At 46.4% G+C, this 559,831-nt stretch overlaps 24 protein-coding genes, 5 long non-coding RNA genes and 1 other non-coding gene across 99 annotated transcripts in view; 16 read left to right on the top strand and 14 right to left on the bottom strand.

The window, feature by feature from the left end:
• Positions 1–23,673: 23,673 nt before the first annotated feature.
• Positions 23,674–41,648, top strand: KHDC4 (KH domain containing 4, pre-mRNA splicing factor). 2 transcript variants are annotated; one of them, XR_003129395.3, is made up of 14 exons: positions 23,674–23,795; positions 24,270–24,486; positions 28,270–28,398; positions 28,747–28,826; positions 29,993–30,045; positions 30,318–30,481; positions 31,521–31,732; positions 32,681–32,741; positions 34,968–35,025; positions 35,249–35,502; positions 37,296–37,475; positions 38,370–38,454; positions 39,226–39,317; positions 40,376–40,420. XR_003129395.3 is itself a non-coding variant. In XM_025430898.2 (14 exons), exons 1-14 carry the CDS (start codon positions 23,758–23,760, stop codon positions 40,573–40,575), a joined length of 1,851 nt encoding a protein of 616 aa, XP_025286683.1. In that variant the 5' UTR covers positions 23,674–23,757; the 3' UTR covers positions 40,576–41,648. The 2 variants fall into 2 exon arrangements, 1 of the variants encoding a protein (XP_025286683.1); XM_025430898.2 differs by having other exon boundaries at positions 38,342–38,454; positions 40,376–41,648.
• Positions 31,083–31,211, top strand: LOC112648987 (small Cajal body-specific RNA 4). The gene has a single exon (XR_003129422.1). It is a non-coding gene; the product is annotated as a small Cajal body-specific RNA 4 (non-coding RNA).
• Positions 38,305–39,156, bottom strand: LOC112648918 (uncharacterized). The gene is made up of 2 exons (XR_003129396.2): positions 38,823–39,156; positions 38,305–38,684 (listed from the first exon to the last, which is right to left on the bottom strand). It is a non-coding gene; the product is annotated as an uncharacterized LOC112648918 (long non-coding RNA).
• An 896-nt stretch (positions 41,649–42,544) lies between the features above and the next one.
• RIT1 (Ras like without CAAX 1) lies at positions 42,545–51,275 on the top strand. Its single transcript, XM_025430901.3, has 7 exons — positions 42,545–42,675; positions 42,860–42,910; positions 43,140–43,264; positions 43,427–43,483; positions 46,463–46,536; positions 46,768–46,959; positions 48,512–51,275. Exons 3-7 carry the CDS (start codon positions 43,159–43,161, stop codon positions 48,740–48,742), a joined length of 660 nt encoding a protein of 219 aa, XP_025286686.1. The 5' UTR covers positions 42,545–42,675; positions 42,860–42,910; positions 43,140–43,158; the 3' UTR covers positions 48,743–51,275.
• A 6,650-nt stretch (positions 51,276–57,925) lies between these two features.
• SYT11 (synaptotagmin 11) lies at positions 57,926–76,454 on the bottom strand. 2 transcript variants are annotated; one of them, XM_025430918.3, is made up of 4 exons: positions 76,319–76,454; positions 69,442–70,268; positions 61,547–61,667; positions 57,926–61,057 (listed from the first exon to the last, which is right to left on the bottom strand). In XM_025430918.3, exons 1-4 carry the CDS (start codon positions 76,350–76,352, stop codon positions 60,747–60,749), a joined length of 1,293 nt encoding a protein of 430 aa, XP_025286703.1. In that variant the 5' UTR covers positions 76,353–76,454; the 3' UTR covers positions 57,926–60,746. The 2 variants fall into 2 exon arrangements, with proteins under 2 accessions (XP_025286703.1, XP_025286702.1); XM_025430917.3 differs by having other exon boundaries at positions 61,544–61,667.
• Positions 61,667–69,448, top strand: LOC125755441 (uncharacterized). The gene is made up of 3 exons (XR_007412026.1): positions 61,667–62,247; positions 62,531–62,699; positions 63,242–69,448. It is a non-coding gene; the product is annotated as an uncharacterized LOC125755441 (long non-coding RNA).
• Positions 76,455–86,944: 10,490 nt separating the features above from the next.
• On the top strand, positions 86,945–151,161 carry LOC112648919 (GON-4-like protein). Its single transcript, XM_049112565.1, is given in 32 exon segments — positions 86,945–87,084; positions 88,266–88,342; positions 101,596–101,789; positions 102,393–102,467; positions 102,652–102,702; positions 106,367–106,417; positions 106,741–106,836; positions 107,794–107,913; positions 108,707–108,877; positions 112,496–112,688; positions 119,325–119,426; positions 125,854–125,894; positions 126,483–126,586; positions 128,886–129,084; positions 129,587–129,673; positions 130,799–130,906; positions 130,908–130,974; positions 132,285–132,429; positions 134,069–134,219; positions 139,729–139,845; positions 140,252–141,901; positions 142,326–142,581; positions 143,151–143,335; positions 144,257–144,454; positions 145,777–145,920; positions 146,461–146,604; positions 146,696–146,815; positions 147,830–147,943; positions 148,358–148,568; positions 149,000–149,627; positions 149,716–149,818; positions 150,189–151,161. Coding segments are annotated over 31 exon segments (6,024 nt in total). The 5' UTR covers positions 86,945–87,084; positions 88,266–88,293; the 3' UTR covers positions 150,339–151,161.
• MSTO1 (misato mitochondrial distribution and morphology regulator 1) lies at positions 150,655–154,471 on the bottom strand. Its single transcript, XM_025430916.3, has 14 exons — positions 154,322–154,471; positions 154,106–154,241; positions 153,858–153,927; positions 153,690–153,768; positions 153,383–153,437; positions 153,163–153,301; positions 152,887–153,004; positions 152,678–152,812; positions 152,416–152,568; positions 152,010–152,141; positions 151,753–151,937; positions 151,419–151,523; positions 151,225–151,337; positions 150,655–150,954 (listed from the first exon to the last, which is right to left on the bottom strand). Exons 1-14 carry the CDS (start codon positions 154,403–154,405, stop codon positions 150,740–150,742), a joined length of 1,719 nt encoding a protein of 572 aa, XP_025286701.1. The 5' UTR covers positions 154,406–154,471; the 3' UTR covers positions 150,655–150,739.
• A 7,516-nt stretch (positions 154,472–161,987) lies between these two features.
• On the bottom strand, positions 161,988–196,178 carry DAP3 (death associated protein 3). Of its 10 annotated transcripts, none has more exons than XM_035719085.2 (14): positions 196,015–196,178; positions 189,069–189,149; positions 177,286–177,422; positions 174,186–174,296; positions 172,429–172,530; positions 169,904–170,012; positions 169,684–169,776; positions 168,077–168,207; positions 167,143–167,223; positions 166,683–166,841; positions 166,073–166,132; positions 165,211–165,300; positions 162,902–163,019; positions 161,988–162,348 (listed from the first exon to the last, which is right to left on the bottom strand). In XM_035719085.2, the coding sequence occupies exons 3-14, from the start codon at positions 177,325–177,327 to the stop codon at positions 162,182–162,184; spliced, it is 1,263 nt and encodes a 420-aa protein (XP_035574978.1). In that variant the 5' UTR covers positions 177,328–177,422; positions 189,069–189,149; positions 196,015–196,178; the 3' UTR covers positions 161,988–162,181. The 10 variants fall into 10 exon arrangements, 9 of the variants coding, with proteins under 9 accessions (XP_035574978.1, XP_035574977.1, XP_025286705.1 ...); XM_035719084.2 differs by having other exon boundaries at positions 189,069–189,152; XM_025430920.3 differs by lacking the exon at positions 189,069–189,149 and adding an exon at positions 195,479–195,762.
• On the top strand, positions 172,528–177,028 carry LOC112648923 (uncharacterized). The gene is made up of 2 exons (XR_003129397.3): positions 172,528–173,294; positions 175,902–177,028. It is a non-coding gene; the product is annotated as an uncharacterized LOC112648923 (long non-coding RNA).
• A 278-nt stretch (positions 196,179–196,456) lies between the features above and the next one.
• On the top strand, positions 196,457–378,417 carry ASH1L (ASH1 like histone lysine methyltransferase). 5 transcript variants are annotated; one of them, XM_035719088.2, is made up of 30 exons: positions 196,457–196,586; positions 209,383–209,536; positions 222,788–223,308; positions 255,325–259,894; positions 273,276–273,377; positions 280,342–281,080; positions 290,517–290,696; positions 314,637–314,731; positions 331,601–331,705; positions 340,914–340,987; positions 342,475–342,520; positions 342,634–342,742; positions 348,533–348,739; positions 348,868–349,014; positions 357,691–357,799; positions 358,195–358,359; positions 358,528–358,622; positions 360,598–360,755; positions 362,138–362,290; positions 366,711–366,765; positions 366,848–366,980; positions 368,507–368,755; positions 369,502–369,588; positions 370,494–370,584; positions 371,521–371,659; positions 371,766–371,938; positions 372,894–373,060; positions 373,732–373,772; positions 375,046–375,347; positions 376,047–378,417. In XM_035719088.2, the coding sequence occupies exons 3-30, from the start codon at positions 222,889–222,891 to the stop codon at positions 376,136–376,138; spliced, it is 9,003 nt and encodes a 3,000-aa protein (XP_035574981.2). In that variant the 5' UTR covers positions 196,457–196,586; positions 209,383–209,536; positions 222,788–222,888; the 3' UTR covers positions 376,139–378,417. The 5 variants fall into 5 exon arrangements, with proteins under 5 accessions (XP_035574981.2, XP_035574983.2, XP_035574984.2 ...); XM_035719089.2 differs by lacking the exon at positions 196,457–196,586 and adding an exon at positions 197,026–197,159; XM_035719090.2 differs by lacking the exon at positions 209,383–209,536 and having other exon boundaries at positions 196,460–196,586.
• Positions 378,418–383,483: 5,066 nt separating this feature from the next.
• RUSC1 (RUN and SH3 domain containing 1) lies at positions 383,484–391,477 on the bottom strand. Of its 6 annotated transcripts, XM_025430935.3 has the most exons (11): positions 391,321–391,477; positions 389,270–390,673; positions 388,575–388,987; positions 387,867–387,965; positions 387,645–387,721; positions 387,375–387,549; positions 387,103–387,208; positions 386,916–386,962; positions 385,910–386,459; positions 385,338–385,466; positions 383,484–384,172 (listed from the first exon to the last, which is right to left on the bottom strand). In XM_025430935.3, exons 2-11 carry the CDS (start codon positions 390,586–390,588, stop codon positions 384,004–384,006), a joined length of 3,084 nt encoding a protein of 1,027 aa, XP_025286720.3. In that variant the 5' UTR covers positions 390,589–390,673; positions 391,321–391,477; the 3' UTR covers positions 383,484–384,003. The 6 variants fall into 6 exon arrangements, with proteins under 6 accessions (XP_025286720.3, XP_035574986.1, XP_025286718.1 ...); XM_035719093.2 differs by lacking the exon at positions 388,575–388,987 and having other exon boundaries at positions 383,484–383,768; positions 389,256–390,673; XM_025430933.3 differs by lacking the exon at positions 388,575–388,987 and having other exon boundaries at positions 389,256–390,673.
• A 228-nt stretch (positions 391,478–391,705) lies between these two features.
• FDPS (farnesyl diphosphate synthase) lies at positions 391,706–400,991 on the bottom strand. Of its 12 annotated transcripts, none has more exons than XM_025430940.3 (12): positions 400,837–400,979; positions 400,417–400,550; positions 399,838–400,053; positions 399,598–399,760; positions 397,811–397,951; positions 394,074–394,154; positions 393,824–393,946; positions 393,431–393,519; positions 393,271–393,343; positions 392,581–392,658; positions 392,357–392,491; positions 391,706–391,959 (listed from the first exon to the last, which is right to left on the bottom strand). In XM_025430940.3, exons 3-12 carry the CDS (start codon positions 400,014–400,016, stop codon positions 391,759–391,761), a joined length of 1,263 nt encoding a protein of 420 aa, XP_025286725.1. In that variant the 5' UTR covers positions 400,017–400,053; positions 400,417–400,550; positions 400,837–400,979; the 3' UTR covers positions 391,706–391,758. The 12 variants fall into 12 exon arrangements, with proteins under 12 accessions (XP_025286725.1, XP_025286724.1, XP_048968527.1 ...); XM_025430939.3 differs by having other exon boundaries at positions 400,417–400,589; positions 400,837–400,967; XM_049112570.1 differs by lacking the exon at positions 399,838–400,053 and having other exon boundaries at positions 399,598–399,739; positions 400,837–400,977.
• A 13,511-nt stretch (positions 400,992–414,502) lies between these two features.
• PKLR (pyruvate kinase L/R) lies at positions 414,503–423,368 on the top strand. Of its 8 annotated transcripts, XM_025430954.3 has the most exons (11): positions 414,504–414,638; positions 415,502–415,684; positions 418,170–418,261; positions 418,366–418,497; positions 418,631–418,817; positions 419,126–419,396; positions 419,497–419,647; positions 419,947–420,099; positions 420,194–420,360; positions 421,282–421,463; positions 422,079–423,368. In XM_025430954.3, the coding sequence occupies exons 1-11, from the start codon at positions 414,539–414,541 to the stop codon at positions 422,183–422,185; spliced, it is 1,725 nt and encodes a 574-aa protein (XP_025286739.1). In that variant the 5' UTR covers positions 414,504–414,538; the 3' UTR covers positions 422,186–423,368. The 8 variants fall into 8 exon arrangements, with proteins under 8 accessions (XP_048968529.1, XP_048968531.1, XP_025286739.1 ...); XM_049112572.1 differs by lacking the exon at positions 422,079–423,368 and having other exon boundaries at positions 414,503–414,638; positions 421,282–421,621; XM_025430956.3 differs by lacking the exons at positions 414,504–414,638; positions 422,079–423,368 and adding an exon at positions 414,949–415,046 and having other exon boundaries at positions 421,282–421,610.
• On the bottom strand, positions 423,364–435,076 carry HCN3 (hyperpolarization activated cyclic nucleotide gated potassium channel 3). Of its 4 annotated transcripts, none has more exons than XM_035719103.2 (8): positions 432,912–435,076; positions 429,112–429,541; positions 428,072–428,233; positions 427,513–427,650; positions 427,002–427,148; positions 426,330–426,570; positions 425,309–425,473; positions 423,364–424,869 (listed from the first exon to the last, which is right to left on the bottom strand). In XM_035719103.2, exons 1-8 carry the CDS (start codon positions 433,193–433,195, stop codon positions 424,169–424,171), a joined length of 2,268 nt encoding a protein of 755 aa, XP_035574996.1. In that variant the 5' UTR covers positions 433,196–435,076; the 3' UTR covers positions 423,364–424,168. The 4 variants fall into 4 exon arrangements, with proteins under 4 accessions (XP_035574996.1, XP_025286732.1, XP_035574994.1 ...); XM_025430947.3 differs by having other exon boundaries at positions 427,513–427,653; XM_035719101.2 differs by having other exon boundaries at positions 427,513–427,731; positions 432,912–435,075.
• A 316-nt stretch (positions 435,077–435,392) lies between these two features.
• On the top strand, positions 435,393–445,032 carry CLK2 (CDC like kinase 2). Its single transcript, XM_025430960.3, is given in 14 exon segments — positions 435,393–435,552; positions 437,104–437,273; positions 438,422–438,650; positions 439,339–439,426; positions 439,778–439,844; positions 440,018–440,134; positions 440,942–441,108; positions 442,342–442,406; positions 442,408–442,437; positions 443,132–443,261; positions 443,369–443,451; positions 443,611–443,690; positions 443,874–443,964; positions 444,502–445,032. Coding segments are annotated over 13 exon segments (1,503 nt in total). The 5' UTR covers positions 435,393–435,552; the 3' UTR covers positions 444,688–445,032.
• A 319-nt stretch (positions 445,033–445,351) lies between these two features.
• Positions 445,352–449,695, top strand: SCAMP3 (secretory carrier membrane protein 3). 2 transcript variants are annotated; one of them, XM_025430966.3, is made up of 9 exons: positions 445,352–445,597; positions 445,927–446,004; positions 446,664–446,720; positions 446,807–446,927; positions 447,357–447,485; positions 447,926–448,085; positions 448,185–448,286; positions 448,855–448,972; positions 449,234–449,695. In XM_025430966.3, the coding sequence occupies exons 1-9, from the start codon at positions 445,532–445,534 to the stop codon at positions 449,378–449,380; spliced, it is 978 nt and encodes a 325-aa protein (XP_025286751.1). In that variant the 5' UTR covers positions 445,352–445,531; the 3' UTR covers positions 449,381–449,695. The 2 variants fall into 2 exon arrangements, with proteins under 2 accessions (XP_025286751.1, XP_025286750.1); XM_025430965.3 differs by having other exon boundaries at positions 445,354–445,597; positions 446,598–446,720.
• A 1,060-nt stretch (positions 449,696–450,755) lies between these two features.
• Positions 450,756–455,839, top strand: ENTREP3 (endosomal transmembrane epsin interactor 3). 4 transcript variants are annotated; one of them, XM_025430949.3, is made up of 12 exons: positions 450,756–450,980; positions 451,099–451,236; positions 451,368–451,478; positions 451,584–451,703; positions 451,862–451,969; positions 452,489–452,664; positions 452,793–452,892; positions 453,207–453,276; positions 453,458–454,012; positions 454,595–454,663; positions 454,749–455,002; positions 455,094–455,839. In XM_025430949.3, the coding sequence occupies exons 1-12, from the start codon at positions 450,756–450,758 to the stop codon at positions 455,265–455,267; spliced, it is 2,100 nt and encodes a 699-aa protein (XP_025286734.3). In that variant the 3' UTR covers positions 455,268–455,839. The 4 variants fall into 4 exon arrangements, with proteins under 4 accessions (XP_025286734.3, XP_025286735.3, XP_025286736.3 ...); XM_025430950.3 differs by having other exon boundaries at positions 452,492–452,664; XM_025430951.3 differs by having other exon boundaries at positions 451,180–451,236.
• LOC125755442 (uncharacterized) lies at positions 453,177–457,639 on the bottom strand. Its single transcript, XR_007412031.1, has 3 exons — positions 457,510–457,639; positions 453,456–454,107; positions 453,177–453,316 (listed from the first exon to the last, which is right to left on the bottom strand). It is a non-coding gene; the product is annotated as an uncharacterized LOC125755442 (long non-coding RNA).
• Positions 457,640–468,363: 10,724 nt separating this feature from the next.
• GBA1 (glucosylceramidase beta 1) lies at positions 468,364–472,944 on the top strand. Its single transcript, XM_025430973.3, has 11 exons — positions 468,364–468,547; positions 468,845–468,932; positions 469,156–469,347; positions 469,470–469,616; positions 469,926–470,059; positions 470,282–470,454; positions 470,687–470,924; positions 471,248–471,472; positions 472,088–472,251; positions 472,569–472,685; positions 472,775–472,944. The coding sequence occupies exons 1-11, from the start codon at positions 468,521–468,523 to the stop codon at positions 472,878–472,880; spliced, it is 1,611 nt and encodes a 536-aa protein (XP_025286758.3). The 5' UTR covers positions 468,364–468,520; the 3' UTR covers positions 472,881–472,944.
• Positions 472,945–473,419: 475 nt separating this feature from the next.
• MTX1 (metaxin 1) lies at positions 473,420–478,577 on the bottom strand. Of its 4 annotated transcripts, none has more exons than XM_049112583.1 (8): positions 477,866–478,396; positions 476,801–476,870; positions 476,602–476,681; positions 474,928–475,020; positions 474,609–474,791; positions 474,406–474,482; positions 473,860–474,014; positions 473,420–473,758 (listed from the first exon to the last, which is right to left on the bottom strand). In XM_049112583.1, exons 1-8 carry the CDS (start codon positions 478,379–478,381, stop codon positions 473,544–473,546), a joined length of 1,389 nt encoding a protein of 462 aa, XP_048968540.1. In that variant the 5' UTR covers positions 478,382–478,396; the 3' UTR covers positions 473,420–473,543. The 4 variants fall into 4 exon arrangements, with proteins under 4 accessions (XP_048968540.1, XP_025286761.3, XP_048968539.1 ...); XM_025430976.3 differs by having other exon boundaries at positions 474,928–475,035; XM_049112582.1 differs by lacking the exon at positions 476,801–476,870 and having other exon boundaries at positions 477,866–478,577.
• On the top strand, positions 478,562–488,837 carry THBS3 (thrombospondin 3). Of its 5 annotated transcripts, XM_035719109.2 has the most exons (24): positions 479,232–479,368; positions 480,149–480,259; positions 480,380–480,586; positions 481,133–481,389; positions 481,494–481,596; positions 482,321–482,347; positions 482,527–482,609; positions 482,697–482,748; positions 482,879–483,027; positions 483,325–483,465; positions 483,630–483,707; positions 484,066–484,218; positions 484,401–484,511; positions 484,601–484,708; positions 484,943–485,102; positions 485,388–485,506; positions 485,621–485,673; positions 485,950–486,143; positions 486,308–486,486; positions 486,597–486,645; positions 486,814–487,010; positions 487,235–487,407; positions 488,295–488,434; positions 488,524–488,837. In XM_035719109.2, the coding sequence occupies exons 2-24, from the start codon at positions 480,232–480,234 to the stop codon at positions 488,580–488,582; spliced, it is 2,820 nt and encodes a 939-aa protein (XP_035575002.1). In that variant the 5' UTR covers positions 479,232–479,368; positions 480,149–480,231; the 3' UTR covers positions 488,583–488,837. The 5 variants fall into 5 exon arrangements, with proteins under 5 accessions (XP_025286752.1, XP_025286753.1, XP_048968533.1 ...); XM_025430967.3 differs by lacking the exon at positions 480,149–480,259 and having other exon boundaries at positions 478,562–479,368; XM_025430968.3 differs by lacking the exons at positions 480,149–480,259; positions 485,388–485,506 and having other exon boundaries at positions 478,562–479,368; positions 485,625–485,673.
• Positions 479,329–489,438, bottom strand: LOC118355257 (uncharacterized). Its single transcript, XR_004817348.2, has 3 exons — positions 489,031–489,438; positions 480,372–480,562; positions 479,329–479,461 (listed from the first exon to the last, which is right to left on the bottom strand). It is a non-coding gene; the product is annotated as an uncharacterized LOC118355257 (long non-coding RNA).
• A 191-nt stretch (positions 489,439–489,629) lies between these two features.
• On the top strand, positions 489,630–495,350 carry MUC1 (mucin 1, cell surface associated). Of its 4 annotated transcripts, none has more exons than XM_049112577.1 (9): positions 490,443–490,902; positions 491,059–491,131; positions 491,485–492,193; positions 492,254–493,136; positions 493,243–493,298; positions 493,415–493,545; positions 493,704–493,825; positions 493,911–494,060; positions 494,984–495,350. In XM_049112577.1, the coding sequence occupies exons 1-9, from the start codon at positions 490,837–490,839 to the stop codon at positions 495,056–495,058; spliced, it is 2,265 nt and encodes a 754-aa protein (XP_048968534.1). In that variant the 5' UTR covers positions 490,443–490,836; the 3' UTR covers positions 495,059–495,350. The 4 variants fall into 4 exon arrangements, with proteins under 4 accessions (XP_025286756.3, XP_048968534.1, XP_048968535.1 ...); XM_049112578.1 differs by having other exon boundaries at positions 491,485–491,893; positions 491,954–493,136; XM_049112579.1 differs by having other exon boundaries at positions 490,444–490,902; positions 491,485–491,893.
• Positions 495,351–496,165: 815 nt separating this feature from the next.
• Positions 496,166–505,315, bottom strand: TRIM46 (tripartite motif containing 46). 6 transcript variants are annotated; one of them, XM_025430979.2, is made up of 10 exons: positions 505,154–505,313; positions 503,497–503,758; positions 502,928–503,271; positions 502,133–502,276; positions 501,917–502,012; positions 501,007–501,260; positions 500,618–500,739; positions 499,309–499,611; positions 498,285–498,582; positions 496,166–497,306 (listed from the first exon to the last, which is right to left on the bottom strand). In XM_025430979.2, the coding sequence occupies exons 1-10, from the start codon at positions 505,214–505,216 to the stop codon at positions 496,913–496,915; spliced, it is 2,280 nt and encodes a 759-aa protein (XP_025286764.1). In that variant the 5' UTR covers positions 505,217–505,313; the 3' UTR covers positions 496,166–496,912. The 6 variants fall into 6 exon arrangements, with proteins under 6 accessions (XP_025286764.1, XP_048968541.1, XP_025286763.1 ...); XM_049112584.1 differs by having other exon boundaries at positions 505,144–505,276; XM_025430978.3 differs by lacking the exon at positions 505,154–505,313 and adding an exon at positions 504,538–505,113.
• Positions 505,316–505,432: 117 nt separating this feature from the next.
• Positions 505,433–508,257, top strand: KRTCAP2 (keratinocyte associated protein 2). Of its 2 annotated transcripts, none has more exons than XM_025430984.3 (5): positions 505,433–505,577; positions 506,179–506,333; positions 506,425–506,488; positions 507,822–507,888; positions 508,105–508,257. In XM_025430984.3, exons 1-5 carry the CDS (start codon positions 505,469–505,471, stop codon positions 508,223–508,225), a joined length of 516 nt encoding a protein of 171 aa, XP_025286769.1. In that variant the 5' UTR covers positions 505,433–505,468; the 3' UTR covers positions 508,226–508,257. The 2 variants fall into 2 exon arrangements, with proteins under 2 accessions (XP_025286769.1, XP_025286770.1); XM_025430985.3 differs by having other exon boundaries at positions 505,452–505,949.
• An 11,516-nt stretch (positions 508,258–519,773) lies between these two features.
• DPM3 (dolichyl-phosphate mannosyltransferase subunit 3, regulatory) lies at positions 519,774–520,120 on the top strand. Its single transcript, XM_025430995.3, has one exon. The coding sequence runs from the start codon at positions 519,774–519,776 to the stop codon at positions 520,050–520,052; it is 279 nt and encodes a 92-aa protein (XP_025286780.3). The 3' UTR covers positions 520,053–520,120.
• Positions 520,121–520,464: 344 nt separating this feature from the next.
• Positions 520,465–522,900, bottom strand: SLC50A1 (solute carrier family 50 member 1). Of its 6 annotated transcripts, none has more exons than XM_049112588.1 (6): positions 522,654–522,896; positions 522,299–522,376; positions 522,061–522,184; positions 521,317–521,449; positions 520,937–521,056; positions 520,465–520,843 (listed from the first exon to the last, which is right to left on the bottom strand). In XM_049112588.1, exons 1-6 carry the CDS (start codon positions 522,731–522,733, stop codon positions 520,758–520,760), a joined length of 621 nt encoding a protein of 206 aa, XP_048968545.1. In that variant the 5' UTR covers positions 522,734–522,896; the 3' UTR covers positions 520,465–520,757. The 6 variants fall into 6 exon arrangements, with proteins under 6 accessions (XP_048968545.1, XP_025286771.3, XP_048968544.1 ...); XM_025430986.3 differs by having other exon boundaries at positions 521,288–521,449; positions 522,654–522,882; XM_049112587.1 differs by having other exon boundaries at positions 520,465–520,859; positions 522,654–522,874.
• Positions 522,901–523,630: 730 nt separating this feature from the next.
• Positions 523,631–529,807, bottom strand: EFNA1 (ephrin A1). Of its 2 annotated transcripts, none has more exons than XM_025430994.3 (5): positions 529,293–529,807; positions 525,968–526,263; positions 524,815–524,880; positions 524,627–524,677; positions 523,631–524,466 (listed from the first exon to the last, which is right to left on the bottom strand). In XM_025430994.3, exons 1-5 carry the CDS (start codon positions 529,382–529,384, stop codon positions 524,354–524,356), a joined length of 618 nt encoding a protein of 205 aa, XP_025286779.1. In that variant the 5' UTR covers positions 529,385–529,807; the 3' UTR covers positions 523,631–524,353. The 2 variants fall into 2 exon arrangements, with proteins under 2 accessions (XP_025286779.1, XP_025286778.1); XM_025430993.3 differs by lacking the exon at positions 529,293–529,807 and adding an exon at positions 527,207–527,469.
• Positions 529,808–559,110: 29,303 nt separating this feature from the next.
• Positions 559,111–559,831, bottom strand: part of EFNA3 (ephrin A3) — an 8,771-nt gene continuing 8,050 nt past the window's right edge. For all 3 annotated transcript variants that reach the window (XM_025430997.3, XM_025430996.3, XM_049112598.1), the window contains one exon: positions 559,111–559,831. This exon is cut by the window's right edge and continues 318 nt beyond it. The gene's annotated coding sequence lies outside the window, so the exon portion shown is untranslated.

Genomic DNA, 559,831 nt, shown 5'->3' on the forward strand with positions numbered 1-559,831 from the left:
GCCCTCTTGTACTTGTCCACGGTATCTGGCTTTCGGCAGGTGCTTTCTCATCTATTACGGGGTCTATGAGGTGGATGGGGAAATGGGAAGGCTGGGCCTTGGAGCCAGGCAGGCCCCACCCTCCACACTGCAGCTTTCTACTTCCCTCCGGATGCTGGGCTTTGAGCTCACTGACATGTGGCTCAGCAGCTGGAAGCTGGACCCCAAACCTGGCAGGGTGGAATGGAGAGGGGACCGCCAGGGTGGCTGATACCAGCACTCAGACAAGGAAAGGGGAAGGCAGGCTTCTCTGACACTGTCACATAGATCCAGGGAAGGATATTGGCCTGAAGAGAAGGGGTCGTGTGGAGACATGGCCCAGGGTAGGTGCGGAGAAGCTCAGGGGTCAGCACTGGTGGCTCCCAGCAGCACTGTCCCTCTACCACTCCTTGACCCGAGACATGACATCCTTTCTTGATGTGGCTATTTCTGGGGAGGAGTCTCTTGTGGCATTCCCCTTTCAGGCCAAGGTGCCTCCTTAAGCCTTCAGAAGCCCCAGTCTTGGCCTGCAACCTTCCCACTGGGATTTAAAGCTCTTTGGCTACTCACTGCAGGGAGCCAGGGCCTAGCTTTGTGCCCCAACACTTGCCTTCCACTCCCAGGAGCACCTGGCCTGGTGCCCGGTCCTCTGCTGGGCCTCCCTTGCCCCTACACCTCTCCTCTCCATGGGGAGGTGTGCAGCCTGTCACTCATCTAGGACTCGGACCTGATTAAATTCGTCAGTATTTACCTCCTGGCCCCATTTGCAGAGATCCCCCCAGGGGAGCCCGCAGAGGAGCTGCAGGGGGTGGCCAGAAATAGGGAGGTTACTTAGGGAGGATTTTCCATCCTGAATTGGCTGGAAACAGAACTGTTTGGGAACTAGTTTAAACATGAAAGGGAGGAAATTAAACATCAAGAAACTAATTAGATCTTGTTAACATTGCTGAATGTGTTGTGAATTGGGCGGCTGTTGGGAGTCTCTCCTGCTGGGTGCCTCAAAGGAGCTGGTGCAGAGGCGGCCCTTGGGGGGGGGGTGGCCTGGTGGATGGTGTTGGGGGCCACAGAAGCAGGAGCTCTGCCCCGTCTAGCTTTTTCCAGGGGCTGACCCCCAGAAAATCCCTTCTGATTACTCTCCTTTATCACTGCTGGGTCTCCATGGATCTGGAAACCAAAGGCGAACCTGCTGCCCTGGAAAACACACCTCAAGAGGGACACGAGGGGCCAATGCCTCAGTTCTTGATTTAAAACTTTGATTTCACTCCAGAGTATACACATCGTTCCAGATGAGACATCTCTGGTTCCCAGAGGTCCCCTATTTCTCCTCTTGGATTCCATTTTATGTGCAGTTTTAAGAACAGTAGCCAACACACCACTTCAGGCACTGTTGAGTCCTCAACACATTTTACCAATGAGAAAACCGGGACAGAGAAGTGGATTGACTCACCGAGGTCCCTCCCTGGTTAGTGCTGGAGCTGGGACGTGAAGCCGGTGCTCCGGATCCGAGCTGCGCACTAGGAAAGGAGGGACGCGCACACCAGTCTCCTACCCTGGGTTCCCATTCTCTGGACACACCTGTGGCCCCACTTCCCCCAATCCCTGCCCACCTCTCCCCTCCTTATGCCCCCAATCCTTGACTTCTCTCCACTTCTCTAAGCCCCACCTAAGGATAGGTAAGCAGAGCTCTTAACTTGGGGCTGGGCTACACACGGGCATGTCCCTGCAGGGGCTCCAGCTGCCTCCGCTGAGGTCTGCAGGCACCACTGAGGTGCGTGAGGTGGAGATGCCAGGGCGGGGGAATTTTTGGCTCTGGCACCAAGAGCAAGGGAATACCATGATGAAGGTGATGGTGGGGGTGAGGGGACAGACAGAGGGAAACAGGCACTAACCTCTGGACTGTCATTCTGGAACCCCTGGGAAATTTTCCTGAGAATTCTCACAGGAGGCAGAAACCGGACAGAGAATCCTTTCATCCGCCCTGCAGTGACAGTAGAAGCGTGACAGGTCACACGTCGTCGTGGGTGATCAGAGGCTTCCTCTCCAAGCCCCTCCCCGTTGCCATGCACTCCACCACATGGAGGAAGACCTAGGCTCAGCTGGGCCCCCACCCGGACCTGCCCACCACACTCCCCCACGCCTTGATGCCAACCCTCCCCAGGTGAATGGTTCTGGTGCTGGCAGAGCCCAGAGCAGCAGGGTGACCAGGTGACCACGGGAGGAGGGCCCCTCTGCTGAGGGTGGGGGGTGCGCTCTCCACCCACCACCTGCTTGTGTCCCTGGGGGGCCCCAGTTCCACCTTGCGCTGGCCCCACGGCCACAGCCTGGCTCGCAGATTCTTGAAGGCGTCTGCTGGGGCCCATCAGCCTCCTGCCTCAGGAGGTGTGCCAGCAGGTGGTGACAGGGCAGATGTAGCCATGGCTAGTGGAGAAAGATGCCATCCCAGGGCATCAGGTCAAATGTCACCAGGACATCCAGCAATGGGCCACATGGTCAGGGAAGCAGCAGAGGAAGGAGGCCTCCGGGGTTCAGACAGAATGGGCTACAAACCTGCTGTCCTATCCCAGCTTCGCCCAGGAAGGCCGGCAGCAGCAGGGGTGATGATGGCGTTCAGGGGGGCACCCGTGAGGGCCCCCACTGTCCTCTGCAGCTGGTGGGCCCCCAGATGGGACCCACTGGGGAAGCTTAGTAGACACCCCGCTCAGGGCCCCAAAGACAGCTGGGGGCACTGTCACCAGGAGAGCCGCCACCCACACTGCCTGGGGGGTCACACAGGCCTGGAAGGGTGAGGGGTGGGCATCTGGTTTTGCAGCTGTGGCCATCGCCAGTATCAGGCAACACCGAGCGGGAGTGAGGAAGATGCTGGCATGGATGTTGAGGACGTTGACCCTTGGGACCATGTCACAGAGGGCACCTCTGAAGGGCCAGCATTAGTCCTGGGTGGACTCAGCTGCCCCAAAGGGGAGAGCGATGGCCTGCCCTGTCTACCAGATCAAGTGGAAGACAAAAGTGTCAGAAGGGGGCTGGGAGCTCCCCGAGCGCAACTGCCCAGCACCCAGAGTGTGGTCAGGTTCCCAGCAAGCTGGCCCCACCACCAGGCCCACAGACCAGGGCGACCACAACCCTCAGGGATAGGAACTGGACAGGCTCAGCAATGGCCGGTACTCAGCACACTGATTCTGAGGCGTCACCCCAGGCTGCAGGCAACAGGGTAGAGCTGCTGGAGGTGGGCACCACCAGGGGTGAGAGCTGGTGCCCTGGTGTCCCTGTCGGGGGCTGGGGTGCAGGTGCCTCCCTGGGGGCCAGGGTGATGGTGAGCCCTGCCCCTGCCCCACCCTGCCAGGGAGCAGGACCGCTGCGGGGTGCATGTGCACCTGCGCAGGGGCTGGGCCCTGCCTGATAGAGTGGGAGGGGCCAAGGGGGAATTACCCACTGTGGGGGGCACCCATGGCCTCCACGCAGGGAGGGGCCAGACATACCCCGTCTGAGGAATGCCAGGAACCAAACTGGAGCCCCCTCTTCCTGACCATGGACAGAGGCCCCTTTCTTTGCAGAAAGTGCTCCCTTGGGGCCTGGGGGCAGGGGTGGGGGTACCCGGAAGCATGGAATCAGGATGGGATCCGAAAGAGAGCAGAGATTCCAGGGTCCCAGGTCTGCTCCTCACTACATGTGTGGCTTTGGTAAGTCACTTTACCCCCCTGAGCCTCAGTTTTCTTAAAATTTTCAGACAAAAATCTCTGCTCTACAGGATTGGTGTGAATTGTGAGATAAAAGATGTGAAAAAAGCACATTGTCCACTGCTATTTGCATGAATGGTGATTATTCCCAAGGGAAAGTTTGGGGTGTCCATCGTGGAAAGGAGCTGGGCATGCATAGATATCTATTGTCACCATGCCCCTGGAAGAGTGCCAACTAAAACACAGGTCAGGATTCACTGCAGCGAGTGACCTCGAGGGTGAGGGCTGGGAGGGAAAGGGCAGAGGAAGTCACAGCTTCCTGCCCCTCCACCCCCAGCACAGCCTTTGGGGAGCTGAGTGGCATGCCCTCAGTTCTGTGCCTGCTCCTGGGTATGAAGCAGTCCTGCCAGCCTTTCATCCCACTGCCATGTCATCCTTTCCTGCTCCAGTCTGGAGTCAGAGGCCTAGGCACGCCCACCCTCTCCTCCGATCCCCAAGCTCATGTCAGAGGTATGGGTCCTGAGATATACCCTCACCATGCCTCATCCTGTCTCCCCATGATCTCAGTATTAACTGGAAAAAAACGCCATACTGGGTCTTCCCCTTTTGTGCACATATGCCAACCCTTTGCAGAATGTGCTGGGATGGGGAAAAAAGAGAAGGCGGGAGGCGCGGAGATGAGAGAGAGAGACCTTTTCAAGGATTCCAAAATATTCAAAACCTTCCGGCTCTCTGCCGGCTAATTAAGATTTCCCTGGGGTTGGGCAGCCTGGGTGGCTCAGCGGTTTAGCGCCGCCTTCAGCCCAGGGCGTGATCCTGGAGTCCTGGGATTGAGTCCCACGTCAGGCTCCCTGCATGGAGCCTGCTTCTCCCTCCATCTCTGTCTCTGTCTCTGTCTCTCATGAATAAATAAATAAAATCTTTAGGGGATCCCTGGGTGGCGCAGCGGTTTGGCACCTGCCTTTGGCCCAGGGCGCGATCCTGGAGACCCGGGATCGAATCCCACGTCGGGTTCCCGGGGCATGGAGCCTGCTTCTCCCTCTGCCTGTGTCTCTGCCTCTCTCTCTCTCTCTCTCTCTCTGACTATCATAAATAAATAAAAATTTAAAAAAAAAAAGATTTCCTTGGGGTGCTGGGGGAGGAGAGGGGCCCTACAGGACAATCAAGCAGCAGTGGGTTTGATGAGCCCTGTAGGAGAGACCTGGACTGGGTGCCAGGATGTTTGGGTCTTCCACCAAGGGATGGGTGTGCAGAGGGTGGCAGAAGGGGAATGCCCCGTCCAAGCCCCACGGGCTCCCTCCTGGCCTTAGGGACTGCTCCTGTGTGACTCTCCGTGAGTCCCTCTGTTAGGGCTGTGTTTACTCTTCCAGCTGCCCAGCATCACCTCACCAGTCTGGCAGCAAAGACATCTATTTCATGCCCTGGACTTATTTTTCTCTTGGTTGAGAATGGAAGGATTCCAGGGGTCTGCTATCTATCTGAAATATCAGGTCCTCTGACCATTTGTTCTTGTTCTCTTTACTCATTTCTAATCTGAATCCTTTCCTTGGTCTGAAACTAGCTGCACCCCTGCGGTTATGTAGAGAGGTGATGCCACCAGCTGGCTCGTCCAAGAACTCCACTTTGGATCCTTTTCTTTTTTCTACTAATTTTGTTAGTTCATAGGTTTGTTCATTCAATCATTCACTAACCCCAGCGTTTCTTGAACCTGTATTATGTGCCAGGCACTGTGCTAGATGCTGGGGAGACAATCACAAATATATGGTCTTCTCATAAAGTATAATACGCTTTTTGAGATGCTTGGGATCTCTAAGGTCATCTAGTTCAACTTCTCTGTTTTTTTTTTTAATATTTTATTTATTTATTCATGAGAGACACACGGAGAGAGAGGCAGAGACACAGGCTGACGGAGAAGCAGGCTCCGTGCAGGGAGCCCGATGTGGGACTCAATCCCAGGACCCCAGGATCACGCCCTGGGCTGAACAAAAGCAGGCGCTAAACTGCTGAGCCACTCAGGGATTCCCAACTTCTCTGTTTATAAGGAGGGAAAGTAAGTTGGCCAAGGCCCCCAGAGAAGTGGCGGCAGAGTCAAGATCTGACATAAAGGTCTATTGACTCCTGGAATCTGGCTCTCTCCACAACATCGCAAAATTCCATAGGCATTTCTTCCCCCTTCCCTTCAGCCTCAAGTGCCAGTACCTGCCCTTGGGAAGCTCCCAGGCTGCCAAGGGGAACAGCACCAGGATGTGGCCAGAGGGACAGTGACAACTCCTCTCTAGTTGGTTTTCATTCACAACTACTAGGCAAGAGGAGCAGCTAGAACCTTACCAGCCCGGTTTTCTCTCTCAGAGTCCTAGGACCTGTAGAGGTAGATTATGGTGTCTGCCCAACAGGAAAAGGACTTATAATGGCTGGGCCTCCCCCTCGGTCACCTGACTATCCCCCCTTCCCCTAGTCTCTGTGGGGCTCCAGCTCTGCATCCCTGCACCTGTACTCCCAAACCTCGGCAAAGAGGAACTGGGGAGGCAGGAAGGACCCTGGAGAGAAGGAGAAAGAAGCTTTGTGTTTGCACTTGTGGTGGAGACAGATCCTCCAGGTGTTCAGGGACTACAAATGGTAGGAGCAGGAGACCTGACTCTAATCCAAATGCCCCCTTCACATCAACCCAGCCAGCTGCCTCCCCGCTCCTCCACATGTCTGCTGAGACCCACTGCAGAAAATCCTGTGGTCTCGATAAGGGGTGTGGGTAGCTTCAGTGCTCATGCGCAAGTTCCAAATCAATCTCTCTCTTTCTCTCAATTTTATATTTTGGAATAGTTTAGACTTACAAAACATTACAAAGGCAGTGATTGTCACCCATCTCTTTCATTGTCCACATTAAAATAAAACTGGCAGTTGGGGCACCTGGGTGGCTCAGTTGGTGAAGCTTCTGTCTGACTTTGGCTCAGGTCATGCTTTTGGGGTCCTGGGATAGAGCCCTGCATTGGGCTCCCTGCTCCTCCCTCTCCTGCCCCTCTCTCCCGCTCCTGTTTTCTCTTTCTCTGTCATATAAATAAAATCTTTTAAAAAGAATAAAGCTGGTCGAGCATTAAAAATAAAAATCTTGGGGATCTGTGGGTGGCTCAGCAGTTTAGCACCTGCCTTCGGCCCAGGGCCTGATCCCGGAGTCCCGGAATCGAGTCCCATGTCGGGCTTCTTGCATGGAGCCTGCTTCTCCCTCTGCCTATGTCTCTGCCTCTCTCTCTGTGTCTCTCATGAATAAATAAATAAAATCTTTAAAAATTAAAAAAAAAATAAAAACAGAGATAAATGTGACAATGTACAATCCTGGTACATTGAAAATGACAAACTGCTACTGTAAGAAATTAAAGGCCTGAATCGGGGTGCCTGCCTGGCTCAGTCAGTAGAGCATTTGATTCTCGATCTCCAGGTTGTGAGTTCAAGCCCCACTCTGGGTGTAGAGACTGCTTACGTACGGAAATTAAGTAAATAAAGAATCAAAAAAGACCGAAATAAATGAAGAGGTATACTGAGTTCATGCACCGAGGGACTCAACAAGATGTCAGTTCTCATTATTATTGGTCTGTAGATTCCAATCCTTTTTTTTAAAGGTTTTATTTTATTTATTTTTAAAAATATTTTATTTATTTACTCATAGACAGAGAGAAAGAGAGGCAGAGACACAGGCAGAAGGAGAAACAGGCTCCATGCAGGGAGCCTGATGTGGGACTCGATCCTGGGTTTCCAGGATCACACCCCAGGCTGCAGACGGCGCCAAACTGCTGCGCCACCAGGGCTGCCCTGTAGATTTCAATCCTAATCAAAACTGTAGCAGGCGTTTTAGAAATAGAAATTGACAAGCAGATTCTGGAATTCATATGGAAACAAACAGCCAAACAATTTCATAGACTCGCCAAAACAATTCTGCAAGAAGGTAAAGTTAGTGTGCTCAAACTACCTGATTTCAAGACTTACTATAAAAAGCAAGTAGTCAAGACAGTATGGTATTGGCAAAAAGGCAGACATATATTAATGCAGCAGAATTGAGAGTCCTGAAATAGACCCACACATCTAGTCAGTTGTTTTGTTTTTAAAGATTTTATGTATTTGAAAGACAGAAAGGGCATGAGGGGAGTGCACAGAAGGAGACAGAAGAGGGACAAGCATACTCCCCGCTGAGCAGGGAGCCCGATGTAGGATTCAATCCCAGGATCCTGAGATCATGACCTGAGCCAAAGTCAGACACCCAATTGACTGAGCCATCCAGGCACTCTTACAAGTCAGATTTTTATTTTTATTTTTTTTACAAAAGTGCAAAGAAAATTCATTGAAGAATGCATAGCCTTTTTTTAAAAAAAGATGTTATTTATTCATGAGGGTGCTCGCTTCAGCAGCACATATATTTATTCATGAGAGACACAGAGAAACAGACATAGGCAGAGGGAGAATCAGGCTCCCCATGGAGAGCCCAATGATGGACTTGATCCCAGGACCCTGGGATCACAACCTGAGCCAAAGGCAGACGCTCAACCACTGAGCCACTAAAGTGCCCCTGCATAGTCTTTTCAACAAATGGTTCAATAACAGTAGAATAGGGGATCCCTGGATGGCTCAGCGGTTTGGTGCCTGCCTTTGGCCCAGGGCATGATCCTGGAGACCCAGGATCGAATCCCTGCGTGGAGCCTGCTTCTCCCTCTGCCTGTGTCTCTGCCTGTGTGTGTGTGTGTGTGTGTGTGTGTGAGATGAATAAATAAAATCTTTAAAAAAAAACAGTAGAATATCCACATTTAAAAAAGAGTGTGTACAAGAGACTTTCAATCCTTACCTCACACTATGCACAAAAATGAACTCAGAATAGATAATAGATCTAAATATAAAAGCTAAAAATCCAAAACTTCTAGAAAAAAACAAAGGAGAAAATGTGTGGCCTTGAGCTAAGTAAGCAGAGATTTTCTTACACACATCAAAAACATAATGTATAAGAGTAAAAATTGATAAATTGGACTTCACCAAAATTAAGAACTTCTGCTCTTTGAGAAACAGTGTGAAGAGAATGGAAAGCCAAGCCACAGACCGAGAGAAAATATTTGCAAACCAGGGATCTGATAAAGGATGTTACTAGAACATCTAAAGAGCTCTCAAAATTCAGTAATAACACAACTTTATTTTTTAAACGGACAAAAGATTTAAGCAGATCCGTCACCAAAGAAGATATGGAGATACCAAATAAGCACATGAGAAGATGCTCTACGTCATTAGCCATTAGAGAAGAGCAAATTCAAACCACAACAAGCTAATACAACATTTCTATTAGAACACCTAAGACAGGGATTCCTGGGTGGCTCAGCAGTTGAGCATCTGCCTTTGGCTCAGGGTGTGACCCAGGAGTCTGGGGATGGAGTCCCACATGGGGCTCCCTGCATGGAGCCTGCTTCTCCTTCTGCCTGTGTCTCTGCCTCTCTCTCTCTATTTCTCATGAATAAATAAATAAAATCTTAAAAAAAAAGAACACCTAAGATGAAGAACTGATGACACCAGGTGCTAGACAGGAAATGCGGTAGCATAACTTACATGCACTGCTGGTGATAAAATAAGATGATATAATCACTTTGTGAAATGATTCGGTGGTTTCTTAAAAAAAAGCAACCATACACTTCATAAGTCCTAGCCATTCTAGTCCTAGGTATTTATCAAGAGAAATTAAATATACCTTCACATAAAGACTTGTAGACCAATGTGCACAGCCTCTCTATTTGACGTAGCTTAACGTGCTCAATAAGTCAAATGGATAACCTACTTATCCATCACGTGAATGGATAAATAACGGTGAATCCATACAATGGAATGCCACTCAACACTGAAACAGGGTATGTTACTGCTGCGCACACCAACAAGCATGGAGGAAAGAGTCCTGATGGCTGCCAAGCCAAGGCTGCCATCCCTCCCTGTTCACCTCATGGAAGCATCCATTCCTCTTCCCTACCTGTTGAGCACTGCTGGTCTGTCCACACTGCAGCCAAGTCCTTCCGGACGCAGCCTCCGGCCCTTGCTGGGTGCTAACTGCATTTGCTCTGGCCCAGGTTTACTCTATAATGTTTCCACGGGCTGCCCAGGCTGCAGCTCTAAGTGCCTGGAGGCCACAAACACGAGTAAGTTTCCATTTCAGATGTCGGGTGTTCAGCTTCCTGAGAAGAGGGGAGGGGCAGATGGCTTCCTGTCCATGGGGTTAAGCAGAGGCTCTTCCTGGGTCACTCTCCTAAAACGAGTGTTTAAGTCTTCAGCAATTGACACTGCTAGTTAAGTCCTCAGTGGGACACCCTGCTATATTCTACACTAACGTTGGGGTCTGTACCACAACTTACAGTCTGCAGTCCGGCTCAGGTGAGGCTTCAGTGATGCTCAGCAATCCTTTTGCATGTCCTCAGCTAGCTTCATATTTCACATCTTCATCTAAAAGGCACTTCTCAGGCATCTGGTAAGTGGCAGGCACCGTGCAGGCATGGGGTACACAAAGATGACTCAGACACAGTTCCTGCCCTCAAAGAGCTCACTCTCAGTAAGGGCAGTGGAAACATAATCCTTGTAAACTGAGCATGAAAGGTGTTAGACTAAAGATATTTATTTATTTATTTATTTATTTATTTATTTATTTATTATTTAATTTTTATTTATTTATTTATGATAGTCACACAGAGAGAGAGGCAGAGACATAGGCAGAGGGAGAAGCAGGCTCCATGCACCGGAAGCCCGATGTGGGATTCGATCCCGGGTCTCCAGGATCGTGCCCTGAGCCAAAGGCAGGCACCAAACCGCTGCGCCACCCAGGGATCCCTATTTATTTATATTTTTTAATTGGAGTTCAATTTGCCAACATAGACTAAAGATTTAAGAGAGTTCAGCAGGGGTATGAAGGATGGAGTTTCATTTTACCTGCTATGGTCAAAGAGATCATTTCTGAACTGAGCCTTCAAAAATCAGTGGATGGCTTCCTTTCCAACTAGGGCCCAGCAGAATGGCTCCCGCAAAGAAGGCTGGCGAGAAGAAGGGCCGTTCTGCCATCAGCGAGGTAGTGACCAGAGAATACACATCAACATTCACAAACGTATCCATGGAGTGGGTTTCAAGGAGCATGCCCCTTGGGCACTCAAAGAGATCCGGAAACTTGCCATGAAGGAGATGGGAACTCCAGATGTGCACATTACCACCAGGCTGAACAAAGCTGTCTGGGCCAAAGGAATAAGGAATGTTTCATACTGTATCCGTGTGCAGTTGTCCATAAAATATAACGAGGATGAAGATTCACCAAACAAGCTCTACACGCTGTTACCTACGTACCTGTCACTACTTTCAAAAGTCTACAGACTGTTAATGTGGATGAGAACTAATCGCTGATTGTCAAATAAAGGTATAAAACTGAAAAAAAAAAATCAGTGGATGTTTGTCCAAAGAGAGAGCATTTCAGGCTTTGGGAACAATATGATCAAAGACATGGAGCCATGAGACCACACATAACATCTGGGGAAGTAAATGCAAGCGTTTCTGTGTGGCTGGCACAGTAGTGTGTGTGCCAAGGGAAGGACCAGGAGAGATGGGGGAGAGGCAAAACTGAGGTCACAGAGGACCCCAGCACAGGCAAAGAAGCTTGGATTTTATCCTTCAGAATGAGAAGTCACTAGGGGTGCCTGGGTGACTCAGACCGTTAAGTGTCAGACTTAATCTCGGCTCAGGTCTTGATCTCAGGGTTCTGAGTTCAAGCCCCATGTCAGGCCCCTTCCTGGACGTGGAGCCTACTTAATTAAAAAAAAAAATGGAGAAACTACTAAAAGCTTTTCATCTAAGCAGTGACAGAATCAGATTTGTTTTTTAGAATTATCTATTTGTTGACAATACAAAGAACCATTCAAGGGGGCTGAGAGGGGCAGAAGAAATATAAATTAAAGGGTTTTGTAAACAGGGGGTGGGATAGGCAGAAAGCAGAGGAGAGAAGGAATTTATTGATTTATTATTTGATTATTGATTTATTATTGATTTATTGATTTCTGATTTTATTTGGAAAACAGAGTCCATGACTGGGATGTAAAATGATTGAGGAGAGGGAGGAATTAATGGCCACCAGTTTACAGGCTGGAGGAATTAAATGCATGGAAGTTGCATGAACCAATGGCTGGGATGGTACCATGTCCAAAATTACAAATACCAGAGAAGAGCAGGTTGAAAATCTGTGAGCCATATAGGTGTAGTGATCCAACATGAAGTTGACCACAGGGTCTGGAAAGAGGCCTGGTCTTGAAGGTCTGGATTTAGGGTTCTTCAATGGGAGCTGGCAAAGGGTGAGCCCTGGGAAGAGAAGCCCAGTAGCTCTGCAAGACCCGTGGGTTGTTTTCACAGAATCCACACTGCTCCGGCTTTCTAAAGAACCTCATTTTGTTGTAGTATCCCACCCCCCACATTGTCCAGATGACTTGGAGGAAGCTAACTTCACCCCAGATCAAGGCCAATCACAATACAACCATCCTTCTGGACAGCAATTGGCTCAAAAGCTAAGGCTTAAGCTACGCTAATCAATACCTGACATCACTTGGTAATTGTCATTAGCCCACAGGTTGGTCCAATCAGACTGAAGTGAGAGAAGAATTTTGATTCTAGGAAGGGCAGAGATTTCTTCTTCCTATTGGACCTAAATGCAGAAACATGTGCCCCAGTGGGTGTTGGCAGTCTTCTGAAGGCAGCAAAGGAGGCCAGCCCAAGGAAAACCATCCTGAGCAGGCAGGCAGGGTAGAAAAGCAGAGCATGCACTATCCGTGGACTTCTAGTTATAGGAGAGAAGACATTTATTATTGTTGGAGCCATTGTCAGTAGGTTTACTGTTACTTATGAGAAGCATCCTCACTCAAGGGGATACAAGATTGGTGAATAGTATTTTTTAGGGCAGAAGGAAGCAGAAATATTTACTGAGTGTATTGCTTGCTGTTGTAAGAGAGAGAGGCTGCTCGGGCATAATCCTCTGAGCAGAACAGACTGTAAAGCCACCTAGAGTTTGGGGGGAAGCTGGAGTTCAGGATGGGCAGGTTTTCAGAGGCATGAGCAGGTGGACATCCTCCACAGACAGTGACCACTCTGGTGAGCCTGTGGTTGGCACTCTGAGGCTAGCGTACTTAAGGAAGACCATCTGACTCTGAGAAGCAAGAGGCTAACGCTGCATGGCATTCACTCAGACAGGCTGTTGGATTGATTCAGCAGGTTTAAAATATGTTCCGATGGCTACTTGTTACCATGGCTGCAGAATCATCAAATCGGCCTTGTTATCACTCATCTTCAGATCATCCCCCAAGATGGTCATTGATTTAAAAAATCTGCCCCGCCCCGGCCCCTACCAAGGACTTGAGTTCCTAAAACAGTTCTTTTCTGCCATTATCTTTGTATTCGGGAATAAGAATTGTTGGGAGGCTGCCTTGCTGTGTTGATTTGAATCAACCGTAGGACCCAATGGTTCAGGCCGTGTGTTTTTCTGGCAATCAATTCCCACAGAACTTTATTTTTTTAAATATATTTTTTAAAGATTTATTTATTTATTCATGAGAGACACAGAGAGAGAGAGAGGCAGAGACACAGGCAGAGGGAGAAGCAGGCTCCATGCAGGAAGCCTGACATGGGATCCGATCCCGAGTCTTCAGGATCATGCCCTGGACGGAAGGCAGGCATTAAACCGCTAAGCCACCCAGGGATTCCCCCCCTCCCCCACAGAACTTTAGTGGTTGCCGCTCCTTTGTACTTTTTTTTTTTTTAATTTTTTAATTTATTTATGATAGTCACAGAGAGAGAGAGAGAGGCAGAGACACAGGCAGAGGGAGAAGCAGGCTCCATGCACCGGGAGCCCGATGTGGGATTCGATCCCGGGTCTCCAGGATCGCGCCCTGGGCCAAAGGCAGGCGCCAAACCGCTGCGCCACCCAGGGATCCCTCCTTTGTACTTTTTAAGGGCACAATTGTTGTATGTTTTTCTTTTTTTCTTTTTATTTTTTTAGAGATTTATTTATTTATTTACTCATGGTAGACATAGAGAGAGGGAGAGAGGCAGACACAGGCAGAGGGAGAAGCAGGCTCCATGCTGGGAGCCCAACGTGGGACTCGATCCCAGGACTCCAGGATTGCGCCCTGGGCCAAAGGCAGGTGCTAAACCACTGAGCCACCCAGGGATCCCGTTTTTCTTTTTTTTAATACAGATTTTGTTTTTAAGTAATCACTACACCCAGTGTGGGGCTTGAGCTCACGACCCCGAGATCAAGAGTTGTGCGTTCTTCTGATAAAGCTGATTGGATTCCTCATATGTTCCTATTTTTTTTACTGTTGTATAGTCTTTTTTTAAGATTTTATTTATTTATTCATGAGACACACACACACAGATTGAGAGAGAGAGGCAGAGACATAGGCAGAGGGAGAAGCAATCTCCACAAGAAGCCCAATGTGGGACTTGATCCCAGACCCCGGGTCATGCCCTGAGCCAAAGGCAGATGCTCAACTGCTGAGCTACCTAGGCATCCCACTGTTACAGTCTTTCTTTTTTTTCACTTTTAGTATTTTTTCTTTTGACATTATTTCAGACTTAGAAATACCACAGAGAATCTCTGTATCCCCTTTACCCAGATTTCCCAAATGTTAACATTGTTTTCACATTTGCTTTGTCCTTTTCTCTCTGTATATAAGCACATATTTTTTTCCCTGAAGGCTGAAAGTTGCAGACATGATGTTCTTCTTTAAAAGATTTATTTATGGGCCACCCTGGTAGCTCAGTGGTTTAGTGCTGCCTTCAGCCCAGAGCCTAATCCTGGAGACCCAGATTGAGTCCCATGTCAGGCTCCCTGCATGGAATCTGCTTCTCCCTCTGCCTGTGTCTCTGCCTCTCTCTCTCTCTGTGTGTCTCTCATGAATAAATGAAATCTTTAAAAACAAAATAAAAAAATAAAAGATTTACTTATTTGAGAGAGTGAGCACACAGAAGGAGAGGGAGAAACAGACTCCCCGCTGAGCAGAGACCCCCCCCACCCCCCACCTCCCCAGACTTGGTACTCTATCCCAGGACCCTGAGATCATGACCTGAGCTGAAGGCAGATATTACACTGACTGAACCACCCAGGTACCCTGCATGATGTTCTTTTACTTCTAAATTATTCAGTGTGTTTCTTAAAACCAAGACTATTCTTTGGAAAAAAATTTTTTTTAAAGATTTTATTTATTTATTCATGAGAGACACACACACACAGACAGAGAGAGAGAGAGAGAGAGAGAGGCAGAGACAAAGGCAAAGGGAGAAGCAGGCTCCATGCAGGGAGCCCGATGTGGGACTCGATTCCGGGACTCCAGGATCACGCCCTGGGCGTAAGGCAGGCACTAAACCATTGAGCCACCCAGGGATCTCCAAAAAGAATATTCTTACATAACCACAGTACAATGATCAAAATCAGTAAATTAACACGCTACAATAATATTATCTAATCTAGAAACCTCATTCAGATGTTGCCAAATGTCCCTTGTAGTGTCTTTTGTAGCAAAAGAAATCTCAGATGTGTGACATTCAGTTGGCATCTCTTCAGTCTCCTTGGGGATGAACAGTTTCTCTAGTTTTGTCTTTCATGATATTTTTATTTTTTTAATTTTTTCTTTTTTATGACATTTTAAAATGTTACATATCTTTAAAGAGTAGACATTAGTTGCTTAAAAAAAAAGATTGATTTATTTTGGAGGGGGTAGGGGCAGAAAGAGAGGGAAAAAGAGAATCCAAAGCAGACTCACCACTGAACTTGGAGTCCAGAGTGGGGCTCAATCTCACGACCCTGAGAGATCATGACCTGAGCTGAAACCAAGAGTCAGCAGTTTAAACGACTGTGCCACCCAGTGGCACCCTAAAGATCAGCTATTTTGTTTTTGTTTTTGTTTTTTTTTAGATCAGCTATTTTGTATAACATTCCTCAACTTGGGTTTGTCTACTATTTCCTTATGATTAGACTTGGTTTGTATCGCGAAGCTCAGGTGTCTCGGGTCTGGGCCGCGCCAGGCAAGGAGAAAAATTAAAGATGTGGGGTTTTTCCAGAAAAAAAAAAAAAAAAAAGACTTGGGTTATAATATTTTTGGCACCATGTTCACTTAAGAGTAATATATCACTTGGCGCATGACATCTATTACTGGTAACGTTAACTTCCATCATTAAGGTGGCATCTGTGAGGTTTCTTTACTGTACCATTCTCCCTTTTGCAACTAAATATCTTGTGAGGAGCTGCTCTGAGACTATGTAAGCATCCTGTTACTCCTCTAACCTTGACCCAATATCCTTTTTTTTTTTTTTTTTTTTAGGATCTATTTATTCATGAGAGACACATAGAAAGAGAGGCAGAGACATGGACAGAGGGAGAAGCAGGCTCCCTCTGGGGAGCCCAATGCGGGACTCGATCCCAGGACCCCAGGATCATGACCTGAGCTGAAGGCAGACACTCAACCACTGAGCCACCCAGGTGTCCACTGACCCACTATCTTTAGCATCCATTGATGATTCTTGTCTGAATCAATCATTACTGTAATAGTTGCCAAATGGTGATTTTGATGCTGTGGTGTTAAAGCCATAGCTTTTTTTCCTGACAGGTGTTATTTCTCTAGGACATTTAGTCCTGCGAGAATTTGTTGCCTGGCAGGAACACATACCTGAATTTTGTCCACCCCCTTGCTCTTCTCCTCACAGCTCTGATGAGAAACTGCATTTAAGAACTGTTATATTTTACATATCGCCTCTGAGCCTACTCATTATAACCCTATGAGAAGTCATGATTTGGCGGGGGAGTGTTGCACTGAGAAGTGTTTTTGAGCAGCCAAGATGGTAGGGGCTCCCTACCTCTTCCGCTCTCCCAGAAATCCATGCTCAACGGTCAAGAGCCGTGGCCAATCAGTGCATTAGCTGTATCACAAAAATCTAGCATGGCAAAGAATGCAGTATGGCCTAAATTTTGACAAGAAAAGGATTACTCTTCCTCGACCTGGCCTCAAGTCGTTTTAGACTACAGAAATAAAGAGCTTTCTCTAGCAGGATTACATAACTGCACTTTCCCCCTAAGTCTTTTCAGCAGAGAAACCCAGAACAGCATATTGACCTCTTTTGGGATTATGCTTGTCCTAAGGCTCTAAACAACAATCAGCACACTTTAGTAACCTCCCATCTTGCTAATGGGACCTCCAGAGCTGGATTCTGTCTCCTGGTTTTGCGTGATGAGTGTGGACTTCTCAGTTGCAAGTGGCTCACCCACTCTGCCTGCCCCACAGTCCCACCAAGGTCTGTGATCACTTCTTGTCCAGTGGTGCACAGAGGCAAAGCTCACTGAGGCTACCTAAAGCAACAGGGGCAGACTGGGACTGGGCAGTAGGCTAGGCTACACCAGGAAAGTTCCAGGCTACGAGGACACAGCACAGAGCAGAGGCAGGCCTCCCACAGGACAGAACAGGGGCTGTACATGCCACCTTTCTAAAAAAATTATTTGAGAGCTCGGCTCACACATATGCATATGAGTGTGGGGAGGGGCAGAAGCCTCCCCACTGAGCAGGGGGTCGATGTGGGGCTTGATCCCAGGACCCCAGGATCATGACCAGAGTTGAAGGCAGATGTTTCACCAACTGCACCACCCAGGTACCCCCATGCCACTACTTTTAGAACAGCTGTTCTATTCTTCTCTTTCTTGATGGATTTCCCTCATAAGGTGACAAAAATTACAAAGCTCCTTTTAGAAGTAATATAAGAATTCTTCATAGGAAATCCCTTTGGAAAAATTATTCAATAAGTGCTTGAGGCAGAAGGTGACACCCCAAAGGGAGACCTTGGGAGGCTTGCTGTGTCTTTTCTCTGTCCTGTCACAAGTCCCACTACTGTAGGGGTGTATAGGGCCCAAGCAGCAAGACTCAGTTCTGGCACTTTCCAAGTTTGGGCTAATCTACACAGATTTGGAGAAGGTATCTTGGAGGCAGGTGTGGGACACACAGCAGTACACCTAGACAGGAACATGAATTTTATATACCAATGCCACCAAAACACTGCTCTGAGACTATGTAAGCATCCTGTTACTCCTCTAACCTTGACCCAATATCCTTTTTTTTTTAGGATCTATTTATTCATGAGAGACACATAGGAGAGTGTGCTGACATAGGACACATAGGACACATCCTCTCCATAGGAGAGGATGCTGACAGGTTCTGAGTTTTATATCTTCCCCCAGCTGTTGCCACTTGAGAGTTGGTAGTAGATGGCCTAGGAGGTGCAGTCACTGAGATCCATATCCCAATTTTTTTTAAAGATTTTATTTATTTATTCATAGAGACAGAGAGAGAGGCAGAGACACAGGCAGAGGGAGAAGCAGGCATCATACAGAGAGCCCGATGTGGGACTCGATCCCGGGTCTCCAGGATCATGCCCTGGGCTGCAGGCGGTGCTAAACCGCTGCACCACCGGGGCTGCCCCATATCCCAATTTTTTACTATGTGATAAACAGGAATGAAAAATGACCTTGGACTAACCTCTCCCACTTTAGAGATTTTTTTCAGTCTGCAATATAACAAAGTGACACTTTTTTTTTTTCTTTAAAGATTTTATTTATCCATTTAGAGAGGGCTAGCATGAGTGGAAGGGAAGGACAGAGGGAGAAGGAGAATCCCAAGCAGATGCCCCCATGAATGAAGAACCCAATGCGGGGCTTGATCCCATGACTGGAGACCATGACTTGAGCCGAAATCAAGACACAGAGGTTTAATTGACTGAACCATCCAGGCACCCTATAAATTCTATTTTGTATCTACAAAATATTAGAAATACTTGTCATACCTTTAGTATTCGAAGAACCTTTTTTTTTTAATTTATTTTTTGGGATCCCTGGGTGGCGCAGCGGTTTGGCGCCTGCCTTTGGCGCAGGGCGTGATCCTGGAGACCTGGGATCGAATCCCACATCGGGCTTCCAGTGCATGGAGCCTGCTTCTTCCTCTGCCTGTGTCTCTGCCTCTCTCTCTCTCTGTGACTATCATTAAAAAAAAAAAAAAAAATTTAAAATTTATTTTTTAAAGATTTATTTATTTATTCATTATAGACATAGAGAGAGAGAGAAAGAGGCAGAGACACAGGAAGAGGGAGAAGCAGGCTCCATGCCGGGAGCCCGACGTGGGACCCGATCCCGGGACTCCAGGATCGCGCCCTGGGCCAAAGGCAGGTGCTAAACCGCTGAGCTATCCAGGGATCCCCACCTTTTTTTTTTTAAAAGATGTTTTTAATTTATTCATGAAAGACACACAGAGAGAGAGAGAGACAGAGACACAGGCAGAGGGAGAACCAGGCTCCCCACAGGGAGCCCAAGGGACTGATCCCGGGTCCCCAGGATCATGCCCCAGGCCCAAGGCAGTGCTAAACTGCTGAGCCACCCAGGCTGACTATTGAAGAACCTTTTATGTTGATTGTATCACCCACACAACTCTCTCTTAAAGATAAGGAAAGTGAGGGGGCACCTGGCCAGCTCAGTGGTGGGGGGAGGGGAACATGTGACTCCTGATCTCAGGGATGTTTGAGCCCCACATTAAGTGTAGGGGTTTACTTAATAGTAAAATCTAAAACAAACAAAAAAAGATAAGGAAACTGAGGCCAGAATTTGACCCGAGTTCACCCAAGTAAGTCAACAGTGATTTTGTGGTTTGAACACAGATAGCATGTGCTCTTCTCCACACCATTTTATAAATCCAAGAGATTTGGCTACAAAATTATTAGGACTATTTAGAGTTAGAAAGGTGGCTGGTTATATAAAACTCAGTAACTTTTAAAAATTTTTAAGGGGATCCCTGGGTGGCTCAGCGGTTTGGCGCCGGCCTTTGGCCCAGGGCGCGATCCTGGAGTCCCGAGATTGAGTCCCACATCGGGCTCCCGGCATGGAGCCTGTTTCTCCCTCCTCCTGTGTCTCTGCCTCTCTCTGTCTCTATCAAATAAATAAATCTTTAAAAAAAAATTTTTTTAAGAAGATTTTATTATTATTTTTTTTAAATTTTTTTTTAATTTTTATTTATTTATGATAGTTACAGAGAGAGAGAGAGGCAGAGACACAGGCAGAGGGAGAAGCAGGCTCCATGTACCGGGAGCCCGATGTGGGACTCGATCCCAGGTCTCCAGGATCGTGCCCTGGGCCAAAGGCAGGCGCCAAACCGCTGCGCCACCCAGGGATCCCAAGATTTTATTATTTATTCATGAAAGACACACAGAGACATAGAGAGAGAAGCAGGCTCTATGCAGGGAGCCTGATGCGGGACTCAATCCCTGGACTCCAGGATCACAGCATGAGCCAAAGGCAGACATTCAACCACTGAGCCACCCAGGCATCCCAGTAACTTTCTTTCATAACAACAATTCGTTTATTTATTTATTTATTGAAGATTTATTTATTTCTTCATGATGAGAGACACAGACCCAGAGGGAGAGAGGAGGAGACATAGGCAGAGGGAGAAACCGACTCCCCACAAGGAGCCTGATGCGGGAGTAGATCCCAAATCCCAGGATCATGCCCCAAGCCCAAGGCAGGCACCCAACAGCTGAGCCACCCAGGCGTCCCAACAATTTGTTTAAATACAATTTAAATGTCTTTTCAAAATGGCACTTAGAAACTTAAAAGTACCTATGAATATACTTACAAAGTAAGAAACAAAAGCCCAGATGCAAAACAATAAAAGATTTACTGGAGGCCTAGTACAAGAGTCCAATGAGATGTCACACAGCATTCCTGAGCGGGACAGTCATCACAGTGAACTTATCAGTTCCCACAAGTTTAAAAATAAAAAATTAAAAAAATTAAAAAAATAAAAAAATACTTGGGCAGGCTAGGTGGCTCAGGGTTTAGCGCCACCTTCAGCCCAGGGTGTGATCCTGGAGACCCAGGATTGAGTCCCCTGTTGTGCTCCCTAAACGGAGCCTGCTTCTCCCTCTGCCTGTGTCTCTGCCTCTCTCTCTCTCTTTCTCTGTGTCTCTCATGAATTAATAAAATCTAAAAAAAAAAAAAAAAAAAAAAAAAAAAAAAAACCAGTTTAAAAAAATAAAATACTTCATCAAAATTTTATTTTTTATCAAAATTTAAAAAATGTTTCTTTCAAAGGATACTAGGAAGAAAGTGAAAAGACAACCCATAGAACACAAGAAAAGGCTTACAAATCACGTATCTTAAGTACTTGTGTTCAGAATAAATAACAAACCCTTACAACTCAACAATAAAAAGAAAATAACCCAAATTTTAAAAGGGCAAAGGATTTGGGAAGCCTGGGTGGCTCAGCAGTTAGGCATCTGCCTTCAGGTCAGGTCATGATCCCAGATCTGGGGATTGAGTCCCACATCGGTCTCTCTGAAGGGAGCCTGCTTCTCCCTCTGCCTGCCTATGTCTCTGCCTCTCTCTGTGTCTCTCATGAATAAACAATAAAATCCTTTTTTTTTTTTTTTTTAATAAAAAGGGCAAAGAATTTGAGTAGGAATTTTTCCAAAGGAAAGACAGAAATGGTGAATATCAGAGCACCTGGGTGACTTAGTTAGGAGTCTGATTCTTGATTTTGGCTCAGGTCATGATCTCAGGGTCCTGGGATTGAGCCCTGTGTTGCCCCAAGTTGGGCTCTGCATTCAGCATGGAGTCTGCTTGAGATTCTTTCTCCCTCTCCCTCTCCCTCTGCCCCTCCTCCCCACTCTCTCTCTCTCTCATAAGTAAAACTTTTTTTTTTTTTTAAGAAATAGTGACTACCTATAAACAAATGAATGGATAAGTGAATTGTGGTCTATCCATAGAATGGAATATTATTTGGCTGTAACAAGGAATGAAGCACTGACACACAGTACAACATGCATGAACCTTGAAAACACCATGCTAAATGAAAGAAGTCAGACACAAAAGATCACATATTCTATGGTTCCATTTATGTGAAATGTCCATAATGGGCAAATCCATAAAGTTAGAAAGTAATTTAGTGGTTGCTGGTAGCAGGGGAAAATGGGAAATGTTTGATAATGGGTGTAGGGTTTCTTTTGGGGTGACAAAAATGATCTAGAATTAGATAATGCTGATGCCTGCACAACTGTGAATGGAACACTTCAAGTACCCTTTTATTTTTACTTATTTTTTTAAGTAGGCTCCACGTCCAACTTGGGCTGTGACTAATACTGAGATCAAGAGTTGCCTACTTCGGGGATCCCTGGGTGGCTCAGGGGTTTAGCGCCTGCCTTTGGCCCAGGGTGTGATCCTGGAGTCCCGGGATCAAGTCCTGGGGTCGAGTTCCACTTCAGGCTTCCTGCATGGAGATTGCTTCTCCTTCTGCCTGTGTCTTTGCCTCTCTCTCTGTGTCTCTCATGAATAAATAAATTAAAATTAAAAAGAAAGAGTTGCCAGCTTTAACAATAGCCAGCCAGGTGCCCCAGTACTCTTTTATAAAAAGTAATATAGTTTATAAATATCATTTAAAAAAAAGGAAAAAATAATGTAATTTTAAAAAAAGACCTTATTCATTTATCTGGCAGAGAGAGAGAGCACAAGTGAGGGGAGGAGCAGAGGGAGAGGAGGAGTTGAAGGCAGCTGAAGGCAGACACCTAATGATTGATTGAGACACCCAGGCGCCCCTCCTTTTCTTTTTTTGAAGTAAGCTTCATGCCCAGTATGGAGGCCAGCCTGGGGATTTAAGCCATGACCCCGGAGATCAAGACCTGAGCTGAGATCAAGAGTCACATCTGCTACCAACTGAGCCATCCAGGCACCCTCCCCCCAACAATGTATTTTCAGACTCCCAACAACATTGTATTTGGGGGCAAGGGGCAAAAAGAAAACAATGCTGTTTAATCTGAAATTCTTCTTTTTTTTAATTTTTATTTTTTTAAGATTTTATTTATCCATTCATGAGAGACACACAGAGAGGAGGGCGGGGGGGGGGGGGGGCAGAGACACAGGCAGAGGGAGAAGCAGGCTCCATGCAAGGAGCCCGACGTGGGACTCGATCCTGGGACTCCAGGATCATGCTCCGGGGCGAAGGCAGGCGCTGAATCTCTGAGCCACCCAGGGATCTCTTAATCTGACATTCTTTAGAAAAATACACCTGTCAGAAAAGGCAAGGAAATATAGAAGGCAATGAGAATTGGCTTGCCCTAACAGATATTAAATATAGAAGTATTCAATAGATGCCGTAGCAAAAGAACAAATCCACGCAAAAGACTGAAAAAACATATTATCGTATATATAAAATTTCATAAATGATAAAGATGGTGTTTGTACCAAAGGGTAATTTATTAAACGCTGAAGGGAAAACACGAGTTTGGATTTCAAGTTAATCTGCAGTCTATTAATCCTACCAGCATGTGAACTCACTAGAAAAACAGCGCTGCGGGCTATCCACTGAAGAGAGTCTCCTCACAGCTCCAAGACCCGCCAACGGGGTCAGTCAGCGGTCACGGCCCACTCCGAGCCCCTCACCCGCCCCTCACCTCCGCTCTCCCGCCCGGGCGCCGGCGCCCCCTCGCGGCGCGCCCCCGAAGCCCCGCTTTGAAATCAATGGTTGGCACACAGACGTAAAACCACCGGAGAATTCTCCACATGACCTTTGGGATGAACCATTTGCCTTTTCCTAAACAGGTAACTGAAACATGAAGCGGGCCAAAGTTGCGGGCTTCGGCGTCCTCTCTCCTTGGCCAGAGGACGCGGCTGGACTGAGGGAAACACTTGTTTAATTCCCTGACTCATGCGTATTGTCCTGTAGACTACCAACCTGCCCACAACAAACATGAACCTCCTCTTCCCAATTCCGCCCCGATGCGCGCTTCAGCCGCCATCTTTCTCCAGGGCAGGGCGCAAGCAGGAAGGTCACACCCTACCTGTCTCCGATAACGCCAGACGCCTCGAAATCCACAAGAGTCCAATTGGAACCGACGCTTCCACCGGAACAGCTTTTCTACACGACCGGAAGGGGCTGTGCGTGAGGGCGTTGGGGGCGGAAGTGACGGGAGGGTGGTAGTGGGGTAGTTGGCGGGTGGTTGAGCAGAGCCGGTCGCCATGTCCGCGGGGAGCGCGACGCATCCCGGGGCTGGCGGGTAAAGCTTTCGTGGGCGAGGGCATCGCAGCCCGCACGGGGCGGAGGAGAGGCGGAGGGGCCAAAGGGAGCTGCCTGCGGGAAGTGGGGGGGCGCTGAGGTGGTACGCGTACGTGTCAGAGGGCTGGGCTTAGGGGGAGGAAGATGGTAAGCAGGCCTTGGGGCGCCCGAAAAAGGCCGGCAGGGAAGGGGGGGAGGAGGAGGAAGGCCGAGGCTTTCGGGAGCACCGGCCAAGAGAAGATGAGAACGAGGGTATGTGGGACTGACTGGAGCGTTTTGAGAGGGAGGAAGGAAGTAAGGAGATACTGCAGCAATTGTGTCTGTTCGGGGGGGGGGGTGGGAATGGTAATTTTAATATTGATAGAGACTCGAGGGTGTAAAGAGAACGTGGTAGCGGGGAAGCGGGGTGCCAGAGCGTGGTAAGGGAAGAATGATAGAAAAGCTTCGAAGCCTCACGTTTTCCTCTTCCTTGTAGACGCCGCAGCAAATGGGACCAGCCAGCTCCAGCCCCCCTTCTGTTCCTCCCGCCGGCAGCCCCAGGTGCGGAGGTGCCCAGCAGTGGGGGAAGCCCTGGGGGCTCCGCGGCTGCTCCTTCTGGAGCCTTGGACGCTGCTGCTGCTGTGGCTGCCAAAATCAATGCCATGCTCATGGCCAAAGGGAAGCTGAAACCAACTCAGAATGTTGCTGAAAAGGTATTTGAAGTTGAAGGGACTCTGTTAATTGTAACTTTAATTTTGTAATTAAAGGCTACTTAGTAATTCTGTAATTAAACAATTATTTGTGTTAAGGAGAAAACAAGGTTACAGTAATTTAAAGATCACTTAGTTTTGGAATGCATCATGTGATATTATGTCATTTGTTTTCATGAGGCAAGTTTGGTTGGTTTGATTACATTTATGGACCAAATAGTTCACTTTGTCTTCGCTCACGTAGTTCAGCTTAACTTCTATCTATGTAATCATTTAAAGCAATGATGCGAAATTTTTCAATACTTAGGCTTTTTCCCTGAAATCCAAAGAGATGTTCAGGTAAATCAAGTGACTTTAAAATGTCTCTAGTCAGCTGTACTAAAACGTAAATACATACGTACAACGTCCTTTCTAGTTAGAATCTATAGATTTTTAATAACTGCCTACAGTGTAGTTCAATGTGAAATGAAATGGATAATTTATATGTTGGTGGTTTTGCTGTTTTCACACAAACTGAAATTATTTGGTCATTTTAAAGAATTTCTGGTATAATTAAAATTTCACAACTAGAATAGATCTGAACTTTGAAGTCTTTATCTTGCAATGGAAGACCAACTTTTACAGGATGATGAGTATAGTGGCTGTTTGTACTGCTAGACTGCATGCTTTGCGCTTAAAAAAATCCCTTGCAGCAATTTGATGGAATGGATTACTGTCGCCAGTTTACAGAGGAGGAAAATAAGATTCGTGAATGTACATTGTATAAGATCTGTCAAGGCAGACATCTGACTTCAGAGTCAGACAATTGGGTGTCTAGCTTTTGTTTGAAAGTGTCTCTTGGGCAACCCTAGTGGCTCAGCGGTTTAGCCCTGCCTTCAGCCCAAGGCATTATCCTAGAGACCCGGGATCAAGTCCCAGGTCAGGCTCCCTGTATGGAGCCTGCTTCTGTCTCTGCCTGTGTCTCTGCCTCTCTCTTTCTGTGTCTCTCATGAATGAGTAAATAAAATCTTTAAAAAAAAAAAAAAAAAGAATGTCTCTAGATTTGGAGAGTTCAGTTCTAAGGCAGCTTAGCTCATTATAATACACATTTGAAAAAAAAAGTTCTTTGACTTCAATTAAAAGTTGAAGCAAATAGATGGGTTCTGTGTTTAAAAATGCATTTTGGGGGTTCCCTGGGTGGCTTAGCGGTTTGATGCCGGCCTTTGGCCTAGGGCGCGATGCTGGAGTCCCGGGATCGAGTCCCACATCGGGCTCCTGGCATGGAGCCTGCTTCTCCCTCTGCCTGTGTCTCTGCCTCTCTCTCTCTCTCTCTCTATGTATATCATAAATAAGTAAATAAATAAATAAATCTTAAAAAATTAAAAAATAAAAATGCATTTTGGGTGAGTGGTGGATGTGTTAATAGCATGTTTGTGGTGATTATTTCCAGTGTATACATGTATCAGATCATCCGGTTGTTCATCTTAAATATATACAGTTTTTATTTGTCTATAATACCTCAGAGTTGAGAGGGAAAGATGATAGAGTTTTTTGTTAGCTGTCCAGTTTATAACATCAACAGAATGGCTATTATCTGTTTGGATGTTTACTCAAGTTCTGCAGAATTGATGGGAATTTTTAGTGAGTTGGAAGTTCATTATTCATCGTATTTTTTTTTTTTTAAGATTTTATTTATTTATTCATGAGAGAGAGAGAGGCAGAGACACAGACAGAAGAAGCAGCAGGCTCTATGCAGGGAGCCTGACTTGGGACTCCATCCTGGGTCTCCAGGATCACGTCCTGGGCTGAAGGTGGCACTAAACCACTAAGCCACCAGGGCTGCCCTATTCGTTGTATTTTTAATTGTAAAGATTGAGTCAATTGTCCATTTTTAAGTTCTGAAAGGAAATTTTTATTTCTTTTAAGGTTTTATTTATTTAGTCATGAGAGACACACAGAGAGAGGCAGAGACACAGGCAGAGGAAGAAGCAGGCTCCACGCAGGGAGCCCGATGCAGGGCTCGATCCGGGGTCTCCAGGATCAGCCCCTGGTCGCTAAGACGCTGAGCCACCCGGGCTGCCCGCTGCAAGGAAATATTAAAAGCACACTGACAAAGATGGAATGCTCCTTCAGTATTAAAATTATTTTTCTTTATTTTTTATTTTATTTTCTTGAGTGTTAAAATTTTTAACGCTGATGTTAATCCTTTATTCCTTTTTTCCCCACTTCTAAAAAGCAATTGAGGGGCATCTCTGGGTGGCTCAGTGGTTTAGTGCCTGCCTTTCGCCCAGGGCGTGATCTTGGAGTCCCGGGATCGAGTTCCGCATTGGGCTCTCTGCATGGAGCCTGCTTCTCCCTCTGCCTGTGTCTCTGCCTCCTCTGCCTCTCTCTCTCTCTCTCTCTCTCTCTCTCTGTGTCTATCATAAATAAATAAATCTTTAAAAAATAAAAAAATAAAATTTGAATTAAATTTTAATTCTTATCACAGCATTTGGACATGAGGCTGACAGTGGCCATGCTGGATGGCCAGGTAGAGAACACCTGTGTCATCACAGGATGTCCTGTGGGATAGCACTGATCTGTACCTTTGGTGGTGGCCAGTACTGAGCAGGGCCTAAACAAACGTGAGATATTGAGTCTAGTTTGTGTCCACATTTTAAAAATATCGAGGCACCTGGGTGGCTCAATTGGTTAAGCATCCGACTCTTAATTTTGGCTCAGGGTCATGAGATCGAGCCCTGTGTTGGGCTCCTCGCTGGATGTGGAGTCTGCTTAAGATTCTCTCTCTTTCTCTCTTGAATAAATAAATCTTTTTTTAAAAATGTATCTAACGCATAAACTGTTTATCTTCTTTGAGCAGATTTGCTGAGCGTTGGTCCCAGGTAACAAAGGGTTGGGGAAGGCCATCTTGAGATGAAGATTTTTTTCAGATAACTCATCTGCTGTCTGGAGTAGCCTATAGTTTAAATTGAGAGAAATAAATAATAATAAGTTGAGAGAAACCAGGGGCATCTGGGTGGCTCAGTGGTTGTGTCTGCCTTTGGCTTAGGTCATGATCCCAGGGTCCTGGGATTGAGTCCTATATCAGGCTCCCTGCAGGGAGCCTGCTTCTTCCTTTGCCTATGTCTCTGCATCTCTCTGTGTCTCTCATGAATGAATAAAATCTTTAAAAATAATAAATTGACAGAAACCAGGTCAGATTTTAGGATTTTGCTTGGCTTTTCATCTATTTTCTTAGTTCTTCTTTAATAGAGAGTAATGGGTTGTCAGATAAACTTTACGGGTTTTCCAGATCATTGCAAGGATAGAACTAGTTAAATGTGATATGTTGGTGGCTGCAGCGTTGTCACAAAGGCAGCGTCCAGTTATACAAATGAAGTGCATGGGTTGCTGGACTCTGCGTTGTACACTGGACTCTGCCCTGTATTTTACTGCACGTATGGCTAGCTAGTTGAGCTGTAATGCACCATAACCTGTTCATTTATTTTTCTTTGTGGAGATTGCAGCTTCTCGTCCATAAGGTTTCTGGGATTATTCGGTCGTAGAAACGCACCATGGCCAAGGTTACAGAGAAATCTGATGATTGCTTTCAAGTGAATTGACAATACTTGGTGTCCGTTGAGTGAAGTTTTGTTTGCTTGTTCTTTCATTTTTGAAGAATGACCTAGGAATATTTCCAAGTGTGTTTGTAGGCAGGTAAAGGGAACAGTAACGTGGTGCTGGAACGTAGGGAGGGGCACTTGTAAATTGAGCAGCAGAAACATACTATTTGATCTTACAAACTCTTCATTCTAATTTCTCTTGTAGCTTCAGGCTGCTGGCAAAGGCCTAACTAGCAGTAAAAGCAAGGATGACCTGGTGGTAGCTGAAGTCGAGATCAATGATGTGCCTCTCACGTGCAGGAATCTGCTGACTCGAGGACAGACTCAGGATGAGGTGCGCAGATGTTGGGCCTCTGGGGAAGGTGGTAGGTGGGCACAGTCAAGAAAACAAGACCTCTAACTACAGACAGGAGCCAGATGTTTATGACTGAATGTGGGTCATAATCTCCAAAGTCAGGATTGGGTTGAATTAACTATGAGGAACTTCTTGGTAAAGGTAAACAGATATGGGTGGATTCCTGGTCAGCTTGAGCAGGAAACAATGGAATTGATATTAATATAGGTGAGAACTCATTCTTTTGTATTGATATAGTGAATGAATGGGGAGAAATCCATCTTTCTGCCAGTCATTGAAGTCGATCAATTGCCACATCATCTTTTTAATAGATTGTTTCCTTTTTAGATCAGTCGGCTTAGTGGGGCTGCAGTGTCAACTCGAGGGAGATTCATGACCTCGGAGGAGAAGGCCAAAGTGGGACCAGGGTGTGTATACACATCCTCTGCTTTGGGGAAAGGTTGGACATATGGCTCACGTTAGTTTCATATTTTTCATTTGCAGGAAATATGTGCAAATATTTGCTTAGTAGCTTGGTATATATATATATATACACATGTCACGTACTAGAGTTTGGGACATACATTTCCAATATGTGTAAGGAGTGTTGGCAGCTGTTTTCCTTCTTGTTGGTCTTTGGATTTTTTTTATTTCACAGGTAACATTTTATTGGAGGAAACAAATTATGGGAAAGTGTAAAATAAGATAATTGCTACATTTAATGTATATATGCTTCCAAACTTTTGTTTGGGAACATTTCCCCCAAAAAAGGGTCTGTATTTGTTGTAATTTCCCTTTTAAAAACCTCCTTTCATCAAGCAACTCTCTGCCTCTATGGTGGCTGTAGGCTAAAAGGTTTTCCACTGAAAGATTTTGTCTCCCTATAGTTGTGGCCCTTCCGCTACTTAGTTTTGAGGGCAGGTACTTAAGCAGTGCAAAACTTGGCTTAAATTAAATATAATCAGTAGGCAAAACTTACTCCTCATCTGAAACCAAAAGTATATTTCAACTAGTGTGTGCATGCTGATTGCTGTTTTGGACTTTTCCATCTTTAAATACAGTTATTTTTACTTACAGCCTTTTATTAATTTTATGGTTATTGATGAACTCTGTTATAATCAAAATCAGAATCTAAGGCCACTTTACTTTTAGAAAGTGGAGTCCCCTTGGTTGTGGGTCTCAGATATGGATCTACAGGCTACCATCACTTTTGCCCCATTAATTTGGATAGCCAACAGCACATTTGCCCATAACCTGTTAGACAACCAACAAAAAGAGATTTTGTTCTCAAATACCAGGTTATGTCAGTTGACAAGATGCCAGTATTCATGAGCCCATAAGAACAGATTTGATCCCTTGTGGGCCAGTTAACTTGAAGCAACCAGGAAAGTTTATTTTATTTTATTTTTCAGGAAAGTTTATTTATTCCCCAGCTCTAAAATCATGTTCTTAGAAATTTGCAACAGCCGTTTTTTTCTATGTAGTCTCTTTTACTTATTTGGAAACATAAACATTACAGATTTGATTTGGTGACTCATTTGGTTCCTTTGGTTGTGACCAGTTTGGGATTATTATTCTATATTTCTCTTTATAGGGATCGTCCATTATACCTTCATGTTCAGGGCCAGACACGGGAGTTAGTGGACAGTAAGTAATGGTTTGGCTCACATCCCACTTTTTGTGAAGGACAAAGAACAGGGTTGTATGTAATAAGTTGGCAGAATGTTCCTGGTGGCTGTGGTAACTCTTGTGTATGAACTGCTCATGAGTGTGCTGGGGGTAAAGAGAGGCTGAGGACCACATATTTTGGCTTCCTTTAAAATGGATTAATACGGGGATAATTGGGCATTGGCTGCACTTTGTCATTGGGTACTTGTCAGTCCATTCCTTTGGTACAGTATCTCACGGTTTTTCCATAGGAGCGGTAAACCGAATCAAAGAAATTATCACCAATGGTGTGGTCAAAGCTGCCACAGGGACGAGTCCAACTTTCAATGGTGCGACAGTCACTGTGTATCACCAGCCAGCACCCATTGCACAGTTGTCTCCAGCTGTTAACCAGAAGCCTCCCTTCCAGTCAGGGGTATGTTTCGTGGAGAGATCATGAACAGCTTTGTCATTTCTGTGAAAGTGATATGTACCAAATGATATGGAAAGCGCAAAGAAAAATCCTGAAATCCCAACTTGAGACTTACCTGCGGATACTGTCCTACTAATGGACCATCTAAGCTTCCGAGATGCGGGACGCCTGGGTGGCTCCGCAGTTGGGCACCTGCCTTAGGCTCAGGTCGTGATCCCGGGATCTGGGATCAAGTCCTGCATTGGCCTCCCTACGGGGAGCCTGCTTCTCCCTCTGCCTCTCTCTCTCAGTTTGTATCTCATGAATAAATAATCTTTTTTTTTTTTTAAGATTTTATTTATTCATGAGAGACAGAGAGAGAGAGAGAGAGAGAGAGAGGCAGAGACACAGGCAGAGGAGCCTGCTTCTCCCTCTGCCTGCGTCTCTATGAATAAATAAATAAAAAAATCTTAAAAAAAAAAAAAACTTCCAAGATGCAGTGAACATCTGATTACACATCTCTTTACTTTGATGTATTCCAGGAAGGGTGTTGATAGACCAGACTGTTTACACACCTTATGTTTGGAGTTTGTAGTTTGGTTGTGTATTTGTAAGTGTGATGGCAGCTGGAGGACTAAGAAGGCGGAGTCTGGTGAAGTAAGACTCTGCTGATACAATCCTCCTAGAAAACAGGGTGGGAGAGAGCAGCCCTCGGTGGAGAACAGCACAGGGCTGACTGTACGACCCAACATGCTACTCTAGTTTCACAGAAGACAGTGCTATAGGTTCTGATATATGCAGTCATGGGCCATGGGTGTGCTTAGTAGTATGTCTTTGCTTTTCACCTGATGAAGGAATGTTCTAGGTGGGTACATGGCATATGTAGTGCTTTAAATTAAATTATTTTATAGAGTTTATTTTTATGAGCTCATGGTGGAAATTATAGGGGGGTCCTTATTCTGGCAGTGGTTGAAAGTATCTGGAGGATTAAAGTCTTGCAAAATGATTTTCAAGACTAGGATTTAATTATGTGTTTAATCTGAGTTATTCTATTCTTCTACAGATGCATTATGTTCAGGATAAATTATTTGTGGGTCTAGAGCATGCTGTGCCCACCTTTAATGTCAAGGAGAAAGTAGAAGGTCCGGGCTGCTCCTATTTGCAGCACATTCAGATTGAAACGGGTGCCAAAGTCTTCCTAAGAGGCAAAGGCTCAGGTTGCATTGAGCCAGCATCTGGCCGAGAAGCTTTTGAACCCATGTATATTTACATTAGGTACGTACACATGGATGGGGTTGGGGTTGGAGATGACAAGCATTTGAATGCTTGTTAACTGATCAGGCTGGGATCCCTGGGTGGCGCAGCGGTTTAGCGCCTGCCTTTGGCCCAGGGCGCGATCCTGGAGACCCGGGATCAAATCCCACGTCGGGCTCCTGGTGCATGGAGCCTGCTTTTCCCTCTGCCTATGTCTCTGCCTCTCTCTTTCTCTCTGTGACTATCATAAATAAATAAAAATTTTAAAAAAATAATAATGCCTTTAAAAAAAAACTGATCAGGCTGGAGGGCTTCAAAAGGAGTAAGAAAATAGGTATAATAACTAGTAACATGAGCAATGTAGGTCATTACTAATGATAATCACTTTATAATTAATAAAAACTATTGAATTAGGTAGAATTGTCTTTGTCTTTTTTAGTATTCAGGTTCTTGGGTTTTAAATCTCTCACTGTAAAATGAGCTGTGATGAGCCTAAAGGTATCTTCATTTTGACCTATGACACTATTAATGCATTTTACAGTTATTTTAGTGACTTTTAAATGTCTTTATATTTATGTTTTAAAGAGAGCAATAGGGGCACCTGGATGGCTCAGTGGTTGAGTGTCTGCCTTCAGCTCAGGGCATGATCCTGGGGTCTGGGGATCGAGTCTTGCATCAGGCTCCCCACAGTGAGCCTGCTTTTCCCTCTTCCTATGTCTCTGTCTCTCTCTCTCTGTGTTTCTCATAAATAGATAGGTACATAGATCGACCAAGCAATAAAGTATTTGTCTTAATGATACAAGTTATATCCTAAAGGGTTACTGTGACATTTTTTTGTGATTTTTTTTTGAAGTTTTTTTGTTGGTATTTTGAATATATTAAATTTGTAAACAGCATACAAAGTGAAAGCAAAAATCTGTATCCTTTACTTTTCTCCTCTTTGAGTTTTTGGTTCCTATTTCTTTGCAGTCATCCCAAACCAGAAGGCCTGGCTGCTGCCAAGAAACTCTGTGAGAATCTCTTGCAAACAGTGAGTTATATTTGTGTATCTAATATTCAGAAGAGCTCCTGCTGTCTTGGGCTGTGTCTTAGCTATTTTCCTACCTGTATTAGTTTCCTAGGGCTGTCATAGCAAATTTCCACAAACTAGATAACTTAACAAATTTATTCTTTCATTGTTCAGGAAGCCAGACACTCAAAATAATGATGTGGGCAGAGTTGGATCCTTCTAAACGAATACTGTGAAGGAGAATGTTCCATGCCTCTCCCAGCCTGCTGTCCTTTGCATTCTTTCCCCATGTCAGCAGAGTTCCAATCCCTGGCCTACTCCTGTGTCTCTGTCTCTCTGTTTCTTTTTTTTTTTTTTTTTTTTTTTTATGATACTCACAGAGAGAGAGAAAGAGAGGCAGAGACACAGGCAGAGGGAGAAGCAGGCTCCATGCACCAGGAGCCTGATGTGGGATTCGATCCCGGGTCTCCAGGATCGCGCCCTGGGCCAAAGGCAGGCGCCAAACTGCTGCGCCACCCAGGGATCCCTCTCTGTTTCTTCTAAAGTAGCAGTCCTTCGAATTTGGGCCCACCATAACCCAGTATAAACTCATGTTAACCTGTATCTGCAAAGACCTGGTTTCCAAACAAGATCATATTCCAAGGTTCTGGGCAGACATGAATTTTGGAACCACTACACCATTCTAGCAACTCAACATTCTCCATAAGGAAGACAAGCTTCCCTAAGCAGGGTCATAGCTGGCATGCCTTTCTTCTTTAGCAACTATTTTGGTATAGAATTTTGAAATGTGTAGTACATCAGTATGAAATCTCAATATTGTCATTTATTTTTTAAAAGATTTGACTTATTCATTTGAGAGAGAAAATAAGCAGGGAGGAGAGGGAGAAGGAAAAGCAGACTCCTCACTGAGCAGGGAGCCTAATGGGGAGCTTGGTCCCAGGACCCTGGGATCATGATGTGAGCTGAATAGCAGATGCTTAGTTGACTGAGCCACCCAGGTGCCCCAGTGTTGTCAGTTATTTAAATAATACTTTCAGGCCTGGCCAAGTTGTTGACCAGTGCGCATTCCAGATTCTTTTTATTTTGTTTATTTTTGTATTCCGAATTCTTTTTAATAGTAAGTATAGCAAAATTAAGAATAGAGCTATAATAATGTTTTGGCTAACAGCAGTAAGCTAATTGCTTATTTGATTGTCTATTATTTTTATTCTGTAATCTAGTAACCAAAAGTTAAACCAGTAGGGTTGTTGGTGTAGCCCCTGAAGATAGTCAGGTTTAGGGGTTGTGTTTATTCAGCCTTGTGTCATTTGGCATTTAAGGGTCCCCTTTTGGAAAGCCATAGTCTTTGCTTTTGTGAGGTAACCTAATTTACCACCCCTTGTGCCAGATAACTTCCCTGACTGTCTCCTGTGTTTGTTGCCACTTGAAGTTACTGACTCAGTGAGATGTTCATAATGAAGAACTGGGCAGTGGGGGGGCGGTGCATGACGACGTATTAACCTTGTGTTGAGCCATAAGCTCCTTGAGGACAAGTCCAGTAAAAGAATGAATGAAGTCTCGGTAGTTATACTGACAACTTAGAAATTTCCTAACTTCTTTCTGGCTCTGAATGATTTTATACCTCAGAATTGGGTCTAATCTGGAGATTTTGGAAGCTTCTGATGTCCATGCTCCTGGTGCCCACATCCTGGCTTACTAATTCATAGGGTATGCCTTATTAAAAATGATTTTTTTAAGACTTATTTGTTTTTGAGAGAGAGAGCAAGGGGGGGTGGGTAGAGACAGAAGGAGAGAATGTCTCAAGCTGACTGCACTGAGTGCAGAGCCTTAGGTGGGGCTTGATCCCATGACCCTGAGACCTCAACCCGAGTTGAAACCAAGAGTTCGACACTCAACTGACCATGTCACTCAGGCGCCCTTTGATTGATTTTTTAACATTTTTATTCTTAAATGATCCTATACCCAGTGTGGAATTCGAACTCACAACCCCGAGCTCAAGAGTCATATATATATGTTCTACTGACTAAGCCAATCAGGTGCCCCATACCTTATTAAAATTTAAATTAAACAAGCTTAAATTTGATGGAAATATCAATGACAATTTTTTTTGACAATTTTTTTTTTAATTGGTGGAAATACTTTTACTTCCTCACTACTTTGGTCCTAGAATTGTATAATCTGACCCTTGTAAATACTCCGTGAATTGGGGGATTGTCCCACATGAATTTGTTTTCCCTTCTTTTGCAGGTTCATGCTGAGTACTCTAGATTTGTGAATCAGATTAATACTGCTGTACCTTTACCAGGTGTGTATGTCTTAAAGTGTTTAAGAAAGAGAAATAGTTTGTTAGTGATATTTGTGTATAAAATAGGATATTTAAGGGTAGACTGTGCCAGGGCACTGATAATGTCCCCTTCAGCTTACGATAATTTGGAAAGTAGTTTTCTTCCCTAGAGATGAAGTTAATATTCAGCTAAAATGTCTCGTTCTGCTGCAGCTGATTAAACACTTTTTTTCTTCCCCCTCAGGCTATACACAACCCTCTGCTATAAGTAGTGTCCCTCCTCAGCCACCATATTATCCATCCAATGGCTATCAGTCTGGTTACCCTGTTGTTCCCCCTCCTCAGCAGCCACTTCAGCCTCCCTATGGAGTGCCAAGCATAGTGCCACCAGCTGTTTCATTGGCACCTGGAGTCTTGCCAGCATTACCTACTGGAGTTCCACCTGTGCCAACACAATACCCGATCACACAAGTGCAGCCTCCTGCTGGCACTGGACAGGTAGGATGGTAGGCTGTGACTATGGAGAAAGTGGCCAGGGGAGAGAGGTGGAGGTGGTGGTGGTATTCAGAAAGAAATCATGCAGAATTACTGGGTGATGGGAGGTGTTTCTCTCCTGTTGCTCCTGTGTCATGGCCACTAAGCTACCTAAATGCTTTAGGACAGCGTGTACACATGTGTTTTCACCCTGAAATGTATAGTTTCATTTCATGAGTCTTACTGCCAAATAGTTGTTTGGAAGAGGAGTCAGCAAGCTTCCTCTGGAGTGCTAGGTGGCCAACAGGTGAAGCTTACGGGTCATGCAGGCTCTGGCACACCTGCTGCGCTCCATTCCTGGGGCACGGATGTAGTCAAAGACCATACCAAATGAACTCACATGGCTGTGCTCCAGAAACACTGGATATACAGAAGTGGGTAATGAGCCACAATCATGGTTTGTTGTGCTGTGGGTATCGCCTACCTGCACCCACCTCAAGAAGAAAGGGGCCAGCCTACTAGCCTCTCCATGATTGGACCTGAGTTAGTGATCTTCAGAAGAAACACAACATATTCAGGGGTTCTTGAGCTGAGAGATCCTGGAACTTTGCCAACTTAAGGCTTATTAAATGTACTTGTATATTTTTCAAACTATGTGAGAAACTAGAATTTTAGGAAAGGGTAGGTAGCTAGCTCATCTAGATGAATCATGTACTCCTCTTCTCTGAGACAGGGAAAGAAGGTAGCAAGCACAGGTGATGGATTGATGGTAGGCCTTTCTCTGTGGGCCTCATAGTGTTGCTGTGGCAGAGGAGCATGCAGCCCTGAACCACTACCCAGCCTCCTGGCTGGCGGGCTGTGAACGCTGGAGGGGCTATATGGTTTGAAACAACAGACTTCACTAAATCCTGCTCATGACTCTTAGTCCTAATTACTCACCTTCTGTGTTTGGCTGAGCTATAGTTCACCAGCTTTGAGCCACATTGCTTTGTGACCAGAAAGGAGTATGGCGGAGCAGGCCCCTTAGGGTTGAGCTTTAGACATATGCTGCCAGGGTTCCTCATGCTTTCCTGTGATTGAGCTGTGCAATCCTGGGATACCACGTGACCTATCCAGCCTTTGGTTTCCTTATAGAAAACGAGCATAATGATTCTATCTCAGAGATTGCAAGGGTTAGGTGGGAAGACCCAAGTAGTCCACACATACTAGCCATTTGTCTAATAATAAGAGCTGTCCTTTGGGAAGTGCTTGTTTTTTCTGATACATAGTGGATCAGTCCTTTTTCCTTTCTGGTACAGTCTCTAAACACCAGACAGACTCCCTCTTGCTGTAACAGTTTATCCTTAGAAGAGGCAGGTGAACTTGCCTTTGCCATAAGCATTAGTAGCCTTTATAATCTAGAAGGAGCGAATCACTTTGATTAGAGGGGTCTAAATTAGAGAATGTTCTTGCTTGTTAACTTTTAAATTAAGTAAGTGGCTAGAATTTTTATATGTTTATTTATTTATTTATTTATTTTTGAATTTTTATATGTTTATATTTTATATGGTGTGCACCTAATGGCCCCGGGTGCACACCAGGTTTCTCCTGAGAATCGAAAACACTGTAAACCTTCTCAGTTTAGCATTCCCCACCATGAAGGTGGGAAGGTGAGGCTCTCATGGCACCAGATGATCCAAGAGGAAAGCTAAGGACCAGAGAGATACAGAATTTCTGGGACATGTGGATTATAAAAGTCTTTTGTGATCATTGTTTTCCTTAGTAAGTGACTGGGTATTCTCACACCTTTTTTCCCCTTTGGTTTGTTTTGGTCCCAGAGTCCGATGAGTGGGCCTTTTATTCCTGCTGCTCCTGTCAAAACTGCCTTGCCTGCCGGCCCCCAGCCCCAGCCCCCGCCCCCACCCCAGCCCCCACTCCCAGCTCAACCCCAGGCACAGAAGAGGCGATTCACAGAGGAGCTGCCAGATGAACGAGAATCTGGACTTCTTGGATACCAGGTTAAATAAAATACCCTTTCTTTCCTCATCTTATTCTACTATACTTTCCCTTTAAAGAAAGAAAAATTCACATCTATGTCAACCATCCTCCCAGTACTAGATTTCTGTTTTCTGGAATCCATTTAGGGTTTTTTCCCTTGGAGGATTTAAAACAAGAGTAACTCCCTTTGGGCGGGTTGGTCTTTGGGATCAGTATGATAAGAAAATACAAAGCTCCATGTAGAGGGAGGCACATAGAGGTCTATGACTGGCCCCTGGAAGGAGTTCTGTAGAATTCCACGCTACCACATTCATATGGTATTCTTGGAAACCTCACATAGTTCTCATTTCCCTACACATCTCACCAAAAGGTATCATTACTGTCAGCATAGGGTTTGTTTTTAAACCTTGGCCCTCAGTTTACTTTTTTTCCCTGTAAAAGACAGTGATTACTTTTTTGAGTCCCCACCATCCACAAAAAATAGTGGGCAGAAATGTGATTCGGTGCATACATGTTCTAAGTAGTCATTCAAGTAAAGAATTTTTAAAAATACTATTTAAGTGTGTGGTTTTGGTGCCATTTTATTTATCAGGAAAAGCACCTTTACTTTTTGCCAGAGCCCTTTAGCGTCCTTTGAATCAAACTCTGAAGCATTTTTATAGTTTATAAAAGGGTAGTTGAAAACAGATACATGTAGCATGACCAGGTCCTACAGAAAGAGATTACATCTCCTTCAGCTGTGGTTATGTCCCAAATCCCAGAGTGCTATGTAGTGAGCATACTGCAACTGACCAGAAAGACGAGGCACTTGAGAGATACATTAAGGAGCTAAAGTCAATGCAGCAGGTGTAGATTTGCTAATGCCGCTGTATTTTTCTGCTCATAGCATGGACCCATTCATATGACTAATTTAGGTACAGGCTTCTCCAGTCAGAATGAGATTGAAGGTGCAGGATCGAAGCCGGCAGGTTCCTCAGGCAAAGAGCGAGAGAGGGACAGGTAAGTTAGTTGGAGCATAATTACGTGAATGTCATCACATGTCATTGGCTTTCACCATTAGTGTGAATAACGATCATTGCTGTGAGCTTCCATGTTCTAAAACTAATGAAGGGGTGCCTGGGTAGCTCAGTCAATTGAGCATCCTTCCAACTTGATCTCAGCTCAGGTCTTGATCTCAGTGTCATGACTTCACTCCTGGAGTTGGGCTCCATGCTGGATGTGGAACCTCCCTAAAAAATAATAACTGATCGATAAGTCAATCAAAATGTAATGAAATCCTTTGGCTCAAAAACTCCTGTGTGTTTTTTTAATAACTGCTGCACTAAGGAGATTATGCCTCCCCTTTCACAGTGTTCAGGGGTGGTTACCTTGGGCTTTGAGTCATTTCATTCTTGGTCATCAGGCATCTTCCTCTACTATCTGCATCTTAGCCATTTTCCTAAGCATAGGCAATATGTTTGCTACTTAGAATCCTAGGATATTATGGACTGAGGTACTTGAATGTGGGAGTCCAGTTGCCATCTGGGGCTTGAGACAGCCACCCTCTTATATGGTTCGTTGAGCCTTCCAAGGACGGGACTGGCTTCCCACAGCAGTGCTGCTGCTTTTGACCTGGCCTGGCTAAAAACTTGATATCTTAAAACTTGATAATAGCTCTCAGGGTGGGGTCAGGTGGAAAGGGTGGAGGTGAACGGTTGTTTGGTGACCTTTGGAAGAAAGTACAATTGATAGAATCTATCTGAAAGGTTGTCATGGTTTTTCTTCTCACAGGCAGTTGATGCCTCCACCAGCCTTCCCAGTGACTGGAATGAAAGCAGAGTCTGATGACAGGAATGGGTCTGGGGCCGGAGCAGGGAGCCACGGTGAGTGAGGTGTAGCTGGGGACACGCAGGAAGCTAAGACTGGTCCTAAGTTACTAGTTTTCTGACCTGATGTTCATTCAGGTGGCATTCAATCAGGTGTTTAATCCAACTTCTAAAATCTCCAGGCTGATGAGGTGTTTGTTTTGTTTTGTTTTGTTTTTCTTTTCTTTTTTTTTTTGTTTTTTTGTTTTTTTGTTTTACTTAGAAGGATGGCATATGGTTAACCTTTTTTCAACTGACGTGTGTCTAGAAAAAGTCAACTTATATTTTATACTAGCATCATTAAAGCTCTAATGATTGGTAGGTCATTTCAAATTTTGTTGCCTTTGTTGTCTGAATATCCGGAAATAATCTGATAAAGACTTAAGGATTGCTATTTCAGGGCACCTGGCTGGTTCAGTCAGTGGAGTGTGTGACTCTTGATCTCGGGGTTATGAGTTCGAGCCCCAATTTGGGTATAAAGCCTACTTTTTAAAAAAGATTGATTTTTCTTTGTATTGGGAGCTGAGCTATATATCTCTCCTCATAGCTCTTTTGGTTGTGAATAGTCAGCCAGTGGCTATTAAAAAAAATGTTGCCTCTTAGTATCCCAGAACTCTAGATCTGTAGAGGAATATGGGGTCACTTGTGTTCTTTGCCTGTAGTCATAAAAATGAACAGAAGAAAATACATTTTTTATTCTTTTCTTAACTTCTTTTCTTTTAACTCTTTAAAGGTGAAATATCAGCCTCCAAAGACTCACTTGCTAACTTTCCTTTTTTCTTTTTTTTCTTTTTTTTTTTTTTTTTTTTTTTTTTTTTTGTGTGTGTGTGTGTGTTTCTTTTTTTCTTTCTCTGTTTTCTTACATGGTTCTGGTGGATTCACATTTGCTGATGCTGGTGCTGTTTTTCGTGTGATCCTCAACGTTTTTGGGTGACCATTGACCCTGTGACCTCAAAATGGTGTCCAACTAACCACTTATAATTAACATCTTTTTTTTATTAACGAATTTATGGTATTATCTTTTTTTTTTTTTTTGTCTTGGGGGATGGGGTTGGGGTTGTTTTTCTCTATTCTAGATTATCCAGTCAAGAAGATGAAAACTGCAGAGAAGGGATTCGGGTTGGTGGCTTATGCTGCAGATTCATCTGATGAAGAGGAGGAGCATGGGGGTCATAAAAATGCAAGTAGTTTTCCACAGGGCTGGAGTTTGGGGTATCAGTACCCTTCATCACAGCCACGAGCTAAACAACAGATGCCATTCTGGATGGCCCCTTAAGAAACAGTGGAACAGAGCTTTGACCCTTGGTGACTCTCTTTAGCAATAATGCATGCATTTGATTTAATAAGACTCTGGGGCCTGTACTGGGAACCATCATGGACCTTTGCAGAAGTTAGAGATGCAGTGTTCCCTTTCTTAAAGGGGTTTCATTCTTTTTAAAACACCTTTGTTTCTGCAGTGGCATAGTATCTGTTAAAATTTACTTAGAATCACAAATTTGTCTCAGAAGCTTTTTAACAGTTGGTGAAATGTGCTTGTCCAACAGAGCATCCCAACAGGGTTATTCCAGTATACATTTAACTGGTCCAGCCTTTTCCACATGAATGAATGGCCCCTGTTCTGACAAAAAAGTTTTATTTGTATTTTACTACTGGTTACAAACGAAGCCTTACTATCAGTGGGGAGACGATTTTAAGACCATCTTTCCCTTGCAGCACCTTTAAATCTAAGAATAGTTCATCCTTATTTTCATGTTTGCATTCTTTTCTGTTTTGGAAAATGCAGTTTCACTAATTTAAAACTATTGGATATAGCTGGATCCTGAGTAGAAAAGTGAAGGGTTGGCTTTTTTTTTTTTCCCTTATCTTTTTACTGGGATGATCCAAAGCTGGCATCTTCAGGCACTCTTGTCCCAGAAAGCCATTGCAGTTTTTATTGCCCTTTTAATAAGCTCCATGTCTTCAGCTGGGTCCGAGAAAACTGCTTGAGCAAAAGCTGGTCAGAACTCATCACAGAAATGAAACACAGTGGTCCGTCTCTCTGAGAACTGATTGCAGCTAAACTAGAGAGATTTGACTGCTCACAATAGGATGGATGGTGGACTTAGTGGCTGCAACTTGTCCTTTTTCTTGGCATTACAGGTTTTGCCAAAAGAACTTTTTTGTATCAAATATTGATGTGTGAAAGAAGGAGCTAGTCTGCTGAACCAAGAGTAGTTTGAGATACTGAACTGTCATTTTTGCACATTTGAATACTTTGCAGGCTGGCTTTGTATAAACATACTCTCTGGTTTCCTATATGTTGTAAATATTTAGACCATAATTTCATTATAAATAAATGTATAAATATTATGTTTGTGGTTTCTTTTTTCTCTCCCATGACCCATCTGTGCACTAAAATTTATAAATTTCTGATAGCCTAACAAACTGAAACCCACCAGAAAAATATTTCATGGGCCCAGAAGTCTGCATATAGTTCCAAGAGTTTATGACTTAACCACAGTAAACCCTTCAAAATCCAGATGAAAATATGGAGGATAATTAATGGTAGACTACCTCCATTTTGGTACTGTAACTCTGATTTACTGAACACAGGAAATGAAATACATTTTTAAAGGAAATACACAATTCACATTATTTTTGGGAAAGCTTTCTTAAGAGGAAGGCTGAGTAGAAATTTTTAAAGATTTTTATTTATTCATGAGAGACACAGGCAGACATAGGCAGAGAGAGAAGCAGGCTCCTCAGAGGGAGCCTTGGGAGGGACTCCATCCCTGCACCAGGATCATGCCCTGAGCCAAAGGCAGACGCTCGACTGCTGAACCACTCAGGTTCCCGGAGTAGGAATTTGTTCCTAGAGCCAGCTTCCTCCCTGTACCTTTGTGCGCTCCTTGAATAAAGGTGAAGGTACGGATGATGCCTTCAATTATTGCTGCATTTAATCAAAGCCCCTGTGAAAGCTTTTTAAAAAGCAAAACACTTTTCGAGTCTAATCCGTAAATGTGGAGTCCAGACTTGTGGTCAATCTCAGCTGAATGTTTGCCGCTCCCCCGCACCTGTACCTGCTAGAGACTCCGCTCCCCCGCACCTGACCCTGGCGTGTAGATGCACCTTCGGGGAGGTTGGCTTTGTGCTGAAGCGGAATTTTGACCTCTGCGCTATTTGAGGGAGAATTTGGTGGGTGCCCATTTCGTGTTACAAACAGCACACATCTTCGGAAGGAGGCGCCCTGTGTCGGTCCCCTCACCACGGCCGAACCCTCCGTCGCGCGCGCGTGCGCACACTTGCAAGCCGAACTCGGGGCGGGGCCAGGAGCGCGTCACGAGCCCCCGCCCCCCCTTGGTGGCGCCATCTTCCCCTGCCACGGGAGGGGTCACAGGTCAGCGCTGGAACCTCACGCGGGGTGGGAGGGCGAGCTTGGGGTCTGGGCGCCGCAGGGGCGGGGGCGAGGGCGCGCGGAGGGGCTGGGGACCTGAGGGCCCGGCCCCTGGTTTCCGCGCTGACGCCTTGGTCTGAGGAACCCTAAAGCTGTTTGGCCGCTTTTGTTTTTCTTCTTGTAACAGCACTACTTGGGAACGCTGTGCGGTGTCGCCGGCCGGGCTGTCCCGGGGAAGGTGAGGTGCCGGGCCGGGGGTCGGGGGCCGAGGGCAGGGGTCGCGGGCGTCGGGCCGGGACAGGGAGCTGCTGGGGGACGTCGGGCCGGGGACTGGAGGGTGGAGGGGCCGGGGGCCAGGCGCCGGGGCGGGGGCCGCGGACTGCGGAAGGGGCCCGGAAGTGCCGCGCGGGGAGGGGCGGGGGGTACGGGAGGCGGCCGGGGTACAGCGCGTCCTTCTCGCTCTCCAGGTGCACGTCCCGAGGCATCATGGACCCGGGGCCGCGCCCGGCGGGCAGCGGCTGTGGCAGCCCCGCCAGCCTCTCCCGAGAGTACAAGCTGGTGATGCTGGGTGCCGGCGGCGTGGGGAAAAGTGGTAGGTGCCCTAGTGCTTCCACTTGACCAGAAGTGCTCGCTCCCACCTCCCCACCGGAACCAGATGGGAGGCAGGCCCTGTGGTCTCCGGTGTTGACGCCGCAGTTCTTTCAAACGTGGGTCACGTTTCTGCGGACTCTAACTTTCGTTTCTTGTTTTGAAGCCATGACCATGCAGTTCATCAGCCACCGATTTCCAGAAGACCACGACCCCACCATCGGTAAGTCATATAACCACCGAAGTTTCCAAAGAACTGTATAGGCCTGCCTGTCTTAGTGTCAATTTTTGAAACAGTTTTTAACTACTTAGCTTTGGAGCCTTTTTTGGTTTCCTTACGAGATTAAAAAAAAAAAATTATTTATTTATTCATGAGAAACACAGAGAGAGAGGCAGAGATACAGGCAGAGGGAGAAGCAGGCTCCGTGCAGGGAGCCCCGTGTGGGACTCAATCCCGGGTCTTCAGGATCACACACCTTGGGCTGAAGGCGGCGCTAAACCGCAGAGCCACCAGGGTTGCCCTCCTTATGAGATTTTTAAACGAGAATTTCATAATACTTGGTGAGCAGATATTTTTCTCACTTAAGTCAGTGTGTCCTTAAAGCATCTGCTGTCTTTTGTTGAACATTCCTGCCACACTTTTGTCCGTTACCATTTCGTGGTTGCCAGGCTGCATTGCCAGGTGAAAGGGAAAGCTTAAAGGGCACATAACAAGGCTTTTGCTGTCACTTTTCTAAGGGTCTCTGGCCCTATTAACTATGAGTCAGCTGGTTTGAACTTCCACAAAAGGAAGCAGAAAAACAAGTCCAGCCAGCCTGCTGAATGGGGACAACTTAGACCTGCAGCCTGGACTCATCCACTTCCTTATTCTTCAAGTTTATTACATAGTAAGGTCTTATTTCATGTCTTGTAGCACTTAGTGCTGTGTTTTTGGCAAAACACTGTTAGAGTAAAAAGAAATTTGTTTTGCCCTATTAAAAAGAGTCGCTGTTCTCTACGAAGACTAAAAACATTGCCGTCATTCCTGAGCCATAAGGAAGGAAGCATGCTCCATTCTAAGGGTTTATGTCCCAGGATAAAATAAAAATGGTGGGAAGGGGAGGAGAAGGCACAGAAGGCCTGCCATGTTACTAGTAGTTTCAGAATGTGACCATGTGTCACGATCTTGGGTCTTTAGGAAGGATTTCCATTGGGCCAGGCCTCTGCTGCACTGTTTCCACAAAGCCAGTGAGAGTTCTGTGCCAAGCCAGCTTTGGATGTAGTCATTTTATATAGTAGATGCTTCTGTGGCTTGAGGAAAATAGAAGCACTGCTGGTCTTAAAGTACAGCATTGTTCAGAGATTCAAACTACATAGGGAATTCTTTTTTTTTTTTTTTTAAGATTTTATTTATTTATTCGTGAGAAACACCGAGAGAGGCAGACACACAGGCAGAGGGAGAAGCAGGCTCTATGCAGGGAGCCCGATGTGAGACTCAACCCCGGGACTCCAGGACCTCTTCCTGAGCCAAAGGCAGCCGCTCAACTGCTGAGCCACCCAGGCATCCCTACACAAGGGAATTCTAAAACTCAGTTTAGGACTCTGGATAATTTACTTAGAACTCCACAAATATTTTTTCCTTTCTTTAAAGTAAAACTCATGTTTGTTCTATAAAAGAGCTAATTTTTTAAATTTGTTGATTCCCACCCCCCAATCAGCTGTTCTCCTGACAGTATTATCTGATTCAACAGTAAACATGTGTCTTCAGTTCCCATTTGAGACAAGGACCTGTACTAGGCCCTGGGAGTTGGAAAGATGTAAAGATTGCTCTCATCAAGTTTATAATTTAGGGTCTTTTCTTAAGGGGGTTTTGTTTCAAACTTTGCTAACTCTTAAGAGGAAAAACTCTACATTGTAGCCAATATATATGCAAGTATGTGTGTCTATGGGTATATGTACATATGGATACATATATATATATATATGTGTAACTGATATCAGGAAACTATATGTCATTACATGTTCTATGCTCTTGTATTTTTTTTCTTGTAAATTTTTATTTGTTTTAATGCTGGTCCCAATCCATTAAGTTTATTCACAGCGCACTAATCCTAATGGATCATGACCTGTAGTTTGAAAAACATTGGTTTAGTGGGCTCTTTGAAGAAGAGTCAGGAGCAGGAGGTTAAGAATATTGAAATACACTTCAATGTAAGCAGCAATTGTTTGAATGATGGAAATACTGAGTGGGTTTTCTTTTTTTAAACTTCCTTGTGTTTTCCAAGATTATTATGATAATACACATAAATTTACTTTCATAAAGAAGAATTTATAACAATATGTATTGTTTAGAAAAAAGTAAATGATTTTTCTTTGCTGTGCAGTATTAAAATGAGGAACCATAGAATTTGGTTAAGTACATAAGGCTTTTGAGTTGAGCAGCCCTTGGTTTTCATTCTGGCAGTGTAATCAACTATGTAATATGGGAATGATATTTAATGATCTAGAGTTTAATTTTCTTTATCTGTATGGTGGAGCTAATACTGTGGATTGATATATTTGTCACTATTGGAATATTGCCACTGTTGAATGAGTTAAGGTAGATAGATTACTTAGTATAATGCTTGGTATCTAATAACTATTTAACAAATGGTAAAGTTACTTTTTGAGCCCAAATTTTTGGGAGTGGGGAGAGGAAGAGAGAATCTTAAGCAGGTTCCATGCCAGTGCAGAGCCCAGTGTGGGGCTCAGTCTCAAAACGCTGAGATCATGATCTGAGCCAAAATCAAGAGTCAGATGCTTAACCAAATGAGCCATCCAGGTGTCCCAGAGCCTAATATTTTTTAAAAAGACAGAATCCTTTTTTAGTTTAGAATTGTAGGTAGAGTCTTATAAACAATGAATAAGCTTCTGTCGTCACTTAGGTGAAAAAACACAAAACACCTGAATTGAAGACCCAGTTTAGGTACCTCAATGGATTGAGCATGCTTCCTGAGAAAATCTGGGCACTTAAACTGTGTGTAATCTACCTCTCCATAAGATGATTTTAAAAATAAAGTTACAGGGTACCCAGCAGGCTCAGTTGGTAGAGCACTCAACTCTTGATCTCGGGGTCATGAATTCAAGCCCATGTTGAGCTTAGAGATTACCCAATAAAGAAAAAAATAAGACTGCATATTCCTGTGTTTATGGGTTTATGGTACACTTTTCTTCCCTCCTGTAGAAGATGCTTATAAAATCCGGATCCGTATTGATGATGAGCCTGCCAACCTGGACATTTTGGATACGGCTGGACAGGTATTAAATCTTAGAATGCTGTTAGAATGCTGTGTATAAAGGTGTTTTCACTCTAGTAGAGGGGAGGGAAAGACTTATGCAGAGAAGATCACCAGTTCATTTCTCTTAATTTTTCATGCCCTCTGACTCAGGATAGCAGGTAATTGATACATATCTCTTCTTCAATCTGAAATAATAGCAAATGTGTATGTAGCTCTAGGTTGCATCAGTAATGATCCTGTTTCCTTGTAGGCAGAGTTTACAGCCATGCGGGATCAGTATATGAGGGCAGGAGAAGGGTTTATCATCTGTTATTCTATCACTGACCGTCGAAGTTTCCATGAAGTTCGGGAATTTAAGCAGCTTATTTACCGAGTTCGACGCACTGATGATACACCTGTGGTTCTGGTGGGAAACAAGTCTGACCTAAAGCAGCTAAGGCAGGTAAGGAGAGAGCAGAAATGCAGTCCATGGTCTCAGGAGATCGGTTGTGGTTGTTTTGCTGTATATAGATTCTTTTGCTTTAGAATAAGAATTTTAAATTCTCTCTGACTTTAGAAATTTCTCTATACTAATTTGCAATTAATTTGGATAAAATCTGGATTTTAGAAATCAGTTTACACCACAGGATGAGAATTAGAAAACAAATAGAGTGCTTACTTATTTATTAAAAATTTTATTTATTAGAGAGAGAGAGACAGAGCAAGGGGAACAGCAGAGGGAAAGGGAGAAGTAGGCTTCCTGCCGAGTAGAGAGCCTGATGTGGGGCTCCATCTCAAGACCCTGAGATCATGACCTGAGCTGAAGGTAGGCGCTTAACCGGCTAAGCCCCTAGAGTACATACTTACTAAGTGGAAGATCATAGAATGTTCAATTTCTTAAACCTTGGAAAATAATCAGTCTGTGTTGTAGTAGGACAAATCTAGGTTAGACTTCAAGATAATCTTTCTAGGACGCCTGGGTGGCTCAGCAGTTGAGTGTCTGCCTTTGGCTCAGGGCGTGATCCAGGGGTCTGGGATCGAGTTCCCCATCAGGCTCCCTGTGAGGGAGCCTGCTTCTCCCTCTGCCTATGTTTCTGCCTCTTTCTTTGTATCTCTCATGAATAAATAAATAAAATATTAAAGAAAATAAAAGATAATCTTCCTGATGGTGAGGATCATGAAGGAGACCTGCAAGGGGAGAATAAGAGAAATTATGGAGGATTCTAGAGTAAGCTGTACTCTTAAAACTGGAAACAGTGTTTAAAATCTCACTGTTTGGTGTAGAGTTGAAGGAATAGTGGACAGGCACATGGTGACCACTGGTGGAAGCAGCAGAGTGGTATAGACTTTTTGGAAGTAGTTTGACAGTAGATAAGTTCACAGTGCTTCTCACTTAATGCTGTTTGAAAAATCTATCTAGGAATTTATATGTAAAACATTCGTTGCCAGGCTGCCATGGTAGCAAAAAGTTAGAGAAAGTCTAAATATTCGGTCCTAGGAGAAATTATGATCATCCCTAATTGGATATATCAGTTTTGGATTTTTTTTATACTTTAGGAAAATTAAAATTACATATTTGCTGTCTGACTTTTCCTATTTCAAAGAGTTATCTTTAAAATGGATAGAAAAAAATGGATTAGAAATAGAATCATGAGGTGCCTTGGCTTGGTGGTTGAGTGTCGTGTCTGCCTTTGGCTCAGGTTGTAATCCCGAAGCCCTGCGATCGGGCTCCACATCGGGCTCCCCACAGGGAGCCTGCTACTCCCTCTGCCTATGTGTCTGCCCCTCTCTGTGTGTCTCTCATGAATAAATAAAATCTTAAAAAAAGAAATAGAATCACTTTATAGAAAGGCAGAGGATCTTAGGATTCAGTCTCCCAACTGAACTCTGGACGTCTCCAGAGTTGAGGAACTCTTATTTCTGTTAAGATAGCCTCTTCACTTTTCACTGTGTGGGGCAGCTGTGACTATTTTCTGTGGTTACCACTCTGTTTTCTCATGTTTACATTTTTAAAGGTCACCAAGGAAGAAGGACTGGCTTTGGCCCGAGAATTCAGCTGTCCCTTTTTTGAGACGTCTGCTGCATACCGCTACTATATTGATGATGTATTCCATGCCCTTGTACGAGAGATACGTAGAAAAGAAAAAGAGGCGGTGCTGGCCATGGAGAAAAAGTCTAAACCCAAAACCAGTGTATGGAAGCGGCTAAAATCACCATTCCGGAAGAAGAAGGATTCCGTAACTTGAAGGGAAGGTGTGTGGGTTCACCTGTGAACTGCAGGACTTACGCAGAGCCACCCGGTGACTTGTTCTAGTGAGCACTGTGCTTGCTCTTTCTCCTGTGATGACTGTTCCTTTAAATGTAACTGATGAAGGGGATATACCCAGGGGGCGTTTTCAATGACGTGCTGTTTAGAGTACTGTCCTTTAGCTAATTCTGACCTATTAACCCAGTTGAGCACTGTTTACTTGTAAATTGTCACATTAGAATTTGATCTACCAATGTTTTGGGTTCTGTTCCTGATAATAGTTAATTATTGTCAATTGTTTATATACCCTGGGGGAATATATATTTACCATGTGTGTTTGATAAGCTCACACGAGGAAATTTCCTGCTGTGCATGACTCCCATGTCCTTTTCAGCTTGGATTCCCTGAGATCTTCCCAGGGAAGGGCCTCGCTCTCTTCTATTCACAGGTGCTTCTTGGACAGTGAAAACCATGTAGTAAGATCAGTGGTGCAGGTCAGTTAGTAGCCTGTTGCAGATTAGGGACTGATGAGACTGGGGAAGCCAGGCCATGGAGGAGGGTGGGTGGGACTTCCATTGGGGAGAAGCGGTATTGGAACCGTGTTCTCAGGCCAGCCTGGCTTTCCAAAGACCTGCACATTTGACCCAAATGCACTGGGCTAGGTGAGGACAGGCAGAAGCGAGTGACATGTATGAAAGTTTCTTCTAGGAAGTTACTTTGTTCTCACTTTCAGGATTTAGCCTTTCCTTAGCTTCCAAGGTATATGCTTTGGAAACCATTACTGAATTACTAAACTCTTGTTTAGACCCTTGGTTGGGCCAGCCATTGCCAGTGCACGTGTATTTTCTTCCCCAGAGATGTGCACACTAGTACCTTTACATGAGGTGCTTTCCTGTGTTCTAGAAGAGCAAGGCCTGGCAAAATGTTTTTAGGTCCTTCATCAGGCTAACTACCATATAGGAGAGACATCAGGAGTTAGAGTAAAATCATGTATGTGCCTCCTCAGCACAGACAATCACTAGACTCTGTGCTCAGAGAAAACCTGGGGCCTCTCTGTGCCAATGAGCCAGGCGTGAAGCTTTAGAATTCCTGTGTGTTGAGTTTCTCATTGAAGATTTCTTCAGAGGGACCTTGGTGAGTTCACCACACAGGGCTGTCTGAGCCTTGGCAAAACTTAGCCTAAGAGAACACCACCCTGATATTGTGCATAACTGGGAAGCTAATGTCCTGGGAAGGAACAGCTTTAAGTGTTAGTGGTGAGTTCTCTTTTTAGAATCAGAGTATTTGGATACATGAACTTACTGTGTGTGGAGAAGTGTAAAAGTGCTAAGAATAATGTAGCGCAGATTGAACATTAAATGTCACGGCTGCAGAGTTTGTGACTATCTTAAACCCTGAAGGACGTGACTGCAGGACCTTGTAAAAAATGCGCACCTTAACTTGCTGTTTGCCACTTTCATTACTGGCAGAGGGACAGGGTGGCTGTGTTTTGTCCTCATACTCAATGTGGCATCTGCTCTAGGTTTAAAGAAAGGTGATGGTTGCAGCTTTCTTAGCTAAGCCATGGTCCCCTTTGAAACCAAATAAATCATGTTTTATGGTACTCAAGCCATTCCAAAAGTGAAAGACCCAGAATTTGAATCAATTGCAGGACAGAAATCTGATAGGAACCATAGCACTTTAGAGAAGCATGATGATAGAAGAGAAATGGAGTGCAATTCTATTTTAACAGTATTTCACCACATTTAAATTAGCTTAGAGCCTTTTACGTGTAATGCCTTAGCTTCTCAATACTAATGACCTAGGGAATTACTAGCTGTCAAGCAAGAACTTGACAGCTGTATAATTATTCAGGACATTCAGGGCAGCAGAGAACTTTGCCAGAAAGAAAGAGTCATAAGAAGGGAATTTATACTGCATATAAGAAAAATAGCAAATTTGTGTTTTTAAGACTGTCCCTGTCATATTTTTGGTCATTGGATTAATTAGCCCATTAGTATTGAGAATTGTATTCATGGTGCTACATAGTTCGAGGGAGTGTAATATGTGTAGGTAACAGTTCTTCTATTCTTAGTGATGATGAGTATGTAATTTATAAGCTCCGAATAGTCAGGTTTATCCAATTTGAGGGCATTCAAATCAATTACTGCCTGGAACTTTGAAGAGAGAAACATTCAGGGACAAGTTTAAGCACTGGAACTATTCATGCCTGTGCCAGATTGTTAAGTTAAAAAAATTAGAAACTAGTGTCTAGAATGAGCTGTTTAGAACTCAGGAGGGGATATGTTTAATTCTTCTCCTATATTAGCAAGAATTGGTCTACTGTGATGTTTGGGGGCGGGAGAAGGAAGAGAGCAGTCTTTCACTTAATGCACTTGTATATGAAGACAGTTTATATGACACAATACAGAACTTTTAAACAAATTGTTGGGTTTCTCCTTAACCTGTGTGTGGGTGGAAATGCTTGGAATTGTTGCACAAAGGTCATTTTAAGAACACTTAAATACAATAAGATTTTATGTTCTGGAAAATGCTGATTCAAAAATGTGAAACGGGTCGTGGCGGAGCAGCATTCCCTTTGTTCACCTAGTCCCTGTCAGGTGACCCACTGGGACTCCCATCAGAGTATTCATGGGCCACATCTGTGCACTAAAGCACCATGTAAGACCAAAGGATTTGAAGGAATAGAAAGTATCCCTGTTCTTGAGCTTTGATAAAATCAGCATATGCAACTAGAGGTTGATCATAGGGTAGTAGATTTCTCTGCTTCAAACTGGGAGTGTTAAGGAATTCAGAGAAGGAAAGACCCTATAAGGCTGGGTCCAGTGGGGGGCACAGAAATGGAAGAGGAGGCAAGTTGAGGAGGTCAAAGAGAAGTGATTTCTGAAGTTCCTCATTTTTAAAATTTTTTTTTAAAGATTTTATTTATTCATGAGAGACAGAGAGAGGCAGACACAGGCAGAGGGAGAAGCAGGCTCCATGCAGGAAGCCCGATGTGGGACTCGATCCCAGGTCTCCAGAATCACACCTTGGGCTGATGGTGGCACTAAACTGCTAAGCCACTGGGACTGCCCATTCCTCCTCATTTCTAGTGCTTATTACTTATTTTCATTAAAAAACAGTTATATGGGGCAGCCCCGGTGGCACAGCGGTTTAGCGCCGCCTGCAGCCCGGGGTGTGATCCTAGAGACCCGGGATCGAGTCCCACATTGGACTTCCTGCATGGAGCCTGCTTCTCCCTCTGCCTGTGTCTCTGCCTCTCTCTTGCTCTCTCTGAATGAATAAATAAATAGATCTTAAAAAAAAAATTAAAAAAAAAACAAACAGTTCTATGCATTTAGGAATCTCCTGAAACAAATAATTGGTAGTGTTGCTGCTTTTCCAGACTTCCAAACTACCTGAGAAGGGTGACAAATTCAGTCTTCCTTTTTAGGAGTCCGTGTTAACTTTGACAAGCACTTAGCTTTAAGAGATGGTTCAGTACTGAAAACGGATTTGCAGTCATCCTGGATTTGTTTATGTTTTTGGTTTTTTTTAAAGATTTTATTTATTCAGGAGAGGCACATAGAGGCAGAGACATAGGCAGAGGGAGAAGCAGGCTCCCTGTGGCGAGCCCAATGTGGGACTCGATCCCAGGACCCCAGGATCACAACCCAAGCCAAAGGCAGGCAGACGCTCAACCACTGAGCCACCCAGGCATACCAGTCATCCTGGATTTGTATTCAGGGGCTCCTGGGTGACTCAGTTAAGCATTTGACTCTTGATTTTGGTTCTGGTCATGATCTCAGCAGGGAGTTTGCTTGGGATCCTCCCTCTCCCTCTCCCTCTGCCCCTGCACCCTGCTCAAGCACTCATATGCTATCATGTGCACGTACTCTCTCTCTAAGATAAAATAAATCTTTAAAGTTTGTGTTCAAACTATCTTCATGGGATCCCTGGGTGGCTCAGCAGTTTAGCGCCTGCCTCTGGCCCAGGGCGTGATCTTGGAGTCCCGGGATCAAGTCCCACATTAGGCTCCCTGCATGGAGCCTGCTTCTCCCTCTGCCTGTGTTTCTGCCTCTCTCTCTGTGTGTCTCTCATAAATAAATAAAATTTCTTAAAAAAAAAAAAAAACTATCTTCATGCATTCATTAGCTCAGCTGGAACTGAGACTTGTGGCCTTAGCGACACAGGGAAGTAGTTGGAGACCTGAGTTCTTTGATGAAGGAGATCACTCATCTTGTCCTCAAACATCTCTCTCTCTCTCTCTTTTTTTAAAGATTTTATTAATGAGAGACACAGAGGCAGAGATATAGGTAGAGGGAGAAGCAGACTCCCAGCAAGGAGCCCGACACAGGACCCAATCCCAGGACCCCAGGATCACGCCCCAAGCCAAAGGCAGACACTCAACTGCTGAGCCACCCAGGCATCCTTGCCCTCAAACATCTCTAAATTCTCTTGCTGCACAAATTAAATTTGTCTTTCTCTTCTTCCTACTAAGAATTGTGTTAAATAATTAGGTATAGTCTAAATTAGAATATTGAGGAAAATAGCGAGTGTATTTGTATTTTACTCAATTTCTGACAAGTGCTTTTCAGGGAAAGTTGGAACCGGGTCTTGCTGTTCTTCCTGGGTTTGCTGGTTACCTATGGCTCAGTGCCCTTCCCGTGTGGCCAGACTGCACCCACATCCATGAAGAAAGTGAGAGCCACCTTAGCTCCTGTCTGCAGAAAGCAATGTTGTCCTTTGATGACTAGAGTTGGCTTGCTGCTTGTCTGGTGCATAGGACCAAGCATGGCCTGGAGGGTAGGATGGATTTTAGACTTTAGGAAAATGCAGCCAAACAGTATAAGTGAGTCATCCCTTACTGAGAGCCTTGCAAACCTATTTCCCTTCACTGTCCAGATGGTTGGAGCTTGGGGAGGGCTAGCTTCCTGAGGCTAACGAGTGAGTGACCATAGCCAAAGACTCCTAGCATGTGGTTTCTGCTTCCAGGGGCATACAGTGGATTGGGAAGGCAGGGCAATTCATAAGCAAACTAAAACCATGTTAAGAAAACATAGAAAGATTTGGATTAAATGGGTAAGTAGAATTAGGCCATGAAGATTTTCAAAAAGAATCTCATGACTTGGAACAACAAAAAAGTCAAGAGTCCTGTATGTAGGACAACTCCAGTGCAGGATTGGAGAGTAGGAGAGTCAAGACTATTAGTGATATAGGTGGGATGAGCGTTGAGAAGCATGCTGGGGTTAGAGTACACGTCAGGACATACACAGGGCAGGCCCGAGTATGTGCGAAACCGTGAGGGCCAGTCTGAAGTGTGCATGGCTCCCCAGTACATGTCTGCTCTGGGTCAGAAACAGCCAAGAGCTGTTCTGTTCATCATTTTCTCAGCTTAACCTCTGGAGATTCTGATTTGATAGATTCTGATAGGATCCAGGAATCTATATCAAATCACAGATGATTCTAATGAGTAGAAGTCACTGAGCCAGATGTTGTTGGAGGGCTATGGGTGGGCATTGGAGGACTGTGTGGAGCAGTGATGGGTGGCTGTCACTGGGTGCGGAAGATGTCAGCGGCTGTGGGAGCGGGATGGGGTGGGGTAGGAAGTGCTGGGACTAAGCAGTAAGAAGCTGTGGGAGGAAACAAGGGTCTGTGGCTCCCAGCAAAGAAATAAAACTCTTGCTTTGTTAGAAGGAAACCCCTGGACAGAACAAAGGATCGTTGAGTCTGAATGTTTGGGGTATGCTGAAACTTACAATCTACTTTTAAATATCTGTTGGCCTTGAGACAAAATTACTGAAATGTTTTTAGCTTTGTCTAATAGTCCTTGCTTAAAAAAACTTAGCATACACGATCACAGCATACACGATCACATCATTAAGTCACCCAGTTTTTTGAACAAAAGCTGCTGGGGTGGGGATGTGTCATTTCCTGCCCTTCCCAGAGCTGGTTATTGCTAGTTTTATTGCAGTTTGCTCTGAGCCAGGAGAAAATCTCTAGCTTCAGAACTACCCCCCCACCTCCCATCAGATGTTTTCATGAGTTTCCTTGCACACCAGTGGTTGATGATGCCAAGTATGTGCTCAGAAACAGTGCAGTCCAGTGTAAAATCTGTGCCGGCCAGGAAGGCATACCTGCATATCTGGTGTAGTCAGTGCCACCCAAATGCTGTGGCCACTCCCACCATCAGATCTGCTGACACTCTCTAGAGCACATGTGGGTCTGGTTGCAGCAGATACACACCCACGACTGCTACCACCCAAAAAACTAACAAAAACAAGGTTCCAGGGCAGCCCTGGTGGCGCAGTGGTTTAGCGCCGCTTGCAGCCAGGTGTGATCCTGGAGACCCGGGATCGAGTCCCACGTCGGGCTTCCTGTATGGAGCCTGCTTCTCCCTCTGCCTGTGTCTCTGCTCCTCTCTCCCTCTGTCTCTATGAATAAATAAAATCTTTTAAAACAAACAAACAAACAAAAAAAAACAAGGTTCCACACTAGACCAAACTTCTTTGGAAACTCTAACTCAGCAATAAGTAGGAAGAGGCACGGATTTTTTGTGTTTGCTTTGGGTCTGCTCCTAGACAATATTTTGTCCCTGCCTGTCCTCCTTCATTCCCAAACCTGTATTGAGCGCCTGCTAGATGCCAGACATGGTGTTGGATGTTGGGAATTCAGCTGCATGAATGACAAGAACACACCTCTTGGTGGCTCAGGTCTGTTTTTTAGGGACCTCCGATTTTTTTTTTTAAGTAGTCTCCATACCCAACATGGGGTCTGAAACTCACAACCCTGAGATCAAGAGTGGTGTGCCTCCTGAGCCAGCCGGGCATCCCAGGCACTGATTCTGATGCATGCCATCTCCTGTGACAGATATGGACTGAGTGCTGGACAGTGGGAAGGGTAAGGGGCTGTGAACAATTCCATGTCCACTTGGAAAAATGCCTGACTGGAGACTGATCTGGTGTGTCAATGTTAGTCATGGAAATGTCCAGTTTCAGAGTTGTGAGTTCCAACCCCACACTGGACAAGGAGAGGACTTAAATGTTAAAAAAAAAAAAAAAAAAGAAAAAAAGATGTTCTCAGCTTTCTGAAAAATTATACTCTGTGGCTAACCTAATGTTGCTCTTGAATCACATAAAGAGGACCCCAACACTAGGCTGTTTGTCTTGGCAAACAAACCACGAGGTATGGGACATGGATGAGGTCAACGGCTCGATCTCTTAGAGTTTGTTATAAGATCACAGGAGGGATGCCTGGGTGGCTCAGTGGTTGAGCATCTGCCTTCGGCTCAGGTCGTGATCCTGGGGTCCTGGGATCGAGTCCTGCATCAGGTTCCCCATGGGAGCCTGCTTTTTCCTCTATGTCGCTGCCTCTCTCTGTGTCTCTCATGAATAAAGAAAGTCTTAAAAAAAGATCACAGGAGAAAATGCTTTGGACAGAGGAGCTGAAATACAGGAACAATGTGGTGGTCCTCATTTGCCACCCACCAGCACCCATTCCTTCTTCCAAAGGAAATGACATTTTATCCAAGAATCCACCATTTCCCCCGCACTAGGTTCCAGGGCAGTCCTAAAGACACTCCCATCTTCCTTGCCTGATTGGCTCTGCAGTGACCATGTGGCCAATGTGGGACCAGTGAGATGAGAGGAGAGAAAAGCTAAAGGTTTCTGGGGATGCTTTACCTTCTTTTTCTGGGAGTGGCCATGAAGCAATCTCCTCTTTTCCCCTGAAAGTGGTCCTACAAACAAAATCTTTAGGGTTAAGGGGACATTGAGTGTCACTGTGGCCCTCGAGGTATTAGTGACCTTTTGCCAGAGTCGCGCCCAGAGCTGGCTCCACCTGTGGACTTGCAGGTGGGGGAACCGGTGTGTGTTGTTCATGTTTAAGCTAATTGGAATTGGGTTACCTATTAATCGTGGACAAAAGCATCCTGAGTGCCAAGATATTCTTACCATCATTATTGTTATATTATTGTGTTTTTTTTTTTCAGACTTACCACCTAGAGAAAAAGCAACATGCAAAATTATGTATGTGCTGTGATTGCATTGTCAACTGGTTCATGGATGGGAAGATATGCTGAAATTAGTGATGCTTGCCCTAGATAGACGTGTTTTCCAGTTTCTATGAACTTGTACTTTATTTTACATGTTTTCTACAGTGACCCTGATTGACACATCATGGAAAAAATGTACAGGAAATAAGACCAAAAGTCAGAAAGTTGGGAAAGTTCTAGAATCTTGACTAATTTTTTCCCCTTTTCTCTATCAATTTTTGTATAATACGATTATTGTCATTTAAAGTTTTTAGTTCCTTTTTTTTTTTTTTTTTAAGATTTTACTAATTCATGAGAGACAGAGAAGCAGAGACAAGCAGAGGGAAAAGCAGGCTCCATGCAGGGAGCCCAATGTGGGACTTGATCCCAGGACTCTGGGATCACAACCTGAGCCGAAGGCAGATGCCCAACCACTGAGCCACCCAGGTGTCCCAGTTTTTTAGTTCCTTCATTGAAACTTTAAAAGAGTAGAGGCTTCCTTTCCTGCTTCCGGCTTGTGCATGCAGGGAAGGCAGTTTCCCCAGGAGAGAAGGTAGGAAAAGTGCTTCATTCCAGACTTCAGGGTGTGCAGGGGGTCCTCAGAACCTCAAGGGTGCATTAGCCTGCACTTCTCTTTCAGAGCATTTCTCTGTCATTCCATATTTACTAGCAGGATTATCTGATTGTAGCTGGTCCTCTGCTGAGTGCCACAGGATCCGTGTATCATACCCTCAGCATCTGGCACATGGTATGCACTCGGGGACAAATTTCTGTTGAGGAATGAATGGAAGACAGAATCAGCCCTAGTGGCATTGCTTTGAGGTATAAATATTTCCAATTACAGGGACAGGCACTGAAGCCATCCTCTCTCTCCTGGTGGTTAGAGTCTTAGGACATTTTGAGAGGGAAACAGGACTAGAGAAAGGACTCTAGGTCTGGAAGCTGGAATCTGCATTTTTTTCTTTTTTTCCAGTAATCTCTACACCCCATGTGGGGCTTGAACTCACCCTGAGACCAAGAGTCGCAGGCTCCCCCAATTGAGCAGTCCAGGCACCCCTGGGATCTGAATTTTCAGGTGGTGTGGAGAGTCACACTGGAGTACGTGCTCTAGGACATCCTGTTGGAATCATTCAGCGTCACCGAGCTCCCAAGAAGACCACACTCATGCCCTTGTGTGTTTAATGTGAGTCAGTCTTTATTTTGCACTTGTGTGGTACATTAACAAACTCCACATACAAGATAGCATTACATATTGTAGGTTAGCATTACAGCATTATGCAGTTTCACACAATTCGTTTGCTTTTCCAGTTTTTTTTTAAATTTGACACATTTATTTTGAGTTTCATTTTTTACAAGAGAAGACACAAGGTAAAGAAAGACGACCACATTGGAGAAGGATCATGGTGAGGGCAATGTCACTATCACGGCCATAATAAAAGCCTTCCAATAAAAGACTTGCACCATTCCCTCTTCCTGAGCAAGCCGCTCCTGTCCCACAAACCAGTTCTATCTGCTTACTTCTCTAGAGCATGTTCATAAACACCTACATCTTGGCTGTACTCCACTGAGAACTGAAAGAATAACTCATAAAGGGACTTGTGTTATTAAGAAAAACTCTTGTCTTCCCAAAGGAATCAAGGTATCAGCAGAGAAGGCCTGACTCTTGGAAAATACGAAGTGACCGTCCCCTAAACCCTTCCTGACCATGAGTGCCTTGTGCAAAAGTGAGAGTGTGACTCTCTTGTCTTTCAACTGACTCTTTGGAGGAGGCGCTGCTCCTCTGGGAGGGACACGTTTGAAAGCCAGAGGCAGCTAAGAAACTTTGGGACAGCCAAGCCGAGGGCGTGATGGATCAGGCGTGAGGTAGGAGGGAGGAGCCCTGTGCTGTCTGCCTCTTGGCTCCGGAACTTCCCACCCTGTCACCTTGCCACCCACTGCTCCACAGACCCAAAGAAACGGGGGAAGAAAGCTACAGGAGATGGGGAGAGAGGGGTGGGGTGAGGCTGCCTTCCCAGAAGTAGGCAGGAGGAGCTGCAGAGGCTCACTGAGCGAGGCCAAGGCCAGACTCTCTCCACCTGTGGCTTTGCATGGTTTCTGGGAAGGAAACAAAAGTGAGTTGCTCAGCGATTTCTGATCTTCAGACATTAAGGCGATGAAGAGGAAGCATTTAAGTTTTTTTCCTAATGGGTCTTCAGAATGCTCCTGTCAGATTTACATTAAACTATCTCAAAATGCATTTTTAGAAAACAAAAATTATTTTCTTCTACGTATGATACAGTATTTACATTCCATGGAGTATAAGATTGAGCCAGTGGTGTGAGCACACTGATGGGATGTGAGTCAGATCGGGGGATGGGGAGCTGGAGGGTACAAGAACAGTGGGCTTCGTGCCTGCTCAGCACTTTCAGGAATCCAGGTTTTAAAAAGAACAACAAAAGGATTCAGGGGAGCAGACTGGTTTCAAATCCACAAGAGCTAAGGGAATGACCCAGGCAGCAGTGCCACCCTGTCTGTGAACTCCCAGCCTCCTCAGAAGTGAGTCAGAAGGGATGCTCTCTCGTTGGGTGTGGACCTGCTCTTTCAGGCTGATTCCAGCTGCTGCCCATCTGAGCTGTTCTGCAGGCCAGGGGAAAGATCTTCCTGTGCAAGCTCACTGACGGCCCACCAGCCTCTGCCCTGTGACAGGTCTTGACGCTAGAGCCATGGCTGACCAGGAGGCTGGAGACCTAAGTTCTAATCCTGGCAAGACACTGGCTCCCTGGCAACCTCAGCTGCCGGCTGGCAGGAGAGGGATGCAGCTCTGTGCTTCCCCATCCCTTCCCTTGACTCAACTCAAAATCCAAGAACTAAGCACTCTGTGAGGAGGGGCAGGATGGTATAAAAGAATCCAGGTTACCTCAGTTGCTCATTAACTCACATTTACTCATTTCACTCACTTCCTCAGTTTTAAGAGCCGTAATGGAAAAATTTAAGGATAAAGAATAATTTCTGATGGCCATTTTCCTTGTGAAGCAAAACCAATTTCATCTAAGCTACCTGAGAAAACTCTAAAGCTTCTCATTGGTCAGCATTTCTGGGAAAATGCCAATTTCATCCTTCAAACCAACAAATGGCTGTCACTTCCTGGTGGCGCTGAGAGGGGGTGGCGGACACTGTCCTGCCTGCACCCACAAATGGCATCTGGGACCTGCCGCTTGAGCCCACTGGAGCCACCCCAGCTAGTTTTGAAGGCTCCGAAGCTCGCTCCAGAGAGGATCTCTAGTTTCGTAAACCCAAATTCTACCTTGAAGTCCGCTGTGGTCATATGCTTCATCTCGAGTTAACCCTAGGCCACCCCCGAGGCCTCCCAGCAGCAGTGTGGCAGCAAAAACTCCACATCCCACATCCTATTTCCCCTGCACACCCTGTCTTATCCACCCCACCCTCGTTTCTTGGCTCACGACTGACCTCTGGACCCTGAGCTCCAGGAGCTGTCTGAGGCGTGAGGGAGACAAGACAGGGATGAGGACACCATGAGCTTTCATGTGAGTAAAATATCCTTCTGGGGGGAGAGGGGGTGCGAGAGTCACTCTCTAGAGAAGCCTAGTAAAAAGAGGCCAATTTCAGGTGATCAGCAAATACAATTCGGCACAAAACACAATTTTCATGGTTCAAAATCTGTAACTTGATATTGGCAGTTAGGCTAATTTCTTCAGTTTGTATTAGACATGCAAGTATAAGGTTACATTGTTATATATAGACTCGTGAGGCCTTTCCCTCTCTTTTTCCCCATTGAAAAAAAAAAAAGGATTTCTAGTGCCTTGCAAAGGAGAAAAATCATCCTCCCTAAGAACTGATCTGCAGCTGTGGTCACGTGGGGTGTTCTTTGTGGGGTTTGTTTTGTAAGAAATCTTCTACAACTAAAATGAGGTTTTGAGTCCACTCCTCTCCGGCATCTCTCCCTCCGCCTGCCTTGTCTGCCTCGGGCTCGGCTCCGGGAGGACGGGCAGGATCAGTACTCGCTCAGACTGTGCCACTTGGCCACGGGCTTGCGGGGGCTCTCGCAGACCTCCCGCCAGTGCTCGGCGCCGCTGCTGGTGACGCTGTGTGCGCCCAGGATCAGCCTCCCCACTGCTTCATTCTTGGTGGTGCGATCGAAGTCGATGACCAGAAACTCGATGCTCACGTCGGGCAGGAGGTCTGGCGGGATGTCATAGACGAAAGACTCATTGAAGACTGGGTTCAAAGTGCACTTCTTCACATGGGTTTTCTTCTTGGCAATGCGCTTTCTGCCGTAGTAGACGTTCACCTTGACATAAGGATCTGGGGCGGCCAGAGAGACAAGGAGAAAGGGGGACAGGCCCATGACACAGTCCTCCTCTAAAGGGTGGCTCTGTGTCGGAAGGGGGCTCTGCGGCTCCTTGAGTGGTGGCCACTCACTCACTCACTCTCCACTGATGTGCCTCCAACACACTCTGACTTCAGTTCATCTGCCTGCCCAGGCAAGGGGCTGAGGGGGACCATCAGGACCACTGGAGGACAACTTCCTCATCATGAGTGGGGACAGCCCATGAGCCCAGGAAGCCGCGTCTAGGGCGCAGGGATAAGGAATGCCTGCGGGGCTTTTCAGAGGTCTCCCCTGGAGCTAGCTCAGTGCCTGGTGTGCATCTGATGGGACCCCTCACCCAGGGCCTGGAGGGCACCTCCTGCGCCAAGGACATCTAGAGCCCAGGTAATCACGGGGAAGGGAGTGGGGCCTGAAGGGTGCAGGGGTGTTGGGGCCACAGGCGGGTTGAGGTAAATAGCTGCTACCTGAGAGGCCAGTGATGTCCATTTTCGGCAGGTGTCGGGCTTTGAGGACCACCACGGTCAGTCTCTGTGCCACAGGCTGGTAAGACAGAGACACCTGGAGCTCCCCTCTGCTAATGCACTTCTGGAAGAGGAAAGATCTGATAAATGTCCAGGACTGGGGAGTAGGGAGGGAACCGGAAGTGTGCAGAGCCAGGGAGGGGGCCTGCAGAAGCATCCAGCAACTTGAGAGTGTGCTCCCCCCTCATTTAACAGGGAAGGGAACCTGACATGTTCTCATTATAATCCTAATATTAAATGAGACCATCTGCATGGAGAGGCCACCTCGCCTGGTATTCCACAGACCCAGGCTGGAGGGCTCTGGATTCCAGTCCTGTTGCCACTCTCTGCCTGTGTCACCTGGGACAAGAACTTGACGGCTCTATGCTCCAGTTTCCTCATCTGAAGGATGGATGTAAAAACGATACCAACCTCATAGTATCATCCAGAGGACTAAATTAAAACCAGTAAACTTTGACCTGTGCTTGGGCCTAGAGAAGGGCATGCTCACCTGTTGCCTCATTTGGTTCTTGCGATAAAAGCTTTAGAGACTGGATGGTGGAAGGCAGGAAACTTGGGACTGAGCCTTCACTTTGCCACCTACTCAGCCCCTGGCTTTGGGCAGGTTCCTGAATGTCCTAGCGACTGTTCCTCCATGTTACAAGGTGAGTGCCCACACCTGCCCCACCTGCCTCCGTGGATGCACCTGGGAGTATCCTCTCCAGCCACACTGGCTTCCTCCCCTCTGCCCACAGATTTCCATTTGCCTCTTTGAATTGTATTCTAGGCTGTGCTTGGGAATTGAAAAAACCCTCCCAACCTCCAAGGACATTTTAAGCAATGTTTGATATTTACTGCATGCTAGGTGCTGGGGGTCCCAAGCTGATAGGACCTGGTTCCTTTCTTTTTCATTTTTTCCCATTTGTTCTCTCCCCGCTCCCCTTTAAGTAATCTCTACACCCCATGTGGAGCTTGAACTCATAACCCTGAGATCAAGAGTCATGTGTTCCACTGACTGAGCCGGCCTAGACCCAGTTGTCACTTCCAAGGAGCTTACCATGCCCAGAAGAGACTGAGATAAACAAACATGCCCTCATTGGAGCAGGAAGGAGCCTGTGTAAGTGCTGCTGGGAACCAGGGGCAGAATGTGTCCACTGATCTTGGGGCTGAGTTTATGAAGATAAGTAGGAATCTTCCAGGCAATGTAGAGGGAAGGCCCACTGTGTTCAGAGAATGGTGAAGGGGAGGTGCTGCCCTTGGGGTGTTGGTGGGGGATGAGAAGGGGGGGGGCTCTAGGAAACAGCTCAGCCAGCCGCTCACAGGCCCAGGATGGCTGCCAGCACCCAGCACGGGAGGGACACAGTCATTGCTCTGTTACTGTTTTACGAAGACTAGTATTGTTCTAGTGGAAGCCGGAGAATAAACTGGAGGGGAGAGGAGCCCAGAGGCTGCTGCATTGGGCTGTGGAGGGGACACCAAAGCCTGGACCCCCTCAGCAGTGGTGGGTGTGGGGCAGGCCGCGTTCCAGGAAGAACTCACCGGAATGGGGGGCAAGTTCGTGTGTTTCTAGCTTATTTTTTGTTTCATTTATTTGTTTCTTTTGTTTTCTCATTTAAAAAATTTTTTCTTTTTAAATTTAATGTGTTTCTGGTTTATAAGGTAGGGATGAAGCTGTGAGACGGAAACTAAAAGGAAGTGGGGTTCAAGGAATATTGGACAAAGGAAGGAAGGTTGGGACAAAACTCCCCTCACTACCAACTCTCACTCCTTGTATTCTTCAAAGCACCAGAAAAATGTCACCTACTTCAGGAATTCTAAGCAAAGCCAGACTCTACCCACCACCAGCCTTCCGTCTGCCTCGTACTCCCCCAAATGGCCTACTGTGCGCCCACCGGGCCCGGTGTTCCATCAGCAGTGGCGGCTAGAGATGGGGACAAGGAGAGAGCCTGCTCTCTGGAAGCACACAGGCTCCCTGTACCACTTGCTCAGGGAAGCCCGTGCAAGAGAAGGAAATCATCCGGTTAGCTCATCAGTGAAAAACAAGGAAAGAAACCTCCAGGTCTGTGCTTTGATTATAAGCCTAACTCATCTCAAGGAATGAAACTGTAATAATGTTTCACATGGTTTAAAAACATTCCTGAGGCTCTGTTTCATACCAGGAACATAGGGAAATATCTCTCATTGGGCATAAAATGACTAAAATTATAAACTCAGCCTTTAGCTTTTGAAACTGAAGTCCCAAAGAGAACAGGCTTCAAAAAAGATTTTCATGACTTTTCTCTGCTAGATGGAAGCCCCACATTTTTTCCTTACCCATAACATACATCTTGTCAGGTCTTGATTATATCCATGGTAAGTACCCTCAGCCAGTTTAGAATCACAGGCTGCTTGCCCTTCTGGGCTGCTTCTCTTTGACATGAGTTGGAACCCAATCGAGAACGTAACCTCATTTTCACTATTAGCTACAGCCAAATGGCATCAGGAGAGTAATCCCATGTGAAAACAAAAACTAAATGCCATCCAGAAGAACATTCAGAACTGAGCTACCCAACACTCTAGCTATTAGCTCTATGTGTCCGTTTAAATTCATTAAAATTAAATAAAACTAAAATTTTTGTTCCTCAGTCACACTAGTCATATTTCAAATGTCCTAGTGCAGACAGAGAATGTTTCCACCATCACAGAGAGCTCCGGGGTACAGCAATGATCCTGAAAGTACTTCTGGATGATTGGGGCCACCACTCCCCTCCATGTCCATGAATAAGGAAATATTAACTAGATTTGATGTCCAAATACTACATTCCAAATATTAAATATGAATATATACAATCTTTAAGTATAATTTGAACTTTATATACAGAAGAAGGGTAATTTGATTTGAAAAACAAAGAGTTGGGCAGCCCCAGTGGCGCAGCGGTTTAGTGCCGCCTGCGGCCCAGGGTGTGATCCCGGAGACCAGGGATCGAGTCCCACATCGGGCTCCTTGCCTGGAGCCTGCTTCTCCCTCTACCTGTGTTTCTGCCTCTCTCTCTCTCTCTCTCTCTCTCTCACTCTCTCTCTCTGTGTTTCTCATGAATAGATAAATAAATAAATCTTAAAAAAAAAAAAAAAAAGAAAGAAAAACCAAAGAGTTTTTTGAGGCACCTGGCTGGCTTAATAGGTGGAACATGCAACTCTTGATCCTGGGTTGTGAGTTCAAGCCCCATGTTGGATGTGGAGCCTACTTGAAAGAAAGAAAGAATACAAAGAAATAAAAAATAAACCTTGATCATTAAACACAAAACAAAAAAAGATTTTTATTTGTAAAAAAAAAAAAAACCATTGACTACAAAATTATAGCTTGGATTTCCTAATTATTTTGTTAAAACTGTGTTTTGTAAGTCACTTAATATAACAAAATCTTCCCAATCTGAATCCCCAAGCCCCTTCCCGAGTTTTGGATAACTTCTGGTTACCTTTTTAAATAATTTTCTCCCCTAAAATCACCCCTCAGGCAATTGTTCTCCTTTGGCCATTTTACATGGGCAGGATGCCCTTCCCACCAACCACATGCCACTCTTATTCTGCACCGAAGACCAGATTTCACCTCCCCTCCCCCTCCCCTTCTCTTTCCACCCAATTCCCACTGCAAGTAGCATTGTCAAGGGCTCTTTCTCAAGGGCTCTTTGTAAAGGGCTGGGAGCAAGCTCCATTTCCCAGCCCCCTGGCCTAGTGAGGCAAAAACCCTATTGGGGGCAGGCAAGTGGAAGCCCAAGCAGAGGAAAGGCCTTCTCCGTGCCTGAAACAGCTGGAAGGCTTTGCTCTCAGAGTGGGCTCCTGTCTCTCTCAGTGGAAAAGATGAGCAGGCACAGTGGCCTTAGGAAGACATGCAGGTGACAGAAAGGCTCAGGTGACAGTCTATTCCCTGGAATGAGCAGAGCCCCTTCCAGAGTGACTGGCCACACAGTGTTCACACTAGGTGTACCCGCTTAACCTCAATGCACTTTTACAGGGACCAGAAGTCCCATGGGCCATCTGCACTCAAATCACAGCCATGGGAAAACCAGAGGAATAAAACCTTACTCTTCAAATACATCCCTCATCTCCCCGAAATGGAAGCACAGCTACTCTCTTCGTGGTGCTTCTCTTTCTCTTTCCAGTCCCTTTTGGCTCAATTGCATGACCTCTAGGTTCCTCATAAATCTGAGATTTTAAGACTTATGTGCTTCCCGTGACCATTGTCCCCAGCCGTCCATAGCAGATGGGGCCCAGGAAGGACAGGAAGTGACCTGAAGAAATTCAGGGGAATCCACTCATAAAGTACTTCTCTTCCCACTGTCTGTTCTTTCTCCTGGAGCCCTCTCTGGACTGTCTCCCTTCCCTGTGCAGGGGATTTATTATGGAAATGTAAATTCAGTTCAATTTTTATCCCAGGCTCATAGATATTTTTATCTACGCCTGGCTCACTCAATCAGAAGAGCAGATTCCTGACCTTAGGGTTGTGAGTTCAAGCTCCACGTTGGGTGGATAGCTTACTTAAAAAAAATGTCTATCTGAACAAAATATTAGAAAAAAACCTGCCACTTAAAAAAAAAAAAAAAAAAAGCGGGCAGCCCCAGTGGCACAGTGGTTTGGCGCTGCCTGCAGCCCAGGGCGTGATCCTGGAGACCCGGGATCAAGTTCCACGTCGGGCTCCCTGCATGGAGCCTGCTTCTCCCTCTGCCTGTGTCTCTGCCTCTCTCTCTCTCTCTGTGTCTCTATGAATGAATAAATAAAATCTTTAAAAAAAAAAAAAAAAAGCTAGTTCTAGAGTCTAACTCAGAGATTTGGGGAATTATAGAATTTATATTGTGATCTTCCACTAATAATCAAGGGTTAATTTTTAATGCTTCTTACATTGTTCTGTGTATTCATAAGAGCTGAGAGTGCTCTCTATGATTCCATCAGCCTTCACGGCCCAGCCTAGATGAAACCTTAAAGAGGTGGCGGTTGCTGGCCCAGAGAAAGGAGTGAAATGGAAGAGTCAGAGAGGCTGACCAGTCCTGGGCTTCTTCAACCAGATTGCACTGGGCAATGGAAAGGACAAGAGGTGACTTTCTCTGCTAGAGGAGGGGAGATGCAGTTGATGGGGGAGGGATGTTATCTAGAGAAGTGCAATTCTCATGGGTCCTCACCCAGGCCTCTGGTCCCATATTAGAAGGGGATGCCTCCACAGACCAGAAAAAGCTCTCTACAGAGTGTGGAACAGTTTAGAGCAGCTCTGACTGGTCAGCCAAGGGGAGATCATAGCCGAGAGGCTCAGGGTAGATATGTGGAGGCTGCACTGCAGGGAGTCACAGGGACTGGCGCTGGCCAAGTGACAGCCATGGCTAAGGATGGAGTGCAGCCCTGCCCACACACGCACGCTGGGGAAACATGCTCAGGAGGCCCAGGGGGCTGGGAGGCTCTGGCACAGGGGTGCACGGGCTCTGTGTGTCCTGTCTGGGCCTCTCCAAGGCGATGTGTTGTTCAGGATCCTAGCCCTGGCTTGTCCCTCCTAAAGGGAGTTAATAAAGTGGAAAGAAACTTGGCTTTTGCCAACAGCCCCTGGCAGTTTAGCAAATGCCATTGTCTGTGCTCCCTGGCCAGTGTCCTGGATTTGAGGCTGTTTTGTTCCCAGCCCGAATCAATCCCTTTCCTGGCCCGTCTCTTCCCAGCTGCAGCTTGGCACAGAGCCATCGCCTGCTTTCGGCCTTGGGCTTCAGGAACATGAGCTGTCTGGGGCAGTCCAGCCAGTGGATGGCTCGACCAAGGCTGGGGCCACAGGGCAGGGAGCTGGGGCAGCTGGATGAAGGCAGGCAGTGGAGCACTAGGGATACTGTAAAGAGGGGTCAGGGAGCAGGAAGGGCTTGGAAGAAACCTGAGGAAAAGAGAGGGCAGTTCAGGGGAAGGGGATGGAGGGGATGAAAACTAGTTTTTATCCATGTTTCTGACTCCAACCTCAGAGGACACAAGAGCCCCTGCTGTCCTGGGCTCTAGAATGTTTCTTTGTGTCTTGGCATTGGATGCTGACAAAACCCCTCTAATACTCTTAAAACATTTGGGCTTCCCTGGCCTCTCCACAGTAGAGCTGGGTGTGCCACACAACAGCTGCAGTTCTCTGGGCGGTGGCATGGCTGGGCTGGCTCCAGTGGGACAGGTGCCTGTGACACAATCCAAGACGCAGTGCCTTCTGCTTCCCCCACAACGCTCCCTTTTAGAGAGTAAAACTTGTGCCTGGAGCTCACTGCACACATGGCCCTACTGGCCTGGAAGCCTTTCTGGTCCAACCCTGAGTGCCCTGCCTCCCCATTGAGTGCAGAGTGGAAAAGGCATCCGGAGATAAGTCTGGCCTCTAGGCCTCGGCTTTTTCTGCAAGATGTACGGTTGTTTTCAGCGGCTCTGACACCCCTTCAGAACCTCCTTCCTCCTGCAGTGACTCAGGCTCCCTTGCCGTCCTTTACTTTCTCAAAACAAAACATAAAGGTCTGAGAACCACATGCATCTCCCCGGGATCAGACCTTACTAATAGTAGAAATAGTGGCACTAGGGGCTGTGCAAATGAATCCTCTTGCATCACTCCTGTGGGAACCTGAGATCAGAGTTGCTAAGCGAAGCTCAGTAAGCTGGCGAGATTTGGATTCAAACTCAGCTTCGACTTCACAGCCCTTGTTATTAACTACTTACACTGTACCTTGAAACAGGAACGAAAGTCTACATTTAAAACGCCAAAAACCTCTATCAAGACACCTGCCACCCTCACAATCTGATGGTTGCCAAGATGGTCTCCCTCCCCCAGGGAAGTGAGGTTCTCAGGGGCAACTACCTGCCAGACATATTACCTCTTCTGATCCCCAAGCCCTGCGAGGAGGCTAGTGTTAGCAGCTCCACGTTACAGACAGGGAAACAAGCTTACTTGCAGGGACCCTGGGCTGGGAAGCAGTGAGCTGCAGTGGGTGTTACCAGGGCAGCCAGGGTGCTCTGCAGATGACCGCGGTGCCCCCAGGTATGTATAAAATGCATGAATGAGGGGGGTGGGACACATTTCTTGCACCCCTGAAATTATGACTCATGAGCCACTGCCAGCCCAGTGGGGAGAAGACAGGAATGCGGGTTCTCAGTTCCCTTCTAGCCTGTGCGCCCTGGGGTGCAGAGGAGGAACATGTGAGGCAGGGCTCGGGCTGGGGGGAGGGGCTCAGAGGTCAACTCACTGGCCCGAGTTGGTGGAGAGGCCACGAGAAGCCCCACCTGAGGTTGGGCTGGACAGGGAGGCTGAGGGCAGAATTACTTTAGTCCCATCATGGTCCCCTGGAGGAAGATCACATCTGGCTTTGGAGAGGAAGCTGGCCCCCATGTCCTTGACATCACGAGGGCCTAGGACTGGTCGGGGGGAACCCACTCCTAGTAAGCTGGACTCAGCATCAGGATACCAACCACAAGGGGAGACTTCAGAAGCTCCCTGTCCTTCTCTCCTCATGCAGTTCCTTTTGGAGGAGACCTAGCCGGATGGCCCCTCTGTCTCACTTTGGCCACTGCTGAATTTTTTTTTTTTAAAGATTTATTCATTTATTCATGAGAGACTCACACAGAGAGAATCAGAGACACAGACAGAGAAGCAGGCTCCCTGCAGGGAGCCCAATGCAGGACTTAATCTCAGATCTTGGATCAGGCCCTGAGCCAAAGACAGATGCCCAATCACTGAGCCACCTAGGCATCCTGGCCACTGCTGATTCTCAAAGCCACAAGTGTCCTACCTATTGCTCCCCCTGGCCATCTATACACCCCCTTGCCCTTCCCCTTGTTCCCTGAGATCTTGCCTCCCCCTACCTACCAGCTCTCCCCGACATACTCTCCCTCCTCACCTGGATGTTCCTTTTGGTGATGTCCCTGGTCAGCTGTGCCTTGCCTGTGCTGGGATCCACGCCGGCCAACGGCACCATCACCTCCCCGATGACATCGTCCCGGGAGAAGCGGTCGAAGCTGAGAACAAGGAAGTGCAGCACCAGGTCCTGCAGCTGGCTGTAGGGGATGCCATAGAAGGTGAAGGTCTCGTCGAACACAGGGTCCAGGGTCTTCCGTAGCACTCTAGTCTTCACCCGGTGCCGCTTGTCGGGAAGGATGGTCATTTTGATGTAGGGGTCAGAGCCCTGGGTCTGCTCATCCATCACTGGCAGCCCATGGGCCTCCTGGATTGTCACCACCAGGGCTTTTTTCGGGAAGTTGTAGTCCACTGAGAAGGTGAGAGAGCCGAGCATGACATCCTCCTCTGGAGATGATGGAGAAGTGGTCTTGCTCTCCCCAGGGGTAAGGCTCGCAATGGGGCTCCTCAGTTCTTCCCCATAGTCCACCTTGATGGGTAACTGGTCTATACAAGATCCAGAGCTAGGTCCTCCAGGACCTTTGTCTGGGCCCAGCAGGCCAGCCTCTGCTGCATCCACCAGCACATTCCCGCGCCCACCTTCCCTCCCACCGCCATCTTTGTCTCTCCGCACTTTGATGATTTTCTTCTTGTTGCTGAGGGTCTCTGGATATATGCTGATGCCTTTGAGCATATGGATAAACTTATATGGTGGGGTCTTGTGCTTCTTCTCTGCCCGCTGGTGGCAGCATGTCCACACAAAGACGGTCACCGACACGCACACCACCAGCACAGATGCCCCAACAAGGCCAGCCACCACTGGTGACACATCTGAAGGTGGAGACCAGAGATGCATCAAGGCAGGTAGACCTCAACCCCCCGTCCAGAGCTCCTCTACTTACGGCCTCTGCAGAGCCAACGTCATCCGCAAGCTAGCCTGCACCGCAGAACATGCTCATCCAGGCTTACCCTCCTCTCTAGGAGATGCCCTGAGCCATCCTCTCTGACCAATCTGGAGCTGTTCCTTTCCCTCAGACCTGGATGAAATCTTTCCCTTCTCCAAGAAGCCTTCTTTACAGTGCCCCACTCAACTCCCTGGTCTTTTCTTGGCTGTCTCTCAGCACTCAAGGACTTGGTTCACTCTTATTGATTTGTGTTTCACATAAAGCTGTCCTGTGTGATAAAGTCACCTTTTACCTCAACCGTTACACAATGCACAAGGGCACAGGCCGTGTCTGGTTTCAGGAGAATATTCTACAGCATCCAGTACAGGGTTTGCAGTGGGCTTGTGGTGACAGAATGGCAGCTGGAGTAGAGGATGTAGGGCTGACTCTGGGTGGTCTGGGTACAGTGTTTAAGGGCGGTAAAAAGAAATCTGGATCTGAGTATTTTTAAACTATGTTGCAAATTTTAGCTCCCAGTTCCAAATACTTGTACTTTGTCTTATTTTACTTGAAAAAAACACATTTTTTTCAAGTACTTGTATTTTTAAATAGGAAGAAATAGGGACTATGGAAAATGTCAGCTCTTTGCTCAAATATCACCTTCCTAGTAAGGCTCAACCTCCTTGCCACCAAGGCCTACATGTCCCAGCCCTGGGTAACTTTCTCCTTATGTCTTATCTTTTTCTCTCACATACAGTGACACAGATGCATGTGTGCACACACAACATATATATAGGTGCACACACAAATATATAATTTTACTATAAATTTTACTATATATCTTCACTAGTGAGTAAGTTTCACAAGGACTGGGATTTTTCCTGTTTTGTTCACTTCTGTATCCCCAGCATTAAAAATGCAGAGCTGGTACTTGGTACGTATTTGCTGAATGAATAAATAACTATAGAGAAAGACTGTTTCCTTCCCATCCTTTACCCTATCCTTTCCTACACAAATTGGGCCCCTAACGAGTTTGGGGTACACTGAGGCCAAATTGGGTTTAGGCCTTGAACGTGTTAGTAAGGCCTCTAGTTTTCCACATTACTTTGTAGAGGAAGACTTAGGTAGGGCAGGGAGAACTAAGGAAATGAACATGACTTCAGCACATTCCAGAATCTTTCTGAAACATCCTTCCACCGGGTATCTGCCTGGCTCACTTCCTCACTCATTGAAGGCCTCTGGTCAAACCTTCCCTTGTCAGAAAAGCATCTCCTAGCTGCCCCTAGTGAGACAATACCCCCTCACTCTGCTTTATTCTTCTTCATAGCATTTATTACTCCTGACATATATTTACCTGTCCTTCCTTACTAGAGAAGATTAACAAGAATAGTGATGGTTTTGTTCACTGCTATATCCCCACATCCTAGAACCATGTGGCACATAGTAAGTATTCAGTGAACAAATGAATCAGTGAATTCAAAATAGCCTCCAAACATTGGAAAAAGAACATCAGTCAATATGATTATATATATCAAGGGTAAATATAAAATTCTATATTGGCCTTCAAAATCTATTGATGCACAATACTTGACAAGTCTAAGCAAAAATAATCTAGTTGTGGGACACCTGGGTGGCTTAGTTGGTTGAGAGCATGACTCCTGATTTTGGCTCAGGACATGATCTCAGGGTTGTGGGATCGAGACCTGTGTTGGGCTCTGCACTGGGCGTGAGCCTGCTTAAGATTCACCTCCCTCGCCCTCTCCCTGCTATGTGGATGTGTGCATGCTTTCCTCTCTCTCTCTAAAAAGAAAAAAGAAAAATGTAGTTGTTTAGGTAACCGCAAATCTGAAGTATAATTAGTCTAATGCCACCCCATACTATGAATATGATGTCCAGATGACGGTGGTGGGGGTAGTAAGATTTAATCTGCACTGGTCATAACATATGTAGAGTGTTCCATCTAGCACTGACAAGAATAAAAACTGCTATTGTTTTGTGTATATTTATTGTGTCCCTGGCAGACATTGTGCCAGAGCTCTCTCTGAATCAAAGAACTCACTGAATAGGTACCACAAATATGCCCACTTTATAACTGAGGGACCTGGGGACTCAGATTTGCCTAAGGCTACATAGTAGCCTGCCTGCCTGACACCAGAGTGTCTCTATATTATGGATAATCGGAATAATAAAATACCTGGAAACCATATCAAATGAGGAAAAGTTGAAGGAATTGGAGCTGAGGGGTTTGGAATAATAACTTTCTTCAATTATTTAAGGCATTTTGATGGAAGAGGTCTGGTTTGAGATTTACATTGGAGGGCAGGTTCTAGCACCAGTGCATACAGGCTACAGGAAGACAGATTCTGACTCAATGAAGAGAGTCAAATTATTATTAGAACTGCCTCACAATGGCTCAGATTGCTTCATGAGGCAATGAATCTCCAACTGAAAACTTTCAGAGGTTGGCTCACCCTTGGTCAGGCATATTCTAAAATGCCTCTCTTGGGTAGGGATTGGACTAAATGTCTCTGAAGTTCTTTGTCCAATATTTCATGATTCTATGAAAGTTGGGATGAGGCAAGAAAAGAAGGGGTTACATTCTTAAGTAATACAGTACAGGGAAAGAGTAAAGCCATTAACAAAATAAATGAAGGCAACTATGTCCATGGCCATACTAAATAACTATAGTGTTTCTCAGATATTAAGTGAAATAAGAGTTGCTAGGGACAGGCTTCACAAAATGGGAGCGGCCTTGGTAGGAAGCTCCTAGGTAGGAAGCTCCTTGAAAACTGGTGGAAAAAAATTAAAAAAATAAAAAAATAAAAAAAAACCTGGTGGAAATAACATCCTGTCCATCTCTGAGTCCCTGAGTCTTTGCATCTAATAAGAGCTCAGTAAATATTTGAAAAACTGATTGGACTCAATGGTCAATGAAAATGGGCACAGTCTGAAAAAGTGGCTCTCTGCTCATCAATCAGGGACTTTCCTGAAAATTGCTTGCTACTGATTAATGACAGTGAACACAGATTGCCTCCATGAGAAGAGGAAAGCAAGGAACCAACAAGACAGGTGCATTTTTGAGAATAGTTTGTAAGAGAGATCTAATGGCCCAGGCTGGGAGACATCTGAGTGATCCTTTTGGCTCTATCATAGATTTATTCTGTGGTCTTCAGAGAGCCCACTCTAGGGTTTAGGATGCCTCCACACATGCTGTTAGAAAATGGAGTCTGGGGCAGCCCAGGTGCCTCAGCGGTTTAGTGCCGCTTTCAACCCAGGGCCTGATCCTGGAGACCCAGAATCAAGTCCCACATCAGGCTCCCTGCATGGAGCCTGATCTCCCCCTGCCTGTGTCTCTGCCTCTCTCTCTCTCTCTCTCTCTCTCTCTCTCTCTCTCTGTCTCTCATGAATAAATAACATCTTTAAAAAAGAAAAAAGAAAAAAAGAAAATGGAGGCGGGATGGGAAAAGAAGAGGAGGGATTCTCACGTTTCAGGAGGACAGATAAGGAAGACAAACCTATGAAGCCATCTGTGGACGATCCAGGCTCTCTCTCCTCCACCTGTTTTCCCACTTTTGCCCCTCTTTCCTTTTTTTTTTTTTAATTTTTATTTATTTATGATAGTCATACAGAGAGAGAGGGGGGGGGTGGCAGAGACACAGGCAGAGGGAGAAGCAGGCTCCATGCACCGGGAGCCCGACGTGGGACTCGATCCCGGGTCTCCAGGATCGCGCCCTGGGCCAAAGGCAGGCGCCAAACCGCTACGCCACCCAGGGTTCCCCCCTCTTTCTTCATTTCGGTATCTGTTAACCCCTGCCTCTCTCCCTCACACCCAAGACAATGAACTAGAAAAATCAGAGATGCTGAAACTCAGAACCCTCTATTTTGCTTTCATCAAAAGCTTGGTGGGAAAAGGAAGTGGAACTGATGGCTAAAGTGAGTGCTTTAAAGTAGTCATAAATTGCAGTGACTGTGCTGCTTGCTCCTTTTGTCCTCCAAGGTCATGGATAATTGAGTGTTGGCTTGGTGTACCTCCAAAGAGCTAAAGCCTTTGAAATGAAGTACTCTATGAAATGTGAGAAAATCAGAAATGGCAGCTCTCTATGTAGTACCCCTGTATACATCTAAAGATCTGTAAGACATATCTAGGCTGTGCCTAGGTCTCTCAGCCTTTGACTAGACCTGCTATTGACACTCCCTCTACTATAGCCTTTCCTGTCAAGTGGGCCAGAGTGACACAGTGAAATGACAATGGAGTTTGGCATAAGCTGGACTTTGGTTTAAGTCTTTGTGCTACCCTTGCTGTTTGTTTGACTTGATTCATTATTTTGTCTCACTGAACCTGTTTCCTCATCTGGCAAATATATATAATAATGCCTACACTGGAGGATATTGTAAGGATTAAATAAAATGGAGTAGGTAAAATGCTGAAATAATTTTTCTCTTTTCCATTAATATTCCCTCTAAAGGAAACTACTATATCATGCTCCACACCTTCTAACTTTCCAAGGAATCTGGGACTGCAATTAGAGAAAAGAATATGTTGGATAGAAGGCATAAGACAAAAGAGAAAGAACAGGAAGAAAATCATGGAGTGCTCATGTGACCACAAAAGGGACATTAGTTTTGGAAATGTAGGACTCAAAGGTAGAGATGCAGAAGGTGAAGTGGAAAAAAGAGATACCACTAAGATTTAGCCTTGGGGAATCAGTAAGAACCAGTAGCTAATGGGTGTGATCTGTTTTTTGGATACTTCCCCTGATCTGATATCTTCTTCCTGATTTTGAGGTGGGAGAGCTCATGGGGTTCTGCTCATTTCCACCAACCTCTTACTGGGGAAGGAGAAAAGCCATTTCCTAGTTGGATTGTGGCCCCGCCCTAAAAATTGTTGTCTGGATGCTCAAACCTTCTGGATTGCCTGAAGGATGTGCTCTTTTAGGGGATTTGAAGGAACCTGGGGCTCTCATCCAAGCTGAGGTGAAAAGGAGGGAGAAACAGGGTAACTCCTTTATTTTTGAACCAGGAAAACATAGCCCAGGAAGTTTGCAACCCTAGCACATTTTGGAGGAAGCCCCAAAGAGGAAAAAACTTGCTTTTTCAGCTTTTCTCTCGCGTCTTCCTCCATATTTTCCACCGGGCTCTCTGCTCCTGGGAGCACAGCCGGGATCACAGCCCAGAGGCCCGGGTCGGGGACCAGCCGCTCCGCGGTGACGTAATGCCTTGCAGGGTACACAAAGCGGCCTCCCTCCGGCCCGGCCTCTCCGCCCCTCCCCCCGGCCTGGTCCGCGCCCTCGCCAGCACCGGCGCGGTGAGTCCCCCTTTCAGAAAGGCCAGGCCAGGGAAACAGGGAACAAAGGCCCGGGAAGAGGGGCCTGGGCGCTGCCAGGAGGCCCAGAATAGACATCACGTCATCCCTAGCTCGGCAGCGCCAAGCGCCATTTGGTAGCATCGGACGGACCCACCATTACGGTGCAGAACCGCACTTGGGGGCCCTGGGCGGCCGCCAGCCCCGCGCCCCGCGCCCCGCGCCCCGCCCGCCCGCTGGGCAGCAGCTCCTGGCGCCCCCGCAGCCTCGGCTCCCCGCAGCGGGCCGCTGGCCCCCGGCCCCCCAGCCCCCCAGATGCCATCTTGGCGCCCATCCCCCGCCGCTGCCCTCCCCCGCAGCCCGAGGAATGGGAGGGGGAGCAGGGGGCACCGCCCTGAGCGCCCCGAGGGGGAGAGGTCCTCATCCTCCTCCCTTCCTCCCCTGCAGAGCGCCGACTCGGGCCACACAGGTTTCCGCGCGACCCGCGACCCCCGGCGACCCCCGGGGACCCCCGGATTGGCTGGCCCCTGCACCCGCAGCTCAAGTTCTGGCGCCGCTCGCCGTCGCAGGCCCAATCCTAGCGGGTCCGACCCTGAAGGCCCTGGGGTGGGCTTCGCTCCCTCCCGGCACTGGGCGCCCCTGGCTGTGCGGCGGTGCCCACGGCCCCAGGCTTTAGTTGTCCGCACTCTACTTACCAAAGCTAGGTCGGATATTGGTGATCTCAGCCATGTCGTAATCAGAGGCTATTGCTATGTATGCTTTTTCAGGGATCAGACGAGTCTGGGGGCGCCCGGTCAGCACCGAGGCCGCCGCTGTAGAGGGCCAGCTCAGGGGAGGGGGAAGGTGTCTGGCGGACACCTCCTGCGACGGTCGGGCCCCTGACTGCCAGCTGCGGCCGCCTCCTAAGATGCTCCGGGGATGCTCTGAGCGGAAGGATGCAGGTGCAGCCAGACTGGTCCTGATGCGGGTAGGCCCCGCCCTCTTCCGAGCGGCCCTCGGCAGGAGACTCCGCCTCCGCCCGAAGAGTTCCGGGAGCCAGGCCCCGCCCCGGAAGCTCCCGGCGAGGGGACCGCCGAGATTTCTGGAGAGGGAGACCCAGCCCACCGGCGGACCGCGGATGGGTGGGGTGGTCTGAGAGCTGTAGGTGTCTTTCCCTATGCAGTTCTATAGATCCTGTGGTTCCGGTTCCCGGGGCTTAATACAGCAGCAGAATGTTCAGGGTGACGGAACCTAGTATTTTGGAAAAAGAAAATTGTATACTGTCTGCATTTCAGTATCATTTGCCATTATTGTGCATTTCTGAAACTACTAAATGTTATTATGGAAACTTTCTTAAACTTCAGAAGCTCTGATTAAAGACTAAACCAGGTGATGGTTGCACAACTCTGGAAACTTACTGGGGATACTTGTAGAACAATTCTGCAATCCATCTACGGATGGATTTTGTGGTGTAAATGAAAGCTGTTTTTTAAAAAAGACTAATGAGGTGTGTCAGAGTTAACCCGTGTTGGGTATTCCTCTTACAAAAACTTCCAAGGGCTTATAGGGGGTCAGAGAAGGAGACACAAGGGCAGAGCCAGCAAGGAAACCGACAGAACTGTATATCCTGCAGGTTGAAGAGCAGGATACAGAGGAAACTCCAAGCTTCTAGAGACTTCCTTGGCATTGGGAGAGGCAGGGTGATTCAGGTTGTAGACTCCTGGCAGTCGTCTGCACGATTACCGCAATTTCCCTCTTCTCTTTGGCTGTGGACGCTTTCATCCTGTTTACAGACAGGATCAGGTCAAATTATTTAAACGCATGAGTAGCTGTTGGTGGTGTACCTGCAAACGGAGATGGTTGGGTGTATTGTTTCAGCTTCGACATTCTGTCCTTCCAGAAAAGTGGAGAGAACGTGGGTCTAGGAATCATGCATTCATTCAAACCCCGTGTGTTGGATTAATAAACAGCACTCCATCCCGGGCGCCTTTCCAAGCGCTGGACCTGGCATGTCAGGAGCTGGAGTTAGGGCACCTGCGGTCCCTCAACAGGTGTGTGTATGCAATCACCTGCCCAGCCAAGCCGGAGTTAGGACACCTGAGGTCCCTCGACAACTGTGTGCGTGGAACCACCTACCCAGCCGAGCCAGAGTTAGGACACCTGAGGTCCTTGGACAGCTGTGTGTGTTTAAGAACCTGACCAGCTGAGCCGTGTTAGGGCACCTGAGGTCCCTCCACAGCTGCATGTGTGCAATCACCTACCCCGCCGAGCCAGGAGTGTGTTCCGTACGCGGGGGAGGGTGTAATAGCCACTATCCCCCGGGGCTACTGCGAGGATCAGGTCACCTAAGATAACTTACTTGAAAGCATTTTATGGAATTAAGAGCATTATGCAGACCGCAGCGATCACTGCGGGCTGAGTCCAAGCCTGCCCCCATTTTATTGGGGAACCCGCACTATTGGTACAAGCCCGGGGGTCTTTTTCCTGCAATTTTATGAATTCGCCACTTCCTCGGTTCCGCGTTCCAGGTATTTCGCGGCGGGAACGAAGAGTTGTCAAAGCACACCACCGAGTCGCAAAGTCCAGCCTTATTTTGAGTAGGATCGCTGCGCGTACAGAGAAAGCGAGAAGGAATCTCGCTTTTAAAGTCTTTCGCAAACGTCGGACGCGCCGGCTTCAGTCCGCCCTCACCTAACATGGGGCCTGGGGGCTTGGCGCATGCTCCCTGGCGGCTTGGCGCCGCGCACCGCCGCTCGGGGGCGCGCACGTCCGGCGCTGCCGTTGGCCGACTTCCGGCGCTGGCGGAGCTGGATTTCCGCGGGAGCTGGCCGGCTGGTGAGGGTGGCAGGGCGCGTGCGGTGGGGCGGGAAGAGGCAGGTGGGAACTGGGCTTCCGGGCAGAGGGGTCGGGTCAGCATGGGGTGTGTGACGGTGCCGGGCTGGGCGTGGGGACCTGGGCCGCCGCTCGGAGCCGCGGTGGGAAGCGCAGTAAGGACCCGCTCTTGGAACCTGTGCCCGGGAGGGGCCCGCGCTGGAGCTGCCCGGGGTCGCATTCATCCCCCAGCTGGTGGGACTCCAGCTCCCAGGGCGGGGGCCTTAGGAGGGCTGCTGCGTATGAAGTGCCGGGAACCCTTCTCTGCACGCTGCTGCCTCCTGTCCTTCTTTTTTCTTTTCTGAATCTGTCATTCATCTATGAAACGTAGGACCCGTTCAAGCTGCTCGCTCCCCACCTCTCCCCTCTCCCACCCTCCCTCACCGGGATCGGCAGAACCTTCACGTGTGTATTGAGCTTTAACAACTGAGATCTGGACGCAGGCTGATATGGGGGGCTGGGCGGAGTTCTCCCCTGCTGCTTGGAGAAACTGAATTAGGGAGCTTTATTTTAAGAATCTTTAAAAATTATCTATCTATATATCTGTCTAATCTAATCTGTCTATCGCTGCCCCCACCGTGGGCCTGGAGCTCACAGCTCCGAGATCAGGAGTTGTACCTGCGCTCTTGTGACTAGAACCAGCTCGGTGCCCTGAATTAGGTTTAAAGGTCTCCCAGAAGGAACTATCTTAGTCGTCTGGACCCAGCTTTAGATGGGCATCGTCAGTGAGGAAGAACTCAGTGTTAAACAAAGCAGTTTATTTTATTCTTGGACCTATTTTATTGAGAGTGAAGTTTTTTGGGCAGAAAGATGCAATCAGTTTCCATACGATGCCTAACTCATGGCCCAAATGCTCCATAGATTAAGCGTGGAGTGGGAAGTTCATGCCCTCTCTCACGTATGCGTTTCTTCAGGAGCATTCATTGAGTATAGCATAGGCAGATCTTGCCAAGTACTAGGGGTGCTGGTTGGAAAAGTCCTTTCCCACAGAAAGCACATAGTTTTGGGGGAAGGAGATAGACAAGGGTGTGAGAAAAGCAATAAATACTGTAAAAGAGGTTTGCTAACAGGATCTATAAGAACATAAAAGATATCCTTCAGCTTAAGTTAGTGTTGCCCTTAAATTGTGATAGCTGAGGGGCACCTGGGTGGCTCAGTGGTTGAGCGTCTGCCTTCGGCTCAGATTGTGATTCTGGGGTCCTGGGATTGAATCCTGCATTGTGCTCTCCACAGGAAGCTTCTCCCTCTGCCTATGTCTGCCTCTCTGTGTCTCTCATTAATAAATAAATAAAATCTTAAAAAAACAAATTATGATAGCTGGAATTGAAGCCAAGAGTCAAGAAGTAACAACATAGAGTATAGTAAGAATCTCTTATTTTCAACACAAATTTTTTGTTAATGTAGCTTAACCTTTTTAAACAACCACACTTTCCTTTTGGATTGCTTTTGTTAACTGAGCTACCTGTTTATGGAAACAGTAGCAAATATTATTGATCTAATAAATTGCTATCTAATGACATTGATGCTATTTTTATCTTATTTTTAAAAACAATTTAAAATAGATAGTATTTATTTGATAGAGTGCTCGTGCTCTAGAGAATATAAGCCAGGGGAGGGGCAGAAGCAGAGGGAGAAACAGACTTCCCCCTGAGCAGGACCCTGGGATTATGACCTGAGCTGAAGGCAGACACTTGACTGAGCCACCCGGACGCCCCCCCTATTTCATTTTGTAGCTGAGAAAAGTGAAGTTCAGGGTACGTAACTTACGCAGGGTCACAAAGCTGGAGAGAAGCTAACTTGGGAAACGAATCAGAAAGTTTGACTCCACAGTTTACTGTTGGCATCATGCTTTTCTACTTCCCTGTTGGTAGTAATGATAACTAACATTTACCAATCATATTTAATTCTTATAACAACTCTTTATGAGGTAAGCACAGTTAGTATCCTTTCAAGTGGAGGAAACTCAAGATCAGAGAGGTTAAGCCACTCAGCCAAGATACTGTACCAACCAGATAGTGGACTTAGGGTTTGGGTGTGACACTAACCACTTTCTCTCACCTCCCACCTAATGGGAGATGGGAGGTTGTGTATTTGGTGTAAAGTACTGTGCCCATGACTGAACATGAGTAAGTGGAAAGATACTTGAAGAAATGCTGTTAATCTGAATGAACATGAGGGTGATGAGAACTTGCTTTTCTCCCTTCAGGATGGAACAGGAGTGGGACTTGTATGCAAGCGAAAGGCAGATGCTCAACCATTGAGCCACCAGGCGTCCCAAGAGTGGGACTTGTACAATGTTGCCCTGTAAGAAGAGGAGGACCACAGTGACAGAGTCCTCACAGGACCAGGGCAACCAGGAGGAAGAAGACCTTGACCTGGAGTCAGCTATTAAGCCATCGTCTGACCAGGTGAAGGACTTGGAGTCAGCATCACTCTCTGGGGGTCCAAGCCATGGCAGAGTGGCTGGCCTCCAGGTTGAGTCATTACAGGATGCCAGCAATCAGCTTTGTGTGGAGGATCCTTCTTTGAGCTCTTTAAGCTCTAGGATACTCACCCAGGACACGAGTGCACCAGTTCTAGAAGCTGTTGATGCGGCCATCTCTCAGGGAATCACCCTCCCTTCCTTGGAATCTTCCCAGCTCCTTCATGCACACGTCGGTAAAGGGAAAGTCCAGGCCCCTGGTGCAAGGAGAGGGAAGAAGATTATGCTGAGGCCTGGACCTGTTTCTCAAGAAAACAGAGGTGATCATCCTATTACAAAGGAGCCTTTTTCAGGAGAGCCTGGTGAAGAAGTCAAGGAAGAAGGAGGTATGATACAAAGGGTTGTTAGGCCATGTTTTCCTTGGTGTATCAGTTTGCCACTGCACTCTTTGCAGTTCCTTTATTTATTTATTCATTCATTCATTCATTCATTCATTCATTCATTCAAAGATCTTATTTATTCATGAAAGAGAGAGAGAAGCAGAGACATAGGCAGGGGGAGAAGCAGGCTCCTACAGGGAGCCCCATGTGGGACTCGATTCCAGGACCCTGGAATCACGCACTGAACTGCTGAGCCACCCAGGTGTCCCCTCTGCAGTTCTTTTACAAAGCAGTATCTCTGAAAGGGGGATACTGATTCAGTATGGAATCAGAAATGCAGGGACATCCATGTGACTCAGTGGTTGAGCTCCTGCCTTTAGCCCAGGGCGTGATCCTGGGGTCCCAGGATTGAGTCCCACATGGAGCTCCCTGCATGGAGCCTGCTTCTCTCTCTGCCTATGTCTCTGCCTTTCTCTCTGTCTTTGTCTTTCATGAACAAATAAAATCTTAAAAAAATGCAGTTCTGACCCTTAGGACTTTACAATTGAGTGGAGACTTCTCCCTCCCATTCTTGAGATTCTCTTCTGTATCCTTTTCTCTCCTCCCTTCATGTCAGGAGGGGAACTCTATGGCGTTTTGTGATTTGGTGGGGATCCATGAAATGGGGCTTGTGGAGGAGGGGCAGCAGTGTAGAGGGACAGACTGCTGCCTGGGACATTGGGTGGGACTCTACAGAGACACCATAACCCTTAGGACTGGAGGGCTGGGTGGTAGTTTGACACTTGGGTATGGGAGGCCAAGAGGAGCAGGCACAGAGGCAGAAGAGGATAGTGACAGGTTGGAGGAAGTGAGAGATGACTTCAGAGTGGTAAGTTATGTTTAGATTGCAAAGGGCTTTGTTTTTCATGGTCAAGTGTTTGAGCTTTTCCCATAGGTGATAACCAACTAATAAATAAAAGAAGCAAAAGGCATAGATCTCACCTCAGCAAGCTTGTAGTCTAGTTGGGAAGACAAGACATAAACACATAGTTCATTTGGAGCAGTTGGAGGTGATATGTAAGTGCGGGAGTTTGTGGTACAGGGAATTAGGAATTTTGAAATTGGGGTTTGATGGATTGGTAGGATTCCATAGACTGGGGAAGGAGTAGAAGTGGGGTGGCACATTCTGGAAACACATGGGCAAGCAGCAGGGCTTCCCGGGGTGAGTGCAGGTGCATACCACATGGGTCCTGGCCGTGCTGCCCCTGAGACCTGACAGTCAACAACCTTGACTGGGATGTTGGCAGCAAGGAGAGAAAAGAGGGTGTATCTTAGAGACATTCCGAGGGAAGGACTAATCTTGCTTGGAGACTGATGCCGTGTCAGATACCTGGCCTAGGAATGGTAAAGCACGCATTCGTAGCGCAGGCCTTGGAGGGGTTGAAAAGGGTGTGAGGTGTGAAGTGGGGGCCTTCACAGTAAAATCGAAGTCTGAGATCGAAGTTTGGTAGAGGTAGGAGTAGAGACGGTCAGAGTGTGCATTGTGCTGCTTCTTTGTAGAAAGGAACATGGAAAAAGTGGATGGCCTGAGGCTGAGGAAGAGATAGGGAGGGGAAAACAGAAGAGGTGACAGGAGAGGTCAAAGGAGGAGAGCTATGAAAACAAGGCACATCCCTTAAAAGTTCATGCCATGTTGGCAAATTGAATTGAAATAAAAAATTAAAAAAAAAATGTTTGTGCCAAAGGAGTGAGAAGGATGGTGGGGCCTGATGGGCTTGCAGGTTGGAGGTGCATGAGGGGGACAAGGAGATCAGATTGTGGCCCTTAGGAGCAAGGATGATGGCAGCGGGAGAATGGAAGTGGCCAGGGAGGGGATCCCTGGGTGGCTCAGTGGTTTAGCGCCTGCCTTTGGCCCAGGGCGCAATCCTGGAGTCCTGGGATCAAGTCCCATGTCAGGCTCCCTAGAGCAACAGCTCTAGGCTGCACTCCCCAACAGATGAGTGACCCTGAACCCCTAGTGAATCACCCATTCCTGCCCTGCTAGCACTGGAATCCGTGTCCCCTGCAGGTCCCCCACCTCCACGTCAAACACAAGGAGCTTGGAGAGGACATTTCGGTGAGCCAGCTGTCTCCCTGGCCACTTCCTTTTTTTTTTTTTAAGATTTATTTATTTATTTATTTATGATAGACAGAGAGAGAGAGAGAGGGGCAGAGACACAGGAGGAGGGAGAAGCAGGCTCCCTACCGGGAGCCCAATGTGGGATGCCATCCCAGGACTCCGGGATCATGACTTGAGCCAAAGGTAGACAGACACTCAACCACTGAGCCACTCAGGTGCCCCTAAAAGGGAAATCTTAAAAAAAAAAAAAAAAGAAAAAAAGTGTATTTTTTTGGTTGTTTTGCTTTCTTTTAAGTAACATGTAGTATTATGATTATGTAGAAAAGACCCCCCAAAAATCTGAGTTATTTTGAAATGTAGTAGTTTCCCCATATCCGTGGTTTTAATTATCTGAGGTCAGCCGTGGTCTGGAAGTGGGTGATCCTCCAGACTTCTCATTATAAGGATAGTAGTAGCCTAACACTGTGTCACTATGCCTTTATCACTCCCCTCACTTCACTTCCCCACATAGGCATTCCATCATCTCACATCCTCACAGGAAGGAGGGTGAGTACAGGATAGTAAGCTATTTAGAGAAAAAGAGACCACGTTTGTATAACTCTTGTTAGAGTATTATTATGATTGTTCTGTTTTATTATTTGTTAATCTTACTGCTTAACTTATAAATTAAACTATCATAAATATGTATAGGAAAAAAATACAGTATTATAGGGTTCAGTTCTATAGGAGGTTTCAGGCAACACTGGGACTTTTGGAACATATGTCCCGAGGGTAAGCAGAGGGCTACTATATCAGCATTTTGTTATAGTTGGTATATTGTGAGATCATGTTTCTAGACCGCAGGTGCTAGTGATTATTATATTTTTTAAAGATTTTATTTATGAGAGAGAGAGAGAGAGAAAGAATAGATAGGGAGGGGAAGGGCAGAGGGAGAAGCAGACTCCTTGCTAAGCAGGGAGCCCAACACGGAACTTGATCCCAGAACTCTGGGATCATGATGCAAGCGGAAGGCAGATGCTTCACCGACTGAACCACCCAGGTGCCCCAGGTGCTGGTGATTAAACCTTCCTTGTGTTGGTGTGTATTTCCCCCTTCCCTCTTTTTTTTTTTTCCAGAATTTTAATTGTTCTTTGAGATTGATTCACATATCCTAATTCCTACTTATACTTTTTTTTTCTTTACCTTCTAAAATGATTAACTTAGGCAGATTTTGGCTTATAATTAGTTGACTTGTACAGTTCTCAGCTGATTATTTTCATATTATTAATTCACAGTTTTTAAGCTGGCAGTAAACAAGTTATAGATGTGCGCTGTGTAAGGCTTTCCCTTTTCTGTCCCTCTTACCCTTCTCAGCTTCCCTTTCTAGGGGGTTTGAGCATCTAGCACAGAGATAGAGGAAAAGAAGAGTGGGGTTCCTGCAGGGTTCTCTGAGATGGGAAATTGAGAAGCAATATGATGTGGTCATAGAAAAGGGAACATTTTTGGGGCACCTGGCTGGTTCAGTCAGAAGAGGATGTGACTCTTGATCTCAGAGTTGTGAGTTTGAGCCCCACATTGGGTGTAGAGATTACTTAAATATATAAAACTTAAAAAAAAAAAAAGGACATTTTCTCTATGGCTGGTAAGCTGTAGGGACAGTGTTAGAGGAATTCCAAATGCGTTTTAGGTGGTAGAAGTATCATTGATGGAAACTACATTATAAAGTGAACTTCTGATATGTTTGATTAAAAAGTCTTTTATGTTGGTTCAATTGTGAAAATGTCAGCATTGTTAATTCTAAAACTTGCTCAAGATTGTTGATTAAAAGAGAACACCGTGCTGTTTATTGAAGTTCTCTTTTCTAAGACATTTGGCTGAGAGCAACCTTGGATTTGATGGATTTGGTATTGGACTCTTTGTCTAGTCCCTATGAAAGCCAAAGCCCTGGGATGTTTTGACATTATGGAGTGATCATGGGTTCTGGAAGTGAAGGATAGAAGATTGAGAGTAAATGCAATTAAGGATTAATTCATGCTTTATTTAAAATTAAAGCTTTTCTTTTTCTTTGTTGGAGGAGAGGATGGTCTGTTTGTTTGTTTGTTATTTATTTATTTATTTATTTATTTATTTAGATTTTATTTATTTATTTATGAGAGACAGAGAGAGACACACACACACAGGCAGAGGGAGAAGCAGGCTCCATGCAGGGAGCCTGACATGGGACTTGATCCCGGGTCTCTGATCCGGGGTCTCCAGGATGATGCCCTGGGCTGAAGGTGGCGCTAAACCACTGAGCCACCTGGGCTGCCCTGGATGGTCCAATTTAAAACCATGTTTACCGAGACCTGGCGGAGTCGCCAAAAACAAAACAAAAAATAAAACCATGTTTACACCACTTGGAAGTGCCAACGTCGATGAGATATCAGGTCACAGGATGAAGGCTGCTTTGTGTGGAGCTCAGTGATAACTTGATCTCTTTTTGAAAATGTTCTGAATGTGTAATACACAAACATGGAAACAATTCATAAATGCTGACAGTCCACAGTGAAAAGTTAGGTGCCCTTTCCCTCTGTCCCCTTCCCCCAGGTTCTTATCTCAGGAGTAAGTAGTCACTGGTTAGCACTCCCTGTGTGTCTTCTGTGGCTGTTCTGTCTGCATGACAACCTGTCATGTTTATTGTTTACTTTTGCTACAGCACGAGTGCTTATTTGCTTTGTAAATATTCCGTCTTCCCCAGAAGAAAGGTAGCACTCATGAGGAGTTGAGGTAAAGGAGAAGGTTGTCTTTTTTTTTTTTTTTAAGATTTATTAATTTATTCATGAGAGACCGAGAGAGAGAGAGAGAGACATAGGCAGAGGGAGAAGCAGGCTCTCCATAGGAGCCCCATGGGGGACTTGATCCCAGACCCCAGGATCACAACCTGAGTCTAAGGCAGCCGCTCAACCGCTGAGCCACCCAGGCATCCCAAGGGGAAGGTTGTCATTGATAATTTTATGGTGACTTTTACTCCAATTTCTGCATAATTTAGAGTCAGAAAGTTCAGGACATTGATAATGGATTAAATGTGGTGTTAATGATTATCCTTATAAAATGTACCTTTGTCATCAGGAATATAACAGCCCCCACCCTACAATTATGGTTTTGATTTCTCCAAAGGAAAAAGAAATGTATAACTCAAAGCATATTTTAAGTAGAAAGACCTTGGGGTGCCTGGCTGGCTGTAACTCCTAATCTCAGGGTCATGAGTTCAAGCCCCACGATGAGCTTGGAGCCTACTTAAAATTAAAAGGAAAAAAAAATAAAAGAAATATGTTGTAGTCATTATGTGGTTCACCTCCCTGACATAACAGGTGAGCTTGGATCTGAGCTTTTATTTCTTAGGACCCTATCTTTAAAAGGGAGAGGAGAATGCCTATATAGTGTATGTATCATTAGTGAAGTTACCCAGCTATAAATGACTTTACAACAAAATGCTGATTTCTACAACTTAGTATGATGGATAATGGGCAAAGTATAGAGCAATACTTGTGATTTTTCCAGGAAAACCTCAGTTGCATTCTGGAGGGGCGATGCCTTTGCTGCCATTAGGCAGCCACTCTGCAAAACCAGGAGCCCAGCCTGGGAAGTCCCCTCAGCCAGATGTATGTGCCTGTCCTCAAGAAAAGCCACTTGGGACTCTGGCTTCGCAAGCTGAGGATGAGACAGAGGATGGTGGACTCTTCATTCCGATGGGTAGGCTTTCTTTTTCTTCTTTTGTAATTAAACTCCAAAAAAGTCTTTATTGAAGCATAATATAAAGTATAATATGCAGAAAGCTCCATGTATCGTAAGATATCCTGAATTTTTGGAGACAAATAACTCATGCAGCCAGGAACCATATCAACAGAGCACTACCTGTACCCTTTCAGTTATTACCAGCATCTCACCTGTTGGGGACTGTTAATTCTGACTTCTGGCAGAACAATTTGGTTCACCTGTTTTGTACTATGAGTAGAATCCTATGTTTTTATGAGTGCATTTTGGCCCATGTTGTTGCATGTACTTGTAGATTGTTCATTTTCATTGCTGTGTAGTATTGTTTGAGTATTCTAGATTTTCTGTATCCATTCAACTCTTAATGGGCGTTAGGATAGTTTCTGGTTGCAGGCTACTCTGAATGGTGCTGTTGTAAACATTCTACTACAGATCTTTGTGTGAACATCTCCATTTGATTTTTGTTGGGTGGAATTGCTGGGTCACAGGATTAGGCCTCTGAAATTTTTTTGAAATACTGTATTTTTTGTGAATTATAACACATATAGACAAGTGAATAAGGACTTTATTCAGCTTAACAGTTTTATAGTGAGCACCTGTGATTTCTTTTCTTGTTTTTTAAATATTATTTATTTTATAGTGGGAAGAGAGATAGTGTGCATGAGTGAGGTGTGGGGCCACGGGAGAAGCAGACTCCCTCCCGAGCAGGGAGTCCAACATGGGGCTTAATGGTAGGATCCCAGGGCCATGAGCTGAGCTCAAGGCAAATGCTTAACCAACTGAGCCACCCAGGTGCCCCTTGTGAATTCTTTTTCTTATTGCAAATACTAATGATGATCGTGAACATCGCACCCTACCTTATTTGGGGGAAGGTAGTCCATATTCCTGTTTGGGGGCTTTGTTTTGTTTTTGGAAGTGGGGAGGGGCAGAGGGAGTGGGAGGACCTCAAGCACACTCCCTGTTGAGCACAGATCCTACGCAGAACTCAGTCTTATGACCGTGAGATCACAACCTGAGCTAAAATCAAGAGTTGGACGCTTAACTGAGCCAGCCGGGTGTCCCCGTATTCCTCATTTATGCATGAGAGAGTTGTAGACTTCTTGTGGATACAGTATTTTTTTTTTTTAATTTTTTAAAATTTTCATTTATTTGTTTGACAGAAAGAGAGCAGGGGACAGAGAGAGGGAGATGCAGGCTCCCTGCTCAGCATGGGACTCGATCATGACCTCAGCTGAAGGTAGATGCTTAACTGACTGAGCCACCCAGGCACACTGACTTTTTATAGATATATTGTATCTGATTAGGGAGATTCTTTTCCTAATTTTATGAGAGTTTTATCATATTGAATTGTGTCAGTGCTTTTCTGTATTAAGATGATCATACGGTTTTTCTTCTTTATTCTTTTTTTTTTTTCTTTAAGATTTATTTATTTATGGGATCCCCGGGTGGCACAGCGGTTTGGCGCCTGCCTTTGGCCCAGGGCGCGATCCTGGAGACCCGGGATCGAATCCCACGTCAGGGTCCTGGTGCATGGAGCCTGCTTCTCCCTCTGCCTGTGTCTCTGCCTCTCTCTCTCTCTCTGTGTGACTATCATAAAAAAAAAAAAAAAAAAAAAAAAGATTTATTTATTTATTTATGATAGACATAGAGAGAGAGAGAGGCAGAGACACAGGAGGAGGGAGAAGCAGGCTCCATGCCAGGAGCCCGACGCGGGACTCGATCCCGGGACTCCAGGATCGGGCCCTGGGCCAAAGGCAGGCGCTAAACCCCTGAGCCACCCAGGGATCCCCTTCTTCTTTATTCTATTAATGTGGAGATTAATGTTGATTCTTACTGTTGGATTTATTGAGATATAATTTGCATACAATAAAATTTATCCAATGAGTTTGAAACATGTGCATAATTATGTAACTGCCAACACCATCAGCATGTGGGGCATTTCCCTAACTCTGAAAGCTCTCTCATCCCTGTTGCAGGCCTTCATTCACAGCCCAGTCTTAGCTGCCCGCTTGTATCCTTGCAGTTCTGTGTTTCCTGCAGTATTATGCTTCTGTGGTATGGATCCTGTCACATCTGGTATCTTCTGCCTAGTACAATGCTTCTGAGATTCGTTCATGTTTGTTCTTTTCATTGCTGAGTAGTATTCTATCCCATAGATGTACCACAATTAATTTGTTCACTAGTTGATGGACATTTGGGTGGTTCCCAGCTTTTGCCTGAAGCTGCTATAAACATTCAGATATAGGTCTTTGATAGACATAAGTTTTTATTTTTCTTGGGTAAATCACTAGAAGTAATGTTTCTGGGGCCTATGGTATTATATATGTTTAACTTTATAAGAAATTGCTGACCTATTTTCCAAAGTGGCTGTATCATTTTACACTCCCACCACGTGTGAGATTTACAAATGAGCTACATTCTTGCCAGGATCTATCAGACTTTTAAATTGTATCCATTCTAGGAGGTGTATTTCCTTGTGGTTTTAACTTGCTTTCCCTAAGGAATAATTATGTAGAGCATATTTTCATGTGTTTATTGGCCGTTTATAGATCTTTTTTGATGAAATGTTTGTTCATTGTTCTGTTGTATGCATTTATTCCTTTTGTAATTGGTACATGTCTTGCAAGAGATACTTTTTTTTTTTTTTTAAGATTTTATTTATTTATTTTAGAGAGGTAGAGAGAAAGAATCCCAGGCATACGCCCAGCTGAGCACAGAGCCAGATGCAGAGCACTATCCCAAGACCCTCTTTCCCAAGACCCCTAAAATCAAGAATCAGATGCTTAACCAATTGGGACATCCAGGCACTCCTTGCAGAAGATACTTTAAAACTAGGCATATATCCTGTTTCTCCTCAAACTTTTGCTCACTTATTTTATTTTACTTTTTTTTGCCCACTAATTTTAGCATCCATTGGTAGATTGCCTGTAACAATTATTACTGTGTTGTTCATATGGTAATTCTTTTCTTTTTTCTTTTCTTATCTTTTCTTTTCTTCTTTTTTCTTTCTTTTCTTGCTTCTTTCAGATTTTATTGATTCATGAGAGACACACAGAGAGAGGCACAGACATAGGTAGAGGGAGAAGCAGGCTCCCGGTGGGGAGCACGATGTGGGACTCGATCAAGTCCTGAGCCAAAGGCAGACGCTCAACTGCTGAGCCACCCAGGCGCCCTAATTGGGATTTTCTATAAAGAAGAGCTGTCCCTTTTCCCTCCTTTTATTTATTTATTCATTTTTATGTGAGTATGGACTCATGGATATTTACTATTTGAGTTACAATGTGATATTGTTATATTTTGCTCAGAATGTTTTAGTGTTGGCTGTGGGAAGATACTTCAAGTTTCACTTTTATGGAGTATGGTTTTGGTATCATTTCAAGGAACACTGCCTAATCCTGAGTTGCTTGGCTGGCTCATTTGGTGGAGCCTGTGACTCTTGATCTTGGGGTTATGACTTGGGGTTATGAGCCCCACGTTGGGTGTCGAGTTTACTTTTGAAAAAAAAAAAAGAAACTCTGCCCAATCCAAGGTCACAAAGTTTCTTTCTTTTTTTTTTAAGATTTTTATTTTTTTATTCATGAGAGACACAGAGAGGGGCAGAGACATAGGCAGAGGGAGGAGAAGCAGGCTCTACGCAGAGCCCCATGTGGGACTCAATCCCGGAACTCCGGGATCACATCCTGAGCTGAAGGCAGACGCTCAACCTCTGAGCCACACAGGAGTCCCTGGTCACAAAGTTTCTTTTGTGCAAGTTACATATTCCATTTAGATATATGATCAATTTTGATTGATTTATTTATTTTTAAAATATTTTATTTATTCATGACGGGGTGCAGAGACACAGGCAGAGGGAGAAGCAGGCTCCATGCGGGGAGCCTGACATGGGACTGGATCCCAGGTCTCCAGGATCACACCCTGGGCTGAAGGTGGTGCTAAACCGCTGAGCCACCTGGGCTGCCCTCCATTTTGATTTAATTTTTTGTATCCTGTGTGAGACATATTTGAGATTCTTTTTTGCATGTGGATGTTTTTTTCAGCCCTTTTTTTGGAAAAGATTCCTTTCTCCATTAAATTACCTTTGTACCAGTGTGAAAAACTCGCTGGCCATATTAGTGTGGGTCTTTTCTGGAGTCGGTTCTGTCCATTGATCTGGGTCTGAACTTTTGCAGATACCAGGCAGGTTTAATCCTTTAATCCAGCTTCACAGTAAGTGTCAAGATCAGATAGTCTAGGGACCCCTGGGTGGCTCAGCCTTACTTTCTGTGTCTTTCATGAATAAATAAATAAAATCTTAAAAAAAAATCAACTAGTCTGAGTCTTTGCCTTTGTCCTTTTTTAAAATTAAATTTTTCTTAAAATAATTTATTTATTCATGAGAGACAGAGAGAGAGAGAGAGAGAGAGGCAGAGACATAGGCAGAGGGAGAAGCAGGCTCCCTGCGGGTACCTGATGCTGGACTCAATCCCAGGTTCCTGAAATCATGACCTGAGCCAAAGGCAGAAGCTCAAGCAATGAGCCACCCAGGCATCCCTATTGTTTTTTTTTTTTTTTTTTTAAGAGGGAGAGCAGGGGAGGAGCAGAGGGAGAAGGAGAGAAGAATGACCCTGAGATCATGACCTGAGCCAGGCCCCTATTTCTTTCTTTTCTTTTTTTTTTTTTTAATTTTAATTTAAATTTTTTTTTTAAGATTTTATTTATTCATGAGAGACAGAGAGAGAGAGGCAGGCAGAGACATAGGCCGAGGGAGAAGCAGGCTCCATGCAGGGAGTCTGACTTGGGACTTCATCCCGGGTCCCCAGGATCAGGCCCTGGGCTGAAGGTGGCACCAAACCGCTAAGCCACCCTGGCTGCCCCCCTATTTATTTCTAGTTTAATTCCACTGTGGTCGGGCAGCCCCAGTGGCGCAGCGGTTTAGCGCCGCCTGCAGCCCAGGGCGTGATCCTGGAGACCCTGGATCGAGTCCCACGTCAGGCTCCCTGCATGAAGCCTGCTTCTCCTGTGTCTCTGCCTCTCTCTCTCTCTCTCCCCGCATCTCTATGAATAAGTAAATAAAATCTTAAAAAATTCCACTATGGTCAGAGAGTATATTCTGTTTGATTCCTGACCTTTACAAATTGTGACTTGGTTAGCATATGGTCTGTTTCATGTGCCCTTAAAAAATAATGTATTTTGTAGGTGTTCTAAATATGTCATTCATTCATTCATTCATTCATTTATTTACTTTTTTTTTAAATTTATTTATTTATGATAGTCACAGAGAGAGAGAGAGAGAGAGAGGCAGAGACACAGGCAGAGGAAGAAGCAGGCTCCATGCACCGGGAGCCCGATGTGGGATTCGATCCCGGGTCTCCAGGATCGCGCCCTGGGCCAAAGGCAGGCGCCAAACCGCTGCACCACCCAGGGATCCCCATTTATTTACTTTTAAATATTTTATTTATTCATGAGAGAGAGAGAGAGGCAGAGACACAGGCAGAGGGAGAAGCAGGCTCTATGCTGGGAGCCCAACGTGGAACTTGATCCCGGGTCTTCAGGATCACGCCCTGGGCCGAAGGCGGCATTAAACCGCTGAGCCACCCGGGCTGCCCTAAATATGCCATTTAGATCAAGTATAATGTTCTTTATATGTTTGTAAGGTCAAGTTTGTTAATTATGTTGTTAAGATCTTTTATGTCTGTATTGATTTCTTGATCTACTGTTACATTTGTTACTGACATTTGTTGAAATATCCAGATTTGACTTTGGCTGTATCCTTTTTTTTTTTTTTTTTTTTATTTTCCTGTCAGCTTTTGTATATTTAAGTCTATTATCAGATGTATACAGATTTAGAATTGTTTTCTTATTTATTTATATATTTAACTTTTTTTTTTTTTTCCTTTTTTTGGTAGACTCCATGCCCAGCATGGAGCCCAGTGCAAGGCTTGAACTTATGACCCTGAGATCAAGACCTGGGCTGAAATGAAGAGTTGGATGCTTAACTAAGCCACCCAGAAGCCCCTATTTTCCTTTTGAATTGATTCACTTAGTATGAAATGTTTCTTTTTATCTTTATATTCTGGCCTAAGGTTTACTTTGTAACAGATATTTGTGTATACATGTTATAAATATTTATATTCTTTTGCTTTCAACTTTTTTTGTTTGTTTTTAAAATGTTTCTTTTATGGGACGTTTGGGTGGCTTAGTGATTAGCATCTGCCTTTGGCTCAGGGTGTGATCCCAGGGTCCTGGGATCGAATCCTGTATCAGACTTCCTAGGGGAAGCCTGCTTCTCCCTCTGCCTATGTGTTTGCTTCTCTCTGTGTCTCTCATGAATAAATAAATCTTTGAAAAAATAATAAAGTGAATAAAGAGTTTCTTATATAATAGCATACTTTAAAAAAAAAAAACTACTCTGAACGTATTTGCCTTTTTTTTTTTTTTTAAGATTTTATTTATTTGAGATAGAGTGGCAGAGAGCATGAGCAGGGGGCAGAGGGAGAGGGAGAAACAGACTTCCCACTGAGCACAGAGCCCGATGTGGGGCTCAATCTCAGGACACCGAGATCATTACCTGAGCCAAAGGCAAACACTTAATCTGACTGAGCCACCCAGGTGCCCCACATCTTTGTCTTTTAATTAGAACATCTATTTCATTAATATTTATTTACTTATTTTAAAATATCTTATTTATTTATTTGAGTGAGACAGAGTGAGAAAGGGAGGGGGGAGCAATCTCCCCACTGATCAGGGAGCCTGATGAAGGGCTCTGTCTCAGGACCCCAAGATTATGACCTGAGCCAAAGTCAGGTGCTTAACTGACTGAGCCACCCAGGCACCTCAGTTTTTTATTTTTATTTAATGCAATTTCTGATATAATTGAGTTTTTTTATTTTCTTGTTTTTTTGTTTTGTTTTGTTTTTCCTTTCTTTCTTTTGATTAGGTACTTTTATTTTTCTTTTCTTTTCTTTTTTTTTTAATTTTTATTTATTTATGATAGTCACAGAGAGAGAGAGAGGCAGAGACATAGGCAGAGGGAGAAGCAGGCTCCATGCACCGGGAGCCCGACGTGGGATTCGATCCCCGGTCTCCAGGATCGCGCCCTGGGCCAAAGGCAGGCGCCAAACTGCTGCGCCACCCAGGGATCCCTATTTTTCTTTTCTATTACTCTTTAGTTATTTTTTTTTTTTACATGTTGCCATATAGATTAGCAATATGAAACTTTGTTTTGTTTTGCTTTTAAGCAGTCTAGGACTTGATATATTCTTGTTTATTTTTTAAAACTTTTTTTTTTTTTAAGTGAGCTCTGTACCTAGTGTGGGGTTTGAAATCACAACCCCAAAATCAAGAGTTACATGCTATACTGACTGAGCCACCCAGGTGCCCCTGTTAATTTTTTTTTTCCTTGTTAAATTTTTAATGACAGTTTAGCAGCAGTGGATTCCATGTCTTTGATGAAATTCTGTATCTTTTCCTTTTCCTTTTTTTTTTTTTTTAAGATTTTATTTATTCATGAGAGACACACAGAGTGAGGCAGAAACATAGGTAGAGGGAAAAGCAGGTTCCCTGCAGGGGGCCTGATGTGGGACTCGATTCTAGGATCTCAGGATCATGACCTGAGCCAAAGGCAGACACACTCAACCATTGAGCCATCCAGGCATCCCTCCTTTATTGTCTTGAATATATTGATCATAATTATTTTATTTTTATTTTTATTTTTTAATTTTTATTTATTTATGATAGTCACAGACAGAGAGAGGGAGGCAGAGACACAGGCAGAGGGAGAAGCAGGCTCCATGCACCAGGAGCCCGATGTGGGATTTGATCCCGGGTCTCCAGGATCGCGCCCTGGGCCAAAGGCAGGCGCCAAACCGCTGCGCCACCCAGGGACCCTGGTCATAATTATTTTAGAACCGTTTTTAAGTATCTGATTTAGGGATCCCTGGGTGGCGCAGCGGTTTGGCGCCTGCCTTTGGCCCAGGGCGCGATCCTGGAGACCCGGGATCAAATCCCACATCGGGCTCCTGGTGCATGGAGCCTGCTTCTCCCTCTGCCTGTGTCTCTGCCTCTCTCTCTCTGTGACTATCATAAAAAAAAAAAAAAAAAAAAAGTATCTGATTTAACTGTAGATTTCTTTTTATTGTCCTCTCCTGCCACTTCCCTGTCGTATTTTGGTTCTGTTTTTAGCATTGTTTAATTAATTAACTTATTTATTCATGACAGACACGCACACAGAGAGGCAGAGACACATGCAGAGGGAGGAACAGGCTCTATGCAGGGAGTCTGATGTGGGACTCGATCCTGGGTCTCCAGGATTACGCCATGGGCGGAAGGCAGGCACTTAAACAGCTGAGCCACTCAGGTTGCCCAAGCATTGTTTAATTTTTGATTGTCTGTTGGACATTGTGGATAGAAAATTCTGGGGGCTTTGGTATTGTTATCTTCCTCCAAGGAGGGTTATTTTATATTCTGGCAGGTAGATAATTTTGGAGGGTCACCTAAATTCTTCCAGGAGTTAGTTTTATGCTGCATTAAGTCTAGTATGTTTCCACTTACTACTTCCTCTTAGATTGTGGTCTGTATCCCTGGTGGGTGGCTCTTCTGAGATTTCAACAGTACTAAGAAAGCTGAAGCATTTCTGAAGACTCCTTTTCACAGTTTGAACTACAACCTTTCTCTCCAGGGCTAAGGAGTGAGAAACTTCTACCTTTGTTCTTTTGCCTCCTAGCCTGTCTCCTGCTGTGTTTCTTGGGGTCCATCCTGTGCATGCATAGCCTATGGGTCCACTAGGGTCTTCAGAGGAAATTGAAGAGAAACTTTTTTGGGGGGCTCAGTTTTCCTTTGTTTTCCTCTGTTGAGTTTTTCTTTTTTAAAGATTTATTTATTTATTTAGAAGTGAGAGTGTGTGCTCTTGAATATGAGTGGGGGCAGGGGAAGTGGCAGAGGGAGAGAATCTCAAGAAGACTCCTCGCCAAGCATGGAGCCAGCTGGGGGGCTTGATCCCACAACCCAGAGATCATGACCTGAGCTGAAATCAAGAGTTGGTTGCCTAACCTACTGAGCTACCCAGGCACTCCTCCTCTGTAGAGTGTTTTCCTTCGATCTCAGCTGCTTTGGCAGCCCCACATTTCTGGCTTCTTAACCTAGCATGACCACTGTTTTCAGCTTGGGTCCTCCTTCTGTGCTTCCCTTCTCTAAATGATTGCAACTATTTCAATCCTTTTCATGAGGGTTCTTCAGCATCTTCAGACTGCTGTATATATTTTATTCCACTTTTATGTACAGTTGACCCTTGAGCAGTGTGGGGATTGGGTTCTTGTACCCACATACAATTGAAGAACATCCACATATGACTTTTGACTCACCTAAAACATAGCCTACTGTTGACCAGAAGCTTTACCAATGACATAAATAGTTGGTGAACACATATTTTGTATATTATATATAGTATATGCTGTATCCTTACTGTAAAGTAAGCTGGAAAAAAAGAAAATGTTATGAAAATCATGGAAGAGAAAACACATTTACAGAACTGTACTTTATTTATTTATTTATTTATTTATTTATTTATTTATTTATTTATGAGAGACAGAGAGAGAGGGGCACAGACACAGGCAGAGGGAGAAGCAGGCTCCATGCAGGGAGCCCAATGTGGGACTTGTTCCCAGGTCTCCAGGATCACACCATGGGCTGAAGGTGGCGCTAAACCTCTGAGCTACCCGGGCTACCCTGTAGTGTATTTATTGAAAAAAAAAAAAAAAATCCACAAATAAGTGGATCTGCACAGTTCAAACCTATGTTGTCCAAGTGTATATAGTTTTACAGTTGTTTTTGGTAGGAAGGTTTCATCTGTTAAATACATTGTCGTGACCAGAACCAGAGATCCTAGGTGTGTTTTTTTGTTTTTGTTTTTGTTTTTTTTTTTTCCTAGGTGTGTTTTTGAAGGGCTATTAAGCAACTGTTTTCATATATCAGAGCAACATTGGTGATTCAGATATTGTAGAACCCACTGTTTTTACTTACTTTATCCACTTTACAGTAAATTTACGGTGCATTATATTTTTAGTTAATTGGTTACATCATTAAATCTGCTTTTCAGGGAATATGTCGTTTTTAGCCACCTTCTATCTTTTGCATGAAAGGAAAATTAGATTTTCTTCTGTATCTTTTCTGGCCTGATCTTTATAGAGTGGCTTCCTTTTATTAACGTCTAAATTTCAGCTGTTTACAATTCATAGAGTTGGTGGTATCCCAGTATTTTAAAAGATAAAGGATTAGTTCTAAAACAGTATAACAAGTAGTTGAATTATCAGTTCTTTTTTGGATTGTTTGTGTAATGTGTTGGAATTTGAATTTATTAGATTTTCTTTCAGACATATATTCCCTAATAAAAATTTAGCATTAAAACCAGAAATGGGGGAGCCCCAGTGGCGCAGTGGTTTAGTGCTGCGTGCGGCCTAGGGCATGATCCTGGAGACCCTGGATTGGGTCCCGCGTCGGGCTCTCTGCATGGTGCCTGCTTCTGCCTCTCTCTCTCTGTGTGTCTCTATGAATAAATAAATAAAAAAAAATAAAATAAAATAAATAAAATCAGAAATCGGGGCAGCCCTGGTGGTGCAGCAGTTTAGCGCCGCCTGCAGCCCGGGGTGTGATCCTGGCAACCTGGGATTGAGTCCCACGTCAGGCTCCCTGCATGGAGCCTGCTTCTCCCTCTGCCTGTGTCTCTAACTCTTCTCTCTCTCTCTGTGTGTGTCTCTATGAATAAATAAATAAGTAAAAAATCTTAAAAAAAAATCAGAGGAGAAATAGGTGTGATGTAATTTAGACACTGGGATGGTTTAACCCCACTTTGCATGTTTATAAGTATTCTAAATGGAATTATGCTAACTGTAATGGTTTTTTCACGGAAAATATTTATGTTTAAATTTTATGATAAGCTGGGGGCACCTGGGTGGCGCAGTGGTTGAGCATCTGCCTTTGGCTCAGGTCATGATCCTGGGGTCTTGGGATCAAGTTCTGCATCAGGCTCCCTACTGCAGAGAGCCTGCTTCTCCCTCTGCTTGTGTCTCTGCCTCTCTCTCTTTGTCCCATGAATAAATGAAATCTTTAAAAAAAAGTTATGATAAGCTTTTTTCATAAGTCACTTAAATAATTTTTATATTTCATCTTTTTTTTTTTAAAGATTTTATTTGTTCATGAAAGACACAGACAGGCAGAGACGCAGGCAGAGGGAGAAGCAGGCTCCATGCAGGAGCCAGATGCGGGACTTGATCTGGGGACTCCAGGACCATGACCTGAGTCAAAGTCAGACGCTAAACTGCTGAGCCACCCAAGCATCCCTATATTTCATCTTTTATAGTACTTTTAGTGGGGCTAAGTGTTTTTCAGTCTTGCTACTGAAAGTGTGGTCTGAGAACCAGTGCCAGTTTGAGAACTGGTTTGAAACAAAATAAGTTAAGGAAACCGAGAGTAAAAGCTTAGAAATTTTATAACTTTTGATATGATGGCTACATTCTTTTTTTTTTTTTTTTTTTTTTTTTAAGATTTATTTATTCATGAGAGACACAGAGAGGCAGAAACCTGGGCTCACTGCAGGGAGTCCGATGTGGGACTCGATCCCAGAACTCCGGGATCACACCCTGAGCCGGAGGCAGACACTCAACCGCTGGCATCCCTGATGGCTACATTCTTTTTTTTTTTTTTTTAAGATTTTATTTATTTATTCATGAGAGCCAGAAGAGAAAGAGGCAGAGACACAGGCAGAGGGAGAAGCAGGCTCCATGCAGGGAGCCTGACGTGGGACTTGTTCCCAGGTCTCCAGGATCACACCCTGGGCTGAAGGCAGTGATAAACTGCTGAGCCACCCGGGCTGCCCTGATGGCTACATTCTTTATTTTATTTTATAAAAATATTTGTCTGCAGTGGATTGGTCAAAAGCAAACTGGCTCTTTGTCAAAGTCAGTTTTAGAAGCTCTGTTTTATTTATTTATTTATTTTAAGGAATTTATTTATTCATGAGATACACAGAGAGAGGCAGAGACACCGGCAGAGGGAGAAGCAGGAGTCCCATTGTGGGACTCCATCCCGAAATTCCTTTCCGGGATCGTGCCCTGAGCTGAGGGTAGACACTCAACTGCTGAACCACCCAGGTATTCCCAAGATACTCTGTTTGAAAGAATAGTTTGATTCCTCATCAAATAACTGTGTAAAATTTTAGGAAGTTTAGCTGCTTTTTTTGTACACATCCTTCTTTGGCCTTCTTTTCTGTGAATTTTGGTTACACTTTATAAATCTAAATTTTATAAAGAATATTTAATTTTTTGGTCACGTCTTAGTTAACAAACTTTATTGTTTCTGATACAGTATTAACAGTTTGAACTTCCATCATCTCTTTAAAACTTTCCCCCCTAGATTAGTTTTACAGTTGACAGTGTTACTAATAACATGCTACGATATAGGTATAAAGCTGAATTAAAACCTCTCGGGCAGCCCAGGTGGCTCAGCGGTTTAGCACCGCCTTCGGCCCAGGGCGTCATCCTGGAGACCCGGGATCAAGTCCCCTGCTTTTCCCTCTGCCTGTGTCTGTGCACCCCGCCCCTGTGTGTCTCTCATGAATAAATAAATAAAATCTTAAAAAAAAAAAAAAATCTTCTCTGGTTTCAGAAATCCTTCTTCTGCCACCACCAGAGCATTTTTTCTGTGCAGCTCAGGGAAGATGAGGAGGGAAGGGTGTATGACAGAAGCCAAGCCCTGGCTGGATTGGTGTGCTTGAAAGAGGATGCAAGAGGGAAGGGAGGAGCAAAGAGAGAGGGGCTTGTTCTTCACTCCAGGAAGAGTGTGGGGAGAGAGCTATTTGAGAATTTATAGAGAACCATTGAGATGAGAAGAGAGACTTAGGGAAAAGATATATATACAAGCGTCTTTAGGTGGGTTTTGTTGTATATTCTGTGTAATTCCCCTTCTGCTGCTTTCTCAAAAAATAACCAAAAAAGTAGTAAAGAGCTTTATCATTCTTTAGGTACTTTGGGGAGTTTTTTTTTTTTTTTTTTTTGCAGGTATCTTGTGGGGTGCACTTTGAAGCAGTGCATCTGATTTAGGGGACAGGGTTCTAAGATGCGCATATTTGAATTCTGTCTTTTCCTTTTCTTCTTCAAGGTCATTATCAGAAAGTTTTCCGTATCATTAAGAGCTCTTGGTAGACACTTACTCTTTCCACCACTGTGTAAAAAGACTATTTATAAAGTTAAAAAAAAAAGTTTATAAAGTAAAAGTTTATTTAAGTAATTTCTTCACCTGATATGGAGCTTGAACTCACAGCCCTGAGATGAAGAGTCACATGCTTTATGATTGAACTGGCCAGATCCCCCTGAAAAGACCATTTCTAATTTAATGGCTCAGTGTATGAATAATCCGGTGTTCATTTTTACCATTCCTGTAATACTGGACACTTAGGAGTTTTCCATCTTTTTGCAAAAATAATTAATGTTGACATGAGTAATGTGATTATTTGTCTCTGCACGTCTAATTTTTTAAGAATAATTATTGGCTTGAAAGTCGTACATTTATCAAATTCTTCATGTGTGTTCACAAGTGCAGAAGCAATTGTTTATAAAGTCACTAATAACTTTTCACTGTGTAGATATTGCCACAATATGGCTTGAAGGTCACAAAATCTTTTTAGACAGAGAGAAGGTCATCATGATAATCCTCTCTAATCCTTGTTTTCAGAGGGTAGCAGGCAGAAAGCATCAGAGGGATGAGAACCTCATTTTGGTATCACATGATAATCTATTTCAAGACTTAACAGATTCGAAGAATCAAGAAGTTTTTCCCTTTGTCTGATTATATATATACTCTCTTCTGGTAGAGTAGAGATAACTTTGTTCCCCCTCCCCTTTTTTGATATGGTTCAGAGTGAATTTTTTATCCATTGCTCCTTGTTTTTCTCTTTTCTAGACTGAATAGAATAATAATGCCGAATTACATTGTATAATGTTTTATTGGCATAAAGCACATTTGGTGTATATTATTTCACTTCATCTACATGGCATACCTGATAGGCAGATACTTGTATTTGCAAAAGAAAGAAATGAGCCTCTTGCTGAGGTCACCCAGAACCGAAGCACAGACCCAGGATTTCTGGTGTATTATCTGGGCAATATGGAGTAGTGATTAGGACTGTGGATGCCAGGGCTAGAGAACAAGGGTCTTGGGAAAGTTTCTTAATCTCTCTTCCTAAGTTTCTCCATCTGCAATGAGAAAAGTAATAGTCCCTGCCTCTTTGGGTTGTTAGGAGTAAGTATGCATCAGTGTAGAGGACTGGCTGACCTGTACCAGTGTGCAGCGGGTGTGGGGTTTTTGGCACCAAGCACCCACACTGTGGCCACCGTGTGGCTGCTCTGATTTCCAAGACCAGCCTGCTGGCAGCCTCTTCTCCTCTTTACTGTTGGCCCATTGGGGTAAGTTCTGGGAGTAGTAGTTTTGGAGATTCTGGTGATGTTCTCCGTTTATTTGCAGAAGAACAAAGCGGCGAAGAAAGTGAGAGAAGGCGAAGGAAGAGAAAGGGCAGCAAGAGGAAGCGAGACGCACGGGGACCTGAGGGAGGCACGTGCACCTGTGACCTGAAGCTGGATGACGCGCTGGACCGCACGCTTGAGGATGGCGCCAAGCAGCACAACCTGACCGCTGTCAATGTGCGCAACATCCTCCACGTGAGTAGGGCAGTGGCCTGGTCGTGTGGCTAGAAAGCTCACACGCTGGGGAAATCTGGGTTGGTAGAATGGGGATTCTTGACTTTGTGAGTTGCACCTGCTGCAGCATTTTACATTTCAAGGCGGCTTTCCCCCTGCACTCAGCACACGTTTGAAATCTGAACACACATTGAGAAATAACTGGGGAGGTGAACTATTCCTTTCTTCCTCCACTGACTTGATATCTTTACGTCTTGTTTAGCAGATTTGAAGATAATGCTTGCAGTGGACTTACCTGTGGGCTGATAGGTGTGAAAAGATGCCCGGTGGCAGTGTACGCTGCATGTGTGCTGGTGCTGTGTCAACACAGCCGTTTATAAAACCTTCCTTGCTTGTTACTGTTTCTCAGAAGCTAGAGTCACTTACTCAGACTCTTTCCTGTTCCTGGTAGCTGTGGGATGATGCGTTCCTGCTCTGTGACCCTTTGTGTGCTTCTGTCCAGAGCAGGCTTATCTCAACCAGAAGCACCTGTCTCTCCACTGCACATCTGGCAGACTTACAGAGAAGTGGGTGTTATCTAGGTAACATGTCTTCATTGCATAAAGTGAAATTTCATCTTTCCAGGAAGTAATCACAAATGAGCATGTGGTAGCTATGATGAAAGCAGCCATCAGTGAGACGGAAGATATGCCAATGTTTGTGAGTAGTTGATTGTTACTTTTTAATGCTGTTAGAGCAGAGCTATCCGTAAATGGGCTAAGTGCAGGAGGTCACTTGGGAGTTTGTAAATAGCTGGATATTGGGGATAGAGTTAGCATCTCAAAACCCAGGATTCACATGATGATTTTTATTGACTGTTTTCTTCTCATTTTCCCTGCCTCAGGAGCCCAAAATGACACGCTCTAAACTGAAAGAAGTGGTGGAAAAAGGAGTGGTGGGTGTTCTGTTTTTTTTTTTTGTTTTTTTTTTTTTTAGTTAGGTAAATATGGTCTAATTCTAGGTTATTTGCAGGGAAACTAATATAGGAAAGATTTATCATGGTCTGGATTTGCCTCCTTCAGAGACATATCTGTAAAAGATAAATAGAGACAACATACAGAATCATGATCATAGTTTATTTTAGTTGATGTGGAAGTATTGCTCTTTTGGAAGTACTAGGTAGATAACCATTTAGAATGGTCGAAAGTACTAAGCAAAGTCAGCTTTTCTATTCAGGTTATATGCAGCAAAGGGTTTAGAGTAGTATTTTTCAACCTGTGTTCTAGGGAGCACTTGTATCAGATCACCCTGAGTGGAGTCCCTCAAGAGTGCTTATTGAGAATGTGTGTTCCATAGTTTACCTCAGACCTGGAATAGGGCCTGGGAATATGCATTATTAGAAACAGCATTTGGTTGTTTTGCACTCACTGAAGGAAGCTGCTAGAAGGCTTCTGGAGTTTTCTGGCACAGATGCAAAGACCCATTTGTCTAGTTTGTGCTCATCCTCTGTAACAGGCAGGCAGCAGTCCTGAGGTAGTCCATTTTATCTGACGGTGAGGAAGATTTGCCTAATGGATCCAAAGTGCATATTGTGTTTTTGTCCTTTTGTCCAGTTCTATTCTTTTTTTTTTTTTTTAATTTTTATTTATTTATGATAGTCGCACAGAGAGAGAGAGAGAGAGAGGCAGAGACACAGGCAGAGGGAGAAGCAGGCTCCATGCACTGGGAGCCTGATGTGGGATTCGATCCCGGGTCTCCAGGATCGTGCCCTGGGCCAAAGGCAGGTGCCAAACCACTGCGCCACCCAGGGATCCCCAGTTCTATTCTTTGTAGCTCTGTAGAAGAAATAAGTCTGTTCCTCTTCCACATGACCTTTCCTCTAATAGAAGAAAACTAGTATGTCTTTTTGTAATATTCTTTTGTTGCTAAATGTCCCCCAGTTTTTTATCAGTTTCATGTGACAAGACTTCACTAGTCTGATCCTTTTCTGAATGTGCCTGGTTAGTCCATATCGTTTTAGAAATATACCTTGTGTGGAACTCCTACTCTAGATGTGGTCTAACTATATGGATTAAAGTTACCTTATCCCTTCAGTGTTCCAGATACCATATTTCTTTCATTGCAGCCTCGAATTGCACTGGCTTTTTTTTTTTTTTTTTTTTTTTGACAGCCCTTCATATTATTTTGTCTAATGGGCTAACCCTGGTTGCACAAAGTGGAATTTCATTTCTCCAGGAAATAATGATCACAAGTGAACATATATGCTAGCTATGATGAAAGCAGCCATCAATGAGTTGGAAGTTCTATGAAGTCTACCTGACATACAGAGTATAATTAACATTAGTTCCATATTTGATTTGGAAACAAAGAGATCCAAATCAGGCTCTGGATTGTGTTTACCAACCATGAATAAATGCAGAGAATTTGGACAACCCAAGACTATAGTTTATGGGGTAGAGCAGGGATTAAATTCCGAGGTCAGGGATGCCTGGGTGGCTCAGCAGTTGGGCATCTGCCTTTGGCCCAAGGCATGATCTTGGAGTCCCAGGATCGAGTCCCACGTCAGGCTCCCTGCATGGAGCCTGCTTTTCCTTCTGCCTGTGTCTCTGCCTCTCTGTGTCTCTCATGAATAAAATCTTTAAAAAACAAATTCCAAGATTAATACTCAATATGGTGACTTTAGCACACTTCCCCATGCTCTTCACTTTCCTCGTGGATTTGACAGTAGGAGGCGTAATTGGTTCAGACACAAATATGGGAAGGGTGTGAACCTGTATCACATCATTCCCTTTACCCTGTATTGGGCCTGGCTCAACAGAGTGATATGAGTGGCTAGAACATGGCAGGGCCAAGGACATGTGAAGAGTCTAAGACTCCTTGTAGAGCTGGAACCCTAGCTGGCCTGTCGGATTTTATTCATAACGTGATTCATTGGGTCACATTAAATGGTTAAGAAATTACATATTCCAGGGACATTTTTTTGTCCGCAGCATGCAAGAGCCTTAAAAAAATTCTCTAAAAAACTTTTCCCTGTGACTATTTTATTTTTTTTATTTTATTTTATTTTATTTTATTTTATTTTATTTTATTTTATTTTATTTTATTTTATATCTTTTATTTTTAAAATATTTATTTCAGAGAGAGAGAAGAGAGAGAACACACATGAGTAGAGTGGAGGCGCAGGGGCAGAGGGAGAAGCAGACTTCTCCCTGAGCAGGGGGCCTGATGTAGGGCTCAATCAGGACCCTGAGATCATGACCTGAGCCAAAAGCAGACCCTTTGCCAACTGAGCCCTCTAGCACCCCCAACTCTGTTATTTTAAAACATATAAGAAGTTGACATAATTTTTTTTTTAAAGATTTTATTTATTTATTCATGATAGAGAGAGAGGCAGAGACACAGGCAGAGGGAGAAACAGGCCCCATGCCAGGAGGCCGACACAGTACTCGATCCCGGGACTCCAGGATCATGCCCTGGGCCAAAGGCAGGCGCTAAACCGCTGAGCCACCCAGGCATCCGAAGTTGACATAATTTTATAGTGAATCAATATTCCATCTAGATTTAACAACTATAAAATTTTGCCATATTTGCTTTTTATCTGTATATCTGTCTCTTGTTTTTTTTCCGATACTGTTTGAAAATAAGTTGTCCTTCCATAAAAACTGGTCATGGTTGGCTGTCAGGATGCATACTCACAGTGGATTTGTGTAATTAAAAAATATTGACGCCCAAAAGTTACTATTACCTATGATATCTTACGTATGTGTACTATTATAGTTTACAAATAATTTTTTTTAAAGATTTTATTTATTCATAAGATACACAGAGAGAGGCAGAGACATAGGCAGAGGGAGGCGAAGCAGGCTCCACACAGGGAGCCCCATACGGGACTCGATCTGGGAACTCCAGGATCAACGTCCTGAGCCAAAGGCAGACGCTCAACCTCTGAGCCTCCCAGGTGTCCCTACGAATAGTTTTCAAATTCATTGTTCCATGTGAACGCAAGTTGTAATATAAAGTAGGCAAGATAGCCTGGCTGGCTCAATCGGTAGAGCATGTGACTCTTGATCTTGGGATTGTGAGTTTGAGCTCCATGTTGGGAGTAGAGTTTATTTAAAAAAGATAGGAAAGACAGAGAACTTTCTCTAGTATCTAGAGTCTTAACTAGCTTTAAGACAGAAATGCTGGGATCCCTGGGTGGCGCAGCGGTTTGGCGCCTGCCTTTGGCCCAGGGCGCGATCCTGGAGACCCGGGTTCGAATCCCACATCGGGCTTCCGGTGCATGGAGCCTGCTTCTTCTGCCTATGTCTCTGCCTCTCTCTCTTTCTCTCTCTGTGACTATCATAAATAAATAAATAAAAATTAAAAAAAAAAAAAAGAGACAAGATTTCTTATAAAAAAAAAAAAAGACAGAAATGCTAATGACGGAAATAGATTCTTCTTTCCTCTTCTTCTGGCAAGTCTGTCAAATATTTGAGAGTGTACCCTCAGAGATAATACCCCTCCATCACTGCAGATGCATTTTAGGTATGTGGCTGTTTATGATGATGAAGAGGAAGTAAAAATGAAAACTCATCTATTTCAGTTAAGAGAACATAATTTATATTCTTTATTGGTAGGTAATTCCAACATGGAATATTTCACCAATTAAGAAGGCCAATGAAATTAAGGTAAACTTGGAAGAGGTAATTCTTATTCTTTTCTAGAAAGCCTTCATCAGTTTTGAAGCCTAAGTACTTCTTTCTTATTTGTTAATTTTAGTGGGCTCTATCTTCTTGTTTTAAATTGATCTTTGTTTTATTCCTTCCTATTCCTCTTAGGTTTGGTTCTCATGCTAGAGATCTCTTTAACCCCTGCCTCTTGTTATTTGCTTTAGCTGCTCATTGTGCTCTTTAGGATTTATTTTTTCCTGCTCTGCTTTTTTCCTCTTACTTTCCAAATACATATGATTTGTGTTTCCTATTCATTTCTTTCTGTGATTGTACTTACATAGCCTCCTCAATTTGTGGATATCCACCTTGAAGAAGATGACTCCTCAGATGAAGAGTACCAGCCAGATGATGAAGAGGAAGATGAGACGGCTGAAGAGGTCAGTGCTCCCTTGTGAGTGGTAGTTGCTAATGTAGAAACAGTTGGGCTCAGTAAAGCTTCCTGAATATTGTTACCTGTTCTGTAGAGACTATGGAGACACAGTTCTTCTTTCTGCTAATTTCTTTGCATAAATCCAGGACTGTGAGCTGTTTTCTTTACTCCCTTCATGTTTTCATGTTTTATATTATGAAATAGAACACATACGTAACATATAAAATGTACACAGAATAAAAACTTAAAAATACAGCTTAAATAATTATAAGGCCAGAGGTCATGAAGCATTCTCCAAAGTCCTTAAATCTAGCATTGCCAATGCACTCCTTGTGCTCTTTTCTTTATAGTTTTCTCTCCTATGTATGCACATGACACACTCTAGTCCTGTTTTGTACTGTTTCTGAACCTTATATTGTGGACTGTGTATGTGTTCTAGTGTCTGGCTTTTTTTTTTTAAGATTTTATTTATTTATTCATGAGAGACACAGAGAGAGAAAGGCAGGGACATAGGCAGAGGGAGAAGCAGGTTCCATGTAGGGAGCCCGACATGGTACTCGATCCTGGGACTCCAGGATCACGCCCTGAGCTGAAGGCAGATGCTTAACTGCTGAGCCACCCAGACATCCCATAGTGTCTGGCTTTTGTTTTCTTTATTCCATTATTAATCCTTTCTGGTTCGTCAATACTGTTGCTTACGGCTGCACTGTGTTCATTTCATTCTGGGTGATATTCTGTTTCTTAATGTATTTGACTTGTTTGTAAAGGAATTTTAAGCCATTGTCTTATACTTCGGATGAGGATCGCAGTCCGATATGTGTGCCTACCTTCAGAATATTAAACTTCTGTTTAAGCCTTATTTTCTCTTACTTTGACTAAACTGGTTCATTTTCTTGAGATACTTCAGACTCAGTGGGATGAGGCAGGGGCAGAAATAGAGATGTGAACCGGATTTGTTTTTTAGAGTTTGTTGGAAAGTGATGTTGAGAGTACCGCTTCGTCTCCACGGGGGGCAAAGAAGTCCAGGTTGAGGCAATCTTCTGAGATGACTGAGACCGATGAGGAGGGGAGCATGCTGTCAGAGGTGAGTCTGCGTCATGAAGAGATGAGGGAAAGGGGACTGCAGAAAACTGGCCGTAGGCGATGATGCCAAGCTGTCACCTTTACCAAAGTGCTTCAAGATCACTATTTGTGTCATTTCCTTCCTCATCCTTTTGGCTGATTAGAAGTTTTCAGGTTTCAGAGTCTTTTAAGTTGGGGTGCCTGGGTGGCACAGACGGTAAAGCATCTGACTCTTGGTTTCAGCTCAGGTTGTGACTCAGGGTTGTGAGATTGAGGTGGTGTCAGGTTCTGTGCTCAGCACTGATCTGCTTGAGATTCTCTCTCTCTCTCCATCCCCCTGCTTGTCTGTGTGCTCGCTCATGTTCTCTCTCAATAAATCAACCAACCAACCAAACGTGAAAACAAAACAAAGTCCTTTAAGTCAGTGAACAGTTGAGAGGGAAACTGGAACTCGGAGAGCGCTTTTCTGAGTTTTCATTGAGGGCCAAATGTAAGTGATGAGCAGTTTCTTTTCCACCTTTGTCTTCTTTCTAATACTGTCCTGAAGCCATTTTTATTAGATTTCCCACTTTTGGTAAACTAAGTAGCATCCTGTTGGCTACATTGGAAATACAATGGAACCTAATTATATTAATATATGACAGTGCTTTTGTTTTTATGGAGTTCTTTCTGGATGGGAAGAGGAGTAGCACCAGTATGGGCAAGATGTACCCCCTCCCCCTGCTCCTTTTTTATTCTTTCTTCTTCTTCCTTCTTTTTCTCCTCTCCTCCCTCCCTCCTTTTCATTTTTTAACACAGTTGTCTCTTTTAATCAGGCAGAGAAGGTCCCCGCCCCTGCCGTCAGGCACATCAGTGCTGAGGTCGTACCCATGGGGCCCCCGCCCCCCCCGAAGCCCAAGCAGACCAGGGACAGTACTTTCATGGAGAAGTTGCATGCAGTAGATGAGGAGCTGGCCTCCAGTCCCATATGCATGGACTCTTTCCAGGTAAACAGCCTAACTCTGAATCATTGACGAAGTCAAATGGAGTAATGTTGCCGCTCAGGTTAGGGAGGGAGACAGGAAGACAGAAATTCTGGTGACTGAGTAAGAGTCATGAAAATGCAGGTCTTTGATAGTCTGTTTGGTTCATGTTTTGTTTTGAGAATTGCAGCTCCTGGGGAAGGACTAAGGTATGTCATGGAGAGCATTTTAAAAGGTAGAACACGGGAACAGCTTTCCAGCGCATTACCCAGATTGTAATCTTTAGCAGAATTGCTTCATGTTCCCGCCTGCTTTTTCGCTCTGTACACATACTTGTTTACCTGAACCACTTTATAGTATGTTGCAGTCGTGATGCTGCTCATTTACCCTTAAACACAGTCATGTTTATTTCTAAAACTGAAGAGATTCAGTTATGAAGAGAAGTAATATTGGAAAAATTCTTTTTTAGATTTTACCAGTTGTCTTAATAGGGCCCTTTCTAGAAAAAGAAACATTTCCCCCTGATGCCAGACCCAGTCCAGGACCACATGTAGTGTCTTATCTCCTAGCATGTTTATTTTTTGTTAAAGTACTCTCTGCACCCAACGTGGGGCTCAAACTCACAACCCCAAGATCAAGAATCCCATGCTCTACTGAGTGAGCTAGCTGGGTGTCCCTTGTAGCATCCTTTAATCTGGAACAGTTTCTCAGTATTTGTTATTCATAACCTTGACATTTTTGACCTGTATAGACTATTAGTTTTATAGAATGTTCCTCGATTCAGATTTTTCTGATATTTTCTCATAATTAGATTCAGGTCATGCACTTTTGGCCCAAATACCACAGAATCGATTTGCTCTCCCCAGTGTGTCACATCAGAAGGCTTGTGACATCTCTTGGGTGACTAGGGATCCCATGGTTATGGTGATGTCTGCTTTATTTCCTTATTATAAAGTTATTTTTTCATTGTTAAATTAATTTATACATATCTTAGGGGATATGCTTTGAGGCCAGCCATCTTTTTGCCCACTAATTCTAGCATCCATTGCTTATTCTTGCTGGAAACAGTCGTGACACTGGTCACTGTCCATTGATGACTTTCTAAATTTCACCATTTAGTCAGTTCTTTTGAATGTTTCTATTTTTTTCCACTAGTCTTGTAGGTTAATGAAAAATATGTCCAAAACTTTAAAAAGAGAACATCGAATAGAACACCCTTCCAATGACCCCATCCAAGGGTCATTTAGTCTAATCACTCTGCTTTGGGGTGAGTAAATAGTGTTGGGGGGGTGATAGTATTTTGTGTAACCATTTATTCATACAAGTCCCAAATGATGGAAGTTGGGGAATAACAGTGTACAAGACAGAAAGTTCTTTCCTCTTGGAGGTTATAGATTATTTGACAGAGAGATACCGTAAACAGTTGATTTCAAGTTGTGGTAGGTGCTATAAACTTAATAAAAGCAGAGAAATCAGGTAATGCCTATCAGAGTGCTTCCACAGGATGACCAGAAGGGACCTCTTTGGGCATCTGGTTGGCTCAGTCAGTGGAGCACCTGACTCTTGATCTTGGGGTTGTGAGTTCAGGCCCCATGTTGGATGTAGAGATTATTTAAAAATAAAATCTTTTTTTTTTTTTTTTTTTAATAAAATCTTAAAAAAAAAAAAAAAGGTCTCCTTGAGGAGGTGACATTTGAATTGAGATCTGAATTATAAGGAGCCATGCATCTAAAAGATCTGGGGAAAAGTGTCCTGGGCAGAGGAAACTGCACATTCAGCGCTTTGATGTGTATAAGGGACAGAAACAAGCTGAAGCCTGTGGATGATGAAAGAGAAAAATAGGGGTGAGGTGAGACAGCTGGGCAAGAGCTAAGTATTGGGGGGGTCTTGGGAACATGATAAGGAGTTTAGATTTTATTTTCACATTTGAAGAGCTTTGTGTGATATTTTCTGATTCATGTTAAACATTTCCCTTTGGTTAAGGTGTGGGCAACAGTCTGTAGGAGAGCAAGGGAGGAAACCGAGAAGTCTGTCAGTACATGGGTGCAGTCATCCAGGGAGGACTTCCTGAAGTGACCTACAGCGTCAGTACCATCCCTATCCAAAACCCAGCTGCTTTTTAATTTTTTTGGCAGAAGTTGATAGACTTATCCTGAAATTCACATGGAAATGCAGGGGATCCAAAATAAATAAACCGATCTTCAAAAAACAAGTTGGAGGTCTGCACTTCCTGATTTCACAGTTTATTACAAAGTTAAAGTAATCATACGAAATTAATCAATGCAGGTTGGTACTGGCATAAAAATAGTTCTGTGGATCAGTGGAACTGAATCGAGAGCCCAGAAATCCTTACATTTATGGTCAACTGATTTTTGACAAGTATGCCAAAACCAGTAATGGTGCCAGAGTAGTCTTTTGAGCAGATGGTGCTGGGACCACTGGAGCTCCAGATCCAAAAGTATATAAAGTACTTTTGGTAAAGGTAAAGTACCCTTACCTCATACCAAATACAAAACTTAATGCAAAGTAAGTCACTGACCTAAATATGAGAGCTAAAATTATAAAAGTAATAGAGGAAAACATAGGCATAATGGGCCTTGTATCCATAATATATAATGAACTCCTATAACTCAACAATGAAATGACAACCGAGGTCAAAAATGGGTAAAGGATATGAATAGTTTTCTGAAGAAGACACACATGGCTAGTAAGCATGTGAAAAGATGCTCAACATCATTAGTTGTTAGGAAATTGCAAATGAAAAGTACAAGATACCATTTCAGACCCACTAGGCTGGCTATAATAAAAAGGATGGAAAATAACAAGTGTTGGCAGGGAAATGTGGTAATATAGAACCCTCACACAGTGCTGGTGGGAATGTGAAATGGTGTAGCCACTTTGGAAAATGGTTTAGTGGTTCCTCAAAAATTAAACATAGTTACCCTGTGGCTCAGAAAGTCTACTCCAGAAGAATTTAACACATATATCCTAGTAGAAAAGAGTACACAAATGGTCATTGTGGCATTACTTAAAATAAAGTTTCCTGAAGTGAAAACAACGTAGATTTCCATCACCTGATAAATGGACACACCAAAGTGTAGATGGGATTTTATTCAGTGAGAAGGAGTGAGTTACTGACACACACTACGACATGGATGAACTTTGAAAACATCATGGTGAGTACAAAGCCAGAGACAAAAGGCCACGTACTGTAGGGTTCCATTCATATAACATGTCCAGCATAAGCAAATCCGTAGAGATAGTAGATTAGTGGTTGTCAGGGACTGGGAAGCGACTGCTAGTAGGATTGAGACTTCTGCTAGAGGTGAAGAAAATGTTCTGAAATTAGTTACTGATGAAGGCCCACAGCTCTGTGAATATGATAAAAGGCACTGTTACACATTTCAAAAGGATGAATTTTATATTAGTAAAGCTATTATAAATGTTTTTGAAATGTTGGTTTTTAAAACTGATACCACTTAAAGTTTCTCAGAGTATAAGAGACCCAAATTGTTTAGAGAAGAGACCTTGTGATTTAAGCCAAGAAGAGAAGTGTGCAGGTACAAGAAGTCTGAGGAGGTTTGGAGAATTAGGAAGCACCAAGCCTTGAGTGACATGTGTTATCCCTTCTTTGTTTGCAAGCCCATGGATGATAGCCTCATCGCATTCCGAACCCGCTCTAAGATGCCTCTGAAAGATGTTCCCCTAGGGCAGCTAGAGGCAGAGCTCCGGGCTCCAGACATCACTCCAGACATGTATGACCCCAATACAGCAGATGATGAGGACTGGAAGGTTTGGCTGGGAGGACTCATGAACGATGATGTGGGAAATGAGGGTAAGTGAGTTTGTTTGCCTTTTTTACCTACTCTGTCCACTATCTCTGTGGTAGAATTTTCATTAGAAGCTTAAAGGAAGGGGATGTTTTGGTTTAACTGAGTTTAATTGTATTTAACTCAGAATTTGCTTTAAATTGGTAGTTAAGTCCCCTTCTTTTTTGAGCTAAGAATCTTTGAGTATGGGTTACACACGTTCCATTAGTTTCTGGTGCACAACGTAGTGACTTATCAAGACTACATGTGATGCTGTGCTCACCACAAGTGTAGCTACCATCTTCAGCATACAGCGCTATCACGGTACCATTCACTGTGTTACAGTGTGCTGGTTATAAATCCTTTGGGGAATCTTTTGAATGCGAAGAGTCATCCCTGAAACATAAGTGCAGACATAATTTCATACACGATTTCATGAGAGTGCACTGACTCACTCAAAGACCCATGTTAGTTAGGGATCCTCATAATGCATGTGAAGGAGCATTAGCTGCCACCATACTGAACTAAAGTCGAATGACCTGGCCTTTGAGGAGGGCGGGAAAACCTACCGTCACAGGGCCTCCTTCCATCCCTGGAGCTGGTGTTTCTGCCCCTTTTTGTCCCTCAGGTCCATTCTCAGACCTTTTTTTCCTGTGGTCATGAGCACACCGTTTACGTCTTGCTTTGTCTTCACATTGGAAGGACTCTTCCCTATGGGCTCCAGTTTGAAAACTCCAGAGGAACAACTCAGATTGGCTTGGTGTGGTCACAGGCCCACTCTTGGTGCAGCATGGTATTGATAGGGGACTCAGCATGGAGTCCTGTGATTGGCAGCACCCATGGGAATAGAGTGCTTGGAGCAGGCAGTTGTCCAGAAGATGTGATAGTATTTCCGGAAGTGGGGAAGGAGCATTTCTTGGACAAAAACAGTATTGACTACAGTCATCCGTGGTGTAAGAATCCCTACTGCAATCCTTTGTTTTAGAATGTAACTGATGGGATGCCTGGGTCGCTCACCAGTTGAGTGTCAGCCTTCGGCTCAGGGCATGATCCCAGTCCGGGATCGAGTCCTGCATGGGATTCCCTGTGAGGAGCCTGCTTCTCTCTCTGCCTATATGCTTGCCTCTCTCTCTGTGTCTCTCATGAATAAATAAAATCTTAAAAAAAAAAAAACTGAAACTACTTTAATCTAGTGAAAGAAATGTTATAGAAATTGTCTTTGGGGATTTTTTTGTACTGTAGTGGAAATCGGGCATCATTGTTCACGTTTTGTGCAATAAAACTTTGGTAGATTTAGAAGATGTTAGAGATTGTCTTAGTTTATAGTGATTCCAGATGTTGGCACATTCTTTTGGTAAAACCAGGGAAATTTTGTTCTTCTTGTTTCTTTTTTGACTTTTCAGTAGAGAGTGACCAGAATATTCTCTAGTTGTGCTGTGGAAGATTCACATTTTTTAAAAAAGTCTAATTACAGACAACCTACAGAGAACATCTTTATTCTTTTCTCTGTTTTCTACAAACAGTTACATAGGATTTGCATGTTGAAAAGAGTAATTTTTTTAAAAAATATATATTTTAAAGATTTTATTTATTCATGAGAGACACACAGAAAGAGAGAGAGGCAGAGACATAGGCAGAGGAGTAGCAGGCTCCATGCAGGGAGCCCTACGTGGGACTCGATCCTGGGATTCCAGGATCACACCCTGGGCCAAAGGCAGGCGCCAAACTGCTGAGCCACCCAGGCATCCCAAGAGTAATGCATTAAGATAAATAAGAGAACATATAGTTTTGATGGAGATAGATTGAATAAATATTTGTGTAGGTAAGGCTAGGAGTAAGTCAGCATAAGTGAATGAAAGAGAGTAAGTCCTTGAATAGACCTTATGGAGCTATTAATTATGTGATACATCACTTGGTAAATATTTGTCAAGTGTTCTCCTTTTATGAGACATTGTGCTAGAATCATGAGAGAGAAAGGAGTGTAATCCTGGGGCCCTTGGATGGTTCAGTTGGTGAAGCATCTGCCTTTGGCTTAGATTGTGATCCCAGGGTCCTGGGACTAGTCCTGTGGCGGGCTCCCTGCTCAGCGGGGAGTCTGCTTCTCTCTCTCCCTCTGCCTGCTGCTCCTCCTGCTTCTGCATGTGTGTGCTCTCTATCTGTTGAATAAATAAATAAAGCCTTAAAAAAAGGAGGGGGGGCATAATCATTACATTAAAGATTAAAATGTGCAGGAAGTCCATTGTTAGATGCACAGTACATTTCGGATGAATGAACTTGAATAAACTTAGCTATGTCATAAAAGTGGCATAAATGCTCTTCCAAGGTTTTCTTTTTTTTTTTTTTTTTTTTTTTTTTTTTAATTTTTATTTATTTGTGATAGTCACAGAGAGACAGAGAGAGAGAGGCAGAGACACAGGCAGAGGGAGAAGCAGGGTCCATGCACCGGGAGCCTGATGTGGGATTCGATCCCGGGTCTCCAGGATCGCGCCCTGGGCCAAAGGCAGGCGCCAAACCGCTGCGCCACCCAGGGATCCCTCTTCCAAGGTTTTCTAAGAGGGAGAAAGCATTCTTATTTAGGATAGCTCAGAGACAGCTCCATGAAAGAGAGGTTAATTGAGCTGGGCCTTTGAAGGGTGTTTGACAATAATTTTTTTTAAATATTTTATTTATTTATTCATGAGATACACAGAGAGAGGCAGAGACACAGGTAGAGGGAGAAGCAGGCTCCATGTAGGGAGCCCGATGTGGGGCTCGATCCCAGGACTCCAGGACCACACCCTGGGCCAAAGGCAGGCACTAAACCGCTGAGCCACCCAGGGATCCCGGTGTTTGACAATAATGCCAGCACCAGCGAGGAGAGGAGGTAGATGAGGGAGGTGATAGGTGATTATGTATATTACGGATGTTTTGGGACATGTCCTCCTACAAGCCATCTAGTCTCTGCATTGTAACTATAGAAACAATACAGGCTTGGGGGGAAGAAATCAAATATTGTATAAAGATAATTATGAAAGCTCCTACCCACAATGACAGTTTCATGATCCAGAGGGATCACAGATTTTTTGTATGGGAATTTTTTTGGGAAAAAAAAAAAAGGAAAGTTTTTTGGGATCTATAAATCTCTTGATGTTTATTCATTGACACTACCTTTTTCAAATATTTTCTTTTTTTTTTTAAGATTTTATTTATTCATGAGAGACACACACACACAGAGAGGCAGGCAGGCAGAGAGGCAGAGACACAGGCAGAGGGAGAAGCAGGCTCTATGCAGGGAGCCCGACGAGGGACTCGATCCCGGGTCTCCAGGATCAGGCCCTGGGCTGAAGGCAGTGCTAAACCGCTGAGCCACCCGGGCTGCCCGACACTACCTTTTTCTACCAACCCATCTCAAGTTCCGTGATACCAAGGCTCAGAATCTCTGCAGAAGGGCATGAACAGGGACAAATGTAGTTCTATCCATTTCACAGATCTCTCTGAGAATTTTGTTGTGGCAACAAAATAGGGATGCCTGGGTGGCTCAGCAGTTGAGCATCTGCCTTTGGCTCAGGGCATGATCCTGTAGTCCTAGGATCGAGTCTTGCACTGGGCTCCCTGTGGGGAGCCTGTTTCTCCCTCTGCCTGTGTTTCTACCTCTCTCCTCTATGTTTCTCATAAATAAATAAGTAAAATCTTTTAAAAAACTTAGCTTTATTATAAGAATCAGTTTGTTATGCTGCTAGAATTTGAGCCTGCTTTAATGTTCTAGGAATGTATCCCAGTGAAGGAAGTCTCAGGGATAAAAAGCATTTGTTAAATAATAAATAAACAAGCTCTGCCTCTTTTTGTCTTTAGGCCTAGGCTAAGACAAAATATTGACAGGAACTAAGGCAGGTCCTTGTGGCTTTATCTTTGTTGGCAACTTGTGCCCTGATTTTCCCTGATTTCCATCAGCATGGCTGCAAGAGCTGAGACGGTGGCTGTCCAGGAAGAAAGGCCAGGCAGGGTCTCAGGTATCAAGTGTTTGGGAGCCCAGGGCAGTGCTGCTCCTGGTTTCATCCCAGAACCCGAAAGGACTGGTGTGTGTGCTGGCTTGTGTTAGTTAACGATAGAGATTCCAGGGCCTCACCTCTTACTGACTGAGTCCAAATCTCCAGAGGATGTGGCCTTGGGATCTAATTCTTATACATCATAAAGGATTGGAAACTGCTAGTCTGGGAGATACTGATCCACTGGCTTAACTTAGAGTGCTGACAAATAGGACTGGTGCTGGACAGATCCCAGAACCACACTCCAGCTGTATGCTGCTCTGTTTTTAACATTGCGTGGCTATTCTTGCCTATTCCTACTGCCATCTGATTTGCGTAGTATTAAAAATGAGAATCTCATTTGTCAGAAGTAATTGAGAGGCTACACTGGAGGGGCACAGCAAATCGGCATCAGCTAGGTGGATGTTGACTTCATCAGTCAGTCAAGAATAAGAGGGCAGGTTCCACAACTAAGGAGCTAAAAGCTAAGAACTCAGAGGAAACTTTGCTAATGACTTTCCAATGTGTGTGGCAAACGGGTGTTCTGAGAATATGGGCTGGCCCACTGGCGTGCTGTGGGCAGAAGCCATCTGTCTCAGTCCTTGCATGCACACAGATAGGGCTTTCCACACCTGTGTGCACAACCCACATGTCAGAGTTCTTCCCAGGGCTTTCATTGTTTGGCATGTTTGTATAGAGCCTGCCTTGAAGATGCTTACGTAGAAAGGACTATAGAGATTGGGAAGACAGGATTCCATAGAAAGGACTATAGAGATTGGGAAGACAGGATTCCATTCGTAAGGATTTAAAGAATTTTTATTGGGAACATTAACACACAAATGGATCACAAAGACTTGACATTTAAATAGATACATTATAGGGATGCCTGGGTGGCTCAGCAGTTGAGCATCTGCCTTTGGCTCAGGGTGTGATCCTGTGGTCCTAGGATTGAGTCCTGCATTGGGCTCCCCGCAGGGAGCCTGCTTCTCCCTCTGCCTGTGTCTCTGCCTCTTTCCTTTATGTCTCTCATGAATAAGTAAGTAAAATCTTTTTAAAAAATTAGGTATATTATAAATAATGCAAATTAATATATTATGACATGAGTATAAATGTGGAGTGAAAAACTTCAGGTTAGGTTGAGGCTAATCGGTGTGGATTTCCCAGTGATTATGAATCAAAATTGTATATATTTTTATTTTTAATGAAAGATACTCATTTATTACAAAAAAATGAAAATACTGTGGTGGAAGGGTACATAGAGGGGAATATTCATCTTAATGCTTTCTGGTTATTTGCTGTGTATTCAGTCAAGCACATATTCACCTCAACAATTTTTTTCCATGAAAGGAATCATAGTATACATATTACTTTGCATCTGCAACTTGCTTCTTTCACTTAACAATATAATTCAACCTGGGTGGCTCAGAGGTTTAGCGCCTGCCTTCAGCCCAGGGCGTGGTCCTGGGGACCTGGGATCGAGTCCTGTATTGGGCTCCTGCATGGGGCCTGCTTCTCCCTCTGCCTGTGTCTCTGCCTCTCTCTCTTTCTCTCTGTCTCTCATGAATAAATAAATAAAATCTTTAAAACAACAACAACAGCAACAATATAAATCAGACAGTTTTCCATTGTAATACACAGAGACTACTTTTCCCGTTTAATGGCTACATAGTAGTAAAGAATTGAGTTACTCCTGTTTGGCAGACTTTTTTTCTTTTTTTTAAAAGATTTTATTTGAGAGAGAGCATGAGCAGGGGAGCCCATTGTGGGGCCTAGTCCCAGGACACTGAGATCATGACCTGAGCTGAAGGCAGACGCTTCACTGACTGAACCACCCAGGCATCCCTCTTGTACTAGGGACATTTCAAGTTCTCAGGTGTCGCCTATTGCCAGGAGCCACTGTTACTGTGCCAGGCATGCGCAGGACATTTCCATCAGCACTGAATGTTCTTCCAGACATCACTTACCTAAAGTTTTCCTGGAACTTTATAATATAAATCACCTTATTATGTAACGATTCTGTAATTCAGGGACTTCTTCAGTTTTTAATCTAGGAATCATAGCATCAACCTTAGAGGAACATCCCTATTTCTTCTGTGCCCTAACATAATGAATGTTTATTTTGTATATTTTTAGTTATTTCTGAGTCTTATTGTAGGGATGTAACTTTTCATACTGAGGATTATTGTGTGTTATATTGTGTTGTACTTTGTCATGCATGTATTGGACGTTCATGAATGTTTACACATATGTACTGTTTTATACTAAGGCATCAAGATAATAGTTTTTCCCTAATTGTTGGGAATTAGGGTCCTTTTTTTTCCACTGTCAGTGCTTTTATGTATATAGTTTGACAAAAGTGTTATTTTTATGCACTAGTCATAGTGGGGTTACTGAAATAAGTTATATGTTCAGTTTTCTGGCTTTTTGCTGCATTTTGGCAGATTTAAGTCTTTTTTGAAGGAAGGAAAGAACTTGGCTTATTGGAGAGACTAGGTGGGATGTGTCGGCTATCAGAAAGGAGCTGTGCAAATACATGGGGGGAGAAGTTATTTAAAACTTAAGAATAAATGTGCATTATTGGAACAGATTTGTATAATCACTAGTGAAAATGTAAGATTTTAGAGTGTAGAATAAGTGTCCGAAATATTTTTTTCCCAGATGAGGCTGATGATGATGACGATCCAGAATATAACTTCCTGGAAGACCTTGATGAACCAGACACAGAGGACTTCCGCACTGACCGGGCAGTGAGAATCACCAGTGAGTCTGTTTACTAGGAGTATTCCTTGGGACTGTGCCACAGCCACCTCTGTTTACTTTGCAGATATTTGAGGGTGAAGTTTGCAGCCTTTTCAAGTGGAGACATTTGAGTTGTTCTACCCATTTATCTCTGTAATTCTTTAAATTTACATATGTATTTAGGAAGTCTGTCAGTCATTCAGTGGTACATTCCACATTCCTGCCCAGAGTCCAGTATCCGGCTTGGGTTGGGTTTTTTTTTTTTTTTTTTTCCCCAGATTTTATTTTTTCATGAGAGACCCAGAGAGGCAGAGACACAGGCAGAGGGAGAAGCAGGCTCTATGCAGGGAGCCCGATGTGAGACTCAATCCCAGGTCTCCAGGATCACATCCCGGGCTGACAGCGACACTAAACCGCTAAGCCACCAGGGCTGCCCCCGGCTGGGGTTGTACCTACTATACCAAAATGAGTAAGGCATGGCTTCCATCCTATAAGACCTCAACTCAAGTAGGGGATACGAACAGAAAAAGTTAGAATACAAAGTGATAGGTGCTCTGAGGGGTTGTAGATAAGGTTCCTAGCGGCCTAAAGAGAATGTAATCTCCTAGTGGATGGTGCCTAGGAGGGTAGGTGGGCTGGGGGAGGACTCACATGATGAGATGTTTTATTTCAGTTTTGAAGGAGGAATAAGATTTTGAGATGAGGGGTGTCTGGCTGGCTTAGTTGGTAGACTGTGTGACTCCTGACCTTGGGGCTGTGGGTTTGAGCCCCACGTTGAGTGTAGAGCTTACTTAAAAATAAAATCTTTAAAAAAGAAAGAAATTGTGGGTGAATCGGGATGGATGGATATTGGAAATAGGTAGAAGACTACCCACAAACCATGGACTTGTGAAAGAACACTAATGCATTTGGAAAATGGTAAGTAGTTTGGTATGGAGGTGTAAGTGAGTGGTATAGAAAACATAAGCAGTGTTCCAATCCTGGAGAACCTTGAATTTGAGTTTTGATGTGTCAAAAAAGAGAGCTCAGAGTTTCAGGACGAAAATCCATTGGCACTGATGTGGATTTTAGAAATACAAAATTGATTTAACACCAATTTAATATATTAATATGATGGGTAAAGAGAACAAGATTGGAAGCATGGAAAACAGTTCAATGACTTGGCTTGAGTCATTTGTTTAAAAAGTTACTTCACTGGTTATGTTGCCAATGATAGAAAACATGTATGTCAGAAAGTATTGATTTTTATGCAGTGTGTACGTGACCCTGACTTGGAATAGCATGCACAACATGGTGTAAGTGAGATGTTAGCTCTTGATCAGGTTATGGAGAAAGCTTTACAAGCATTCAAACACAATTATTATAATTTAAATAGTGTTGTTTTCTGTGCAGAGAGAATTATGTAAACATGATCCTTTAAGACTTATATTCTAGTTTGTTGCTTCATTTCCTTTTTCATCTTGTTTTTGGCATTAGGATGCCATTTCCTTTATGAAGATATTCCCTTACTTGCTATATTAGGACAATTAAGTTTAGAGTAACTGTTAAAAGGAATCAGAGTGTAGGACGAAAAGGCTTTGAGAAAACTGTGAAGGAAGGTCTAGAAAAGTAGGAGGAAAACCAAGAAAGTCTAGTATCAGAAACCAGGAGAAGGTTCTTTGAAGAAGCATCTAATCCATGTATGTTGGTAATGAGACATCTCTGCCGGATCAGCGAAGTAGATCTCATTTCTGCTTGGCTCTTAGCCTGGTGTACACTTGCCTTTCTTTTTTGTCAGTCATTTTCTTCACTTTACAGATCACTTCTCAGGAAGATCCTCCCCAGTTAGCAAATTTCTTGCTTCACATTCTACCACAGTTCATGTGTTTTTTAGTGACTGCCTCTCTTGTGGTTGCTCAGGTCCTATCCGTCTTCTCCCCTAGCCCGTGAACTTCTCCGGGAGTTTGTGCTGTTCTCAGTCCTCAAGCCAGGATTTTGCCAATCAAATAGTGGACTTCTCTGGGATGCCCTAATGACGAGCCATCCTTTCTTGTCATAGGGTTCTGTGATCGTACATTAAAACTGGGATGGAGGGAATCCCTGGGTGGCTCAGCGGTTTAGCACCTGCCTTCACCCCGGGGCGTGATCCTGGGGTCCAGGGATTGAGTCCCACGTCGAGCTCCCTGCATGGAGCCTGCTTCTCCCTCTGCCTGTGTCTCTGCCTCTCTCTCTCTCTCTGTGTCTCTCATGAATGAATAAATAAAATCTTAAAAAAAAAAAAACAAAACTGGGATGGAGGGAAGCCTGAGTGGCTCAGTGGTTGAGTGTCTGCCTTCAGCTCATGGCATGATCCTAGTCTCGGGATCGAGTCCCACATCAGGCTCCCTGCAGGGAACCTGCTTCTCCCTCTGATTGTGTCTCTATCTCTCTCTGTGTGTCTCTCATGAATAAATAAATTTAAAAAAAAAACTGGGGTGGAATTCCAGTTTTGTTCCTTCCCCTTGTCCTCTTGCGTCTGATATTATCATGTTACAAACGCTATGAGAGAGCTTATCCTTACATGGATGACAAAAACTTAAAAAATCAAAACGTGGAGTCGCGTGGCACCTGGGTGGCTCAGTGCTTGAGTGTCTGCCTTCAGCTCAAGGTGTGATCCTGAGATCCCAGGATCAAGTCCCACATTGGGCTCCCCTCAGGGAGCCTGCTTCTCCCTCTGCCCATGTCTCTGCCTCTCTCTCTGTGCCTCTCATAAATAAATAAAATCTTTAAAAACAAAAAAAAAACATAGAGTTGTAGAGTTTGGTTGGTTCCTGTGGTGGTTTTCCTCCCACTTGAGAATTTGTTTATAACTTCTCTCACGTGGCCTTTTAGTCTGTGCCTGGGCAACCTCCAGAGTTGGGGGCTCATCAGTTCTGAAGGCAGCTTGTCTCTATCTTCAGTATCCCCTCAACTAACATTTTCCTTACTGAATCTAAGTGTACCTGATCTATTCCTGTTTGCCCTTTGTTGCTAGATAATGTATTTTACTTCTGAGTGTGCATAGTAAAAGATGTTCCTTTTCCTAATTTTTTTCTCTGTTGTGCCAAACATACCAAGTTTCTGCAGTTCTCAAAATGCGGTGCTTCCCAGATGTTTCACTACCGAAGCCACTCTCCTGGATTCTGGCATTTATTTTTTTTATTAAAAAATATATTTTAAAAAAATATATTTTTAGGTAGGCTTCACGCTCAGCATGGAACCCAATGTGAGGCTTGAACTCACAAGCCTGAGATTAAGACCTGAGCTGAGATCAAGAGCTGTTCACCTAACCGACTGAGACATCCAGGTGCACCTGGCCTTTATTTTCTTATTTTGTAAGAAGTCCCATTACAATTTCTTTTTTTCTTTTTTTAAGATTTTATTTATTTATTCATAAGAGACAGAGAGAGAGAGAGAGAGAGAGAGAGGCAGAGACACAGGCAGAGGGAGAAGCAGGCTCCATGCAGGGAGCCCGATGTGGGACTCGATCCCGGGTCTCCAGGATCATGCCCTGGGCTGAAGGCAGGTGCTAAACCGCTGAGCCACCCGGGCTTCCCCCATTACAATTTCTTATGAAACCTCTAAAATACATAGAAAAGTTGAAAAAATTGTACATTGAACACCCATATATCTACCACCTAGTTTCTGTAATTGACTTTTAATGTATTTGCTTTATTCTGCAGCTGTGAATCTCTGTCCATCTGTGTCCCATCTGTGAATCCACGTGGGTTTTCCTCATGCATTTCAGAGTGGGTTGTAGATAACCAGCATACTTCACTCCTAAACATTTCAGCATGCATATCATTCATTTGGGCTCAGTATTTATCTAGTTTCTTTTTTAGGTAAATGTGTTCACAGTGTATTACACAAGTCTTCAGTGTACCATTCAGTGACTTTTGACTTCCTGACACCTGTGTGACCAAACCCCTATGGGAAAAGGGAACTGTCACCCAACAAAGCTCTCTTAGGTTTCTTCCAGATCGTTTTCCCCACCATCCTCCCTGAGGCAACCGTTGTTTTGTTTTTTTCTTTCTTTTTTTCTTTTTTTGTTTTAAAGATTTTTATTTATTTATTCATGAGACACACACACACACACACACACACACACACACACACACACACAGAGAGAGAGAGAGAGGCAGGCAGAGACAGGCAGAGGGAGAAGAAGCAGGCTCCATGCAGGGTGCCCGACGTGGGATCCGATCCTGGGTCTCCAGGATCAGGCCCCGGACTGAAGGCGGCGCTAAACCACTGAGCCACTGGGGCTGCCCCGTTTTTTTTCTATAACATTAGATTTGCCTGTTTTAGCATTTCATGTAAAAGAAATTATATAAGGTGTGCTCTCTTGTGTAAAGCTTCTTTCAGCATCAAGTTTTTGAGATGCATCTGTATTGCATGTGTCACTACTTTTTCCCCTTTCATTGCTGAATAGGATTCCATTGTATGACTTTACCAGTTTTTTCATCTTTTTAAAATATATTCCCAGATAATGATGGACACCTGAGTTTGTCTAAAATTTTGGCTATCTTAAATGAAGCTGCTCTCAACTTGTGCAAACCTCTCCCAGACAAATGTTTCATTTTTCTTGGGTCAGCTATCCAGACTGGGACGCCTGCGTAGCTCAGTGGTTGAGCATCTGCCTTCGGCTCAGGTAGTGATCCTGGGTCTGAGGATCGAGGCCCACATTGGGCTCCCTGCATGGAGTCTGCTTCTCTGCCTGTGTCTCTGCCTCTCCCTCTGTGTGTCTCATGAATAAAAAAATCTTAAAAAAAAAAAAAAATTGCCAACCCTTTTTCCTAAGTGGATTTCCATTTTACCTTCTTGTTATGCTTTCATTTGCTCCACATATTGACCAGCATTTTGATTTTAGCTTTTTTTCCCATAGATTTTATTTATTCATGAGAGACAGAGAGAGAGAGGCAGAGACATAGGCAGATGGAGAAGTAGGCTCCCCATAGGAGCCCGATGTGGGACTCGATCCCTAGACCCGGAATCATACCCTGAACCAAAGGCAGATGCTCAACCACTGAGCCACCCAGGCATCCCTTGATTTTAGCTTTATAATGCCCTCATAAGGGATCCCTGGGTGGCGCAGCGGTTTGGCGCCTGCCTTTGGCCCAGGGCGCGATCCTGGAAACCCCGGATCGAATCCCACGTCAGGCTCCCGGTGCATGGAGCCTGCTTCTCCCTCTGCCTATGTCTCTGCCTCTCTCTCTCTCTCTCTCTATGTGACTATCATAAATAAATAAAATTAAAAAAAAATAATGCCCTCATAAGAAGGGTTTTGGCAGGAAAGATCACAGATACGTCTAGGTCCTCTAGATGTGGTCTGTAACTGCACTAATTCCATGAGAGGCTAGCTTTCCTGGATACCTGGCTGTTTTGGAGTAGCTGTGTCATACTGAACTTGAGGTCAGCTGGAATATTCAGATCTTTTTTCTTTTTCTTTTTTTTTTTTAAGATTTTATTTATTCATGAGAGACACACAGAGAAGCAGCGACAGTGGCAGAGGGAGAAGTAGGCTCCATGCAGAGAGTCTGATGTGAGACTCGATCCTGGTTCTCCAGGATCACGCCCTGGGCTGAAGGCAGTGCTAAACTGCTGAGCCACGTGGGCTGCCCGGAATATTCAGATCTTGTTCAGATTTTTTGGAGCCATTTTACATTTTTGTGCACTTAAGAAACTGATTTTTAAGAATCCTAAGGGTAAGACTTTAAATTTGTCCCATTAAGTTTCATCCAATTAATTTTAAGAAAACATGGAATTTTGAATGTCATCAGTTGGTCTAGCAATCCCTTTCAACTTTATATGATTTACAGACTTGGTAAGTGTGTCTTTTTAGTCTTCTGGGTCATTGATGGAATTGCTTTACGGTTCGAGTCCAAAGACAGGGTCCTGGAGACTTTTCTCGTGGTTCCGTTCAGTAGACTAGGTCAGCAAACTGTGAATTTCCCTTATTGTGAAATTGCTCACATTTCCACATGTCTTCCCATTGGAACTTTAGCTTCTTGAGAGTGAGACTGTTCTTTTTTTTTTTTTTTTCCCCGTAGAGATGGGGATGGTGGGGATTCTGCTGAAGGGAAGAAGGCAGAGGACCAAAGGGAGAGGGAAAGAGAGAATCTCAAGTAGATTCCATGCCATTGTGGAGTACAATGCAGGGCTCGGTCTCACAACCCTGAGATCATGACCTGAGCTGAAATTAAGAGTCTGATGCTTGACTGAGCCACCCATGGGCTCTGTGAGACTTATTTCTGTCATGTGCCCCCTAGCATCTAGAACAGGGCTTGAAGCACAGCTGGGAGTCAGTAAATGTGTTTGAACAAACAAATGACAGATATGGGAGTTTTGTCAAATGTCTTGCTGAAAGCAAGACACAGTGTCTCTTTGGAATTCCCTCCTATTGGAACATGAGACTAACCTGTGCCAACAACACTGTTTCACTTCTTTTCAGAGAAGGAGGTGAATGAACTGATGGAAGAGCTGTTTGAAACTGTGAGTAAGGTTGCTGGAGTGGGAGCTCGGGATGGTGGTGGTGGATTCTCCAGCATGCTCTGTCCTTGGGTCCTAAGCCCTTCCCTCCACAAGGCTGGTTTGGCCATGCCACTTTACCTTTCAGTCCCCTCGGGAGTGAATGTGGTGGGAGGAGAATTTTGCTCACTAATATACTTTGATTGTCCATTTGTAGGTTATTCTTAGTAAAATTTCCTTTCAAACTTTGGATGGCCTCCCCAACCATCATTCCATGCATCCGTAAAGATTGCAAATTAGTTTTTGGATTATTCTGGGCACATATAGTTATCTTTCTCATAAACTTGTCTCTTGAAAAATATTTCTGATCCTTATCTGTGCTCTGTCTTTACCATTGCAAGTGGCTGATTGAGAGACTTTGTTCCTGGGATAATCGTCAGCCATATGCAGGACTGCAGGCACCCCGAAGTGAGAAAGGTCGTCAGGGAGCTCTTTCTGTGCGCCAGCAGTACTAGCGGCCTGTAGACTGAAGTCTTTGCTTTCCCTTCTCCCTGCGGGGTCACTTCCACACGCTCCTTCCCCAGGAACACCTTCCTTCCCTTGTGCCCTCAGTTCCAAGATGAGATGGGACTCTCCAACGTGGAAGATGATGGCCCAGAGGAGGAGGAGCGTGTGGCTGAGCCCCGGCCTAGCTTCAACACCCCTCAAGCCCTACGGTAGGCTAGACAAAGACGTTGAGATGCAGAATGGGATAAAAGTGTGTGTCCAGACACTTCTGTTCACAGTGGCCCATCACTGACTACTTGCTGTTACTGATGGAGGGATACGTAGCCCTGTGGGGCTGATAGGTCTCCTGTGAATAAGTCTCCTCGTTGTGGGGCAGTGCAGCGACAGACCAGGCTGCGTCTGTTTGGGAAGGGAGAGAAAACAGTAGCTGGCATCCATAGCAGCTTCTCCAGGTGAGTGGTGCTGGAGAGGCATGAGGACTCTGTGACCAGCCACAGAAACAGCCCCTATCATAATAACCTGTATGTCCCTTTTGTTTTCTTTGTTGGCCATTAACCATCTAGTCAATGTTAACAAAAGTTTATTAGTCCCCTTAGCAGTAATTGAGCAGACCATGAAACATCTGCAGTAATGCCCTGTAGTCTGAAATAGAAATACCGCCCTCTTCTCACAAAGTTGGCACTTGTTGCTCCACCCAGAAAGAGGGGTCTTTAATTCTTTCCTTATTTGTGTGGTAAGTGTGTATAATTTAATGAACTGTTATCTATTCTGCATAGCAGCATACATGGTCAGGTGATGGGCTAGCTAGTAGTCAGGGTGTGCTTGGTGCTGTGGGTGGAGCAGAGCAAAGCTGAGAGACCCACAGCCTCCATTAGTCCTGTATTTTCATAGCCTGACTGAACTGGAGAGCTTGGGAGCCACCTGAAAGTCTGGCCTTCCAGGAACATGCAATTAAGTAGAAAAGATGAGGTATTCCAAACATTGCGTAAAAGCTGGGAATATCGTTCATATTCCATTATAATAAATACCATAATGTAACAACGATAGAATTTCAGGATTCAACCTCACCTTTTTTCTATTTTGTTTAAGCTTTTTTGAGATATAATTGACAAAGTTGTGAGATATCAAAAGTGTGTTATATGGTGACTTGATGCAAGTATACATCGTGAAAGGGTCCCGCCATTGAGTTAGTTAATACTCTGTCACCTCATGTATTTACTTTTTTTGGGGGAAACACTTTCAAGATTTCTGAATCTTTATTTGACCCACTTACTTTGATCTATAAACATACTTTGGTTCCACTAATCAACTCTGTCAATGAAGTCTGAAGTCTTTGAATTTGGGATTTATAGTACTACTTTAAAGTCCTGGTTTAGCATCAGCTGCCTCTGGCGCTTGCCCACTTGATCTGCTTGGGCTGCTGCTGCTTCCCATGCAGCTGGAAATGCAAACTTGGTTTAGTTTCTTACTAAATAAGATATCATGGGGGAAAGTGAGCCATCTGTGTCCCTCTTATCAACCAAGTAAATAAAACTTCATAAAACCAGGGGCAAGCTACTTCTGCTTTGTCTGTTTTTCTGTTCCTGTGTTGCTCTGCTAGGAACACAGATAATGAAGAGTTTTCCGTTCTCAGTAAATCTTATACAGAGGACTGTCCGTGTCTTTAGGTTTTTACCATGTGGTTGCCCACACTCGCAGTAAATACTGTTAAAAGGACATAGAATCTTTATCTCTGGAGGCTGTAGAAAGGTTATCATTTAACTATTGTTACAGTATAGAGGATTTCATGAAATAGGTTATCCTGCTGGTTGTACCTACTTGAGGTGGCCCCATCCTGATTGCATAAGCCATCAGCTCATGCTGAGCTCCTTGAGTGTCCCACTCTATCCCAGAACTAGCCTGCGAGCTGGGTATGTAGATGCTTACTTCAGCCCTGGCTGGGCTCTCTCTGGACACAAGGGTGGGCAGGTGGGTTAGAGAAGTGAGAGGAGGCATGCGAGGGTTACAAGATTATGTATTCATAGTGGGAATGGGGTAACACTTGAAACAGTTTCTCACTGCCCTTCCCAGCTATCCTGTGGTCTAGTGTATCCTATTCCTGCTTCACACCAAGTCTTTGAGTTTTTAGGACAGGAAGGCAGGGCAGCCTAAGTGGATTGGAGTGGCAGGAGGGCAGAAGCTGGACCTGAGGCTGGGGTCATGGGTCCATTAGGGGACAAATGCTGGACATAGAGAAGATTCTGTGTGACTGTTGGGAACATGTTCCAGGTTAATGTGGGGGTCAGTAGGACTCCAGGATGGTGAGTTCTTCTTGTTGGCTCTTTGACTGCTTTGTTGTTATCCAGACATTTCTCTGCCCCTAGAGTTTTGTTTAATTTGACAAAAATGGGGTGTGGGGGGTTCATAGAAGGTGGAAATATTCAGACTCTCAGCCCACTGTTAGGAGGAGCTGAGTGTGTTGTAAGCCTAGGGAAATGCTCACATACACTCCTTTCCCTCCTGGGATAGGTTTGAGGAACCACTGGCCAACTTGCTGAATGAGCAACACCGCACAGTGAAGGAACAGCTCGAGCAACTGAAGATGAAGAAGTCTTCGGGCAGACAACAGCAGGAGGTCGAGAAGGTGAAGCCCCAGAGTGAGAAAGTCCATCAGACGCTGACTCTAGACCCAGCACAGAGGGGACGCCTCCAGCAGCAGATGCAGCAGGTGAGTCTCCTCCTGGCAACATCGGTGCTGGTTGGGCCTGAGCCTGACACGGACACCAGAAGCTAGCAGTTCTCTAAACATCAGAAACAGGCATCTTGATGCCCACTGAAGTCATAGGACCATGAGATCTTCACATCACTTAGGACCTTGAAAGGGCATCACGTTGGTATCCTTATGGTTCAGGCAGGAATGCAAATGCATGTATGACCCTCATATTCCAAAGTTACAGATTGCAGAGTCCTCTGTGATGTGTTCTGAATGTAACGGCCTCACTTGCTGGAGTTCTAAATTCAGTCCCTCTGGTTTGATGTTGAACTTCCTCTAATTCTGTCTTTTTGCTTAAGGGGAACAGATCTGAGAAATTCACACCAAGATATAGTGCCAATCTCATAGTCTCTCTGGAAAGCAAAATGTGTGGTAACGTTGCAGACATCTTGGTAAGGTCTTCTGGGAAATGACAACGTCGTAACCTGTCACCGTGTTATTTTCTTTCCCTCCCCAGCACGTTCAGCTCTTGACGCAAATTCACCTTCTTGCCTCCTCCAACCCTAACCTCAGTTCAGAGGCCAGTACCACCAGGATATTTCTTGTAAGCTTCCAAGTATCATTCACTCTATAAACTTTGGTATCTATTAGCTTGGGGGGGGGTCACTTTACCTAGATGGTCACCCAGCACCATCCACATTTCTCTACTGTGTGTTCTGGCAGCTATTCCTATGGCTTCCTACATTTGCTGAGAGAACAGCCTCTGACCCTGTACAAGACCAAAAAGTGTATCCAGTTTCCTTAAGTCTATTCCTCTGACTTTTTTATTGGTCCTCTTCCTCATCCTTTTTTTTTTTTTTTTAAAGATTTTATTTATTAGAGCACACAAGCAGGGAGGAGAGGCAGAGCAAGAGAGAGAGAAGCAGACTCCCCACTGAGCAGGGAGCCGATACAGGGCTCCATCCTAGGACCCTGAGTTTATGACGTGAGCCAAAGGCAGATGCTTCACCAACTGATCCCCCTAGGCACCCCTCCTCTTCCTCCTCTACGTCTACCCTGATTTCTTAGGTTTTTGATACTTCTATTCTTTTTATTGAATTCATTATCCATTCAGTAGGCTGTTAGTATTTTACGTATAAAATTAATTTTGGTTATGAAGTTTTTAAGTATTTTGGAGGAAGGGCTTTCAATTTTGAAATTTTCTAGTGTTATTCAAAGAAACCAAAAGACAAGAAATTTTAATTCTCACTTTCCAAAACCTTAATTCTAGCTGGGGAGCTAGACCATCCATCTGAAAAGCTGAAGAATAAAGCAAGAGCAGATGAGTGTTTCATAAACACAATCCTTGAATATCTGAGGAGTTAACAAGACAGTAGTCTTAATGGAATAATGTTAATTACGAGGGACTTTTTTTTTTTCCTCAAAGACCTTTCATTTGTTTATTCATGAGAGACACAGAGAGAGAGGCAGAGACACAGGCAGAGGGAGAAGCAGGCTCCATGCAGGGAGCCTGACATGGGACTTGATCCCGGGTCTCCAGGACCATACCCTGGACCGAAGGCAGGCGCTAAACCGCTAAGCCACCCGGGCTGCCCATGAAGGACTTTCTGATGATTGTTACCTGTTTCTGTCCTCTAGCAGGAAGGACAGATTCTCCCTCAGAGGCAAGTGGGGGCTGCTGGTATTTAGTGTCTGGGGCTGAGGTCCCCTTTGTGCTCTGTCTCCCCAGAAGGAGCTGGGCACCTTCGCTCAGAGCTCTGTGGCGCTCCATCATCAGTCCAGCCCCGGCTTTCAGACCTTGTTCCAGCCTTGCAACCTACTGGGGGCGATGCAGCTCAGTCGAAGACTTCAACACGCACATCAGCGTCATTGACTGGAGTCCTCGTAAAACCGTCAAGAAGACAGGTAGGGGACACACGCCTGCTTCTGCTTTTTCCTTGCATGGAGAGGTGGGGGTCTTACCCCATGCCTTCCTTCTGAGGACGTGGTAGTGTTTCGGCGTCCATGAGGGCTTGGCCGCCAGACAGGGCGCTGCGGGGGCAGAGAGCTAGATGTGAGGGTGGGAAGTGCCAGGAGAGAGGTCCAAGGGATCTGCTGAAGGTAAAAGTCAAGTGGTTTTAAGTTGGCCCGTGCTTAGGGTTTTACTCTGCCTCATTAAGATACTTTTATTTCCCTTAATGGTTGCAGTTGGGTCTCCACTTTGAATGAAATGTTGATTTGGGAACTAGGCACAAATTAGAGATATTGTACATTTGCCATGTTCAGTGTTTTAAAGACTTGTGCAGGTTTGGTGCAGGTTTGGTTTCTACCTTACATTTTTTTAGTACTTTTTGAGAAAACATTTGCTGTTCCCTTAAACTGAATAATTGCTTCTGATTAGTTTCCTGGTTTAGCAGAGGAGTTGTGGTTTGCACTGGATGTGCGTTTGTCTTTGGATTTCTTTTTTAAATCCCTGATTCTAACCATTAAATTGAATATAGTTGAGTTTAAGTGCCTTATGTCTTAGACACTGATCTCAAACAACTTTCTTAGCTTGTGATGGTAATGAAAACTTAACATCTTGCCATGGTAATAAATGACACAGTGTCCTGTGTTTTTCTTCGGGAGATATAAAAATACCATTTATGGAAGAACTATGGATATAGTCGAGCTTTCCATGTCTAGAAAGGCAGACGTGCCTGGAATTGAGAGGCGTAGGCAGCAAGGCAGAAATGAGTGAGACTGAGTTGTCTTGTTCCTTTTACGGTTTTTGTTCCCAACTCCAGGAGGAATCTGGGGAGGACTTAATGAAAGTTAAGTTAGAATCAAATAAATAAAATAAGGGATCCCAGATTTGTGAGGGAGATGAAGGAAGTTGGCATCTTATCCTAGAAGAAAACAAGCATTGTTGAAGGTTCCCTTTGAAGGACTGAAGGGGGGTGGGAGTTAACAGTCTGAGGGACAGAATTGCTGGCAGGAGGCAGGAGTGTGCACCGCTGAGGTGCTGGGCACTCCACCGAGGCCAGAGGGAGTGCCAGGGCCGGTGTGTTCAGTGGCGCCGAATGGACCTCCTTGTACATACCCATGTGCTGGCCTGAGGAAGATGCTAGGATCTTCTCGGGGAAGGGGCTGGGGGACACCTCCAGGTAGGGGCAGCTCTACCTAAATGCAGATGTGCATTCAGAAGCTCTCTTTTGTTCTAGAATTTCATTTACCACAGAAAGTTTTCCTCACAGCAGATGAATTTCCCTGTTTGCCAAAGCAAGTGGCTTGGATCCTGGCCACCAGCAAGGTTTTCATGTATCCAGAGCTACTTCCAGTGTGTTCTCTGAAGGCGAAGAACCCCCAGGATAAGATTTTCTTCACCAAGGCTGAGGACAAGTAAGGGTTTACTGTGGGGGAGCAAAGGCACCAAGTGCCCTGAGGAAAAGACTTAGTTCTTTTTCTTGAGGCACTTAGGGGAAACAAGGCACCTGTCACCGGACATGGACACATGATCAGAAGCAAAGCCATATTGCTGGGCACAGCTCTGTGGTGTGTGTCTGCTCCAGTAGTGCCAGATGGTGCTGTTTTGGCAGAACAATGTTTTTTTTTTTTTAAACAATTTAACTTGTTTTTTTGTTTTTATTTGTTGTAGAAACCAATCTCATGGTACTGTTAGACAAAATTTTTGAAAGGAAAATAATTAAAAAAAATTTTTTTTTTAGATTTTATTTATTTATTCATGAGAGACACAGACAGAGAGGCAGAGACACAGGCAGAGGGAGAAGCAGGCTCCATGCAGGGAGCCCAATGTGGGACTCGACCCAGGGACTCCAGGATCAGGACCTGAGCCAATGGCAGGTGCTAAATCGCTGAGCCACCCAGGGATCCCCAGGAAAATAATTTTTATCCATAATCTTAACTACCCATGATAATGACTTCTTTCCTTTTATTTTAAAAAGATTTTATTTGTTCATGAGAGACAGAGAGAGAGAGAGGCAGAGACACAGGCAGAGGGAGAGAGAGATAGAGAGAGAGAGGCAGAGACAGAGACACAGGCAGAGGGAGAAGCAGGCTCCACGAAGGGAGCCTGATGTAGGACTTAATCCCAGGACTCCAGGACCATGCCCTGGGTCAAAGGCAGGTGCTAAACAGCTGAGCCACCCAGGGATCCCCTTTCCCTTCCTTTTCTTTCTTTCTTTCTTTCTTTTTTTTTTGGGGGGGGTAAGCTCTGTGTCTAACATGTGGCTCAAACTCATGACCCTGCGATCAAGAGTCATACACTCTACCCACTGAGCCAGTCCAGTGCCTCCAATGATTATTCATATAAATATATATTTTTTATTTTTTTGACTTAACACCTTGAAATTGTTTTTCTGTGCTTCTGCTGGAACTTGATCCTTCCCGTTGTTTCTGTTTTGTCTTCTCAGGTGATGTTCCGCAGCCATAGGGCAGCCCTTTTATCTGCCTGTTTCATTTTTTCTCCTCTCTTTTTTTGCTGCTGTTAGTAGGGCTTCAACAAGCATCTTTGTGCATAGAGCAGGAAAGTCTTTTGAGTTTATCCCTTTGGGTAAATTCCCAAGCGTGAGATTATTTGGTAAAGGTCGTGAACATTTTCATGGTTCTTGATGTGTGTTGGCCCCCAGCCATCAGCAGTTGTGTAGGTAACCACACTTGCACGGTTATGTTGGGAGGTGGTGTTGGTTCTGATTTAATACGTCTCACACAGTGCACATTACTCATTCCATATTTGAATTTTGTTTGTATCGTTAGTGTGAAGCACATCATGATCTGACATTTATTAGTGATTCAAACCCAGTTTTCCTCTTCCCACTTGAGTGGGAACTCCTGGTGGTGTCTTTGTTGTTGTGCTTTCTAGCTCTCAATTCACACCTGCAGTTCTCTGCTGGGCAGCCATTGGCTTGCACAGGAATGAGGTGTGCAAGAGTGGGTCGGTCGTACACAGTGTGCTCCTCTGGAGAGAGAATGTTCTGTAGAACAGAATGAGGTGAGATTTAGGTCATGACCCCTTTCTCAGTTTGTTGGCTTTAGGGCTAAAGCACTTTGAAGGGACCAAGTTTCCTAAGCTGCTGATCAGCAAGTATCTCCTAACCTGCAAGACTGCCCACCAACTGACAGTGAGGATCAAGAACCTCAACATGAACAGAGCACCTGACAACATCATCAAAGTAAGTGCTTCCTGCATGTTTGGCCTCATTGGTCTCAACCTCAGCAGAGGGGCCGCAGCTCCTCCCACCCTAGTTAGATTGGGCCCTCTATGGCCTTTCCAGGGACATTGACCCTTATTTTCTTCTATAGTATCATCTTCTTGGTTTGCTACAGGTATTTCTCCTAAAAATAAAATTATTCCAACTCTTTTTTAAAAATTATTTATTTATGTATTTGAGAGAGAGCTAGAGAACATGTATGGGGGGCAGGGGCAGGGAGAAGCAGACTCCCCAACATGGGGCTCAGGACCTGAGCTGAAGGCAGACACTTAGCCCACCAAGCCTCTGAGGTGCCCCAGAATTATCCCAGCTCTGAAAGTGGGATTTTCTCTCGAGCCACCCATTCTCTTTTCTGCTGGCCTTCTGGAAGAGTAGACAATAATCCGCTGTGTCCTCTTTTTTTTTTTTTTTTTTTAAGAGTTTATTCATGAGAGACACAGAGAGAGAGGCAGAGACATGGGGAGAGGGAGGAGAAGCAGGTTCCATGCAGGGAGCCTGATGTGGGACTTGATCTTGGAACTCTGGAATCATGCCCTGAGTCAAAGGCAGATACTCAACCACTGAGCCACCCAGGCATCCCTGTATCTTTTTCTTTACTTGTTTCCTGTAGGTATGTCTGTCAAAGGTAAACGTATATACTTTATAAAAGGTAAAGAGTTTAAGTGATTTAAAGAGTCAGATAGTTCCATGAGGTTTATTATGAAAATACTTTTCTCCCTGTTTCCCACTAGGTTTTTGAGGAGTGGCGTGTCTGTGGCTGTATCTGGGAGGCTTGCTTGTTATTGCCCCCCTTGGTGCTTTGGATCGAAGCCTCATTTATTATTATTATTATTATTATTATTATTATTATTTTAAAGATTTATTTATTTATTCATGAAAGACACACACAAAGAGAGAGAGAGAGAGAGAGAGAGAGGTAGAGACACAGGCAGAGGGAGAAGCAGGCTCCTTCCAGGAGCCCGATGCAAGACTCAATACCAGATCCCGGGATCACGACTTGAGCCAAAGGCAGCTTCCCAAACTGCTGAGCCACCCAGGCATCCCTGAAGCCTCATTTTTTAAAGCGTAACATGGTGACAGAGGCTTTCCCATCATCACAGGTGTCTTCTGTCCCCTGATTCTCCCACGGGGTCATGGTTTTGGAGAGATCGGGTTCAGGGCTCACAGTGTAAGCATGGGACATGCTTGTCTTTGCCCTCACAGCTGAGCTCTGTGGCCTAGCATGATTTCTTTGCCTTTTCTGCCCATATGCTGTTTTGTGGAGTTGATAATTGCATTTGGGGGTGGGTGGGGTGGGGCTTGGTCTTGTGAGGTGTGTCCCTGTTCAACACTGGAGTTTACCACGGTATATGGAATCTCTGGTCAGCAATGTCGATATTCTGTCATTTTCAACATCCTGAGGATGCCTTGCCCCAACTCCTCTGATGGTACTCCCTCTAAACATGTTACTCTCGTGGCTTTCTGCATGAACAGCTTCTTGGGGATTTTCTCCCCTGTCATCTTGGGGGGCTAGTTTTGCCTCTTACATGTGTGCATCCTCCTAGTCCCCGAACCCGCACCTTTCTTGCTTTTACCTTCTTATTTTAGTGGAGCACATCCTCATGGCATTCTGGGGGAGGGCTTGAGAAACAGGCATTTAGATTGAAACTGGCCATAGTCACAGTATTCACAGTGCGTGGATTCCACCAGATGCCGCAAGCTAGTTTGCGTGTGTGTGACCATTGTTACTATGTGACACAAGGTCATACCACAGGAGGGGAAGACCTTTCTGTCTTTTTGCAACTTAGGAATCTCTTTATTTAAAACAAAAAGTTTTTTAAAAAGTTTAAAAATATATCCTTTTTCTACTTTCCACTTTCAGTGGGCCTGGATTGGGAGGTTGGAAATCATTTGTGTTAGAAAGCTTTAAGGGGGGGATCCCTGGGTGGCGCAGCGGTTTGGCGCCTGCCTTTGGCCCAGGGCGCGATCCTGAAGACCCGGGATCGAATCCCACGTCGGGCTCCCGGTGCATGGAGCCTGCTTCTCCCTCTGCCTGTGTCTCTGCACCTCTCTCTCTCTGTGACTATCATAAATAAATAAAAAAATTAAAAAAAAAAAAAAAAAAAAGAAAGCTTTAAGGGCCTTGTTCCAGTTTCTTCTAGTTGCTGTGCTATCGCTTTAGAGATTTGATGCCATTTTGCCTCTTGAACCTGTGTGACGCCTGTGCTTCCTGTGGTGCCAGCAGCATATAGGATTTTTCCTTTTCTCCAGTGTTTTGGGATTTTATGGTACTGTGGATGCCTCAGCATGGGTCCAGTGTCATTGATTTTGCAGAGACTGGGCATCTCTCCTGGGTAGTACCCCCCCATGCTCTGCCCTGGGCGGCACCCCCCATCCCCACGTGCTCTCCCCGTTGGTACCTCTAGGCCTCCCAGTGATTTTCTCTTTTCCCAACACTTGATCTTTTGTTCTGTCTTCTCGTCTGTTACTTTAGCTTCTTCTGCCTTTCTGCTGAGTTAGCTCTTCATTTCTCCAGAGATAGATACATAGATTTTTTAAAAAGATTTTATTTATTTATTTATTTATTATTTATTTATTATTACTTACTTACTTACTTACTTACTTACTTACTTATTTATTTATTTGACACAGAGCACAGCAGAGGGAGAGGGAGAGGCAGACTCCCCGCTGAACAGGGAGCCTGATTTGGCACTCGCTCCCAGGACCCTGAGATCATGACCTGAGCTGAAGGCAGATGCTTCACTGACTGAGCCCCCCAGGGACCCCTCCAGTTATATTTTTAATTTCCAATAGCTCTTTTATATCTGTTGATTATTCTTTGATTGCAAACGGCAGGGGGAGTGTGGGAAGCAGGAGAGGACAAAGGCTGGGCTTGTCTCCTGTGACCCATCACACAGGTCGCCTAGCAGCCTTAGGCCAGCTCCTCCCCCGCTACAGCCGACAGGGTAGGATAGGGGCCTCAGTGTCTCTTCAACGGCTTCTGCCTGTCCTCATCTTTTCCTATTTCCACTTCTAGCTGTACCGCCACCTCCAGAGGTTTCTGCTCTCTCACCCTGTGGCCAGTCTCCGACATTGTCATATTGGTCCTTAACTTCTCCCCATGTGATATTTGGCTTTCTTCATTCCCCTGTGTGTCTCCACTCATCCATCTGATTTTTAGTTTTGAAATTTTTACTGCTTTTACCTTTTCTTTCATTCTCTTTCCTTATAGGCTTTTACCTTAAAACAATTCCCTTCTGTTTTCATGGGGTTTTAAGAGGGAACAAAGCCAAATGGATGTGTTTAATCTGTTTTTAACGATAAGTTAACTCTTTAATCTCTGAAAGCATGGATATATCCCTGCCGAGATCTCAAATTATTTCCCCCTTGGCAATCCAGTGGCTGCTTTCCTGCTGTTATCCTGTGTAATTGTCCGGCTGGTGCTGTCCTTGACTCCCATCTCCTGCTCCCAGCTCAGTGGCTCCTGCACGAGTTCCCCTTGCCCTGCTCTACCCGCATGTCTGTGTTCCACAGGAGACTTGCAGCATGTGGGTTCTTCCACATTCATGCGTGTTGGCATGTTCTTTCTGTCTCCTTGTGGTCTTCACATCTGTGTCTTTGGTCTGGCTTTTTCTCCCGAGTGCCAGCTTTGTGTAGCCAATTGTTGGCAGACATTCTTACCCGGGTTGACTCATTGACTCCTCAGTCTGAACTGTTTTCCTCTGCACCTTCCAGTTGTTGCCACCAGCCGCCCTTACCAGCACACCCCCCTCCCCCAGCTTACCCTGCTGTCATCTGTGTCTGGGGGACATCGTTGTCCGGCTGGTACCATTAGTCTCACAACTTGAGCACTGCCATAGGTGGGTCTGTCCCACACCCTCCATTTTACCCAGCTAATGCGGTGGCCTTACTGCTGTCCTTTGTTATGCCTGGATTTGTGGCCTGCTTTTCTAACTGGTATCTCTAATTCTGGCTCCTTCACGTTGCTGCTGTGGCCACCTCTAGATAATACTTCGGGGTAGAGTTCACACTGCCGATGTGGCAACAAAGGCCCAGCCTGCCTTGCCTCCGACTTGTCTCCAGAAGTCTCTTCACATTCCTTTGTTGTAGCCAGACCAGTCTCTTTGTGGTTCCTTAAACATGCTCATGTTTCAGAACAAGAAGTGTGCTCTGCCCCTGCCTGCCTCCTCAAACTCTGTGCCGTCAAGAGTCATCTGTAGTTGCAGCTGCTCCAGAGATGTTTTTATTGTTCAAGTTTTATCATTTTTATGTGCATCTTTGTACTTTTGTACAGAGAATATCATTTTTGACTCTTTCTCCTTGTCTGTAAGCTCCTTGGGAACAGGAATGTCTTCTTTTATTTGTCTACTCGGCCTCTAACGGGTGCTTAGCAAATGTGGATTGGATGAATGCTTGTCACTGTTTAGATTCCTGTTAATTTACTCTTAAAACAGAATTGTGTCAATCTCCCTTCTCTTTTTCCCTTCCCCTGTGATGTCCTTTGCACCATTACTTCCTTACTAGGAAACTTCTGTGAGTCCTGGATGAGGGTTAAGGTGTGATGGTGGCTGCTTTTGAGTGGGAGCAGATTTGTTGACGTAGAATCACTCTGACCATCTGCTTCCTTTTCTTTGTGAAACCATGTCTGATGATATGGAGTGTTGCAAAATCTTCATTAGAATTTAGAGGTTGGGGGATCCCTGAATGGCTCAGTGGTTTAGTGCCTGCCTTCGGCTGAAGGCGTGATCCTGGAGTCCCGGGATCGAGTCCCACATCAGGCTCCCTGTATGGAGCCTGCTTCTCCCTCTGCCTGTGTCTCTGCCTCTCTCTGTGTCTCTCATGAATAAATAAATAAAATCTTAAAAAAAAAAAAAAGAATTTAGAGGTTGGGGGCACCTGGGTGGCTCAGTGGTTGAGCATGTCTGCCTTTTGCTTAGGTTGTGATCCCAGAATCCTGGGATCAAATTCCACATTGGGCTCCCCACAGGGAGCCTGCTTCTCCCTCTGCCTATGTCTCTGTTTCTCTCTCTGTGTCTCTCATAAATAAATAAATAAAATCTTAAAAAAATAAGCCCTTGGAGGTTTGTTTAAAAAAAAAAAAAAGAATTTAGAGATTGGGGCTCCTGGGTGGCTCCCTCAGTAAAGCATCTGCCTTCGGCTCATGTCATGGTCCCAGGGTTCTGGGATCAAGTCCTGCATTGGGCTCCCTGCTTAGTGAGGAGTCTGCTCCTCCCTCTGCCCTACCCCCTGCTCGTGCTCATTCTCTCTCTTTCTCTCTCAAATAAATAAATAAGTAATCTTGAAAAAAATAATTGAGATTAATGTAATTTGTTTTTGTTTTTTTTTAAGTATAATTTGAAATGTAGAGCATTAAGCATGTATTTGTATGTATGGGAGGTGTCTCAAATCTCTACACACTTCACTCCCCAGCCTGACAGAGGGCAGTGTTTCTGGAGGGAATGTGAATTGTGTGTCATTTCTTCCTGCTCAGTTTTATAAGAAGACCAAGCAGCTGCCTGTCCTGATGAAATGCTGTGAAGAGATCCAACCACATCAGTGGAAACCACCTGTGGAGAGGGAAGAACACCGGCTTCCGTTCTGGTTACAGGTACAGGCTTCCTCCTTGACATGTGTAGGCCACAGAATGTCCCTGAAACCCTGCCAGAGATGTCAAGGACTGTTTTCTGCCTACACTATGTAGTTGTAGGACAGGGTCTCAGGAGAGCTGCCTCATTCACCCCTCCTCTCCTGCTTTGCCCTCCCCCCAGGTGACTCTGTAGCCTTTGAAAAGAAAAAATAGTAAAATGATAGTTTCCTAAAGGAAACTCAGACAAGAGTTTCTAGAGTGTATAATTGGAATGTAGTCTTGGTGAAATTTGATATCCTGCAGAAAAATCCTTCTTGAAAAGATTTTTTTGAGACTGTCCTAGAAAGGTCCCTAAAAACCCAGGAAGCCTTGTTCTTTCTGCCAGATGCTGACATGTGCTGGATCAGTGTGTTCTTATTCTCAATAGGCCAGTCTGCCATCCATCCAGGAGGAACTTTGGCGCATAGCTGGCGGCGCCAGAGGGGTAGGAAATGTGACTGGAGCCGCTGAGGTCAGCTCAGAGCCCTGCCTGGGGAAAGGCCGCTCGGAATTGGGGAGTGACACTCCGTATCCACTGCTGTTGCCCAAGGGTGTGGTCCTGAAACTGAAGCCAGTTGCCAACTGTTTTTCCAGGAAGGCCTGGAGACAGAAGCGGCCGGCAGTCCTGAAGCCCCTGCTAATTAGACCCAGCCCCTCTCTCCAGCCCAGCTCCTCCACCTCTGGGAAAGCTCCCACAAGGTCAGCCCAGTCAGAAGCGCCCCCTAGCAAGATGGTGGTCCGGATTCCTCCCATGATCCAGCCAGCCACTGTCCTACAGACGGTGCCAGGTGTCCCTCCCCTGGGGGCCCCTGCGGGGGATGGTTTTGAGTCTCCAGCAACACTACCTCCCACGCCCCACGAGGCCAGGACCAGCTTCCCTCTGTCTGAGCCCCAGCCTCTGCTCACCCCTGCCCCTGTGCCCAAGGTAATGCTGCCCTCACTTGCACCCTCTAAGTTTCGAAGGCCATGTGTAAAGCCGAGAGCCTCAAAGAGGAAGGGGGCCAAGGCCTCCCTCTGTCTGGAGCCAACCTCCCTCATCCACCCAGTTCCCGTCATCTTCACCGTACCCGCCACCACAGTCAAGGTCGTGAGCTTTGGCAGTGGCTGCAATGTGATCCAGCCTGTCAACGCAGCTGTGGCCCCAAGTTCTCAGACCATTCCCATCACCACCCTCTTGGTTAACCCTACGTCCTTCCCCTGCCCGTTGAACCAGCCCCTTGTGGCCTCCTCTCTCCCACCATTCATTGTTTCCAGCAACTCCGTGAGTCTTCCTGTCCCATCCACCCCTGAAGATAAGGCCCAAGTGAATGCAGACATTGGTGGCCCTCTGGCTGAAGGGAAAAATGCCTTTCAAGGCCTAGAACCCAAATTAGAGCCCCAGGAATTCTCTCCTCTCTGTGCTCCTGTCTTCCCCAAAGAGGAGCACAGCCCAGGGCCACTGGCAGCAGATTGTGTGTGCCAGGAAGAGCTACCAGAGAACAGTGCCTGTGGCTGGACTCTTGTGAAGGCAGAGGACGAGAGGCAGGCTCTGCAACCGCTGCCCCCGGGGGACGTGGAGGAAATGGTCAAGATGGAACCTAAGGACCCTGGGGAGGATGATGCCAGTGGGTCCCCGGGGCAGGACGGCTGTGAGGACATCAGAGAGGAATGTGCTGTGGGCTTGGATGCTGGCTTCCCAGGTGAGGAGCTGAGCAGTCCTAGGGAGCGGAGGGGACAGCCGGCTGTCCAGCAGGAGGAAGAGAGGAGTGAGCCAGCTGGAGCTTCTTCAGCTGCCCGGGAGCCTCGGGATGAGGGAGACTCAGGGGACATGAGCAAAGGGTCTCTGGAGATGGCTTCCTCCTGTGCTGACCATGAGGTAACATGCGGCAGCCCCCTAGGGCAGTCTGAGGCTTGTGGCAGCACTGACGGCCAGGTGGTGGAGACCCCAGCTGGCCCGGAGGAGGAGGAGGAGGAGGACTTTGATGACCTTACCGCAGATGAGGAGGAGGAGCTGTCATCCGCCTCTGAGGAGTCCGTGCTGTCTGTCCCGGAGCTCCAGGTGAGCGCTGCCAACCTTCTCAAACGCTATGGCAAGCTGCTCACGCTTTGCCTCATATAGTCCTCCTGTCATGTGTGTTTAGCTTCTGAGTATGTTTGTGGGACATAGTTTGATGGGAGGTTGAGGTGAGAAGAGGTAGCAGGTAAGCTTTTACTGAGGTGTTATGTCTGACTCAGTCATTTAAAGGTTAGATTGCATCACCGTGCACAGTTTAAATTCCTGAACACATAGATCCTATGTGGGCCAAGGAACCCATCTTCAGGGTAGAAGGTGACCTTTCAAAAGGCATCTCCCAACCCCTACCTGCTACTGGGCCGCCAGTCCGGCTCTCCCTGTGTCTCGACTCCATGTTGGGCCCTGGTGGCCGCACCTGTGGCCTCGGCGAGCCAGTGCTACCCTGGGGACACTCTCCTGGGCTTTGCAGGAAACCATGGAGAAGCTGACCTGGTTGGCCTCTGAGAGGCGTGCAGGCCAGGAGGGCGAGTCTGAGGAGGAGAATTCTCAGGAAGAGAACTCTGAGCCTGAGGAAGAAGAGGAAGAAGAGGCAGAGGGAATGGAAAGCCTGCAGAAGGAGGACGAAATGGCAGATGAAGCCATTGGGGATCCCACTGAGAAGCCGCCAGCCCCCTTCGCCTCGCCCAGGACCGCTCCAGAAGCCGAGGCCAGCAGTACCCCGCCAGGTGAGTGGCAAGCCTGATGTGAGGGCCGGGGCCCAGCTGGCCCCCTTTCCATATGTTGTGCCAAGTGGCTCGTTGAAAACCACGTGTGAGTTATTAGAGGCCATCCTCTGGACCTCCCCCGAGCATGTTTGTCTGGAGCCTTTTCAGAGAAGCATGCTCAGAGGTTGCAGATACAACTCTTAGCAGCTGCTAGGTTTGTATAGGTTTGTTCAAGTGTGTATGCTGCTCCTCCATCCGTCACTCGGGAGGCTAAGAGCTACGTTTTTTCACTGTTCTCACCACAGCCTAGTCCCTTGAGAGCCCAGCATAAGACCAGACTCACTCTCAAGACCCCCTTTTTCCGTACGCGGTAGCAGAGAGCCCCTTACTGTCCCGGGGAATGTGGCTATGCCAGCTCTGCACAGGCTGGCCTGACACGCAGTCGTGCCTTTGTATCATGTTCCCACTAGCCTTTCTTGTAAGGCAGTCTGAGACAACGAGTGGTATTTTGGTGGGGTGGGTGTGTGTTGCAGGCGGGAGGAGTGGGGTTATGGGGCAAGAGCCACAATCTTTTTCCCATGTTTTCCCAGGAGAGAGTGGCAGAGCTGCTGGGAAGGGCCGGGGCAGTCAGCGAGCGCGTGGCAAGCGGGGAAGTCGGGCCCGTGCCAGCAAGGACACATCCAAGCTGCTGCTGTTATATGACGAGGACATTCTCGAGCGGGACCCACTCAGGGAGCAGAAGGATTTGGCCTTTGCTCAGGCTTATCTGACCAGGGTAGGCAGGTGCTGCTTCCTCCTGCTGCCCGTCAGTCCAAATGCTGCTGCTTCTCCTTCCAGGGACCAGTTTTTAAAACAAAGTATGATTTTCGGGCTGTGCAGCTTCGGCCTCTGCCTTTGCTTCCTGGAATTACCATCAGATCTGCGTGAGAGTGCTTCCAGGACACAGGCTTAGCCGTACGCGGCTTGTTAATCCCTGAGCATTACCCCTCCATTGTTCAGAAAGTGGGAAACTGGGACTCCACCATCGTCAGTGAGAGGGGTGACATCAGTGGGTTAGCTAATGAGGGCCTTTCCCAAGCCCTCAGCTTAAGAAGAGAGAATGTTGGTGCACTGGCCAGAGTGGACCTCAGGGAACCACCTTGGTCTTCAGAGACGTGACCCCATCCTTGCTAGGCAGTTGTCTTGGGCCACTGCCTTATTCTTTTGAATGGAACCATCTGGTTCCTCTGTTCCTCTCCATCCAGGTGGGCTATCTGCCGTGATAGTCATACCTTTTTCTTATCTGCTGACATTTTGCTAATATTCCTAATGTACGCATTGTTTACCCTCGTGATACCATGTGGAGCTATATGTACAGAGCACTCCTTGTCTGCTTCAAGTGTGGTGAAGTCAGGATGGAGAGGTTAGTTTAGGGCTGTGAGCTATAGAAAAGCTTGGTTGGTTTTGCTTGGTTTTGTGGGGAGGGCCCTGGTCCCTGGAGAATCAAGGCTTTTCAGATGCCCACCACTGGAAACGGAGCTGTGCCTTGCTCATTGCTCTGTGTCTTCCGTGAATGGACTGTAGGAGCTGCCAGAGGAGTAGCCCCTGAAGGATGATTCTTGGAGCTCTGCATGGTGACTCCTTCTCGGTTAGTACTGCTGTTTTCTTGTTGGGGCCCACAGATGGAGTACTGATGCTAGGCCATCTTCCTGCGTAGGTACGGGAAGCCCTGCAACACATCCCTGGGAAGTACGAGGACTTCCTTCAGGTCATCTATGAATTTGAGTCCAGTACTCAGAGGCAGACAGCTGTGGATCTCTACAAAAGCCTGCAGGTCCTGCTCCAGGACTGGCCTCAGCTGCTGAAGGACTTCGCGGCTTTCCTGTTGCCTGAGCAGGCTCTGGCCTGTGGATTAGTAAGTGGATGCGTGAACATGGCACCCTGGGGGCATTGCTGGGGCAGGAGATGGGACAGAGTAGTATTGACCATCGCTGTCCCTGTCTGTCCCTGTGCCAGCCCAGGGTCATAAGAGCCCCCTTGTTTTCAAGGAGTGATCTTCCCACCCCCTCCTCTTCCCTTTTCGTTATATGTACAAGGCTGTGGTACCTTTGGTTGCCAGTGAAGACGGTAGGTAAATGTTGTGCCCTGTGCTCCTCCCTGTTGTAGAGCAGGTGTTCATTCCCACAGATACTTACTGTGTGCTTAGTGTGAGTCAGGTAGCATTCTCTGTCCTAGGAATACAGTAATTACAGAAGTACAACATCCTTGCCTTCATGGAGCTTCCATCCTCTTGGGGAAAGTCAGGTGATAAACAGTAAAATATATAAATGTATGTAAGGATTATATAGTAGATATGACAAGTAAAACATGTATCATGCTTTTGAGTGGTGATGCTTTCTAGAAAAATACATGATGAAAGAGTAGAGAGCTGCAGGTGGAATGGGTCAGGGGTGGGGCTTGGTAGTTTTATTTTCTATGTGGTTCTCTGGGATGGCCGCTATATATGGTAACACTTGAAGCGTTGAGAGAGTGTCTACATGTGAGGGAGACCTCACAATAGTTCTGAGTTTCTTGTCATGATTGACAGACACAGGAATGCAGGGGGGGATTATTTTGCTAGTCTTTTTTTTTTTTTTTTTTTTTTTTTTTTTAAATATTTTATTTATTTATTTAGGATAGTCACAGAGAGAGAGAGAGAGAGAGAGAGAGAGAGAGAGGGAGGCAGAGACACAGGCAGAGGGAGAAGCAGGCTCCATGCACCGGGAGCCTGACGTGGGATTCGATCCCGGGTCTCCAGGATCGCGCCCTGGGCCAAAGGCAGGCGCCAAACCGCTGCGCCACCCAGGGATCCCTATTTTGCTAGTCTTGAGGCAGTGATGTGGTCAGTCCTGGGGTGGTGACATACACCCTGGCGGTGCTCTCTCCTCATGAGGAGCAGCATACATGTGAACATTCTTTATTGACTATGAAGTGTCCCACAAGCTTGGAGTGTCTGACTTCATAGTCTATGAGATACTCCCATCTCTGGAATCTGTCGTTCCCATCCTAGGTGTTATGGGTTGGTAGTCCCTACAGCCTGAGGGCATAGATGCCCGAGTCCTAAACATGGTCTGATGGTTATAAACTTGAGCCCCGTCAGCTTCCTTCCCAGCCCAACACCCTTGTCTCCTGTGCATGAGCCCTCCAGGTTCCTCTAGCTGTGCACATGACCCTCTTGCCTTCTTTCCACTGCGGTAGTTTGAGGAGCAGCAGGCTTTTGAGAAGAGTCGCAAGTTTCTTCGGCAGCTGGAGATTTGCTTTGCAGAGAACCCCTCACACCACCAGAAGATCATCAAGGTCCTCCAGAGCTGTGCGGACTGCCTGCCCCAGGAGATCACAGAGGTGCTGCTTCCCATCCTGCTGCCTTTCAGTTGGCACCAATGCCTTAGGCACACCCCTGACTGACCCCATGTTCTCTTGCTTATGGGGTGGAAGGGATGGAGAAGGCGAGGATTTTTGAGGCTTTCCTGAAGCATCAACCCCTGGAACGGGTTGTGCTTGTGCCCTGAAAGCAGAGACTGACTGATCTTCCCAGCTCAGAAAGGCCATTAGTGCCCAGGTTGGGTAGTTCAGGGGAGGACTTGATGGGGCCTGGGAGGGACTTGGCTCCTCACTCTGCTCGGGTTCCTGCCTGAGCTGGAGCTTAGGAGGGCAGGGTACAGAGGGTGTCCTCATCAGGGATCAAACCTATTCTCAGTGCCCCTCCGGTGTAGGCACATGAGCGGAGAGGGAAAGTCGACAAATTTCTTATCTGTCAGAGAGGCTTCTTTGCATCCCTCAGTTGACTAGGAGAGCAGACCATGGAAGGGTCTGGGATTGGTTTGGGATGGCAGCCTGGAGAGGCCCTGGAGACCTCATCTTTCCTCTGATCACTCTCCCCAGCTCAAGACACAGATGTGGCAGCTTCTCAAGGGCCACGATCACTTGCAGGATGAATTCTCTGTCTTCTTTGATCATCTGCGCCCAGCAGCCAGCCGGATGGGTGACTTTGAAGAGATCAATTGGACTGAGGAGAAGGAGTATGAGGTACAGGCCTCGAGGCTGCAGTGGGGCTGGGGAGCAGGAAGGCCACGTGTAGGCCTGTCCAGGGTCTGTGCTGAGTGATACTCCTCCCCAGTTTGATGGCTTTGAAGAAGTGGCACTGCCCGATGTGGAAGAGGAAGAGGAGCCCCCCAAGATACCCACGGCCTCAAAGAGCAAAAGACGTAAAGAGATTGGGGTCCAAAATCATGACAAGGTACCAGGTTGTTTAGCATTTTCTGTTTGTCTTGAACCAGGCCTTGAGTTCCTGAGTGGAAGTGGTATGCGGCCTCTGGGCTCCGAGGCAGAGGTGAAGCAGGGACCAGGGGTCAGGCTGCAAAGCCCACGGGGGTTGGGGGAGCGAGGAGGGGGCCACCCTGTGAGGAGGAGGTGTCCCCCTCTGCTCTCTAGCACAGAACTGTTTCTCTTGTCCTTGAGTCTTGGCTCCTTCCCTTCCGTTCATGTGAAGAAATAACAGAACCAAGCGTCCACACTTGAACAGTACTGGTAACAGGTACCAGGTGCCTGTACCTCTTGGAGGTATTGAACTTGGATCATTCCCTCAGTTCTCATGGCAGGCCCACGAAGAGATTGCTTGTGTTTGGCTTTTATAGGAGAGGAGAGGGAAGTGCAAGGCGAAGTTGTTGCCAGTGTCTCATATTTAAGTGGCAATGCTAGGGTTCGAACTAGAACCTCTGCTGCTAAGAATGTGTGTCCTTTCCTCTTCCTTGGGGAAAACTGCTTCTTAGCAGCTGGATGACCTTGGTGACTTACTGAGTCTCTGTCTCAGCCTCGTCATCGTCAGCGGGGTAATAACCGTACCAGCGTCTAGGGTCACTGACAGAGAGGTCCTGGGGAAGCCTCCACATGTACAAGGGGGTCGGCAGAGGGGTAGAGCTCCAGGTGCAGGGACGCGGGAGCAAAGGCAGCGAGTCAGGAGAGCACGCCTGTGCTGGAGCTCTCCAAGACTCTGCCTTAGATTGTATTTGATGTCAGTATTTCTTGAAACATCTTGGCAACTGGGATAGGTCAGTCCTTTGAGTCGTTGAAGCATTGTTTCAGGGATTTCTAACAGGCTGTGATTGAGTTTCCCCCAGCCATATGAAGCGCTGAGTGTCATGAAGGAGAAAGGGTGACGGTCAGTGCAGGCTGCCTGGGCCAGCCTGCAGCTCAGCTCCCTCTATTGGTACCAAACACGCTCGGCAGCTAACCAAGCCCAGATATCTCCTAGGAGGCTGAGTGGCCAGACAGTGCCAAGGACTGTGCCTGTTCCTGTCATGAAGGAGGCCCTGATTCCAGGCTGAAGAAGAGCAAGAGAAGAAGCTGTAGCCACTGTGGCAGCAGGGTGAGCAGGGGTGGTAATCGGCAGTACACACGTGCGCATTCGCATATGCAGGACAAATAGAATCTTTAAAAAGTATGTAATGGGTTTTGTTTTTTGAAGATAATCCTGTGGGTTAGGTTTTTGAAATGGGAAAAAAACGACTTCAAATATTTATTTCTCAGATTTTTTTTTCTCATTTCTTTCTCATGAAATAAACTTGTTTCAAGAAAACACCCTTAAAGTAATGCCGGTTCTCTAGGGTAGGTTTGTTTGGCAGCAAAAATACAGTCCTTGGTAGAGGAGTGTAGAAGGAAACCCCTTTAACATTGTTGGTTGACTTGCAAAACATCATGGCAGGGCTTCTGCCTTTGCTCAGCCAGCCTCCTAAGAAAAAGGCAGTCAGGACACCCTTTACCAAGAAGGCCATCTCTGCAGGTCTGTGACAGCAAATCCTACAAGAGCAAGGAGCCCCATGAGCTGGTGGGCAGCAGTCCCCACCGGGAGGCCAGCCCTGGGCCTGGTGCTAAGGAAGTTGGGCAAGGCAAGGATCTGCTGGAGGGGGAAACCCCCGAGGATCGAGAAGGCAAGGAGACGTCCCAGGACAGGCCTGGCAGAGGTGCTGGACAGGGAGAGACACCTGTTCCAGGTGAGTGCGCTGCCTGCCAGCCTTGCCTCCGTCCATCTATTTATGCCTTGTTCTTACATGCTTCCAGCAGGAATGTCGCTGAGCCAGGATAAATAAGTCTTTGGTTGATGGACTACCCTTTCCTTTACTAACAAGCAATAGGGAATCCTCTTGAATGTCCTCTGGCAGAACTAGCAGTGCTACAGTGCCAGCATGATAAATGTGCTCTCTCCCCTGCCCTCCAGACCCCCTGGACCTGCACCCTGCCCACTGCCCACCTGGCCTTGTGTCTCTTATATCAGTGACTTTAGCCCCTGCCCTCACCTCAGTCTTTGATTTGAGGCCAGGGCTTCGTCACTGCAGCACCCTTGCACAACCTTGTGGTAACTCGCAGTCCTAGGTACGTTTTGACCCTGTCCATACCCTTAGATCTTTATTTTCTTCCCAAGCAGGATTGGCAATGGGGAGCACTTCACTGTCCCCTCAAGAAGTGACTTCTATAGCCCAGCCCGCCCTGGCTGGCCCACTGCCCTGCTCACCAGAGAGTGTTAAGCTCTCCTCCAGTACTGAAAGCGTGCTCTGCACCGTTAGGCGAAACCAGGCCGGTCCTGAGGTCCTCTCCTGCCCTCAGGCATCCCCCAGACTTCAGAATGAAGGGAAGGAACAGGAGGCACTGGGCGAGCCACAGGCTTCCATGCCAACATGGGATGCCTCGGAAACCGAGAGATGGCCCAGCACTGCAGAGCCCTGTGCTCCCTTCCTGAGCCCCGTTTCTTCAAGGACCAGAGACTCAGGGAGAAGCCTGGTGCCTGAGATCTCAGATGCTCCAGAGAGTTGCTTGCTGTTGGGCAGAGCTGGGGTGAGGACAGCGAACAGGAGGTCCCCTGTTTGTGAATCTTCATCAGGAATTGACACTTCAGCGACTTCTTGCAAAGCCTCTAGGGGAAGCTCGGCTAAAGATGGTGAGATCCAGGGCAAGGGCCCTGTGGGAGAACAGCCCCTGAAGGCCACAGAAGCTACAGTGTGTGCCAACAACAGCAAGGTCAGCTCCACTGGGGAAAAGGTGGTCCTGTGGACAAGGTAGGTGGGGAGGGATGACGTGTGTATAAACTGTGTGGAACACATCCCTGTTCCTTATCTGGGACTAATCATGGTACATGGGTTCCAGGGAAGCTGACCGCGTGATTCTCACTATGTGCCAGGAGAAAGGAGCACAGCCACAGACTTTCAGCAGCATCTCCCAGCAGCTGGGAAATAAGACCCCTACTGAGGTAAGTGGTAGAGCCCTGCTAGAGCTCCAAGCCCCAGGGGGATCTAGGACAGGGCCTGGCATGGAGGACAGGGTGGCCAACTAGGAGACATGCCCCGGAGGCCCTGAAGAGGGGCTTGACTCCTCAGGGTTAGTAGCGCTTCTAGAAGAGAAAGGGCATTGGATTTTGAGGTAGATGTCCAACAGATTCCATTCTGGTTTTGTTTTTAGGAGTGGTATAATTTGGGGCCAAACATTAAGCCTCTTGCCTTGAATTCCCTTATCTGGGAGGAGGATGCAGCCCTCACCGCCTCACTGTGTGGAACATGTGACTGTATTCGTGTCAGCCTGCAGCGCTTAATACATGTGAAAATGTCCTGTTGTTGTGCTAGGTTTCTCACCGTTTCCGAGAACTTATGCAGCTCTTCCACACGGCCTGCGAGGCCAGCTCCGAGGAGGAGGATGATGCCACCAGTACGAGCAACACAGACCAGCTGTCTGACCGTGGAGACCTTCTGTCTGAGGAGGAGTTGGATGGGTGACTGGGAGCACAGGGGTGTCATTTGCACTCACTACCCTCACCGGCCCCCCAAAAGAGGGCACTTGTATTTTGCTGGGACACCCTTGAGCTCAGGACGCAGAGCTGGAGGAGCAGGGGCTGAGGACAAGGACGCGGGCAGACCGGGGCTGGATGGCAGCATGGGCTTACACGTGGCTCCAGGTCTCCAGAAGCTGCGTGTGCACAGCAGTGGGGAGAGTAGGGCTTGTCTCCTTTTCTACCATTTTCCCCTTGGTCCCATGGCGCATATTTATTGTTCTGTGACCTGGTCACAGTGTTTGTAAAGGAGCACACACCCATGCTGGTGTAACTGGGCCCAGAACACTGAGCTCCTGCAGCCACAGTGTTTATTATAAACCAGGTCTTTCCTCTGCTGGGAATATCTTAGTTTGCGAGGCTGTCTGCACCCTGGTAGCACTGGGCCAGACTGCCCAGCTCCTGCAGCGCCTCCTCCAGGTCCCCCTGCTCGAGTCCGGCATCCATGAAGCTGGCCCAGCGCCGCACGTCCAGTTTGCCAAGGTCTCGAGCCAAATCTCCCAGGGTCCGACTCAAGGTGGATGACGAACAGAGGGCCCCAAGTACTGGGATGCTCTCCACAGCTGTGAAGGGAGAAAAAGGGGAGCCTGCCAGTGGTTTTCCTCACTCAGGCTCTGCTGTGCAGAAGGGGAGGTCTGGGCAAACCGCAGGCCTGGCTGGGGCGTGAGCTCAGTGCACACTCTGTGCTGGCCCCTTGGCAGGCTGGTGCTCTGGAGGAGGGCCACTACCTTCAGGAGCCAACCGGGTGAATAAAGGGATGTTTACCTGTGCATTTCAGTGCTTTCTTCTAGCAGGCACTGAGTGAAACCTGTCTGTTCCCTTCGCCCACCTACCTGCCCCAGATGGTGGGCCATCCAGAACCAAACCGTGCCGGCTGAGGCTTGGGGAGAAAAGGCAGGGGTATGGAGGAGTCACCTGGCAGGGCGCCAGCAGCAGGTGGGCAGAGCTGTGGGGATGAGGGTAGCAGCTGAGTGAGAAGTTGAGGAAAGTCTAAGGTGTGGGCAGGGAGAGCCAGCATCACACTGACCTCCTGACCCGAGGCTGCTGCTGCTGTAAATACTGAGCCAGGACATCCTCCCCGGCGGTGCAGGCATGGAGTGGCGAAGGCAGAGGTGTCCCCGGGACGAGCTGACTGCAGAACAAAGCCAAAACTGCCTTTAAGTCCATGGCAGTGTGGACATGGAATTGGGTTCTTCCCTTCTCAGGCTGTCAGCCCAAGTGGGATGCTGAGGGTCTCTTTTTTCTTTTAATGTTGGGCAAAGCGAGGAAGAGGCAGTGCTACTAGGATGTCCCGGGGTGTGAGGAGGGAAAGGATCTGAGTCACAAGTCTGACAAGGGCTCCTAAGAACGCCCATCCTCACCTGGTGTGGTATGCTCTGTCTACACCCCTGAGCACCACTGACTGGGCAAAGCAGCAGGTTCCAGAAGGATCCCCACATGCAGACAGTGGGGTCCATGCTGCAGCTCCTCCAAGCTGCACCAGGGCATCAGGAAGGGACTGGCCTGGGACCAAGGGGAAGGGGATGGTTGCTGCTGCTGTCACCACCTAAAGGTAAAGGAGAGATCAAGTAACTGAGCTCTTTCTCAACTCCAGCCCGGCCTTCCCAAAGCTCCACACCTTTTTCCCAGAGAAGTTTAGCGTATCAGCCAGATGAACCATGGAAACTGGCGAGGACCGTAGGCGGTAAGGAACCGTGAGTGTGTCCAGGGCTGTAGCCAGGATGGCACCACAGTGGAAGGGCAGAGCAGCCTATAAAGAAGATACCAGCAAGGGTACTTAGCTTTCGGGTCTGGTAAGCAGAGTGTGGAAGCAGAATGAACACGGCAGAGAGGTCCAGATGCCCTGGGACAAAGCGAGGCTATGTTTGGCCTGAGGCCGGACATGCAGAGGACAGTGTGCTGCATTGTGGAGGAGTCCAAACTGAGGCCTTGAGACTAGGGCTGCTAACTGGTGCAGTGGCCGGTCGGGGGTCAGGGAGGGTGCTGTCTCTACCTGCGGTGTGAACAAGAGCCTCGAGCCTTACATCATAACGTAGGTGAGGAAAAGTGACAGGTGGTTCAGGCCGGAGCCCCAGGCTCCCACCCAAGGACAGGGGGCAGACCAGAGAGCTGTGAGCAGACATGTGCACCAGGCCGAAGGCTGTGTTCAACAGACGATAGATGTTTTTCTGGGGCTCCTGAGAAAGAGAAGGGTTAATTTGTTTTCAGGAACTTTGTCCCTGGGCTGTCATTCTCTTTTGTTCCTCCCTGCCCCTGGAGACGGCCCTTCCCCCAGGTTCTACTCACTCCAAGACTGTACGGACCAGGGAGCAGGCCCCAGGTGATTATTCCCCGCCCCGAATACTCGTCTTGTAGCAGCTCTGTGGCCTTGGCACCAACCCCAGAGAAGCCATTGTGTAGGTCACACAGGATCTGGAAGCCCTGAAAAGGAGACGAGTGATGGAGGACAGGACAGCAAGAGGTTTCTGCCCGTGTCCACTGTGCCTACTGCTTACCTGCAGGTAGTCACATTCCTCCAGATAAAAATGCAGTCTGTCTTCCAGCTCTTCCAAGTACCTGGGTTCCTTCAGGATACTCTCGCCTTGGCCAAAAGCCTCTAGGCGACCTGCTTCCCTGCCAAGCATGAACACAACCTAGACTTGAGGGAACCCTGCCCTCACCCCCCTTCCCCATCCCATTTTCAGGGAGTGCAGGGAAGATGGCCTCAAGAGCCTCATCCTACACCCCTAGGGACCCAGTTTCCTGCTTCACAGCCTCTGGGGCTCCCATACCCATCATGGTTGTATTTCTGAATCATACAGATGCTCCGGGGATGAAGGTGGACGCTGAGGAAATCTGACCAGACTTTGATGCTTCCCTCTGTGGGGACATGTGGTTTGGGGGCTGTAGCTGTGGTGAATGGTGGGGCACCTGAGGGAAAAGCAAAGGAAAGTATCTTCCTGGGCTAGTTCTGTCCAGCTCCCCATCCCATGGCACCTAGTGAAGTCTCACCTTTGACATTGGGAATGGATTTGACCCTCCAGATACCATCACTACTCAGCACTCCCTGGGAGGGATGAGAAAAATCTGCATTTAGTTGCAGCCAGTCCAGAAGCAAATGTTAATTTCCCTCATTTTGCTGGCCACACTGTACAACTTCCTTTTGTTCATGTACTCACACTATTTTAGGAAAAAAGTGCATTTTCACAAAATGCCATTCTAAGCTCTTTAAGATTATCAAAATCCCCTTTTTCCTCTGCCCCCGTGGGGCACTCTAGTTACAGCACTGGGTTCAGAAGTTTAGGGCAGAGGCCCTCACCTCTGCACTCTGAAGGTCCTGGAGGTAGTAGGGGTTTTTGGGACAGAGCTCCTCTTTGTGTGTGGTGAGCTTTCCCTGCCTGAAAGAGAATGAGGGTTGGTTGACAGCGACTGTGTCCCCGATTCTGCGGCGTTCTGTGAACCTCGCCCTCCCCTGAACAGCACATACCATGCTATCGCCGCGTCCAGCTGTCTGTCGCTGTATAGGCCGCCTTCTTGTTTGAGGGAGCTCAGACTACCTGCACAACACGGGGCAGGCAGGGTTAGGTCGGGCCTGGCCGCACCCTCCTCGGGCACTGGGCTCTTCCAAGCGTTCTCGACTGAGCAGGAGGCGGAGGAAACCCTGGGCGCCGGCCTTCGGTGCCCCGCTCAGCCTGGAGGGCCTGGCCGCGCCGCCTCCAGTGTGGCTCTGCCTACCCTTTAGATCCATGAGGATGAGTCTGGGCGTGTAGGTCTCCTGGCCGTGCGGCGTCCGGCCGGCCCGGTACAGGACGTCGGGACTCAGCTCCCCCGGCGGCTCTTTGGCGTCGGTCGGAGCGCACAGCGCCGCATCCTGGAGTGGCACAGGGCAAGGCTGGCCTTAGCCGAGTTCGCGGGCTCGGGCCCGCGGGAGCGGCCGCCCGGAGGCCTCACCTGCTGGTTCCACCAGTGCGCTCCCACGAAGCCTGCGAAGTGGCCCAACTGCAGCGTGAGCACCTCCCGCGCCCCGCCCGCCATGCCGCTCGCTCCGCTGGGTCGCACGGACGCGGCCGGCGCGCTCGCCGCTCGGCGCCGATTGGCTCGTAGCCGCGTGGGCGGGGACTGAGGGTCGGAAGTCGCGGGGCGGGGCGTCGGGGGCGGGGCGTCGGGGCGGGGCGTCGGGGGTGGGTGCGGTCTGCGGCTCTGCAGAGGCAGTTCTCCGCTCCCGGTTGCTGCCCCGCTTGTGGCCGCGGTTTCCTTCCTCCCTACCTGCTGCCGCTGGCCGACCGCGCCTCCGGAGACGCACCCCTGGCCCGAAGAGTAGGCGCCCCTGTTCCACGCGGGTCACAGCCCTCCTGGCCCCGACCTGCGGGCCCGCCTGGCTGGCCGGCACCGTACGGGAACGAGGCGTCGTAGGCGGGCCTGGCTGGGTTGTCGGAGAAACTCTTCCTCAGGCCAGCGCGTACCCCCAGCCTCTTCAGTGGCCTCGCTGTGCTGGGGCCCCGCCGACAAAGCCTCCGCTGATGGGGGGCCGGGGTCGCTTCGGCGTGCTTCCCCGAGCCTTCCCGTGCTCCTGCTCCTGCACCTGCGCCTACGTCCCTGGGGCGTGCACCTGGAGTGGACGGGGCGGGGTGGGGGAGGGGTCCGGGAGCACCTGCGCTCGCCTCCCCGGGGTGAGCGCCTGGCGTGGACGGAGGTAGAGGGAAGGCTGTGCTGTGACTGGGTAAATACCACCAAACTGTCCCTTTAAACTCACTACCAGTGTAAACCACCATCAGCGTAGGGGAGTTTCAGTTGATGCACCGTAACCTTTAGAAATTGCCTTAGTCACTGGTGTTAATTACTAACGAGGTTGAGAGCACCTTTTCGTAAGTTAATGAGCAACTTGGATATCCTTTTATGGGTTTTTTTTGTGTGTGTGTGTTTTAAAGATTTTATTCATGAGACACACACACACACACACACACACACACACAGAAGCAGAAACATAGGCAGGGGGAGAAGCAGGCTCCATGCAGGGAGCCCAATGTGGGATTAGATCCCAGAACCCCGGGATCACACCCTGAGCCAAAGGCAGACGGTCAACCGCTGAGCCACCCAGGTGTCCCAAGGATATCCTTTTTTGAAGTGCATGTTTGAGTCCCCTGGCCATGTGTCTTTCGGGTTGTCTCCTTGATTTGTAGGAGTAAGTTATTCAGGATATACAACCTTTGTTGGCTATGTGTTGAAAATACCTACTTTCACTCTGGTTGCTTTTTCCTTTCCTTAAAGGGAGTTTTTAGAACAGAATTTTGTCTATTTTGTCTTTTTATTTTTTTTAAAGATCTTATTTATTTATTCATGAGAGACAGAGAGGCAGAGACACGGGCAGAGGGAGAACCAGACTCCCTGCAGGGAACCCAATGTGGAATTCGGTCCAGAACCCCAGGATCATGACCTGAGCAGAAGGCAGAAGCTCAGCCACTGAGCCACCCAGGCGGGCCTATTTTGTCTTTTTAAATACAGTCACATTTATGGACCTTTTCAAATATTACTAATGCTGTTTACCTTATGTTCTGGGCTCTTGATCCTTTTCTGTTAGTCTGTTACAGTTTCACAGGATGTTTAAACACCATGTTTTAAAAAGTGTCTTAGAGTCCCAAGGAGACTTAAAAAAGGGGGAAGGTGTTAGAGGTGACAGAAGAATAGCAGCTAATAAATGTAGAAGGAATGATAGAATTTATTTTTTCAAAAGATTTTAATTATTCATGACACAGAGAGAGGCAGAGACACAGGCAGAGGGAGAAGCAGGTTCCCTTCCAGGAGCCCAATGTGGGACTGGATTCCAGGATTCCAGGATCACGCCCTGGGCTGAAGGTAGATACCCAACCGCCGCGCCACCCAGGTGTCTCGGGAAGGCCAGAATTTAGATTGCAGCCATCAATTAAAGAATTAATTTAGACGGCCATCATCAGTGGATGTTAAAACCTTTGGGTGATAATTTATCAAAAAATGGGATGGTTTCAGGATTTCAAAGTAACGCTTTGTTAAGTACATTGACAAAAGGTACGTTTACAGTGATGGATGCCAGAATTAACCAAGTGATCCAATTTAGCATCACCATGAATGAAACAAACCACAATGATGTCAAGTGTAGTAGATAGAAAGCATCAACTGTCTGCTGTGCTTGTCAAAAGTATTTAACCTGTATCTGAAGGGAACAATTCAACAAATCCATAATGCGGGATAACTGAAATAACTGGCCTGGCATTTTAAAAAATGTCAAATAACAGAAAAACCAGAGGGTCTACTGAAGCTAACAGGAGATGTCAGTGTAAATGTGTTGTATAGACTTTGGTTGAATGTGGATTAGTGTGGAGGTGCGGTGGGGCAGCCACGAAGAAGTTGGGATAACTGGAAAAATTGAAAAATAGAGCACATTAAAAAAAAAATAGAGCATGGGACACCTGGGTGGCTCAGCGGTTGACCGTCTGCCTTTAGCTTGGGGCATGATCCTGGAGTCCCAGGATGCAGTCCTGAGTCAGGCTCCCTGCATGGAGCCTGCTTCTCCCTCTGCCTGTGTCTCTTGTGAATAAATAAAATCGTAAAAACAGGGGATCCCTGGGTGGCGCAGCGGTTTGGCGCCTGCCTTTGGCCCAGGGCGCGATCCTGGAGACCCGGGATCGAATCCCACGTCGGGCTCCCGGTGCATGGAGCCTGCTTCTCCCTCTGCCTGTTGTGTCTCTGCCTCTCTCTCTCTCTGTGTGACTATCATGAATAAAATAAAATAAAATCTTTAAAAAAAAAAAATCGTAAAAACAAACACACACAACAAAAAAAAACAAAAAACCCCACCATATTAGAGAACATTATACTGACGGGTTACTTTGGTGTGTTAGTGATATGCTGGGTATGTAGAATATTGTATTCCTAGGAGAAATGTGATAAAAGAATTGTCTGCAATTTACTTTCAAATGGTGACATAAATCTGTAGAAAGCTAAAGCTAGTGTGACAAAATTTAACAATTGAGTGAAGGTTATATGGGATTCCTTTGTACTGCTTTCTGCATTCCTGTAGGTTTGACAGTTTCCAAAATAGTGTAAAAGGTGAGAGACACGTCTATTCTGGGCTCTTTTATGTCCACATATAATTTAGAATTAGTTTGTCAAGTTGCAAAGAAAAATTTAAAAATCTCTAGGTATCGTGATTGGGAAAGCATTGCATCTCTGTAGATCGGTTTGGGGAGAACTGACACCTTTATGGTAGTAACTTTTCTAGTTTTTTTTTTTTTTTCTAGTTTCTGTCCTACCGTTTACTGAGATCTTTAAGTTTTCTCCAATAGTTTATAGTTTTATCTATAAACATCATACACATATCTTGTTACATTGTTTTTTATAGTTTTGTTACTATTGTAAGTGAAATCTTTAAAATTTTTATTTTCTATTGTTATGGAGAAATGCAGCTGATGTGTAGACTGACATATCCAGTGACACTGCTATGCTCACATAGTAGTTTTAATAATTTATCTGTAGACTCTTGGATTTCTACACCAGCATTTCCACAAATAATAATGTATTTGTCCCTCTCCAAAGCTTTTTTTTTTTATAAAGATGTTTATTTATTCATGAGAGACACAGAGAGGCAGAGACATAGGCAGAGGGAGAAGCAGGCTCCCTTTGGGACTTGATCCCAGGACCCCAGGATCATGCCCTGAGCTGAAGACAGATGCTCAACCACTGAGCCACCCAGGTCTCCCACCTTTATCATTTTTTAAAAAAAGATTTATTTACTTATTCATGAGAGACACAGAGAGACAGGAAGAGACACAGGCAGAGAGAAGCAGGCTCCATGCAGGGAGCCCGACGTGGGACTCGATCCCAAGTCTCCAGGATCACACCCGGGGCTGAAGGCAGCGCTAAACTGCTAAGCCACCTGAGCTGCCCCCCACCTTTATCATTTCTGATGTTGCTCCTTTCAAAAGTAAAAAGTTATTTTTACTTTTTTTTTTTTTAATATTCTCACCAGAGTTTTTTAAAAATCAACTTTAATAGTATTTTTAAATATATTTATTTGAGGTAGAGAGCATGAGTGGTAAGAAAGGCAGAGGGAGAAGCAGATTCCCTGCTGAGGAGCCTACCTGCTGGTCCCAGGACCCCAGAATCATGACCTGAGCTGAAGGCAGATGCTTCACCAATGGGGCCACTCAGGTACCACAATTTTATTTTTTTTTTAAAAGCTTTTATTTATTCATGAGAGACACACAGAGAGAGGCAAAGACACAGGCAGAGGGAGAAGCAAGCTCCCCACAGGGAGCCCAATGTGGGACTGGATCTAGGACCCTAGGATCACACCCTGGCCAAAGGCAGACATTCAACCACTGAGCCACCCAGGTGCCCCTACCCCCAATTTTAATAGTATTTTTAGAGAACCAAATTTTTAGGTTTTGAGTTTAGTATTTTCATAATCATTTAGTTTGAATTACTTTCTCATTTCCATTCTGATTTTCTTCTCAGAAGAGTATTTCTTGATTTCCAAACATAAGGGATTTTCTGTGCATGTATTTGGAATTGAGTTTGGCTTAAATTACAGTGGGGTCAGAGAATACCATTCATGATTTAAGCTCTTTGAAATTTGGTGACATGATCCACCCAGTGAGAGTCAAGTTTTGAATACCTATTCAGGTAGGGATAGGTGTGCTTTAAAAGAATGTATATTCAGAAGTGTTTTGGTTTAATTAAAAAAAATCCTTTCATTGACAAGTTTGTTAATTATGCTACTAGAATATCTGTTCTGATTGGCCGTCATCTATGAGTTACTGAAGTATATTCCTACCACCATGGAATTATTTTTCCTTATATTTTGTCAGTTTTCATTTTCTTGGGTTATGTTATTAGGGCATACTACTTTGTAATAGTTTTATCTTTCTGATGAACCTTCTACCATTTTAAAATATCCTTCTTCTCTCTAAAAATGCTGGGTTTTTAAAAAGGATTTTATTTATTCATGAGCGAGAGAGAGAGAGAGAGGCAGAGAAGCAGGCTCCCCTGGGACTCAGTCACGACCTGCACCAAAGGCAGCAGCTCAACCGCTGAGCCACCCAGGCGTCCCAAAATGCTGTTTTATCTTATTGTCTACTTTTCTTGGTAATAATACAGATGAACCAGCTTTCCTTTGGTGTTTGAATAGTATATATTTATTGACTTTTTTCTTGCAAGTTTGGATTTGTGTCTTGAAGACTGCATACACCAGCAGCAAACACCAGAGTGACATCACCCATGCAAGTGCCTTATCAGGGAAATAAATGCCTGTGAGGGACCTGGAGAGGAGCCCAATGGGCCCTAGGGAGCTGTGAGAGCCCAGTGAGGATGTGACTTGCGAATGAAGGGAAGGAACAAGTCGGACACAGTTTTACATAGAGTTGTGCATTCATTTACCAAAGTTCAGTCTGAAAACATTTTCATCATCCTCCAGAATCCTCCAATGATTACAGCTGAACCCTGTTCCCCCCAACACCAGGCAGCCATTCACCATTTCTTCCTGTATGGATTTGCACTTTCTGGACATAATCCTCCCACATGTGGTCTTTTGTGTGGGAGTCTCTGAGTTCCATGTCAGAGGCTCCCCGTGTGGTAGCAGTTACTAATACGTGCTCTGTTCTGGTTACCTGCTTACAAATAATGGGTATTTGGGTTATTCCCACCGCTGAGCAGTCATGAATCATGTTGCTGTGCCTCATGCTGCTTGAATACACATCTTTGCATGGACACATTTTCATTTCTGCAGGGTAAACACCTGGGGGTTGAGTTGCTTATGTGCTAACTCCATGTTTAACATTTTTAGGAACTGCCAGATTGTTTTCTAAAGTGGAAACATGTTAGAAAATTTGTATTTCCATTGTATATTTATACTGGCGAAGTGTGATGGTTCCTGTATCTCAGAGCCTCCCTGTGTAATTTCAGCCGTCGTGGTGGGTGTGCCCTGGCCACTCAATGATCTGGATTCGCATTTTCCTGTCGCTAGTGATGCAGAGCAACTTCTCATAAGCTTGTCCAGAATGTCTGTTCAAATTGTTTACCAAGTTTTAAACTGTGTTTTCTTATTAATGAGTAATAGTCCTTTATATATTCTGATACATACATGAATTTGCAGATCTTTTCCCCCAGCCTGTAGCTTTTTTTTTTTTTTTTTTTAAGATTTTATTTATTTGAGAGAAAGAGCATGCACAAGCAGGAGGGAAGGGCAAAGGGAGAAGCAGACTCCCTGCTGAGCAGGGAGACTGACATGGGGCCCCTGGGTGGCTCAGTCGGTGAAGTGTTTGCCTTTGGTTCAGGTCATAATCTCAGGGTCCTAGGAGGGAACCCCAAGTTGGGCTCCCTGCTCAGGAGGGTCTCCTTCTCCCTCTCCCTCAGCCCCTCCCCCTGCTCATGCTCTCTCTCTCTTGAAGAAAAGCTTTTAAAAAAATTTAAAATGCCTATTTTTTATGTGGACTGTACTAGGACTTTTATCCCTAGAACTAGTAACAGAAGTTGCTTCTAGGAGAGGAGGAAAAGAAAGGAGGCTGGTTTCCATGACATGTTTTTCTGTGGTTTGGATGCAGCAGAAACAGGAATAAAGGCAAATGGAATTCACTGAATGACTTGGGCTGGAGGTCGACTCAAGTGGGTGGTCCTGTGATAGAATACAAGAGGGCAGGAGGGATGTGGGTAGAGAGCAGTGAGGATGGAGAGGACGAGGGGCTTTGACTCCCACGGAGATGAACCTGAGGCCCTGACTATCCATTGAGGGAGGCATGTGAGTCGGGTGGCAGGTGGCATGGGATGGGGTAAGGGCATCAGGCCTCCCAGGGCTGGGGGCTGGGGGAACAGGCTTTGTAGAGCAGGGTTCAGGACCCAGGCCAGTAGACCTGACAAAGGACTGGGTCTGGGAGAAGGTCGGGTTCAGAGATGGAGCCCTCAAGGATGGTGAGGTGTGGGGGAAGCTAGCTCTCTGGTCAAAATTCTGACCCCATCCAGATGGTCTCCCTTGTGGCCAGTGTTCAGAGAAAGTGTTAGAAAGTCAAGTCCTAATGGTCATGACTACTTAGTACCGCCCATGTGTGAGGCACTTTCCACACGGTGATTCAGTGCTCACAATATGCCCCTGAAGTTTGGCATCATTACTGTTAGATCAGGTGGCACAGGACAGGTGGAACCAGCAGGACACGGGCCCTGCGACGGTTTGGATGAGGCAGCAGGGCTTGAACTTGGCTGTCCTATGACGTGGGTGGGGCAGAGGATTCAACTCCCTGAAACTGCTGGGAGTCATTATTTTCCCAAATCTCCCAAAGCTGGCACACATATCTGTGTGAGGGAGAGGCTCCTGCCTCCTGTGGGTGTGTAGCAGGCGTGTGGGGCCAAGTCCCTGGGCCTGGCGGGAAGGGGCACAGGCCTAGGCAGCATGGAGAGGCCATCGGCGGGTGTGTCCGGGTGCCAGAGGGGGAACTGAAGGGGTGAATGTCAGTCTCCTCACCTGAATAAAGTCTAGAACTAGTGGAAGTTTCTGCAGAATCTGGTCTCTTCACACCCCTTACACACAGAACGTCAGAGAAATTCAATTTGGCCAACTGAAGCCTCTTTCCATTTTATAAGCCTGATACAACACTTTTAAGAAAGATAATTTATTTTAGGGAAAAATCCATAATTACCTAACATGAAAAACCCCAGCTAATGAACTAGTTTTAGGAACAGGAGGGCATCTCCTGGCTGCTCTGGTCACTCTTCAGCGAAGGCTGGGAGCAGATGTGCGCAGTGACCTAAAGGTAGGCGCAGAGCCGCTCCAGCTGCCCAGGGTTGGCGTCACTCAGGAACAGCAGCTCTTTCTTCCCTTCCTCCGTATGAGCTGGTGGGCAGGGGGAGGGAGGAGGGAAGGACAGCTGGCAGTGCTCTCTGCAGCATGGTGTCACCCAGAAACGTCTGTGTGGAGGCTCCGTGATCCAGATCATGTTGGAATGCAATGACCACTCCTAAGAGACCTCACTTCTAGTTGTCTCCGAAAACTATTATTTTTCCTGTCTTTATTCCTCTAGTCTGGCATCTCTGTCTCCCACTGTTCCAAGAACATCTTCTGGACTTTTGGACTTTGTCAAATGCCAACTCCCTGAGAAATCTCTGCATTGTGCCTCCCAAACCTCCAAATGCTACAGCTGCTTTATACTCTCCCCTCTATTCCTGGAATAACCTCCTCGTTGGCAGCCAGTCCTCTCTTACCCTGCAACAGAACCACCTTCTTGCCTCCTCCACACGCCAGAGCTGAGGCTGCTCTGCTGCTGGCAAGCTGCCCACACACAGCTGGGTAGTAGCACGAGCATCTTACTCTAGACCAACTAGTGAGATCTTGGGAAGAGAAGTATGTGCTGTTGTGTAAATTAAACCTTAACCACCCCACCCCCTGCCTTTCCTACTGTCTAATTGGCCAGAGAGGCGGCCAGATAAAGGGAGAAGACAAACACGAATTGTAGGCTGTTGCTGTGGGAAGGAGAGCACAAAGCCCCGACAGGGAAAAATTTTATAACCCACCTTTCTCATGTTGAAGCCACTTGTTCTCCAAATAATACTGGATACAACTTTCAAACTCCTTTGGGTTATAGTTGGAGACCAGGATGGGAATAAAGGGATCCAGGGCATCAAATCCTTCCTGGAGAAGGAAGAGTAGCCACTTAGTACGGAGTCAGCAGAGAGAGAGACTGGACATAAATGCTTGCACGGAAGGTCCTGCTTTCCTTCTCTGCTTCTCACTGGGGCTCTGCATAGGGCAGCTGGCTGCTGTAGTTCATGGCCATGCACCTGCATTTGTAAAAGACACCATCCTGCTGGGGGCCACCACCTGTCTGAGTGTGTCTCTACGTATATAATTTATTTTATTTAAAAAAATTTTTTTTACAGGTCTGACTTTATTAGCCAACAACCACTTAAGATACTTTGATAAACTCAAAAACCAGAAAATTAACAAGGGTGGGGATAAAGATCCACTAAATGGAATGAAAACTGAAATAAATGAATCAAAGTGTATTTCAAATTTCAAATAACACTTAAGGAGGGAAGCCAGCCTGAATTCACTTCTGAACAGGGCCCCTGGACAAAGAAAGACCCTGTCCAGGAGGACAAAAAGCACACCAAGCAAATACTGAGCCCCAGTCTGCAGTGTCCTATTCACAGAGTAAAGTGTTGGCGGCCATGGAAGTGCTGTCATTGCGAGCTTGGGCCGTGCCAGCAGGGAGACACCACACAGGTGGTGACTGGCGGAGACCCAGGAGGGGGCAGAAGGTGAGGCTGCAATGCTGGCTGGTATCGATGTGAGCTCACCGGTTTTCCACAAAGACAGAGAAATGGACAGAGGTGTGTGGGTGTGTACATGGAGACACATACGTGTGAACATGGCACATACCCATGTATGTGTGCAGCATGACTAGGATGGGTACCTATGTCAGACTCAAAGGCCTAGAAGTGATACTCCAGCAGCATAAATATACTGAACACTCACGTCTTGGGATCTAAAAGCCAGCCCATGCTTAAGAGTTGGGAGATTTGGTTCTACCTCTTGAAGAGCATATTTTAAACTTTTTTTTTTTTAAGTAGGCTCCACACCCAATGTGGACCTTGAACTCATGACCCTGAGATCAAGAGTCACACACTCTACTGACTGAGCTGGCCAGGCGTTCCCCAGGCCTTGGATCTGAATACTCTTCTCTACAATGAACTGGGGCTGCTTGGAGGAGTGGTTGATTCTAGGACAGCACATGAAAAGGATAAGACGACTGTGGAACATATATATTCCTTCCCCAAAAGTAAAGTAGGGCCTCAAGAATGATGGGGGCATATGAAAAGGATACAGAAGCCAGTTTGAAGGGGCATCTGCTGGCCAAATCTGGGATAATTTAAGCACCAAAATAATGATAGCAAAAGTTTAGAACTAATTAAAGAGGAGTCTACATGTCCATACTGAAACAAATGTGTCAGGGGAAAGTAAGTTCTTGCCAGAAATCCAGCTGACACATGTAGAAGACATGAAGGAGCTAGAAGATACCATTTTGCAAGTATCACACCTGAGTTTAGGGAAGAATCACAAGTGAATGCTCAAACCAGAAGGTAAAGTGTGAGGAGTAATGGGACAGTGACACAACCTCAAAGCCTATCTCCATGAGGAGCTTATTCATTACAGAAGGCAGACTGTCAGTCTCCTGAGGAGAAACCAGATGGATGGCACCTGGATCAGGTGTCCGAAGTTCATTCTAGCAGCTGCCAGGAGAGATGGGTTTCAGAGGTGCCTCAAGGACACATGGCATCACATCTAACATCACGTGCTCAGGAGAAAACACTCACAAAGCCACCCATGACTGGCACGTACTCTTCCAATACAGAAATATTAAGGTTGTAAAGACAAAGACTGAGGTGCTGTCCCAGACTGAAGGAGACTGAAGAATCAGGACAGTTGACTGTGACACTCAATCCAGGACTTTCTGTCTTTGGGAAGGGTATTGGGACAGCTGGCAAGATCGCAGTAAGTCCTAAAGATGAGCTAACAGAATTATACCAATGCTAGTTTCCTGATAATTATGCTGTGGTTGTATATTTAGGACATCTCTGATTAAGGAAATACACATTATTTAGAAATAGGCATCATGTCTCCGATTACTGTTACATAATTCAGGGGAAAAAGTAGATGCAGAAGAATAAAGCCAATATGGAAAAGTGTTAACACTTTAGGAATCTGGGTGAAGTCATACAGGAATACGATTTTTCTTCAAGCCTGTAATTTCGTTAAAAACAAAACAAAACCCTCTTCAGACAGAGTGACTAAGGGGAACCAGATTTTCTGATGATTGTACCTTTCCCAGCAGCTCCTGGGGCAGATAGGCCTTCCTTGGCTTAAAGAGAGACCCAGTCTGGCTCAGCGTCAACACAATGGCGCCTCCGTGCTGAAAGAGAGGACAAAGGCCAAATGAGGAAAGAGTGGAGAAGATAAAAAAAATGCTTTTAATCATCTGTAGATTTTTAGTACAGGTAAATGGCAACTGAGCAGGTTCTTAGTTCTGCATTTGGCTCTGGACCACAAACTGCTACCTGATCTCACGTTTATCAAAATCTTTTCCATGGGATCCCTGGGTGGCGCAGCGGTTTAGCGCCTGCCTTTGGCCCAGGGCGTGATCCTGGAGACCCGGGATCGAATCCCACGTCGGGCTCCGGTGCAGGGAGCCTGCTTTTCCCTCTGCCTATGTCTCTGCCTCTCTCTCTCTCTCTCTGTGTGTGACTATCATAAATAAATAAAAATAAATTAAAAATCTTTTCCAAAGTTAAGACATAAAAACACTCTGAACAACTGCCAAGTAAAATTGTGCCAATATTTAAATACAATGAGTTTTTTCCCAATCAGGTGGAAAGATTAGAGACCAAATGCATAGACTTTAAAGATTTTACTTATTTATTGGCAGGGGGAGTGAAAGCAGGGGGAGGGGCAGACGGAGAGAGAAGCAGACTCCTCGCTGAGCAGGGAGCCCAATGTGGGGTTCGATCCCAGGACCCTGAGATCATGACCTGAGCTGAAGGCAGACACTTCACCAATTGAATCCCCCCAGGCGCCCCTAAATACATAGACTTTAACTTCTAGCAGTTACGGGAATTAGAAGAGACAGAAGAGCTTTCTTCCCTAAACTCAGAGACTGACGAGTAGTGAGCATCCCGTGTACTCACCCAGTCGTTTCTCACCATCTTCCTCAGGCTGCACACGAGCGCCAGCTCCTCGGGGGCTATCTGCACGCCACCAGTGTGAGGACAGGGGATAGATGTCAGGACGAGCTCCCCTTGGACGCTCTCCTGGCACCAACTAGAACGTTCTCAGCGGTTCCATAAACCCAGCAACCGATGGCACAGCCTCTGAGAGGAAGGGGCTGCCAGCCCTGGACCCCTCTGCCCTCTGCCCAGTTTCTGATGAAAACCAGTCACCGAGGGAGAACACCCCCAACCCGATGCTGCTGTCTTCTGCTCAGAGGTAGGTGGCTTGGGTGCCATAATACAGAAAACAGTCACCTAGCCCCGTTCTGAAAATAGAGGGACAAGAGAAATGGACAAACACAGGTTTCGCTGTGGGGGTTGGTTTCCAAATCCCTGCCTTGGTTTTCATGGTATTGGGGGGGGGGGGCTTCCGCACCCCCCTTGGCCCTGGGTGCCATCTTCACCCTCCATCTCAATCCACATACTCCCAAGGCAAGAAAATCTACCGCATGGGCTATGAGGCTATGTCCAGCCGCCACACACGCCGGTGCCAGAGGTCAGAGTGACAAGACAGACTGGGTTTTCCTACCAGGCTCTTATCTTCCCTCTTCAGCGAGGTCCTTCCCCAGAGAGCATTGACTCCGTCCACCGCCACCAACAGATGGAACGCACCCAAACAACTCTGATTCTTGAGCTCCTTGAGGACAATCCCAACTGCATCTGTGGCATTCCTCACCCGCGTCAGGCCCTGCAGGGAAGAGAGGCAGAGGCCTGCAGCCCAGAAGAGGCCTCTGGAATGAGGGTCCACATCCAGGGACTTTTTTTTTTAAAGACTGTTTGTTTGTTTATTTATTTATGAGAGAAAGAGAGAGAGAGAGAGAAAGAGAGAGAGTGAAAGAGAGGCAGAGACACAGGCAGAGGGAGAAGCAGGCTCCATGCAGGGAGCCCGACGTGGGACTCGATGTGGGGACCCGAGGATCACGCCCTGGGCCGAAGGTGGTGCTAAACCGCTGAGCCACCCAGGGATCCCCTAGGGACTTTTTTTATACCTGTTCAACCACTGCTCCCAGAGGACTGCCTTTCTCAGTGCTTTCTCGCTTATTCCAGACGTACTTCTCTTGAACTTTTATCTAAAAACAAAATAAAAACAACAAAAAAAGCTATTTAGCCTAAAGATGATCCCAACTAAGAAGGTAGGAAGGTAAGGTTGTTAGGAGTCCATTTGAGTTGATTTTTCCAGCTGTGTAAGAGCCTCCAGAATAAAAGTGAATGCCTCCCAGCCTTTCTCTGCCTGGGGCTCAAGAACAAAGCCGGTGAGGCTTTCTGATAACAAAGGTCTGGGATGAGGCTGTGGCAACCACATTCATAACCAGCTCTCTGAGATGACTTGGATTTATATCCAGAGTTGAAAACTTCTGGCCTAGAGATTGTATCCAAGAATCACCAGAGCAAAGAATAATTCTGCCAATACATGTCTAGTTCCATGGAAGACCTTATCTGGCGAAGATTACACAGCTGAAAATATGCCTCAGAGGACGGGAGACTGTTGCTGCGGAAAAGTCAGTGAATCCATCTGCACTGCACCTTGCTCCTCAGAAAATTCCCAGGGATGGCTTATACCACTGCTGTATTTCACACAGATGAGCATAAAATGTACGAGAGGAACATGGCACAGTCACCCCAACTATGATATTAGTTCTCTACAGTCAACTGTGCTCAAGACACAACAAAGAGGGATCCCTGGGTGGCGCAGCGGTTTAGTGCCTGCCTTTGGCCCAGGGCAGTGATCCTGGAGACCCGGGATCGAATCCCACGTCGGGCTCCCGGTGCATGGAGCCTGCTTCTCCCTCTGCCTATGTCTCTGCCTCTCTCTCTCACTGTGTGCCTATCATAAATAAAAAAAAAAAAAAAAAAAAAAGACACAACAAAGATAAAGTCTATTTAAGAGACTGTCCAGCATCGAACTTCTGGGAGTCTAGTCACCTGACTCAAGAAACGCTCATTTGCAGTTTTGAAATTCTTCAGCCATATCGAAGCCTCTACAGGTTGATCAAAGCGCTGCTTGTTGTAGGAAGACTGCAGGAGACCCCGACAATTTTTCACCCAAAGATGAGCTAAAAAAACAAACAAGGATACAAACCAGGCAGGAACTGACTGTATTCAACTCAAAATACTCTCTGCTTCTTTACGTTACATGAGATGACTCTTGAACAACAAGGGGCAAGGGACACTGGCCCCCCTGCCATGCACTTGAAAATCTGCATCAGGTGCCTGGGTGGCTCAGCCGTTGAGCATCTGCCTTCGGCTCAGGTCATAATCCTGGGGTTCTGGGATTGAGTCCCACATCAGGGTCCCCCTGGGGAGCCTGCTTCTCTCTTTGCCTGTGTCTCTGCCCCTCTCTCTCTCTCTCACGAATAAATAAAATCTTAAAAAAAAAAAATTGCATCTAACTTCAGACTCCCCAAAGCTGAACTACTACTAGCCTATAACTGACCAGAAGAAGCCTTACTGATAACAGAGTCGATGAAGAAAGATTTTGAATGCTGTACGTATTTTATATACTGTATTCTTAGTCAAGCAAATTAGTGTAAAGACAATGTGACTTAGAAGATCCTAAGGATGAGAAGATATATTTACAGCCCATGATGTATTGAAAGACTTCTGTGTGTTAACAGGACCAGCAAGTTGGAAATCATGGTGTTCAAGAGCCAACTATGTATTCCTTAAAGACCTCTTAACTTCGGAGGTTTACGTTTCTGTCTGGTCCATCTGAGATAACACATGATTGCAATCACTACTCAAGCGGGTTAAAGGTCACTTTAGCTTCCTGGCAGTTGTTGTTTTTTTCCTGGCAGTTTTTAAAGAGAGAAAAAGAAAACCCTCACCGGATGTGCGCAATGCCCAACACAACGGAGAGGGCTGCACGTGAAGTATGAGAGTTTAAGTTTTCAAGATCCATGCTGATGGCTCTAGGATGCTAACAAATAGCCCCACGTACCCGCCCTAACCCCAGGGACTCAAAACTGCTGACCGTTGGCAGGAAAGCCTGTGGTGACCTCTAAGGCAGGAGTTCATGCTCTTGGGTGTCACATCCAAGTGAGGACTACTAGGCCAAAATACTTTTTTTCTTTTTTTGTTAAAGATTTATTTATTTGAGAGAGAGCGAGAGCAAGAGAGCAAGCATGTTCATGTGGGAGGGGTGGGGCAGGGGGAGAGGGAGGGAGAATCTCACACAGATGCCCTACTTACTGAGTGTGGAGCCTGACTTAGGGCTCAATCCCACAACCCTGAGATCATGACCTGAGCTGAAATCAAGAGTAGGACGCTCAGCTGACTGAGACACCCAGGCACCCCCAAAATACTTCATTCTTATTACCAAAAGGCTCTAGTAAGGTTTTTGCTGCACTTCCTCTTGTTGCACATACACCTGCCTGTGATTACTGTGACATCATGATGAGCCAGCTTAGATTGGCCTGCACCTGGAACAGAAGGCTTCTGAAAAACCATTGCAACCTAGATGCTGTCACAGCCTGGATGCCAGCATTGTAACAGGGACCTGACCCGACCCAGTGAGGAGAGGGCGTTCTTACCATCTGGAATGTGCAATATTAGCCAGTCCTGTTTTGCACAGAAATGAACAACGTGGCAAAGACTGAGGGTTTTTCCTGTTCCCTTCTCCCCATCTAGAGCACCCATTGTTAAAGAAAACATCACCAGAAGGGACACCTACACTGTCAACAAATGGCCCCCCTTTCCACTTCCTCTTAACCCTCATTGGCTCCAGACGACTCCGGAGGCAGGAAAGGATACAGAGAACATACCGCACAGCTGGGTGAGCAAAATTGGTGTTTTTCAGGTAATGTAGAAGCTCGAGGGCTGGTTTCCTCACCATCAGACAAGCTTCATTGAATGTCTTCACCTGACAAAACAAGAAGGAGGGCAAGGTGGTGCGTGCAGCATACTGAGCCTAATACCATAACCAGAGCAGCCAAGTGCACTCTTCACCTGTTCACTCAGGAGAGGCTGGGCTGGCAGCTGGTATCCACATAATTCAGCTAAAATTTGAAACACGTTACCCACAGCAAGTAACACAATAGTCACCTTCTGATTATTTCTCTTAAAGAAGCAGTAATATTATGTCAGTCATATAGTCCATAAGCTGAAATCTACATATGATCTATAGCCATCTTGTAACATAGTTATGTATACCACTTAGGATTAACATAAATATTGAAAGAATGTAAAACATTTAACAAAGTATCTGACACATGGTAAGTACTGAATAAATGTTAATTCTTTTAAGTTTATTTTTAGCTAATTCTTGTAAGTATCTGGACTTTTCTCTACAAATACATATATGACAGCTCAGAGCAGGTGTGACCAGGTGCCCCAAAGCCCATGGGCCACTCTGGACACCAGCAACATGCAGATGCCAGAGCACTGACACACAAAGTTCAATCCCTTTTTGTCACCAGGAATAGTCTGGTGGAAAAATCTGGAAATCACTGATATGTGTGACATGAGAATTAAAATAGTGTTGGCATTTTCCTTTTTAAAGATTTATTTACTTGACACTATGTGCAAGCATGAGCAGGGAGAGGGGCAGAACAAGGGAGACCCAGCAGACACCCCACTGAGCACAGAACCCAAACTAGGGCCCGATCCCATGACCCTGAGATCATGACCTTAGCCGAAACTGAGGCGGAGGCTCAGCCACTGAGCCGCCCGGGTGCCCTTTTTTTTTTTTTTTTTTTAAGATTTTATTTATTTATTCATGAGAGAGAGAGAGAGAGAGAGAGAGAGGCAGAGACACAGGCAGAGGGAGAAGCAGGCTCCATGCAGGGAGCCCGATGTGGGGACTCAATCCCGGGACTCCAGGATCATGCCCTGGGCCAAAGGCAGGCATTAAACCGCTGAGCCATCCAGGGATCCCCAGTGTTGGTATTTTTTAAAGAAATCCTATCTGTGCAACTCGATTGGGGAAGGACTTGACAGGCAAGTTCAAATTTAATGAAAAGTGAAACTTTCAAAAACCTGACACAGAAATTAAAACAGAAATGCCGTATTAGGAAATATGACCGTGCTAAAACACACAAACAATGGGGAGCTGGCCTTCACGTAAATGGAAATTATGGAAAGAATGTATGAGTAATACCCTCCAAAGCCCTGGGGGTCAGGCCAGTCTGAAAGCAACTGGAGCCGGTTACAACACTAAAGCTAGAGGCTGTACTACAAATGTCTTTGGACAGTTTAAGTGCCATCACAGATGACTCCTTCTGGTTGTGTCCTATTTCCAAATATAAGCCCCCTCCCACCCCCCCGTCCCAAATTTAACAGTTTTGATGACAAGGCTATTCATGGGCTAGAATTAACTCCTTCACTGGGGTTTCATCTGATCTTCTGAAATAGAGCACACTGAAGGAATGCTACCCTCTGGCTCCGAGGCTGAAAATCACCTGCATGGTCAAATCTGCTATTTCAGTAAGAAGGGACCGTCTCTGAGGCTGACAGCAATTCAGCAGGACTGAGTCCAAAGAACCAATGATGCCAACAGACTGTGCTTTCAGTTAATCATGAATTCTTTCAATGGCTATAAAGATTTTATTTTATTTTTTCATTTATTCAGAGAGAGAGAGAGAGAGAGAGAGAGAGAGAGAGAGAGAGGGGCAGAGGGAGAAGCAGGCTCCATGCAGGGAGCTGACGTGGGACTTGATCCCGGGTCTCCAGGATCACATCCCGGGCTGCAGGCAGCGCTAAACCGCTGTGCTACCAAGGTTGCCCTCTTTCAATGGCTATAAAGCAACCCAAGATGACATGTCTGGGTTGAAGTTGGAGCCACAAAACTACATTTTCTGGAAATCCAGGAGAATGAAAACCAATAATACATCTAATCCAAAAATCACTTCTGTTTGGCTCAGGAACAGATTGTGATTCTCTACACATGCTAATCATTTTCATGATCTTTTGCTAAGGCAAATATTAAATTCATTGCTAAGGCAAATATTAAATTCATTATAAACAATTATTATTTGAATTATTTGAATGCCAAAGGTTCTAGAAATCTGTCAGGTGGGTAACACAAGGAAAACAGTGGGCTATCATTTATCTAAGAATATTATGCCTGCCCTTGATGGTGCGCCACAAATAAAAGCCCACTTAAAGTAACTATAGTAACAGCACTATTCACAAAACAGCTGAACTCATCTGTCTTAGATTCAAATTTCATCTTTTACAGTTTTCTACTCACTGAATCCCACCCTCTGCCAGCAGCCAGTAGCAGCATGTTCTGAGCCCCCTCAACCCCCCCACCTTCAGCTCCCTCTTGCATGGAGCACCTGCATGATGAAGCGAGGGGGCAGGCCCTGGGGGAACACAGTCTTCAGATCCTGGAGGGGGATGTGGTAGTGTAGAGCGGCGTGCTGCTCCCCATGCCTGGCCTGTGAAATGAAAATGCAAACAACTGTAACAGGGCCACAGACAAAGTGGAAAGGGCCTGCTAGACCATGTTAAGTAGAAAGGTCATCTCTCAGGGCTGGAGAAGAGGTCTTTCATTTCTTATCTTAGACAAAAGATGCTGGATGTCCTTGAATCTATGGTGTGTATATAAAGCGCCTGTTGGCTCAGTGATGAAGCCAGTTGCTCAGCAACATAAACCCTGCCTGTGGAGGTGACAGAGACAATCCTTGCCATCTGGATTCTGTGCTGTGCATGGAGATGCTCCAGTCATGTGACAAGAGTGACTGCACACCACTGTTTCCATAGAAACCCCAGAGGAGCTGGTGATAAAGGGACTACAATTCCAAGCAAAGCTGAAAGACACCGCAGTGACTTCACTCATTCGGTTTACTTTGTGCTTTTGAAAGTAGATGAGCGCCAGAGACATAAAGAAAACACCCTCCTGAGCTGGCAGCCTGGGTGATGAGTTATTGATCCCTTTCCACATGCACAGCACAGGTTAAGGTGGGGAGGCCTGTGGGCAGGGAAGGTGCAAGAAAGTAGAAAAAGCTATTGGCTCCTTCCACATTTACGCACAGATCACATGACAAATGTCATTTAGGAGGGGCCACTTTCGTGCTGGGGTAGGAGAAAAGAAATCATCTGGCCTCAAAGGACGAGAAGCACAAAATGCAACACTGGAAACTGCTGGAATGCTGGCTTCTGCCGACAGACTTCACTTTCAATGCTGTTCTCAATGAATCAGGTTAGTTCCCCCTCCAGACACTAGGAAGTCCACTTAGAAAGGTGGAATGTAGCACCAGACTGGCAAACAGAAAAACTGGGTTCTTTAGCTGCCCTGCCATGTGATCCTGGGTAAGTCAATGTCTTTAGGATTCTCCATACCAGGACTGGTTGACTATGGCTCCCATTCTTGTAAATAAGCTTTTATCTATTTATTTATTCTTTTTTTTTTTTTAAGATTTTATTTATTTATTTATGAGAGACACATATAGAGAGAGGCAGAGGCACAGGCAGAGGGAGAAGCAGGATCCATGCAGGGAGCCCGACATGGGACTCGATCCCAGGTCTCCAGGATCACGCCCTGGGCTCAAGGCGGTGCTAAACCGCTGAGCCACCCGGGCTGCTCCCTATTTATTTTTTTATTTCTTTCTTTTCTTTCTTTCTCTCTCTACTATTATTTTTTAAAGCCACATCTACTTGTTTACATAAGGCAGAGCTAAGTAGTTGGGACAGAGACCACTTCAGCTTATAAGCCTGAAATATTTACTGTCTGGCCTCTAAGGAGAAAAGTCTGCTGACCCAGTAAGATCAGTAACTACTAAATGGAACGTCTCAGGAACTGACTTAAGTATTTACTATGCACCTGCTTCATGCCGGACAAAATCCAGGGCATGAGTGGCCTTCAGTGGCAGGAGTTAAATCCAGTGTGGACTGGCCTGCCTGAGGTTTATGTGAATACGGCCTCAGACAGGGAAGAGGCTGATCTGGGCTCCGGAGTGTTGTCTTGGGTGCACTGTCTGACCACAGGCAGATCTGCTTCACTTTTCTGGGTTTCAATTGTCCCAATATGTAAAATGACAGCACCACAAAGTATAAGAACTGAAAGGAATCCATACACATGCTAGCAACTCACCGGGTCATCCTCACTAGTACAGGATACGGCTCTGGGTCTCTGGTCATCCAGGTGAGCATCAAGGCTCTGAGGGGCGGGGGACCCCCTGTGCAAAAAACGTCCAGGGTCCAACTATAAAAGAAACCATTTTCATGTTTTGGAATCAGCAGACTTTTTAGTATTAGGATCACTACAAAACTGAGGTTTTAAAGCCCCTCTACAACAGGGAAACTGTCACTAATACACATTTTAGTTTTATGTAAAAGTAATCCTTATTTTTACAATTCTCTACATCCAATCATGTTATCCAGACTCTGAATCTGCTGCAGCTTGTGTTGCTCTGGCAGGGCTCTGTCCCACATAGAAGCAAATGCATCTGTTGGAGATGGTCCCGGAGCAGGGCACATCCTCCTATGCTCTTGCCCCCGGTGGTAGACGGCCACTAGGCCAGTGTGTGGCCCCCCACCCCCCACCGTGACAATCACAGCCACTTCTATTAGGGGACTGGTGCGGTGCTCCCATTTGACAGCTATCATGACACTCCCCACAATAATTTTCTTGCTAGCTGTGTCCTGGAATAAAGACTCTCTGATTAAGGATGTGTGATGAGGGAGTGCAGAAAACCTCCAGCTAAGTGAGATATAGTGCTGGATGGGCAGCTCAGTAAACTGCACAGGGGACCCCTGTGCTGGGTACGGGATTTCAGGAGACAAAGCTGAGAAAATACTACCCGGAGAACCTTGTAAAACTGAGCTGAGGAATGAAAGGCCTTACATAGAAATGAAAAGATGCCAGCATAATACGGCTGGGGAACAAGAATTTACATAATAAAAATAGAAAAGCAGGTGAAGTCAGCACACTGGCCTGGTTATCGATTATCGTGCGGAGTCTCTGGGACTTATCTTGACAGTGGCAGGGAATCAGCCATGCTTTCTTTTTCTTTAAAAATTTTTAAATTTATGGGGTGCCTGGATGGCTCAGTGGCTGAGCGTCTGCCTTTGGCTCAGGTCATGATCCTGGGGTCCTGGGATTGAGTCCTGCATCAGGTTCCCTGCCTGGAGGCTGCTTCTCCCTCTGCCTGTGTCTCAGCCTCTCATGAATAAATAAATAAATAAAATCTTTAAAGATTTATTTATTTTAAGTAATCTCTACAACCCAACATGGAGCTCAAACTCACAACCCCAAGACCAAGAGTCAAACACTCTCCCAACTGAGCCAGCCAGGGGTCCCTCGGCCACTCTTTCTGATTAGCTGGAGGTTAAGCATTTTATGAGGGGAGATAAATCTTTTGGACTATGAAAGACGAAGAGTCAAGATTTAGAGGTGAAAATACCAGTTAGAAAGTTATTGTAGAACTTAAATGGGTATAATTTTTATGAGCAAAATAATAATTGTTTAAACATTAAAATCAACATGCTGAGATGGCACACAATATGATGGACCACAAACCATCTTGGAAATGTGGTGACAGCAAGAGTGAAACAGAACATCTACGATACAAACAGCAGCACTTGTCGCACTGGGCCGATGAAAACCCAGGGTATGGTTTGTCAGCTCAGAAGTCTGAACGGAATGCCCCAGTGCTGGTGCTACTCAATTTTCTCCATTCTACCGGAGACAAAGCACCAGTTCTTCATTAAAAAAAGCAGTAAATAAAAAATCAAAGATATTCAAGGACCACAAGGTGGTGGTATTTCTACACTAAACTTGGTTTTTTTTTTTTTTTTTTTTTTTTAGTTAAATGCTTTTTGCAGCAAATTAAGACCTAGCAAAATGGATTCCTTACTTCTTACAGTGTTATATACGGCCTCACCCTGACAGTCTTGTGTTTCCGGGGAAGGCAACCATGTGTACACTTGCCTCTGCACAGCTCTGGAAGGAAAACCAGGCAGTTCCCGAAAGAACAGCATTTGTGATCCCATCAAGGTTACTAAATCAATCTACTGAAAGCATAAAATTCTTCTGACCCCTTGCTGCAGTTTGGACTCAGGTGTTTCTTGTCTGCTATCAAGGAAGAACATATTCTAGCCCTTTAATGAAAATAGTTGAGGCCTGAATCCATCCCTCTGTTGATCCTTGGTCTTTTTTTCATTTTATTTCCTAAGAATGGGTTATTTTGCCTTTACGAGTTTTATCATGAACCACTGGAAAAAAAGAGGAGCCCTATGGAAGGAAGGGCTCCTCCTCTAGGAGATCTAATCTGTAATGAAATGATCAGATGGAAGTGCCAGAGCCCTGCTGATCTGGCTCTCACCCTTTGGGACTTGGGATGAATCTGGAGTCTGAGGGTGCCCTCTGGGCCCTGCTAACCCACAGCAGATGCTCCTCTGGGTGCTGTGACAGCACTGGGCTACAGGTGCCATTCGTTTGTGACTCCGCTACTGGAAGTGTGAGGTCCTGGACAACAGGGACCATAAAATGCCACATAGTACAGCGCTCAAGGCCACAGGCTTTGCAGTCAGACAGCCTGGATTCTACAACTTCACAGAATGTTACCTCAGGCACTTTACTTAGCCTTGCTAATCATCACTTTCTTTATCTGTGAAACAGAGATACTTATTTCCTGGGCTGGTCATCGTGCCTGGCACATAACAAATGTCCAACAAACCATAATTACTAATGGTGAAATGAGTCACTGTAGAATCCTGAGCACCTGCCTGGTAGAAGGTACTGAGAAAATATCTGCTCAATAAATGAAGTAAAGCAACACAATGGTCGTATTTATATATGATTTTATTATTTTGTTAAACTATCAGATGCTAAAAGTCTAAAGAAGCAACTTATTTTTCTTTTAAATACTTCACTAAGGGATGATAATCATGAGTCTCATTAGATATAATAAAAGTTAATAAAGATAACTGCAATCAAGCTTATGTGTTTCTTTTTTAATGTTAATTCTCTAATACATCTCCAAGCATAGCTTTTGTGCTGAGGGCTGTCAGATTTTTAGGGTAGAGGAATGGAGTTGTGACTGTCTTCTAAAGTGCAAACTTGTAAATTACAGCACTTGGCAACAGAGGTTTTCCAGAGCATGTTATTCTGGATACAGTGAATCCATCTAGAAATAAAAACTCCACCGAAAGACAATATGCACAAAGCTTTTAGGTCAGCTAGGACTCACCTGCCGGGCCCCAGAGAGAAGCCTTGTCATCCTTCTCAGCATCGTGGCTGTAATCTTAAGTAAAGTGAAGATGCAAGCCACAACTGGGCAATGTTACCAGCACGGATGGACGCCTATCTAGAGTACATACAGAACACCTACACATTGACCAAAAAAAAAGGGGGGGGGGGCAGAAAATACAAATAAGATATAGAACAGGAAATGGCTAGTAAACCTAATAAACCCATGAAAAGATTTTCATCCTCACTACAAGTCAGGGAACTATAAATTAAAACCACCATGATGAAAACCATTCACCTACCATTTTGGGAAAAATGAGAAAGACAAAAGGAAATGTGCCAGAGGCTTTGCAGCATGGGAGATACTGTCAGAGGGGGTGGGAGTATAATCATCCTAAAAAAGTGATTTTGGCGGGGCAGCCCTGGTGGCGCAGTGGTTTGGCACCGCCTGCAGCCCGGGGTGTGATCCTGGAGACCCGGGATCGAGTCCCACATCGGGCTTCCTGCATGGAGCCTGCTTCTCCCTCTGCCTGTGTCTCTGCCTCTCTCTCGCTATGAATAAATAAATAAATCTTTAAAAAAAAAAGTGAATTTGGCATTATCCTATAAAGTTGAAAATGTACAGGTCTCTGACCTATGATTTCTATTCCTTGGTATTTTTTTTAAAGATTTATTCATGAGATACAGAGAGAGAGACAGAGAGAGAGAGGGACATCTAGGTGGCTCAGCGGTTAAGCATCTGCCTTCAGCTCAGGGTGTAATCTTGGGTCCAGTGATCCAGTCCCACATTGAGCTCTCTGTGGGGAGCCTGCTTTTCCCTCTGCCTGTGTCTCCGTATCTCTCTGTCTCTCATGAATGAATGGATAAAATCTTAAGAAAAAAAGGAGAGAGAGAGAAAGAGAGAGGAAGAGGAGCAGGGTCCCTGCAGAGCAGGAGCCCAATGTGGGACTCGATCCCAGGACCCCCAGGTTCATGACTTGAGCCAAAGGCAGATGCTTACCTACTTAGCCACCCAGGCACCCCTCTATTCCTTGGTATTTATGGTAGAAAACATTTGTGCACTGAGAAATATGTATAACTGTAGAAATACTTATATGTGTATAGTTGTTCACTGTAGAGTATGAATAATCAAAAACTGTAAAAAGCTCAAATACCCATTAACAGAGGAGTGTATAAACAGAAATATGGTCAAACAATAGAACGCTGCACAGCAAGAAAAGACTCAACTGTAGTTATATGCAGGACATTGACGAATTTTGAAAACTAATACTGTGTGAGAACTATTATATACAGCATGATACAATTTATGTAAAATTCAAAAATGTAAAACCTAATTCACTCACTGGGGGATATACATATACATTGTCAAACTGAAGGAGAAGCAGAAGGATAAGCCCATGCAGAATGCTGCTTCCTGTAGGGGAGGGGGTAAAGGGGAAGGCTGGGCAGGGCACAGCGACATTGGAGATGATCTATTTCTAATGTTGCATCATGGGTACAAGAGTTTTATTTTACTGTTTTTATATCACGTGTGTTATACGTATCCATCTGTATGTTGAAAATAGTTCAGGGATGCCTGGGTGGTTCAGTGGTTGAGTGTCTGCCTTCGGCTCAGGGCGTGATCTCTGAGTCGGGGATCAGGTCCTGCGCCATCTCCTTGTGGGGAGCCTGCTTCTCCCCCTGCCTGTGTCTCTGCCTCTTTCTCTCTTTGTCTCTCATGAATAAATAAAATCTTAAAAAAGATAGTTCATTAAAAAACCCCTAATCAGAGAGCTAAAAGATGTTTAAAATACTTAAGTGCAACTCTCAATATTCAGTAGTGATAACATACCTCAATCTAATCTCCAGGTCACTTTGATTATTCATTTTAACCTCTCTTACACCTGAAATTTTTGATGCAGCAGCAGCAGTGTGCCATTTAGTCAACAGTTACCGAGTACCTGCTGTGTCAGGCCCTGTGAATAAGCCAGTGAACAAACCTTCTACAGTCCCTGATCCATTGGGGCTTACCAGGAATCAAGAGACGACACAAAGTCCTTTGAATTCCATCTGTTTAGTTTCCAAAGCTACTTTTTGATGAAGATGCCAATGCATACCTTTATCCCGTCATTCAAGTCATATGTTTTCACATGCCCACACCCCAAGGAGTATACAGTGCTCAACCAGACTGGCATGGTTCCTGCTGACCTGGCTCCCTTGTTAACTATGGGATTCCAGGGCTCCTTTGCTGGGTTTGAAAACCACAGGTCCTTGGCAGCAGTTCCCAAACTGAGTTTAGGTGAATGCTAACTAGTCATCAAATGCACCACAGCTCTATGGCTGAGAAATTTGAGACTAAGTAGTTACTTCATTTTAACCCAAATTCACTAGGTCTTTGAACCCTTGGGACACCACTGTTGCAAAATACTATTAGTATCATTCTCCTGGATGCTAGTGGAGGAAGGAGGTGGCTGTGTGCATGTACCCAGGCCTGAAGATGAAGTTCTATTACCCCACAGCGGGGGGGGAGGGAGGAGGGGGTCCCCTCTGTTCCTTGCACTCTGTTCGGTATCCTTACCTCTGCCCTCCACTGCTGTCTGACACAGCCCTTTGCCCAGCACCATGCGCAGCCAGCCAGCAATGGTGGAAGAGCTAAAGGGCAGGCAGGGAGGCAGCTGCCCTCTGGGCAGCTGTCTGGAAACCCTACAACAGGTAAGAGTGGGTCACTGTGCCCAAACTATATATACAAACAGCATGGCTTAGGTTGAGTACCCGCTTTCCTTCTGAGAGTCTGGAATTTCTAGGCAAATAATGACTACATGACCAGCCCAAAACTCCACGGCACTGACACTGATGAGTTTCCCCAGCTGACACCATTTCATGTGTGTGGTCACAACTTGCTGATGTCATGTTTCCTGTGTCACTCTACTGGGAAAAGACTCTTGGAAGCTAGTGCTTGCTTTCCTTCACTTTGCCTGGTATGTCTTTCCCTTTGCTGATTTGGCATCATACCCTCCCCTGTAATAAATCACAGTCTTAAGTATGACTATGTGCTGACTTCCAAGTCCTCATAGGGAATCAGATGCTGGGAATGCCCTTGGCAACTAAGACACAACGACCTGGTGTCCACCACCGCCGCCCAGAATCCATCACCACCCAGTATCGCCCGACACTAACCAGCTCAATTTTCTTAACCTCAGCTCTTCTCAATCCTCCCCTACTTAAACTACCTCAGCTCCCTGCCTCCAGCACTGTCTTCCCCCATCCATGACAGTAAGCTGCCACACTAATTCTAACCTTCCACATTATGCATTTCCAACCCTCAGCCCTCAATTCAACCTCAACTTTCTCTACTTCAAAACTACTTATGACCCCAATGTGACTCTGACAATGCCTGGCCCACCCAACCCTGCTTCCCGCATCTTCCCAATGCATCCCATTACAAACAGCTGTGGGCTGCAGCGTTGAAGGGGGGCTGGTTTCTGGAGAGAAAAGAGCAGATGACATGGTCCTGAGGTCAATTCTTCCTATAGGTGTGCCTGTGGTCATTGGGGCCATTACTCTGGCCATGTTTTTGACATTATGGGAAATATTGGTAATGAAAATGTGACCAGCTCTCTATCCCAGGACACTACCATCTTGCATTATACAATTGGTCTACAGCTTCCATGTGAACTTCTCCAATCCATTTTTTACACTCAAGTCTTGCTTAAAATCCTTCAATATTTCCCCCACTGCTTTTTAAGGGTAAAGGCAACACATACACACATCTCTCTATATAAGAATAGTCGAAATTACTTTAGGGGCTCCTGGGTGTCCAGTTGGCTGAGTCCAAATCTTTTTTTTTTTTTTTAAGAGTTTATTTATTCATGAGAGACACACACAGAGAAGCAGAGACACAGGCAGAGGGAGAACCAGGCTCCCTGTGGGGAGCCTGATGCGGGACTCAATCCCAGGACCCCGGGATCATGACCTGCACCGAAGGCAGATGCTCAACTACTGAGCCACCCAGGTGCCCTGAGTGACCAATTCTTGATTTTGGCTCAGGTCATGATCTCATGGTGGTGAGACAGAGCCCCGTGGCTGGGCTCCAAGCTCAGCGTGCAATCTGCTAGAGATTCTCTCTCCTTGTCCCTCTTGCTTATATGCATGCTTTTTCTTAAAATAAATAAATAAATCTTAAAGAATAATGGAAGTTACTTTAAAAACAAAGGGAAGGGGATCCCTGGGTGGCGCAGCGGTTTGGCGCCTGCCTTTGGCCCAGGGCGCGATCCTGGAGACCCGGGATCGAATCCCATGTCGGGCTCCCGGTGCTTGGAGCCTGCTTCTCCCTCTGCCTGTGTCTCTGCCTCTCTCTCTCTCTCTCTCTGTGACTATCATAAATAAAAAAAAATTAAAAAAAAAAACAAAAAAAAAAAACAAAGGGAAGGTGGGGAATCTTGAAAGTTTGATCTCAAAGCCAATAACCTGGACTAAACATTTTCCATGTCTTTTAAAATACCCGTTTGCAGAAAAAAAATCTTATCGATAGGCCAAATGTAAGCTGAAGACAGGAATATTTGATCATTCCACTTTTAAGGGCATATAAATACCAGGGCAGTGCAAGATAAAGGCTCAAGCCACTAGTAGTATGAAAAAATCCAAGTACTGGTTTCTCCTTTCAGCTTTTTCATGTCCTTTGCAGGAGCAAAAGTTAGACATACTGCTTATTACTGGAAGGTAGGTAAGGGGACGGATTTCCTATGAGAATTGATTGATGGTACAAGACGAAAAGAATTATGGGGATGAATGGTGGTGACAGCCGCATGTGTGTGACATCATGGAATTGCACACTTAAAAATTATGGTAAATTTTACGCTTGCATATTTTACCACAAACAAAACAAATGACTAATGGTAAAAATCAAAGATAAACTGTCCACTTGTCTTCTGAGACAGAAGAGTCTTCTCTCTGATCACATGCTTTGTTTTAAATGTGGATAAAACAAATCCCAGAGACAATTTCCTTAGTCTTTAAGCCATCTGAAGCTTTTCCAGGTGCACCTGCAAAGTACTTGCTCAGCACTTTAAATGCTGTGATGAAACTTTTTAGCTAGTGTTAGTCCTTTTTCTCTCTAAAATAAAAAAGTCTCACATAGGAAGCTCAAATGTATACTGAGAAGTGAGTCAGAATAGGCTCGGACCAAATCTAGAAAGGTATCCCAAAGACTATACGCTAAGACTAAGACTTCAGGGATTACAAAAATCAGTTTGTTTTTTAAATTTAACTTGTTCTGTTGAGGTCATTATAGAGACCCCTGCAGCTGAAAGAACTCCGTGTGCCCTTTCCCCAGTTCCTCCCTGTGATGACAGGTTGCACAGTGACAGCACTCCATCAAGCCTGGACACTGACGTCCATATAGTACCTGTGCAGGACGTCTCCATCACCTTAAGGATCCCCTCATGTTGTCCTTTCCGAGTTCTCTGGCCTCTCTCCCACTCCTTAACCCCTGACAACCACTCATCTGTTCTCCATTTCTGTGATTTTGAAATTTCAAGGATGTTAGGTGAATGAAATCACACTGTATGTGGCCTTTTGATACTGGCTTCTTTCTTTCTTTTTTAAAGAGTCTATGTATTTATTTGAGAGAGAGAGAACACAAGCAGAGGGAGCAGCAGAGGGAAAAGCAGGCTCCCTGCTGAGCAGGGGGCAGGGATCAAGCAGGGAGGGGCTTGATCCCAGGACCCTGGGATTATGACCTGAGCCAAAGGATCAGGCTTAACCAACTGAGCCAGCGAGGTGCCCTGATACTGGCTTTTTTTCACTTATCATAATTTACTGGACAATCACCCAGGATATGTGTATTATATGCATTAATAGATTGTTTCTTTAATCTTGAACACTGTCCATGGTAAGGATGCATCTGTTTAACTAGTTAACCAGTGAAAGACCTATGGATTATCTCCAGCTTTTTCTATTATGGACAAAACTGCTATGAAGAGGCTTTTATACAGATTGAATCAAAAATTCTGAAAGTTAAGATGATCTAGCTCAAGAATTGAATTCTTTAGAATTAGTGCCACAATGATTTCAATAAAATCACTAAATATTTTTAGAAATAGGTTCTGTATTAAGCAATTTATAGGTATTATCTCACAACAATCCTATTAAGTAGGCATTATTATACCCCAGTGAAAATAGGGATGGATAACCTAAATCACTTGCTAAAAGTGGCAGCCTTTCCTGTTAGCCACTGCGTGTCGTGTATCAAGTGCTTAAACATTTCCAGCCACAGGGGAACATGAAGACACGCCATGTGATTATCAGACAACTTTTCTGGAAAATCCTTTCACAATCTGAGCTGAGATGTCTCTTGCAGCTTCCATTCATTGTCCCAGTCTTTCTCTTGGGTTTTACAAGCCATTTTCCACATGATGAACTGAAGGTAGTTATGCACTCTATTTTTTCTTTTCCTGGCTAAATGCCTACAGTTTTCTAAAGCAATCATTACACAATACAATACTCCTTAAGTACAATCCATCATTATCAGATTTTATATATATATTTTTAAAGTTATTTATTTATTTTTTATTTATGATAGGCACACAGTGAGAGAGAGAGAGAGAGAGGCAGAGACACAGGCAGAGGGAGAAGCAGGCTCCATGCACCGGGAGCCCGACGTGGGATTCGATCCCGGGTCTCCAGGATCGCGCCCTGGGCCAAAGGCAGGCGCCAAACCGCTGCGCCACCCAGGGATCCCTAGATTTTATATTTTAAGAGTGACTATTTTAAAAAATTCTATCACATCATTGTTTCATTGAGAATGAAGTTCATTAAAATCGGCAATTCTTTCTCTTTTTTTAAAAAAAGATTTTATTTATTTATGAGAGACAGAGGGGGGGGGGGGGGAACAGACACAGGCCGAGGGAGAAGCAGGCTCCACGCAGGGAGCCCGACGTGGGACTCGATCCCGGGTCTCCAGGATCACACCCTGGGCTGAAGGCGGTGCTAAACTGCTGAGCCACCCAGGCTGCCCAGTTCTTTCTCTTTTAAAAAAATATTGTTACTTATCAAAATTCCGGCAACATCTTTTATGGTGATTGTCAAGCTGATTTCAGAATTCACATGGAAATGCAATGGACCCAAATAGCATAACTAACCTTGGAAAAAAGGAACAAAGTTGGAGGGCTCCCGTTTCCTGATTTCAAAACTTACTACAAAGCTACAGTAATCAAGACTGTATTATTAGCATATGCCTATAGATTAAATGCATCTGACCCACATCTATGAGTCAGTGGGGGAGAGCTGAAAGTTTAGAAAGAATTCCTTACATCACCATCAGCTGATTTTCAACACAGGTGCCAAGACATTTCAATAGGGCAAAAGAAGACTGTTTCAACAAAGGGTGGTGGGACAACTGGATATCCACATATAAAATACTTAAATCGAAGTGCTTATTTACCCAAAGCATACAAACACACTAATTTGAAAAGATACATGCTCTCCTATTTTTTTAAAGGATTTTACTTATTAATTCATGAGAGGACACAGAGAGAGGCAAAGACAAAGGCAGACGGAGAAGCCGGCTCCCTACAGACAGCTTGATGTGGGACTTAATCCCGGGACCCCAGGATCACAACCTGAGCCAAAGGCAGCCACTCAACCAGTGAGCCATACCAGTGCCATCCCCTATGTACAGTGCAGCATTATCTACAATAGCCAAGATACAGAAGGAGCCCACATGTCCAATGATAGATGTGGGGATGGTGTGTGTATAATGGAGTATTACTTGGTCATAAAAAGGATGAGATCTTGTCATCTGCAAAACCAGATGGATGGACCTAGGGTGTACTATGCTATCGGAGAAAGACAAATACATGATTTCACTTATATATAGGATCTTAAAAACAAAACAAATGAATAAACAAATAAGCAGAAATGAACCGACAGATAAAAAAACTGATGATTGCTGGAGGGGGTGGGGTGAAGGATGGGCAAAATGTGTAAAGGGGAATGGGAGATAAGGCTTCCAGTTATGGAATAAATAAGCCATAGTAATAAAACAAATACCATGGAAGGATGTAGTCAATGATAGTATTATATGGTGACAGATGGTAGCTACACTTGTGGTGAGCACAGAATAACATATAAACTTGTTGGGGTGCTTGAGTGACTGAGTCAGTGAAGCATCCAAGTAATGATTTCAGCTCAGGTTGATCTCAGGGTTGTGGGATGGAGCCCAGCGTTTGGCTCCGTGCTCAACATGGAGTCTGCTGGAGATTCTCTCCCTCTCTAAAATGAATAAATAAACCTTAAAAACAAACTTTCTGAATCATTATGTTATACACCTGAAACTAAAGCAACTGTGTCAGCTATACTTCAATTAAAAAACAAAACAAAACAAAATACATAGAAAAAAAATCAATAAAAGGACAGAACAAAAAATCAAAGCCTGGTTCTCCCTAAGTATTTTATTTTTTGGAGAATGGTAACACTATTCACTTCCTGCATGAGCTGGCAATCAAAGTCACTTCTGCAGCCCTCCTTTTCCTTAGGGGGAAGAAAAAAAGATAAATTAATTAACTAAATAAATTAAATTGGACTCCTACCTCACATCATACATAGAAATTAATTCAAATAGATCACAGACCTAAATGGAAGTGCTGAAACAATAAAACTCTTAAAACATAAGAAGAGCAAATCTTTGTGACCCTGTACCAGATGATGGTTTCCTAGTGATAACAAAAGCTAAAGTGACAAAAATAAAAATACATACTTGGACTTTATCAAAATTAAGAATTTCTGCTTCAGAGGATACCATGAAGAAAGTAAAAGACAAATTCCAGAATGGAAGAAAATATTTGCTAAGAACTTGTATCCATCATAATAAAGAACTCTACAATTCAACAATAAAAAAGACAACCAACTAAAAACTGGGCAAAAGATTTAAACGGACATTTTTCCAAATAAGATACATCATGGTGAATAAGCACTTGAAAGGTTGTTCAGTGCCATAGTCATTAGGAAAATGCAAACCAAAAACATAATATGATACAAAAATAGCTAAAATCAAAAGAACAGATAATAACAAGTGTTGGGGAGAATGTAGAAAAACTGTAATCTTCATGCATTGCTGGTGTAAAATGGGGCAGCTACTTTGAAAAACAGTTTGGTAGTTCCTCAAAAGACTAAACATGTAGTTACCAAATGACCCAAGCATTTCTACTATACACCCAGTTGTATATCCAAGAGAAATGAAAACATATGTGCACACAGAAACTTGCTCACAAATGCTCACAGCAGCATTATTCCTAATAGCCAAAATGTGGAAATAATCCAAATGTCCATCAACCAATGAATGGATAAACCAAGTGTGGTGTAGCCACACAATGGAATATTATTCAGTACTAAGAATAATAGATGAAGATCTGATAAATGCTACAACATGGGTGAACCTTTAACAGGAAGGAAAAGGCTGTCAGAAAAGATCACTTATAGTATAATTCTAATTATATGAAATGTTCACCACAGGTAAATCTATTGAGACAGTAAATTAGATCAGTGGTTGCCAGGGGCTGGGAGAGAACGTAGAGTAACCACTGATGGGTCTCTCTCTGAGGTGACAATAACATCCTAATATTAGGTAGCAATAGTGATTATGCAGCTCTATGAATATACTAAAAACCCACTGAATTGTATACTTTAACGATACTGAATTTTATGGTTTGTGAATCTTACTAAAGCCATTATTAAAAAATGTTGCTATGCAGCCATATTAAAACAGCAATAGCAGAAACCACCACAATTAGTTGTCCTCATTACTATATGTCAGCCAATGTCGTGTAGACATCAAATGCTTTGTATCATTTTATCATTATAGCATCATTTTGCAACACTGAACCAGCTATCACTGTATGACAGACTACCCCAAAACTCGGTGGCTTAAAACAGTATCTTGGTATTATTGCTAACAAGTCTGCAGCTACAGGCTAGGTAGTTCTTTGTTCTGGACCAGGTCTGGTTATGTCCGGTGGGCTTCAGCATGTATCTAGGGTCAGCTGGCTAGTCAAGGCCGGCCTTACCTGGGGTGACTGACTCTGCTCCACACTGTCTCTCATCATGTAGCAGTGTATGGCCTGACTTGTCATAGCAGTGGCAAAGGTCCAAGAGAGCTAAAGAACTGAAGACCTCTTCAAACCTGGCTCAGAATCAGCAGTCAGTCACATTCTGTTACAGCCCGTTACAGTTTGGGGTGCAGGGGTGGGGTGGGGAGTAGACTTGATCTTTCTATGGAATGAGCTAGAAAAATCACAATTTTTCTGACACATGGAAATCACCATACTATTAAAAAATGGAGCCTCTTAAATTGAATTTAAATAAAAAATTTAAAAATAATTAGCTTCTGTACTCCTATTTTGAATAAATTATAAGAAAATGGAGATTCTTGCATGCAAACATGGTTGTTGGACTTAAGAGCCTACATCCTTATCATTATACCATGTTTCTTCCTAGGTGACCTCTATCATTTATTTGTGTAGCTATTTGTTGATTTTAATCTTAGTAATTATTAAAAATCTATTTTATTAATAGTGAACCTTATTTTAGTTTGTAGAGGTCTTCTTTTATGCAATAAAAGTGCTTATAAGTATGCAGTTTTTAACAATTAGTTATAAAGTTAACCAATGAGAACTAGACATTGTTTCGATAAAATTCCAGATCAGAAATTAGGAAACATAAACATTTTCTCACACCATACACAAAAAATAAACTCAAAAGGGATAAAAGACCTAAATGTGAGAACTGAAACCATAAAAATCCTCGGAGAGAGAACAGGCAATAATTTGTCTGACATTAACCATAGCAACTTTTTCTAGATTTGTCTCCTGAGGCAAGAGAAACAAAAACAAAAATAAAGTATTGGGACTACATCAAAATATATAGCTTCTGCATAGCAAAAGAAACAATAAAACTAAAGGACAACTAGTGAATGGGAGAAGAAATTTGCAAATAACACCCTATAAAGGATCAGGATCCAAGATATATAAAGAACTTCTACAACTCAATACCAAAAAACAAAAAAAATCAATTAAAAATAGGCAGAACACATGTACAGACATTTCTCCAGAGAAGACAAATGGCCAACAGACACTCAAAAACATGCTCAGCATCACTCAACATCAGGGAAATGCAAAGCAAAAACACAACGAGCAGTCACCTCACACCTGCCAGACTGGCTAAAACCAAAAACACAAGTGCTGTTGAGGATGTGGATGAAAAGGAACCCTCGTGCACTGTCGATGGGAATGCAAGCTAGGGCAGCCACTGTGGAAAACAGCATGGAGGGCCCTCAAAAAATTTAGAATTACTACATGATCCAGTAGTTTCACTATTGGGTATTTAAAGAGTATGGAAATGCTATTAAAAAGATATATGCACTCCTATGTTTATTGCAGCATTATTTACAGTAGCCATAACATGGAAGCAGTGTGAATGTCTTTTGATGAATAAATGAATATGTGGTACACACGCATATATGCATCCACAATGGAATATTACTCAGCCATCAAAAAGATGAAACCTTGTCACATGCAATGACGGCAGATAGAGCTAGAGAGTATGATGATGACTGAAATAGAGAAAGACAAAGACCATATATGTCTTCACTCAAATGTGGAATTTAAAAACAAAACAAAGAATATAAAGAGATAAATGAAGAAAAAAAGACGAAAAAACAGACTCAACTCTAGAGAATAAACTGTGGGTCATCAGAGTAGAGGTGATGAGGGGAATGGGGAAACAGGTGAGGGGGTCAGAGCATACACTTACCGTGACAAGCACTGAGGAATGTAGGGAAGTGTGGAATCAGTATAATGCATACCAGGAACTAATACAACACTGTATGTAACTCTGCTAGAGTTAAAAAAAAAAAAAAAAAGATGAAACTGAGTTGCAGTTTTCAGTTTCAGCATCAAATGAAATTCAGCTTTTATTTTGTTCACACAAATTAGAAATCTTGAGCCACACCGATAAAGAGCTGCAAGTGGTAAGCTTTCACAGTATTTTCAGTTTCTATTTAAAAAAACTTAGGCAAGCAAAACTGCAAAGGTGCATTGTCAATGAGTACCAGCATGTGGAAAGGGATCCGTCTTCTGAGCAGGTCTCAGCAGTGGACTTAAGACATTCAGTAAACTCTGTTGTGAACAGATGTGCCATCATCCAGGCTTTGTGGTGCCCTTTCTGGAGCACAGATGGAGTAGATTCAACATCATTCCTGGGATTTTCAGAATTGTCAACGAGCCTCGGCTTCAGCTCACAGTCACCAGCCACGTCAGGCCCTAGTAAGAGAGGCAGCCTGTCCTCTGAAGCTGGGAAGCCAGACACTGACCTCTCCTCTCAAGCCACAGAAGCCCTAGATGCCAACTCTTCCCACAGAAGGCTGTTTCGAAAATCTGTTGGTTAGCGTAGCACCTTCAGTGATTCTCTCAGCTAGATCTTCTGGAGAATGTGCTGCCTGCTTCACCTCGCACTTTTCTGTTACAGAGAGAGGGCTTCTTTCCCCACACCTCACACACCACCCTCTGCTCGCTCCAGACGGTGCTCCGGCAGCTCCCTCCCCTTTCTGGGCCTGGATGTAGAGAGGAGACTTCGGCTTCAGGGGATGCCATGGCTGCTCTGAGGTTTGGTTCGGTCCAGACCACTCAGACCTCCTCCACATCAGCAACAGGCCAGTCAGCTTCCTCATCGTCTGCGTGTTCACTGGAAGAGCGCTCTGCATCTCCTTCAAGAACGTTGCCTCCGCGTTCACAACGTGGCTAACGGTCTGGCGCCAGAGGCCGAGGCTTTCACTGTCTTAGCGCTGGACATGCCCTGCTGGCTCCTGACTCCAGGCCTCAGGGGTGCGACTCCCTCTCCCCTGGACACGTGGAGGCCAGCATCGAATTATTAACTGGCCTAATTTCCATACTGTTGTGTCTCAGAGAGGAGGGAGGCCCCGTGGGGAGGGGCAGAGACGAGGAACAGTGGCAGTGGGCAATCGTAACACACGGTGACCAAGTTTGCCATCTTATGTGGATGCAGTCTGTGACACCAACCCGCCCCCGACCATGATGATGGTAACGTCAACGATCACTCATCACAGGTCACCATAGAAAAATAACGGAAATGTTTTAGATATTGTGAGAATCACCAAAATGTGACACTGAGATATGAGGTGAGCAAATGCTATTGGAAAACTGGCACCAACAGGGTTCCCACAGACCTTCCATTTGTAAAAACCCAATAGCTGTGAAGTGCAACCCAGCCGAGCACAGTAAAACGAGGTACGCCTGAAATTACAATGTTTCATGCCCAGATCCCATCTCAGACCAATCACAATTTCTTGTAGGGAGACTTAAAATACATTGGCACTTACAAAAAAATTCCCCAGCTGATTCCAATGTGCAGCTAAGACTAAGAACTCCCACACAGATGTCAATCGTTAAGGGAATTTCAACCTATTTAACATGGAGTCTTTGGGTATGATTATTCAAACACTTAAACATTTAGGACATACTTCCTCAAAAAGCCATAATGAGACTGTCAAATGCCTTACTTTACTGAAGACATGATATACATAATGATATTATCTTGATTTACCATTCTAGGAATTCAGACAAAAAAGATGTATTGGTCTGCTGTGACTTTTTCTCTACTGAAGCTAGACTGATTTTCTGGTGATTAGCAATTCTTTTTCTAAACCGATGGCTCTCAATTGGGGCAATTTTGCCCTCTGGAGGACATTCAGTAATGTCTGGACGAATTTTTCGTTGCCACACCTCGGGGGAGGGGTGCTACTGACATCTAGTGAGCAGAGGCCAGGGATTTTGCTGAACATCCTGTCATGCACAGAAGAGGCTCCCACAGCAAATTACATAGCCTCAAATGTCAATAGTGAATGCTGAGGTTGAGAAAGATTATTCTAAATCCTGAGTCCTTTAGGAAAAATCTGGTTCACAGAGACTAATCTCACTGCTTTCATAATTTCAGTTAGAAAAAAAACAGGATTTGTTATGCTGCTTTCTGTAATCATTATATCTACTTCCCCAAGTTTGGGTTCTTAGAGAAACATTTGAGCTCTCAAAGTAAAGGAGCTTCTTTGAAACAAACTGATTATGACAAACTTGAACAAGTGCAAACTTCTATAAGCTCTGTGTTCTACCACCAGGTATTTTTGCTGGAAACAATATGTATTCGCCCTCCCAAGGATAAGGGAGCAAGGGACAATGCAACGGATTAACTCTAATGGAGAAAGCAAAGGGAGGAAATGGGCAGAACTAGGATTTTTTCTGAGGCTGGGGACACCCTGGATTCTCAACAAACTGAACCTGCGAAATTCCTCAAGAACTGGACTCAAGCAAGACTGGTGAAACATCTGAAAGGTTTCTGAAGGCTTCACAGAAGGCATGTTACATGAACACACATGCCTGGTCTTCACACCCTAGACCTTTAGGGCCCGGGGTACATGTAAATTGATCTCAATCCAATGGTACATTTAGATTCTCCTTTTGAAGTGGAGATGGATGAAGCCTTAAAGAAAAGGATATACAAAAAACCAATCTGACCTATTGCAGTGCTCATGTTACAGGTAACTTTTTTTTATTTTTTTGCAATGTTATTAGCAAAAATTAGCAGTATTAATAACACTGTTGATGTAATAAAAATTGTCCAAACTTCAGTAAGGTGTCCAAGTTAAAAAGTTTTTAACCTTTTAACCTAATCAAAACCATTTTTATAAAGACTGATAAAAAGAGATTGCTATGTATATAGGATTATTCAACTGCAACACTATTTCTATTAAAATGGAAAGAACCTAAATATCTGTCACCAGTGGATAAGGCATAGCCATACACTGGAACATCATGCAGCTGTTTAAAAACAAAACAACCGGGATCCCTGGGTGGCTCAGCAGTTTGGCGCCTGTCCAGGATGTGATCCTGGAGTCCAGGGATCGAGTCCTGCGTCGGGCTCCCTGCATGGGGCCTGCTTCTCCCTCTGCCTGTGTCTCTGCCTCTCTCTCTCCCCCTCTGTTTCTCTCATGAATAAATAAATAAAATCTCAACCCTAGGAGCTCTCTGCATACTAATTAGGAAAAATCTCCAATATATATTAAGGAGGGAAGAAAACGCACAGAACAATGTATACAGTTAGTCATCATTTGTGTAAAAGGGGGAAAATATATATACAATTTGTTTGTAAAAAGGTACATATTTTGAAGGATATACAAAAACTGATAATACTGGTTGCTCTCAGGGATTAAGAACAGGTTCCTATGGGAGCAGGAGAAGGGAGAGTGGTGTCTTTGATATTTTTTTAATCTGAATTAGGTTGCTATTACCCAGCAGAGTAAATTTTACAAAATTAAATCAACAAACTCTTAGTGAATCCTTTAAAGTTAACCCATAATTTCTCGCATGAACTACTGGACAGATAACCCTGCTGCATCAAACTCTGTTAGAGATTGAAGATAAGTAATTAAAAGTAGTGGGTCCTTATCCCAACCTGGCATCTAAATCTACCTCAGGGCTGTTTGATAAGACCTTTGGGCTCAGACGAGTACCTGTCACATAACTTTTCTACAAGAGAAAAACAACATGGTTGAAGATCCTACAAGTCTTTCTTCCTCCTCTCTGGGCTTAAGTGTCCTACCTATAAAACAAGGCCACTCGGGTATGTTTTCCAGGCTCTTTTCCCCTCTGGTAATCTAACTTTTACCAACTCAAGAACAATGACAGTAGGAACATATAAAAGAGATAAAAGAGCTGTGCTGGTCAAGGCAGAAATCAGGAGTGTCTGCGTTGATGTTTCCTTATTTCCAGTGACACAAGCACATTGGGAAAAAATCTAGGGTTCGAATAACGAACATATTACTAACACTTTCTGTAAGTCAGGGACTGCTTCTGCCTGCGTCTCTGCCTGTCTCTCTCTCTGTGTCTCTCATGAATAAATAAAATCTTTTTTAAAAAATTTAACATTTGAAACCTTATTTTGAAGTTTGTACTGAAGAGGTTTTCCTGCTTATCTATACTGCATTTAGACAACACCCCAACAAGAAAGCACCATGTAATGAATGTTTAATTGCTTCTATTCTAGTAGGCAAGTCTGAAGGCAGCTTAGCAAAGACTGCTGCAATACAGCAGGACCAGAGAACCCAGCTGTCTATTTACAGCTTGAGGACTCATGCCAGAAGCATAGCAGCAGGAAAATACAGGAAATCCAGGCAGCTTGGTTGAGTGTGGATCACTTTGCTTGGGGCAAACTTTCAGATGAACCACATCCTCATTTGAATTACAGCACTGGGGTGCCAGGGTTGCTTAGTCTGCTAAGCATCAGACTCTAGATTTCTGCTCAGGTCATGATTTCAGGGTCCTGGCATCAAGCCTCGCATCCAATTCCACATTCAGCGCGAGTCTGCTTGTCCCACTCCCTTTGCTCATTCCCTCCCATCCCCCCTGCTCATGCGCTGTCTCATAAATAAATAAAATCCTAAAATAAAACAAACTCTTGAATTAAAACACAAAACCACAATCCAAAGCAGGTATTCTGGAGGTCAATCATGATTTGGCTCCTCTTTCTGCATTAGTTTTCAGCTGCTGTGACAAATTACTACAAACTTAGTGGCATAAAACTACACAAATTTGTCATCTCAGAGTTCTGTAGTTGAACAAAATCAAGGTGTATATGTTTGGTTGTGTTCTTTCTGGATGCTCTAGTAGAGAACCTGGTTTTCTGACTTTTGCAGCTTTTAGAGGCTGCTCTTTCATCTTCAAAGCCTGCAACAGCTGGTCAAGGCTTTGTCACATAGCAGCATTCAGATGTTGACTCTTCTCCCTCTTCCATCTTTTCACAGCTCTTGTACTTACAGTGGGCCTACCACATAATCCAGGATAATCTCCCTATTTTAAGGTTAGCTGATTAGCAAATTTAATTCCAACTGCATCCTTAATTCCCTCTTGCCATGTAATATAACATATGCCCAGGCTCCAGGGACTGGGCCACGGGCATCTTTGGGGGACCATTATTCTGCCTTCCATACCTTTCCTGGTTCAAGTAATTCAGGTTTCATTCATTAGAAAAGGTCACTTTACTGAGACTTAATAGGCACTGAAGCTTATACAAAAGAACAGGGTACTATCTTGTGTATACTTAGGCGACAATTCAGGAAAGCCAGATGAAGGCAGGGACCACAAGCAAGTAACTTTCTTCTCTTTATATACTGGTGCAATGGAATCCCATTAAGTGGCTTTTCTTTGTAACATATATAATTATGTTGGTGATGACAAATTTTTACTATGAAGACAATGCGATACAGTGAAAAAGGTTTTTAGGACAGGTAAAGCAAAATGTAAAGATGTTACTGGACTTCTCTGAGCCTCAGGCTTCTCATGTATAAAACGGGGATTAGGATGATCTATCTCAAAGTGTCATTCTAAGAATCAAGCAGGAATGTGTGTTCTCCAGACATAGCATTCCACAAACGTTAATTCTCTCTCCCTTCTTAGATTTTAAGTATCTAACATTCTTTCAACATTTCCACCATTCACTTTGCATTAGGGCTATACAACCATACAAAAGAAGTGCTAGATCTAGTCCCTGCCGTCAAATTAAAAATGTTGGTAGGGTATCACATTTGCGTATCTGACACCATTAAAGAAAGACCCAAAGCAAACCTAAGTGGGCTCCATGAACGAACTGAGACTTAAGACACGGGTAGGGGGGATCCCTGGGTGGCTCAGTGATTTAGCGCCTGCCTTTGGCCCAGGGCGCGATCCTGGAGTCCCGGGATCGGGTCCCACGTCAGGCTCCCGGCATGGAGCCTGCTTCTCCCTCTGCCTGTGTCTCTGCCTCTCTCTCTCTATGTCTATCCTGAATAAATAAATAAATCTTTAAAAAAAAAAAAAAGACACGGGTAGGAAAAGCAAAGACAGAGTGAGGTCATTAAAGCTCTTTACCTTAAGAAAACAAAGCAAGCAAACAAAACCTGATCAAACATGGAAATGTAGAATGGGGGGAAATGTCTGCTTAAACTTCAGAGCTTGAATAAGGCTTTGAGGTCAATCTAGTAGACTGATTTTCAAAGTGTCCCCTCGACTCTTAGAAGTTCGCAGAAGCAAAGGAAAGGGAAACCCTCCGGATGAAACGAAACAGACTGAATTAGGCAGACTTTGGGTTTTGACAGTCCATAAGTCTCCTGAACTTACTCATTAAGAACACTGGGGTGTTCGTGCAGAATTCTGAGACAGCTGCGCCAGGAGCCGCAGAAACCTGACAGGCCTCGGGTCAGCACGGTTTTGTGGACCAGCTGGGGGGCAGGACACGCGCCACAACCGGAGCCACACAGCCGACCCGCATCGCCCAAGCTGGGAACGCGCACTCGGCTCTGCCTTCAGTGCCTCGTGTCCGACTGAACAACTCCAACTCGTGTCAACATCAACTCCGAAGGCCGCTTTCGGGTCGACCAATTTTGATGCCTATTTTTTCGTTCCTTTTTGATACACAACCAAGAAAAACCCACTTTCTGAAGGGCACGCAAGACCGGGGAGATAGGAGCCCAGCTACAAAGACTCCTGCTTCCAAGCTGCCCGAGGCGGTGAGGGTGCAACATCCACCCCAGGGGAACGCGCGCGACCCCCTCGGGCGGGGAAGCCTGGGTAGGTTGGGCGGCACGCAGCTGTAAGCGGCGCCCCCTCGGTCCCAGCTCCGAGGACGGCCGCCGGCCCCGGGCGCCTCTGCCTACCTCGCGGGGGCTCGGTCCCGCCGTCCCTGAAGCCTTCCCCGCGAGGTGCGCGCCGGGGTCGCAGGGTTGCTCTCCGCACCGTACTCCTCACGGCGTGCCGGCCGCTCCCCGAGCTCCCCGCAGAAGACCGCCGAGCGCGGGCTGTAGGGCAGGAAGCTGCTTACCGCGCAGCCGCCGCGGCCTCCAACCGCCCGCCCGCGGAGGGGAGCAGGGCCGCCCTCGACGATCCCCACGCGGCCAGGCTGCGCAGCGAGAAAGCGAGCCTGGGCGGCGCGGAGTGGCGGCCGCGGAGGTGAGTCGTGTGGACCTCTGGCCGCCCCTCGGCAGCCCCAGCCGTCAGCACAGCTCCACCGCGGCCCGGGTCTCCCCCCTCGCGCTCCCGCGGCGGCGGGAATGGAACGGTCCGGCGGGGGGGATTGTGGGAGGCGCACGCGCGAGGGGCGGAGGGCATGTGGGGGGGCGGCGGCGGCGGCGGCGGCTGTGGCGGCGGTTGGTGGCCGTGGGGGCGGGGAAGGGGGGGAGGAAAGAAGAGGCGGTGGAGGAGGAGGAGGCCGGGGCTCGCGCCGCCGAAGGTATGCGTGAGGGCCCGCGCCCGGCTGTCCTGACAGGGGCCGCGGGGGAACTGGGGGCCGTGCGGGCGGGCGGGCCAGGCGGCCGAAGGCGGGGGCCGGGGCAGAGCGAGCGGCGAGCCGGGAGACTGTCCGGCGTGTGCGGGCGGGCGGGCGCGCGCCGCCGCCCGAGTCGGGGGCGGGGGGGGCCGCGGGGGGGGCGCGGGGAGGGCCTGGTGGGAGGTGGGGGGGCACGAGGCGCCCTTCGCTCGCGCCCGCCCTCCCTCCCGAGCAGCAGCCGCCGCCGCCGCCGCTCTGCCGCCGCCGCTCCCGCCGCCATTTTGGGTTCGCTTTGCGGAGGGGGAGACGATCCCCGTCTTGGTTGCGGGACCGCCTCCCCTCGGTGGCCCTTGCTCGGCCGCATGCCGTTCTCTTCTCCTCGCTCGCCTTTCCGCCGGTCCGTGCACCCGCGGGCCGCCTTCTGACAGGCGGCAGGGATCGGCCGCCGACCCGGGGACGCGGAGGAGCCTGCTGGCGGCCGCCCCCCTTCCCCACTTCCCTGCACTCTCCTCTCGTTCGGCCGCGGCCTCTGACACGGTGAGCATAACCGCCCGCCAAGGCTTCGGGCCTAAGTGCTCCGGGAGCCGGGCGAGCCTCAGCGGCCCGGGAGCCACTGTCAGCTCCCGGACCTGGACCTCTCCGGGGAGCGGCGGCGGGGTGGGGGAGGGGAGGAGGCGAGGGGATCCTGCGCGGACCGGGAAGTCCCTCCCGGCGAGGGGGAAGGGGTGCCCCTGGTGGGCGGGCTCCCGACCCGGGGAGGGGGCGGGAAAGTCGGGAGCGGAGGCGGAGTCGCCCCGGCCCCTGACAGGTCGGCTGGCGCGTCGCGGAGGCGCGGCGGGAGCATCCCCCCCCATCCCACGGCCGCGCAGAGTGGCCCAGGAGGTGGGCTTGGGGTGGGGGTGCTTGACCCGGCACTCTCGGCCCGCGTCGCTGGTGGAAGTTTAACGAATGTTCCTGGTGAGTTTGGACCAGGAGAGCCGTGCTTCTGGTCTGGGAGACAGATGGTGTACTGGTGTGCCGCGGTCGTGTTTGTGTGCACGCGCGGCAGGAAAGTGTTCCGGAGAGTTGGCGCCTGTCCGTGCGAGTGTGCTGGAGTTCCCTCACACGGCACCGCGTTTTTAAAATGAAATCCGGGATGTTCCCTTCCGGAGGTTGTGTGCGTCGTGGAGCTCGGGGCGCAGTGCTTCTGGTCGGGGACGAGTAGTCATGGCGGTGGTGTGCACCGTGTGGCCTCGGCGTGGGGTCGAGCGCGGCCAGCCCTGGTCCCCTGAACAGTTGGTGCCCGGGACGGGGGAGGGGGGGCCGCGGTGTGGACGCCCACCGGGGGAGAAGCCTGTGTGCTTCCGTGGGGTCCTGCATCTCGGTGCGAAGATGGTAGAATGGATGTTTTTTCCAGCTCATAAGAGGCGCAGATTGAGGCATAGATGATTTTTCCAAGGTCACGCTTAAACTTGGTGACAAAGTTGGGGCTGGACCTCCAGTGCTGAGACTACTGGTCCAGGGGTGTGTTCCCCGCAGGCCTCTGGAGGTCCTGTCACCGTCTGAGTCCCCGGTAAGGTAGGGCCACGTGCGACTGGCCGCACGGGATGTGCCAGAGGCTGCGCGTGTCTACACCCATGCCGGGATCCAGGGTGGCCGCTAGGAAACCGGCATCCACGACCACATCATTTCTTGTGTATTAAGGCATCAGCATGACTGATACTTTGCTTCTATACTTGAGGGAGGGAAGTCTTTTAGAGCTTGAACTCGTCCTGGAGCAGCTGTATGGGGCTGGCTGCTCGCTTTATGGGACGGAGGATCTTACTCATTCAGCAGACGTTTATTGAATAATTACTCAGTAAGTGGTCCCTGCCTTAGGCTGAGAATAATCAAGGTGACCCTGTTGAAACAACCTGGGTACATATGAGGGGATTTGGCCTTTGACAGTGGTAGCTGTTAAGTCCAGCAAGGAGGACAAATCAGTGTGGAATTGAAACTAAAACTTTCTAAAAAGTCTGTTCAGTTTGGAGGAAATTTACATATCCTAGACATTTTACCATGAAAGGATACAAGTCTATTTAGCAGTCTAAAACCTTGCATGGCAAGGGGCTCCTGGGTGGCTCAGTTGGTTAGTGTCTGCCCGCTGCTCAGGTCATGATCCCAGGGTCCTGGGATGGAGCCCCGCATTCAGTTCCCTGCTTAGCACAGAGTCTGCTTTTCCCTCTGCCTCTGCTTGTGTGCTCACTCCCTCTTTCTCTCCCAAATCTTTTTAAAAAATAAGAGCGTGGCAATTTTGTGATACAGTATAACCTCTTTTCCTTTTTTTTTTTTTTTTTTTTTTTTTGCGTTTGTGAGTAAACTTTTTTGGATCTGGGAATTGTTGCTATACGTTGCTGTGAAGATTGGAACTTTTTGGCTGGGCTAAAGGAGTTCTTTAAAGACTAATTTTGCAGTAAGGATTCTGTCAGTGAATAATAGGGAAAAATACTTGACGTAGGATACATTAACTGTATATCTCTGGAAAATAATATGTTTTTGATATGCTAGATTAGTAGTTCTTAAAGGTTTTTTGAATCAGTTATCCTGAGAATCTGTTAAGTGAGCTTAAGCACAATCACACAAATTATGCATACAATTTCAGGAACTTAAATTGTGATGAAGTATAACCTTTTTATATTTAGATCTCATTTGAAAGCCATTTAAAATGCATAGAGCTTTGTTTGGGATGAAGATGATAGGAGTTTAAGGTGAAAGATTTTGTGAATTTTTAGTATGCTGAAAGTAAGGAGAACTTTAAGGTCATGCATTTTATTCTTCACAAACACCTTTTTGCAGTGTTAGTGCATGATTCTGAATTAGGTGGTAAGAAAATATACTGCACAAATATTTATAGTTTTATTCTTTTCCTTTTTATTCTTAAACTCTTCTCTTTCCAGTTTTGCTTTGGGACTGAAGCTTCTGAAACTCATTTACTGGAGTTTATATTACAACAAATATTATTGACTGAATTCTATACAGGAGACACAAAGATGGGTAATATATGATCTCTGTTCTTGAAGAGATTTTTAATCCAGTTGAAGCTAAGGATTCTGTGATGGTGGAGGCTTTCAAAAGGGGAAGGAGGAGGGAAGAATATTCCTTGAAGCTGAGGTTTCATGACTTAATTGCAGAGTTTTTGCCAATAACTAATTCTTAGGAAGCTATAAAGTCTTCCCACTCTCTGTGCAATTTTGTAGCTATAAGATGTGATTTGGTATCATCTGGTGTTTTTGAAAAGGAGGCATACTTCCCTTGTATTGCTTATCTTGTATTCAGTATATTTCTGTAGTGAATTTGTAATAAAGGTCTTAATGTCATTTTGGGGTGTATATCCATTCAGGAAACATTTCTGAGGTAAAATGCAGTGACCATTTGACAGACTACCCATGAATCTACTACTGGAAATTTAAAATAACTGGATTTTTAAAAGAACGGAATTCAGAAAGGTGTTTTGATAGCACAGATTACAGGATTCGGTAAGATAATGGAAAGATCTGAAGAAAAATGGGCTGATTGTCTCTTCTCTTGGTTGCCATGGCCTGTGTATAGGGACGTCATGTAAATTTGTGTAAAGTTTAATATTTTCTGATTTTTTAACTTGGGTAGTAAATTTGTGGGTTTTTAAAATAACACATATACACGTGTGTAGTGTATATCTGTGCATATAGTTACATATTTATATAGTCTTGGATGTTTGAGATACTTCATAACTTTAAAAACAATCACAAGAAATTATTCAGAATCTTTAAGGATCAGAAGCAATTTTCATGTCATATTCTTGAGTAGTGTTTTAAAATATGAAGCATAACTTCCCTATGTCTTGATAGGCATTATGTCTTTATGGCCTTAGTAGTACCACTTGAGATTTTATCCTAAGTCTTCTTCCAGGACCTACAAATAAAGAAGTGGCAACATTCCGTCCTGCCAAAATGATCTACTTGTCCACTGTGGAGAAGTTTTACCGCATGTGTAGGTGATGCATCTCTAGTTAAACATTGCTGTTTGAGTTATGTTTGTTGGTCTGAGCCCATTGATGACTGCTGTGAAGTCTACTTGTGTCAGCCTTTTTAGAGGCATGTGATGTCCTAAGCCTGGTTGCCATAAAAGAGGGAAATTAGTTTTTGTTTTGAGTTATTTTGTTGTTTTAAATTTTTTTCTTTAAATTGTAATTTTTTTTGTTTATATTCTTTTGTATGCAGAGGTTAGCTTTTCATACTTATGATTTGTCTCCTTAGTTAACAGTAACTCAATTTTACATTTCATGTTTTAGAAATCAGTGTTTTAGTGACTGCCTCATTGGGGGTTGTTAATGGCAGTGTGATGTTGACACAACATAATAAATTATGGATTTAAGTGATAACAGAAATTTAATACCCTTGTTATTTCAAGAGTTGTATTGTCTTCATGTATATTTGAAGAATCTATAAAATCTTATTTTTGCATTACTTGGTTTTGCTTTTCATAGTTTTTAGTCATTTGGTCTTAGACCTAAGGAAGTTGATGACAGAATTGTATACTTTTTCCATTTTATTTTGTTCCTTTTTTAAGTGTGGAAAATTTAAAACCTACAGATATGAAGAGAATAGTGCAGTGAGTTCTTGTATACTCAACATCCAGCATCAGCAGTTACCAGCACCCAGCTATCACACTGTATCCCTATCTACTGGCCTCTCTGTCTTCTCCTCTGCTTTGGTTATTTTGAAACAAATCTTACAGATATTATATCATTTTATTCATAAATATGTCAGGGTGTGCATTCTTTTTACTCTTTAATGGGAATTATTTCTCCATAGCTAAGTTTTATATAATTTTTAAAACAAAAGTATCTGATGATAAGTGGAATTAAACCATTTCTGATCTATTTTACCTGTCCATAGGGGTTCCCTCTGCAAACTATAAGAAATGAAAGGAGTAGAATTAGCCTCACTGCTTTTTAGATGTTTGCATCGAAAAATGCAAACAGATCCTTCGTTTGCCAGAAAAGCTTATCAGCATTTTTCTAATGTACAAGTAAGAAATAATGTATCTCTTATAGTCTTTTTTTTTTTTTTTTTTTAAGTGCTATTGACAAGATGGTAAAAACATTTTCGAGTTCTTGTTCTTGGTTTTCTAACAGGATCTAGTTACCAAAGAAATAAGATAATCCTGCTGATATTGAACAGGAGTTGAATTTGGTCTAAAATCAGCTTGAACAGTATGAAATAACATTGTTTTGAAATTTTTTTTAAAGATTTTATTTATTTATTCATGAGAAACACACACACACACACACACAGAGGCAGAGACAGGCAGAGGGAGAAGCAGGCTCCATGCAGGGAGCCCGATGTGGGACTCGATCTGGGGTCTCCAGGATTATGCCCTGGGCTGACGGCGGTGCTAAACTGCTGAGCCACTGAGGCTGCCCTGTTTTGAATTTTGAAATTCTAATTGTGGACATTTGAGAGTCCGTTCCATTGCTTCTGTTGTTAAATACAAACTATGATACAGAGCAGGGTAATCATGATGAGTATAGAAATTAGCTGTAGAAAAAGAAAGTATTCCTGTTATTATAAAGGTAAATCAGAATGTAGAGATTTGAAATAATTGTTAGTAAAGTAGAATTTAGCCTTCTATAAAAAGGCTGACAGTTATAATTATGAGTGAATTCTATCAACTAGCAAAACTTTGGTTAATTTATCTTTTGTTGTATCTTATGTTATAGTCCCATAGATCATGAATCTTTGACTTAATCTTGTTTTATATTTCTCATACTTGATCCTTAATCATTCTTCTTATTCTCTTTATGTCCTAAGACCACAGGTGGACAGTGCCAGATTAGAAAGTAGCTATATTGTTGGCTTCTTAATATAAATGACATTATTTAGAATATGGAGGAGATAGTCCTTATGATATGGTTTTTTTTTTTGTTTTTTTTTTTTGTTTTTATTTATTATTGATAGTCACACAGAGGGAGAGAGAGAGAGGCAGAGACACAGGCAGAGGGAGAAGCAGGCTCCATGCACCGGGAGCCTGACGTGGGATTCGATCCTGGGTCTCCAGGATCGCGCCCTGGGCCAAAGGCAGGCGCCAAACTGCTGCGCCACCCAGGGATCCCTGATATGTTTTTTTAAATTCAGCACTGCTGAAAATGGCAGCACCAGAATTTAAATATTTACTAATATAAAAAGCCTTTTAGGGCTGAATGGAGAGAATTTAAAAGATTGTCTTTGAAAGAAGAACCTGCTAACTCTGACGTTTGAGAAAATGGAGGAGTGAATCAATCATGTATAATTAGTTATTATACATAATAATTATGTATATTAATGAAAATATGTACAGTATAAAGGCCTTCAAAGAAGATTGGAGGATACAAATCTCAGGTATAGATTTCATCAAGCTAAGTGATAACAACACATTGGGAAGTTTAAATTTAGATGCAGAAGCATATGAAATAAAAAAGGGTAATCACCTTGAAACTAAAAGGAGAGATATAACTTAATATTGTGTGTGTGTATAATATATGAATGTAGATAAAGTTTAATTCTGTTTAACAAGTATTCTTTCTGTGGCACCTGGGTGGCTTAGTGGCTTGAGCATCAGACTCTTGATCTCAGCTTAGATCTTGATCTCTAGATTATGAGTTCAGGCCCCAAGTTGGGCTCCACGCTGGGCCTGGAGCCTACTTTAAAAAACAAATAAAAACAAGTATTCTTTATGTTCATCTCTCATTCACCCAATTAACATTTTTCTAATGGTTATCTCATTTCCATTTCTGTGCTTATATTGGGAGAAGTTTTTTTTTTCCTTGCCTCAGAAAGTAGTGCATCTAGTAAGAGGAACATCACATTAACAACTACAATATACAGTGTAATACATTTCTCCTAGGTAGAGAAGGGGGAAATTTATTAAATCTGTGGATAGAAAGGAAAGGTTAAGGATAGCTTTCTGCAAGGGAGAAGAACCAAGTCTTAAAGGATAAATACGAGTTACTCAGTAAGGTTTAGAGGGGCCATCTAGGTAGGGAAGGATCACTTACAAAGGTGTGAAAATGAAAATAACAGCAGAATGAGTTCAAGGGACTGTAATTTGGATTTGTACTTTCCAACTGTTTTCTTGTGTCTTCAGTACTATGTAAAGTTGGGTTTTGTACTTAGAAATCAACAGAATAAAGGTGGAACTGTGTTCCATATACTCTGCTTAGACAAAATAGTACTATGCTGTTATTACTATAGGTAATTTCTAACAGATTAAAATCAAGAAAATAATTGTTTATGTTTTAGTTACTCAGAAAACTTTTACTAGAGTATATTCCACACGTTCAAAATGTTAGTTAATGGGGTATTGATTATTGTAATATGCATCTAGCCAAATAAAAGCATTGTGTAATTGTTCTTCTTAGTAATGAACAAATGTCCCAGCCTTCATATTGGTATATATTCCCTCAATTTGTTGAAAATCCTAAATAGTGATTAAGATGATGGACTCAGAAATCATATTGACTAGGCTCAGATCCCAGTTTTGCTACTTACTGTGTGACCTTTAGCAAAATACTTACGGTCTTTGGTTTTCTTGACTGTAAAATGATGATAATACAGGGCTGTTAAAAGGTTGAACTAGATAATATGTATAATGTGCTTAGCATAATTTATGTCCTGTATCAAGTACATAATACAGATTTTCTATTATTATTAATTTCTCTTATTTCCTAAAAAAAAAAAAAGAATTTTTGAGCAAAGCAGGTGACCTCCCTTATAGGAGGTAAGAATATGCAAAATCCATTTTTGAAAGTATGTATAAACAACTTTGTTACATGTATATGTATTTTTTTCTAATTCTCAACTTATGTTACTTTCCTCACATACAAATTCCATTTTTATGTTTTTTCACTTAACTCTAGAATAGGCTTTTTTTTTTTTTCTTTTTAAGGATTTTATGTTTGAGTAATTTCTATGTACACCCAACGTGGGACTCAAATTTACAGCTGAGATCAAGAGTCACATGCTCTACCAACTGAGCCAGGTACCCCGAGATTAGGCTTCTTACTAAATCAGAGATTTGTCTTCAAGTGAACAAGAAACTATCTTTCAGAGAGAGAGAAAGAGAGAGAGAGAGAGACTGACTGTGATCAGTGGGAGGGACAGAGGGAGAGGGAGAAGCTTGCTCCTCACTGAGTAGGGAGCCTGATGCAAGGCTCAATTCCAGGACCTCGAGATCATGACCTGCGCTGAAGGCAGATGCTTAACTGACTGAGCCACCCAGGTGCCCCAGGACAGTTCTCTCTTTATTTTTATGTTTTAAAGATTTTTTTTTATTTATTCATGAGAGGCACAGAGAGAGGACCAGAGAAACAGGCAAAGGGAGAAGCAAGCTCCTCACAGGGAGCCTGACATGGGACTTGACCCCAGGACCCGGGGATCATGCCCTGAGCTGAAGGCAGGCATTCAGCCGCATTCAACCGCTGAGCCACCCAGGCATCCCATCTCTTTTTAAATCTGATCAGCATTTCCTTTGATTTTTTAGGAGCCCAGTGTATTCTTTCAAAGCAGAACCCATTGCTTTCCCTAAACCACTTCAGTTTATTGAGTGTTTATTATGTACTGGCTTTAGGATACAGTGATGAATGAACAAAATAAGGTCCTTGGGCATTTTCATGTAACTCTCCCAGAACAAGATCTTTTAGTACTGCTGTAATGTGCTGCTTCTATCATATTACATGTGGTTTGAGAAACATATTGTAGAGGTTTCTGTAAAAATGTCTTGAGATATAATGATTTTATGCCAGAGGAAGTCAGTTCTAGGACAAAAATCTTTTCCTCTTGAGGTTCTTTAGTGTATGCCTGTGATTTATCCAGGCAGTTCATTGGACAGTTAGTCTTTTGCGATATCAGTAGATTAAGTCCTCGTTCAGAGTCAGATAAAAACTAAAACCAGCATTCTGTCTCTTGTGCCTTCTAACAGAAGGAATATATATATAGTCTTTCATTCAGTAAATATTAATTGTATGCGTACATTATACCAGGTGCTGTTCTAAGCCCAGGGAATACAGCAGTGAATAAAGCGGTCAAAAATCATTGCTTTCAGGAGCACCTGGCTGGCTCAGTTGGTAGAGTATGCAATTCCTGATCTCTGAGTCTTGCGTTTGAGCCCCATGTTGCATATAGAGATTACTTTATTTTTTTTTTAAAGATTTTGCTTATTTTTGTTTTTTTTAATTTTTTATTTATTTATTTATTTATGATAGTCACACAGAGAGAGGGAGAGAGGCAGAGACACAGGCAGAGGGAGATGCAGGCTCCATGCACCGGGAGCCCAACGTGGGATTCAATCCCGGGTCTCCAGGATCGTGCCCTGGGCCAAAGGCAGGCGCCAAACCGCTGCGCCACCCAGGGATCCCTAGAGATTACTTTAAAAATCATTGGTGCTCACTTTCTAGTAAGATAGATATTAAATAAATGGATATGATATTATAGCATTTCCACAATAGGTAGTGTAAAGGAAATGTAAACAAAGTAAAAGGAAGTTCAGTGTTTAAGGTAGTCCTTTGAGGTAGTGGTACTTGAATAGAGACCTGAATGATATGAAGCATCCCATGGAGCTGTCTGGGTTATGAGCATAAGCCCTGAGGCAGTGGTATGTTTGCTGTGTTTAAGAAATAAGAAAGGACTAGAATGGAGTCAACAAGGTAGGGATGAATGATAGGAAACAGGTAGAAGATGGAGCCTGGGGCTATATAACTTAGGGACTTATAAGACTTGACTAAGTGTCTGGAGTTTATTCTAGATTTGATAGGAATCTTGGGAGGTTTTGAGCAGGGAAGTGACTTGATCTAACATATACACTTTGAAAGGCAAGAGTGATGCAACCAGAACAACCAGTTAGGCCATTGTGATATTTGAGGCAACAGATGATTGTGAGTTGAACTTCGGGTGTTATCAGGGAGATGGATTTGGGATATATATATATATTTTTGTTTGGGATATATTTTTAAAGGTGGGTAGATGATAACTTGGATTGGCTGTGGGGTCTGAGTAAAAAAGTAGTCAAGATTGACTACAATCATGACTGTTGAATTGAGCATCATTTACCTGGATTTTGAACACTGGATGGGGCAGGTTGCAGGAGTGCAGAAATTACGAATTTGGTTTGGATGTACTACTGACTTTGAATTTTCTGTTACATGTTTCTGGTTGAGATACTGAGTGGGCAGTTTAATATATAATATCTCAGGATTGGAGCAAATATAAATTTAGTAGTTGATCAGGGTACAGCTGCTATTCAGAGCCATAGGACTTGATGAGATTACCTGGAGAGTGGGTGTAGATAGAGAAGAGGTGAAGTTCTTGGAAGGAATTGTGGGGTATTGACATTTAGAGGCATTTAATCAGTAATGCCAGAGCTGAAAGAATCGTTTGCTCATTTTAGGAATAATACTTTCTTGAGAAATGCTACCAAATACTGATTAGTAAACATAGAGACAAAAATAAAATGGTTGCTGAACAGATTTATTTTTTTATCTGTTAAATAACTTTTTGATGGTGCTGCAGAGATCAGAACACTCATATGAAACTAAAAATCAGAGTCCCTATTTTTACTAGAGTACACTGAAAAGATGGCCAGAATGGTTGTTACTTTCCTAGGTAATCATTGTGGAAGGCAACATAAAGTAAAATAAATATAAACTTATAAAACAATGAAGTTTTGGGGTACCTAGCTGGCTCAGTTGGAGGAGCATGCAGCTTTTTTTTTTTTTTTTTAAGATTTTATTTATTTATTCATGAGAGACACAGAGAGAGAGAGGCAGAGACACAGGCAGAGGGAGAAGCAGGCTCCATGCAGGGAGCCCGATGTGGGACTCAATCCGGGTCTCCAGGATCACACCCTGGGCTGCAGATGACGCCAAACCGCTGCCCCCAACATGCAGCTTTTGATCTCAGGGTGATGCGTTTGAGCCCCATGTTGGGTGTAGAGATTACTTAAACTTTAAAAAAAAATAATAAAATAATAAAGTATCACAAGACAGGAAGCTTCTTACCCATTCACGTGATAACCATTTCTGGCTTTGAAAATTTAGGGAGTGAGATCCAGCTGCCTCCTGTTTTCTTCTTTGGTCTCTCACGAGGCATTGTTAAACCTACCTTTAAAGAAGCTGGTTTTTCATGTGTGGACTTACTGAGTCAACATATCTCATATCTGAGAATACATGTGTAAGATCTGATACTTGAAGGTATTAGGCACTTCATATTATTTAGGTTGACTTACTGTGTATTTTGGGACATCTGGGTTTGGGTAGGGATCTATTTAAATGTATTTGAGATACCAAAAATATAAAGGAATAGAAATTACAGAATCACAGCATATTGCTTATTTTGTGTGGTTGATTTAAAACTTTTAACAGAAGTCCTCTTCACTACTGCATGAAACTAATACTCTCTTGCTTGAGTATATGACTTCACACTTGCCAATCTACCTCTACCATTAGGAAAATGTAGGGCCCATCTGTTGAGTTGGCACTATGCCTAAAAGGCCAGTAGTTTTGGACTTTGTAGTCCAGGAAGAGAAATTAATTCCAGAACATTAAGGGGAGACATTTCTAATAACGTATTCCCCAGGGTTTATCTGACATCTTGTTGCAATTTTATAGAAATCACCAAAGAGTTAAGGTCCATCATGTATGATTTCTTTTTCCCATGTCAAAGAATCATCACTTGTGTACATTAGAGAGCCATTTCTCTTCCAGGTAAATGGTGTCTGTAAGAAATCACTACAAAGATTTCCAGATAGGTTAGAGGTGATCTTCTTAAGAAGAAACTGAGATGTTTAAGACCGTAATATGATTTGGGGTTCAGATAAGCGTCTAAAACTATTTCTAGATGAATCTGTTCCCATAAACATCTGGAAACTGTTCACTGAGGCTTAGAACTTAGATGGTTCAAAATGGCCATCTTCTGGTTTCCTGAGTATCCTTCTGTACTGTACATTTGACGCTGGCCTCAAAAACAGATCATAACTCCGGTGGTGGTGGTGGTGGTGGTAGTACTAGTAGTACTAGCGGTAGCAGCAGTGGTAGTAGTAATGGTAGTAGTAATTATGGGCCCCATTGAGAATATAACGAAATCTTTGTATCCTTTCTCAAAAAGTGCACATATACATGTAAAATTTTTTATAAATTTTAGGAGCTTTTAGGTAATTTTGGTTGTAGGCCAACATTCCTTGTTTCATAGGCCTCTTAATTATGAATGTCATGGAATGACAGTTGCATTCTTTACCTGTTCCTCGACAGAGATTGCTCTTAAAAACAGAAGTTAACTCATATAAGGACAGTGGTGGTTGTGGAGAATAGTATTAGTAAATCTTTGCTGGATTGTCATCCACCTACTTTTCCCTTTCATCATTTTGGTAATAAAGTAAATTCTGGAGGATCATCAGTTAAAGCAGCATACCAGTGTTAGAATGGCAGGCTGAGTATAAGAAAAGCAATTCTTCAAATGGGTAAAATGGCAGCAAAGTGAGAATTCCCGCTCTGTGCCCCACTCCTGATTGGCTTCCTGGCTACATCCCACCCACCTTTCTGAATGTTTCTCAACCCAGACCTGACCATGTCTCCTGGCAGAATAGACTGCCTAGCTCTTTCTTCAAGATCCTGCCAACCACTTCAGCTTTGTGTCTTCTTGGGTCTCTTACCCTTGTGCTTCAGCTGTTTGGAACCGTTGCCATTCCCAAACACAGTTTGTTTATATCTCCATGACTTTCATGTTCCTCTCAGTGCCTGGCTGCTTAGAGAACACCTACCCATCTTCTGAGACAAAGTTCAACTTGATGCTGAGAAGCCTTACCCGGCCACCTCCCCTCTTTTGGTGAACAATATGCACTCATTTCTCTTTGGCATATACCTAGGAGTGGAATTGCTGGGCCACAGGGTAAGCCTATTTTTATCTTTAGTTAATATTGTCAAACAGTTTTCCAAACTGATTGTATGACTTTGTAACTGTACCGGGAATGTGTAGGTATTTCTTTTGTTCCACACCTTCACCAACATTTGTTGTCATTCTTTTTAATTTTAGCCATTTTATTGGGTAATAGTATTTCACTGTGGTATTGATTTGCATTTCCCTGATTATTGGTGAGGTTGAGCATCTTTTAGTGCCTGTTGGATATCTGGGTATCTTTGTGAAGTACCTACTCTTAATAAATATTCTGAATGCAATCCTTTTCTCCAGTATATGCATTGCACATAACATGATCCAATGTGTGGCTTGCCTTTTCACTCTCATGGTTTGTTTTGATAAACAGAAGTTCATATTTTTTATAAAGTCCAGTTTATCTCCCCCTCTCCCCTTAAAAGAGGAATGGTGTTCTATTTGAGGAGGTATGTAATTAGGAGTGGGGGAAATGGAGAATTCCATACCAATAGGTATGAAGTTTCAGTCAAGCAAGATGAATAAGTTCTGGAGATGTGCTGTACAGCATTGTGCCTATAGTTAACAGTACCATATTGCATACTTAAAAATTTTAAGAGGGTAAATCTCGTGTTACGTGTTCTTAACTACAGTAACATCATAAAAAAAGATGTGTGTAGTAAGTGGTACTTGATTGAATGGAAATGAACAGGAGAGGAGTGTTTTAAGAAAATAGCTGGACAGTAGAAGAATAATGGAGTTAGAAAATATGTCCAGAGTTAATTGGTTTACTTTGCTTAATTTCATGTAGATATGAATATAATAAGACTTTGAGAGGTATGGACATATGGTAGCTATGTGTATTTCAGATCTTTTTTTTTTTTTTTTGTATTTCAGATCTTTTAAAAAATATGTTCTTACTGGATTTTTGTTTAGTTATAAAACGAATATAAATTCTGTAATAAGTCAAGAAAAAATACATAGAATTTTATTTCCTTTTTACTTCCAGACCTTTACCCCTAAAGTAACCAGTGCTGTCAGCTGATGTATAATCATTTGTATTTATTTCTGTTATGCATACAAATACGTATATTTTCCTATTTTTATACATGTAACATCATGCTTGTTCTTTTACTGAAAAAAGGCAGACACGGTTCTGTGTGTGTGTGTGTGTGTGTGTGTGAGAGAGAGAGAGAGAGAGAATGTATATATATTTAACTTTTTTGGTATGGCCACATTAAGCAGTGCTGCAATATATAATTTATTAATGCTTTTGTTTTTCTATGATAGAGTCTCAAAAGTAGAATTGCTGTTGAAGTCAGAGAGTATGTAAAACTTAAAATTGTCATAAATGCTGTAGATCTTGCTTTCCACAATAAATGATGGTGGCCACTAGTGTTTATTTTCCTATATACTTTGCTAGTATTCTTTTTTTTTTTTTTTAAGATTTTATTTATTCATGAGAGAGAGAGAGAAAGAGGCAGAGACACAGGCAGAGGGAGAAGCAGGCTCCATGCAGGGAGCCCGATGTGGGACTTGATCCCAGTAGTCTGGGATCATGCCCTGAGCCAAAGGCAGACGCTCAAACCACTCAACTAGTGTCCCGCTACTATTAGTTTTTATCAGTGTATTAAATTTCAACCAAACTGATGAGTGAAAATGGTCTTATTTTAACTCATACCTCCCTGGCTATTATTGATGTGATGTCTCTTTCTGTTTCTTCTTGATTATTACCATCTCTTCTATGATTGCCTGTGCACATCTCTCATATCATCTTATAGAATAACTCTTAACCATACTGATCTGTGTTTTTATGTAATCAAATCTGTCAGTATTTTCCTTTTTGGCTTCTAGTTTCTTGATTTGCTCAAGGTTTCTCTACAGGGACACCTGGGTGGCTCAGTGGTTGAGCGTCTGCCTTTGGCTCAGGGCATGATCCCGCAGTCCCAGGATTGAGTTTCCACATCAGGCTCCCGGCATGGAACCTGTTTTCCTCCCTCTGCCTGTGTCTCTGCCTCTCTATCTCTCATAAATAAACAAATAAAATTAAAAAAAAAATTATAGAAAGGTTTCTCTACAATAGGCTATAGAAATATTCACAAATATCCCTCAAGTACTTTCATTTTTGCATACAGCTCTTTAATCCATGAGGAAATTATATTTGTGTATAACATGAAGAATGGATCTGACTTTGTTTTCTCCAAATGAATAGCCAATTAGGTCAACACATAGCAACATATGTCATATAAATCAGCTTGTTGCCACATTGAAAGCTATAATTGAACGTTTTTGCAGGATTACCACTAACCCATATTTTGTTTTTACACAAGGAAAGGAACACCTTCCACAAGATACCTTATTTTGGTCTGCCAGAAAATTTTAAATGGCATTGAGATGCATTTAGTGTCGTATAAAATTCATTAATTTAAAGTGTACAATTCAGTGGTTCTTGATATATTCACATAGTTATTCAGCCACCACCACTACCTAATTTTAGAACATTTGATCTTGGTGTCCGTTAGCTAGCAGTCTCCCCATCCCAGACATTCCCCTTTTCCCGTATCCCTAGGTAGCCACTAATCTACTTGCTTTCTCTTTGGATTTGCCTTTTTTGGACATTTTGCATAAATGGAATAATATAATTTGTTGTATTCTAGAACTAGTGTGTCTTTCATTTAGCATAATGTTTAAGATTCATCTTAAACCTTATTATAATATGTACCAGTGTTTCATTCCTTTTTTTTAAATATGTACCAGTATTTCATTCCTTTCTTTTTTTTTTTTTTTTTTTTTTAAGATTTATTTATTAGAGCACATGTGAGTGTGGGGAAGGGCAGCAGGAAAGAATCTCAAGCAGAATCCCTACTGAGGGCGGATCCCAACAAAGCCTCTATCCCAGGACCCTGAGATCATGACCTGAGCTAAAATCAAGAGTCGGACACAGACTGAGCTACCTAAGTGCCCCAGACTTCATTTTTTTGTTGTTGTTGATGAATGACATTCCATTGTATGGATCATGTTGCTGTGAACATTTGTATACAACTTTTCTGTGTACCTGTGTTTTCATTTTTCTTGGGTATATACCTAAGCAGTAACTTGCTGAGCCATCTGGTAACTCTATTTAACCTTTTGAGGAACTGCCAAACTGTTTCCAAAGTGTCTGTACCATTTTACATTCCTACTCATTTCTCCACAGAAAATTTTTATAAAAATCAAATGCAAGATATTTACAATGTGAATGGTGCCCTTTTGAATTGGCCCTTTTGTTTAGTGTGAAACCATGTGCCTTGTCCCTGAGTTCACAGTCTCTAACTAAGCATATAACATTCAAGGATGTGAGTGTTAAGAGACTTACAGAATGCCACATGAGCACTCATCAGGGAGCTCTCTCTTGGTCCAGCAGGGAAATGACATAATCAGATTATTTTTTAATCCTATTTCTAGCTACATCTTAGAGAAGGGATAGAAGAACAAGGTAGATTTGCAGAGAAGTTAGAAAGCTGCTGTATTTTATATATATATATATGGTTCATGTTGGGATTAAGGGAGTGAGAGGAATCAAGGATGACTGCCAGGTTTCTGACTTAATCAACTGGTGGTACTATGCTTCCTTGGCTAATATGATATATCCTAAGAAATAGGATGGTCATCTGTAAGATGTATGATTAAAAAGTATGAAAACTAGGACAAATTAAGATGCATGATGTGCTGTATTTTTTTTTAAGTCTTTTTTTTTTTTTTTTTTTTTTTTTTTTTTTTTAAATTTATGATAGTCACAGAGAGAGAGAGGGGCAGAGACACAGGCAGAGAGAGAAGCAGGCTCCATGCACCGGGAGCCCGACATGGGATTCGATCCCGGGTCTCCAGGATCGTGCCCTGGGCCAAAGGCAGGCGCTAAACCGCTGCGCCACCCAGGGATCCCTTTTTTTTTTTTTTTTTTTTTTTTTAAATTTATGTTAAGTCTTATACAGTTAATTGATACCTGTTTTTTTTTTACTGTTGAGAATTAGAACAATGATTACAGTCTCTTTGTTTGATAAAGACCACAGAGAAAACAAAAATTTATCACAGATGAGACAGACTAGACTTATTTTAAGCCTAAAATCTACCAGCATTGTTCAATCTGCAATGTGGTAATTTTAGATAAGTGTACTTACCTAAAAAAAGAAGAGTTATTCTTACATATTAGAGTTAAGATAAATTATCTTTCTTATTAAATTGGAAAAAAAATATAGAACTCCATTATATATTTTATACAGTGCTATCATACAGCCTTCCTCTCTATATGTTGTGTACATGTGTTCCTAGCTGTTGGCTTGACCTTTCCACTTAAATGTTTCACAGATATCTAAAATTTAATGTACTTACTGAACTCTTAATCTCCCCTTTTCTGTCTCATCCCAGTAGACAGCTTTTATAATGTCAGCCCCATGAGGTCAGGAATTTTTATGTTTTTGCACTGCTATATCCCCAGTTCCTGTTACATAATAGGCAATTGGTAAATAGTTGTTGATGGAATGTTTAAGTGGTACCACCATACCTATTCACCAGTGCTTAAGTCTTCAGTTCTCTCCCTCCTTTCCTACATCTTGCTGACAAATCGAATCAGTTATGCCTTTGAACTCTCAATGCATCCATTTTTCTTGTTTCCAGTGCTATTTCCCTAATCTGTGAATTTTATAATTGATATTCCAGAATCAACTTCTGTCTTTCTTCCTTTTTCAAGATTTTATTTATTTTAGAAATAGTACGAGTTGAGAGAGGGACAGCAGGATAGGGAGAGAATCTCAAGCTGACTCCAAGCTGAGTCAGTCCAACTCCAGACTGGATCTCATGACCCTGAGATCATGACCCCAGCTGAGTCACACAGGCACCCCAACTTTTGCTGTCTTTCTAATCATTCTTCCACAGCAGCCAGAGAGGTTTTCTTCAAGTATAAACTGTATCTTATTATTCTGCTTCTCAGAGCTGCTTTTTGGATTCCAGTGCTTGAGGAAGCCCAACAAGGCTCTTTGAAAGCTATTTTCATTTATCTTTCCACTTTTGTTTTGTGCTGTCCCCCCTTTGGTTTATCTGCTGTTAATCTTTACAATCTCAGGGACTTTTTATACATACTATTCCCTATTTTTAGAACACACTTACGTCTACATTTTGCCCTGCTGTTTCCTACTCAAACTAGGCTTCAGCTTAAAGTTAACTGTTTTTCTAAGATATGTTCCCTATCCCTCCAAGTTTCCTTGATATACTACCTCATATAGATAATACCTTCACATCTATCATGTTACAATTGCATAGTTAAGTAGTCATTTATTGGCCTCCCCCTCTAAAATTTAAAGTTCCTAAGACCTAGAACCATACTGTATTACTTATAACTATTTCTATAGTGGTTGTCACAAAATACATCCTTTGTATTTTAAATATATTCTCAAAATATATTTTGAGGCTCTCAAAATATTCATTGAATGAAGGGATAGATTAAGAATGATGAACACATAAAGGAAATGATATAATGGTTGCACAGGTAGTTGGAGAGCCAATAGAATGTGTGATTATAGAAGGCAAGTAAGAATTTCAAACAGCAAGTATGCTACATATAAGAGAGAGGAGTGATAAGACCAGGAATAAAAATGCTCTTTGGGAGGCAGTATAACATAGTATTTGAAAGGAGCCAGACAGACTTGGGCTCAACCTTTTATTGATTATTAACTGGTTTTTTTACATCTCTGAAAATGGAATAATTATAGTAACTGAGATAATCTATATAATGGATTAGCATAGAACTTTGCACATACTAAGAGCTCAGTAAATTTTTAGATATATATTTTTTTGGTTTTCTTTTTTTTTTTTTTTTTTTTTTTTACATATGCTGCATCCACTATAAGGACTCAATTTTGTAGTATTTAAAAAATATGTAGTTGATTTTATTTTTATTTTTTATTTTTTTCAAGATTATTTGTTCATTTATTCATAGAGTGAGAGAGAGACACAGGCAGAGAGAGAAGCAGGCTCCATGCAAGGAGCCCGACATGGGACTCCATCCCAGGTCTCCAGGATCACACCCCGGGCTGCAGGCGGCGCTCAACTGCTGCGCCACTGGGGCTGCCCATTTTTATTTTTTATTCATGAGAGACACAGGCAGAGAGAGAGGCAGAGAGAGAAGCAGGCTCGCTGCAGGGAGCCCAACGTGGGACTCGATCTCAGGACCTCAGGATCATGCCCTGAGCTGAAAGCAGATGCTCAACCGCTGAGGCACCCAGGCATCCCAATTAGTAATTTTCTAAAAAGTTTGCTCACAGCTAAAATGATCGCAGCAAAAGGACTTCATGCTATAGATTTAGTGTTAGTTTCCCTTGAATTTGGACTAGATTGTTCTGGATTGTTTTAGTGATTTAAATATATCCTATAAATCCCAAAGTTGCCTGTGAGATGAATATTGAATTTGTCTCTTAAAGCAAAGAGATTCTAGCAGTCTTTAGTTCTGTTTCTCCTAGTAACTGTATTTTGACTTGAATATATTGTAGTAGTCACCAGAATACATTTTGTAACAACGTGGCATTCTTATTCCTGGACAGCATACCTAGATTATATAGATACCTTTCCAAAAACTTAAAGAGTATCATTCACAAAGAACACTGCTTTCAAAGTTCAGAATCAGCATTCCGGCAGCTGGTGTAGGGATTGGTTTTCAAGCAGTTTACATTTAGCAGATAAAAAGCATTCTATGTTGTGAAGTATCTTCAGAATTTGGATTTATCTTTACTAGAAACACTTAAATTTGGTATGTAGTGTTTGCCCATCATGCTTTTCCAGTCTCACTGCCTAGATGGGTTCACAAAATATGCCCTTCGGCATATTATTCCTCTTTGATCAAGTTAGGGAAGCATAATGTTTCTCTATTCTTACAAACATTTCTGGGGTAGTGATCAGTGTTGTCAAATTAATTCTTTTTTGGTTTATTGGTATTCTATTTATATAATCTGTGTCACTCAGATTCAATTTTTCCATTTTAAAGTGAAGAGAATCATGCTCTCCAAACCCTTCTCTGGAATGTGTTAAAAGTGACTAAGTGCTGGTGTAAATGCTTTTGAGTTCTTTGGAGGAAATACTGAAATTCTGCTTCACTTTTATACGTGTATATTAAGAGTTCTGGAATTCCTTTATTATGAATAAATTGCAGGGAAAGTTTAAAATGTGTGTGTTTCTGAGTGAATATTATAAAAGCAGTTATTTTTGTGTAAATTATTTGTTTTTATTTTAGGACAGATTTGTTTTCATGACTAACCAAAAAAATATATGACAGGTCTGTCAATTCACCTAGTAACATGAAACACAGGATGGGTATTAATTTTTTTTAATATATATATTTTTTTGTTTGACAGAGAGATTGCAAGAGTGAGCATAGCAAGGGAGTGGCAGAGATAGAGGGAGAAGCAGGCTCCCTGCTGAGCAGGGATCAGAATCATGACCTGAATGCAGATGCTTCACCAGCTGAACCACCCATGAGCCTAAGATGGGTATTAAAAATTAAAACATGTGCCTGGGGGGCTCAGTTAAGTGTCCAACTCTCTCTCTCTCTCTCTCTCTCTCTCTTTTTTTTTTTTTTTAAGATTTATGTATTTTAGAGAGACAATGTCAGAGAGTCAGAGAACAAGGAGAGGGACAGAAGGAAAGGGAGTGAATTGTCAGCAGCCTGAGCTTGGAGCCAGACGTAAGGCTTGATCTCATGACCTGAGCTGAAATCAAGAGTCAGATGTTTGATCAGCTGAGCCACCCTGGTGCCCCAAGTGTTTGACTCTTGACCTCAGGGTCGTGAGTTTAAGACTTATGTTGGATTCCACTCTGGACATGGAGCCTACTTAAGTAAGAAACAAGAAAGAAGATTTAAGAAGAAAGGGGAGAAAAGAACTAGAAAAGGAACATATTAAAGCTAGTAATGTAGGGGCGCCTGAATAGCTTAGTAGTTAAGCATCTGCCTTGGGCTCAGGTCATGATCCCAGGGTCCTGGAATCGAGTCCCACATTGCATCAGGCTCCCTGTTCAGTGGGGAGTCTGCTTCTCCCTCTCCCTCTCCCTCTGCCTGCCACTCCCCCTACTTGTGCTGTCTTTCTCTGTCAAATAAGTAAAATCTTAAAATATATATATGTATATCACAAAAAACATGCCATTAATTCAAATAATTATTGAACACCTCTTATATGCCAGGTACAGTTCTAGGTGCTAGGACATTACATTGAACTAAACTGACAAAAATCTATTTCCTGGTGGATTTTACATCCCAATGGAAAGAAATCAACAATAAATAAATACATTGTACATCAGATGGTGAGAAGAGTCATGTAGAAAAATAAAACAGGACAGAGTGTTAGGAGTCATGTAGAAAAATAAAACAGGACAGAATGGTGAGATGAGTGTTTTTCTGTTTTACAAAGGACTGTCAGGGACTGCCTGTTCTGTAAGGTTACGTTTAGGCAAACATGTGAAGGACATGAAAGAGCAAACCATGCAGTTGTCTGCGGAAAGAGAATTCTCATCAAGCAGAATAATAATTGCAAAGGGCCTGCGGTAGGAGTATTTTTCTTTACTTGAGAAACAGAAGGAGACCCGTGCCCCCCCTTCTTGGAACTAAGTGGAGATTTTGGTAATAGATGGAAAGGAGGTAGAGAGGATTGTATGCCAGAGTAAAATAGGGCCTTTAGACCATTGTAAGGACTTTGACTTCTGCTTTGAGTGAGATGGGAAGCCATTGAAAGGGTGTTAAGCAGAGGAGTGAGATGATCTGATACGAGCTTTAGAAGGATCACCTGGCTGCTGTGTTGAGAAGACTGTAGAGAGCTACAAAGGGCTGAAGCAAGGAGCCAGTGAAGACTTTTGCAGTAGACCAGGTGAGATGTTATTACTTGGATCTGAGTGGTAGTGGTCAAATTAGCAGGAAATAGGTTGTCCATGTATTTCAAAGCTAAGGAAGACTTTGCCGACTAAATGGACATGTGAGGCAAGAGAAAAGAATTAAGGGTGATTAGGAATTTTTAGTCTAAATACTTCTAGCTGGAGTTGCATTTATTTATTGAGATGAGGCAGCCTGTGGGATGAGCACATGGGGGGATGAGGGAGAAGATGAGTTGGTTTTAGACATGCTAAGCTTGCGGCGCCTAACTAGTAGACATCTAGGCATTGTGTCAAGTAGGCATTTAGAGTTATAGGAGTCTAAAGTTTGAGAAAGGTGTTTGTGCCTATGATAGAAATTTTTGAATCAATAATGTTAGATGGAATTTAAGGCCAGAAGATTAGATTTGGTTTATGTAGCAAGTAGATGTAGTAGATAGGCAACAGAAGAGCATACCCTGGGGTGCTCCAGTGTTTAAAGTTTGGGGAGAAAAGAAAAAACTAGCAAAGGAGACTGAGGTTGATTAGCCAGTAAGGCAGAAGAATCCAGAGAGGGCTCTTGTGCAGAGATGAAGGGGCTGTTCTGCTGTGTCACATTCTGTAGCTAGGTTGTGTGGACAACTAAGAACTCACTGGTGTACTTAGCAGTGTTGAGTACATTGGTGACCTTGACCAGCACTTTCTGTGGGGAGATGGTGGTAGAAGTGTGATCAGTGCATTCCAGAGGAAAAAGACAAGGATTTAGAGATGGTGAGAATGGACTACTACTACTACTCTTTGAAGAAGTTTTGTTGTACGGGACAGGGACGGAGAAATGGGAAGCTGGTAGAAGATACGGGGTCAAGAGTTTTCTTAGATGAGAAATATTGTACTGTGTTTTCATGCTGATAGGCATCATCCAGAGGAAAAATGAGAAATGGATGTTGCAAGGGAGAAAGGATAGGTTGCCCAAATAAAGCTCTTGAGAATGCAAGGTGGATAGGATTCAGTGCTCAAGTGGTGGGGTTGGAGATGTATAAATATAGATATTTTAATTGTCTCTATACCTAGTGTGGAGCCCAACTTGGGGCTTGAACTCATGACCCTGATATTAAAACCTGAGCTGAGACCAAGAGTTGGATGCTAAACTGACTGAGCCACCCAGGCACCCCAGTATATTATGATAGTAGGGAAGGCAGAATCTATAGGAGCAGACACCAGGAGGTGGGTAGGTATGCAGTATAGTGGAAGCCTGTGGCAGTTGTCTTCTGATTGTTTCTACTGCCATCATCAGATTGGAAGCAAAGTCAGTGAGGGTGGAGACAACTTGAGGTAGTTGTATAGGAGAGTGGTGGGTTAGGGAAACACGTTTTAACACTAAAGGCCCAGTTGAGGTTAGCATTTAGGAATGTAAAATGAGGGATGCCTGGGTGGCTCAGTGGTTGAGCGTCTGCCTCAGGGCATGATTCATGAATCTGGGATCAAGTCCCACATCAGGCTCCTTGAATGAAGCCTGCTTCTCCCTCTGCCTGTGTCTCTGCCTCTCTCTCTCTCTCTCTCTCTCTCTCTCTCTCTCTCTGTGTCTCATGAATAAATAAAATCTTTAAAAAAAAAAAAAAAGGAATGTAAAATGAGATCAGTGAACCTGATTGTTTTCCTTAGACCAGCTTTGATGGTACAGAGAAGAGGTAGAAGACATAATTTTGAAGCTGTGACTGGTACAATTAAGATATTGTGAATTTGTTGAAACCACCTCTATAAAATACATATAATAAACATATACAAAAAAAAGAAAAAACTTGTATATGGGACTCTCATTCTAACACAAGATGAAATCATATACGAAAAGAGAGGGACGCCTGGGTGGTTTGGTGGTTGAGCGTCTGCCTTTCACTCAGGGTGTGATCCCGGAGTCCCGGGATTGAGTCCCACATTGGGCTCCGTGCATGGAGCCTGCTTCTCCCTCTGCCTGTGTCTCTGCCTCTCTCTGTGTGTCTCTCATGAATAAATAAAATATTTGAAAAGAAAAGAAAGGAGAAACATTTTCTACATGCCAGACATTATGTTAGAGGCTATGGGGGCCTTAAAATTCATTCAGCTATTTATTGGGTACTAATATATGTGCTGCTCATTGTTCTGGATGCTGGGGAAACAGTGGGGAACAAGCCAGAAGAGGTCCCTACCCTCATGAAACTTACACTGTAACTATAATCTTATTTGGAGATGTGGTTGACATATGTGGAGCAAGAAAAAAAAACTGATTACTCAAATTGTGATCCTATTGGATAGTAGGTATTTAGGGAAGGATCTGGTCAGTGCAAGCTTAATTAAAAATAAGTGTGAGACTAGATGTCCACAAACCATCATACAAAAGTTCGGGTTTTTTGGTTCTATTTTTTTTGTGTGTGTGTTTTTTATTTTTATTTTATTGAAGTTCTATTTGCCAACATATAGTATGACACCCAGTGCTCCTCAGGTGCCCTCCTCAGTGCCTGTCACCCAGTCACCCCATCCCCCCACCTACTACATTTTTTTTTTTTTTACTTTTAGAAAGACAATGTAGTGATGCTTAGAGTAGCACTTCTTCATCAAGCACATTAATACTTTTATATTAAAATGTATGACTATTCACAAAAATTGTGGTAATTAAGACCAAATGGATCCAGATCAGATCTGGTCAGATTTTGTCACTAGTGAGTTAGGAAAAATCTTGTGGTTCTCTGAGTTTTAAATTTCAGGATTTGAACCCATCGTGGATAAAACAGGACTTTGTACTTTTGGAGGGAAGGAAAGCACATGGCACAGAAGCAGAAATGAATTTGATTTGTTAGGGACGGTAAGGGAAACTGAATTGACAACATCATAGGGGATGTGTGTTAGGAAGTAAGGACCAACAAGGTTGAATACTTAAGAGCTGGATTATGAAAAGCCTTGAAAACTATTGTGAAGTGTTAATCTGTAAAGCAGTAGACAGCAAGAATTGTCAGTTAGCTGATTGGAAGATTATCCTTGTGACTGAGAAGAGTAGGAACAAACTGAAGAGTTGAGTCATTGGCCAGTATTTGTCAAGTACTTAATATACTGCTAACTGCTGTTATTTGTAATAATAACTAATTGTTGGTATCTTCTCTCAAACCCTTGCTGTATTGCCAGTCATCAGCTTAATGCATTTTACTTACATTCCTTGTAGAAATTGTGAAATAGTTACATGATCTTTGTCTTTGAGAATTTTATAATCTTGTTGTACAGAAATGTCTTAAGGTTCATAGTTTACGAAATATACATAGTTTCATAAATGGAATGTTCTAAGGAATAGGATCTTCAGGATGCCTGGGTGGCTCATCAGTTGAGCGTCTGTCTTTGGCTCAGGGCGTGATCCTGGTCCCGGGATCGAGTATTTAGAATAAAGACTAGTCTGTCAATCCTCAAGAATAGTGAATTGTTTTGGTTTTGTATTGACTAGTCAGCCTTTTGATTATATGGTAATCTGGTTTCCTGAGGATCTTTATGAGAAGAAGTTTGCCCTGTGTAGATTATTTAGATTCTCAGGTAAGGTGTACATCTGTTGAAAATAATAATTTGCTTGTTTAAAAATATTTTATGATTTAGGAAAAGAGTATGGATTTGGGGAATTAAAATGTCCACTGACTATTTGCTATTAGGAAAACTTTTAAGATTAAATTTGTGGTTTTCAGAATTTTTATAACAATTGTTATAAATGATTTGTATAACAACTTTTTAGTATTTGTCTTTCTCACTAGAGTATAAGGCTTGTAAATTTAGGAACTGGGTCTGTTTTGCCAAGTACTGTATTACCAGATTATTATACAATGCCTGACACATGATAGGAGCCCAGAAATATTTTTGAATGAATGAGTGAGTGTATGAATTCAGAGTTGAATTGTACACCAGCAGCAAAGAATTCTTGCCTAAGAGTCCTCATCTGGGGGCACCTGGGTCGCTCAGTGGTTGAGCGTCTGCCTTTGGCTCAGGGCGTGATCCGGGGTCCTGGGATCGAGTCCCACATCAGCCTACCCGCAGGAAGTCTGCTTCTTCTCCTGCCTATGTCTCTGCCTCTTTCTGTTTCTCTCTCGTGAATTAATAAATAAATATTTTTTTTCAAAAAAGAGTCCTAACCTGAAAAGCCTTATAAATGGAGCACTAAACCAATTCCTAACATGTACCACTATAGCCTGTTTAATGATATCTGTAGAATAATAAGCTTACTCTAAAAAATTTTAAGTTTATTTATAACTATATTAAATTCATTTTGTACTATATTTTGGTTAGTTTTAACTGTGATTTGGGGTTCTTCTTGGCCTCCTTGTCCCTCTCCCCTTATACCTATTTCTGATATTAATCAGTAGTTGCTTCTATTCTGATGACTATTTGTTATGGTTTATCCTGCAGAGAAAGAGATGCTGGATGCAAGTTTTGGAGATCCCTGTTTTTTATGGAACACAGTTCTGTAAAATTTTCATAAGCTTCTTTGGCAATAACAGACACTTGTGATGGACCCTAGAAATACTGCTATGTTAGGATTGGGTTCTGACTCGGAAGGATTTTCAAGGAAGAGTCCCTCTGCCCTTGGTACCGGCACAGTGGTCAGCAAGAGAGAAGGAGAGCTAGAGAGCAACACGAAAGAGGAAGAGGACCTTCGCAAGAGGAATTGGGACAGAAACAGCGAAGCAGGGAAGGAGGATGGTTTGACTGATGCACAGCAACAGTTTTCAGTGAAAGAAACAAACTTTTCAGAGGGAAACTTAAAATTGAAAATTGGCCTTCAGGCTAAGAGAACTAAAAAACCTCCAAAAAACTTGGAGAACTATGTATGTCGACCTGCCATAAAAACAACTATCAAGCACCCAAGGAAAGCACTTAAAGGTGGGAAGATGACAGAGGAGAAGGATGAGCACTGTCCTTCAAGACGGGTGAGTACAATTGCCATCACCTTGTGCTCATTGGGGATCCGAGGATTTCTCTATATGGACTTTTTATTTAAACTTGATACTTATTATGGAAGTTTGAGTTTAATCTCTGTATTATCTCCAAATAGTCTTTTTTTTTTTTTTTTTTTTTGAGACTACAACAGGCTCTGAGGCTTGTCTAGGACTATGCATGGCAGGGTGACCATGTATGCATTTGTGTTTTTATGGCAGGCGTTTGAAATGGGATATACCTATGTTGTTACTACTACATGGCGTTGGGAAAGAATACTGGGTTTGTAATCAGGAAACCTAGATTTGAATCTCACCTTCTTATTTACTAGACAGATTAACAGGGAAGAAATTGAGGCTCAGAGATGTTTAATGATTATATAATACCACCTGTCTTTTGAGGTGGTTATAGGGATCCAGTTTATTAACATATGTTGAAAGCTTTTGTGGGTTTTTTGTTCCATTTTGTTTCTGGGTTTTCTTGTTTGTTTTGTCTTTTAATAGAAGATGGGAGAGAGTGAGGAGTTAGGGGAGGGGCAGAGGGAGAGGAAGAGAGAGAATCTTAAGCAAGGCTCCATCTCATAGCCCTGACATCATGACCTAAACCAAAATCAGGGGTCACATGTTTAACTGAGCCACTCAGGCATGCCATATGTTGAAAGCTTTTGTACAATGAATTGTTTAATACAAGGATTAATTCCTGTCACTCCTCATAAAGCAAGTTGATACATTAAAAATCGTCCCCATCCCTTCTTTCTCATAGGCTATCCAAATATAATAACTGATTTTTCTTAACCCTATTTACTCTGTAGTAAAGATACTAAATTTATTTTAGGTCATGTGTTGACCACAAGTTTTAGCCATTTCATATAATATCTAATTTCAGGTGATGGGTACCATACAGGCCCACATGCATACTTAAATTATATGCATATATAAGTAAAACAATGAATCTAGGTAGAAAGAATTGACTTAACACTCTGGCTAAAATTTTGGAATATTTCTGACTGCGTGAAATAACTTGATTTTTACTGTTAATTCCTTAACATCAAATTCATGTGCTTTTTACATGTTACCAGAAACCTTAATGATACAGGCACTTTTGTTTTTCTCCAAATTGCTGTAGCATCCACAAATTTCTAATAGTTGCTATTCTTCAAAGATCATAGACATATGAAGTAGCTTGGGATGTTTTGTTGATAAAATGAACTGCGAATGAGTTAGATTACAAGCCAAGAAAAAAATGGGTATTGTACCAGTTCTTGAAAAAATGAACGGGATGAATCTTTGCTAAATTGATTAACCTCGTCTGAGCCCTATTTTCCTCATCTCTCAGAAGGGAATATCTGTTCCTGCTGACCTCAAGGATTTTCATAAGGTTGATTGGCAAAGATTTTTATCTAGACCTTTTCCTTTGAAACAATGTTACAGCTTATCTTCTACAGCTATAGAAGTCTTAGTAATCTTTCTATAGTTTTTTTTAATAGTCCATGCTAATGATGAGGTTTTGTACTTCGATGATTTCACAGTACATATTTACTCTCAATACATAGGTGGTTTATATCCATATATCTTGTTTTTAAATAGAATATAATCTGTGGTTTCTGATAGAAGGTTACAGAACTGCTAGTGATTAAGTTGGTATTTATTTTTCAGACAGCTACTTTAGCATAGGATGTTGGATATATTAGTAACCTCTGAATTAGTGCTTCAGAAGTAATGGAAAGAGCATGGGCTGTGGAATCAGAACCCAATTTTTTTTTCTTTAGAACCCAAGCTTAATAACTACACACAGACAATTGGGTTTATCTTACTCAGCCTTGGCCTTCTCTTTATAGTGTGGGACTATAAATGCCTATTATCTTCAATGGTTGTATACAGAATTAAATTTATATAAAGCATCTGGCTTGTGACAGGTTCCTGTGAATATTTTCTTTTCCTTATAGCCTGATGTCCGGCTTCACAACCTGTGGTCCTTGGGAGGGTGCGGGTGTGTGTGGTTGTCCTCACAAGGCAACCTGACAGTCTGTACAGAGTTTTGTGTTTGTTTGGGTACATTTTTTACATAGCTCTCACCAGCTTCTTAGAGGAGTTCATGACTGTAAAAAGATTAAGTATCCTTGGCCAAGAAGGGAAAGATGGAATATTATGAGGCATGTTGGGGCTTTTATTTTATTTTATTATTTTTTGGGAGGGGCTTTATTTTAAAACAAGGCTTTACCAAATGTAACTGAAACATGTACCCCCAATTCTTCAAAAGTAGTTGGGTTTTTGTTAGTGCTGCTTTTAGAGCAATTATTATAGGATGCCTGTGTGGTTCAGTCAGTTAAGTGTCTGACTCTTGATTTCGGTTCAGGTCATGATCTCAGGGTTGTGAGCTTGAGCCCCATGTTCAGCTCTGTGCTGGGCATGGAGCCTGCTTAAGATTCTCTGCCTTTCCCTCTCCCTAAAAAAATAAAATAAAAAATAAAGCAAATATTAAGCCTTACATTACTAGTAAAAACAAATATAGATCATATATTTTGTCTCTGTAGAATTTTTCTTTTGGCAATAGAGAGCAAAAACAAGACCCTCTGAAAAAAAATAAATTATTTTCTGTCATGATTAGTATTGAATGATTATTAACTGTTTATGTAATTTTTTTAAAACTGTTTATGTGAAAAAAAATAAAATAAAATAAAACTGTTTATGTGGTTTTTAAAAACAAAACCCAGGGATCCCTGAGTGGCTCAGCGGTTTAGCGCCTGCCTTCAGCCTAGGGCGTGATCCTGAAGTCCTGGGATTGAGTCCCACATCGGACTCCCTACATAGAGCCTGCTTCTCCCTCTGCCTGTGTCTCTGCCTGTCTCTCTCTCTCTCTCTCTCTCTCTCTGTCTCTCATGAATAAATAAATAAAATCTTTAAAAAAAAATGTAAAAACAAAACCCAGGTTCCATTCCATGAGTGAAATTTTCCCTTTTCTTGAATTATGTGACATACTTCAAATATTTCACTAATTTATTAAAAATTTCAATTCATTGTTTAGAAACTGGCATATTAATTTTTTTTTTTTTTTTTTTTTTTTAAAGATTTTATTTATTTATTCATGATAGTCACACAGAGAGAGACAGAGAGGCAGAGACACAGGCAGAGGGAGAAGCAGGCTCCATGCACCGGGAGCCCGACGTGGGATTCGATCCCGGGTCTCCAGGATCACGCCCTGGGCCAAAGGCAGGCACCAAACCGCTGCGCCACCCAGGGATCCCAGAAACTGGCATATTAATAATTGAAGTTTGAAGTTCATTCTTTTGTGAAAATATTAGGAGATGATGCTCTTTTAATGTCTTTTACTTAAAGTTATATTATAAGGGTACTTAGGTGGCATCGGCCTTCAGCTTGGGTGGTGATCCCAGAGTCCTGGATCAAGCCCTGCATCAGGCTCTCTGCTCGGTGGGGAGTCTTTTCCCTCTCCCTCTGCCTCTCCCCCTGCTTGTCTATGTGCTCTTTGTCAAGTAAATAAAGTCTTTTTAAATAAAGTTATATCATAGATTTTAAGGATCCTGATTCTGTATTTAATGTATTTGTAATGTGTTTATTTAATATGTTTTTTAAATTTAATATGTATTTAAAGATATAATTGACTTACAATGCTGTGTACTTGATGTGAAGGCATACTTCGTTTATGTTTCAATGATTTTGAGACTTTCTATAATACATTTTGGCAAAACTAAAAAATTTCATCCTAATAATGATAGTAATTCAGTGTTGGCAGGAATCTAGGGAAACAGGCTCTTTCATTCACTGCTGATGTTGAGTAAATTGGTATAGCACTTTTTGAATTATGCTGCTTTTTTTGTTGGTTTACAGGGTTCTTTATACATTCTGTGTAAGACTTGGGAATATTAACTCCCTCTGTGTGGGTTGTCTTCTCACTTTCTTAACAGTGTCCTCTTATGCACAAGGGTTTTGGGTTTTGCTGAACTACTTGGTCTGTTTTTTATTCTATTGCCTGTGTTTTTGGTGTCCCATCCAAGAAATCACTGTCAAATCCAAATTCTTGAAGATTTTCTTCTATGTTTTCTTCAGGGCTTTATCATTTTAGCTCTTCTGTTTAAGTGAGAGATTTTCAGGTATCCATCTCACCCTGAACATGCTCTCTGAATTCAGAAACTAATTCAGATAGCAAGGGATACTTTGGACATGGGAAGCTGTTATAAAAAATGTCGTGTGTAGAGGCATCTGGATGGCTCAGTGAATTAAGCATCCAACTCTTGATTTTAGCTCAGGTCATGATCTCAAGGTTGAAAGATTGAGACCCACATCTGGCTCTGTGATGTGTGTGCATAGATGATGCTGTCACCTTTTCCCTCTACCCCTCCCCCCCATAAGTAAATTAAATGTCATGCATAATAGTATGGATATTGGACCAGAAAATATTAATTTGATTAGGTAATAGACTCCTATGATTCAGAATTTAAGAGATAAAAGGGGGAAACAATGAAATAGTGTTACCATCATTATCCTTCTCCCCCTCTGAGTAATTCTATTTCAGAATCCCCTTTTAGACGATCTTGTGATAACCCCTTACTGACTGCGATAACTGATCAAGCAGAATAGCCATTTCTCAATCAAAATGAAGAAAACTGATGTGTATATTGAATGCATTTTCAGGTTTACATTTACACTTGGAAAGTAATACCACATTAAGAATTACTTGTTTTGGAACCAAACTTGGTGCAAAGAATCTTCTAGGATAACTCCAACATCAGTGTCTTTAATTAATCTCCCACAGATATGTATATACAGGCAAATACATATGTCCCCCTCCTCCCTCATTAAAAAATATAAATGGCTGGGGACACCTGGGTGGCTCAGTCAGTTAAGCATCTGATTCTTGATTCAGCTCCCTTAGTCCTCTGGAGATTGAGCCTCTCCTGGAGCTCAGCAGGGAGTCTGCTACTCCTTCTCCCTCTGCCCCTCCTTCCACTCCCTGCACGTGCTCTTTCTCTCTCTAAAATAAATAAATAATATCTTTAAAAAAAATTCCTGTAAAACTTTGGTTTTGTTATCTTGCCACTTCATATAGTGTCTGTGTCATTTCATAAGTTGTCAGAATGGACTATTTGTTCTTCTATAGCAGCATGCTAGAAAGTGAGAGTAGAGCTGGAAGTCATATTTACCTACATTTATTATACACGAACTTAAAAGGAGAAGAGGTAATGTTCCTTCCTTTCTAGCATTTAAACAAAATTTCAGTTATGAAATTGTGTAGCATGTATGTGTAGTTTATACATGATCCTAGTTTGCTTAGGATACTAAGCCCCAAAAAAGGTACTTTTGTGACAAATGAAAAATAAAATACATGTTTCCTGTAGCAGGTGATTCAAACAAACTTGTTTGAGCTTAAAGAGATGAGGGTCTATTTCAATACTGCTCTACCCTGATTACCATTTAGGTTGCAGAGCATTGACCTCTAGTACTGTGTTGTCTACCATTTTGCTGGTGAATAGTTTATTTGGTGCCATTTTAGCCCAGTTAAGTGTATTTAATGAGCACAGTGGATTATAAATAAAATTTACAGAGCTAATTATAATTTTCCTCCAAAAGATAGTTTTCTCTTTGGAAAAGAAATGCCTGTGCCAATGTAATAGATTCTTTAGGAAACAGTTCATTGAAGAGGCAATTTTGAACCTCAGCGAAGTGATTTTTATGGAAAGTTATTAAAATCCACGTGAATCCAAGTATTCTAATTAAGTCCTGTTGGTCTGAGATTTTATTAAATTACAGAACTGATAGATTAATGTTTTTTTAATAAGAAAATATGCGGATAATAATAATAGTACCTCAGCTCTTGCTTAGTATAGCTAATTTGCCTAGCAGTTTTTAATTTGCTGCACCCAAATCCCACTTGTTTTGAGATGAAATTGGGGCAAAAGTGGGCCAGATACTACCTAGATTTTGGCTTTTCTTTCTTTCTTTTTTTCCAGAGAGAGAGGAAAAGAGTGCGTGCAACCTGGGGATGGGTGAGTGGGACAGAGGTAGAAGGAGGGAGAGAATCCTAAGCATGCTCAATGCAGAGTGTGATGTGGGGCTCAATCTCAAGATCCTGAGATCATGACCTAAGCTGAAATCAAGAGTCAGAGGCTTACCCGTCAGAGCTACCCAGGTGCCCGTGTCTATTACACTTTAGATAACTGGTTAAAGAACTAATATTTTACTCACGTTACTTATATTACTCATATTTATACTTTTCACAAAGGAAGATCAAATTTTATATCACTTTATTTTGAACATAATTTCTGTCTAGTCTGACAGTGTTCTTTGATTTATTTCTCCATAAAATATTTGAGTGCCTATGCTGTGCATTAAACAGGTTATTATCATGTGATAACAACTTCCACAAAAATACAGAGTATTTATGAATTCACAGAATTGTTGGGAGAAGGTGGGAGGAGAATATGCAAGGAAAGCTTTATTAGAGACATTTGTATTCAGAATTAGGTATTGACATCTTTGTTAGAATTTGCTAGAAAGAGGGGCTTTGGGGGCAAAGTAAATATAAGGGCAGAGGCACAGATAGCATGTCTTATAGACATTGTCAGTTGTGATATAGGACAAGAATTTGAAAGCCCTTTAGTTTAGGTGAGTCCTGAGAAAACAGAATGAAGGCCTAGTTGAGGTACTTACATGTTGTGCTTTCTGTTGTACTCAAAACTTAGGGAAACTCCACTTCAGTTTTTGTCTGCAGTTTCTTAAGAAATCTTGGGTTGAAGTTTTTTTTCTCTGTTCTGACTTACAAAGTATTTTAATTTTCAAACCATGTAGTGTTGCTTCTAACATAAATTTTTAAAAGTTGTGTGACCATGCACATTTGTTTTTAAGGACTTTTTTCTTTGTTTTTAAAGTTCAAAAATGTTGTGGTTGTACTTTATATCACTGTACCTTTTAGGAAGAGGAAATTTTTTTTTTTTTTAAGATTTATTTATTCATGAGAGGCAGAGGGGGAGAAGTAGGCTCCCTGCAAGGAGCCCGATGTGGGACTTGATCCCAAGACTGGGATCACGCTCTACCACTGAGCCACTCAGGTGCGCCCCGAAGGAGGAAACATTTTAAAGTTAAAATTGCTTTTTTGATAAGTTTTTTTTTTTATTTGGAATTATTTGTAGTTAGTAGGAACCCTGTCATTTATATCTATAATGTTAAATCTTACCAAAGATACAGTGCCTGGATTTTATTTTACAGACCTATTAATAGTGAACTACCTTGGTCTTTCATGCGGAGTAAAAGTCAAGCAGGAATAATATTCAGGCAGAGTGGTGCCGCTTCTTGAGCACACATAACTGCAACAGCAGGTGGCATTAGAGATCAGGTTTAAGGACGAGCGGCAAGGATTTAAATATTAAAGGGGGAAGGGAAATGAGGTGTATTGGGGGCTCAGGATGCAGTGGGCAAAGCTCAGCGTGACCCTTCTTGGTGTTGGTTTGTCAAAGATTTTTTTTTTAAACCAACTGCTTCATAATAGAATTGTACTTCTTAGAATTAAGAATTCTCTTCCAAAAAAAAAAAAGAATTCTCTTCCCAGAAGAAAAGGAAACTTGTTATATGTCTAATACACCCCTCTCCCCTCACAACTAAAAGGTGGAAAAATATAAAGACATTATCTAAGATCTGTGTAATAACCGTTTCCTTTTTGTAATAAATGAGTATCACTTTGTTCCAGGAAGTACCTAATGTCAGGAGTTAATATGATTGACTGAAGACCTACCAAGGAAGGGGGTGGGTGGTGGTTTGCGTATTAACTGTGATTTCCTTGGAACCCCTTAATATAAATATGGGTCTTCAAGCTGGAATTATGGTGTTCCTGAGCCTTTAGTTTATCCAGAGTATATTATCTAAATTGAGATTATACAGATTAGCAAAAGAAGATAATGTGAACAAAGATGTCAGAAATGGTAATACTGGTAAAGTGAAATAGTAGCCACTACTCACTCTAAATAAAATGGGTTCTGAACTATTAAATTTGGTCTTTTTCTACTCTTCATTTTTAACAGCCAAGTTTTTACCTACTATATATGTTTTACCATCAGTTTTGGAAAATATCTGAAAGCCAAGTTTACAAGCTTACAATACAAAGGTCTGCTGCTGTATTAGGAAGTCAGAGTTTAGAAGGTGTGCAAAGGCATTCTGACACAAATGCACAGACGGTAGATACACTAGGATATTTTAGCTGGTTTTAGCCAAGCTACATGGAATTAGTAACACCTCAGAATACACGTGAAAGCAGAAAGATGATCCTAACAATTGCAGTAGTAACTTTTTACAGTAACAACAGTGAAATAAGATAGAACCTGCTTCTCAACACCATATTTTTATTTTTTGCCAAAATTGCTGAGTGTGATTGTCCCATAGTTCCTTGTCTAGTCCTTCATTGCATACGTAGAGTCGACAGAAGGCTGCGGAGCAAATCACAGACAATTAGAAGCCAGAGGCAAAAGGGAGCTTGATAGCTTTTCTTTAAGAAGCTTGTTGATTGTGACTGCTAGGAATTATCAGAAAACTGGAAGTTCTCCTGAGCGTACTTGGTTGACACAGCTTTCTGTTAATTTCAATCTCAAGAAGTAAGTTAGCTAAGATAAAAATGAAAAATTAGAAAAATAAATTTGTTACTAAGTTCTTAAATAAAAAGAAAAAAGTTTCATATGCAATGAGAAAGGAGGGAGGATGAGAGGGTAGAAAGTACTCAGCTCACATGTACCTAATTCTATGAAAGGTTTCCTGGGCACTAACCTCTGTGCTTCCCTGCGTGTATTTGTTTTATAATATGTGTCATGTTATACTGCAGTTATATGCTTGTCTTTTATTTACCAGTGAATGAATGTTCCTTGAATGTAAGGTTGATCATTTTAGTTTTTGTATTTAAGAATCACAAACCAGGGGATCCCCGGGTGGCGCAGCGGTTTGGCGCCTGCCTTTGGCCCAGGGCGCGATCCTGGAGACCCGGGATCGAATCCCACGTCGGGCTCCCGGTGCATGGAGCCTGTTTCTCTCTCTGCCTGTGTCTCTGCCTCTCTCTCTCTCTCTCTGTGACTATCATAAATAAATAAAAAAAAAAAAAATTAAAAAAAAAAAAGAATCACAAACCATGCTTAAAAAATAGGTCATTAAGATTATGGACTGTGTGTTAAGATCGGTCAGCATTTAAAAAAAAAATACCAGCACCAAAAATAAACCCATTAACATTTAGCTTGGTAATAAGAGGAATTGTTTCCATAGCCCTAAGATGGTGCTTTTTGCATATATTTTCCTAACTAAACTACTCATAAATATTTTCTCCTTTCAGTTACTAAAAGCATTTATTAAAACTATTAGGTCTATTTCAAACAATCTATAGTTTGCTACTTTTAAGAAATTAGTGTTATTACCTGTGGCTGTTTCATGAATTTCCGGGTAAATCACAACTTTGGTGATTTCCCTTAGAAAACCCATTTGTGGGATCCCTGGGTGGCACAGCGGTTTGGCGCCTGCCTTTGGCCCGGGGCGTGATCCTGGAGACCCGGGATCGAATCCCACATCGGGCTCCCGGTGCATGGAGCCTGCTTCTCCCTCTGCCTGTGTCTCTGCCTCTCTGTCTCTCTCTGTGTGACTATCATGAATAAATAAATAAAATCTTTAAAAAAAAAAAAAAAGAAAACCCATTTGTCTTATAATAGGTCAAACAAAACCTTTCTTAATTTTACCACAATAGAGTGCTAAACTAAGCTGTCTGTAATATCTCCGTTCAAAAACAATCCCACATTAGGTTCTTAGTTTAAGAAAGCATTTTTAGATGTCAAATACCTCTTCAAAGCATTTATTTATTTTTTTTATTTTTTAAAGATTTTATTTATTTATTCATGAGAGACACAGAGAGAGAGAGAGGCAGAGACGCAGGCAGAGGGAGAAGCAGGCTCCATGCAGGGAGCCTGACGTGGGACTCCATCCCGGGTCTCCAGGGTCAGACCCTGGACCAAAGGTGGCGCTAAACCGCTGAGCCACCCGGGGCCACCCCTCTTCAAAGCATTTAACACATCTTAGTGACTCATCCACTAAAGGTGGTACAAGATGAGCCCAAGTGACACTGTTTTATCTATACTTCTGTCAGGTGTCGTTTATTCCAGTTCCTTTTTTTTTCTTTTTCCTTTTTAATCAGTGTTTCTGGTTGAGGCTTCTTAGCTCTATCCAGGGAATAAGAGGTCACAATCTCTCATCTTACCTGCACCTTGTGAGTTAAGTGCCATCTCTGAGTGTACTCTTTCTCATACTAAGTCAAAAAAGGATCCAGAATTCGAGGCTACCTTATCCCACTGCTACCTTTCCACTCCTGTGTTCTTATTGACAAAAGTTATTCAAACAGGAAGACCTGATGGTGTTCAGGTATCTTCAGGTCCTGCTTTGAGTGGAGTTCTGTTGTCTTACCTTCATACTGATTGTTATTTTGGAAGGTGCTTGAACTAGTTATTTTGTAGTAGAGAAGAGAACAGCTGGCACAAAGCCCAGCTTCTCCATGGCAGCCGCTATTATGCACATTATCCTGGATCTTCACATTTCAATAAAGCCTTCCTTTTACATACACAAACAGCTAAGGGGGCAGCTATGATCTGTCTTAAGCCTTGGAGACAAAACAAGATGCCACTCTTTTCCCAAAATACCGTCTATTATGGAAACATCTGCTCCTGTAAATGGAGGGGAAAGCAGATTCCGTCTATTGCAATGTGCAGCAGACTCTGCTATAAATGTACCAGGAAAATTCAAACTATCATAGTCAGTTTCATCAGGCTCATCCTCAGTTCTTTTCATTTTGTGGTAGAAACTTCTCTAATCAGTGCTACATTTGGCTGATTGAGCAGTTCACGTTCTCTTAAAGTGCTGGATTTAAGGATATCTGCTTGACTCTGTATTGTGGTTTGTTTGGTATACAAAATGAGGTATGGTGAATGTGAATATCTCTCATTTCATTGTTGATCTTGGTAATGGAAAAAGTCATTATTGAACTACATTAAAAGAAGGCATAGGTTTCCTTAAGTCCCAGGGAATTAAGCCTAAATATTATCATGCTGACTTGCTAATTCACATGCTGCTTTTTATGGTTGCCTGTTCATATCTTTTATTTCATTTTAATGACTGTAAATCACTCCAGCTATGCTCACATACAGACTGCTCCATAAGTGCTCGTTGCTAATTAATTTCAAGATATAGCTGCATAGAAACAAATAAAGACTTTGGGGGAGACATCAGAATTAAAGCCTTACATGATGAGATAACAAAACCTAGGGGGAAAAAAAAAACAAAAACAAAACAAACAAAAAAAACCTAGGGATTTTATGAAATTGAGCCAGTCAGACATCTCTATATTTCTAATTCCTTTTTTTAAGATTTTTTATTTATGAATTTATGAGAGATATATAGAGAGAGGCAGAGACATAGGCAGAGGAAGAGGCAGACTCCATCCCAGGACCCGGGGATCACAACCTGAGCTGAAGGCAGAGATGCTCAACCACCCAGCCACCCAGGTGTCCCTATATTTCTAATTTCAAATGTAGTTTTACAAGTAACTTAACATTTCTTACTATCGTTGGGGAAAAATTTGTCCATAAATCTCTTTCCTTACATTTTTTAGTGGCTATCCTAGCATTTCCCCAACACAGTTATAATAATTAAACTAAGTTCATTTTTAGATAAGCCTGGCATTTCATGGGTACATTATAATAACAAAATAATCCAAATTCCTTCTTCCCCCTCCCCTTTATGTCATAATCATGGTTCATTAAACTTCTATATAAGGATATATATAATTTTATATATATATATATATATATATATATATATATATATATAATTGTACTTTGTCAAATACATTGTTGCTATTATTTTAAACAAACTTGCCTATTAGGTCAATTAAGAATAAAAAAAATGAAAGTTTATATGTCATCTTCACTTTTTCCTTCCTCAGTGGTCTTCCTTTCTTAGTTTATCTGTCTTTATCTAGTTTCTGAAATATTTTTGTTCTCTCTGAAAAATTTTAACATCTTGGAAGGCAGGTCTGCTGGATACAAATTCCCTCAATTTTTGTCAGTGAAAATATTTCTTCTTCACTTTTTTTTTTTTAAGATTTTATTTATTTGACAAAGAAAGTGAAAGAGCAGGGGGAGTGGCAGAGGGTTAGGGTTAGCAGACTACCCCCCCTGAGCTCTGCACCCTCTGACCTGAGCCAAAGGCAGACACTTAACCAGCTGAGCCACTCAGGAGCCCTTCTTCTTCACTTTCATTTTTATTTTTTTATTTTTTACTTTTTAAAAGATTTTATTTGTTCATGTGAGAGAGAAAGAGAGGCAGAGACATAGGCAGAGGGAGAAGCAGGCTCCATGCAGGGAGCCTGATGTGGGACTTGATCCCTAGGACTCCAGGATCACTACCTGAGCTGAAGGCAGACGGCTTAACCGCTGAGCCACCCAGGTGTGCCACCTCTTCTTCACTTTTAAAGGATAATTTCACAGGGTACTGAATTCTAGATTGGTGATTTTTTTTTCTTCTAACACTTTTTTTTTTTTTTAAATAAATTTTTATTTATTTATGATAGTCACAGAGAGAGAGAGAGAGAGAGAGGCAGAGACACAGGCAGAGGGAGAAGCAGGCTCCATGCACCAGGAGCCCGACGTGGGATTCGATCCCGGGGCTCCAGGATCGCGCCCTGGGCCAAAGGCAGGCGCCAAACTGCTGCGCCACCCAGGGATCCCTCTTCTAACACTTTAAATCAATTTCAGTCCACTGTTCTTCATTGCACATTCCAAGAAGTTGGATATAATTCTTAGGTTTGCTCTTTTGTATGAAGGTATATTTACCCTTTGGCTTCATTTAGGATTTTTTCCTTTATCTTTGATTTTCTGTAGTTTGAAAACAGTGAGTCTTGGTATAGGTTATTTTGGTTTTGTTTTGTTTGCATTTATCTTATTATTCTGTGAGTTTTTTGTACTTGGTTTGTGGTGGCTGGTATTATTTTTTTTTTTTTTTCAAATTTATTTATGATAGTGAGAGAGAGAGAGAGAGAGAGAGGCAGAGACACAGGCAGAGGGAGAAGCAGGCTCCATGCACCGGGAGCCCGACGTGGGACTCGATCCCGGGTCTCCAGGATCGCGCCCTGGGCCAAAGGCAGGCGCCAAACCGCTGCGCCACCCAGGGATCCCTGGTGGCTGGTATTAAATTGGGAATATTGTCAATCATTATTTCAAATATTTTTCCTGTTCTTTTCTCTCTCCTTCTTTTATTCCCCTTATGCAAATGTTACAGTTTCCCACACTTTCTATATCTATTGTCCTGTTTTTTTCAGTCATTTTCCTCTTTGCTTTTTTAGTTTTAGAGGTTCCTATTAAGATATCCTCAAGCTGGGAGATTCTTTCCTCAGTTGTATTTTGTCTGCTAATGAGCTCATCAAAGCCACTCTTCATTTTTAGTGTTTCTGTTCTCTAGAACTTTTTTTGTTTCTTTCTTAGAATTTCCACCTCTCTGCATGCTTCACCTATCTGTTTTCACATGAGGTCTACCTTATCTAGTAGCATATTCATCATAGTTGTTTTAAATTTCCAGTTGGATACTTTGACACCCTGTAGTATTTAAGGAGGATTTTTTTTTAATTAACTTTTTATTAAAATTTTTTTAAATGGGGCAGCCCCAGTGGCCCAGCGGTTTAGCGCCGCCTTCAGCCCAGGGTGTGATCCTGGAAACTCCGGATCGAGTCCTGCATCGGGCTCCCTACATGGAGCCTGCATCTCCCTCTGCCGTGTCTCTGCCTGTGTGTGTGTGTGTGTGTGCCTTTCATGAACAAATAAAATCTTTAAAAAAAATTTTTTTAATGTATTAGAAAAAATAATATGAGCTGACTTGAGGGACAGAGGGGGAAGCACCCTCTGAGCCAAGATTCAGGGCTTAATCCCAGGACCCCGGGATCATGATGTGAGCCAAAGGCAGACATTAAGCCTGATGTTCTTTTTTTTTTTTTTTTAAGATTTTAATTATTTATTCATGAGAGACACAGAGAGAGGCAGAGACACAGGCAAAGGGAGAAGCAGGCTCCATGCAGGGAGCCTGATGTGGGACCTGATCCCTGGACTCCAGGATCATACCCTGGGCCAAAGGGAGGTGCTCAACCACTGAGCCACTCTGGCATCCTTATTTGTTTATTTTAGAGAGAGAGAAAATATGTGAGTTTGTGGTGGGGAGAGGCAGAGGGGGAGAGAGAGTAAGAGTCTTAAGCAAACTCTGCATTGAGCCCAGAGCCTGAAGAGGGGCTTAGGGGCTTGGTCTCGCACTGCTGAGGTCACCAGCTGGGCTGAAGGCAAGAGTCTGGCTGACCTTTAACCAGCTGAGCCACCCAGATGCCCCTGAGTCTGATTTTAATGCTTTCAATGTCTTCAAACTGTGTTTTTTGTCTTTTAGTATATCTTGTAATTTTTTCTTGATGAGTAGGCATAATGTACTGGGTAAAAGGAATTGCTGTAAATAGACTTTTAATGATATAAGGTGTAAGGTGTGAGGGGAGGGGAGATAGTCTTTAGTCTCATTACTAGGCCTCGCTCTTTTAGGAAGCCTGCATTTCTAGACTGTGAACTTCACAAATGCTTCTCAGTTTCCCCCTCTCCTCTTGAGGTAGGACAGAATGGTTAGAGTAGGCTAGAGTTGGATGTTTCCCTTTCCCCAGAGCAGTTAGGTTTTGTTAAATTCCAATAGGTTTATATACTCTGCTTAGTAGTGTCTCCTGAGGGCAGACCTTATTAATATAATACTCTGACATATTTCAAAATAGTTCTCTTTCTCCCTCCTCCTCTGGGAAGTGGGATAAGGGGTTCTCATTGTGAGAACCTGGTTATAGATACAGGAGCGTAAAACTCAGAGAAGTGTGGAGGATGGCAGTGGCTGATTCCCCCAGGAGTTTTCAGCTCCCAGATGGTTGTGCACTAAGCCTCTCACAGTTTGGAAGTTACAGTTCAGGGCTCTCTACCAACGTTTCAGCTCATTTTTTTCTGCTCTGGTAATTTAGGACTCTCTTTAGGTCACTTCAGTTTGGGGGACAGTAGTAGTTTGCCCTGTGACCTACTTCCAGTATGGATGTAAGAACACTTGAGGGGATTCCTGGGTGGCTCAGCGGTTTAGCACCTGCCTTTGTCCCAGGGCGTGATCTTGGAGTCGTGGGATCGAGTCCCACGTCAGGCTCCTTGCATAGAGCCTGCTTCTCCCTCTGCCTGTGTCTCTGCCTCTCTCTCCATGTGTGTGTCTCTCATGAATAAAATAAATAAAATCTTAAAAAAAAAAAACACTTGTTGATTTTTCAATTTGCTTAGCTTTTTACTTTTTGTTAGGATGGAGTGGTAACATTCCAAATTCTTCATAAACCTTGTATCTATAGACAGTGCAATGTTGGTGTGTGTAATTGCTTTACAAGATAATAGAGTTGTCTAAATTTCCATCTGCATCTCAGCTTTCATTGCATGAACACTAGTTTCAATATATGCCATGTAATAGAACAATAGGTTGAGGAACTTCCCACCGCACTCACACACTCCTAAGGCACAACATTGTTTCAGTGGGTTCCAGTAAACAAACTACTTTGAATAAGTTTTCCTATGTTGATGTGTTATTTGTAGAGTAACATTAGAGCTTTCCATATTTAAGTCACTCTTTTTTTTTTTTTCTAACCATGTAATAAGGCTAGTTCTTCTTGTTTCGTTAAGTACATGGCAAATTAATCTTAAAATCTCTGGTGTAACAAGAATGATGAAGGGCAGCCTGTTTGGCTCAGCGGTTTGGTGCCGCCTTCGGCCCGGGGCGTGATCCTGGGTCCCATGTCGGGTTCCCTGCATGGGGCCTGCTCTCTCTGCCTGTGTCTCTGCCTCTCTCTCTCTCTCTCTCTCTCTCTCTGTCTCTCTCTCTGTCTCTCATGAATAAAAAAAGAAAATCTTAAAAAAAAAATGATGAAAATAGCCTACTACTGTATTTATGTTTACTGACAACAAGTCTGTGCTCTAATTCTCTAAACATACAACTTGAGGATGTGATCAAAGCTTTTTTTTTTTTTTTTTTTTTTAAGATTATATTTATCAGAGTACGAGCAGGGGGAGGGGGAGAGAGAGAAGCACTGCAGTGGAATCTGAGGCAGGGCTTGGCTGGATCCCATGACCCTGGGATTATAACCTGAGCTGATCATATACTTAACCAACTGTACCACCCAAGCATCCCTGAACAGAATATTCTAGTCTGATGATTCCCAAGTCATTCATAGCTTTCACTATATTTGTTCTTTTGTCAGTATTAATTAGATGATAATTTTGCATATTTTTCCTTTTTTTTTTTTTTTTTTTTAGATTCTATTTATTTATTTGAGGGAGAGAGACCGGAGACAGGGGGAGAGGGAGAAACCGACTGCCCACTGAGCAGGGAGCCTGACGCAGAGCTCGATCATGGGATCCTGGGATCATGACCTAAGCCCAAGGCAGATGCATAGCTGACTGAGCCACTCAGGCACCTATATTTTTCCTTTATTGATTTTTCCTTTCTATAACAGTTTATTTTAGTCCGATTCATTCGTTTAAGCAGTGTGACATGCAAGTATCTTTCAGCAAAAACCAAAGCAGAAGTTTATCATCTCATGCTGTCAAGCATGCATGTTTTTATGTATATGAATGTTTGATGTGCAAGAAACAGATGCAGCATATTTAATCATATTCACATTTTGTTTACAGTAGAAAGATTTAGGAACAAGTTTTTTTAATAGGATGTTTTCTCAAAGGAACTTAGTGGGCAGATCTCAAAAAAATATTTTTCAACTACTGAAAATGATTGTCAGTCTGTAGCAGTGCTTCAAAAAGCATTATTCAAATTTTAGGCCTCCGGCAGCCTGGGTGGCTCAGTGGTTTAGCGGCCCCTGCAGCCCAGGGCATGATCCTGGAGACCCGGGATCGAGTGCCGCATCGGGCTCCCTGCATGGAGCCTGCCTCTCTCTCTGTCTGTGTCTCTCATGAATAAATAAATAAAATCTTAAAAAAAAAATTTTAGGCCTCCTGAATCATACACCTTAAAGCATTTAATTTTTTTTATGAAGAACCACACTTGTAGATGTTTTGTTTTCCTCTAATATTTCCTACTTTTTAAGATACTTTATTATGTCCAGATCAAAGGTTATATGATTGAAGATGATTTATTTTGGAGTTTTCTCTTGTGAAACTTTGAGCTAAAAGTTGGCATGCTTTTTTTTTTTTTGCATGCTTTTTTTTAATTTTTATTTTTTATTTATTTATGATAGTCACACAGAGAGGGAGAGGCAGAGACACAGGCAGAGGGAGAAGCAGGCTCCATGCATCCAGAGCCCGATGTGGGACTTGATCCTGGGTCTCCAGGATCGCGCCCTGGGCCAAAGGCAGGCGCTAAACCGCTGCGCCACCCAGGGATCCCAAGTTGGCATGCTTTTAATTAATTTTCATACAACATGAAGAATTGCTAAAGAGGTATTTTTCTTGAAAGCTCCAAGGATTAAAGAGTAAAACATTTTACTTAAAAGTTAATGTTTAATGTTACTTAGCTTAGTGCACTAAAATTCTAGGAAGGTGAAAATTATGATGTAAATGCAAGTCTGTTATTCTTTTTTTTTTTTTTATGATAGTCAAGAGAGAGAGAGAGAGAGAGAGAGAGAGAGAGGCAGAGACACAGGCAGAGGGAGAAGCAGGCTCCATGCACCGGGAGCCCGACATGGGATTCGATCCCGGGTCTCCAGGATCGTGCCCTGGGCCAAAGGCAGGCGCCAAACCGCTGCACCACCCAGGGATCCCCAAGTCTGTTATTCTTTTATGATTATTTAAATTCTGTTAGCATCTATTTACTTAATCTTAAAATGTTCATATTAATCTAGATAACATACTCTTAATATTTATATTGTCAATGTCCTTGCTTATTTAACTATTTGAAAGTTTGTTTTAGAACATGAAACTAACAGTTTTTGTGATTATAAGTATTTCAGCATTTCAGTTTTAAAATAATACATATACCTCTGCTTACTAAATGTTAACACCTGATGCCTTTAAGGAAGTTCTTCCTGTTTCAAATAGAATTCTTACCTTTATTTGAAAGTGAAAATTCAAGTAATACCACAAATCCAAGTGTCATGCCTTATTTGTATTATTGACAATGTTAGACTGATTATAACTAGTAGTAATCTATTATGGTGATTACTCCTAGTTTTGTGATACCAGAAAAAGCATGAAAGTAAACATTCAATTGTTTGACTTTCTTGAGACTGAAGCCAAACTTGGTAAAAATCTGCCTTCAAGTATAAATTCATAGTATCCTTTAGAAGGAGATTCTTTTTTTTAAGATTTTATTTATTCATGACAGAGAGAGAGAGGCAGAGACACAGGCAGAGGGAGAAGCAGGCTCCATGCACGAAGCCGGACATGGAACTCAATCCTGGGACCCCAGGATCATGCCCTGGGATGAAGGCAGGTGCTAAACTGCTGAGCCACCCAGGGATCCCCTAGAAGATATTTTTAAATATTTCTGTAATTTTTATTTTTTTCCTGTCTTCCTCTTTATAATTTACCCATTCATTAGATTCTGTGAATATGTTTCCTGAGGTCTCATTATTTTCTTAATTCTTCACTTCTTGGTAGTCACTCATAGTAATGGCAAAGTATAAAAGCCCTATCTTTTAGCATTTATTTCTTCCCTTATTCTAGTGAGTTTGAATGTGTTTTCTTGTTCTGCTATTTAATTCTCTGCTTCAAATTGTCTGTTCATATCTTTGTTCATGTTTAAGATATTGTTTGTTATTATTTTTTAAAAGCTATATCCCAGGATGCCTGGGTGGCTCAATGATTGAGCATCTGCCTTTGGCTTAGGTTGTGATCCCAGATCCTGGGATCAAGTCCCACGTCAGGCTCCCCACAAGAAGCCTGCTTCTCCCTGTGCCTATGTCTGCTTCTCTCTCTCTGTCTCTCATGAATATATGAATAAAATAATAAAAAATAAAATAAAGCAAAGCTATATCTCAGTGGGGATCCAGGGTGTCTGAATTGGTTAGGCATCCCAGTTTTGGATTTGGTTCAGATCATGATCTCGGGATCTGGAGATCAAGCCCTATCTTGGATTCTTCACTGAGCCAGGAATCTGCTTCTCTCCCTCTGACTCTGCACCTCCCCCTGCTTGTGCGTTTGCACGTGCTCTCTCTCTCTCTCTCTCAAATAAATAAATAGTGTGTTTTTTTTTTAACTATATCTCCATGTTTTCCTTTATATATTTTTTTGTTACCTTTCTCCCAGAAAAATAGTCCCCTAGAGAAGAATTTAAAATTGATCTGCAGGACAGCCCGGGTGGCTCAGCGGTTTAGCACCACCTTTGGTCCAGGGAGGGATCTTGGAGACCTGGGATCGAGTCCCACGTCGGGCTCCTGGCATGGAGCCTGCTTCTCCCTCTGCCTGTGTCTCTGCCTCTCTCTCTCTCTCTCTCTGTCTATCATAAATAAATAAAAATAAATATTTAAAAAAATAAATAAATAATAAAAATAAAAACAAATTTATTGGGCAGCCTGGGTGGGTCAGTAGTTTAGCACCGCCTTCAGCGCAGGGCCTGATCCTGGAGACCTTTGATCGAGTCCCACGTCAGGGGCCTGCATGGAGCCGCCTCCTCCCTCTGCCTGTGTCTCTGCTTCTCTCTCTCTGTGTCTCTCATGAATAAATAAATAAAATCTTTAAAAATGGGAAAAAAAATTATTTCATCACAGTTCTCGAGTTTACAAGTCTGAGATCATTTTGCTGTCCAGGTTGATTTCTGGTGAGGACTGGCTTAGATATAGTCACTTTATTGATGTTTCCCCATATGACCTCTTCTATGTCAATGCAAAGCAAAGAGATCTATGAGTACTCTTCTTCTTACAGGGACCCCATTTTTATTAGATTTGTGCCTCACCTTTTAATTTCATATATGCTGAAATAAAGGTCTCTGGACCTTGTAAGAGAATTCAATGAAGTGACTGACAGTAATAAATGAGAAATCAATAACCTTCATATGTATACAAAGAATCAAAAGATAAAATGAAAGAATAGATTTCCACATAAAAGAAGTGAAATATATAGAAACAAAAACTATCAGGGCTTAAGATCTATATGAAGAATGCTTCAAAATACTATTGAGTTTTGAGCAAATGGAAATGGTTTTGAAAAAGATCATCATGAAGTTCTCCCAAAATTTATCTGTGAATTTTTTATTGTGGTAAAATATATATAATGCCACGTTTACCTTTTAAACCGTCCCACATTTACAATTGTGTGGGCATTAAGTACATTCACATTGTTGTGAATCACTACCTGTAGAACATTTTTGATCTTCCCCCAACTGAAATTCTGTACTCCACTTAACATTGACAGAACAGAGCTTCCCAGCTCTGCAGCCCCTTGGCAGCTGCTACTCTACAATGTCTATAAATTTGACTACTCCAGGTACCATATAAATCGAATCATATAATATTTGTCTTTTTGTGATGGGGTTATGTCCTTTAGCTTAATGTTCTCAAGGTTCATCCATGTTGTATAGTATATGTCAAAATTTCCTTCCATTTTAAGGCAGAATAATAAACAATTGTGTATATATGCCACATTTTCTTTATCATTTACCTGTCAGTGGACATCAATGGAATTACTTCCTCCTGGCTGTTGGTGAATAATGCTGCTGTGAACATCAGTGCAGAAATCTCTACACAAGTCCCTTCCTTCACTTCTTTGGGGAGTATTTGTAAATTTAACAATGGCAGTTAAAATGATATTTTTTTTTGGCACTAGATAAATTGCTTGTACCATTTATATGGAAAAATAAGAGTAGCAGTGACATTTCTGAACCAAGCAGTTACAGGTAGGAATCAGTCTTACAAGAATATAAAGTTAAAATGATGGAACATTGTGGTAGTAGTGAATGTACATAGAGAAAATCAGTGACACAGAATGGAAATCTAGCAGTAGACCCAAGAACTTAATGTATGAAAAGTGTATTTCATGTCATAGGATGAATGACAAAATGATTTGGTAAATTCTATTGGAACTGAGTAGTTGTCTAGGGATTTTACACATATATGGATATATAAAACTTCAGGAGAATATGATTTTTTTCATCATTTTCTCACAGCTATATATCCTTTTTAAACTTTTTGGATTCATTTTTTTAATTTTATAAATTTAATTTTTTTAAGGATTTATTTATTTTTATTTTAGAGAGTGGGGAAGGGCAGAGGGAAAGAGAAGGAAGAGAATCCCAAGTGGACTACTCAGTGAATGGGGAGCCAAATTTGGGGCTTGATATCATGATCATGACCTGAGGGAAAACCAGGAGGTGGATGCTTAACCACTGAGCCACCCAGGCACCCCAGATATATTTATTTTTAAAGAGAGAGAATGGGGTGGGGGTTGTCAGAGGGAGTGAGAGAATCCCAAGCAGACTCCCCACTGAGCATGGAGGTAGATAGGGGGCTCAGTCTCACAGCCCTGAGATCATGACTTGAGCTGAAATCAAGCCTCAGATGTTTAACCAAGTGAGCCACCAAGGCGACCCTCACTGCTGTATTTCCTTTGAGAATCAAAATATGCCATTGTTTTTCACATTTGAAAAGCATCTCTGATTCCACTTTATCTTCTAGCTTTTCTGATTCCCTGTTATTCATTACTTGGTTTTACATTTTTCTCTCCCCATTCTCTTTTAAACTCATTCCAATCAGGGTTTTGCTCTTGGACTTAACTGTGCAACAGCACTTTCTGTAACCCACAACCCCACAGTGCCACCTCCAGCAGAGAGATCCATGCTGTCGTTTCTGTTTGATCCATCAGTGGCAGTTGGCAGTCAGTAGTCAGCCCTTGTGGAGATGGGTTCCTCGCCTCAGCTCTAGAGTACCACATGTTCACTTGTGCTTCTGCTTCTCCTGCCTTCTGCTCTTACCTGTGGCTCCTTAGTCTTTGCTGGCTCTTCTTCATCTCATGATGTGGCTGTGCCCCAGCATTTTGCCATTAGTCCTCTTTTCCATTCACATTCACCTTTACCTGGCTACATTAGCCAGCCTCAAAGCTTTAAATGTCTGTGTGCTGTTGTCTTGCAGATTTGAAACTTCCTGGTCACACTTCTCTGGTGGTAGAGGCCATTTTAGTCATACCACAACCAAAACTGATCTCCTGATAGTTCTGTTCCGTCCCCCACCATAAGTGTATGTGGCCTTCTCATCACTTAAACTGTTTACCCTAGTCCAGGGTCTCTATTCTCTCTTGTCCAGATAACACAATGGCTTACTAACAAGACTTCATGGAGCTACACCCTCGAGTCCCTGTCATTTAACAAAGCTTTATGAAGAAAGCAGCTGGAGGGAGGAATTGTTTGAAGATTTAAGTGACATCACATCACTCTTCTGCTGAAAACCTTCTTGGGACTCCCTATTTCCTTCAGAGAAAAAGCTCAAGCCTTTGTAAGAGCCTAAAGGCCCTCATTGGTGTGCTCCCCATCACGTATTGTATTGCTGTCCGCATTCAGTTGCTCAAATCATGCTACACCAGCATTGTTGATGTTTCCTTTCATAACTTCCTCACTTCTAGTCTTTGCCCATGTGTCATCTGGCCAATGAGGCATCACTCAGTCACACAGCTCAGTTTCTCAGCCTCTCCTAACTCTCTCAGTGGCCTTCAGTTTTTCCCATAATAGTCACCAGCTTATAACATAATATTTTTATAATACTTGGTTTTCTTTATTATCTTTTTTTTTCTATTAAAACAATCTATGCAAGAACAGGAATTTTTTCTTTATTATTTGATATATCTCCAACGCTGAGTTAGGCATCCAATATACATTTGTTGAATGAAGAATTAGGTCACATACCTCTTCTGTGTAAAACCTTCCAATGGCTTCCCCTCTCTTGGACTAACAAAAGTTTGTCAAGTCTGCCCCTCTACTTCCTGCCACACTTAATTACAAACTTAACTACAAACACTTCCATGCTGAGCAACTGTGCATGACCCGCAAAATCATGTGACAGGACATTCAAAATAACAGGTAATAAATGTAAATAGAAATACAAAAAAGCCCACATTATAGGTTGTGAAATCTTAAACACTGACAATGGGAGTACACAGTCTTCTCTTCACATTTAGAATGTTCACATCCCACCAAAAAACTCATGTAGCATGTTGTAAACACTAAACAGAAAACTACAGATAGCTCTCGATCACAAACCCATTAATTACAAACCTGGCTATCATTACTCAATTACACCAGAGAAGCTCCTGCCACAGGGCCTTTCCTCTCAATGTTTTATCTTTGAGATATTCTCTTCTCAGGTAACTTACCTTTGGCTTTCTGTGGAGATGTGGTCTTCTCAATCAAGACTTTCCAGACAGCTTGTCTTAATATTGTAAATGCTTTCCAAGCCTAGTCTTTCTTCTTCTTCCATGCTCTTATTTTCTGCATAGCATATTTCACCACCTGAAATACTGAATATTTGACTTACCTTTTTATTACTTCTACCCCGCTCATGCATTAGAATGAACTCTCCATGATGAAAGGGATTTTTTTCTCTGCTTTTATTCTTAGCACTTAAATAGTAGGTATTTAGTATTTTCTGAAAAAAAAATGAGTTCTTGATTAAGCAAGAATTCAAGATAATAAAATAGTGTTCTCAAATATCATTAATTTAGAATTAGAAAAATCTTTTTTTTTTTTTTAAGATTTTATTTATTTATTCACGAGAGAGACAGACAGAGACACAGGCTGAGGGAGAAGCAGGCTCCATGCAGGGAACCCGACATGGGACTCCATCCCAGGTCTCCAGGATCACACCCTGGGCTGAAGGTGGCACTAAACTGCTGAGCCGCCCAGTCTGTTCCCGAATTAGAAAAATCTAACAAAAAATTTATTCATGAAAGTAATGTTATTTATGAAATATTTAGAAATAAACTTGACAGCAAGTGTTTAGGATCTATTTTAAATAAGATATTATAAATGTCCAGTAACACCAAAAAATTTAAATAGATAAATTTGCTCTGTTATTGTGGTGCTGATGTTAGTGTTGAGATATCTTTTTTCCTATCTTAATATACAAAGTTAAAGCCATTTGGATTTTTTGAAATTTCAAATGGATTTCAGAGCCACCTGGAAGTATACATATGCAAAAATAATAAGGTAACCTTATGAAAATGTTCTAAAATTAGTGGTATGGGATATGCAAGTCTGTGAATATACTAAAAAAACATTGAATTTGTGCTCTAAAAGAGAATTTTATGGTATATGAATTATATCTAAATAATGTTATAAATAAAATAGCCAAGAAATTTCTACAGGAATATAACAAAGAAAAATTAGTCCTTTCAAGTATTAAAACTTTTTATAACGTTATAGTATCAATATATTGTATTAGGGGCTCAGGAACAAAGGTAAATGTGAGTGAAGCAAAATGGCTTAAAGAAAGACCCAAATATAAATAGATGATGAATGTATTTCAAGTCAGTGAACATGAAGTGAGTAGTGGAAAACTTCCTTTTGAGGTAAAAGATGTGTACCTACTCACAGATTATTTTAAAATTCAAAGGAAAAAGAACAAAACCATTCACTGAAAAGGTGGTCAAGATTGTCGTCTTCAGGAGGGCATGACCTTTTCAAGTTCACTGTGATAACAGCGGTGAAGCTAAAGAGACCCTTGCGTTGACTCTAATGGTTAAGGTTTGTGAAAGGAGACTAAGTGTAAATCTTACCGCACTTACCTGGTTAGGTGACCTTGGGCAGGTAGTATCTCATCTCTTCTCGTGTGTTCTTACTGATCTTAATTGCAGTTCCTGTGTCATGCAGCCTTGGGGCTTCACTGACAACCTGTGCGAGGTGCTCAGAGTTTTTCATGTATATTTGAACGCATAAAAGATTGTAACTTGTTTAAGAAATCTAACAGGAAGTGGAAAGATGACTGACAAATTGGGGGAAATGGGTATAATGTGAGAGAACAAAAAAAGAACTATTCTCTCCAACATACTGAGGGCTCTTCTAAATCAGTAATGATCAACTCCAAAATATAGAAAGAGAATTGGGAACAAGGCCTTAAACAGTTACTTCCATGCTGAGGAACTATGCATGGCCCGCAGAATCATGTGACAGGACATTCAGAATAACAATAAATGTAAAAAGAAATACAAAAAAGCCCACATTATAGGTTGTGAAATCTTAAACACTGACAATGGGAATACACGGTCTTCTCTTCACATTTAGAATGTTCACATCCCACCAAAAAACTCATGTAAGCATGTTGTAAACACTAAACAGAAAACTACAGATAGCTCTCGATCACAAACCCACAGTAGGGCAAGTTAGTTCATGCACATGTAGTCTTTACAAAGAGCTGTAGATGAGGGAACCACCTGAAAGATTTTATGTGCTTAAATGAGCAAAGAGCCTTTGATTAAAAACAGGACAATAACAAGTAGATTTGAAAATGAACTTAAAAAGTAATTAATCCTAGAATTAATGGCATTTGAAATGAAAATGTAATAATGAACTTCTTAGAATGGTAAATCGGAGGCAGTAAAATTTCTGAACCTGGCTAAAACCAAACCACCCAAATCGACAGTGTTGAATTTCAGAATTATCAAGACCAGGTTGTCAGATCGTATTGTTACTGCTTTAAGAAGCATTGCCTAACAGTGTAGGAAATCACACATCCTAAATTGTTATCTTGAGTTGCAGAAGAGTATTGTTTGTACAGTCTGGATTTTTATAATGAACTCTTTTTTGCTTTAAAAAAACTTTTTCTCCCTTTGATACATAGCTGGTCCACATGTGTAACTATTTATTGTATATCCCTTTAGACCTAGCAGTCGTCCTCTAAAGGAAGTAATTGAACAAGTAGGTAAAGATTTATGTTGGGACGCCTGGATGGCTCAGTGGTTGAGCATCTGCCTTCGGTTCCACTCAGGGCGTGATCTCGGGGTCCCGGGATTGAGTCCACATCAGGCTCCCCACAAGGAACCTGCTTCTCCCTCTACCTATGTATCTGCCTCTCTCTGTGGGTCTCTCATGAATAAATAAAATCTTTTTAAAAAAAGATGCAACTGGATATTTATCATATATTCATAATAAATAACTGGAAATTATTTTAAACTCACCAAGTAGGCAGTTGGTTTTATGAATTACGGACTATTTTGAAACCATTGAATCAGTAGTCTAACATCTCATTTATTTGCACAGAATGGTATCTTGTATTATTTAACCGAGCTACAAACAAAAAGCATTTTGGGCCCATTTTTATAAAAGAATGTACATGTGTATGTTGTGTGTGTGATGGAAATACCTGAAATATACAAGTATTTATCCATGGATGATAGCATTTTCGCCTCTTTTTAAATAAGCATATTTGGAATAAAGCCCTTTTCATGTTGAAAAAAATTATATGCCTAATAGGATGTTTTGATACAATAACCTTTTCATTGGCTGGTATATGATATACCTTCTTAAGTATGGTACTTATCATTTACTAGTTGTCATTTTAAAGGGTTCTTAGAAAAATATAAGATGATACTATCACCAGTACCAAATGTAGTTTTCAACACCTTATTAATATTATGTCATCCACTCAGTTTATCTAATATCAGGATTTGAAAGAAAAGATTTTTGAAGCCAAAACAAAACTGTGTATGTCTTTGTTGTTGTTTTGTTCTGTTTTTTTTTGTTGTTGTTTTGTTTTGTTTTGTTTTTATCTGTTTAATCATTGACCATTTACTGTGGCAGACTATCTTAGGCTGATTTCTGATAGAGATGAAAACCCAGATTCGACTTTAGTCCTTTAGCAAATTATGGGAGCTCTTTATATCTCTACTTTCGGGGAGAATTTTAAAAATAACTTTTTTATTGAAATATAAATACATTTAATTCTTAAGGATAACAGCTCAATGAATTTTCACAAACTCAAACACCCCATTTAGCCAGCATTCAGGTTAAGAGAACACTGCCAGCACCCGTTAAACCCTCCTCATGCTCCTTTCCTTTTACTCCTACCCCATACCATACCATTTTCCTGACTTAATATTATAACTAGTAATGCCTGTTTATGAACTTAATATAAATGGAATTATATAGTATACAGTGGCTCCTTCCACTTACTACTGTTAGTAAGCTTTATCCATGCAATTGCACATAGTTATAGTTTATATAAGACAGATTTAGGTCAGTTTTAAAATTGGAAATGTTATAGTTTTCAGATACAAATATACTTAAAAATACTTAAAATAGTAAATCCTCTTAATTTTTAAATTTTGAAAAGTAATTGTGAAAGTACAGAATGAGAATATCGTGTTAATAGAATGGGAAGAAAATGTAAGAGGTTTCTTTAATTATGAGCTTCACATTTGTAAGTTGTATAGGGAGACTGTCAGAAAAGTCTGTTTCCTCTTGAACAAAATTGGAGGAGTTGAGTCCAAAAGAGAGAATTAAGTTCCCTTAATTCTGATTTGATTGACTTTTGGTGGTGGTATGTTCTACTTAGTTGCCATAATGTGAAGAGGAATATTGAGAAACTGAAATGCATCTATCAGAAAATGACCAGAAAGTGGTTGCTTAGGGAGAGAAGGTTGAATATGTTGGTTGAGTTCAAATGGGTGAAAAGCTATTGGAAAGCAAAGCATTAGACTTATTTTATGTGGTTTAGCAAGGTAAGACTCAGATCAATAAATGCAAATTACAGAAAGGCATTTTACTCTTAGGAAGAACTTTTTTTAATAAAAGCATTTCACTGTGGTAAATTTCAAACAGTAGAGTGACTAGTACAAATGAAGAGCTACAGACCCATCATTAAGATCATCTTGTACATTTCCTATCCAATACTTAGATACAGTCTGTTCTACGAGTAATTCTGGTTCATTTTAATGGGAAGTGGTAGGTAGAGACCACAGTCTTGAGCGTAGAGTTGTTGGAAGTTTGCTAGAGATAGAGGAATAAGCATGTGTGTGTGCACATGTATGTTAAAGACTTTGAAGATTTCTAATTCCAGCTTAAAATTATAGTTTTTGATTAACCTCTTTTTTTTTAAGATATTGTTTATTTATTCATGAGAGACAGAGAGAGAGAGGCAGAGACATAGGTAGAGGGAGGAGCAGGCTCTATGCAGGGAGCTTGACGTGGGACTCGATCCCAGCACTCCAGGATCACACCCTGGGCTGAAGGCAGATGCTCAACCGCTGAGCCACCAGGCATCCCAACCTCTTTGATTATATATTATATCTCCTTTTTCTTACAAAATTTTGGTTCATATTGACATTCATATACTAATTTATTTGATCTGTTTTTCCATCAATTATCTATCTAGGTTCAAAATAATTATACCAGGGCAGCCCTGGTGGCCCAGTGGTTAGTGCCGCCTTGGGCCCAGAGCGTGATCCTGAAGACTCGGGATCAAGTCCCACATTGGGCTCCCTACATGGAGCCTGCTTCTCCCTCTGCCTGTGTCTCTGCCCCTCTCCCTCTCTTTCTCTAATAAATAAATAAAATCTTAAAATAATTATGCCAATATTACCACTGATATTCTCACTGGATGCAATTTAAGACTTCTGTATGGACAGCTTTTTGTCTTTAAAACATGTAGACTAGGGCAGCCCGGGTGGCTCAGCTGTTTAGCTCCGCCTTCGGCCCAGGGCCTGATCCTGGAAACCCAGGATCGAGTCCCATGTCGGGCTCCCTGCAATGGAGCCTGCTTCTCCCTCTGCCTGTGTCTCTGCCTCTCTCTCTCCGTGTCTCTCATGAATAAATAAATAAAATCTTAAAAAAAATAAAACATGTAGACTAAATCTTGGGTTTTAAAGTAATTCAAAATAGGAGTCCTGTGTAGCTCAATCAGTTAAACATCTGACTCTTGATTTCGGCTCAGGTCATCATCTTAGGGTTGTGAGAATCAAACCCCATGTGGGGCTCTGTGCTCAGGAGTCTACTTGTCTCTCTCTCTCTCTCTGCCCCTCACCCCACTCTCATGCTTTCTCTCTCCAAAATAAACACATAAATCTTAAAAAAATTAAAAATAGTTTTCCATGTAGCTATGTAGTTAATTTGATAGATGTATTTGTTTACATTGTTTTCAATATTTAAAGATTTGGAGTATTTTTCTATATGGTATAATTCTATATGGTGTAATTCTGTTTCTTAAATATTTAAAATACTAATTGCAAAGTTAGAACCATAAGCAGATGCAGAGAGATCTAACCTGTAGGTCTCTTTCCTCCCTCAAAAGTCACCATTTTCATTCATTTTTGTTTTTTTCTTCCATGTTTATTCGGGTATATATTCATATTCCTTAATCCTGCTTTTTTCATTTAATAGTATATTGTTTTTTTTTTTAAGACAATCTTCTTTTTTTTTTTTTTAAAGATTTATTTATTTATGATAGACATAGAGAGAGAGAGAGGCAGAGACACAGGAGGAGGGAGAAGCAGGCCCATGCCAGGAGCCTGATGTGGGACTCAATCCTGGATCGCACCCTGGACCAAAGGCAGACGCTAAACCGCTGAGCCACCCAGGGATCCCCTTAATAGTATATTCTTGAAGAGCATCACATAGCAGTATGTTAGTATTTCCTTTTTTTTTTTTTTTTTTTTCTGTTTCATAGTACTCTGTTGTACACATATACTTAGGTTTACACAACCACTGTCTTTTAGATAATTGTTTTAGGGATTTGTCATTAAAATAATGGTAGGGGTGCCTGGCTGGCTCAGTGAAGGAGAGTGTGTGACTCTAGTTCAGGGTTATGAGTTTGAGCCCTACATTGGGTGTAGAAATTACTTAAAAATAAAATCTTCAAACAGTGGTACATTTTATAGCTTTCTGTAGCCATTCTGTTTCTGCCAGTGTGTCTTGGAATAGATCTCTCACAATGGGATTCCTTGGTCAAAGGTGTAGTTGATGCAGCTGATAGTTTCCTAGTTCTCAACAGTCATCCTGCTATAGGACTCACACCATGTTATGTGTTATTTGATTATGTTTTGGATATTTGATTATGTGTTGCTCTGCCTTATTTCATTGGTTTTTGTCTTTTCATATGTTGGTTCCATACTGTTTTCATGATTGAAGGTTTAAAAAAATATTTTAACATTTGATACAGTTATCCCCTTGTTTTTCTTTTTTGTGTGTGTTTGGGAGGGTGGGGAAAGGAAAAGGGAGAACGAATCTTAGGTAGGCTTTGCGGCCAGTATGAAGCCCAGTATGGGGCTCAATCTCACAACTCTTTTAAGATCATGACCTGAGCTGAAATCAAGAGTTGGACACTTAGCCAAGTGAACCACCCAGGCACCCCAGCTTTCTTCTTTTAGATTTTACTAGCTATTCTTGCTTGTCTATTTTTTCCAATGAATGTGATAGTTTTTCTTATTCCTGACAGAAATTTTTGTGGTATTTTTATTGGGATAGCATTAAATTTATTAATTTGTTTAGGGAAAAATCATCATCTTTATGTCTTCCTAATACAGAAACATAGTAAGTCTTTCTATTTGTTCAAGTCTTTCATTTCTATTTCATGATTAAAAGGAACTCTTTCTGTTAATTATACTTCAATTGTTTAAAAAAAAAAAAAAAACACCTATGCTGAAACATGGGAAAAAAGAGAACTCTTTGTTATCCAAAAGTAAAACAGATTATTGTGTGAAGTAATGAATTCACTTGTAAAATATATGGTGAGGGGATCCCTGGGTGGCGCAGTGGTTTGGCGCCTGCCCTTGGCCCAGGGCGCGATCCTGGAGACCCGGGATCGAATCCCACATCAGGCTCCCGGTGCATGGAGCCTGCTTCTCCCTCTGCCTATGTCTCTGCCTCTCTCTCTCTGTGTGACTATTATAAATAATAAATAAAAATAAAAAAATATATATATGGTGAGGATTCATGAACTGGATAACAATTTATGTCAATGACTTAAAAGTTACTTCCAGTCCTAGAATGTTATATAAAAATACAATCTAAAGAAAATGTGAATGTATTTCATTGTCTTTCTTATTCCTGTCATTTACGAGGGAAGTGGAGTGACTGATCATTCAAGACCATAAGCGAGGGGATCCCTGGGTGTCTCAGCAGTTTGGCACCTGCCTTTGGCCCAGGGCGCAATCTTGGGAGTCCCGAGATCAAGTCCTGCATCGGGCTCCTGGCATGGAGCCTGCTTCTCCCTCTGCCTGTGTCTCTGCCTCTTTCTTTCTCTCTATATATCTATCATGAATAAATAAATGAATCTTTAAAAAAAAAAAAAAAACATGCGAGAGCGAGCGCTAAAGGAGTAGAAATGGGTGGGGTTGTATCGTGCTGGTTGGAAATCTTTGAAATCAATGAAGGAGGTAGGCAGTGATCGATCGATTGTTTTAAAAGAGGACCATGGGGGGATCCCTGGGTGGGGCAGCGGTTTGGCACCTGCCTTTGGCCCAGGGCGCGATCCTGGAGACCCGGGATCAAATCCCACGTCGGGCTCCCGGTGCATGGAGCCGGCTTCTCCCTCTGCCTGTGTCTCTGCCTCTCTCTCTCTCTCTCTCTCTCTCTGTGACTATCATAAATAAATAAAAATTTAAAAAAATAAAATAAAATAAAAGAGGACCATGGGATATTATTGTAACTAATAATATTTCTCTTTTCAAAAACAGTATATTTCTATGCCAATGTATATTTATTCAATTTAAAGTAAAGTGAGAGTAGACTGTTAATTTGCCTTTTTAAAAAATGTCAAAAATAATGGGGATATTTCTAAATACCAAGTAACATATAGGTTTATATGGTTGGTTGAAAGTCAACAAAGATAACATTTTGCTAGCCTCTGATAGCAGTAGAGAAACTCAAATCTTATGTCACTATAACGTTCATTAGGTTTTTTCAGAAAACACTATTGCCTTTTATCTGATAGTGATCAGTTGATTTGTTCAGTTGTAAGCTAAACTGAAATGACTGAAATGATAGGTTTATTCTCTCTCTGAAACCTTTTTCTTATTCAAATTTTAGGACCCTTCAAAGTTGTACAAGAAAACAGGTGATGTTGCAGCCGTTGAATGCCAATCTGAAGAGAGCATCCATCTTCATTCACAGGGAGAAAACAGTCCTTTGTCTAAGAAGCTTTCTCCAGGACACTCAGAGATGACAGATTACATGAATGCAGCATCATCTACTCTTGTTGGTAGCCGGGATCCTGATTTAAAGGATAGAGCATTACTTAATGGAGGAACAAGTGTAACAGAAAAGTTGGCACAGCTTATTGCAACCTGTCCTCCCTCTAAGTCTTCCAAGACTAAACCGAAGAAGTTAGGAAGTGGCACCAGCACAGGATTGGTTAGTAAGGATTTGATCAGGAAAGCAGGTGTTGGCTCTGTAGCTGGAATAATACATAAAGATTTAATTAAAAAACCAGCTATCAGCACAGCAGTTGGATTGGTAACTAAAGATCCTGGGAAAAAGCCAGTGTTTAATGCAACAGTAGGATTGGTCAATAAGGACTCTGTGAAAAAACTAGGAGCTGGCACTACAGCGGTATTCATTAATAAAGACTTAGGCAGAAAGCCAGGGACTGTCACTACAGTAGGACTGCTGAGCAAGGATTCAGGAAAGAAGCTAGGAATTGGTATTGTTCCAGGTTTAGTGAATAAGGAATCTGGAAAGAAGTTAGGACTCGGCACTGTGGTCGGACTGGTTAATAAAGACTTGGGCAAGAAGTTGAGTTCTACTGTCGGTCTAGTGGCCAAGGACTGTGCAAAGAAGATTGTAGCCAATTCAACAATGGGATTAGTTACTAAAGACATGGGAAAGAAACTAGTGAGTTGTTCTATGGCAGGATTGGTCAATAAAGATGCCATAAACCTTAAAGCCGAAGCACTGCTCCCCACTCAGGAACCACTTAAGGCTTCTTGTAGTACAAACATCAGTAGTCATGAAAATCAGGAACTTTCTGAATCCCTGAAAGATAGTACCACCAGCAAAACTTTTGAGAAGAATGTTATACGGCAGAGTAAAGAAAGCATATTGGAAAAGTTCTCAGTTCGAAAAGAAATCATTAATTTGGAGAAAGAAATGTTTAACGAGGGAACATGCATTCAGCAAGACAGTTTCTCATCCAATGACAGGGGGCCTTATGAAACCTCAAAGCATGAAAAGCAACCTCCCGTGTATTGCACTTCTCCAGACTTTCAAATGGGAGCTGCTTCTGATGCATCTATGGCAAAATCCCCATTTAGTGCAGTAGGAGAAAGCAATCTCCCTTCCCCATCACCTACTGTATCTGTTAATCCTTTAACCAGAAGTCCCCCTGAAACTTCTTCACAGTTGGCTCCTAATCCGTTACTTTTAAGTCCTACCACAGAACTAATGGAAGACATTTCTGAATCCGTTGGGAAGAACCAGTTTACTTCTGAAAGTACCCACTTGAACATTGGTCATAGGTCTGTGGGTCACAGCATGAATATTGAATGTAAAGGGATTGATAAAGAGCTAACTGATTCAAAAACTGCACATATAGATATTCCAAGAATAAGCTCTTCCCTGGGAAAAAAGCCAAGTTTGACTTCTGAATCCAGTATTCACACAATTACCCCTTCAGTTGTTAACTTCACTAGTTTATTTAGTAACAAGCCGTTTCTAAAACTTGGTGCAGTATCTGCTTCTGACAAACACTGCCAGGTTGCTGAAAGCCTAAGCTCTAGTTTGCAGTCCAAACCATTAAAAAAAAGGAAAGGAAGAAAAGCTCGGTGGACTAAAGTGGTGGCAAGAAGCACATGCCGGTCTCCAAAAGGGCTAGATTTAGAAAGATCAGAGCTTTTTAAAAGTGTTTCATGTAGCTCACTATCAAATAGTAATTCTGAGCCAGCCAAGTTCATGAAAAACATTGGACCATCTTCATTTGTAGATCATGACTTCCTTAAACGCCGATTGCCAAAGTTGAGCAAGTCCACAACTCCATCTCTTGCTCTCTTAACTGATAGTGAAAAACCATCTCACAAGGCTTTTGCTACTCACAAATTATCCTCCAGTATGTGTGTCTCTAGTGACCTTTTGTCTGATATTTATAAGCCCAAAAGAGGAAGACCTAAAGCTAAAGAGATGCCTCAACTGGAAGGTCCACCTAAAAGGACTTTAAAAATCCCTGCCTCTAAAGTTTTTTCTTTGCAGTCTAAGGAAGAACAAGAACCCCCAATTTTACAGCCAGAAATTGAAATTCCTTCCTTCAAACAAAGTCTTTCTGTATCTCCTTTTCCAAAAAAGCGAGGCAGACCTAAGAGGCAGTTGAGGTCACCGGTCAAGATGAAGCCACCTGTACTATCAGTGGCTCCATTTGTTGCCACGGAGAGTCCAAGCAAGCTGGAGTCTGAAAGTGATAACCATCGAAGCAGCAGTGATTTCTTTGAGAGTGAGGATCAGCTTCAGGACCCAGATGATCTGGACGACAGTCATAGGCCGGCTGTCTGCAGCATGAGTGACCTTGAGATGGAACCAGATAAAAAAATTACAAAGAGAAACAATGGACAATTAATGAAAACAATTATCCGCAAAATAAATAAAATGAAGACTTTAAAAAGGAAGAAACTGTTGAATCAGATTCTTTCAAGCTCTGTAGAATCAAGTAATAAAGGGAAAGTGCAATCCAAACTCCATAATACAGTGTCAAGTCTTGCTGCCACGTTTGGCTCTAAATTGGGCCAACAGATAAATGTCAGCAAGAAAGGAACCATTTACATAGGAAAGAGAAGGGGTCGAAAACCAAAAACTGTCTTAAATGGCATTCTTTCTGGTAGCCCTACCAGCCTTGCTGTCCTTGAGCAAACTGCTCAACAGGCTGCCGGCTCAGCATTGGGACAGATACTTCCCCCTTTACTGCCTTCATCTGCTAGTAGCTCAGAGATTCTCCCATCGCCTGTTTGCTCTCAGTCTTCTGGGACTAGTGGTGGTCAGAGCCCTGTAAGTAGTGATGCAGGCTTTGTTGAACCCAGCTCAGTGCCATATTTGCATTTACACTCCAGACAGGGCAGTATGATTCAGACTCTTGCGATGAAAAAGGCCTCAAAGGGGAGGAGGCGACTTTCTCCTCCTACTTTGTTGCCAAATTCTCCTTCACACTTGAGTGAACTCACCTCTCTGAAAGAAGCTACTCCTTCTCCCATTAGTGAGTCTCATAGTGATGAGACCATTCCCAGTGATAGTGGAATTGGAACAGATAATAACAGCACATCGGACAGAGCAGAGAAATTTTGTGGACAGAAAAAGAGGAGGCACTCTTTTGAACATGTTTCTCTGATTCCCCCTGAAACCTCTACAGTCCTGAGCAGTCTTAAAGAAAAACATAAACATAAATGTAAGCGCCGGAATCACGATTACCTCAGCTATGACAAGATGAAAAGGCAGAAACGAAAACGGAAAAAGAAATACCCCCAGCTCCGTAGCAGACAGGATCCAGACTTTATTGCGGATCTGGAGGAATTGATAAGTCGGCTGAGTGAAATTCGAATCACCCATCGAAGCCATCATTTTATCCCCCGAGACCTGCTGCCAACTATTTTTCGAATCAACTTTAATAGTTTCTATACACATCCTTCTTTCCCCTTAGACCCCTTGCACTACATTCGAAAACCTGACTTAAAAAAGAAGAGAGGGAGACCTCCTAAGATGAGGGAGGCAATGGCTGAGATGCCCTTCATGCACAGCCTTAGTTTTCCTCTTTCTAGTACTGGATTCTATCCCTCCTATGGCATGCCTTACTCTCCCTCACCCCTTACAGCCACTCCCCTAGGATTAGGTTACTATGGAAGGTACCCTCCCACTCTCTATCCTCCTCCTCCTTCACCTTCTTTCACCCCCCCACTTCCTCCTCCTTCCTATATGCATGCTGGCCATTTACTTCTCAATCCAACCAAATACCATAAGAAAAAGCATAAGCTACTTCGCCAGGAGGCCTTTCTAACAACCAGCAGGACTCCCCTCCTTTCCATGAGTACCTACCCTAGTGTTCCTCCTGAGATGGCCTATGGTTGGATGGTTGAGCACAAACATAGGCATCGTCACAAGCACAGAGAACACCGTTCTTCTGAGCAACCCCAGGTTTCCATGGATGCTGGCTCTTCCAGATCTGTTTTGGAGTCTTTGAAGCGCTATCGATTTGGAAAGGAAACTGTTGGAGAGCGATATAAACATAAGGAAAAGCACCGATGTCATATGTCCTGCCCTCATCTCTCTCCTTCGAAAAGCTTAATAAATAGAGAAGAACAATGGGTCCACCGAGAGCCTTCAGAATCTAGTCCATTGGCTTTGGGATTGCAAACACCTTTACAGATTGACTGTTCCGAAAGTTCTCCAAGTTTATCTCTTGGAGGATTCACTCCCAACTCTGATCCGGCCAGCAGTGATGAACATACAAACCTTTTCACAAGTGCAATAGTGCAAGGCAGCTGCAGAGTTTCAAACCCTAACTCCAGTGGCCGGAAGAAATTAACTGATAGCCCTGGACTGTTTTCTGCACAGGACACTTCACTAATTCGGCCTCACAGAAAGGAGCCACTGCCTTCCAGCGAAAGGGCAGTACAGACCATGACAGGTAAGAGGGTTATTTTCTTGCCTTGTTATTTGTGTTGGAAAAGGAGATTATTTTACCCACAGGTTTCCTGATACGTGTATGTGGACCTTTAATAGACCTGGTTTTTGTTTTGGTTTTATAAGTAAATATGAAATGTCTTCAGAGTTCTCACTTTCATTAGATGTGAGAAGTAAGATAAGGCGTGTCTTTGCATTAATTTTGAATTTTGAGAAGAGATTGATTATAAAATTTTGGAAACCAGGGAAGATGATTCTTTCTTGTGCAAAAAGGCCATTAAATGGCTTCTTCAGTGATAAACGGCTCATAGATATATGTTAGTAGCTGTGCAGAATTTTTAATATATGCTCACCTAATAATTATAAGTGATTTTAAGTTCTAGGAAGCAATGTTAACCCTGTATGTCTCATAATAAAAATCTACACATCAGCTTCATAAAAGATAACAATATTCAGAGGGACTTCATTGTGCAGTTATCTCTGCACATATCTCCCCATAAAAGCTGCTTCAATTGCATATAAAATGACAGGAAACAAAACTAGAGAATACATTTGTAACATCTACAAGCCTCTTAAGAATTGAAACAAAGAGGGATCCCTGGGTGGCGCAGCGGTTTGGCGCCTGCCTTTGTCCCAGGGCGCGATCCTGGAGACCTGGGATTGAATCTCACGTCGGGCTCCCGATGCATGGAGCCTGCTTCTCCCTCTGCCTGTGTCTCTGCCTCTCTCTCTCTCTCTCTCTCTCTGTGACTATCATAAATAAAAATTATAAATTTTTATATAAAAAATTATAAAATTTTATATATAAAAGAAAGAATTGAAACAAAGAGAGAAAATAAGGAACAGGAAGCAGTTGCCCAATCATGCAAAAAGCATTTCTAATCAGAAGTTCTGTCAGAGAGCTCAACCTTGGAGGTTTGTAAATTAACCCGAGGGAGTTCATACAACCTCTCTTGTTACAAGTAAAATTATGTGTATGTTTGCTTGTGTGTGTGTTTTCAGGAGAAAATGCATACGTTCCATCAGATTCTCCAAGTAAATTCTCTAAGCCACCATATCCATTTCTATAAAATGGTAATAATAGGGTAATCATGAGAAGTAATGAGATTATAGTGTTTACTGAAGGGATTTGCACATAGTAAGTACACAGATGTTAATTGGCAGTATTGTTCCCCAAAAGATTAAATACTTGTGCATAAGAGAAAATGATAAACCCCTCAGAGATAAGAGTTTTTGCTCCTGATGTTCATTATTCATAAACTTTAAAAAAATAAAAGCCATTTGGGTTGAGAAACTGAGCATTCTTTAGTTTTTAGCAATATAATAAGAGAAAAAATATTCCTAAATTTATCTTTAGGTTCATTCAACAAATATCTGCTAAATATTTCATTAACAACTGTTACTGAATATCTGTCTGCCAGGCATTCACTTTGTGGGCCTTTGTGATATAATGTTAGGGAATAAGGCACACAGGTTCATTGTTTTCATGGAACTTAAAATGGAAGAGTGGGGTAATAAAAAAATTCATGCATTAGGGTCACCTGGGTGGCTCAGGTGGAGATAGATCCTAGGGGTCCTAGGATCAAGTTCCGAGTTCAGTGTTGGGTTCCCCATAGGGAGCCTGCTTCTCCCTCTCCCTGTGTCTCTGCATCTCCCATGAATAAATAAGTAAAAAAGTCTTTTAAGATGTATGTATTAAATGTCACTATTAATTGATAAAATATATTAAAAAAAAAAAAGAACATGGTTCTGTGAGAGCATGGAATGGGGGCCTAACTCACCAAGCTGTCCCTGTGAAAGTAACTGTTAAACTGGTTGTTACCTGAAGGATGAGGAGCTAAGTTAGCTGGGGAAATAGGATTCTACTCATTCCTGTATTCATTTCTTCACTCCTTCCTTTATTACGTTTTAAAACATGTGGTGCTGTTCCAGTCACTGGCATATAGTAAAGACATGATGGCAGGCCTCATTAGCTTTCAGCTTTAGTGAAGGAAGACAGCATTGCAAGCACATAAAGGTATAATTGAGGAAAAATGCTGCCAGGTCCCTGTAACAGGGTCAAGGTGTGGCTCATTAGGGGTGGGGGACACCTATTTAGATAAAGTTATTAGTTGTAGCCCAGGGACAGAAAGTTGAAACTGAAAAGATGAGAACTCACTGGCTTCTCAGCTGAGGTTTAAGTAAAGAGCACATTTGAAGATCCTGGACTAAGGGCTTGGGTGTTAAAAAAAACTTAGTGGCAGGGTCACTGTCATAGGACAGGGACACAAAGGATGGCGCCAGACCATGTTTACAGAGTTTAGGTTTTATCCTAGGCTTAGGCAAGGGACAGAGGAGAATTGATTTTGGATTTGCTTTTCTAAAAGATCATTCTGGCTCATGTGTGAACACTTAACTGAGAGGAGAAAAATCAACTACAGGGAGACCAGTTTGTTTGCGGCACAGTGGTCTGTCTGGATGGCCCTTCAGCAAGCATGCTGGCAGACTTCTGTAGGAGCACTGGAGAGTCTGGTGCCAACTGCAGGAAGGCGCACTTTTTCAGAAGCACAGTTTGTTCTTTTAATCTTCGTAACCTTTAGGATGCCTTCAGAACATTCAAGTGGATATGTTGAGCAAGCAGTGGCAGATCTAGTTCTGGAGCTCAATAAAGATGTTTTGGCTGGAGATGGGGGCATTTCACTATGAGGTTTTGAGAAACTCTTTTCAGTATTGTTCACTGAAACTAAAAGGGCTTCTAGAAAAGATAAAGCTGGGAGCAGATTCTCCAGATGTATGCAACTTTGTAACCAGAGCACCAAGAAAAAAAATAGTTCTAGAAAATGCCAATAGCAGTTAAAAAGACAAGTTAAATTGTTTAATAAATAAAGAAATACAAAACATAGGATTTAACTTTTTAGGAAAATATGAAAGTAACTTGATAGGAGTATAAAAAAGGGTTGAAGTGCTCAATTGGAAGCACAAAATGTATTTCATTGGCAGATAAATAAAATGATGCCACATAGAGCTGGTCTGGCTTATTGTCCTTGTTTGGGTTTTTTGCCATGAATATTGGGGGAAACCACAGGATAAGTACTCGCTGGAGCTAAGAAGAGGACTATGAGATTAATGGGCACTGTGAAGAGAAGTACATTGCTCCATGGTTCGCTCCATTTAGTTTGTGTTAGTATCTTCTCTTCCACTGTTAACTTGGTGCTTCAGAACATTAATGTGCTTTGAAAAATCATGTGTGGACTTGTACAATTTCCATATTGTCCTGGAATTCTTCTTATCAGTTGTGTTTGAGCTGTTTCATTGTACTATAAAAAAGATTATACATTTTTGAACTGTTGGTGTGTCTGTCATCGTGTGATGGATGGTGCCTCCCCTAAAGAGGGCCTAGGACAACCCTGAGGGGTGGCAGTATTTAAAGTAGTGGTTAACAGCCATCAGCCTTTGGTTTATCTGGGACCCCTTGTGATCTCTTCTGTTTTTAAAAAATTAATTGCTAAAGTTTGAAAATCTAGAGTTTTCACAAAAAAGCAGACTTTCACAGAAGTCTGCTTTTCTTTAAAGGAAAAATCAGAACATGTGGCAATAGTTTATCCACATTTCCTGGATGACATCAGTGGCTGTGTCTCAGTAGTGGCAGTCCCCCACTCCCTCCTCCTCCCGTTGGGATATGTATTCTTAAATTCCCCTCAGTCCTCACAGTTTCCAGTAGGATGCTGTACCCAGCCTGGTTCAGGTGTTCAAGTAGAGTACCTGTCTCCAAGGAACATTTTAGTTCCTTGAGGCCTCTAAGAGTTATGAGGAGCTTAGAAAAGGTGAGGAGGGATTGAGGTGGAGGTGAGTGAGAAGGCAGATGAGGTAGCTGAGTGTATTATCTACATAGACATTAGACTCACTCAAGAGATCACTTACAGGAGGTAAACTGAAAGAGTAAATGTGAGCCTGGTTTCAGGGTCCGCAGGACATGACATACAGGTCTGATACAGGAAAATATCTACTTTAAGAGTAAGAAATTTGTCTCTTTCCCCTTTAAAGAAATAACAAAACATTAAGATCTCTGACATCAGTTCTGACACTAACTTCCTGTCACTAACTGGGTGGTCCTACAGTTCAGTTCTGATACTAGCTACCGGGAGTTAGGAACGACCCTGAGAATTAAGAGCAAAGTCCTTCAAAAGAGACTGACCTCCCTTACTGTGCCTGAGCAAGTCTTGTCTGTCTAGCCTGCCACAAATTTGAGGCTTCCCACAACCCCTCAGTTTTGATATTTTGGTAGAACGACTCAATTTACAGAAACCACTGTATTTAGGATTACAGTTTTATTATAGAGGATGCAGATCAGGAATTGAAATTCATAGGGCAATGTCTAGGGTGGAGAAGGGAACACACCACTTCCTTGCCATCTTTTTGTGGGATCTGGGTATGTCACCCTCCCAGCACATCACTGTGTTCACCAATCAAGATGCAACACCAGAACTGTGGGGTTAGAGTTTTGATTGGGCTACGTAGGCACGACAGATTAAATCACTGACTGTGTGATTGAACCCAGTCTCTAGCTCACTGTAGATTGGGCTAGCCCAAAATTTCAGCACTCTAATCCTGTGATTGATCTTTCCAGTAAGCAGCCCCATCACGGAGGCTATGGGGGGGTGGGGACCTTAAGTCACCTCTTTGGCATAGCACAGACACTTCAATCACTCAGGAAATTCCAAGGGTTTTTGAAGCTTTTGCCAAGAATCCAAGACAAAGAACAGATAAATTCTTTATTATAACCAGTCTTAATTCTTCTGTTAATTAGCCTGTATCTTGGAACCTCTTCATCTTCTTCACAATCACTTTTTTGATAAGTATATCTTGATTTTTTTTTTTCTTTTGAGAGAGCGCAAAAGGAGGAGGGACTGGGGGAAAAGGCTCCCCGCTGAGCAGGGAGCTGAATATGAGGCTCAATCCCCATTCCCTGGGATCACGACCTAAGCCAAAGGCAAACGGTTAACTGAGCCACCCAGTCGCCCTAAACTTTTTTATTTTATTTATTTTTTAAAAAGATTTTATTTATTAATTTATAGAGACACAGAGAATGAGAGGCAGAGACACAGGCAGAGGGAGAAGCAGGTTCCATGCAGAGAGCCCAACGTGGGACTCGATCCAGGGTCTCCAGGATCACTCCCTGGGCTGCAGGCGGCGCTAAACCGCTGCGCCACCAGGGCTGCCCAAACTTTTTTATTTTAAATTGACCTCGGTCTTCAGCTGATATTTCTTCTGGACATACTTTGGAGATAGATTTGTTATACATTAATTGGCTAAAATATCCAAAAAACTACTTATATATACCATATATTACAAAATTGCCAAGTACCTTCTGAACATTATCCTGAAATAGCTTCTAGTGGCCAAAGCAGGAATAGGTAAGGCAACAAAGTTAATAATGACAAAATTGGATTATAATGTAAAAAATATGGTGAATACCCACTAGTCCATGTTGATATAAATAAATGATTGTATGGGATGCCTGGTTGGCTCAGTTGGAAGAGCATGCGACTCTTGATCTCAGGGTTGTGAGTGCATTCCCCAGTTGGGCATAAAGCTTACTTGGGGGGGAAAAATACAAATAATTGATTAAATCAGTGGAGGAAAGGGACAAACCCTCCTTAATAAGAATTCCAAGTTATTGTATGTTGACTATCCTCTTTGAAGAGGTAGAGCTTAATTCATTAACCCTCCTCTTTAATATGGACTGAACTTAGTGAGCTAATGCCACATAACAATACAGAAAGGATAAAATAGTAACTTTATAGTGGAGAGACCTAGCGGACAGCACTTAATCGGAACAAGTTCAACATGACCAATGATAGATAAATTATGATGATACCCTCTAATATGAGTTAATTAGAGGGTTCCTTTGTTCTCTGGTATTCTTTCCAAAAATTCACAGCACAGGTATTCTTTACAGAAACACAACCCCAGTCTAGTAATACTTAAGCCAAAAAAGGGGTAGGGGGTGGGTGCCATTGTACAAAATATGTGACCAGTACTCCTCAAAAGTAATCCAGGACCTGAGAAAACAAGGGAAGTCTGAGAAACTGTCTTAGAGGAGATTAAGGAGACATGACAACTAAATACAATGTGATATCCTAGCTTGAACTCTAGAAGAGGAAAAGGTTGTAAGTGGAAAAATTCTATTGATGTTAATTTCATAGTTTTGGCAAATGTACCATAGTTATATAAGAGGTTAACATTAGGGGAAATTGGGTAAAGGATGTATGAGAAGTCTCACTTTGTACTGTCTTTACCATCTTTCCTAAATTTAAAATGATTCCAAAACAACCAGTTTAGTTTTTTTCTTAAAGCAGAGACTGGGGTGCCTGGGTGGTTCAGTTAATCATCTGCCTTTGTCTCAGGTCATGGTCTCAGGGTCCTGTGGTCAAGCCCTACACCTCTGGCTCTCTGCTCAGGAGAGAGTCTGCTTCTCCCTCTCCCTCTGCCCCTCCCACTTGTGTGTGTGCACGCTCTCTTTTTTTCTCTCTGAATCTCAAATAGATAAATAAAATCTTTTTTAAAAAAGGACTAATTCTTGAGTAAATCCTATCTCAAACTGATAACTAAAGAAAAATAATAAAAATGTTTGTATTAAGTAGTTTAATGTGTTTGTTGTTGCAAAACAGGCATATCTGATTGTGTTGATGTGAATATGAAGAAAATAAATGAAATTAGATCAGGGGCACAGGCAGGAAGAATAGTCCTTTCTAGGTAGTCTAGAGCAAGGTAGCTAACTTTCTCTTGTTTCGTAGATGGGCAAACTGACAATTACTTGAGCAGATTTGGACTAAACAAATTAAGTTGCATAAAGCTTTAAAAAGAGTAACAACAAAAAAAAAAAAGAGTAACAGATCTAGTCATTTTATAAATGATAACTTATGTGGTGGTTAGCTTATTTTAACTTAGGTGCTTTTCTGTAGTAACTGTTACAGACTAACAGTCTAAGACCTGCCTGATGCACATGAAATTATAGTGATTTCACAGGTAAGCCAGGCGTTTTGGCTTCATCCAGTCCTCATAACTAATTCTGGTTAAGTATTCGTGTTAGTAAAAAAAAAAAAAAAAAAAAAAGTATTTGTGTTAGACATAAGATAGGCCTAATGAAAACAAGTGTTTCTGACCTGGAGAACACATATTCTATCCCTATTCTTCAGCATTTTCAACTCATGGCTGGCTGTACATGTCAGAATCTGCAACCTGATTTCAGAAATGAGAGCAGTAGCATGGAGTATTTCCAAATTTTAGCTTACAAATTATAGAATGTGTAAATACATATATACATACATACATGATATGTTTTGATAATTATTTTATCCCCCAAGAATAAATTAGAGCTAAGTTTTCTTTTTTTTTTTTAAGTTTTCATTTTGTTTGGAAAAAGAGTAGGCTCACTGTTAAAGCATAATAGTTGAACAAAATAGACTGTTTTGTTTTCTCTTTAACTGATTGTACACATTAATCAGATTTTTCTGATTTATGACCATTTCACTAGCATGAAGTATAAAGAAAGGTACACCCAAAGTGAAGTGTGAACATGTGGAGATGAAGTCAGAAAACTGATTGTGGTGGTTTATGCAGTTCTGGGGATTTCCAGAGGAATTCCATTTCAGTGAATGATCTAATTTGTACATTATGAGAAATAGCCTAATTAGAGGGGAAAAAACAGACTTTTTAGCTTAAAAATCACCAGCATAAGCTCTGAATCATTCTCTCTTGTAGTGCATTTAATTGGTGACTCAGATGAAACGTATTGCTCTCAGTAAATATATTTCCCACAATTGGAAACAGCTGTTTTTATCATGGACCCAACTTTTATCTCAGCACTCAGCTCATTCAAGAGGAGCTTTCAGGGCTCCTGAGCTGTGAACCACAGCAAAGGATTCAGAATATGAATCTGGAAACAGAAAAACCTCATCGGAAGCTTCCAGATAGTTTGGTATTTTATGTTTATATTCTTTTACTATGGTATTCTTTTTTTTTTTTTAATGGTATTCATTTCTATTATAACCTGTTTTTATTCATTTACTGTACAAGAAAAACTGCAAATAGGCCTGATTTGTAAATGATAACGTAAGCTTCTTTCTTAAAATTAAAATTTTACAATTATTAGTTTTGGTGGGAAGGAATGATTTAAATGTGAGAAATTGGTTTTAAATATGTGATTTTAAAATAAATGTATATCATCTATAAGCTGGCTACAGCATGGTATCCTTCCTTATCTGGTACAGTTAATCTGTTTTACCGTAGCTTACCCAAAGGTATTTCTAGCACTAGACACATCAAACAGGGGCACCTGGCTGGCTCAAGGAGCATGTGACCATTGATCCCAGAGGTCATGAGTTCAAGCCCCACGTTAGGTGTAGAGATTACTTTAAAAAAATACTTAAAAAAAAAAAGGAAAGAAATAAACATCAAACAATCTGCTCACCCAAACTATTCCCTAGTTTCTTGGGTCTTTAGTGCTGAGCACCCTACAGGGCATGACCAGCATTCATAACTATAAGTTATGAAAGTTCTCATAGTGGATTTACACTAAAGAAATACGTGTTTTATCCAAGCAGCTGTTGGTTTTATTCACTGTGTCCTTTTGTTAATTTATATTTGGAAATTCCTCATTTTTAACCTAGGATACTTGGGGCTTCAAAGAAGTACTTAGGTTGGATTATTATTCCAGTTTTTTCTTTGTGATGGCTCCCCCACCCACCCACCCACCCAACAATTATCAGTGGGAATGCTGATACCTCAGTCCATTTGACTCTGTCCACACACCTAGGCATCTGTAAATGTTGTATTTCTTTTTTATCTTAGATTGGTTTCAGTTCCTCCTGTGTAGACATCAAGCAAGATCTTTTGTGACAAATGAACTTCAGAACAGCTTCTTGGTTACCACCTGTTTTTGTGCATAACAGAAGGATTTCTAGATTCTTATCCTTTAAAATCCAGTTATATTCTTTTTTGTTTTCTCAACTTTCTGTCATTCTTATCCATGATTTCATCTTCTGGTTTTGCTCTATAAGTGCTATCTTTTCCCCTTTTTGTCAAATTTTACAAAGATAGTTCCCCAAAATCTGTCTTTATGTTTATGTTTAAAAGCTCATTGACTAGTGGCCAAGTAAAATCCAGAGACCGTGTAGTTAAAACAACTTCCAAGGTTCCCTCACATGTCTGAGTGTGTTCAATTCTTATTCCCTCATTATTTTCCCAATTTATATTCTCTCTTCAGTTTCCCTCCTTACTGATAGTCTGCCTTCTGTTTTACATGAAGGCCTCTGATTTCCCAACTGAAGGAAACGAATGTATGTGTAGTAATCACCTTATATTTATGCTGAAGTGTAGTTTTATTTGGGTACTTATTTTGTTATTTATCTATAATTTCTGCTTCATTAATGTGTGTGGCATTTGTAAACCTAGTTCTGAAGCTGCCAGATATCTGATTAATGAGACACCCACTAGTGTTTCTACCCAATAGTTTTGTGAATTGAGAAATTTCATTTATATCCTGTTTCCTTCTGAAGTACTTAATTATTTGGCTTTATACTTATTGAAATGAGAAATGATGGGAACTCTCTTGATAAGTAAAATTATATGTATTCTCCATGTGTGTTCTTGAACTGGAATCCATACAAACCTTTTGTCCTACAAGGAGTGGAGAGGCTTCATTTGTCCCCCCAGGCAGACTGATGTGACCACTGATGAGACGTGAACAAACCCGTGTCACATGACGGAGACCGCCATAGAGCAGTCACCACCCTGAGGAGTCCGCCATGCTGTCGAAGATGTGAGGAGCAAGCAGGGGAAGCAGACAGCGGCACTCGTTCTGAACAGAGCTGAACAAATTCTGGTGCCTCCTGTGGGCACAACGGTTTTATTGATATAATCCAGAGCATAACCCTAGCCCTGGAGAAGCTGTGCTGAAGAGTCAGTGGATTCAAGATTCACTTCAGAGGTGGTTTTTCCAACCTTGGGGGTACCTACGAGCCTTGGAGGTACCTGTCTTCCTCCTCCTTCCCTGTCGGACATGCTGCTTTTACCAGCACTTCTTCATGTTTAAGAATAATGCTTGATAGTCTACATTAATTCCATTTCCTAAATGGACATAAGTCCCTGCACTTCTTTAATTGTTATTTTAATATCAAATAGTTGCCTACACATGTCAGTGATGTTTTTAAGTAATTAGGATCTAAAAATGTATGATAAACCTAAGAGGCCAATTTATAATTAGTGTAACATTTCTAAAAACCTTTCATTTTTTCACATTACCTCACTTTGGAGTTCACATTAGCCATGTGAGTTAGAGTGCTTTATCAAACCAACATTTGAGTATGTTTACTCACCTAGATCTCATAATCTGATTCATAGCAGAGTCAGGATTCACACTCAGGACACCTTACCCCATGGTGATGTACTTAACACTCTACCACACACAGCTCTGTACTGAACTCATTCTGTTTTAGGTTTTAAAACATGGATATATTGGTCTCTTTTGAGATGGACTTGCTTGTTCTCTCTGGGTGTTACTTTGCTCTTCCCCAGCCACCCAGCTGCACAGTATGTTTTTGGAAGTGTTGGAGATAATATTTGTAGATTTCCTAAGATTTCTGCTGTTAGGCCAGTTTGACCCTGGCCATGTTGCTACCTCATGCATATAAGTTTTGATCATCATTTTCCAGTCTTAATCTTGGTTGCTCTACATCATTAGGTAACTTTTTTCAGGTATTCTCATCTCAGTGTCCTATAAGCAACATTTTTAAATGAAATAAGGATCTAGATCTGATGATTACCAAACCCAAGAGATCCGTATCTCAGGGATACCTCCTTATTCCCCTTAAATACGGAATATTGTTAAGAACATCTCTGCTTTTTGTGAAAAGGGAATTCAAAAAGACTTTTAAAATGAAAAATGAAAACCATCCTGAATGAAGTTTTATTCCAATCTTCTATTAAATCCTAAGAATAGGCTGCTGGCCTCCATTATTTTCAGGAAATGAAAAGTGGCTCAGAAGCTAAGTGAGCTAAGCCATGTCTCTCTCAATTGTTTCAGTTTCTCAGGAATTGCTGTACAATGCTGCCAATAACGATCTCCGGGGATCTGACCCCCATTCCACCTCCCACTGCCTCCTCTGCAGCTCCAGATGCCACCAAAAGAAGGAGCTTTGAAGAAAGTGCCTGTACCCTCTTTTACCCTGAGGTGGGTGAGGCCAGGCAGGGTGATTCTCAGGATATCCTGATGATCAAAGGTACAGTTGAAGCCTTCATCAAGACTTTCTTGAAGATGACCAAGAAATTTGGGAAACGTTACCAAATAGCCTAGAAACTGAAGACGGAGCTCAAGAATGGATGGCACAAATGCCATCTGAAATGTAGTACATGATGACATTCAAGACCTTAGATCAGCTCCTTGAGGGCAGATGTATGCTGTTTTTATATCTCTCCCCCACCTCATAATGCTTAGCATAAGACCAAGCATATAAAGTATACTCAATAAGTGCTAGTTTATGACTGAGAGAGAAGACTTTATAAAAAGTACTCTCCAACCCCACCTTTTCCTAGTAGTTAATCTAAGATTGCCCATTCATCAGGAGAATAGTGATAGAGTGTTCACTGATGTCTCAAGCTTCTTGGCCACTGTTATCTTCTGTCTTGGCTGTGTGTTTGAGTAGGAAATATTTATCTGTGCAGTGTATGAATTTTTCAATATTAATACTTACAAAGTTATGTCTGGACCAATGCCTGGGCTTTTGCCTCTTAGTTATTTTTATTGTGGGGTTGTGTGTGTGTGTGTGTGTGTGTGTGTTTAAGATCTTACTTATTAGAGAGAGAGCGCACGAGCATGAGTGGTGGGGAGAGGAAGAGGAAGAATGAGAAGCAGACTCCTCACTGAGCAGGGAGACAGGACCCCAGGGTCATGACCTGAGCCACCCAGGTGCCCCTTTATTGTGGTATTTAGCTCTTTAATGGAAATCTTACCTACACCACAATCCGGGGGATTTATTGTACTCTTGGTTTTTAAACTCCCTTTGTGTTCATTTTTAAATTTCAACAATAAACAGTCTTGCTTTTTGATTAGGTCTCACAGTAGTAACTGTGTTTGAGAAGTAGGATGTACTGTCACGATAACAATTTCCCAAAAATCTAACTTGTTACTCTTGAATGGCAATATGTGGTCCTATATCTCACCTGGGCAATGCTAAAAGAGGGTTTACAATGATGTGCTTTAAGATACTACATAAATAAAACAGAGCTCAAGTTTTGTTATTTCTCTCAGAGAAAGGGAAATACTAGAAACATAGTTCTGTTCATTTCTTCTCAAGATTGTTCTTCATTCACTTAGTCACATCTTCATTAAGGAGTTAGCTCTCCTTTAGAGGCAGAACTTAAAAATCTTCAAGTATTTGATTTCTTGCACCTTTCTTGTACCTTGCTAGTTATGTGTAAGGCTTTCTATTTGTAATTTCTTTTCATGTTAAAAGTGAACATTTCATGGTACTGCTAGTTTTTGGACAAACCTAAGAGGTGGACATTCATTATGTATTCTCAATAGCTGGCTTTTCTGATAAGGAATCTAGTATCAGAACCAAGTATATTTTATTCAGAAAAAAAAATCTTTCTGAACTTTTCTTTTGAGTAAGCAATGTGTTAAATTATACTGCATTGATTAGGGGTTTTGGCAAAAAGTGTGTGACTTTTTGAAAAGAAATTGTCTTTATGAGCTCCAATAATCCAGGAACTTTACGTGCACAGCTTTAAAGTAGGCTTGGTGTATTTCATGGACAAATTAGTTACCAGTTCTTCCAGAATATGCTGTTGAGGAAATATACAGACTATGAAAGTGACTTCTACGGAGTCGATTGCATATACGGGTTTAAGGTCTGACTCAGATTCTCACTTCTGATTCTAGCAAATGAAATGCTCAGTTGGACCTGCTTTCTCACATTAGTCATCCCTAATTAATTACATTATAAATTTTGTCAGTTCATATGATGAATCTGAATTGATTATCAGGAACAGGCATTAGAATATTGCTAGTCATCTTTATCAATAAATATCTTAATGATATGTTTCATAGTGGTGATACATAAAAACTAAATTGTATATTCTGTTCATTCTTCCACTAAAACTAGTTTTTCCTCTGTTAATGTAACAGGAGAAATTTATGTATATGAGACCTGTGAAATTTTGTCGGCAGCACATAGTATGGTTTGTCCTCTGCTTATTGTCTACTTATTGTCAGCTTAAAAGTTGTATTATTGCAGGGAATGGCAGTGACAACAACTAAAATATTGCAGTTCTGACACAGAATGGTTTGACTTTATTTTATATTTGAATTTTTCTATAATTTCTATCTTTTCCTCTCTCTCCAGGTTCCCAGCCAACCTCAGATAAGTCTTCCCAGCGACCATCAGAGAGCACAAACTGTAGCCCTACCCGGAAGAGGTCTTCATCTGAGAGTACTTCTTCAACAGGCAAGTAATATTTGTTTTACCAGATTTTAACTATAATTCCCATTTGTGACTTATGAACATACTTAAAATATGATACTATAAACTTTTACAACATAAATTACAATTTATATTTACATATGATATTGTAGAAAAAATAGATGGAGTTGTCAGATATGTGAATGAGCAAACGTACACTAAAACAGTGTCCTCATCTTCTCTTTCCTGCTTCTTAAGTCCAAGTAGGCTTACTCCCAGAGGTATAGTGGTTTTGATGTGATCCAAAGGGAATAACTCAAAATGACTAGGTAAAAGAGTAGGCAGACACAAAAATAGAGGGGTTTTGTTTTTGTTTTTTAAGATTTTTAAAATTTATTTGACACAGGGAAAGAGCTCACACAAGCAGGGGGAGCAGCAGAGGGAGAGGGAGAAGCAGACTCCTCAATGAGCAGGGAGCCTGATCCTGAGCCAAAGGCTTAACCAATTGAACCACACAGGTGCCCCAAAAACAGAGATTTTAAAAGTTGAGGTAAAGGAGTATGTGGTATTATAGAGCAGTGTGGATTCGAACTATTTAATAAAGACTTGGCTATATGTATAAAATTATTTTAGTAAAGCAAGAGTTTCCAAAGTAATATTCACAATTCTCTGAGATATGCAAATAATTTATGAGGTTATAAGAAGAATCTCTGTTACTATTTATTTCAACCTCAACTTTTAAAATGTGCAATGTTGGGATGCCTGGGTGGCTCAGTGGTTGAGCGTCTACCTTTGGCTCAGAGCATGATCCCAGGGTTCTGGGATCGAGTTCCACATCAGGCTTCCTGCATGGAGCCTGCTTCTCCCTCTGCCTGTGTTTCTGCCTCTCTCTGTGTGTCTCATGAATAAATAAATAAAATCTTAAAAATAAATAAATAAGATGTGTAATTTTATATGTTTTAAATATATATAACATCTTAATAGAGTATATCATATTTATGTAGTTCATACATTTAGATTATGCTGTCAATTTTCCCTTTTTACCAATTGCGTGGTTACAAAAACAAAACGTTATATGTGCATGTATGTATGTATGTATGGTAATATGTCTGCCCTGTGTTTGAGGATTGCAGAGGAAGAAGTCCTTTATAATCTATCTGTATCATCAGGAGACATGGGCAGCGGTAGGGTCATTCCAGGCAACAGCAGTAACATGTAAAGGGGAGAATAATCAGTTTAAGAAACTAAAAGAACCAGCATGGTTAGGTTAAAGGGACTGAAGATGCGGCTGGAAAGGCAGGTAGGGTACCTTATTAATAACACTCGAGAACCACTGAAAGTTCTAGGCAAGGAATTGACAGATCATTTCTTGGCTTTCTATCATGTTTTTTAATTGGGAGATCACTTGTGACTGATGATCAGAAATCTAATTCCTTCATCAATTCAAGGCTACCCTGTCAAATTATAGCTGTATCATACTTACTGAATTTATCTGATGATGAGTTTCAACATATTTGAAGCTTTTTATTAGCACCATTGTGCCAGAGGTACAGTTGAACTCAAGCAACAGTGAGGATTTGTCTCTCAGTATGCTCTGTTTTCATACTATTTCAGAGAGATTCTTAAATATTGAGTGACTATGTTTGACGACTAGCATGTAGTGAACTGCAGCCTGTGGACCAGATGAGATACAGCTTAGTGCAGCCCTCAGCTAAAAATTTTTACTTTTTTCTTTTTCTTTTTTTTTTTTTTTTTTAAGATTTTATTTAGGTACTTGGAGAGAGAGCTCTAGCTGGGAGAGAGGAGAGAAGTAGGGATGAAGGAGAGGGAAAAGGAGAGAATTTCAAGCAGAATCCCCATAAGCACAGAGCCTGAGGCAGGCCTTGATCCCACAGGCCTGAGAGATGATGATGACCTGAGCAGAAACCAAGAATTAGACACTTAACTGACTGAGCCACCTAGGCGCCCCTGTTTTTATATTTTTAAAGGGTAGCTTAATAAAACAAAGGAGAAAGGAAAAAAGTGTTTGTGAGACCTCACATGTGTCTTCAAAAGCCTAGAATATCTACTATTGAGCTTTTTACACAAAAAGTTTGCCAACCCCTGAGAAGAAAGAATGAGGTTTCAAGGAGATAGCCACAAAGAAAACCACCAAAATATTTCACTTTAGTAAACGAAAGAAATTAACACCTAGATCCATAAAGTTACTCTTACCATAATACTGTTTTATTCATTCAAAAAATATTTATTGAGAGTAACTGAATACTGAGCACTGGAAATATAAACATGAGTGAGATAAAGTTCCTGCTTTCAAGGATTCAGACACTTTTTTTTTTTAAGATTTTATTTATTTATTAATGAGAGTCACGGGGAGAGAGAGAGAGGCAGAGACACAGGCAGAGGGAGAGGCAGGCTCCATGCAGGGAGCCTGATGCAGGCTTCGATCCTAGGGCTCCAGGATCACATCCTGGGCTGAAGGTGGTGCTAAACCACTGAGCCCCCCGGGGTTGCCCCAAGGATTCAGACACATTCACCATTGAAAGGTATATTCAATTCTGTGATGGACCAGTGTTACAAGGGACTCCAGCACTTAGCATGTGCGTGACTAAAGATGTCCCTGAAGATGTGACACATATACTACTGTAACTTGCTTCAGCATGTGGGGCAAAGTAAAGAATAAGAATGTGTTTAACACACTGACAATAACATTCCCAAAGAAAGGCACAAAACCATACAAGAGAATGCTATTTTTGGAGAGCAGTACATTGTTTGATGTTACTAGTGTGTGAAAGAGATCATGCGATTATAGTGGAGAGTGAGGTTGTAAAAGTAATAGACTGGACCCCATACTGGCATAGGCTTTTTTTTTTTTAATGTTTTTAAAGACTTTTATTTATTTATTTGACAGAGAGAGAGCGTGAGTGCGAGCACAAGCAGGGGGAGGGGCAGAGAGAGGAAGAAGCTGAGCAGGGAGCCCCACAGGGGACTCTATCCCAGGACCCTGAGATCATGACCTAAGCAGAAAGCAGATGCTTGACCCACTGAGCCACCCATGCGCCCCTGGCATAGGCTTTTTTGTTTGTTGTTTGTTGGTTAGTTTTTCATTTGAACGAGTTGAAACCTGATTGTGGAGGCAGTTGGGAGCCACTGAAGGATTTTGACCAGGGAAGATAAAAATTATTTGATATATTGTATAATTCAGATAATGGCTTCATGTTTGGATATGTTCAATTTGAGCAGCATTTGGGCTGATGAGGTGGAGGTGTTAGCCATTTGGAAGGGGAGGCTTATAGTTTGAGCCGGGATCACTGGTAGAGATGCAGACCTAGCAGTATGTAATAGAAACTTTAACCTGACCGTAAGTGAGCTAACCCAGCAAGGATGGCAGGAATGCAGATTTAAGAAGCATTTGCATTGGAGAGAAGTGGAAGAAACGATGTCAGTGATTACATAAAAGCTTTGGATAGATTTATTTTTTTTAAGGTTTTATTTATTTATTCCTGAGAGACACAGAGAGAGAGGTAGAGACACAGGCAGAGGGAGAAGCAGGCTCCCTGTGGGGAGCCCGATGCGGGCTCGATCCTGGGACTCAGGGATCATGCCCTGAGCCAAAGGCAGACGGTCAACCACTGAGCCACCCAGGCACCCCTAGATTTCTTTTATATAGAAAATCAAAGACCACATGTAGTAGAAGCCTTTTAATGTCAGATTTCACAAGAGGTCAAGAAAGATTTGGAAAGTATTAATAATTGGGGAAATGATTTTTATAAAGCCAGGCTGCATGTGGAGAGAAAGCAGTTTGCTTGAAAAGGGACTGCTAGAATTCAGGTAGCCTTAGTATAAATTTGAGCCCTTTATTTCCAGCAATGAGGTAGATTAGATGTATAGAGCAAACAAACGACATTCTTTATACCTAAAAATACTAGATAAGATATGGAAAACATTTCTTAAAACATTGCTGAATTTTGAAATAAGTAGGAAACAAATTTTCAGAAAGCTTGATTCAACAGCACTGAAGATATTAGAGCTGCTTGACATCTGCCATTTTCCTTGTGGCATAGGGCCTGAGTAGCACAGAAGTTCACTTCAGATTTCCCTGCATAAATCTGGCATTCCTTCAAGGTGACATTTACCAGGGTAAGAATAAATGGAAACAAACCCATCACAGAAGAAGGCGGTTCCTTGTTTCAGTTTGGCTTTGGAAAGAGCTGGAAAAGGAGCTCCTTTCCACAAGCTCATTCTTACCTCCTGTCTCACATGCAGATTTATATTGCCTTGGGACCCAGAAAAAAATTAATGAAAACTTGCTGTTGAGTGATAGTGCCCTGAGTTCTTCCAGAGCCAAATGCAAATTTAATTCCTATTCAGTATAAACATAAGTGTTTTTGATCAGCATATCCTCAATCTTGGTTGACCTAGCATTCTCATTTACTCCAGTTGCACAAGAATGACACCCTTTATTTGTTTTGAAAAACAAATCGCTCAGTCAGAACTATGTCCTAACCTTCTAGTTACAGACAAAGAAATATGTGTGGAGATCATCTGTTCATCTGTTCAGTAATTAAGATATGTAAACAACTGAACAAATACAATTTTGTGCAAGACATGGCCCATCCTTGAGCTAACACTCTGCTTTGAAATAAATCCAAAAAAAAAAAAAAAATGAAATAAATCCAAAGGGATAGGGGATCCCTGGGTGGCTCAGCAGTTTAGTGCCTGCCTTTGCCCCAGGGCGTGATCCTGGCGTCCTGGGATCGAGTCCCACATCAGGCTCCCTGCATGGAGCCTGCTTCTCCCTCTGCCTGTGTCTCTGCCTCTCTGTGTGTGTGTGTCTCTCATGAATAAATAAGTAAAATCTTTAAAAAAAAAAAATCCAAAGGGATAAATGCACTAAAAGGGATAATACATAAAAATATGATTTTATTGATGGCTGTAGTCATTGTAATAGAAGCTGTTGGCTATGACCTCAGCAGGATCTATTGGGAAACATGATCATAGACTGCATAGAATTATAATGTGGAAGCTGGGTTCCAGGGGCAGATGTTCTCAGAGAGGGCCAGGCGGAATATGTCCTGCCTTTTCTGGACTAGACTTAGAAATCAGCTGGTTCTTACTTCTGTGGAATTCTTTGCTAGAAGCAACTCACTGAGGACAGCTCATATTCAAGAGGAGGGGAGTTAAATGCTATCACTTGATGGGAGAAGTAAAAGACGTGTACAGGTTGTAATAGCTCTACAAGCAGTCTTTTGCTTGAGGACAGAGAGACAAGGTTAGCTTAGCATCTAGTGGCTGTGATAGCATGAAGGAAAGTAGGTTTAAGTGACCAGATTAACATAAAATCACATTTTATGGTTTGTGGGGAAAGTAGAGGAGAAATAATAGATGGTGTGGCCTAAGCTTGGCTGACAAAATTCCCATGTGATTGGTGCTCAATCTACATAATGGTAGTCTGGAGGAACAGGGTTTAAGGAGGGGGTAATGACTTAAATTATGAATATGAGTTTGAAAAATCTGTGAAACATGCGAAAGCAGAGAAGTAGAATACAGTTATATTCAGAAAATGAAGATTTGGGTGTCATAAGAATCTAAGTGGTAGTTCAATGAATTATCGAGAGTTGCATCAAGGAAAGCTCTTGTAGCAGAGAAAGTGAGCCGCACTCTCAGCCTCAAGCCAGGTATAGGAAGTAGGCAGCTATCATTGTGGTGATCTTCAGGCACAATTTAAGATTAGTTTATGTGTTCTGATCATTGAAACTGTGAGAATAAATATGTTGAACAGTAAAGACACAATACTGGGTGGGCATCAGCAATCTCAACAGTTAAATCTGATGGAGTTGCAAGTAATTGGAAGATAATCAGTGTATTATCAGAGAAACAGTGGAGGCTGGATTTTAAGATTAGTGATATAGGGCAGCCCCGGTGGCACAGTGGTTTAGTGCTGCCTGCAGCCCAGGGTGTGATCCTGAAGTCCCGGGATTGAGTCCCACATCAGCTCCCTGCTTGGAGCCTGCTTTTCTCCCTCTCTCTGTCTCTCTCTCTCTTTCTCTTTCTCTCTCTCTCTCTCATGAATAAATAAAATCTTTAAAAAAAAAAAAGAATTAGAATTTGAAATGTGAAAAATCCTGAATTTAAAGAAGACTACTTGATATGGACACATATGGAAGTTATTGGTAATTTGAGAAAAATTCCAGTGTAGTCTGATGAGACTGGAACTTGGAATGCCCGGGGCCTGTAAAGGAGTACCTAGAGTAACATCACATCTTAGATTAGACACATATAGATGGGAAATCCATAGATCAGCTTTGGAAAAGTATGACCTGTGTTCATTAGTAGTAAACAACTATGCATCTTTGGAGGTGGCCCTATGACGATCTGATGTTTACAAATATTGTAAAACTGACGTGGCTTGCCAGAGGAAGTGTAATCACAAGGAAGTACGGAGTGGTATTTGAAGAAACAAAGATGACCAAGTCGTTGAGCCACTAAGATAACAAGGTACATCGAAGACCACTTATTTTCCAATCTTACCCTCAACATGTATTCTTTCTAAATTAGTTTATACAAATGTTTAGTATTCTAGGTTTAAAGCTTTTCCCAAGAAGTTTCACTACATCCTTTGTACTTGCAGCATTGTCAGAAAAAGCACTGAACTAGAAATAACACCAACATTTAACTGGCAAGTCTCTAAACTTAAATGGACCATCAGTTTTGAAAAAAAAAACTATTTCTTTCTGCTCCTCATCTCACAGAGTGAGAATTGTTGTTGCTTTTTAACTCACATATTGTTAGGGGAACAGGCCACTTTTGGATTTATTATGATTCCTGTAATATGCCTTATTCAGGAAAGTAAACCATCAACTTGCTTGGGAGAGACAAATGCATATGGTGTTAGGATGTTTAATCCTGTTAAGAAAAATGCGGCACTATTCCTTTCCTTCTATGTAAAAAGTTATTTAAATGACTGGCTGTGTTCAATTTGTATCTGTGTGTGCTTTGTCATCTTATTTAGTAAACGGACTTCCTTCTCGAAGTCCAAGATTGCTTGCCCCTGGGGATGACTCTGTGGATAGTCTGCTGCAGCGGATGGTACAACATGAGGACCAAGAGCCCCTGGAGAAGAATCTAGATGCCGTGATTGCATCTGCCTCGGGGCCACCTTCTTCCAGTCCAGGCCACAGCCACAGCAAGGAACGAGCCCTGGGAAAACCAGATAGCCTTCTAGTGCCCGCAGCCCCCAGTGACTCTTGTAGCAGCAGCATCTCACTCCTGTCTGAGAAGTTGCCGAGCAGCTGCTCACCCCACCATATCAAGAGGAGTGTCGTGGAAGCCATGCAGCGCCAAGCTCGGAAAATGTGCAATTATGACAAAATCTTGGCCACAAAGAAAAACCTGGACCATGTCAATAAAATATTAAAAGCCAAAAAGCTTCAAAGACAGGCCAGGACAGGGAATAACTTCGTGAAACGCAGACCAGGGCGACCTCGGAAATGCCCCCTCCAGGCAGTGGTGTCAATGCAAGCATTCCAGGCTGCCCGATTCGTCAGCCCCGATGCTAATGAAGGTGAAGAAAGAGCAGCCCTGCCCCTCCGTCCAGACACAGTTACGGATGTCATCGAGGCTGTTGTGCAGAGCGTAAACCTGAGTCCAGAACATAAGAAGGGGCTGAAGAGGAAAAGTTGGCTGTTGGAAGAACAGACCAAGAAAAAGCAGAAGCCATTCCCAGAGGAAGAACAAGAGCATCCCAAGAGGTAATTATCCTTGTTTGATGTTTTATCTGAGGAAAGAAAAATAGCTTTTTACAAATTTAACATAACGTATGCAGCTGAATTCTTAAGGTAACCTGCTGACCTTTCATTATGTAAAACCTCTGCCCTTCTGTTTTATTCAAGTGTTCTTACTTACAGCTCCTCAAAATTATAAATAATTAAGAAGCACAGGGGACGTAACAAGTCCAATCTTGAGCCCCTGATTTTGCAGAAGAGGAGTTGAAGACCCAGAGAGGTTGTATATTTAACCCAGTACACACACAGCTCTGTGTCTGCAGTTATTTTTAGGCTCATACTGTCTTCTGTGTGCTCCAAACTTTTCATCCTTTCTGCACATACATTTTGCTACATGTTAGATTTATTTTCTTCATAGTTTCCTGGTTATTTTTTTACTTTTTTCTAAAAGGTATAGAGCACAGAGCCAAAAATCACACACACCCCCATAAAAGAACTTTTTTTAAACTCTTTTGTTATGTATCCAACGAGATTTTTCCCTGAAGGTATTTTTGGTAATTTTAAATGAGTTAATACAATGTTCACCATTTGGAAATGACTTTTCCTTTATTAAATGTAGCGTGTTCAGTCATAGTTCCATGGCAGCCTGTGTTCACAGTTACAGAAATACAAATTAAAACTACTAGACACATTTTAAGCCTCTTAACATTTATGTTCAAACTGCCCTCTTAAAAGCCATACCTGTTTATACTTTTACTAACATGATACAGTAACAGTCATACGCCATTTACCCTCCACTCTTTTTTTTTTTTTTTTTTTTTTTTAAGAATTTGGGCAGCCCAGGTGGCTCAGTGGTATAGTGCCGCCTTTGACCCAGGGCCTGATCCTGGGGACCCGGGATCGAGTTCTGCATCAGGCTTCCTGCATGGAGCCTGCTTCTCCCTCTGCCTGTGTCTCTGCCTCTCTCTCTGTGTGTGTCTCTCATGAATAAATAAATAAAATCTTAAAAAATAAATAAATAAAATCTTAAAAAATAAATAAATAATAAAAAACCCAAAAAATCAGTATACTATGTATACTTTGACATCTTCTCTTACACCTGTACAAATGTGTGCGTTTACAAAGCTGATGTTGCCTGTAAGCGAAACACACTATAGTTAACTCTTTCTCTTGTATCTCAGAACTCTTGTCATTAGTACATGTAGAATTACCTTACTCCATGCTAAAAATATGACATAATTTATTTAACTGTTCTCCTTCAGTGGATTCCGTATTACCTTTAACATATAGGTGTTTAAATGAGTTGAAATTTGCTTTTGTGTGAGAAATGAGTTAATGCAATATTTATGACTACTCATTTGCCAAGGTTACAGATTTATAAACATGGCTGTTTTTATGTATATGTAGTTTTTACTCTTTATATTACCACTGAATTGGAGTTTTGTTTTTTTTTTTTGGAAAGACAGAAAAAGATTTTATTTTAAAAAGAGATTTAAATTTTTTTAAAAAAAGAAGAAAAAAAAAGGGACGCCTGGGTGGCTCAGCAGTTGAGCATCTGCCTTTGCCTCAGGCGTGATCCTGGGATCTCAGAATGAGTCCCGCATCAGGCTCCTTGTGGGGAGCCTGCATCTCCCTCTGCCTATGTCTCTGCCTGTCTTTCTTTCTGTTTCTCATGAATAAATCAATAAAATCTTTAAATAAATTTTTTAAATTTTTATTTTTTTTAAGATTTTATTGATTTATTTATGATAGAGAGAGAGAGGCAGAGACACAGGCAGAGAGAGAAGCAGGCTCCATGCAAGGAGCCCGACACGGGACTCAATCCTGGGACTCCAGGATCGCACCCTAGGCCAAAGGCAGGCACCAAACCACTGAGCCACCCAGGGATCCCCTTAAAAAAATTTTTAAATGGTGGTCTTAGCACTGTTTATTGATTTATTTTTTTCCCTACTTATGTGAAATGATACCTTTATTATATACTAAATTCTTATGTCTTTGGGTCTTAGGGTCTCTCTTCATAGTTTCTTCTCATCAGACTATTCTAGTATCAGTGTTTTTTCATTTTAATCACCGAGGCTTTAAAATATCGAAGAGGATGGGGCAGCCCTGGTGGCGCAGCGGTTTAGTGCCACCTGCAGCCCAGGGTGTGATCTGGAGACCCTGGATGAGTCCCATGTCAGCCTCTCTGCATGGAGCCGGCTTGTGTCTCTGCCTCTCTCTCTCTCTCTCTCCCTGCATCTCTATGAATAAATAATTAAAATCATTAAAAAAAAATATTGAAGAGGATGATTTCTGCCTTCACTATAGTAAAAAAGTGACAATTCTTGACATTTTGACCATTCACTTTAGGGAAAGGGTCACCTTAAAAGTGTATTTCACAGAAAGGATTTATTCTATATAGCTTTTCTGTTCGAGAAAATTCTAGTATAGTTACCAACATTAAGCACTTCATTTTCCACAAAATTATATTTTGGAATTTGGAGAAATTATGAAAAGAAACAGTTTCTACCCTCAAGAGTAGAGGGGATATATCAAGAAAGGACATGACGTGGAGTTCCCAGAAACAGCAACAGTTTTTTTACCTTTTTCTAACTGGAACCTACTATAGTACTTGTTTATGTAGCAGGGTTTTGTTAATTTACTTATTTCATAAGTATTTATTACAAAACTATTTATTCTTTGTGCTAAGGATAGATAACAGTAATAAGCAAAAATAGATATATTCCCTACTCTCATGGATCACACAGACTAAGTACCAATGTGAACAATTATTTAGTGTTACAGGAATATATGGTTAACGTAATTGACCTAGGTGTCTGTGGAAGTAATTATTAAATTAAAATCTGAAGAGTAAACGTCATCTGTTATTTAAAGGAGGAAGGGTAGAATAAACATTATGGGCTTTTTTTTTTTTTTTAATGAAGAAGCATGGCAGGTTCAAGGAAAAAAAGCTTTTCTGTCCAAAACACAGAGCTAATTAGAGTAGTAGGGTCTAGAGTCTGGAGAATGAGTCTGAAGAAAAGATTGTGGGGACCAGATCATGCAGAAGGCCTTGTTTGCATAATAAAGAGTTTGGACACATTTGTTGATTAATAACAAACCAGATTGCAAAAGAATAATATAATGGTTATGAGCAAGGTTCTAGACTCAGAAGAGCCTGGGTTCAAATCCTGATTCTAACAGGAAAAATGATAAATTCTTAAAACTAGATTAAAAAAATAAAATCATATTTAAAATATTTAGAACTGAAGAAACACTATGCTATATATTAAACCTTGTGGGATATGTCTTAAGAGGTGCCAGAGAGAGATTCATAGTCTTTAAGGCTTATATTCTTATTTTCTTAATGTTGAAAATTCATGAACCAAGAGTCCAGTTAAGAAATGAGAAAAACAAGAGAAGAAGCCCCAAAATGGTAAATGAAGGAGATGAAAAATATAAATTAAATTAACAAAACAAAACTAAGGTACGATATAGAGAATCACCAAAGTTAGTTCCTTGAAGACTAATAAAATATACACACTGCTGGTTAAGTTGACCGATGAAGAAAATTATGAGTTAAAAAGGAGATAAGCTGGAACACCTGGGTGGCTCAGTGGTTGAGCATCTGCCTTTGGCTCAGGGTGTGATCCCAGTGCAGGGATCAAGTCCCTCATCAGGCTCCCTGCAAGGACCCTGCTTCTCCCTAAATGTCTCTGCCTCTGTCTGTTTGTCTTTAATGAGTAAATGAATAAAATCTTTTTTAAAAAAGAGATAAGCTATATATGAGAGATTATAAAAGGACTACTATAAGCACATTACACCCAATAAATTTCAGTTGAGATGTACTTATTCCTAGGAAATGCCTACCCAAGAAGAACTAGCCTAAGTGCTTCTTTTCTATGAATCAAATCTTTAATTTAAAGTCTTATGGCAAAGAAAGAGGCAGGACCAGACGGTTTATAAGAAATTCAACCACACTTGAAATAAAAGGATCGTTCTTGTTTCATTTAAAACTCACTAGACGCCTGTTTGACTCAGTCAGAGGAGTGTATGACTCTTGATCTCAGGATCATGAGTTTGGGCCCCTGGTTGGGTTTAGAGATACTTATATAAATAAATAAACTTAAAAAAAAAAAACCCTCTTTTGAGATGATGAAGGAAGGAAGGAAAGGAATACACAGAAAGTACATAAACATAAGAAATCAGTTAACTTTTTGAAAGTTAACCAGTGTAGACATAGAAGGGTTGAATATATAGAACATTGCTAGCTAGCATCCCATATGCCTTCCCAATCACAAACTTCTTCCTTACCATTAGCCATAGTCAGTTTCCTGACTTCTAAGGTAACCACATCTGTAATATCATTTAAGTCTGTAACACTGATAATATTTAGTTTATCCTTACTGAACTTCATTTGAAAAGACTTATTGATTTATGTTTTTGTGTATCACCTTTTTTGCTCCTCATAAACCTGTTAAACCATCTCTGCTGTTGCATGTTGCTGTACTTACCTTCTTTTCATTATTGTGTACTAATCCATTGTTTGTATACAATACAGTTTTTCCATTTTACTGTTATTTCCTCTTTGAGGCTATTATCCAAAATTGCTGCTGTTAATATTCCTTTAATGTCCACTGGTGGATATGGGCACTACTTTCTCTAGGTATATTCTGAAGAATGGAATTAATGAATAAAGTAAAAGTTTTGTCCCCAAAATTAATTTCAAGCTATGGTATCCTAAGCTAGTGTGGAACTGATCTGTGCATGTATGCAGCTCGCTCTATGACAGAGGTAAGTAACTGCATAACAACAGGGACAGAAAACAATATTTAATAAATTATGCCCTAAAAGTTGATGTCACATAATAATGGAAATGAAATTGGATTCTGTCTCATCCCATATACAAAAATTAATTCCCAGTTGACTAAATCTGTAAGTGCTAAAAGCAAAATTTTAAACTTTCAAAGGCTGATAGATAGAAGGAGAAAAATTTCACAACCTTGTTATCAGAAGGGATTTCATAAACAAGCTAACAAAAGCAGTAACCATACAAGTAAAGACTGATATACTGGATTATGTTAAAACCAAGAAAAGATAAAAATAAGAATTTCTACTCATCAAACATCATCATGACAAATATTTTGAAGATTTGATACAAACTGGGAAGTTTATAAATTTATAATGCATATAGTTTTAGTGTCCAAAATATATAACAACAAAAAAATGTATTACAAATAAATACTGTATAATCTAGCAGTTCCCCTTTAGAAAAACCTCTTGCCCAACAGTCACCAGAAAACACTTTTCAGAAAGATAGTAGCAAGATTGGTTAGAACATAGACAAAGTGGAAATATCCAAGATTACCAAGAAAAGGAATAAATATATTGTAATTTTTTATACAATGGAATATGATATGGTAATAAAAAATAATTATAGCTGATACATAATAATAGATGAGTCTTAGAAATGTAGTATTAAGTAAAAAAGGAAGTCTCTAAAAATTATTTACTAACTGGTACTACTTTTATGAAGCAAAAAAAGGGGGAAAACAAAAATTAAAAACATGAAATTAAAGTATTATATTGGCATAGATAAATATATCACAAAACCATAGTTTATCTTTTTTTCCTTTTTTTCCCCTTCTTTTTTTTTTTTTTTTTTTTTTTTAAGATACATAGCACATGCACAAATGGAGGATGCAGGTAGTGGAGGTGCAGAGGAGAGAATCTTAAGCAGGCTCCATGCCCAGTGTAGAGCCCCACAAGGAGCTCGATCTCATGACCCTAAGATCATGACCTAAGCCAAATCAAGAGTCCAGCCCTTAAAAAAAAAAAAGTCCAGCCCTTAACTGACTGAGCAACCCAGGCACCCCCATAAAACCAGTTTTTTAGAGTATGTGCATGGTGGGGAGGGGATCGCAAGCAGACTCCATGCTGAGTGTGGAGGTCAACACAGGGATTGATCTCATTACTCCAAGATCATGACCTGATCAGAAACCAAGAATTGCTCAGGCACAACCTCCTGAGCCACCCAGGAGCCCCTTGAAATATTAGCGTAAAGTAATTGAGTATAGGTATCAAAATGGGGTATGGAAACCATATTGACTCTGAGATTCATGTTAGAGACTTAATGGAATGAGGACTTAGGCCACTGGGACAAAGTGGGAAGAGCATCAGGCCAGCTAAGGGTGCCAGAACCTGAGTAGCATGAGTTGGATGCTCTTATAAAGGGAGTGACCAGGGGTGCCTGGGCAATGTAGTTGATTAAGCATCTGGATCTTTTTTTTTTTTTTTTTTTTTTTTTTTTTTTTTTTATAAATTTTTATTTATTTATGATAGTCACACAGAGAGAGAGAGGCAGAGACACAGGCAGAGGGAGAAGCAGGCTCCATGCACCGGGAGCCTGACGTGGGATTCGATCCTGGGTCTTCAGGATCGTGCCCTGGGCCAAAGGCAGGCGCCAAACCGCTGCGCCACCCAGGGATCCCAAGCATCTGGATCTTGATTTTGCCTCAGGTTATAATCTTGGGATGGTGAGATCAAGCCCCATGTCAGGCTTCATGCTCAGCAGAGAGTCTGCTTCTCTCTCTTTCTCCCTCTCCCTTTCTTTCTCTCCCTCTCTCTTTCCCTCTGCCCTTCCCCCCATTTGCTTGCTCATGGGCTCTCTCTCAAATATAAATAAATAAATCTTTAAAGAAGAGAGAGAGTGCACCCACTGTTGGGTATAGACACTAGCAAGGTTAGGAAGTTGTCCATCCAGGACTTCATTAATAAAAGTTTTTTTAAATCCATGAATAGGCATTTGCATTTCTTGTAAGCCCTCATTATAATTCTGATGTGTATGGTCTATGGACAGAACTTGGGGAAACAGCACTGAGAGAATTTATATGTAGGTGATAAGAGGGAAACAGAAAACATTTTTGATTGCAGAAAAAAGAAATAAGATAAAGCACAGATATAGAAATGAATTTGCCTGGTAAGGAGAACAATAAGAAATAAATAATAAATTAAATAAATAAGGACAGGTAAAAAGATAAATAATAAATTGATTGGATAGACGGATGGGTAGATAGAACCTATAACCAAGTATGATTTATCCCAGTTATGCAAGACTTATTTGACAGTTAAAAGTCAGGGGCGCCTGAGTAGCTCAGTTGGTTAAGCGTCTGCCTTTAGCTCAACTCATGATCCTAGAGTCCTGGGATGACCCTCATCAGGCTCCCTGCTGAGCAGGGAGTCTGCTTCTCCCTCTCCCTCTCCCTCTGCCCCTCCCCACTGCTCATGCTTGCTCTCTCTCAAGTAAATAAATAAAACCTTCAAAAAAATCCAAACCAGAATACAGTTAAAAGTCAATTAAGGTTATTCATCACACCAAAAAACTAAAGAAGAAAAATCACACAGTCCTGTTAATAAATGAAGAAACATAATTTCACAGGCTCTAACACGTTTGTGATAAAAACTCTGAGCAGTCTAGGATCAGAAAGAAACTACCTCAACATAATAAATGGCCATACACAAAGAAACTGCAGTAGTCAGCTGCTCTGGTGAGAGATTGAGAGCTTTTCCCCTGATACCAGGAAGGAGGGAAGATGCCCACTTGTGCCACTTGAATTCAGCATCATATTAAAATTTCCAACCAGAGTAGTAAGGCAAGGAAAAGAAGCAAAAGGCATCCACATTGGAAAGGAAAAATTAAAATTAGTTCTGTTCACAGACACCATGATTTTATAAGCAGAAAACCTTGAAGTTCTCACAGAAAAACCCTGTTAAGCTACTGAATGAGTTCAGCAGTGAAGAACACAGAATCCACACACAAAATCACCTGCATTTCTGTACACCAACAGTTTTCCTAGAATAGTTAAGAATAAATTTAGAAGGGCAAAGAACAGCTAAATAACTAAAGAATAGTTAAGAATCAATTTAGGAGGGCAAAACTTGTACGTTGAAAACGACAAAACATTGTTCAGTGAGGATGAAAGACAACGTGACTAACTGGAGAGACAGCCTATGTTCATGGACTGGAAGCTCTAATGCTGTTACAATATCAGAACTACTCAAAGCAATCTATAGATTCAGTGCAGAATCCCAGGGATGTATTTTGTGGAAATAGAAAAACCCTAAAATTCGTCTGGAATCTCAAGGAATCCCAAACAGCCAAAACAGTCTTGAAAAATAATGAAATTAGAGAACTGGCTCATCTGGAGATTTTTTTCACCTTTTTTGCATTGACTAGAACCTTTTTTCTTCCATGTTGAATATATGATGAGAGCAGACAATTTCCTTGTCCTTAATATTAGGAAAACAGTTTATTCTTTTTGCCTCATACTCAATAGTGGAAGACTATCTAGGAAATTCCCTGCCATGTCATTGCATCGGTCCCATGGTCCCTAGCCAATCTATTTATATTTATTTTACATATAATTTCCAGGATTTTTAGTTTTGCTTAATGGAAGAGTAAATGGTGGTATCTATTCCATCTTTAACTGAAACTGGAATCAACTTAATTTTTTTTTTTTAAGTGACGTGTGGGTGGCTCAGCAGATGAGCATCTGCCTTTGACTTGATCCCAGAGTCCCAGGATCGAGTTCCCACATTGGACTCCCAGCATGGAGCCTGCTTCTCCCTCTGCCTGTGTCTCTGCCTCTCTCTGTGTGTCTCTCATGAATGAACAAATAATGAATGAATAAAATAAATCTTTAAAAAAATTTTTTTAAGATTTTATTTATGTATTTGAGAGAGAATGAGCAGGAAAGAGAGCACATGCAGGGAGAGCAGCAGAGGGAGAGGGAGAAATAGACTCCCCACTGAGCAGGGAGCCTAAGGTGGGGCTTGATCCTAGGACCCTGAGATCATGATGTGAGCTAAAGGCAGACACTTCACTGACTGAGCCACTCAGGCGCCCCTGCGCGATGTTCTAGAATTACTTTCCTCTCTACCCAGCTGCAGTGCCCTCAACCTCTATGGGCTCTGACCTCTTTGTCTTTTCAGTTTATCATTTTGGCTATTCTGTGCTGTTGTTCTACTCCCTACACCATCATCCCCCCTATAAAGGCAGACTGGTTGTAGGACTATTCTTACTTTTATTTATTTATTTAAGTAGCTCCACACCCAGCATGAAGCCCAACGCAGGGCCCAAACCCACACCCTGAGATCAGAACCTGAGCAGAGATCAAGTGTTCGATTCCCAATTGATCGAGCCACCCAGGCGCACCCTTATTCTAATTGTTTTTATTTTTTTTCTTTTCAATTTTCTCAGGGATCACAGTGGTGTACTATTTGTCCAATGTCTGATAATTGTTTTGTAAACCTTCTCCAGGTTTATAGTAATTTGCTGTATTTCTAATGATTTCTGTCAGGAGGACAAGGCTGGTATCGTTATCCATCATGGTCAGATGAGTAAGTTCCGTACTTCATGTTTTACAAGCTGTCATGTTCTTTAAATAGACAATAATAAAAATTTCCTTCAAACTTCTCTTTCTAGCTTTACTGAAGCAGCAGTTGAGATTCCCAGTCCTCCTGAAACCCCAGCCAAGCCTTCCGAACCTGAAAGTACCTTGCAGCCTGTGCTTTCTCTCATCCCAAGGGAAAAGAAGGCCCCACGTCCCCCAAAGAAGAAGTATCAGAAAGCAGGGCTGTATTCTGACGTTTACAAAACTACAGAGTAAGTAGTATTACCTGTCAGCTGACATGCTTTAAAGACCTGTTATTCTTCCATGTTCGAAAAAATACTTTGACTACCAAAAAACACGATATAAATGTAATATACACAAATATGAATCTGCACAGACACGTAAGTGTTCACTTTTTTCATGATACTGCACTGTGTTGAGGCTAATTTTCTCTGATTTTTGTTGTTCCAATTTTTTTTTTAAAGATTTACTTATTCATGAGAGACACAGAGAGAGAGAGAGAGGCAGGCTCCACGCAGGGAGCCCGACACAGAACTTGATACCAGGTCTCCAGGATCGGACCCTGGGCCGAAGGCAACGCTAAACCGCTGAGCCACCCGGGCTGCCCAATTATTTAAATTTTTTATTTACATCCTAGTCAGTTAACATATTGTGTAATACTAGTTTCAGTATCTTCCCTGATCATTATCTTCTCTCTGCCTTTTTAGATTATATATTTGAAAAAAAAAATTATATATTTGAAGTTTAGATTTTAATGGTGCCTTTTTTCTTAATTAAAAATAATGTAGTGGTGTTGTGGAAAATAAGCATTGCGTGCTAGGGGCCACAAAACCATGGACCTAATGGACTCTAAGATACTTAACTCATTAGGCTATAGGAAATTAAACATGATATTTTTAGGAAAGAAAATGAAAAGTGCAGTATGTGTTATAAGATGATAACTCTAGTAGCAGAGCAGGAAACGAATGAGGGAGTGACTAATGGCAGAAATGCAGTGTCCCTCAAAAGGTCATGAGGGTCTGATGGGTCTGATTTTTAGCAAGAAAGAGTAAAATTGAAAGAGGAAACATTAGATTTTAGAGATATATCTTATTTGATGTGCTTCAAGTGATCTCTGTGTAAATGACAGCACTTTATTTTGCATTGAAAAGATTTTCTATAGATATGCCACCTAAGTAGATGCCACATAAACTCAGTGTACCCTATTTCTGCTGCTTTGATCATGAAAATGTTTTATTCATTAAGCTTATTAGTTTCAGCTCTGAGTAATAGGAAATTCTCTCAAATATCCAAGGCTTTAAGAAGATAGACATTCACTTTCCTTTAATTTAAAAAATATTATGAAGTACACACTTTTCGGTTAATGTGGTAACTTCATAGTATCTTCAGGGATCTAGACTTCTCTTTCTTTCTGTTCTTCCATTTCAGCATTAAGCTTCCATTTCTATGGTTACCTCTTGTTCCAACATAGCTGCTAGTGTTCAGCCATAAGTCTTCATTTTAGAAAGCAGAAAAGAAGGGAGTATGAAAAGCATGTACCTTCTTTGTAAGGAAACAGTGTGACGTGAGTGTATCTTCCCATACCCCAGCCCCAAATCATAATTTGAAGCCCCAATCCGTGATGTGATGGTATTTGGCGATGGGACCTTTGGGAAGTAATTAGGTCATGAGGGAATTGCCCTTGTGAATAGCATTAGTGACCTTCTAAGAAGAAACACAAAGCAGTGATCTCTCTCCACTATGTGAGGAGTAGCAAAAAGGTGTCATTGCAAGCCAGGAACAATGTTCTCATTAGAACTCAGCTGTGATCTTGGACTTCCCAGCCTCCAGACGAGTAAGCAAATAAACATTTGTTGTTTAAGCCACCCAGTCAGTGGTAATGTGTTACAGTAGCCCAAACTGACCACGAAAGGAACTTCAAAACCTCATTTATAGGGATCCCTGGGTGGCGCAGCGGTTTGGCGCCTGCCTTTGGCCCAGGGCGCGATCCTGGAGACCCGGGATCGAATCCCACATCGGGCTCCCGGTGCATGGAGCCTGCTTCTCCCTCTGCCTATGTCTCTGCCTCTCTCTCTCTATCTCTGTGTGACTATCATAAATAAAATAAAAAAAAAAGTTAAAAAAAAAAAAAAAAAAAAAACCTCATTTATAGACTCTGGCCAGAGCATAATCCTGGAGCCCCACTTCAGCCACAGATCAGGCTCAAAAATAATAGCTCATATTGCAGATGACAATGCCTTATAAAAAAATTAGCATTCTGTCACTACAAATGAGGAAATAGAAATGTATCTTGGAAAGAGCTATTTCAGTTATAATTTTAAGCATGTTTTTTCTGAATAAAGAAAAATCTATTTCTCACATGTTCTAAAAAAAATGTAAGTTCAAGTTTTGCTTCTGTTTGTATTAGTGTACTTTTTCTGGATTAAATACTTGAAAAGAGAAATTAATAATAAAGTCAGACTGTGAGTCAAAAGATTGGTATCTTCAACCACATCACTGTTTGAAAAATGTCTCTAGGGGATCCCTGGGTGGCTCAGCGGTTTGGCGCCTGCCTTTGGCCCAGGGCGCAATCCTGGAGTCCCAGGATCGAGTTCCGCATCGGGCTCCCTGCATGGAGCCTGCTTCTCCCTCTGCCTGTGTCTCTGCCTCTCTCTCTCTCTCTCTCTCTCTCTCTCTCTCTCTGTCTATCATAAATAAATAAATAAATCTTTAAAAAAAAATGTCTCTGGTCAGGGGATACCTGGGTGGCTCAGTCATTGAGCGACCAACTCTTGATTTTGGCTCAGGTAATGATCTCAGGGTCATGAGATTGATTTGCGTGCATTGGGCTCAAGCTGGGCATGGAGTCTGCTTAAGAATCTCTCTCCTGGAGATCCCTGGGTGGCTCAGCAGTTTGGCCCCTGCCTTCGGCCTAGGGCGTGATCCTGGAATCCCAGGATCAAGTCCCACATCGGGCTCCTTACATGGAGCCTGCTTCTTCCTCTGCCTGTGTCTCTGCCTCTCTCTTTCTCTCTGTGTGTCTCTCATGAATAAATAAATAAAATCTTTTTTAAAAAAAGATTCTCTCTACCTGTCCCTCTGCCCCTCTCTCCCCATAAAAATGTTAAATAATAATAAATAAATGTCTCTGGTCAGACAAGTCTTTACTCTGAGAATAGACTTGAAATATCACCCTGTTTATGTAAGAACTAGCTACTCACCTTTTAGAAATAAGGAGGAAGAAAAAGGGTTTATTTTGGAATATTTTAAAGAAATTGATCAGACCGAAATATGTATGCATTCTTCTAAACTATGAAGCCAATATATTTTTGTGGGCTGGTTGGTGGTGGTTTGTAGCAATTTGTTTTTTTCTTTATTTTGTTGTTTAATTTATAAACAATTATTTTGAGCAGTTTTAGGTTCACAGTAAAATTGATCTAAAGTACAGAGAGTTTGCATACACCCCCTGACCTCTCAGCCTCTCCTATTTTCAATATCTTACACCACAGTGAGTGTTAGATGTATTATAATCAGTGAAACCTACACTGACACAACATTATCACCCAAAGTCCATAGTTGACATTAGGGTTCACTCTTGGTGTCATTTGGGTTTTCATAAATGTATAATGACATGTATCCACCATTGTAATATCACACAGAATGGCTTCCCTGCCCCCAAAAATCCTCCATGCTCTGTCAGTTTGGTTTTTGGGCCACAGAACAGTACAAAGAAATTGCAAAGTTACTCTTTTGTATATAAATCATTATAGGTTTTAAAAAGTTATGAGGGGATATGATTCTACATACTCCTATGTGGAATTTAAGAAATGAAACAAAACAAAGGAAAAAGAAAGAGACAAGCCAAGAAACAAAGAACACTTCACCCTAGAGAACAAACTGATGGTCACTAGAGGGAAGGTAGGCGGGGGTAGGGAGGGGGTTGGTGCAAGGGAAACATGATGGGGGAGGAAGGAGTGCTGTCATGATGAGCACTAGGTGATTCATGGGGGTGTTGAATCACTATATTGTATACCTGAAACTAATATTACACTGTATGTTTAACTATACTGGAATTAAAATTTTTTAAAAACAAAGTTATGAGGGGAGAGTGGGACTCCATCAAACGTCGATCTAAATAAAACCAGCATGGGCATGGGAGGTGACTTAGATGAGGAGAACTAGAAGTTAAAAGGTTGATTAAGGAGCAGGATACTTTTGTGGTTTTCCAGGTGAGGAAATAGTGTAGGAAAACTAACACTACCTTGGACAGGAGTCTTTGGTTCCACCACTGCCATGTAACATTTTGGGCACTTTAGTTTCTCTGAAATAATAAAAATGAAATTTTATGAGTAAAATGAATCTTTTGAACTATACAGTTTGTATACAGATGAAATTACTGATGTTAGTAAAAGATTAAATGACTTACTCAGATCACACATCATTTTTAGGTAAACCAGGTTGAAAATTCAGCTTATTTGATATTTCAGTCACTAAGCAAATGAAAGTAGGTCTTGAACTCACAATCTCAAGATCAAGAGTCACATGTTCTACTGACTGAGCCAGCCAGGTGCCCCACCATGAGAATAAGACTTTTTTTCTTTGCCTTTCTATTTAAGATTTATTTGTTTGTTTTAGAGAGGGAGGGAACATGTGTGCAAGTGGGAGAGGGACAAAGGGAGGAGGAGGGGCAGAATCTCGAGCAGATTCCCCACTGAGCACAGAGCCCAATGTGGGGCTCAATCTCACCACCCTGAGATCACGACCTGAGCAGAAATCAGGAGTTTAACACCCAACTGTCTGAGCCACCCAAGATTTATTTTCTTAGCAACTTTGAAATATACAATATAGCTTTTTTTTTAATTTATTTAAATCCAATTACTTAACACATAATGTAGTATTGGTTTCAGAGGTAGAGGTCAGTGATGCATCAATCTCATTCCATCATGTGCCCTCCTAATGTGCATCACCCAGTTACCCCATTCCCCAATTCCCCTCCCCTCCAGCAACCCTCAGTTTGTTTCCTATGATTAAGAGTCTCTTCTTAAAAAAAAAAAAAAAAAAAAGGAGTCTCTTCTGGTTTGTTTCCCTGATTTTGTCTTGGTCTGTTTTTTCCTCTCTTCCCCTAGGATCCTCTGTTTTGTTTATTAAATTTCACATATGAGTGAAATCCTATGATAATTGTCTTTCTCTGATTGACTTATTTCACTTAGCATAATATCCTCTAATTCCATCCACATCATTGCAAATAACAAGATTTCCTTATTTATTTTTATTTTTTTTGATGGCTCAGTCATATTCCATTGTGTATATATACCACATCTTCTTTATCCATTCATCCATTGATGGACATCTGGGCTCTTTCCATGGTTTGGCTGTTGTGGACATTGCTGCTATAAACATTGGGGTGCAGGTGCCCCTTTAGATCATTACATTTGTATCTTTGAGGTAAATACCCAGTAGTGCAATTGCTGAGTCGTAGGGTACCTCTATTTTCAACTTTTTGAGGAATATCCGTACTGTTTTCCAGAGTGGCTACACCAGCTTACATTTCCACCAGCAGTGTACAGGGTTCCTCCTTTTCCTCATCCTTGCCAACATCTGTCATTTCCTGACTTCTGTCTTTAGCCTTCTGACAGGTATAAGGTGGCATCTCATTGTGGTTTTGATTTGTATCTGTTCATGTCTTCTGCCCATTTCTTGACTGGATTGTTTGTTTTTTGGGTGTTGAGTTTGATAAGTTCTTTATAAATTTTGGATACTAGCCCTTTATCTGATACGTCATTTGCAAATATCCTCTCCCATTCTGTTGGTTGTCTTTTGGTTTTATCGAATGTTTCCTTTGCTGTGCAAAAGCTTTTTATCTTGATGAAGTCCCAATAGTTCATTTTTGCCTTTTGTTCTGCTCTCCTTTTAGAGACGTGTCTAGCAAGAAGTTACTGTGGCTGAGGTCAAAAGATTGCTGCATGCGTTCTCCCCTAGGACTTTGGATTCCTGTCTCACATTTAGGTCTTTCATCCATTTGAGTCTATATTTGTGTACAGTGTAAGAAAGTGGTCCAGTTTCATTCTTCTATGTGTGGCTGTCCAATTTTCCCTACACTATTTGTTGAAGAGACTGCCTTTTTTTCCATTGGATATTCTTTCCTGCTCTGTTGAAGATTAGTTGACCACAGAGTTGAGAATCCATTTCTGGGTTCTCTATTCTGTTCCATTGATCTATATGTCTGTTTTTCTGCCAGTACCCAATATATAATATAATATAGCTTTATTAACTATAGTTGCCATGCTGTACATTACATTACATCCCCATGCCTTGTTTGTTTATTTAATATCTAGAAGCTGTACCTTTTGACTCCTTTGACCCATTTCACCTAACCTAACCCCCCAGAGCCCCACACTCCTGGCAACACCAGTATGTTCTCTGAGCTTGGTATTTTGTTCTTTGGGTTTGGGGGTTTTTTGTTTCTGTTCTTGTTTTAGATTCCACTTATAAGTGAAATCACATATTTCTCTTTCTCTGACTTCCTTTACTTAGCATGATGCCCTCAAAATCCATCTGTGTTGTTGCAAATCGCAAGATTTTATTAATTTTTATGACTGAATAATATTTCATTGTGTGTATATATACCATATTTTCTTTATCCATTCATCTATCAAGGGACATGTAGGTTGCTTTCATATATTGTAAATAGTGCTACAGTGAACGTGAGGTTGCATATATCTTTTCCAGGTAATATTTTCATTTCTTAGGATAAATACCCAGAAGTAGAATTGCAGGATCGTATGGTAGTTATATTTTTAATTTTTTTGAGGAACCTCCATGCTGTTTTCCACAGTGGCTGCACCAGTTTTCATTCCCACCAACAGCACACACAGGCTCCCTTTTCTCCACTCCCTCCCAGCATATGTTGTTTCTTGCATTTCTCTTCTTTTTGCTAACAGCCATTCTCATGAATATGAGGTGATCTCTCATTTGTGGTTTTGAGTTGCTCTTCCCTGATAATGAGTGATGAGCATCTTTTCATGTGTCCTTTGGCAATCTGAATGTCTTTGGGAAAATGTCTACTCAGGTCAGAGCCTCCACCCATTTTTTAAGTTGAATTGTTTTTTACTGTTGAATTGTACACGTTCTTTATATATTTTAGATATTAACCTATTATCAGATAGATGATTTACAAATATTTTCTCCCATTTGGTAGATTGCTTTTTCATTTTATTGGTGGTTTCCTTTACTATACAGATGACCTTTAGTTTGATGTAGTCCAACTTGTTCATTTTTACTTTATTTGCCTTTGCTTTTGGTATCAGATTCAAAAAATTATTGCCAAGACTGATGTCCCACGATAAAGTATTAAAAACAAAGGCACCTTCATGTTTTAATATATTTTAATTAACTACTATTGTGCTTAAATACATATAACATGAAGTTAACCATTTTAATAATTTTAAGTGCACTGTTCAGTGGCATTAAATACACTACTTTGCTGTGTAACCATTATCACTGTCCATCTTCAGAGCTTTTTCATGTTCCCTAGCTGAATGTTTCTCTCTAAAGTATGCATTCTAGTGTCTCCTCCATTGCTATCCAAGTGAAATTATATATATATGAAATAATTGGCACACAGTAGGCACTCTGCATCTCGCTCTCCCCAAGAGTGTTTCCTATCCTCCTCCTTTTTCTAAACAGTTTTATTGAGATGTAATTCACATACCATACAATTAACCTTATTTTAAGTTCATAGTTTTTAGTATATTACATTAATTTTTACCATGTAAGCATGAATACTTCTATAATATGAATTCATATATTAATAATATTTATATTTTATTATTAAAATTAGTTTCTTATTGTGGTAAAATACCAGAATTTGACATTTCCAACATTTTTTAAGTTTACAGTTTGGTGTCATTAATTGCATTCACAGTATTGTGCAGTCTTTACCACCATCTATTTTCAACATTCTTATTTTTTTTTAATATATTTTTAAAGATTTTATTTATGGACAGCCTGGGTAGCTGAGCGGTTTAGCACCACCTTCAGCCCAGGATGTGATTCTGGAGACCTGGGATTGAGTCCCATGTCAGGCTCCCTACGTGGAGCCTGCTTCTCCCTCTGCCTGTGTCTCTGCCTCTCTCTCTCTCTCTCTCTCTCTCTCTCTCTGTGTCTCTCATTAATAAGTAAATAAAATCTTTAATAAATAAATAAATAAATAATAAGATTTTATTTGTTCATAAGAGATATATATAGAGAGACATAGGCAAAAGGAGAAGTAGGCTCCCTGTGGGGAACCTGATGCAGGATTCGATCCTAGGACCCGGGATCATGCCTGGAGCCAAAGGCAGATGCTCAACCACTGAGCCACCCACGCATTCCCCCCCCCCTTTTTTTTAATGTATTTATGTGTTTGTTTGTTTGTTTGTTTGTTTAATTTATGAAAGCACAAGCGGGGGGTGGGGGAAGGCTGAGGGAGAGGGAGAAGCAGACTCCATCCAAGGACCTTGGATTCATTACCTGAGCCAAAAGGAGATGCTTCACCCTGACTGAACCACCCAGGCACCCCAACTTTTCCTTTTTTTTAATCTTTAAGTTTTTTTTTTTTTTAATTCAAATCATTTTATTTTTATTTATTTATTTATGATAGTCACAGAGAGAGAAAGAGAGAGAGAGAGAGAGAGAGGCAGAGAGGCAGAGACACAGGCAGGGGGAGAAGCAGGCTCCATGCACCGGGAGCCCGATGTGGGATTCGATCCTGGGTCTCCAGGATCGCGCCCTGGGCCATAGGCAGGCGCCAAACCACTGCGCCACCCAGGGATCCCTAATCTTTAAGTTTTAATCTTATATATGTGAGAGGGAAATTGAGAGTGTGAGAGAGAGAACACAAGGGTGGGGCTGGGGAAGGGGAGAGAATTTGAAGCAGACTCCCTGTTGAGCAAGAAGCCTGAGGTGGGGTGGGTCTTGATCCCAGGACTCAGGGATTGGGACCTCAGCTGAAGGCAATCGCTTAACCAACTGAGCCACTCAGGTGCCCTCCAACATTTTTCATTCCCCCCAGACAGTCTCTAACCTTTAAGCAGTAACGTCTAATGTGCTTTGCATTTGTCAGTTTGCCTATTGTAGCTGTCCCATGTAAATGGAATCATAGAGTATTTGTGCTTTTTTTTTTCTGGATTATTTGATAATGTCTTAAGTGTTCACCCATATTGTAGCACGTGTCAGTACATTATTCTTTTTTACAGCCAATATAACATTCCATTGTATGGACGTGCTACATTTTGTTTACTTTCTCATTTGTTAACAAACACGTGGGTTGTTTCTACCTTTTGGCTCTTGTGAATAATCCTGCAGTGAATGCTGGCATAGGTGTATTTGTTTGAGTCCCTGCTTTCAGTTTTTGTGGCTATGCTTTGAAGTAGAAGTGCCAGATCCTTATTATGTTTAGCTTTTTAAAGAACCACCAAACTTTTCCACAGTGGCTTTTCGATTGACTGTAGATTGTACAGCTATTGATTTGAAATCTTTCTTCTGTTTGAATGTATGTATGTTTTACCTATAAATTTCCTTTTTGGGATCCCTGGGTGGCGCAGCGGTTTGGCGCCTGCCTTTGGCCCAGGGCGCGATCCTGGAGACCCGGGATCGAATCCCACATCAGGCTCCCGGTGCATGGAGCCTGCTTCTCCCTCTGTCTATGTCTCTGCCTCTCTATCTCTCTCTCTCTCTGTGACTATCATAAATAAATTAAAAAAAAAATGCTGATTTAAAAAAAAAAAATAAATAAATAAATAAATTTCCTTTTTACCACTGTTTTTACTGTATCAGATAAGTTTTATTTGTTTGTGTTTTCATTCTCATTCACTTCAAGATACTTTCCATTTCCCCTTGTGATTTCTTACTAGACCTATTGGTTGGTTAAGAGTATGTTGTTTGATTTCCACGTTGGATTTTCCAGATTTCCTGATCAGAAAAAATACTCTGTATGATTTCAGTCTTTTTAAATCTATTAAGACTTAACTTGTGGCCTAATATATGACTTGTCCTGGAGAATGTACTATGTGCATTTGAGAAAACTATGTAATCTCTTGTTGCATGAAGTATTCTTTTATATTTCCTTTAGATCTAATTGGTTATAATGTTCAAATCTGTATTGATCTCTGTAGTAGTGGTTCTAACCATTACTGAAATTGGTTGAAGTCTCCAGCTATTCCTGTACAGCTGTCTGTTTTTTCCTTCAATTCTTTGAACATTTCTTCATACATTTTGGGTCCTTTGATGTTTGGTGAGTATGATGATTATTGCTTCTAAGTGGACAGATTCTTGTCAATATTTAATGTCCTTCTTTGTCTCTTTTAACAGTTTTTTACTTGAAATCTCTTTTGTCTGGGATCCCTGGGTGGCGCAGTAGTTTGGCGCCTGCCTTTGGCCCAGGGCGCGATCGTGGAGACCCGGGATCGAATCCCACATTGGGCTCCCGGTGCATGGAGCCTGCTTTTCCCTCTGCCTGTGTCTCTGCCTCTCTCTCTCTCTCTTTCTGTGACTATCATAAATAAATAAAAATTAAAAAAAAAAAAGAAATCTCTTTTGTCTGATACTATAGTCATTCTGTTCTCTCTTGGTTACTGTTTACTTGAGTATCTTTTTTCTATCTTTTTCCTTTCAACCTCTTTGTGTCCTGATCAAAAATAAGTCTCTTGAGGTGCCTGGGTTTCTCAGTCAGTGGAGCATCTGACTCTTGATTTCGTCTCAGGTCATGATCGCAGGGTCTTGAAATTGAACCCCACTTTGGGGTTCTCTCTTCCTCTACCCATCCCACCCCCCACTTGTGCCTACACGCATGCTTTCTCTCTCTCTAAAATACATAAATAAAATAAAATAAAAATAGAGTTTCCTATAGACAGTATATAGTTGAATCATGTTTTTTTCTTTTTCTTTTTCTTTTTCTTTTTTTTTTTTTTATCCATTTTGTTTCACTCTGCCTTTTGTCTGGAGAATTTCATCCACTCACATTTAAAATAATTACCAATAGGGAAGAACTTACACTTGTCAAAATTTTGTTATTTCCCATATGTCTTACAGCTTTTGAACCTCATGTCCTCTTCTACTGTCTTCTTTTGTGTTTAGTTGATCTTTTTGTAGTGAAACGTTTTGATTCTCTTCAGTCCTTTTTGGGTGTAGTCTATAGCTCTTTTTGTTATGGTTACCATGGAGATTACATATAACTTCCCAAAGATATAACTATGTAATTTGTATTGATACCAAGTTAATTTCAATTACATACACAAACTGTACTCCTGTAAAGCTCCATATACATGCCCTTTTAGGTTATTGATGTTACATATTACATTTTTTTTCTGTCTCCCAAAATATTCATTTATAAGTACTTTTTATGCATTTGTCTTCTAAGTCCTGTTTCCTGATCTCTTTTTTTCTATAGTCTCCCATCATGATTGAAGTAGTAACAGGCTCTTCTTACCTTTTTTTTCCTAGAAGAAAATAAAAAATCATTTTCTAAAATAATAAATGATACTGTTGTCAACCAATGTGTCCAGAAGTGACTTTTTTTTTTTTTTTTTTTTAATAAAAAGCAGGTAAGATTGCATTAACAGAGATGATTAAAGAACTCTCCACATGGGATCCCTGGGTGGCGCAGTGGTTTGGCGCCTGCCTTTGGCCCAGGGCGCGATCCTGGAGATCCGGGATCGAATCCCACGTTGGGCTCCCGGTGCATGGAGCCTGCTTCTCCCTCTGCCTCTCTCTCTTTCTCTCTCTCTCTCTCTCTCTCTGTGTGACTATCATAAATAAATAAAAATTTAAAAAAAAAAAAAAAAGAACTCTCCACATGTGATTTGGCTTCTAATGTGGAGGTAGAGCCATCAGGCCATAACTGTGTATTTGTGGGAATTATAAATCATGATTTATTAAAGCTCAGTCTTCCACTTGGGAATGGAGATGGGTTAGAGAGTCCACAATCATATTTACATTCCGCTCTCTTTTTTTATGGAAGCCTCAGTCTCTCTCATGTTTATGGCCAGGGAAAAGTTTGTTTGCAGCTGCCATTAACTAGACAGCAGCTGCTGTGTTGCTCTTCCCCGCTCCCCCAACCCCACCCCCCCCAGTGGTAGTAAAGTGACTTCATTAACAATTGTTATTTCTGCTTTGATTGTTCCTCAATATAGGCCTGATGGATTTAATAGATAAGATTTAATATACATTAATAAATAACAAGATCTAAGGTGCTTCAAATAATTATATTCTGTACATAGAATGGGATATTATATAGCCTTAAAAAGGAAGGAAATTTGAAAATCTTCTACAAGGTGTATATATGTATATGCACAAATCCGTGTGTATTAATTTTTTATTACTGTGTAACAAATTTACCACAATCTTAACAGTTTAAAACATCACCCACTTACTATCTCAAGGATAATTTCCCCAGAATTTTAGGAGTCTGGGCACTTCAGTTCTGTATCTCACAGGGCTCAAATCAGGGTATCAGCTGGGTCTGTGATCTCATCTGAGGCTCACCTTTTATTCTAAGCTCCTATTCATTTTCTTGTAGTTGCAGAGCTCAGTGGTGGTTTTCTTCTTTAAGGGCAGCAGCAAAGAAAAAGAGAGTCTGCTTCTTCAGGTCTCTGAGCTCAGGGAAAACCTAAACGTTTGAGATTCAATTCATATACCATACAGTTAACCTGTTAAAAGTATACATTTCAATGACTTTTGATATATTCACAGAGTGTACATTCATCACCACAATCAATTTTAGAACATTTTCATTATCGCAGAAAGAAGCTCCATGTAGTTTAGTGATGATCTCCCCTAATTTCCTCATCTACTTTCATCTACTATCTGTCTCTGTAAATGTCTTTTCTGGACATTTTGTATATGGAATCACACAAAATAGGGTCCTTTGTGACTGATTTATTTCACTTAGCATATTGTTTCCAAGATTCATATATGCTGTAACATGTATCATTTCCTTTTTTCTTCTCAGATATCTCCCACTGTTGGATATACCACATTTCAGTTACCCATTTGCCAGTTGGACACTTGGGTTTTTTGTACTTTTTTGCTGTCATGATTAATGCTGCTATGAACATTTTTATACATCCAAAATATAGTTTTTATAGTTTCATAGTAATTGAATATGTAGACATATTATAGTTTCATAACATTTCAGTTATTCCTAATAGTTCCTCCTATAGATGATGCCCAGAGGCACCTAGGTATATTTTGACATTATTTAGTTTATGAGATAAAACGTTAAGGCTGGTAAAGTTTACGTAGTAATCTGAAAATGTAATCTTAACTTTTCACTTTATTTAAAAAGGTGTCCTGCTTCTCAGTGCTTTCAAGTTGTGGGGTAACAGGGTTTTGATTGATAGAAGGGTTAGGGACAGATGACATCACGAAGAAATATGCTTTCACATCCTCCCCTCCGAGTTTCCCATCCTAGGACAAACCCTGCCATACTGCTGTGCATGAAAGAGCATCACAGGGATTCATTCATGGCCCTGTTCTCTGTAAGTTTTGTTCAGAAATATTTTACCCCAGGTATGATTTAATATACCTTTTCATAGGTAATAGGATTTTCCGTTTTGTTTTGTTTTTTTTTTTAAGATTTTATTTGTTTGACGGGGGGCGGGGTGCAGAGCATGAGTACACAAGCAGTGGGGAGCAACAGGCAGAGGGAGAAGGGGAAGCTCAGCAGGGAGCCCGACATGAGGCTAGATCCCAGGATGCCAAGATCATGACCTGAGCCAAAGACTGATGCTCAACCAACTAAGCCATCCAGGCACCCCAGGAGTTTCCTTTTAATAGGATTCTGGAAATCTCCCTGTTGATAATTATGCTAAAATCATGTAAATTTCTGTTAATCTAAACAAAATTAGTTAGATAAATCAGTTATATAAAGTAGTATTCGTTGGTAGAGTGTTGAGAAATGTTAACATTGTCAGCAAGGTTGTGAAATTAGTATTTTCAAAAGTTTAACTGCATGTAGAGTACAGCATAGATTGTCTAAGGAGAAAAGGGGTAGAGTCACATGATTCTTAAATTAATTAAGGAAAGTGCATTAAGTTGTGATTATAGAACTAGTCTCAAATCCAACTCCATCACTCACTAACGTACGTATATGAAGTTGGGTGTGTTCTGAACTGAAGTCCTCAGTGTCCTCATCTGAACAGTGTCACTATTAAAGAGGACCTATTTCATAGACCTGTGGAGGATTAAATGCTTAACATGTAGGAAGTAAGTAGATATTCAATAAATTTTTTTAAATGTCTTTCCTGGGACACCTGGGTGGCTCAGCGGTTAAGCATCTGCCTTCACACCCAGGGTGTAATCCTGGAGTCCCAGGAACGAGTCCCGCATCAGGCTCCCTGTATGGAGACTGCTTCTCTCTCAGCCTGTGTCTCTGCCTCTCTCTCTGTCTCTCATGAGTAAATAAATAAAAGTTTAAAAAAAAAAAAATGACTTTCTTACTCCATTATCACTAATTGTGACCTCAGATGAAAATAACTCCTTTAAGACTTACTTTATTTATTTGAGAAAGAGCGAGAGCACAAACAGGGAGAGGGGTGGAAGGAGAGGGCAAAGCAGGCTCCCCATTGAGCCAGGAGCCCAACTCGGGATTGCATCCCTGGACCCCAGGATCACAGCCTGAACCACTCAGGTGCCCCTTGTTACACTCCTTAAAGTATTCATTCCTCTTACCCACAACATCTGCTAATTTTCCCCAATTTCTCCATCCTTTCCTCTCAGTGCTTATCCTAGGTGTTTGCTATACATTGTCAAAACTACCTTCCCTAAAGAAAAAAACACCTACCTCCTTCTTCCCTTTTACTTGACAAACAACCCCACTCATTCTTTCAAACCTTATTCAAAATCTGAAACATTTTCTCATTAAAGTGTCTTTAATTCTCTGTAGTTGAAATTAATTTTACATTTCGTTTTCTTTTAGTAAAGGTTAGTAATCTGGGCATGTTTGCTTCCATCATACCATAAATTTCTTTAGGCCATGAGTTCACTTCACTTCCTTTGTCTTGTAAATCTTATAGGACCTAGACTTTTTTAAAATATATTTTAAAGAGAAAAAAAGAACCAACTGCCTGAATTCCTAAAATATAATACATATGACCTAAAATCTTAGAAAATTTTAAGTTCTACAAGTAGCATCTACCCTCTTACTTGGCAACAAATATGTAAGGAAATTATTTCAGTTTATGCTTTTCCTATTCACCCAAGAAAGATACTCCAAAATATAGTAAATGACAGATTTTGTGTTGAAGGTTTGTTGTGTGTGTGTGTGTATAAAAGCACGGTTTCTGTGATCAACTATTATTACAATTTGTATGCTCCATTGACATTTACATAGAGAGTTTTTATATACATTGTCATTTAAGTCAGTTATATTTTAGTGCATCTGTCATAATCCTAAACTCTTAAGAGATCCTATCTCTTATCACAATAGCCTTTCAAATATGTTCTATTGTGTTTTCCACCAGAACAATGTTTTAATTTAACCCCAATACAGATTTTCTTTACCTTTCATCATGATTTTGGTCCTGTCTTTCCTGTAGCTATTTGGTTTTAAAGAAATTTATACTTATTTAAACACTAAATCCTATTATCAGAGTGAATTAGATTATCTTACAAAATTTTTTAATATACTCCCTACATGATTTATTTATTCTCTATTTTTATGCATAGTCTATGATAACTTAAGAAAATGATCACCAAGATTTTATAGAAACACACATAACTTTCATCCAGATTTATCCAGTTTTGATATTCTGCCACTTCTTTCTCTACTCCCTTCCCTACCTCGCCTGTCCTCACCTCTCCTCTCTTAGCCTCTCACTCTCACACGCACACACACACACTTTTTTCCTCAGTTATTTGATGATAAGAAGTTAAGACATTCTGACACATTACTCATAAATATTTCAGCATGTATTTCCTAAGATCAAGGGACATTTTCTTATATAAACAGGATAAAATATTAAATTCAGGATCTTTAACATCACTACAATACTATTACCTAACATACAGTTCATAATCAGCTTTCACTCGTTGCGTCAGTAATGTTCTTTTTTTAACAGCTTTTTTAACAGATTCAGGATGCAGTATATGATCATATGTCACATCTTGTTGACGTTTATTCCCCTATAATTTGAACAGTGCTTCAGTCTGTCTTTGACTTTCATCATATTGACATTTTTTAAAAGTACAGAAGAGTTGTTTCCAAATAAAAGATCATTAAATTTGAGTTTTTCTGATGTTTCTTCATAAATAAAGTGTGCATCTTTGGCAGGAGCACCACAGAAGTGTGATGTTTTCTTCTCAGTGAATCAGGAAGCATAGGGTATCACTGTGCCAGTGGTGATAACTCACTTGGATCAGTCCCTATGCCATCCAGCAGGTTATTTCATTGTAAAGTTGGGAGTTTTCCTATATAACTAATATTTGCAGAGATGCTTTAAAATTATGTTAATATCCTGTTCCTTATTAGACTTTCACCTAGTAGTTTTAGCATTTGTATCTAATTCCTAAATTTTACGTTCTTTTTATAGTTTGAGATATAATTGACATATAAAGTATTGGTTTCAGGCGTATAACATAATTGTCCAATTTATGTATGTACTGTGAAATGATCACCACAATTAGTTAACATCCATCACCACACATACGTACAATTTTGTTTCTTGTGATAAGAACTTTTAAGATCCACCACTCTCTTCACAAACTTTTTTTTTTCTCTTCACAAACTTTAAACTATGCAGTACAGTATTATTAACTATGGCCTCCACGCTGTGCATCACATCCCCAGGCATTCCTTTTCTCATAACTGAAAGTTTATTTACACCACTTCTACACATCTTCACCCATCCTGCAACTCTACCTCTGGCAGCTACTAGTCTGTTCTTTGTATCTAGGAGTTTGAGTTTCTGTTGTTCTTGAAGATTCCACATATATATTAGATCATATGGCATTTGTCCTTCTCTGATTCATTTCACTTAGCATAATGCTTCAAGGTCCATCTGTATTGTCACAAATGACAGGACATCCTTGTTTGTTTGTTTATTTTTATTTGAGAGAGAATACAGGGGAGGGACAAGGGAGAGAGTCTTTTTTTAAGATTTATTTATTTATTTGAAAAAAAAAAGATTTGAGAAGGTAGAGGGAAGAGGGGCAGAGGGAGAGAGAGTTTTAGTCAGACTTCACACTGAGCAGCATGGAGTCTGATGCGGGGCTCAATCCCACAACCCTGAGATCAGGACCTGAGTCGAAACCAAGAGTCGGTCACTCAACCGACTATGCCACTCAGGCACCCTAGGACATACTCCTTTTTATAACTAAATAGTATTCTTGTATGTTTATACATACATACATTTTCTTTATCCTTTATCTGTCAGTAGACAGGCTGTTTCCATGTTTTGGCTACTGTAAATAATGCTGCTGCATTGAACAAGAGTGCGAATGTCTTTCCCTATTTGTGTTTCCAGTTTTTCTTTCTTTCTCTCTTTCTTTCCTTCTTTCTTCCTTCCTTCCTTGCTTTTTTCTTTCTTTCTTCATTCATTCATTCATTCATGAAAGACGGAGAGAGAGGCAAAGACAGGCAGAGGGATAAGCAGGCTCCCTGTAGGGAGCCTGATGTGGGACTGGATCCCAGAACGCCAGGGTCATGACCTGAGCCAAAGACAGACGATCAACAGCTGAGCCACCCAGGTGTCCCTCTTTGTCATAAATTAATTGACCATTTTGTTTGGGTTTATTTCTGGGCTCTCCCTCCTATTCGTAAGTGTGTGTGTTATTACGCCAGCACCATATTGTTTTGATTACTGTAGCTTTGTAGTATAGCTTGAAATCAGGAAGTGTTCCTCCAGCTTTTTTGTTTTTTTCTCGATTGCTTTGGTCTTTTATAATTCCACACAAATTTGGGTTTGTTCGTTCTATCTGTGAAAATGCCATTGGAATTTTGCTAGGCATTGCATTGAATCTGTAGAATGCTTTGGCTGATATGGACATTTAATAGTATTAATTCTTCAGGTGCATGAGCATAGAATATCATTCCCTTTGTGTCATCTTCAGTTTTCTTTCATCAGTGTCTCACAGTTTTCAGAGTGTAGGTCTTTCATCTCCTTGGATAAGTTTATTCCTAGGTATTTTGTTCTTTGTGGTGCAGTTGTGTATGGGATTCTTAATTTCTGTTCCTGCTACTTACTTATTTAGTGTATAGAAACACAACTGATTTCTGTGTATTGATTTTCTATCCTGTAACTTTTCTATTTTTTTTAAAGATTTTATTCATGATAGAGAGAGAGAGAAAGAGAGAGGCAGAGACACAGACAGAGGGAGGAGAAGCAGGCTTCATGCAGGGAGCCCGACGTGGGATCGATCCCGGGTCTCCAGGATCGCGCCCTGGGCCAAAGGCAGGCGCTAAACCGCTGCGCCACCCAGGATCCCCCTGTAACTTTTCTAAAGTCTTTTATTGCTTCCAATAATTTTTTGGTGGAGTCCTTAGGGTTTTCTGTGTATAGTATTATGTCATCTGCAAGCATGACAGTTTCACTTCTTCCTTACCAATTTGATGCCTTTTACCTTTTTTTTTCTTGTCTGGTGTTTTGGTTAGGACTTAAAATATTAAGTTAAATAAAACTGGGGGGAGTGGGTATTCTTGTCTTGTGCCTGATCTTAGAAATATTATTATTTGGTTCCTTGAGATGTAAAGTTATATTGTTTATTTGAGATCTTATTTCTTAATGTAGTTAGTTATCACTATGAGATCTTATTTCTTAATGTAGTTAGTTATCACTATGAACTTCCCTCTTATAACTGCTTTTGCTGCATTCAGTAAGTTATGGTGTCTTGTGTTTCCATTCATTTGCCTCTGGATGTTTTTTTTCTTTTGATTTCTTCATTGGCCCATTGGTTGTCCCTAGCATGTTTTCTAATCTCCACATATGTGTGAATGTTCCAGTTTTCTTCCTGTAGTTGATTTCTACTTAAGTACCATTGTAGTTGGAAAATATGCTGGATATTATTTCAGTCTTCTTAAATGTATAAAGATTTGTTCTATTAACTAACATTTGATCTGTTTTGGAGGATGTTCATGTGTGCTTGAGAAGAATGTGTATTCTGTTGCTTTTGGATGAATTGTTTGGAATATGTCTGTTAAATCCACCTAAGTTATCTAACTAGAGGCCTATCCCTTGAGGCCACAGCTGTGAAGATAAGCTGATAGGCCTGTTTCATGGAGAGCCTGGGCATTTCTGCCTGCTGCCTGTGAGCTGCTGGATGGGAGGGCAGGTAGCTGGCTAAAAACTGTTTCTGTGTTTGTTACAGTCCCTTCACAGATTGGTAAGTGTAAGTGTTTGCTCGAGTTCTGTGAACCACTCTTGCAAATTAATCAGACCCAAGGAAGGAGGTCATGGGAACCCCTGGTTTGTGGCCTAATTGGTCAGAAGTTGTCAGTAACATAGGGACATAGTGTTATTGTGATTGGCATCTGAAGTGGAAGTGTGGGCAGTCTGGTGGGGCTGAGCCCTTAACGTGTGGGACCTGATGCTGTCTCCAGGTCGGTGGTGTCAGAATTAAGTTTTAAGACACCAAGCTGGTATCACAGAGAATTGGCTGATGTGCGGTAAAATCCCACACATTTGGTGACCAGAAGTGTCATAAATACAGTATTATGCGTAAAAATAAAGGAGACACACAGGAAAGAAACTCACAGTAAAGAAAAACTGAGTTGTTTATTTTTCTTTTTTTGTTTCATTTTTTGTTTATTTGGTGTCTTGTTTTGTTTTCTGCATAGGAAGGAAAAAACTGGGTTTATTGGAACATAAAATGTACCTTATATGTATGCACATAATACTCTGAATAATTTTCTAAGTAGGCCAATTATTAAGTTTTTCTGTAGGCTTATAAACTATATTAACATTATAGGATATTTTTTCTAAACTTAAGACATTTGGAACAGTATACCTGTTAGAGTGTTTCCTTCCAATTTGTACAAGTATAGCCTATTAACTTGAGGGTTATAGAAAGAAAAGAAAAGGTCTTTATTAGACATTCATTAAGGATACAATATTTATTACATTTAAATCAATTTGTTAAAAATAATAAAATAAATAAATAAATTTGTTCATCCCTGATGATTAATTCTTATTTTGCCGATCTTAAGTTAAGCAGTCCATTTTCATAAATTGATTTGTTTCTCAGATAAAAATGCCCTGGAAGCTCTTATTCTGTTCCTTTTTACAGTTTTAACAGGTGGTCCGTTTGAGGTGATGCCTCTAGCTAATATTGGGGAATCTGCAGCCATAATTCTGTTCCCAGTTGAATTACTAGTCAGAAATTACTGATGCAGCCCTTTACTGAAACCTTTTTGATGTCTCAGTTTTGCTTGTAGCTGAGGCTTTTGGCCAATCGTGTGGAAAAATCAGTAACCACCTTTAGATGGTAAGAGTGGTGACTTTGGTTAACCTCTTAAATTACGAGTAATCTCATAATTAATGGAAGTGGAGTCCTTAGTATAGTCAGCCAAACAGATTTGATCAGAAGTTATTCAGAGATTGGAAACATATCACAGACAATTCTCTAGACTTTTCCAGTATATTCAGTAAAACCTATGCCGTGATCATCACCAAATGACAGGGATCCCCAAATCTAGAAGGAAAAGAAAGAAAAAATCTTTCTTGATAAAATAATAAAGTTTTGACAGTTATTTCAGTCCCTTATAGGAACATTAATATGCTTTTCTCCAAACTTAAAAATTCCTAATAGATAAAACATAATTCACATTAATAAACTGTGACTTATCTTTTGTTAACCTAGGGAACTTGAACTTTTTGATTTTCAGGTTCTCTTCATGTTATTTGTTTGCCAAACAGGACAGATTTTAGAATACTGATACATTCATTGGAATCTGGATTCTGCCAGAAATCCCCTTATATACTCTCTCTCACAAGGTGCTAGAGTAAGCCCTTGGTATGACTCAGCAGCTGTCTGGGAAACTTGAAAGAAGACATCTTAGTGGTTTAGTTATTTGGGGTTTGGGGCCAACATTAGAGATGACAAGATTTTAAAATGAGGTAATAAATGCCTGAAGTCAAGACATGGTTATAGATAACATTTAAGATAAACATAGTAGCCTTTAATAATCATTATTAGGAATGCTTGCTTTTTCTCTTTTTTCTTAAATATTTGTATACTTTTTCTCCCATTTGATGGATTTGTCTGTTTGAATTTGATATCTCTGCACTGCATTCAAATGATAAATTATTAAAACTAATAAACTACCAAAGAGAAAACTGGGCACAAATACTAAATGGGTTGCATTTATAAATAGAACATTATGAAAGGGAAATTACTTTCTTTTGATAAGAAAGGCAAAAGGGTTTTTGCATTTATACACATATACATAGAAATAGTCATCTCGTTTTGCAGCTTCAGCCATAGGCCAAAAGTAAACACCTATCACAGAAACTTATTGTTTAGCTTACTATATGTTAGAGCAGTTATGTATCTGAAATGGCTATTTTCATTCCGACAGATTTTCTCCTGAGTGATTTGAACTATTAGTGTCACACACACAATGAATACCATGGAAAATGTCTAAGAGTGTTCAGAATCTCCAAGACAAACTGACAAAGAGAGCCAGATTCTCTCTCAGTTGACCACTCTTCACAGTTCACATGGAATAGAATATTGGAAAATGCATGAGAGAGAGAGGAGTCCCATGCTGTTATCACCAACAAGGAAATCAGTGGTCATACCTAAAATTAGACCCAAAATCAGACTTGGCCAAGAGCTAGGAAACTGATTCCTCATCTGATTGTAATCTCCATAGAGATGCCACAGATTCTGGACATCAGCATTGCAGAATCAGGGATGAAGTTGTTTTTGTTGGAGAATTGGTCAGTAATTGGTTTTGGGTGCAATCATGGGGGCTTATATTTCATTTGGTCGGTTGAAGAGTACAACAGTACAGGTTACCCTGGATTTTTTTTGTAGTTTGGTATGTTTGCTCTCTTCAGGATGCCCAGTATTGCCCTCCCTGACTGCTGTCTGTTACCTGCTTACTAGTCCTTGGAGAAGCAGGGGGAAATGTTGGGTTTGCTTCAATTCCTTTTGTCACTAAATAGAAACTTTTATGTTCTTCAATTTGCTTGTGTAAGTCACAGTTGTCTTCTTACCCTATTTGACTTTGATTCATGATGAAGAAATGTAATTTTTAGTTGGATTAAAAATTTCGTATCTCTGTTCCCAGTTATTTTGAGTTTTTTTAAATGAGAAAAGTGGTTTTTAGGTACAAGTAGAATAGCCTCGGATCTTAATCTTTGACACTGTTACCCAACTCCTTACCAATGCTTTAAACACTTGGCATGACTTCATTCACAATCTCTGACCTCATCTGGACTCCTTCAGCCTTCTTTTATCAGTGCTCTCATTCTCTGGTCCTGTTCCAGTTTGCTCTTCTACCAGGCATTTGTTTCCTCTGTTTCCCAAATCCTCTCATTGCCGAGACCCAGTAATAAAACAGAGCTGAAAGTCACTCCCTTAGAAAAGCCTTTCATTTTAATTATTGGCCTAGCATTTATTATTTTTTGATTTGTTCTCCTCTGCTTTCTTAGTTTTTCTTACGTCTTTGTCTACCTAAGAACAGTGTAAACTGTCATATTCACCAATGCCTCTTAGCACTTAGGACAGGACCTAGTAGGCTTAATGAGTGCTCATTGAACAAATAAATGAATGATCCTGTAGAAGGAACCAGTGTTCAAATTTAAGAACTTCAGGTTCTACGAATAACTTATTTTGGGGGGCCTCAATTTTCTTATCTGCAAAAATGTGTATTAGTATACCTGTTTTTTTGCAAAATAGAATACACTTGTATTTTAAAAAGCAGTGTGTTGGGGATCCCTGGGTGGCTCAGCGGTTTGACCCAGGGCGCGATCCTGGAGTCCTGGGATCAAGTCCCGCATCAGGCTCCTGGCATGGAGACTGCTTCTCCCTCTGCCTGTGTCTCTGCCTCTCTCTCTCTCTCTCTCTCTCTCTCTCATGAATAAATAAATAAAATCTTTAAAAAAAATAAAATGAAAATCAGTGTGTTGTGATTCATAGGGAAAAGAAATATATCAACCCTGCCTTATTTACTGGAACTTAAAGGCAAAATAAAATCAGAGTAGACTAAGTGAGCCCCTCCTGAAATCCTTTCTTTTCACTTTTTCCTCGTTTCCTTTTTATTTTCCCCTTTTACCCCTTTTATGTATTTGTGGAATGTCTTTAAGCCTGATCTCATACCAAACATTAGAAACACAGACCACTAGACAAGTGGAAGAGTTAAGTCTATGGAGACATTGTAGAATAAGAAGAATAATCGGTGAGTAGGAACTAGTCAAGAAACGGAGGTTTTTATCTTAAATCTGCTTAGTAGCTACTAAAATTAAGGCAAGTCACTTGACTTCATAGAGCATCTGTTTTCAAATCTGTAGTTTAAAGCTCACATTTTCTTTTTACCCACTTCATAGGATTGATATAAATGATAATATGTGAAAGTACTTTATAACCTATAAATCATCAGGGATACCTGGCGCTCAGTTGAGGGAGCATGCAACCCTTGATCACAGGGTTGTGGATTCAAGCCCCACATTGAGCATACAGCTTTCTTAAAAGAATTTTTTAAAAAATATAGGTGCCTGGGTGGCTCAGTTGGTTAAATGTCCAACTCTTGATTTCAGCGCAGGTCATGATTTCAGGATCATGAGGTTGAGCCCCATGTCAGGCTCCACACTCTGCATGGAGTCTGCTTGTCCCTCTCCCTGTGCTCCTCCTCCTGTTCACTTGCTTACTCTCTCTAAAATAAATAAACAATATATTTTTTAAATTGTAAAAACTTTTAAATAATAAATATATACTATAAATCATTGGTCAAATATAAGATAATTATTATCAGATCTGAAATTTAGGTTCCTTTTACAAAACTGTTGGAAAATGCTAACATGGTTCCTTTTTATGTGTAATTCCTAAAAGACAATTCCAAAAATATAGATTCTAAAAATACATGAATGTACTTAATATCCCTCCCCAAAAAAGTATGCGTTTAAATTTGAGCCCCACTGTTAAAACAAGTACTCTTGACAAAGGATCTGTTTTCTCTATTTGACCACAGGAGATTTCATACCCTCTGATTATTTTCCATTCTTTTCTGATCACAGCCCAAAGAGCCGATTGATCCAATTAAAGAAAGAAAAGTTGGAATACACTCCAGGAGAGCATGAGTATGGATTATTCCCAGCCCCTATTCATGTTGGTGAGTACTTAGTGTATACAATATATTGCTGTATTTCTTGCATTTGGATGAAATGTCTTCATGTTCTTATTATTTCTACATCTCCAGTGGGGTTGAGCTCTTTCTTTATCATTTAATTTATACTCACTCTGAAGAATTCCGCAAATTTTTTGCTATCTAGGAGTCAAAATGACATGAATCTTCTTACTCCAGTTTCAATAAAAAACACTGTGTCTGTAGCTTTTGATTCCGAGTATGTCATCTAGGAAAACCCAGCGATTTACCACTTGAGTTTCAAATGTTTTCCCTATTCAGAAAGAGAAGATTTATGGATATGTAGTAATCAAAGAGAGCCTAATACTTTTGCAGATCACTTATCTGCTTGAAAATTGAGCAAGATTTATCTTTCTATTCATTTGGGGGGAAAATGTCAAGGCTTTGTTTAGCATTGGGGTAATTTTGCCTTCTAGGATCCTATTGTTGAGCTTACCAGATAAGTAAAAGGTACCTAGAAGTCATCCTGTATTCCTCCCGTTCCAACAGTGCCATATCCAGTCCATCCCCAAGTTCTTTTTTTTTTCATCCCCCCAAGTTCTGCTGTTACCCTCCTTGCAGTACATCCCACTCTTCTCCAGATCCCAGTGTCACTCTCAAGTGCGTTCCACATTTAACTTTGGCTCAGGCTCCTGCAGCAGCCTTCTGACACATGTGTCCATTTCCATTCTTGCTCCCCTCCAGCTCACTCTCCACATAAGTAAAAAAAAAGAATAATTAGATTATACTTAAAACCTTATGGTATCTTACTGTCAGAGTAAACTGTAAGCTCCTTACCATAGCTTTTGACAATGACCTGGTCTCAGGGGCACCTGGAGGCTCAGTCGGTTAAGCAGCCAACTCTTGATTTTAGCTCAGGTCCTAATCTCAGGGTCCTGGGATCGAGCCCCTCAGCAGGCTCCATCCTCAGCAGGGAGTCTGCTTCAGGATTCCCTTTCCTTCTGCCCCTCCCCCCCAGATAAATAGATAAATCTTTTATTTATTTTATTTATTTTTATTTTTTTAGATAAATCTTTTAAAAAAGAGAATGACCTGGTCCCTGACTAACTGCCCACCTCTCCCCATCATCCCTATCTCTCTGTTCCCATCTCTCCCTTATCTACTGTATTATATCTTGCTGGTCTTGTCTCAGATCCTAGAACAGACTAAGGCCTTTCTCACTAGAGTACTACTATGCTTATTATTCCCCCTGCCTAAAAAGGTGTTCTTACTCTTCCTATGGTTGGTTTCTTATCCTTTAAGGATTAGAAATACCCACTTAAATGTCAGTTTTTCTTAGAATAGCTTTCTGATTGTCCCACCAAAGAGGTTCCTTTCCATTACTCCACACCGGAGCACCCTGTTCATTTATTTCTATAATCCATGATTACTCTCTTTACTCATTAGTTCTCTGTCTCCCTCATTAGATTATAGGCTCCAGGTGCAGGATCATTTGTCTCTCTTATTTTCCTTTGATTTTCTAGTGCCTGGTACATAACAGAAGTTTAACAAATACATGCTCAAATGACAGTAAAAGAAGAGAAATCAGGATGACCTATTGAATTGGAGGTGACAGGAGCAGTGTACTTATGTACTTCTATAGTAGATGTTGACCCTATGCATTACGGTATTCTCTTTAAACTGTGATTTGCTTGGCCTCATGACTGTGGGACTCTTCTCTGTGTTATGATTGTCGAATCACCTTGGTCTCTCCAGAGGGTCCAGGACCAGCAGTGTACTTAAGGAAGCAAGCATAGAGACACATTCTATAATAACAGTTTGCTTTATTCTATACTGGGTGGATAGAGAATGGTTTAACTCCAACATGAAGTTCCAAGGTTTAGTTCTCTTACCTTAATGAAGGTAAGAGTAAGTTTTGCATTCTCCGGGATTACTGCCAAGGTTCTTCTGAAAGAGCTTTTTATTGTTACTAGTGATGTCATAGCACTGGAAGTAGTCTCAGCAGATTTAGCTATTTCCTAGAACCTGATAATGATAAGCAGGCTTAGAAAGAAGTAATTTAAAAGACCCACTTAGGGGTGCCCAGGTGGCTCAGTGGTTGAGCGTCTGCCTTCAGCTCAGGGCATGACCCTGGGGTCCCAGGATCGAGTCCCACATCAGGCTCCCTGCATGGAGCCTGCTTCTCCTTCTGCCTCTGCCTCTATCTCTCTCTCTCTCTCTCTCTCTCTCTCTCTCTGTCTCTCTCTCTCATGAATAAATAAATAACTGACCCATTTAAAGAAAAACAACCATTTTGGTCTTACTGATTTTGTCCTGGATGTGATCTAACTTAATGAAGCTCTAATTATTCAAGGGTATGAAGGTGTTGGTTCATTCCAAGGAAGATAGGAAAAATAATAAGCCAGTATTTCTCTCGCATCTCTGGCACACATAGTGGTTAGGTCCAGAATAGAAATCTCTTAATTTAAATAAAGATTTTATCTCCACATCCCCATTTTAATGTCCCACTAAAACTAATTTGTACTCAGTGGTCTGCAAAGTGAATAAATAGTGGAAAAACATTTCCAAGTGTAGTGGGTCTTTTTCCCTGTGAAGCAGGGAAGCAGGCTATTGGGGGATAGACTTTTTTTCCTGGACAATGCAATTTTGTTGATCAAATAATATTTTATGATTAGGCTAGGGTGGTAGGCCAATCAGTTTTGAACAGGTCATTTCCTGTATCACATAAACAAAGAACATGAACATGACTTTGAGTCAGCCAGTCCTGGGTTCATCTCTGTCTCTGCTGTATTAATTATATGAATAAAGTAGTTCTAACAATAAAATAATGAATCTTACCAGTGATAGAATCGGAATCAGTAAGTGGAAAATGATGTTTCTTTTTTAAACGTTTAAGGAAATCAGGTTTATCTCATTAGAGCAGTTTATTTCAAATAAAATTTTACTTCTCATGATAGTTATGAAAATGTATATTATACCCTTACATTTATAGTCTATTGATTTTTTTTTTAGATTTATTTATTTATTCATGAGAGAGAGAGAGGCAAAGACATAGGCAGAGGGAGAAGCAGGCTGCCCTCAGGGAGCCTGATGTGGGACTCCATCCCAGGACCCCGGAATCACCACCTGAGCCAAAGGCAGATGCTCAACTACTGAGCCACCCAGGCACCCCAATAGTTTATTGATTTTTGATGAGAGTACCATGGCAGTTGAATGAGGAAAGTATGATATTTCAGTAAATGGCTCTATGATAACGATATATACACATAACAAAAGGTTGAACTTGGATGCTTGCCTCACACCATATGAAAAATTAACTCAGAATTGATCATCAACCTAAATATAACAACTAAAACTATAAAACTCTTGAAGAAAACATAAGAGGAAATCTTCATGGGATGTCCGGGTGACTCAGTGGTTGAGTGTCTGCCTTGGGCTTAGGGCGTGATCCCCAATCCAGAGATCGAGTCCCACATTGGGCTCCCTATGAGGAGCCTGTTTCTCCCTCTGTCTAGTCCCTGCCTCTCTCTCTGTGTCTCTCATGAATAAATAAGATCTTAAAAGAAAAAGAAAAAGAGGAAATCTTCATGCATTGGGCAATAATTTCTTGGTTATAACACCAAAATCCTGTTCAACAAAAGAAAAAGATGCAAATTGAATTTGGTCAATATTTAAAACTTTTGTGCTTCAAAGAACACCATCAAGAAACTGAAAAAACAAGGGCAGCCCCGGTGGCGCAGCGGTTTAGCGCCGCCTGCGGCCTGGGGTGTGATCCTGGAGACCTGGGATCGAGTCCCACATCGGGCTTCCTGCATGGAGCCTGCTTCTTCCTCTGCCTGTGTCTCTGCCTCTCTCTCTCTCTGAATGAATGAATGAATGAATAAATAAATAAATCTATCTATCTATCTATCTATCTATCTTTGGGATCTATCTATCTATCTATCTATCTTTGGGATCCCTGGGTGGCTCAGCGGTTTCGCGCCTGCCTTTGGCCCAGGGCGCGATCCTGGAGTCCCGGGATCGAGTCCCGCGTCGGGCTCCCGGCTTGGAGCCTGCTTCTCCCTCTGCCTGTGTCTCTGCCTCTCTCTCTCTCTCTCTCTCTCTCTCTCTCTCATAAAATAAGATAAAAATAAATCTTTAAAAAAAAAAAAAGAAAGAAAGAAACCGAAAAAACAGTGCACAGAATGGGAGAAATATTTACAAACTATATATCAATTAAGAGACTTGTATCCAAAAACCCATACATATAAAGAACTATTGAGACTCAAATTAAAAAGGCAAACACACACAAAGACAACATAGTTTTTTAAATGGGTAAATTATCTGAATAGACATTTCTCCAAAAGAGATACACACATGGCCAATAAGCATGTGAAAAGATGCTCAACATCATTATGAGGGAAATGGAAATGAAAACCATAATGAGGTACCACCTCACACCCACCAGAATGGCTTTAATTAAAGTACTGATGCACATGTGAAGAAACTGGAGCCCTCATACATTGTTGGTGGGAATGGGAATGGTATAACCCTCTCTGGAAAAACATTTTGGCAGTCCCTCAAAAAGTTAAACATGTAGTTACCATCTGACCCAGCAGTCTTGCTACTAGGTATCTCCCCAATAGAATTGAAAACACATGTCCATACAAAAACTTATACAGAAATGTTCATAGCAGCAATATTTATAACAGCCAAAAGATGGAAGTAATGCGAGTTTCCCACGGTGGATAAGTGGATTAACAAAATGTGCATACAGTGGAATGTTCTTTGGCAATAATAAGAAATGAGGTAGAAACATGTAACAAGAGGGATGAACTGTGAAAACATTATGCTATATAAAAGAGGCCAGTCACAAAACGCATATTTGCTTTATGATTCCATTTTTTTAAAGATTTTATTATTTATTTATTAGAGGGAGAGCATGCACATATAAGGCGGTGGGGGGGGGGTGGCAAAAGAGGAAGCAGACTCCCTACTGAGCAGGTAGCCCGACGAGGGGCTTGATCTCAGGACTCAGATCATGACCTGAGCGGAAGTCAGATACCTAACCAATTGAGCTACTCAGGTGCGTCTATGATTCCATTTATATCAAATGTCCAGAATAGGCAAATATATAAAAGCACAAAGTAGATTAGTGATTTATAAGATCTAAGGGTAGGGAGGAATGGGGAGTAACTGCTAATGGGTACAGAGTTTCTTTTGGGGGTGACAAAAATGTCCTGAAATGAAGTTTGTTGTGTTAGTCAGAGGTCTCCATGGAAACAACCAAGATATATGTAGAGTGTTGGGGTTTTTTTTAAGATTTATTTATTTATTCATGAGAGACACAGAGAGAGAGGCAGAGACATAGTCAGAGGGAGAAGCAGGCCCCATGCAGGGAGCCTGATGTGGGACTCAATCCTGGGAACCACAGGATCACGCATTCACTCAACCACTGAGCCACCCAGGTGTTCCAGTTTTTTTTTTGTTTTTTAAGTGAGCTCCACACCCGGTGTGGGGCTTAAACTCACAACCCTGAGATCAAGAGTCACATGCTTTATTGACTGAGCCAGCCAGGTGCATTTTTTAAAAATTAGATCCCTATCTTTCTCATTCTAATAGGTTTTTTTAATAGATTTTATTTGCGACATTTTATTTATTATTTTTTAAGTAAGCTCTATGCCCAGCATGGGGCTTGAACTCAAGACCCTGAGATCGAGAGTTACACGCTGTACTGACTGAGCCAGCCAGGCACTCCTGTAGAGATTATTTTAAGGTCTCGGCTTACACCGTTGCGGCGACTGACAAGTCCGGTATCTGCAGGGCAGGCCAGCAGAATGGAGACCCAAGGGAGGGTTGTTTTCACAGCTCAAGGAGTCTGAGGGCAATCTACTGAGAATGCCCTGTGTGGAGGTCAGTCTCTTTTCTTACTAAGGCTTTCAACAAGGGTTTGGCTGAATCCTAACCACATTATGGAGGGTAATCAGCTTGACTCAACCTAGTGATTTAAATGTTAATTTCATCTAACAATTACCTTCACAGACACATCTAGAATAATGTTTGACCAACTATCTAGATGTCTACTGTAACCTAGCCAAATTGACACTTAAAATTAGCCGTCACCAAAACTCCATGTACTAAAACCCACTGCATAGGACACTTAAAAAGAATGAATTCTTAAAGAAAAAAAAAAAAGAATGAATTCTATGATATATGAATTATGCTTCAGTAAAGCTGTTATTTTGAAAGTGTAGTTACATTGTTTTGATCAGGCATATATTAATCAAAATTACAGTGATTACATAATGCAAAAGAAAAATTTTAATACTTTGAGTCTTATGGTCACAGGTACTTTTATTATTATTTTTATTTAAATTTAGTTAACAAAAAATGCATTATTAGTTTCAGAGGTAGAGGTCAATGATGCATCAATCTTATATAATACCCAGTGGTCATTACATGACATGCCCTCCTTAATGTCCATCACCCAGTTACCCTGTCCCTCACAGGTACTATTAAATGTGAATTGAAACACTTTTTTTGGAGTAAAAGGATAGGTTCAATAAAAGAACTTTTAAGCATGAAAAGATACATAATAATAAGATAAAATCCTCTGGAATAAGTGGAATAGAAATAATGTTCAAAGATAAATTATTTCAATTTCTAAATGTTAAGAGAATATTCCTTTTTTATTTTTATTTTTTGAGAATATTCCTTTTTTAATGAATAACAATAAGTATTGAATCTTTTTAGTATGCAGATTCATCATTTTAAAATGATAAAACCATATATAACATCATTTGCAGGGGAGGGGCATCTGGCTGGCTCAGTCTGTAAAGCATGGGACTCTTGATCTTGGGCTCATGAGTCAGTCCCTCTGTTGGGTATAGCGATTACTTGGAAATAAAATATTTAAAAAAAAATAATAAGGAGATTCATAGTTTTTCAAAATTCTTCTGGGGAGCAAAACATGTGAGGACCTGGTCTTTCACATTTGTTTTGGGAATCAGGCCATGATTCAGATTCTACCTCCACCAGTTACTATCTGCCTGACTTTGGGCAAGCTGACATATCTCAAGGCTCCAGATTCTTTATTGTAAAATAGAAATTAATATGCATATTAAATAAAATAATGCATATAAGATACTTAGCACATTACCTAGGACATAGTAATCATTTAATAAAAGATAACTACTGAATCAGAGTTGGCTTTTTATGATAGATCACCAGTCAACAAAAATCTGTTACTTAGTACATAGCTATTACCTCTGGCAGTTATTATTAAATATATTATGATGCCCTTTTTTGCTGAGCTCACAAAATAATTCGGAATTCTTTCAAACACAGCTCTTCTTTGTTGCCACTGCCAGTCATTGAGACTTAATGCCAAATCTTGACTCCTTTCCCTGATACAGTGGAGAAAACATAGGCTTTATGTACAAAATGGATTAAAATAGCAGACCTAGGACTTCCATTCTGAAAAAAGTCTGCTTCCAAGTTTGGGAATTGGCTGGCATCTGGTGATTTGAATGGCAAATATTTTCCTCTATTAATATAAAACTTTCCTGAATAGGAAAGTATCTTACTGTCCCTGCTGTGTATAAACTGTATATTCAGTTTAAACTGCTTTCCTCTGGGGAATCTCTGGGTGGCTCAGCAGTTTAGTGCCTGCCTTCAGCCCAGGGCATGATCCTGGAGTCCTGGGATCGAGTCCCACATCCGGTTCCCTGCATGGAGCCTGCTTCTCCCTCTGCCTGTGTCTCTGCCTCTCTCTCTCTCTCTTTCTCTGTCTCTCATAAATAAATAAATAAAATCTTTTTAAAAAAATAAACTGCTTTCATTTGAAGAGTCTAGAATTTGGTACATTTTAGAGAGTACCTGTATGATCAGCCACCAATCAAAACCTTGGTCACTGAGTTTGTAATGAGCATCCTTGATAGACATTTCACATGTGTTGTCCCAGTATGTTGCCAAAGATTACATCCTGTGTGGTTCCATTGGGAGGATGTGTATAACCTTGTACCTCATTTCCTCCATGTTTTGCCTGATTCATGTTTCCCCTTTACTGATTTTGCTTTTGTGTCCTTTGGCCGTAATGAAATCTAGCTGTGAGTATGACCACATACCGAGTTCTGTAGTCAGCCAAACCTGAAGATGTCCTTGGGGCTAGACACACCCCAGAATCAAATGCAGATAGGCTCCTCTTCCCATCCCACATTCTTGTAGCCAAATGACTGTGAACAGCTTTTTTATCTACTCTACATCTCAGCATCTTCATGTGTGTATTGCAGTGACTTCCAACCTGAGGTGTGAGAATTAAGTGATATTTACTTTACACTTGACATAGAGTAAATACACCTTCCCCTTCATCTCCTGTAACAGTACTCAATGACAGTGAGAAGAGCAAAGCCAAAGTCATCCCACTCATTCCTAGAACACAGATATCTATAGAAAGAAGGAATTAATAAAGAACAGAAGTCAGGGCAGCCCTGGTGGCGCAGCGGTTTGGTGCCGCCTGCAGCCCAGGGTGTGATCCTGGGGACCCAGGATCAAGTCCCACGTCGGGCTCCTTGCATGGAGCCTGCTTCTCCCTCTGCCTGTGTCTCTGCCTCTCTCTCTCTCTCTCTCTGTCTCTCATGAATAAATAAATAAAATATTAAAAAAAAAGAATAGGGGATCCCTGGGTGGCGCAGCAGTTTGGCGCCTGCCTTTGGCCCAGGGCGCGATCCTGGAGACCCGGGATCGAATCCCACGTCGGGCTCCCGGTGCATGGAGCCTGCTTCTCCCTCTGCCTGTATCTCTGCCTCTCTCTCTCTCTCTCTGTGACTATCATAAATAAATAAAATTAAAAAATAAATAAATAAATAATTTAAAAAAATAAAAAAAAGAATAGAAGTCAATAAAATATTAAAAGACAATAAGGAAACACATTTGAAAAGAGCAACAAAATTGATAACTTCTAGATACAATGAACAAGAGAAAATAAGAGATCACACAAATTACCAGTCTGTCCTGTAGGTCCTGTAGTCATTAAGAGGCCAATAAGGAGATGTTATGAATAACTTTATGCCAATTCATTTAGCAATATATATGAAATGGATAAATTCCTTTAAAAATATAGGGATCCCTGGGTGGCGCAGCGGTTTGGCGCCTGCCTTTGGCCCAGGGCGCGATCCTGGAGACCCGGGATCGAATCCCACGTCGGGCTCCCGGTGCATGGAGCCTGCTTCTCCCTCTGCCTGTGTCTCTGCCTCTCTCTCTCTGTAACTATCATAAATAAATAAAAATTAAAAAAAAAAAATACAAATTAATGAAACTAATGCAAAAAGAAAGAATATCTGAATAGCCTGTTGTTTAGTTTAGTTCTTTACCAAATCATTCAGACAAAAAAATGTCACAACTAAATGGCTATTTCCTCATTGAAAACAAAATAATGCCAGTTTTACACAAACACTTTCAGAAAATAGAGGAGAACACTACCAAGCTCATTTTATGAGACTAGTGTAACCCAAGCTCATTTTTTGAGGCTAGTGTAACCCTGGCTCATAACCCTGAGGCTAGTGTAACCCTGGCTAGTGTAATTTGACAAAGACTTGATGCGGAAAAACATCTATAGAACAAAGTTGAGTTTAAACATATAGACAGAAACTCTTAGAAGTAGAAGGGCATTTCCCCAGCCTTATAAAAGGCATTTATAGTTAACATTATACTTAATGGTGAAATATGCAGTGTTTCCTTCTAAAATTGGGAAAAAGCTAAAAATGTCCACCCTCACTACTTCTGTTTAACATTATTCTGAATGTTCTAGCCAGTGCAGTAAGGGAGGAAGATGAATAAAAGTCATAAAGATCAAGAAGAAAGAAGTAAAACCGTTCCTGCTTATAGATTACAGATTACAGGATCATAAAATCCAGAGAGATACCCCAAAATCTATTACAACTTTTTAGCACAGTTACTGGAAATAAAATCGGTATATAAGAATCAATTGTATTCTTATAAAACTGAACCTACTCTTACCACACAACACAACAGTGGCACTTATTGACATTTACCCAAAGAAACTGGAAACTAATGTCTATGCAATAACCTGCACACAGATGTTTTACAGCCACTTTTTTCATAACTCCCGAAACTTGGAAGTGACCAAAATGTTTTTCAGTAGGTGAATGGATAAACTGGTACAGCCAGACATAGAATATTATTCAGCACTGAAAGGAAGTGAGCTGTCAAGCCCTAAAAAGACATTGAGGAACTGTAAAATCATTGTACTAAGTCAATGAAGCCAGCCTGAAAAGGTCTACATACACACTGTATGATTCCAACTATATAACATCCTGGAAAAGGCAAAACTGTGGAGACATTATTAATACCAGCGGTTGAGAGAACAAGAGGAATGAGTCAGCAGAGCACAGAAATTTTTAGGTCAGTGAAACTATTGGGTATGATAGAATAATAGTTAGATATATATTGTTAATACATTTCTCCAAAGCTATAGCATATACAACACCAAGAGCAAACCCTAATGTAAATCATGGACTCCAGTGATAATGATGTTTCAGTATAAGTACACCAGTTTTTTTGTTGGTTTTTGGGGGGGGTTTTGGTGTTTTTTAAGATTTTATTTATTCATTCATGAGAAACAGAGGCAAAGACACAGGCAGAGGGAGAAGGAGGCTCCATCCAGGGAGCCCAATGTGGGACTAGATCCTGGGACCCCAGGATCACGCCCTGGCCGAAGGCAGATGCTCAACTGCGGAGCTACCAGGCATCCCGGTACACCAATTGTTAATCAGTGTACCACTCTGGTCAGGAATGTTGGCAATGGAATAGGCTGTGCTTGTTTAGGGGCATTATGTGTATTAGAAATCTCGGTACTGTTTTGAACCTAAAACTGCTCTAAAAAAATAAAGTCTATATTTTTAAAAAGCATTTATAATAGGATAATAAAACTAATTAGAAATAAATATATCAAGAAAAAGAAATAAATATACCCAAAAATAGGCAAGAACTTTATAATGAAAATTAAAACATTTATCAGAGAAATTAAAGAAGACTTAAGTAAATGGAGAAATATGCCACATTTAGAGATGGTGAGCCTCAGTTGTTATATTCTGTGCAATGTAGATTATGTTACCAGAAGGCTTTTCTGTAAAAATTGATAAGCTGATTTTCTAAGAATTGATATGGAGATGCAAAGAACCTGGAATATTCAAAGTGATCTTTTAAAAAACTGTTTTGTTTTTTTTCCAAAACTTATATTATCTGACTCCCAGAGTTACTATAACACGGTTTAAATTGGCTTTAGAGGAGTGTCTGGGTGGCTCAGTCACTTAAGCATCTGCCTTCAGCTCAGGCCATGATACCAGAGTCCTGGGATTAAGCCCTGCATCAGGCTCCCTGCTCAGTGAGGAGCCTGGTTCTCCCTCTTCCTGCCACTCTCTCTGTCCAATAAATAAAATCTTTTTAAATAAATAATAAATAAATAGACTTTAGAGTGGTACCTGGCTGGCTTAGTAGGTAGAGCACACCACTATTGATCTCAGGGTCAGGACTTCAAGCCCTACTGTTGGGCATAAAACCTATTTAAAAAATAACAATACAGATGCCTGGATGGCTCAGTGGTTGGGCGCCTGCCTTCGGCTCAGGTCATGATCCCGGGATCAGGGATTGATTTCCGCATCGGGCTCCCTGCAAAGAGCCTGCTTCTCCCTCTACCTGTGTCTCTGCCCCTCTCTCTCTCTCTCTCTCTGTCTCTCATGAATAAATAAATCTTTAAAAAAACATAAAATAACAATAACAATAATAATAAATTTTTTAAATAAAAATAGGGGTGCCTCCGTTGGCTTGGGCATCTGACTCTTGTTTTCAGCTCAGGTCATGTTCTTAGGGCCATGAAATCAAGCCCCACGTAGGGCTCTGCGCTGAGTATGGAGTCTACTTTGGATTCTCTTGCTCTCTCCCTCTGCCCTTCCATCACTGTTCATGTGCTCTCTATTAAAAAAAATAAATAATATAATAAATTGCCATTAAAATAGATCTGTAGGAGATGTCCCCGTAGCTCAGTCCAGTTAGGCATCTTCTTTCTGCTCAGGTCATGATCCCAGGGGTCCTGGGATGGAGCCCCCCATTGGGGAGCCTGCTTCTGCCTCTCCCTCTACCCACCCCCCCATGCTCTCTCTTGCTATCTCTTTCTATCAAATAAATAAAATATTTATAAAAATAGATCAGTGGAACAAAATAGATAGCTCAGAAATAGATCCACACTTTTGTGGTCCTTTGATTTGGACATAGGCACTAAAGCAATCCGACAGGAGAAGTAACATCCTGCAACAAGTGGTGCAGAAACAAATATTCTAAGGAAAGAAACTAATCTTTAACAGCAACTTCATAGCATATACAAACTGAATTTGGCACAGATTGTAGACTGAAACGTAAGAGATAAAATTATAAAGCCCTTAGAAGAAAGCATAAGATAATATCTTCATGACCTGCATGTAGTTAAAGGTCTCTTAGATAGGACACAGAAAGCAATAACTATAAAAGAAAGCACTGATAGAGTATACCTTAACAAAATGTAAACGTATTCACCAAAGACACCATTATAAAAACAAAGCACAAACTGGGAGAAAATATTCATGAATGATATATATCCTGAATACATAAAGAACTCTTCTACAATGAATTTTTTTAAAAAGTCAACCCAATTTTATTTTTCTTCATTTCATTAAAAACACAATCCAGGGGGACGCCTGGGTGGCTCAGCGGTTGAGCGTCTGCTTTCATTTCAGGGCATGATCCCTACATCCCAGGATCGAGTCCCACATCGGACTCCTTGCATGGACCCTGCTTATCCTTCTGTCTGCGTCTCTGCCTCTCTCTGTGTGTCTCTCATGAATAAATAAAACCTTTAAAATAAAATAAAAACACAACCCAGGGACACCCGGATGGCTCAGCAGTTGAGCATCTACCTTCAGCTCAGGGCATGATCCTTGAGTCACAAGATCGAGTCCCACATCGGGCTCTTTGCATGGAGCCTGCTTCTCCTCTCTCTGCCTATATCTCTCCCTCTCTGTGTGTGTCTCTCATGAATAAACAAATAAATAAAATCTTTAAAAATATATATTTTAAAAAAATAAAATCACAACCCAATTTTTTTTATTTATTTATTTATTTATTTATTTATTTATTTATTTATTTATTTAAATTTATGATAGGCACACAGTGAGAGAGAGAGAGAGGCAGAGACACAGGCAGAGGGAGAAGCAGGCTCCATGCACTGGGAGCCCGTGGGATTCAATCCCGGGTCTCTAGGATCTCCGGGTCTCCCTGGGCCTAAGGCAGGTGCTAAACCACTGCGCCACCCAGGAATCCCACAACCCAATTTTAAAGTGAAGATTTGAACACAGTTTACCAAAGAAATATACATATGGCCAATAAACATATGAAAAATATGCAGCAAATCATAACTCATCAAATAAATGCAAATTAAAGCCACAGTGAGTTGGCATGACCAAAATGTTTATAAACAGTTGTGGGAGAATAAAATAGCACAACTTTTATAAAAAAAAGCTCTATCAGGGGCTCCTGGGTGCCTCAGTCATTTAAGCATCTGCCTTCAACTCAGGTCATAATCTTGGAGTCCTGGGATCTAGCCCCAAGTCAGGTTCCCTACTAATTGAGGAGTCTGTTTCTCCCTCTCCCTGACACTCTCCCTGTCTGTTTTCTCTCTCTTTCTCTCTCTCAAATAAAAAAATCTTTAAAAAAGGATAAGTTCTGGCAGCTTTTGTAAAAGTAAACATAAACCTACCAGAGAGAAATCAATATATGTATGTGTAAGAATATTCATAGTACCTTTGTTCGTATAATGGCTGTAAACTAGAGATCGTCCAGGTGCCCATCAGTACAACGGATACACAAACTGGTGTGTTCAGTTAAAAGGGAAAAAAAAATTGTGTTTGACATGCTTGTACCTCATAGAAAATGAAGTAGACATACCTTTCCCTGTTCCAATAAGTATGAGTAAAAACATAAAAAGGTCTTCAGTGTTCTATCATATATATATATCATATATAAAAAAAAGAGACTTTAAAAAGTGGAGAGAAGAAAGACCAGCTAGGGACCTCAGGACTAGGAACTTCATGGTGATGAGTTCCCTGAGTTGTCTTCTTACCTCATGCATCCCAGACCAGAAACTGAGAAAGCTAGCAGCCTGGAAATTTCATTGGGCATAGACAAAACAAGCAAAGAAAAGCTTGCTTTCTATAGCCAAAAGCAAGGGAAAGAGTCAACCTAGCAAGACAGAAAACTTTTAGATAATATCCTCCATACTCTACTGAGACACTGCAGAAAAAACTGACTCTACCCATGCTCATACCAGTAGGTGCCAAATGGGGAGCCTCAGCTTCCATCTCCAGTGGGCAGTCATAAGGTATCCCACCCTGGCCCCCACCCTATGTGATATCAGAGGAAAGCTGATAGGAGTCAGGACTTTACCATAATCCAGTAGTGACATGGCGAAAGCTGATAGGAGTCAGGACTTTACCATAATCCAGTAGTGACATGGCCACTCCCATCATGGTGTTGAAATGACCCCATGGGAAGCTGGAACTCCCACCAACCCCCTACAGTAACAACTCACCAACACTTGGATTTTGATGGAGACTGAGTGGGGAACTCTCAACTGGTATTGACTGGACATCTCATTCCCTTCCCTTGCTGGAGCAGTTTTGGAAAAGGCCAGCCAAAATAGGTTTATATAAAATCTAGAACCTGGTAACATAATACAGAAAGGTCTAGGTTTTTTGTTTTGTTTTAAGATTGTATTTGTTTATTTAGGAGAGACACAGAGAGAGAGAGAGGCAGAGACACAGGCAGAGGGAGAAGCAGGCTCCATGCAGGGAGCCTTATGTGAGACTCCATCCCAGGACTCCAGGACCACGCCCTGGGCCAAAGGCAGGCACTAAACCACTGAGCCACCCAGGCATCCCTGAAATGTCTAGCTTTGAACTGAAAGTCATATGTCCTATTAAGAACCAGGGAGATCTTTTTTTTTTTTTTTTTTTTTAAGATTTTATTTATTTATTCAGGAGAGACACAGGCAGAGGGAGAAGCAGGCTCCATGCAGGGAGCTCGATGCAGAACTCAATCCCAGGACTCCAGGATCATGTACTGAGCTGAAAGCAGGCACTTAACCGCTGAGCCACCCAGGCATCCTAAAAACCAGGGAGATCTTAAACTGAATTTTAAAAGACAGTCAATATATGTCATCACCAAGATGTTAGAATTACCTGACAAAGATTTTAAAGCAGTTAGATTTTTTTAAAAACCACCCACACACCTTCAACAAGCAGTTGTGAATTTGCTCAAAACATGAAAACAGTAGAAAGCCTCAGCAAGGAAATAGAAATACCCAAGTAGGGCTTTTAGAATTGAAAGATGCAGTAGCTGCAGTAAAGGCTTAGGGATGTGCTCAGCAGCAGGATGAGGGAGGAAGGAAGGAGTCAGTCCCATCTGAGCAAAAGTAAAAGTCAACCTAACAGATGCTGTGGGATCATGACAAACAGAGAACTTTGGGGATGCCTGTGTGGCTCAGTGGTTGAGCACCTGCCTTTGGCCCAGGGCATGATCTGAGAGTCCCAGGATCGAGTCCCACATCGGGCCCCCTACAAGGAGCCTGCTTCTCCCTCTGCCTCTATATCTGCCTCTCTCTCTGTGTGTGTCTCTCATGAATAAATAAAATCTTTTTAAAAGGGGGGGGTGAACTTTGTATCCTTGGTGTGCTCAAAGAAGGAGAGAGATACAGATGACAAGCTCATTTGGTAAATAATAGCTGAAAACTTCACAGATTTGGCAGGAGACATGAAGCTACTGATGGAAGTTGATGCTCAAACCCAACAGGACCCTCTTGAAGTGACCTCTGTGTAGGCACACCCTAGTCCAACTTCAGCACAGTGAAGACGCAGCAGTTGTAAACTGGGAGAGAAATGAGTCCTTGCCCATAGCGATAAGACAGTTCAGACAATAGTTGGATTGCTTGTCTGAATCCAGGGAAATGGCACAACATTTCTCAAAGGCTGAAAGGAAAAGTGTCTAACCAGAATTCTAAACCCAGTGAAAGTATCCTTCAGGAATTAAGTGGGAGTCAAAGCCTTCCTATATGAAGGATAATACCTAAAAGAGTGTGTTGCTAGCAGACCTACCCTGTGGGTAAAAGAAGGTCTCTGAACAGAAAAGAAATAAAGAAGGGACCTTGGAACATCAGGAAGGCAGAAAGAACAGTAAGTACATTTATGGGCGTGTACAGCAGGCTCTCCTCCTTTTGAGTCTTTTAAGTAAGTAACTTTTTAATAAATAAAGCAAAAAGTTTTAACACTGATGTATTTTTAAACAATTATTGAGACATAATCCTGTATCCTACAATTCACCCATTTAAAGTATACAGTGGTTTTTGGTACATTGTGTTATTAATGTTTTTAATTTGTAGTAAAATATATGTAACTTAGAATTTGTATTTTTCATTTCCATTTCTCAGTGTAAGGTTCAACAGCACTAAGTACATTCACATTATTGTGCAACTATAACACCATACCTCTTCAGAACTTTTTTATCATCCCAACTAAAATTTTGTGCCCATTAAATCATAATTGCCCATTCCCCAGCCCCCGGTAGCCACTGTTCTTCTTTTTATCTCTATGGTACATCATATAGTGGAATCTTACAATATTTGTCCCTTTGGTTCTATCATATTTCACTCAGCATAATTTCCTTAAGGTTCTTCTTCTGTATTATAGCATATGTGAGAATTTCAACCCTTTTAATGCCGGATAATATGCCTTTGAATACACACACACACACTCCATATTTTGTTTATCCATTCATCCGCCGATGGACATTTCTGTTGTTTCCTCCTTTTTGCAGTTGTGAATAATGCTGCTATGAACATTGGTTTACAATTCTCTGTTGAGGACCCTGCTTTCAATTCTTTTGTCTATATACCCAGAAGTGGGATTGCTGGCTCATATGGTGAGTCTACAGTTAATTTTTGCGAACTGCTGAATATTTTCCACAGTGGCTGCACCACTTTTATATCCCCACCAGCAATTCTTGAGAGTTCAGTTTCTCCACATCCTCAATAATACTTGTCGTTCTCTGTTATTTTTCATCATAGCCATCCTAATGGATGCACAGTGGTATCTTGTGTGGTTTTGATTTGTATTTCCCTAATAGTGCTGTCGAGCATTTGCTCATGTACTTTTGGCTATTTGTGTGTCTTCTTTAGTGAAATGTGTATTCAAGTGCTGGTTTACTTTTGAATTGACTCACTTGTTCCTTGTTCTTGAGCTTTAGGAGTTCTGTATATATTCTGGGTATTAATTATCAGATATATGATAAATAGAATATCTTTATAACATGGCCAAGGAAGACCACAAAATGTATAAACACCAGAAGAAAAAAAGATTGATAAATTTCATTACATGCACTATCATATAAAAGATGTGAAATTGGGGTTAAATATGGTTGTCTACGATAGTTATGTTAAAATTACAGATTGTGGGCAGCCCCGGTGGCGTAGCGGTTTAGCGCCGCCTGCAGCCCAGGGCATGATCCTGGAGTCCCGGGATCGAGTTCCACGTCAGGCTCCCTGCATGGAGCCTGCTTCTCCCTCTGCCTGTGTCTCTGCCTCTCTCTCTCTCTCTGCATGTCTATGAATAAGTAAATAAAGACTTTAAAAATATATTTATTTAAAAAATAAAAATAAAAAAAATCAAATTACAGATTGTTAAGTAAGGTTTAGAATGAGGCAAATGGGGAACACCTGGCTGGTGCAGTCAGTATAGCACACAATTCTTGATCTCAAGGTCATGAGTTTGAGCCCCATGTTGGATATAGCCTTACTTAAATAATTAAAACTTTAAAAAAAGAGACAAAAGGCTTAGTTTGGTTGAGAAGATTCACTTTCTGGTGGGAGAAATGACACATGAGAATGTGAAAGCAGGAGGGAGCTGGTTGTGTTTAAGAAATTGTGCTGACACAGCCATTATGGAAAACAGTAAGGAGAATCCTCGAAAAATTAAAAGTAATATGATCATATGATCCAGCAAATCCACTTCTGGGAATATATCCAAAGGAAATGAAAACATTAACTCAAAAAAATATGTGCACCCCCATGTTCATACCAGCATTATCTGTAATAGGCAAGACATGGAAGCAACCTAAGTATCCATCAGGGGATGAATGGATAAAGAAGAGGCAGTATTTACATGCAGTAGAATACTACCTAGCCTTGTTAAAAAAAAAAAAGAGGGGAAAGAAAGAAAAGAGAATGAGAGAGAGAGAGTGCTGCCATTTGCAACATCGATGGACCTTGAGGACACTATGTTCAGTGAAGTAAGCCAGAAAAAAACAAACACTTTATAATCTCATTTATATATGAAATCTAAAATACAAAAACAAACTCAGAGCACAGCATCAGAGGCATGTGGCTGGCTCAGCCCCACACTGGGTGTAGAGATTACTTTAAAATATAATAATAATAATAAAGCAAAAATCTATTTTAGAAAGAGAGGTTGGTGATGATCAGCTTTGTGGTTACCAGAAGTGAGCAGAGGAAAGGGGGTATCATGATAGGAAAAAGGTGGTCAAAAGTTGAAGCTCTTGTTACAAGATAAGTACATGTACTAAAGATATAACCTACAGCACAATGACTATACCTAACACTACTGTATGCTCTATGTGGAAGATGTTAAGAGGGTAAACCTAAGAGTTTCCATCACAATGAAAACACTTTTTTTTCTTTTTCTGTTTCCTCTTTTTATTGTATCTATAAGAGGTGGTGGATGCTAACTAAATTTACAGCAGTAATCATTTCACAATACATGCAAGCTAATCCATTATGCTGTATGCCATAAACAAACATAGTGATGTATGCAATTATATCTCAGTAAAACTGGGGGGAAATTAATTAGTATGCCAAGCAGAAAGAAAGAATAAAAGGAAGAAAAGAAGGAAAAATTGCGCTTAGGAAGAGTAGAGGTCAAGAAACAGTGGCAGGGGGTGGGGGCGGCAGTAGGGATTAAGGGAGCATTTGTCCTGAAACAAAACAGCAGGGAAGATGATGATGCTGCTTCCTAGGGTTGAAAGAAACAGTGAGGTAGGTGCCTTGCTAGCTCAGTGTGAGGAACACGTGACTCTTAATCTCAGGGTTGTGAGTTGGAGCCCCATGTTGGGTGTAGATCTTAATAAAAATAAAATCTTTAATAAATACATAAATAAAAGAGAACAATTGGGGCTGTATGTCAAAGCTTATGCCATGGAATACATGTTTGGATTCATTCATTCAGAAACTACTTGTTCAATACCTACTTTATGACCAGGCAGTTTTCTAGATGCATAGGATACATCAGTAAGCAAAATAGGTGAAGATCCTTGCTTCCATGGGGCTGACAATTTTCCACTGGGGGAAAAGCCCACTTTCTGTATATTTTTGGGTCTCACCTATTTTTCCTCAGGCTGACAAAACCAAAACCTCAACTTTTACTTGTGTTTTGTTTAGTAAAACTTAAACAGTTTTATATAAGTATCTTTGATCATTATTTACAACCTCCTTAATGGCACACATTTCATGGATACACTGCTCCTTTCAGTGAAATGCTACCACAGTTTTTTGGGGGGGAGGGAGACAGAATAGCAGGACAGTTTACACAGAATAACAAAGACAAATTAAATAATTATTAAAAAAAAATAATAAATAAATAAATAAATAAATAAATAAATAAATAAATAATTATTATGTTTGTAGAGTGGTATTCTAATCTGTAACCTGGTACTCAGATCATATATAAACAAGCTGAGCTTTATCTGAAGTCAGTCACTATATTCTTGTTTAAACAAAAAAAAAAAAAGCCCAAGTTATTGTCAGATTTTAAGATCTCTTCTGGAAAAAGAGATCGTTATTTTTCTCCTGTCTATTGAGTGCCTCCATCTCCTTTGAGTTCCTCATTTGCCTAGCTACCTAATTAACAGAGGAGCATGTTTGTGGAGATGTTCTACCTCCAAGTCCTCTATTCATTTCCTCTTCATGTTAGAATTGATTTTCATGATTTACCGTTTTTAGATTTCAAGGTCAGCACAGGCCTTTAGAGCTTCTGTAATGTCTGTCCTCTTTAAAATTACTTTGTTGCACAAATACTGTTTTCTTTCGAAGGGAAGAGTAAAGGATTTTTTTTTTCTCCTTCCCTAGAGATAAGTGGCAGTACTTGAGATCTCAGGACTTTAATACATAATAAGAAAAGTCCACAAAAGATGTGATTCCATCTGATTTTCACATGGTTGTAAAATAATATTCCCCCATTTTAAAAGAGGAATTAGCTAAAGAATTTTTTTTTTTAATGAGATGCTCCTGAATAGATTCCCCTGAGGTATTCTCCCCAGCAGAATTTGATTAAGAAAATCTCTTGAGGCAGGTCTCACTTCCTAGAAATGAATCCAAACTGTCTCTGGTTTTAGAACTATTAAAGGAAAGGAAAGAATGAGCCATCATTTCTTCCCCTGGCTCTTAGGATGTGAATTAGAGGACAGGGACACAAATAATGCTAGGAAAGGCACCCGAATCACTGTTAAACACCAACATTTCAACCACAGGAACTTAAAAGTCACTTGGTTCATTCCACGATGCATTCCATCAAGCACGTGGAAAGTTGTTCCAAGGAGCTGTGCAAAAAGAAAGACATCTTCTGGGCAGAAGTGCAAAGGATAAGGAAAGGGCAGTTTACCTCATCTTCATTTGGGAGATTTGGAAAGGAGTCATTGGTGCTAACCAATTAAGACTGTTTCTAGAGAAAGTTTAAACTGCTATTAGGTAATAAGGACTGATTTGGTGATTTGGCTTAGCATGGGTGACTCCATTTGGAGTCTTCTCCCTTTTTTAATATGTCTATGGAGACTCATTGTTAGCAAAACTCAAGATGGTGGGGCAGCCCTGGTGGCCCAGCAGTTTGGCAGTGCCTTCAGCCTGGGGTGTGATCCTGGAGACTTGGGATCGAGTCCCGCATCAGGCTCCCTGCATGGAGCCTGCTTCTCCCTCTCTGTGTCTCTGCCTCTCTCTCTCTCTCTCTCTCTCTCTCTCTCTCTCTCTGTGTGTCTCTCATGAATAAATAAATTATTTAATTTTAAAAAAACTCAAGATGGGGATCCCTGGGTGGCGCAGCGGTTTGGCGCCTGCCTTTGGCCCAGGGCGCGATCCTGGAGACCAGAGATCGAATCCCACATCGGGCTCCCGGTGCATGGAGCCTGCTTCTCCCTCTGCCTGTGTCTCTGCCTCTCTCTCTCACTGTGTGCCTATCATAAATAAATAAATTTTAAAAAATTAAAAAAAATAAAATAAAAATTCCTTTAAAAAAAAAAACTCAAGATGGTGGACTATGGGAAAAACTATGTCTTTGAGGTTAGTTGAAGTAGATATGGATAATTTCTTAGAAAATATTCTTTTTTTTTTCTTTAAAGATATATGTATATATTTTAGAGAGAGAGAGCAGGGGAAGGGGCAGAGGGAGAGAATATCTAAGCAGACCCCAACGTGGGGCTCAGTCTCATGACCCATGAGATCATGACCTGAGCAGAAACCAAGAGTTGGACACAAAACCGACTGAACCACCCAGGTGCCCCAAGAAAGTTGTGGGGTTTTTTTAAGATTTCATTTATTTATTTGAGAGAGAGCACCCACACGTGCAAGTGGGGGAAGGGGCAGAGGCAGAGGGAGAAGCAGATTCTCCACTGAGCAGGGAGCTAATGTGGGGCTCAGTCCTAGAACCCCTGAGATGACTTGAACTGAAAGCAGACGCTTCACTAACTGAGCCACCCAAGCACACCATCAAGGAAGCATTCTTTTAAAAAATTCATAACTGGAAAAAATTCATAACTGGCTTCTCCTTCACTCTATTATACCTTATACAAAAACAGAACAGATATTGCTGGCAAAGAATGGTTAACCCTTTACATTAAGGGATTTGTCCTATCTTGTGAGGACCAATTTTGACTTTTAAAAAAATTATATTTGTGTTGTTATTAAGAAACAGTGAGTCCATACTTGGAAAGCAATTATTGTAAATAGAAGAGTGTGAATTAAAAGATAAAGCTCCTCTTCCCAGAGATAATAATAATTTAGCATATACCCTTTCAAACTTCTTCCTTTATATATATATCTGTCTTTCTTCCAACACTTTACTATAAAATTTTTCAGTAAACAAAAAATTGTGGGGCACCTGGGTGGCTCATCCAGTTCAGAGCAGATTCTTGATCTAAGCTCAGGTCTTTTTTTTTTTTTTTTTTTTTTTTTTTAAGATTTAATTTATTTACTCATGAGACACACAGAAGCAGAGAGAGAAGGAGATTCCCGGCAGGGAGACCAGGCCGATGCAGGACTCGATATCCGGACCAGGATCACGCCCTGAGCTGAAGGCAGACGCTCAACCTCTGAGCCACCCAGGCATCCCTAAGCTTAGGTCTTGATCTTGTTGTGAGTTCAAGCTCTGGGTTGAGAGCTTTAAATTTTTTTTTAATTTTAAAATAAGCAAAAAATTGAAAAAACTCTACAATGAACATGCAACATCACATTACCTACATTTTGTCATTAACATTTGACCTTGGTTTATCATGTATTTATCTATCCATGTGTTAATTCATCTTATTTTTGAGTACACTCCAAAGTAAATTGCAGATAGGAATATACCTCCCCCTAAATATTGCAATGTACATATCAGAACCAAGATCTCAATATTTCTTTACAGATTTTTCTTTTGAGGTACATTTACCATCAATAAATATGCATAAATCTTTTTTATTTGTTTTTAGATTTATCTATTTATTTTTAGAGAGAGCAGGGGCAGGGGCTGAGGGGGAAGGAGAAAGAATCTCCAGCAGACTTCCCACCAAGTGTGGAGCTGATTGCAGGGCTCAATTCCATGTCCCTGAGATCACGACCTAAGCTAAAACCAAGAATTGACTGTCCAACTGACTGAGCCACCCAGGTGCCCCAATATTATTATTATTTTTTTAAGATTTATTTATCCATTTGAAAGAGAGATTGAGCACGAGCAAGAGTAGGGCTGGTGGGAGGAGGAGAGAATCTCAAGAAGGCTCCCTCTGGAGCATGGAGCCAATGAGAAACTTGACCTCACAATCCTGTGATCATGATTTGAGCCAAAATCAAGAGTCCTTTGCTCAACCAACTGAGCCACGCAGAGTCTTTTTTCATATACTTGCATAACCCAGCCCCTCCTCAAGAACAGCATCCCCAACCAGAAAGTGCCCCCATGCCCTTTCCAAGGCCATCCCCACGACCTTTAATGTTTTAAAGTATTTTTGTTTAAATAAGCCCATGTTGTATTTTCTTTTTGCAACTTGAAGAGTGTTTCCATTTGAGTAAATATATACCTTATTTTATTTCATTAACTCCATATCTTATTATTTGAATATACCAAAGTTTGCTTACCTTTGATAAACTTTCCTGTTCCTACTTTTTCATTGCAGACTTTGTAGTTACACATTCAGCTTTGCTTCTCTATCAAGTAGACTCTAGTCTTCTACCAGCTGTTACCCCCAAATCTTGTTATATTACCTAACTCCACAACTTCTTTCTTCCACAATATACCTATAATCCATGCTACCGTATCCTCACATTTGTCAAATAAAAATTCATTACACATTAACAAAGCTATTAACATAAATAGCTTTTTTTTTTTTTTTTTTTTTTTTTTAAGAAATAACTTTTCCAAGGAAAAATTTCATGAGAAGGGCGCCTGACTGGTTTAGTTGGCTGAGCCCTCGACTCAGGTCGTGGTCCCAGAGTCTTGGGATTGAGCCCCACATTGGGCTTTCTGCACCATGGGGAGCCATCTTCCCTCTCTCCCTCTGCCTGCCACTCCCCCTACTTGTATTCTCCTTCTCTTTCCCTCTCTCTCTTTTTTTTTTTTGTAAAGATTTTGTTTTATTTACTCATGAGAGATATATAGAGAGAGAGAGGCAGAGGCAGAGACACAGACAGAGGGAGAAGCAGGCTCCATGCAGGGAGCCTGATGTGGGACTTGATCCCGGGACTCCAGGATCACACTGTGGGCTGCAGGCGGCGCTAAACCGCTGCGCCACCGGGGCTGCCCATCTCTCTCTCTCTCTTTCTCTCTCTCTCTCTCTCTCTCAAATAAATCTTTTTTAAAAAAAAACATTTCATGAGAAAAGTGGATTTATTTTACATTTTTTACAAATCCCTTGGGTGTCTGGCTTAATAGAAGACAACTGGATTTTCTAATCTACTTTTTCATTCAATTCATTTTGATGTTACTTTGGTTTAAATACATGAAGAAATCTGTCCTTATACAGGTAATAAGTTATAAAAGATAAGAATGTTTTAATAATTTCAGATAATTCTTCTTTGACACACGACCAAAAATATAAATGTAATAGTTCCTTGAAGGTGAGTTGTATCGTAGATTATGAAATCAGTTAACTTTTCGGGGAACCCTGGGTGGCTCAGCGGTTTAGCGTCTGCCTTTGGCCCAGGGCGCAATCCTGGGGTCCCGGGATCGAGTCCCGCGTCGGGCTCCCAGCATGGAGCCTGCTTCTGTCTCTGCCTCTCTCTCTCTCTCTCTCTCTCTATCATAAATAAAAATAAATAAATCTTTTAAAAAAATAAATCAATTAACTTTTTATATTCTGTTACTTTAAAATCCATTGATCTCTGTTGGAATTTTAATGTGTTGAATTTTTTTTTAATCCATGTGTGATTTTATCACTTCATGCATTGGTCATTAAGAAATTCTGATTCACTGAATTGTATTGCTCTTCCATTTGCTATGTGCATTCACAACTGTTCACATTTAATAAATGTAATCTTTCCACTTATTTCATGAGGAAAATTTAAGTATTGGAAAACTAAAGATTCTCATGGTAGTGGACACAGGTTTTCCAGAATTCCAGTGTTCACTTCAAATTTTATGAGAGGAAACAGATACTTTCAATTTTTTCTTAAAGTAACAAGCTCACTTCACTTGTTTCCCCTTCCTAAGTCTGAATAACCATAGCTTGTCAGTTACTCTTTCAAGGATGAATGGTATTCTGTGGCAGAAACTAGTCCAGCTCACTGTTATATCTGCATTTGTGTATTTCCTAGATGCAGCCACTAAGGATGCAGCACAAGTGTTTTATGCATACTTACATTTGTGCCATGCAGAATATTAAGATTTTTGGCTTGTATGTCAAAATTTAATACAATTTTTATAACTTAAAAATTAAGAATGCTTTAATTTTTAATGCTTTTATGTGCTGCCATGGTTCATTTCCATTAGTTTCATTCATCTAGTACAGTTTTCTGCCACCTGCCTTGATTCATATTAAGATGCCAGCAGTTTTACCCACCATTGCCTTTTACATGGTTAGTATAAACGTCAGCATAGTGAAAATGGCATATAAATAGCATCTTAGGTAGTATTAGTATAGTAGCAGATATATAGTACTTAGTAGTATTAAGACAGTCTTTACCCTTTGGATCTCCTAGGATTAGCAGAACATTTAACAACTGCTGGTCTAGAGACAATGATAGGATGAATACCCAGATAACAAGAAGTTTAGCTTCCTGTGAGAAATGAGTCACCTAAAGATCAGAAAGGTCAGAGAGTAAGGAAATCTAAGCAGTCTTTTTAGGGTAGAAAGGGGCTTTTGACTTTTACTAATAGGACTGTTTCAAAAGAGGGGGGGGGAAATATTAAGAGATCATAAATTTGAATGTAAATACTCTTGAGTTATTTAAATTCAAGAACTCTTATTCTAGAAAACTGTTAGACTTTCCATTTTTACAGACAGCTTTAGATTATAATAATGTAGGAAAACAAATGTCAGATACTCTAGTTAATAATTTTAATAATCAAAAAAAAAAAAAAAAAAAAAAATAATTTTAATAATCATTCTCAGTTTTTAATTGGCTTCACAATGACCTGTGTATGTTTTGGTGGTAAGTTTGCTATATTAGTTGTTTTATATTGGCTACTATTAAAACAATATCTTTAGCATTTACCCCCTGGAGTGTGGATGGGAAAGAGTAGCTAAAATTAACTGGTGATGGAAAACTGCATAAAATTAAAAATTAAATCTTTATTTTTCTAGTCAGTGCCTATTAGATCTTGTGGCTGTTTGACCCTTTGTATGAATAGATAGTGAAATTGATAGTATTTTTTTGTTTCAGGAAAGTATCTAAGGCAAAAGAGAATTGACTTCCAGCTTCCCTATGACATCCTTTGGCAGTGGAAACATAATCAGGTACAAGGAATCTATCTTACCAGTTTTCATTCTGAAGGGTGGGTGAGGGGAATGCAAGTCTCTCTCTGCCTCCTTGTTATGCCCTGTGCTCCCTGTGAAGGTTAGAGACTAAGAAATGAATTTGCATCCGTATCTAATGTGATCTATTTGCCTTTACTCGTGTTTCAGAATAGCAGTGAGTTCCTGCTTCCCTAGGCAACCCTCTGTTATTAGTCTAGACTCTTATTCTGGTAGCAGAGATCTGTTTCTAAGAATCCTCTTTGATGCAGGTCCCAGGAGAATTTAGATGTACTGCCAGCAGCACTAAGAAATTCCAGGCTTTATTTTTGTTGGCTCCTTCCCATCAGTTCGGAATTTATTTTTCACATACAAAGGAGATTCTTCTATCAAAGGAAACGGAAAATGTTTAACACTCAAGTACTTCTAAAAGATCTTTAAATATATTGGGAAGTAAAAAATAGGAAGGTGCTGTTTTTCCTGTTACTTCCCTAATTGAAAAGTTTCCCCCAGTAATTTTGGTAGTTAGCTATAGCCCCAGTCCCCATGTTAAGAACAAGCATGTCATGCAAATGAGGTAAGTAGGCTCCTGACCTTTGCCAAAATTCCACCAGAATTCAATTTTGGAAGGCCAAAAGCAGTCGACATCCCCCCTCTGCATTCTCTTCTCTGGTGGCCTCTCTTGAATTCTGAGAGGATCAGTATGTTAGATATCTGTCTCAGAGTTCATGACCATGAAGGAGACAGTTCTCTGGCCCTGCTGAAAAATGGGGGGGGGGGGGGGAGGTTCTAATTGGTTAATACACCTTCAATTAGACCACGGTGCTTCTTTTGTTTATGCTGTTTATTCTGGTAAAACACTGGCCAGGTGATCACCTCTCTTCTAATACATTGGGTTTTTTTGTTTTTTTCTTTCCTTTTTTTTTGAATGCATTCTTAATTGCAGAATGAGAGCTTCCTTTCCTGCCTTCCCTCTCCCCTTTATTCACTAAATTAATTGCCTTAATTAAAATGTGAAATGTGTTTTTCTAGAATACCTACCCTGAAAAGGCTAGGTGCTCATCTTTTTAATTTTGTATACTACCCAGACCATTTCAACAAGCCCTATGCAAGTTTTCCTTTCTTCCCAAACAGGCAAGTTGAGTCTTGATATATTCAAAAAGAATAGCTTCATTCTGCAGCGTGATTTTCATTTAAGTCTGTCTCCAATATGCATGTGATTGAGAATGCATTCTTATGAAGCTATTTCACGTTTCTTTGTTGTAGAATCTGTTTCTCTCGCACCCTGATCTAGTAAGTTACTTTTTATTTCAGGGTAAAAAGTGATCACACCAAGATTTTCCCTAGAATGTATCCAACCCAGAAAATCTTACAAATATTCACATATGAGCAGAACACGTGGATAATTTCTTGTATTTTTAGTGATTGATGCTGCTGTCTGGCATTTGAAGTTAAATGCTATATCAAGATTTTTCTTTCTTTTCTTCTAGCTATACAAAAAGCCAGATGTCCCACTATATAAAAAAATCCGTTCAAGTGAGTAACTTAGGAGCTATATTTTCTGCCTTCAGACCATCAGTGTTCTTGGCCTAGCACTTAAAAAATTATCCTCTATGTTCACAAATTATTCTTTGCTATCTTCTCTCAAGACGTCTACGTGGATGTCAAACCCCTTTCTGGTTACGAGGCCACCACCTGTAACTGTAAGAAGCCAGAGGATGACACCGGGAAGGGCTGTGTGGATGACTGCCTCAATAGGTACTGTACTAACCTGACTTCTCTGAAAGCACAAGCTTTAGGATAGATGACGCTTCATTTGGAGGGAAAAGTTAAATAAGCTCTTTGGTTTCATCTCATGGAATTGCACAAAGCTATATAAAACCTAATTGTTGGGCTATCCTAATCTACTTGGGCCATTAATGGCAAAATACCATAGCCCTGGTGGCTTAAACAGCAGAAATTTATTTCTTAACGTTCTGGAGTCTGGAAGTTCAAGGTCAAGATGCAAGTATTTAATGTTTGGTGAGGACCCATGTCCTGGCTTATAGACAGCCACTTTCTCCCATGTGCTCCTGGGTCTTCCCCTAGTGTGTGCTTGTGGAGAAAGAGCTCTCTGTTCCTCTTCCTGTAGGGACACTAATTCCATCATGTGGTTCCTACCTTTATTCCCTAATGTAAGCCAAATGACCTCCCAAAGGCTCTACCTCCAATAATCATTATACTGGTGGCTACGGCTTCAGCTGTTAATTTTAGGGAGACACAAGCATGTAGCCCATCACATGGGCTAGAGTAACAAAAAAAGAATGAAATTTAAAGTCTTACCATACCCAGGTTTAAGTCCTCTTACTACTTAGGAGACCTGAGGAAAGTCATTTAACCCCTCTAATAAAAGTAGTACCTTCTTTATGGGGGGCCAGGAGTGAGATTTTATGAGACAATGTTCATAAAGTATTCACCATAGTCACCACAGTTTAGAAACTTTCTTATATCTCCGTACATGGTAGCCATGATGAAGGATTAAGGTAGGATGGTGGCAGTGAGAAAGAAGAAAGGCATGATATATTCTGAAGGAAAACTAGGTTGGTTATGCTTATCCTTAGCATAAGCACATAGATGCACATATGCTGACTGGGTCAGTGATGCTGATGAGAGTTGGTCATGCTGTTAGAAAATGAAAGTATGGAGTTTGATTGGTTTGGAGATCAAAACTGTGATTTTAAGTTGGGGCAAAAAAGAGCCAATGAACTTTACATCAGTACTTCCTTTCCTAGATAATTTTCCTGGCCAAAGACTACTGCTTCCCCAGTCTCTCTAGTCAACTGTCCTATGGGCTCAGGGAATCTATGTTTTAGTATCTCCAGCGTTAACATGCCAGCTTCTAAATTCTGTCTTATAACACCATTGTTAATTCACATCTTATACATACATACATACGATTTTAGGAGTCATAGCTGCTGGCCTAGTCTGTGTTGTGCACTGACTTTTTTTCTTCACTCACAGATGTTTTTTATATATACTTTTTTTCTTGTTAGGTCTTTTTTTTCTTTGTGTGTGTGTGTGTGTGTGTGTGTGTGTGTGTGTGTATGTGTATACATACATATATGTGTATGTATGGGGGGCCAGGAGTGAGATTTTATGAGACAATTTATACCCATTTGCTCACACCACATATGTGTATATATATACACACACACACACACACTTTTATGTATTAGTGTGGTCCACAAGCTCACCATTTTTAGGAGTTCTCTTATCTTCCATAGGTTGGTATGCCCTCATCCGCCAACCTCCTGTGACTCATCATTCAAATTATTTCAGTGTTATGCTATTAAAAATAGCACTACTGTAAAACTGTGTGGATTCCTTTTTTTTTTTTTTTAATCCTTAGGGTGTGCTCTCAGAAGAAGAATTACCTGTACAAACTATATGAACATTTATATATTTCTTACTGTGTATTATCCAGTAGCTCTCATAAAATAATGAGTTAATTTGGGTTATAACCACCAGGATCTGAATATACTCGCTTCCCCATAGTTCTACGTCATTTAGGTATTCACATCTAACTTTATTTTTGGTGCTTTGATACTTCACTGGCTTAATGTTTGGCAATATCATATGTCTTTAAAATTCTTTGTTTGCATTCCTTTTTATGCTAACATTGCTATTTTTTATATGTTTTATTGTCAGTGGAATTGCCGTAATATAGCTACTATCGCATTGGTTAGTTCTCTTTTTCGCATTAGTCTAGTAAGATAGGTAATAGTTTGATATTTTAGAAATGAAAGATCCTGGACTTAGGATAGTAAATTGTTCTGTATTACATATATAACACTTAAGTGATAGAATTTGGACCCTCATGTGTTTGATTCGAAAGTCACTCATGTTCTTTCCACGCTATACACTGTTATGTAAGTCAATATTAGTCTTTTAATAACATAGAATTGAAATCTGAATATTTACCTTTACATAATTATATTGATTGTCTTGTATCATCTTTGTTAGTATGAGTTTCACATTTGTGCTTTCCATTGTGTTGCCTTTCTTTAAAAAAAAAACTCAAATACAGTGCCACCAACTTTATATCATGAGAATATGAACTGTATATATTCATGCATCTAATGAATGAGATGATAAATGCATAAATACCTAAGAAAAATTAAAATATTATTATCCAATGGGTACTTCCGTATATATTTAAAAGTAACCCACATAATTTAGTTAAATAGAGCCACTTAAAATGTCTTTCTTGTCTTTGTATTCAAGGTTTTGTAAATATTTGTGAGAAAAACTCGAATTGAATTGAATCTATAAGATTCAATTTTATGTCTATGTAAGGCTCATGTAGCCCAATGAAAACTGAATTCAGGACTATTTTTAAAAACAAGTAATAGAGGGGATCCCTGGGTGGCTCGGCGGTTTTAGTTTCTGCCTTTAGCCCAGGGCGTGCTTCTAGAATCCCGGGATCGAGTCCCGCATTGGGCTTCCTGCATGGAGCCTACTTCTCCCTCTGCCTGTGTCTCTGCCTCTGTCTGTGTGTGTCTCTCATGAATAAATAAATAAAATCTTCAAAAAAAAAAACTAGTAATCATTTTTATGAATAATATTTTTTAAACATGTCCTCTCTTCTAAACAATTTCTGAGAATGATCAGTGTTATTTATAAATTCTATAAGCTCTTCTCAAGTTAATATTTGTTTCTGTATACCATCGATATCAATCCCATTACTGCTTCAGAATAGTTCACATTGCCACTTTGCCTAGAGCAGACATTTCAGGCTGCTTTTTTACTCTATACCCATTTGCTCACACCACATACAGAGCCCACTTTCTTAGTTCTCCACAACAAACATGTTACATATAACAAAGCCAAATATTTAGAGGAGATAAGAGTACATTTCTGGGTAAGCCTTGTAATGCCACCAGAAGTGATAACTCTCGTTCACAGGCTGCAAATTGAATATCAGCGTCCTTGGATAACTCCCCATTAGATCCTGTCTGTGCTCCTTTGTTGAGTATCATTCACTTCCGCTTGCCCAGTGAGAATTTCCAGGAGCCTTCACTTTTGCTGTAGAAGAGCAGTAGACCTTCAAATCCTCGGTCCCAAAAAAGTAGAGAGGATCCTCTTCCCTGCCTCCAAGGCTTACTCCTTCCTTACGTGGCATGATTTATAGTGGGAATATTTTTCAAATAAGAACCTGTCTCCACTCCCAAGGGGTGACCTGACCTCCATAGCTAGTTAGGTCACACTAGTACATTTGCCAGCAACTATTTAACATTAAATCTCACCATGCGAGGGAAAGAGCTTTCCTATGTAGGTCTATATTTAGAAGGGGAAGATTCTCTAGTCTTAAAATGAATGGTATTATATGGCTAAAAATAATGGCAGTTTATGCGGTAAATCAGCAACTTCACATCTTAGTGTACAGCACCTACTTTCAGATTTTGATAAGTTTACAGTTTTGTTTCTCAGATACAATGACTAGAAACATGTTTTACTTTTTACATAAAGGGCTTATCTTGATCATTGAAATGAATGGAATATATTTCAATGCCTTCAACTCTAGAAATGTCTAATGAGTGTTCTCTGGCAGAAAAATTTTTTAATTTTAAAATCTTTCATCTCAGCACTCTGTTATACTTTAGTTCTCTTATCCACATAAATTTTATTGTTTTATGTGTTTTGAGATATGATGAAAATTCAGGTGTAATATTCAAGGAAGAGGTGGTTACAGTTGCAACTATGAACATGAATGAGCCATTTTTTTTCCTTTTTTTTTAATTTAGATTCAATTAAATTTTTTTGAAAGATTTTATTTATTTATTCATTAGAGACGCAGAGAGAGGCAGAGACATAGGGGTGAAGCAGGCTCCATGCAGGAAGCGCGATGCAGACTCAATCCCAGGACCCCAGGATCATGCCCTGAGCCAAACCACTGTGCCACCCAGGCGTCTCTAAATTCAGTTAATTAACATACAGTGTGTTATTAGTTTCGGAGGTAGAGTTCAGTGATTCATCAGTCTTGTATTATATTCAGTGCTCATTACATTACATGGCCTCCGTAATGCTTATCACCCAGTTAACCCCATCCCCCCACCTGCTATGAATGAGACTTATAAGGATAAGAGGAACAGGAATGTGCCATGGAAGGTATAGAGGAGAAAAAAGGATGTTTGTTTTATGTTTTTTTTTTAAGGACTCATTATTGAAAAGGTGGAAAATCCATTATCATAAAAGATCAAGAGGGAGAACATTTTCAGGAGAGGTGTTCAGTAGTATTTATGCAGCAAAGAATTTATTAAAAGAAAGAATAAAGGTGGTAAATTTGACAGTAACACAATGTCTTTCTCACAAGTTAAACTGATTGTCTTAAGTTGAATAATCTAGTGGGTATGTTCTTTCTCTGCTTATTCCTTATTTATGTGACACTATGTGTTTTGTCCTGGATGGTTATTTGAAGAATGTCTATGAGAGTACTTTATACTATAAAATGTTAAATCCTTTCTTTACAAGTTTTGTAAGTTATGTGTGTCTATACATACATATATAAACATATATATGTATATGTATATATACTGAACATGATTAAAACAAGGGAGGGTCAAGAATATAATGGTGCCCTTACTGGGATTCTAAACCATAGGCCAAAACTAAATGGCTTCTGTGAAAGATCCAGAAATGTAAAAAAAAGAAAGGAGAAGACATGTTCAAAACAACTTTACTATGTTGAGAATTTTTTGCTTGTTAATTTACTAGAGGTTATAGATTCTAGTATAAAAACTAGAAATGTTATTTCCAATATGGAAATGTCATTTACACTAATGAAATATAAAATTGTTATAAAACAACAATATTGGAAATGTACTGAACTATATACTTAAAAATATTTACAGTTTAAAGTTTATGTGTGATTTTACTACAATTTGAAAAGGAAAAAAAAGATCTGTAAATTCCCATGAGCTGCTTCAAAACAAGAATGCCATGTAACCTTCAAATTATTAATTCCTCTGTGGGTCGTGGTTTTATCTTTTTTGTGGGGGGTGTAGTTTTATTGTAGTTTAAATTTTTTTTTAACTTACGAGTTCTATCTTCTTTTTTTTTTTCAAAGATTTTATTTATTTATTCATGAGAGACATAAGGAGAGAGAGAAGCAGAGACACAGGCAGAGGAAGAAGCAGGCTCCATGTGGGGAGCCGGATGTGGGACTTGATCCCAGGTCTCCAGGATCACAGCCTGGTCTGAAGGCAGTGCTAAACTGCTGAGCCACCCAGGCTGCCCTGTAGTTTAATTCTTAGAACAAAGCTAAATATGATAGTGTTTACTCAAGATGCTTAGTGGACCATTAGCTTAATAATTATTCAGTGTTTGTAACTTGACTTTGAAATTTTCGGTATTATTAAGTGCTGAAGTTGTTTACTCTTTGTCCTTATGAACCTTGTTAACCAATCCAACCTTGTTAATTTATTGTATTCATTTTAAAAGTTCCTGTAAAACAAATATGGATTCATGAAGGCATATATATTGACATACAGTTATCTCTTTTCTTTCTAGAATGATCTTTGCTGAGTGTTCCCCTAACACTTGCCCCTGTGGTGAGCAGTGCTGTAACCAGAGGATACAGAGGCATGAGTGGGTGCAGTGTCTAGAACGATTTCGAGCTGAGGAAAAAGGTTGGGGAATCAGAACCAAAGAACCCCTAAAAGCTGGGCAGTTCATCATTGAATACCTAGGGGAGGTTGTCAGCGAACAGGAGTTCAGGTACAGTGATGAATAATGATACTCCAGTAAAATGGCAAAGGTACCAAATTAGAATGGAGAATGGAAGATTTCAGATTTACTTTCAACTTAATCACTAACTGACTTTCAATTCTTCTTCTCCTCTTTAGGAACAGAATGATTGAGCAGTATCATAATCACAGTGACCACTATTGCCTGAACCTGGATAGTGGGATGGTGATTGACAGTTATCGGATGGGTAATGAGGCCCGATTCATCAACCACAGCTGTGACCCAAACTGTGAAATGCAGAAATGGTAAGGAAGCAGGGGAGGGTGAATCCACGAATCCAAGACAGCAGAAGGCATTGAGGGTCAAAGAGATGAGTCTTCCCTCAGTGCCAGTCAGCTTACACAAGCAATTCAGGCAATTCCCTGTTGTACCATACCTCCAGAGAGATACTACTGCTATTTTTTCACTTCATCATAACTATTCCCAGAAAAATACAATATATATAATAATGGTAATACCAAATACTTACCGACTGCTTACTGTGTGCCAGGCACTGTGTTACATGGTTCTTCTCCTGTTAGGTTACTCAGCATATTTATTACATGCCCACTGGATTTGTTAGCAATGAGAAACAAAAATAAGTAAAATAGAAAAGACTCTAACTGTAAAAAATTACATCTAAAAAATAATTCAGGGCAGCCCGGGTGGCTTAGTGGTTTAGCGCCGCCTTCAGACCAGGCTGTAATCCTGGAGATATGGGATCAAGTCCTGCGTCAGGCTCCCTGCTCAGTAGAAAGTGCTTCTTCCCCTACCCCTCCCTATTGCATGCACACTATCTCATGTGCTGTCTCTCACCCTCTCAAAGATCTTTAAAAAACAAGAATAAAATCTTAAAAAAAAAAAAAAGTATAGGACTTAAACTCTCCAGTCAAGTGACAGAATGGAATTCAACATCCAGGGGATCCCTGGGTGGTGCAGCGGTTTAGCGCCTGCCTTTGGCCCAGGGCGCAATCCCAGAGACCCGGGATCGAGTCCCACATTGGGCTCCCGGTGCATGGAGCCTGCTTCTCCCTCTGCCTGTCTCTCTCTCTCTCTCTCTCTCTCTCTCTCTCTCTCTCTCTCTCTCTCTCTCCCCCCCCCGTGACTATCATAAATAAATAAATTTAAAAAAAAAAAAAGGAATTCAACATCCCTTTACAATAAAGACTAAACAAAGTGGGTATAAGGGGACATACCTCAAATAGTAAAGGCCATATAAAACAAGACCACAGCCAACATCTTACTCAATGGTGAAAGTCTGAAAGCTTTTACTCTTAAAATCAGGAAAAGGCAACTCCCACCACTTTTATTCAACATAGTACTAGAACTATTAGCCAGAGCAATTAGGCAAGAAAAAGAAATAAAATATAACCTAATTGGAGAAGAAGTAGAACCGTCTCCATTGCAGAGGACATGACTTTATACATAGGAAACCCTAAACACTCTCCCAGTTGTTAGAACTGATAAATGAAGTCAGTTAACTGGTTTTAGAATACAAAATCAAAATATAAAACTCAGTTACATTTCCATACTCTTAATAATGAACTATCAGAGAAATTAAGGGGAAAAAAAATCCCATTTGCAAAACAGCATGGAAAATAAAATACCTAAGAGTAAGTTTAATCGAAGATGTGAAAGGCATGTACATTGAAAATGCTAATTTGTTAATGAAAATAATTGAAGAAGGCTCAAGTAAATGAATGACGACATATGCTCATGGAATGGAAGAATTAATATTGTTAAAACAACCATACTGCCTAAAGCAGTCTACAAATTCAATGTAATAAAAATCAAAATTTCAGTGGCCAATTTCAGAGAAATTGACCAAAGGATCCTCAGACCTCCAAATAGTGAAAGCAATTGCAAAAGAAGAAGAAAGGTAAAGGCATCTCACGTCCTGATTTCAAATTATATTGTGAAACTATAGTAATCAAAGCAGTATAGTATTGGCTTAAAAATGACGGGGGATCCCTGGGTGGCTCAGCAGTTTAGCGCCTGCCTTTGGCCCAGGGCGCAATCCTGGAGTCTCGGGATCGAGTCCCACGTCAGGCTCCCGGCATGGAGCCTGCTTCTCCCTCCTCCTGTGTCTCTGCCTCTCTCTCTCTCTCTCTATGTCTATCATAAATAAATAAAAAATCTTTTAAAAAAAATGACACAAATAGAATAGAGAGCTCAGAAATAAACCCATGCTTGTATGATCAATTAATTTATATCAAAGGAGCCGTTAATACATAGTAAGGAACACGCAGTCTATTCAATAAATTGTGTTGGGAAAACTGGACAACCACACAAAAAAGAATGAAACTGGACCCCAGTTTCATAGCATACACAAAAATCAAGCCAAGATGTTTTAAACACTTGAAGGTAGCACCTGAAATCTTAATATTCCTAGAAGGAACCATAGGGAGTAAGCTGTAAGCTCCTTGACATCAGTCTTAGTGAGGATTTTTGGGGTTTAACACCAAAAGCAAAGAGCAACGAAAGTAGAACTAAGCAAGTGGATTATATCAAACTACAACTTTTCTATAAAGCAAAGGAAACCGTCAACAAAATAAAACGGGAATCCTCAAATGGGAGAAAATATTTGCAATTCATATATCTGATAAGTGGTAATACATAAAATATATAAAGAACCACAACTTGGAGATCCCTGGGTGGCGCAGTGGTTTAGCGCCTGCCTTTGGCCCAGGGCGTGATCCTGGAGGCCCGGGATCAAATCCCACGTCGGGCTCCCGGTGCATGGAGCCTGCTTCTCCCTCTCCCTGTGTCTCTGCCTCTCTCTCTCTCTCTCTGTGTGACTATCATAAATAAATAAAAATTAAAAAAAAAAAAAAAGAACCACAACTCAGTGGCAACAAAGCAGTCCAGTTTTTAAAAACGGGCAAATGATCTGAATGGACATCTTTCTGTAGAAGTCATGCAGATGGCCAACAGGTACATGAAAAGGGGCTCAACATCACTTAATCATCAGAGATATGCAAACTGAAACCACAGTGAAATAACACCTCACACCTGTTGAAATGGCTTTCATCAAAAAGACAACACAAATGTTGGTGAGGAAGAGGAGAAAAACGAACGCTTGTGCACTGTTAAGAATGTAACTTGGTGCACCCACTATGGAACAGTGTGGAGTTTCCTCACAAAAATAAACTCATGGGCACCAGACTGACTCAGTAAACGAAGCATGCAACTCTCGATCTCAGGGTCATAAGGAGCCTGTTTAAAAAAAAAAAAAAAAAAACAAATAGAGCTACCTCTGTGATCTCTCTCGCTCTGTCTCTCAAATAAATAAAACCTTTAAAACACACACACACACACACACACACACAATGAGACACCACCTCACACCAATTAGAATGGCTACTGTCAAAATCACAGAAAACTAGTGTTGGTGAGGACATGGATGAATTAAGATCCTTTCACATGGTGTGTGGGAGTGAAGAATGGTATTTCTACTTGAAGAAAACCATATGGAGGAACCTCAAAAAATTAAAAATAAAATTACCATATGACCCAGCAATTACATCTCTGAGTATTTATGCAAAAGGACTGAGCACAGTTTTGAAGATGTATCTGCACCCTCATATTCCTCCCAACAACATTCATAACAGCTCAAATGTGGAAGCAGTCCATGTGTCCATCAGTGGGTGAATAAATAAGCAAAATGTGGTATACATATATACAGTGGAACTAAATCATCTTCAAAAAGGAAGGAAATTTTGCAATATCCTACATCATGGATGGATCTTGATGGCATCGTGCCAAGTGAAAATAGTCACAAAAAGACAAATATTGTACAATTCTGCTTATATAAGGTACTTAACGGTATTCAAAATCATAAATGGTTGGGGGTATATAACGGTATTCAAAATCATAAAAGGAACAGGTGATTACTGTAAGTATATTTCAGTCTTACAAGATGAAAGGAGCTGGGAGCATGGTTGATGGTGATGGCTGTGCCACAGTGTGGATATACTTAATATCCCTGAACGGTACACTTTAAAATGGTTGAGATGGTAGATTTTATGTTATGTGTGTTTTAACATCACTTTTTAAAAGATAATTGGATAGTTTGAGCAACTCTATTTTTGTAAGTTTTTTAACTTTATGAATTAGGTAGAGACACAGATTTTAAGTGGAAATTGCCATCCATTTTTACAGATGTATACACCCATACAACCCACATCCTTATCAACATATAGAATGTTTCCATTGTTTCGAATGTACAAGCTCACCACCTCGAAGGCAAGCAGTGATGTGGTTTCCATCACCAGATTTGTTTTGCCTATTGCTGAACTGCATATACATAAATCTGTGTCTGGCTTCTTTCACTTAGAATGGCTTTACGATTTATCCATGTTGTTAGATTATTGATTTTTATTCTGGGCTAATGTTCTTTGTGTAATTCACCACAGTTTATTTTCCTGAACAACTTTCTTCTATTTAGAAAGTTAAATGAAATTAACAAATTCCTTGAAAAAGCACAAATTACCAAAAATAGCACAAGAAGAGATAAAAAATGCAAATGTCTACCAGTGAAATTGAATGTATAATAACAGTTTCTGACAAAAGAAGCTCCAGACTCAAATATCTTCATTGATAATTATCTATATACTTAAGAAATAATGTCTATACTATCAATATCATATAAACTCTTCCATTTCAAAAGGCGGCTATAACCTTCATCTGAAACCTAACAATATTGTTAAAAAAAAGAAATATAGGCCGGTTAACTTCTTGTTAAATCCAGAATCTACAAATAAATAAATAAGAAAATCTAGTTTTTAAAATAGTTCAAAGGTTGGGAAAATCAAAGAAATTTTAAAAGTATTCAATAAAGGGGCACCTGGGTGGTTCAGTCAGTTAAGTGTCTGGCTTCAGCTCAGGTCATGATCTTAGGATCCTGGAATCAAGCCCTGCATCCTCCTCTGCACTCAGCGGGGAACGTGCTTCTCCTTTCCCTCTCTCTCTGCTGCTCATGCTCACTCTCGCTCTGTCAAATAAAATCTTTAAAAAAAAAAATGTATTCAATAAACACATAAATAAGTGCTTAATATCTTTAACCATCCAAGAGAAATAGTAAACTGTGTTGGAAAACTACTACATACTCCCCCTAAAATGGCTACAATCAAAGAATGACAGAGTGTTGCTGAGTATGTAGTATGACACAAATGCTTTTAGATGCTGGTAGAAGTGTAAATTGCTATATAACCACTTTTAAAAAAATGTTTGCCAGTGCCTATCAAAGCTAAGCATACCCAGTAACCCCAGAACACCAGTCCTAAGTATTTCCCTAACAGAAGTGAGTGTTCATCTTCAAAAGAACATGTGCAAGAATATCCACAGAAATTGTTGTATAGGTATCCCTGGGTGGCGCAGCGGTTTGGCGCCTGCCTTTGGCCCAGGGCACGATCCTGGAGACCCAGGATCGAATCCCACGTCGGGCTCCCGGTGCATGGAGCCTGCTTCTCCCTCTGCCTATGTCTCTGCCTCTCTCTCACTGTGTGCCTATCATAAATAAATTTTAAAAAAATTAAAAAAAAAGAAATTGTTGTATAACAGCTAAAAACTATAAGCAATCCAAATATTTATCAACAGAACAAGCATCTAAATTGTGCTGTATTTACACAATGGAATGTTACATAGCAAAGATACATCACAGCTACAGTGTAACATTGTTTGGAAGAACCAAGCATATGATTGTATTTACCTCCTTCAGTGTATTCCATTTATTTGAGGTTCAAAAGAGACAAAACTAGACTGTAGTGGTAGAGTTTGGAATTATAACAGATACTGTGTGGAAAAAGGTACTAATTGAGAGAGAAAGGTTTCTGAGAAGTTACACAGGTGTAAAGATAAATAAATTCAACAAGCTAACTATACATCTAGGATTCCATACAGGAATCCCCTCCCAGGGGTACCTGGGTGGCTCAGTTGGTTGAATGTTGGACTCTTGATTTTGGCTCAGGTCATGATCTCAGGGTTGTGGGGTCAAGCCCTATGTCTTGCTCGACATGGGGTGTGGAGTCTGCCTAAGATTTTCTCTGTTCCTCTCGCTCTGCCTCTTGCCTCTGTTGTCTTCTCTCTCTCTCTTTCTCTCCCTGCCTCCGTTACCCCCTCCCTCCCTGCCTTACCCTCTCTAAAAATAAATAAGAATTGGGGATCCCTGGGTGGCTCAGCAGTGTAGTGCCTGCCTTTGGCCCAGAGTGTGATCCTGGAGTCCCGGGATCAAGTCCCACATTGGGCTCCCTGCATAGAGCTTGCATCTCCCAATGCCTGTGTCTCTGCCCCTCTGTGTGTGTGTATGTGTGTCTCTCGTGAATAAATAAATAAAGTCTGTAAGTAAGTAAATAAGTAAATAATCCCTCCAAAATTTAAGTTATTTTATTTGATAATCTCTACACCCAACATGAGACTTGAACTTAACCTTGAGATTAAGTGTCATGTGCTCTTCTAAGCCAACCAGGTGCCCCACAAATTCCTCCAAATTTTTAAAACTAGGGCAGCCCCAGGTGTCTCAGCGGTTTAGCACCACCTTCAGCCCAGGGCCTGATCCTGGAGACCGGGGATCGAGTCCCACATCAGGCTCCCTGCATGGAGCCTGCTTCTCCCTCTCCCTGTGTCTCTACCTCCCTCTCTCTCTCTCTCTCTCTCTCTCTCTCTATCTTCCATTAATAAATAATTTAAAAAAAAAAAACACACAAATTTTTAAAACTGTACAGGGCATAATCAAATTTTAAATGTTATGATGTAGACCAAGGGTCAGCAAACTTTTTAGGTGTGCCAGTAAAAATTTACGAAGTTATAGAGGGAGTTTGCTATAGTTTGCCAGCCACTAGCATAGACTAAAAATGCTTTCTGAATTTAGGGGGAAATAAAACAAAAACTGAATATATTACATTTGACAAGGGTAGGATCCAAGCAGTTTTGATGTTTCCAACATTAGCAGGGAGGCAGGAATGAAATAAAAGAAGTTGTGGGGGATCCCTGGGTGGCGCAGTGGTTTGGCGCTTGCCTTTGGCCCAGGGCGCGATCCTGGAGACCCGGGATTGAGTCCCACGTCGGGCTCCCGGTGCATGGAGCCTGCTTCTCCCTCTGCCTATGTCTCTGCCTCTCTCTCTTTCTCTCTCTGTGACTATCATAAATAAATAAAGATTTTTTAAAAATTAAAAAAAAAAAAAGAAGTTGTGGAATCAAACAGCCTGGATTTGAATCCCCTGGTTTTGGTTTTCGTTTTGGTTTTAAAGATTTTATTTATTCCTCAGAGACACAGAGAGAAAGAGGCAGAGACATAGAGGGACAAGCAGGCTCCATTCAGGGAACCTGATGTGGGACTTGATCCTGGGGATTCCAGGATCACACCCTGGGCCGAAGGCAGGTGCCAAACTGCTGAGCCACCCAGGGTTCCCAAATCCCCTGGTTTTGAATGCAGCTTACTTGCTAGTGACTAAGCAAACTGCCTAAGCCACATATACCTCCTACATAAAATAGGGATCATAATACCTATCTCATCCAGTGATTCTGAGCAGTAATGCGCTAACCCATTTGTCAGTATGACATGGTGGTTAAGATTTTGAAGCCAGGGCAGCCCTGTGGCTTAGCAGTTTGCGCCACCTTCAGCCCAGGGCGTGATCCTGGAGACCTGGTATCGAGTCCCACATCAGACTCCCTGCATGGAGCCTGCTTCTCCCTCTGCCTGTGTTTCTGCCTCTCTCTCTCTCTCTCTCTCTCTCTCTCTCTCTCTCTCTCTGTGTCTCTCATGGATAAATAAATAAAATATTAAAAAAAAAAAAAGATTTTGAAGCCAGACTGCCTTGATTTGAAACTCAATTTGATTCCCTCAGTTATTAGCCATGTAACTTTTGGTAACTTACTTATTAACCTCTCTGTACCTCAGCTTCCTCATTTAGAAAATGGGGGCTGTAATACTACCTAATAATAGTGCCTTCTTGGGGCACATGGGTGGCTCAGTCAGTGAAGCCTCTGACTCTTGATCTCAGCCCAGGTCTTGATCTCAGGACTTTGAGTTCAAGCCCTCAATGGGGATCCATGCTGGGCCTGGGGGAAAAAAAAAAAAAAGGTGCCGTTTTATGCTGCTATTGGGAGGACTAAATAAGTTATTACAACAAAATGTTATAACAATCAATTAATGATACCTACAATTATTATATAAAGCATCAAGAATAGTATATGATAAATCAGTAATAAGTTACATAAAATAGAACCAAAGAGAGACTCATATACAGGGGAGAAAGATGAAGATCAGTAGGAACTAGAAGATCTTTATAGATAGGACATTATGAAAATAATAATAAGTAGACTAATGCCATGTTTTAGAGGGACTTTGAATACCAAGCAGGAAAAGTTAAAACCTATTCCAACTGACAGCATAGAGAGTGTTTTCCAGAAAACTGATTGAGGACAATTAGTCTGTCAGTGTTATTAAAGCTGAAGAGATCAGGAAACAGAAAAAAAAGGCAAATTTGAAATCAGTATATCAGTTTTTCTAGATTTCAGGCAAGGTATTAAGAATCTCTGCCTTGGGGCACCTGGTTGGCTCAGTTAGTGAAGCATCTACCTTTGGCTCAAGTCATGATCTCAGGATCCTGGGATCGAGCCCCATCATCAGGCTCCCTGGTCAGCGAGGAACCTGTTTCTCCCTCTTCCTCTGCCTGCTGCTTCATTTGTTTCTCTCTCTCAAAATCTTTTTTTTTTTTTTTTTTTTTTTATGATAGTCACAGAGAGAGAGAGAGAGGCCGAGACACAGGCAGAGGGAGAAGCAGGCTCCATGCACCGGGAGCCTGATGTGGGATTCGATCCTGGGTCTCCAGGATCACGCCCTGGGCCAAAGGCAGGCGCCAAACCGCTGCACCACCCAGGGATCCCTCAAAATCTTTAAAAATAAAAAGAATCTCTACCTTTAACCCTCTTCTTTTCTGTAGGTCTGTCAATGGAGTATACCGGATTGGACTGTATGCTCTTAAAGATATGCCAGCTGGTACCGAGCTCACTTATGATTACAATTTCCATTCCTTTAATGTTGAGAAACAGGTAAGCATAATCAGTCCAAGAGGGAAGTTGAATGTTGTCACTGGCCTTCTGTAAATATGTTAACTGATCTGCAGCCATTGGGAAGTACATTGGAGAAGGCGGTTTTCACCCCACTTAGTAGGGTGCCAACTCTCCATTATGATCTCAGAACTCTGTAGAAGGAGACTACCCAGTCAAGTTTGGTGTTCAGTCAGTTCTTAACTTGCCTAGTGAAGTTTTCCCAAAATTTAATCTTTCTTTTCCATGGAAACGTATTTATATTTATTTTATTCTCAATTATTTTCCTCTGTACAAAAATATCTTGACTCAAACTTGCTTTTGGGTGTCCAGATGCTCGGGCATTCTGTTTGAACTTGTGAGACTGTAGGCCAAAAGTCCTCTCTTTCCTTTCCAAGCAACTGTGTAAGTGCGGCTTTGAGAAATGTCGAGGAATCATTGGGGGCAAGAGTCAGCGCGTGAACGGACTCGCCAGCAGCAAAAGCAGCCAGCCTGTGGCTACCCATAAAAAGTCTGGACGGTCAAAAGAGAAGAGAAAGTCAAAGCACAAGCTGAAGAAAAGGGTGAATAATGATCTCATTCATGGCTTTCCCTGCACAGCCACTGAGGGGCAGTTACAGAGATAAGGGCTACATACAAGGAGGGTGGCATCTTAAAGTGGTTCCAGTACTCTTCAAGGAGATTTCTGATTGACCCTTTCTTTCCTGCCATCTGATCCACATGTTTTTCAGAGAGGCCACCTCTCCGAAGAACCCAGTGAAAACATCAACACTCCAACAAGATTGACCCCCCAATTACAAATGAAGCCAATGTCTAATCGAGAGAGGTAAAAAGGAGGTTTTCTTGGTTCGTGTGAAGTGTTTGTCGCTTTAAAAATTATTAAACATCTGGTTGAGTCATTCTTTTTTGCAGGAGGTCTTTCACCAAGAATCAGGGATCTATAAATTTGGATGGGCAGGAGTGATATGTCTTTATTTTCCCTAATTTCTAACTGAAATTGAGCATTTCCTTCAAATATGATCATAGGCAAAATGTGTGTGTGTGTGTGTGGTATTTGCAGTTCCCATGACTACCCACCAATGTTCACATTTTCATATCCTGTTACAGTATTACAAATATCCCAAAGTATCATTTATAAGATCTCTACCTTAAAATTACTGTGGTGGTTAAACCCACCACTAGATCTTGTCATGTGTTAAAAAATTAACATTTTTTTCTATATCACAATTTCAGGGTTTTTTTTTTTAATATTCTGAAAACATTTTCAGTATATTTGGTTTCCTTTTAACCCTGTGTACAAAAAAAATTTTTTAATCTAAAAATTTTTAAATACTTTAAAACTTTGTTCAGAGAAGGGTTGCATGGGCTTCACCAGGCTGCCAAAGGAATCCATGGCACAGAAAAGATCAAGATTCCTTGCTTTGTTGATACATTAATAGAGCCGTAAAAAAAGATCTTTAGCAATCATTTTTGCTCTTCTCTATATTCAGGTAAGATTTGTCCATGTCAGAAGCAAGCAAAGTAAATACGTATGTCCTATGTTTCAAATTGTCTTGGGACATATTCTACATCTTCCTTGACCATACATTCCAATATCTTAGAAAGTTCATCTGCATTTATTATTTTACTTTAGTCCTTCTCATCCTGTATCACTTGAGTCATAGAAATTTTAAACTTCAGGAAAACAGATCATCTAGTCCAGTGGTTTTCTGCTTTGGCTGCATATTAGCCTAGGGAGTTTTTAAAACCAACTAATAAAAAAAAAAAAAAAACTAATGCCCATGCCACACCTCAGATCACTTAAAGCAGAATTTTCAGAGGTGGAACCCAGGCAGGCATCAGTATCATAAAGCTCCCAGATGATTTCAATGTCGCAAAGTTAGGAACTATAAAATTGGTCTAATTTTAATTTACTGAGGCCTACAATTTGAGATTTAACCCAGAATCACATTTGTTTATATATGTGCACTGGGGTGGGGATCAAATTATGGAATCATCAAACTGTGGAGGGTCTTTCAAGATACACATCACTTATCTAAGCTTAGAGATCTACTTTGAGCTACTACACCGAACGTAGGTTGCCCAGTGCATGTTTATCTGAAATGTCTTTGCCTTTATCTGCCTGTCCAGTTCTTGTTACCACTAATCCTGAGCCCATGCTTCATCTTGGCAACCTCATTCAGAATTTGTGTATATATATTCGGTAAATCTCTGCCTTCAAGTCAGACTGCTTACTTGCCAGAATTTGTGCAGCTTTTAAGTGGTATTTGCCAGATATTTATAAATAATAGAGGGGAGTGTTTAATGTTATATGGAGGGGGGAAAAAGACGCAAAACTGAATTATGTTTCCCCATATGTTTGTTTTTTTTTTTAAGATTTTATTTATCTATCTAACAGAGTCAGAGAGCACAAGTAGGCAGAGCAGCAGATGGAGAGGGAAGCAAGCTCCCCACTGAGCAGGGAACCTGATGCAGGGCTCAATCCCAGGACCCTGAGATCATGACCCAACCGAAGGCAAACATTTAACCGACTGGAACACCCAGGCGCCTCTATAATTATTTTATAATAGCTGGATTAACTGATAATTATTCCTTTATATCATGTTAACAATGGTTTAGGGGCACCTAACTGGCTCAGTCAGTAGAGTATGTGACTCTTGATCTCTGGGTTTTAAGTTCAAGCCCCATGCTGGGTATAGAGAGGACTTAAAATATTTTTTTTAATTTAATTTTAAGAAATGGTTTACATAGTGTACATGTAACGTGCTGAGTTACTGAATAAAGAAACTTCTTCCTTATAGGAACTTCGTGTTAAAGCATCATGTATTCTTGGTCCGAAACTGGGAGAAGATCCGACAGAAACAAGAGGAAGTAAAGCATACCAGCGATAATCTCCACTCTGCATCATTATACACCCGCTGGAATGGCATCTGCCGAGATGATGGGAACATCAAGTCTGGTATAGCCTGGAAATGAAACATTCCTGTTAATTCCGTAATATTGTCTCAAAATGATTTTTTTTTAAATTTTATTTATTCATGAGAGACACATAGAAAGAGAGGCAGGGACACAGCAGAGGGCGAAGCAGGCTCCATGCAGGGAGCCTGATGTGGAACTCGATCCCGGGACTCCGGGATCACGCCCTGAGCTGAAGGCAGGCACCAAACTGCTGAGCCACCAGTTGTCCCTCAAAATGATTATTTTACTCTCATTCTAGTCAATGATTCTTTTTAGTCTGGACCAGAAAAGTTAATATCCCAGTGTACAAGCGTCTATTAGCAATCACCTGTCCATCCCAGCTGTTCAAGTTCCTAGGCTGTGCTCTAGGGAATAGGAAGAAACCCCTTCACCAGCTTCCCAGACACTGCCTATGGCCTGAGAGTGTTCAGACATGTGATTGGTAGTGGGTCCCTGGTGTCCCTTCCTACCTGGAGAATAACTTGCATATGCATAAATCATTACATCATATGTGGGAAAAGATGACAGCAGTGTAAATTTGAGGACTTCTTCCCCCCACATTCAGATGAGCATAATATACACAGACCTTCTGGTTTCTGTTCTCTAAGCTTCTTGAGTGAATAATGTAATAGCACTCCTGAGTTCGATCTGTTGTCCAGAAAAGAACTGAGAGCAGAGACACTGACCTGTCCAAACATCCTTTCTAACTGCATATAGAGTGTTCAAAAGCTCATGCTCCTCTTTGAGTCTTTCCTTCTTTCCCTCAAAATGTAGAAGCAAATGTAGAAGCATATGAAGGAATCTGCTATATGGGAACTGATTGGCATAGAAATTGGCCTTATATACTATCAGTAACCTGACTGGCATGAATTTTCTGAACTTAAGTCCCAATTAGGTCCAGTCTTCTGGTAACAACAAGTTCTTCCTGAGTCTTTTTTTATAGGTCAGGCTCTGAGCTCAACACATTAAAAGCATTCTTTCATTTAATCTGCATGGTTACCTCCTGAGAGAAGCACTACCAGTATTCCCCTGGTTTAGTCAAGAAGCTGAGACACGGAGTATAAGTAACTTGTCCAAGATCACAAAGCTAAGAAGTAGCGAAGCCAGAATTCAAACACAGACTCATTTTGAGGTGCAGCTTTGCAGCCACTATGTTGTACACCATTTGGTCACTTGAGATCAGTTGCTTCTAACTTGCTGCTTTGGTCTCTGTGGTATATTCCAGGGTTTCCTGACATTTCTTTAAAGAGGAGAGAACTCCATGATCACTAATCCACTTAATCACTTCAAGGAAAATAGAGCAAATGGCAAGAATCCATGGGGGAAGAGAAAGCCACACAATGTTCTCCTTACCTAGAACTGATTTTCACTGTGTCCTTGCAGACGTCTTCATGACCCAGTTCTCCGCCCTGCAGACAGCACGATCAGTTCGAACAAGACGCCTGGCAGCAGCAGAGGAAAACATCGAGGTGGCACGGGCAGCCCGCCTCGCCCAAATCTTCAAAGAGATCTGTGATGGCATCATCTCCTACAAAGGTGACTATATTCACCCCAAGGGCTTTCTCTTTAGCTTTCTTCATGTCACATAGCCTCACCTGAGACACCGAGACCAGGAACAACTGACAGTTCGGGGCTAGGAATTGAGATTTATTTCATTTACTGACGTCAGAATGTGGGATTTATAGGACTGGTTTTAGTCTCCGGGGGGTGTTGCGAGCTTCTTTCTTTCTTTTTTTTTTTTTTTTTTTTTTAATATGTTATTTATTTATTCATGAGAGGCACACAGAGAGAGGCAGAGACACAGGCAAAGGGAGAAGCAGGCTTCTCACAGGGAGCCTGCTGCGGGTCTCAATCCCTGAACTGGGATCACACCCTGGGCCAAAGGCAGACACTCAACCACTGAGCTACCCAGGTGTCCCATGTTGCGAGCTTCTAAATCCCTTGACCTTCTATGTAAGTCTTTGATATTTATTAGAATTTTACCATAGTTAAATACTATATTTAGAAATCATTTTTTAGCTATAGGATAGAAAGATAAAGGTCTCTGTCTTGGATGTAATTTTCCTGAATAAGGCAGGGAATTAGCAAATTAAGGAAAAGAGTGTTATGAACATATAATTTTAGTGTTTCTTTTATTTTTTTTTTTTAAGATTTTGGTAGGTGGGGCACCTGGGTGGCTCAGTCAGTGAAGCGTCTGCCTTCAGTTCAGGTCATGATCTGAGGGTCCTGGGATCAATTCAGGCATCAGGCTCACTGCTGAGCAGGGAATCTGCTTCTCCCTCTGCCCCTCCCCCAGCTTGTGCTCTCTTCTCACTTGCTCTCAAATAAATACATAAAATCTTTTTTTTTTTTTTTTTTTTTTTAAGTAATCTCTACACCCAAATGGGACTCCAGTTTATAACCCTGAGATCAAAAGTCACACGTTCTACTGACTGAGCTTTTTCTAAAGCACTTTCATGCAAACACCTTTAACACTCCTTTCTTCTTTCAAGATCTCTTTTGAGTATATATTGTGAGTGATGGTTGAATAAGGAGAGTTTTTAATTTGGGGTAGGTAGTGTGGTAATGTATGTGACATTTTCTGACCAGGAAATTTGGGGGTGTTTAAAATGAGAGATTTTTAACAAATAATTGCAGCTTTTTGCCATCAACTTTGGCCTATTCCTCCCTCCCTCTCCCTAGATTTTGAGTAACTTGATTTTCCTTCTCTTTTCTTTCTCAGTCTACTGCCTGTCTCTATACCTTAGTGGCTCTTTGCAGTTTTGTTAATCTAAGGTTCTAGAGAAGAAAGGAGGAATCAGCCTGTCCTAATGTGTAAAATTTTGTGGTACCTGTTCCCTTTCCATCATGAAAAAGTCACACTCCCCATTGCCAACCAGCCCCATCTGATCTAATGTGAAACTTCTGCCAATATATCTACATGTCCCTACATGCTGGGCATGAAATTATAGTCTTTTTATCTCACTGTAGTAAATAAGTTGCTAAAGAATAAAGGTAGAATATAAAGGTAGAATCTAAATAAATAAATAAATAAATAAATATAAATAAATAATAAATAAATAAATCTAAATAAATAAATAATAAATCTAAATAAATAAATCTAAAAAATAAAGGTAGAATCTAAAGGGTAGATAAATAAATAAATAATAATAATAATAAATAAATAAATAATAATAATGAATAATAAATAAATGATAAATAATTAATAAATAAATAAATCTAAATAAATAAATCTAAAAAAATAAATAAAGGTAGAATCTAAAGGGTAGAATATAAAGGTTCCCAAAAAATTAAAGATGGAGGGGTTACGTGGGTGGCTTAGTCCGTTGAGCATCCAACTCTTGGTTTCAGCTCAGATCATGATGTTATTCTCTGTATTCTCTGTGTCGTGAGATCAAGCCCCATGTCAAGCTACACACTCAGCACAGAGTCTGCTTAGGATTCTCTCTCTCACTCTGCCCCTTTCCCCTGCCTCCTACATGCTCACTCCCCTTCTCAAACAAATACAAATAAATAAATCTCAAAAAAAAAAAAAAAGGAAAGAAAAAAAATACAAGAATTCAAAATATAAATAGGTAGAAAATACCATATGAGCCAGTAATCACACTATTTATCCAAAGAAAATGAAAATACTAATTCAAAAAGATAAATGCATCCCTATATTTTTTGCAGCATTATTTTTTTTAAGATTTTATTTATTTATTCATAAGAGATAGAGAGAAAGAGAGAAGCAGAGACCTAGGCAGAGGGAGAAGCAGGCTCCATGCAGGGAGCCTGATGTGGGACTCCATCCCGGGACCCCAGGATCACGCCCTGGGCTGAAGGCAGGCGCCAAACCACTGAGCTATCCAGGAGTCCCTGCAGCATTATTTTGAATAGCCAAAATACGGAATCAGCCCAGGGTCCATCCATAAATGAATGGTAAAGAAGAGGTGGAATATACATACAATGGAATATTACTTGGCTATGAGTAAAAAGGAAATCTTGCCACTTGTGACAACTTGGGTGGACCTACAGAGCATTATACTTAGTGAAGTAAGTCAGACAAATCCCTGTGATTTCACTTGTATGTGGAATCTAAAAAGCAAAATGAGCAAATAGATTCTTAAATACAGAGAACAAACTGGTGTTTGCTGGAGGGTAGGGGTGGGAAGTGGAGGTATGAATTAGATAAAGGGGATTAAGAGGTACAGACTTGCTGTCACAGAATAAGTTATAGAGATTAAGAGTACAGCATAGAGAACGTAGTCTACGGTTGAGCCTCTGCCTTCAGCTCAGGGCATGATCCTGGGGTCCCGGGATCAAGTCCCACTCGGGCTCCCCACATGGAGCCTGCTTCTCCCTCTGCCTATGTCTCTGCCTCTCTCTGTCTCTCATGAATAAATAAATAAATATTAAAAAAAGAGAGAGAGAACATAGTCTGTAATAGTGTGGTGACAGATGGTGACTGCACTTATGGCAGTGAATGTTGTGTAACATGCAGAATTCTCAGATCACAATGTTGTGCACCTGAAACTAATACAACATTGTATGTTAACTATACATCAGTAATAAAATAGAATTTTCTTTTTTTTCATGAGAGACACACAGAGAAAGAGGCAGAGACACAGGCAGAGGGAGAAGCAGGCTCCATGCAGGGAGCCCGACGTGGGACTCGATCCCGGGTCTCCAGGATCACGCCCTGGGCTGGAGACAGCGCTAAACCGCTGACCCACCCGGGCTCCCCTAAAATAGAATTTTTTTAAAGATTTTTATTTATTTGAGAAAGTGTACACACAAGCAGGGGAGGAACGAGAGAGAGGGAGAGAGAGAATGTCAAGCAGACTCCCCACTGAGGACAAAGCTGACACGGGCCTCAATCTCATGACCCTGAGATCTTGACCTAAGCCAGAACCAAGATTCAGAAGCTTAACCGACTGAGCCACCCAGGTGCCCCATAAAATAGAATTTTTAAAAAGAATGTAGGTAAAGTAGTGAGAGTAACCCCATAGCCTGAATTGTTTTCATAATATAAAGTAAACTGTTGGGATCCCTGGGTGGCGCAGCGGTTTGGCGCCTGTCTTTGGCCCAGGGCCCGATCCTGGAGACCCGGGATCGAATCCCACATCGGGCTCCCGGTGCATGGAGCCTGCTTCTCCCTCTGCCTGTGTCTCTGCCTCTCTCTCTCTCTCTCTCTGTGACTATCATAAATAAATAAATAAATAAATAAATAAATAAATAAATAAATAAATAAATAAATAAAAATATAAATATAAATATAAATATAAATATAAATATAAATATAAATATAAATATAAATATAAATAAATAAATAAAGTAAACTGTTACAAGAAAACAGGTCTCAGGGCAGCCCCAGTGGCACAGCGGTTTGGCGCCGCCTGCAGCCCGGGGCGTGATCCTGGAGACCCTGGATTGAGTCCCATGTTGGGCTCTCTGCATGGAGCCTGCTTCTCCCTCTGCCTATGTCTCTGCCTCTCATTCTCTCTCTCTGTGTCTCTATAAATAAATAAATAAAATCTTAAAAAAAAAAAAAAATCGGGTCTCAGAAAATATTTACAGTACTAAATTATTCATTATCTGGAATTTAATTGAAGCCAAACCAACAAAATAACATTAACTGTGGTCTATTAACAAGAACTAGAAAATATTTTTTGGTTAAGATGCTCTTTGCTTTAGAAGAACTTGTAAAGCAGGGAATTGTCCTCAGCAGCCTCACTGCCTCAACAATTTATTATCCTTCACTGCCCATCTTCAGGGTCATCCTCAAAGTAGCTTCTCTCCTACTAAGTACCCACATTTCTGAAGAGTCCTGTATATTCACGGTCAGGCCTCATTTAAAGCTTAGATTTTTGTTTTTCCTGACTTCTAATTTGGGGAATAATACATTTTCAGCAAGGAGTTAGTACTTGCCTCCTTTGTGTCACATAGTCCTTCTAAACCTTGCCTTCTTTTGCAGATTCTTCCCGACAAGCTTTGGCAGCACCCCTCTTGAACCTCCCCCCAAAGAAAAAGTAAGTGCACAAATGTGGAACTCCTCTGAGTTCTATACCAGGATCAAGTGTCCCAGACTGACACCCTGGCTTTCTGCCTCAGGAATGCTGATTACTATGAGAAGATCTCAGAGCCCCTGGACTTGGCCACCATAGAGAGGCAGATCCTCACCGGCCATTACAAGACCGTGGAGGCCTTTGACGCTGACATGCTCAAGGTGTTTCGGAATGCTGAGGTACTGATGCCGATTTCATACATGGATTTAAGAAGTTTGTTTTGAAGAAGAGGTGGGCAAAGGGTGGGCTAAACAGAGGATGGGCATTAGGGAGGGCCCTTATGCTGAGCTCTGGGTGACGTACATAAGTGGTGAATCACTGAATTCTCCAGAAATCAATATTACACTATAGGTTAACTAACTATACTTTAAATAAAAACTTTAAAGGAAAAAAAGTTTGTTTTGAAGAGAACTATTCTAGAAGTTTAAGGTTTTTACTTTATATCACCCTTTGTATTTCTGGGTAAAAAAGGCAGCAATTTTTATTGAGCACCCTTTGTATAAGGGTTACAGAGTGCTAAATTATACTCCCTAAAAAGAAATTTCTGTAAAAACCTAATATAGAGGGAGTGCCTGGGTGGCAAGTTTGGTGGGTATATGACTCTTGGTTTCAGCTCAGGTCGTGATCTCAGGATCATGAGATCAAACCGCACATGGGGCTCATGCTCAGCAGGGAGTCTCCGTGAGAATCTTGCCTCTGCTCATTCCCCCACCCACTCATGTGTGCATGCACGCTCTCTCCCTAGATGAATGGATAAATCTTGGGGCGTGGAAACAGAATTTAGTATTGAACCTTTGTAGTTACATAATACATTTTAACATACTAAAGTCATATCTGTATTTTCTTCCCTCAAGACAATAAGTACATGTGAAATACACAGAATTATGTATAATAAATAGAAGTTAATTGAAGGATGGAATTGAGGGACATTAGACTAAAAGGTCATAGACTAGGTGAGGCTCATTGAAGAAAATGTGGCCTTGAACTGATTTGAAGGAAAAGATGGATATTGTATGGTACATAGAAAAGAGGAAGTTTTTCAGTGATTTTGAAGAACCTTAGAGAGGAATTGGAAGGACACAAGGGGCTACAGGATCAAGGAGGAATTAGGATGAAGACAGAAGCGAGAGAAGAACAGACAAGTGAAAGAATGAGGTCAGTCCTGAATCACAACATGCTTTCTGCTGAAACCCAGCTTCCATATTCAGAGCTTATAGCTCTGTCCCAAGCATCTCCAAGACGCTCCAAGAGCATCCCGAGCATCTGTCAGTACAGAACTTGCGCGCACTACATTTGTGATGATTATTCCTATTCCATGGTCACTATGTATTTAATCCAATGGACAGTAATGCCTATGGCTGACTTGAATGACAGAGCAACAGAGCAGATGGGAAACCATCATGTAGATCCTAATTTTTATTCATGTTAGTTGATACTTGATGGTATTGAAAATCTGTTAACCAAAGTGGGAGGACAATGAAAATCCTATTGCCTCCTCAGGGTCTGTGTGTGGTGTGTGTGTGTGTGTGTGTGTGTGTGTGTGTGTGTGTTGGAAGCCCTGCCCCTAGCATGGGGCTCAAACTCACCACCCTGAGATCCAGAGTTGCAGTGCCACAAACTAAGCTGGTGGCCAGACATCCCTCTTCAGGTACATTTTTAAGCCATGTTGAGAAGACCGAACATTTCTATGTTCTGCTTTCTTCAGAAGTACTACGGGCGTAAATCCCCAATTGGGAGAGATGTTTGCCGTCTACGGAAGACCTACTACAACGCCAGGCATGAGGCATCAGCCCAGATTGATGAGATTGTGGGAGAGACAGCAAGTGAGGCCGACAGCAGCGAAACATCTGTCTCTGAGAAGGAGAACGTGCATGAGAAGGATGACGATGTGATCCGCTGTGTCTGTGGCCTCCACAAGGATGAGGGCCTCATGATCCAGTGTGACAAGTGCATGGTGAGCCCTGAGCAGGGCACAGGCCTGCTCCTTGGGGGCATGGTGGCCACCTGGCAGAAGGCCTCTGGGCTTGATTTGCCTGCTGTACAGGAACTTTAGCTCTGCCTTGGTGTCTCCCATCTCTCACTATTCACCAGATTGCCTTTCTCCCATTTTATACCTCTTTAATTTGATCCTTCCCTTCCTTTTCCACATCTTGTTCTCTCTGCCCCCTTCCCATTGTTCACATCTCACATAGTCTGGATCGAGGAGGATGCTTTTGTGCAGGATAGGAGCTCCTGATGGAAGAATGTCTGAGCCCACCACCTTACTGAAATGGGAAGTGGAGCCTAGGGGGGTAGGGCCCGCCAGCAGTCTGGTTGGGTGGGGGGGTAGGGGGGGTGCTGCAGTTAGGCAGCTGCCCAGAGAAGCATCATGTGGCTATGGCCCCCCCCAAACAGCCTGGGCACCGGTGCGTGCTCCTTAGTGCTACATTCATTCATCCTCTTCTTCTCTGTCCAGCTCCTCACTTCATTTTCCCAGATGTATATATTATGAACCAAACAATATACATGTGTTCAGACAGGTTCCTACTGTTTCTCTCCTATTTCTCACTCCCCGACTTATCCCTTAGTTCCTGTTTGACTTTATCCTGTCCTGCTGCAATTCTTTTTTTTTTTTTTTTTTTTTTTTTTTTTTAAATTTTTAGCTCCCAGCACTTCTCTCAATAAGTCCAAGTCCTCCCTCAACTACTGTTTTCCCCACAGGTATGGCAGCACTGTGACTGTATGGGGGTGAACTCAGACGTGGAGCATTACCTGTGTGAGCAGTGTGACCCGAGGCCTGTGGACAGAGTAAGCTGCCCTCTGCTGATACTCTGATCTACACGTAGGAGGTTTAGCACATGCTATCTTACCTGCCCAGCTCCTGATGCACTGAATTTACTTTGATAAGTTACTCAACCTGGACCTTAGTTTCTTATATTTAACACTAGGGTAATAATTCTGCCCTTTCTTTTCTCAAGTGTGTGGTCAAAGGGGAAATAAAATACTTAGAAACCTGTGGAAGGAATGGTACTATATAAACACTGTCAATTTTCCATGAGGGAAGTACTTGTGAAGTCCAGAACTCGAGTACTGTAAATATCTCTTGTGTTAAGCAATGTTGACGTGAAAGGAGCATGATTCCGAGTCAACACAGGTTAGTCTTAAACCCTTCCAGGACAGATGGTGGATGGGGTAACTTGCCCAAGTTACTAAGTGAGTTTTTGTCCTGGTTCTGCTATGTTTATACGTGTGATCTCGGGCAGGTCTTTTCTATGAAGGGAAGTGTTTTAGGCGGTAGTTCTTAACAGCGGTGTTGTTATTTTGAGCGGACATTTCTGTGCTGTGAGGGAATGTCTGACTTCCCTGGCCCTTGGGCACTGAACGCTGGTAACTTTTCTGAGTCATTATGACAATCAGTCCCCTTCACACATTATCATGCTCCCAAGGGGGTATAAGAGCAGCCACATAGTTAGTGCTTTATGCAGCTAGTTTGGGATACTTGGCCTGTCAGGTTTGTTCTCTGCCTTCACACTCCCAGTTCAACTTCAGTTGCTTTCATCTTTGTTCGCATGTGTGTTGTGTTGAAATGACTAAACAGTAAGTGTTAAGTTGTTTGCAAATTCTGGGTTTGAGGTCTTTTCCTCTTGAATGGAAATCAATAGGCTGGATATAGTCACTGCAGCCCTTATCTGTTAGCTTTCCGTTCTTACCAGGAGGTACCCATGATCCCTCGGCCCCACTATGCCCAGCCCGGCTGTGTCTACTTCATCTGTTTGCTCCGAGATGACCTGTTGCTTCGTCAAGGTGCGTACACAAAGCTGACTTTACCTTTCTGAGTGCAAGGAGTATCTGCTCTCTGCATAGTAGTTATTGTCACCACATGACCTTGAATTCAGTTGACCCTTGGACAATGCAGGGTATAGGAGCACCAACCCCCTCCCCATGGTCAGAAATCCACATATGGGGATGCCTGGGTAGCTCAGTGGTTGAGCATCTGCCTTTGGCTCAGGGCGTGATCCTAGAGTCCTGGGATCAAGTCCCGCATCGGGCTTCCTTCATGGAGCCTGCTTCTCCCTCTGCCTGTGTCTCTCCCTCTCTGTCTCTCTCTCTGTCTCATGAATAAATAAATAAAATCTTAAAAAAAAAAAAAACAAATATGACTTTTGACTCCTCCGAAACCTAACTAATAGCCTACCGTTGACCAGAGACTTACTGATAACATATAAATAGCCAATTAACACATATTCTGTGTGCTACATGTATTTATATACTGCATGCTTACAATAGAGTAAGCTAGAAAAAAGAAAATGTTAAAAAAAAAACGTAAGGAAGGTTTTTTTACATTATATCTACCGTAATTCATCAAAAGTCTGAGTATAATTTGACCCATGCAGCTCAAACCCATGTTGTTCAAAGGTTGACGGTATAGGTTTGTATGTACTTCAGTCCTTAGGCTTTTATACATTTCTCCTCCACCAAATAAAACTTAATTAGGAGAAACCAGGAGATCATAAAGCTAATTTTAGGACTGAGAAAAACATATAGGATTCTAAGAGATGGGAGACCTCCCTCGTGCCATTCTCATAGTCTAGAATTGATGTTCATCGCCATTAGACTCCCAGTTGTAGCTCTCTGTATCTGTTGTTTTAGATTTCCAGCCCTTCTGTGTAGACCTTGGGTCGGACCAGTGGACATCTAACAGTTCACAGGCATCATTTAATTTGTCCTGTGCCTTCCTAGGTGACTGTGTGTACCTGATGCGAGATAGCCGGCGCACCCCTGATGGCCACCCAGTCCGCCAGTCCTACCGACTGTTATCACACATTAACCGAGATAAACTTGACATCTTCCGCATTGAGAAGCTCTGGAAGAATGAAAAGTATGTGTTGAGGTCCTCTCTCTTCTTCCAGCTCTGCCTTCCAGCACAGAGCTGAATATCGCCTAGGATCTTGCCAGTTTACTAAACCTCTCCCTTTCTTCCTTAGAGAGGAACGGTTTGCCTTTGGTCACCACTACTTCCGCCCCCACGAGACCCACCACTCTCCGTCACGCCGCTTCTATCACAATGAGCTATTTAGGGTACCACTCTATGAGATCATTCCCTTGGAGGCTGTGGTGGGGACCTGCTGTGTACTAGACCTTTATACATACTGTAAAGGTAAGTGACCTGAGCTGCTGAAGAAATGACCTCCTGTCCCCTAATCCTTGCTCTGCAATTACCACTCTGTTCTTACTGTTCCTGTCTGATCAAAGATTGTCCCAGACCAGCTGTGAAGCTTCTTTTACCTAGCACTTGGTACTCAGTAAATGTTAATCCTCCCTCTTTTTTTAAATTTAGTTAGCATTTCTTAATAATGTGTACTTGGCATTCTATTAGTATCATCACAATGTATGTTTTTCCACCCACCCACTCCAAAATCCCAAAGGCCAGCGTCAACTCTGGACATTAAACAAATCAAAAAAGCACACTAGCCTTTTAAGCTCTATGGTTAACAGTGTAGGCTGTGTAGTCAATCAACTGTACATTCCAGCCCCACCACTTTTTACCTGTGTGTCCATGGGCAAGTTAACTAATCTCCTGGCAGTGGGAATTCATACCTATCCTAGTGTTTTGTGAAGATTAAATGAAGTAATGTACAAAACACTTGGCCCAATTTGGGCTCACAGTAAAAGCTCAGTATGCTTGTCACCATTGGTGAGCTTGGCTCCCTCGCCTACTTAGTATCGCATAGCAGTTGGTCCAGAAGAATACGTACTCCATTCAAGCATTGGCTGCTGGGGGCTCCATCCCCCAGTTATTAAGTGCTTATTTCCCAGTGTGCTCCCATCATTCATCCTGCCTTTCCTTTCCTAACGTCCCCACACTCTGCTCTGTGTTCCCTCATGGATTCCCTGCAGCACTTGGATGCGCTGCCTATCTGGTTCCTTCCCACCCTGTGACCTGCCCTTAATCCCTGAGAGACACGCACACCCCTCTCCTTTCTCCTGCAATCACCAGATGGCTCTCACAATCACTACAGTGTCCCCTCCCAGTCGTGTGGGCTCATCTCTGGGCAGTTCAGGGTGAAGGAGGGGAAGAGAGGAGGGTTCTTTAACAGTATTTGAACTCCTAGGGAGACCCAAAGGAGTGAAGGAGCAAGATGTATACATCTGTGACTATCGGCTTGACAAGTCCGCACACCTGTTTTACAAGATTCACCGGAATCGCTATCCTGTCTGCACCAAACCCTACGCCTTTGACCACTTCCCCAAGAAGCTCACTCCTAAAAGAGATTTCTCAGTAAGCCCCATCCTCTTACCTGTCATGTTAAGGCAGTATAGTTTGTGCATGAAATCCCTAGGGTAGGAACCTTCAAGCTCTCTGCTTCTTCATCCTGTTAGTCCATCCCAAACTCAGGGAATCTGTCTCTAGGTGGGAGTTTTTTTTTTTTTTTAAGTAGGTTCCATGCCTAGCAGAAATTATGGCTGCTCTCCTGGAATGTATAGAAACCATCTAACCAGAAACCAAACTCCATGTCCCTATTCTTCATATAATTATGTTTTTGGATTTTTCTAAACAGTATTTATTTTATATTCTCTCTCTCACCACCACACCCTCATCTAGACTTCTTTGGTCTTCTTGCTCAGGCAACAGCTCACAGATTAGCTTTGAAGCCCCAACCTTAACTACTTAGATGTTAGGATATAGCAAACAGGATTGGGAGCCCATCCCTCTCCCTGTCATCATAGGCTTATAAGACACCAAAACTACCATGGTGTCTTGTATTGGTACAATACCCAAAAATTGAAAGAATTTCTGACATTAAAATACAGCCTCCCAGCTCATCAGCGCTTTAGCCCTGTTTTTTGCTTCCTGTATTTCCTTCCCTCCCCAGCTCCCTTTTCCTGAGCTGGCCCCAGGTCATCTGATCCAGCTTCTGCACTATACTTACCACTTCCCTTTCTTTGCAGCCTCATTATGTCCCAGACAACTACAAGAGGAACGGAGGGCGGTGAGTCCCCTGGGATGTGAGGAGAGCCTATAAGGGGTTGGCCAACTACTTGGGTGGAGCAAGAGAACCGCCACCTGCCCACTAGGCCCCACCCGAGGACTGGGGATGCTCTGACAGAGTAGCCCAGGGCAGTGGTATCAGTAGGCACAGTCTGCTGAGGGAGTGTTAGGGTTAGGGAGGGAGGCCTATAAGGAATAGAGAGAAGAAAAAGAAGATTTGGAACAGAACTCTAGACAGATTTCTGAAGGCTTTTCTCATTATCCAGAGGGGTGTCAGCTCTTGGGATGTCTGTCAAGGACCTGCCATCAAGTAGCTGTTAGGTGCAGAGTTTTCACTGAGCATTGTGGGCATGTAGCTTTTTTTTTTTTTTTTTTTTTAGTTTTTATTTATTTATGATAGTCACACAGAGAGAGAGAGAGAGAGAGAGAGGCAGAGACAGGCAGAGGGAGAAGCAGGCTCCATGCACCGGGAGCCCAACGTGGGATTCGATCCGGGGTCTCCAGGATCACGCCCTGGGCCAAAGGCAGGCGCTAAACCGCTGCGCCACCCAGGGATCCCTGTAGCTTTTATTTATGCTGGTTTTACACATGACAGTCTTGTTCTTGGAGAGCAGTGAAGGCATTCCTTCAGTTTCCTCGCATGTTGGGTGGGGATGTTGACAGCTGCACTGATCAGCTTACAGTGAGGGCAGAGTCCTAGGTGATATGCATGAAGAAAGAGTCAGGAAAGGTAAACACTCCATGTAGATTTTCACTGTAGTTGGACTATAGGCATCAGGAGGTTGTGCCATGCTTCTCTATACTAAGGAAGCAATCAGGACTAGCTAAGCCATTTTGCCAGCTCTGGGGTATTGTATCGATTCCTTGGATTCATGAAAGAAGGAAAATTGAGTTTTATAATTAGAAAATAGATTTCAGGGATCCCTGGGTGGCACAGCAGTTTGGCACCTGCCTTTGGCCCAGGGCGCAATCCTTGAGACCCAGGATCGAGTCCCACGTCGGGCTCCCGGTGCATGGAGCCTGCTTCTCCCTCTGCCTATGTCTCTGCCTCCCTCTCTGTGTGTGACTATCATAAATAAATTTTTTTAAAAATTAAAAAAATATAATAAAAAGAAAGAAAACAGATTTCAAAGAAAGGTAGGGATTTGCCCCAAAACGGTGATGACCAAAGCCAAGGCTCTGAAGAGCTAGACTCAATCTCAAGCCAACCTGAGGTCCCTCCCCACCCCGTGCCCTGCAGGGCCTTAGTCTAAATTCCCACATCCCTCTGGCAGGTCATCCTGGAAGTCTGAGCGCCCAAAGCCACCTCTAAAAGACCTGGGCCAGGAGGATGACGCTCTGCCCTTGATTGAAGAGGTTCTGGCCAGCCAGGAGCAAGCCACCAATGAGCTGCCCAGCCTGGAGGAGCCAGAACGGGAAGTGGCCCCTGTGGAAGTCAGCGAGGGTGAAAAGAAAGCAGAGGAAGGTGGTCCAGAATCTCAGGCTGCCTGTACCCCTGAGGAGCGACGGCACAGCCAACGGGAACGGCTCAACCAGATCCTACTTGGCCTCCTGGAAAAAATCCCTGGGAAAAATGGTGAGACTCAGGCTCATGTCTAGGATTTAAGAGAAAGGGGAAATTAGTGAGGAAGGAATGAAAAAGGACAACTTATGGGACACCTGGGTGGCTCAGCAGTTGGGCATCTGCCTTTGGCTCAGGACGTGATCCCGCATTGGGATCCCTGCATGGAGCCTGCTTCTCCCTCTGCCTGTGTCTCTGCCTAAATAAATAAATAAGTAAGTAAGTAAGTAAGTAAGTAAGTAAGTAAATAAGTAAGTAAGTAAGTAAGTAAGTAAATAAGTAAGTAAGTAAGTAAGTAAATAAGTAAGTAAGTAAGTAAATAAGTAAGTAAGTAAATAAATAAATAAGTAAGTAAGTAAGTAAATAAGTAAATAAGTAAGTAAGTAAATAAGTAAATAAGTAAATAAGTAAATAAGTAAATATATATATATATATATAAATTTTAAAAAGAAAGAAAAAGGACAACATAGCATTACTTGCCCGGGATGGGAAGTATTCTGTGAAAACCTCCTAGCTACCCATCCCAAGAAGGGCACTGTGGGCAGCGAGGGGCCCCCAGCCCCCAGAGAACGTCTCTCCTGAGGCTGTAGGCAGACCTAATGTGCTTTGAGGTTGGAAAAGGAGTCACTGGACTCCTATAACCTCCTTAGAGCTCAAATCTGGAATGAGGAACAGGAGGGTGGTGTTTGATGATCTCTTTGGTTCTGTTTTCAGCCATCGATGTGACCTACTTGCTGGAGGAAGGGTCAGGCAGGAAGCTTCGAAGGCGCACTTTGTTCATCCCAGAGAACAGCTTTCGGAAGTGAGCCTCGAAGGAGAAGCTCAAACATCTGCAGTCAGCGGAGCTAACGATCCTGCCTCGTGTTCTCTTAAGTGTAGACAGGGGTGGGAAGGGGCCATCCAGCACAGGGAAGGGGCCGTGCTGTTGACATTAAGGTACTTAAACCTTGGAGCTAGTGGAGAAGAGGGGGGTCTGGAGAAACAGTTTGGTTTAACTTGTTTTCCTCTCCACTGCTTCACCCTGAGGGTTCATGGTGGGAGGAGGACGGAGCACCCTGGGGACGATCAGAGCCTTGTGGGACTGTATAGCACTTGCCCCTGCCCCCAGCTTGGGTCTTTCCATGTCATCCTCTGATCCCATGGGCGCTGCTGCCAAGCTGCTTCCTGTATCCGGTATAACTCACAGTCCAGCGAGAGGGGAGCTCTGGCCTGCCTCTTCTCTGTGGGCTCCAAGAGCTACCCCAGAGACTTCAGACAGAAATAATTGCTGGGGCCCCTTTCCAGAAAGATATCTCTCCTTTCTTGCCCAATCAGGTCAAAGCAAAACGTGAACAGACAAGTCAAAGCACTTGCATCTGCTGCCCTGCTCCCTACCTCTCCTCCCCTGAATGTAATCATGGAACAGGGAAGGGCTCATGGGGTCAGAGGGCACAGGACTTACTGTAACAATTCTTGTTTTAAACTTCATAACCTGCCGAACCTATTTTTTTTCTAATGAGGAGGCCTGGCCCCGCCAGCACATGTGCTGTTCCTGCACTGGGGCTCATGTGTGTCTGCCATGTGAGTCGAGACTCGTCCCAGAACAGACTCCCTGTAAACCCTCCATAGAAGTGGACTCTAACCCCCCAAAGTCACTACACAGACTGTTGAACAGTGTTCACCTGTCAGAGTGCTTGTCGTGAGTGTACATCATCAATTTAAAACACTACTCTTGTTTTCTTACCACATGGCTTTCAGTGCCCGTCCCACCCCCACCTCCCATCCCACCTCCTCCAGCCTCCTGGCGACACAGCGGCAGGAGGACGTCAGGGTGTCCCCTTCCTTCCCATTTTCTGGGCCAGAACTTACCAGACAATACTGTCTCTTTAAAAATAAAATTTAAAAAGCTTTGCTTTGTTGTCTTCTCAGACATACATATGCATATGTTTTAGATGTTCTTATAAGAGAAAAGATGGTTTTTAAATGTGCCAAGTTGTGTGTGTATATATATATGTATGTATGTATGTATGTATATATATCTGCTGCGTGACTAGGAAGCAATACAGCAGTAACACGTCCCGTCACTTCTCTCTAATCCCGGACCAATGCTGTCCTCACTGTACATTTCCCCTGATGATGACGACGCTCTGACTTGTTTAGGTAGAAACATTGACACCTTCCATTCCATTGAATCTTTTTTTCTTTTTCTCCTTTCTGTGTCAATCTTGAGGGAAAACAAAACAAAAGAGACAGGGGATGCCAAAGATCCCCTTGAGCAGATAAAAAGCAGAATAAATATTTTATTAAAGAAAAAAGAGAATTAAGAAAATAGTTTGAAGTATTTTCTTACTGTAGAGAAGCACTGTACATTACGACGAGACCTGGGTATAAGATACTCACGTGTGGAGCTGGAAACGTCGCATGTCCACGCCCATTTAAGTGGTTCCTTTTGGTTTTCTTTGCAGGGAGCTGGGTGGGAGGGGGTGGGAAGCAGGGGCACTTTGGGGTCTCCTTTTAGTCAAAAAGCAGGAAAATGACAAGAAAGAGATTAAAATTCAATATTTCCTTGAATAGTGTTAAACACTAAAATTTTAAAGACAAAAAAAGAAAAAAGAAAAAAACTTTGTACAATGTGAGAACAGAAGCAAAAGACACTACGCTCTGTCATCTTATCTTTCTTTTGTTGAAAGACTAAAAACTGTTTTTTAGACAATCAAATGTTAGGTAAGTGCAAAAACTTGTTTTTTCTTACTGGTGTAGAAATTAATGCCTTTTTTTATTTTTCGGTTATTTTATAATAATGAAATAAAAAGAACCCCCTAGCTGCCAGGCGGGTTTTGGTGTTTGAAATGCGGGGCAAAGCACTACATCACTGCAAATAGATACAGAGTTAGTCTGCATGTCTGTAGGCTGTGTGATTGCGGAAAATATAAATGCTGCTAATATATTTCCTTTTTACAAAAGCATATCTAAATAGATGATTGTTTTGATGTTAATCTTTGTAAATTATGTATTACCAATTTTAACATTGGATGTAATTGCATAAAAAGCTTGCATCTCAATCCTTGAAAGTCTAGTATTAAATGGAAAAAACTTTTCCTAACAACAGAGTGGTGAGCTTGCCGTTTTTTCCCCTTTCCCGCCCTGCATTTATCTTCAGGATTTCCTTCCTCTGTCCTTGTTTCCAGAGAGATCTTTCTTAAAACCATATCATCAGTGTCCTGGGCCCCCACAGGGACACACTCACCGCCGTGGACTAGGAGATAAAGCCCATTTCCTCACTGTGAGGATTTTTTTGGTCGGAGCCCAGCCTAACCAATCAACAGGATAATCATCAAGCCCTCTGTCCTCTGCACCCAATCACACATCACCTCATTCGGGATTCATGAACAAACCCCAGGCCTGGTGACAGTAGGCCACTGTGTCAGACCATTTCCATCCTAAGCAGTTAATGCATATTCATTTATTAATCTTCACAACAGTCATTTTAAGTAGGTACTCAAACCCAATTTCATAGACGAGGGAACTGAAGCAACACAGAGGTTAAGTAACTCACCCAGGATCATCTAGCTAGTTTGATAATCCTGATAGCCCTCTGTGGTTACTATTCCCATTTAGTAGAAGTGAAAACTGAATCTCAGCAACTTGCCAGAGATCACCTAGGAACTAGTGTTGGATTCATAATTCCAAAATCATCATGTTCATCTGCAAGTAGAAGAGTGTCACAAATAGCCAATGTGATCCTACTAAGGAAGATAAATCCACTCCTGCCAGCAACTGAAGGACCCAATGGAACGTTGTCCCAAACATGGATCCGCACTGCAGCTCTGAGTTCAGCTAGAATGGTTACTCAAGCACCAAGACCACAGACTGCGTTCCTGGGATGCAAGGATGGTTCAATGTTTGCAAATCAATCAACATGATACATCAGTAAGAGGATAAGAATCATATTGCAATTGATGCAGGAAGAGTGTGTGACAAAGTACAACATTCAACCATGATAATGCACAGCTAACGTCATACTCAATGGTGAAAAAGAGCTTTCCCCTAAGGTCAAGAAAAAAAAAAAAAAGACAAGAATGTCCACTCTCACCACTTTTGTTTAACATAGTACTGGAAGTCCTAGCCATAAGCAATCAGGAAAAAGCAATAAAGGCCATCCAAATTGTTAAGTAAAACTTTCACTCACTATTTGCAGGTAACATGATACTACATACAGAAATCCCTAAAAATCAAAAAACTACGAGAACTGATAAATGATTTCAGTAAGATTGCAGGATACAAAATCAATGTACAGAAATCCACTACATTATTATATGCTAATAATGAAGTAGCAGGTAGGGAAACTACCCCACACACACCAAAAAAAAATCCCATATTTACAATTATACTAAAAATAATACCTAGGAATAAACTTCATGAAGGAGGTGAAAGACCTACACTCTGAAAACTATATTGATGAAAGAGGGGTTCCTGGGTGGCTCAGATGGTTGTGTCTGCCTTCGGCTCAGGTCAGGTCATGATCTCAGGGTCCTGGGATGGAGCCCTACCTACATGAGGCTCCCTAATCAGCGGGAAGCCTGCTTCTTCCTCTCCCTCTTATGTTCTCTTGCTCTCAAAAAAATCTTAAAAAAAAAAAATGACAAAATGGGAGGTTTTTGCAAATGACATATCCAATAAAGGGTTAGTATTCAAAATATATAAAGAACCATAACTCAACACCAAAAAGTAATTTAAAAATAGGCAGAAGATATGAACAGATATTTCTCCAGAGATGACATCCAGATGGCCAACAGACACATGAAAAGGTACTCCATATCATTCATCAGGGAAACATAAATGAAAACCACAATGAGAATTGCCAGAATGGTTAAATTCAAAAACAAGAAACAGCAAGCCACTGTGGCAAACAGCATGGAGGATCCTCAAAAAATTGAAAATAAAATTATCATATGATCCAGTAATTCCACTATTGGATATTTGCCCAAAGAATATGAAAACACTTATTTGAAAAGATATATGTACCCCTATGTTTAAGTTTTTTTTCAAGTGATCTCTACACATAACATGGGGCTTGAACCTGCAACCTGAGAGTGATAGTTGCATGCTCCACTGACTAAGCCACTCAGGCGCCCCCACCCCTATGTTACTGCATTATTACTTACAGTAGCCATATTATAGAAGCAGCACAACTCTCCCTTGATGAATGAATGAAGTTGTATACATACATAATATTCAGCTGTAAAAAATGAAATATTGCCATTTGCAACAACGTGAATGGATCCAGAGGGGATTGTGCAATAAGAAGTAAGTCAGAGGCACCTGGGTGGCTCAGCGGTTGAGTGTTTGCCTTTGGTTTGGGTGGAAATCCTGAGGTACTGGGATCGCATCAGGCTCCCCATAGGGAGCCTGCTTCTCCCTCTGCCTGTGTCTCTGTCTCTCGTGAATAAACAAATAAAAATCTCTAAAAAATAAGTCAAAGATAAATACCATGTGATTTCACTCAAATGTGGAATTTAAGAGACACCTGGGTGGCTCAGTGGTTGAGTGCCTCCCTTCGGCCCAGGGCGTGATCCTGGAGTCCCAGGATCAAGTCTCGCTTTGGGCTTCCTCCATGGAACCTGCTTCTCCCTCTGCCTGTGTCTCTGCATCTCTCTCTATGTCTCTCGAATAAATAAAAAATTTAAGTGGAATTTAAAAAACATAGGAAATTTAAAAAGAAACTCAAAAACAGACTCTTCACTTTAGAGAACACACTGCAGGTCACCAGAGGTGATGGAGGTGGGAGGCAGAGGGTAGGGGAGGGGAAAAATGATAGGGTCTGAGAGTCCATTTACCATGAACAGAATAATGAATGGAATTACTGGATCACTATACTGTACATCAGAAACTAGGGCAGCCCAGGTGGCTCAGTGGTTTAGCGCCGCCTTCGGCCGTGGGCATGATCCTGGAGACCCGGGATCGAGTCCTGTGTCGGGCTCCCTGCATGGAGCCTGCTTCTCCCTCTGCCTGTGTCTTTCTGTCTCTCATGAATAAATAAATAAAATCTTAAAAAAAAAAAAAGAAAGAAAGAAAGAAACTAGTATCACACTGAATGTAACCTACCCTGGAATTTGAATTGTTAATTAATTTTTTAAAAAAGAGTTGGCTGGGATCCCTGGGTGGCTCAGCGGTTTAGTGCCTGCCTTTGGCCCAGGGCACGATCCTGGAGTGCCAGGATCGAGTCCCACGTCGGGCTCCCGGCATGGAGCCTGCTTCTCCCTCTGCCTGTGTCTCTGCCTCTCTCTCTCTATCATAAATAAATAAATGTTAAAAAAAAAAAAAAAAGAGTTGGCCACAAGCCAACTGGACGTCTGTCAGCTCCCACAAGGACATGAGTCTCTCTTGTTGTTAGGCAACACTCTTGTCCACACGCTGTTTTTATTATCCTTATGTCTTAAGCATTGGTACCCAGTACAACTGTTCTAAGTAGTATGTGACCATAACAAAGTTACATTTCCTAGTCATATTTGATCCATTTCACGATGCTCTGCAAGGAGGTCTGCGGGTCTTACCACTGAGACCACTAGACCACCAGCATCCAGTGACATGCTAGGTAGCACCACTCTTCTAGGCTCTTCCCAGTGGTTAGGATGACTCACTGTGAAGGCCAGTGCACAGGGCTAGGGTCAGGACAGGGCAGGTGGGGTCAGGAAAGCAGAGGCTCTGTTGTGGCCTACAAGAATCATGGGCCCCCCCATGTGCGTGTCACACTGAGAAACACTGGTCCCAAAGTCAAAGTAACCCCAGTCTGGCATGTGTCCTGTTGTAGAACCTCATTATAAAGATAAAAAGCAGGACACTTGGATGGCTCAGCAGTTGAGCGCCGCCTTAGGGCATGATCCTGGGATCCGGGATAGAGTCTTGTATCAGGCTCCCTATGAGGAGCCTGCTTCTCCCTCTATGTCTCTGCCTTTCTCTCTCTCTGTGCCTGTTTCTCATGAATAAATACAGAAATCTTTTTTAAAAAATAAATAAGGGATCCCTAGGTGGCTCAGCAGTTTGGCGCCTGCCTTTGGCCCAGGGCGCGATCCTGGAGTCCCAGGATCGAGTCCCGCGTCGGGCTACTAGCATGGAGCCTGCTTCTCTTTCCTCCTGTGTCTCTGCCTCTCTCTATCATAAATAAATAAATAAATAAATAAATAAATAAATAAATAAATAAATAAATAAATAAAAATCTTTAAAAAATAAATAAAAATAAAAAGCAATTGGAGAAGCTTCAGCAACGTGAGCACTTAGACCGTGAAGGCAATAGATTCTAAGGCTCTCAGTCCAGTGTGAGAAAGGGTGTATTGGGGCCAACCCAAGAGGTCAGGTCTCAGAGCCAGAAGGCAGCCAAAGCCAGAGCAAAACTAAGGAAGGAGTAGAGGAGTCCCCAGAAGGGGCCAGGAACTGGGAAGCCCACGCCTGAGGATGGCCCCTCCTCCTCTCTCTGTGCCAGCCTGTTGTCACCTTGACCCAAGTTCCCAAAGGTGGAACAAAATTTGTCCAGGGTCCTTTCCCTGTGTTCACCTCCTGGTCCTGTGTCCCCTGACTCTCCTGACTTCTCACCTCCTGGTGGCTCTCCTGTGGGCAGTTACTGACCTCCCTCCCAAGCCCCACGGAGAGTTCCATGTGTTCTCCTCTCCAGATGCAGCCTCATCCACTAACGAAGGACCCGAAATGCCATGAGGGTGCTTTCCAAAAAAAACTGTATCACTGAGGACTGGTGACATGAAAAAGTGTCACCTCGGGGATCCCTGGGTAGCTCAGTGGTTTAAAGCCTGCCTTCGGCCCAGGGCATAATCCTGGGGTCTTGGGATCGAGTCCCACATCAGGCTCCCTGCATGAAGCCTGCTTCTCCCTCTCTCTGTGTCTCTGCCTCTCTCTTTCTGTGTGTCTCTCATGAATAAATAAATAAAATCTTTTAAAAAAAGTGTCACTTCTACAACTTTCTGAGCCCTCCCAGCACCTGGCCCAGGGGTCTCAGGAACACAGGTACAGGCCCAGCCTCCCCACAGCCCCTGTCCACTGAGTGTCCTCCCCTATCACCTTGGAAAACAAGGCAACCCTGCCTTTCTGGGATCTCTGCTGGGAAGGGGCCCCCCCTCCGTCCCCAGAGCCCCCATACCGTAACCCAGTGACACATACACGTTCAGCTCCCACACTTTATTGGGACAATGAGGGGTAGGCAGACCAACACCAGGGGCCCCCCACGGTGGGGGGGGGGTCCGGACTTTAGCACCTGGCACAGCATAAGAACATAATAAATACAGGCAAGGAGGGCGGTGCGCAGGTGGGGGTGACCAGAGGTGGGAAGGACCCTCGAGGCCCTTCTAGTCTTGGGGAAAGAGACGCACGTGGCACTGGCACAGTCCACTCAGCAGGAGGAGGCAGAGGGGCTCAAGTTCCAGTGTGTGGGCGGGAGGGGATGCTTCCCTGTGCAGGTGGGGAGAGAGGTAGAGGGAAACTCCTTTTCACATCAGAAGAGGAGCAGATTTCACCTTACAGATGGCATGAGGGGGGAGGGAAGGTCATTTCCCATTTGCAGAGAGGGATGCAGATTCGGGAGGAAGAATCGTTCTGTGTCCAGGACAGCTGGGCGGGGTTCTGAGGCCGCTGGGTTCCAGGGCGCAGGAGGGAGAGGCGGCCACCGACCAGACCGGTGACCGGTCTAGAGGATGAGAGAGGTGTAGCCCACAGGCACCAGCCCCTCGGCGCCATCCCGCCCACAGCGAAGCCAGTCCTCGTTCACGGTGGCCAGGACGCGCAGCACCTCCCCGCGCTGGAAGCTCAGCTGCTCAGGTGTCGCCGCCACGTGGTCACAGAGCGTGCGCACGGCCCTTCGGGGAGCCAGAGGGGTGGGCTGGGGTGAAGCTGTCGCAGCGGGGAACCTCGAACTCGAGGGATCCATCTGGGGCCGCTTATCTGACCCGCCCCCACGCCCCGGGGCTCCTATCCAACAGATGGAAACCAAGGCACTTACCTGAACCCTCCCAGCCAGGCCCTCCCCCAGGGTCCTCGGGGGTGTCGCCCCCAACTTCAATCACCTTGCTTTCCATGCATCCTCCTCATGGACTCCCTGCCGCCCTCCTAGGGCTCCACCCTCTCTCAGGACCACCGATCTGGGCCCGCTCACCTCTCCCTGCCTGCAGCCAGAGGGCTTCCCAAACCAATGGCTGCTTCATCTCCAGGCTTCAGACCCCTCCCCGGCACCCAGGGTGACAGGGTGAAGCCGGGTTCCCTGCCTCCAGCACTCCTTCACTGCTGCCATGTCCATTCTCCCCCCAGACACAAACAGGCCCAGCTCCTCCTCGCCATCCCCAGGGCCTCTCTGCCTCTGCTCCTGGTTCCTCCCGCACAGCCACCACCCGGGGCCTTTCCTGACCCATACACCGCCCCAGGCCCTCAGTCCTCTCTCCTAAAGCAGCCACCACACGTAGCTGTCACCAAGCCTCACTCTTGGGAACCTTCCCTGGCCAAAGCTCCAGGCGGGCATGGACTCCAGTGAGGTGGCCTTCCTGGCCCCTGCGGAGCATAATGCCAGGCTCGTAGTAAGTACTGGAAAAATACCGTTGGACGAAGAAAAAGTCCAGAAACCTAATTCAGTGGCCTGAGAGCACCCAACGGAGGCCAGACTCCAGAGCACAAGCACCCCTGGCATCTAAGCTAAACATCCCCACTATAGGACGTGTCCCCACCCGGGGACACGGACGGTTCTGGCAACCACTAACCAGGCGCACACCGTGTGCTACACGCCTTTGTAAAACTAAGTTCACGCTCTTATGTAACAAAAGGAGCACTTATCTGCCTTTTACAGAGAAACAGGCCCAGAGACCAGAGCCTTATGCCAACAGCAGAGATGGAACGCAAGCCAACCACTGACCTCACAGTCTGAGACCTTTCATGCTTATCTCTCCCACCTGTGGGTCTGCAATCCCCACACCTGTGGTCTACACCCCCACACCTGTGATCTGTACCCCCCACCTGTGGTTTGCACCCCCACACCTGTGGGTCTCCACCATGCTGGCAGCTGAGGCCTCAAGTTCCTCAGGAGACGAGTTGGTCTCGGGAGGTGCCCCCCGCTTCACCAGAGCCAACACACTCACTGTCGGGGGCAGCCAGCTGGATGGTCTCCTGGAGGAAAGGACACGGGGTCATAGAAGTCACCCAACCTCCAGAAAACAAACGCTGGAACCCAGGATTTTGGAGATGGGAAGAGGTTGGGAGTGGGTCACTGCTGAGGGAGGCGTGACAGCTGCGGACTGAGGGGGCCTCAGGGTGATGAGACACCTGGGTCCAAGGTCCGCAACACCAAACACCAAAAGGAGCTATGGAAGGACAACCCTGGAGCCGGAAGCAGCCCCCTGAGATTCGGTAAAGGGCAGGCAGTAAAAAAAAAAAAAAAAAAGGGCAGGCAGTAAATATCTCCATCTTTGAGGCCAAGAGGCAACACAGAGAGTGCCCTGCGGGTTCTCACACAACGAAGAGGCCTCAAGGATCCCCCGAGGTTCCCCCTGGGGCAAACAGGGCTCTGAGAAAGGATCAGAGGCCTAGCAGGAGACTGGTGGTGGCAGTACCTGGACTTCAGCGTTCCTCCGTCCCCTTCCGCCAGGCCCCCAGGCACTCCAAACAGCCTCCCCAGCCACGGACCTCGGCCGGCCGTGGCCTCCTCTGTGGGCAGGGGCCTGTCGTGGGGGCCTCCAGCCGCCGTCCCTGGACGCCAGGCCCTCCACCGGGGAAGGGGGAAGCCCTCGGTGCCCCCAGAGGCATAGACCCGGGAGGCCTGGGTCAGCTGCTCCCACCAGCTGCCCGGCGCTGGGGTGCTCTCGAGGGCCGAAGGGCCAGAAGGCGTATCCCCAGGGGCCCCCCGAAGGCTCTGGGCCAGCCGCCCCCCCCAATGCAGCACTGCGTGCACCGTCTGCTGCAGGGCAGGAGGTGAGCCTGGGGTGGCAGTGGTGGGTGGGGGGCCCAGGGGCAGGTGGTGGTGGTGCTCGAACAGCAGGTCCAGGTGGAAGGTGAGCACAGACAGTGGCTGGAGCAGGAGCAGCAGCTCCGTGGCCAGGGCAGGGCAGCCAGCCCGGGCCAAGGAGAAGAAGCCAGTGGGCAGGTACAGGAGGGACAGCAGGCCTGGGGACAGCAGGCTGATGTCAGCCCCCAGGTCAGCCCCAGGCCCATGGGCTGAGTGGTGACCCCGGAATGGCAGGAAGGAGGCCTGGCCCCTCAATGACACAATGTGGGAAGTGGGCTCCCTGGGACCCTCCCAACAAGGTCCCCAAGGATGAGGGAGACTTCCTGGGGGGAGGGGAGGTGACCACAGCAAAAGGAGGGCCCTGGGGTAAGGAGCTGGAAAAAAACACTGCCCAGGCCTGGGAAGGAGGAAGAGGCCCAACATGCAAGACTCTGGAGGTTTCAGGGAGGATCTGGCTCTTTCCTGCTAGGGGGGAACAGGACACACTAGAAGTCTAAGTCACCAAACTGGAAATGAGGATCAAGGTCCCTCTGGCACCAGGGGGACCCACAGAAGAGACAGTGCCCTCCTCTTTGCCCCTAGTGGGCAAACTGCCCTACCCATGGGCGACTGACCTGCATCTTCCTGGAGGCTCGAGAACCACAGCTCCAGCTGCTTGGTGCTGGAGGGGAACGGACAGGAGCTCAGGCCGGCGTAGGGCTTCGGAGAGGGGAGGCCACCTCAGGGACGCTGCGTCCCTCCACCCGTGACCGCCGATGGCCCCCAAGCCATGGGAGGGGCACCAGAAACACAGCCACTCACTTGAGGAGGCCCAAGATGAAGGCGTGAAAGCGGCTGCGGCTGCTGCTCAACGGGGCTAGACGGCTGACCTGGCCGTACAGAGTCCCCAGCGCCCGGCTGCTGGCACCTGTGGACACCGCACTATCAGCCAGGACCCCACCCGCCCCTGCCCCTGCCCTGCCCACCTTGCCCTGCCCCTGCCTACCTGTGCCCCACCCCACCCCACCAGCTCCAGCCCCTACCCCTACCTCATCCGGCCTGCCCACCCCAGCACCCCCCTCAGGGGACCTCACCTGGCTTCACAGAAGCCTCCACCACGCTCCAGGGGCTACTCCTGCGCTGCCCCGTGATGAGGTCCTTCCGGAACGGCTTCAGGCCGTCGGCCACCAGGGCGTGCAGGGCCGGACAGAGGGTAGTCAGCACCAGATGCCCCACATCTGGGCTCAGACGGCTGTCCCCCAACTGGGCCTGGGGGTGGCACAACCCGCTTGTCCGAGGTGCCTGCTGCCCCCACCCCACCTACTGTTCAGGGGCCCCCACAGCCTCCCCACCGCCGCCCTCACCTTCTGAACCAAGTTCCGGGCCGCCCCAAAGTGCGAGATGATCTTGTCCACGGAGGCGCTCACAGCTATCAGGAGCCCTGCAAAGGGCGGGTGGGGAGCTCACGTCTGTGTGGCAAACACCCCAGGGCCGGACACCCAGGCTCCTACAGGCCGACAGGGCGCCGAGGCCTAACAGAGCAGCAGCCAACCCAAGGGCTGGGGTCAGAGGTCCGGGCGTCCTACCTTTCTTCTGCTCCTGCAGCTGGCCGGTCCCGCTCTGGGCCTCTGCCATCCACCGTCGCTGGGCCCCGGGGACACCGGCGAACGACCAGGAACTCTGGGCTGCCGCGAAGGAAGAAGGAGGCGGCACTTACCACGGTGACCCGAGGGCACCGGGCTGGCGCCCAGGTCGCCCGCAGCACCCGGGGCCGGAAACTAGCAGGGACAGGGACAGGGACAGGGCCCTAGGCCGGGTGGGGCGCCCCGAGCTCGCTGCCCCTCCCCCTCCGGAGCCCGCGCCAACCTCCGCCCGGACAGCCCCGCGCGCCCCGCCCAATGGGCCGGGGTGGGGGGAGGGCAGCCCGGGGAGCACGTGGGGGGCCAGGACCAATGGACAGACAAACAGACCGACCAACGGGAGTGGGAGGAGACACGGAGAAAGAGGCGACCTGGGGAGGGGAGGGGGGTAGGCTGGGAGGCGCGGGCGTGGGCCCACTGGGGTCCGGCGCCTGCTTTCCCCTCACCCCCCGAGCGAGGCAGGGCGTACTGTGCCCCCCACACCCCAGCACCGCACAGGCCCCGGCCCGCGACCCCTCGCCCGGGCCTCGAGGCGCGGGGCCAGGTGCCCCCCACGGGCGGGCGGGGCAGCGCCGCCTCACCCGAGGACCCTGGAGGGGGAGGACGGGCTCGGGGGGACGGGGGACCCCGCGGGCGAGCCCGGGTCCGTCTTACGTAGCCTGGGCGGAGGCGGCGGGCTCCTGGTCCGGCGGGAGCCCTTCTGCGGGCGCGGCGGTGGTGGCAGCGGGGGGGCGGGCACCTGGCGGGGCGGGGGGGCCGCGGCGGGGAAGGTGCTGCTTCTGGGAAAGAGCGGGGAGAGCAGCAGGGCCAGCTCGGGGCTGGCCAGGCAGGGCAGGGCCCCCCGAGCCGGGGGCGAGTGCGCGCCCACCGGGGACTGGCGGACCGGCAGCAGCCGCTCCTGCGGAGGCCTCGGCGCGCCCAGTAGCCGCAGCCCCGCGCGGGGAGGGCCGGCGGGACGCGCCGGGAGCGGAGTCCCCGCCGTGCCCGCGCCCTCCAGCAGGGGGCGCGGGGCGGCCGCGGACCGGGGGGCGGAGGGCGGGCGCGGCGGGGGGGGGCCGGCTGCAGCGGGGGGGGCGGGGGGAGCGAGGCGGCAGCCAGGCGGGACGGGCGGAGAAAGAGGGAGCAGAGAGTTAGTGCCATAGCCCCGCGGCCCCCCAGGTCCCCCTCCCGGAGCGCTCGCCGTTGGCGGGGCGGGAGGCGGTGCGAGGGGGGCGGGAAGGGGGCGGGTGGCCCAGACCGGGGGCGCGGGGCGGGCCGGAGGCGGGGGGTAGGGAGCGAGGCCGCAGCCCCTCACCTACCCGCCCCCCGACCCCGCGGCTCCCTGCGGCGGCTTACCCGCGCGGCTGGCCTGCGCGCCCGGCTCCTCGGGCTCCCGGGCGGCGGCGGCCTCCTGGCCAGCCACGGGGCTGCCCGCCCTGCCCTCCTCGGGCGGCCGCTCGGTGATGGGCTGCAGCCCGGGCCGGTTCTTCCTCCTCCGCGGTGGGACGGGCGGGGGCGGGGGCCGGGGCGGCACCAAGGCCCAGCCGACCGGGGGATCCCGGGGCGGCACCGGCGGGGGCGTGGCCCGGCTCCGGGAGCGGAGCTCCTTGAAGGTGGTGACCTCCCGGGGCGGCGCCGGGGAGCCTCCCAGGGAGCCGCTGGGGGGCAGCTCGCTGTCGGGCGAGAATACGATGAGCCAGTCGCTGCGGTCCTTCTTGACCTGCGGCACGGGGGGCAGCCCCGGGCCCCGCTTGCGCTTCTGGGCCAGCTCATGGAAGGACGTGATTGTCCGGTGCGACGCCGGCTCCCCGCTGACGTCACTCCACCCCGCATCTGTTTTTGGGCTGGCTTCGGTGATAACTGGGTTGCTTTTGCAGCCGGAGTCGAGTTTTGCAGGTTCCGTTGTCCAGCTAGAGCTGCTGTTCCCGCGGATGGTGCAGCCAGAGTCAATGATCCCCGTGGCTTTCCAGCCGACATCGGGGAGCTCCGTGTCAATTTTCCAAATGGGGTTGATTTTCCAGCTGGGTTCGGTTTTCCCAGCGTCGGGCTCCGGGAGCTCGGAGGCAAGGAGATCCTGCTCCCCTCCCTCCTCCTCCTCCTCTAGCCCCGGGGAAGGGGGCTCCTGGCAGGTGGTCAGGGTGTTGCGGTTGGAGTCCAGACCGGGGCTCCGTGGGGAGGACGCTCCGGAGCAGGAATCGGGCGAGCAACAGAAGCTGTCCGGAGAGCAGGCGCCAGGGCCTGCGGAGGCCAGCGGGGAGCCCTGCTCCAGGGGGATGATGCTGGGCTGAGGGTGGACATCTTCCTCACCTGGGAGGCCCTGCGAGTACACTGAGATGGGGGACTCATCTGGACTAAGATCTGAGCAGGAGCTGAGCGAGGAGGAGCAGCCCGGGTCCGAGGGAGAGGCAGCCCCCTCCTCCTCCTGCACTGGGTCCTGTCGATTTTCCAAGCTGGGCCCGTGCTCCTGGCAGCATCGGCAGGGCACAGCTGGGCTGTTGGAATTGGCGTCCACCAGGGCCCCGCTGCAGGGGCCGCGGCTCTCCTTGCCCCCTGTGTCTCCGGGGGGAGGGGATGTGCTCAAGGACCCCTCCCGTAGCTCAGGACGGCGGGACAAGTGCAGGCCCAGGGACACATGCTGGAGGTGGATGTGGTTGAGGTTGCAGAGCAAAGCCCTCTGAGGGGACAGCATTGTGCCGGCAGCGATGAGGTGGCCTCTGGAGAGTCGGGAGGCTCGGGCCTCTCACACCGCCTACCTGGCAACCGCAGAGGCAGACCTGGAAGACAGGGAGAGTGATACCCAGCCAGAGAGGACGCGGGGCGCGGCGATGACGGGCAGCTGCAGCGGTCATGAAAGGCACCGGCTGCTTTGGACAGTATTTAAATAAGACGCCAATGTCCGTCGACTGACCGGTAGTTTCCACTGCAGTATTTGCAGGTGGAGCCCAAAGGAGCCCCCCGGGACTGGGGCGGGGAGGGTCAAGAAATGCGGCTGCGCTCTGGATCTCTGTGGAGGTGCGGGGGCTTGAAAAAGGATGGAGCCCAGGATAGAGCCTCGGATCGTCTCTGCTGCAGTCTGGCCCTGCACCGCACCCCCGCTTCCCCAGCCTGCCCTTCGCTCCCAGGGGAAGGGGCTGCGGGAGGCCCCGCCCAGATGCTCCGAAATCGGGTGGGGGAGGCGCGGCCAGCTTGCTAATGCAGGAGAGTAGCGGGCGAGCGTGGGGGCGAGCACCCGGCAGCTGGCGGCGCGCAGGTCCGCGGAGCAGGTGGGCCAGCAGATCTCTGCTCCGACGCCGCTCTCACCCATTCTCTCCGCGCTCGGCTCTGTCCCCCAGACGCCACCCCACTCCTCCTCTATGCAATTTTCCTGCGCCCCCCCTCCTGCCCCACCCAGCGTGCCCGGATGCGTCCCCCCTGACCTTACCCGGGTCCTCCAGCGACCGCTGCAGCCCGGCTCCTCCACGACTCCCAAGGTCCCAGTCGGACCGCACCGACTGGATGGGGGGCGCCAGGACGACCCGCCGGCGCTGCGCAGCCGCGCCCCTTCACGCAGGGGCGGGGCGGGGCTCAGACCCCGCCCCCAGCGCTTGACGTCTCGCCTGTGTCACCCATCCAGGCTCCGCGCAGCTTTAGTCTTAAGCTCTAGGTCCCAAGGGTCCTGAAGGCAAGACCCTGGTCCCGGCCACCCCTACTAACCCTGACTTCTCCCAACTGAGCTGCGGCGCAGGCCGGCACCACTCTCCCCAAACCCTGCCTACTGGGGACACAGCTGTGCCCCAGACCATTACAAGCAGGCACAGACGCACGAGAAGATTGGACAATTTATTGAGAGCCGCCCCGCCCCACCCTCGCCGTCTCTAGGTCACTTTTTCCTCTTGTAGATGTTGTGCGCCAGCCCCAGAAAGATGGCTGGGGGCAGGGGTGAGGCGCACCGCTCAATGAGGCTCATGAGGCGGCTATAGCTGTCTTCCTCATACTGCGTGAAAACAGCCGGCAGGTTCAGCTCCTCGTACAGCGCCTTCACTCGGGCCACCTTCTCCGCCTCCTTCTGCCCATAATTCTCCTGGAAGGGGTTGGAGGCAGGGAAACTGGCTTAGCCTTCTCCTGCTATCAGGGCATCTGGCACGCCCCTCATCTATCTATTCCAGCCTCCCATTTCCCGATTTCCCGGGTCTTTGAACCTCCCTCTCCTGCTGCACTAGTTCAGGCCAGTTTCCTCTACACCAGCACTGCCGAGGCCGAGGCCGAGGCTGGGGCTGGCTAATTGTGGGGAAGCTCTGCTGTGCATTGGAGGATGTCTGGCGGCTTTCCTGGCCTCTACCCGCTAGAGATACCTGCAGCCCGTGCACACGCCCACCAAGTTATGACAAAAAAATGTCTGCTGATGCTGCCAAGCCCCTTTGAGAATCCTTATATGCCCCCTTTCCTGGGAGCTCCAGGATCCATGGCCTCCCAAGCACCTGAAGGACTTTGCGCTGCTCTGGAGATGCCTGCTGCAGACACTGAACCACCAGCCAGCTGCACTTGTTGTCCTGAATGTCTGTGCCAATCTTGCCCGTCACACTGGGGTCCCCAAAGAGATCCAGGAAATCATCCTGGGCAGAGGGCAGAGGAGGACCAATGAAGACACTCCACGCAGGGCACTAGGCTGGCAGTGGCCTGCTCCCCACCAGTGCCCTCCTACCTGAATCTGAAAGAACTCCCCCATCTCCAGCAGGATCTTCTTAGCATTGGCATGCTCTTTCTCCCCATCGATGCCTGCCTACAGTGAAGAAAGGATCACTAGATCAAACGCCAGGGGTGCCTCCACTTTCCTTGCTGCATCTCCTATGGGGCCCCAAAGCAGCCCCCAGATCCTCTGCCCTCTTCTTTCAGACATCCCTGGCTTCCTGGTCCCAGGATGTCTCAGTGGGCCAACCTCTAGCCCTTGGTGCATGCCAACAGACACAGATGAGCCCTGGGGGCCTGCGGACGGCCAGGCCCCAATCCATGGCCCCTCATCCTCCTCGGTGTCTTTCCGGATGAAAGCAGAACGTGGAACAGTGAGGTTGAGGCGGCCAGGGAATCCCACTGCCTGTCTGGACCTGGTCTACCTCTCAGTGTGAACCCCCCCAACCCTATCCAGACATGGATGCAGCAGTCGGTGCTCTTCCGAATCGTACCAACCACTTTCCTTCCTATTCCCTGCCTCCCTTCATCTTTGCAGAAGTCCTGAGGTGGGAACTCGGTCATTGGACAGGTGAGGAGACACTGAGACAACTGGCTCAGGGTCACGTAGCCATTCAGTGGGGGCCCCCTGTCCAAAGCTGCCTGCTGGGTGCCCATGGTCCAAAAGCCCGGTCCGTGGGCAGCAAGGGGCAGTGGGCACACTCACCATATACATGGCAGCGGCCACAGGAAGGTAGAATGAGTAGAAGGCCGTCTTATACTTGACAATAGACTTGTACCTGAGGAGGGGGAAGGCAGAGTCCTCAGGAAGGCAGGGCCCAGCACCAGTCCCCCTCACCGTGTGGGCACCATCCCCCGTCCCTCACCTCTTCTCAGTGAACCTGCTGAGATCCACGCTGCCCTGGGGGGCGGTGATGAGGTCCAGGGTCTGTCCAATCTCAGTCTGGTAGGAACTCTGAGGAGGAGGAGGGTGGCCCGTCAGCTGGGCTTCATCCAGGGCTGGGAAACCCACACCATGAGCAGAGAGAAAGGCAGCAAGAGGCAGAGGACCCCAAATCCCAAGGCCCGTAGGCACACAGGGCTTCCTCACCCCTTCTTCCACTCACAAAGAGGAGTAAAAGTCCTTTCTGCCACCAATCTGCCTGACACCCAACACCTTTGTTCCTTTCCAGGCCACTGTAGCTGACTCCCATGCCCTGAACCACAGAGGCCAAACCGGGCATGGACGGGCTCTGGCCCTGGGCTGGCCTGCAACACACCTGGAGGAAAAGCTCAATCAGGTTCAGGTAATAGGGCTGCTCCCGGCAGTAGACCTTCAGCAGGCGGTAGATACATGCTTCCAGAAGCAAAGCGTCATTGATGGCATCCAAGCCTATGCCTGGCTGTCAGGGACACAACACAGAGAACACAAGCAGTCATTCTGGCCATTCTGAACCCTCGGGATGCCCTCTGCCACCACTGCTCTGTGGCCTATTCCCATGCCCACCACCACCCTCTTACACACTATACCTTCTGATACCAACAGATCTGCCCCCGTCGGGTGAGGGACGAGTCCATGATGTCATCTGACACCAGGAAGAAAGCCTGGAGCTAGGAGAAGGAAGAGTGGAATAAGCCCCTCATGAATCCTTACTAATGCTCCCTCCACCAGCAACAGAGCTGCAGCTATTGATAACCACTGAGCTAGGAAGGAAGTTGAGGATGGGGAGACCCGGGATTTCTATCCTGTGCCAAACACTATGGGAAATTATGTGACCTCATTGGTTCAGACTTCCCAATATAACATGAGATCAAAACTTTTGTTTCCAGAGTAAGAGACTCCAGCAGGTCTCAGACATGTCCACACAAGCAGCCCTAATGATCCTGGTATGGGGGAAGTGATGAAGCATTACATCCCATACTCTTCTTTTGCCAAAAACTATAGTGAATGCTTAAGGTTAAGATTTTTTTTTTTTTTTTTTTTTTTTTTTATTTATGATAGGCACACAGTGAGAGAGAGAGAGGCAGAGACACAGGCAGAGGGAGAAGCAGGCTCCATGCACCGGGAGCCCGATGTGGGATTCAATCCCGGGTCTCCAGGATCGTGCCCTGGGCCAAAGGCAGGCGCCAAACCGCTGCGCCACCCAGGGATCCCAAGGTTAAGATTTCTTCATGCACTGTGACTTCCCATGTCGCCTCCAGGCCCTCTGCTTACATGCACCAGTGCCCAGGACAAAGCCCCACCTTGGGGGGCTCATTTAGCAGTGCAGGTCTAATAGGACAGAACTGCAGTCTGACTCAGTAGCTGTCACCCTTAGGTCTTAAACATTTAACCATGCCAACATCAGCAAAGGGCTTCTCTTCTAAGTGCTAGCCTACCTAAAAGTCCCAGGAATGTGCTGGCTCCCACCAGGCTGTCCCATCCTTGGAGGCCAGGACAGTGTGTTTGCCCAACTGGCACTCCCAGAGCCTTGCACAGTGCTAGTTCCAGAGCTCATGTGTCATAAACACTTGTCTCATAAATCATGAAACACTGTCATGTACCCCATGATTCGTCTTGCATTCAGGCTACACATTCGAGCCTTTAAAAACAGCTTTTCAGGACATGGTTTTAAATCTTCATTGTATCCTGATCTCTGGGTGTGCGCGAATAGGTCTGCCCTTGCTTAAAACATGTAACACTGCCCATTGGCTCTGGCATGCAGAGCGTAGAAAGGACGATGGTAGCCCTTGCTCCTGTTCCAAGTGAATCCTCGGGGAAGGAGGCACCCATCTGCAGCTTTACCTCTGACCACACCCTGGGGCAGGGTCTGGGCTTTCCACACTGGAGGCATGTGTTTCATTTATAGAGTGTTTACTGGGAGTGACCTGGTTCCACGAATGCCACTGGTCCAGTGCCTCTCCCACCTGGTTTCAACCAGCACCACTCAACAAGACAGTCTCCAAAGGGCGTTCATTCCGTGGCTCCCCTCAGTCTCGTCTGCCCCACAGCAGTGGTTCTTAACCCAAAAGTACCTTCTATTTATTAGGGGAACTTAAAAAAAAATAAAAATAATATCAGTGCCAGAGTCCCACCCCAGATCAAGTAAGTGAGAAATCTATCCCAATTATTGGTTATGGTGGAAGGGCTATTCTAAAGATTAAAGACCTACCAAATACAGTTCATTACTCTTGACTGGACCCTAAATGTTTAAACAAAACCAACTTAGAATGGACTCTCCGGGGAGAATAAGGAATATTTAAATATGGAATATACATTAGATAATATTCCTTTATCAGGGTTAAGTATCTTGGGATGTTGCCATGGTCTGAATGTGTTCCCCGCAAATGCGTATGTTGAAATCCTAACGGTCAAAGATGACGGTATTAGGGGGTGGGGGGGCCTCTGGAAGCGCTCAGAGATGGAGCCCTCCTGACGGGAGGCTCTAGAGCTGCCTGGCTCCTTATACCACAAGGCACTGTGGCAGGAGGGTGCCGCTGAGCCCAAAGAACCCCCCCTCCCCATGCTGGTGCCTCAATTTTCAACTTCCAGCTTCCAGAACTCTATGAAATAAATTTCTGTTCTTTATAACTACCTAGTGTGAGGTATTTTGTTGTAGAAGCCCAGCCCAAATGAACTAAGACAGATGTGACAATGGCATTGTGGTTATACAGGCAAATGTCCTTATTCTTAAGCAGTTAATGCTGAAATAGACAAGAGGTTGAAGGACCTGACGCAGGAGAAAGATAAAACCAGAAATTGTAACAAATATCACCCAAGTACAAACAATGGTGGACAGGTCAAAAGGGATCTTAGGGGAAATGACAGCATTACAGCCATGTTTAAAAAAAAAACCTGGGACTCTCCCAGGTGAACCTAGGGTGTAGCTGTTAACTCAGGACCATTCATCCTACCAGGTGACCTGCCCTGGTCCCATAGCTCTGCTCCTCTGCTTTGCCCTGATGCTCCAGCCTTCTGGCCTTGCCTGGCTCCTCTGTCACCCAGGGGCCTGTCCCTTTACCTCCTTGGAGACAAATACCCCTTCTCCACCCCCATTTTCACTTATGAGCTCCAGACTGGAATTCCCAACACCCACAGGCCAGACAGCTCCACCCACACTGCCCTATGCAGAATGCAGCATGGCTGACCCTGAGCACGTAACATTCTCCCTGGAGGCAGTTGTTCCTTTCCACAGGCCAGGTCCTGAGTGTCTTCCCTTATGAGCTCTGCCACCCTCCCCTTCTAGAATCCAGTCTCCTTGTCACTAAGGAAGCTTCTGGGCTAGGCCAGGAAACCATACCCCTTTAAGGGGCAAATGAGCTGGGTATAGAAGACAAGGACACACGGGGATTGGCACAAAGCAGAGAGACAGAACCGCACAAGAGCGCGTGTGCCCTGACTCTGTGAAGTGGCTATGATTCAACGTCAGCCCGTTGTTATGTGGGATCCCAGACGCAGATCTAGCAATTTTCCATGTGATGTTAGAAATCTGAGGGTTTTTTTTTTTTAAGATTTTACTTATTTATTTGAGAGAGAGACAGAGAGAGAAAGAGAAAGAGAGCACAAGCAGGGGAAGCGACAGAGAGAGAGAGGGAGAAGCAGGCTGCCCACTGAGAAGGGAGCCTGACACAGGACTCGACCTGAGCCGAAGGCAGACACTTCATCGACTGAGCCAACCAGATGCCCCTAGAAATCTGGGTTTTTTTTTTTTTGTTTTTTTTTTTTATTTATGATAGGCACACAGTGAGAGAGAGAGAGGCAGAGACACAGGCAGAGGGAGAAGCAGGCTCCATGCACCGGGAGCCCGATGTGGGATTCGATCCCGGGTCTCCAGGATCGCGCCCTGGGCCAAAGGCAGGCGCCAAACCGCTGCGCCACCCAGGGATCCCGAAATCTGGGTTTTTATATAACATCTCTCCTTTCTTGAATTTAGGGTACTTAATTTTCAAAAACTATCGGTGGGCTGCAAGTTTTCAATCTCTGCTTTAGAATAATTCTCTGGAAGAGTTAGGTCACTCTGACGGTTCCCATCTGCTCGGAGGAAAGAGCTGACACCTTCATGCCCAGCTCCAAGGTCCTGGCCCACACCTAGCTTAGTTTATAGATTAAGTACATACCTCCTGTCAAAGAAGTTCCCCACATTTGTTAACCCTTAGAGTAAATCATTATCTAATCTTGGCAGAAAGACATGGAGAAGTCAGTTTCAAGCTCCTCTCTCCCCTCCCCACAGGACCCATGACCCTGGTAAAAACCTCTGCTTCTCCTGCCTTTCCCCCATCTCCCTTACCAGCTCCACACACCAGCCCACAGTCAGGGCCCGCCGCAGACTAGCAGCATCCTGCTTCCTGGGCTCCACCAGCTCCTGAAATGCTATCAGCACTGTCAAACCCCGCTGGTACTTGCCTCCAACAGCATTGTACTCCAAGACCTGAGGGCAAAGGAAGAGGGACAGGGCATCAGGGTCTGCAGGGTATCTGCCCTCTCCCACCTCTAACCTTGACATTATGCTAACTTCCTCAAATCCCACTCTTCCTGCAGGAGCCTCTCTGGAATTGCTTGGCTTCTTCCCCCAAGTCCTGGAGTGCTGTTGGAAGAGTGCCCCTATCTCCAGGCTCTCTCCTCGTTGTCTTCCCCAGTACATTTTTTTTTCTTTTCCTTTAAGCAGGTTCCACACCCAGTGTGGGGCTTGAACTCATGACCCTGCAATCAAGAGACACACGCTCTGCTGACTGAGCCAGCCAGGTACCCCCATTCCTAGGTAAATTTAAAGGCTTCTGCACATTAAAATTTGTTCCCAGGCCCACAACAGGGCTTGAACCCAGGGAAAACTCTGTACATGCCTGGGAATGGCTGGTACGTCCAGGTCTCTCCTTCCCAGGTTTCAGCCCCATCCCCCTCTCCTAGACTTCCCAGCCGCCTCCTCCTAAACACAGTTCAAACTATCTGCAAATGAAAAGCCTCTCTCACAGTATTAAAGACAAGGCCCTTGGGATACCTGGGTGGCTCAAAGGTTGAGCACCTCCCTTCCGCCCAGGGCATGATCCTGGAGTCCTGGGATGAGTCCCACATTGGGCTCTCTGCATGGAGCCTGCTTCTCCCTCTGCCTGTGTCTCTGCCCCCCTCTCTCTCTCCCCGTGTCTCTCATGAATGAATGAATGAATAAATAAATCTTTTTAAAAAATAAATAAATAAAGACAGACAAGGCCTTGAAATTGGCCAGAAGAGGGCTCCTCCAGTGCCATCTCCTCCTGCTGGCAGCACTTTTTTTGCCTTCTGCTGCCCTGCTGTCCACCAGCTCTAATGTACTGGGTAAACCTTCAACTGCTACCCCAGTGTAGGCAAACCCTTTCCTTGGTTATCCTCAGACAAACAAGACAGTATTTATAAAAGAATTACTAGATATCCCCCAAGAAAGAAAAAAATCAGGCAATTCAAATATCCTGGCCAGATTTCCTGCCCTGGAACAAAGGTTTCTTTTCTTTCGTTCTTTTTTTATTATTTTTTTTTAAATTTATTTATTTGTTTTGGGAGTGGGGCAAAGGGAGGAGACAAAGTCTTAAGCAGACTCCCGCTGAGGGCAGAGCGCAGAGGCCATCATGGGGCTTGATCTCCTGACCCATGAGGTCATGACCTGAGCCGAAACCAAGAGCCAGAAGCTGAACTGACTGTACCACCCAGCAAACCCCTGGAGCAGAGCTTCCTGATGATCCCTGGGTCCTCCTAAAGTGCCTCAGGCTGCCTTCCTCCCAAGGTCTCTGACAAAGTAGCACCTTATGACTTCCGGACAGGTAATTCCCTTTCTCAACAAAATCAAAGACCTAGGCCTTCATCCCCAAGGGCCTCCACCTCATATAAAGCAGTCCAGATGGCCCACCTGAACCATGAGGCAGGATTGATGGGCTGAATAAGTATACCTGCCCAGGCCTTGCCTGCTCCAGAGATCCAGAGTCACTCAGGTAAAAGCCTGCCCCACCCCCATCCGCTGTGTCAAAGGTCTCCCAAAAGCCACAGCTGAATCCTACACACATACAGAATGAACTAAAGATCTACTCTCTGAAGTCACTAATCCTTCACCTCCTTGAGCCGGGCAATGGCGTCTCCTGTCTCCGGGTGGCCCATGCCATCCTCAGTCAGTATCTTGACAATCTGGGGGAAGTGCTGGATGAAATCCTGCCTTGCTTGGGCATAAGCGTCCAATTTCTGGTCTCCATTCATTCTGAGGGAGGAGTAAAGTGCTCTGAGGAGAGGAAGGCCAAGTCAGAAACCCGAGCAGCTGTTCCCCTCCCCAAAGCCCTTCACCCCGACTGCACTCACCGAGGCTCCTCTGTCCACGTTTGGCACCAGCAGCGGGCACTGTGCCAGGCCCCCAGGACTGGGAACCCGTGCACCAGGGAGGGCCGCCGGTGGAGACCCAGCCACCTTTCCCGGGGCGCCCAGCAAGAGGCTGGCAGCAAGAAGACCCCCACAGATCTCAGCCAGCGGGACAGGGGCATCACGGGGGTGACATAGGGAGGGGGCACCGAGCACTCCCTGCAGGGGCAAGCACCAAAGGCAAATGCACGGTGGTGGCTCCCCAGGTCACCCCCACCACCCTTTTGCCTCTGGGCCCTGGAATGCCCCCTGCTCTCTTCTGAGCTGAGCATGCAGACATCTCCAAAAAGAAGGAAACCCAAGTTACAAAAAGCATGGCTGACTGACTGAAAGTCCACTGGTCGCGCTTAACACAAGTGCGCACTTAAAATAACTTAATGCCACCTAACTTCAAGTCCTGAAGGGAGCCTCTGGAATTGCTACTGTCTTGGCTTCTCCCCTCAAGTCCTGGAGAGCAGCTGTAAGACTGCAGACGACTGCATCCGAGGACTAGGGCCTGGAAGGAGCCTGAAAGCACCCTACCTTACGGAGGGGCCAACTGATGCTCTGGGAGGCAGGGAAGGTACGTGGGGAGTGCGGCGACAAATCTGGCACCCGGGTCTCCCTCGTAGGCGGGGAAAGGGCTGGCAGGCTCGAAGATACCTCCAAGACGAGAACTGCACCGGAACCCCGGGGGTCAGGGACACAAGGTATCCCTGTGGGCGCGGGGATTGGGTGTCCGGAGCCTCACAGGCGGCGCGGGGTCCGCACGGCCAGACTCGGAACGGCACGGGCGGCCGGGGACGCTGCAGGTGCACGCAGCCGGAGGACCAGCCGGTCGGACCCACCTGTGACCCCACACACCGCCACCCCCCACCCCCCGCCCCGGCACTGCCACCGCGGCGAGGCCGAGCCTCCCACCGCGGCCCCGGCCCAGCCCAGCTCACCCGCTACCTCTCTCACCTGCTCCTGGAAGTCGGCTCTAGGTCGGGTGTTGGCGGGGAACTCCTGAAAGCAGCTCCCCTCGGCGCGCGGCCCTCTGGGTCCGGTAGTTCCGGATCTCCCGTCCCTCCAGGCAGAAAGTTCTCATCCGACTACAATTCCCGGCATGCCGCGGGAGGGACAAGACGACGCGATCTAGCGCGGGCCGGCTGGGCGGAGACGACCCGCACTGATTGGCTGCCTCTCCTCGTGTGAGCATGGGGCCCTGTACCGGACAGCCAATGGGAGGGCCACGCCCCGGGCGGTGCGAGCGGGTCTGGGAGGCCGGGAAGTGGGACGCCTGCTCCAGCGCCCAGCTGTCGCCTTTACCACATTCTCAATATCTTTAGCTTCCGGTGCAGCCCAGCGGCTTGTTAGTGAAATACCAGTAGGACCAGCTTTATCAAGTCCTACTTGGCCAAGTCCTCAAATTTAGGCAAACCACTGAACTCTGATCCTTCGTTAACTGTCTTTCCTTGTCTGTTCAACAAAGATGAGACCATGAGGCAACGTACAGAAAGTGCGTTCAAGAAGTAAGATAAGATGGGCAGCCTGGGTGGCTCAGCGAGTCCCGCGTCGGGCTCTCTGCCTGGAGCCTGCTTCTCCCTCTGCCTGTGTCTCTGACTTTCTCTGTGTGTGCGTGTCTCTCATGAACAAAATCTAGGAAGGAAGGGAGGGAGGGAGAAGAGAAATAAGACCTAGAGCAAAAACCAGAAGCCTCACGCCTCACCCCTACACACAGCCTACCAGCCCCACCACGGCGAGACGCTGTTGGCTCTCCACCAACCCTCCCGATTCCAGGTTACTCCACCCATCTGAAAAGAAGCCTGAAACTCCAAACCGCCTAGGACCTAAATGGGTTTTGTCATTGAGAAACAAAAAATCACTGTGCAATCCACTTTCACACTGGAGCCGGCTTCTCCCTAAAGATTTTATTTATTCATGAGAGACACAGAGAGGCAGAGACACAGGCAGAGGGAGAAGCAGGCTCCATGCAGGGAGCCCAATGTGGGACTCTATCTGGGGACTCCAGGATCACACCCTGGGCGGAAGGCAGAGGCTTAACCGCTGAGCCACCCAGGAGTCCCATAAGTAAAAAAGAACGTCAAGACTCGCACTTCCCAATTTCAAATTTTACTACAGGGCTAGGATAATCAAAACAATGTGGTACTGGCATAAAGATAGACATATTGATCAGAAAAAAAAAAGTGGCTAAAATGATAAGTTTTATGTTATGCATATTTTACCACAATTAAAAAAAACCACCTGAGAATCATGTGCTCACCTGGAGAACCAGGGGGAGGTCCGGAAAATTTCATTACCCACAGTAAATTAAAGCCCAGATCACACCCAGCCACACCCAGAATCTACTTCATCTGCCTGTGAATCTGCACATCTCACCTCTAAGGAGCCTGTGGGTTCTTCCCCCAGGCCCACTTCTTCCTTCCTAGAGTCATCTCTCCATCAAGGCCTCCCATGGGTCATGGTCCTCTCACTCCCCCACCAGTGATTTTGCAGGGGGCTGGGCAGGGGGGAGGGATTATCAAAGGGTAAGGATGCCGATGAGAGATGGTCAGTGGAGCGGCAGAAAGCCCAAAGCAGTTCAAAAAGCAAATGACACTTTTAGGAAGGGGGAAGATGCTAACATGGTGTGTGGAGCCTGGGGGAAGGCACTTCAGGAAAATACATATATTAAGGTGAGTCTAAGGTGAGTGAGAATTCTAGGAGAAGAGCTTCTAGCTAATTGAATATTACCTGGCTTGTCCTGTGTGGTCTGATGAGAATCAGGTGCAGCTGCCAGCTAACTCACTCTCAGGGAGAAGAGCATGAAACTGGCTGGGAAGGGAAACTGATTCCAGGCTGGGTCCTGCAACTTCCCTGTCCAGCTGAGGTGGAACTCCCCTGGCTTCAGGGCTGCCTGGGTTCAAGCCTTGGCCCCAGACTACCCGACTGGGAGAACTTCAGCAAGCCATGTGACCCCATTGAGTGGGCTTAAAACTGCAAAATGATGACAGCAGAATACTTTAGGTGACCTAGGTGTACTTTAATGAGTCAAAGTACCAACATGCACCCTACCTAACTGACTTACAGAGCTAAATTGAGGGTCAAAGTGGCAAAGTGGGGAAGTCTTCATAAATATTCACATCCACTTATATCCAAGGAGTGATTAATCCACTTTCACTGCAAACTCAAGGTTTTGGGGGGTGAGGGTTAGAAGGAGAAAGGATTGATATGGGGGAGCTGGTGTCCTCCAGAACTCAAGCACTCTTGCTTCCTCATTCCCAGCCTGGAACCGCCTAGAAGGGACCTTTGCTGTGGGACTCAGGGCAAGCGTGGGACAGTCTGGACCAGCCTGGCTAGGATGAGAGCCCCCGGGCTCTCCTATGCCCAACCTAGCTTTTGGTGGGAAGCACTAGGCCCAGCAATAAGCCAGAGCATCCTATTTGCCCCAGGTCCCTGGAAAGAAGAAACCTCTAGTGCTAAGGGAAGAACACACTTTTGCAGGCAGCCAGTCCTGGGTTCAAACTCTGACTTAAATTCTTCTTAATTGTGTAACTTGGGTTACCTAACCTGTTTGAACGTCATTTTTCTCCTCCCTAGAACAGTGATGATATGTATCTCACAAGTTTATGCCAGGTGTTTTTCCATATACAGATGAGAGCAGCACTCCATCCATAACACAGGCCAGTTTTCAGCCATATCTTCACACTATGTCTGCTTGGAGCTGTTGTATTTTGTTATATCTTTTTTTTTTCCAAAGATTTTATTTATTTATCCATTAGAGACACACAGAGAGAGAGAGAGACAGAGACAGAGAGACAGAGAGACAGAGACACAGGCAGAGGGAGAAGCAGGCTCCATGCAGAAGCCCGATGTGGGACTCAATCCCAGGTCTCCAGGATCAGGCCCTGGGCCAAAGGTGGCACTAAACCGCTGAGCACCCGGGCTGCCCTATTTTGTCATTTCTTGTTACAGAGGCCAGACCTGAGCTGTACTCTATCTAGGAGGACTCCCCTCATTGGGTCAGGTAGCTTTCTGTCTCCCTGTCGCTACCAAGTTCCCCCCAGGCCTGCCCTGATCACTGAACATGGACAGGGCCTGAATTCTCACCTGTCTTCTCCATCACCTGGAACTTCTTTTTTTTTTTTTTTTTAAGATTTTATTTATTTAAAAAAAAAAGATTTTATTTATTTATTCATGAGAGACACACACACACAGAGAGAGAGAGAGAGAGAGAGAGAGGCAGAAACACAGGCAGAGGGAGAAACAGGCCCCATGCAAGGAGCCCGATGTGGGACTTGATCCTGGGTCTCCAGGATCACCCCTGGGCCAAAGGCAGATGCCCAACCACTGAGCCACCCAGGCGTCCCATCACCTGGAACTTCTTGAGGACAGGAACACATCTTTGTCGTTGTCTCCAGAGGGAGACAGGGGCACAGGGTCTGCCCCAAGAAGAAACCTATATGGAATTTATTTTGATAAGTAGAGAAATATTTTTTAAAGATTTTATTTATTTATTCATGAGAGACACAGAGAGAGAGAGAGGCAAAGACACAGGCAGAGGGAGAAGCAGATTCCATGCAGGGAGCCTGAGGTGGGACTCGATACCGGGTCTCCAGGACCACACCCTGGGCTGAAGATGTGCTAAACCGCTGAACCACCCAGGCTGCCCAAAATAGTCTTTGTTTTAAATATTTCTTTATTTATTTTAGGAGGGGGGAGAGAACATGAGGGGGCGGAGGTGCAGAAGGAGAGGGAGAGGGAATCTCAAGCAGACTCCTTGCTGAGTACGACCCGACAGAGGGCTGGATCCCATGATATCTATATGGTGACCTGAGTCAGGTCAGAGTCAGAGGCTTAACTGACTGAGCCCCCCAGGTGCCCCAAGTAGAGAAATATCCTAAGAGCACTCATGTAACTGTCACCCAACTTTCACATGGGAGCATTGTGCTCATCTGATTTTGTCAAACGACCCTCTTTTCTTACACATCAGGCACCATACTCCTCCCCTGCAGGAATATTTTTTTTACTTTTTTTTTACTTTTTTTTTATTTTATTATTTACAGAGAAAGAGCACAGGACCAGCAAGGGAGCAGAGGCAGAGGGAGAAGCAAGCTCCCTGCTGAGCAGGAAGCCCAACACAGGGCTCGACCCCAGGACCCCAAGATCATGATCTGAGCCAAACAGGCACCCCTGCAGGATTTTTTTAAAGATTTATTTATTTATTCATGAGACACACACACACACACACAGAGGAAGGGCAGCCCTGGTGGCTCAGCAGTTTAATGCTGCCTTGGAGACCCCATATCGAGTTCCACGTCAGGCTCCCTGCATGAAGCTTGCTTCTCCCTCTGCCTGCGTCTCTGCCTCTCTCACTCTCGCTCTCACTCTGTGTCTCTCATGAATGAATAAATAAAATCTTTAAAAAGAGAGAGAGAGAGAGAGAGAGAGGCAGAGGGAGAAGCAGGCTCCATGCAGGGAGCCCAGCGTGGGACTCAATCCTGGGACTTCAGGATCATGCGCTGGGCTGAAGGCAGGCACCAAACCACTGAGCCACCCAGGGATCCCCTGCAGGATTATTTTAAATTAAGCTTCCACCATCAATATCATTATACCTATAAACTCTTCAGGATGTATCTCTGGTAGACAAGAAATTTTTTGAATATATTTTTTTAAGATTTTATTTATTTTTTCATGAGAGACACAGAGAGAGGCAGAGACATGGGCAGAGGAAAAGCAGGCTCCATGCAAGGAGCCCAGTGTGGGACTCGATCCAGGACTCCAGAATCACACCCTGAGCGAAAGGCAGATATGCTCAACCACTGAGCCACCCAGGCATCCCAACAAGGAATTTTTTTTTTAATGCAACGCACAAAATTAACAGTAATACCATAATAGCATCAAATACCCAATCCATGTTCAAATTTCCTGGGTTGTGTCAAAAATGTATTTCACAATTGTTTTGTTCAAATCGGAATCCAATTCAGGATTGGATTGCAAACACACTGCATTTGGTTGGTATGTGTCTTAAAATCATTTTTAAACAAACAGCTCCTCTTCCCCCCCCCCCCTTTTTCATGCTATTTAGTTGTTGATGGAACTGGGTCTTTTGCTACTAGAATTGCCCAGGTACTGGGTCTGGCTGATGGCATCCACAAGTGATTAACCCATTCCTCTATTCCCTGTACTTCCTGTGAACCAGTAGTTAGGTTGGAGGCTCCAGGAGAACCAGAATTCTTTCAAGACATGTACTCCCATTGCACTGGGCCAGAAGACACACAGGCCTGGTTGCCCCACTTTCAGTGGTGCCAAACTTAATGGTTTTATTTTTTTATTTATTTATTAGATTTTTTTAAAAAAAGATTTTATCTATTTATTCATGAGAGACATTGGGGGTGGGGGGGGGTTGTTGCAGAGACACAGCCAGAGGGAGAAACAGGCTCCATGCAGGGAGCCCAATGTGGGACTCGATTCCAGGTCTCCAGGATCACCCAGTTTGCCCGAACTTAAAGGTTTTAATAGCTACTGGTGAGGGGCAGCCCTGGTGGCCCAGCGGTTTAGCACTTCCTTCAGCCCAGGCTGTGATCCTGGAGACCCGGGATCGAGTCCTACGTCAGGCTCCCTGCATGGAGCCTGCTTCTCCCTCTACCTGTGTCTCTGCCCCTCTCTGTCTCTGTCATGAATAAATAAATAAAATATTTAAAAAAAATAATAGCTACTGATGAGTATTTTAGTTTAGTTTAGTTTCAAGTAAGCTCTACGTCCAACATGGGGCTTGAACTCACCACCCCAAGATCAAACATCACATGTTCTATGGAATGAGCCGGCCAGATGCCTCTAGGATGAATATCTTAAATTTAACTTACCTGGAGAAGCCCATCTAATGATGCCAGAGAGGAGGTGAAGCCTAAGTGATCAAACAGGAATGTTGTCTAAGAGAGAAGATGAAGAAGGGCACATAGGTGTAGGGGACAGTGTGTGCAAGGCACGGCATTGAAGCCACAGTCTGTGGCAGCAACAACAGAAGGGGGTGGGTTTGGAAAATGGTGGGGGAACGAGGACTAACTGAGGACAAAGCACAAGCCCAGGAAAGCACACTGACAAGTCCTTGAAACAGGCAAAGGGACATTCCTCTATGGACTCAACTGCCTCAATGTTCATACTTTGCTGAGGGCAAAAGGCAATCTTAGCTCGACCCCCAGATCCTGTAAGTCAACTTTTTTTTTTTAAGATTTTATTTATTTATTCATGAGACACACACACAGAGAGAGGGGCAGAGACACAAGTAGAAGGAGAAGCAGGCTCCATGCAGGGAGCCCAACGTGGGACTCGATCCCGGGTCTCCAGGATCAGACCCCGGGATGAAGTGGGTGCTAAACCGCTGAGCTACCTGGGCTGCCCAAAGTCAACTTTAACATATAAAAATTCCTTTAGAAATTTACTTTATCTCGGGATCCCTGGGTGGCGCAGCGGTTTAGCGCCTGCCTTTGGCCCAGGGCGCGATCGTCTTCAGGATCGAATCCCACGTCGGGCATGGAGCCTGCTTCTCCCTCTGCCTATGTCTCTGCCTCTCTCTCTCTCTCTCTCTATCATAAAAAAATAAAAATTAAAAAAAAAAAAGAAAAAAGAAATTTCCTTTATCTCTACCCCCTAAAAATACATGTTGGGGGGATCCCTGGGTGGCTCAGCGGTTCAGCGCCTGCCTTTGGCCCAGGGCATGATCCTGGAGTCCTGGGATCAAGTCCCACGTCGGGCTCCCTGCATGGAGCCTGCTTCTCCCTCTTCCTGTGTCTCTACCTCTCTCTCTCTCTGTATGCCTCTCATTAACAAATAAATAAAATCTTTAAAAAAAGAAAGAAAGAAAATGTTTGGGATCTGCAGGTTTGCAGACTGACCTTAGCTGTGGGTAGTGAGAGGCTCCAAGTCTAATAAGACACAGAAACAGCTGAGGGTGGTACAGGTGGGAGCACGGGTAAGGAAGGGAAAGGCAGACTTGGCCACAAAATGGTGGCGCGCAGCCCCGCCATGGGCTGGGCCACTGGATAGGAGGGCCTGCAGCCCCAGAGAGAGGCCGGAGCCCGCCCAGCACCCTGAGAGCCAGGCCTCCTGCCATTCAGAATGACTCACTGAACCCCTACCAGGTACTAGGAACAGACTGATAGGCAATAGAGACAAAGTGCCTCTTATCCCGGAACTGATTTTCTAGGTTGGGGGGTGGGGGGCATGGTTAACAAGTCCAGTGTATAAAAACTGAGCAGGGAAGGACAGCAAAGCACGGGGGAAGCCTGCTGAGTTACACGGGTGGTCCTAGAAGGCCCCAGCAGTGGCCGCACCTGGAAAGAATGAGTGGGACCTAGTGAGTAAGCCATTTGACTAGTAGAAGGAGGGGCAGCCTCCATACATAGAGGGAACATCAGAGCAGCCCTCTCTCAGGCAGGGGCTTATCTTCCTTATTGGAGAAACATGGGTGATGAAGGAAAGATGTTAGGGTCCAAAGCCGACAGAGAAGAAAGAATTCTTGAGACGTGTTTGATGCAAAAGTGTGGTTTTATTAAAGCCCGGGGATGGGACCGTGAGCAGGATGGGCTGCACAGGGGTCAAGAAGAGTCACCAAGGTCACGGGGAGTGGCCTATCACATACTTTCAAGTTGTGATGAGCATGTCAGCCTCCCAGGTATTTTGGATACAGGGTTTCCAGTATCCTGAGGGGGCTAGCTGTTTTTAGGAAAGGTCATTTATTACTGTTATATAAAAACTCAGTCATGAAAAAAAAAAAAACTCAGTCATGAGACCCTTCAGATGTTCATTGGTGGGTCATATGCTTGGGGGATGATTGCCAACATATATCTCAGGGGGTAGAGATAAAGCAGGTTTCTAAAGGAATTTTTGTATGTTAGAGTCCTACAGGGTCCTGGGGGTCAGGCTAAGACTACCTGTCGCCCTCAGCAATGTATTAACATCCAGGCAGCTGAATTCCTAGAGGAAGGTCACTCTGCCTGTTTCAAGGACTTGTCAATGGGCTGCAGGTAGAAAGGAAATTTAATTTTTTTCTGCCTGTTTCCCATATTATGGGGACCAGTATGACTGGATTAATGGGACAAAAGCAGGGGGTGGACTGGGGGACTGGGAAGGAGCCGGGCCTCATAAGGCCTTCAGCCTGCACTCTGTGTGCAGTGGGAACACTGGCGGGTGTCATGCAGTGTGCTATGCACGGTGTGCACCCTCACCCCTCCTCCCCAGACCCCTGTCCCTGGGTGAGGCTCTCCCGCTGTCCATATTCTCACAAGAGCTGAGTGAAGTGTGGCAGGCCTTCACAGAAGACTCCCTGGACCCACACATGGTCCACAGCAGCACCATTCCCCGCAGCCAAAAGGTGAAGACAGCCGAGTGAGCATTCACAGATGAAGGGATAAACAAAGTGTGGTCCGGAGACAATGGTGGTTATTCAGCCTTAAAAAGGATGCAAGTTTGGAGAGAGGCTACGGTTGGAGGTTGGGGAAAGCCTTGGAAGCAAGCTGAGTGAAATAAGCCAGTCACAAAAACACTGTGTGATTCCACACTTTAGGAGGTTTGTAGAGTCGTAGGCAGATCCATAGACACAGAAAGTGGAATAGAAGTTACCAGAGGCTGAAGGAGGTGGGAATAGGGAGTTAGTGTTTCAGGAGAACAGAGTTTCTGTTTGAGTTGGTGAGAACAATTTTGGAAATAGTGCTGCTGGTTATCCAACATTATGAATGTATCGATGCCACTGAATTGTACCCCTAAAAATGGTTAAATGGTAAATTTTATCTTATGTATATTTTACCACAATCTTTCAAAAAAAAACAAAAGAGGCCTGAGCCCCAACTCTGGGCAGCTTCCTCCCCTGTGAGAGGTCCCCACGGGTGGATGTCAGAGGGTCCATTACAAACTGTGTGCAGAAGTAAGGCCTCCCTTCCTGTGCAAGGAGCCCAAGCTCTAGAGCAACTGGGGGGAGTACAGAACAGAATGACCAGCACCTGCTACCACTTGCATTAATGAGGGAAGCGGGACACCTGGCGCCCTGGTCAGAGCATGTGACCCCTGATCTCTGGGTTGGGAGTTGAGCCCCACGCGAGACACAGAGATTATTAAAAAATAATAATAAATAGGGGGCTCCTGGGTGACTCTATCTGGTAAATGTCTGACTTCACCTCAGGTTATAATTTCCAGGTCTTGGGACTGAGCCCCTGGTCTGGCTTCCCACCCCTGATGGGAAGTCTGCTTGTCCCTCTCCCTCTGCACCTCCCCCTGCTTGGCTCTCTGTCTCTCTCTCAAATAAGTAAATAAAGTCTTTAATAATAATATAATAATAACAAAATGTTCTTATATTTTATATAATATATATAATAAGTGTTCTTATATATTAAAAGGAGGGGTTGTATTGTTTGTACCCACCTGGGGCATTTCTGAGAGACGACACAGAAACGTCAGCAATCTAATAGAATGCTGGGGGGACCTGAGTGGCTGGAACCGGGATGCGGTCAGGAAGGGAGAAACTCTCCATCTACGCCCCGGAACTCCGAGTTTTGTACATTGTGCAAGTGTCTATGCAAATAAACGTAAATACATTTGAACAAACTCTAGGGAACCATTGGAAACAGACGCAGGGCTCGCTGCCCATCTTCAGGTCCCGAGGTCGGAGGCCAACGGCCAGGTGCACGTCCACCCCGCAAGCCACGGCCCCAGGCCTCAGGAAGCTCGGCCACCTCGGGAGCAGAGGAGAAGCGCAGGCTCCCGCAGGCCACAGGGGGCGGAGCGGCCCAGTGCTCTCGCGTCCCCGCAGACCCGCCACCGTCCTGCGTGCGGGGTAGGGCGGCCTCCACCTGGGACACGGGTGCTACCCTTGGCGCGCACCTATGGGAACCTCTCTCTGTGTTTGCGGGGTGGGGGCGCGTGTGCCTGGTGGACCCGGGGTGTTCGTGCGTCCATGTGCGCCTGTGTGCCGGCCCTGGGCAGTCCGTGCCCCTGACTCCCTTGAGCTCTGGTGTGGCCTCCACTGTGAAAGCACCTTGACCTCCTCCTCAGTCACCCATGACTTCCACCCCTCCAGTCCCCGCCGCGACCTGAACCCAGCTAGGTCACCCGGCCTGACACACTTTACCAATCCCCCTGCCAGCATTCCTGTGTCTCCGCCAGCAGAGTCCAGCATGGCCAGGACACGTGCTCAGAACACATCCCAGCTCGTGTGAGTGTGTGTGAAGCCATGTGAGCAGCTCTGTGCATGTCTGACGGTGTGGGAGTGTGCATGCTGGCCTGCTGGGGATGGCTCCCATCAGGCAAAGCCCAACACCTCAGCTCTGCTTGGATCCTGCAGGCCCATCACCATTGGGGTTTTGTCACCCACAGGTCTCCTACTCAGGCCTGCCCCCATCCCAGGACAAAGTACAGAACATCTCTCATGTGGTGTGACCACTAGTGCACCCAGGGTCAGCCAGACTGCTTTTCCTCTTTTGACCTGATTTCAGGTCAGAGCTTTTGGATAGGACAGGAGGTGTTTTGGGGCACCAATCCCACTTCCTGTTAGCTACTTGGGGCTTGGATCTCTAGGATTCTGGTCCTCCCAGCAGTCTTTCAGGGAGCTCAAAATCCCAGGCCAACTTTCAACCTCCCATGTGCCTCCCCAACTGCAAGCATAAAGCCTAATTCTGCAACCCCCAAAGTCTATTGCATTCCCTCTGGTTATATCTTTCAACCATCTTCACTTGTTCTGTGATCTATACACAGACCCAAGGACCCCGGGCTCATTCACCCCTCCTGCTTTCTAACCTCTTTCTTTTCCACCCAGAGTCTGAGGGAAGGGATGGAGTTTAGTGGCTACAGCTCAGCCTCTGCAATCACACTCTCTAAAACCCAGCTCCGCTGCCAACAAGATTTGTACCCCAGACAGGGTGTATCAGGAGCTAAGGGTTCCATCAGGAGCTAAGGGCTCGGGCGCCTGGGGGGCTCAGTCAGTTGGGTCTCTGCCTTTGGCTTGGGTCGTAATCCTGGAGTCCTGGAATTGAGTCCTGCGTCGGGTTCCCTGCTTGGTGGGGAGCCTGCTTCTCCCTCTGCTGCCCTCCCCTCTCGCTCGTGCTCTCTTGCTCATGCTCTCTCTCAAATAAATAAAATCTTAAAAACAAAAAAAAAAGGAACCAAGGGCTCTCTCAGATCAGACAGACTGAGGAACGTTTCAGAACAGGATTATATACTGAGGTGTGCACAGCATGCTGCAAACCACAAAGGGTGGGGCATTACTCCAGATCTAGTGACAATGTAACAGTGAGTTTAGCACCATCTTTAGGGCCCAGCGGATGGGGAGAAAATCTCCAGAAGGCCTCTGACAGGAGCTGTGACCTCCAGCAACCTTGCAGGAAGGAGGGGAGGGAAGATGCCCAGCCTTCCTCTCCTCTGCCTGGTCTCCTATGGGTGCCCCCTTCCAGCTGCCAAGCCCTACAGAAGCCATTGGCCAGGCCTTCAATGTGCCAGCCCCAGACAGAGTGGACAAGAGTAAAGAAAGGATCTGGAGAGGCAGAAAATGCCCAGCCCGCCCTGCTAGCCTCAGCCCCCTCACTGTCAACCGGGCTATCAATTCTATCTTCTTTCCCAGTTGCCATGGTGACAAAAAAGCTGCACATGAGATGCTGAACACTGTTCCAGCACCCCCTAAGTGCTCAGTGAACAGATCCTACTGCCTGCCTGTTGATTTTAATGATTCATTGGCATCTTGAACGTAACCTGCCTAAAACCAAAACTTTGCACGTTTCCCCTACAAACCTGTTAGTCCTCTAGGCTCAGTAAATAGCACTGCCATCAAGCCAGACCTGTCAATGTTCTCCTTCAGGGGCTGGAAGCCTCCCTCTCCTGCTCCCCACATCTGTCCCTCCACCCAAGTGTCCTCCTCCGGAGACACCTCAGGTCTATGTCCCTCTCACCATCCTTACTGCTGCCCCTAGTCTGTCACCTCCCACCTGAGTTGCTCCTAAAACCTCTGGCCTCGGGGTGCCTGGGTGGCTCAGTTCAATGAGTATCTGCCTTCAGCTCAGGTCATCATCCCGGGGTCCTGGGATGGAATCCCACATCGGGCTCCCTGCTCAGCGGGGAGCCTGCTTCTCCCTCTCCCCACTGCTCGTGCTCTCTCTCGCGCTATCTCTGTCTCTCTCTCTCAAATAAATAAAATCTTTTAAACAAAAAAAAAAACAAAAAACAAAAACTATCTGGTCTCCCTGCTGCTCTGTGATCTCTACCCGCCAGTCAGAGGGACCTAGAGCATCTGCTGAGTCCTGTCCCTCTGCTGGGTAAACCCAGTGCCCTCAGAGTGCCTGCTTATGTCTCATCTCCAGTCTCAAGGGGACCATGTCCTGTGTGCCAGGCCCCTCCAGGTCCCTCCTAGGCACCCTTTCTCAGGGCAGCGTTCTCTCTCTATAGTGCTAGGGTCTTCTCCTTCCTCAAGGCCTCCACACATATTCTTTCTAACCCCACAGAAAACTCCTTGCTTTGAATTGTCCCCTATAGTCCCTTCTTATCCTTCAAATGTCAGCTTGGATATGAGCACAATTCAAAGAGGTCTTACCAAGCCATCTCATCTAAAATAACATGTCTCCCTCTTCTCCCCGTTAACTTTGCATTTCTGGCACCCTGATCAATTCCGTAATAGCACTTACAAAGTTTGTGGTTGTAGGGGCACCTGGCTGGCTTAGCTGTTTAAGCACCTGACTCTTGATTTCAGCTCAGGTCATTATCTCAGGGTTGTGAGCATGAGCTATCTCTCTCTTTCAAACAAACAAACAAAACAAAACAAACAAACAGACAAACAACAAAAAACCCAAACAAGAAAGTTTGTGGTTGTATATTCATTTCCTTTTTTTTAAATTTTTTATTTATTTATGATAGTCACACAGAGAGAGAGAGAGAGAGAGAGAGAGAGAGAGAGGCAGAGACACAGGCAGAGGGAGAAGCAGGCTTCATGCACCAGGACCCCAACGTGGGATTCGATCCCGGGATCATGACCTGAGCCAAAGGCAGACACTTAACCTATGGAGCTATCCAGGGACCCCATTTTTTTTTTAATTTTTATTTAAGCAATCTATTCCTAACATTGGGCTTGAACTCACAACTCTGAGATCAAGAATCACACACTCTTCCAACTGAGCCAGCTGGGTGCCCCTCTTGGTGCCTATAAATTCCATAGAAGGGCAAAGGCCTTGTCTGTTTTGCTCACCATTATATCCATAGGACCTGGCACAGAGTAGATGTTCAATAAATATTGGCCAATGAGCAAATCGTAGCCAGTGTTATGGTAACAGTGATGCTGTGAGAGCCCCTCCAGAGAATCCCATGATACTGTCAACATGCTCCCGTCCCCTTCTTCAGGCTCAATCCCCTCCTTCCTAGACTTGTCCAGGGCCAACTTCAGTAAAGTACAAAGGGCACCATATCACCAAAATCTCTATTCAGGTCCATGACAGCATGAACAAATTGGAAACTCCTTGGGGAAAAATGGATGAGAGAGGGGGAACACCAGAAGATGAGGAAGAGTGCCAGCAAGTCTCAGGGAGGGACTCTGCATGGGGCCAGGGGCAGTCAGCTGGGTGTGCCCCTGTTCTTTTCTCTGGCTCCATTAGATAAGACCAGCAATTCTGTCCTCCTCTCTTTCTCTCTCCCCACAGCCTCTCACTTTGTAAGCATGTCCAGTCAGGAGAACATACAACCCCAGGAGCTTTGGTCAAGGATCTCTAAGTCCCAAAGGGACTTAGCAAAGTCCATCTTGATTGGGGCTCCAGGAGGTAAGGAAAGACAGCAAAAGCCACTGAATGGAGTGGGGGAATGGGGGTGGAAATCGGGAAGGGGCAGTGGCAATATAAATGCCCAACATCTGCTGCTGGCTGAGAGGGCCTTGGCAGTGGTGGAGGATCTCTGTTTATTGTGAACAACCTGTGTTCAGTTCTGGGTCCTTGTCCAAACCTCCCTCCCAGCCTCTGTAGGCAAGGCGGGGGGCGGGGGGGGAGGGGCGTCCTGCAGCCTGGGAACCACGGGGCGCTCCCTTGTTGCCTGGACTTTGGCCCCTGGTGGTGACACTTTAACCAACATGCAGAAGTCCTCCCTCGCCCGGCCCAACTGGGCCTTGTGCCTCTGACAGGCTGACAAGTGAGGAGCCGACCCCAGGGACAGACAGGCGTTCAGGGGCATGGAGGGTACGGCTGGAAGTGGGGCTCCTCTGAGCTGGGCCGGGTCAAGCTCCAAGGACCCCAGGACCAGGGAAGCATTAAAGGCTCTGGAAACTCAGAGGAGGGGTTGGGGAGCCAGCCAATTGGAAGGAGCTTAGGAGAGGGGACAGGTTAATTCTGGACAATGAGCAGCCGCTGCACTAGACCCGGTGAAGGGCTGAGGTGGAGGGAGCACCCTCCCTCCAGCAAAGCTGCCCTTTCAGCTCAAGGGCAGAAAGTCAGGGGCATAAGGGTTCAGGGAGCTGGACGGTTGAGAACTGGGCCACAGTCGGCCAGGCCTGGATGCGAACCCCATCTCTAGGAAAGGTCAGTGTAGCGCCCAGCTTATCAGAAGGACTCAGTGAAACCTGAAGCGGACAGAGTGTGCTGAGGTGAAGGGTCGCAGGTGCAACAAGGGCCCACTCAGCCCTCTTCCCCTGCAGGACCGGCGGGCTACCTGAGGCGGGCCAGTGTGGCCCAGCTGACCCTAGAGCTGGGCACCGCCTTCTTCCAGCAGCAGCAGCTGTCAGCTGCTATGGCAGACACCTTCCTGGAGCACCTGTGCCTGCTGGACATCGACTCGGAGCCTGTGGCCGCCCGCAGTACCAGCATCATTGCCACCATCGGTGAGCAGCCCCCAGCATCACAGGACCTCCTGAGAGTTTCCCAAGATGTTTTCCCCCTTCTATCTCCTCTGAGACCTCTCCATGTCTGACAGTCATTCATTTAACAAATACTTGTTGAGTGTCCAGCAGGTAAGGTTTTGGGCCCGGGAGTAGATGGGTGAGGTAAACAAAGATCGCTGCCCTTAGGGAGCCTACTATTTAGCTGGGCGAGACAATAAATACTAAACATACTAACTTAAAAAGAAATAGATTATTTCGGGCAGCCCGGGTGGCTCAATGGTTTAGCGCCACCTTCAGCCCAGGGCGTGATCCTGGAGACCTGGGATCAAGTCCCATGTCGGGCTCCCTGCATGGAGCCTGCTTCTCCCTCTGCCTGTGTCTTTGCCTCTCTCTGTGTGTGTCTCTCATGAATAAATAAAATCTTAAGAAAAGAAAACAGCAGTGGTAATCACCCTGTTGCTTATAAAAAAAAAAAAAAGAAATAGATTATTTCGTATGTGAGGAAGTAGTAGAAACTATGGAAACAAGAAACGGAGCATATAAGGGACATTAGGGGCTTGAGGTCAGGAGGCAGGCTGTAGCCCCAGGTGGGGACCTATTGTTCTGAAAATTAAATCCAGGATGCCTGGGAGGCTCCATCAGTTAAGCGACTGCCTTTGGCTCAGGTCTGGATCCCTGGGTCCTGGGATGAAGCCTGTTTCTCCCTCTCTCCCTGCTCATGCTCTCTCTCTCTCTCTCTCTCTCAAATAAACAAATAAAATCCCAAAAAACAAACAAACAACAAGGAAAGAAAATTAGACCTGAACAAGGGTGTGAGGGAGATGAGAGGAGGCCATGCCCTTGTGAGGGGGGAGGGGCAGGAGTTCTGGACAGGGGAGCAGCCAGTGCAAAGGCTCAGAGTCAAAGAGGCTGGAATGGTTAGAAACCATCTGGGGGAAGAGTAGCAAAATGAAGACACTGTAGGGGAGAAGAGGGTCATGTAGGGCTTGGGAGCCATTCTTTGGGTTTGAGTTGACTTTTCCTCCAAGAGAAGTGGAAGAGGGCTGCAGAATGCTGGGGGGAGAAGAACTCTTTCTTACTTATGCTGTAATAGAGCGGCCCTGGCTGTGCTGCTGCAGGGGTTGGGGGTGGGGGCAAGTGCAGAAGTGGCTCCTGCGACATTTCTGGCTCAGACCAGGTGGGGGCAGTGGAGGTGGTGAGACTTGATCAGACCGTGAGTGCATTTGGAAGATGGAGTTGACATGATCTCCAGATGGGTTGGATATGGGCTGGGGGTGCGGTTGACAAAGGAATCAGAGGACTCCAAGGCTTTTGGCATGAGGCACTAGATGGATGCCTTATCAAGTGAGCAGGAAAGACTGTGGTGAGCAGGTTTTGTGGGGAGGTCTGGAGTTCGGCCTTGTGTTGAGTTTGAGATGCACAGAGGCAATCAGATACACAAGTCTGGGTTTGGAGCAGAGGGCTGAACTGGAGACAGAAATATGGGAGCTGTTGGCAGCGTATAGACGGTATCTAAAGCCAGGAGACTAGGTGACACCTCCAGAGGAGAGAAGGAATGATGACAGAGAAGAGGATGAGGTGTCTAGTGTCAAGGGAAGGAAGCCAGAGCTGAGATGAGCAGCCAGTGGGGTGGGAGGAAACAGGAGAGGCCACATGAGGAAGGTGCGTCAAGGACGAGGGTCAAATGCCAGCGACCCGCCAGCCAGGATGAGCCTGAGAACTGACCATCACAAGGAGCTACCACCCAGAGGGTCTTGGTGAGAGGTGGGCCAGTGTCCCGCTGGACTGAGAGCACCAGGAGGGGGGAACGGACCTGCAGGCAGCAAGCACAGAAAATTCGTGCAATGAGTTTTGCAGCAAAAGACAGCAAAGGAATAGGACTGTAGTTGGAGGGGGCTGGGGACCAGAGATCTTTTATTATGGAAGAAAGTGCAGCAGGGTTACATGCTGATGGGAATGATCCAATAGAAAGGAACACACTGACAGCACAGGGGGCTGCAGGGAGGCTGCATCTGTCTTCCAGCCATTGAGGAAGGGGCCTAGTACCCCTGTGCAAGCTGGCTTTGGGGAGGGACCAGAGAGGTTGGCCGGTGGGCTCTCCGTCACCCAGCTGCCCTGCCAGCAAAGCAGGGGTGGGGAGAGAGCACCTGTCCTGGGTGGTCAATATGAGGCCTCCCAACTCCAAAGGCCCAGACACCCCACAGGCCCTCACCTGGCACATTATCCCCTGCCGTAAACCCTCATGCACCAGGGGACCCTCACTCTACATCACTGTTAACACAGTTGCCTCAAGCTGGGCTAAGGACGCTCCTCTCCAAGACTGCCCAGTGGGCCCCCCCCCCCCCAATCCCAGGGAAGCAGGTGCTGGCTGACCTGGGAGCAGAGGTTGCATCAGAGAATAAAGGTCAGGTGGCTGGACTATTGTGGCGTGGGGGTGGAGGGGACTCTGCAGGTGGTGGGATCTGAGCGGGATCTCTGCTTTCAGGGCCAGCCTCTCATTCGGTGGAGCGCCTCAAGGAGATGATCAAGGCCGGGATGAACATTGCGCGCCTCAACTTCTCCCACGGCTCCCATGAGGTTTGGGGCGGGGCCAAGGGGAGGCTGGCGAGCTAAAGCTTGCCGGGTTGAGAGGTGGGGGGCCGGGCAACCTGCTCCTGAAATCCCCTCTCGCTGGTCCCCAGTACCATGCTCAGTCCATCGCCAACATCCGGGAGGCCGTGGAGAGCTTTGCAACTTCTCCGCTCGGCTATCGCCCCGTGGCCATTGCCCTGGACACCAAGGGACCGGAGATACGGACCGGGGTCCTGAAGGGGGTGAGAGGCCAACTACGCCCGGGGGCTTCCCTAGGCCCCCACCACCCTGTCAGGGACTGAGTCGCGGGTGGGGGCGGGGCCTGGGAGGGCAGGGCAAGAGGCGGGTCTCAAGGCCCCTCTGGCTGGTCCCTAGGGCCCTGAGACCGAAGTGGAGCTAGTGAAGGGCTCCTGGGTCCTGGTGACCGTGGACCCGGCGTTCCGGACGCTGGGGGACGCACACACCGTGTGGGTGGACTATCCCAATATCGTCAAGGTCGTGCCGGTGGGAGGCCGCATCTTCATAGACGACGGGCTCATCTCCCTGCAGGTCAAGAAAATAGGTGCGCAGGAGCCTGGGCCCCAGGCGGGCGGGGACGTGGGGCGCACTCCCTACCCCAGCCCCCTTGCGGGGTAGACCTGCGGCCCCCGCCCCCGGGACTCCCGTGTGCAGACTCGGGGGATCAACCCGGGGTGGGGGGGCTGGCGGGTTATCTGCTTTTTCCACACACTCTCCTACGCCTGTCAGATGCACAGGCCAGGCCCAGGATGGACAGACAGGAGGACTTGGGTTCCTGACCTCTGGGGGCCCAAGACCCTGACTCTGACCCTGCTCACCGGTCACCTGCACTGGCTCTTCCCATGCCCGCAGACCGGAAGGGGCTGGAGACCCAAGTGGAGAATGGAGGTCTCCTGGGCAGCCGGAAAGGCGTAAACCTGCCAGGCGCCGAGGTGGACTTGCCGGGGCTGTCTGAGCAAGACGCCCAGGACCTACGCTTCGGGGTGGAGCATAATGTGGACATCGTCTTTGCCTCCTTTGTGAGGAAAGCCAGTGATGTGGCTGCCATCCGGGCTGCTCTGGGGCCGGAAGGACGGACCATCAAGATCATTAGCAAAATTGAGAACCACGAAGGCGTGAAGAAGTGAGGCTTGGTCTTTGTCCCCATTGCCCTCCTCTTCTCCAGCCTACCTCTCCCTGGCATCTCCTGGCTCTTCCCAGCCCTGACTCCCCCAACCGCCCAGGTTTGATGAAATCCTGGAGGTGAGTGACGGCATCATGGTGGCACGGGGCGACCTAGGCATCGAGATCCCTGCTGAGAAGGTTTTCCTGGCCCAGAAGATGATGATTGGTCGGTGCAACTTGGCGGGCAAGCCTGTCGTCTGTGCCACACAGGTCTGGAGTGAGCCCTCAGGGCCCTGGGTGTTCTCTGGGTGTTGGGGACACCTGAGGGTCAATACCCACACCTTAGGTCTATAGCACATTTTGCTGTCCAGGGTTTGATCCTCAAACAACAAAGTTGGAAAGAGATTCTGTGAGCCCTATTTTCGGATGAGGAAACTGAATCACCAGAATCACATAGTTTGACTGTGATCCTGGCTTTCTGGGCACTCTGAGAGTGGCAGAGAAGTAGCTTGGGCAAGTCCTCAGTCAGAGTGTGAGCCCTACAGCTCTGACGCCCAGATGTCCCCCAGATGCTGGAGAGCATGATCACTAAGCCCCGGCCAACCCGGGCAGAGACGAGTGATGTAGCCAATGCTGTGCTGGATGGAGCAGATTGCATCATGCTATCAGGGGAGACCGCCAAGGGCAAATTTCCTGTGGAGGCTGTAAAGATGCAGCATGCGGTAGGAGCTTAGAATGCTAGGCAAATGGGCCAGAAGACCAAGCCCCTTCCAGGCTCTGGTGCCCCCGCATCTCCTGACCTCCTGCTCCTTGCAGATTGCCAGGGAGGCAGAGGCTGCTGTGTACCACCGGCAGCTGTTTGAGGAACTGCGCCGGGCAGCGCCACTGAGCCGCGATCCCACGGAGGTCACTGCCATAGGCGCGGTGGAGGCCGCCTTCAAGTGCTGTGCTGCTGCCATCATCGTGCTGACCAAGACCGGCCGGTGAGGGGGACACTGGCAACACCAACAGAGCTTTGGGTCAGGGGCAGGCTGGGATGAACTGCAGGCTTGGGTTTTGTCTTGTTATCAGGCATGAAGACTGTCATTCTGGGGCAAGAGGAGAGGTAGCTAGTTACCCAAGAGCTAGAGGGCAGGAGAGGCAGATCTTGGAGCACACTGGGAATCATCCCAGTGAGCTCCAGGAGGTTGGCAGGGGAAGGTGACATCACGGGGCACACTGGCTTCCAGGACACGGGTTTCTAGGGGCCCTCGGCAAGTCCCCTGCCCTGAGCCCACAAAGCCTTGTAATGCTGAGGCATTGCAGAAGGGCCCAGAAGGCCTTACTTAGTTCAGGTCTTTGCTCTGAAATCAGCTGATTCTTGAGTAAGTCACCCAGGCTGTAGAGACCTCTGTTTCCTTGTGGGGTTGTGACAATTAACAAAAGACATTTGTGAGTTAACTACTACATGTAGGGACATTCTCAGAAGGGTTTTATACTTCTCAAGGTTTTTTTGTTTTGTTTTGTTTTAATTTATTTATTCATGAGAGACAGAGAGAAATAGAGACATAGGCAGAGGGAGAAGCAGGCTCCCTGCAGGGAACCCGTTGTGGGACTTGATCCCCAGACCTGGGATCATGCCCTGAACTGAAGGCAGATGCTCAACCACTGAGCTACCCAGGTGTCCCAAGTTTTTTTATTATCTGCTCTGATCTATCCTTCATTATCTCCTATCTACCTTGTGTAGTAAGAAGGGCAGGCATTCTTATGCCCATTTTACAAGGTGAGAAAAACAAGGCCCAGAGAAATATGATGATTCACCCAGGGCCACACAGCTTGTTTGTGACACCTGGGACCAGAACCCAAACCTTTGTTTCCTGGTTCAGCACTCTTTCACTGTTCTGAACCTTCTCTGCCTCCTTCAGTTCAGCACAGCTGCTATCTCGGTACCGGCCTCGGGCAGCGGTCATTGCTGTCACCCGCTCTGCCCAGGCTGCCCGGCAGGCCCACCTGTGCCGAGGGGTCTTCCCCTTGCTCTACAGTGAACCTCCAGAGGCCATCTGGGCAGACGATGTGGATCGCCGGGTCCAATTTGGCATTGAAAGTGGTGAGCCACCTACATTTCCTCCCCACACAGCCCTGGATCTGTATCATCAGCCCCCTGACCTCACTTTCATACCCATTCCAAGGGCCTTGCCTTTTTCCTCTGATCCCACATTTTCTCTGTGATGTTCACTAAGACATGGAGATATTGTGGCCTCCAGGGGCAGGGGGACATACTGAGGAGGAGGGCAGTGGGAGAGAGGTCAGCCTAGCTGCTGCCTGCACCAGGTGGCCAGAGCTGGATGGGACATAAGGAGTAAGAGGTGAGAGGACAAGGGGGACCCAGTCCCCCCACCCCCACCAGCTGGAACTAAAATCTAATTTACAACTGACTGTGATCATACCCCACCCCTCCTTCCCTTCAGCATAGCAATACAGGTGGACAGCCTTGCTACGTAGTCGCAAGGCCCCTGCCACCCCATGGACACCCCTGCAGCTCTAACAGACTGCAGCAGTCACATTCCCTATGTGGCCATCTATGGCACACACTGTACAGTTTGCCCAAGACACCTTCAGGCCAGACTGGAACAGATGGAGGGTTGTGGCTAGTTCTCCTTATAGGGCTGGCCTGCAGCCCTGTGGTTGATTGTCATTTTCTTTCCCCCACCCTCCCCCCCAGGAAAGCTCCGTGGCTTCCTCCGTGTGGGGGACCTGGTGATTGTGGTGACAGGCTGGCGACCTGGCTCTGGCTATACCAACATCATGCGAGTGCTCAGCATATCCTGAGATGCCACGCCCCACTGACCCAGCCCAACCTGGATCCCATGCCCCAGACCCCAAGGTCCCCCTTGCAGTCCTCCCTGCTGAGGCCACATCTGCCATCTAGTCCCATTCTAGGGTGCCCCTTCCCCTCTCCATTTCACGCAGGACCCCAAAGTCTGTGTCCAGTTAAGCACTGACCATCTGGCAAGTACCAATCCTACATTCCCTGCACTCAATGCTCTCAGCTGGGCCCTAAGATGCTCTGAGCCCTTAATCCTAGCTTAACTGGTTAATTCTATCCCCCTAGGCTTCAATATACCCAGGATGGGGGTGGGGGACAGAGGGACAGGGCATCTCCACAAAGTCACTATGTAGATTACGTTTCCTGTCCATGCAGTCTGGTCCTTCCAATGCAGCCCTCGTGATGGTCAGGCATCTCCTGAGGACAGTGCCATGGCTTCCTTCACTGTGATTGCCAGTGACCTCAAAGTACCATCCTTTCGGGGAAGTGAGGGTAGACAGGTGTGGGGAGCATTGAGAGCTGGGTGGGCTCATCTTGTCACTATCTTCACAAGCTCTGTGGGGCTTGCAGGCCTCTACCTGGCTGCTCTTATGTGTCCCTCACACTGTTGGGTCAGATGCCAGCTGCCTCCTCCTGCACCCAGGAACTCTTTCATGCCCTCTGTGCCCCCACCCAAACCAGGAGGCAAAATGGGTAGCTCTAGTTTCCTTTTAAACCTGGCTGTTTGGAAGCAATTCTAAAGCCCAGGACTTTTCAGTCAAGAGGAAAGGTTTAGGGTCCTGGCAACATTCTCTGATACTGTAGAGCAGGTGCAGGAGGAGAACGGGGTGAGAAGGCAGAGGTACTGGCTAGCCTGCCCTTCCCCAGGTCTGGATACCTCGGGTCCTCCCCTTACTCTTGCACCAAGAGTAAACTCCGTAGGAAAAAAACCCTGACAAGTAGCAAGAGTCCTCCTCCCCACGTGGGTAGCCCTTCCTGCGACTCACCAGGTAGACCTCCCCAGGTAGGCTGAGGGCTCCGCAGCACTGCTGCCTGCCAGTGGAGCTGAGCAAGGAGCACAGGCGCCAGCAGGGAGGCCTTGCTCCTTCCTCTCTCCCTATGAGGAGATGTGGAGACAGATGGACAAAGGAATGGCTGAATAAAATGAATTCATAGTAAATAAAACTAGCAAATGATTAAATACAATTATTACATGGTTGAATAATAAGAATAAACAAGAAAGGATGGGAAGCAAAGTGCCACCTAAGGATTCCGGCTCTTGCCCCTCTCCTGCGGGATCTAGTGCCCACCATCCCTCACCCTCTGGGGGGACGCCACCAGGGCCAGGCACAGGGAGGAGGTGGCTCCCCATCTACAAGAAGCCAGTTCTACCACGGGGACAGAGAGTGTGGGGACTCAACAGAAGACATGTGTTCCTGTTCTGGAGTGGGGGCCACAGGGTGGGGATGGTCCACACATGGCAGAGAGGGTGGAGCTCAGACATCTGTTGCCAGCAGTGGAGGCTCGGGGACTGGCAGTGGGCGGCTGTGCTAAGGAGACAGGACAAGTGCAATAGGCTTGGGAAGGAGCCTGCGGGGGCGCGGGCAGGGAAACTGAGACCTCTGGCTGCTTGGCAGTGATGGCAGAGGCAAGGAGTTGTGCTTGGTGAGGCAGGGGCCTGGGCCTGGGCCTGAACCTGGTGGGACCACGCCTGGGGCACACCCTCCTCAGAGGCCTCGGAGTCACTTCTACTTGGCAGTGAAGACATCTAGCTCCTGGCACAGTGTGTTGAACATGGTAGGCGCTCAGTACGTTTGATGAAGGGGTGAACAGATGAGGAGAATGCTAGACAGGTTGTGGGGCGCCTGAGCTGAGGACAGAGAACATCTCCTCAGGAATAAAGGGAGATATTCCCACAGGGCTGTGTCTCAGGTCTTCTTGGCCTTCCCCAGGAGGCATCTGCCCTCGGGCACACACGGCTGCACCCCACTGCTTCCCCAAGGGTTTCACATATTGGCAGAGAGCTGGGGGCCCCGAGGGGCAGCTGGCTCAGGCACTGATGGCCTGGGGGGCTGGGCTGTCCCTGGAAGCTTGGCCAGGAGCCCTGAGGAGGACAGGCGTTCACTTCCCAAGCCCTTGCACCCAGGAGAACCATCCCCAGCTGCCCGTTGAGGCAGAGAGGGTTGGGAGGCTGAGAGAGGGCGGCCCCGAAGTCCTAGTCGCCGTCCACCTCCTCCTGGGGGGGGACCCAGCAAGGATACCTGGGAGCGCCCAGCCCGGGACAGGCTGGCATGGAGGGTTCGAGCAGGTGGGACAGGTAGGCGGGAGGTAGATGCCCAGGGACCCCGGGCCAGCAGAGGGCCAGCTCGGACGGGCACTAGCGGGGAGGCTGGGGAGCCTGCTGAGCGTCGAGCTGAGCGAGCAAGGAGGGTGACTGGAGAGTCAGGAGACAGGGGCAGAGGACCCCGCTGGTGAGTCAGGGCAATGGCCACGCTAGAGGTCACAGCAGCTGCCTGCAGGGGCGCGTGCACCAGGGGCTCCCATAGCACCGGCTTTCCACTGAGCCGAGCTCCTGTGTCTGGGGCTAGACCCCGGACACCCCGGGCCATGTCCCTGTCATGCTGGACCAAGTGCTGCTCCATGGTGCCCCCGCTGCTGCCTGGACTGGGCTCAGAGCGTTTCCGCTGCAGGACAGAGTTCTTCTTGCCTAGAAATCATTCCAAGAGGGAGAGAATGAGGACAGGAACAGAGTCCAAGGTGAAGGTTGGATATCAGAGCAGGAGGAGAGCAAGACAGAGGCAAAGGATGGCAGTGGGGTGAGGGATGGGGATGGGGGTTGGGGAAAGAGGGTCATGGACAAGAGTATGGATCAGAGATGGCAAGGGTCAGGGAGGGGAGTACAGATCAGAAACGGTGAGGGTCAGGGACTGACTGGTCCTCAGGGAAGGAAGACTCTGGGCAAAGAGACTTGGGACGTTACCTCCAGGGGTAAGAGACACTGAGCGACAAGGATAGGGAGACAGTGTTGAAGGTCTACTGGGGCATTTGCTGATAACGGGTTGTGACTAGATCCTGGGCCCTGGGAGTCCAGGGGGTCCTGGCTTTGGAGGTAGGGCACGGGAGCAGACAGGGTAGATAGGCCTCACCGATGCGGCGCAGCCGATCCATGGCTACAGTCTCGAAGGCCCGGCGCATCATGGGGAACTCCTCCAGCACAGCGTTGAAATGGTCCACGCTGAGTGAGTAGAGGCGGCAGTAGGTGTCAGCCCGCACGCTGGCTGTGCGCCGGCCCCGCGTCAGCAGACAAATCTCTGTCCAGGTTGGGAGGAGGCCCTCAGAACCACTGTCCCCAAACTTCCCTCTCACTGGGCCTGCAGCCTCTGATCCAGTTTCCTCAGGTTCCTCCCCACCCACACCAAGGTCTCTAAACACCCCAAGGGTTGTCCTTCTCCAGACATACATAATTATAATCCCTCTCATTCTCTCTGAATTAAAACTGACAAACAGGTGGATCTTGCTGGGCCACACGCACAAAGTTATTCCACTCTGCTTTAATTCCCACCCACCTCCCCTGCCCTGGCCCAAGGGGCAGGCCTAGGACAGCTCCTCGGTGTACCTACCCTCCTGCCCCTTGAAATGGAGTCAGGGCAACCAGAGAAGGAGAAAAGCAGTGCCAAAGGGCAAAGAGCAATGGGGATGCTAGGGAGTGGAGGGTGGTTTGGGGCCTGAGAGAGTACAGAGCTTCAAGTGGCTTTGGGCAGCATCTGGTGGGATGGCCCCCACTGCCACAGCCCGGAGCCCTGAACCATCCTGCCAGGGTATCTATCCCACCAGGGAACCGTCAAACTCAAGCCCCTGGAACAGCACAGCTTTATTCCTATCTTTCCTTCATCTCAGAATCCATGGATTTTACAGCTTAAGTGTTCTAAAAGGCCCACTGGCCCAGAAATCTTCAAGTTGGCTGTGACTGGACTCTTTTGGAAGCTACTTAAAAACACAGAGCTCCAGGCCTCAGGCCCCAAGACCCTGGTTAAGCAGGCCTAGGGAAGGGCTGGAACTCTGATTCTACACACAGCCAGGTACCAGGCAGGGACACTGATCCGGGGGAGTGATCACCCTCTGTCCTCAATTCCAGTCCCTCCCCCACCCCCCCCGAGGCCTGCTGACCCCCAAAGTAGGATCCATCCGTGAGGCGGGTGTCCCGGGCGCCGCGGGCCAGCACACTGAGCAGCCCATGCTGGATGAAGTACATCTTCCTGCCCACGGAGCCCTCACGCACCACGAGATCTCCCGGCTGGAAGACCTCAAAGCGCAGCTTGGTGAGCACCGCCGTGACGAAGCTGGGGTCAGCATGGGCAAACAGCGGCATGTGGGCCACCAGGCCACGGCAGGTGAAGTTAATGATCTCCTGGGCAGGGGAGGGGCCTGTCAGGTAGGCTGTGCCCCCTGCCCCTAGGTGCCCCCTTCGAGCTCATCTGTCTCAGAGGCCCCACCCCTAGGGTCAATATCTGCTAAAGGATGGGGATGCTTCAGTGGCTCTAGGACCACCCTAAGTTCCTGCCTTCAGAGCTCTCCCACAGGACTGTTCCCCCAAAACAGAGGTCCTTGCTGCCCCTTCCCAGGGTTTGTATGGGTACTTCACCCATACATACTTCACCCCCATAATATCTTCAAGAAAGACCCTAGTCCCTAAAAGCCTCCCAGAGGCATGGCCTGTGATGAGGTCCTCCACAGGCCTTACTCCCTACAGATGCACCTGACCAGCGCCCTTATCCCAGATGGCACCCCACAAGCCCAGGTCCTAGAAAATCCCCCCTCTGGGGCCCTGCCCAGCCCCACCTCCCGAAGCGGCTCGCTCAGCTCGCCCAGAATGCTCTCTTCATCGAACATCTTGCCCTGGTAGCGATGCTCATAATACTCATGGATGCGCTGCCGGGTGTCGGCCGGCAGTTTGTGGAAAGACATGTACTGCTCCACCTGCTTGTACTAGAGACCCACCAATGGCCAGTAGGTGAGAGGACGAGACCGTGGGGCAGGACCGGCCGCAGGGGTGGGTATGGGAGAAAGATCATGGTTGTAGGCCAGAGCCGGAGGGGTGAAACATGGAGCCAGATGGGGTTGTGCCAGGCGACAGAAGGACGTGCAGACACAGGGCAGGCACACAGCACAGTCACAGGGAAACCCACACACGGGCAGAGGAAGGGTCCGAGGACAGGTTCACAGGGACAAATGGACACAGGGCAAGACACAGAGACCCAACAGGGGCATTCATCAGAACAGGTCTCAAGTTGGGCTACCCAGCCTCTAACCCCCTTCCAGGCCTGCACCTTCCTCCTGGGGCCCTGCTCACCTTCTCCTGGTATTGCCGTCGGGAGGAGTCCAGGGACTGGATGAGCGCAGTGGCATGGCCGATGAACATGGCGTAGCACGTGGCACCCACAATCATGCTGAGCATGGTGAGCCAGACGTCGGGCATGCCTACAGGTGCCTGCTGCCCGTAGCCAATGCACAGCATGTGGCTCATGGCCTTGAACAGGGCATGGGAATACTGGCGCCCCCATGAGTGGTTCTGGAGGGCAGAGTGTGTTGCCGAGCTGGGCACAGCCTCCTCAGATAGGTCTCATTCTCCTCCTGCAATCCCCCCTCCTTCTGTCCTTTCTGACCCCTGCTTCTTAGACTTGCCTCCCAGGAGGCACTTCGGTTTGGCTCTGGGGTCTGGGGGTCAGAAGGGGCATCTCTGCATCTTAGGGGCCCTAGGTGTCCTTCCCTGCCTGCTCCCCACATAGAAGCACTTCCTCTAGGTAGCTTCCCCCTATTTCCTCCCCACCTCCTCACTCCATCATCTCCCGCCTCCTGACAGAAGAGCCCTCGGAAGGCCCAGAAGTGACAGAGCTGTAGGGATTTCTCACCACCATGTGGTTGATGGAGACCCAGCAGTCAGGAGGGAAGTCCTGCAGCATGGGGACCAGGAACTGCAGACAGCCATCCCAGTGACACAGCAGCAGCATCATCCCGATGAGGTTGAAGATGCGCACCACAGCACTGGCCAGGTCATAGGTCATGTGAAAGATCTGAGGAGTCCGAGGAGCGGCTGCTGTGGACAGGACTCCCTCCCGCTGGTCCTCCTCTATTCCTGGCCTTGCAAATTCTTTCCTTGCACTTCTCTCTAGCCCCAGCCCCCATGAATTTTTAAAATGCGGCCATTGTTCATGTGCATAGAGCCTTATGGCATACATATACAGCTAATACAAAGTCGGCTGCATTACTACTCTCATCAATAGGAAGTCAATGCCAGTCATGTGCCCAGAATCAGTGTCACAGCAGAAACTCGAAGAAACTTACTGCACAAGCTGCCTAGGCTGTGCCCGGTAGAGAAGAGGAAAGAGGACATCTTACAGTGTAATGTCCCCAAGGCATGCGTGCAAGGATTCATGCCAACAGCCCCTTCCTCTCCCATAACACTAAGAGATGACTTACTATTTTCCAGGCACTGTTCTAGGAGCTTTGTGGGTATTAATTCCTTTAATCCTCATAGCCTTATCATACGTCAGTATATTTAATGTCTTCATTTTATAGTAAAGGAAACCAAGTCTCATATAGTAAATAGTAAAATGAGGATGTGATCACAGGCAATGAGATTGCAGAGCCCACACTCTGAACCACTAAACTCTTCTCCCCTGGAAGCTGAAACTCCCTTCCACAGCTTGCTCCCCTCCCACTTCCTCCTTCCAGAGGCCAACTAACCTACAAGCATTCCTCTGCCCTGTGCTCCATTCTCCTCACTTCGGTGGGGGGCACCCTCCAAACCCTCATTGTGTCCCTGCTTCTGCCCCACCAACCCTGGAGAGAGCCCACCCAGCTGCCTCACCCCATAAAGTCACCAGGAGCCCCACCCATAGCGCTGTCCCGGAGGAGTCTGCGAGCCCCCCTGCCCACCTCCCCGCCCCACCTCCTCCCACTGGTGTATGTAGCGGATGAGGCGGGAGAGGCGGAGCAGCCGCAGCAGGCTGAGGATCTTGGTGAAGCGCACAATGCGCAGCGCCCGCGCTGTTTTGTAGACCTCGGCATCCAGTCGTGGCTCCAGCTCCACCACCAGAAAGATGTAGTCCACCGGGATGGAGGAGATGAGGTCGACCAGGAACCAGGTACGCAGGTAGCGCGACCGAATGGCTCTTGGCGCCAGCAGGATTTCGGCACCCTCCTCAACCACGATGCCTGTGCGGAAGTTGAGCACCAGATCCAGCAGGAAGAAAGTGTCAGAGAGGACGTTGAAGACGATCCAAGGCGGGGAGTTCTCTTCCTTGAAGAAGGTGATGCCGACAGGCAGCACAATGAGGTTCCCCACCATCAACAGGAGCATGATCAGGTCCCAGTAAAACCTGAGGTGGGGGTGGGACTGGGAGTGAGACCATGAGATTTCACCATCCACCAGACAAACAGCAGATAGCCTGACACAGCAAGAGTGGGCAAGAATACAAAATAACAGAATGACCATTTACAACTGGTGGGAGTGTAAGTTGGGACCACCACTGGGAAAAATAGTTTGGTATTATCTAGTAAAGTTAAACATTTGCATTCCCTGCAACCCAGCAATTCCATCCTAAGTATATTCACACTCAAGGGAAGTATGTGCTCCAGGAGTTACATATAGGAATGTTTATAGCAGCATGAAATCTGGAAATAATCCAAATGTTCATCAGTAGGAAAATGTAGATAAATAAGATAAGTACTATAGATAGACTGTGATATACTCGTGCCCTGGAATAATCTACAACCCTGAAATCACCCAACAACAGCTACCATTCTGCAGCATGGATGAATCTCACACATCTAGTGTTGAGCAAAAGAAAAAAATGAAAGGATACATACTGGGTGATTCCATTTGTGCAAAGTTCAAAAACAGGCAAGACTAAGCTGCATTATTTAGAGATTCACAGAAAAGTGGTAAAACTATTAAAAGAAAAAAGTAAGGATGTGAGCCACAAAAGTCAGAATAGTAGGTTAGGGAAAGGGTTGTAGGGTGCTTCTGGGCACTGGCAATACAGTCTCTTTTCACCTGGGTGGTTGTTACATGAGGATGTGCTTTGTGATTACATGTATATGTATGTATATAGGCACATGCATGTATGTTTATATGCATACACACATGTATTTTAACTATATGTAAAATATAGCATTATACACGAAACTGCTATGTAGAGACCTGCCATATAGACATGCATACTATATAGATATATCTACTATATACATCCTTACTATATACACACACATATTTTTCTTTAACATGTATAATATGTATGTAATTTCTTATCATGTACATGATTTATGTCAGTCACTAAATATTTTTAAAGTTAAAAGAGATCTAGTACCCTGTGCTAATCCCACAGGGTTGTTGGAAAGACACACTCTGAGACAATGGATATGACAGTGCTGTACAAGCACTAGTTGGTTTTATGACTCACCCACCTTTGGTTCCCAGATTTCTGAAGAGGTTGCTGCTTCTTCCATCTCCAGCTCTCTGCCCCTTCCTGGTCTAGGATTTCATGCCCTCCCCAGCCCTCCTTCCCAACCCAGTTGGACCCATGGTTCCTGGTTCTCTGCTGGGATCTACTCATCTATGTCCCAGGGTGCGGTGGTCTGTTCTGCCTCCCATCTGAGCTGAGCTTTTTAGGGATGCCCCACACCCTCCACAGCACTCAGACAGGGCTGCACACAGAGCAGCTCCACAGGAGATCCCAAGGCAACAGGCTTAAAGCTCTGCATTCCTTTCCTTCACTCATCTCCCTGTGTCTGCTGGCACTCTGGCTGAGCTCAAGCAAGGGCATTGACAGGGGAGAGCCACACTGCTGTGGTAGACATGTGGAAAGAAGAGGTCAAGAGGATGCTAAGCGAAGCCTCTATTCAGAGAAGACCACTGGACCACCTGAGGGCCCCCATTAGCTATGGCAGTTTTATTTCTATTTTTTTTAAGATTTTATTTATTTATTCATGAGAGACACAGAGAGAAAGAGAGAGGCAGAGACATAGGTAGAGGGAGAAGCAGGCTCCATGCAGGAAGCCCAATGTGGAACTCGATCCCAGAACCCCAGGATCACACCCCAAGCCAAAGGCAGACACTCAACCACTGAGCCACCCAGACATCCCTATTTCTTTCTTTCTTTCTTTCTTTCTTTCTTTCTTTCTTTCTTTCTTTCTTTCTTTCTTCTTCTTTCAGATCTACTTATATATTTTAGAGAAAGAGCACAGCAGGCGGAGGGGCAAAGGGAGAGAAAGAGAGAGTCTTAAGCATACTGAGCATGGAGCTCAACTTGGGGCTCAATCTCACCACCCTGAGATCACGACCTGAACCGAAACCAAGAGTTGGACACTTAACTGACTGAACCACCAAGGTGCCCCAGCTATGGTGGTTTTAACTCCAGAACACACCTAATCATAGCACCAAACCAGGACCCAATCCCTTCTGACTTTGACTACAAATCAATCTTTTCAGCTTCTAAAAGAAATATGGGGGTTCCCAAATCCAGGCCTCCAGGAAGCCCCTCAGACTTTCAATCAACAACAGATCCTTGAACCCCTTCCTCCTCCACCTTCTAGACCCCTGGAGAAATCCTGTAGTGTGAGCTGGGAGAGGAGAGAAGCAGAGGGCTTGCCCAGCCATGGAGTATCTTCACAGCCTGACTCACAGGCAGTCACAAGCCTAGCGGGTGATGCAGAAGAGAGGAGGGAGAAGCAGCATGATAATAAGGGGGATACATGGCTTCTGGGGTTACATCTGAGGGTAAATGGGGGAGGAGAGAAAGATCACAGGAAACTAGAACAGGTGTTATTGGTGGGGTGGGAATAGGGCAGAGAAGAGGGAAGAGAAAGGAGCAATGAGAGAAAGAGGAATATTTAGGGAGTGTGTATGGCTGTGGATTCAAAATGATGTCCAGGTCTCCAAAGGCTCCTGATTCACACCTCACCCTTTCTGCTCGTTTTGCACCCCATCTTAGGTGCTTTGGACACACCATTGCCTCATCCAAAAGCTGTCCTTCATTTCCCCCCAAGGACAGGGCTGCTCTCCTCCCCTAGCGACCTTGATGTAGAGGTACAGGCTGATGGGGACTATGCAATAGCCCCACCTCCACCCTCCGTTCCTCCGTCTCTCTAATGGTCACCTGGGAGGGTGGCGGTGGCCCCAAGTCGCTGCCTCAGCCGCTCAGAGTCCTGGCCCAGTCCCGCTGCATCCCGCTTTCAGCACCAGGGACAGCGACCAGAACCGCCGCGGAGACACCCCCGGCGCCCGCCCCCCAGCACCCCTAGTTTATCCTGCTAGCCCGCCCTGCTGAGCTATACGGGTGCTGGGGGTGTAAGCGCAAGGGTGAGAGATACTGGAACTCGGTTTCTTCCCCAGGTTGACCCCGAGCCTTGCAACATGACATAATTTCCCAGGTCCCCAGCAGACAGGACTGCCGGCGGCAGTCGTCCCTAACTCCAGCAGTCCCTGTGGTCCAGGTGGAGTGCCTGGTTCCCGAAACAGGAAATCCAGGTCTCTGGTGTCTGCTCCCGTGTCAGGTCACCGAGGACCTCCAGCTGGGGGTCTCTTGCCCAAGAATTCCCAGGTTACATTGGGGGAAGTGACTGTCTCCCCCCCACGACCCCTGGGCCGGAAATGAAGTGTCCATGGAGGGTGGGGCGGGCCCTGCGCCCGCGTCGTGGCCCGTGGGGTGCGATCTGTGTCCCCCGCCCTCCTTGCTGGGTCCCCAGTACCGGAAGTCGCTGTAGGGGTGGATGATCCAGGCCCCCGCTGACTTGACCCGCTCCTGCTCGATTTCCACAGCTTTGTGGCTGCCGAACACGCGAAGGGAGAACTTGTTGACCGTGGGCTGGAGCAGCGTCCCGAGCTGCCTCCGCTTGGGCTCGGGCCCGGAGCCAGGCCCGGGGGGTGGTCCCGAGGCCGCGGTCGCAGGCGCCGGGGCAGCAGGAGGCGCCGCCTCCAGCCCCGGGGTCGCCCGTTCGTCGGCCCCCGTCGTCTGCCGCTGCTCTGCGTCCATGACGCCCGTTGGTTACACGCTTGGCCTCGCAGACCCTGCCGCGGCCATCTGGGACCCCGGCCCCTCCCGGAGTGGGAGCCGGCACAGCCCGCCGGGCGCCGAGCTGCGGGCGCTCGGGGCGGAGGGGGTGTGTGCGCCAGACTCGCGGGCGGGCGGGCGGCGGGCGGGGTGCGCGGCGCCCCCTGGTGGGAGCCGCCCTGTCAGAAGGCGAGGCCGACGGAGCCCGCCTCCTGGAGGACCCCGGCGTGGGCGTGACCTAGAGGGGGGCGGCTCCAGAAGCAGGAGGAGGCGGGGAAACGCCTCCGGAGTCGCGGGGGCGTGGCCTAGCGTCGTGGGCTTTTGGCCAATGAACGCTAGGGAAGCGGGGCCGCCTGCGAGTGGCGGGAAAACCGGACGCTGGTGGTAGGTCCCAGTCTCCCGAGGGCGAGGTTTCGGGGCGCGTGGAAGGGGTGGCCACTCTCACCCGGGGACTTTCTGCGTTTCCCTTTCTTCCTCTCATTACCCTCCAGGGCATATTCCTTTCTTCTCATCTTCTCCAGACCCCTCCCTCAACTATTTCATTTCCGAATACATTCTGCCATCTTCACCAAGACTGACCCTGACGGTCACGACGTGGACGCTGAGGACACAAGATGAATACCCCAGTCCCAGCCACAAAGCCACTCTCGTCTGCGTCTGCCCCCGCAGACACACACGGTGCCAAAAGTTCCTAAAAGCTCCAGTTCTTCCACTCATATCCGTCTCCCGTTGCCAGCGCCTCAGTTCCAGCCTTCCAGTTTTCACCCCGATTGTTTCAGGGTCTCCACGAGGGCCCTACATCCTCTTGGGCACGTCCTCCCACCGCTGCCATAGACTCAAAGATATTTTGTCCTTCACACCTCTCCACCCTCTGCAGGACCCCATTTCAGCTCTGTGAAACGACGTGCAAGGCCCTGCAGAATTTGGACCTGATTTCAACAGTCTCTGTCCTGACTGTGCCCCCTGGAAAGCCAGGCCTCCGTGTCCGAATGCCGTGTTCTGTCTTGTCCCCAGCTCTCTGCAAATATACCCTCTTAGGCAGCGCGTTCACGCAGCCTGTCGAGGACATCTCCAAGCTCCCTCCCCGGCTGGGGTCTAGTCCAGGGCTCTCTCACGGCCTTCATGGCAGCTCCGGCCACGAGGCTGCTGTGGTTCACGGACAGGCTCTCTATCGCATAGACCGCGAGGCTCTGAGGGACAGGAGACCTGCGCCTGGCACAGCGTAAACGCACGCTGGCCATGCATGAACGGCCTGTGCGTGTAAGAGGAAGGGAACTCTGCACTCTCTCCTATCAACCCTTCATTTCCCTTCCTCCCCTATTTTAGGAAACTTTCCTCAACCATTTCCGGCTAATTGACCTCGATCCCAGCTCCCCTCTGAAGCGTCCTGACGTGCACAGTCATCCTCAAGTTGTTCCTCCTTTTCCCTTCGTGACTATTTCTCATCCAGTTTGTCTTTATTTTCCACTCGGTTGATCTGCACTTCTCGCTCGACAGCGAGCGCCCCTCTTCCAGCACTGGGTTCTCTGTCTCTGCACCTCTCAAATCTGTCCTCCAACGGCTGCACCCCTGACCTCACGTGCATACGGTGTTTGCAGGACAAAGCGGGGGCCCTCCTTTGCTGTGGTTGGGAAGCCCAACTGCTTTAGGAACTGGATATTGGCAGGCCTTGCTGGAGGATCAGACCCCCGCCAAGCGCCGAGGCTCCGTAAACGACAACTTCCAGGTGCTCCCCACCTCCAGCTCCTCGACCCAGCTCGCAGTGTCAGCCACACCGGCGCCGGAACAGGGCCCAGACGGAGCACGCGGAGCGAAGGCGGCGGGGCGGGGCGGGACGCGCCCTGCCAGTTCCCCAGCACCCAGCGCCGGGGATCCCGCCCTCCCAGCCTCGGGTCGGCAGGAACTCCCGCCCCCGCGCCCCCGCGCCCCCCCCGGCGCTCCCATGGCCGCGCCCGCGAGCTACGCGAGGACGCGGCGGCGTGCGCGCCCCGGGGGGGGGGTGCTGGGAAGTGGCGCGGACGTGCGTGCGTGCGTGCGTGCGTGCGCGCTCGCGGTGTCGGCGGTGGATCGGAGAGGCCAGAGCCGGAGACCGAGCTGGGATCGGGCCCCGGGCGGGGGCGGTGCGAGCGGCGCCGAGCGGACCCTGGGGGCGGGGACGGAGCCGGGGCGGGCGGGACTGGAGCGGAGCCCGGGAACGAGGCGGGAGGTCCCAGGGTTCGGGTCGGGGGGGGGGGTGGAGCCGCACTTCGTCGCCGCGGGGGTGCCGGGACTCCGGCCGCAGTGCCGCCGCCATCACGGACTTCCTGTGGGACAAGCGCACGGGCCTCGCCGCCAGAACGGTGAGCGCGCGGGCCGGCGGGCCGCGGGGCCGCGCGGAAAGATGGCGACGGCGGGGCGGGCGGGGGCAGAGTTGGGTTGGGGGCCCGGCGGCGGGGCGCGGGGCAGGGAAGAAGGCAGGGCCCCGCTGAGCGGCGGAGGTGAAGAGCGGGGAGGTGAGGCGGAAGACCGGCCTGCCGCCCTCGGACCCGGGAGGACCTCTGGGAGGTTTGGGAGGGGCCGGAGTTGGGGAAGGGGTGATGGAGCGGGGATGGGGTGGGGGGTGGGGGGCCGCCGGGTTCCCGGGAGCCTCTGCCAAGAGTTTGCGTCGCAGAGTTGGTTCGATTCTCCGAGTGAGGACGGAGGGCCGGGGGAGGTTTCTAAGTTGAGAAAGGTGAGCTGGAGATGCTTCCGGTTGAGGAGGGGCCGTGAGCAACTTTGGTGGCGGTGTGTCGTGTGGCAAGAGGAGATTTCTATGGCTGTGCTACACACAAGGTTGATGACATGGGAGAGCCCCCTGCTTGCATTTTTGCTTACAGGCCTTGCTAAACCAGGACCAAATCAAGTATCGCCCCCTCCTCTGCTTGAGGAGGTCGGGAAGCAGAAGCTCAGAATGAAACCCAGATGTTAGAGTCATTAGGCCTTTCCACACCTAACCACCCCGCCCCCCGCCCCGACTTCTGTCCCTGGGCCTTTTTAATTTTATTATGTTCTCATATCCTTATCTTTCTGTATTGTGATAGTGATTTGTCTCCCATTTTTTTCCTTTAAGGAAAACAGTCATTTGTGCACCATGCAATTCCAATCCCAGTAACTAACTGGAAGGGGGCCAGCTTTTAGCCAAGTAGTGCTGATATTAATTAAAAACCAGTTATCGTGTACTTCCTAAGCACAAGAGGGGAGCAGCCAAATAGGAAGCTGAGTACAGCTTGGGGCCTCCTATACTAAAAACTTTTAAGGTGGTTTTGGCCAGTGATGTGAGAGATGATTAAGACCGTTCAAGAGGTGGGACTCAAATCCCTGGAACTTGCTTATATGTGGCATATGCTGCTATGTGTACAAGCCTGGTAAACTGGATTCCTGCCCACAGGACACAGAATGGTCTGGTTGTGAAGACAAAGATACACTTTTAATAATTGTAAAACATCGATCATGATAGTGTGTACCAAAGTGTTATTCTGTCAGTTTTGAGGAATTCACCCTGGTTACAGACATAGTTTAGATGCCATGCAGGGGAGGACTGTGGCAGTGTCCATCTGTTACACAGGCCCACCTGAAATGAGCCGTAGCCCAGACCCAAAGGTCTTCAGGGAGGCAAGTTTGAGGAGAGTCAGTGGAGCAACGCTGGTGGGGAGCTGGGGGTGGGGAATTATTATTCCAGCAGTTAGTGGGTAATATATACTCCACTAAGGAGGAGTTGTGAGCACAGGGAAGGCCAAGGAAGTTGTAGGTCATAAAATGAGAACTAGAAGAGCAGGAAGAAGCTTAGCCTCTCCAGAGCAACCAGGCCTTGGAGGTGAATTCTGAAAACTCGGAGCTTTTCCCCCACTATGTCTGTTTTTCCTTCTGTTCAGATGCCTCATCCCCGAAGGTACCATTCCTCAGAGCGAGGAAGCCGGGGCAGTTACCATGAACACTATCGGAGCCGAAAGCATAAGAGACGAAGAAGCCGCTCCTGGTCAAGTAGCAGTGACCGGACTCGGCGGCGCCGGCGGGAAGACAGCTACCATGTCCGTTCCCGGAGGTGAGGCATCAAGAGGAGACCCTCACATTCAGGGGCACTCACTTGTTTATTTATTAAACAAAGATTTTTTGGTTATATGCTGAGCAGGTGGGGTAAGGTGACATTCAGGGTTGGTAACCGAATAAGTCATTTGCACTGTAGTGTTAAGATTGTTATCGTAGGGGCACCTAGGTGGCTCAGTGGTTGAGCATCAGTCTGCCTTCAGCTCAGGTCATGATCCTGGGGTACTGGGATCGAGTCCCACATCGGGCTCCCCATGGGAGCCTGCTTCTCCCTCTACCTCTGTCTCTCATGAATAAATAAAATCTTTAAAAAAATTTTTTTTTTTAAAATTTTTATTTATTTATGATAGTCACACAGAGAGAGAGAGAGAGAGAGGCAGAGACATAGGCAGAGGGAGAAGCAGGCTCCATGCACCGGGAGCCCGACGTGGGATTCGATCCTGGGTCTCCAGGATCGCGCCCTGGGCCAAAGGCAGGCGCTAAACCGTGGCGCCACCCAGGGATCCCAAAAAAATTTTTTTTTACTTATTTACCAGGCATCGCAAGAAAAAAAATCTTAAAAAAAAAAAAAGATTGTTATTGTAGAAGTGTATAGTGAGGGGCTGAGGAAGCATCCAGCGGGTTTGATTGGAGTGGGACAGGATGTGCAATTCAGGGAAAACTAATAAAGGACATGCCATCAAAGTTTGTCTGAAGGAATCAAGAGGATCAGGCAAAGGGACAGGAGGTGCAGAAGGCTATATATGGTCTAGAGGTAGGTAATGACCTAATAGACGAGACAGAGTTAGATTTGCATGGTTTTAATAACTTAACAGCATGTTGTGTGGCAGGGGCAGGTTAGTTTGCCACAAAATTGGATGTTAGTCAAGCAAGGCTCAGGAAAGAAATGGCTCTTTGCTCCACTCAGTACATCAGTGGAGGGGAGAGGAGGCCCCCAGAGGCAGTTGTTCTGCCGATGTCTTTTTAGAGGTCTCGGTGACCTGGGGATGTGAGGATCCTCCTTGGGCCTCAGAGTGACTTCATGAGGGTCTGAGAACAGGTTTTCCAACATTACCCTTTTTCCTGATGGAAGGATGACCGGTCATATCATGTGGCAAGGAATATGGCTGGAACAGAGGCAGGTGACGGCTGTTTGTTGTCCGATAGCAGTTACGATGATCGCTCGTCAGACCGGAGGGTGTATGACCGGCGGTACTATGGCAGCTACAGGCGCAATGGCTGTAGCCGAGACCGGGGAGAAGCCTACTGTGACCCAGACTACCGGCACTCCTACGAGTACCACCGGGAGAATAGCAGTTACCGCAGCCAGCGCAGCAGCCGGAGGAAGCACAGGCGGCGGAGGCGGCGCAGCCGGACATTCAGCCGCTCATCTTCGGTGAGTGCCAGTCTGGGCCCTTCCTCTCCCCACTCTTCAGCCCTCTAGGACTCTGGTAAGTCAGACGTATCCTTGTTCTCAGCTGAGTATTGGGGCATAAACGCTGACGTGGGCACTGAGTCTGTCTGCTCTCTCAGAAGCTCTCCAGCTCCTAAAGAGTCCTGGAATCTGCTCTGGAGATTAATGGGCGCAGAGCATCTGTGAACCCCAGTGCCCTCCTTGGCATGCTGGGCTTCCTGTATTGGGAGCAGCTCCTGTGTCCCAGAGGCTTCCACTCTTTAGTGGGGACCTTGCTTGTGAATAGCCTCTTTCCCACAGGCTCTGGGCTCCACAGCCCCCTCAGTAGGTGGGCTTGGGTGGGGGCAAAGGGAGATCTGTGCCTGCCTGGTAGGGCACTGTGTAGAGCATGGGGTTGGGGTGACATTGGCAACGACACCACTTCTCTGCTCTGCCCGTTCCTCTCCCGGTTCCCGTTTTGGGTTTGGGGACTTGGGATTATGCGCCGCTCTCTCTTCTCACCCCGATCCGCCTTACTGCATCTGACGTGTTCCCTTCCACTGTCCCCCATCATCGTCTGTCCCCCCTGGCTGGGCGCCTGTGACCGGTGACCCCTCCACCACCCACCCCGCCTCCCTCCGGCCCCCGCTCCGACACCTGGCTTGCTCCGACCCCCCCCGCCCCCCGACAGCAGCACAGCAGCCGGAGAGCCAAGAGTGTAGAGGACGACGCTGAGGGCCACCTCATCTACCACGTCGGGGACTGGCTACAAGAGCGATGTACAAGCCAAATCGTAACAATCCTATAGCCTGTAATGGTCCCATAGCCATCCTAACGTCCTAAGCCAACCCAAGTCACAGCCTCTTGCCTTTCCTCAGTGGTGTTGTTTATCTGGGTGGTTTGAGTTGCTGTTGAGAATTGATCTCTGCTGTCCACTCCCAGCTCTCACGGCCCCTGGGTTAAAGGTGGTGGGAATCATGCAGGGGTGTTCTTCCCCTGTGACCATCTGTATCTGTTCCCCCTTCCTTCATCTCCTCACCCCAGGTTGCTGTACCCCTTTTTCTTCCAACTCAGCTCATTCCCCACCTTCTCTCCCTCCCTCTCCCCGACCCTGCTGTTTTTCATTTCAGATGAAATTGTAAGCACTTTGGGAGAGGGGACCTTCGGCCGAGTTGTACAGTGTGTCGACCATCGCAGGTAACTAGCGCCTCCCTCCTGGTTCCCTACCTGCTAGGCATAAAGAGCCAGTGTGGGTTATCTGGGGCTTTTTTGCTGATGAGCCAAAGGTAGGGTTTCTTAATCCCTGGACAGCCCCCATTGAGTCTGAAATGTTTTTGACGACTGAGCAAAAACCTTCTGGCACCCTGCAGGGGTGGGGCCCGAGTTGCCCTGAAGATCATTAAGAACGTGGAAAAGTACAAGGAAGCAGCTCGACTTGAAATCAATGTTTTAGAGAAAATCAACGAGAAGGACCCTGACAATAAGAAGTAAGCAAGCAAAGGAGTATGTGGGAAGTCTGAGAGGCTCCACTCCTGTACAGGAAAACCTTCCTGGCCTGGCTGAAGCAGGCAGGGGAGTTCTAGACCTCGTCCATTCATTCTTTTGTTCATCATCTTAGACTAGTAGAATGGTAGGGCAGAAAGGGAGGGTCTGACATTCTGTAATCCGTTTCCTTTGTTCTCAGGACAATTAGATTGCTCTGCAGTCTGTCCCTAGTCCGGGATGGCTTCTGTAGAGCTGTGCCCTGGAAATGGCCCTGACACTGAGAATTAGCATTTTCATCAAAAAGTCATCTGAGCTTTTAATGCCTAGAACTGTGCTGATGAGACCCCAGACATATATATGTAGTATTTGTGTCCTTGTACTTTCTGCAAGTTAAATGTAGAATAAGGCCATTAAGCAAAGACATGAGACGATAGTATAAACGTGGGCCCGCTGGTGGCTGGTGGTGAATAAATTTCAGGAGTGGGAGCTGGGGTCAGTGTTTAGGAATGACAGTTTGCCAATTTAGCATCCACACTGGAGCCTGGCAGCCAGCTCTTTGGCCAATGGAATTGTTTTAACTATTTAAAATGACGTAGGAAAGTGGCTTAAAGCTTGGTGGATAGTATCTTTCTTCTTGGGTCTGCCAAAAAGGCTATTCTGTAGTTCAAGTGAATTTTGTTGGTAATATTAACTGGCATGTTCTTACACAAGCATGTGGAATCAACAGCTCTGCGGTCCCTCCTTGTTGGAGGGGTGGTGGGCAGATGGGAGCTCATCAAACATCCCTCTTCCCTCACTTCTCTTCTCAGCCTCTGTGTGCAGATGTTTGACTGGTTTGACTACCATGGCCACATGTGCATCTCTTTTGAGCTTCTGGGCCTTAGCACCTTCGATTTCCTCAAAGACAACAACTACCTGCCCTACCCCATCCATCAAGTGCGCCACATGGCCTTCCAGCTGTGCCAGGCTGTCAAGTGTGAGTAGGGTGGGTCGAGGTAGACTCTGGGCAGCCCCTACCTCATTGGGCCTCTTTTGTGTCCGTTTAAACTGGTGGAGCCCCTAAACTATCAACTGGATTATCTGTAGTTCTTCGCTGTCAAGTGGACAGCTCCTGCACTTGACTGCTTGACCAAGGTCCTCACCATCACTGATTAGTTTTTTTCCATATGCAATCTAACAGGAGCTGGAAGAGAAAGCCTTTGAAATCAAAGCATTTACCTCTTTTTCCCTTCATTTCCATTCTTCACAAAAGTGTTAAGTTAGGCTGCAAGCACAAAGAGACAAAATGATTTCCCAAGCTAGATGTTTACATTTGTCTGAGCTGAAGTGCTCTTCGTTTCCAGCAGAGCAAGTGGAAGCAGGGACTTCCAAGGGACAACCAAGGGTCCAGGTGGGGGATCCAGACAAGTACATGGTTCCTCTTGGGTTTTCATAACTGAAGTTTTACAGAGTTAAATTCACAGAATGTCAGATGGCACATATGTCAAAAGACAAAAATATAATGAATGGCCAACTTCTTTTTTTTTTTTTTTAATTTTTATTTATTTATGATAGTCACAGAGAGAGAGAGAGAGAGAGGCAGAGACATAGGCAGAGGGAGAAGCAGGCTCCATGCACCTGGAGCCTGATGTGGGATTCGATCCCGGGTCTCCAGGATCACGCCCTGGGCCAAAGGCAGGTGCCAAACCGCTGCGCCACCCAGGGATCCTGGCCAACTTCTTTTTTATTTATTTATTTATTTATTTATTTATTTATTTATTTACTTATTTATTTACTTATTTATTTATTTATTTATTTATTTATTTATTTATTTATTTATTTATTTATGATAGTCACAGAGAGAGAGAGAGGCAGAGACATAGGCAGAGGGAGAAGCAGGCCCCATACACCGGGAGCCCGACGTGGGACTCGATCCCGGGTCTCCAGGATCGCGCCCTGGGCCAAAGGCAGGCGCCAAACCACCGCGCCACCCAGGGATCCCCTGGCCAACTTCTTATACATCAGTTGACAATTACATTTGTGTCTTACGTTGATAAGTGTGGGGCATCTTAAACCAGGCATTTCATCTGAATATAGAGTAGAGAACAGCCTAGTGATTCTGGACCTGCCTCCTCACCAGCTTTGACTCAAGGTGACCAAGCTTGGGGTCACTGGTGCCAGTTAACCCTGGCCACCTGGACCCACCCTGACTTGGCCTTCTGCCTTGCAGTTCTCCATGATAACAAGCTGACACATACGGACCTCAAGCCTGAAAATATTCTGTTTGTGAATTCAGGACTATGAGCTCACCTACAATTTAGAGAAGGTAAGAGGGACAGGCAGCTATGCCATCCCTTTATTGTAGCTCTTTTCCTTCTTCCCTTTTACTTTCTCCCATATTCTCTCCTGGTCTGGTCCAATATAGTAAACCAGAGTACTAGTGTAGATTGAAAGGGAGAGATTGACGAAGACTTAAACTGGAAGAGAACTGGGAAGGAGGACCTCAGATAACTTTCCAACAGAGTGCAAATGCTTTTTTTCTCTGTAAGGAAAGCTCAGTTCTCTTGACCTGTTTTTGGAAACACTGTATACCAGTCACTTAGGAAAAGTCCAGATACACAGGGACTTGCATGTTATGCCATGATCATTACTTAATCCTTTCCCACTTCTAAATTATCTGTGGGATATGGGGGAAGCTCTCAAGCAGATTCCCCGGTGTGTCTGGAAACAGGTCAAGTTGCTTTTTTTTTTTTTAAGATTTTATTTATTTACTCATGAGAGAGACGGGGTGGGGGTGGGGGTGGGCAGAGACACAGGCAGAGGGAGAAGCAGGGAGCCCGACCTGGGACTAGATCCCAGGTCTCCAGGATCATGCCCTGGACTGAAGGCGGTGCTAAACCGCTGAGCCACCTAGGCTGCCCTCAAGTTGCTTTCTTTAAGGCCTGAAAGCACTTTGGAGAATAATGGTAGAGTCTTGGTCTAAGGTGGCTGGGTCCATCCTCTTTCTGCTGTGCTCCTAGAAACGAGATGAACGCAGTGTGAAGAGCACAGCTGTGCGGGTGGTGGACTTCGGCAGTGCCACCTTTGACCACGAACATCACAGTACCATTGTCTCCACTCGCCATTATCGAGCACCAGAGGTCATTCTCGGTACGCGGGGTTGAGTGGGGAAACAAGGCTGTCCAAGTATGTGTGATTGGTTGTTGGGGAAGGCCCCTCATCATCCATAACACCTTCTGCCTCCCATTCCCACCTAGAGTTGGGCTGGTCACAGCCTTGTGATGTGTGGAGCATAGGCTGCATCATCTTCGAGTACTACGTGGGCTTCACACTATTCCAGGTAAGTGGTGGGGTGTCTTATATAGCCACGTGATGTTCTCCTACCTGGCTTCCTGTCGTCTGCTGAGGACATGCCTGCTTATTCCATGTTACCTTCCTAAAAGCCAGTCCTCAGCAACCTGTTCCCACTCCCATGCTTGGTTCTGTCTTTGTTTCCCAGACCCATGACAACAGAGAGCACCTAGCCATGATGGAAAGGATTTTGGGTCCTATCCCTTCCCGGATGATCCGAAAGACAAGGTGAACTTTGGGCAGGGGGTACTTAAGTCTTCCTTTTCTCTCCACAATATTCGTCTATTTCACATCATTTTCTTGTTTCTTTGACGCCTTCCCTCCCCCCAGCTACTCTCAAATGGGGGAATAAGGGAAGTATCCCACAACAAAAGGAACCTCCTGATCCCTCAACCTCCCCTTCCCCTCTAGGAAGCAGAAATATTTTTATCGGGGTCGCCTGGATTGGGATGAGAACACATCGGCTGGGCGCTACGTACGAGAAAACTGCAAACCACTGCGGGTGAGCCAGGCAGGGTTGAGATAGTGCCTACCGCCGAGAGGTTATTTTCTTCCTAAGGTGCTTTGCCCCTGGAATGCACCTCACAAGCAGAGTTAGGAAGGGGGGAAACTGAAAGAATACCGCTTTGGTCAATAGAAGAGAGATAAGAGGGAGTGGTTTTGTGGAGGGAAGGAAGTTAGACGGACATGTCTTTCTTGAGTCAACCAGAGATGAAAGCAATGTCCTGGATTCTTGAGGTTAGAAAAGAATAAACTACCTTTGAAGAGGTTATATTTTAATGAGCTAAAGAAGATTCATGAAGTTGACAAGGATTAAACAGAAATTTCAGAGTATGAAGGAGTAATTGTGCTAGTAGGAAGGTAGGTTGAGCAGTAATACCAGAAATGCTGGTCACGTTGTGCCCGTGGTAAGGTAGTATTCATGATAGTATTCATAATGGCAGAGCCTTGGTCCTTCGAGATTGAAAGCTAGGGCCTTGAAGATAAAAACGGGACTTAAGGCATTGTGCCTCACCTTTTTCCTGCCCTCCACCACCAGCGGTATCTGACCTCAGAGGCAGAGGAACACCACCAGCTCTTCGATCTGATTGAAAGCATGCTAGAATATGAACCTGCTAAGCGGTTGACCTTGGGTGAAGCCCTTCAGCATCCTTTCTTCGCCCGCCTTCGGGCTGAGCCACCCAACACCAAGTTGTGGGACTCCAGTCGGGATATCAGTCGGTGACGATCAGACCCTGGGCCCCCCTGCATCTCCTCCAGCAGTGGGTGTCCAGTCCAGGACACTGGTGCTTTTTTATACAAGAGAACAGAGCCGGAGCCTGCCCCTTCCCCCGGCTCCTTGTATACCTGTGAATATGTGAAATAGTGTACATACAGAAGAGCTTGTACCTGTTGCGCCCTCCCCGGCTTTGTACAGAGCTGTTCCGTCCTGCACATTTCCCACCCTCCCCTGCCCCTTCACAGTGGAGTTGGACAGGGGCAGGAGAAGAGAACCAGGTGACACCTATCCCGTGTTTTATAAGGAATTTTGTACAGTCTTTGTGAAATAAAAATGACGTGCTTCATCGGACCCCCCACCCCTGGAGTTTGAGGTGCTGGAGGCTGGGCCAGAGGGCTGGGAAGATTGGCAGCCCTTCGGAGTTTATGCGTGAAGGGAGTCCATCTTACCCTCCCGAGCCCACGGCCCGCGGGTCCCGTTTGTCTTGGGAGGGTTGTGCTCGTGGGCGGGGTGCTTCGCCGCCGCGGTCCGGTGCGAACCCGGGCTAGCCAGAGGCCAAGGCAGGACTCCCGCCGGACGTCTGGGCTGGCTGAATCCCAGCCGCGGGGGCCGCCGGGAGCTGTAGTTCGGGCGTGGGCGGGGCTTGGCGTCACGTGGGGGTGCTTCCGTCTTCCCCTGTACCGGGGCGCAGGCGCAACCCGCCGCCGCTGCGGGGATCCTCGGGGTCCTTCCGGCCTTCGCGGCCAATCCGTGCAATCCGAGCGGGCGGACCGGGAGGAGCGGAGGGAGCTGCCGCCGCCGCCGTGCAGGGGCGTGGAGGGCAGGGGCGGCTCAGGCCGCAGTTGCAAACATGGCTCAGAGCAGAGACGGCGAAAACCCCTTCGCCGGGCCCAGCGAGCTTGACAACCCCTTTCAGGTGATGCGCAGGCCTTCCTTGGCTAGTTCGGTTGACTCTTCTTGGTTCTGGACGGGCTAACTTGTATTCCCATTCCTGACATTTGTTCCGGGGAAGGGCCGCCACGTGGGGGTGACGGTGACTCCAGACCAGTGAGCACCCTGGGGGCGGGCCGTGCCCCTATAAGGAGCTGGTGCTAGCAGTGTGGGGTGAAGGATGGAGGAGCAAATGTTGGGACAACAGCGTGGCCTCCAAGATGCAGTGCTTGGAGCCACCGGCATCAGAAGAGGCCCGGGGAGTTCCCCCCAGAGGCACTAGGTGCCAGCTGAGCCCCGGCCCTCTGCCCGCAGGACCCAGCTGTGATCCAGCACCGACCCAGCCCGCAGTATGCCACTCTTGACGTCTACAACCCTTTTGAGACCCGGGAGGTGAGATTCGGGGGAACACAGGATGGCGGCGAGGGGAGGATATGCCAGTGAGCCCACTCTCTTGGGAAACACAGGACTTTCCTGCATGCAAAGGACCTTAGCTCCCTGTGGAGGCCTGTCAGCTTTGGTTTACCTAACCTTCCTGGAGATGGAGGGCCAACCATTCCATTTGAGCTCTGAGCATCAGTCCTGGGAGGATCTAGAGACTGGCAACGCCTGAACCAAGGCTGTGTCTGGGGAGGCTTCCTTGAAGAAAATAGTGAGGCTGGTAGGAGTTGAGAAAACCAATTATGCTTAGGTGTGCATTCAGAGGGCGAGGGATGAGAAGGACCGGACCTGTTGGTCCTACAGAACAGAAAATGCTAAGAGCTTTAAAAAGTGAAGGGGTTGGGTTGGGTAGATGAGTCCTGACTTAGGGATAGGATGTGCAGGGTGACGCTGGCTGCCCTAACTTGGGGAACAATTCTCTGACAGAGGTTTGACTCTGGGGGAGAGGTTGGGGAATGGGTTCTGGAGCTGAAGTTACTCAAGCAGACTCTAGATACCTGTGTTGAGAGGGATTGGATGATCCTAAAGTCTAACAAAACCAACAGCCCCCACTGGCCTATGAGCCTCCTGCCCCTGCCCCGTTGCCTTCACCTTCGGCGCCCTCCTTGCAGTCGTCAAGAAAGCTCAGCCCCACAGAACCCAAGAACTATGGCTCCTACAGCACCCAGGTAAACAGGGTGTGCGAGTAGGGGTGGGGGCGTGGGGGCTAGACCTGGGCAGAGGACTCATGTCTCCCTCTGCACTTGCTGGGCAGGCTTCAGCTGCTGCAGCCACTGCTGAGCTGCTGAAGAAGCAGGAGGAGCTCAACCGGAAGGCCGAGGAGTTGGACCGGAGGGAGCGGGAACTGCAGCATGCTGCCTTGGGGGGCACAGCTGGTAAGGGGGCTCTTTGTGGGGATGCATTTGGCACTTTGGAAGAAGCAAAAACAGCCTAAGAGCATGGACTCTGGAGCCACGTTGCTGAGTTTGAATTTGGGTGCTATTATTTATTCCTTAGGAACTCTTAGGTAAGTTACTTCATCTTGAGAGTCTCAGTTTTCTTACTTGTAAAACAAAGATAACATTTGTACCTGTTTAACAGGATTGTTGTGGCAATTAAATAAGATCATCCGTACAGAGTGCTTGGCATCATGCCTAAAAGTTGTAAATGTAGTATATACCATCAACAGTAGTCGTGCTCTCCCTCATCTCCTCAGACCCCAATTGGAGACAGAAGAGAGGACTTGGGCAGAAGGGAAGGGGTGGTTGCTTTCTTGGTCTCTGCCTCACATCTGGGTCTTCCTGCTCTCTTTTTCTGCCTTACAGCTCGACAGAACAATTGGCCCCCCCTACCTTCTTTTTGCCCAGTCCAGCCCTGCTTTTTCCAGGACATCTCCATGGAGATCCCCCAAGAATTTCAGAAGACTGTATCTACCATGTACTACCTCTGGATGTGTGAGTAGCCAGAAGCCTTTTTTGGAGGAAGAGTAAAAGTAATGACTTTACATCTTTTCTGCCCTGGAGCCCACCCACCTAGAACTCAGCATTTCATCTCTGCTCAGCTTTTGAGTTTAAGGCTAGTTTCTCCAGGAATTTTCCTGGGTTACTCCTTTCATAGTACATAAAACCTGTTCTCCCATCTTCTAGAAAGCACATGTTCTTATCTCCTTCCCCTTTCTTTGTCCTCCTACGTAAGTGTTTTCTGAGTCCTTTAAATGTTTTTGCAAAGGTGATCATGTGTGATAGGAATCTGTCTCCACTGTTGAGGATTTTGTGAAAGCAGAAGCTTCCTTTTGTTACTCTGCCATAGTTTGGTGACTGTCGTGTGATGGACTCATACAGGAAGGAGCTGCCTTTGCAGCCTACGCTCAGTGTCTTGTACCTCTGTCCCTTAGGCAGCACGCTGGCCCTTCTCCTGAATTTTCTTGCCTGCCTGGCCAGTTTCTGTGTGGAGACCAGCAATGGCTCAGGCTTTGGGCTCTCTATCCTCTGGGTCCTCCTTTTCACTCCCTGCTCCTTTGTGTGCTGGTACCGCCCCATGTATAAGGCCTTCCGGTAAGTTCAGACGTGGGGGTGGTGGAGAGCCCAAGATGAGCCCGTCTGTTGCTCCTGCTCTCATTCTTTTCCCACTCTCCCCATTTTTTCTGCCCGCAGGAGTGACAGTTCATTCAATTTCTTCGTTTTCTTCTTCATTTTCTTCGTCCAGGATGTGCTTTTTGTCCTCCAGGCCATTGGCATTCCAGGTTGGGGGTTCAGGTCCGTGAGGCTGCTGTCCACCCCCCCAGCCCTTCCCCTCATTCCTCTAGACCAAGTCAGCACTGAGTACTGGGGTAGGAGTTGTTCAGAAGAAGGTGTGGTTTTTATTCTCAGGAGGTGCCAGTTGAATGAAAGAAGCAGGATAGAAAGGGCCCAGTCAGAACTCTAGACAGGCCTAGCTTTGGGGACGGGGAAAAGCACATGCGGTCAATCAGAGAAGGCTTCCTAGAGGAAGTAGGAGTAAGTGCTCTTTAAGAGGGCGCAGAGACTGCTCAACAAAAGGTCTCTTTGGACTGAGGATAGCTGGGAGCTGATTGTTCACAAGCTGGAATTAAACTTTGAACAGTAGATGTGGTCTGGGATTGTGGTACTTGGAAAGCTGCCCAGCGGTGGGAGGTGGGGGGAGTGACCCCTGGTGAGATGGACCAACGGGGGGCGGGGGTGAGGGACGGGGTGGGGGGGTGGGGAATAGGGTAGGGCCGTTTGGCAGGGGGTACAGAAGCTGGGAGGACAGAGGCCCTGCTGGGAGCCACCCTCTTCACTGCCGCCTGCTTTCCCCTCCTGGCAGTGGCTGGATCTCTGCTCTGGTGGTGCTGAAGACCAACACGGCTGTAGCTGTGCTCATGCTCCTGGTTGCCCTGCTCTTCACTGGCATAGCTGTGCTGGGAATTGTGATGCTAAAGCGGGTGAGGGGCTGTGTAGAAGGTGGGGCCTGAAGAGTGAGATCATGTGCCCCTAGGGGCCTGGCTGGGTCACTCTGGAAGAACTTGGGAGGGCCTGGCCGAAGATGTGCAGGTTCTCAGCTAATGGACCTCTCAGGGAGTATGTGTTGGGAGGGAGGGAGCCAAGAAGGAAAAGTGAAAGCAGCGGTGAGTGAGTGGTGGTATTGTAGGCGTTAGGTTGGGGTGGAGGCGGGCACAGCAATCATCTCTGCCGTCTACTTGCAGATCCACTCCTTGTACCGCCGCACAGGTGCCAGCTTTCAGAAAGCCCAGCAAGAATTTGCTGCTGGTGTCTTCTCCAACCCCGCGGTGCGAACTGCCGCCGCCAACGCAGCCGCTGGCGCTGCCGAAAATGCCTTCCGAGCCCCATGAGCCCTGGCAGGGATGCCCTGGCCCTGCCACTGGAGGGAGCGCACTTAGCCCCCATCCCTGAGGGCTCTGGGGCTTGGTGAGACATCCGTCACTACTTGGGGTCTCCTCTCATGCCCCCAGGTCCGCAGCCATAACTGCTGACCCTGACTTAAGGGTGTGGGGAGCCCACTGTGACCCAGTCCCGCTACCCCTGCCACCCCATCGAATAGGCCACACTACTGCCACCTCTCACACACCCCAACCCAGCTTCCCTCTGCTGTGCCAAGGCTGTTGCTTCGGTTATTTAAATAAAAAGAAAGTGGAACTGGAACTCCAGCCCCCTTTCCGGAATTTTTATTGAGAACTAGGCATTTGGAAGACAAAAGGGAGTGCGGCAGGGGCAGGGACCGGAGCGGAAGCAGAATGAACTCCAGGGGAAGGTCGGGTAGGGCTTGGGAGCCAGCAGACGCTGCGGAGGGCGGGGCGGCGGGGCTGGGCGATTCCGCTCCACACCCGGAAGGTGCTGCCGCCTCTGCTCGGGACGCTGCAGGCCCAGGGCCCCAGAGGCTGGGCGGGGCTGGGATCGGGCCCCAGGCCCGGGGAGGCGAGCAGAGCCCCCCCTGCACCAGGCCTGCGGGCGTACGTGGGCTCCTGGGGCGCCCCACCCCTGCCGTCCGCCCCCCTGTACCAGGATCGCGGGCAGATACTGGTTCCCGGGGTGCCCTGGCCCGCCCCGCCCCCCTGCACCCGGCCTGCGGGCCGACGCCGACTCCCCGGGTGCCCCGCGTAGCCCCGCCCCGCCCCCCTGCACCCGGCCTGCAGGCCGACGCGGACTCCCGGGGTGCACCGCGCAGCCCCGCCCCCGCCCCGCCCCCGCCGCCGGGCAGGACCTGCTGCCGCCCGGGCTGGGGAGCGCAGCGTGTCGCGGGGAGCGGGGCGGGGTGCCCCGCAGCCGGTGGCGCCCCGGCCTCTCCCCGACAGACGGTCTCGGACCCCAGGACCCCTCCCCTCTTCCTTCCACCCTCCTCGCCTCTACCCTCCCCGCCTTTCCCCGGGTTCCGGACCGCAGCTGCTCCTGGACCTGCCCTTCTCGGCGCCCCTGTTCTCCAGGGAGATGCGATGAGCCGGCGCCCCAGCGACCTCATCGCCGTCCCGGGCACGGTGCCCGTCCGGTGCCCGCGGTGGGGAGGGAGCGCTCCGCGATCCCTCCGCGACGCCCCTCCCTTGGGCCCCCGCCCAGCTGGATGCTCTAGGCCATGCCCCAGGGGCCCCATCCGGGAGGTGGGTTCTAGAGCAAAGAGGGTGGAGAGGAGGGAGGACGGGGCCTTGGGCGCCTCTGAGATGTTCCCAAGCGACAGTGGAGGCCGAGCGAGGCGCAGGCAACCGGGCAGCAGGCATGATGCCCTCGCCCAGTGACTCCAGCCGCTCGCTGACCAGCCGACCCAGCACCCGGGGCCTTACCCACCTCCGCCTCCACCGACCCTGGCTGCAGGCCCTGCTCACGCTAGGGCTGGCCCAGGTGCTCCTGGGCGTCCTGGTGGTCACCTTCAGCATGGTGGCCTCCTCCGTCACCACCACTGAGAGCATCAAGAGGTCCTGCCCATCTTGGGCTGGGTTCTCGGTGAGTTGGGTGCACAGTCCTTGGGTGGGGTAGGCTCCTGGGGCCCCACCCCTCCATATTAGCTGCCAGTCCAAATGCTGGCCTCTCCTTCTTCTTCTGGGCTTCTGTCTTCTTACAGGGCTGGGCACGCCCTGTGGTGAGGGGCTCACTCATGTGCCTCCCCCTTGCCAGGCTGAGCCTGTACCCACTCTGTCCCCAGCTGGCGTTCTCCGGGGTAGTTGGCGTTGTGTCTTGGAAGCGGCCATTCACTTTAGTGGTAGGTGTTGGGATCTGGTGCCCACTGGGAGTCAGGTGCCCAGGACCGGAGGGGATGCCCACTTATGCCCCCGAGAAGAGAACTGGCCTGAATGAGGGCTCCAGCCCTGAGTGTGCACCTGTTTCCCCCAGATCTCCTTCTTCTCCCTGCTTTCCGTGCTCTGTGTCATGCTCAGCATGGCTGGCTCTGTTCTCTCCTGTAAGAATGCTCAGCTGGCCCGAGACTTCCAAGACTGCTCCATGGTGAGACTGAGGAGGGAAAGCCTGAAAGAACTGGTGGGGGGAGCTGTGCAGGACACCTGGGTTTGTCCTGACTCGGGCTGCTTCACCCTCCTCACTGCCACCCAGGAAGGAAAGGTCTGTGTGTGCTGCCCCTCCGTTCCCCTCCTCCGGCCCTGCCCAGAGTCAGGCCAGGAACTGAAAGTTGCCCCTAACTCCACCTGTGACGAAGCCCGAGGAGCCCTCAAGGTGAGCGTGCTCTCCCTGCCTCATTCATTCTTTTCTCTCCTATCATTCTCCTGGCTTTCACTTTTGCCTCCCCTTCTGGGGTCCTCAGGGACCCAGAACTGGTGAGAGTCACCCCTCCCTAGGCCCCGCTCACATCCCTCTTCCACTCTTGCTTTCAGAACCTGCTCTTTAGTGTCTGTGGGCTGACCATTTGTGCCGCCATCATCTGTACCCTCTCAGCTATCATCTGCTGCATCCAAATCTTCTCCCTGGACCTCGTGCACACGGTGAGGGGGCCAGGGTCAAAGCCGAGCAGGTGTGATGGGGGTAGGGATGTGTGTGTGCTGGGATTGGGCTTGAGGGGATGGTGGCTACAGTGCTGGGCTTCTGAGCACCACTTATTAGGCAGTATAGCGTAGGGATCTCTAGTGTATATATGTGTCTACTGTAGGGATATTTAGGTGGTCCAAGAATGATGAGGAGGAGAAGGACGGGGAGTGAGAGAATTATGTGATGCTAGTTGGCGCAGAGAGGGAACCTTAGACAATGGGACTGCCCTTGGGTGGAGTCCAGAAGATCCTAGATGGGGACAAGGATAAAGAGTTGATGTTGTAGTGGGGGCAGAAGGCAGGTGGCAGTTCTGAGTGGAGGTAAGCCCATAAAGTGGAGGACTTTCTAGATGGCTGGGGCAGAGAGGAGCCAGTTTTGGCTGAGGAAGAGGGCAGGGCCAGGAAAACATGGAAGATTTTGGGAGCCTAGGAGCTGGACTCCCAGAAACCAGGCTTGCTGACCTGCTTGCTCCCCAGCAGCTGGCCCCTGAGCGCTCAGTCTCTGGCCCTTTGGGGTCCCTGGGCTGTGCATCGTCGCCCCCAGCCCCTCTCCTGCACACCATGCTGGATTTGGAAGAATTTGTACCACCAGTACCCCCTCCGCCCTACTATCCCCCAGAGTACACCTGTAGCTCTGAAACAGATGCGCAGAGGTGAGACCTGGTGGGTTCCTACTGGGAACTGAGGAAGGGGGCTGGGGCTGCAGCCTGGACTGGTGGGGAGGGAGCACTGTGGATTAGGAATGCTTCTCCAAGCTTCTTACTCTCCCTCATTTTGCCAGCATCACCTACAATGGCTCCATGGACAGCCCAGTGCCCTTGTACCCTACCGACTGCCCCCCTTCTTATGAGGCTGTCATGGGGCTACGAGGAGACAGCCAGGTGAGAGCAGGGCTTAGGGTGGGCTGGGGAGCTGGGGAGAGAGCCTGAAAAGCTGAGGGAGCTGCTGTCGCCAGACAGGGAAACAGCAGTTGTCACATCTTGATAGCACCAGCACATCCATGGTCATCTTTGGTCTTCCCTGGAGCCTGATTTGGTGGGGGCAGGGGTAGGAACTATTACTTCTATTTTACAGATGTGGAAACTGAGGCCCACATAACTGACCTGTACAGAGTGGCCAAGCGGGCCTGAAATCTCGGTCTTCAGAGTTCTGTCCATCACACCAGCTGGCCCCTTGACACTTGTATTTTCTGCAGGCCACTCTGTTTGATCCTCAGCTTCACGATAGCTCCTGCATCTGCGACCGCGTGGCCTCCATCGTAGATGGTGAGCAGAAGGCCGGGAGGGTGGACTCCGGCTGGGCTGCCTGGGAGAACAGAGGTGGGTGGGGCCGGGTTGGGGGTTTCTGGACTTGACCAGCACCCCCTCAGGGTGGGGAAGAACTGGAGGTGGAGTGGCCCCTACTGGGTTTCTGATGCCACCCCGTGCCCACCGCCGCCACTCACAGTGTCCATGGACAGCGGGTCTTTGGTGCTGTCAGCCATTGGTGACTTCCCCGGGGGCTCCAGCCCATCAGAAGACTCCTGCCTGCTGGAGCTGCAGGGCTCCGTGCGATCCGTCGATTACGTGCTCTTCCGCTCCATCCAGCGCAGCCGAGCTGGCTACTGCCTCAGCCTGGACTGCGGCCTGCGGGGCCCCTTCGAGGACAGTCCCCTGCCTCGGCGGCCCCCGCGGGCTGCCCGCTCCTACTCCTGCTCTGCCCCTGAGGCCCCACCGCCTCTGGGTGCCCCCACGACCGCCCGCAGCTGCCACCGGCTGGAGGGCTGGCCGCCCTGGGTGGGACCCTGCTTCCCCGAGCTGAGGCGGCGGGTCCCCCGCGGAGGCAGCCGGCCCCCAGCCCCCACAGCCCCTCCAGCCCGCGGTCCCACTCGCCGCTTCAGCGACAGCTCAGGTTCCCTCACCCCCCCGGGGCAGCGGCCTCCTCACCCGGCTCCTGCGCCGCCACCGCTGCTGCTGCCTCGGTCCCACAGTGACCCAGGTATCACCACCTCCAGCGACACCGGTGAGCACCCCACACCCCTCAAGGTTCAGGAGGGGGCAGGCAGGGCAGTGAGAGGGCCCGTGGTACCCCCAGGCCTCAGGGATGCTGTGAGGTGCCTGGGGAGGAAGAAAGGGCCAGGTCACTCCTGCAGTAGACACCTCCTAAAGCACCATCAGTAGCCGAGTAGCCAAGAGAGGAGGACAGTTTTCTGAAAACACATTCCACAGCTCACAGCTGGAACTAGTTAACCCTCAAGCCTCGGCTTCCTGACTGTTAATGGGGTGTAGCAGCAGCCTGCAGCCCAGGTGCTATAGTTACTGAGGAATGAGGTGATACCAGGAGGATCTGAGCACTGGCACAGAAGGTGCTCATCCCTGCCCTAAGGCATCAGGTATCAGGCAGGTGGAGCACACAGCCGCCAACGAGTGCTTTGGCCCCTGTGTCGCTGGGCTCTACCATCAGGTTTCTGGCAGACGTGGGCAGAGGTGGTGCCTCCTTGGTTGAGGATGGAGTGTGGGGGCTGGGCTTGAGTCTCTCCAAGCAGGGCTGTGGGTCGGTGGGCGTATCCACAGGGCACCTCCACTCCCTCCCTCTACTCCCCAGCTGACTTCAGGGACCTTTATACCAAAGTGCTTGAGGAAGAAGCTGCTTCCGTTTCCTCTGCAGATACAGGTCAGGCCTGTGGTTGGGGGTGGGCAGGGAGTGCTGCCTGGCCCTTTGTGCACCTCCTTCCCATCTTCCCTCTTTCTCTCTCCAGGGCTCTGCTCTGAAGCCTGCCTCTTCCGTCTAGCCCGTTGCCCTTCGCCCAAGTTGCTTCGTGCCCGCTCAGCTGAGAAACGGCGCCCCATGCCCACCTTTCAGAAAGTCCCCCTGCCCTCCGGCCCTGCACCCGCCCACTCCCTGGGAGACCTAAAGAGCAGCTGGCCAGGCCGGGGCTTGGTCACTCGTTTCTTTCAGATGTCCAAGAAGGCCCCAGACCCCAGTGGGAATGGGGCCCATGGGCTTAAGCAGGTAGGAATTATGGGAATCTGGGAAGATACCTAGGAAAGCCTGGAGCTTCAGGCTGAACCACACTGATGCCCTGTCCTGTGCCCCCCTCTAGGTGCCCCGGAGCCCATGGGGCCGGCCAGGCCGAGAGAGCCTCCACCTTCGCAGCTGTGGTGACCTGAGCTCCGGCTCTTCCCTGCGGCGCCTCCTGTCTGGCCGCCGGCTAGAACGGGGTACCCGCCCCCACAGCCTCAGCCTCAGTGGGGGCAGCCGGGAGACTGGACTCTGACCTGGGCTTCTTGCTACTCTGAACATATCCAGATGAATGCTGGGGCCACAGGCACCAGATGGTTGGGACCAACAACCTCTAGCACCCCATGCACTGGCTGACACAAAGAAACCCGCTGAACACCCCCCGAAGTATACCTTTGCCTCCTACCTCTGGGGGCTCCTGCTGCTTGCCTGGGCCCCTCTGGACTGGGAGAGCTTCTGTCCTGTGCTGCATGGGTATTCAGGCTGTTGAGGGGGAGAGACCCCTGCTTACAGCATTGGAAGAGGAAAATAAAAGTCCCATCCCCTAGCATGAAAGCTCTCCGATTCGACAGGGACTCTATAGCCAGGGCAGAGGCATATCCCAGTGCTTCAGCATACAGGGCCGTGTGCCTGTGCGATGGGGTGGTAAGACATGAAGAGTCAGAGAAATCTGGGTGGCTCTCAGCTCTGCCTCGTCTAGCTGCATGACCTTGGGCAAAGTATTTAACCTCAATTGCCTGCTCTGTAAAACATTGTGAAGATGAATGTTTGTTTGTAAAGCTCTTAATATACTAAATAAGTCCTCAATAAATTTCAGTTTTCCCCTTCTCTTCTGGATCATTCTTTGTCACCACTGAAATTTGTTCATAGTTATAGTTATGACTCATAGTCATAGTTAAAACCTTCTCAAGGAAAAAAAAAAAAAAACCTTCTCAAGGGTTGCCTGGGTGGTTCAGTAATTGGGCATCTGCCTTTGGCTCAGGGTGTGATCCCGCAGTCCCAGAATTGAGTCCCATATCGGGCTCCTTGCATGGAGCCTGCTTCTTCCTCTGCCTGTGTCTCTGCATCTCTCTCTCTCTCTCTCTGTCTCTCATGAATAAATAAAATCTTAAAAAAGGAAAACTCTCAAGACATTTATTTCCAGCTATCTGTATCTGTGCTCCTTTTCATAGTGAAATGTTTTCTCCCTTCCCTCCTCTTCTTGGAACACTCCACAGTCAGGCTCCATCCCATCTCTCCCTAGGCACTGCTCTTGAAAAAGTGTTCAGTAACCAAAAAAGGTTTCAGACTCAAAGGCCATTTCTGCCTGCATGTCACTTGACTCCTGAGAAACATTTAGCCCAGGTAATCCACATTGTTTCTCTTGAATTTTGCCCTTTCTTGTCTTTGAAGTAATCATACACTCCTACTTTCCCTCTCCACACTTATTGGATTTCCTTTGGCAGCTCCTACACCTCTGCTGGGCTGTTGTGATGCTGGAGAACCCCAGGGCTTTCCCCTTGGCCCTCTTCTGTTTTCTGTCTGCCCTCTGCAAGTGTCCCTATCAAAATCCATGGCTTTAAGTACCCATCTACATGTCCATGCATAACTCCCTCCTTGATCCCTCTCCAAGAGCTCCAACATCCAACTTGACAGGTCTGCCTGGGTCTCCAATGGTCACCTCAGACTCACCATGGCCACAGATGAACCCTGAGTCCCATCCTCAGCACCTGTTCTCATCTCAATAAACAGCACCACCATTCACCCAGCTGCACATTTCAGAAGCTTGGGAATCGTCCTGATTTCATCTTTTCCCTCATCCAACACCCCCACTCCTCTCCTGAATTCATGAATTCAGCTGTTTCACCAGCTACCTAGGGAGGTTCAAGCCCCTCTCCTTGATCCCAGCCTCTTAACTATTTCCACTCTTCCTAAAAATCTCTCCCCTTGGCAGAGTGGTAAGAAATCATGTCACATCAAGGTGTATCTGGATACTCTCCAAACTCCTGAGCAGGCTATGGTCAGCTATAGCCTCTCTGCTCCAGGCAAATGGCCTCACACAGAGGCTTGTGCACCTGCTCGTCCCCTACGCGAACCGCTGCGCCCCGCAGCTGTGCCCTCGTCACCTGAGCGCCGGGCACCAGTCATTCTGTCAGTGCCACGTTTTTCTGAGCACTCAGCACTATCTAGGATTACCACTACCTAGGGCAACCTCTTGCTGGCGTAGCTCGCTGCGCTGGGGTAACAGTGACTAGAAGGGCGAGGCGGGGCGGGGCGGGGCGGCCACCGCGGGGAGGCGTCAGGCTGCACAGCTTCTTCAATAATTCACAACCTCGAGCGGGTCAGGGCGCGGCCGGACAACAACTCGGGGTAGGAGGAGGCGGAGACGGGGGTTCCCAGAGGGGCAGTTTCTGGGCACTGAACATTCCCGGTCCCGAGGCTCCCTGAGAACCTCCGGGATGCAGCGGAGCCTCGCAGGGCGGGACTCGCTGAGAGAATCCACCTACCCCGCCCCTTACCGCCAGCTAGCCGCCCAGGCGCATGCGCGCTTCTTGCCTTCCGCGCCCTCGTTCGCGTGGACTCCCGAATACGCTTGCGCCCGATATGAGATATGATTGGTCAGCGAGAGCAGTCCATCCCAACGAAGACCAATGGACGTGCGGAAAGGGCCCGCTTCCCGCCTCCCAGCGACTCGAGGCCCCGCCCCACCGCCCCGCGCGTCCCGCGGCTGCGCATCGAGGGGCTGCGGCTGGGCTGGTTGCGGGCTTCGTTGTGCTGAGCTCCCGGCAGTCTCCCCACAGCGTGGGCGGCGCAGGGGTTTCCCTTCGCCTCCGGCTGACGCTTTGTGTCCCCTCTGCGGCGGCAGGCGTGTTGGATTCATTTTCCCCTCCCTGAGTTTGGAGTTCCCCTTTTCATCATCGTTGTTATTAATTGTAGGAATGGCCCTCTTACACTAGTGGAGAGTGGATGCAATCTTTAAATGCTCTCCATCCGCCTGTTTTTTTGAGAGGTGCAGTGGGAAGCTCATAATTTATCCATTCTTGGGGATCCCTGGGTGGCTCAGCGGTTTAGCGCCTGCCTTCAGCCCAGGGCGTGATCCTGGAGTCCCGGGATCGAGTCCCACATCAGACTCCCTGCATGGAGCCTGCTTCTCCCTCTGCCTGTGTCTCTGCCTCTGTGTATGTGTCTCACATGAATAAATAAATAAAATCTTAAAAAACAAAATAGATTCTTTAGTCATTCGACAAACGTACACCGAGCACGGGACCAGCGCCAGGCTCTGCTGGCGGCGGGGATGGGGCCCTGCCGGGCGTGCCAGGGCTGGGGGGTGGGGCGGGTCTGCAGAAAGAATAGGGCGGGCCTGGGAGGGGGAATGGGGCGGGGCCAGGAGAGGGACTAGGGAGCCGCTGGGGATGCGGCGGGGCCGCGGTGGGCGGGGGTGCCAGGACACACTTGTCACTACACTAACAACGGGCTTCCCCACTGGTAGGATTCATTACAACCGTGTTAAACTGCCCATGACAGGTAGGGCTGTGAGCTTGTATCACAAGCATTAAGCATTAAGGAGTCCGACTGGAGGTGAAGTGCACTGCTGAAGGAAGAGTCTGGGGAAGGGATACAGAACAAGGGGGAAGAGGCTGGTCTTCCTGCCTTGCAGCTGCTCCTTTCAGTCAGATTTCTACACAGCAACCAAAGTGATATTTTGAAAATATAAATCTAATCTTGGCATTTTCCTGCAACAAACTCTCCGGTGAATTTCCATCTTAGAACAAAATTTAGACTCATTATGTGGTCACCAATTTGGCAACCAAGCTTTTCCTCCAAACTCCTCACTAGCCCCCTCACTGGCTCTGTCCAGCATGCTCTACCCTTTATTTTGCTTTGTAATTCTCATGGCCACCAGCCACCTGGAATTATCTGTGTTTTGTCTCCATCTCCACTCAAATATAAGCGCCATAGGGCCAAGGACGTTAGCACTCTATTTGTTGCTGTATCCCCAAGACCTAGAAGAGTGTCTGGCATATATAAATGTTCAATGATTATTTGTTGAATGTGTGAATTGGGGAGCACATAGCAAGGATGCCTAGCCCTAGCAGAGGTGTCAGGAAGATGGTTCTGATGGCAGTGACGTTAAATCTCAGGCCTCAATGATGAAAAGGAGTACTTCATTTTTTTTCGAGAGAGAGAGGAGAAAAAGGAAGTACTCATGGTGAAAGGGAGAGCAGAGGTGAGATGAAATATGGCTTATAAGAGGAAATGTTGTTGGAGCATAAAGTGGAAGTAGACAGGTGAGAAATGAGGGTGGGACAAGAGGCCAGGTCCCATAACCTCTCTTAAGGGCAGTATGGGGCCACCAAAGGAATTTAGGAGAGAGAGAGAGAGGAGACTTCAGAATTTGTATTTTAGTTAGAAAATCCAGTTCTTGGGGAATGGATTGGAAGAGAAAGTAGAGGTTAAGAGACCAAGAGAGAGATGTTTCAGTAGTTTAGAAGAGAAATAATGGGGATAAGGATACAGAGAAGACAGAGTCAAGGATGAGCTCCAGATTCTGGGAAGAAGCAGTTGCATTCATGGGAAGAGAACACAGGAGGAAGAGTGGCTTGGCTGGAGCAGAGGATGATCTCATGATGGTCCTGCTGACGTGTCTGAGACACCCAGAGGAAAGATCTGGGGAGCAGAGTCCCATCATAGAGTCAATCCCAGGAGAAAGATTGGGATTGGAGGTGGAGATTTTGGAACCAAAAGCGACTAGGAAGCAATAAAAGCATGGGATTGTGTCCTGGAGGGAGCATGATGCATGGGGAGAGCAGCCTAGGACAGACCCTCAAAGGGACACCCATAGAAGGAAAGAGGAGGGGGTGCCGGCAAAGAGAAGGAACAGCCAAAGAAGTGGGGTAAAATCTCAACCAGTAGAGTATGGAGTCGCGAAAACAAGAGCATGCTTCAAGAAGAGGAAAGTCATGTGTCCCCTGAGGTAGAGTCAAGTCAAATAAGAGCTGAACATCACCCGTTGGACTCAGCAACAGAGATCATTAGTGACCTTGGCAAGCGATGCTCCTGAGCAGAGAAGGCCAGAGATGGCCTATGAGTGCAGGAAGTGCTGAAGGAGTTTGGCTACAAATCATATCATGTACATTGTTGCATTAAACCCTCACAAAAACCCTTGAGGCAATGCTTCTGGAGATGAGGGAACAAAGCCCAGAGAAGTCAAGTCACTTCCCAGTATCTCAGGTCTAGTGAGTGACGGAGCAAGGATTTAAGGCCCGAGCAGTCCTCCACGGTCCACACTGAAACAACCTTCCATCCTGCCTCTCTTCAAGGGAACAAGAGAGAAATGGTGGCGACCGGATCGGGCGAGGTTGGAGGTAGGGGTTTTGTGTAGAAGATCCTGGAACTGTACCCGGAGGCTGAGTAACAAACTCCTGATTCCTTTCTGAATTTTCCATGGAACTTTCCAGTTCACAGACATTCTTATCTTCTATGAGCCTCATCACCACCTTGCATGGGAGGCTCAGAGCAGGACGGAACACGAGGGCAGTTCCCTGGTGTTCAGCGTGGGAGCCTATCCTTCCTGCGGCCTCAGCTGTATCTCTGTTAGATCTCACTGTCTGCTCATTGTGTACAGTGAGGCCCCATCCTGTGCTTGCCTCTGAGGGAGGAGCTTTGAGGTTTCAAAGAAAAAGGAACCAGGAAATTTGCTCTGCAACCAGTTATCACCTTTGAGGAAGACTGACACACTGCTCAGGTGCCTGCGAGACCAGGTGACGTGGCAGCTGAGAGCTTCCTGGGCTTCAGAACATATCTGAAATGAGGTTCGACTCTCTGCCACTTACTGCTCTATGGTTTCTCTGTGCCTCGTGCATTTCATTGGTGATGTGAAGTGGTCAGGCTAATGGTTGCCAGAAGCCTTCATGAAAGATTGGCAGCTGTTCTCTTGAGAAACTTACAGGATAGCATGCAGGGTACAAACAAGTACTTTCAGTTTGCCCCAGGCCTTCCCTCAATGCTAGGTGTATTGGTGAAGAGTTGGTGAATCAAACTAACTTTATTTTGCAGTATGCATATGTATCAAATCATCACATTGTACACCCTAAACTTACCAATTGTGATATGTCAGTTATATCTCAGTAAGGCTGTGGGGAGAGGGTTGGTTAATCAGATGAATCCAGGGACGAAACCACACCCTAGTGAGTAAGGGATGTGTTCTAGCTGGACTGATAAGGTTGATGGATTCATTCATCTAGTAAAAACTTTTTGATCTCCTGCTCTGCAGTGGGTGGAATGAGAAAATACCTCTCTTTGACTTGACTGTGGGGGTGACCTGGGCCTGAGAAGGCATCCCCTCCCTTGAGAGCTGGTCTGAGGCCTAAAGAACAGGTAGCCATCTCCCTCACTGGAGCTTGCATCTGAGCAAAGCCTACAGCCCAGTACAGGGAGGGCAAAGTGGGCTCAGAGCTGTGGTGCTGGCTCAGCCAAACTATTTTTGTACTTCTTGTCGCTTATGTTTCGTTCCCAGGTGCCCTCTCTGGAGTTCAACTAAGTCTTTTTTTTTTTTTTTTTGTATTTTACATACCATGCAATTCACCCATTTAATTAATTAATTTATTTATTTTTTATTTATGATAGTCACAGAGAGAGAGAGAGAGAGAGAGAGGCAGAGACACAGGCAGAGGGAGAAGCAGGCTCCATGCACCGGGAGCCCGACGTGGGATTCGATCCCGCGTCTCCAGGATCACGCCCTGGGCCAAAGGCAGGCGCCAAACCGCTGCGCCACCCAGGGATCCCTCAACTAAGTCTTTTAAAGGTGCTGTGCAAAGGGGACTGAGGAGGGTGTCTAGGCCACCTCGCGCGCCCCTGGTGGCCACCGCCAGCAGATCTAGGTATTGGAGGGTGCCCCAGGGCAATGGTCTTCAGTCGCCCCCTAGGGGGCGTCCTGAAAACTTGCGTCTTTAGCGGGGACAGCTATCAGGAAGAAGGTAGTCTGAGAACTTTGGGGCACCAGGACAGGAAAGGCAGACATTCCAGAAAGCGCATTACTGTCCCACACGAGGAAAAACCATCTCTCATTCTACTTGACTTTGGAGTGTTCTGCTCAACAACATGGTCAAAGTAAAAATCGAATTTAAGCCTTTAAATTTGAGTAGGACTTTATCATATAATAATAAAGGGAAGATTTTTTTTTAAGATTTATATCTATTTATTCATGAGACACACACACACACACACACACACACACACACACACACGCAGAGAGAGAGAGGCAGAGACACAGAAGGCAGAAGGAGAAGCAGGATCCATGCAGGGAACCCGCTGTGGGACTCAATCCCAGGACCCTGGGAACACACCCTGAGCCAAAGGCAGACGCTCAACCATTTGAGCCACCCAGGCATCCCATAAAGGGAAGTTTTACATGAAGCTTTTTGGGAGGAGAGGGGAAAGCCCAATAATTTAGCAGATCATCATGAAGAAGAAAGCGTAAAGACAGTCCTTCATCCTGAAATTATCGTATCTGTCTTCTCAGTATTTATCATAATGTCTTCTCAGTATTTTACATGCCTCCAGCTGTGTAAAATATGTTATTGAAAAGAGTTTCCGTGTACTAGTGCAGATCCTTGCAAAAGCAACCAACCAACCACAAATACGCAATACACTTTATGCTAACTTCATTGAGGTGTAATTTGCATACTATAAAAGTTTCTCCTTTTTTTTTTAAGATTCTATTTTTAAGTAATCTCTGTACCCAACGTGGGGATCGAACTTACGTCACATGCTCCACAAACTGAGCCAGCCAGGCGCCCCCTTAAATATTTTGATTTGTCATATATTTTATGTATTTGTAGCACAGTGATAATCACATATTGTGAAAATGACATATATTGCATATAAATTATTAATTCGTGGCCCGTTTTTGCTTCTATTAAATCCCATTTATTCCCTTTAGGTTAGCACAAGATCTGACTACATTATGTCTTTTAGATGATGGGACCTAAGCATTTACTTACTGAAAACATATTTTTTAATAAAATTTGTCCCATTACTCTTTCTTTATATTCCAATTAAGGTAACTGTTTATTCTTTTAAATTAGGTGTATAAGTAAATCCTCTTTACATTCATTTCAGCGGAGGAGAGAGTATGCTAGGAAATACTTGCTAGGGAGAGGAGGTGCTTGAGAGCTTTTGGGCTGAGACCTCCCAGGCTGGAGAGTGTGAAGCTTGCCCACAGAGCAAGAGCTGCCCAGGAAATTCTCCAGGCCAGCTCACTACTGAGCTGCATCCCCTGACTGATACCTTTGGAGAAAAGGATCCAGAAATGCTGCCATGCAGTCAGCACGTCCTTTAGAAGCCAAAGCAGGCTTCAGCTTGGTCGAGTAGAACACTCCATGAAGACAAGGAATGATTTAAAACAATATGAACACTGCAGGTTTTCTATTTTTTTTTTTTTTTGCAGGTTTTCAAAATAGCCAGTGTCTAGCATAGTGTCTGGGACACCAGAGGTTTTCCTGAAATATGTGGTGTGTGTCATGGGATTCTGAATATGAATCTGGTTTCTTCTTTTTAAAGATTTTATTTATTCATTTGAGACAGAGACAGGGAGCATGAGTGAGCAGAGGGAGGGGCAGAAGGAGAGGAGCCTCGATGCGGGGCTTGATACCAGGACCCCGGAATCATGACCTGAGCTGAAGGCAGATGCTTCACTGACTGAGCCACCCAGACACCCCAAAATGTAATTTTTAAGGCTATTTTTAAAGCAATCCCGACACCTAGTGTGGCACTTGAACCCACAACCCCAAGATCAAAACTCACATGTTGCACTGACAGAGCCCACCAGGTGCCCTGGTGCTGGAGAATTTTTACAAACTGAAGGGTAAGGAGAAGAAACAAGAGACAAACTCTGTGCCTGCAGAGTGAAACAGGGCGGGGATGGGGGCTTTACAGCCTAGGAGCGATCGGGCAGGGCCGGATGTAGTATGTGCTTAATATATGCTGTGGAATGAATGAATTGGACGGCAGTAAGGTGTTGGGTGTCAACTGCTCACCTCCAGAGAGCAAGGCCCTTGCAGGAGCAGTGCTTTCTGGGGAAACAGGAAGTCAGGATGGGGCAAGTGCTGGCGTGGTGATGATTCACTTCAGTTCAACGCTTTGGCACCTGCCCACTCTGGGCTTGACCATCTGCGTGGAGTAAGACGTGCCTTCACAAAATTAAACACAGACCTCATCTATTCCAATATTTGGTGCCAGGCAGCGTACTAGACACACACAATATCATACTTAAAGCTCTCAACAAATATGTGAGATCGAGTTGCCACTACCCTCAAATGGCTGAGCAGGATTCCTTGGGGGAAGGGGCACAGATTTCCAGACACTGTCACAGTCAAGTACCCTCCTGGGCACCTGCCCCTGCTGCTTCGAAACAGACTTCAGAAACCCTCACAGGCTCTACTCATCCTCCTTTGGGCCATATCAAATGCCCTTTCTGCCCTGAGAGTGGGAACTGGGTCACTCTCCTCTCGGCCAGGAAGGTAGGACAGAGAAGGGCTATGAACCGGGTTAGTCACACACAAAGACTCACTGCTTCTTCTGGGGGCGAAACTGTTCCCAAAGAAGACTGAACTTGCATGGAGACTCAGGACTGCAAGCTCTGTGCTGCAATAAGATCGTGACTCCATATCGAGCCACTTTACAGTCAGAGGGAAGAGAGAATGCAGCTCCCAACTACCACAAATGATGCAGCCGAGTCTCCCACACTTGAGGACATCGCAGGTGTCAGCTCATTTGGAGTGCACTGGATATGGCTCAGTATGGTTAAGAAATTGCCTGAAGGTCAGTCAGCTAGTAAGCTGTAGAGCCAGGATCCAAGCCTGGCTAGCCTCGCTGATAATCAGCATCAGTGCTATAGGAACCTAGAAGAGAGAATCAATTTTGCCCAGAGTGTGTCTGGAAGTTTTCACTGAAATAATTAAAAAAGCCAAAAAGTGGGCAGCCCGGGTGGCTCAGCGGTTTAGCGCCGTCTTCGGCCCAGGGCCTGATCCTGGAGAACGGGGATTGAGTCCTGCATTGGGCTCCCTGCATGGAGCCTGCTTCTCCCTCTTCCTGTGTCTCTGCCTCTCTCTCTCTCTCTCTCTGTCTCTCTCCTCTCTCTCTCATGAATACATAAATAAATAAAATCTTAAAAAAAAAAGCCAAAAAGGCACAACAAAGAAGCAGTTCCTGGGCACCCACTAGGGCTACCGACTCCAGGAGCTACCCTGAGAGGTGGTGGTATTGCCTCCATTCTATAGGTGAGCAAATCGGCTCCAAGAGCTAGAGCTGGTTGGTCACAGCTGTGTGTGTCACTCCCACTAAGCCACAGGTGCTGTGGTCCACATGGCATTGTGGACAGCCTCCATCTCACAACCACTGAGGATACAGCCGTGTATACTTTCCAGCTTCTGAACTGCCTCATACAACCTCCCTGTTCTGTGAGAAATGAAAACCAGTTGTGACAGTCCTCATCTGATGACAAAACATGTTGTCCCGCGATGTTGGTGACTCCCTCCCTCCAGTGATGCTGGCCCTATGCCCAGGGCCTGTACTCCCTGCTCTTCCACCCCTTCTTCTCTGTGAAGCCTTCCTGGGTCACTCCCAGCATGAAGGGTCACTCCATGAACACCTGGTAACTTGTCTTTATCTGTTTGGAATTTTTTTAGATTTTATTTATTTATTTATTTGAGAGACAGAGAGCATGAGCAGGGGGAGGAGCAGAGGGAGAAGGACAAGCAGACTGCGCTGAGCAGGGAGCCCAACATGGGCTTGATCCCAGGTCCCTGAGATCATGACCTGAGCCAAAGGCAGATGCTTCACTGACTGAGCCACCCAGGTGCCCCTGGCTTGTCTTTATCTATGACTACTCGTGTACCTGCCTGACTCCCCTGCCTCTCAACCCTCTGTAGGGCAAACTATACCTTAACTGATGTACCATAAGTGTTAAGGTTTGAAGCCGATGGCCAAGAAAGAATTTTTGAAATGTGTTTGGTGTGAAAAGATGGTCTTATTAAACTCCCAGATGGGACACCTGGGTGGCTCAGCGGTTGAGCATCTGCCTTTGGCCCGGGGTGTGATCCCAGGATGCTGGAATCGAGTCCCATATCGGGCTCCCTGCATGGAGCCTGCTTCTCCATCTGCCTATATCTCTGCCTCTGTCTCTCTGCGTCTCTCATGAATAAATAAATAAAATCTTTAAACAACAACAACAACAACAACAACAACAAAAAACCCAGAGATGGGACCCATGGGCAGGAAGAGCCACCCTGGGGTCCTGAAGAGTGGCCCATTGTAAACTTTCTTTTTTTCTTTCTTTTTTTTTTTTTTCCATTGTAAACTTTCAAGTTGGCAGAGGGTAGGTATAGTGTATGTCTCTAAGGGATTTTGAAGCGAGGTTTCCAGGATCTTGAAGGGGCTAGCTGTTGTTGGGAAAGGTCATTTATTACTGTCTAATAAAGCCTGAGTCATGAAACCCTTTGGACGTTCATTGGTGGGTCATATGCTTGGGTAATGGTCACCAACATGTATCTCGGGGGTGGGTAGAGATAAAGCAGGTTTCCAAAGGAATTCTTTTTTAAAGATTTTATTTATTCATGAGAGACACACAGAGAGAAGCAGAGACATAGGTAGAAGGAGAAGCGGCTCCATGCAGGGAGCCTGATATGGGACTCGATCCTGGGACTCCAGGATCACGCCCTGGGCCAAAGACAGATGCTAAACCGCTGAGCCACCCAGGCGTCCCTCCAAAGGAATTTTTATATGTTAAGGTAGACTTGAGTTGAGACTGCCTGTTGTCCTCAGCAAAATATTTTTTAATGATTTTATTTATTTATTCATTAGAGACAAAGAGAGAGAGAGAGAGGCAGAGACACAGGCAGAGGGAGAAGTAGGCTCCGTGCAGGAAGCCTGCAACTGCTGAGCCATCCAGGTGTCCCTCAGCAAAATATTAACATCTAGGCAGCTGAGTCCCTAGAGGAATGTCACTCTGCCTGTTTCAAGGACCTGTCAATGGGCTGCAGGTAGAAAGGAAATTTAATATTTTCTTCTGCCTTTGTTTCCCACGTCATTAATCATCTCCCAGTATACTGGGGGTGAACATGTTTTCTTAGTATCACCTTTCTTAGTATTACTTTATTTTTTATTTAAATTTAATTAGCCAAAAAAAAATAAATAAATTTAATTAGCCAACATATAGTTCATACTTAGTTTCAGATGTAGTATTCAATAATTTTTCAGTTGCATATAACACCCAGTGCTCATCACCTCAGAAGCCCTCCTTTATGTCCATCCTCCAGTTACCCCATCCCCCCACCCACCTAGTATTGCCTTATTTTTCTCTTTAATGTTTAAATTTATTTTTTTATTTTATTCTTTATTTATTTATTTGTTTGTTTGTTTGTTTATTTATTTATTTTTTATTTATGATAATCACACACACAGAGAGAGAGAGAGAGAGGCAGAGACACAGGCAGAGGGAGAAGCAGGCTCAATGCACCGGGAGCCCGACCTGGGATTCGATCCCGGGTCTCCAGGATGGTGCCCTGGGCCAAAGGCAGGCGCCAAACTGCTGCGCCACCCAGGGATCCCTATTTTTTTTATTTTTTTTTAAAAAGATGTTATTTATTCATGAGAGACACAGAGAAAGAGAGAGAGGCAGAGACACAGGCGGAGGGAGAAGCAGGCTCCACACAGGGAGCCCAATGTGGGACTCAATCCCGGGACTCCAGGATCACGCCCTGGACCGAAGGCAGGTGCCAAACCGCTGAGCCACCCAAGGATCCCTATTTTTATTTTTTAAAAAGATTTTATTAATTTATTTGAGAGACAGAGAAAAAGAGAAAGAGAAAGGGAGCACAAGCAGGGAGGAGGGGAAGAAGGAGAAACAGACTCCCCACTGAGCAGGGTGCCCCATGTGGGACTTGATCCCAGGACCCTGAGATCACGACCTGAGCCCAAGGCAGACACTTCCCTGACTTGATGCACCCAGGAACCCCTTAATTTATTTTTTAAGTAAGCTCTGTGCCCAACATGGGGCTTGAACTCATGACCCTGAGACTAAGAGTCGTGCTCTATCAACTGAGCCAGCCAGGCATCCCATCTTTATTAGGTATTACTTAAAATTTTTTTCTCAAGAAAGCAGAGTGCCTGCTGTGGCTCCCAGCATCAGGGACTTGGGAGCCTCTACTTCACTTTGCACTCGGATCTTTGATTTAGATTCTTCCTGAGGTTGTCATCCAAATGTGCGTTCCAGAAGTTCATAAGACCAGTAGTCAACAGCCAGCAGGAAGCAAGCCGCCCTCTACAAGTATGGTTGCAGTTGCTTCACTTCCTGTATCATGTGACTCGCCCAGAGTTATCACATGACCCATTCACTCCTTTCTGCCGGAATTAAACCTGCAGGGTTAATCCGGTGTCTATAGTTACCGCTGGCACCTGCATCCCTGTTTTTATTTAGTGGATCCTCTATCCTTCCGAGGCTTGGGAACCCTGCTGTCCCCTCACCTGGTGATGGAGCTTTCCAGTCCTCCCAGAGAGGTAAGTGCTCCCAATTGGTCTTGTCACGCTGCTTCTGGAATCCTGGCCTTCCAGACTCTGGAATTCAATGAGTGACAGTCTCTTCCAACCCAGGCGATCGTGGCCCTTTGATGGAGGGGTAGGTGGGAAGAGGGGAGAAGAGCCTGGTTGGGGTGGGCAGCACCCAGTGTCTGTGGGCCTTGTGCTGTCCCAGTTAAAGGAAGGTGGGAGACTGGGCTGTGGGCACGCGGCCCAAAGGGGAGCCGCTGGGGGACAGAGAGGGGCCTGCCTTCCAGCCACTCGTCATTCTGTTCTCAGGACCGTCTCCAGCCCCTGGGCAGGGTAAGCATCATGGCTGCCAGCCTCATGGGATTGCTTCTACTTCAGGCAGTATCATGTGTATCAGGTGAGTGAGTCATGTAGAGCCCCGGGCTTCTTCTGCCTGAGGGTCCTTGGTCATCTTCCGGTATACTGGAGCTCCAGTAGGTGTTCCATAAACCCTTTTGAGTGATGGGGACCCACCTTGGGGTGGGGGCACAGCGAGAGGGTTTTTGAGATCAGGATCCCAACCAGCATGTCCCTTCTCGATCTTCATTCTATAGCCTCGACTTGTGCTCCTTCCTTCCCAGGTGCCCGCCCCTGCATCCCTAAAAGCTTTGGCTACAGCTCAGTAGTCTGTGTCTGCAATGCCACATACTGTGACTCTCTTGACCCCCTGGCCCTGCCTGCCCCTGGCACCTTCAGCCAGTATGAGAGCACACGCAGCGGGCGCCGAATGGAGCTGAGTCTGGGGACCATCCGGGCCAACCACACGGGCACAGGTGACTCCACCCCTCACCCCCAAATGCAGGTTGGGATCTCCCTGGAGCAGAATCACACCGGTGACCACCACACTTTCCTCCCTGGGGCACTGAGACCCTTCCACTGCCTTGCGTGTTCTCAGGGCTGCTACTGACCCTGCAGCCAGATCAGAAGTTCCAGAAGGTCAAGGGATTTGGAGGGGCCATGACGGATGCAGCTGCCCTCAACATCCTCGCCTTGTCACCCCCTGCCCGGAATTTGCTACTCAAATCCTATTTCTCTGCAGAAGGTGAGGAGAAGGGGAACATGATGACATAGTGCGATTGACACTTTGACCTTTCCATTGACCGTGACTTCCACCCATCCCCAACATTTGGGTCCTCTCTTAATGCCCAGTGAAGTAAGATTGTCCTGCCTGACTCTCACTGAGTGCTTAGAGTTGCTGAGGCTCAGAAGGCCTGGCCCTACAGGCTCAGCTCGGGAGCCCAGGCTCCCTTTGCCCTACCTCAGTCATAATTTAGGACTGGTAAGTGGCAGGCTAGGTCTCACGTGCTTCCAGTGACCCAGACCCTCATAGCTTGGCCTGCCTTTTCTACAGGAATCGAATACAACATCATCCGGGTACCCATGGCCAGCTGTGACTTCTCCATCCGCACCTACACCTATGATGACACCCATGATGACTTCCAGTTGCATAACTTCAGCCTCCCTGAGGAAGACATCAAGCTCAAGGTGGGTACTTGGCCCTTGGGGAGTTGATGGCTGCTGGGAGAGAAGCCTAAGGCTACAGCAGTCTGCAGAGAGAGCTGGAACCTGCCTGCCCCCTGCTCTCTGTTGTGTTCAAGGGGAGGGGGTGGGCAGGGCGGGGGCCGATGGTTAGGCCTGATGCACTGGTTGGGCTAGTCTGTCCATGTTACAGTTCTGGGTATCTCTGCCCTCACCTCCATTCTCTAGATACCCCTGATTCACCAAGCCCTAGAACTGGCCCAGCACCCTGTGTCACTCTTCGCCAGTCCCTGGACATCACCCACTTGGCTGAAGACCAACGGGGCAGTGAATGGGAAGGGGTCACTCAAGGGTCAGCCTGGGGATCTCTACCACCAGACGTGGGCCAGATACTTTGTTAAGTAAGGGAACTGCAAGGCCATGGGGTCTGGACCAGATCCCCTCTTGGACACCCTCATCTCCGCCCCACCCCTGGGCCTGGGTCACCCCCATATCTGAGTCCTCAGGTCACCTTTCTACCTCCTGGGTCTTTTGGATTTGGCCTGCCGGTTCCCCCCACCTCGATGGGCTTCCTATTCTCGAGTCTCGCTTGCCTTCCTTGGCTAGGCACACTCACACCCTCTCCCCTGCTAGGTTCCTGGACGCCTATGCAGAGCACAAGTTGCAGTTCTGGGCAGTGACGGCAGAGAATGAGCCTTCCGCAGGGCTTTTCAGCGGATACCCCTTCCAGTGCTTGGGCTTCACCCCTGAACACCAGCGAGACTTCATTGCCCGGGACCTGGGTCCTGCCCTGGCCAACAGTACACACCATGACATCCGTCTGCTCATACTAGATGACCAGCGCTTGCTGCTGCCCCACTGGGCCCAGGTGGTAAGGCCCAGGATCTCCAGGGCTATCCCAGTGATCCCGAATCTGGCATCCAGGTGGCTGGCTCCTGCTGTGTCTTCCCTGCCCCAACTCCTGACTCCTAGAATTTCCTGGGCTGGAGCCAGGCACCCTGGTGGCTCCCTGGGGTGCTGATAAGGGCTGACAGGTGCTGACCTTCTCTGCGTCTCCAGGGCCCCAGGGGTCCCTCTAGTTGCCTGCATCCCTCTGCCCCTTCCTCTGGTCCCCAGTGCTGTTTCCAGAACCCTCCATGCCAGGCTCAGCTTTGGTGGCCCCTTCCCCAGGCATCTCTGACCTTCCCTGTACAGGTACTGGCAGACCCAGAGGCAGCCAAGTACGTCCATGGCATTGCTGTACATTGGTACCTGGACTTTCTGGCTCCAGCGAAAGCCACACTGGGGGAGACACACCGCCTGTTCCCCAACACAATGCTCTTTGCCTCAGAGGCCTGTGTGGGCTCCAAGTTCTGGGAGCAGAGTGTGCGGCTGGGCTCTTGGGACCGAGGGGTGCAGTACAGCCACAGCATCATCACGGTGAGCCCCCAGCCCCTCCTGCCGAGCAGACCACCACAGACCCTCTTTCTCTCTCTCACCAACGGAAGGCCCCTTCCCCAGCTGGTCCAGCTGATTTTCTCTTTAAAGGTTTTTTTTTTTTTTTTTTTTTAATTTTTTCTTTATTTATGATAGTCACACACAGAGAGAGAGAGAGAGAGGCAGAGACACAGGCAGAGGGAGAAGCAGGCTCCATGCACCGGGAGCCCGACGTGGGACTCAATCCCGGGTCTCCAGGATCGCGCCCTGGGCCAAAGCCAGGCGCCAAACCGCTGCGCCACCCAGGGATCCCCTGATTTGCTCTTTAGGGCACATGCTGGGATGTCATGATTCCCTATGGTGCCTTCGCCTCACAGTTATGCATACCCTGTTACCCTCCCTTAATGCCTGCATCTAGGGCAGTCACATTTGCCATGATCCCTCAGCTTCTCTTTTGATGCCTCTGTCCTCACCATCCCTCTCCTTAGGTATTGAGGATGTAGGGTGCTCCTCCCAGGGCCAGGGCACCATTGTAGCTTGTTTCGCTTGTGCACCCCTTAACTATATCCTCCGGGGACCCCATGTGGAGCGTTTCTTTCTGCCCTGCTCCCACCCCAGAACCTCCTCTACCATGTGGTTGGCTGGACCGACTGGAACCTTGCCCTGAACCTGGAAGGAGGGCCCAACTGGGTGCGCAACTTTGTCGACAGCCCCATCATCGTCGACATCACCAAAGATGTGTTCTATAAACAGCCCATGTTCTACCACCTTGGCCACTTCAGGTGAGTGGAGGGCAGGTGCCCCGACTCCACACCAGGCCTGGGATCTCCTGCACTGGGCTTATGTGGCCCCATGCAGACATTTAGGGTGGGAGCTGGGGAGAGGCACCGCTGTCCCTCCTGCCCCATCCAGGCGGGAAGTGAGCAGGTGGCAGCCGACAAGCCCTGAATACCCGATGCAGGGGATGGGAAGGGCTCTGGGGTGGGCAGTGGGTAGAGACTTCTCAGGTGAGGGGCTGACAGGGGCTGCTCTCAAGGGAGTGGGCTCCAGCCCGGAGGGGCGAGGCTGGAGTCCCTGACCATGCTTGTTCCCACTTCAGCAAGTTCATCCCAGAGGGCTCCCAGAGAGTGGGGCTGGCAGCCAGCAAGAAGAATGGCTTGGACACTGTGGCACTGACACGTCCTGACGGCTCTGCAGTTGTGGTTGTGTTAAACCGGTGAGAATGGCAGGGCCTGGGAATTGGGCTGGGGCTGGGACGGCAGCTTTGGTGGCCCAAGCGCTCAGCCTCTTTCTTTCCTTCCCCAGGTCCTCGAAGGATGTGCCTCTCACCATCAAGGACCCTGCCGTGGGCTTCGTGGAGACGCTCTCTCCAGCCTACTCCATTCATACGTATCTGTGGCGTCGCCAGTGACTGGGGCAGATGCCCAAGCAGGGCTGGGGCTCAGCTGGGGCATTAAAAGGACAGTTGGCTCCCATGCTGTCTGTGGCTAAAGAGGACCTAGGAGGGCTGGGGTGAACATAGGTGATGTAAGCCCGGGAGCAGTGGTTTGGGTGACTCACTCTCCCCCAGCTCATGCTGGGGGGGCAGGCCGGAGGGCTAGAGGCTCCTTGGGAGAGGGCAGGGAAGCCCCAGTAGCCCTACCCCCAAGCTGTGTGAGTGTGTGCTATGTGCTCGCTCCCATGGAAACTGGGCCCAGGCCCAGGGTGAGCTCACCGTCTGTACAAACACAAGCTAGGGGTGGGGGTGGCTAAGGAAAGCAGATTAGGAAGACCAGGCCCCAATGGGGAGCTGGGTGCCTCTCCTGGGCTGAGCAGCAGCAGGGATGGTACAAGGGCACAGGCAGCTAGGGAAGCTGGGTGCCAGCAGGCCTGCTCAGGTCCCCTGATGACCCCCTGCACCCCACCTAGGAGACATGGTGGCCCCTTAAAGAAGAGAATGTTTGATTCCAGTCAGCGTGGACAGGTTTATTATGGGAGCAGCAGCTCACTTCCAGCCGTACCAACAACAGGGAAACACAGGGGCCTCTGGAATGTACGAGAGTAGAAAACTCAGTCCTGAGAGCATGAGGACAAGTCATTCGTCTTCATCCTCCTCAGCTATGCTCAAGGACTGTGTGCTAGGGGCCCGAGCAGGTGTGGCCCGCTGGATGGAGACAATGCCACTGAGCAAGGCGTAGCCCACCATGGCTGCCAGTCCTGCCAGCACAGACAGGATCTGGTTCCGGCGCCGGTATGGTTCCTCCTCCGTCTCTGGGCCCACTGGTGTCTGGCGTGCGAGTGGCACGTCAGCTGAGGAACAAGGAAGGAAGGTGGGCAGGAAGGCTACATCCTAGACCCCCGCCCACCCTCCCCAGGGCTCGTGCCTACCCTTTCACCTGTCTGCCCCTTACCTCCATCCCAGGGGAAGTAGAGGCTGAGGATGTGTGTGCAGTACGCACAGAGGTTCTGCAGCCCCCGCAGGTGGGCTTGCAGCTTTCCACTGGGCAGCTTGGCCTGCAGCAGCAGGGCCAGATAGCCAAAGACAAAGGCATCCAGGGAGGCAGGGCTGGAGCAGAGAGAGAAGGGGCGAGGAGAGCATTAGAGGAAAAGCAAGCCCAGGAGGTGGGCTCTGGCAGCAGAGGGCCCCCGGGGGAGGAGAAGACACCCAGTTCTGGGCCTGGTGTGGTGAGAGCTCCCCAGGTGGCGCCAGCTTGGCCCTGAATGGGACTCTATCCTGAGGCTGCATAAAGGGCCCATTGAGTGCCCCACCGCCCTGCAAGCCCCTCCTGTGCCTGGCGGCCCTCCCACCCCACACACACACAGCCCCACTGTCATCAGGCCCAGGGTCTGTACCGAGGACCTCTCGTCCAGCGCCTGAGCCACCCCAGTCCCTGTGGCAACATATGAACCCGTATCTTCTCCCAAACCACGTATATTTGCCCTGAAGACAGACTCACGCATCTCCAAAGAAGAACTTCTGAGAGCCCAGGCGCTGAGAGAGCAGGGTCAGGCATTCCCGGGCCTCTTGGTATAGCTGTAGGGAGGACATGAGGCAGGCTTGTGGCTGTGGGAACAGAGCTACCTCCCATCCCAGGCATCCCCACTCTTGACCATCATCTTTGGGGCTCCTCTCCTACGGAGCCCCCTGCCCCAGAGGTACCTCCTTCTCCAGCTCTTCCTCATTCTCTGGGCTGTGCTCCCCGCACAGCAGCTGCAGCCGCTCCATGAACTGCCGCTGCATGCGGCCGGGAAGGAAGAAGTTCAGGGGAAAGGGTATAGCCTCCGCGTACCACTTCCGGGTCACTTCCACATAGTTCTTGGTGTCTACCCAAAAAGTATGTATCTGGATCGGGCAGTAGGAAGGATGAAGCAGGTCTGAGCCAGTGCACCTGCCTTAGGGAGGCCTTCGTGGGTGTCGCTGACTCCCCCACCGCCCCCCACCAGCCACAGCCACTGGAGGTCCAGGCGCACTCACTCACCAGCACCGGGAGCAGCTTCTCCTCCAGCAGAGACATGAAGGCCAATGTGTCTGCCCCTTGCCGGGCCGACAGATCATAATCTGCATTGTACTTCTGTGGAGGAGACGTCTATGAGGTGGACACGAGGAGGCTCCAGGGGGCACTTCCCCAAGGAGAGAGGCATCCTGTCCAGCACCACCCTCTTGGCCTCTGAATATAGCAGAGGCAGAACAAGCACTTCTCCCACTGAGGCCCCCCTGCCTGGGCCCATACTGCAGCCTGTTGCTGTTGGCGGAAAGCCTGGGCCTTGGAGCCTGCTGGCCATCAAGGTCGGGTGCCCACTGCCGGGAGGGAGGAAGGCCCAGCCACAAACCAGGAGCAGCTCCCGGAGCCTCCACGGAAAGCTGGCAGCACGCCTGCTGACAGCCACTTTCTAACAGGGACTTCCCCTGTCTGTATATCACACGGCTGGCAGAGTCGAGCTCAGATGCAGTGTGGCCCTCAGAACTAGGGGACGCCATCCCCATGCCCGGGCCCCCCTGCGGGTTCTCTCAAAGCCCAGGACTTGGCTATTTCTTCTGTGCCGCCACCACACACGGTCTGACCGTACCCCAAGTCTCAGTCTGCCACGCCTTGGTAGGCTCCAGCGTCTGGTCTCCAGCAACCTTCTCCACATCCTGAGGAAGGTCTGTCCCCACATAACCTCTGGAACATGATCCTTAGAAAACCATCTCTCGGGACGCCTGAGTAGCTCAATGGTTGAGCGTCTGCCTCTGGCTCAGGGCGTGATCCCGGGATCTGGGATGGAGTCCCACATTGGGCTCCCTGCATGAAGCCTGCTTCTCCCTCTGCCTATGTTTCTGCCTCTCTCTCTCTGTGTGTGTGTGTGTCTCTCACAAATAAATAAATATTAAAAAAAGAAAAAAGAAAAAGAAAACCATCTCTCTGAGCCTGTTTCTTCCCTGTGGAATCTTCTCTCACTGTGGCTGTGTTAGGAGAAAACTGGAAACCAGAAAGGCTGTGCCCAGACATAAAGAGTCAAGGCAGAGGTCCTGTCCCTGCCAGGAGCTCTGCCTTCTACCTGGGTCCTTTCCCTCCATGCCTCCCAAGCCTATACTGAATCCTCGAGTCCTTCACGTTTGGGAAAGCAGAAATGAAGAAGAGGCCCTATCTGACTAGTATTCTGGTGAAAGAGGAGCCCTAACTAAGCCCCCTCGCTCTACAAACAAGGAACTTACATCCCTGAGAGGTGAAGGGACTTGCCCAAGATCATACAGGCAAGGTGCCCCTGTTCGTCCTGTAATAACTTTCTCAATGTCCCCATGCTGGCTCTATGTCTTGCCCATCCTGAGCCCCATAACTCAGCCTAACTCGGTCCCTGAGAGGACAGGAGCCACCTCTGGGGGCCTCATTTGAGCTGATGTTGTCCTCTGCCCTCCTTCCCCTTCCCTATGTCATCTGCCCACTCACCCCTCCCTGCCCAGCAGGCAAAAGGCACTGAGCTTCCAGAGGCCTCCCCAGTGCCCCAGCTGAACACCTGGCCAGCAGCACTGTGTGTGCCTCTCCCATCGGACTAGGTTCTCCTTGAAGTTCTGGGTCACCTGCATCCAGCTCAGCTTTATCAATAAACGTGTGTTGTGCTGAAATGACTGAACTCCTCTCACTGGCAGCCCTCCTACCCACTGAGCCACCTACCTCTTTTCGAAGGTGGGTGATGATCTTGTGTGGTACCGAGATGACCTCTCCATGACTGGTCCGAAGGGCAGGCAGAGTTCCTGACATTGAGAAGACAGGAGGCCCACCAGACCCTCAGCTGCCTGTCCATATGAACGTGCAGCATATTCCTGCCCGTCTCCTGCTCAGCTCCCCTCACCCCCCCGGGAGCATAGGGTACCTGAAGGGCTTTGCCAGGGGTTGGTAATCTTGTGCACCTTGAGAGGGGCGCCAGTAAACCTGGCATAGGTCTGCAGGGAAGGAAGCAGAAGGCAGACAGGCCCCCACAGGGGAATCAACAAGAGAAATAACACTCACTGAATTCCTTCTGTGCTACGCTTAGTACTTGCCTCACAAAAGAGGTGGACATCAGCTGTTTCACCATGGGCAACACAGGCTCAGAGAAACCATGGACCTGTCTCTAATGTCAGGTCTGCCAGAAAGAGCCTTCCCCCATCTCCTCTGCTGCCATCTCCCTGATGTACGCAGAGCCTCCCAACTTCTTCCTAACTCTCGTACATCCCTTTTCTCAGGAGCACTGACTGTGTCCTTCTTTGGGAGTCTCTGTGGCCTGTTCCTACTTAAAGCTTAGCATCAGAACACATTACACAGTAGGCGCGTTTGCTAACGTGTCTGCCTCTCTGCAAATAACTACAGGGTAGGAGCTAAGTCTTATTCATCTTTGCGTGCCCAAGTGTGGTATTTGGAAGAGGCCCAACAAGTGCTTATTAAATGAAGGAGTGAGTAAACGAATGAAGTGAACTAGTCTGACTCCAAAGCTCTTTCCACAGAATGTGCTGGTGAGCTTCTTGGTTCAATAAATCTCAGCAAATGCTGTTTAGTGAGGCGGGGGGAGAAGGAGAAAAGGGAGCCTGAGAAGACAGGAATGCCAAGCCTGAGAACCCTGAGATCGTCCGGACTCAGTAAAGCTCTCGATGGAGAAACGGCTCAGAGACCACAAGGGATCGCTCCAAGGTCACACAGTCAGTAAATGAACAATGGACGAGCAAGGACTAAGACCTATTTCCTGAACCCCCGACCAGACCTCTTGCTCTGGCTGCACAAAACCCGGGCTGTTAAGCCATAGGGCGTTGAGCCCCTATCGGCCGGGCACAGCCTTTGATTGCCTCAGTTTCCCCCAGTGCGCCCGTGCTGAGGCGCCCTGGCAAAATTCGGACGACCGGTCAGTTCGAGTCCCTCCCCAGTCCTCCAGGGCGCAGCACAGGACAACGGCGCCACCCCTCACCAGCACGGCCAGGCTGTCCAGGTCCACTGACGGTAGCCCCCAGCCCCCCGACCAGCAGTACAGCTCCATGGGCGCCGCCATCTTGCCCGCCCTCTGGCCCGGAAGCACCTCCCCCGGCGCTTCCGCCCGCCCCCGCGCGGCCCCGCCCCCCCGCCGCGCCCAGAGGGTCGCCGGGGGCGGGGGCAGGAGGGAGCCCCGAGGCGGGGCGGGGCTGCGCGGGGCGGGGCTGCACGGGGCGGAGCCGAGGGCTTCGGGGGAGGGCGGCCGCCGCCGGCACCAGAGGCGGCTCCCGAAGGGGGGAAGGGTTGTCGGCCGGGCCCTCCTCGCGGAGGCTGAGCGCCGTGACTGCGGCGAGGCCGGGAGCCCCGAGGGCGCGGCGGGTCCCGGCGAGGCGGGTCTTGTGCGCCCGGGCCGGCTCTGGGGGCTCTCGCAGATCTGCACGCGGCCTGGGCCGCGCCAAGGCCCCGCGGGGCTCGGCCCGGAGCAGGGGCCGCGGGGGGGTCCCCCGAGCCGCATGTTTTCCACAGCGCGTTATGTTTGGAGCCGGCCCCGCGCCGCCTGTCGCCATGGAAACAAAACAGGGGCGGCGGCGGCCGGAGCCGGGTCGGGCTGGGGCCTGGGTGGGGGAGGGGGTGGGGCTCGCGGCCGTTGCCGTGGTGACGGGAACCGAGGCGCCCCTACGCTTCATCCGGGTCATGGCCTGCCCGCCAGTGCCCCCTGTGTTCCCGGCCCGGCCCCGGCCCCGGCCCCCGGCCTGCGCCCTGGTTCCCTCTTGGCCCTGCTGGCCCTTTGCTCGTTCCAGAGGCCTTCCTTCCAACCTCTTCACTGGCCACTGTGTTCAACTGGCCCTGCGGTTCCTAGCGGAGGCCTCCACGTTTCCCTAGGAAAGAGGCATGTGTCGGAGGACCCCCACCTTAATAAAAAGTACTTGCTTCGTCAGAGCAGCAAATTTCAAGCCATGTGGGCATCCCCTGAGCACGATAGCAAGCTGGTTTCCACCACTCCCTTGGCATCCTTTCCTGCCAGCTGTGGAATAAGGCCCACTGTCTGACGCTGCCCCGGCCTGGGGTTCTTGTCTTCCCCAACTGTAACTTACAGAAAACAGTAGCGTTCGGTAGTGGCCCCCAGCAGCGACATGCCGGGAGGGTGAGAGAGAGGTAGGCACCTGGGAGAGAGGACCGTTAGGGAAAGGCAGGAGGCAGGAAGGCCTTCAGACTCTTCCCCAGTGCCCCTGAGTCCCAGAGCTGGGGATGCCTCCAGGCTGATTGGCAGCTCTTTGTTTCGCCCCCACCCCCCCCACCGCCTGCTGGCCCCCCCTTCGGCTCCCCCTTCCAGTCCCTCCGCCCCCCGCTCCTGCTCTCTCCGCCTAGCCTTTTCCCCTCCCAGCCGCCTGCCTGCCAGGGGTAGTGAGCCAGCTGAGCAGCATGGAGACGCAGGAACTTCGGGGGGCCCTGGCTCTTCTCCTCCTCTGCACTTTCGCATCTGCCAGTCAGGACCTGCAGGGTAAGCCAGCGTCCATCATCTTAGACCCCTCTTGGCCTCTGCTCCATTTGCCTTCAGCCTAGGAGCAGGAAACATGTGGGCAAGGAGAGAGTCCTGAAATTGAACAGGGGGAAGAGGTGGTGAAATTTTGGCCATAGGGGGAGGAGTGAACACCAGAGGGTAGTGGGTGATTAGGAGCTGGCCAGGGTCAGCACGAGGCCAGCGCAGAGGACTCAGGAGCTGGGTGCAAGGGCTGCTCTGCCGGGTTGGTGGCTGAGCATCCCCAGGCACCCCAGGGTCTGGGAGGTCAGTGCAAAGGTGGGATTCTTCATCCCGGGGGCTCCTGGCTGCCCTGGGACAAGGTGGGGGTGGGGACCGAGAGGTCTGGGCTCTCCCGGAGGTCTGGCTGTGGGATGGGCCTGTGGGTGTGGGAGAGGTAGCTGAAACAGATGACACAGGCACAGATTCATTACTGGCTGGAAGGGAAACCACAGATTGGCCAGGACACAGGAGGCAGAAGAGCTGGGTCCTCCATTCCCGTGGGACAGAGGCAGACAGGAGGAGAGTTGGAGTCCTCCGTGGGCAGCTCTGCTTATCCAAAGTGGATGTGCTGAGCCCCCGGGATGGGAGGAGGGGCATTTGGGTGTGGAATGAGCCAAACCCAGCAGCCTAGAAAGTGCTTTTCCATTTCTGCCCTGTGGGCACCAGGTGCTACTTCTGCGTGGGATCAGCACAGTAGCTCCCTTGCGCCACCTGCTGGGGGCATCTCCAGTGTGCCGGGCGCTGTTTCTGTATTTCCAGGAGAGCCTCAGGCCTGCGGGTTCCCAGAGGGTGGCAGTAGGCAACCTCCAGGAAGGGAAGGCAGGCTCCTCGAGTTGAGTTAGATGCCAGCAAGGGTTGAATTTCAGGAAGGTGACTAACGCTGCCTAGTGGTGGGGGCGGGGGTAATGATGAAGGATGCTCCACCCCCCAGGGTTCAGGAGAAAGGGCAGGCCTTATTTAGCATTTGACCCCTCTCTCTGACCTGGCTAGTAATTGACCTGCTGACTGTGGGCGAGTCTCGGCAGATGACAGCTGTAGCGGAGAAGATCCGGGCAGCCCTGCTCACTGCTGGGGACATCTACCTCCTGTCCACCTTCCGCCTGCCCCCCAAGCAGGGTGGTGTCCTCTTTGGCCTCTACTCTCGCCAAGACAACACAAGATGGCTGGAGGCCTCTGTTGTGGGCAAAATTAACAAAGGTGACTAGTGCGCATCTCCTTTCCTGCCACAGTGATCCCCTCAAGCACTTTCCCTCATCCTCCATTCCCATATCCCTCTTAATTCTCCTCGGGGTCTTGAGGGGTGGGGCATGGACCCATCTGGCTGTGCTTGGGCACCACGGGGCACTTGGAATGGGGTGCCTAGGAAGTGCCTCAGAAGGCCAGGTACACAGCAATAAAGCAAGGCCTGATACTCGTAGGGAAGGCATGTTGTACTTGGGGCTGCCTTGGGGAGGGAGAGGCACATTGCTGTGTCCCAATAATCTCTCAGATCTGTGGCACAGTCCAGTGGGTACAGAACTAGCTGCCACTCTAGCAAGGGACAGAGTGATCTGATGTCACTGAAGACTAAGGAAGTTCTAGTCTTCGAACCAATTTGAGGAACATTTATTGTTCCTCACCTATCACATACAAGGTGATGAGAGATACCTAGCTGACTAGGGGATGATGGGTGTGCTATCCAGAAGAGGTGATCCAAGGCTTAGCTGGGAGACAGTATCTGTACTAACCTCCCCTTCTGGGCAGTGCTGGTACGGTACCAGCGGGAGGATGGCAAAGTCCACGCAGTGAACCTGCAGCAAGCAGGCCTGGCCGACGGGCGGACACACACAGCTCTCCTGCGTCTCCGAGGCCCGGCCCAACCCAACCCTGCCCTGCAGCTCTATGTGGACTGCAAGCTGGGAGACCAGCATGCTGGCCTCCCTGGAATGGCCCCCATTCCCCCAGCAGAGGTGGATGGGCTGGAGATTCGGACTGGGCAGAAGGCTTATCTGAGGATGCAGGTGAGCGGGGAGAGGGCCCCAAGCTTCAATGGAAACATTTTGCAGCAGTGGGAAGGAGGTGTTGGCGGGTCTACCACCCTACCCTGCTGCTGTCCTCCCCCCAGGGCTTCGTGGAATCTATGAAAATGATTCTGGGCGGGTCCATGGCCCGGGTGGGAGCCCTGAGTGAGTGTCCCTTCCAGGGGGACGAGTCCATCCACAGTGCAGGTAACATGGAGACTTCTGTTAGCTAACCTTCTGGACCCCAGATCACATCCTCTGACCTTTGTCAATTCTCATCTCCCTGACATCCCCCTTAACGCATTCCTTTGGCTCACTGGTTTCTGGGGCTTCTGACCCTGTGGCCCCCAATCTCCTTCACCTCTGGCTCTATGATCTCCAAGTGACACAGCCATCCAGGGAGGTGTGGGTCAGAACAGGCATCTGTTCAGGTCAGCACACCTACTAGGGTGGCTCAGAAAACAGGCCCATCTGAGAAGAATGGACCCTGAAGCAACCTGTGTGGGGGTGAGGGAGTTAGCTTGGTTGTGGTGACCCAGAGGGCAACTTGGGTCGGCCTTTGCCGGTGGCTGTCACCTACCAGCAGTTCCTCTGAGCATTGTCCATCCACCTAGTCTCTCTGATAAGGATGATCAGAGGTTCTTAGTTAAATAAAATGCCGACTTCTCCCAGAAGCTTGGCGCAGGGGAGGGGGTTGAAAATGGAGTGGACTGGGGCCCTGGCCCTGCCCTGGGTCACCTCTCCCTGGGATCCCTTCTGCCACTCCCAGGCCTGGGAGCCAGGAGGACCTGGGCTGTGACCCAGGCAACCCCTTGGAGGGTCTGTACCCTTGGGGGAGAGCTGGTGCTGCCTTGTTCCAAGACACCTCTCAGCCTCTGTTCCCTCCCCCTCTTCCCATGTCTGCCTTCTGATGCTCTTTTCTCCTCTACAGTGACCAATGCGCTCCAGTCCATCCTAGGTGAGCAGGTCGAGGAAGTGGGAGGGAGGAAAGGCTGCCTGAAGCAAAATCCTTAGCCCAAGAGCTGGGTGGGTTTAAAAGTGGGGTGGGCAGCAGGGGCAGGAATTGATTTCTTGCCCCAGAGGGGGTCCAGGGCTGTCACCCAGGTCTGAGCTTCTCTGCTCCTGGGGCTCTGACAGGAGAGCAGACCAAGGCGCTGGTCACCCAGCTCACCCTCTTCAACCAGATCCTGGTGGAGCTGCGGGATGATATCCGAGACCAGGTTTGAGTGCACCAGTGGAGGGTGGCCCTGATCCTGGGGAGCTGGTGGAGGCAAAGAGCCTACAGCCCCCACCATTCTATCTACCAGGTGAAGGAAATGTCTCTGATCCGAAACACCATCATGGAGTGTCAGGTGTGCGGTGAGTGGGAGTGGGGCAGGCTCTGGATGGCGTCCCTGTGCTCCCCACCCCAAGGCTTCAGCCTCCACTTCTGGTGATGTGAATGGCCACCTTGAGGTGGCTCTGATGGTGCCCCCCACCCCTCTGTCAGGCTTCCATGAGCAGCGTTCCCACTGCAGCCCCAACCCCTGCTTCCGAGGCGTGGACTGCATGGAAGTGTATGAGTACCCCGGCTACCGCTGCGGGCCCTGCCCCCCTGGCCTGCAGGGCAATGGCACCCACTGCACTGACATCAATGAGGTGGGGGATGGTGGCCCGGGAGGGCAGAGAGATCTGGCCCAAGGAGGAGGGGTGGATGTCCGTCAGAAGCAGAAGAGCCTGGGCTTTAAGACATTGGGGTGCTGGAAAAGGAGTGAGGAGGGGGGACACAAAGCCCATGGGGAAGACCAGAGGACCACATGGGGAGCACGGGGCCAGCTAAACCTTGCTGGGAGGGAGCTTAGGGGCCCAGGGGCAGGCATCAGAGTGCAGTGAAGCCGGGTGGAGAGAAAAGCACAGGCGGGCCTGACTACTGATTGTTTTGTCCTCTGCCCCCAGTGTGCTCACGCTGACCCTTGCTTCCCTGGGGTCAGCTGCATCAACACCATGCCTGGCTTCCACTGTGAAGCCTGTCCTCGAGGCTACAAAGGCACTCGTGTGTCCGGTGTGGGCATCGACTATGCCCGTGCCAGCAAACAGGTTAGCTTGGGCAGAGTGTGAAGATGAGGTGTTGATCTCATGGGGACCAAGGGTATCTAGGCTGGATCTGGGGTCGTTGTGATGAGTGGGATTGGGTGTGTGCACTGGCTTTGCTGGAGGAGACCTGCCGTCAGTCTGGTTCTACCCAGAGTCTGCCCCTTCAGGTCTGCAATGATGTGGACGAGTGCAACGATGGGAACAATGGTGGCTGTGACCCAAACTCCATCTGCACCAACACTGTGGTGAGCCAAGTGCCCCGAGTATGTGTCTGTGGTGCTGGGGTGTGCGGCCACTTCAAACCTGTTGCGTGGCCACCTCCTCCTCTTGGGCAGTCCACATAGATGTTGCACACACAGGTTGGGAATTCTGGGTCCATTTCCGCTGTGACCTTTAGCAGCCTTCCAGAGCCTCAGCATCCTCCCCTGAAAACTAGGGCTGGGATACACATGGACAGGCTGCCAGGAGAGCCCAAAGGTACTGCTGGGTTTAGCTGGCATCAAGCTGGGTGTGCCTGTGGACACCCCTCAAGTGGGTCAGTGTTGGTCCAAGGTGCTGGGCAGGCTGACCCTCCTTCCTGAGACGTTGCTTCCCTGTCCTTAGGGCTCTTTCAAGTGTGGTCCCTGTCGCCTGGGCTTCCTGGGCAACCAGAGCCAGGGCTGCTTCCCAGCCCGCACCTGCCACAGCCCAGCCCACAGCCCCTGCCATGTCCACGCGCACTGTCTCTTTGAACGCAATGGGGCAGTATCCTGCTCGGTGAGCTAGGCCTGGGGCCTGAGAGGAACAGGAGAATCTGGAGAAAGGGGGAGGGCCATGAACCTACTTAGGGCCTGGGATGGGGCCCCACATGGGAAAGGGCCCCGGGAACTGGCTGGGGAGAATGGAACTGGGGTGTGAAGAGCCCTACTGGCCCTCACTGCTCCCCTTTTTTTACTCAGTGTAATGTGGGCTGGGCCGGGAATGGGAACGTGTGTGGGACCGACACGGACATTGATGGCTACCCGGACCAGGCCCTGCCATGCATGGACAACAATAAGCACTGCAAGCAGGTGGGGGGGGCAGGCAGGCGGGCGGGCTGTGGTGGGCATCCAGGCTGGGGCAGGCCACGACTCATCTGAGCTTCTCCCCTGACATTTAGGACAATTGCCTTTTGACACCCAACTCTGGGCAGGAAGATGCTGATAATGATGGCGTGGGGGACCAGTGTGACGATGATGCTGACGGGGATGGGATCAAGAATGTCGAGGTGGCTCCTCTGCTCCCCTCCACACCTTGTCCCATAACCCTGCCACAACCCCCTCAGTCCCTGGCAGCTCTGCAGGACGGGCCCCAGTACTCAGTTTGGGAGGACAAGATGGATCACATGGAGGGTGGGCAGGCAGGCCATCCTGAGAAGTGATGGCAGACAAGGGCTCAGGGATAAGGTGAGGGCTGGGTGGCCAGTGGGGCAAGGGAAGCCTGACTCTTTGTCCCGCCCCAGGACAACTGCCGGCTGTTCCCCAACAAGGACCAGCAAAACTCTGATACAGATTCATTCGGGGATGCCTGTGACAACTGCCCCAACGTTCCCAACAATGACCAGAAGGACACAGACGGCAACGGGGAAGGGGACGCATGTGACAACGATGTGGATGGGGACGGTGCAGCTGGGGCCGGGGGGACTGGGAGGCCTGTGAGGATTCGGATGCTGGTGGGAATGAAGGGCAGTTGGGCAGTGTGAGACCTGTGGTGGGGGTAGGTGGGCTGGCAGAAGTCCCTGGAGACGTGAAGAAGGAGGCAGGGGGAGGCAGGAGTGGGCAAGGGGGTCCTGGTGGATTCTCTAACCTGCTGTCCTCTGAGTGGGAGACAAGCTCTGGGCTTTCGCTGACCCCAAAAGAGTGTGACATGTTGTAGTGACAACCTTGTGCAACCTGCGTGTCTCGTAGGCATCCCCAATGGATTAGACAATTGTCCTAAAGTCCCCAACCCCCTGCAGACAGACAGGGACGAGGATGGGGTAGGAGACGCCTGTGACAGCTGCCCTGAAATGAGCAATCCTACCCAGGTACAGGGGATGGGGAGGACAGGAGGTAAAGCCCCAGCCCTTCACATGGGAAGCAGTGTGGCCATTGTCTTCAGAGTTATCAAGAGATGGTGAGAACAGGCCCCTCTCTCTCAGACAGATGCAGACAGTGACCTGGTGGGGGATGTCTGTGACACCAATGAGGACAGGTAGGGGGCGCCAGGAAATAGCTGGTCTCATCCGGGCTCCTTTACTTTCCTCCAGTCTGTTTTCTACTTCCTGTACAGCTTAATTGATTCTCCACTACTATTGGGTGGGAAGTCACTCCCCTAGGCTACCCCCCACTTTTGCTGTTGGAGCTTCGCCTCACCTGGCTGACTGCAGGGAATGTGGCTGAATGGAGGGCACACCCCAGACTCCTGAGCAGAAGAGAGGGGATGGACTTGGTACTTTTAGAGCTTTTACTCGATGCCTCTTCTGGGCAGTGATGGGGATGGACATCAGGACACCAAAGACAACTGCCCACAGCTGCCAAACAGCTCCCAGCTGGACTCAGACAATGATGGACTTGGAGATGAGTGTGATGGGGATGATGACAATGATGGGGTCCCAGACTATGTGCCTCCTGGTCCTGATAACTGTCGCCTGGTACCCAATCCCAATCAGAAGGACTCAGATGGTAAGGCTGGGGTCCCACAGAGGATGGCACTGGTGGGAGTCCTACCCAGGGGGAGGTGGTAGGTGCTGCCAGGGGGAAGTCAGGAAGACAAGGCCCAACAGTTGGTAGTGTTGTCTAGAGGCCACGACCAGGCCTTCCTGAATGCCTGGCTTCACTCTGCCCAGGCAATGGCGTTGGTGATGTGTGTGAGGATGATTTTGACAATGATGCGGTGGTAGATCCCCTGGATGTGTGCCCTGAAAGTGCAGAGGTGACCCTCACAGATTTTCGAGCCTATCAGACTGTTGTCCTGGATCCTGAGGGTGATGCTCAGATTGATCCAAACTGGGTCGTGCTCAATCAGGTACGAGGGCAGTGGGCTGGGCAAGTGCTGGACAGAGCAGACTACCAGGTGGGGCCTAGATGAGGTAGCGTACCCGGAACAGGGCTTTCTTCTTTACTACACACCACCAGGGTATGGAAATCGTTCAGACCATGAACAGTGACCCCGGCCTGGCAGTTGGTATGTGCGGGACACCCAGTCAATCGTTTCCAAATGGAGGAATCCTACAGGGGCAGAGGGAGGGGGCCACACTGGCCACCCATACTGCAAGCATTCCTTCCCACCCCTGGCCCACAGCAGGCCTGTAGTGGCTTTGCTGCCCTTGACCTTGATCCCACCCACCCCCAGGGTATACAGCCTTCAATGGTGTGGACTTTGAAGGCACCTTCCATGTGAACACAGTGACTGATGATGACTACGCAGGCTTTCTCTTCAGCTATCAGGATAGCGGCCGCTTCTATGTGGTCATGTGGAAGCAAACAGAGCAGACCTACTGGCAAGCCACACCCTTCCGGGCTGTCGCTCAGCCCGGGCTGCAGCTCAAGGTCTGAGTCTGCCCACTTCCTCCAGTCCCAAAGCCTCCTTGGGCTGACCCTAGGGCTTCCCCCACTGCCTGAGGGGGAACCCTCTTTCTTAGACATATGGCCTGGAAGCTAGCTCCCCAGGACTCTAGAATGTTCTCCGATCTCCTTGACTTCCTTTTCCACCTGCACTTATCAACCCGTTATCAACCTGTGGCTGAGCTGCTGTCTTTGCCAATACCCTCCAGGCAGTGACATCAGTGTCCGGCCCCGGTGAACACCTCCGGAATGCCCTGTGGCATACTGGCCACACTCCTGATCAGGTCCGACTGCTGTGGACTGACCCACGAAATGTGGGCTGGCGTGACAAGACCTCCTATCGCTGGCAGCTGCTGCACCGGCCCCAAGTTGGCTACATTCGGTGAGGGGAGGGGCTGCACCATCCTGAGGGACCCCAGCCCACTCTTTCTTCATCTGTAGCTGAGACTCACCAGTGACTGCCCTGCTACTCCATTCCTTGGTGCCATGGGCTGGGACTGAAGCCGCTTCTCTCTGCCCTCTCAGCCCCACTCTCCTACCTGTCAGGCAGCCTGGGCCTTGGAGCTGGTGCTGCCCAGGACCTATAGGCGATGTTGGGCAAGTCCTTCCTGGTCCATGATCCAATTTCCCCTCTGTAAAATGAGGGCATACCTTGGGAGCCTCTAAAGTGCAGGCCAGTCTGTGAAGAGGCCCGTGACATTCGGTGCCTTCTGTGGCACCTCCCAGAAGCTGACTCTGAAGGGGTCATTTGCAGAAGAGTAAACTGAGGCCCAGACCACATGGTTCTTAGTAGCAGAGCTAAGGCTTCTCAGTTCTGTGCTGTGTGCAGCACTGTGCATTTCCTAGTTGGTGGGGGTGACAGGGAAGGGAGGGGAAACGCAAGAGCCTAGGGTCCAGGGACTTGGGTTGGTTTCCCTTTAAGGTGCCTGGGGCTGCAGGGTGCCAGGGCAGAGGATGAGGGAGGGTGGACTAGAGCCTGGGAAGCGGGTGACTTCACCCCCCAGCCCATTGTGCTCATTGTCATGGCAACCCAATCCTCGCTTGGAATGCGGCTGGTGCTTTGAGATGCAAAGGGGGTGGACAAAGAGGCAGGGGCCCCAGTCCTGAGAAAAGCACCCCGTCCCTCCCCTTTCCTTCCTCCCACTCCCTCCTTCCGTTCTCTCTCTGGCCTGGTGAGCTCAAGGGGGGTTGGGGATGAGCAGGGCCTGGGTTCGATGGCCCAGTGCCTGCTGGCACCCTAGCACCAATGGACACCCCTATCCTGGACAGGGTGAAGCTCTATGAGGGTCCTCAGCTAGTGGCGGATTCTGGGGTGATCATTGACACAGCCATGCGAGGAGGGCGTCTTGGTGTATTCTGCTTCTCCCAAGAAAACATCATTTGGTCCAATCTCCAGTATCGATGCAATGGTGAGGCTCCAGTCTGAGATCACCCTGACCTTCTGTATCCCCTCTTGGAGAGTTCTATCTTCTGACCTTAATCCTTTCTCCTTCATTAGACACAGTGCCTGAGGATTTTGAGCCATTCCGGAGGCAGCTGCTCCAGGAAAGAGTGTGAAGAGGTGCCCACTGGACTCAGAATCCTGATTTTAGATCCTCCGGCCTTGGGGTCCATCCTGGAGCCCCTGGGGTCTAATCTACAGCCACCCAGCCAAACAGACTGTCCTGTGGCACCCACAGGTGTTCAGCCCCAGAGGGGTGGTGACCCCCACTGTCCAGGAGACGGAGCTTTTCAAGGGGTATTTTTCTCAGGAGCTAACCCCAGGAAAGATAACCTCCAGTTGCCATAAAGTTACAGTGGTTTTCTAAGGGAGCACGTGTTGCTTATATGAGGGACTTCCAGGGATGGTGCAGGGAGCAGGAAGGAGCCTGAGGGCTGGGAGGTTGGAAGTTCCTGAGTGTGGGGCCCCGTGGCGTGGCGGAAGAAGGGCACTGGATTGGGGCAGGTGAAGGATAAGGGGCTGACCAGAAGATGGCTAAAGCCCTCCCGGCCCCCCCTTACTCACGGTGTGGCAGCGGCGACAATCCAGTCTATCAGGTCGTTCGGATCGAGAGCCAGGAGGGCTGGAGCTGGGCCGCTCGGGGCGAGGGGGAGGCCGGGGGGCCGGGGGGGCCGGAGGCCGGGACGAGTGCAATATTGGCGGGGGAGAGAACAACACTGCACCGCGTCCCGTCCCTCCCGCCCACCCGGGGCCCGGGATCCCGCTCCGCACCGCCTGCAGCCGGACCAGCCCCAGGAACGGTGTCGCGCTGGGGAGTCGGGTCCACCCTGGAGGCCAGAGACTTGGCGCCTGAACGAGGGGGAGGGGACGGTCGTGGGGGGACGCGGAGGCCGGAGGGGAGACCGCGGTGGCCCGGAAAACTGCTTTCCGACACCCAGCCGTTGCGCGCGCTTGCTCTTTAAATACTCGGAGCGGGCGGCGCGGAGCTGTCGCCATGGTGACGCGTGTCCCAGCAACCGGACTGAATGGCTGTTGCCAGGCAACGACGGGGCCGAAGTTTTGGGCCCGCCCACTTAGATGCTAGCGCTTTCTCCCGCGGGCGGGTGGGGGGGCCTCCGCGCCAACCCCCTCCCCACCCCCGGGCCGCGCGCCCCGCCTGGCCGCCCGGCTTCTTCCAGCCCCACCGCACCCGAGTGCCCTGAAAGTTCCTTGTCCAGCCTGTACTCGCGGCCACCGAGAACTGGGGGGATGTAGCCTCCGGAGGGGGCCCGACCCCCGCGCTCCATGTGCTCTGTGCCCCAAATACCTCCCCGCGCCAGACATTCCTGCCCTCGTCCTCCTTGCACCCCCATCACGCCCCCACACAGACGGCCCGTGGTCGCAGCAGAGCCTGCCGCCCCCCAGCGTCGCTCGGGGGCCCCCAAATACCATTCTGTTGCCCCACCTAGTCCCTGCCTGCTAAGTGAGTCATTAACCTGACCCATTTCCCTTCCCACATTCCGCTGTCCTCTCCCACATACCTCGGCGCCCCTACCGCGTACCTCAGGGCCCCACCCACCGAGCGCCGGCTCCCTGGGACCCCGCCCCACGCGCCCCGGGGTCCCCTATCGCCGACAGCCCCTCCGTGGACTGAGCCGCGCGTCCCTGCGTTCTGCGGGCGAGCCCCTGACCTGCGCGCCGGGGCCCGCGTCTCCCCGACCTCCCGCCTCGGCCCCTCCGGCCGCGCTCTAGCACGCTGCTTTCTCCCGAGACCCCGGCGCCCCCGGTTCCCGCGCGCACGGCTGCCAGGCTCCCGGGGGCCGCCAGGGGGCAGGAGAGCCCGGCCCGCCGCTGACCGAGGATCCGACAGGAAAGACCCCGGGGTCCCGCGGAGCTTGAAGGGGTTCTAACCCCCGCCCCCGCCTCCAGAGAAGCTGAGGAGGGCACGCGGGCTGCTGCAGGGGCGGGGACTGTGGGTTTCGGGGGACCTGCGTGAGGAACGGGACAGGGAGCGGCTGGGACTGGCCGAGGAGCAGAGATTCCGGAAAGTGGCGGGGGGAGGGGGTTCACGAGTGGCACCCGGTCCACCCTTTTTCGAGCCGTCTCGCTCCTCCCCAGCCCCCGCAGGGCGGCTTCCAGGGACCCGGTGAAAATGAGGCAGTGGGGTGAGGGACCTAAGGGTGGGCTTCCTCGGCCTGCTGTCCGGGTCTGACGTAGCCCATTCCTCTGTTCCTTTTCTCACCCTGATTGTCGCCCTGAGGCTAAACGGGGAGCCCGGGAGACCCAGGTCCTGGACTCCCCCCACTCCTCCACTGCCTTCTGGAGCCAGGGAGTGGTTGGTAGAAGGAGTAGACCATTTGGAGAACAAACAGGTTGTCAGAGGGTTGAGTGATGGGAGCCCAGGTACCCTCCAGGAGGGCCCAGGAATGGTTGGGGAGGAGGAGGAAGAAGTCGGAGGTAAGGAAAGGGGGAAGGGGTGGAGTTTTGTTACCTGTCACCTGCTCGCAGGGAGTCTAGGGCGGGCTGGGGACCGGTATAAAGCAGCAGGCGCCTGTGATCGCTCCACCTCACACGCAGCGCCTTCCTGAAACTGTTCCACCTCCTCCCACCCAGTTCACCACCACCATGATTCCAAGCTTCCAGGCCCCTTTCTTCTTCCTGCTCCTGGTAACCCGAGAGCTTACAGGTGAGGGGCACAAGATGGGGGCTGCCTTGCTCATGGGGTCTTCCCAGCCATTCTGTGGGTTTTCTTTCCTAGCGGATCGCACCCCCAGGGGCAGAATTTGCAGACAGGGGTGACCCAGTCTGTGCCGGAATGGAGAGAGGCTAAGGACAGATGGGAGAGTCAGCCCCTCAGGAGAGCTGGCACCAGGACCTTACAGTGACCTGGAGAGAAGTCTGGGGAGGTGGTGGGAGTCGGGAGAGGTAAATATTAGGATTGGAGAAATGGACAGCTAAGATCAGAGGGTGTGGGAAGAGAGAGGGAGACTAACAGGAAGGAGGAAGAGGGCCCTGTCTCAGGCTCCATAATCACCCCAGCACAGGGAGGCAACTCATCCCTGACCAGCAGCCCAGCCTCAAGCTCGTCCTCCACCTTGAGAAAGCATAGCTCCTCGTCCTTGACCAGCAGCCCAGCCTCAAGCTCGACCACCAGCCTGGGAAAACTCAGCTCCTCATCCTTGACCAGCAGCCCTGTCTCAGGCTCGATAATCACCCCAGCACAGCATGGCACCTCATCCCCGACCAGCAGCCCAGCCTCAAGCTCGTCCTCCACCTTGAGAAAGCATAGCTCCTCGTCCTTGACCAGCAGCCCAGCCCCAAGCTCGACCACCAGCCTGGGAAAACACAGCTCCTCATCCTTGACCAGCAGCCCTGTCTCAGGCTCGATAATCACCCCAGCACAGCATGGCACCTCATCCCCGACCAGCGGCCCAGCCTCAAGCTCGTCCTCCACCTTGAGAAAGCATAGCTCCTCATCCTTGACCAGCAGCCCAGCCTCAAGCTCAACCTCCACCTTGAGAAAGCATAGCTCCTCGTCCTTGACCAGCAGCCCAGCCTCAAGCTCAAACACCAGCCTGGGAAAACTCAGCTCCTCATCCCCAACCAGCCGCCCAGCCCCAAGCTCGACCACCAGCCTGGGAAAACACAGCTCCTCATCCTTGACCAGCAGCCCTGTCTCAGGCTCGATAATCACCCCAGCACAGCATGGCACCTCATCCCCGACCAGCGGCCCAGCCTCAAGCTCGTCCTCCACCTTGAGAAAGCATAGCTCCTCATCCTTGACCAGCAGCCCAGCCTCAAGCTCAACCTCCACCTTGAGAAAGCATAGCTCCTCGTCCTTGACCAGCAGCCCAGCCTCAAGCTCAAACACCAGCCTGGGAAAACTCAGCTCCTCATCCCCAACCAGCCGCCCAGCCCCAAGCTCGACCACCAGCCTGGGAAAACACAGCTCCTCATCCTTGACCAGCAGCCCTGTCTCAGGCTCGATAATCACCCCAGCACAGCATGGCACCTCATCCCCGACCAGCGGCCCAGCCTCAAGCTCGTCCTCCACCTTGAGAAAGCATAGCTCCTCGTCCTTGACCAGCAGCCCAGCCTCAAGCTCGACCACCAGCCTGGGAAAACACAGCTCCTCATCCTTGACCAGCAGCCCTGTCTCAGGCTCGATAATCACCCCAGCACAGCATGGCACCTCATCCCCGACCAGCAGCCCAGCCCCAAGCTTGACCTCCACCTTGAGAAAGCATAGCTCTTCATCCTTGACCAGCAGCCCAGCCCCAAGCTTGACCTCCACCTTGAGAAAGCATAGCTCTTCATCCTTGACCAGCAGCCCAGCCTCAAGCTCCACCTCCTCATCCCCTACCGGCAGCCCTGTCTCAGGCTCCACCACCACCCCAGCACAGCATGGCACCTCATCCTCCACCACCAGCCTAGCCTCAAGCTCCACCTCCACCTTGGGAAAACTCAGCTCCTCATCCTGGGCCAGCAGCCACACCACCAGGACTACCGCCAGTACCACTAACCATAACATGGAACCTCCCATCTCCTCCAATCATAGCACTTCTCCCCAGTCTATTAGGATCTCCTTCTTCTTCCTGTCCTTTTCCATTTTGAACCTCCAGTTTAATTCTTCTCTGGAAAATCCCAGCAGCAACTACTACCAGGAGCTGCAGAGGAACATTTCTGAATTGGTGAGTAGGTGTCTTTATTCTTCTGTGCTCCATGCTCCCCCCACAGCAGCCTCCAAACTGCCTGGACTGTTTGCCTCAAGCCTTAGTCCTTCCATTCTCACCCCAGTTTTTGCAGATTTATGGACAGGAATATTTCCTGGGCCTTTATAACATCAGATTCAGGTAGGGGGTTCTGGGTGTGGAACCTGTGTGGGGGAGGGGCAGGTTGCCTTGGTTGGGGGAGTCTCTGCGCCTGAAGGTGGGACTTATGGTTGAGTCACCGCTTTCCCTGTGAGCAGACCCGGATCTGTGGTGGTAGAATCAACTCTGGCCTTCCGAAATGGTGCCACTGATGCCAACAAGGTGAAGACACAGTTTGAAGACAGCAAAGAAGGAGCCAGATATAACCTGAACATCTCGAGTATTAGTGGTGAGGCCACCTTTCCCAGCTGTGGCCCAGCACCATGTCTCTGTTTCTGTCTCCGGGGGCCCCTCTCTCCAGCACCTGGGTTCCTACTGTCCCCCAGGGTGTTAATACGGAAGGTCATTCCTTTGGAAGAATATTCTGACCCCTACTTTTCCTTTTAGTGCGAGATGTGTCCTTCCCTTCCTCTGCCCCGTTCAAGTCTGGGGTTCCTGGCTGGGGCATTGCCCTGCTGGTGCTGGTCTGTGTTCTGGTTGCACTCGCCATCATCTATGTTGTTGCCCTGGTAAGTGTTAGGTCTCCAGCCCTGGCCAGAAGCCCCCCTGCTAGAAGAAACTCCATGGCCTCCCATAACACCCTGTTTCTCCCAGACTGTGTGCCAGTGCCGCCGAAAGAACTGTGGGCAGCTGGACATCTTTCCAACCCGAGACGCCTACCATCCTATGAGCGAGTACCCCACCTACCACACCCATGGGCGCTATGTGCCCCCTGGCGGTAATAGACGCAGCCCCTATGAGGAGGTGAGGAGGGCCCCGCAGGTGGAGGGAGGCAGAGGTTTGGGCTGTGCGGGGCTTCTGAAAATGCTCAGAGAAGGTAGAATAGGAGAGGGGCACCAAGTAAGTGGTGGTGGTGGTGGCGGCCCACGGAGGCAGGAGGGGTGGGGTGGAACAGCGGGGGGAGGGGAGGAGACCTTGAGAGGAAGGGGATCTCAAAAGAGAGTGTCCCCACGACCAGCATTTCCAAAGCAGCATTCCCCGCTCCGCTGAACTGGCAGCACAAGCTGCTCCCTGGGACCCAGGATGAAAGGGATGTGACGCCATCAATACAGGATGAGCACCTGTGCCCCTATTCATTTAGCTCCTAGGAGCAGAGAGTGGATTTAGAAAGTCTGGCAGGAATAGAGGGGGTCTCTGATGTGGGGGAGAAGTATAACCCATCCAGGTGAGCCTGGGTGCCAAGGGGTTCTCAGGAGTCTGGAGGAAATGAGGACCCCTCCTCCTTGTTTCTCACCTGGCCTTTCTCTCCAGGACCTAGTCAATAATTACTTGGGCCACCTGAGCGACACTCCAGGTCGGGGGAGGGGAATTTCCTTCCCTTGAGCCTGTTTTCTTTGCTCAGAGACTTCCTTCTCCCAGTCTTACAGAGGCAGATACTCCTGCTTGGGCTGGAGGAGCGCGATGGAAGGAGAAAGGGGCAGTAGGGGAGGGCGAGGGGGCTGCTGAGAGCCGAGGGGGGCAGTGAAGGGGACCAGAGGGAGGAGGAGTGGCCCTGCGCCCTGTTTACAGTCACCTGGCTGCTGCTAGTGCCCAGCAGGTGCTCTCCTAATTAACCCTTTGAGAGTTAGACTCTCGGACCTATTACCCCACCCTGTGGTGTGATCCAGGAGCCACTTCCTCCCAGGAAACCCACAGCTTCTCAGCCCATGTCTCCTCCCTCCACCCAGGTTTCTGCAGGCAATGGGGGCAGCAGCCTCTCTTACATGAACCCGAACCCAGCAGCCACTTCTGCCAACTTGTAGGAGCACATTGCCTGCCCAGCGGTCCAGATGACAATGCCACTTGCCTCCCCCAGACCCCCACCAGAGTCCTCTCCTCTCAACTGTGTTCTGGGCTGGTGAACTAGGGGGTTCAGGTGGGCTGTTCACAGACCCCACCATGTCCCCTACCCCATGTCAGCCCTGCTGATGAAGCCCATCCGAGCCCCTTGGGGACAGGGGCTCCCAGGAGGACTGACCCAGAAAGCCCCGGGTTGGAAGTACAAACCAGACCATGGCTGAATAAAATGGGGACCTCATCTGTGCTGACTGCCAATTTTGGATCTGTCATCTGTGACCCATAGGTGGGGGGCAGGCTGGGGGGGCGTTGGAAGGGATCTTTGCAGGAGTTGGGGGCAGGGAAAGAAGGCAAGGAATAGGCTTTGTCTGGAAAGCAGGAGACGTGGAGAGATGACATTGGGGCACAGGTCACCTCTGGCATCCCTGGTGGCACACAAGGAAGGAGGAAACGAAACTGAGTTGGCTTGGAGGCCAGCATGACCCGAAGTCAGTGTGACCCAGCTCTACCTGCACCCCTGGCTCTCCCCTCTCCTCAGGCTGGGGGCTGGTGGCAGCCACGCCCTTGCCTCCCCTTGGCCCAGTGCCCATAGGCGGCTCTATTCTTAGCTGCCAGGGTGTGAAGTAAGTCCGTGGGCAGTGATAACACAGGCAGAGTCAACATAGAGTCAACAGGCCACGATAAGCACAGCATTAGATCCGGACGCTGACGCCAGGCCTGGCCCCCTCCCTGGCCAGCAGGGTCTGCTCTAGGCACCTTGGGAATGGGGAAGTGGTTCTGGTTCCCTGACCCTTTGGGCCCAGGCACGGTGCCTGCCCCCCTCACCACATGCCCTGGGGGCCTTGGCCCTGGCATGGCCTTCAGCCACCAGCACAATATACCCCCTGAAGGCCACTGTCACCTGGAGCCTGAGCCAGAACGTGTGGCTGGAGGAGGGTTGGGAGCACCTGGCTTGGGATCTCCTTCCCTTGGGCAGCAGATCCCCTGAGCACCCCTGTTCTGAGCAGTAGCGGAGCTCCCTGGATCCTTCCCACCTGTCACACCCAGCGCAGAAATGAAAAGGGATGGTCAGGTTCAGGGAAGGCAGAGATGTGCCTGGCAACGTCATTTATTGTTTATAAACCATGAAAATAACAGCTGTTGCTTGGCACAGGCCTGGCAGTGCCCACTGCAGGGGCAGCAGGGAGCCCCAAAGGCCTTGCCTAGCCGAACCCACTGGGGACACCCAACTTCAGCTGGGGCCCCAAGGGAGACTTGGCACGTTGGCATGGGTGTGGGACAGGGTGAAGCATGCAAGAGGGAGGAGAGATACAGGCATGCGGCTGAGGGACATGGGACCTGGACAACTCAAGCAGGATGACAGGGGCCCCCATCCTCTCACCAGGGAGTGCCTGCCTGCCCCGAGGCTGGAGCTCAGCATCCATGGGGCAGGGAGCTGGGCAGGGCCAAGGGCAGAGCGCAGAGCTGGGGGCCATGCCCAGTGTTCCAGATGCCTTCCCTCCCAGTCAGCCTGGGGAGGGGTACAGGACAAGGATGGGGCAGGGGCTCTCTCCGTGAATTGGGTAAGATGCCATGGGCAGGGTGTGGGGCAGAGACTTGGTGGGGGCTGGAGCCTGGCTTAACAGGCAATGGAGAGAATGGGGGACATCTAGAAGGGTGAGCAGGGGAGAGTCCCTTGGTCAAGAGAAGGCCCCAGGAATACACAGACATAGGGAAAGGGACAGGACGACATGGCAGGAAGAGTTTGGGGAGAAGCTGCCGGAGGAATAACCCAGCTCCAGCAGGCCTGGGGACCAGGGCCCAGGAGGGGCCAGAAAGGGTCAGTCCAGCTTGGCAAAGCCCCCAATGGTGACCTTCCTCTCAGGCTTAGTGCCCACGGGCTCCTGAAGCTGCACTGCACCACCCCCAATGAAGCAGAAGGCAGGGCACACAGGCCCTGAGCAGTCCAGAGGGCACTCCAAGAGCCCACGGAAGGACACAGCATCCAGGAAGGAGACGCGGCCCCGTTCATAGTCCAGGCAGATGCCCAGGCGGGGTGGCAGGGGCACAGTGCAGCTGGCAGCAGGGCCATCCCGCCCTGTCAGCCCTGCATTTGAGCTGGCCCCAGACCCCAGCAGGATCTTGCCCATGCCGATGGTCAGGAAAGCGAAGGGCGGGGACGCCTCCACTGTGGCATCCTCGGCACCACTGTCATGCCCACTGTCCGGATCGTACCTGCAGAAGTGGAGTTGGGTAGGAGAGTGTTGGGGGGGAGGGGTGTGGCACTCCGGGTGGGTGGGTGGGGGCAGAGGCCTGAGCCCATGAGGATGGAATGTCAGGGAGCAAGTGGTTGAAAGGATCCATTTGGGGTACTGAGAGGATGTGTGCAGACACAGCGATGAAAATGTGGGGCTGCGGGTGTGAGTCTAGCGGGAGAGGGATATTGAAAGCAGGCACACTGGCAGGGAGGTGGCGGAGAAGGAGGGACTAGCTGGGGATCAAGTGTCCCAGGAAGACAGGAGATGAGCAAGTAGCAAGGAGAACCATGTGGGGACATGGGGACATCATGCTGGTGAGGCCCTCAAGGAGCATTCAAGGATGAGGGTTTCGTCACTGAGGGGCTGGAGAGAGAAGGTGGTCGGGGAGGTGGGTGTTGGGAGGGAGGTGGGATGGAGGGGGCTGGGGGCGCCACAGGGTTGGGGGGATTGATGTTGGCAGGAGAGTACTGCAGAGAAATGGGGTATTTAGAGATTGCTAAGGGAGTGCTGGGAGGAAGGGTTTGGAGAAGTGCATGTATTAGGGGGTGTTAAACAGGCGTTGGCAAGAGAGGAGATGGAGGTGGACATTTTCAGGGAAGGATCTCAGGATGTTGAGAACAGACATGGTGAAGGAGGAGAGAGGGTTTCGTGGAGAAAATGCATTGGAACAGGGTGTTGGGAGGCGCAGAGGCTCGGAGAGATGGTGTGGTGGTCCTGAGGACAGATGGAGCAAGTGGATGGCCCCCTCTCCCAGCCATATGCTCCTCCTTGGAAAACCAATTCTCCAAGCCCTTCCCCTAAGCCCCCGCCTGCCCCAGCCACAGGCCTCAGCCTGGCATCCATGCTCCTAGAGTCCCCCACTGCCCCCCAAGCCCGTGGGAGCTCCCCTCACCACCCCCATCCCATCCTCAGCTCCCCAACCTGGGCCCCCATGCCACCCCCCAAGAGGCCTGACCTGGGGCTGATCACATCGGGGGCACCCTGGAAGCTTTCCTGAAGCTTGCTCTCCAGGCCGACGCCCACCTTGACCAAGTAGGAGGCCGGGTCCACGGCACAGGCCCAGTAGCTGCGTCCTTGGGTCACAGCCACATCGCCCAGGACCACGTCCACGCTCAGGTGGCAGCCGGTGAGCAGCCGCTCCGCAGCCAGCAGCAGTGGCAGCCCCGGCACACTCCGTACTGCTCGCTGGTCCTTGCTGATGGCCAGACGCTCCCGGCTTGTCCCCCAGCGGCCGTCGAGGAAAAAGTGCAGGACTGCAGTCGGGGAGGGTAACAAAGGAGAGACGTCAGGTGATGAACACTGGCCTCAACACCGGCCAGGGAGGCCGTGGAGGCCGTGAGGTGTCAGCAAAGGACACTGGAAGATTGTGGAACGTGAAACATGCTGCCAGGGATGGGTGGGGGCTCCAGGGACCAGGGCCTACAGAATCGCAATGGAGAACACAGGGAGAAAAGAAGAGCATCCCAAATGGGCCCGAGATCCCAGGAAGAGTTTTAGTGGTGGGCCCAGACACTGGTTCCCCAGACCTAGAGGACTTGCAGGGCTTCCTCCCACCCCTCTCTGATGGCTAGCCCCCCAGAGAGTCCCCACTGCTGCTCTGTTCCAGCTGGTGCTATGCCCCCTACCTCCAACCTACACCTTGCAGCGCACCCCCCAGCTGGGCCCCCCTGGAGAGCTGCCATCATGGAGTTCTTAGTGGGAGCTGGGAACTCACCTGGCTTCATTCTCACAGACACTGTCACTGTCCCTACAGAAGAGGGACTGGGAGTTCAGTGGGGGCACACGACTCGCCCAGGGCCACCTCTGGCAAGAGGCAGAGTAGGGATGTGAACCCAGGCAGCCTAGCCCCAGGGTCCGGGAGCACAGCCCACTGTTGTCTGTCCAGTGCCTGCCCAGCACCAGCTGTCAGTAGGGCTCGTGGGTCCCCACACACCCTGCGCCCTGGAGGTGCCATACAGTGCCCCCATCTGCCCACTCACCAGGTGCCGGGGGTGTGTGTAGGTGCACATCTTCACTGTACTCGCCGTAGCCAGCTTTGTTGCAGCCGCGGACACGCAGCACGTACACAGAGCCTGTGTCAGGGTTCTCGAGCAGGGCACTGGTGCCCCTCACCTCTTCCCGCCGCTGCCAGCGGGCGGGGCCTGGCTGGGCAGGCACATCGGTACGCCGGAACTCGATGGTGTAGTGCCAGGCAGGTGGCGAGTGGGGGGGCAGCCGCCAGCACAGGAATATCTGGTCGTAGGCAAAGGTGCGCTGGGTGTCAATGACGGGAGCCTCGGGCACTGTTGGGAGAGACAGCTGGGGTCAGTCGGGGCCTGGTCATGGGCCTGGCATGGAGGGCAGGCAGGAAAGGGGAAAGCAGCGGGGGCCGGGGGGGTGAGTGTGGGTGAGAGGGGGCTGGAGATGAGGCCACCTGGGTGCCTGGCAGGGAGGGGTAGGGCAGAGCCCAAAGGAGCAGGGGAGAGGTGTGTTGGCGTGCACTCGCAGAGGGCAGGAGGCCTCGTGCGGGTCCTGGACTGCCCTTTGCCCAGCTCCAGCCTTGGGGCAGTTGCTTCCCATTTCTGGGTCTCAGTTTCCTCCTCTGTCAAAAATGGTCTTAGACCAGATGGGGACCCTTCTTTCTACGACCTTTTAAATTCTATGAATAAAGAGAAGCCGTGGAGAAAGGCAGGCAGAGGCCACTTGGACCCAGGAAAAAGGGCACTGGACAGGAAGGAGGGGTGGAGTTGGAGGGAGACAGATGTGAGAGTCAGCAAGGCAGAGAAGGGGACAGCAAAGGGCAAGCATCAGCTTGACAATGGCAGGAGACAAAGGCCAAGGGAAAGAGAAGTAAAGTCCAGAGGGCAAGGATCCCAAGGACAAAAGGTCAGAAGGGCAGGGATGAGGCAGGAGCCTACGGCAGGCAGAGAGAGACAAAGGGGACTAGGGCAGGGGGGTGGGAGGAGGACCAAGAGTTTGGTGAGGGCAAGACAGAGAAGGAAGCAATGAGTGGGTGGCCGAGCTGAGTGGGGGCGGCAGGGCAGGGCCCCCGGGGCAGGGCCGCTGACTTGCCTGGGGTGCTCCGGAGCAGAGTCCGCGGTGGCCACAGCCTACAAACAAAGAGAGGGAGAAGCAGCGCTGAGCGCGGTGGGACAGTGTGGCCGGGTGGGTGAGGTGGGAGGGGCAGCTGGCCAGGCTGGGCAGGAGGCCAGGGAGGTCCCCGGTGGGCACTGCCCCCCGGGCCCGCTGCTGGGAAAGAAGGGAGGAAGGCTCTAATTGGGCGCGGGGCCACCCCGGCCACCTCCTCACCTTGTAGGAAGTTAAGCTCTGTCAGCAGCTTCATCTCACGCCCTACGTCCAACTGACAATGGCGGAAGGAGGAGCTGGCAGCTGGCCGGAACGTCTGGAGGGCCTCCGTGGCCCGGGCAATCCTGGGATGCGGGCAGGCAAGGGTCAGGCACTGCTGTGTGGGCAGCTGCCCTGCCCCTTGATTCTGCCTCGCCCATCCCTAGAGCTTTGGCACTTGCTTAGGTCACTTCCTTGTCCCTTCAGGCCAGCTGGATATCAGCTTGGCTGGACAAACCCCCTCAGGGCTCATCTCTCCATTGGGCAGCACTCTGGAGGCTGTCTTCCACAGTGGCTGCACCCATGATGCCCCTGCCCCTAGGAGCCTGTGCCCTTGTGCTGTGCCCGTGTACCTGTTGTGCAGCTGCTTGGCTGCTTGCACAAAGCAGGGTTGGTCTGTCTCCTTAAGAACCTCCTGGGCATAGCCCACCAGACCTGAGCCATCCAGTAGGCTCCGGTGCTCCTGGATCTGGGCGCTCAGACGGGCCAGCCGCTCCTGCTGGCATTCCTCAATGGCCTGGAGTAGTGATGCCCGCTTCTCCTCCAGCACAGCCCCCAGTCCCCGAACCAGCTGGGACACCTCCTCCTTGGCCTGCTGACCACTCACCTGCCCAAAGAGCAACACTCACTACCTTCTTGAAGGCAGCACCTGTGCCAGCCTATGCCAGCCTCCTGGGGCACCACAGCACAGCTAGGATGACGAAGGCCCCAAGCAAATCCTACCCACCCATTCCAGGCTCACGGCCCTATTGCAACAGCACCTGCACACCCAGATGGGCTCAGCTCCTGAGACTTTGTGCCAACCTTCCTGGATGCCCACACCATAATCCTGACCCTATAAGGAGTCCCCCAAATAAAAGAGACTATGACTGCACTAATGTCCACTTGGACTGCACTAATGTTTACTGGCCTCCGGGCCACCCTTATTGTCTGTCCCCAGGTCAGTTTACTCAAGTGACCTGGCAGCAGGTATCAGAGACCATAGCCTTACCCTAGCTCCAGGGACATGTGCCATCCTCAGCAGGCAGCAGAGCCTGAGGGCATCTGAGCTATGTCCCCAGGGCTCCCTAAACTATCCTTGCCCTGGGTGATAGCCACCCCGTCCCCACTGTAGCCCCAGGTACAGCCTGGCCTGGGGCACTGTTGTTCCTGCTAGCCTGGTTGAACCAGACACATCCGTGGACCACACGTGGGCTCCCTGAGCTTTCGACCAGGGGATTGGGCCGTGCCTATCTGCAGGCCCACCTCCGTGCCCTCCCTCACCTCAGTGTGCCTCACGGTCTCCTCCAGCTCACAGATCTGGGTCTGTACTGTGTCCTGGTTTCCCAGGATGTATGTCAGGCTCTTTGTCAGCTTGTCCTGAGGGGGAAGAAAGAGGTGGGCATCATGCCTCACTCGGCAGAAGCCAGCAGTCAGGAGGCGGTGTGAGAGGGTATGCGTGTGGCTTAGCACCAAGGTTGAGTAAGGCAGGGTCCTCACCTTGAGGGCCTGGTAGGCACTCAGCACTGGCGTGATCTTGTGTCCGCCGTGGGTGCGCCTCACCCGGCAGAGCTGGCACACCAGCCGCTGGCATGTCTTGCAGTAATGGGTCACCTCTTCCTTGTGGTCTGGGCACATCAGGCCCTAGGGACAGAGAGACCAACGACATGATCAGCCAAGGGTGAGTTTAAGGCCGCTGACCTAACGCAGAAGCAGTGCGGAGCCCTGCCTCTACCAGCTGCTGGAGCCAGGAGAGGAGAGAGGGGAATGGGGAGAGGGGCCGGGGGTGCCCTGCAGCGCCACCTACTGGTGGCAAAGGCTCGGAAGGGAGCCCAGCCGCCACCCTCCCTTCGTCTACACGGACATGTGTCCTAAGGGCAATAATAATGATAATTAATCTCTGCCTCATGGCTAATAATTAACCTTGTCCATCTTGCTCCCTGCCCATCCCCATTGCTTAGAATAGCGCCAGGCACAGGGTGCTTGATAAATATTTGGTCGCTGAATGAATGAATGCAGCCAGATCTTTGTTGACGGGGAGCTTTCACCAACTACCTCATGTGATCCTGTCCACAAACCCCAAGGTATGGGTATTGCAGGGCAGATTTTATCATTCTCATTCCACACACAGAAGATTGGGGCTCCAAGATGTTTAAAGATTTATCCAGTCCCTTTCTTTTGTCACAGAAGAAGGAGCCTGGCCAAGGCAAACCTCTGCCCACCTCCCCTCAGAAGCCCACAGCGCCGGGCGCCCACCCACCCAACACTGCCAGGTCCCTCTCCTAGCGGGCTCACCTTGGGGCGGAAGGAGAGGGTGGGCAGGGTGGGCTCGTGCTGGGCCTTCTGGGTGCCCCAGGGGTGGAAGAGCTTGAAACACTCGTTGCAGAAGGTGGCCCGGCACTCGGTGCAGCCCTTGGTGGCCTCTAGCGGTGGGGGCTTGCACAGCTGGCACAGGATGGCACCACCCACACTCACACTCTGGCGGTACCGCTCCACCACACGCTCAAGGGTCAGGTTCCGGAACAGCCCTGCCAGGCCCCGCTCCCCCAGTTCCACATCACCCTGGCAGGCTGGGCACGGGAACATGATCACCTGGGGGTGCAGAGCACCTCGCTTGCGCCCGGGATACGTCCCAAAGCCTGTGGAAGAGCCAGAGAGGTAGGGAGGGAGGAGTTACAGCTGGCTGAGGATGGGGAAAGTCTGTTCAATTAAAAAAATAATTTTTATTGTGCCAGAGCTCAGCTCCCATTAGAGCCTGCATGAGCGGTGTCTTCACCCTCTGCACAGTGCCAGACCCTTCCAGCTTCCTGATGTACATCCCAGCATCCCCATCCCCACCCCCACCCCACAGGACCCAGCCCCACCTGACTTAAGCAGCCGATCCAAGCGGTCAGGCTTGGGGAGAGTTCTGCGGGAGAGGCGGGGACTTCGGGTGGAAGGGGTGGAGGCAGGAGAGGTGGGCTCAGAGCTGGGGTCCCCACAATGGCCTATATAGCCTTGCTGGCCCAGCACCTCCCGGGCACAGGCCTGGCACACGTTGTGAGTACAGGGCAGCACCAGTGGCTGCTTGTACATCTCTTGACACACTGGGCACAGAAGCTCCTTTTCCATGTTCTTCATGCTTGTCTGTGGAGGGAGCAGGAGTTGGGTCAGAGCATGGACACCTGGGCATATCTCAGCAAGCCTTTCAGCTGCCCTTAGAAGCCCAAAGGTTGTCAGGAAGGGGCAGAACAAGCCATCTGGGGCTTTTCCCCAGCCACGAGCCTGGGCCGGGCTCACAGACCTTCCCAGCACCGGCTCCTGCCCGTCTTCCTCCGGCAGACAGCAGACAGCTAAAGCCTACGGAGGGGCGGTTGGAGGTCCGGGTGGGAGCACCTGCCTCCCCCAGCATCAAGCCCCACCCCTTTCACTCCCCCGGCGGGGGCTGGGCCTGCAGCCCCTCTCACCTGGCCACGGCCCCCATCCCCCCACCTCTGGGCCGCCGGCTTCTCTCAAGGACACCGCCCATTCTGCAGCTTGATGCAGACCCCCGCCCCCTTCTCTGGCAACCCCTCTCCCCAGCGTGACTCCTCCCTAGAGCCAGGCGCCGCACGCTCTCCATCCTCCTGCTCACCGCGTCCATCATCCTGCCGCGGCTCTGCCTGCAGCCGCCCCAGCCTCCATTCCCCATCCTTCACCTCCCCAACCGTCTTCTCGGGTCCCCGACACTAACCCATTCCCTTTGCCCTCCACCCGCACCATCCGGCCCTCCCGCTCCTTTCCCCGGCGCAACCGGACTCGTCACAAGCCCCTTCCCAATCTTGAGGGAGACAAGCGCCCGCCTACTTGCCCCCTCCCCACCGGAAGTACCCCTCCCTTTTTTGGTGGAGGGGGTCCTCAAGCTATGCCCCACCCCCACACCTCACCTTGGTCCCTCTCTTCGCAGCCATCCCGGTCAGGGGCGCAGCTGACACAAAGGAGGGAGGCACAGGCAGGGAGGGGGAAGGAAGTGGTGGGGGGGAGCAGGGTTGGCACCGCCCCTGGGAGAGCCGGGCACGGGTTGCCATGACAACCGCGGGCTCAGAGGCAGCCCCGAGTGGGGGCGCGGTGGGGTGGGGTCTCACGGAAGGGTCCAAATTTGGAACTGCACCCTGGGGCGGCTCCTTCAGCGCCCCTCACCTAGCCTCAGTTTTCTTGGAAACAGTCCAAGCTCACGCACGCCCCCTCCTCATAGCATAGCCGGTTGGCCCTGCAGCCCCAGGCTTGGTGCACTGCTGGCGGCTACCCCGGCCCACCCGCCGCATCCGGGTAGCTCCGGGTTCCTTAAACCCCAGCAGATGGACGCTTACACGGCACTCACCCCTGGGCTGCCCCCGGGATTACCCTCTCCAGTCTGCACCCCGACCCTCCCGGTGCTTTCTGCCATCTCCAGCCCCCTGGCTACATCCCAGCGACCTGCCTCATCTCCACCTGCCGAGGTCCCGGCCTGTCCCGGACCCCTATGCTCCCCCTCCCCTTCCCCTCGACCCCACCTTAACTCACACTGATGCGGACCAGTGCATCCATGATGGAAGTGAAGGTCTGCATATCCTCACCCTCAGCCATGGCCCTACCATGCCCACCCGCCCCCGGGTGCCCGATCCCGGCTGCGGCTGCGAACCCTGGGCTTGATGCAGGAGCCTGGTGGGGGTGTGGGGAGGGGGGGGTGAGATGTCACTGCGCATGCTCCAGGGACAGCTTCGAACAGCGCCCGTCGAGGTAGGAGGTGGGCAGTAGTTCTCCCCACGTGGTCTTTTGGAGACGCGGGGGGGGGGGGGGGTGACATGGAATGGTATTTGAGGGAGGGAGCCATTTCCTATGTTCGCACTCTTCATTGGCTCCCTAATCTTACTTACATACAGCGGGAGGATAGTTTCGGAGCAAGAGGACCGGAGGACTTGGGCAAGAGCCCACGGGAGATGCCAAGGCAACGAACGCGGGGGAGGGAGGTGTGAGGAACGGGCACTAGAGATGACATAAATGCAAGAAAGACAGGAGTGGGCTAGAGGCCATGGGCCATGAGCCCAGCGTCTTGCGCGGAAGGCAGCCGACTCTCGGAGTGCGGGGAAGGGCAGGGGACCAGGGCGGTGGCCAAGGCCGCTCCTGGACGCGATACCTCCTCCGTGCCGGCAGGGGCGCTGCGGCCAGGCGCCTAGAGGGAGTGCGGGCAGGACCTGGGGGCCCGCGAGTCCGCGAGTCCGCGAGCGGGGCTGGCGCATGCGCACGGACGGCCGCTGCGGTTCGGTGCCTCTCTTTCTTTCCTGAAGTGCCTTCTGGGCCTGGGGGCAGCGTGCGATGGGTAACAGGACTGGCGGGGTCCCCCTACGGACCGGCGGGACGGGGCGGGGGCGCACCGGCTGCCCCGGTCCTCTGCCCGCAGAGCTGACGTGTCCCGGGCCGCGGGGGCGGGAGGGCGCGGGGGCCGGGAACGCCGTGGGGGGAGGGTCGCAGCGGGGGTGCGCAACCCCGAGGGGCGGCAGGGAGGGCCCGACCCGACCCTGCGCCTCTGATGCTCGCCTCCCCTCCAGCCGTGGGCACGGGCACCTCGCTGGCGCTCTCGTCCCTGCTGTCCCTGCTGCTCTTCGCCGGGATGCAGATGTACAGCCGCCAGCTGGCCTCCACCGAGTGGCTTACCATCCAGGGCGGCCTGCTGGGCTCCGGCCTGTTCGTCTTCTCGCTCACCGTATCCTTCCAGGGCTGCTGGAGGTGGGAGGGTGGGGGGCGCTGTTCCGCCTCGTCGCTTCGCTCCACCTGCCCTTAACTCCCTCCACCAGGCCTTCAATAATCTGGAGAATCTGGTTTTTGGCAAAGGATTCCAAGCAAAGATCTTCCCTGAGAGTAAGTGCAAACGAGAGTCGAGTAACCTCCCCCAACACAATGCTGACTTCCCAGGTGCTTGGGTGGTAAAGTTTGTTCAGAAGAAGGAAATACCAAAAAAAAAAAAAAAAAAAAAAAAAAAGAAGAAGAAGAAGGCCACCCTTGAATCCAGCGCCTCTCTGAGCGCTTGGACTCGGGCCTGAAAGCAGGAAGCCCAGTTCTCAGGGGGTTCTGAGGACACTGGGCACCTGCATGCTTGCTTTGCATAGTCTTGGGGGGAGGTGGAGGTGGGGGGTGGAAACAGGACCAAGTTTACTGAGGGGTTCTGATGGGAAGTTGAATCAGCGGCAGTGGGTTCTGTTTATTTGAGATAATGGTGAGGAGCTTCCCTAGTAGATACACCAGATTTCTGGTCAGCAGGAATCCTGACCAAGTTAGAATTATTGTTAGATTATTTCTTTGAAAGGATACTTGTTATTGCTCATGTAATGGAGAATTGATAATTTAGTTATTTATACAGAATTAAGTTCATAAAGCAATTGGAGTATCACCTTAGGATCACCTAAGGAATGTCATGAATTTGAAAGTGGCAGCCAATGCCGCCTCTGAGGAGCCTTCATCTGCTAGAACGCAAACCTGCCACATAGCTCTCGTGTCATTGTGCTCCTCTGGGTGGTGGCTCTCCACCTAGCCCTGTTGCAGCCTTCCAGAGCTCCTTTGGTCCAGCAGCCTCTAGACTTCTGAGATGTTGTTTCCATGTGTATCGTCTTCCTGGGTTTCTTAAAGAAACCTTTGTTGTGGGGCAAGGTTCTTGACCCCCTTCTCCCACCCTGGCCTCCCCAGCTGGGCAGGTGGTGTCTGCCCTGCTGGCTAGCTTGCCACTTTCTCTCCAGTCTTATGCTAGATAGCCCAAGACCCTTTCCTGCCTCCATGGACACATGCATCCAGATACCCGGCCCTCCGATGGTGTCCAGGGAGTGAGGCCCTCAACTTCTACCACTGGCCAGCCAGTGTAATGAATTGATCCTTAGTGGCTGGCTTTTGTTGGAAAGGCCTACTTCCAATGGGAGCAAAACTTGCCCTTCACATTCTGTATCACTTTTCCTTTTCCTTTACATTAGAAGAAGGCCAGGATAGGGAAGTGATGGGACAGAGCTGGTAACGAGCACATGTCTCTTTGTGTCCTGGGCATCATTAAACGTGTCTGAAATCGTCCTGCTGATGTTGTGCCATACTCCTCCAAGCAGATCCCCCAAGATTCAGAGGGCCCCAGATTTCTCCTAGACTCCACATATGAATGCTTGGTGTTTCCAATTCCGACCACCACCCTCCTTGTCCCCTCTTGCCTTCTCAGTTCTTCTTTGCCTCCTTTTGGCTCTCTTTGCATCTGGCCTCATCCATCGAGTGTGCGTCACCACTTGGTAAGTGCCTCACAGCTGCATAAGGGGTGCAGCATCCTGTCCTTTGGTGCTGGATCCTCTAGTAATTTCAGACCTTCCCTGTCCCTCCCTCCCCCTTTGCCCTCCCTCCTTTCCCCTTCCCCATTTTCCTAAGGCTGCTGCTGCTGTTGACCCTAGGAGGCACCAGGCTGGGAGCATACACACTGATGCCACAGTCTTTTTATCTTTGCCCTGTAGCTTTATCTTCTCCATGGTTGGCCTGTATTACATCAACAAGATCTCCTCTACTCTGTACCAGGCAGCAACTCCAGTTCTCACACCAGCCAAGGTCACGGGGAAGGGCAAAAAGAGAAACTGACCCTGACTGTCCAATAAAGTTGATTCTTTGTAGTTCTGTGAGTTGTGATATTCTGTGGCTTCTTCTGCCAAGGCCTGCATGGGTATGCAGAATGTTACTTATGGCAGATGGATACCTGCTGTTTGCAGACCTTGGGGATGTGGGGCTTACCTTCCTCCAGGGTTCATCTCTTAACAAATATTTATTGACTGTCGTCAGTGCTGTGAGTACTTGTGTGAAAGTTTCATGGAAGAGAAGAAGTGCGTGAGTGATCTGCCGTCTTGACCTTTTGGGCAAGGGGTTGAGGCTGTAATGCAGGAAGCCTTCTATGCCCATCAGAACCAGAGTAGATCTTGGAACAGAAGAATAAGGAAGAAAAGGCACCCTCACCCCTCCAGCTCCCCATGGAGTTCATTTACACCCCTGGGGACTTTGTTACTCTGAGCAAACAAGCCTCCTGCCCCTTTTCCAAGTCCTTGGGAGGGAATTCCCCACTGATGTTCCTTTCTGGACCCATTTGTTCAACTCCAACTTGGACACATGCCTGTGTTCAGAAAGACTCCAAGGTTGGTCACTGCCCCATCCTCTTTGTTCTGGAGTCTTCATTTCTCTTCTCTGTTTTACAGACAAGAGATTAGGAACTTGTTATGTTTTATTTTTTTTTACATTTTTAAAAATTTTTTAAAGATTTTGTTGATTCATGAGAGACACAGAGAGAGGCTGAGACATAGGCAGAGGGAGGAGAAGCAGGCTCCATGCATGAGCCTGACGTGGGACTTGATCCTGGAACTCCAGGATCATGTCCTGAGATGAAGGCAGATACTCAACCGCTGAGCCACCCAGGCATCCCGGAACTTGCTGTGTTTTAGCAGAGTATATAAAATGATAGGAACAGGCAACTGGGTGGCTCAGTGGTTGAGCATCTGCCTTTGGCTCAGGCCATGATCCTGGGGTCCTAGAATCAAGTCCTGCATCGGGCTCCCCATAGGGAGCCTACTTCTCCCTCTGCCTATGTCTCTGCCTCAAATAAAATATTAAAATGAGATAAAACGGTAAGGACAAGGCCATCAACCTTGGAGGCACCCTTGATAGGAATGAAGGATATGGTTTCTCAGGTCCTACTCTGCTCTGCCCTGAGAAGATCCTCTCTGTCCAGAGTACCTGTCCCTTGAGGGCATCTAGGCACCTTCCCTCCGGCTGGATTGTGTGAGATTTAGGGTGTGCACAGTGCCTTGGTGAGCATTGTATTCTGCACAGTGCTTTGTAACGGGCAGTAAAGACAGGTGGGTTGGTTGAAAGAACCTGCCTTTCTAGTCACAAAATAATGTACACAGGATGTGTCTAAGTAGAGATGACGTCCCAATGGAGATAAGTGAGTTGAAAGAGTTCTGGTCAAGAATTTGAGTCCCTTTGAGTAGAGGCCCTAGGTTGGTTGAGTACTGTGCAGTGTGCCCAGGATGCCTGCAGAGGGCGCCACGAGCTCGCATCTCCTGCATACCTGCACCACTGCAGTCAAGCTGGCTCTGAGGGCTAGGGAGAGTGGAGACTGGGGCTCAACCTGGCTAAGCCCTGAAGGACTTGCCTCTGGGGGCTGAAGTCTGAATCAAATGTTCCTGGGAGTGGAGACAGAGTTAAAGGGACACCAGAGGTCTGTCCGGGCCCCCTGCCCCCCCTCATCCCCTGGGGATGGAGGTCTAAGCTCTACCTAGTGATAGGGTGTTGTGAGATGGGGGACCTTCTGGAGGAGGATAACAGGTTGTCCAAAATGGGCGCTGGATCTAAGGGGAGGCTATTTGGCTTTAGGGCTCCCTCGGTAAAACCCTAACTTCCCAACTGAGGTGAGAGCTGTGGGCAGAGGGCCGGGTCCCAGCCTAAGGGAGCACAGGCACCTGGGGTTCAGGCCACCTGAGGACACCCTGGCTTCCAAGAGGAGAGTTTGGGTGGGTCCAGGCTAGGAAGGGTGGGGAGGAGTCGGAGAGCAGGTGCCAGGGCCATACCCAATGATCTGAGCACCTGCTGTCACCCACTGTGTAGGCACCAGGGACAGTGGCTCAGGGATAATGACCCCTTCTTCAGGGAACAAGTGCATTTACAAGACAGATTGGTGCCAACCTCAGCTCTCCACCCAGCCTATCTCTGGGGTACCTAGTTGCAGGCTGCCTGACTTAACCTACCAATTAACCCTGGCAGGGGTATCCTACCCACTAATAACCATCATTAAGTGAGGGGGCGTGAGGCCGTCATGGCTTCTGAGGGCCTGAAGATGGGGAGGGCAAAGGTGCTAACCTCTTGGCCCCTGTACTCCTGGACTCCACTCCACGCCAGCGGCTGGAGGCCTTGGGGAGAGAGGCAGTGAGCCCCTGGGGGACAGAGGGAAGCCAGATGTTTCCTCCTGCTCTTTCACACGTGGCCCTGACACCCTCCCACCCGTCAGCACCGCCACCAGCTCCGGAAACAGGAGTCAATAATACAGGGGGAGGGGGCCTTGGATGTGTGGGAGGCAGGGGAGGGCGCTCCAGCAGCTCCTGGCTCGGAAGCACAGGTTGTGGGGCTGGAGGTGAGGCCATTGGAGAGGAGGGCAGTGGGAAGGTGAGGTGAGAGAGCTCCCTAACTCCAGGCTAGACTCCCTGGCTGGCACCAAAAGGAAGGGACACCACAGGGTGTAACAAGGGGGGGGGGGCGCCCAGGACGGGCAGGGAGGCAGGGAGTGAGCGAGTCTGCGCCAGGCCTTGGCTCCAGCCTTTTCCGGTCCTTATTGTCCTCGGTGAGAACAGGACATGGTTAGGTTCCCACTGCCCTGGCCCCCCAGCACTGCTCCCCAGGGGCTCAGGAAGGATGTTGGGAAATGAGAGAGCCAGAGACTGGTAGAGACAGAGATGCCGAGAGACACAAAGGGGAAAGGTTCAGTCAAAAGCCAGCATTGAAGTTCTTTGTGAGCAGAAAAGGCCGTGGGCGCTGTGGGAACTTTAAAAGAATAGGAAGCCCAAGGCCCTGCCCCTCAGAGGCCTCGAGCTGGACTCCTTCTGGACTTAGGGTCAGTCACAGAGCCGCCTCCTAAGCAAACAATGGCCGGAACCCCTGTGCAGGCACAGTTGATGGCACCTGATTGCTCTGCTTCAGGTAGCTTTATTTGCCTCTCTCCCAGCAGAGGGGAAGCTCCCCACACCCTACCTCCTGCCCCCAGGCTTGGGCTGAGAGTGAACTGGCCCCTCAGAGGTTGTGCTAGAAATACTGTTTGCTCGGCTTCCTAGGGAGACAGACAGGGAAGCCGCTGCAGGCCCCAGAGTGATGGAGAGTGCCTCACCTGGAGTGATGTGGAGTGCCTCACCTGGAGTGATGGGCAAAAGCCTGGTGGGGAGGCCCCAGAGCCAGCTGTCCCTCTCCTGGCCTTGCCACCAAGGGCTTGGGAGGGCTTGGGAAGGCTTGGGCGGGCGTCCTCCTCTCCAACTCACTCTCCTGGAGCTGGGCCCTCAGTGCTCGGCCACCATGCCTGGGACTCAGATCCCTTGTGTCTGTCTGTGCCCCAGATGTACCTCGAGATAAAGAAAAATGGACGGGATACCTGGGTGGCTCAGCGGTTGAGTGTCTGCCTTCCGCTCAGGGCAAGATCCCAGAGTCCCAGAATCGAGTCCTGTATCAGGCTCCCTGCATAGAGCCTACTTCTCCTGTCTCTGCCTCTCTCTGTGTCTCTCATGAAGAAGTAAATAAGATATTTAAAAAAAAAAAAAAGGAAAATGGAAACTTGTTTTTAGTTCTACATTTAACAAATGAATGCTTTTTTTTTTTTTAAAGATTTTATTTATTTATGCATGAGAGACACACACACACAGAGGCAGAGATACAGGCAGAGGGAGAAGCAGGCTTCATGCAGGGAGCCCGACATGGGACTCGATCCCGGGTCCCCAGGATCACACTCTGGGCTGAAGGTGGCATAAACCACTGAGCCACCCGGGCTGCCCACATGAACATTTTTTAACACAAAATTGCAATATATTATAATCATGCTAGTAACAAGATCATTAACAAGATTTTTAGAAAATTTTCCTTCACGGCAGAACAGTAGGCCCTATTTCATAATACAAAGTCCTGTGATAATGGGCATCCCAGCTTCATTGTACGAGTCTCTCTACTTCTGTATAATTTGGAAATTCTGTGATAGCAGATGGGGTCACTTGTGTGATGTGTTCCCTCTCTTGGTTCTGTCAGAGGCAGTGGGGGGATGGCTGCGCTTGGGGTGTGTTTGAGGCCCTGGCTGCTCAGACCCCAGGCCTGTGAGTAGCTCTTCTCTGAGAACTAGACACTAAAATAAATAAATAAATAAAATAAAATAGAAAAAGAACTAGACACTTAACCACCGAGCCACCTAGGCGTTCCTGGGTGTAGAGATTATTTAAAAATAAAAAATAAAAAAAAAAACAACACAAAAACAAAACCAATTTGATAAGCGAAGGCAGGGCTGCAGCTGAACTTCAGACCCACTGGTGCCATAACATTGCTGAGCTGATGCGGTTCCCACACAGGCTCTGGCCCCACCTCCTTCCCACCTCCCAGCCTGGCCTCTGCAGCCTCTGCAGCCTCCACAGCTCCTTGAGGTCTGGACACTGGCCTCCACTGGCATTCAGGTTTCCATGCAGCCACCTCTCTAAGAGTGACCTTCCTGACCACGCTGTGTGACACAGTGCCCTCTGTCACCCTCCTGCCCCTTCCCTGGCTCTCATTCTCTTCCCAGGGATGCTCATTACTTGATTCATTAAATGTTTATTTGTTTCTTGTCTGTCTCCCACCACTTACTTCACTGAAGCAGGAAATTTATCTGTTTTCACTGAATGCTTCATTGAAAGCAGGGAATTTGTCTGGTTTGTTCACCGGAATACGACTTGAGAGGTACTTGATACACATTTGTTAAATATGCTCAAACTTCTTGCAGTGACACACCATTGTCACGGATTTTTTTGTTTTTTGTTTTTTGTTTTCCATTGTCACGTTTTGAACTCTTCACCATCCTCTCTGCTTCAGTTCTAAATTGCTGAATCCCCAGAATCAACCAAGGACTTCCGTCTGCTGCCAGCCCCGTGGCCTGGGGCCTCCTCCCTCAGGCTAGCACCTTCTCCAGCTGACCACCTTCTCTGGGAAATCCTGCTGCACCCAGAGCCCCTCCTCAGAGCAGAAGCGCCATCTCCGATCTACCCTGTCCCCTCACCCTGCAGGTGATATTGGGTGTGTTGTTGTTAATTATATGTGTGTCTGTCCTGTTGCCTCTGTGGACGGTGGGGGCCCCTTAGGACAGGGATGAAGGCAACACAACCTGACTAACTAGACTTTCCCCAAGGACCCAGTAATCACCTTGGCACCTGTGGGCACCCGGAAAGCTTGGGTGGGTGCCTGACAGCAGACACAGGCACACCCAGGGTGTGTCCAGGGTCACCACTGACCTCAGGAGCCAACAACCTACAACACACACAGATACTCTTTTTTTTTTTTTTTAAGATTTTATTTTTATTCATGAGAGACACAGAGAAGCAGAGACAGGCAGAGGGAGAAGCAGGTTCCCCTGCAGGGAGCCCAAAGCAGGACTCGATCCCAGGACCCCAGGATCATGACCTGAGCCAAAGGCAGATGCTCAACCACTGAGCCACCCAGGTGCCACCCCCCCCACACACAGGTACTCTTAAGGGCCCTCTAGTCGCCTGGCCCTGGCCTGCTTTTTCCAGCCTCCTCTCTAGCTACTCTCCCCATCCCCGAAGCCATCGGCCCATCTGTCCCAGAGTCAGCCATGGATGTTAATTACTCCCGAGAACTCTCTTGCATATGCACCTTTGTGGAGGGTCCCAGGGCCCTGCATCCCAACCCCCTGCCTCTTCTACCTGAACAGCTCTCATGCCTCGTTCCAGTATCTGGGAGGCTTCAGGGCATCTGTGGAGCCTGGCCCCAGAAGCCAAGCCCTCATCCATGCCATGTCTGGTTTCACCCATTCCCCCTGTCTTCAATGCCCTGTTGAATGAGGCCACCCAGGTCTGGATTTTCTTTCTCTGACACCAAAGCTTGCAAAAGCTGATATCCGCCCCCCCACCCCCCCACCCCAAGCAGGAGCAAAGCCATCCATAGAAGTAATTTATCCCAGAAGATGCTAGGTAGGCTGGGAAGGTGAGTGATGATAACTATTCGTTACTAGAGGGACCAATGCCCGCTGCATGCTTACCACGGGCTGCACATTGTTGTAAGCATCGTACCTACATTCTCTCCTTCCATCTCTATGGCAACCTGGGGGGAGGACCAATGACTGGCTCCAGTATTTAGATGGGGAAATTGAGGCTCAGGAAGGTTATGTTATTTGCCCAAGGTCATACAACTAAGGTATAGTAAGAGCAGGGACCGAACCTCGGGATAACAAGGCTCTAAAATACCCCAATTTTTTAAAAAAATATATTTTATTTATTTATTCATGAGAGACAGAGAGAGAGAGAGAGAGAGAGAGGCAGAGACACAGGCAGAGGGAGAAGCAGGCTCCATGCAGGGAGCCCGACGTGGGACTCGATCCCAAGTCTCCAGGATCACATCCTGGGCTGAAGGCAGGTGCTAAACTGCTGAGCCACCCAGGGACCCCCCAAACTTTTTTTTTTAATAGTCTCCACACCCAGCATGGAGCCCAGCTTGGGGCTTGAATTCATGACCCTGAGATCAGGATCTGAACTGAGATCAAGAGTCAGATGCTTAACCGACTGAGCCACCCAGGCGCCCCTAAAATCCCAAACTTTTTAAAAAAAGATTTTATTGATTTATTCATGAGAGACACAGAGAGAGGCAGAGACAAAGACATAGGGAGAATCAGGCTCTACACAGAGAGCCCAATGTGGGACTCGATCCCTGGACCAGGATCACGCCCTGAGCTGAAGGCAGACGCTCAACTGCTGAGCCACCCAGCCGTCCCTAAAACCCCAAACTTTTAACCCCCAAGCTGTACTGCCTCTCATGCTCTGCTGTAATCACGTGTAGCGTGTCCTGTGGCAGCAGGGGAGTGATGGCCTGCACAAAGACGGAAGAGAAAGGGGTTGGATCATAAGAACCTACTGGCTTTTGCCCAGCCCCATCCAAGGTTGGGGATGCTGTGTCCAGCAGATGAGAGTCTCTGGAGTAGTTCTATTTCATGGGACCAGGAGAGCTGGGTCGGTCTCCCTGAAGAACATCAGAGATTAACTTGTCCTTCCCTCTATCCCTCATTTTACATTTAGGGAAGCCCTGCTGATTTGCCACACTGTCCTTGGTCCTGGAGCTACAATGTCCCTGGGCAGGCCACGCAGGGAAATAAAAACACTGCAGATCATCATGGTTAGTGCTACCTATTAAGATAGTCTGGGAGCTCAGAGGAGCAAGATGGTGGCCATCCCTGCAACTTTGGAGAACATGAAGTTTGAGTGGAACATAGAGAAATATGTACCCACATTTTCTTATGGCATATTTATGGTCTCACTTTTCACATTAAGTTTTCTGGGGTTTTGGGGGGGTTGTGTTTTTTTTGTTTTTGCTTTTTTTTTTAAGATTTTATTTGTTTATTCATGAGAGACACAGGAGAGAGAGGCAGAGACACAGGCAGAGGGAGAAGCAGGCTCCATGCAGGGAACCTGACATGGGACTCCATTCTGGGTCTCCAGGATCACACCCTGGGCCGAAGGCAGCGCTAAACCCCTGAGCCACCCACCCGGGCTTCCCACCTCCCTTTTTTTCCTAAATGCACTGGGGATTTATTTTCGGATAAGGCGTGAGGTTGGAATCTAACTTAATTTACTTTTTCAAATGGTAAGCTAGTTGCAAATGGTTTTTATTTTTTATTTTTAAAAGATTTTATTTATTTATTCATGAGAGACACAGAAGAGAAAGGCAGAGACACAGGCAGAGGGAGAAGCAAGCTCCATGCAGGAAGCCCAAGGTGGGACTTCATCCCCAGACTCCAGGATCATGCCCTGAGCTGAAGGCAGATGCTCAACCACTGAGCCACCCAGGAGTCCCTGCAAATGGTTTTTAAATCATCCATCTTCTCTTATTTGCTTGAGTTGCCATCTCTATCATATGCTAAATTGGTATTTTTTTATTTTTGTTTTATTTTTTAAAAAAATATTTTATTTATTCATTCATGAGAGACACACACAGACAGAGAGAGAGGGAGGCAGAGAAACAGGCAGAGGAAGAAGCAGGCTCCGTGCAGCAAGCCTGATGCTGGACTTGATCCTGGGACTCCAGGATCACACCCTGGGCTGAAGGCAGGCACTTTAACTGTTGAGCCAGTCAGGTGTCCCGGTATTTTTTTTTTTTCTAAAGATTTTATTTATTTATTTATGAGAGACACAGAGAGAGAGGCAGGCAGAGACATGCAGAGGGAGAAGCAGGCTTCATGCAGGGAGCCTGATGTGGGACTCTATCCTGGGTCTCCAGGATCATGCCCCAGGCCAAAGGCAGACGCTCAACTGCTGAGCCACCCAGGCATCCCAAAATTGATATATTTTTAATCTATTTCCTTAGTTTTTATTCTGTTTCATTGATCTAGGGAGAGAAGTGCTATACTGGAGTGGCAGCGTTTGCAAGCTCAGAAGTCACAGTTTGTGAGGTTTGCCTCAGTGCTCTCATTCGTGAAGTGGAGATAATAGTACCCGCATCGTATGGTGGCTGTGGAAGATTGAATGAGATAATGCACAGAAAGTGCTCATTGAATCAGTGAATGTCAGCTGCCATGATGATCCCTCCCTGCCCCGTTCAGGACCAAGTACCAGGATGGGGAGGGTGAAATCATTAAGCACTGAGCTTCAAGTTGGATGGCACAGCTCTGCTGCTCACTATCTGCAGGACCTTGGGCAAGTTACTTACCATTTACCATCTGTTGTAGCTTCCTCATTTATACATGGCAATATAAAAGTACCTACTGCAGCATGCTGTGAAAATTAAACATGACAATGTCCCATAGGGCACGACACATCACAGCCCTTCAATGAAGGGCTGATTATTATTATGTTATAATTTATTATCTTATGTGTTGTAGGACACATAAGATATATAATAATAACAATAAATACATAATTTATTATATTATGTATTATGGGGCACATAAGATATAATAAATACATAATTTATTATATTATGAGCTGTAGGGAAAGTAAAAATAAATATATAATTTATTATATTATGTGTTGTAGGGCAAGCCCCTTCTCATCTTCTTCCCCCAAAACTGTTCTGGGGAGTGGCAATCTTTCAGGGCCTGGTCTTCTTTGGGTGAACAAATAGAATTTCTGGATCTACAAAGCTGATACTGAACCCCTGAACTGTGCTGGAAGTCACTGTGACCAGTGAGGTCTTGCATGAGCAACCAATAGGGTTTTAGACAGAATGGGGAAGTGAGTGGAGTGGGGCTTTGAAGTTCACATAGCAAATTTAAAAAAACTAGTCTCCATGCCAATGTGGGGCTTCAACTCATGATCCTGAAATCAAGACCTGAGCTAAGATGGAGCTGGATGCTCAGGACGGCTGGGTGGCTCAGTGGTTGAGCGTCTGCCTTTGTCTCGGGGTGTGATCCTAGAATCTTGGGATTGAGTCCCACATTGGGCTCTCTGCATGGAGCCTGCTTCTCCTCCCTCTGCCTATGTCTCCGTGTCTCTTGTGAATAAATAAATAAAATCTTAAAAAAAAAAAAGTTGGATGCTCAACCAAGTGAGCCACCCAGGTGCCCCTCATAGAGCAAATTTCTAAACATGTCTTTAGGGATGCCTGGGTGGCTCAGGGGATTAGCGCCTGCCTTCAGCCCAGGGTGTGGTCCTGGAGTCCTGGGATGGAGTCCCACCACATTGGGCTCCCTACATGGAGCCTGCTTCTCCCTCTGCCTCTCTCTCTCTGTGTCTCTCATGAATAAATAAATAAAATCTTAAAAAAATAAAAATGTTTTTATTTTGTCTTAATTTTTACCTTAACAAAGGAATTTGCATAGTTTAAAAAGCCAATTAGTTTTATAAGGCACTTTATGAAAAATACCAGTCCCCTGTTCTAGTTCTCCTACCTCCATACGTGCTGCTCTAGATGGCACTCCTGGGCTTCTTGGCTTTCTTTGGGACACCTCGTATTTCTTAGTAACATAGTCCTATTGTTTCTTTTCTTCCATTTTATTTTTATTTTTTTTCTTTTCTTCCATTTTAGAAGATGAGGATATGGTTCTTTCAATTCATGACCCTCCTCGTGTCCTCCCCCCCGCCATGCATTCAAGTACATCATAATGTTTACTTAACTCCATACTCAGTGCCTACATTACTAAGGCTGTGAAAATAATCTTCAGAGCTGAGTTATGTCATGTCCCTACTAAGACTCTGTGAATCTATAAAAATTGCTTTTGTTAATTAACATCAAGGACATGAGACTGAGAAACTTCACTCTCTAATATCCTGTAGGTACTGACTTTGCGATTTGAAACTAATGGGTGAGAATGGGACGTCCCACTGTGGCCTAGAGATCTGAACCAGGTGCATTATGTCCACACAGAGAGGCAGCCTCAAATTCCAACCTCCCTGCAAAGCTTCAAAAGGGGGCATCTGGACACAGCACTCTACCTGTATCTTAATTATGTAGTTATCTATTACATAATTCCCTAAAATTAATTATCCTAATGTTGTGGTTACAAAGTGGACCCCAGTCCCCTTCTCAGCCCAGGCTTGCTGATGTCTGCCCTTACACCTGTGCTTGGCTTGAACCTGTCAAGACTCCGCGGCGTGTACGCCCCACCTGCACCTGTCCCCTGAGGCCTGTAAGCCTCACCTGCCTGCACCTGTGCCCTGGCCTTCTCTTTCACGTAGTTTCTTTCCTATGTACCTGACATGAATTCGTCCCTAAACCTCTCAATAGCTCGAACCCATCAGGTAATTCTCGGGCTCCACACTTTTCTTTCCTCCAAGACCTCCTGCTAGAGCCCCTGTTCCTCAGGGCGCCAGGGCAGTGAACTCCTGCGTCTAAGTATTAAAGACAACCTACTACCTCGGATGGAACAGCTCCCGAGGAATACGTGAGTCAAGTTTAGGGAGAACTAGTGACATTCCCATCTTCTTGCAAAGTTTGACAGTGTTCTCAGAAGGACGTCAGCCACCGTGGAGTGGGGTCCTGAGGGACAGAAGCGGCACCGAAGCCCCTGGGGACTCAGGCGGCCGTCAGAGGCCCCCAATTCCCAGAGGACCACCGCGAGGACTACAACTTCCAAAAGGCCAGGCAGAGGCAGAGCGCCGAAAGGACTACAACTCCCAGAATGCCGCGCAGAGGCCTAGCGAGAGGCGACGCCGCGAGAACTACAACTCACAGAAGGCTGCGCGAGCCGAGAGGCCTTCCGGACGCTGACGTAGGAGCCGCGCCGGGCTAGGGAGACGCGGGCGAAGGTGAGTGCGGCTTGAGGGTCCATAGCGGGGGTAGGGTGGGGTGGGGGCGACCTGGGCGAGAACCGCGGCGGAGCGGCCCCGCGGGCAGGTGATTCGGAGGGTGGGTGACGGGGACAGGTGGGGGGGCCGCGGGACGGACGGGACCGCGAGCTCTGCTTCCTCTCCCCGCAGTGCTCATGACGAAGTTAGCGCAGTGGCTTTGGGGACTGGCGCTCCTGGGCTCCACCTGGGCGGCCCTGACCACGGGGGCCCTGGGCCTGGAGCTGCCCTCGCCATGCCGGGAGGTACTGTGGCCACTCCCGGCCTACTTGCTAGTGTCCGCCGGCTGCTATGCCCTGGGCACGGTGGGGTACCGCGTGGCCACTTTTCACGACTGTGAGGACGCCGCCCGCGAGCTGCAGAGCCAGATCCAGGAGGCCCGCGCCGACTTAGCCCGCAGGGGGATGCGCTTCTGACACCCCAGCCCATTCCTACCCGACAGCCCTTCCTCCCGCGGCCCATTAAAGAGAAGTTTATTTTCTAACATTGTTTAGTTGGAGCATAGACAACGGGGACTTGGGGGTTCCGTGTACCAGCTGTGGGTCCCTCCTCCTCTTTGCTCCAAAGGAGGCAAAGACCCCTTCTTAAGATCTCTGATAGAAGTGTCATTTCCCTTTCTTGGTCCTGTTAACCGTGTCTGGAAGTACTTCTCAGCTTCTCTTCTTCCCAACACCCAGGCTCTGTTCTAAGGCCTCCACCGAGTTCGTGGTTCCTTCAGATACCTCTTAGGAGCCAACCTAGCAGGCCAAGACCAGCTGTGGGTGGGACCGTGGGCCTCTGCCCTTCACCAAACCAGGCAGGTTGAGAATCACCAAAAAGAGATTGAGCTTTGATGGGCAGGGGTAGGCAACAATTTATTTTAAGGCACACTCTGAAGATTTCACCCCAACCTCCACAATTAAAAAATATAATCTATAAAAAATAAGTGATTCATTTCCCAAGTCTCAGCCAATCTTCCAAGCAAAACACTTTCTTTGGTCCCTCGAGTCTCAGTGTTAGTTGTTAGTTTTTCTTTCCCACAACCCACTGCACTCATGGAGCTGGTCAGCAGACTGCTGAGACACAGAGCTCTCTTTGGTAGCAGGTTGGCATGAAGATGAGCAGTGGTCAGGTGAACTGTCTCAGGTTTGCAGGAGCTGATAGTTCCTGTCTGGCCCCTGCGAGTACTTCCAGAAAAGCCAGAGGCGAACAAGGCTGGTGAGGATCCCTGGTAGGTTGGGCACCTGAAGTCACAAGGGCTGCTATGAGGAGAGGATTTTCCACCTTTTATACCTATTGCCCATCCTTCTGCTCAGCTTACCATGATGTAGGGATCGCCCAGCTGAAACCCATAGAGGGTCCAGGAGGCAGAGGTGAGGAGGGTGGCAATGGTGAGTGGGAATGAGAGACGCTGGGTTGATTTCATCTGAATGATCTTGGCCTAGGGAAAAGGATGAAAGACCGCTATCCCAGACACATCATAAAGCTCCCATTTGTCTGAGAATTTCCTCAGAAAAAAGATCAAACATCCTCTCCCTCTTGTCTCCCAGTCACCTACTTCTACTGCCTGTCTTCCAGGATCTTCCTTCCTTTGGAATGTAGGCTACAGTCTCAGGCTATGGGATCCTGACCCTTCTTATCTCCCCCACTTCCCTGCACAGCCCCCACTCACCAAGTCAGCCAGTGGTGAGAGGTACATACTGATGGTGAAGCCACTGCAGAAGAGGCCCAGCTGCTGAAGCTGGGTCTCCAGGTTGGGCACCAGGAGCCAAAAGTAGCCAAAGCCTAGGAGAAGGACCCCCACCAGGGTTGCAGTCTGAAGGAGCACCGGCCGCTGCAGGGGAGAGAGGAACCTTTCTTTTAGGTGTCCCAGGAGTCCTCTCTGATGGCCCGGCTGGAATTAGTTCATCCTGCCCTCTCTCCTGCTCCAGTGGGGGAGGTAACCTTCGCTAAGCCTCCAGTATAGCTCTTGCTGCAGCCTCCTCCCCACCAGTAACAAACCCATGTCTGATCCCCCCCCACAGCACTGGAGGTTTCTAGAAGAGAAGGCTTGTATTGGTGTGAACTTGGTATACACAGTAGGAACCTAATAAATGCTGGTGTGATTGGGGAAGCAGAGCTAATCAACTTTTTTCCCAGTCCTGACTCTGAAGGAACTCTCAGAGACAAAAGCCCGCTCCCCTCAGTTTGTTGGGCAACAAGGCACCATGGGGCTGAGCAGAACTACCAGCTTGCCAGAGATAGCGAGGGTGGGGGATTGCTCAGTGTGTGAGTCCCAGAGGCTGGCTTCATGGAGGAAGGACGACTGCAAGACCGCAGACTGGAGGGCCCTTCCAGGAAAGGGTGGCAGTGCCAGCCTGTCATCTTCTAGGAAGCAGTGTTTACTCTGCCAGCAAGGCAGGGAGGGTGTGCAGCACAGAGGTGGGTCCCAGGGAGGGCCGCTACCTTCCGAGGGCAGTAGTGCACATACACCAAGATATACAGGGTCTGAAGCACAGCACCCGTGGCGTTCACGAAGATCAGGATCCCGTCACCCTTCAAGGCCCCGTAACTCAGCCAACTCAGGTTGCTGCAGAGTGGACAAGACGGTCATTCGGGAAGGGGATGGGAGGGGGACCCGGCGTTCCTCCTCCCCCCAATCCCCACCTCCCTCAACTTCTCCCGCCGCAGACGCCCGTCTCACTTGATGTCCGTAGTGAGAAAGGGCAGGAACTGGACATTGTCCACGCTACGGGTCATCCGCATGTGCCTGAGGTCCGAGCTGTAATGGAGCCCCGAAAGTAGAGGTGAGAGATGGGAAGAGAGAAGCGGGCTGCTGGGGAGTCGAAATCCCCGACACCTGTGGTCGTCCCCGGACAACTGCAGGTCTCGGCCCCGCCCCGTCTCTCTGGCCTCTCCTTCAGGTGCCCCGGCTCCCTCGACCCGAATCCACTTTGACCCAGGTTTCGGACGCAGCCTGGGGCTGCGCCCACGTCCATGTCCCCTCTCCCTTCCTGACTTCCAGCGCCTGCCCCCGCCTAGCCCAGCCGCACTCTCACAGGCCGGTGGAGTACATGGCGAGGGTGAAGAGCACGCAAGCCCCGGAAAGGAGTGAGTCAGCCACGCCGCCCGGCTCCATCTCCCCCGGGGTCGGATCCCGAGCTGCCCGCCGGCGTCAACTAGCTGGCCCGGAGCCCGCCCCGACGGAGCTCCGCCCCCGCGCGCCGCCGTCCGCCGGAAATGGGCCCGCAGCCCCGCCCACACGGACGTCCAGCCGGAACCATGCCCCGCCCCTGCAGGTGCTCACGCGCGCTGAAGCCCGGGTCGGATGTTTCCTTCCGGGTCCCAGCTGCTACCTGGTCCCGGCTCCGCGGACCTGCCTGGTCCCCGCCGCCCCTCAACGCTCTGCTTACCCCTTGGCTCACTCGGACCCCAGCCTCCAGTCTTGCCCGTGACCGACGTGGCCGCCCACAAAGCAAAGCTTGCTGAACCTTTGCGGCCAGGAGCCCCGGACCACGGCTCCCCGGCCCAGGCTTTGAGGCTCCCCGGTCTGAAGCCTCTTGCCGGGCTTTCAGCCATGCTGCTGTGTGCCTTGGCCAGTCTGCTGGAGCGCCAGCCTCTGACCCCTAGTCTGCCCGACTAGGCTGCTGGGAACTTCCCCTGCGGCAGCCCACTGCCCCGGTGGCTGGGGCTGTGGGAGCAGGCCGCGCCTCAGCTGCTGTTCCCCGGACCCCTCCAACAGCAGGAGCCCAGTGCGGGAGGGGTGTGGGGGTAGAGGTTTCACAGGAAGGGCTTCCAGGGTGGGCTGCAGCCTAGAGCCCCCAAGACTGCTGCCTGGCGCCAGAGGAGGAAACACCCTGCCCTTTGGCGCTGGGGAGGGGCATGTATTCTTTTCAGAGGGAAGGAACAAAATTTAAACCCAGTTGTTACCTGGTGTCCTCCAGAGCCTAGCACATGGCAAGGACTCAGTGGTCATAAGTGAGGGTGGAGGTGGGGTGAGGGCAGACAAGCAGGTCCAAATAAAGAAACACATGGCTTTATTTATTTATTTATTTATTTTGTATAAAAAAACTCCAGTTGTAGAAATCAGCACAGACACACATCAAGTTTATATACAGATCCTGTACACGTGGGCCCTGCCCTGACAGCTACACTCTAGGCACAGGGTGGCACAGCCCCCCTGCTGGCACAGCTCTGGGTAGTGCAGTCCCCAGATGGGACAGGATGCAGTGCCTGGTTACAAACCTCTCCATGGCAGCTCCAAAGACTTCTAGAAGCCTTGGGAGAGATGCTGGATCAGCCCAAGCATGCTGCCTCTCCTGTCTCTGCCTCCCAAGCATGAAACCGTCTCATGCTTTTCTTTCGGTCAGTTCATCTGGGCATCCTGCCTCTCTTTGGAGGGGCATCTTTGCCAAACTCAGTGTCCATCTGCATGACCCCAGGCCCCTTCTAGCTTGATTCCCACAGTGCTGGTCTTAAGAGGCCACGTCTGCACAGCTTGTTTCTTTGGCTTAAGGGCAGGAATGGTAGGGAAAGGACGGTCTCCACTTCTTTGTCCGTCCCTCAGGGTGGAGGCAGGGTTGGCACTGCCAGGCTCGTTGACCTCCTTTGGGTTGAAACCCTTAATACTGACCCATTTTGAGGCTGCTGAATGGCAGCTTGTGCATGTGGTGGGAATGATTCCCAGGACAGGTGAGGATGCCTCTGCCAGGGCTCCTCAGCCCCATTCCAATCCATAGGCTAGATGTGGCCTCTGCCTTCATGGAGTCTGCAGCAGCAGGAATGGCAGGAGCAGCACCACCCAGGCGAGGGGGAAGAGGCGGGGGGCAGCACTGTGACCGATGCTATGTAGAACCTGTATCTCTGGGTCATCTGCAAGATGAGAGGGCAAAGCCCCCAAGGTGAGTGGCCCTACTGCTGGCACTGGCCCTCAGCTCTATGAGGTCTCCCCAGCCCCTGCCTGTGCAGAAGCCACCTTCTGTACCCAACCTCTTTAAGCAGACTTCAGGCCCAATTTGCTCAGGCTACCTACCTGCCAGAAGTCTCTTCTCTTGTGGATTGGCATGGGCCTGAGGACTGTGAGCTGAAAGGCAAGAGTGGTAGCAGATCAGGTACAGTACTGGGGAGGCAGATGGGCAGGACCTCCCTGCCACCCAAAATCACTTGCACAGGCCCAGCAGCGAGATGGAGGAGGGAGGCCCACAAGACTCTGACACTCACTGATTTTGCCACTGACTGTCACCTTCAACTTCAAGCATCGGTCTTCCTGATGGTGGATGGGTTTGGCTGTAAGATAAACCCGCAGAGTGTCAAGGGAGGAAGAAAATACAGGTGGCAAACACCTCCTGCTCTCCTTTTTCAGGCCTTGTTCATTTGAGGCACTCTCTTCCCACTCATCTGTGATTCTCACCTTCCTTGTTGATGGCCTGCTTTCTTTTTATTTTTTAAAATATTTTACTTATTTACTCAGAGATACAGAGAGGCAGAGACACAGGCAGAGGGAGAAGCAGGCTCCATGCAGGAAGCCTGACACAGGACTCGATCCTGGGACTCTGGGATCACAACCCTGAGCCAAAGGCAGACAGACGCTCTACTGAGCCACCCAGGTGTCCCTGTTGGCCGGCTCTCTGCCTCATGCTCAACCTTTCATTCTTTGCCATGACCCTTGGCTTTGGAGATAGCACTAAGAAACACACAGACCATGTCCTCTTGCTACAGTCCGTCCTTTCCTCCTCACAGCCTGAAGTAGGCTGGGGCCTTCCTACTCTGCTCCCCCTGCCTAGGCTCCACTGACAAGCTGATTTTCCAACCCATGAAGCCACCAGTGCCTCCGCAGTGCCCTCGGGACAAAGTCCTAACTCCTTAGCACTTTCTAGGCCCCCATGAAAGTCTACCTCTCCCCACTTCCAGCGTCACTCCTGCCATAGTTTGAATCCATATGGAGTTCCCTGAAGATATCATGCTCCCCTTTGCATATGTCTCCTTCTGCCTGGCCAACCCTTCTGCTTGTCCTAAGCTCTTGGGCCATATTCCCCAGGAATGCTTCTCTGAGCCTCTGGAGCCTGGCAGGTACCCAAGTCATTTTCCCAAGGCCCCTCGGTCCACATCTTCATATCACAACTGTTCTAATGGTCAGTCTCCTCTGTATGTCACTTTGCAGCTTCCTGGGGGATAGGAACGCTATCATGTTTGTTTATCTCTGTGCCTGTTCTGCCAAGCAGAGTCCCCAGTACGCAGCAGCAGCTGACTCCATGCCTGTACTGTGAATGAATGAAAACAATTCAGGATTGGAAGGGGCTGTGTGCAGCTCTGAGCGCAGGCATCATACTGGCCGTGTCCCTCTATGGCCTGTGTGCGTGCCCTGAGGACTCACAGATATAGTAGTAGCTGTGTCCCTCTTTGAACTCCTTGCCCAGGGTGAAGGGGGTGAAGCGCTGGAATTTCTCAGATAGCTTCTCCGGGCCATGCCTGGCACTGGGCTGGTTGCATTGCCAGCGGACTTGGTCCTTGGATTGGGGTTGGCACAGCTGGTACTGCTCATGCTCCACCAGGTATAGGGTGTACCGCTCCATGGCAGTATCCGCCACAGCATCATCCTCGTAATGTGGACAGATGATGTCCAGGTAGTCATTCAGCCGCACGTGTACCGTGTAGTCCTCATTCCGGAACCTGTGCACGAAGAGCAGGAGAAAGCAAGTGGTCATTTGGAAGCCAGGCCAGGGCTGTAAGCCTCCAAATGTTTAGCTGGCCCCTCACATTTCACATGGGAACCCTACAAAGATTTTTCAAGAAGCCCAACTCCCAATGTTTACTGCTCTTGACCTCTTCGATATCTTTACACCATCATCAAACACACTTCCTACCATCACTACCTCTTGTTCATCCTCTACATAGCATCCACTTTAGGATCCTTCAGGTACCAAAGCACTTCCCAGATATTTACCCAAGGAAGGGCAAATGACTGTCGTAGCTCACTCATCCTGCTCTTCTACAGGAAGTATCTCCCCAAATCTGTTCTCACAGGTGCTCCCTTAAATGCTGTTAGCCCTGGGGCTGAGACCCTCCCATCAGGGCTGAGGAAACCCTTCTCTCTGCGCTCAGCGCCCAGCACACCTGCGGCTCCCCGTCCCTCACTCCTCTTGGCCTCGCCCGGGGAGACCCGAGCGCAGTCCACCAGTCAGCTTCACTCCCGCCCCCAGCACACCAGGCCTACAGACACTTTCGGCCCACTTACAGCAAATCTACGCCCCCCCCCCCCCGCCAAGCTTCTGCAGTTGTAGCTCACACCTGTGTCCGCCTCTCAAAGCACCCCAAAACTCCCAGCCCCTTCGCTTCCCAAGCCACACTTTCCCCTCCAAGCGCGGAGCTCCAGCACCGCCCGGCTTCTCTGGGAGGCTGCCTCTCAGCCCCGCCGCCCCGGGCAGCCGGCTCTCTCCCTCAGCCCTGCCCCCGGGGCCCCTAGGGCTCCAGCCCGGCGGCCCCGACACCTGGCTCCAGCCGGGCGCGGCGGGGTCCTGGCAGGGGAGGTGCCTCCCTCCCCGCTGCTCGGCTGCCCTGCTTCTCTGAATTCTCCCAGCTCCGCCCGCGAGACTCTGCAGGGTCGGCTGCCAACCTGCTGCCAACCGGAGCACGAGCAAGGGCACGGGCGGGGGGAGGGCAGGAGTTCGGACGGGAGGCCTCCAGGGTGGGCACCTCCGGCCCCCAGCGGCCAGGCTCCGGGGCCGCGTGCCAGCGCGCGGCAAGCCACCCCTCCCCCTCCCCCTCCCCCACCGGGCGGGGGAGGAGGAGTGGGGGGAGGAGCGCGCGACCGAGGGAGAGGCTTTTAAAATTCCTCTCTGGAGAGATAAACATAGAAGCCATTTCAGAACAGGTATTTCAGCTCTGGGCCTGGCGTCTTTCCCCGGTTCCCGTGACGGGCACTGACTCATTCCTCACCCACCTCTGCCGCCCGCCCCGGCGCTCCGGAGAGCTCGGTCCACTGTGGAGGGGTCCCGGGGCCCCCGGGGCCAGGACTTGCCCCGGGCACTGTCCTCAGGCCTGGGGCTCCCGCAGGTCAGCGCGGGCGGCGGGGATGGGGCGGGGCGTGGAGGCCAGCGCCCACCTCCCGGCAGCCCCCCGCCCCGGGCTGGAGATCCGCGCCGGGGCCCACGGCCTGAGTCACCCTGGCCGGCCTCACCCCTACCCAGCTCATCACCGCCTCTTCGGAGCCTGCAAGCTGGCCCGGCCTGGCCGCCTGTACACTGCCCTCTGGCCGGCTTCTCTCCCGTTCTGGGTGGGGGGAGGGGGGTGCGCACGTGCAGCCAGATGGACAAGGCAGAATTTGTGCTGGGTGGGGGCACCCATTGACCTGGCCCCACCCCCCCAGGACAATCTGTTCCACTTAGCGCTCCTTTGACTCTGGCCCTCCGTCTGGGAAAAGGGGGCAGCGGCGGCGTCAGGGAAGGCGGGGAGGGGGAGCAAGGAAGAGGCTCCTTCCTGAAAGAGAGGAAATCTGGGAGCTTGGGAACGGAAAGGGCTCCCCCCCTCCCTCCTCAGGGCTTCCTGCCCCCTCCCCCCCCAGCACCTGGCATGGGCAATAACAGGACTTCGCTCTCTCCCACTAGGAGGTTGGAGCGGGAAGTAAGGAGGGAGGGGGTGCTGCCCGGGCTGCCCCCGTGGCCAGGGGGCAAGAGGGCATTGCCCTCCGGGGTTAGCAGCTGGCTGCTCCCTCTCTCCCAGCCCCAGCCCAGACCCTCACCGGCCGTGTTGCCACTGGGTCAGAGGAAGCTGGTTCAAGGAATTCCTCAAGGGGAGGGGGGTCAGGCGTTCTGGGCTGAGGGTGGCCAAGCGGAGTGAAGTGTTTTTCCTGACCCCACTGCCCAGCCCTTCTCTCCCTGCCCCGCCCTACCACCCCCTACACACCCTTCTCCCATTTTCCCACAAATATTGTTCCCTTAACTTCTGAAAACTCAAGGGCAAGAACAAAGGGTCCGATGGGCTTCTTCCTCCCAGGACCATTTGCCTCCCAGCCCTAAACCTGCCCAGGAGACGTTAACTCCTTCCTGCCCAGAGCCCTCTGTGGCCCTTTTAATCCTTTCCACTCTTTCTGAACTTTTCCCAGGTGCGCCCCCCATCTCAAAACCGGGTGCCTCCCTCAGCCTACCTATACACAGCAGGTACCTCCCTCCTGCCACCTCAAAAGATCTCTTGTGTGTGGAGAGGAGCTTTCCAGGGTCATCTCAAACACAGAGTGCATAGGCTTAAAGCCGGAAGGCCAGGTCCCTCCTGAGGGGGTCCTTCCAGGGTTACAATATGAGCATTCTGCTTACTCCTGATGTCACATTAGGGTACCTGTCCGTGTGGGCAGAAGTCCAGGTGACCCACAAGAAGAGGCACAGAGGGTTTTGTGGTAGAAGGACCTAGAACAAGAGCCCTGAAGTGTTCAGCAAGAGTCCCGCACTTCAGGGTAACAGAGGGATGGGAAGGAGCGGCAGAAATAACCCTGTGCAAGTAGTCCCGGGCAGGTTCCTACCCAGGGGCGGAGTACTCCCAGTTATGGGGAGAAAAGGAGGAAAAAGCCTTAGGAATCCCTCCCGCCTCTGGTCACTGCCACAAGACTCGGGTCAGGGGCTGGCCAGCACAGTTACCGAGGCAGGGGGCCGGGGCGTGGGCAGTGCCAACCGGGCGCCCGGGCTGCGCGCAGGAGACTCGGGGCTTACTTGGGGTTTGAACTGTTCCAGAAGACGGTGTGGCGGTCAGCAGCGGCCAGACTGCAGCACAGACCCAAGAGCGGGGCCCAGAGGAACTCCATAGCGCAGAGCCTGGCCGGGCCGGGCGAGGACGAGGGGCTTCTCGGGGTCGGGTTCCCGCGGGCTGTCTCGGCGGCGCAGGCAGCACCGCGCACTGCTCTGGCCCCTCCTCCCGGCGACTTCGCCTTTGGGGCCAGCGCCGCCCGGCCCGCCCCCGGACCCGCCCCCAGAACCGCCCAGCCAGGAGCGCGGCGGCCCCGGCGCTTGGGGGCTGGGAGGGAGAGGAGGGGGGAGGAGGGAGAGGAGGAGCCGGACGGGAGTGTCTGCGGTGACAGAGGTGCCCTGCGCGGCGAGTTGGCTTGCCCGTCGGTCTGCGCGAGGCCCTGTGGGCCGGTGCGGGGCGCTGGCTCTGCGGCCCCTGGCTCGGGGGCGTGCGGGACAAGGGAGCCAGCTGCACGTGCAGATCTGCGAACGCTCTCGGTGCGGGATCCTGTTGTGCCGCTCCGCGCGCGGGTTGCGCGGGGTGCAAGGTCCTCTACCCGGCCCACACCTTTCCCCAGCCCCGCACACCCGGGCTCCGGCGCCCGCCTTCCCGCCCTCCTCCCACCCGCCTTTCCCGGACTCTGCGCTCGGCTGCCCCTCCCCACACACGCGGCTGTTTGTTTTCGTTGAGATTGTCAATGTTGTCTTTGTTCGGAAGATTGTGTCATCGTCTCGATGCCGGGAATAAAGTGCGACCCTGTGTGATCAGGTGTGAAACGTGTGCGGCTGGGGCGAAGGGCGCCTCTGCCCATTATCGCCTGCGAGAGGGAGGGACACTCGGGCTCCCGGGTCCGAGAAAAGTCTCTCCCGTTTCTAATGCTAATGACGCGTGTATTTGTGTGCGCGCTTGTGTGCCAACACACGTGTGCACCGCGCGAAAGGGTTTTTAATCTGGACTGTGAGAATCTGGGCATTCACCCAGGGTGACAAACTGTAACCACACATGTGCATCTGGCATGTGTAAATACGTGTGCTGGCACGCGAGCGTGAAGGCATGTGTGTGTAGCTTCACAGCCGCGTGTGGGGAAGCGTGTGCAGCTCTGGCGTACGCGTGCTAATGTTAGTGAACGGCGTGTAAAGAGGGGAAAGGTGCACAGGCGAGCGGGGCGTGTGCGGAGGGGCGGGAGTGTGCATGGCGGGGACCGCCGGGCGGCGGCGGCTCCGGGCTGGCGGCCCCTCCCCCTCGCCGGGCACTCGAGCCCCCAGGGCTCGGCCTCCCGGGGCTCCCCCGCCGGGATCTGCAGCCCTCTGGAGAAAGGTTGGCGCGAGGGAGGACAGGTGTTTGCCGAGGCCAGTGTGAGCGTCTGGGGAGGGAGGCCCGATGCTGTGTGTCTGCGTGTCACTGCGTGGCTGTGTGCGCGCCCGGCTGGCCTCGAGAATGTGTGCGCCTCCCCGGCCGGCTCTTCCCCGCCGCTGCGCATCGCGGGAAGCCGCAGACCCGGGGCTCCTGGCCGGCTCAGGCCCAGCTCCCTGCTTCCCAGGACGTTTCATCCTCTTCTTTTACGGCCGGGCCTGACGACAGCGCCTGTAATTACACGCGGCCGCGACGCCGCTGCCAGTCGGGCGCAGAGGTCCTGCGGGGGAGGAGCCTGGGGCGGGAAGGCCGGGGCTGGCCTCCGAGGGCCGCGGGCTGCGGTAGGAGAGAGCCACCCCGCGGACTGTAAACACCTCCCGAGCCTAAGCCGATGTCTGGGTTCCCCCTCCCCCGCGCCTCCGCCCCAGGCGGCGCGCCCAGCCCCGCGGTTGCAGACTTGCAGCCCGCCGGCTCCCGCGGGTCCGAAGTCCAGCGGCCCCCCAGCCCCGGGGCGACGCCTCACGCGCGCTTAGCTCACCTGGGAGGACACCTGGGTGTGGGCCTCCTACGTGCCCCTGGAGAGATCACCCGATCCGCGCGCGTGTGTCCCGGAGAATCGCGGCTCGGCCGGCACAGGGTCTGAGCCCACGGCGGCTCCGCTGGACTAGCCCGGCACCGAGGGCGCGCGGCAGATGGTCAATACGTGCTGGTGGAGGGAGTGAAGTCACTGTCGAGTGAAGGGGCCGAGCTTCTGGAGACTTACTGCTCTAAGAGGGCTTTGTAGGGGAGGGTGCTGGTAGCTCTCCGGGGAGGGTGGCCTTGCGTTGCGGATCGGGAGCACATCCCCCGTTTCTCGAGCGCCCGGCCTGGGGGCGGGAACGTGTGGAGTCCCAGGGCTGCGCCATTTGGTCGGGCAGGTTCTGGCGCGCTGGGCCCAGCCCGGCGGGGCCACGTCCGTTCCACTCTGCCTGTGTCTGGGTCTGGGGCAGGGCTGGGGCGAGCCGGATGGGGAAGAGGTGGGGGCCCTCCCTGACTTAGAGCTCTTCCCAGTACTCTCACTTCAGGCTTTGATCCCCTCACTCTTCCATCCATGTATTTGTGCGTGGGGCGTCATTTGTCAGACTTGGGAGGGCACCTCAGGTGTGTTGTTACCGAGGGTAAGGGTGGGTCTGAGATAAAATCCCTGCCCTTGGGAAGCCCCTAGACCAGTAGGGGAACTATTAGACAAGTCACACTTTATACAACATACTGGCCAGGTGCTGCAGCCCAGGCTGCTGTCCACTGGCCACCCTGCTCCCTGGTAGCCCCTTAGAGCTGCACCATGACCTGCCAGACCCAGAGGAGGGCTGCAGGTACTCTGCCACCCAGGAGGAGACAGGGCCAGGACTTCCACTCCCAGATGCGGCTCCTCCTGCCCCCTCCCTGCCCACCCCGCACCCAGCCTGCCCAGGCAGCTGGTGTCTGGCTCTGGCCTTGGACTACCTCTGGCAGCCAGTTGTGTGCTTCTGTTGGCTCCTGCTACTGCCACCCCCAGGCAAACATCTGTGCTCAGTGGTGAGAGCTGAGGTGGCTGCCTGTCTGCCTGTCTGCCTGTCTGGGAAATTCCCCTAGTGAGTCCTTTCTGGAAATTCCTGAGGTGCAGGATTAGCCCTCTGAGGCCCCAGGGGAGGCCCACCCCCAGAGAGAGATGCTGTCCACCTGCGGGTCGGCGCACTACCTTCCTGGAGGCGCTTTTTCCAGGCTGGAACAGGCTGCCACTCCCTTGCTGAGTGCCCTGTGGTTTGAGGTGGGGAAGGCCAGGGCCACAGTGCCCCTGGGCACTGTCTAACCTGGCACAGCTCCAGGGCATCTCTGGGCCATAGGGTAAGGCGGGAAGGGGACTGCCAGGGTAGATCCTGAGCCTGGAGTGGCCTCTGCTCCGCTCTGTCCGTGTCATTTGAAAAATAAAGGATATTTTCCCACTTTACTAGTAATGTGTGTATATTTTTCAAAAGTTGGAAAATAGAGGACAGTAGAATAGGGTGGGGGGGGACACAGCCTCCACTCTTAGCATCTTTGTCCCTTCCCTGCCAGCTTTTGCTTGAGTTTGTTTGCTTTTAGATAGTGTGATAAATGACTCATGTCTATTGTTATATCTTTTTTTCCCTTTTAGCTTTGCAACAGAAGACATTTTTCAGTGTTATAAACTCCCTGTAAACAACATTTTAAAAAAGATTTTATTTATCCATTGTATTTATTTATTCATGAAAGACAGAGAAAGAGACAGAGAGAGAGAGAGAGAGAGGCAGAGATATAGGCAGAGGAAGAAGCAGGCTCCATGTAGGAAGTCCGATGTGGGACTCTATCCCGGGACTCCAGGATTACACCCTGAGCCACCCAGGCATCCCAGACATTTTTCATGGCAGCATAATGTTTCATTAGGTGAGTGAGTGTTTTCCGTCTGCCAGTGTCATGAGGACACATAGAAATAAATTAGAGTGTCCGCACACTCACTCAAGCACTCCTCAGTAGCTGAGCAGAGTTGATTGCTTCTTTGAACTTACAGGTGATCCTGAGGTTGAATTCCATTCACTGGGTATTTATGGTGCACCCACTCTGATCAGGCTCTGGATTGGGGCTGAGGGCTTAACAGAGGACAGTAGGTGAGGGCCCTGCTCTTGTGGAGTTTACATTTTAGATGAAATCTGGACATCTGCTTTCTTAGATTTTGGAGAATTTTACAGATGTGAGAAAATGCTTTTGATATTGCCAAATGGAAGCCAAATTCTTTTGTTTTTTTTTAATTTTTTTTTTGAATTTTATTTATTTATGATAGGCACACAGTGAGAGAGAGAGAGAGAGAGGCAGAGACACAGGCAGAGGGAGAAGCAGGCTCCATGCACCGGGAGTCCAACGTGGGATTCGATCCCGGGTCTCCAGGATCGCGCCCTGGGCCAAAGGCAGGCGCTAAACCGCTGTGCCACCCAGGGATCCCGAAGCCAAATTCTTTTGACTACTGGTCCAATTCTCTTACTGAGGGATAAGGTGACCAGAACCTAATGGATCTGTCCTTCCTGCATATTGCATATCCAACTCCAGATTTGGGAGGGTGGCATTCTTCCCCTGGGAGCCCACTGCTGGGAAGAGGAGGCTGGACAGGATGGGGAGTGGGAGGGAGATGGAACAGGCAGTGCTAAGGAGGATGGACATGACTGTGGTTTCTGCACAAAAAGCACCAGAAGGTGTTTTGTACTACTGCCTCTTCCACCAAAAATTAACTAATCACTCATGTCAAACAATGTATGGGGAAACACTGGGGACTCTGAAGTATATGTTTACCCTAAAGTAATTTAGCCTGCTGGCAAATATATAATTAGAATATAGGTTGAGAATTATAATAGAGTCATAAGTGATACAACAGGCTGTGGGCTGGGGTGGGGGAGGAATGTTTATTTGGGTGAGGAGGGCTTCACAGAGGAGGGGATATTTGGAATGGGTTTTGGAGGATAAGTAGGCATTCATATTCAGAGATGAGGGGAACAAAGAACATAAGTCTCAGGGGTGGCAGTCTGTGCAGGGAACACTCTGGGGTAGCTACAGGTACAGACTGGGCCTGTGGGAGTGGCAGCCCCGGTGGGGAGAGCAGAAGGTGGTTTGCAGGCCACGTACCGAAGGTCTCAAATCCATGCTCAGGATCTCGAACATTGTTCTGTAGCTCATAGATACTTGAGGAGGAAACAGCAGATTTTTTTTTTAATTTTTATTTATTTATGATAGGCACACAGTGAGAGAGAGAGAGGCAGAGACACAGGCAGAGGGAGAAGCAGGCTCCATGCACCGGGAGCCCGACGTGGGATTCGATCCCGGGTCTCCAGGATCGCGCCCTGGGCCAAAGGCAGGCGCCAAACCGCTGTGCCACCCAGGGATCCCTGTTTTTGTTTTGTTTTGTTTTGTTTTTTAATTTATGATAGTCACACAGAGAGAGAGAGAGAGAGAGAGAGAGAGAGAGAGGCAGAGACACAGGCAGAGGGAGAAGCAGGCTCCATGCACCGGGAGTCCGACGTGGGATTCGATCCCGGGTCTCCACGATTGAGCCCTGGGCCAAAGGCAGGCACCAAACTGCTGCGCCACCCAGGGATCCCAGATTTGTATTTTAGATAAATCATTAGGGTAACAGAATGTGGGTGAAGGAGGGAGCCCAGAGGCTAGGGGGCTGGTTAGTTCTGGTGGGGTGTGGAGGGCCAGAGGACAGGCTAAACAGTGGAGTGGAAGCTCCACCATAGGCCTCCGACAGGAGTCTTGGATGGCCTGGGGGGGCAGAAGCACCACTTCCAGGTAGGGAGTGCTGGAGAGAACAGACCTGGCTGGATAACCCAAGGCTAACCGGTTTAAAAACAAGAGGTTTAGGTCTGCGTCTCTCATGAATAAATAAATAAAATTAAAACAAAACAAAACAAAAACAAGAGCTTTTATGTTTCCCCGTGAGGAAGCACTCTTGAAACAGGACAGCCACTCATTAGCATCCTTGAGGAGCCAGTCCCCAGTTCCCTCTGCCTTGCTGCCCTCACTACTGTGGTCTCAAGATGGTGGCCTGAGCCAAGGAGATGCATTCCAGCCGGGCCACAGGAGGAAGGGGTGGAGTGGAAGGTCTTCTTGTAAAGATTTCTTTTCATCTGGTAAGGAAATCTTTTTCTAACAGCTTCCTAGGCAATTTACTCTCAGGGGAAAGAACTAGTCAGTGTCCATGGCTACAGCTGCATCTTCGAAGGAGCAGGGGCTGCTGTGACCGGGCCTGGGGCCTGCCTCCGCCAGCCAAGATCTGCCGTTACCCTGGAAGAGGGGTGGGCACTGAGCAGTGTCCACACTGCAGGCAGGTGGTATTTAAAGGGCCAGTGGGACGTCCAGGGGAAGGGGCTCAGGGGACAGCTGGAGATGGGAGTCTGGAGCTCAGGGTACTTGTCACTTTGGGGTGTCATGGTGAATCTTGGCTCTCTAGGCAGCAGGGAAGAAGAGCGGGCTGGATATAGGGCTGGGGATCCCTTTGAGATGGGGAAACTAAAGAGACCCCATGAAAACCTGCTACACCCCCACCTTACATATACCTGACAGACTGGTAGGGTCATTCTCCTTGTGAAGGTCAAGGACTTAGTGACCTCTTTGGAATCTTTCAGCACAACAGATAACTAAGGAGCACCAGGGCGGGATCATCATGAAGTTTTTCAAGACCACCCACTCATCACGACCCCGGGCTCCAGGGTATCAATGACTTATGGAGGACAGCTAAACACTTGTCTTTGTTCTTGGATTACTGAGAAGATGTGTGCTTGGCAAAGATGAGATGCCCCCTCCTTTCCTTTCTGCATATCTGTCTCCCAGATGCTCTCTTCATCTTTGATGGACTCTGCTCGCACTCCTCTAGGCTTCAGTCTGATTTCTCTCCTGCATGAAGCCAAGGAGCCTCTTGGCAGGTCCTGTGGGACTCCCCCTTGTGTCCTCAGACCCAGTCAGCCTGCATCATCTTCCCTGTGCTCTGGATGGGAGAGGGAGAGGGGGCAATCCCATTCCTTACCAACTCCCAGCTTTGGGTCTCTCAGGGTGGAAAAGCCTGTAAGGTAGGCAGGAGGACATTCACGCTCGGCGCTGCTGAGAGGCCTCTTTTCCAGCCCTGGCTAAGATCTTTCACTATGACATAGTTAGTATAAGAGCAGGAGTCTAGATACTTTATTTCCAAAGTATTTCTTTCATAAAACATTTTTTTTTTTTCTGATTACAGAGGAAGATATGATCAGTGCAGAAAACCCGGAGAAGCACAGATGAGGGAGAGAAGGTGACTCACAGAAGCGGCAGAAATCTCAGGAGCCTGCAGCCCCCCATCCCTTCCCCAGGGCTCTGTAAGTTTTATGGTGAATGTCTTGGCGAAGCTGTGGTTTAATGCCTGTGTTACGGCCAGCTCGGAACTCCTTACGTTTGTGTAACATTTTACGATCTTCCAGTGTTTTCAGCTGCGTATTTTATCATGTACTATTTCATCTTTATAGACTCCTACACATTGCAGGGTAGGCAAAGGCATAGTGAGCCTCCATTGACTAGGCCAGGACATCAAGGCTGGAGGGTGGTGGTACTGGGAATTCAGACAGCTAAGCTCGCTCCTGCTTCCATACCTAGCTGCCTTTTCTCTTTCTTTCTTTCTTTCTTTCTTTCTTTCTTTCTTTCTTTCTTTCTTTCTTTCTTTCTTTCTTTCTTCTTTCTTTCTTTCTTTCTTTCTTCTTTCTTTCTTCTTTCTTCTTCTTCTTTCTTTCTTTCTTCTTCTTTCTTTCTTTCTTTCTTTCTTCTTCTTTCTTCCTTCTCCGTCCTTTTCTTTCTTTCTTCTTTCTTCTTTCTTTCTTTCTTTCTTTCTCTCTCTTCGTTTCGTCCTCCTTCCTTCCTTCCATTCCTTTCTTTCTTCTTTCTTTCTTCGTTTCTTTCTTTCTTTCTTTTCTTTCTTCTTCTTTCTTCCGTTCCCTTCCTTCCTTCCTTCTTCCTTCCTTCTCCTTTTCTTTCTTCTTTCCTTTCTTTCTTTCTTTCTTTCTTTCTTTCTCTTCTTCCTCTTCTTCTTCTTCCTTCCTTCTCCTTCCGTCCTTCCTTCCTTTCCTTGTCTTCTTCTTCTTTCTTTCTTGTCTTCTTTCTTTCTTTTCGTTCCTTTCTTTCTTCTTTCTTTCTTCCTTCCTTCCCTTCCTTCCTCCTTTTTCTTTCTTTCTTTCTTTCTTTCTTTCTTTCTTTCTTTCTTTCTTTCTTTCTTTCTTTCTCTCCTTCCTTCCTTCCTTCCTTCCTTCCTTCCTTCCTTCCTTCCTTCCTTTCTTTCTTTCTTTCTTTCTTTCTTTCTTTCTTTCTTTCAGATTTTATTTATTTATTCATGAGAGAAACAGAGAGAGAGAGAGACAGAGACACAGGCAGAGGCAGAAGCAGGCTCCATGCAGGGAGCCCAACGTCGGACTCAATCCCGGGTCTCCAGGATCAGGCCCTGGGCTGAAGGCGATGCTAAACCGCTGAGCCACCCATGCTGCCCCTCTTTCTTTCTTTCTTTCTTTCTTTCTTTCTTTCTTTCTTTCTTTCTTTCTTCTTCTTTTTCTTCTTTCTCTTTCTTTCTTTCTCTCTCTCTCTCTCTCTCTCTTTCTTTCTTTCTTTCTGATTTTATTTATTTATTCATGGGAGACAGAGAGAGAGAGAGAAGTAGAGACACAAGCAGAGGGAGAAGCAGGCTCCATGCAGGGAGCCTGACGCGGGACTCGAGTCCAGGACCCCGGGATCATACCCTTAGCCAAAGGCAGATGCTCAACCGTGGGGCCACCCAGGAGTCCTCCTTGCTGCCTTTCTGTCCAGGGTGGACAGCGGAGGTCTGGGCCTAAAGTGCTGGTGTGCTTTGGGCGAAGGAGGGGGAGGGAGTGTCTGTAGGGACATGGAAGGAAGGGGACCAGAGGGACAGTGAGCTGGGAAGTCCTAGGAGGGGCCCGAGGGGGTATGTGTGGGAGGCTGATGAGGTGCAGGCCTCCAGGGCCTCGGCCTCAGCCCCCCACCCCGCTGCCCTGGCCTGTCCCGTGGATATTTCTGGAGGTGAGTATGTGTATCCCACACTCTGTTGGACACTGCCTGGGAAGCCAGATAAGATGACCTGTGAGGGGGATCCCTGGGTGGCGCAGCGGTTTGGCGCCTGCCTTTGGCCCAGGGCTCGATCCTGGAGACGAGGGATCAAACCCCATGTCGGGCTCCCGGTGCATGGAGCCTGCTTCTCCCTCTGCCTGTGTCTCTGCCTCTCTCTCTCTCTCTCTCTCTCTCTGTGACTATCATAAATAAATAAAAATTAAAATTAAAAAAAAAAAGACCTGTGAGGAAGGATGGAGAAAAAGGTAGCTGGGGTTGAGTCTCAGCTGTGGGAACTCAAGAAAGTTGCTTAACCTCTCTGAGCCTGTAGTAAACATGCTGGGGAAACACCGGGAACATGGCAACCCAGAGCCCCGAGGTTCAGTGGGGTGGAGATAGGGGGGTCCCCGGGTAAGAGTGGGGAGCAGGTGCCTTCCGAACCCAGAGCGATGGGACAGGCCACCCTGCCCGGACCCACAGGTGTGCCAGGAAGGAGTCTGGGGGAGTCTGTCCCTCAGAGCCCATTCTTCCTTCTAGGGTCCTAACACCCCCCAGCACTCCCCCAACCATGGTCCTGGCATCATCTCATTCACAGCAGGGTCCTGACTGAAGAGGGGAATAGTGAAGAGGAGGTAGGGAAGGGCATGCAGCTGTGGCTCTGGGGTGCAGGAGGGGCAGCAGCCTACAGAAAGCTGGGGTGCCAGGCAGGTGTGCTAAGTGCTGTGGGTCCCAGCAGGAGAAGCTTCTCTCTGGGCATGAGTCCCCGAGCCAGGAGGTATGGACATCCTGTGGCTTACTGGGAGACTGGTGTCAAGTGGGCCAAGGTCGTTCAGATTGGGCCTCTGAGATGAGGTAAGTGGCTTGTATTTCACAGGGAAACCACAGACCAGAGGAAGGCAGAGAGCGAGAGGTTTGGAGACTCCAATGTGGACAGTAGGCAGGTGCCCTGGGAATAATACCACCTCACGTTATAGAATCCTCTCCACTCCTGGCCCCCGCTGGCTGTGAAGCACTTTGCATACATTAGCGCACTCCGTCTTCATAACCACCATACGAGACAGGTGGTTTTAGCACCCTCACCTTACAGATGGGCAAACTGAAAGTGCAGAGACGTTAATAAGTTCCCTGAGGTCACACAGCCAGTACGTGGTGAAGCCAGAGTCAGAAACGAGGCAGTGTGGCTATGTCCTGACCTGAGTGCTGTACCGCCACCATTCAACTGTTCTGCCCGGTGTTCCTAGAAAGGGACAACGAGTGCTGGCCTCGGTGCAGGCCACTGGGGACGCAGATGTGTAAGACCATTCTGGAAATGGTCTCTACATGATACGGTGTTGTGCCCAAGATTGCGAATCTGGGAAACCACCAAGGAGCCGACACCGATGCAAGCGCATGAGGGTTTATTAGCCAGCTCGAGCTTGGGTCCAAGTATACCCGACACAGTGGAGCAGGGACTTGGACCTCGAAGTGGGTTACAGCTGGGTTTTTTATAGGCTGGTCTAGGGGATTTTCGGGGTGGAAGAATTTCTCCAAGTTCTGTTTACATTCTGATGTGGGGCTTTCAAGGGCATTGAGCTCTGTTCTCATTCTAATATGAGACTTTCTACCATGGGTGTGGGCTCTGTTGTCTTTCTGATATGGGATTCTCTGCTGAGGGCAATTCTTTTTTTTTTTTTTTTAATATTTATTTATTTATTTATTTATTTATTTATTTATTTATTTATTATGATAGGCACACAGTGAGAGAGAGAGAGAGAGGCAGAGACACAGGCAGAGGGAGAAGCAGGCTCCATGCACCGGGAGCCCGACGTGGGACTCAATCCCGGGTCTCCAGGATCGCGCCCTGGGCCAAAGGCTGGCGCCAAACCGCTGCGCCACCCAGGGATCCCTGCTGAGGGCAATTCTGAGCTCTGTTGTCTTTCTGATATGGGATTACCTGCTGAGGACATTGAGGACATTCTGCAGTTTTTCCCATAAAGTTCAGCTCTTATTCACAGGGGCCTAAGATGGCTGTACTTGTGCTAATGCTAAACTTTAGGTGGGATAGCCTTAATTTTTCTCGGCCTCCACAACGGCAGCTGTTCTGGTGTGGCGGGAAGGGAGGGCTGTCCAGTCAGCCTCAGGAGCCTGCAGATCAAATACTCCCTCCCCGCACGCCTTTCCTCCTGAGTCTCAACTAGTCAGGGGCTCCACCTGGGCTCCTAAAGCAGAGGAAGGACTAGGAGATGTGGGGACTGGAAAGTTCATCTCCTACCAGGCTGTTCCTGTGGTCTTGGCTGTAGCTCTGGCTGCCCCATGCACCCTGGTCCCTGCCTGTCACCTAGGACAGCTTCCCAGCCTTTTTCCATCTATTGTTGTTTTTTTTTTTTTAAAGATTTATTTATTTATTTATTTATTTATTTATTTATTTATTTATTCAGAGAGAGCGAGAGAGAGGCAGAGACACAGGCAGAGGGAGAAGCAGGTTCCAAGCAGGAAGCCCGACGTGGGACTCGATCCCAGATCTCCAGGATCACACCCCGGGCTGCAGGCAGCACTAAACCGCTGCGCCACTGGGGCTGCCCCCATCTATTGTATAAAGTACTGAATTTCCTTCCAATAAGCCCTTTTTTGTTTTAAGTGGCCCAGAGTCAGTTTCCATTACTGGAAGCCAGAGGCTGGCCGGCAGAGGGGTCACTGATGGTGGCAAGGTCTGGGCCTGGGAAGCTGGAAGGGTCCATTGCAGACTTGCCCCTGAGGAGGGGCAGGAGCTCCCCTTGAGCAGATTAGCTGTGAAGTGCTTGGTGAATGGGTTGGGGTGTTGCATATTTGGAGCTGGGCCTGGGACTGAGCTCTGAGCTAGCAACATGGAGATGGAGCAGGGAAAGTGGTTTGAGGCCCTGGAACCCATATAAGAGAAGGTGGAGAGCTGGCTTGCAACTAGTGCCTGTGAGGAGCCAGGAGGAAATTGGGAAGAAATCCAGACGGAGAGATGTGTGTCCGTTTGTAGATAAAGAGGAGAGAGTTGGTATAGGGAGCCTGGGGATACATGGGGAGACTGAGAAGCGGGCCTCAGGAGGGACACATGGGGATGGGGTGGGTTGCAGGGCAGAGAGTGGGAGTCCATGCGAGTGAGGGGCACCCTTGTGCTTCAGAGGGGAGGTGGGGGTGGGCCGAGAGCAGGAGGGATTGGCAGGAAGGCCCTGCTCCCAGGTCACCTGCTCCCAGGTCACCTGCTCCCAGGCCTCCCCCAGGCTGGAGCTTGGGCTTTGGAGACAGACTACGGGCCTTCAGATGCCAGCTCTCTGGCTTCATTGGGTCACTCATGGGGATGCAACCCTGGGCAAAGCACATCCCGGCCTCAGTCTCCTCACTTAGGAAATAACCAAAAGGATCATGGTGAGGAGGGAATGAGATAATGGAGACTCAGTACTTAGAAAGCGGGCATGTCCACTGTATGAAAAGACCTTGGGATTAGCTATTATGGTGGGAATTATGACTTTTACTGGACAGTAACCGTCATGGATTCCAGTCCCAGGACTCCGGCTCCTGCCTCCTGAGCTGGGACCTCATTCTCCCTGCAAAGTCCCCCGTGACAGTTCCAGCTGGCATGTCACAGGAACTTCTCACACCTGGGTCTCCAGGATCAGGCCCTGGGCTGAAGGCGGTGCTAAACCGCTGAGCCACCATGCTGCCCCCTTTCTTTCTTTCTTTCTTCTTCTCTTTCTTTCTTTCTTTCTTTCTTTCTTTCTTTCTTTCTTTCTTTCTTTCTTCTTTCTCTTTTTCTTTCTTTCTCTCTCTTTCTTTCTTTCTTTCTTTCTTTCTTTCTTTCTTTCTTTCTTTCTGATTTTATTTATTTATTCATGGGAGACAGAGAGAGAGAGAGAAGTAGAGACACAAGCAGAGGGAGAAGCAGGCTCCATGCAGGGAGCCTGACGCAGGGACTCGATTCCAGGACCCCGGGATCATACCCTTATGGCGCCCCTGTCGGGGGTCCTCCGTGTTCTGCTTTGGTGTGTCAGCGCTCCAGGTGTCCTTTATAGCTGTGCCAGGGCTGGACAGGGTGGATTTGCAGGTTTGCCACCTGGCTGTCCCACAGGGATTCCCAGTCCTCTCTCAGGGTGGGGGCTTTGCCACAGAGCCCTGGGGGGGGTGGTGAGGAGATGAGAGGTGAAGGGATGAGGGGTTGAGAAGGTGAGGGGGTGGGGGGATGAGGGCACTGGGCAGGAGGCTGGGCCCTGAGAGGCTGGCTCCTCCTCGGCCGGGTGCTTCCAGTCTCTGGGAGGGGGAGAGGGGCCTTTGCTCTGCCCCGCCTCTAGACCACCTACCTCTGACCAGGAGGCTCCTGGCTTCAGGTGCTCCCACATGGGTCCGCCTGCCACATGGGTCCATCCTGAGCTGCTTGTGTGGCTGGCAATCCTGCTCCCCTGGCTACTGGAGCACCTGTAAAATAAACATGACTGAGAAGGCCAGTGACCACGGAAGACACAGATGAAATGAAAAAATAAATAAATAAAAATAAACAAAACCCCCTAAACTCACCCCAAGCCTCACACAGAAAAGCCAAGAGCCCCAAGCTGGGTGGGATTGTAGAGCAGGCCTGTTTGGGTGATATTTATATAAGGGGCTTGGTTCTTCCCTCGGGCAAGTAAAGCAAGTTGTAAAATTTGAAGGCACCTTTTAAATTTGTTTAAAATGCTCCAAATGTGTTTCCTGTCTGGCACTGTGAACGGGCAGTGGGTAACTCGTGTGCATGTGTGGCCTGGAGTACGGGTTAATGAGGCAGCTTGGAGGCTGCAATGCAGAGGGGCTGGCGGGGACCAGGGGCAGAGAAGGAGTCCCTTGTTGGCCGGGGTGTGTGTTCCTAGCATTGGAATGTGTGTGCAGGGCCTCAGGACGTGGGAGGGGGGTTTAGTCTGGCAAATTAGCATCTTTTTAAAAACTGCTATACTTATAAATCATAAGTTAAAGGCCTATTGGGGTAGTAACACAGGTGTGTGGTTTTTACTTCTGAAGCAAGTGGGTGTGATAAGATTTGACAGCACATCATAATTAGAATACTGCATATACATTTTGATAAGTTAGACAATGATTAGGATTAGGCCCCTGCTTCCTGGTTTCTTTCTACCTCTGCGGGCTCTGTTTCCCCCTCCCTGCCCCAGCTGTCAGGCTCCCCTCAGACCTCCCTATGTTGTGCATCTGGCCGTCCCTCTTCAGGGCCCCCCCACATTTCGTTTTTCACAAACTTCACTTTGTCCCCCTCCCTTCTGATACCCAGCTCAACTTGTGCGAGTTCCCTGTCGCATCTGCTTTGAGGACCAGAGCTGGGCATTGACAGTCTGTGCCCACAGTGGGCTCTTGGTCCAGGTTTGTTAAGTTAAACTGTTGGGCTTTCTAAGATGATGGCTTTGCAGACAAGAGAGCCCCTGCATTGGCGCAGACCTAATTTGATAAAAGTCCTTACACCTTAGGATTTTTTTTTTTTTATTTCATTGTCCTTGAACTCTGCCTCAGTGGACGGGACATAAAGTTGAGCTGAATTTAGAATTAGTGGAACTAGGGATGCCTGGGTGGCTCAGCGGTTGAGCGTCTGCCTCTGGCTCAGGGCGTGATCCCGGGATCTGGGATGGAGTCCCACATTGTGCTTCCTGCATGGAGCCTGCTTCTCCCACTGCCTATGTCTCTGCCTTTCTCTCTCTCTCTCTGTCTCTCAGGAATAAATAAATAAAATCTTAAAAAAAATAGAGTTAGTGGAACTCAAGATATAATTAGAAGAAAATATGGTTTTATTTTATTATAGTTCTGACATCTCTAATCCTACTGTCTATCTTGTTGGGAAATCCTTAGTCTGGGGATAGCATTCATTGGGGGACAGGATGACCTGTGGTAAGTCTGTCTTTGTCAGGACTTGTCCTGGCCCCTGAATGATGAAGGATGCTCACACGGAACATGGGGCACTGTCGTTTGTGGTGGTCTTGGGGTTGATATCACGGAACCTGAAACCAAGCATGGGAGGAACATTCACTGATGCTCAAAACGCAGCCTGATAAAATGCCAATGTTGAAGGCATTGGCAATCTAGAAGTCTAGCTGTTCCACCCTCAAGAAGAAATGACAACAGTTATTGGCTCCTTGGTGGCCGGTGGTGAGGCTGCACTGAAGCAGAGCCAGGGCAGAGGCCTGGCATGGGCATTGCAGGAGGTGCTGTTCTTGCCTTCCTGCTTGCTTTTAGGGGGGCAACCGAGGGCTTAGGAGCCAGGAAGGCTGCAGGTTTAAGTACCAACTAGCAGTAGTCTTGAGCCTCACTGTGCTCGTGAAATGTAAGGAACAATAAATACCTCCCAGGGGTGCGTGACGCTCTAGGCAAGTGTCCCGCACAGCAACCGGCAGGTGTAAGTGTGCCTGCGTGCTGTTTTCTCCTCTAAGCCTGGCGGGTCCCCCACTCCCTGCCCACGTGGGCTACACTCGAGTTTAGGCTTACCAGATTTAGCAAATGAAAATAGGGCATACCCAGTTAAATTTGAATTTCAGATAAACAATGAATACTTTTTTAGTATGAGGATGTCCTATGCAGTATTGGGGACATACTTATACTAAAGTATTCATTGTAATCTGAAACTCAGACTCAGTGGAGAGTTCTGTTGTTTAACTGACTATTCTGTTGAGTCCCACTTTCTCCACAGAGCCTTCCTAGTGAACTCAGGACACCTCTGCTCTCTGAACCCTTGTGGCTCCTTCAGGACTTTGACACCTGCCTGACATCCAGGAAGTAGCACCACTTTTCCTTATGATTCGTAACTGACCACTCGTTGAGCTTCTGTCACGTAGGAGCTTTACACACCCTCACCATAACCTTATAAGGCTGGAATGCGTGTCCTCATAGGGACCCAAGGAGGGTCAGTGCCCCCCAGCGGGTAGACGGTAGCATCACACTTCAGGTCCAAGGGAGCAGGATGGGAGTCCAGACCCACCCCCTGCTGCCCAGGGTGGGCAGGGACAGGGTGTAACACCTCAGGGTGTGGCTTTGGTTAAGGAGAGTGAGGTTCTTTTTTTTTTAAGATTTATTTATTTGAGAGAGATGGGGGAGTGGAGGGTAGAGGCAGAGGGAGAGGGAGAGTCTTTTAAGAAGACTCTACAATGAGTGTGAAACTGTCAAGGGGCTCAATCCCAGGACCTTGAGATCATGACCTGAGCTGAAACCGAGAGTTGAATGTTTAACCAACTGAACCACCCAGGTGCCTGAGGACAGTGATATTCTAAAGGAGTAGGGGATTGTTTTGGGGACCATGGGACTGAGTTCTGTTTCCTGAGTCCTAAACAGCATGACAAAGATAGGGGCTTTGGAACAGAAACAAAACAGTTTCTAAACTTCCAGAAACTTCTAAAGTGTTCTTTGCTCTAATATGTGGATAAATCTAGCATTGCTGTTTAATGTGTTGTAAAACTCGTCCTTGAGCAAAGTCCTCTCTGACAGGACCTGGGATAGGGTGTCAGACGCACAGGTGTATGGGGCACGTGACAGGGAGCTGGTGCCCGCCAGGATTTGGGTATTCCTATGGTTTAACTTTGGGAATCTATTGAAGAAACTGGGGTCCTTTTTTGGGGAGGATGTCAGGAATAACTGAGTAACGGTATCTGATACGTTGTGTCTGTGGATGTTTCTCACCTAGACATGAAGTACCTGAGCTGGGGGTGGGGTGGGGTTGGGTGGGGTGAGGAGCGGTGGGGTGCAGTGGGTTTGTGGCCACCAAATAGAAATAGAGCTGCTGCTGTAGTTTGGACCTTAGTTATCAGATTAACATGACTTCCTTGCTTGTGCTGTGAAGTTAGACCAAGCACTGGGATCTGCAGGACAGAGGTGCAGCTCTATGTGCAGGAGCGGATGTGGCCCTCAAGCGTGGGCTGCAGGGTGAGCCTGCTTCCCGAGAGGCTGGCCGCCTCTTTCTCCTCAGCCCCCTTCTGTTTACTTGGATTCCCATCTGAATATATGTGTGTTCTGGGGACTTGGTTCTATAAGGAGGTAAGAGAGGGAAAGAGAACCAGCCTCTTCTTTCAGTAACTGAGGAGCAGGTGTCACCTCCACTGCCAAGAGGACCTGGGAGGGACTTGGAAGCCTTTCAAGGCCCAAAACCCTGGGACGTGAAGTAGGTCTGTCCAACTTTGACCTTCAGCTCTGTCCGTGGTGATACTCAGAGCCTGTCGTTCAAGGACTTGGGGAAAAAAGAGGTTAATCACACATATCTATTTCTCAAAACCACAACACAAGGAGTGTGAATCGTGTTGTAATGATAGTGTGCTTCCCGGGGATGAGAGAAGGGGCCACATCACAGAGGGGCCTAACACGCTTTGGAAGGTGGAAGCAGCTGGGGAGTGGGGCTCATCTTTGGGGGAGGAGGCAGCTCTAGGGTGGGTGTGCGGCTCCTGCAGAACCCAGGGAGAGCTCAGGATGCAGAAGCAAAGCGCAAGGCACCACCTGGTTGCTTATAGGCTGTGCTGCAAATGGGGCTGGGGTTGGGAGAAGGGAGCCTAGGCGAGAAGCCCTGCAGCTGTTTCCTGTAGCCCCTGCAAACCTTCCCCTCAGAGGAGCCTCCCCACTCCCCTGAGAGCTCCCTGCTGTCAATGCCATTTGTAAACTGAGGAATCACAAATGTTTGTGTAGCCTATACAGCACCCTGGTCTTCATGCTTATGAGACCTGCATCCTGCACTTCTCACCAGCCCGAACTTCTTCTTGGTTTCTACCCTAAGCCTCCACTACTGCCTCCTTCCTCAGAAGATGGCACTGCCTAATTGCCAAAACCCAGGAGTCATCCTTGACCTCCTTTCTCTCACCTGCCACCCCATCCTCTGCACATCTTGTCAGGTCTACTGTCCCACATCTGAACCAGGCCTCGGCTCTGCATTCCATCCTATTCTATATACAACATCCCAGAGACAATTTTTTAATTTTTAAAAAATTTTAAAAAGATTTTATTTACCTATTCATGAGAGACAGATTGAGAGAGAGAGAGGCAGAGACACAGGCAGAGAGAGAAGCAGGTTCCATACAGGGAGCCCAATGTGGGACTCGATCCAGGGTCTCCAGGATCATCCCCTGGGCCAAAGGTGGCACTAAACCTCTGGGCCACCAGGGCTGCCCAATTTTTTAAAAATTTAAAAAATATTTTATTTATTTATTCATGAGAGACACACGCACACACAGAGAAAGAGGCAGAGACACAGGCAGAGGGAGAAGCAGGCTCCCTGCAGGGAGCCCGACTCAGGACTTGATCCCTGGTCTCCAGGATCAGGCCTTGGGCTGAAGGTGACACTAAACCACTGACCCAGGCTGCCCAAGACAGACTTTTTTCCCCACTTTTTTTTTTTTTTTTATTTATGATAGTCATACAGAGAGAGAGAGAGGCAGAGACACAGGCAGAGGGAGAAGCAGGCTCCATGCACCGGGAGCCCGATGTGGGATTCGATCCCGGGTCTCCAGGATCGCGCCCTGGGCCAAAGGCAGGCACTAAACCACTGCGCCACCCAGGGATCCCCCAAGACAGACTTTTTAAAAAGGTCTTATTTTTAGGAGTACTTGGGTGGCTCAGTGGTTAGGCATCTGCCTTCGGCTCAGGGTGTGATCCTGGGGTCCTAAGATTGAGTCCCACATGGGGCTCCCCGCAGGGAGTCTGCTTCTCCCTCTGCCTGTGTCTCTGCCTCTCTCTCTCTCTGTCTCTCCTGAATAAATAAATAAATAAAATCTTAAAAACAACAACAACAACAACAACAACTAATCTTTACACCCATCATGGGGCGTGAGCTCATGACCCCAGATCGGGAGTCTCCTCTTCATACTGAGCCAGCCAGGCACACCTTTTCCTGCATTCTATATACACTTCTGCACTTTGCTGCCTCCACTTAATGGTATATCCTGGCTGTCCTTCCACGGAGAGCTTCTCTTTCTTTTGTCTAGTGGTCTCATGTTTCACTGTGTGGACATAAAGTAGTTGATTTGACCAACTCTCAATAGAAAGACACTTGGGTTTCTCCCAGGGCTTTGCTATTGTAAGTGAACTGCCACAGTGAATAACTGTGTACATCCATCGTTTCCAATGTGTGCAGATACAGCTGCAGGACAAATTCCCCGAGGTAGGGCTGCTGGGCCAGAAAGCACCTGCCTTTGTAATCGTGTCTGATGTCTCCAGGTCCCCTCCATGCCTGTGTGCTGTTTTGCCTTCCTTCTGGCAATATATGAAAGCACCTGTTCCCTGAAACTTCATAACAGACTGTGTTGTAAACTTCTGGATTTTTGCCAAGCTAACAAATGAGAAATGTCATCTGGATGTAGTTTTAATTTTCATTTCTCTTATGTGTGAGACTGAGCATCTTTTAAAAAATTTAAGAGCCATTTGCATTTCTTTTCTGTGAAATGTTTACATTCTTTGGCCATTTCTCTATTGGGTTGTTGGTCTTTCCAGATAATTATTAACTACAAGGGAACTGGAAAAGTGTTTGAAGAAAGAGTGAATCATAGTATATAACATGGCTCAATTATAAATAATTTTTATAGTTTCATAACAATCTAATGCTAAGTATTGATTTAACCAAAATTTTGGATTTAAATGTATTGGGAAGGCAGAGGCAAAGGGTGTGTGTGTTCATTCACTGAAGGGACAGGACACAGAGAGCTAGATCCTAACCTTCATGAGAGGAAGTCCATCAATTTCTCTAGAAAGTCTAAAATTGGAAGAAAAAAAGGAAAAGAAAAGAACAGCAGTATCAGGTAAAATTCGATTATCTAGAAATATGAAGGTAGGGGCGTCTAGGTGACTCAGTGTGTTAAGTGTCTGCCTTCAGCTCAGGGCATGATCCCAGGGTCCTGGGATGGGGCCCCGCATCAGGCTCCCTGCTTAGAGGGGAGCCTGCTTCTCCCTCTCCCTCTGCTTGTGCTTGCTCACGCACTCTCTCTCTCTCTCTCTCTCTCTCTCTCTCTGTCAAATAAATAAATAAAATCTTAAAAATAAATAAGCAAATAATAAATCATTAAAATAAAAAAATATGAAAGTAAACATCAGAGGACCCAACTAGAAGGTTCGTAGGCTGCCTCTGGGAACTGAGATGGGGAGTGGGGGAGTGGTGTGGCAGGAGCTGTCACTGTTCATCTGAGCTATTTTGTCCCATTGTAGCTGGAGCAGAAGGGCACAGGGGCGTGAGGGCACAAATGGACCAGTCCCGCCACTCTTGCTGACAAAATCCAAAGGCAGAGAGACGAGTGGTAGTGACACAGGAAGGGAATTTATTTCGGTGAGGCCAACTTCTGGAGGACAGCGGACTAGTGACTCAAAGACTGGAATACTGGGTTTGTACAAGAAAAATGTGGGACAAATCAGGGGGCACATGCAGGTGGGCAGGAAAGGTCAAGTCAATTGCTGTTTGGGGGTCAGGACAGTCCTTTTTGCTTGACAAGTAGTTCTGGTCCACAGCATGGGATGCTTTGCCCGTGGGGTCTTTGGCCTAATTTAGAGACATGCTGGAAAGGAAAACATTATCAATTAGAAAGTACAGACTGAGGTTGGGATGAAGGTGACTGATGTCCTCTTTCACTATTTGGCTTTTTAAACCATGTGCAGTATTACTGTGATAAAATTAATTAAATACAATTAAAAGAGATGGCATATACGTGGCCATGTAAAGCTCATTTTTCTTTTTCTTTTTTTCTTTTTATTTTTTTTTTAAGATTTTATTTATTTATTCATGACAGACAGAGAAAGAGAGAGAGAGAAAGAGAGAGAGAGAGAGAGAGACAGGCAGAGGGAGAAGCAGGCTCCATGCAGGAACCTTGACTTGGAATTCGATCCTGGGTCTCCAGGATCACACTCCCGGCTGAAGGCCGGTGCTAAACTGCTGGGCCACCTGGGCTGCCCTTTTTCTTTTTTTCTTTTCTTTTTTTTCTTTTTTTTTTTTTTTTAAAGATTTATTTATCTAGGGGATCTCTGGGTGGTTCAGCATTTTAGTGCCTGCCTTCGGTTGGGGGTGTGATCCTGGGGTTCTGGGATCGAGTCCCATGTCGGGCTCCCTGCATGGAGCCTGCTTCTCCCCCTGCCTGTGTCTCTGCCTCCTCTCTCTCTCTCTCTCATGGATGAATAAATAAAATCTTAAAAAAAAAAAGAAGATTGGCAGCCCGGGTGGCTCAGCGGTTTAGCACTGCCTTCAGCCCAGGGCCTGATCCTGGAGACCCAGGATTGAGTCCCATGTCGGGCTCCCTTCATGGAGCCCTGCTTCTCCCTCTGCCTGTCCCTCTCTCTCTCTCTCTCTCTCTCTCTCTCTCTGTGTCTCTCATGGATAAATAAATAAATAAATAAATAAATAAAATCTTAAAAAAAAGAAAGAAAAAGAATATTTATTTATTCATGAGAGACACAGAGAGAGAGGCAGAAGCAGGCAGGCTCCCTACAGGAGCCTGATGCAGGATTTAATTCCAGAACTCCAGGATCATGCCCTGAGCCGAAGGCAGATGCTCAACCGCTCAAGTGCTGAGCCACCCAGGCGTCCCAAGCTCTTGTTTTTCCATTGAGGGATATTACAGACAGGGGTGTTTGTGCTAGTTTTTTGTGCCAAGAAAGGGTTAAAAGATTGAAGAAGCTTCAGCAGGTCTTTTCATTTCCTTTTTTCTTTTTCTTTTCTTTTCTTTTTTTTTTTTTTACAGTAGAGTCCACGACCAATGTGGGGCTTGAGCTCAGGATCCTGAGATTAAGAGTGGCACCCTCTGTGGACTGAGCCAATCAGGCACCCCCTTATGGTTTAATCCAGCGGGTCTTGTCTTGTCTTTTCTTTTCTTTTTCTTTCTTTCTTTCTTTCTTTCTTTCTTTCTTTCTTTCTTTCTTTCTTCATTCACTCATGAGAGAGAGACACACACACACACACAGAGGCAGAGACACAGGCAGAGAGAGAAGCAGGCTCCATGTGGGACTCGATCCCGGAACCCCAGAATCATGTCCTGGATCGAAGGCAGCCGCTCAACTGCTGAGACACCCAGGCATCCCCCAGCAGGTCTTTCTTTTTTTTTTTTTTTAATTTTTTTTTAAAATTTATTTATGATAGTCACAGAGAGAGAGGCACAGAGACATAGGCAGAGGGAGAAGCAGGCTCCACACACCGGGAACCTGATGTGGGATTCGATCCCGGGTCTCCAGGATCGCGCCCTGGGCCAAAGGCAGGCGCCAAACCGCTGCGCCACCCAGGGATCCCTCAGCAGGTCTTTCTGAAAGAAAAAGTCCTACTTGGAGGAAAGTCTCTTCTGAAATCATAGATGGACTTGATTCTGGCCATGGTGGAGTAACGGGACTACCTGCCTTCTACCCTCTCACATCAAACAACCAAAAACCCAGACAGACCATAACAAACAGTGAGGTTCAGACATTGGACAAAGGGTGGAGCAGGACAGTGATCTCTGAGACAGAAGAAATGAATGAAGTGGGTCCTAAAATTGCCCACACCTACTGAGAATTTACAAGCTGGCTGAGCCCCAGGATCTCCCAGCTGGAGAGGGGGTGGGAATCCTGGGGGCCACAGTGGGCAGGGTGCAGACAGAGCCCTGGGGAGGAGCAGGCTGCAGAGGGAGGAGCCTCCTCAGGGCCCCAGCCGCCCAGTGCTTGCATGTAGGGAAGAACCAGATGCACGAAAGGGACAATCTTCAGCTTAGACAGGGCCTGGAATGCTTTGTGCTCCCATCAGCCAGAGTGGAAAGACCCTTTTAAAGCAGCTATTATGAGGGCCCTTGGGTGGCTCAGTCAGTGAAACATCTGCCTTCAGCTTGGGGCATGGTCTCGGGGTCCTGGATCGAGTCCCACATCTGGCTCCCTGCTCAGTGGTGAGTTTGCTTCTCCCTCTCCTTCTGTCCCTCCCCTTCCTTGTGCTGTCTCTCAAATAAATAAGTAAAAAATCTTAAAAAAAAAACTTTATAAAATAGCTATTATTAAATATATTCTATATGTTCAAGAAGATAAAGAAACACATAAACATGATAGGGACAGATGTGCAAGTTGTAAAATTAGATGCCAGCTGAACTTCTGGAGATGGGAATTACAGGGTCTGAGATGAAAAGTATACTGGGTGGAATTAAAAGCAAATTAGATGCTGGAGAAAAAAGACTAGTGAACTTGAAGACTTAGCAATAGAAACTATCTAAAATAAAACAGGAAAAGACAAGAAGGAGGAGGAAAAAAAGGGAGAGAGGAAAAGGAAGGGAGGAAAGGGAGGAGGAGGGGGTAGAAGGAGAAATCTGTGAGCCATAGATGGTGTTTGGAGACCCAGAAATATGGGGAAAGTATTTGAAGAAATAATGGCCAAAAGACTTTCCAATTGTGATGAAAACTATAAAGCCATATATCCAAGAAGCCCCACAGACCTAAGTACAAGAAACCTGAAGACACATCACCATCTGCCACAGGCAGTGCTGAGCAGTGGTGAGAAGGAGAGAATCATTTTTTTTTAGTTTTTATTTATTTGTTTATTTATTCATGAGAGACACACACAGAGAGAGTCAGAGACATAGGCAGAGAGAGGCAGGCTCTATGCAGGGAGCCCGATGTGGGACTCCATCCCAGGACTTCAGGATCACACCCTAGGCCGAAGGCAGGCGCTAAACCGCTGAGCCACCCAGGGATCCCAAGAAAAGTTTTTGAAGTTTAGCTTCATAACCTACTAACGGAGATAAAATACAGTCCGGGTCACAGGCACCCGCAGGGGTCCGTCAGCTGCCCAGCATGCACACAGGGCCTCCAGGTGTGGGGGCAGAATAAACAGCTGGGAGAGAGCTTCCTCTCCTGACACCATCTGACACTCAATCCCGTCTGTCTTTAACTCACGTCTCTGCTTAAGTGCTTTGGCTAAAGGAGAACCTGCCGCTTCTAAGCCTCTGGGCAGCCCTAGTCTCCCTGGCTTCCTGGCTCTCCCCAGCTCCCAAGGCACTCCCTGTTTCCTAGCCACCTGTGTCCCACAGGTGACAGCACCAGCGGGCACCCACCTGGACACGCGCGCACACATGCACCTAGACACGCACCTGGACACACACGCACAGACATGCACGCGCACGCATCCACATCCGCACATTTGCTGCTGTGGGAATGGTGCCCGCAGAGATGCGGGCATCACAAAATCGTGCTCGAAGAGGGTGTGGGCAGAAGGGCGTCTGGTGTGCAGGGTGTGTCCTGCTGCAGGTGGGCTGTATCTGGGGCTGCTCGTGCCCTTATGAACCGTGGACACAGTGGCTTCTACCTTTCGGGCATGTGCCCCTCCACTGGCCATCTTCCCTCCTGGCCCCTTTCGGCCCTCCCCACAGGCCCAGCCACACGGCCCTTTCATTCTGGGTTGGCACAGGCCCCGGGTGGGCTTAGAATGCTCCCGAGGCCGGCTGGTTTTAGGGGTCTTCCTAGGGGCTCTCCGAGCAGCCCTTTCCCACTGCCAGACCAGGTCCTCTTAGACCTGGAACGGCACCCCAGTGGCAGGCCTCAGGACACAGAGGACAATCACCCTCCATGCCCAGAGCTGGGCCCAGGGGTCTGCCCAGACATGGCCCCGGGGAAATGAGGCAGGCTCTGCTGGTCTCTCCCCGAGTCTCTCCCCCAGGCTCCGTGCTGGGTCTGTGTGTGTGCACCCATGTGTGCAAGCATGCTTAGGGCATGGTCATGGAGTCTGTCTGGTCCCGAGCTCACCTCTCCTTTGTGGCCATCATCTACCTCCCCAGCATATGGTGGGGGAGAGGGGTACTGGCTGTCCCTGGGAGGGACTGTGTCTGGCGCAATTATGGACTCGTGTCTCTGTGCGTGTAGATGTGAGTGAGAAGCCCCTGTGTCGCCCTGCGTGTGCATAGCAGGGGGTAAATCCTCAGAGCTCCACTGGTGGTTTGGTGTTCCATGTGGCTGTTGGCCCGACCTGTAGGTTTCCACAGGGTAGGAATGGGGCAGCACCCACAAGCCCACCTCCTCCCTTCCCTGGACCTTCCCAGACTCCAGACCTTGTCCAGTCGGTTTGGCGGATGCTCTTCCCAGCACAAAACCCTGTTTGTGTAGCCAGGACCATCACTGCTGGATGCCAGCCCTCAAGTGCTCCACCCCCTGTGACCCTGGGTGTAGGTGTGGCTCGGGACCTGCAAGCTCCCTGCCTGTGTGTGGGCTCGGGTTTGGAGGCATCAGCATGATGCTCCTCTGCATGCAAAGGCCCCTGACTCTGTCAGTGTGGCTCTGAAGCCTTTGGAGCACACACGCCAGCATGCCTGAGTGTGTGCAGGGGTGTGAAGGAGAGTGTGTCAGTGGCTCTGCTCCTGTGGGGGAGGGGGCCGCTCCCTCTGGCCCAGGGAGGCCCCTTCCACTTCAGCTGTGTAAACAAAGCCCCTGCCTTCCTTTCCAAGGGCCCTTTGGGACCGTAGCCCCAGCCCCCTTCCCAGAGCAGTGAGTTTGACCACGCAGTGGGTGTGGGTTCAAGGGAACAAAAGTGTGTGTGAGCAAGAATGTGAGGCCCCAGCTGTTCTCAGGACCCACGTGGGGGATCTCAGGCCACTTGAGCCTAGCTCAGGTCTCTGGGCTGGTTCATTCTCCCTTGTATAGCCAGGCTTGGTGACAGTCCTATAATTGCCCCAAGCCGGACACTCTGGTGAAAGCCAGGAGCTTGGCACTGACCCTCTGGGGGAGGGGCCCTGTCTGCCTCACCCTGGGGGCCAAGGCACAGGAGTCCAGACCTTCCCAGGGTCCATCCCAGGGTCCATCCCTGGCTGCCCCAGCTGGCCTGACCCTGGTGCTCTGCGCTATTCCCTGTGTCCCATGCTCCCCAGTCCATTCAGGGGCTCAGCTACCCAGCCTGTGTGTCTCTCATGCCAGCTGTGCCCCCTACCTAGCTCATCCCCCATCCCAGCCCTTGTCTCCTGTCCTAACTGACATCCCCTACAGCCCAGCTCAGCCTATGACCCAAGGCTTGCCACCTGGGTGGAACAGGGAGGGTGAGGGAGACCTCGGGAGGCTTTGGGGCCCAGTAGCTCTGGCTGGACAGGACAGGTCTAGCCCCAAGGCCTTAGGACCTAAAATGGGAGGGAAGGAGAGAAGGCTAAATGGGGTAGGAGAAGCGCTGGGATGCCAGGTGGGCTGGTACCTCAGCCCTTCTGCACAAGGGCAGGGCTGAGCCCAGAGCACCCTTCAGTGAGGTCCTCCCTACCCCGCCTTGGGTGCCAGCACCCACCCTTGCAGGTCCCCAACCCCGGGACAAGCCCAGTATGGATTACAAATGGTCCTGCTCCCCTTCTGTCTCCACAGCCCGGATAGACTGACCTGACATCTAGGAGGAGCAGCATGGCCGGTTCTGGACCTCACTTCCCAAACCAGGGTCTGTGTCTGCTCACCCCTGGGGATGATGCTCCGGGCATTCTAGCCTGTGTGTTGCTATGTCCCCTCCCAAGGTCCTGCTGGGGTGGCCAGAAAGAGAGACAGACAGACAGAGTGAGGCTGACCCTGCAGGGCCAACATGCTGCCCATCTGGAACCCGCATGACCCACTGAGCTTCACTGCTGCAGGCCCAGGGCTTTGGCTCCTAGGTGCCTGGTGCAGCAGAGAAAGGAGGTGGGTCGGTGGCCAGCATTCCTGCCCCTGCTGTGGTCCTGTTGCCTCCGCCCCACCCCGAGGGTCCCCCACTATCTTACTCAGTCCCAGATCCCATATTTGGTTTTGTGTTATCTCCTGCCCTTGCCCTATCCTACCCAGCAGTAGATGTCGAGTCTGGACAGGGGTCCCCTTCCTTCCCACTTGTCCTCCCTGCCCTCAGGCCCTGTCACTGCTGTGCCCTCACCATTGCCTCGGCCAGGACACCCTAGGCTGTGCCAACCTGGATGCTCCTAGGCAGGACCCTGTGCCAGGCATTGACCCCCTCCCCTCCCCCTAGCAGGCTTGCCTGAGGTGGGGTCCTGGCAGGAGGCCCCGCTGAAGCCCCAGCCATGGAGGGGTTGTTTCCTCTTTATTCACTGCTTGGGTGGTTTAAGGGGTTTCAAATGGCAGCCTTGCGTGCCTAGGGCACCATAAGTCTCTTCTGGGGCATGGCAGCGTGGTGGGAGACAGAGTTCAGCACACCCGTGTCCCAGCGTCTGACAACTCACCTTTTCTGAGCTTTAGTTTTCCTGTCCTTTGGTGTTTTTTTTTTTATATTTTTTTCTTTATTTATTTATGATAGTCACACACACAGAGAGAGAGAGGCAGAGAGAGAAGCAGGCTCCATGCAGGGAGCCCGACGTGGGACCCGATCCCAGGTCTCCAGGATCGCGCCCCGGGCCAAAGGCAGGTGCCAAACCACTGTGCCACCCAGGGATCCCCTGTTTTGTTTGTTTTTTAAGTTTTATTTATTTAAGTCATCTCTACACTTGACATGGGGCCCCAACTCACAACCCCGTGATCAAGAGTCACTGCGTCCCCTGACGGAGGCTGCTAGGCACCCCCAGTTTTCCTGTCCTTAAAATGTGGAGTTCAGACTGGCTCACCGAATCCAGATTGCAGGTCCTTTGAGGTGTTCCTGCAAAAACTCAGAGTGGCTTTAGCAGAGAGGGCGGCAGGGAGCAATCAGGATTCATGGGAAGCAGGTTCCAGTGGTCAGAGCGAGGTGACAGTCAGACCCACTTCAAATGCCGGCCCTGCCAGGCCATGTGACTCTAATTGAGGGATGCAGCCTCAGTCTCCCCGTCTGTGCTTCCAAGGGCTTGGTGCTTGTATCACATGGAGAACGCTGGACGCAGTGCCCAACATATAGTGGATCCTCAGTAAATGGAAGCTGGCTCTCTCTAGTCGCTGCCCCCACGTGCCCGGCCCTCCATTAGGCCCTCCCTGTTACCATGTACCAGCCTCTGTCCCCTGTGGCCCTGGGATTTGAGAAGCCTGCAGCCTTGGCCCTCCCCCCTCTCCCCAGTGGGGCCCCAGCTGTGTGTGCCCCTCCTCCCACAGCCTCTTCCCTGTGCCTCCAGGCATGAGGGTATGTTTCCCTCCACATCTCCACAGCCTCCTGGCATTGAACCATATGACACTGGGTTATACTGTCCTATCTGTGTTACTGAGCCCTCTTCACATAGGGACACATGCTAACTTATGAGCTCCTTGGAGGCAGAGACTGTCTTTGCATCCCCAGTACCCAGGCTCCACCCTGGCACCCAGCAGGTGCTCAGTAAGTGTCGATGGAATGGTGGGAATGGCTGAGCCTACCTTTGCGGTCTTGTCTCTGGGTGGGGAGCCCCGGAGCCCCAGTGCGCTGGCTGCCCTGGTTCTTTCCCCACTGCCTCCTACCCCACTTTTCCCTGCTTCGCCAGTAGGAACCTACCCACTCTCCACGGTCCAGCTGAAGTTCCATTTCCCATATTTTATGAATATAGAGTGGGGAGAAGACCCAGTGCCTGCCACCAGGGAGGGACTCATTCTTAGGATGCAGCTCACAAGAGCCACAGGGGCAGAGGAGGGGCCCTCAGCCAGGACCTGGACTGCACACTGCTAGTTAGAGAACTACGGTGGGATGGAGTCCCAAGGGTGTACAGCTTAGTAACAGCTTAGTAACGAGGCACCCCCTCCCTCCTGTCATCACCCCCCACACGGCACCACCTGTACAACCCAGACCTCATCCAGCCTGACAGCAGAATGTGACTGCTTCACCTGAGTTCCTGTCTTATGTCCTCCATCTCCTCTTCTCTCCGGATGGATACAGGGTACTGGAGCTATGTGTGGCTGCAGCACCTGCGACTCCCAGCCCTTTGGCTGTAGTGTTTTAAACGAATAAAAATAGGGGCACCTGGGTGGCTCAGTTGGTTAAGTGTTTGCCTTCAGCTTGGGTGGTGATCCCAGAGTCCTGGGATTGAGACCCCACATGGGGCCCTCTGCTCAGCAGGGAGCCTCTTTCTCCCTCTGCCCCTCACCCCCACTCATACTCTCTGTTGCGTGCTCTCTCAAATAAATGAATAAAATCTTAAAAAAAAAACCTATATAAATGAATAAAATAAAATTACCAAAGGATTATAAAGGAAACCAATTATATGGAAACACAGTTATCAAAACATTTACATTTTTTGGTATTGTAATATATCTACTTCTTTATTAACACATTAAAAATAAGGAAAGTCTGGGATGCCTGGGTGGCTCAGCAGTTGAGCATCTGCCTTTGGCTCAGGGCATGATCCCAGAGTCCCAGGATCGAGTCCCACATCGGGCTCCCTGCATGGAGCCTGCTTCTCCCTCTGCCTGTGTGTCTCTGCCTCTCTGGGTGTCTCATGAATAAATAAGTAAAATATAAAAAAAATAAGGAAAGTCTAACAACTACGATCCTTTCGAAGTAGTGATGAGAGCAAATGGTGTTTTGCAAGATCTTCAAAGACTATAATACAGCCTGAAAACATCTGTGATTTCTGTTGGGTACAAAGACACAAGCCCTCTGAAAACTATTTTGGCTTGTTGCCCAAGCCCGTTATAGGATGTTTAATTTCAGTTACAGGTGAGTGAAAACAAAGATGTCATGTTCTTCCTATCTAGGTTCACAACCCCCCGAAGCCCATAGACCCCAATCAAGACCCTGATTGCAGAGTGGGATGGGAAGGAAGGAGACACCATCCTGAGCTGGGTGCTTCCTCTGCCATTTCCTTATAGCAGCCGAGACAGGTGTAGCCCAGCTCAAGTTCTGAGTAAGATGTGAGCTTTGAGGAGGGTGCTTGACTTGCCTAAAGGCAGCCGGGCCTGCGTGACTGCTCCCTGTTGCTCCTTCCACACACAGTTGCCTCCTCAAGGGAGACCCATGGCACTCAGTTAACCCTTGGGCCCCAGAGCCCACCCCAGCAGCCCCATGACCTGTGGAGTATAACCAGTGTCCAGAAGGGCAATGGCCCCTGGAATCACACACACTTTGTTATTTTTATCTCCAGTTTATTTTTTTAGACTAAGAGCAGAGTATGAAAGTCACAGCCAAAGCACTTGAAAAAGGCCCAGGAGGATGGGTGGGGCCACAGAAGGAGGGCAGGGCGGGGTTGTGGGTTTGGGTCCTGGCTGGGGGCTGGAGGGGACAGGGCGTCGTTGTCTCACGGTCTCCAAAAGTGTCTGTGCGTTGCATAGGTCTTGTCTTCACAGAAGACAAAAGAGGGGCCAGGGGGTCCCCCGGTGGGGGGGCCTAGCCTGGTGGGGAAGGGGTCTGAAGCTGGAAAGGAGGTCAAGGAGGGCAGGGGGTTGGGGAGAGAGGGAGTCTGTCCGTCTGTACATTATATATAGAGATATAGAGTCTGTACATGCCTGCCGGCACCCCAATGCCCACCCTTTGTCACCTTGTCCCCTGCCCGCCCCCCCCAGGGGTGTCTGCTTGTAAACTTGGATCCGATCCAAACTGAAATCCTGGGAGCGGGAGTGGGAGGAGGACGTGCTTATTGCTGTAAACAGGGGAAAGGGGGCAGTAGGCGCTGCCACCCCCTCGCCCATCTAGTCCTCTCCCTGTGTCCACCCCTAGAAGAGATGATGGGGGTGCCTCCCACACTTGGACTGGCTCTCTAGGTCTCTGGTGGTGACAACAAGGGAGGGTACCAGGGAAAGGTACCGGAGCCAGAAGGCCATCCGGGACCGTGGCCGTCCCTGTGTC

The sequence above is a fragment of the Canis lupus genome, chromosome 7 (assembly GCF_003254725.2).
Source record: "Canis lupus dingo isolate Sandy chromosome 7, ASM325472v2, whole genome shotgun sequence".
Taxonomy (NCBI): domain Eukaryota; kingdom Metazoa; phylum Chordata; class Mammalia; order Carnivora; family Canidae; genus Canis; species Canis lupus.

What these genes read in the sequence shown, in the direction of transcription:
- SLC50A1 (XM_025430986.3), bottom strand. Translation starts at nt 522,733, where the DNA reads ATGGAGCCGGGCGGCGTGGCTGACTCACTCCTTTCCGGGGCTTGCGTG. An exon ending in GCCATGTACTCCACCGGCCT is followed by an intron (nt 522,377 to 522,653) that starts GTGAGAGTGCGG and finishes GCTCCATTACAG; the next exon opens with CTCGGACCTCAGGCACATGC. An exon ending in TTTCTCACTACGGACATCAA is followed by an intron (nt 522,185 to 522,298) that starts GTGAGACGGGCG and finishes TCCACTCTGCAG; the next exon opens with CAACCTGAGTTGGCTGAGTT.
- MTX1 (XM_049112581.1), bottom strand. Translation starts at nt 478,562, where the DNA reads ATGACCCGGATGAAGCGTAGGGGCGCCTCGGTTCCCGTCACCACGGCA. An exon ending in TCACCCACCTTCGAAAAGAG is followed by an intron (nt 475,036 to 476,601) that starts GTAGGTGGCTCA and finishes TCCACCTCATAG; the next exon opens with ACGTCTCCTCCACAGAAGTA. An exon ending in CTACTTCCCCTGGGATGGAG is followed by an intron (nt 473,759 to 473,859) that starts GTAAGGGGCAGA and finishes CTTGTTCCTCAG; the next exon opens with CTGACGTGCCACTCGCACGC.
- MSTO1 (XM_025430916.3), bottom strand. Translation starts at nt 154,405, where the DNA reads ATGGCGGGCGGGGCGCGGGAGGTGCTCACGCTGCAGTTGGGCCACTTC. An exon ending in ATCCATTCCCAATGTCAAAG is followed by an intron (nt 153,302 to 153,382) that starts GTGAGACTTCAC and finishes CTTTTCCCTCAG; the next exon opens with GTGCCCCACCATTCACCACA. An exon ending in CAGCAGCCTCGGGTCAGGAG is followed by an intron (nt 151,338 to 151,418) that starts GTCAGTGTGATG and finishes TCATCCCCACAG; the next exon opens with CTCTGCCCACCTGCTGCTGG.
- ASH1L (XM_035719088.2), top strand. Translation starts at nt 222,889, where the DNA reads ATGGACCCTAGAAATACTGCTATGTTAGGATTGGGTTCTGACTCGGAA. An exon ending in AACCTCCCCCCAAAGAAAAA is followed by an intron (nt 366,766 to 366,847) that starts GTAAGTGCACAA and finishes TTTCTGCCTCAG; the next exon opens with GAATGCTGATTACTATGAGA. An exon ending in AAGCTCTGGAAGAATGAAAA is followed by an intron (nt 371,660 to 371,765) that starts GTATGTGTTGAG and finishes TTTCTTCCTTAG; the next exon opens with AGAGGAACGGTTTGCCTTTG.
- FDPS (XM_025430940.3), bottom strand. Translation starts at nt 400,016, where the DNA reads ATGCCCCTGTCCCGCTGGCTGAGATCTGTGGGGGTCTTCTTGCTGCCA. An exon ending in ACGTGGACAGAGGAGCCTCG is followed by an intron (nt 399,761 to 399,837) that starts GTGAGTGCAGTC and finishes TCCTCTCCTCAG; the next exon opens with AGCACTTTACTCCTCCCTCA. An exon ending in AGCAGCGCAAAGTCCTTCAG is followed by an intron (nt 391,960 to 392,356) that starts GTGCTTGGGAGG and finishes AACCCCTTCCAG; the next exon opens with GAGAATTATGGGCAGAAGGA.
- MUC1 (XM_049112577.1), top strand. Translation starts at nt 490,837, where the DNA reads ATGGGAGCCCAGGTACCCTCCAGGAGGGCCCAGGAATGGTTGGGGAGG. An exon ending in AGAGGAACATTTCTGAATTG is followed by an intron (nt 493,137 to 493,242) that starts GTGAGTAGGTGT and finishes TTCTCACCCCAG; the next exon opens with TTTTTGCAGATTTATGGACA. An exon ending in GAACATCTCGAGTATTAGTG is followed by an intron (nt 493,546 to 493,703) that starts GTGAGGCCACCT and finishes TTTTCCTTTTAG; the next exon opens with TGCGAGATGTGTCCTTCCCT.
- KHDC4 (XM_025430898.2), top strand. Translation starts at nt 23,758, where the DNA reads ATGTCCGCGGGGAGCGCGACGCATCCCGGGGCTGGCGG. An exon ending in AAGGCCAAAGTGGGACCAGG is followed by an intron (nt 28,827 to 29,992) that starts GTGTGTATACAC and finishes TTCTCTTTATAG; the next exon opens with GGATCGTCCATTATACCTTC. An exon ending in CCCATGTATATTTACATTAG is followed by an intron (nt 31,733 to 32,680) that starts GTACGTACACAT and finishes ATTTCTTTGCAG; the next exon opens with TCATCCCAAACCAGAAGGCC.
- RUSC1 (XM_025430935.3), bottom strand. Translation starts at nt 390,588, where the DNA reads ATGCTGTCCCCTCAGAGGGCTTTGCTCTGCAACCTCAACCACATCCAC. An exon ending in GCCGCCTCCGCCCAGGCTAC is followed by an intron (nt 387,966 to 388,574) that starts GTAAGACGGACC and finishes CCTTCGCGGCAG; the next exon opens with CCCAGAGTTCCTGGTCGTTC. An exon ending in GAGCCTCCAGGAAGATGCAG is followed by an intron (nt 386,460 to 386,915) that starts GTCAGTCGCCCA and finishes TGCTGTCCCCAG; the next exon opens with GCCTGCTGTCCCTCCTGTAC.
- SCAMP3 (XM_025430965.3), top strand. Translation starts at nt 445,532, where the DNA reads ATGGCTCAGAGCAGAGACGGCGAAAACCCCTTCGCCGGGCCCAGCGAG. An exon ending in AGCTTGACAACCCCTTTCAG is followed by an intron (nt 445,598 to 445,926) that starts GTGATGCGCAGG and finishes CTCTGCCCGCAG; the next exon opens with GACCCAGCTGTGATCCAGCA. An exon ending in CATGTACTACCTCTGGATGT is followed by an intron (nt 447,486 to 447,925) that starts GTGAGTAGCCAG and finishes TCTGTCCCTTAG; the next exon opens with GCAGCACGCTGGCCCTTCTC.
- TRIM46 (XM_025430978.3), bottom strand. Translation starts at nt 504,678, where the DNA reads ATGGCAACCCGTGCCCGGCTCTCCCAGGGGCGGTGCCAACCCTGCTCC. An exon ending in GGATCGGCTGCTTAAGTCAG is followed by an intron (nt 503,272 to 503,496) that starts GTGGGGCTGGGT and finishes GCTCTTCCACAG; the next exon opens with GCTTTGGGACGTATCCCGGG. An exon ending in ACACACACCCCCGGCACCTG is followed by an intron (nt 498,583 to 499,308) that starts GTGAGTGGGCAG and finishes CCCCGACTGCAG; the next exon opens with TCCTGCACTTTTTCCTCGAC.
- SYT11 (XM_025430917.3), bottom strand. Translation starts at nt 76,352, where the DNA reads ATGGCTGAGATCACCAATATCCGACCTAGCTTTG. An exon ending in TCACCAAAAGGAACATCCAG is followed by an intron (nt 61,668 to 69,441) that starts GTGAGGAGGGAG and finishes TTCCTCTTCCAG; the next exon opens with AAGTGCATTAGCAGAGGGGA. An exon ending in CATCACTGGCCTCTCAGGTA is followed by an intron (nt 61,058 to 61,543) that starts GCAGCTATTTAC and finishes TGGCCGCCCCAG; the next exon opens with ATCCTTATGTCAAGGTGAAC.
- DAP3 (XM_025430919.3), bottom strand. Translation starts at nt 177,327, where the DNA reads ATGCTGAGAAGGATGACAAGGCTTCTCTCTGGGGCCCGGCAG. An exon ending in AGCTGTGCGGTATGTTCTCT is followed by an intron (nt 169,777 to 169,903) that starts GTATCCTTTCCT and finishes TGGGTGCTCTAG; the next exon opens with ATGGGGAGAAGGGAACAGGA. An exon ending in CCCAGGAGCTGCTGGGAAAG is followed by an intron (nt 163,020 to 165,210) that starts GTACAATCATCA and finishes TTCCTTCTCCAG; the next exon opens with GAAGGATTTGATGCCCTGGA.
- DPM3 (XM_025430995.3), top strand. Translation starts at nt 519,774, where the DNA reads ATGACGAAGTTAGCGCAGTGGCTTTGGGGACTGGCGCTCCTGGGCTCC.
- HCN3 (XM_035719101.2), bottom strand. Translation starts at nt 433,195, where the DNA reads ATGGACGCAGAGCAGCGGCAGACGACGGGGGCCGACGAACGGGCGACC. An exon ending in TGAGCGAGCCGCTTCGGGAG is followed by an intron (nt 426,571 to 427,001) that starts GTGGGGCTGGGC and finishes TCCCCTGCCCAG; the next exon opens with GAGATCATTAACTTCACCTG. An exon ending in GGATCGGCTGCGCCGCATCG is followed by an intron (nt 424,870 to 425,308) that starts GTGAGGCCTATC and finishes AATGATTTCTAG; the next exon opens with GCAAGAAGAACTCTGTCCTG.
- ENTREP3 (XM_025430949.3), top strand. Translation starts at nt 450,756, where the DNA reads ATGATGCCCTCGCCCAGTGACTCCAGCCGCTCGCTGACCAGCCGACCC. An exon ending in GGCTACGAGGAGACAGCCAG is followed by an intron (nt 452,893 to 453,206) that starts GTGAGAGCAGGG and finishes TATTTTCTGCAG; the next exon opens with GCCACTCTGTTTGATCCTCA. An exon ending in CGTGGCCTCCATCGTAGATG is followed by an intron (nt 453,277 to 453,457) that starts GTGAGCAGAAGG and finishes CGCCACTCACAG; the next exon opens with TGTCCATGGACAGCGGGTCT.
- PKLR (XM_049112572.1), top strand. Translation starts at nt 414,539, where the DNA reads ATGTCCAGTCAGGAGAACATACAACCCCAGGAGCTTTGGTCAAGGATC. An exon ending in CCTGCAGGTCAAGAAAATAG is followed by an intron (nt 418,818 to 419,125) that starts GTGCGCAGGAGC and finishes CCATGCCCGCAG; the next exon opens with ACCGGAAGGGGCTGGAGACC. An exon ending in AACCACGAAGGCGTGAAGAA is followed by an intron (nt 419,397 to 419,496) that starts GTGAGGCTTGGT and finishes CCAACCGCCCAG; the next exon opens with GTTTGATGAAATCCTGGAGG.
- GBA1 (XM_025430973.3), top strand. Translation starts at nt 468,521, where the DNA reads ATGGAGCTTTCCAGTCCTCCCAGAGAG. An exon ending in TTTCCAGTCCTCCCAGAGAG is followed by an intron (nt 468,548 to 468,844) that starts GTAAGTGCTCCC and finishes TTCTGTTCTCAG; the next exon opens with GACCGTCTCCAGCCCCTGGG. An exon ending in GGCCAACCACACGGGCACAG is followed by an intron (nt 469,348 to 469,469) that starts GTGACTCCACCC and finishes GCGTGTTCTCAG; the next exon opens with GGCTGCTACTGACCCTGCAG.
- KRTCAP2 (XM_025430984.3), top strand. Translation starts at nt 505,469, where the DNA reads ATGTTCGCACTCTTCATTGGCTCCCTAATCTTACTTACATACAGCGGG. An exon ending in AGCAAAGATCTTCCCTGAGA is followed by an intron (nt 506,489 to 507,821) that starts GTAAGTGCAAAC and finishes TTGCCTTCTCAG; the next exon opens with TTCTTCTTTGCCTCCTTTTG. An exon ending in CGAGTGTGCGTCACCACTTG is followed by an intron (nt 507,889 to 508,104) that starts GTAAGTGCCTCA and finishes TTTGCCCTGTAG; the next exon opens with CTTTATCTTCTCCATGGTTG.
- RIT1 (XM_025430901.3), top strand. Translation starts at nt 43,159, where the DNA reads ATGGACCCGGGGCCGCGCCCGGCGGGCAGCGGCTGTGGCAGCCCCGCC. An exon ending in AGACCACGACCCCACCATCG is followed by an intron (nt 43,484 to 46,462) that starts GTAAGTCATATA and finishes TCCCTCCTGTAG; the next exon opens with AAGATGCTTATAAAATCCGG. An exon ending in TTTTGGATACGGCTGGACAG is followed by an intron (nt 46,537 to 46,767) that starts GTATTAAATCTT and finishes GTTTCCTTGTAG; the next exon opens with GCAGAGTTTACAGCCATGCG.
- THBS3 (XM_025430967.3), top strand. Translation starts at nt 479,290, where the DNA reads ATGGAGACGCAGGAACTTCGGGGGGCCCTGGCTCTTCTCCTCCTCTGC. An exon ending in GGGATGATATCCGAGACCAG is followed by an intron (nt 482,610 to 482,696) that starts GTTTGAGTGCAC and finishes TCTATCTACCAG; the next exon opens with GTGAAGGAAATGTCTCTGAT. An exon ending in TGACCCCGGCCTGGCAGTTG is followed by an intron (nt 486,646 to 486,813) that starts GTATGTGCGGGA and finishes ACCCACCCCCAG; the next exon opens with GGTATACAGCCTTCAATGGT.
- EFNA1 (XM_025430993.3), bottom strand. Translation starts at nt 527,454, where the DNA reads ATGGCTTCTATGTTTATCTCTCCAGAGAGGAATTTTAAAAGCCTCTCC. An exon ending in ACACAGCTACTACTATATCT is followed by an intron (nt 524,881 to 525,967) that starts GTGAGTCCTCAG and finishes TTTATCTTACAG; the next exon opens with CCAAACCCATCCACCATCAG. An exon ending in GACAGTCAGTGGCAAAATCA is followed by an intron (nt 524,678 to 524,814) that starts GTGAGTGTCAGA and finishes CTTGCCTTTCAG; the next exon opens with CTCACAGTCCTCAGGCCCAT.